This window comes from Cyprinus carpio, chromosome B19 (genome assembly GCF_018340385.1).
Source record: "Cyprinus carpio isolate SPL01 chromosome B19, ASM1834038v1, whole genome shotgun sequence".
NCBI lineage: Eukaryota > Metazoa > Chordata > Actinopteri > Cypriniformes > Cyprinidae > Cyprinus > Cyprinus carpio.
Window position 1 is genome coordinate 15,771,178 of NC_056615.1, and position 564,281 is coordinate 16,335,458.

The window sequence follows — 564,281 nt, forward strand, 5'->3', positions numbered from 1 at the left end:
TTTATTTTTTAAAAAAAGTAATAAAATTAAATTATTTATAACGCTACTGATATGACTCATGTAAGTGTATATGATGACGTTTTCAAATGTACAAGATACTGAGTGGACCTTGATATCATAGACATTATGTCTACGCTTGATATAAGATAATATTATCCTGTGCTTCATACTTCTCTGTAGGTGGCAGTGAGTGGCTCTTAGACTCTGTCCTTCATCTATCGTTAACACCGCGAAGGAGACGCAGATTCTTGTCCTATGAAATGAGAGCATGACCAGCAAACACAGGCACGAGCACCACCCCTATAATTATACAGTTCTTTATCATTTCTTTTTACAAAATCTCTGACATGATCGAAGGTCTGCCGTCCGATAACAATGTTGATCTAAGCTTTTGACAAGCCGCTTGTTGTGGTCATTTGATGTACGATTCATGGACACGTCCAAATCAGTGATGAGGTACGTGTGTGAATGTTTGTGTGTTGATCGCTCATGTCAACACGCCTCGGTGTCGAAATCTCCGCTTGACCAGGATAAATTACAGCTCTGCTTTATCAGACATGCGTTTGTTGGTAGATGGCTTTAATGCAAGGGGTCTGTCAGTCAAAGACCGGTTTTGATGAACTGAACTGATGATGCAGATTAGCTGTCAGCACATCCTTGAAAAACTCAATTCTTTGTGTCTGTTAGTATATTATAAGTAGCTGCTCTTTTTCGAAACCATTACGTAATCTGTAAACAACGTGTGTAATGTGTTTAATGAGTTTAGCTTGTCACCATGTTGACTTTTTGTTTATTGTTAAAGGGGTAGTTCTCTCAAAGAGAAGATTGTGTCATCGTTTACTCGCCCTCACGCTGTTGCAAACCCGCATGACTTTCTTTCTTCTGAAGAACACAAAAGTAGATGTTTTACAGCATGTTAGACATGTCACCATTCGCTTTTGGTAAATATGCAGTGGGTCACACTTAACTACTGTCTACTAACATTATATACATACTACTAGAGTATGGATTTTGGTTTGTAACTACTTGTTGTTCTGGAAAATCCCCACAAGTCTGAGGTATGGATTGCTTTTAGGAGTAAGGATAGGGTTAAGATTAAGGGTTACAGTTTTGGGATTACGGTTAAGTGTAACTACAAATGTTAATTTAATGAGAGTCCTTTAAATGTAATAACCATGAACCAACATGTATGTATACTATGATAAGTGTATACATAGTAGTTAAAGCCATCTGATATAAAGCGTAACCGTGCAATGAAGGTGAATATTCTCTGAGACTGTCAGTCCTTTACATGTTTCATTTTGTCTTCCAAAAATAATAATAGTAAAGGTTTGGTACTGTAACTTTAAATGTCAGGTTACTGCATGCTGTTCTTGTCAGCCATGGCAATAAATTAGCCTGGAGTTTCAGACATTGTTAAAAGTGAAAACGGCAGTATTGTTTGAAAAAGGCCTGCATTGTTTGAAAGTAGCCCACTGTCTGTAAAATAAATGCAAATGGAGTTAATGGACACACAGTATGTTTAATGATTGAGCTCTAGTGTGGGGGAAGCTTGTGGAACAGACACGTTTCCCTCTCTTTGTGTGCCTGCCAAGTGCTGCTCTTAATTCATCTGTTCTGCATTCTCAGACGTCCCACCTGAAAATGAGCCGTTTGACCACAAGCCCAAAGTGTGTTTATAAAGATCCTTCTGAGTTCTAAAATGTGCTTTGTTTCTGATGTATCTCCACAGACATTTTTGTTGAATGCTAGTGAGAAGTTAAATGACGTGGAAAAGAACAACAGAGCAGACGGAATGACCTAAAAAACCGGGTCGAACGCCCAGCTCCCACTCACTCGTGCCCGATCAGTGCACCTGCTGCCGCCCTCTACTCTCCCACAACCCTCTCGAGCTGATTTATTAGAGCATGCATACTGGATTGTTTTGCTGATAAAACGTTGTAGATCCCTCAGGTCATGTAACCTTTTAAAAAGGTTTCTTTTTCAGTGTACTCATACTTTTTTTTTTATCAAAAAGAGGCACAGCCATTTTATCTGATGTAAATGTTTAGAAAAAAAGGGTAACGATAAGATCAGATTGTTATTTGCACAATGTGGTCATATGCAAATTAGCATTTTGTGAATCAGACTGGTTTTGTTACGCTAGGGATTTCCATAAGATATTTATGCGAGTTGAATAGTAGCTTGTTTATTTTTCGCACAGTAGCTGCGTATGAGTTATATATTCAAATCTGAACTATATAATTATTTACTGTTTACATGTTTGTGTTGCTTTTCCACTGTTCTTCTATGTCAACATATGCTAGATGGACGTATTTGACCATTGCAATCATGCTTGGCATCTTTTGCAGTGTCTTGCATATGACACAGCTTTTTAAAAACTCAAAAGTTACATTTTTAAAAAATGCTCCTCAAGACTTTCATACAATCCTAAGTCTCGTTGGACTGTTTCAATGGTCCCAACTAAGCCATCTGTTGGTTGAGTTCACAGAAATGTGTAAACAAGTGCAAACCCAGCAGTCGATTTCATTGATCAACTGTGTCACCTGTCAAGAAATGTTCAGACTTTATAGATTAGGTTCAGAGTCCAGAAATATTATTGATGGATCTGATCTGTCTTATTTTTGTGCAAGATATTTAGCTTTTCCATTTGAAAATGCTTGTGGTAACTTTACACTTCAGGTCTAAGCCTAACACTATTTTTGAGTCAAGCTTTGAGGTGAAGGTAATGGACTAGTGATGGGTGTAGAGATTATATATCACATTAGGAGCAAAACCTGATATTCTGGTGTAAAATTTTTAAATAAAGATTGCAATATGGTGCTGTTGATTTTCCACATTGATTTTACATTCCGTGATGTAACAGTGAATAACAGATTCCAGACAATGTGATCGTGTTAATGTGTTTACAGGACTTGTGGTATGCGGCCCATCCACTCTCACGCTGGCTGAGTGCTGAAAACTTAATGTGGGCCGCTCTGCGGCTCCCACTACATTCCTGCCATGGGGAATACCGCCACCAAGTTTCGTAAAGCACTTATCAGTGGAGACGAAGTCCTGGCTTGCCAGCTTTATGAGAGCAATCCCCAATTTAAAGAGGCTCTGGAGCCCAACGCATCTTATGGGGAGCCCTATCAACACAACACACCCCTGCACTACGCCTCACGCCATGCCATGACACGCCTCATCAGGTAGGAACCTACTGTATGTGTCATGGCAAAACATATGAACACATTTCATTTTAATATGTATCCTGACAATGAAAGGTATAATTGTTAGACTTTTATCGATGTAATGGGAAAATCCAAAAAGCACAGCAACATTTGTAGAGGTTTGTTGCTTCAGAGAGAACAAAAACACTTTATTCTTTCTCATGTTGGCCCCTAACAGACAGGACCTAAAGCAAATATGCATGGAATGGGAGGCTTATGTGGAGCCCGAGGTGTTTTTGTGCGATGCAAGGTTATTTTTGCATGGCTGTTGAATTCCATTGCTTGGTATTTGAGTCAAGACCACTTGCAGCCATAAAGCCAACTCTGACTTAGTGAAGTTAATGCACCCCTCTGAGAAAATGGTTGGTAATTACTATCTAGGACAGCTGGCTACTGAGGACTCTCTGTCCCTCCTCTTTCCTTTTCACGTTCCTCTTTTCATTTTACAGCATGTTGGAGCACATTACTAGTAACCTCAATGATTTCACAGCCTGATTGCTTCTCATTCTGATGCATCCAGTTTATTGTAAAAGGCAGAATATAAGTTGATCTGTATAGTTTGTTATATCTCTACCTCTGCCCATAATTTCTAGCCCACATTGCAGCTTATTCTAGTGTAATGGACAGAAAAAGAGCATCTGGTTGACATTTAAAAGTGACCTACATGTAAAGTGTTCTACTGTACTGTTTATATGCAGATTTACAGACCATACCACAAAAAATATGCTTGAACTGAAAGTTTGTGCAGCACAGAGGGTTGTTTCCAGGCAGACTTTACCTCGAAGTTGCTTAAAAGCAGCCAGTTAAATTAAAGGTTGCAAGGTCAAAAAATGCTATTCTACATGTGTCCTAGCTGAAAACAAAGATGTTGACAAAACTACAAACATCCTAGCTAGAACCACCACCCAAAGTGTAACGGCCAGTTTGAAGTAGTTATGTATTTAAAAGCTAATACAAGAGTTCTGTATTTTGTAACTGGACTTAAACAGCCTGTCAGTCTAGACTACACCCAGAATTTTTGAGGCCAAATGCCACATCCTCTGGCATCTGGCCTAACGTATGTGTACCCTTTGTGTGGTCTTGTTTTTATAATGATCACACTTAAATTAGCTAGCATACAGCAGAACAAAGCACAAGATGTCTTTTGCCTGTTTGTCTACACATTATCCTTGGATGTTGGTGTCATTCCACCTCAAATGCTTGGCTTTGCATTTCATGATGTCGTTACAGCATTGTTGGACTAATGTTCTATTGTTGCAACTCAGTAGATTTAACAGTCGCGTAGTTAACAGGTGTCCGTGTCAATTTCGTGGTAGTTCAACCAGTCTTTCTGGCCTCCCAGGTACAGCTCTAATACTGGGAGTTAGAGCTGTTGTTTTCTGTTGCAGCAACTAATAAACTCAGATTGCCAGATTCACATCACAGACTTCCCAGAACAACTCGCTGAGTCATTTCCACTAAAAGGCATTAAAGCCTGCTGAATGCAATCACTAAATTCACTCTTAAAGCTTACAAGGTTGTACAATTCTCTGAGTCCATTCTATGGTGTATTTGAAACCTTTTATCAATTACTTTGAAGCTCCCACAATTAATCGCCTGAAATGATATTAGTCTTCTTAATTACCTCCAGGCAGGGAGACACTGAGGGCACCGATGTCATCATGACAGTTTCATTGTTAATATTGTTATGATCCTAATGCACTCTGTTATGAAATTTTGAGATGGTAGATGCCACCACTAGCTCTTCTTTATTGCTTGAAGCAATAACTCTGAGAAGAAGACGAAGGTCGTCTTTAAATACTACCTGGGGTGTTTTATAGAGGCTTATAAAATCGATATATAAGACACTTCTGGTCATGGATACTGATTGGGCAATACAACATGGAGTAACCTGCAAAGTGTTAACAGTTATGGTGCAAAACTCCTTTTCATTGCTTGGCACCCTTAAGGCTCTGAGCATACACAATCAACCAGTGTTGACAACAGGATGTCATTCTATTCAACTCATTGTACAACGCAGATATCAGCTATTTCCTGTGAATGTACTTCTGATTCCTTTGCTATTGTTGGTAAATTAATAGAAGAATAACAGTGCGGTAAATGGTAAAAATTTGTTTTTGTTTTTCTTCCGGATTTTTGCAACAAACCAGTGTGTTTATGATTATAAATTAAATAAAGATAATACATAGTTATAATAATATATTAAAATAGAATGATAACAAATACCCGTTTGCAATATCAAGCCATATATTGGACTGTTTTTGTACAGCTAAAATAACTGGAAGCCTCACACATTCAAGTTACATTTGTATGTGCCTGCCTTAGTTTTTCAGGCCTTAAAAAGTCAGGAGATCTAATAAAATCTTAATCCCTGAAATGGTCTATAGTTCATATAATTCTTTTTAATTATGATCAACTGATTTCAGGAGATGCTACTTTTGTGTAGTTTGTATAAGCTATAGTGATGGCTGATTTTTAAATGATTTGTTCTTTTTAGCCTATTGTTTTCAATGAACAAGATGAAGCTGTATACAGATCAGTCTAAATGATTCATTAAAGAATCAAGTCTGAATCAAAATGATTTGCACAAAATGGATATGTAAAAAACCTACACTGTTAAGCTGCAGGTTTATTTTTTGTATTTACTGTTTATGTTTTGCTGTTGTAATTTGTATTCTTAAATGTAATTCTGATTTACAGTCGAGTTCCTTTCTTGCAGGTCTTTCCTTTTTTCCAAAGATGGCAACCCCAACAAGTGCAACGTTCACAATGAGACTGCGTTGCACCTGCTGTGCATGGGCCCGCAGATCCTGCTGAGTGAGGGGGCGCTGCAGCCGCGGATCAGCCGCCCCCAGGAGGATGAACAGAAGCGGGCTGAGTGCCTCCAGATGATCCTGCAGTGGACCGGAGCCAAGCTGGACCAGGGCGAGTATGAGAGAGCCAATGTCAATGCCACTGACAACAAAAAGAGCACCTGCCTGCACTACGCGGCAGCGGCTGGCATGAAGAACTGTGTTGAGGTAACAAGATTGTTTTTTTTCTTATGTAGTTCAGGCCTTGAGTATGTATTAATTGTATTTTCAGTTGATTTAATGCAAAGCCTCAGTTCAGATTCAGCTCTGTTAGACTGTTTAGTATGTGGCCAACTCCATGACCATGCAAGATTACTCTTCTGGTTTCACAGTAGGACTCTAGGATTGATTACTCAGTGAAGCCACTAACTAAGGGTTAGTCTTGTGTTTTACAGTTGTTAGTGAAGAACAATGCAGATTTGTTCGTGGAGAATGAGGACAGGGAGACGCCTTGTGACTGTGCGGAGAAACGGCATCACAAGGAGCTGGCGCTCAGTCTGGAGTCTCAGATGGTTTTTTCTCAGGATGCTGGAGCTCAGGAGATAGAAGCAGAGTATGCTGCTCTTGACCGACGAGAGGTATGGCTGTGTTAAAAACTGGTTTCTGAATTTAGATGTTTTAGCATTTATTTTTTATACATTAGTAAGTTTAGGATCAATAAGATTATTTATATATATATAAATAACATACAGTGTATAAACAACATACAGTGCCTCTAAGTGCTGTTTGAAATATTCTTCTAAAATTAGCATTTTTGTCTATGTGTAGGTTCAGTAATTTCAAATGATGAGAAATGGTAATTTTGTAAGAAATTTACAGACGGCACTTAGAGGCTTTTGCATCTAAACTCTTCATTTTTTTTTTTTTTTTGAAAGAAAGAAATAACATTTTTATTCAGCAGAGATGCATTATATTGCTCCAAGGGGACAGGAAATACATTTATAATGTTACAAAAGAATTTCATTTCAAAGAAGAGATTACTGAAAAAAAGGTGTATTACAGTTTTCATTTTATATACATATAACAGTACCATTCATATATGTGAAGCTGGACCACAAAACCAGTCATAAGGGTCAATTTTTCGAAATTGAGATTTAAACATAATCTGAAACTGAATAAATAAGCTTTCCATTGATGTATTGTTTGTTAGGATAGGATAGAATATTTGGCAGAGATACAGCTATTTGAAAATCTGAAATCTGAGGGTGCAGATCTAAATATTGAGAAAATTGCCTTTAAAGTTGTCCAAATTAAATTCTTAGCAATGTATATTACTACTAAAAAATTATGTTTTAATATATTTACAGTAGTAAATTTACAAAATATCTTAATGGAACATGATCTTTACTTAATATCATAATGATTTTTGGCATAAAAGAAAAATGGATAATTTTGACCCATACAATGTATTTTTGGCTGTTGCTACAAATATATTTGTATATATATTCATATATATATATATATATATATATATATATATATATATATATATATATATATATATATATATATATATATATATATATATATATATACTGTATTTAAAATATATTAATGTATAAATAATATATCTTCCTGTGCAAGGTTTTCTCAACAAATAGTGATTTATACAGTTATTTGCAATTTATGTAATAGCATATCTTGTAATTTACTTAAATATATTGTTATATTTTTTCTTGTTAAATTTGTTAATCAATTTATAGCCCAAAATATAACATAGGCAGAAGTTTGCAGGCCTACAAACGGAGAAACTAACTAACCGTTATTTCATTAGTCATAGCTGTGTGCTGAGGAAGTGAGCTCAAGATAAATCATAACTTGGTAACGTACTGTCAAAGGATAGGGCACCAGTTGAAAGAGGATAGACCCAACTGCCAGCAGCAGACTCATGATTGCTTCGTTTTGCTGCTCCAGACAGGCTGAGCAATATAGAATCTTAAAAGGAAAAGCTTTATTAGTTCTCTTTCCATCACTTCTCCTCTTACACCCTCTTTCCATTACACTTTTCATCTTTAGCCCTCTCTCTCCCAAACTTGTCATTCTCTCTTCTTTTTCTCTCCAGCCATATGAAGGATTGAATCTGCAAGACCTGCGTCGGTTGAAAGACATGTTGATAGTGGAGACGGCGGATATGCTGCAGGCTCCTCTCTTCACGGCTGAGGCCCTGCTACGAGCTCATGGTATGAATTTACTGCAGCAAACAATTTCACTCAGCCAATGATATTACTGGGTTTATATGCTACAATATATATATATATATTTTTTTTTACAATAATTGGCATCACAAGTGAACCCTGAGGTAGTTAGGTAAAATCTTTAAGATTTTGTGAACACAAATAAAAAGCCTCTGACTTAATAGTCTTACTGTGCTCAAATACTTTGGAGTATGTGCTGTATGTATAAGTATCATCTGATCCCTTTACCATAGTTTTGCTGCAGTACGTATTTGTAAAACATTAGAGATGAAAAGGTAATATATCGCAAAGGGCTGTCACTGTGCCAGCTGATCCATTTGATCAATTAAAGAAATATGCCATTTTTGGCCAATATCCAGGAGCCTTCATTCTTCAAGATATTACAAGCAAAAGGGTTTGGCTCGTCTTCATTACTGGGCACACAAGAACATTCCATGCTTAAGCTTTACTGAAGCATTTGGCACCAATTTCACATTTAACATTCAGAGATGAAAGGTGGATTCAGTATTTTTGAAAAGTAAAATGGCTAAATGCGGAATTCTCTTGGAATATTATATAAATGGCAACTGTTGCATGTCCTAAACAGGCGCTATACGACCAGATTCCAGTTCCAAGCAACTTGTCTGTACACACTTTTTTGGTAATGTTGAGAAACACTGTGTTAGAGGAACATATTTATGTCTGTACGTTTTGCTGAGCAGACTGGGACAGGGAAAAACTCCTAGAAGACTGGATGTCTAATGCGGAGGACTGCTGCCAGCGCTCCGGTGTTCAGATGCCAACTCCCCCACCAAGTGGCTACAATGCTTGGGACACTCTGCCTTCTCCTAGAACCCCGAGAACAACTCGCTCCTCTGTCTCCTCCCCTGATGAGATCAGCCTGTCTCCTACTGATGGCCTTGCCCTGGTTAGATTAATCGCCATGCATGACGTTATGATCCACATTCTTTATCATTCAGTGCACAAAAACTGAAAAGAATATTGACAGTCTGTTCAATGTTTCTTATGCCCATGTAGTGTGGGATTTGCATGTGCAGCATATCTGTGTTTGAGGACCCTGTGGATATGTCATGTGGGCACGAGTTCTGCAGGGCATGCTGGGAAGGGTAAGGAATGAAATATAAGTTTTGTTTAATGCTCAAGATCTGATCATATAAGATATTTTCTTAATAATGCATTGATTACAGATAACTACTTAAACTACCAAGTTTGTTGTCAGTAAGATTTTTTTTAAATACATACATTAATTCATCAATTTGATTACATTCAAAATTAAATAAACATGGATGTTGTCAGCTTTTTAATCAGCAAAAAATCCTGAACAAAATATATTTTGCTTTCTGCAAAATCTTTTGTAGCACAACCTGTTTTCAGAAATGTTTCTTGAGTGCAAATTCAGCATATTAGAATGATTTCTGAAGGACCATGTGACACTGAAGACTGGAGTAATGATGCTGAAAATTCAACGTTGCTATCACCAGAATAAATTACATTTAAAATATTAAAATAGCATCTAGAAAAGTTGTTTTCAACTATAACAATATTTCACAAATATTACTGTTTTTTTATCAAATGAATGTGGCCTTGGTAAGCATAAGAAATTGCAAAAACTCTAAACTGTTAAGTGGTAGTGTATGTGCTGGAATATTTTATAAACATAATAATTATAAACGTGCAATGCGGTGATGAGTAGTTCTTTCCCTCAAAGAAAACCCTTTTTTTTTGCATCAAAGATGGTATTTTTTAAATCTGTGGATAAAATGAATATTTTGTATATAAAAACACTATATGGCAGGTTGTTTATGATCCATGTATTCACAGTCTTTGAACACTGTTTGTCTGGATGTCAGGTTTTTGAATCTGAAGATACAAGAAGGGGAAGCACATAACATCTTTTGCCCTGCTTACGACTGCTTCCAGCTGGTTCCTGTGGAGGTCATTGAAAGTGTTGTCTCCAGAGAGATGGATAAGCGCTATCTGCAGTTTGACATAAAGGTACAATTGCAGCTCACAAAGCACCAGAAACCATTTCAAAGCTGCCATTTTATTTTTCTTATCATAGACTGTCTGACGTTGGCTTTGAATCAAATGCTGACAGCATCCTGCTGTTGGTTGAGTTTATGCCAGTGTTTGTTTGAGCAAAAAAAGCTTTTGTAAATACACATGCTCAGAAGTCAAATGTTTGATTGTTGGGTAAATATCACGTCGATTTGATTTGGATGATTTATAGATTAAAATCGGTTTTGGATATTGGGTCATTTACGTCATCCAAAACAAAGAGGAAGGTTAAACACATTTCTTTTCCCTCACCAGGCTTTTGTGGATAATAACCCTGCCATTCACTGGTGCCCCATAGCCAGATGTGAAAGAGCCGTACGACTGACTAGACCAGGCCCTGGAGCCTCTGACCCTCTGAGCTTCCCCTTGCTTAAAGCCCCCGCTGTAGACTGTGGCAAAGGCCATCTCTTCTGCTGGTATGTTAACCAGCTGTTTCCTTTATTTACACTCTCAGAAGAAAAGGTGCAAAGCTGTGTCTGGGGTGGTATCGTACGGTACAAAAGCTAAAAAGTACATCTCAAAACCTCTAAACTATACGTATTAGTACTAAAAAAAATAGCTTATAAACATATTTTTAAAGATCCCTGTGAGGTTTTTTTTTTTTTTTTTAAGTTTTGACAGTATTTTAATATCAGTTGAACACATTTCTTCTTTTTCCCTTGCATTACTATAATATGTCTTTGCATTTTTTAGAAATTTTAAGTTCCTATTATTCTTTTTGTTGATTTGATTCTCATTACTGTAATACAATAATTTATTTCTGCAAAATGCAGTAAACACTTAAAAACAAAATAATTTAAGATATATATGTGTGTGTGTGTGTGTGTATATATATATATATATATTATATATATATATATATATATATATATATATATATATATATATATATATATATAATAAAATATATGATGCATGTATGATGATTGAAATACACGCAAATGGCCTTAAAGGGTTAGTTCATCCATAAATGAAAATTAGGCTGCGTTTTACTCACCCCCGAGGCATCCTAGGTGTATATGACTTTCATCTTTCAGACGAATCCAGTCAGAGTTATTTTAAAAATTGTCTTTGATCTTTCAAGCTCAATCATGCCACTCAGTGGGTGATGCATTGCTTCAGTCCAAAAGAAGTTAAATAAAAAGCGTACATCCATAAAATAAAAGTCTCACATGGCTCCAGGGGGTGAACAAAGGCCTCCTGTAGTGACTCGATGCGAGTTCCAAGGGAATTACGTATGAAATATAATGATATATTTTTTTTTACAAAAACACATCGATTCACTACAGGAGGCCTTTGTTCACCCCCTGGAGCTGTGTGAGACTTTTTTTTTTTTTATGGATGGGCGCTTTTTATATAAAATCTTTTGGACTGAAGCAATGCAACACCTGCTGACTGCAATGACAGAGCTTGAAAGATCAAAGACAATTTTTAATATAACTCCGACTGGATTCATCTAAAAGATGAAAGTCATATACACCTAGGATGCCTCGGGGTGAGTAAAACGCAGCCTAATTTTCATTTTTGGGTGAACTAACCCTATAAGTTGTTTCCTAAATAAACTGCAAAAAGATTGTTTTCTGAAACATCATGGACGGAATGGTCCTGAGAGCGCTGCACGAGCTCGCGGTGCCATCTGCAGGACAGTTCAAAGTGTTCAAATAATAGTAGAATCAGCGCTGAAGTGTTACTCGACCTGGTGACTTTTTATGAATGGGGGTGAGAATTTGAGATTGCTAGTGCTGTCATAAAATTCACAATGGTTGTGATGTAATTATATAATAGGCTGTAGTCTGACATGCTACATGTCTGCTGTAAAGGCCCGTTCACACCAAGAAGGAAAACTATAAAGATAACTAAAAAGTCAAAGATATTAGCATCCACACCAGCAAACAATATCATCTGTTTATTCTAAGTGCATGCCTGTCTGCCGCTTTAAATTCCGAGCTTGTTATAGCATGATGGATTCTGATTGGCTGTCAGTGTTTTGACAGAACTATATCTTTATAGTTATCTTAATAGTCCTTGGTGTGAACGGGCCTTTACAGTTATGTTTTTAGTTTCGATTCACTGTTAGTGCTAGCTGCGCTTGGTTTGAGATGCTTTAATTTGCATTTGGGAACTCAACATTCATCTTTTGAAACATTAATAAATCTGTTGTTGTTTACAAAGAGAAGTTTCAGTGTCACATAATCCTTTAGAAATCATTCTAATATACAGATTTGCTGCTCAAGAAACATTTCTCATTATTAGAAATGTTAAAAACAGTTTTGCTGCTTAATATTTTTGTGGAAACAATGATACCACTCAAACATTTGTATAAGATTTAAAAAAAGAGAGAGAAATTAATAATTTTATGAAAGTGATAAAAAGTGAGTGAAAGCATTTAAAATTATTTTTTATTTAATAAATGCATTAACAAATTTAATTAATATATTTGATTAATGCAAATAAATGCTGTTTATTAAACTTTATATTTATCAAAAATAAAGTGTATCACCATTTTCACACAAAATATGAAGCAGCAAAAATTTCATTCAACATTGATAATAATCAAAAATATTTCTTGAGAGACAAATAAATTGTAGTGATTTCTAAAAGATCATGTGACACTGAAAACTGGAGTAATGATGAAGAATTAAAACTGATTTTTAACTTTATTTTGATCAAATAAATTCAGCCTTGATTAGTAGAAGATATTTATTTCAAAATCATTAATATTTGTTACGTTTCCAAACTTTTGGCATGCACTTTAATAATAATAACAATTCTATATACTTTACTATAATATATTATAGTACTTTATTATATAATATATTATATTCTTAACATGATTATTAAATGCTAATAGATATTAAATGACAATAGTATGTATTATTACAATATAAGATATATCTTTTAATGTGCTAAAATATATTTTAGGCGTTGCTTGGGGCTTGGTCATATTTTCCTTCTATTTCATGTGCCTGATGTATGTGTGTGTGTATATGTGTGTGTGTATATGTATATATATATATATATATATATATATATATATATATATATATATATATATATATATATATATATATAAACAAAATACTTTAAAAGTAAATAAAAGCAATTTAATGAATGCATAATATAATGCATAATATAATGCTGTACTTTTTCCCCAAAACCTTAACAGCCCTAAAAATGACTATTTTTGTTAAAATATAATATATTGTTTCTTTTGATTATGATGGGATAATCTGGCACAATCATGTACCCGAGAGGTTCATGAGATCGCCATCTTAACGTTCATCCTGGAAAATCCCATCAAAGCACTATTCATGTTTATCTCTCGGGCTTCTTCTCAGGGAGTGTCTTGGTGATGCTCATGAACCTTGTGACTGTGAGACATGGAAGATGTGGCTGCAGAAAGTGTCTGAAATGAAGCCTGAAGAATGTAGGAGCTCCAGACTTTTCAGTCTGCACCTTTACTTAATATATGCACCTTCACCTGTACCTTTATTTCATGGATGTTCAAGATATACAACTTGCTGCTATAGCTTTTAATATTGAGCTCCTCTCTGTCTCTGAACAGTGGCTGGTGTGAGTGAAGCCTATGAAGATGCTGCCAACTGCCTGTGGCTACTCACCAACTCTAAACCTTGTGCCAACTGCAAATCCCCCATCCAGAAAAATGAAGGCTGCAATCACATGCAGTGCGCAAAGGTCAGTACAGAATTGCGTATGTGGACAAAAAAGACAGTCATTCAAATGTCTGCCCACTAAATTGTGACTGTCTGATGATTATCAGCTGATACTTTGTGGACTAATGAGGTCAAATGTCGGAAAATGTATTCAATCTGTGAAGAAGTTGTTAATCACATATGTATGGCACATTTATTAAGGACCAATATTTAGCTCCAGGAACATTTTTACCCTCTGAGGGACTTTGTTTTTAACCATAAAAAACCAAGCATGCCATCCATTAATGTTAAAAACATCAATTTAATCAATTAATTGAAAGGAAATAAAGTATAATAAAGATCTAAATATTTTTATAAATAGATTTTACTTGTAGTTTTGTGTTATTCAGTACAGCAGCAAGATAGCGATATATTTTAATACAATTTCTCAATTAATGTTAAGTAAATTGCATTTTAAACACAATATGACCAGCTATCTTATTTATAAGAAATAGTAATGTTATAAGAAATATCAGCACTGTTAGAAAACTGCTTGTCCAATCAAATTAAAGGAAAATATAATTAGTAAAATAAATTCAAAAAATGTTTTTTCCAATGATCAAATTTGGCAATTTTTTAGAGCATTTTAATTCTATCCTAAAGGAAACTCAACAGAGTGAAAAGATTCAACTGATGCTTTTTGAGATGCTGTTGTACTCCTGTCATAATATGCTTGTCCACGTGTGCAGGCATTAAGTGAGCATTTACATACTATTTGTTCCATAATGTACAATATAATGTGAAGCCGCCATTATAAAATCTCTTACAGACTTTATATGAGTGTGTTTGTATGTGTTTGACCCTGACACAAGATGCATGTGTGATTCAAAGCGACCCTTTGACGTCAGAGGCAGGTGTTTGAACAAAGGCAGGGTGGAGGCCATAACCTCACTCTTCTTTTCTTAACGAAGGCTTAACTAAGGCTTTGAGTGACAGGCACAGGGCAGGGGGAAGGGGAAGCTATTCGCACCAGCAGCACGTGGAGGAAAGGCAATGTCACACGCTCACAAAAACAAATGTTGAATGCTCACTCATGCCTAGGTGGCTATATAAATATAAAGGGTCTTGTACCACCTGCTCCATGGTCGTACACTCTTTTCGTTGATTAGTAATATGCATGCCGATTGGAATTTCTTGCTGGTTTATGTTATTGGTAAAAAGGAAGGGAACACAGTTGGAATGTATGAGAGCAGTTGGAATTGATTGTATAATTCAAAACAACTTCTAAATCAACTTTATAGCTCCTTAGTGCTTGCATATGTATTTGATAAGTTCTGGTTTGCTCTCTTTTCTCATCTGGATCTCTTTGCAGTGCAAGTATGATTTCTGCTGGATTTGTCTTGAGGAATGGAAGAAACACAGCTCCTCTACCGGAGGATATTATCGCTGCACGCGCTACGAGGTCATCCAACAGGTGGAGGAACAGTCCAAGGAGATGACTGTGGAGGTACTCACTCCTAAAATAAGTTTACACACACATGGCAGCCAGTCAAGAAATGCATTTACTTGGATCTTTTGTGATTTGTTTGTGCACTACAATGAATGGTGCTAGTGAAGAAAAGGCTCAGCACTTCACAATTACTTTCCAGGCTCATATTTCTCATGTGTAAAAAGTAACAAAACAGGTTCTGTGCTTTTGTTCCGAGTTTGCATGTTCTCATGAGCTTGAATTTCCATCATGAAGTTACTCTTGCTTTTATGATTGTGTCCTTGCAGGCAGAAAACAAGCACAAGAGTTTTCAGGAACTTGACTGTTTTATGCATTATTACACACGATACAAGAATCATGAACACAGTTACCAGGTAGGAATATTTATGTAATGAATGTCTTCAAAACGTTCCAGTTGAGTGATTGCCTCACTATTTGCTGACAGCCATTCATCAAAGGTGCTTCTTTTAAATTAGTTAGAAGAACGACTCCTGAAAACAGCCAAAGAAAAGATGGAGCAACTAAGCAAAGCTTTCATTGGAAGTGAGTGGAACATAATTTACATTTACTATTGTACATGACTTTAGTTTTAAGTGTGATATAGCATGTTCTTGAAAACTGGTGTATTTTAAATAATATAAATATGTAAAAATGTCAATATTTCTGTTTCTTCAAGGGGAAGAGGCCCCACCTGACACCACTTTCATTGAGGATGGTGTGCATGAACTTCTCAAGACCAGACGCATCCTTAAGTGCTCTTATCCGTATAGTTTCTTCTTGGAGCCCAAAAGCACAAAGAAAGAAATATTTGAACTTATGCAGGTAGTGAGATTGATATCTATTCACCACTTAAGAGAACCAACGCAGTGTGATTTGTTTCCATTGAATCTTTTCTTGCACAATATGCTGATGTGTTTAATCTTTCTCCAACATACACAGACTGATTTAGAGATGGTCACCGAAGACCTTGCTCAGAAGGTGAACAGGCCTTACCTCCGCACCCCTCGCCATAAGATCATCAGTGCCACGTATCTGGTGCAGCAGAAGAGACGAGAGTTCTTGGCCTCTGTGGCTCGAGGTGTCGCCCCAAATGATTCTCCCGAGGCTCCCCGCCGCAGGTAAATCCTTGTGCTGCTATTTATACCATTTTTGCTAGTGTACTAGTACTGAATAATAGTATACATTTTCAATATGCACCATATAAAAACAAAACCATGAATTTCAGTACCATGGCAAGTATCATAGTATTACCATCTAATACATCACTGTGCCATGGTACTACTGTAGCATTTTTTGTACCATGGTAATACCATCAATGATACAAACGATAATTTTTTTTCTCTGTTGTCAACAAAAGAGAAACTGTAAGATCTCCCTGCAGTTTTCTGCTGAAATATGAGCTGTGGTTTAATGTTTGACAGCAAATAAATTAATACATCCATAAGTATTAAATAAAATAAATATATTGCTATCATTAAATGGTATATTAAATAGTATTAGTGCTATAGTAAAGTATTTGTTTTTATAAAAAAAAAAAAATTAAAAAACAACTTATTGTATGGTCAAGTTGCATCTCATTGAAGAATGCTATGATGGTATTATAATACTTTAATATTACTTTGGTACCATGTTCAAAATATATTATACTAACAGAAATAAAACCCTTCAGCCACAGTACTTTTTTCCTCTTTTGCAGTTTTGCTGGTGGGACGTGGGATTGGGAGTATCTGGGATTTGCCTCTCCTGAGGTATTACTGCATTACTGCTCCTGTGTTTACATTTTTTTTGTTTTAACTTACCTCTGCTATTGCAAAGCTCACCCAGCCAGAGCTGTAGCTCAATAGACTGTTAATGCCCTCTGACTCTCTGCGATGTCCTTGTAATAATGTAGGAGAGTTGTGTGTTGTTGTAAAGTAGTAGCAGTCACTGAATCTCATTCTGTGTCCAAAGATGGTGAGGAATCACCCAGTACGGGGATCAAATGCACAGCGAGAGAGCAGTTACAATGCAGGAGGCCAGCCGCAGGTACTGCTGAAGACAAAATAACAAAACATTCTTTAGTTAACAATTCTTACATCACAAAATTTGGTGCAGCATCAATTTTATAGTCATTCATATGTCCAGTATGACGTAATATATGATGCTGTAAAAATAAATGTAATCTGGTGTTTAGCTGTTAAAGCTGGTCATCTCCTGGAATATTCCAGATAAAGGACTATGCCGTTACTCAGCCTAAATGCTTAAATAAACCAGAATTCCTGTCCTGTGGTCAACTTCACCGTTCTTGAAATGTGGACACTGTTGTAGGTTGCTTTGTCATACATTCAGTTTGCCTCTGCATTCAGTCTTTCTAACAATTACAAAATTATTTTAATATTAGCTTTTTAATATATATATTTTTTCTTAATTTTTAATGCCTAAATACAGTGGCCTCAAAAAGGATTTGGACACTCAATCATTCTTAAAAAGTATGAATTCTATTGCAACAGATAATTACATGTTAAACTAAGAGTAATCTGCAAAAAATGGTGCTAAACATATTTTCTCAAAACTAACATCAGCCTTCTAAACTGTTTTTTTTTCAGTGACTTTTAAAAAAAATGAATCAGGTTGTCAGTCTTGAGCCACCAGTGTAGTTCATTGTATTAACCATATACTACTACATTTGAACTAAAGCGTTACAGAAAATCCAGAAAATATCCAAATACTTAAAGTATGTAGTTAATTAAGCTCAAAAGGGAAATGTATATAAATAATTACAATTAATTATGATTAATTACAATTATTTATATGAGCTGCCAGTAGTAACTGTAGCAGAATTAAATTGCCATCAACTAATCTGTTCGTCCAGCGAACATTTAGCAAAAATTTCATATAAACTCTAAGAAAGGATATTTTCGTGGCCACAGAAAATACTTTCATACTTTCATAATTAATGCATTAGAGCATGTAGCAAAATCAGAATCGTAAAGGGAAATTAGTTTTTTAAGGCAGAATCAGAAACTCATGTAATTTGTGCACAAGAGTTTTATTAACTAAACACTAACGCAAACTAGTGTAACAAACAAACATACATACAATCACTCATATAAGGGAAAGGGCAAATGAGATGGATGATACCATCAGGAAAACCAGAGAATGAAGCTATGAAAAGAGTCAGTTAACCACCCGAGTAAAACCATCAGCGCCGTTTATAACGGGGTCTATAGCTTATACTAAACCTGTTTTGTTTAGTTAAATGTATAAGACTTGCATTTCCTTGGCCTGGAATGCGCGTCTGGATGCAATGTCTTGATGGTTTGGAGGTTCGGTGGGGTAGGAGTCGCGATCATGTTGTTCCGGTTTTGAAGAGTGATGAATTCCAAAGATGTCCTGACTCGATGGTGATTGGGAGTTTCTTCCCAGGGGAAAGTGAAAAAAACTAAGAGAGATGTAAGCTGAGCTCCTAAGATCTTTGGTGAATGGAAAGTCAAGGCACGGGGGCCTGGTGCAGACTTGGCGGGTTCAAGGGAATTCTAGCTCATCCTCCTCATCCCCTTAGGATCTAAAAGAAATGCAGACTGAAGGCGGGTCACTGAGGTGAGGCCTTTAAGGTCTAAGAAGGTTCACGCCTCTCAGGATGGGCTTGTCCAATGAGAAAGGCTGAAATCCCAAGCGGGAGGTTGGAACTAATGAAGAGTTTACAACCTTTTGTGTGAAAGCATGGCAATTTGCAAAATGGAACTCGAGTAGGGGTTCAAGAGAAGAATCTTCAAGATTCTTAGAATACTTATATATTGCTTATGTACCAACATATAATATACACTCTCATTTAAATCATCAGAAGACGAATTCAAAGATACTATACATGGTAAGATTACATATAGGTAAAATTACATGAAGTTCTGTCACAAGCATGCATAAAACAGTATGCAAGACAAAAAGACAATGTACAAGAACAGTAACAACATACACAATGACCTGAAGTATATGTGTGTTCATTCAAAGAAAGGATTTTCTATGAATTAATTAGAAAAAAATAAATTTTTATAGCAGTATGTTTCAGAGAGAACTTAGTAGGAGGAAGATCCTCTCCACATGGCGCTTTTCCACTGCATGGTACGGCTCGGTTCGGCTCGGTACTTTTGGGTCGTAAAAGTTATCTGGTCTGGCTGAGGTGTCGTGGTTGCCATGGTAACCAGGGGTCTGGAGTCGTTAGCAGACATCCTGGCACATAGTATGTTTAGAGGGGTCTGTGATCATTTGTTAATCTAATGAATAACTGATTTGTTAAATCAAATGAAAAATTATGTGTCTGACTGGTCCAAATGCAAGTAGTTACGATTTTTATTATTATTATTATTATTATAAAACAATTTAAAAAAACTTATTTTTGTGGAGTGTTTTGCTTGAAAAGTGTTTTAAAATAAAACTGTGGTTAGACATTTTGTTATATAATTACAAGAAATTAATTTTAAGTGTGACTTGAGTGTCCAAATATATTGTAGGGTCACTGTATTTTATTTTAATCCATATTAGTATTAAGGATTAGAGATGCAAGATACTGTTAATAATCATTTCATTAACTCTTTTATTCACTGCTTGTAATATTGAAGTTAATCAGTATTCTTGTGAGAGTCTGTCCGTTTTTTTATGGATCTGTCCATCACTTAATTACTGCTCCTTGACAAAAATCATGTATTTTTGTAATTAAACTGAGGTTGATGATTACTGCAGGAATACTCAGATTTCCAGTACAGACGGAGACACAGGCAGAGGCGTAGAGGAGACCTTCTCAGACTGCACAGCCTCCGCAGTAACACCCCTGAACCACATGACTCCAGTGACAGCACTTTAGGTAAAGCTCCTGACAGAGACAGTGACCCCACATAAAGTTAGGATAGACATAACTGAAAGAGCTGCTTTATGTTGGTGTTACAGAGTTTGACATTTCTGTATGTCTAATTTGTGTCTACAGAAACACATGAGGGAGGCAATACACACAGGCATGGGATCTCCACGGTGAATATGCTGTTTATATCTAAAGATTTTCTCAATTAAACAATTGATCGCATTCAAAATAAAATTTTATGTTTAAATACTATATACGTGTGTACTGTGTATATTTATGTATATATAAATACACACACATATATGTATATATTTAAAAAATATTTGATGTATATATTTATAATTGTATATAATTTATATTATATATAAATAGAAATATTTTATATATAAATTTAACATTTTCCTTAATATATACATGTATGTATGTGTATTTATATATACATAATACATATACACAGTACACACGTATAGGATTTAAGCAGAAACTTTTATTTCGAATGTGATTAATTGTGATTAATCGTTTTGCAGGCCTAAACCTGATGCAGGTTTTTCCACAATTATTTGTTTTGGTCATATTTTTTTATTTTGAATAAAATTATTTAGTTACTATTTCATATTTTCATTTTTGTCAAATTTACTATAAAATGGCAACTAAATTTAGTCAACGAAATTGCTAAATTAAACAAAATATTTCATACATTTTCATAAACCAGAAAATATTATATATGCAAATTAAACATGAGACAACATTTAAAAACATACACTGCCATTGAAATTTTGGGGGTTGGTAGGATTTTTTGAATGTTTTTGAGAAAAAGTCTCACTAGTGCCACATTCATTTGATCAAAAGCACGGTAAGACAGTATTGTGAAATTTTACTACAATTTAAATAATTGTTTTCTATTTGAATATGTTTTAAAATGTATCTTATTCCTGTGAAGGCAAAGCTGAATTTTCAGTAATCATTACTTCGGTCTTTAGTGTCACATGATCCTCCAGAAATCATTCTAGCATGCTGAAACATTTCTTATCATTGTTAAAAACAGTTGTGCTGCCTAATATTTTTGTGGAAACTGTGATGCATTTTTTTTTTCAGAATTATTTGATAAACTGAAGGTTTAAAAAAGTAGCATTTATTTGAAATAGAAATCCTTAGTAACATAGTGACATGTCTTGATGTCATTTTTTAAATGCATCCTTGCTGAATAAAAGTAATAATTTCTTTAAAAAAATCTTACTGACCCCACACATTTGAATGATATAGTAGCTCAAAAATGAGTCAAAGAGCATATATTGAGAATTTGAACCTTTTTATCCCTCAGGCACTTGGGTCTCTGGATGAAGATGACCCCAATATTTTGTTGGCTATTCAGCTGTCCCTACAGGAGTCCGGGCTGGCCTTGGACCCCGAGCCTCAGGATGTGCTCAGTAACGATGCCTCTGTAGGTGCCAGTGGTTCCTCTCTGCCCTCTAGACTGGATTCTGCGCCCCATACTACAGATCCCCCCCGAGCTTCCATGAGCAGCTCTGAGCTTCTGGAGCTGGGAGACAGCCTTATGAGACTGGGCAACATTACCAGCCACTATACACCCTTTAATATGAGTTCCTACCCTGATGCCTTGGGTAACGCCTTCACCCCTAGTGACCCAGACTGCCTGGACCCTTCCACCAATGCCAATCTGCTTGGCAACATTATGGCCTGGTTCCACGATATGAATCCACAGAGCATTGCACTGATTCCCTCAGCCACCTCAGATGCCAGTCCCGAGCTACCCCTTTTTGACGAGGGACAATCTGCCAAAGCCCAGGACGAGGAGAATGAGGTGGGGAGTCCTGAGCAGGGTTCCCTATCGCTAATGAAAGAGAGCGCAGACGTGTTGCCATCGCAGCTTTTGGAGCTAGAATGTGTGGATGATGCACAACCTCCTAAAGCAGAGCCAGATTTGGAGGTTTCGGGCGGCAGTGTAGATGTCACTAGCGCAGTTTGTCCAAAGAGCAGTACTGATCAGGATCCACAGGTAACCGACCACTCCTCAGAGTGGGAGGAAGAAGTGCACCTAGTGTGAGGAAAAAGTGTGATTATGTTTACCAACTGAGTGCTCTTATCGTGCCAAAACACTAAATAAAAGCAGAATTGCTTGTTCAGAAATGGAGAAGAGTGAACCAGGTGCATTGGGGTTAGACGTGACTGGTCTTGGTTGTGTGTTGCACTGCGTCTGGTGAAAAAAACAAGAAATTGTGAAAGCAGATGAGAGAAGCGTGGGTCTCATTCACCAACCATATTTGTGTGTGTATGAATGTTTTTGCACAGAAATCATAATTCATTAATATCTTAGCACTACGATTTTTGTCTACATTAAACATAATATCTAGAACCAACTAAAACTTTATGTATGTATGTAAAGATCAGTCCTTGTGGCCTTAGGGACATGAAATGGTTTAAGCCGAAAAGTTCATATGGAATTGGAAATTTGAACAGTTGAGTGATCCAAAAATAATTTAGCATTAGAAAAATGACACACATTTTAGATCTGCAATAGGTTCTGCATAAAAATGTGTTGTTAGGTCTATATAAAAGGTCTTTATTTTGTATTTAAAAGCAATTATATGGAGATGGTTAGGGCACTAATTATGCTAATTGCTAACTTTAGGGACGTTTATGTAGAATACTCTGGATTCCTTAACATTAGAAAGACAGTAAGAGCAAATTTACATGCCTACCTGTTGAGAATAATCAGTAGGAAATTTTGTGTAAGAACCATTTCTGTGCACATAAGAACACGGTTATAAGTGAATGTTGCAAAGTATTAAACTCACATCGAAATGGAAGTAGCGGCAGGTATTTTATTCCATATTGTGGTGTACATCTGAGTGAAATGGATGTTTAGAAAAGAAAAAAATGTTAGGTGGCGACTTGGTTATATCCAGTGCTGTGTTGATTGCAGTCGATTGTAAGAAAGAGGCGGGGTTTATGCAAGCTAAATGATTGGAGAAATGAACATGCATCATCACAGGGAAGTGTGTCATTTTCATTGGAAGATCCACTTGGTTAAAGGATTACAAGGTTTTAGTTTCAAGCTGAACAAGGCCACTTTGGCCATTTCTAGAAATCTTGCTGTGGGTGCCATGAGAGAAAGCTCCATCTGTATTAGATTGGAAAGTCATTCTTTTAAGTTCAAATGAATGGAAATTAAATGGATGAATTTTTGACATCGTTGTATCTTTCTGAAAAGAAAAAGGAATGTTTACGTGCAGAAGAAAATACATGAAAGCATCAATCCAATGTTTCTTGGCTCTTACAGTGACAGTAAAACAGTGTGAAGCCACCGTTAAGACCTGTTTTGTTTTTAATTCTGCAGTACTCCTATTTAGCAATGCCAATTTATTGCTTTATTTAAAAACAGTAATGTTCTTTTTGTTTAATTTGTCACATTTAATGCAAGTGCAGATTGCACAATACACATTTCATGTTAAAAATAAGGAGTGTTTTGAAATCTTCAAACTGTTCTTCTTCCTGCAGAAGACCATGTTTGCTTCCAAAAGGTTACACTTCATGTAAATTTACACTCCTGAAAATGTGAGGGCATTTATTACCTTATCTATTGTGACTACTACACACAATACCTCTGATTATCCTGTGTTGTGTATTTCATCTGGCCTCATGAATAATGCATAAAGACACTTCACAGGTCTTCTGAAGCAATAGAGAGATAACAACAGTGCGTTTGTGTGCCGAACTATGTATGTCATATTACATAGAAAGTCATTCTCTTTAACAACAAAAACAGTTATTTTGTCTCTTATTTTATGTACGGTATACGAGTCCAAATTAATCATCTGTTTATGAATTATCAAACCTTTGCAGAAGGCCAATCACATCTCTCACTGACAAAACGTACTGTGCAGTAACCAAGAGGCTTTTCAAGGAATTTTCTAGGTTAAATACAATTTAAGATTTACGGACAGCGTCTGTGGCATGCTATCGGTTATCACATCATCGCTGAGTTTGTAAAACAAAAGCAATGTCTTTAAAATGTAACTCCAACACTGTTGATAGATCTTAAAATGTATTTAAACCAGAATATTTATATTACTGATACATAATTGCTGGAAGGTTTTAGATGTGGGGAAGAGATTTTTTCCCCCTTTTTTTCTTTCATTTACTGTGCTAATCAGTGTGCCTTGTTTGTACTTTTTCTTATTTATATACACGTTGCCTGATTTTGCTAGTGTTTGCTGTGTCAATCAAAATACAATCAACCTTACATATTCACGAATTGCTAAAAATTCAATTTCTATATTCACTTGCCAAAAAGTATGTTTCTTTTTTCAGATTGAATAGTTTTTGGTTCATGTTGACAACAGCCTCACATTTTGTATTACACTGAACAGGTTGCCATGTTTTGATTGTCTTTTATGACTGTACAATTAGAAAGGTCTGTGGCCCTAGAGAGGTGTCTTTTATTGACATTATGATATAAGGGCAAAAGAAAGACTAGATGTAGATTTGGTGATTATAGTTGGTGTATTTAGGTTTGTTTGTTTCTCTGTTCTTTTTTCCAGAAAACTTTAACTGAAAGTGATGGCCAGTTTTTACAAATTTGATATTTGATTAAATCATCTTGTGTAGTAATGACCAGTTTTTACACCCCACCCCCCACACACAACTTTTATGGTGTTGGTATTTTATCTTTTTCTTTTTTTTTTTTGAGGAAACATGACCATTAACATTGCATTGTCATTTGCACTTTCATAGACTATACTTGATACATTCCCAGTTTGTATGATGTGTAGCCAATAAACAGAAAGAATTGGTAAGGGTTTGCGCGGATTAAAAAGTTTAAAGTGCAGTCCTGTGTCATTGTGGTTCTTGAAAAATCTAATGCAACAAACATGCTTTTTTTTTTTTTTTTTTTTTTTTAATGACGTGAAATCCAGTTGAACATTTTTTCTTGACGGATTTGTTGACTTATTTTAGTTTTAATTTTTTTTTTTTTTTTTGTAAAATATACAGGAACCATTATTCATTGTTTTCAAAATTAAAGATATGTATTTGCGACCGTATTTCTTTGAAATTGACATTTATTGTAGAATTTTGGCTGTGATCACATTCTCAAAGAAACAAAAAACAACTTAACTTTACCAAACCCTTGTAAAGGAAACATTACCAAGCTGCTGTTGTAAAACCATGCTGTGCTGTTTGCAAAACCAACTCTTTGTCCATGTGGAGAAACCAGAGGGAAATTTTGTGTAGCACCTGCACTGTTAAAAGTACCTACAGTGGAGGCTCTGGAGCATCTGCTTCATCCACCATCCAGCAGAATAATGACCAAGGAAAACAAGTTTGCATTTTCTTCTTAAACTTGCTTTCTATCGTCGATTTGTGTAACCTCTCATTTAGACTGCTATTGTCACACTTTCAAAAGAAAATTTTACGCATACATAATTTTTAACGACATTTTAAGAAATATGATTAAAATAATTGAACACTTGCATGAGACTACAAACATAAGTCTTCTTGTCTTAGTCTACATGGAGCGGCTCGCCCGCAACGTTTACATCACCACTATCAGTGTCAAGCCATTACAACCGTATACAAAACTTGCTAATCTTGTTTTCCCCTTTATTTTATAGTCCAAACAGGAAATCCACAGACGCTCTGCACGGTATAGCACCAAGTACAAAGCGCCGGCATCTGAGAAAAAAGTTATAAACAAAGGAAAGAGTAGATGACACATTTTCACAAGGTAATCCACTCCTTTCTACTGTTCAGAAATGTTTGTTCAAAGTACTTTTCTGTCTGCCTCTTTCTATCCAGTAACCTGCACTTCTTGTGACCAGGGTGTCTATTATCAAATAGGAGATGTCATTAAAGGAATAGATGTGGATAATGGTGAATTGTAATACGCACAGATTCATGGTTTTGTCCAGGACCAGGGGCCTGTACCATGAAGCCGGATTAGTTTCAGTTTTGATATAGCACCAATTTTGGGTTTTAGGTACCATGAAAGTGGCTTGGCTTTTAACTGCGTTCATTGCCATAGTAACTTAGACTGTGAGAAAAGCTCTTTGTTAACTTGCTTGATCCCAACTCAGTACAGTCCTCAAGATCGATTTGATCCAAGAACATTTATTCTTGGTAAGTGATGCAGAAATCCTTTTTTTATTCCTTGCTGACACGTGTTGCACTTCAAATATTACATATGCAAATAGTTAATTAATTGTTAAAGTATATTTACATTGACTTGGTAAACCTGCGTATGTGTGGTCAGTGCATCATCACTAGTCACATTCAGACTCAAGTTTTTTTTTTTTTTTTTTTATTAACAGGAATTTTCAGTACAATTTTAAAAACAGAAATGTCATGCTTGGATAAGAATGCGTGATATTTGACAGTTTGACAGTTAAACGCAGAAGCTGCAGTAGTATGACAAATCTACAAATGGAAAACAGAAACTATAAATACAAAGTTAATTTGCAACAATTGGTTATGATCTGTTAATTTGTACACAGTATTTTTTCTGATCTTCCAGTTCTGTGAGGAATGGGTCATCTTGAGCTCAGGTTGCCTGTTCACCAGCTTTCAGTATCTTGCTCTTGTTGAGATGTGGTGAGTCTGTGCTGGTGTCCAAAAGATGTGCCTAAAACAGAATCCAACCCTTGATTTAATTTTAGCTGAAGGTTGAAGTGAGCAGGTATGTACAGTATTTTTGGCTATATTTTATTGATTAAAGAATAATCTGTTTGATTAAAAGATCATTTCTGGAACTCACATTGCTTAAATTGATGATAGTGGAGATTATGTCGCCAGTGGACATCTCATTATTGACCATGTTCTCCAAGGAGGCAGTTTCCTTGAGCTGCGTAATCTCCTGATCGTGCTGCTTAATCTCCTCCACTGTAGCCCTGCAAGACACCGAAGACTGAATATATCTCTATCTAAAGGAAAGTATGTTTTCAGTTTTTTTCTACCTACTTTTGTAGCTCTCGTTTAATGGTGAAGTATTCATCCATGTTTCTTTGTATCGCTAACATGACGATGACTAGATTTTCGTAGTTCTCTACAGTCAGGTTCTCTGTATAGCCACTCCTTAATGGCTTTTGATGCTTGATCTCGCTTATCTTCTTAACCACCACTTCCACATGAATCATGTCCGCAGCTTTGAGTTTGGCATCCAGTGGCGAGTCCTGTTTATGTGTTAAAGGGATAGTTCACCCAAAAATGAAAATTATGTCATTAATGACTCACCCTCATGTCGTTCCAAACCCGTGAGACCTCCGTTCATCTTCGGAACACAGTTTAAGATATTTTAGATTTAGTCCGAGAGCTTTCTGTTCCTCCATTGAGAATGTATGTACGGTATACTGTCCACGTCCAGAAAGGTAATAAAAACATCTTCAAAGTAGTTCATGTGACATCAGAGGGTCCGTTAGAATTTTTTGAAGCATCGAAAATACATTTTGGTCCCAAAAATATAAAAAAACTACGACTTTATTCAGCATTGTCTTCTCTCCCGGGTTCTGTTGTGAGCGCGTTCACAGCACTGCAGTTTAGTGATATCCGGTTCGCGAATGAATCACTCGATGTAACCGGATCTTCTTGAACCAGTTCACCAAATCGAACTGAATCGTTTGAAACGGTTCGCGTCTACAATAAGCATTAATCCACAAATGACTTAAGCGGTTAACTTTTTTAACATGGCTGACACTCCCTCTGAGTTCAAATAAACCAATATCCCGGAGTAATTCATTTACTCAAACACTGACTGAACTGCTGTGAAGAGAGAAGTGAAGATGAACACCGAGCCGAGCCAGATAACGAACGAAACATTGACTCGTTCTCGAGTCAAGAACCGGTTGCATCGGTTTTCGGATCACCGGTAGTGATGGGAAGTTCTGTTCTTTTCCAACAACCTCTTCCCTCGGACAGTTTGATTCAATAAACCGGTTGCCGAAAACGGTTCACCAGTTCTTTTGCGCTCGACGTAATGACTTCATTGGCGATGATTGCCCCTAATTCAAGCCTTCGGTTTACCCGCGCTCATAACATTAGCACAGAATCAGTTCAGAATCAATCACCAAAAGAACCAGTTTGTTTCAGACGCGCTGTGTGTCAGTCTGAATCACGCATGCGCAGTATCATCAGCTCCTCGGTTCTCGAATCGGACGCGTCCGACAGAAAAGGTTCTTGACTCGAGAACGAGTCAATGTTTCGTTCGTTATCTGGCTCGGCTCGGTGTTCATCTTCAGTTCTCTCTTCACAGCAGTTCAGTCAGTGTACTGTTTGAGTAAATGAATTACTCCGGGATATTGGTTTATTTGAACTCAGAGGGAGTGTCAGCCATGTTAAAAAAGTTAACAGCTTAAGTCATTTGTGGATTAATGCTTATTGTTGACGCGACCCTTTCAAACGATTCAGTTCGATTTGGTGAACTGGTTCAAGAAGATCCGGTTACATCGAGTGATTCGTTCGCGAACCGGATATCACTAAACTGCAGTGTTGTGAACGCGCTCCCAACAGACCCGGGAGAGAAGACAATGCTGAATAAAGTCGTAGTTTTTTATATTTTTAGACCAAAATGTATTTTCGATGCTTCAAAAATTCTAACGGACCCTCTGATGTCACATGAACTACTTTGAAGATGTTTTTATTACCTTTCTGGACGTGGACAGTATACCGTACATACATTCTCAATGGAGGAACAGAAAGCTCTCGGACTAAATCTAAAATATCTTAAACTGTGTTCCGAAGATGAACGGAGGTCTCACGGGTTTGGAACTAAATGAGGGTGAGTCATTAATGACATAATTTTCATTTTTGGGTGAACTATCCCTTTAAAACATTAAAGGTTTTTAGCTTTATGAACACAAACTAGATTTTCATGGAGGAATAGAAGTGTAACTTAAAAATAAAATGAAGGAATAAATTATTAGGTTGATAAACAGACATTTAAAAGTTCATTGTTGAAAATTATTTTTTAATGTAACAGAAAAATTATTTTAAAAAGAGACTTGTTGAAAAAATAGATGCCTAAAACTTCTTTTCCTACCCCCACCCCCTCACTTTCTGTCCTCTCTCCAATTGTACCGTTTAAATCTGAAAGGCAAAAATGCCAAAAATAAAATCTTTAAAAATGTAATAATAAAATATCACATTAATTTTAAATGCAACAAATTTTATTTTTTCCAGATTGAACATGTTGAATCAGTGTTTGTGAAGTCTTGGAATGTCTGAGAAATGACGCACTGTAATCTGTTGACTGTCTTGTCTGCGTCTGTCTTTGTGATGTGAATTGGCCTTTAATGGCCCAAGTCAAAAGAGGACACCTATTTCTGGTCCTTACCTTGAACAAGGCATTAACTGTTAGACGCTCTTGCTCAGCCTGCTCTTTCTGTGCTACAATGAAATTGCCTTGTATCCAAGCATCAAAAATTGAAAGCATTAGGCCGCTAGATAGGATGAATGTGGAGAAGTACAGTAAGGTCCAAAACGTGTTTCCCATTTCATCTCTGGAAAACATGAGAAACGTAACCGCGACTTAACGTTGGACACAGAAGAAAGCTTGTGAGTATTATGATGAATGTTTCTGGAAAGCAGTAAGTTGTACTCTTGTAATATCTTATAGGTATCCATCCATGAGTCTTGGGTTATGCAGACAAACAAAGTGTAAAATGTTAAAGACAGATTCTCAAAGGCTGATGGAAGAGTAGTACTGAACATGTCGACTCCAGCAACAGTAAAAGCCTGAGAAACAATAAAAGCAAATACAATGTAATTGCTTAAATTGAGCAACAAAAACAACAAAGATTTAAAGTGTAAATATGCATACGTACCAGAATGCCAACCACACTAATAAAGATGATTATTTTCATCTCTGAGAAAGATTGCAGAGTGGCTTTCAGTGTCATGTCCATTTCTTGCATGGAACAAAGACACAGGGTCAGACGAATCGAACGCAGACATCTAAAAAGCCCAAATGAACTGGTGAGTATGCTTTGTGTGGAGTGTAATTTTATAATTTGCTGTCAGTAATAGCAGTAGTTAATTCAGCTGGTTAGTAGCTGTTTTTTATAATTATGGAAATAAAATATTCTTTGTGTGTTGTAGCTTTTAACAACTTTTAACTTAAAAATTCCACACCTGAAAACTGTAAATGCGATGGGATCACTGGTGACCCTGTGTCCCACAAAGAGAGTGAGGGTGATCAGGAGGTTCATGATGTTCCAGCTGCTCTGGAGAGATTTTAACACATTGTGTGACACTGTAACTGTATTTTTTGAAAGCAACACCATGAAGTTGTATTTAGAGATTTGTATGATGGGGTGTTAGAGTGACACGAAGAAGCAGGTTACAGAAAATACTGACTACAAGGCACATTTCACAGACATGGTACACTTTGAATTAATTTATTTTCGAATGATTGTGCTAAAACATATTCAATAAAAAAATCACTTACTGAACAATTACTTTCATGTTAGGTTTTTTTTTTTTTTTTTTGGTAAATAACTTACAGTATTCTATTATGGAAAGTTCCTTAAAAAAAGAGAAAGAGACAAAGGGAAAAATACCCTCCAGAACATCTTGAAGCCATTATACCACCTGACCAGAGTTTCCAGTACAAAGACCATCAGAAAAATCTGTTCACATAAATATAACACAAATCCATGTTTCTAAAAGAGGAAAGAAATGTGTCATTATAAGGGTTTCTAAAATAATACACTGTATAAGGACTAAAGATGGAAGTCAATGGACATGCACAATTAAAGGCATACACTATCTCACCTGTGAAATGAATGTGATTGTTTGGAGGACTGCAATTATGGAGTCGCTCACAACACAGCTGATTATCAGGAAACGGAAGAAGAGTTTCAAACAGTTTTTCTATAAATCCAAACAGAAAGCCCTCAATCACTCACTGGCTATTTTTACATGCACAATTTTTGGTTCAATCGGACTGCATTAATTCCGATTGATGAATCTGAATGTAGTGTTTATATGAACGCTAAATAACGTGATCGGGTTGACTGTCATTTCGCTACGTGCTTTCATAGTGAACTGCCTACTAGTCAACCCTGCTGAAAAAAAGCATTTCCATTACAAACATTACAAGCCACCATCTTTTAACCATTAAAAATGGTTTTCTGTAGCGTGTTTTGGGACATATTCCATAACCATTTAGTGATTTTAATCCACCAATAGAAGGCAACCAATTACCAGTAGAAACCCACAGGGTCCATCACAGTTTCTATTAAAGCCAATACCACTATTATAACCAGTAAAACCATTACAAATTTTGTGATGGTGTGGTGTCTGTTTTTTTTTTTTTTTTTTTTTGCAGGGAGTAGGCTACAGCTGTTTCACAGATAACAGTAAATATAAAAAGGAACGGTTCTTTACTTATTTTTTTAAAAAAATGTTTAGTATTATTATTAATTACATTTTAATTGCACGCGCTGTTTTAGGACAGATGAAAAATCCTGTGAATTGACCTTTTGTCCTTCGATATCAGTATTTTTGCGCTGAAACTCCAGCCATCCAGTCTTCGCTGACTCTCGCTGCGCCTGACGTGTTCAGCAAAACAAACATCAAACTAGCATTTCATTACTGTTAGAATATAATTCAGAGATGTAATATTAACAACAATATCTTATTTGTAAAAACTGTTCATTGTATCTGTACCGGATCGGGATGTACCCTGTTGTCCATTTCGGCGACTGAAGAAAGATACGTTATTTTCTGTCTTTCACGTGACAAATAAACGTCCGTTTTAAATGGTTGGCTTTTAAAAAGCTTCAGAACGTCATCCTTGAATGAATCGTGCTTTTGAAATAATCGGTTGAATGAACGAGTGACTCATTCATAAAGACAGTATGGAAATAAATACGCTTAAAACAAATAATCAAACGAGGGAAAATATCCTAGTAACCTATTCTCATTTACTGGACTGGACCATGCAGGTGTTTTCAAGCTTTTTTCAAGTCATCTGGTAAATAAATACATAATAAATAAATACATAATGTTATAAATAAACTAAAACTTAATTTTAAAATGAGATTGAAATGATTCAAATAAATTAAAAAAAGATGTAGCCTAAATATAAATGAATGCATTTACAAGCTACTATAGTGAGTAGAATTTAAATAATGCAATATAATGATAATGTAATGAACCTGAATATTTTCCAAATAATATTATACACATTTCTAATATTGATTTTCACAGTAAAAAAAATAGGGTTTTCTACATGTAAATGCATACCTGTCTTTTAAATTTAAGGAAGGAGCACCCTTGCATGAGGATGGTCCTGTTTGAGGGTCCATTCATCTAAAAGATTGAAAACCCAGCTGACTTAAAGAACAACACTGTGATTTGCAAACAGACAAAGAGCAGGAGGATGATTGCCCAGATGCCAGAGCATAGAGTGAGAAAGAAAAGGTGTGATTTTTTCTCCTCCTCTTTTGTACAAGTCATTCTTTTTTTATTTTATGGTTTTAGTTTTTAGTGGTTTTAGTTGTTTACCATTGTTGTTGTAGCATTTTAATTTACGTATTGTAATCTGTCACTTGTGTGAACAGCAGAGACATGTAATGAAACTGAAATGCTGTGGCACTCTTTCTTTCCTTATTGGTGTTTATTCAAGGACATTAAAGGGCTCAGCTCCAGTGAGAGTGAAGGAAGGGAGGATCTGTTTCTGTTGGTGAGTACTAAACCTTATTTAGAAAGCACATTTTTAGTGGCACAGTTTATTATTATTAGTTTAAATTAAGGTAGTAAAATGAGTAAAAATTATTATTACAAATGTGTAAAAAACAATATCACATTTTTTCACTTTTAGTTTCTTCTTCACACAGCATGTACAGACAGAAAATAATTACTGAATGGTTTGTCTTATAAGGTTACAATCTGATAATGGCTTATGGCTGATGTATATATTTTTAATATGTCTGTTTTTTGCAGCAATACAAAGAGAAGTGCTATCATCTAATATGAAAAAAAATAATTCTGTTATAATATTTTGAGAGGTTGGTTATGTATTTATGTATGTATGTATTTATTCATTGTTCCTTGACTTCTCTGTGAAGTCTTCTACTGTATTTTCTTACGTAGTGTTTATGCACATGCACACTGTGGTTTAAGGTGGTCTTCCAGCTACTGCCAAAACCCCTCTTAAACCATCCCAAAATCAGTCTAACTGTAACGCTGACTATGTAACATAATAAATAAATAAATAAATAAATAAATAAATAAATAAAGTTAAATTAATTTGCAAGTCTAATAACTTTGGTTGTTATTATTATTATTTTACATTTAAAGCAGAGTGAAATGTTTTGCAGGCCTGTTATATCGTCTGTTTAAATGGTAAATTTCTGTCCAATCTGGCCTCTTAAGAGTTTTTTTTAATGTTATCTTTTAATTTTCAAGGACAGGAGAAGAGTTTGGGAAACTTGTTAGGAAACAGTCAGTATTTAATAAGGCGCCACTAGTGTTGATGTATTTACTGCTTCTCTGAGCTGCTCACATAGTTCTGAGTTCTCAGGGTTCAGCTCACTGTTGTGACATCATAATGGAGATTCCGATCTGGCAGCTCTAAACTGCTGTTCTAAATAATTGTTTTCTGTTGGTGTGTTAGGAGTTAAAAGATCGAGAGCTACTTTCGTGACTTTCTGCAGATATTGACGACAAATACTGAATTCACTTGCAGCATTCAGTGTCCACAATGGCACTGTTCAGCAGTGTATTTAGACAACTTTTTGAGCATTTTGCTCACTTCTTGCGCAAAAAGGAGACATCTCTGAAGGCACAGCAGTGTGCAGCGCAAGAACAGGCAGCACTAGAGGAACTTCCAGAGGCATCGTTGATGAAGGCAGGTGAGAGTGAGGCCTTGGTCTTCACTGCCAAAAACAGGAAGTGCAGGAGAAGACGCCGCCAGGTAACTTAGCTGAGAAGTACCAGCTTGCACTGGAAAAAAAAAACAATTGGTTTACAGCCAATTTTCACTCAGTAATTGCTAGTAAATTTCACAATTAATTACAAAGAAACATCAACACATTTAAATAAATGTGAAATTTTGAAAATGAATGACTGAAATAGTATTATCTTGTGTACTGTGCTAATGTACACAAACTTGAAACATAATTTTTACAGTATGGAGAGAAAGAGAAGGAAAGGCAGGTGAAGAAGGAGAGAGAGGTGAATGGGGGAGGAAGTCATAAAGACAAAGCTGACAAAGAAAGAGAAACACTTAGCCTTGAAAAGATAAAGGATAGAGGACATGTGCATCAGAAAAAAAGAGAGTCTGCCAAATTCAGAGAGAAGCAGAGTCTAGACAAGTTGATGGAGGGAGGAAGTGAGCAAAGAGAGGCTGGAGAAATAATAAAGAAGGAGAGAAACAGGAAGGAACCAAAGACCACTGAGCCTACTCCACTTCTTGTGGAGGTCAAACCTCAGCAAACTTTAGTCAGTCCTCCAGTGAGATCTTCTTCCTTCTTGAAGCCAATAGAAGGAGAACTTCCAGTGCTTCCAAGTGTCTCAGAAGACCTTCCTCTACCAGCTGCTCGCTTCAAGCCCCTGCCACCAGTGACCAGACCGCCCATGCATCCTCAGAAGCAAGCTCCTGCACCAGAGGAAGTGTCCCTGCCATGTTCTCCTCTTCAAGTGGATCCTCCCAAACCGTTGGCAGTTCCTCCACGTCCCACTCCAGCACCAGATGAATTGTTTTCCCTCCGACGCTCTCAAGTGAGTCCTCCCAAACAACTGGTGGTTCCTCCGAGCCCCACTCCTGAATCTGATGAAGTTGTTGATCTGCAACGTTCTTCAACTCAAGTGTGTCCTCCCAGCCTGATGAAGCCTCAGCCGTCCACTTCTTCCCTGTCTGAGCCGCCTCCACAACTCATGCTCATCGACATAGAGGATGAGGAGACAGAGTATGTGGAGTACACAGGGAAGACCATTCGGGGCTGTGACTTACCCAAGTCTGAATGCCCCCGACTGCTGGAGGCTGAAATGAAACCGAGACAGATGGTTGCTTGGTTGGAGAGTGACTGCGAGGTGCTGAAGGAAGTGTGGGCGAGTGAAGTGGTGGAGGTCCAGGGACGTGAGAAAGATTACCCCAAAGAAGTGGGAGACTCCAAAGCCATTCAAGGCCATACGGATGTCGCTTCTCAGAAAAAGAAGGAGTTGGATGAACACATGATGAAGCTGTTCTGTGTAACCTCTCCTGAAGGTCCCAAGAATGAGACCCAGCAAAAAGTGATCATCCAGGAAGAGCAAACAAGCAAAAGAAAAGTGGCACTTGTTCTGTTTACCTGGGTAGAGGATAAAACCAAGAAAAAGGAGGAGAAGAAAAAACTGAAGGAGAAGGAGCAAAGAGAAAAAAGGTTGCTACTTGCACGTTACAGGAATGATCCAAAACTGAAGCACTTGTTGATCAACAAGCACAACTGCAGCTACTGCTCCTCTGACTGAAGATCAGGGTCTCCAAAATGCCACACTTCACCTTTAACTTACTACACATTTCTGTGTACAAATAAAAAAACTGTGCAAACTAAAAGCTGGAAGAACCATGACTCCTCTTACATTCAAACTTCTATAAAGTAATTTAAATGCTTAATATGAAAACCTGTTTATTATTAAATGAATTAATTTTTAAACTTTTTAAAATAACCTAACTTTTAACTGCGACGACAAAGTGAATGAGTCATTAAGTTTACATCAGTTTCATTTGGACTTCAGTGGTTTAATGTTTGTAAGATAAGATAAGTTCATAAAACATAATGGGGCTCCACTGAGTCCAGGTACCAGTGATGTCATTTTTTTTTCTAACAGAATTTCCTGATTTCACACTAGACAGACATGTGTTTCTTGTTAAAAATTTTCATTTGATCTGAGTGAGAGGTATGTTCATTATACTGTCACTTGTATAGAATTAGTGGCTCAAATTTTTGTCTTGGTCTGTACTAGGTCAAGTGAATTTTACAGGAGAGATGTTTGATTCTTCCAATGTATCCAATACATCACCTGCACATTTCTTCCCCTATAGGTGCTCTTTGTTGATTTTTCAGAGCTGTTGTTTTCCTCAAATTAACAGGGACAGAGTTAAAAAATAGCAGATGCATTTTATCTAATTGGAATATTAATGCTGCTGTTGATTACTTTTTGTACTTTGTTTTTCAGCTCTACAAATCCTATGCATCTATTTCTCATTCTTAGTCTTATTTTTTTATGAACAGTCTTCTAAATGGCCCATACTGGCGACAGTGAAAGCGAGGAATAAAACAGATCACCTCCTTATTTCGTGACATGTTGTATTTCAAGACATCACCAGAGGGCGCAATAATCTAATGCTTTTTTTTTTAATTAGGTGATGAAATGCATTGCAACTTTTATTTTGTATAATGAAATACATTAACATTTTAAAAACATTATATTGCATTTAGGTGTCACAAAGCTAGAATCTATATTTGTTTAGGCTTATGTAGTGTTCAATTTGAAAGATAATCGGTCATTTTAAAGAGCTTTGAAGTGAATCTCTCTTAAGAGGAGAAATGAAAACTGAACATGTAGTTTAGGAATATGGTCGAAGGCTTGGATAAGAATTCTCATGCAAATTTTACCAGGCTGTCCAATGAATAAAGTGCGCTTAAACTGAAGGAGGTGCACATCATCAAAGGGAGGGTGAGTCCTACGAGTTGCGCTTCCTCCACACACAGAGAGCGAGCGTGTAGCAAATCCTTACGGAAGACTAGACTTTCCCAAACTTCATTTCAGTCTCAGACTATAATTTGGACAGGCTTCAGTGGAAACATGCATATCCTGCCCCACTTCATTTATGGCACAGATGATGTCACAGTTGTTTCTGAAACGTCAGCTCGTTAGTTCTTTCCGTAAATGAAATCAACATGGGAAAACTACAATCGAAACCTGGTAAGACACTTTGCAAAAAAAACAAGCCAGACGCTAAAACATATCAAGCGACTTTATTCTCATTCTTGTTTATTTTTTTCCCCCTAGCATGTAAACGGAGAGAAAATCCAGAGGGTAAGGTGATAGAGGTATAACTTCATTATCCATATAGCTATTACATAAAAGAAAAGGTTATTAAATGGACATTTGTGTTGTATTAGGAGATGTTTTCAAGGAGGCTGAATTTATTGGTGAAGTGGACAGAAACAAACAGGTAAGGTGACAATTTTTAATGTTCAGGGCAAATTTAAGTTAACTGTCACTCTACATCTACATAACTATGTATAGCTACTATAAGTGCATGTTTAAGGGTTAAACCTGTAAAGTGTTAATTGGTTAATGAGTACAACTTTTATTGATAACACTTCATCCTAATTTTTTTATTAAAACCGTTATGAGACATTGTTAAATTTTATAGATTAATTCTTAACAAAGTAAACAGGCTACATTTATAGTCAATGCATACTGTATTCTTATTGTAATGTCCACAAAATAGACTACTGATCTGTTTAATATTATGCAATGTGAGATTTGCTTATTAAAATAAACAATGTTGCTATAAAACCCATTTATGTAACCAGTACATTAGATTTATTTTTATTTTTATGACCTAATGTCTGGTGCCAAACTCTTAAATAGCAATAGTTTTTAGATATGTGATTATATGATATAATAGATAAGCTGCAAGTATTCCTATTGTTGAAGTTTGAGTAGAGCATACATATAGTCATGGGTTTGATTCCCTGGGATCTAAAAAAAAAAATTGTATACCTAGCTTGCACTGTTAGAGGTGAAGTGAAGAAATGAAATTGTGCGTCAACACAAATCAACATAAGTTGTCTTCATCATTTCCACACTTTAGAGTACTCCGATTTTGAGAACAACCAGGCACTGAACACTTTTCTCCGTATTACACTGTACTCTCAGCATTGTATTTAAATGGTGTTGGGTCTCTTCCCTCTTTTTCCTTTGCTCTCATTCTCTCAGCGGAGCCTGGAGCCTTCATCACTGTGTGAAATGCTTATGGCCGGCAGCCAGAACAGCAGGGTCTTTGAGCGCAGCCCCACCACACATCTGTTATTGGTTTTGAAAACAGAGGGAGGCTGTGATGGGGAAATGGGGGGAAGTGGTTGGAGGAGGAAAAGGAGGTGTAGTTGGTGGGAGGAGTGCTATAATGAAGGCTGCTGCAAACAAGTTGCAAAATGTAGATGAGTGGTTCGGCAAAAGGCCTTGGGTCGTTGTGGTGATGCTGTGTGCATCAAACATCTAATTGATCCAGAGATCAGGGTTGGTGGTTAGGACCAAGGAAACGTACAACACAGTGCAGTTAGTGTTGCTGTTTTCAGGCGAATTCAGACATGCAGGAAGTTGAACGATTTCCTGGATTTTTGTAACACTGAAACAATGTTTTTTAACATTTTGAAGATGTACAGTCCTACCTACTTGGAGATGCTCGATGATGACCATACCTTGCTAAAGATGTGTATAAGAAAAGAGCAGGGTTAAAAATGCTATAAATGGTTTGATAAATCAATTCTCAAGGGTAGCTGTAGTAGCTGAAGACATATAATTAGTCACCAGGAATGGTACAGTAAAGGAGATTAAGGTGAAAAGCAAGTTGTGATATTGCAAAGAATGTTACATTATTTGCTAGTACCATGGTCATGGGTACAATTCCAGGCAACAAGCATATTGGCAACCTGTTCATGTTCAACCTGTTCAATCACAGATGATGAATCTGTAGACCTTGGTCAGATAGTGTGATATTTAATTTTTGAAATGAAAACAAAACTGTGAAGTACTGTGTACAATAAAAGTTTTGAAAATTACATGCAGTTTAGGACTTTTATGCAGTGAATGCCACTGCAAAGACTGTAAGTCTCACATAAAATTCAATATGGAAAATAACCTTACTTATGTCTATTGTGCAAGCTGTAAATGTATGCAAAAATGAAGAAACAGTACTTATAAAAATGTTCATATCTGCTGTACACTCTCAGAATGAAATTATAAAGTTGTCACTGGAGCGGTGCCCTAAAAGGTACAAAGGCTAAAAGGTACATCTTTGTACCTTATTTACCACTAAATGAGACATATTAGTATCTTAAAGGTATATTTTAGTACTTCAAATACCTAAAGTGTAAACATGAATACATTTTAAAAGGGTACCGCCCCTGAGAGTGTACATCACATACAAAATAGTCTCCAAAACATGAGATTATAAGAATATATTGGCCAAATCTCATTAATTTCAGTTTTACACACAGAATGTATTCAAACTAAATCAGTCTTTGACTTGTGTATGTTTTCTGTCTCCAGTGTGTTTCGGGTCTAATTAGGACGCTGTTTTTTCATGGCGGGATCCTGCAGTGTGGGTCATAAAGCCAGGGACACTTGAAAGGTTTTGGTCTCAGAGGGCTCAAAGGAGTCTGTGTTTGCTTGGAAAGGCTGGAAGAATCCTTTCTTTCACACTTTTTCCTCTCTGTCCCACTTCAAATGACATAAGGAAGAAAGCGTTTGCTGGAGGCAGTGATCCATGTCTCTTTAGAATAGGGTGCATAGGATGACTGCTGCGTTTTCTTCAATTATTTTATACGAGCAAACTCGTTAAGTGTTATTACTTAAGTCTGTTGACTGCCAACACTCAACATTTGTTGGATGGATCAGTAAAACCGTAAAATGAAGTATCAAAAATAAATAATAAGGGCTAAAGCGACTGAAAATACACGTTGCGAAGGAACTGATAAACAGATTCTGTCCTGTTCTATTGACCTTCAGTGTCCATGTGTTTATCTGATAGAAAAACAAGGGCAGCTTTAGTCAGCTAGCACTACTAGTTTGCTCAGACATGCCTGGAGAGTGTAACTATAAGCTTGATGTGTGGGTTATATTAGACTAGAGTTTTTATAGTACTTACTAAGGCCCAAATATAAAATTCTGACATAATTTACTCATCATCAAGTTGTTCTAAACTTGTAGTAATTTCTTTGTTTTGCTGAACACACACACACTCACAAAAAAAAAAAAAAAAAAAAAAAAAAAAAAAAAAATATATATATATATATATATATATATATATATATATATATATATATATATATATAAATTGTTGGTAACCAAAACAGTTTCTGGTCCATATAGACTTCCATAGTAGTTTTTTTTACCCATACTATAGAAGTCAATGGCTACCAGCAACTGTTTGGTTACCCACGTTCTTTAAAATGGTGACAGATTTTTTTTTTTTTTTTGAGTGAACTATCCCTTTAAGTACTTGTATGCTATTAGTCTATACTAATAAAATCAAGTTTGGTTAAGAAAGGAATACTACAACTGTAAGACATTATGCAGTTCTGGTTTGAATGCTTGCCCATCTAAACATGGAAGGCATAGTGATGCTGGATTGCGTTTGAGTTTATTCCAAGACCATGAAAGATTAAATCAATCACATCCAGCCTCAAAATTTTTACCAAATGGTGTTAGATATTCTAGTACCTTGAGCGTGATCATACTCCAACCCAAATGGCATGTTGTTTCTCTCCCTCTCTCTCACCATGTAATAAGGGTTCCATCCAGGTGTTTGGTGACAGGAAGTGAGAGGAAACAAAGCCAGGTACTGTTCTGAACCTCGTGAGAGGGCACAGGCAGCAGTGTGAGTGGGTGGTGAAGAGGAACTGGAGTTGGGATAGGGGGTGTCTGGCCCAGTGACACCCGGCTCAGGGCAGGAAAAAACCCCTCCAAGCTGGTAATCTGAGCCCACATCAAAGGCCCTCGAGCAAGCAGAGCGTGGCAGAGGTTTGGCCATGATGCTGAGAGAAATCATTGGCAGACTGATAGATCACTCATCACACTTCTTTGCGCTTTGTTCTTCAGGTTTCTGTCAGACTGCAAGTTCTGCTTTCAGCAGCGTGATGCAGAGAGATTGGTTTATGGTTGCACATTTGGATGTGCCTGCTTGCAAGAGATGAAATTTAGTAGATGGAAAAAGTTAATGTATTTTTTTATGTGCCAGTATTTCATTTCATTTCATTTTTTTGGATAAATACATATGAAAAAATATTTTGTTAAATTTATGGTAAATATATATATATATATATATATATATATGTCAGTGGTGGTTGCAAAAAAAAAAAAAAAAAAAAAAAAAAACCCCCTAAAAAACAAACCAGAGGCAATGTTTTAGGTTGTACGGGGCATAGTGGTGCCTATATATTTTAATACAAATTTTTAAAGCTGAAAATGTAACACAAAACTCTGTCAAATGTATATTAATGATAAAATGAAAAGAAAAAAGTATTTATTGAAAAAAAAAAAGTGTGTGTGTGTTGTGTCATGCAGGGGCCTCTGGGAATGTTCTTTTACTGTTTTTAATCGTGAACTATGGTAATTTATATTACTATATAATTTGTGCTTGCAAAAACCATACATTTGAAAGTATTTTACAGTAAAATTACATATAAAGCAATGCTAAACCGTTCATGGTTTTACACAGTATATGGTTAACTTAAAGTTAACCAAATAACAGGGTTTTACTGCAGCAAGTTTTATTTTCTGTAAAATGTTTTAGTTTAAAAGTTTACAATTTTGCATTTTACAGTGCAAATAGATCTATTTTGGATTTTTAATTATGTTCATAGCCTCTGTTTTTATATTTATATGTAATTGTTTCCTTTGCTGTCATCTAACACACGCTTAAAATGAATCATAAAAACACTAACAATCTAGTAGTTATTTAGTTTATGAAATCTTTAGCAAATCTCAAAATGCTTATTTTTCATACTCTGTATTATAGTGTTGTGATTCCAAATTTTTTACATTTTATTTAGTTAATTTTGAGAATAATAGTGTAGAATTTTAATATTGTCCAATTTGGCCAGTTTTTAGTTAACATAAAAATAATTACTGGCTTATCAGTATCAGCCAGAATTGAAATATCAGGGCATCCCTAATATATTTTATATTTTGTTTTGGGTGAGTTTTAAACAAGTTCACTCAGACATGAAGCTGACTGCATGTTCTTAAGATGTTTTCTCCAGACAGATTCATGGCTCTGGCTCATAAAAGAAGGTAGTTGTGTAGGGTAGTTACTTCAAATGCAGTTTGTCTAGAACCATATGCTTCTCACATCTGGCCTTACATGAGCACACTGTGGGTGTCATACTTAATGAGTCTGTGAGTTAATATCTGGTTTTATACTTGTGCATGATGTCAAAGCTGGCATCATGCCCCCGTCTGAGAGGGAATTCTGTTCATATTCACAGTGCTAATGCTTTTATCTTTTTGAATAAAAGCTTACATAATATTACATTTAATGGGAAATAGTTGATATTCTTCTGTTTAATAATAAAAATCCAGCAGAATATGTGTGATGCTTTAAATTCTAAATGTTAACATTTTTATGGTGGTTGCTCACAACAATTTTCAGAATGAAAATATCATACTGTGGTATTTTTTTCCAGGAATATTTAAATATTACAAGCAAATTACATTACATTAAAAAAATGCTAAAATCTTGGAATATGACATGAAAGGTTGATAGTCAGATGTCCTCAGTGAACATAAAGTTATGTTTTCTGCTAGTGTAAGAGGGACAGAGTTGTGGCAGGGAGGATTACAGATGATGTTGAGCTGTTTTGTCATGGAGGGCAATTCACTTCCTCCCTCAGAAACCAGCAATGCAATGTGTCTGGAAACAATTGGGCTTAAGACCACAGGAGTGCTAAGAATGAAGTGATTTTTTTCTTGTTCCTGGTGAATTCATTATAGGGGCTGGTTTTCCAGCTCGAAAACAGGTTTTCTACATAAATTATATACAAAACTGACTTAGCAATGCAAAGTTTCAGTTGATCATTTTACAGATTTTCACCCATTGAAGAAATTAGCATGAGGGTTGTTTTCTATGCTTTCTGATATAATCTAAATCATCCTGTGTGTCCTTTATTGCACACACTAGCTGCACTCCAATCCATTGTTTTCTTTGGCTGTCCATTAGTGATTTGTTTTTCCTATTTAACTCTAGGATCTGAGTGGTAGAGATCCAAAAGAAGATCAGATGTCAGATCAGTACTGTTCACTACAGGGTAAGCTGAACTGTGAAAGGAAACTCATTTACAAATAGTGCCATTGTTTTTAAGCAAAGTAATACAGACTTACCTGTCGTTTTAAATATTCTACAATGTTGGATTTAAAAAAAATGTTTTGGACAGATGTTTGTCGAGGTCTTTGTATGATCTGTTAACATTATCTGTTATTTGTAGTAACACTACCACCAGAGAGAGTAATGGAGACTCCTAATTCTTCGCTTTCTTCTCCTGAAAATGAAAGACAGCATCCACTCAAAGATTCATTTAGGAGAAAGGGGAAGGATGATGTAAGTTTTTGTCATAGATAACTGCATATGAAACATTGAATATTGTACCTTTTGTGAAACTCCAAAGACGACCAACCTGACATAGTTTAGGGCAAGTAAGATTTTTAAATGTTTTTGAAAGAAGTCTCTTAGTGATGCTGCATTTACTGTTATTCGACTATGATTCATTTTCATAGTAATATTGTGAAATATTACAATTTAAAATATTTTCTATTTTGCTATATTTTAAATATAATTTATTCATGTGATGGCAAATTACTTTAGTCTTCAGTGACAAGAATGCTGTCAAGAATTTCTTTTCATTATAAATGTTGAAATTGTGCTGCTTAATATTTTTGTGGAAACGGTGACACTTTTTCAGGATACTTTGATGAAACAGAATTTATTTTAAATAGCTTTTTTAACATTATAAATATCTTTAATGTCACTTTTAATTAGCATTCACTTAGAATGCATTAAGCCTATTGCTGGAAAAAAGTTTATTCCCTTCAGTTTTTAAAAGGTGGATTAAAACAATGGTTTGCGTAAAGTACACTTAAAATTCTTGAACTTGTAATATTTGTTTTTTGAGATGTAGGATATCTTATATTAATAATCATGTTGTCATGCTAATACAAAAATGATTGCAAATCTTTCCATTGTGCTGTTGATATTAGGACAAGGAGTGTAATGTGTCCGTCATGGATGAAAATCATCAAGAGTGGATGATCACCTTGTATGATTTGGACAGCAATGGGAAAATAACCAGAGAGGTAAAGTTCAGTATGGACAGAGGATCTAGCATCTCATTAAAGAGATCATTTAGCCATTGGTGAGTTTCTCTCATTGTGTTTGTTGCAGAATATGTTGAGCTTGATGCAGACGATCTGTGAGGTGGTCGAGGCATCAGTCAAACAGCTGGTGCTTAGCAATGGCACAACCCTGCGTGTGAAGCTGAGTGTCACTCCATTAACCAGCAGGAAAGGCAACAGAAAAGGTGAAGAACAAACCTATCATATAAAACAAACAAATGGTCCCATATCCTATTTGATCAATCTCCAGAAATCATCATGATCTAATACAGTGTTAATCACATTTGACTTTTGTCCTTCTTGAGAACGGGATGCTGGGATGTCTCTGAATGAGCGGGATCAAATAGAGGATTCAGTACGGTGTGCAGAGAGCCCTCATTCTCAAATCAGGTGATTTTAAGTATTGCATATATGAATGAATCAAAAGTTATTCTTGAGAAATATTTATACAGGAAGTGAATGCCAACAAAATTAGAATTATTTACCTAGTTGAACAAAATTATAACAAAATGGAATAAAATTATAGTAACAGTAACCAGTAATTTTACCAGTGTTATTTTAGTATTATTTATATACTAATATAGTATTTATAAATATTTGTTGCTTTTACTTTTATATTTTCAGTTTGAATTTAAATCAAGTTTTTATAATTTTCTAATGTGCCTTCGTCATTTTTATTTCTAATTAGATTTTATTTTTGTTTACAGTTTTAGTAATTTTTGTACTTCAACTTTTAACTTTTAACACTAGCACTCTATTCTTTTTCTATTTATTAAAAAAATTGACCTTCTAAAACTAGCGGTCTCTATTCTTTTTCCTATTCTTTCGACTTTTCTTTTTATTTATTTTCAATCAAAAATGACCTTCACTCTTAAAATTAAAGGTGCTTCACGATGCCATAGAAGAACATTTTTGTCTAAGTGGTTCCATAAAGAACATTTAACATCTGAAGAACCTTTCTGTTTCACAAAAAGTTCTTTGTGGCAAAAGAAGGTTCTTCAGATTCTAAAAAGGTAAGACAGAGATGGTTCTTTAAAGAACCTTTGACTGAATTGTTCTTTGTGGAACCAAAAATGTTTTTTCTATGGCATCGCTGTGAAGAACCTTTTAAACACCTGCATTTTTAAGAGTTCTCTAATGTTCTGTATTCTTTTTTTCTATTCTATCTACTTGTTTTCTTTTAATTTATTATAAAAAAAACTTGCTACGTGTACTGTGTTAGACTATCAAAGACTTGTCACATACATATTATTTATAAATACACTTGCATATTATTGCTCTTTTTTTGGATAAAAGCGTCTGCTAAATGATTAAATGTAAATGTAACTTGTTTATTATTTTTGCCAAGGCAACATTTCTAATTTTCTGAGTTTTGCATCTTGTTTTAATATTTTATTTTAAGCTTAATTTAAATGAATGAAACCATTTTTGATCACTTTAATTACCAATAACAACACTATTACCAACACAGTGTTTAATAATACTTTATTTTGTCTGTCAGACAACCGAACTCGGATCAGTTGGGTGTTTCAGAGAGAAAGCAGTACTCCGTAGATGAAAACACAGAACGTAGGAACCACTATCTAGATCTGGCTGGAATTGAAAACTACACTTCTCGATTTGAAGGTGATAGCTTAATATTTATTCTCCGAACTTCATCAAGTCTAGTGAAAATTGCTGAGCTCAGTTTTATGAAAGCAAGTTTTATTCAGTTTATTCTGTTCTAATTCTAGAAGGTTCTAGATGTTTAAAGCTTTCTTAAATATGATTTATTTTACTATCAAAGCTCCAGAAACATGTGCTGAGGAGCAGCCTCAGGAGAGCTCTTCCCGTAACCATCCTCGTCGCTCTCAACCCGAGACCTGCAACCCTGTGGAGTCATCTGGAAAATCCATTCCTTTCCTCAGGTCACTTCGCAACCGCAGCAAGTCTGTCGGTTATAGTGGAGCCACAACCAAACCCAGCAAGCTCCATGGGCATCACCCTATGACCTGGTGCCATCCATCCCAACAGCAGCAACAGCAACCTCTGCTGCACAGCTCCAGCAAACGCATGCGTGCCCGAGCCCGTGAGACTGCATCACCTTCCAGAAGCAACCATGACCGAGAATTACAGCCGGGGACAGCTGTTCCTCCTGGAGGTTTTATGCCCTTTCCTCAAAGACACGAACACCATCATCACCATGAACACCACCATCACCACCATCATCACCATTACCACTCTGCCTAAGAGTTCTGAAAAACTCCTGAATGACTGACCAAGCAGCAAACTCTCATAAGCAGTGTTATTTTCTCTGTAAAAACAAACATGCAGGTGGTTCATCGGCTAAACACACACAGCTTGATCATTTCTGCAATAAAAGGGGCCAAACCACTCTTTTTGATGATAGGAGAACTGCACCTGTACAAAAATATAATCTCAGTCAGTCGAATGAGCCTGCATTCATTATGTTGGTATGCAGCTCCATCATGTGGTTATAAGCAGAATAGTCCAAACTGGTTTCATATCTAGATTATAGTGCATTTGGTGGACTTTTCTTTTTGGTTTGGAAAATGTATCATGTTAGTATACGCTTAATTCTAAAAAATATTGATTGTAATATTTGCGTTTGTGAGGTGCAACAAACTTTTTTCCCCTCAGGAATGTGCTTGCTAGACTATGTAGATATGAACACTCTTATTGTATGTTATTATGTATATCAATATAACCATTAATGTAGTTTTAAGTTAGCTTGCTTATATTCATAGGATGCAATCAGTGTTTTTTTAAACCAAAGGTAGTCTTTATAACCATATTGCATGTTTATGTTCTGAGTAGGGCTGCTAATATTATATTAATTATATTAGAAAATGCCATGTTTTATTTCTGACATGGTTAAAACAATGAAACACATAATGTACCAGGCTAAATAAAATATTAAATTAAGAGAAAGTGCACTTTTATGGAGCTGGTGAGACAATCAATTAAACTTTTTTTTTTTTAGTTTAAATGTTCTATCCTTCACACCACATGTTGCAGAAATTGAAAATTCCAAATGAAAATTCTGAAACATAGTTTGGTTAAAATTTCGTAAAACAACACCGTTTTTACCCTGTCAAAAACAGCTCTTTTCAAAACAAAACGTTTTCTTCCATGCTGCTTTAAATGCAAATGAGCTCTGCTCGCCCCGCCCCTCTTTTCTGAGGCTCTCTGAGAGACTGTAAACTTGTCAACTTTAGCCGGATTTATCATAAAACTTGCAAAATAGCACGTTATTAGGAAAGGCTATTTGTAAAGATTCATTAAAAAAACCTTACACTCACTTATTTCGTACGTGAAGCTGGATCACAAATGATTTTAGACGCATGATAGACGTGTCCAAGATAGACGCATTTAGGTAGATCGGGGGTGCAAAAGCTCAGACGTCGGAAGGTAATTGACGACTGCTATGTTCATTATTACATCCAACAACAGAACACCTCAATCGCTTAGGAGTCATTCTTGTCTACATCTGGTCTGCAGTTGCCAACTCTCGCAAGACAAATAAACAACCACAGCTTCAAAGACATTTTTTGATGATTTATTATCATCAGTATTATTTATTATCAAGTATTTATTACCAATAACTGAGCCTGCAACATACTAAACTGAAACCACTCTTTTATCTGAAAAGCAAAAACAGAAGCTATTTTACAAAAATCAGCAAACTGCAACAAAAGTGGGAACAAAACTCATCTCCAATCACCTGTGAGCAGAATAGTATTGGAGAGATGGAAAAGGAGAAAAACACAAGAGCTTCACAGGGGAGCTGTTACATAGCCACATATTTATTATAGCCTATTAAAATAGAGGCTATTCTAACCATATTTACTCTTTGTATTAGTATAGGAGTACTTGTTTTTTATTACAGCCTGTGATAATTAAAGGGGTCATATGATGTGATTTAAATTTTTCCTTTCTCTTTGGAGTGTTACAAGCTCTTGGTGCATGAAGAAGATATGTAAAGTTGCAAAGACTAAAGTCTCAAATCCAAAGAGATATTCTTTATAAAAGTTAAGACTTGTCCACACCCTCCTAAAATGGCTCATTTAAACATGCCCCCACATGTCTACCTCACGATGTGGGAAGATTTGGATAACACTGCCCAAATGTTCATGCAAAGAAAGAAAGCATAACTTTTCTTCTCGCTGTAGTATTGTTGTTGCCGCCATGTTGTGGAGACGCTGTGTTTCGTTGTGAAAGCGAAACTACTTTGTTTGGCCTTCCAAAAGAGGATGATATCTGCTTCGTCATGCCTGGAGCTGATCCGTGCTGGTCGCTGAGGAAATACATCAACTTTGCGCTGTGGCTCGCCGGATCAGCTTTTACTGTGGATGAAGCGGAGTCTCCTTCGTCGAATCAGCCGGCCATTCCTCACTCAAGCCCGCAGTGTGTGACGCTGTGTGACGCATTTTATGGAGGACTGTTTCCTGAACCTGCAGACTAGCCTACAATGGGTCTGTGCTCAAAGGCTGTTCAATAAAGTGGGGCAGTTCCAACTTTGCAAGGACAGTCTCACACCTCACACACACACCCTAAAAGTACATTTTTTATATTTAAAGAATTTGCCACTGATGATTCAAACTCGAGTTTTAAGCAGTGTAGAGTATCGCTTGTTGTTTGTCGTTTCTCTGATCACAAATGCTGACATGGTTCTATGTTTATGTGCCGCAATATGCAACGCAATGTGTAAAAAGACAGTATAAGTCATTATAATCAGTAATTATGTCCCCACTGGGTGCAACAAATGCCTCGTTTGTAATGGGTTTTATTGTTTTTGTCTCGTCATGCCGAGACACGCGGCATCACAGTATGTTAAGGGGCGTAACTTTTCTGTCACAAGCTTGAGGTATTCAGCCAATCACAACGCACTGGATAGCTGGCCAATCAGCGTACACATCGCTTTTCAGAATGATGAGCTTTGTAAAAATCGACATGTTTCAGAAATGCGGGGCATAGAGGAGCAGCAATAATGTACATTATGTGGAAAATAACGTGTTTTTTGAACCTTAAACTGCATAAATGCATTGCATTACACCAAATACATAACACAATGTTCTTTTTAGCAACGTCATATGACCACTTTAATACATCACAAAAACATTGTAAAAATTTTAAATTATTCCACTCCTCTTGGTCTACTTCTATCATCGATTGGATTACAGCGTCATGCGCCTTCTTTTTGAATGTGATTTTCTCCAATTAGGGCGAGGAACATTTGGCAAATTACGCTACAGGGTTTATATTGCACTTGTTGGCTTATATTGCACTGGTTGGCCATTAACTGCGAGCAGACAGAGTTTCATTCAATGTATTGGAGACTACGGTGAACATAAATAAAGAAACAAAGTTGCATGTCAGATTTCCCTAACATGCAACCATATTTTTTTTAAATAAGCCCAAAAAACTGCAACCCGCGACCCGGGATTTTTTCATGCAACTTTATAAAAAAAGAAGTCGCATATAATACGTGGACTTGGCAACTCTGCTGCTCTGGCGGTGAAACAATGGTAGACTGATGATAGCTCACTCATGGCGAGTCTAAGGTAAGACACCAGTCCAATCGGTGCTGAAACACTACTGTCAATCAAACAATCGTGGGAGGGGCCTGTCTGTGTGATGTCACACAGACAAGCATCAGAGATCGGCTCGATAATATATATATATATATATATATATATATATATATATATATATATATATATATATATATAATATATATATATATATATATATATATATATATATATATATGTCAATGCATGTGCATTCACTTGCTAAACTTCCGTGTTCCCCTGAAAATAACTTTAATTCCCCTTGAGAAACACTGTTATGTGCAAAAAGTTTTGTTCTTTCACAAAACTATTGTAACCTCTGATAAACATTGTGTTTGCTCACAAAAAGATTTTCTTCCCACCTCATATTATTTCTATCACGAAAGTTCTGACCGCAAAAATGTTTCTTGGATGAACGCAACACTTTTGCGAACAAGCATACTGAAAATACAAGTTTCTTTTATTTTTTTGAAAATATATTCTGTTTACAGAACAATTTGTGCCGATGACTTAATTTAACACAATTTTCAATGGTTGACCCAGAAAATACCTGATTTTTTTCTACAGCCACAGAATGTAACCATTGATGGTCACAGATTATTCAATTCAAGTTTATTTGTATAGCGCTTTTCACAATACAATTTTTTGCAAAGCAGCTTTACAGAAAATTGTTTCTGCAATATATTTAGTAGTAGCTTATCAGTGGTGACTGTCAAGTTGATGTACATATAAGTGTACGGTAAAATTCAGTTAATGATGTAATCAAACAAACAATGAACACTATTAACAGCAATGATTATATGTTGCAATCAAACTAAGATAAGGTAAACTAGGTAAGAGTGTTCTTTTTTCTTTCCGGCCGTCCAAAATCTAATTGCTGTTTAACCTCTGCCTGTTAGTCATGAGAGTATGAGACAGCTGCTTCTATAAATAACTAATCCCCTCTCAACTACCTCCCTCCTCGTGCTCTCGCTCAGCACTCTTCTGTTCTTGGGTTGACGCACATGTTGTTAAAAGAGAGCAGAAGAAACACTCCATATCTCCTAAAGGCTGACAGCTCTAAGAAGATTCCTTGATCTTAGGAGCTGACAAACACAGCCATGAAGAGCTTGAAGTTCCTAGCAGCCGAGGGCTTTGTTCAAACTGGCAAAAATGCGTGTAAGAACCTCCATTGCTTGTCTTACGATCTCTACCCAATCCTCTTCAAAGCCAGCTATCTGCGTGAGGAGGCCACAGTGCTCCATGACTTGGTCCAGACGTGGCCTCTGACAGAAATCAACTTGCTCAAACTGTTGGCCAGGACAGTGGACTGTCCAGATGATCTCACATCCCGCACCTGCAGGCTCTGTCTGGAGGCCATTCTCACAGGTCTGAGGGACTATGTGCTTCAAGCTCCAAGCACGTATGCAAAAATGTTACGTGTGGTGGATCTAATCGGTCTGCAAGACATAGAACACCAGGTCTGTCCCTGTAGACGGACTCTTGGCCGTTGGGCAAGAACTGAGCTGCTAACCCGCATGTGCTACGAGTCTATGGTGTCCATGCAGGCTGGCCAAGCAGCACCATCAGCGTTTGATGTGGAGGTAGATGTGCGCTTGGATGCTTTTGTTACTGGACGGAACTATGAGGTGGTGGCTCAGGCTCTGTTGCTGCGCAGACATTGCCCATTAAAACTGAACTGTGTAGGTCTGCGTGTGGACTCGCTTAGCCTCAGGAACCTCTTTTACCTTCTGAAGCTGGTGGAATCACATGGCCTGCAGAAGCTGGAAGTGGTGCACAATGTACATCTGGAGGCGCCACACATTGAGGTACTGCTCTCTCAGCTGAAGTTCCCACAGCTGCGCTCGCTCACTTTTCCTGCACAGGCTTTTAATGTACACAGGTTGGGTGCGGAGGACGAGGGCCTCATGGGAGTTCTGGGTGAGCTGATGAGCAAACTGACTGAACTGAGAGAGCTCTGTCTGGGGTTCTCCACACTTACAGGACATCTGAGGAAACTGCTGAGGTAAAGACTAGAAAACCATAATGTGACCACAGTTGCCAATTAAACTCCTACGCATTTTTCATTAATATTTCAGCATTTGTGAACTATTAACACAATTTATAAAATTTTAAATAACTTTTCTGTTTTGATATATGTGACCCTGGACCACAAGTCATAAGTAGCATGGCTATATTTGTAGCAATAGTCAACATTACAATACATTATATGGCTCAAAATTATTGATTTTTCTTTTATGTCAAAAACCATTAGGATATTAAATAAAGATCATGTTCCATGAAGATATTTTGTAAATTTCCTACCGAAAATATATCAAAACTTAACATAATTTTTGATTAGTAATATGCATTGCTAAGAACTTAATTTGGAAAATCTTTAAAGACGTTTTACTCAATAATTTATTTTTTAAGAGTATTAAGAGTAAGAGTATTAAGAGTATAAGAGTATTTTTTACACCCTCAGATTCTAGATTTTCAAATAGTTGTATCTCGGCCAAATATTATCCTAACAAACCATACATTAATGGAAAGCTTATTTATTCATATGATGTATATTTATTAAATATAGATGATTTTAATTTTTTTTTTTTAAATGCACCCTTATGAGTGGTTTTGTGGTCCAGGGTCACATATTTAAAAATGTAATTTATTGCTGTGATATGGCAAAACTGAAATTTTCAATTCCAGTCTTCAGTGTCACATGATCCTTCACAAATCATTCTAATATGCTGATTTGGTGCTCAATATATATAAATTTCTTATTATTATCATTGTTGAGTGCTGCTTAATATTTTTTGGGAAACCATGATAGACATTTTTTACTAACCCCAGCCTTTTGGATGGGAGTTACCATAAGGTATCTTTTTAATTTAAATATAAGATTTGAAACTCTTATTTGACGGTTTTGCAGTCTAATCAACTGTTTAATATCAAGCCATGTTGTCTAGCGTGTTGTAGTTGTTCGGATGACTCTCTGTTGTGTGACTGCAAGACTGCAGACAGCTGTCCCATTGCAAACCTGAAGTAGGCCAGGACATGACTCTAGCAACACAATATGTTCTATATTTACTGTAAATAGCAGCACACGTGTCTTAAAACAGTCAAAACAGCATGTCTCATAGGTGTACTGTATATTAACAGAGTGATTTATGGTACTAAAACAAAATCTGACCCATAAAATATTAATTCACCCCAGAAGCAAATGTAGCGTTTTAAATAATGTATATCTGGAACTTCATATGGATTGTGAAGTTTGCTATAAATTTCCTGTAGTATCTAATAGATTTGTATACATGCGCTACTATTCAAATTTTGAGGTTAGTAATTTATTTATTTATTACAAAATAATGCTTTTTACAACAAGGGTGCATTACATTGATAAAAAGTGACAGTAAAGACATTTATAATGTAAGATTTCAGATAAATGCTTTTGGACTCTTTTGAACCTCCTATTCATTAAAGAGTAAAAAATTACGTTTTCCAAAAAACATTGATAACAGAAATAATAAAAATAAAGGAAATGCTTTTTTGAGCAGCATGATTCCTGAAGGATCACTCAAGACTGGCGTACTGACTGCTGAAAATTCAGCTTTGCCATCACAGGAATAAATTACATTTTTAAAAATATTAAAACAGAAGAGAGTTTATTTAAATTTTACTGTATTTTTGATCAAATAAATGCAGGCTTGGTAAGTATGAGACTTCTAGGTGTGATGTAAAGTTACAAAAACATGTATTGCGCAGTGAACCACTAAAACAAAACTAAGCGATTTCAGTGCTACATTCTATCAAATTTAAATAATTGTTTTTAAATATTAATAAACATAATATTATATAACATGTATATAACATTGTTTTGTTAACTGAATTTAGTGAAAATTGCACTATTGCAGTTTGATGCTTAATTATAATCTTTTTGAGTAACTATAATCTGTTTGATTTGCCAGTCCACTGCATACTCCACTGCAGCGTATTGAGTTAGCGAACTGCAGTCTTAACGCAGTGGACATGGCCTACTTCGCCAACAGCCTGCACAGTGAACACATAGTAAAGTTGGACTTGAGCGGTCATGAGGTAGCCGACCTCTTCCCCAACACCTTCCGGAAGCTTCTGCATCGCTGTTGCGCCACACTCACTAGTCTGGGTCTGGAGGAGTGTGGACTGGATGATGATAAACTGGATCTGCTCACACAAGCACTGACACCCTGTCATGGGCTAGAGGAACTGAAGATCCTGGGTAATCCACTGAGCACACCTGCTCTGCGCCATCTTTTTAATATGCTGGCACTGGGTTTTCCTGCATTGAGGTACAGTAAAACCATGTGTTCACTGATATCTATTTGGTTGTTTTTCTTGTAATTTGATTGTATTATGTATTGTCTCAGATATGTTGAGCTGCCTGTCCCTCGTGACTGTTATCCTGAAGGTGTAACCTATCCACTGGATGATAGAACGCTGATAAATTATGACACACAGAAGTTCCAACAAGCCAAGAACGAACTTGTTGGCATCCTAGAGAGGGAGGGAAAAGGACATATAGAAGTCTGCACGCCATTATTTGGAGCCTATGATCCTGATATCAATGAGACGAGCAATGAGCTGGGAGTCTCCATGCTGCAGTCCTTCAACAGTGTCATAGGAAACTTCATCGACACAGTCAACAGTGTTACCCAACGGAGAGAGCAAAGAATGATGGAGTGAGAGTGATATAAAATTCACATAGTATATTCACATAGAAAAGTTATTTTAAATTGAAATATTACTGTCACAGTATTTGATCGAATAAATGCCTTGAGCAACTGAAAATGAAAATCTTACCAACTCAAAACTTAGAGGAAATAATGCAAAAATAGCTGTGATTATTTACTTTATAAAGCATTTAAAATAATGAATGCATTACATGTACTTATAAAGTATTAATATCACAACTTATACTGAGTATTTCAGTAACCAGCCCAGTATTGGTATCAGTGACGTTCAAAAAACTTAAAATACTCTCTTTAGATTTTCTTTCTATATCAATTTAAAGAGCTAATGTGACTAATGAATCCACAGCACATATGAAGGTTGGAATAACAGAAATGAAAATATGAGTTGCTACAAATAATACATGGGCATGCAATTGTGTAATAATGTATATTAAGGTGTGCAATAAAGAATTCAAAGTATTTACAGCTGTAAATGCATAGGATTTAATTGTGTGACTACTTTTGTAACTGATGAATTGTGCACACTGTAGTTATGAAATTTTACTTATGTCTTGTAAAATCTGTAAGTCACTTTATATATACAGTCAAAGTATATTGTGCATTTATTGTTCTTAAAGTAAGTCTGTATTCAAACCAATGGCCTTATCTTTGGGGTCTACTGTTACTTCCCATTAAACTGTCTTTGAAAGATTCATTGACTACAAAATTGTCATTACTTTTTTCCATTTAAAGAAAAAACAAAACAAAACAGGCATGTGAAGAGTTGTCAGAAAGGAAATTTTAATAAGTATGGGACTCACAACCTAATACATTTTCTCTTAAATACAAGACACCAGACATCACACCAAAGAGGGGATTCAGTCTCTTCACACTCATCCTAATTCTTTGCCCACTCCTCTTTTTCCTTCCTTTCATGAATAACCTCCTCCAGATAGGGCTCAAGGTAATACACATCCTACAAAGAACAATATTAATTGTGAAAAACATTTGAAGCAGATGCTTAAATAAGTGTACATAAACAAATATGTTAACCCCATAAATAATCTCATGTATTTTCCAAACCCATGGTGAATAAAATTATATGCAGAAAAATGTGCAAACACACAAATGTTTCATTCAAGACACTCAGTGTCTGTCCCTATTCACTTTTATTACATGAAAAAGAGCGGCATGCATGTTTTTCTTACAATCTATGTTTGTACTCCATGACAAAACATGGGATTTTTTTCAGTCAATCGATCACTTAAAATATGAAATTCTTGAAAAAATTGGAACACTATCTAAAAATCTTTGGGTCATAAAAATATTTATTTAGGCAAACTACACAAAGAAAAAGCTGCTAAAATTAGAATACATAAAGCTAACATGCTTTCTCACCTCCTCATATTTAGTCCACTGGTCCTTGGGAAGAATCTGTTGTTTCATTGAAAGATCCAGAGCTCTCTTGAGACGGAACATTCTGTCATTGTAAACTTGTTCTGGAAGCCGACGAATGGCTTCTTTCACGTCACTGTCCTCATTGATGGTATCATCCCGCATCAAGCCTATATAACATGTAATGACAAAGCAACTGGTACATTTGTTTTCAATGTAAATATCAGTCCATAAAGGTCACAAGTTCTAAACAATGCTTTGTCTGCATGGTAAAGAGAAAGCATTGCTTACCAAGTTTGTTGAAACCGCATGCATTGTAGTACCACTTCCTGAAGCCCACCAAGAGCCTGCTGGTCGCCGCTGTACAGGGACAGGAATATACATAACACCCAAAATTAGAGAGAAGTAATAAGGCGAGTATTCTGATATGTCATCCACCTTAAAACAACTGACATGAGATTCAGTTAACCACCAGTGACCGAATCACGGAACATTTCATTATTCCTAATGCATCGTTTACAATAATTAAGACATAAATAGCCAGTTACGTGGGAATGGAATCAGAACATAGTGATATTTTGACTGGTAACGTACAGCCCGCTGGAGACAGACGGGGACACACAGTAGAGGACATCAGTGCTTTACATTACAAAACTAACATCCTCGTCAACAAACAGTCATTTGAACAGCACAGGAATCATGCAGGTGGTAAAATAACTCTTTAAAATGATGGCAACAAATCCATTCGCTCGCAACTTTCCAGAACGCTCACACAAATAACATAACATTTTACCTGGTGCCCTCGACGCCATTTCTGTTCACTGGGAAGTCGCACAGGATTGTGGGATATGTGACGTCTAGTCCGGTGATGTGGCCGCGTGGGGTCATTGGCTGTCACAATTTTTATTTATTTATTTTTTTTTAGAAATATTTAAAATTTTTAGTAATTTTTCTTGACCCCCCCACTATTTTATTGAATCTCTCTAATACCAATATTGTCTATACATTCATGGCTAGACTTCATAAAGCCTTATTTTTCACTTTTTTGAGTCATCTTTCCACCACATATTCTATGATAGAAATTAAATTTTAAACACTGTTGTTCATGTCTCCATGAGACACTTTCCAACAGCTGGATTTCAAGTAGGGCTGGGCGATATATCTAACGATATAATCATGCGCATCTAGTCAGTAAATCTGGTTCCATGATTACCGCTAAATCGCCATCACCTGCTTTCAAATGGAGCGGCATTTAATAGACAGAGCCGTAGATCACTGACAAGCTACGCAATATCGGGTTCATTATCGCAGATGTATCACCTTCGATAATGAACGCGATATTGCGTACCTTGTCAGTGAACTACGGCTCTGTCTATTAAATGCCGCTCCATTTGAAAGCAGGTGATGGCGATTTAGCGGTAATCAGGGAACCAGATTTACTGACTAGATGCGCATGATCACATCGTTAGATATATCGCCCAGCCCTAATTTCAAGCCATCAGATTCTGTCCCCACCCCTTGATCCTTATACTAGGAGGCTGTAATATTTATGACACTTATCCTGGTTAAGATCAGTCCCTATACAAAATATAATCAACAACTTTTAAGCCACTGGGACCGGAGGAACACATTCCAAAAGCTGGATTGCTTGCCATCAGATGAATTTCCCCATGTTTTTAAGCCAGGATGATTTAATATTTAAAAACATTATTCTGCTTCATTTCAAGTACAGTATGTGAAGTGTGGAGGATATTATCTTCTCTTTAAGATCACAGATGTAAAAAAAAAAGTACTGAGGTCCTTTTAGAAGTACTGAGTACTGAGGTACTTCCTATGTGTATTTTATCTGATATTAATAACTTAACATTCACAAAAATACACAAAAAATGAAAAAAATAAAGAATGGGTGGAGTCTGAGCTTTACAGCTTTTCGCTTAAAATTTGTGTGGCAAATTTGGTTTTAGATCTAGACCTGTATAACTTGACTTAGACAAGTACACCAAGGGTCATTTTCAGCCTCCTATTAAAACGGAGTATATCATCACAGGATAAAAGATGAACTGGTGCTATACCCAATTTAACTTTTCAATGTTTATTTATAAAACTATGTTCATACAACCAAACTATTAAACATAATTCCATTTATTCTGTACATCTACAACGTTTTCTGAAATCTTTCAAAGTCTTCAAGAGTGGCTAATGCTACTTCTGAGCAGAAAACTTCATCAGGCAGGAACACCAAGCGATCCAAGGAGATGTAGTTGGGTTGAGATGGTTGGTACTGAGCCCGGCCCAAGTACTCTAGAAACAAGTGTCGCTCCCGGATGCGAAGAAATTTGGCATTAAGGACCTTTGAGAAAGTAAAAAAAAAAAAAAAAAAAAAAGTAAACTCACCTATTACACTGCATGGAAAATTTCGATTACACATTTATTACACCAGAATACACCAGTTATTTCTATTATATGACAGAAGAGAAATACTATGCAAAGCGCCTCAGTTAAATGATTCTACCTGTACATACAATCACAACTCTAAATTTATAAATAAACTCTAAACTGCATTTGCAGTCATAGGACTCCCAACCAAACCATTATGAAAGGCCTAAATAATATGTACCTGTGGGAACTTTGCAATAAGCGAGTGTGGAACATCCATGGTGTTGTGAATGAAGTCAAATATTTGGGTGAGTTTTCTTTTATTGGCTATTAGGACTTTAGGAACCGTGGTCACAATATGCTGGATTTCATTTCCACGAAATCCAAACTCCAGTTCACAAACCTGGATGAAAGAAAGAAATGAATTCCTGTCACATTTAATATCACAATAAAAAAACAGAAATATATATTATAAAGAAAAAACAAATCAACAACATTTCAGACCTTTAGATTCTCTTTAATTGGCTCTAAACTGCCACACAATAGTTTTGGTAGACGAGTCACAACATCTCGGGTCTAGAGCAAAAATCATGACAACAACACAAGGGTAAATGTAGGCAAAAATCACTTCATTATAGAGTTAACCAAAACAAATATTTATAAGCGTATAAGCAGTGATTCTTTTTTGTTCTATAAAAAAAAATATATATGAAATTCCACTTTACCTTCTCAGCACTGAGTCCCAACTGCTTCTGAAAAAATCCAAGGCGGTTGTCGAGTCTCTCAACACTGAAGTTAAGCAGGTATGGAGCTTTGCTCACCATAGCAGCCACAGACTGCTTACTGAACTTCTTTGATTTCAAGTAGGACACCTAAAATGAACAGACCAAAGAAATAAGGTCATCTTTAAAAGAAAGTCACATTATCAACACGATACCCGTGAAGCAGCCTGAGAAGTTTCAATGCTAAGTCAAGGATCAAATCTTTCTTACAGCAGCTAATTAGTTTGCAAAAGTTTTTATTACAGTGTGTATATATATATATATATATATATATATATATATATATATATATATATATATATATATATATATATATATATATATATATTCTCTTTCTGACCTGGCTTCAAGGTTGTCCAGGCTTTCTGTGAGGATGAAGGGGTTCTTGGTGAGCAGTTGGCCCAGTTTAGTCTCTTCAACTCCCAGATCTTTGAGGAGCAGTAGTTTGGGTGCAACATCGGCATGGAAGTCAAGTCTAACCAGCATGGAACCCACATTGGGTCTCTGTTCTAGTTTCCAGAGGTTGACACCTGGAAAATGACCAAAAGATTAGACAAATCCAGAATAATTCAACATAACTTAAGATATGAGACACACCAAGCTGAACCAGTTTGCTGAGAGTTTCTGATTCATCAACATAAGGTCTGAGTGTGGAAGATTCTGGTGGAAGGGCAGAAGGTACGTGAATCTGGACTGCTTCCTCCTCGCTGATTTCCTGAAGTGGTGAAGGATGCACAGCTGCGTCCAAATCTACAGAAGACAAGACATATGATGAGCATGACAATTCAATCACGGCTTCACGAGCAAGTAGATATAATACATACCTTTACTCACCTATTCGATGCACGTCAGAATTGAATGGCACAACCTCTTTCTGCGCAAGATCAATCTTATTATACACATCTGGCGAGGCAGCTTGGTGGTCCGTGAAGTGTCTCCATGTCTGTCTGCTGTGTGTGTGTCTGGTGCTGTGCTGCAGCAGTGTGAGATGTGCGCGCTGATGCAGTGCGAGTGTCGACTGCTGGAGAGCTGCAGATAAAGGCCTCGAGAGCAACAAACTCACACACCGCTGACAAACATGCATGACGACTGGAATGGAATAATATACAACAACAGTGCGTTATTACGTTAATTCTTATTATGTGTTATTGTGAAAATACATTATTTTTGAATTAGTAACTGATATCAATTTCTGACTCCATTCAATGTCATTACAGTAGTAACATGATTAAATCGTCTATACAAGGCGCAAAGGGGAGAAAAGATTCAGTTTGTATCACAGCGTTACTATATATGTATCTATATCCTAGACATGAGCTGACATTTTTTTAAAATATGACATTACCTGTTTTCGGTAGTAGCATATAAACCTCCTCATATACACGACTGCCTGTTGTTCGCGTGCTGTTTCCAGTCTTCTTCGTTGGTGATGCGGAATGCACTGTCTCAGCGCCCCCTAACGCATGGATGAATAATTGCATAATCAATTCAGTCAAGGGACAAAGGGATTCATTACTTTTTATTACAAAAAGTAGATAACACGGCTGTATCAAGTCAGGGCTAAAGGCAAATAACGTGATGTGTAAGAACATTAATTTCAGTTGTTTTTATTCCAATTTGAATAAAACAAGCATATTGCGAGGCATTTAAGCACTGTACTATAACAGATAGTGTTTAATTATTGTAATATACAAAACATAGAGTTGTCACAGGTAACATCCAGAAAACCAAAAATCTATGGACCATTTTAAAAAGTGCTTGCACAATTACAAAAATTATCTTTATAACAAATGGCACAACATTATTTTAACAAATGTATATTACAGTGTATAACATTTTATGTTATATGCTTGTCTGGGTGACAAGCTAAACTAAAGCTGCTTTTGGGTAAATGTTCACAACACTGAAGCTCAGGAAGAATTTAAGAAAATAGTGTTGTTACTGTAGAAGGTTTGTGAAAAAATAAAATAAAACTAAAACAACACGTTGTAGGCCAAGGCTTCATTATATATATAAACATTCAAACTATTTATTTATTTTTTTTTTTTATCTTTGGAGCAGCTAAAATGTTACTCTTTTATGTTTAAACAAAGAAAATACTTTCATGAAAGTAAACATGTACGTTGCATGTCAACATGTAATTCAAAGCATGCAAAACAACAGGAACCATTAAATAACGAAACAGATGCATCTGAAAACGTGATTAAAGAGAACAAACTGAAGGCTCAAAGCCATTGAAAGTGAGCACAACAAACTAATGGAGTGGCAACAGCTGTGCAATTTCACTTCAATGATCACAATTAGATTTGTACTTTCATTTTCTGTTTTCTAAGATAAGCGTTTCTACAAGTTTGAGAACAAAGCATTATATTTTAAACCTCTACCAAGTCAGAAGAGTTCAGAACCATTTAGTTTTTTGTCCAATGTGCATGCTTGTACTGAGAAACTGTTAAAAGAAGCACTTTTTTTTGCAAGTGAGACTGAGCGCACATGTAGTATGCATGACAGTGCACATGCACAGAAATACATAAAACATTATATACAAACAAAACTATCAAAAAGAATAAAATCTGCCAGTGTTGACCATTAAAAAGTCTATATAATGTGAAATCTGGGGCCAGGGGTGGCGATGATGTCACTGTAGGGCTCGTCCTGCCTGAGCTCCACTGCCTGCTGTTTCTTTAGCACGAGAAAGCTGTAGAACTTAGCAGCTGCTTGTTTCTTGTTGTTGTTTCTGCACAGATCCAGCAAGCTGATCGATTCTGCTCCGGTCTTAGCAATGACTCTCTGTGGGAAGAAAGAGGAAGGTTTTTATGGATAGAAAACCATTTTATGGTTAAACTGAATATGCCCTGACAGACCTCATTTATCAAGATAGGTAGTCTATGTTCAAACCTGTAAACCGTGCAGCATCTGCTGCGTCCTCTTGTTCCACCTTCTCTCCTCCTGATCCTGGTCTCCGCTTTGACCTTCCTCCTCCTTTTAAACACAAATTCAGAATTAACTGAGGTACTGGATCTGACAGGAATCAAGTGCAACCAGTACTCAGCTAGTCACATGCCTCATATGATAAATTATAATAACTGATCAATTAAAAATCCAAATGAAAATCAAAAACCGGGCATTTAAAATTAAGTTGGGCATAAACAGCTGTACTATTATGATGCTTAGTGCTGAAAAGTTCTTCTCATGTAGCTCCTTGATCCTAATTTGTGGTTGTTAAAGCCTCCTCACCTCCTCCTCCTCCTCATCATCCTTCTTCTCTTTGCTCTTCTCTCCTATCAGGTCAAATTCAGGGATGAACTGTGAGATGTTGGCCGGTTCCTCAGGTGGAAGGTCCACCTGCTGCATGTTCACATGCTGTGTGGACACAATGGAGGAACGATCATCCTCCAGCATCTATGAGAAAACAAGCCAGAGCTCAGAATTAGAAAAGCACAAACAGTGGGGTCCAAAACCAACACTAAAAATCTGTCATTTAAAATCTCACAGGTAAGGCAGGCTCTGTGTCCTGAGCTTTGCGCTTTTGTCCACGGGGTCCAGATGGAGGAGGCATGACTGATTCATCAAGAGTCGTGCGACTGCCCTCCATGGCTGAAGCCTGCAGAACACTGGGCTCCTCCAGGATAGTCTGGTCTACAAAAAGCCAAACATGGGCATTCGTGACAAACTAGTGAACTACTGTTAAAAATCTTAATGTCCTCAAATTTTTATAATGCGCCTTCTGATCTAAATAGTAGTTAGCCATATGAGTCAGCCTCTCTTACCAATGATGTCTCTTTGCTGAGACAGGGCCTCTTCTCGTGGAACCTCAGGGTTCTCCAGGTCTTTGAGGAACTCATCTAAGCTGTCTGCTTCTCCACCCTTTCTTCTCTTTCTCAGTTCATCGGGAACCAAAGGGGTCAGGCAGCGTGTGAACATCTGCACAGAGAGGTAGAGCTGGTCTTCAGACAGATGATACTAAAGAAGATTGGTAATTCATTTGTGTAGCAATTCAATGGGAAACCACATTGTTTAATGGCAAGACTACAAAAAACTGTCAAAGTAAGTTGTTTATTAAATTTCTGTGCATAAGTATGAGTAAAATAGGGCAAAAACAACCATATCCAAAGCCACTTATGTATTTTGTTGCACTAAAGCCTGTATTAATGTCTCACAGCTTGTTCCAGAGATCTGTCCTGACCTTGAGCAGTCTGCTGTTCCAGAGGGGCTGAGCTGGCAGAGAGAAGAGCTTCTCCACTCCTCCTGTTTCCTTCCACATCATCAGCTTCTTGGTAGGGGGAGCCAGATCCAGAGTGGTGACAATGTCGGAGTAGTCGCTCAGCTGGGCACGGATGGTCTTACTGTCCAGCTCCTTCACACTGTCCACAATCAGCTTCCTCTTTCTTTTTGCTTTGGTTTCCTTCACTAATAATATATAAAATTAATGATATATAAAATTATGTCATTATTTACTCACCCTCAAATCATTTTAAACCTGTATGACTTTATTTCTTCTGTCGAACACAACAAAAAATATTCTGAAGAAATGACTAAACAGTTATTTTGTTTGTAACTAAACAGTTTCAGCTGTCATTGACATCCATTGTATGGACCAGGAAAAATTCTTTAAAATATTTTCTTTTGTTCTGCAGAATAAAGAAATACATACAATTTGGAATGACAAAATGTTCTTTTTAAGTTGGAAGTTTTTGAATGTAGTATATCAGGGCTCAACAAAACATTTTTTTTTTTCAGATTTCAAGGAGCTCCTGCCAATTTTCCTCTAACCTTATCACAGATTATGACACTTAAAAAAACAATCAATTATTTGCTATAGGTTTCTTTTTTAATACAAATTTACATACATTTACATTTTATTTAATCAACAAATGATGCATGTCAGAAAAGTTTTATAAACAAAAAGAGAACAAATCAAACTTAAAAAAAAAATTATATAATATGGGATAATGTGCAATAATATTTGGAAATTATTTGGCTATAATAATATAAAATGAACTATGCCATGACAGCTAAAAATTCACCAACATTTGTTGGAAAACAATGGCATGGTCACTTGTTAATCATTTTAAATATAATTAATTAACCCTAATTATAATTTTTTTATTATTAGTAATTAATATGGTAATGAATAATAATAAAATCTAATAAAAATATTCAACATTATAATACCTTGGTGACATATTTAAAGTAGAAACTTTATGATCATCAAGACATAGTGATAGTTTAAGTGACAGTTCTGTAAACTGGCCAACCTTAACTGTATAACTGCACTATTACTACTATTTCTCTGTTCTGACTGACCTGTAATGTCAATGGGCTCCAAAGCAAAAGCCTCCTCTTCATTATGGACTAGGGTGGTCTGTTCGGTCTGGTCTGTCATGGTGGGCAGCTGCTCCACAGGACCAGAATCAGGGCTGTCTGGACCTCCTGCTGCTATTAAACAAAATGCAAAATGTTTAATTATTATGCATACCACCGAATGTTGTTATGATGTTATCTGCATTCTTACGTGAAAGGTTATCAAAATCATCTTCATCATCTCCACCGTGGTCTTGGGGCATCATCACACCCTCAGTGATGGCTGGAGGGTCATCGAAAATACCACCTCCATCCTCGTTACTGAGCAGCTTGTCCACTGTAGAAACAGGAAGTAGCCAGTTCAGTCTCAAAATGCTTGTAAACACAGCTTTAACTTCTAAGCTGCTTGCGGATGCCACTCTTACCCAGCATGCCTCCCTCTGTGCTCTCCATCGGGTTGTCTCCAAAGTCATCCTTGTACTGGTCGTACTCTAGGTGATTGGACTTGTCAGCAATCTGTACGCTACTTGACTCTGACTCCAGCAGCAGGTTAGATGCAGACGCCCCATGGATGATGTCCACTTCAAACGCACCTTCCTCTCGCATCATCTCTCGGTCATCCATCCCGAAATCAGCTGATGAGGAAAATGTGTCGGGTATAAATTATCTACTGTATGAGGACAATGCATGATCAATTTAAACAATAAAAGAGGTACAAACACAAGACAATATATGTTAAAAACATAAAGAGGATGTGTACATGCCATACCAAAGTCATTCTCCTGCAGTAGATTGAGGTTTCCCACTTCTTCTCGCATTGTGATCTCCTCCACACGTGATTGATTCAGGGTGAACTGTTGAGCAACGTCAATGTCGCTACAATCCACAACACAAAGAAGGGTCAACACTAACTGCATGCAAGTCTAACTACATTCATACATCTAGCCTCTGATATCTCTAAGTTAAAGCTGAACATACTCCAGGTCCGGAAGAGGCTGATCGAAGTCATGAAATTCTTCGGGTAATGTGATGGCGTTGTAGGCAGCTTCACGGTTCTCCTCAGGCAGGTCGACCACACCTGTGTCAAACAGTCCACAATATATTATCTCTTGCAGTACAACAGGACCAACTTCTTATGTAGGCCAGCCACAACTCACCTGGGCGAAAAGCCATTTTAATCTTAATAAAAGCCTCATTGCAGTCTGCCAGCAGGTACTTGGCTTTTCTGTGGTAGATCCTCACTACGCCCAGGAGTAAGTGCCCAGACGTACGGAGAGCCATTTTTACCTATCAAATTAAGCAAATATTATAAATAAATGGAGCCGCTATAGAGCTGCTCAGTCATGATGTCAACCTGAAAGCCAATCCAGAAGGAATTTCTGATGTTTACATGCCCACAAATACTCTGTTTATAATCAGACTGATGTGTCAACTGGAAAGAAAAGCCTTTGTGTAAACACTTCAATCCATCCGATTGAGCTTGATCTGAATAAAATTTTGATTTGATTGACTGGGGTTATTAAACCAAAACTAAAAAAAAAAAAAAAAAAAAAAAAAAAAAAACCTTTTCGTTATTTGAAATAAGATAAACTTTGAATTAAAATGAAATATATATATACTATATGCACTTTTGATGTACTAAAATAACTAATTAGAAATTAATAAAAAGGATAGACATATTTATAATAATAAAAAAGTTAATAAAAATATATATAGACATATTTAAAAATGACAAAACACACAAAATTACCAAAACTTTAATTAAAATTAAAATGAAAACAGAAAATAATTTTTTTTAAATAAAATTAAAAATATAAAAAAGTATCTCAATATTACCAAAATAACACCAGTGTAGACCTGGAATAATCTGAACCACAGGAAAAAATTAAGCATGTGAATGCCTAAATCAGACTATTTTCTCAATTGGATTATAAAATGTAAACAAATACGTGAATCGGATTGCAATGTTCAGGGTTCATATAAACATAAATGATAATTTGTGGACGTAAACATAACTAGTCAAACCTCAAACTTGAAATCTAGGGTTTCTGGACTACAAAATGAACAGCACTATTACTCTAAACAGGTCTGCAAAGCATTTTAAGCTCTGACATGGCATTTAAAAATGATAAAAACAAAACAAAAATGGAATCCACAAGAAACATGGACAAAAATAAACCTGAACAGCATGATTTCAAGAGAATCTATTAACCTTTGGAGAGATGATGCTCTCTACACTGCTCTCCAGATTGCATTCAAACACGTGTGCTTTGGTCAGCTTCTTATCCCAGTGGGCCGCCAACCAGATTTTGGCCAGCGGCCCACGTTTACTGAGGACAAAGTGGGCGTAGAACATCGTCCCTGCACCTTCTCACACTGAGGTGGTGGGGGACGCTGAACCTGCAGAATAAAATGGCAATGGTGTTAGGCATATATACAGAGCCGGATTAACGCAAAGGCAAACTAGGCACGTGCCTAGGGCCCGATTGGCGGGATGGGGCCCAGACAGAGGGACAAAAAATAAATAAATAATAATAATAAAAATAAAATAAAAATAAAATAAAATGTACAAATGTCCTATCTAAGATTTATTTCAATATTTATTAATTAACTAAAAATAGTGATGATGTTTATCTTAATCATAGACTGTTACATTACGTCACATTAACGCCAGCCCATGACTGTATTTATATAGAGGCGCCAGCCAGTTAAGTCCGAGGAGACATCAGTGCCGGTCAGAGGTCAGAGCGGGACAACAAAGCTAGCAGGCAGGTGTGTTTTGAGTAGGCTAACATTCAAGATGCTTTCGGGTGCGGCAAAACGTAAAAAGAAAAAAAAAATGAAGAGGAACAAAAGAAGAGACAGCGGGGGGGCTTTACAGAAATTTCTGTCGGGCAGCCGTCCGACAGCTGTGAACCTGCTCGAGTCAGCAAAGCCAGAGGCCGAGCCAGGCCCGGAGACACGGCCCGAAGACGCGGTGGAAGATGCGGCGGAAAATGCGGCGGAAGACGCGGTGGAAGATGTGGCGGAAAATGCGGCGGAAGACACTGTGGCACCCGCGCCGTCAACATCAGCGCCGTCACAGAACGACAAACTGATGGAAGAACAGCAGCCAGCCAGAAGTGAGCCCAATATCGTTTTGCAGCAGGAGCCTCTTGACCCAGAAAGGGTATTAACAAGCTACCCATCTGATCCTGCAAAGTGGGACCAAATTGATGACAGGATGCGTGAGTACTTTGCACTAAACCATCCCTGTTAAAATATTGGAGATTTCTCTGCATCACAGAGGAAATATTGAGACATTAACCGAAGCTTAACCAAGGAACATTTCTTTAGAAAAAAGCTAAAAACCCTGTCAAGAAAATGGTACTACTGCCTTAACAATGACACTCCCAATGGATGAGGATAATTTAATAGCATTTAGAGCTGTGTAATGACGTATAAATAATGAATATCAAAAAATAGTCTGATAGACTGTTTAATATACAACACAACCAATTTGTAACCAAAGACTAGGCTATGTAAAATGTGAATTAACTTTTATTAGTAACTTTGGTAAGTTTCAGATTTCAATTCATAAATAACAACGATGGAGGGGGGCCCAAAAAATGCAGCCTGCCTAGTGTAGTCCATTTATTTAATCCGGCTCTGCATATATATGTATGTATATGTATGTATATATATATATATATATATATATATATATATATATATATATATATATATATATATATATATATATATATATAATTTTTTCTTTTCTTTTTAAATTAATAAACAATTATTATTATTTTTATGTCAAACCACTTTTCTCTATAGCAGCTAAATATGCAACAACAACCAAAAAACTTTAACCAAGCCATACATAGTTTAATGCCCTTGAAATGTTTCAATATTGTGGGCTTGTGGTGGTATCAAAAAATTGCTGTTTGTTTGAGTTTGTAGCAGAACTGTGTCAGTCCAACCAGTTCAGCAGATTTCTTTAAAAACCTTTAATTTTTATGCAGGTAATAGCGTCACTCAGGTCTTTTAAATGGTTTATTTCAAAGAAATCTAAAAATATCACTTAATAACTTCTTTTTGTCATAACATACAACCAACATTCAGTTTTTAAGGGTGTTCATTGTAATTTCATGTATCCATGTTTAGTTTGTTGCAGTAACCTTACCTTTAAATGAATTCTAGAACTTACTGTAGTTTTTTATTTACATTACTACGCATTTAGTCATAAAACAATACGGTATTTATTAAATCGGTTTGTATGTGTGTTATTAATGAAACAGTCTCAGTCAAAAAAGATTCGACTCAAAGGGACAATTCATTCGTGAACTTGACGGACATCGCTAGTTAAGTGTTTTCTTGCCTTGTTGGGTGTTTATCGTGAATGTTTACAAAAAGACAATGTAGCAGGTCTATTTGGTGAAATAAATTATAGCTTGCCATAACATTTTAAGAATTTACTGGTGTATGTTAGATGTATTGCTTGAATGTTTGATGCAAAAACTATACTCGGATAGAAATGCACGCACTAACGTGTATAATTTTTTAAAATAATTATTTTATATCTTTTATAAAAATAATTATCTATATGTAACGTTTTTCAAAATATCCCCTCAGTACATATATGGGTGTGTGACTGCAAGTGATGGCGGGGCCTGCGTGATGCGCACACTTGACTAATGCGCTGTGGCCAAACAGTGTCAGCGCACCCCTGCACTTTTATTATTCGGCTCGTAATGGTGTTATTAGAATATGCAATAGTATACAAAATGAATGATAGTGTAATGACTGTTAATGTAACAGAAAGGACATACGTTTTGGAAGGCTGCAGCTAAAAGAAGAGCTAACAAGCTAACGGTCTGCTGTCGCGAGATCAACATCTGCCAGGAATCTGCGGCGCGCGCCATGTGCGGTTTTTCCTCGTGCTTTGCATGCGCAAAGACGCCGAACGCATTCTCCACATAAGTCATTTCAGCGCTAATAATGACATTTTAAGTGATGACATAAAGAAGTGATGTTACACAGCGCCTGTCATTTGCCGCTGGTGTAGAGAGGGAGAATGGAATTTTCTAGCATGTTGCATGACGAAATCGAATGGTTATGATACCAGTGCATGCATTTAAATGCATTTTAATTTCTGTTTTCGCCGAAAGTACTTACGCGGAACGGTCCTATCGTAGCTTTCCGTATTTAGCAACCGTATCTAGGCTACCTTTCTCACCCTCCTCCCACTGTGCAGTTTCACTAAAACAAACAAAATGGCGACGCCCCCCTCCCGCCGTGAGCTTCATTTAAAACGAGCTGGATGTTAATGAGGGAACCTGTATGCATGGCAGTTCGTGTAGGCTACATGAAGAATGGAAAGAATGAAAACAAAATGCAATTTTGATGATTACAAATCCGCATAGCTGTATTTCGAGATTTTTCCCCAACTAAATATTAATATCGTTTTGGTTAAGATGGACAATTATTAGGCTATATTGAGACAGACAAATTTAGGAAGGCAGAAATAACTTTCTCTGAAAGAACAAGTTGCTATTTTTAGTTAATAACAGTGATGATGAGAATGCTGATTAGATATTCTTGAAACTGACATCTGGTTTAAAACAACGAAATTGGTGGGCTATGTAGGCCTATGTAGCTACCGAAATGATTTACGTTGATGAATAATCCTAATTTACAGTGGAGCTCTCAAAGGATCAGGGAATCTTTACAATTATCCGTCTCTTGAACTTTAATTTGCTGTTACACTGAAAATATACAAACACAATGCACGAAAACAAATTACACTGCAATGGAAAGCCATGTCTTCTTCAAAACAAGTATTTATAGTCAGGGGCGGACTTACCCATTAGGCAAAGGTAGGCGACTGCCTTGGGCCCCAAAAAGCCAAGGGGCCCCCTAATGGTTTTCATATAGCCTACGAGATGCGCATTAAGCGCGGATACGCGAACAGTTTCTGTTTACGGTGTTTATTACCACGACAACAGTCTGCGTGTCCGAGTTGAACGTGTTTCTTGTGTATCCTGCTTGTAGCAAATGAAAATATTATTCATCTGAAGTTGACTGAAGCACGAGCGCCAGGTCTCGCTTTCCCAGCGCGCGCGCACACTTCTCTCTCTGCGTCTGCTCTGTTCAGCGAGCGGCTGAAAGGAGCTGCTCTTTCAGTTAAAACACAGATGTGTTGCTTCTCTAAATTGTAAGTATAGCCGAAATCACTGCACAGCTATTGTCTTTATCTTATGTGTAGCCTATTTGATTTTATCAGACGACGGCACGATTATAAATCAGGATTTTTGTGCAGATTAACATCTTGGAAGGGAGAGCTGTAGTGTTAATGGGTCGCGTTTCAGTCACTATTTCATGTTCATCCCGTTGTTTGACAACAGAAACAGTCAAATATATCAATGAAAACAGTTTTGAGAATTTAGCTGCATCAAAATACAGTATGTGTCACAGAGAGGCAAACAAGTGTAATAATAAGTAATAAATGTACATTTTGCATGTTCAGAAGAAGTGAGCAGCCCTGTCCTGCGAAAATGCAAACAGCTTTAAGTAAATTGCTCAGTGCAAAGAAAGAGAAATAATAGGAACCTAGTATTTCTGTTTTTTTTTTCTCCACGTGTCTAATAGACATGAACAAGTTCTTTGAAAAACATCTATGACCTATGAAACATGTCTACTTTTCATGCTCTGTTAACTATGGTTTCACTAATAATAAACATATATTGCATAAGGCATCCATGTTTGTCCATGCACATGTTGATTAGATTAAAAACTTGAAGGCCCGGTTTCACAAACGGGGTTTAGCTTAAGCCAGGACTAGGCCTTAGTTAAATTAAGATATTTAAGCAACTTTTACAAAAATGCCTTAGAAGAAAATGTTACAGGTGTGCATCTTGACACAGAACAATGAATTTTAAGATATGTCAGAGCAAGATGTTTTCAGTTGAGACAACTCAAACATGCATTTTAGTCTGGGACTAGCTTAAACCTTGTTTGTGAAACCAGGGGGAAAAGTATTAATTTAAGGTATGTTTAGAACAGATAAAAATGTGTGATTAAGTTGTGATTATTCTAGGTAAATGTGTGCAAATATATAGGGCCCCATTCCTATATTTGCCTGGGGCCCCAATTCACTAAATCCAACCCTGTTTTTTTTAGTGTATATCAATTTGCAAAGAAAGTTGAATTTATTGTCCAGAAAATCCAATTTTACAGCCACCAGATGGTGCTCACACTCCATCCTAGTAATGGATTACTGCCTCACACTAACTCCTGGATGGATAAATTAAGCACTATAAATAAACGCTTAGTGCATCTTGATATCTGTTGTAGATCATGAGAATTTTTATACATTTAATCTTTTTCTTCCAATATGGTGGTGAACAAAACTTACTATCAAGACATCAAGACATTAAAGCATTTCATATGTGAACAACCACATAACTTCTATTTCACTTGGCGGTTTTTCACCAAAGTGTCTCAGAACAGTGCAGTTCTTGCGTCAAATAAGGTAAAATGATAAAGAACCAGGATACAGTGTTCTACCATTAATGCCAAACTGAGTCGGACTCGAATAGATTTGATAAAATTTATGTTATTGTGTACAGAATGCCAAGGAATAAAGGTTTATTTACTGACAGTTATGATCATTTAACAATAAACTTTAACTGTGCCAAGAAATGAAACCTGCTTGGCAATTTACTACTTTACAGTATTTGAGCACAAACCTATTGCATGTGTAGTATAAAATTTGAGTGGAGGTTTATAGGAGGACAAAAAAAATTGTGGCAGTTCTGTAGTTAGTTTTTTTTTTTTTTGGCAAGATGCTGTCGTGCTGTAACTTTGTTTTGAAATATATAAAATTATAATAATTGTGTTGCAAACCTAAACTTGACCTAATTTTTATACCCTTTCAGATGTAGAGATATGGAAATGCATGGATGTCTTCCATTCATCTATACAAATTAACAAGCAAATATGAAATTAAAATGATATGCAATGTGTTTAATGTATTTATATATCCAATACTAATACAGAGCCACCACCTTCATGTAGAGTGAACCTAAGGTGAATGTGTTCTGCTGTTTGGTGCATATGAGCCATGCATGATGCCCTTACGTTGTCCTTTGCTTTTAATGACAATAGCGCTACCTCTTAAAGCATTTTGCATAAATCACTGGTGCTTTGAGGAATGAATAGGGACAGTCATTTCCAGCATATTACCTTTAGGGTGAGGGGTTTCCTAGTCTGAGAATATGAATTTCCATTACTCCTCCATGACAACTGAATCGCTTACTTTTAATTGGAAATAATCATAACTCTCTTGTGAGCTTTACTGTGGAGGGCGTTATCATGCATTTATTCTCATATGGTGCCCACAGTGTCGGCCCAGAATGAGACATCTATCAAGTCTCAAGGCAGGAGACACTTGTTCTTCAGCAAGTGGAAAGGAAAGTGACCTTGAGCAACAATGGAAGAGAAACTTCTCTATCTCTCCTTCACCAAGTCTCTGCCCATCCTTCATGATCAGACGTTTTGTTGAACTGCCTTCTAGCTGCCCTTTTGCAGGTCATGTCCTCCACCGGGGCTGGATGGGCCTGTCATTGTCACAGCTGAGGTTTGAGCGCAGTGTGCTTAATCAGGCCTCTAAGAATCTCATTAGCGCACGGATGCGGGCAGATGCAGACGAAAGACAGAAACACAGCGAAGACATCTGCACTCGCTCTCTTGAGTAACCATGAGTGCATTTGCAATCTGAATCTGCAGCCAGTGGGAAATGAGAACAACAGTATGGGATCTGCTGTAGACGCGCAGGAATGGTGATCGCAAGGCATGCCAGAGATGGAAACTCATGACTGAGTGCTTTCCTCTACACAACACAGCAAGGAGAAGGTGTTAAAGGGGCAGTTCAACACCCAAAATTAAAATTACTTGTGTTCCCAACATTCAGTATTCTGTGGAATATGAAAAGAGTAAATATAAAGACGGTGCTCATCTTGCTTTCTTTCAAATGAAAATTCCACTATCATTTGCTCACCCTCAAGTTGTTCCTCAAACGTGGATGAATTTCTTTCTGCTGCTGAACACTAGAATGGTGGTAACTAAACAGTTGATGGACCCTATTGACTTCTGTAGTATTTCTTTCTACACTATGGAAGTCAGTGGGGACCAGCAATTGTTTGTAACCCATATTCTTCGAAATATCTTCTGTTCATCAGAAGAAAGAATCTCATACATGTTTGGAACAACTTGAGGGTGAGTAAATGATGACACAAATTTCATGTTTTGGCAAACCCCAAAAACACTAAAAAGTTTAAAATATTATCGAACCCAAAAGCTCTGTAAAAGTTTAATATTGTTGTTCACACGATTTGTGCACTATATAAGTCTTCTCAAGTCATACTATAGCTTTGCATGAACAGACCCATATCAAAGTCTTATGATTTAGACCTGAGTCATGGTTGTAAATATTTAAGTTTTGTACAGAGCTGATTGTTCAGTTAAAAAAACACTTTCAGTAGACAAAACTCTATAAATGAAATTACATGATCTAGGACCTATATACAGTGCGTGCTATTGCAATTCTATTCCTCACGGCCTGATTTCCATCCGTGTTAAATCAATATGGTGTCTATCCTGATACAGTCTATTCACCGATAACAGTGCAAAGAATCAGCAGCCCAAATATATGATGAACAAATCATTCAGGGCTGAATTTCCAGCATCATAACCATAAGGGTCAGTAGACTGTAGAAACCATTTCCTCCAATGGTCTCTACTGTATACGATCAACGATCACAGGCTCCCAGTGCTTTTGGGAGATGCAGCCCAGACTGGTTTTGTGGCCACAACAACAAATAATTCTAAAAAAACATATTAAAAAAAAGAACAATTGGTTCAGGAATCTGCTATTACAGCTGCTTGTGTCACGAACAGGTCAAGGCAAAATGTGCTCTCTAGTATATGTGATGGAAAGGGTGAATGAAACGTGATTTATGGCTGAAAGTAAATAAGTGCTAGCGCTTGTCTTGGTTACCACACTCACTCCTGCTCTTTGTACTCTAAGCTCTCTCTCTGCCTGTGATTCTGTTATCCCCTTCAGTGTCCGGCTTTAAAGTAGTATGCTAGGAGCACTACAAAACGCTGATGTGTCATCTCCCAGTTTACCGTGGCAAAGGAGAACTTTTACCAGTGACCTTGATCTCAGTATTGGCGTGAAATGATGTAGAAAGAGAAAAATTGCTGGTTCGACTCAAAGAGAATTTACGCTTGAAGCTGTTGTGATATAAACGTGTCCGTGGTGAGATGAAAGGGTGGACATGAACCTCAGCTCTACTGTGACAGAAGTATAAGCATTAGACTACTGGATTATACTACTGCATCTTTGTATTCTGAAGTGGCTTTCTGTTAGGTTGAAGATTAAAATATTGCAAGTTTATTCTGGAGGGTTAAATTGGGGTTTTAGAGATGGGGGAGCACTAGAACCTGGTGGTGGTGGTGATGGTTGTCAGCGCTGTTTTGTTTTCTTAAGTTTTTTTTTTTTTTGTCGTAGTGTTTGAAATTGGATGAAAATACCCTTTTAATTTATTAATCAAATATTTCTTCTTTTCATATTCATTATTGTTACTCTCTGTCTTACATTTTAGTCAACAATGAATTTTTTGGTTAATGAGAAAATGCACAATTAAACCAAACATTTTTGTCTTAATTTAGACACATATCAAAAATTTAAACAAAAACGACATTTGAAAACAATGATTCATTTATTTATTTAAATTTTTTTAATCCTTAGTTGTGTTTTAATGGGTCGTTGAGCTGGTTTATAGCTGATTCAACTTCATTTCATATTTGAAGCATTTTGCAAAATGGACAACATTGAACTGACTCAAGCTGAATAATAACTTTCAGTTAGTCTTCCTTAGAGCTTATGTACTGACAATTGAACTCATTTCATAATTGATAAAAATTGCAGTTATTGAACTGAACGGAATTAACACTGAACTGACTTATGCTGAATAACAATGCCTCTTTTTAGAGTTGGCATCAAAATGTAGATTTTTCTTATATTTGATGAAGTTTGCATTATTACCTTATGAATATACCTTTTGAAACAGTATGTATTGTAGCCTATAAAATGCTGGAGGTAACTTGACCATCACACATTCTATCACAAAACGTGTGCATTTTATTTTGCACCATTTTATGCTGAGGAAGTTTATGTAGTGAATACAGGCTATTAGAATTCATTCAGGGGGTCATTTGGTTGGTTCACCCCACTGGAAGATGACATACTTAACTCATTATGTGGGCATAAATCATTTTTTTTTTTTTTTCCATTAGCAACTTATAAAAAGTAGCTGTGTTCTGACAAAAAAGATCTTTGCAATTAACGTTCAAAAGTTTCAAAAGGAGTAAAAATGGCAGCATCCAACTCATATACTTACTCCCTTAATTCACTCGTGGGCCACAGGAGAAGGTTTGCTGTAAGTATCAGCCAAAATAGCATAAAGCACATTTCACCACATAGTCATACATGAACTCTGCAACATTGCCACTTGATGGATGTGCCAATAACAGCTGTCATGGGCGGAGTTTATTAATTTACAGACTGCTACTGCAATTAAGACAGCATCAAAGGGGAAATGAGATTGCTCCACACCTACAGGGATTTCAGCAGCATCTCAACTCCTGCATCAAATTGTGATAGAAGGTGTCAATCAAGTGGTTGCATAGCAACACAAATGCGACTGAAGCCAACAAGTGTGACATTTAAGCAGGGGGTAAACAGGAATATTTAATTGTGAAATTCTAATCAGTCATGTTGTGTGCAGAACAATGCTCACACTGAGCTTATGAGGCGGATTATTTGAATAACATTAAGAGAACATGTTTTAAAACACGATGATATCTTTGGTCTGTTGATTTTGGCTTATCTTTGCGGCCCACATTTCATTATTGATCTAATTTCACAAGAAAAACCTTGCTCAAAATGATCAAATCAATGCAAAAGACAGAAGACTCATTACAAAAGGAATTAGCCTTTTTAATCTTACATTGCATTGAAAATTTACATAATAGTTTCATACATTTTACAAATAATTTCTTCATAAAAATATATTTCTTTACAAAACTTTTTTATTTTATTTTTTTTTTTAATTTTTTTACCCTTTTTATATCTCTTTTGAATGCATTAACATGGGAGGAGTACCCAGCTGTACTGCAAATATTCATCTGTTTGATCGAAAAGTGTCCTTTTTTATCATAAATGTGTTTTCTTTTATTGCAGTCAGTTATAGCAAAAGCTGTTGTTGGCAAATAAGTTCAGACTGGCGGAGGGACTTTAAATGTCTTGACGGGCAGTGGCGTTGGATAAAATTGTATTTCTGAACCACACATTTCAAGGGCGGGGAGAAATTAAAATCCATAAACTATATGGCAGAGGCGAGGAATGAGTAGAGGAAGTGAGGAAGCAGCAGACCTGGGTCACATGGTTTTTGGTAGGCACTGTGTAAAAATCTGCCATGTATTTAAAAAAATCCTAGGGATAAATAAGAAACTCAAATAAATCAGTTATGTCAATGATGTGCAAGACTGCAAATCCCTATGGCTGAGTGCAAAAATGAATGCAAAAAATATCACAGGTTGGTTTGTTGGATTTTGGAACTCCAGGACATTGTCAGCATAGCCTCCTGAAGACTGCAGCGATTGCTCCTGCAGATGCACAACAGCGTACCTGGACTGTAATATCACATTCATTCTACTGACACAGAATCATTTTCGATATCCTTTCATATGACCTGTTTGAGGAAAATGTGGTGGTGAGTACTTTAGAAGGCACTGGAATGAATCTCACAGCTTGCAGGCCTGGAAACACATGACCAGCAGTGTCTGTCCTTGTGTTCTTATGACTAAAAGTCTTCTGAATTTCATCTCCTATCAAACATATAGTGTGATATGTCTTTTTTCTTTGTAATAACTTTGTTTAGGTTGACCAAACTCACTTTAGATATTTTTTACGGTCAAATAATCATCGATTGTTAATGATTTGGATGAACATGTTTAGTGTAAAACACAACAAGCTCAGACATAACCGGAAAGGTGTTTCACAGGCCATATGTACACGATAGATATGATCATATTGTTGCCACCATATATCAATATATCTTAAGAAACATGCATTTGTGTGTTACCATATGTAATCTGAGGTTTATATAAAAGTATACTGTATAAATGTCAAGTGCATTTCATTTTATACAAATTTTTATATAATAACAGTAATAATAAGAATGGCAAGTTGTTATAATGACCAAATCATCATATCAAATTTGTTTACCAAATACAAATGGAGCTCAATGACACTTCCGCACTGAAACACCAATTAAAAATAAATAGAAAAGAAAAACTAATCTGCAGGCTTCAGGTCAAAATGCTGACATTTGTCCTACGGCCCATTCTGAAGACGGGTGCTTATCAACAGACACACATACTGAATATCAAAGATCTATAACATTTATCTATATATATATATATATATATATATATATATATATATATATATATATATATATATATATATATATAAAATCCTCAGGAGGTAACGACACACCACTTTTCCACACATTTTCTCTCGTTTTACCCAAACACATCACATAATGCCTCAGTGCCCAATCACAGAGATGAACCGAAGCTAAAGGAATGACTGTGAATGAGCTGTAAATAAAACTTCAGAGAAATCATGTATCGGTCGATGTGAATCTCCTCATAAACTCTTGTTAGAATCATTCTCTCTTGGCCTCTCCCATGTGGGAATATATATCGCACAAAAATATAGGTGGTGAATGCTCCTCATATATATGCAAGTAGATTTACAGATCCCTTTCCCCTAAAAAAATACCCAGTCAACTGTGAAGAAGCACTCACGGAGTGTGAATAAGGTAGCAGAAGAACCTCTTCATGCTTTCCGTCATGAAGAAGCTTTTCAGAGTGAGTCTTCAAAAAAAAAAAATCCCCCATGACAATGTTTGATACTTCACGTGTCCTCCGTGGACGCACATGGTCAACTGGTTCCTGAAGAGTGTGCTTTATATATCAGAGGAAGGGCAACAGCGTTTGTGCTAGACATCCTCTGTGAGTCTCAGACAAATCCGTCCATGACTGTAATGCGATTGTTTCCACCTCCATTTAAAAAACAAAGCAAAGCAAAAACCCTTAAAAAAAAAAAAAAAAAAAAAAAAACTCCACGGATGTTCTCACGTCAGGCGGACCTAATTATACCATTGTGCAGACTGTGTTCAGATTGGGGTCAAATCGGACAGCTTTGCATTCCGAGGACTTTGCGTTGGTGTTGTACATGGGGTTCTCGAAGGCGGCCTGCCCGTTGTTGTTCTCGTGAACTGAACAGCCTGTGTACTGGGTTTTTGGAGTAGTCCTGTCAGAGCGAAACAACACACACAAGACACGACATCAGAATGTCATTAGAATAAAATCTGCAGCAGCTTTGAGAGTTTCGGAAAGACGTTAGGAGGCAGCAGGTACGTGGAATCACGCAGGGAAGAAAGCTAGCATCTAATTATGATCGCATTCAATAACCTGCAAACGAGCTAATTCTGTCTCTAAAGACGGTGTTCTGTCACCGTCTATTTCTTTCCATCCTGCAACAAATGATGATGATTTTGTCAGAGACTGATTTCTAAATTCTAAAAGAACAACTCCACAAACAAACTTTGACAAACAACAAGACTCACCGCTGCTTGTAGAGATAAAATCCGAAGCCTGCAAATATCAGGGCGAAAAAAGGCACAAGGATTGCTATGGCCACAGAGCTACTGTTTGTACCATGTGGTGGATTTGACGAATTATTACTTTCTGACATATTCAAACCTGCAAGAAATCAAGAAACACATTCATTTTCATTTTAGTATGTACTCGTGTCTATTTAATTAACTTTTTTGTCAGAACAGGGCGAGATAAAATATTTTACAATGAAACAATGCAACATGCAAAAAATATGAAGATGGACTCCCATACCTAGCCTTTGCAGGCCAAACTGGCCGTAGTCTTTACCCTGTATAAAGCCTTGAAAGACATATGTGGTCCCATCTGGTTCAGCAGACACCTGACGGCAAACAATCAAACACATCAGCTGCCTTGCAGACCAATGGGAATATCCACTTATAATCACTAGTGCTCACACAGATTGGCAAAATAACACTAAAGATAAATGAACAATGTCTTATTAGCAGTTTACATTCACATTAGCAATGGTGGACAGTAATTAAACATACTTCAGTAAATTTAAGAGTATTTAAATGATCAAAATATTTGACTTTACTACATTCTAAAGCATAATATTTGACATTTCACTTCACTATTGTATATTTCAGAAAAAAAACAACACCCGCTGTCAGAAGCAGATAGTCATTTTTGATTAATAAATCACTATTTTGAGTCGACTGGACTGGTTCACAAATCATATTTTAATGATTCTTTAATTACACTGATATGACTGCAGTAGGTGTACTTTTACAGAAGTAGAAATCAGTATTATTTTAGTTTCCAGATACTATAATAATTTTTTATTAATATTTTGAATCCATTTTTTATTTTCCTATTTTCTATTTTAATTTTATAAAGTGGTTTAATTTTAGAAATATTGTGTGTTTTTGTCATTTGTCATCGTTCTTTTTATATATGTTAAGAGTGTCATTATTTTAAATTTCAGTTATAGTTTAGTTATTTCATTTGAGTTAAAATCAGAAATGTTGCTTTTTAATATTTGGTTTTATTTCTGTTAACGTTTTTGATTAGACAACACTATTCACTAACTCTTAATTAATAGTGAATATGCTTTCCCTAATCTAAAGTGTTACCATGTTTATTTTAGTTTCATGGTTTTAAATTTAGTCTCAGTTTAGTGTACAACAATAACCCTGTTAGAAATGTAAAAGCAGTGTACTTATACTTTTACTGGAGTAAAATTTCATCAGGATATCTGTATTTTAACTCAAGTGCAGGATGCACGTACATCATCCATCAATGCATTTTAGTACTGTATATAACACTATATTCCTCTGTACAAAATAACCTAAAAAGATAATAGCCCTAAAATAAAACACATGTGCACATACAAATCCATCCAGGGTCCACTGCTCTTCTTTGATCTTGCTGAGTGTGGTGGATGAGGGCGCTTTCACATGATACACCAGCAGCATCAGACGTGCTTCCTGGCTCTTATAGACACCTGCGAGAGAGAACAGAGAGCAGACAGCTGTCTCCATGTTCTGCGTAAATGTGTTTCATCCTCTTATTGCTCTCTTCTTGTTTCGGTCACTCTCTCTAACTGCTGAACAGAATTGCAAGCACACGCACTCTCTAGACTGACCACAGAATAAAAGTATCGACAAGCCCCGCATTACCTAAGACACAGCTCTTTGTCTACAAGCACTCCTCCTGACCTAACTGCCCACTTTCTAAACTACAAACAAGAAGCTAATTGAGAACATGCAGACATGGCTAATGACATTCTAGCATTTTGGATGAACAGATACATTTCATTGCCCTCCAACTTGCTCATGACTAATCAGTTGATGGTTCGCTGTTATGATCATATTACCATTCCGACAAGTCCATTTTTCACTTGAGTGACCGGTGGTTTATTCACCTTTATTCACCAGTGATTATTCCTGATGGCTGGCCAATAGAAGTGTCTAAGATTAATTAGATAATGTAAAGCATATGTCAGCTTTATAAAGACTCAGTGAGTCTCATGAGTGGAAGAGGTAGTCTAACGATCTAACTCATTAACGGTCTAGTTTAATTTGACTCTGATGGGCTAAATCAGATTCGGTGATGGTAGGAACAGACAGTCCTCATGTTTGCATGCCTGTATTATAATTTGTTCTATCAGCTCAGTAAATCTGTGGAGTTTAACAATAAACCGACCTGAAAGCAGTAGTTCCATGTTGCTGCTTGTTAATGTGACGTTAACTCTACCCGTGGTTGTATTAAAGCTTGTGATACTCAAAGTCATTGGTTGTTTTCTTCCTTTGTAGTTATATGAGCCCTTCCAGATGTAGTTAGGGGCAAATACATCATCAGGAACTGTAAACAAATAAACAAAGGAAAGACACATTCATAATATTATTCAAATAGAATTTTTCAATATTAGTCATATCAATCCATGAACATATCATATTACAAAACATATAACGCTCACATAGACACATCTGAATAATTTCCACATATATCGAATTCCTGATATTTAATCTGTATACAGAGCTATATTTTGTTTGATCTATTTTATTAAATCTAGTTGATGTTATAAACCAGATATTTCTAAATAAATAAATATATTAATAAATATTTATATGTTAGTATACACCTAATTAAATATAATTATATTAATATACATTAATATAGCTTCTTATATCTTACTGTTTAAGCAAGGCAAATGATTAAGTCAAATTTAGCCATAATTCAGCATATAATTCAACAAAGTATTCAGTTATACAGTTAAGATATTTATAATAGAGCCAGATAAGAAATAATGTGTTGGCCAGCGTTTTCAGATAACACGCTCTGAGTCTTCACAAAGGCAGTCAATTTTCCTGTAATCTTCCGTTTCAGAACCCAGTAGCTTCAATGGTTCTCCGTGTCTTACTGATCCTAGGATCCATCAGTTTCTAGAAACATATTGGATATCCGGTTTGTCCTTTCTGCCACGGACTCAGTGACTTAGAGGAGTCATATTTTCTGTGGGTGTTCCAGCCTGGAGGAGCTTCATCATTGCACGCTTAAAGCTTTGCAGGACACCAGCTTGTCTCCAACTTAATCCTGCTCTCTAAGTATATAAACGTAAGAAATGCAATATGCTCTAAGAAAGTCTGGCAAAGTTCAGTAGGATTATCTTGTGATTCCAGTCGAGTTTCTTGCGGCTGCCAGACTACTTTACTGTTAAACTAACTGGAACCCGTTTTCCCCTCATTAGTCCCCTCCTCCTGGGGCTGTGGTCTGGAATACATCATGGATAGTAAATGTTTAAGGTACCATTGCACTCTGTGGCCAAATAGAGGAGACGTTCAGCCAAAATTATGCATCCTAAATGAGGTAGTGCACTTAACACTCATAAGTGGTCTTTCAAACGAAGCCCCATTTCGTAATAACAGTGCACCCACCATTTAGCTTCGGACTCGGTGTCCCTGGGACTGGTTTAATAGGCTTTTCGGAGAGTTTGGAGCCCGCTGGGAAAAAAAAGAGCAAAAATGAATAAGGCATTTTTATTAAAAAAGATTGACAGATCAAATTGGCATCACTTTTATCATTTCATGCGTTCAGTAACATCCCCAGGCAATAGTGTGCCTCCTTTCTTCCCTTTCACAAAGAAAAATCAGGTGACTGCAGACAGCAGGGGTGACATGGTCAACATATCAAGCAGCATAACTAAACATACAAAAGGAGGCTGTTTAGGACAGGCGCAGAAAAATGAGGGAGAAACAAAGTCCCATCACAGTTTGGAGAAGCTCCGTGTCGACCACTCTGGAATTTTTTTTTATAGACAATCACATCTGTTTATGTGCAGTAATTACTGGAAAGCCTGAAGTGTACAGCTGTACACGGTGGAGTGTGCTGGCTGCTGTGGCAGCGCTCGGAGCTGCAGGATGAAGACGAGGAAGATAAAATCACAGCACTGCAGCATGCTGGCCACATGCTCCAGCACCCCACCTGAGCACACGCTCACTCGGGCAGAAAGTGCAAAGTCAGTTATCAGAAAGGAGAAATGTTGTCTGGTTTAGCAAAATGTGCCATAATAGAGAGAGAGAAAAAAAATCAATTTTATTTTAATTCTAAAATGAAAAACTAAATAGGAAAAAGCACACGTGAAGATTGTGCTCACAGAGCGTGGGAGAATTGAAAGTTATTTTTGCTGCTTTATAAGCTTGAACAGTTAAAAACACACACTTGTATTGTCAAAATGCCCATCTTTGCAAGTATCCTCATAAACACAGTAATTTAGGTCTCAAGTGAAAGCAAACAGCTGAGAAAGAAAATACATAACAGTAGATTGGATCTGGGCAGCTCTTAAAGTGACAGCTAAATCACTTTTTTAACTTCAATAAAAACTGAAGTTAAATATATATAATATATACTTGTTCTTTACGTAGCTTAAGTTTTTTCTATGATTTAAAAAAAAATCTGATATCATAAAGACCTTATTTAAGCAAAAATAACTATATTGTGGTAAATACCATGAAATAAAAATGACTCATATTGTGATGTGAAGATTTTGGTTATATCGCCCACCCCTAAGTATGTTTATAATAATGTAAGATGTGCTCACCAAGGCTGCATTAATTTGAACTTGAAAAATACAGTAAAACTAACATAATATTGTGAAATATCACAATTAAAATAACTATTTGAAAAATATTGTAAAATGTAATTTATTCCTGTGATTGCAAAGTTGAATATTAAGCATCCATTACTTCAGTCATCAGTGTCATATGATCCTCCGGAAATCATTCTAATTGGCAAGAAACAATTCTTATTAAAATTGTTGAAAACATGTTGTTTGAATAGCAAATTCAAAAGATAACATTTAAAATGTCTTTAGAGTCCATTTAATGCATCCTTGCTGAATAAAAGTATTAATTAAAAAAAAATCTTTGACCCCTAACTTTTCAAACGTATATTATTAGGACAAGCAAAATTGCAATCGAACAACCACTTTTTGATGGTACATTGTGTCTCATTGATCATGTTGTATAAAATTAATCAAATGTCGTAAAGTAAAAAAAAAAAAAGTATAAATTAAAATTTGTCAAAAAACTCCAATCAGTAAAATATAAGGGGACACGATTGAATGTTTTTAATGGGGATATTCTGTATGCATGATATATGTTAAAAGTGCTGGCAGAGAATGTGAAATGATACCTCGACACAAAGGCATCTTCCCAGTCCAAGTTCCATCAGACTTGCAGACCCGGTGCTCAGAGCCCCCAGACAAAAAGAAGCCGGTCTGGCAAGTGTAGAGGAGTGTGTAACCATAGGAGGGTAGATCCATACCCACAACATCCACATGAGGAGGACTCTCTGGCTGTTTACAACTATGGGCTACAAAGGGAACAAGAGTAATTTAAAAAAAGATACAAAATAAATGAAAGCACTATCTAGCAAACAGTCTCGCTCCCCATATAATCAGACTTCAAACTTCAGGGGGCAAAATCAAAATGAAGTTTGAACTTAAGACAACATGGCGTGTTTCTTTAGAGAGGATCTATGCTCTCTCCCTCAGTAGATGACACTGCCACGTTCCTGTGCCTACAAAAGCTGGCTGAGAACCTTGAGTGTGGCAGACATTGATGCATGCTAGCAGACGGCACTTAAAGGGAGCGCACCTTTACCTGTCACACCAGCAGATCAAACGCAAGCCAATGCTCACTCAGTCATTTCAACAGCTCCACCATCACTATGACTTTGATCAAAAGTAGCCAGATTGAGGTTTTGGCTCGGTGCACTGGACCTAGTTCTTTTATCCAAGACTTTGATAAGGGTTTCTATCCATGATCACTACATCAACAGTACAGCCACAAAAGAAAAGAATGTAACCAGGCAAAGAAACTATTACGGTTTCCAGTTACATTGCTGCGTAATATGGGAGTGCAGGGATTATTGCAATACATTCTGCTCATTTATTGAGAAAACAAACACCTTTGACATTCAATTCATATTGTTATTCATGCTCTTTCCTAATATTAAAAAGGAGAGATCCATTTAAAATTACTTATGATTTGATGTCTATGAATGAATAAAATTATGATACTAAAACCAACAAATACAGAATCATGCCATATCTACTTAAAACAAAATACCCCCCCACCCAAATTGTGCAAATACCTGATATGATGACAATTATCCCTGCTTTTTTTTTTTTTAAATACATGACTTGATAAATGTATATATTAACTGTATTTTTTATAGATACTACTAATCTATAGCTTTTTGCATGTCAAATCCTTCCATTGCTATTAATGATATGATTCAGTCCACTTGAAGAAAATAAATAAATTCTCAGGACAGAGCAAAAAAAAAAAGAAACTATTTCTTTGGAGACGAATCTAGTGGAACGCTAATGGAAAGGACAGCCAGCCAATATCCAATTCTGTGTAAAATAAAAGAGGGGAATGAGAAAGATGATTTAGCACTCAGCCTGACTCTGGGAGTAGCCAACTGCTCTGTGTAAACAAAATTACAGTGCGTAATTACAGAATGATCTCCATTATTCTTGGGGGAAAAAAATGGTGTGATTAGGTGCAAGCTCACAAAAGCTGTTTTTATCACAGATTTACAATTAAGCGATGGGAAGCGCTGTGTCTTCCTAGCCATCTCATTGTTTAATTTCCTAATTTTTGCAAAACAATGACAGAACTTTGGGGCAGTGGCATGATGCAAAATGTAATTAGCTTTTGAAATGCTTCAACTGAATGGCAATCTGTCTTGTGAAATTAGAGGCCAGCTGTTTTCACGTACTTCAGTCTGCTTTAATGCTGTTGATTTTGGAGCTTCTATTGGTAAATGGACATAATCCAATCACAAGCCTCGTAGCCCACCATGATAACCCACCAGACCTGGGTGAATCATCTTCATCCATTTGCGATGTAAATACACAGAGGTTATGTCAGGGGTATTTTACATTAGAAAGACTTACAGGGAACGGATTTGAAACTGCTGTGTATTTAACAAACTTTCTGAGTTGTAAGTAAACAAACTAAGCATTTTATTTTTATCAAAGTAATTAAAATAGATTAATCAAGAAATCTGTGTGCTTTAACCCTCAAAGAGAGTGAAATTAATAACCTTTATCACTATGTGATCAGTGATTTGTCAATTGATGAAGTGAACCAGGGGAGTGGTATCGCAACTCACATTTATCACCCACAAAATTCAGGAGCAATTCAACTCAAGTGGCCATTGTGTGAGAAACATTAATCTTCCCTCTTTCAGATAATATGAGACATTTTGTAAGTGATTCTCTTTTAGTATGGTTGAGTATGCACATCATCTGTTCAAATGAACCTCAGAGAAGCAATACACTGGTCAGCTCATTACAGTAGTTTAAGAGTCAGCCAAAGGTCTGTTTCACACTGCTAGTTTTAGCAATGAGTAATATCCATAGTGTAACTCACATGGTGTTTTCACGCTGCTGTGTTAACAAACTGCAGATTGATACAGAAAATAAAGTGATTTCTGAGTTACTATGTGGAGTATTTCCTTTAATAACAATCATAAAGTACAAAATGGTTATCAGGAGTGTGCCACTGAGAATTATCACATCATTTGATGGTTGTGAAATCTAATTTATATGAGGAGGGAGAGCACATTTACATTCAAATGGTAGTCAATCTAACAGAAACTATCACTATAAATATCTATATTCAGTCAGGCTAAAACAAAAAAGTAACTTCTGTTAAGCCCAGACATCTTTTCCCAAACAATAGACGAGTGGTTTACTCTAGTGTTTTATGTTGCATCATAAAAGCCTATATTGCAAAAGACTGTGTTCATAAATAAGCTTCAAGTGCATTTTCCACCATATTTTCTTCTGATGTTAATATAAGAACAGAAATAAACATGTCCAACTATCTTCAGTGGAATGAATACTTAGACTTAGCATGTGATGGATGTTGTGAAATGAATAATCATTATGAATATGAACTTACTGGAATTACTGTCATTAGCAGACCAAAAACACAAAATAACTGGTCATATGGTGTCTCAAATGCAAGTTAATTGATGTTAACCTTTTGTTTGTAGAACACATGGCATTTAATAGTAAATTAAAGTTGAACTGAACAGTGTTGTAGTTGAGACCATTTCAAGACTAGAATAGGGTTGAGTCCAAGACAAGACCAAGACCTAAAATGATAGTCTTGGATTCAGACTTATAAAGTCCGAGATAAAGAGCATGAAATAATGGCCTCAGACTCTGACTTGACAGTCAAGGCCAAGCTCAAGAGCACTAAATGATGGTCTTAGACTCGGACTTGACGGCCAAGACCAAAAACAAAAAACAATAGTCTAGAATTCAGACTTGAGCGCCAAGACCAAGAGAATGAAATAATGGTCTTAGACCCTGACTCAAGGCCAAGTCCAAGACCATATTTTCACGCTCTTGGTCTTGTTATGAGCTCGGGAGCATGTGGACTTTAGTTGCTTTCACACTTCATAGTTCTAAGAACTCAGTTCTCATGATGGTTCCTTGAGAACTAATTTCTCCCTCGGGCTGTTTTCCTGGTTTCATTCACACAGGCAGCAGAACTCTGAAGCGATCGACAGTGATGTCTTTATTTGCGGCATTTACAAACATCAACAACCGGTGAATGAATATAAACATTCCTAGACCCTGTGACGCGAACACGCCAAAAAGCAGGGAACGTCCGCCAATAGTTATAAAAAGGTTCCTCCGGTGCAAAAGCCCCTTTTGTCTGAACATGAACTCGACTTTCTTCTGGTCTCCGTTTTGACTTGGACTCGAACGAGCTGTGCTTGACTACAACACTTGTGGACCCATTTCTCTGTAGCGTTATTGTACATATACATTTAGCATTGACCTTTATAAATAAGAAACTTTACTCACAAATCTAAACTGGTATTTTAACAGATACCCATAGATGTGTTATGGGGAACACTTACGGATGCACTCCGGCTGGGTCCCGCTCCAGGTTAGGTCGGCCTGACAGAGTCGTGTAGTGGAGCCCTGCAGCAGATGACCAGGCTGACACTGGAAAGACACCATACTTCCAACCTACACGTAACACACACACATCCCATCCCATCAGACACTGTGCTCCCATAACTCTCTTCTGGCGGCAGATTAAACACAATATTAAACACCTAATACTTCTAGCTTTTGAATGACAGAGTTTCACTCCTGAGGACAGATGCTACAAAAGACCACGACTACAAAGGTGTCGCTCAGAATTTCACACCTTTCAGGTTCCTTCTGCATCGTCGTACACCATCTGCTTCCCAGACTCGCTCTCTTAAAAGCTCAGATGGATGTGCGCTAATGTCGGGTGGATATTCTCATATATGGTACTTACCTACTTTACCTACAGCTAATGTAATCACCAGAACATGCACTTAGGAAGCCATTGTGACCTTCTTTCCGGACCACTAGTGATGTAAAGTGGCACTTATTTCCATAATATATGGTAGTGCTCCTCATGTGAATGTGGCTACCGTATGCTATAATCAGCAATGTCATGGGATGAAAAAAGTGTTGCATATATGCCTATAAGTGTGGGCTGTGCTTTAGTAAACATACGAGGGAAGTAAAATATTAACGAGTGGCATGTGGGCTTAGCACATTAATTGATTAACATGTCCCTGCTCACTGTGAACACGGCTGACGAGCCATAGACACTGGTGCTTATCTGGGGTGCGTGATATCTCCTCTCACTGACTCCAACATCATTAAGTCCCAGAAAGCAAAAGAGCCTGACTGGCTCCTTTTTCTTGAGGATAGACAAATGATTTACGAATATAGAAAGGATGATATTTAGCCGTTTCGTGAAGCCTCTGCAGGGCTTGACCTCTGATACTGTAATGACTTGAATTCGTAATGCCAGCACATCTTGGTGATAAATGCTCTTCCTCAGTGGACTTAGAGTTTCTGTTTTTCTCTCCTCACATCTCCCTCTTTCCTGCTCCCCTGACAAAACATAATCAGATTCATTTGCACTACTGAGAAGAGTGGTTCTGTGGTGGTTATTACATCCATGCATATATTTCACCGCTCCTCAAGTGGGAAAAGTCTTGAGAGGTCTTAATAATATTTAGTAGTGGATGGGAGGGAATGGAGGGCCTACACCAAGTAGTTTGTCTGAAGTGTTTTTGAGAAAAGCCATGAATCATTCTTTCAAAATCATTAAAATCGCTCTCATGAAAGAATGAGGAAAGATATGATATCTTTATCTGAAGCAAATTTGTTCTTTTTAACCATTACCAATTTAACTAAAGAAACAGCTCACCTAAAAATGACATTGTTATTCCATTTTTCTAGCTTTTTGGCAAAAATGTTTTACATTAATCCTTTTTCAGTATATCCCAAACATCTGGAAAATTTGTTATGGACGATGGTGGATTGCGAACCACTGCTTTCAGAACAATAAAAGTGCAAAAAAAGGTCCAATACTATAATATACTATAATATAATATATGTGCATGAGTATATAATATATATGAGTATAAAATAAAAATATATGTATAATTTAGGAGTGCAAGTTTTTTTTTTTTGAAAAATTAATATTACTTTTCATATTTAATAATACATTTCAGAGTAGTTGGTTCATATTAGTGCTTATTTCCCTCTTAGGCTTTGAGAGCAGCACTCAAAATGACATGAACTCCACATGTTTTTATTTATGTATGTAGTCATCCTGCTACCTTAAATCCAAAGGTCCTGTTAAGAGAGCCATAACGGGGCGTCCCAAGATTCTCACAGGTGGTACGAGTTGGCTCTGAGAAAAGAAAGGAAGAAGTAAAACAAAACAAATGAATATCCAGTCACATTCTTCTTTTTAGTATCTTCTTATCTATCACAACTGAGGCAGTTTCTTTTCCCCACCATAAGAGTATAACAGCATTCCAACTCTCATAAATATGTGCTACATCTCCCTTCATGATCCCAAACACATCTCTCAAAGCAGTGCTAAGACTCGGCTTATAGTGATGGTTATGGGGCCTGTGTGTTTATGTAAGTGCTGCAGCAGTGTCGTAACAGTTGTTTTTTATATGATGGGCTGATGGAGACGCAGCAGGGGGCAGTGTTGCTGCAGCAGTGCATCTGCTACGACACAGCTGTGCTGCTCTGTAATTGGGATGTAGAGCACATTTCTTAGCTGACGCAGAGACCCTTGATTCAATGCAGGCGTGCAAATGACAGGACAACCTGCAAGGCTTACACAACCAACCCCTTTTCCATACCGTTTTTTAAGCGTGGAGCTTCTAATACTGAGTCAGCACACAGAAAATATATGACTGCATTGCCATATTGAGAAAAAAGTTGCAGACAGTGTTCATGTTGCTTTGATTTTGAAGGAAGAATATAATATAATATAATAAAAGTTGCACATGCTCAACAATATGACATTGGTTGCATAGTAAAATGAATGATTTTGGTTTCTAAATGTCTCTGATTGTTTCATGTTCTTGGTCACTAATAATGCATTGCACAAAACACACTAAGGACAGCATAAACCTGTCATATTTCTTGTACCCTGCATAGTTTAGTTCAAAGTTTTCGAGGATGAGGTCATGTCACACAACCTGTTCATGTCGCCATGTATCTAATTTGTCAGCTTCTACCAACTGACAGCTCAATCTGCAATTGAACGCACATTTATTTTTTAGGTCAACAACAAAAGATAACTTTTAAAAATCAATGATTTTGCTACACCTAACTATGCACAATTTTAAGGTTAGCTGAATTTGATTTTTTGCATCTGTGCCACTGAAATAGTCTACCTTAGTCAGAGAGAACAGTCAACAAGATTCATTCTATAAGAATTATGTATATGAATATGTAGTTTCCTTTTAGAGCACTTAATTTCCACCCCGCCAACACCCTATAATTATTTTTCATGGTGTCTTTGAGGTTGTAATATGAGGCCATAATAATACTCCATTGAAAGAGCTAAATGATTACTGTACACCTGCTTTGAGGCCATGGCTGACATCTTCTGTTGGCACAACACACTAAATGCTTAAAAATGCCAATCAGTACTCATCCAAATCTCCCGCTGGCTGTTCACGGCTCCTCAATAATGGCCTCACAGAGTTGGGACCATTTATTCAATTACTTGCTCAGTTAAAAACAATTATCAATGTATTTATTGACGTTAGGAGAAGGACTCCCTCATGGATATATAAACTGAGGGGTTTAATCAGATAAACACTGTACTTAGGGGGACAGTGAGAAGAGTCTTTGTTAATGAGACATGGAGAAATGGATGAAAATAATAGAGCCATAAGGCTAGTTCATAAGCAGAGAAGGAAAAGTGAAAGAAATAAGGTATGTACATATGCATAAATGAATAGAAATACTGTTAGAACTAATTCACAGAACTCTATATTTTAAAAGAGAGAAACAATTCTTTGTGAATAATAACTTTGATTTAGTTCACATCAGTCTCTGTGGTGTCTCTTGTGATTCAAATGCACCCTAAAGCAGCTTTACAGAGGTCAGTGCCTTAATACCCTCCAGTAAGGGAACCTGGGGTGAAAGTAACAAGGGAAAAATCTGTTGGGGTAGAATGCGAAATAACCCCGGAAGGAACAAAGACCCAAAACTTGAAGCTTAAGTTACAAACTCATGATTTCACATCGTTTAACTAGTCAAGCTACCAAAAATTGGTTATCTATAATTAAAATAAATAGTACACTAAAAGTCAGAAACAGAAAATAGTTAACAAAAAAGCATTGACAATTAAAAGAGATCAAACTGTATCATCATATCTTCAGAATATCAGACAGTAATATATAATCCTGCAAATCAGAGAATTTATATTATGCAAACAGTGCAAAGATCTATATAAACACTGTGTACCTTATACAATATACTTGGTGCAGCAATAAAAAATACTAAGGTTGAAAAAAGTGATAAATAACTGTACTAAAAAGAGCAGTGAGTAAAAAATTCAGAATTTGTTACACTTCACAACAAGGTTTGATTAGTTAACACTGTTAGTTCATTATACCTAATGCATTAACTAATGAATAACTTTTTTTACAGGATTTATTAATCTAGGTTCATGCTAATTTGAATATACTGTTGTTCATTGTTAATTCATGGCTTTTCAGAATATATTAATGTTAATTTATACAACTTGAAAGGCTTAAATGTATTTGTACAATGTAGAAATTAACATGAACCAAGATTAATAAATGCTGTAAAAGTAATGTTCACTGTGAGTTCACGATACCTAATGCATTAACTAGTGATGATGAATTGAACCTGAATTGTAAAGTGTAGCCGATGAATAATTTGATTGGTGAATTATAGAACTTCAGTCAGGTGCATGCCTCAGTGCACCTGTGTTTGAGGAGGTCACGAGAAGCAGAGGACAATAACTTCACAACAGCTGCCACTGCCAGCCGTCAAGAAGTGAGTTTGTCAAGTTGAAGTTTCTCATGCAATTTCGATTTCATACTAGTCTACTCGTCTCCCAACTGTTCCAATTTCCCTTGTTCTGTAGTCACTAAAATGAGTGGCTTTGTTCTTTCCCACCATAGTGGTGTCAATACAACATCAGGCCTGATTGGAGCAGCACTGGCCTGGGCTGCTAGGGCTGCGGGAGGGCATCAATTTCTTTGGATATGTTGTTGCTAAATACTTTTGAGCTTGTTTGTGCACTGGCGTCAAATAATACCAAAAGGGCTTGTTGTTGTGGGCGGTAATCATAAGACTACTGGAAAGCATTATTCGAGGCAAAACTTGAAATTCTAATCACCTAGCTTCTACTGAACCTTGAAACCATAAAGAGACGAATGACTTAAGTGACCGTAATTGCTTCTCGCTTAGCAGAGTTGTATGCAGTGGTCAGCTTCAGTTGGCTCATTATTTGGTTTTAGCATTATGAGGTTTTTACGGAAGTTCTAAGCGGCCATCCATTATAATTTTTTTCCTTTTTGTTTTCTCGTTATAACGACTTAATTTTCTCGTTATCTCGACATAACGAAGTTCGTTTTCTCGTTATAACGACTTAATTTTCTCGTTATCTCGACATAACGAAGTTCGTTTTCTCGTTATAACGACTTAATTTTCTCGTTATCTCGACATAACGAAAGTCGTTTTCTCGTTATAACAACTTAATTTTCTCGTTATCTCGACATAACGAAAGTTTGTTTTCTCTTTATAAAGACATGAAAGTTTTACTGTTGCTATAGTAACGAACTCAACTTTGACAGGCATCTGATGGACAGCCATGCAGGCGCTCTTACTGTAGCCTATATTTCAGCAAATTTTGCTTCGCCTAGGTAATAATAACGTCTACAATACTGTATAAATAAAGGCTGATCAATCACTGTTGATCTTTTCCAGAGACAGTACAACGAACGTTTTGTTTTTGTAATTAACATGTTTAAATGGCAACACCGCGCCATTAGAGCTGCTTGGATTAAACTCACTTTTAATTTTCCCTTTATATGAAATAAAATTATATATAATTTGTAATTTGTAGTAGTCATTATATGGCAGATATCATGTGTGTTATAAGCTTCTGTTTGAAAAGAGCGTTCATGTGTACGTGTAGTGTATGTGTGTGTGTAGAAAAAAACCATTACAACATTACAGAACAAAACTGAATTAAATTAGCCTATGGATTTTACATATACATCACATTTCTCATCAATATGGTTAACAATAAAGATTAGTAATAAGGAAAAGAAGCACATCAGCCTACATCGTTAAATCCCGTTCTACTGTAGATAAACAGAACATCTCCGCTTATTAACTACCTAATCATTAAATTAAAATTAAATTTAAATTAATCATGAGCCTAAAAGAAGCACAAATATAATATATATTGGTGCAAACAGAATACAGTGATGTCAACCTTGGTTTTGATAAGCAGTTATTGATGAAACAGAATGCGTTGGTGAAACTCATGCATCTAGCAGGAACTTAATACACAAAATATTCATATTGATTCAAGCATTTAACATTTATGAATTAATTAAATGTCAGTAATAAACAAGACTGCACAAATTATAGCGATCACGAGGAAGGTCCGCGTACAGTAAAGTGGATAGTATACAACACCCCATCAGTTATATTCAGGTCTATAGTGCCACCTGCTGGCGCAGTTTTGTAAATTCTTAGAGAAAATTAAGTCGTTATAACGAGAAAAAAACGAACTTCGTTATGTCGAGATAACGAGAAAATTAAAGTCGTTATAACGAGAAAACGAACTTCGTTATGTCGAGATAACGAGAAAATTAAGTCGTTATAACGATAAAACGACCTTCGTTATGTCGAGATAACGAGAAAATTAAGTCGTTATAACGAGAAAACGAACTTCGTTATGTCGAGATAACGAGAAAATTAAGTCGTTATAACGATATAACGACCTTCGTTATGTCAAGATAACGAGAAAATTAAGTCGTTATAACGAGAAAACAAAAAGAAAAAAAATTATAATGCATGGCCGCTTAGAACTTCCGTAGGTTTTGATAAACATACTTATAACAATTATTATAGCAGTCTGTTTCACTGGGAATTTAACATATGGTTTAAACATGCAAACTGTGTCAGCATAATTGATTTACCTATACAGCGAGGCTGGGATCCACTCCAGGTGCCATCAGCCTGGCAAATGCGTGTAGTACTGCCTACTGGGATGTAGGGAGCCATGCAGCTAAATGACACCTCGGACTGGTAGATGAAACTGCGGCCTTCCCTCGAGCCAAAAGCAGGGATTCCAGGATCTCCACAGAACTTAGCTATAATCACAGAGATCACAAAGAAATACTTTCAGCTACATCATTCTCAAATGGTTAGTCATGAATGATGCTGAAAGCTTTGTCGTTATAAAACAGGATGGATGCTTTATGATGTTACCCTAAATATTCAACACTTCTCAGAAAGAGAGAAAAAGTGATGCAAATATTGAAATTGTGAATACAGCTATGTGAGGAATATTCAACAAACTTACTTACTGAAAAATCTGAAATATACACTGTCTATAGTTCATTCATCACACTCGAAAAGGAAGGTCAAAACACGCAGATTGCATTGTGGGATGTAGCATCACGCTGTGTGCTCTGATGTATGTATACTGCACATTTTGGCAAATGTAGCAGGTTATCCAGTATTTTTTATAAGCTCTCATTTTCACCAAGGCTGCATGATGAGTAATACAGTAAAAACCTTAATACTGTGAAATATTATCACCGTTTAAAATAACCATTTTCTGTTTTAATATATTTTAAAATGTAAATTATTCCTCTGATCAGGAATAAGTGCTACAGTGTCTTCAGTGTCACCTGATCCTTCAGACATCATTCTAATATGTTGATTTGCTGCTTAAGAAACCTTTCTTAATATCACTGTTGAAAACTGTATCTAATCTTTCGCAACATGATATGTCTTTAATGTCACTTTTGATCAATTTCATGCATCCTTGAGGAGTAAGAGTATTCACTTCTTTAAAAAAAGCATACTGACCCCGACCTTTTACACATTATATATTGCAGGAATAGTAAGAATAGTATGCTATTATGCTATTCAGAACATAGCCATATAATACTGGGGGAAGTCCCAAGTCCTGTGGTAAACGTTATCCTTTGCCCTATCACTGTCAGGCAAACAATAGGTCTCTGGAGGGAAAATCAATCACATGGTTGACGTCACCAGCTGACTGGTCCATCATAAATATGCTGGTCAGACTACAGTGCCTGAGATCTAGCACTACAAACTTGACTTTTCTTGATGAATTATAGATATGCTGTCAAGATATAAAATAAAAGTGGAAGAGAAAGAGAAGGGAAAAAATCAGTACCCCGACAAAGTCAGAAGTATGCTTTCTTTTTCAAGCAAAATATTTTTTTTGCATTGCCTGGTTTTGTTTCATGTGAGGGCTAAAACAAGGGTACCTTTGTGACGACTAGACTTTTTAAACTTTAAATTCTCATATCACGTCTGGAGGTTCTTCATCTTAGACATCATACAGCATTGTGCTGAAACAGACTGATATCCCACCTTGTCTGGTGTCCTAAACAAATATTACTACCTAATCCATCAGATCTAATTGATATCAAGACCTATATGTTCACATTCAGTGATGATCCAATCAATCAATGTCGGATCATGACTTCCTCGCCAACAGCAAGTAGATAAGTTGCAGACATAAGACAAGGTGTGAACTTTCTGCTGCTTTTTTTGGAAATGTCGGTTGCAAACACCCACAGGGATGAAGCAGACAGTTTGATTAATATTAATAGAATAGTACAGTACTCACGCAAGCACTGGGGCACCTCACCACTCCATGTACCATTGCCCACACAGGTAAGAATGGCAGGGAAAGAGAGCTCATATCCTGGGGAGCAGCTGTAACTCACGCTGGTGCCCCACTCAAAGTCACGTCCCTCCAGGAGGCCGTTTGAGATGGGTGCAGGAGCTGTGCAAGTAACGGCTAAAGGAAGAAGTTAAACAGAGGAGAGTTCAGCTCATACTTAGGAATGACATGTCTGATACAATTAGAATGTAACCAATATAATAGTATATTTGTCTTGATTTCTAGTAAAAATGTCTAAACACCCTTAAAGGAGACATATTGTGCCCCTTTTTACAATATGTAATATAATGGCGCTTTTCCACTGCATGGTACAGCTCACTTTTGGGGGGTTTTCCACTGGGTACAGTACATAGTACCTGGCACTTTTTTCAGTACCACCTCGGCTGAGGTTCCAATCGAGCCGTACCATTACCATAATGTGACGTTTAAACCCTGCTGATCACTGATTGGCTGGAGAGAATCATCACTACCTGCATCATTGAGCTTGCGACACAAGACACCAGTCCTGCTAGATTTAAATTAGCACAGCCAGCATAGGATTGGACGCAATTTTTTTTTTGAATGAACGCAACTGCTTTTAATGAGCGCACATTTTTTAAACAATCAAAAAATGGTTTCGTGGTCTGTTGAGGAAGTACAGACATTCCTCTCTAGCCGAGGAGTGGATCCGACGACAGTGACAGTGATGTGACATGCAACCAAGTATGGTGACCCATACTCAGAATTTGTGCTCTGCATTTAACCCATCCAAAGTGCACACACACAGCAGTGAACACACACACACCCTGTGAACACACACCCGGAGCAGTGGGCAGCCATTTATGCTGCAGCACCCAGGGAGCAGTTGGGGGTTCGGTGTCTTGCTCAAGGGCACCTCAGTTGTAGTATTGCCGGCCCAAGACTCGAACCCACAACTTTAGGGTTAGGAGTCAAACTATCTAAACATAAGGCCACGTTACATCCAGCAAGAGCTTGATGGGGTGATGCAGAACGAAAAAGTTTTTCAGGAGGTCGTTCAGCTCTCGGCCGCGACATGTATAATCCCGCCCACTTAAAGCGGTACTAAACAGCAGTGGAAATGCAAACTGAGACGAGCCGAGTCGTACCACGAAGTGCAAAAGCGCCATAAGTCTCTGGTGTCCCCAGAAAGTGTCTGTGAAGTTTCAGCTCAAAATACCCCACAGATCATTTATTATATAATTTTGAAAATGCCTATTTTGAGTGGAAGCAGAAACACACTGTTTTTTGTGTCTGTCTCTTTAAATGCAAATGAGCTATGAATTATAATGAGATCCCTTTGCAACGTCACTAGGGGAGCGAAACCAGACGTGCTCATCTTTTTCAAATGCTTGCAGAAAAGGCTAACCAAAACAAAGTTACTGGGTTAATCTTTTTCACGTTTCCTTGGTTGGTAGATGCACCAGGGACCTGATTGTAGCACTTAAAACCTGGAAAGGTCAGATTTTTATGATATGTCACCTTTAAAATAATACAAATTCCAGGGCTTTTTTCCTTTTAAACAAATGATCAGTGAAAGGAGGTGCTTATCCTTCAGAAAATGGTGATTGTTAGCCTCAGCAGGGAAAAGTAAATATAAAATGAGCTGCCTAATTTTCTATTCATTTTCTATGCGGCTTGCAATTTATTCAAAGTTGTTAGCAAAATTTGAGAAATAAATACAGTTTAAACCCCTATTTGATGTGATTTATTTCTAGCAATAAACATTAAATAAACATAACTCTCCATAGGAGGTAGTTAGTTTGGAATCAAATGTGGCTTGTTGTTAACTTCATTTCCAATAAATTAAAGAAAAATTTGTGTTGAATACAACAGCTTGGATTACAGGGTTACACATTTCCAATCTTCTTTATGAAACAGTCTAAATGATGTTACATTTTAGATGTCAGACACAAAAACATTGCCAATTGTAAAACATATACATTTATTATGAATAATCTTAATAAATAAATAAGCTGTTAAAATATTATGAATATATAAGACAACATGTTTTAAAAAGTATAGCATTAAGTGAAGCAGTAAATATAACAGGACTAGCAGTTTCAGTTAGGTAGAGAGATTAATTGCTTCTGCTAATACTGAAGTCACTGAATGCTATATCTGTCTTTTCCAATAACTGCCCACACAACTCTGTGAGGTAAGTCCTCTTCCCCGGTTATCAGTCCTCAGGTACCACAAGAGCCTTTAAAATCAATCACACTCTACCAGACAGGAAGCCAATGCCTTGCTCAAATGGGCACTCATGATGACACATGCCCCCACTTATGGTGCAACACCCCAATATGATGCTCTCATACACAAACACACAATCTTCATACCATGGTAAAGTTCTAGCCAAACAGTTATTACTGCCTGCAAAAACTATGCTTTGACTGCTTCTTTATGAGTTGATCGTGTTGCCTTCGCTTCACACATGTTGATAGAACCAATAAACTTCTAACAAAGCCCATTGTTGTATTATTAATCAGAATCAGTGTTGGCATCCTTTAAAAAGGCCTGGACCAGATTGGAGCTCCCAAGCTAATGAATATTTAATGTAAACCATCTAGAACTGCAGGAAACAGACAGACGGGACACGCACACATTCAATGTCAGGATGCTCCCCACACCTGAAGCGTTTGACAGAGGTGGGAGTGGTTCTTTTTTGAGTCGACTCACATTAACATGCATATTAATGCCTCTGTGAGACAGAATATCAGTTCAGACCGAGGATATGAAGTTCAAGGCTCTTCAGATATGTATGCACAACATGTCCTTTAAGAGACAGGAGGAGGCCGCTGCCTTCAGGAATAAATGAGACAACTGTGTCTATCTAAATGAGCTTAGCAAAATGGCATTCGATGCCAGGGCACTGGTGATGATCACAAATGCATCGTCCAAAACTGGAATTCAATTTCATATCACTTTATATATTCCATACCAGTTCATCTCCTGGCCGTGGGAAGTCGACAGGAGTCATTTGTGAAATTAATTACGAGAAATGCAAGGGCTCATAGGTCAAAGCTGATTATAATAATGGGGACAACACAGCCCTTAAGGGGTGAACGCTCAGTCTACAAATGTGTTTATGTTCCCATCGTACGACTGTCATTTGTCAAACAGCATGATTGGTTGATAAAACATGAATGTTCACAGTTCATTGTAGTGCAATCGCACACGAAAAGATGACCTACAAGGGTGGATAAACATTCCTCCTCTTTTTAGCTCTACATTTCAAACAAGACATCCATCACAATGGGCAAAGACACAAAGCTGGAAGACCTCAACTCACTCTGGGTGAAGCATCTGTGCATCAAACACTTGTGTCGGTTGGGGCCAGATGTGCAAATATATCAGTGAGTGAATAATCTTAGGCCTTGCCTTGTGAACAATAAAGCTCTTTGACTTTACTAGGCAGAGAAAATGTTAGAGTAATGAGTTAATCTTGGGACGATGAAGCCTGTGGGAGTAATGGGAAATTACGTAACACTTATAATAAGGTTCAATCTGTCATATTAATTGACACATTAAATATCATTATCCTAAATTAATAAATTCTGTAAATGTTAATTTGATAATATATATCATTGTTCACTGTTAATCCATATTTGGTCATAGTCCATTAACAAATGTTCATTTATTCAGTTTAAAATGCTAAATAGATAACAAGTGGTTCTCAACCAGGGGGCTGGGGTCCACTGGTGGGCCTCTGGAAAAAAATATGAAACTTAAATTGAAATGCTGAACACGCCCACATACACAAAAAATCTAGTTATGAACTGAAATCATATTCATTTGTTCTCCTCAGTAACTCTTTTTATTGAAAAACATGCAGAACCTTGTATTATCTAGGATCACAATATGAATGATGGTTAATTATTTTTAATATAGCAACACTCCCAGTTTCTGTTATAAACATAATATGTTAAACTGTCATAATTACAGCACAAATACCAGAAGAAATACTTTAGGACATTGTGTTTGACAAGTCAAAAATTTTGAGAATCATGTCAGTAAAATGATTGTTCATTGTTATTTCATGATACTTAACACTCTAACTAATGTTAACAAATTGAACCTTACTCTCAAATGTTACCACAATTTATTATACCTGTTACTTTAAATGTTAAAGGATGTTTAAATCAACTTTTACCTTTACAGAAAGGCACAGGGGCATTCCAGGTACCATTTCCGGTACAAGTGATGGTGGAGAAACTCTCGGTTTCCATTGCGTAGCCAGGCTGGCACACGAAAGTGATGTTTTGTCCAATGGAAAAGTCCTCACCATATCTCAGCCCATTGGCTGGCACTCCTGGCTCTCCGCAGTTGATCACTGAGAAGTAAAGATCACAGCTGTGATGTTTATAGGCAAAAATGAACTACTGTATTGAGTACAATGTGCTAATAGTCTCTATTTGAGCTAAAAGTCTGGGCAATTTACAATCTGCCAAACAACAGCAGTGTAGATCTTTTTTCAATATCTAATACAACTCATCAGATGGCAATCATAGCTTTTTGTGGCAATGTGATTGAAGCTATTGAAACAAACCTTGGGGAGCCACGTTCACAAATCATCTTTTACAACTCATTTATGCTACAGCAATCTTTAGGACCCCTGGCTTTTTATTTGAAATGATAGATCTTGTTATTATGTAAAGAAATCAATAGTAGCACGTAAGCATGGCTCCCGTCCCACCGGCGTCCACGAGGTGCAACTTCAAATCAATTCCACAGATCTTTTACAATTATCATTCCTTTCAATGGATAAATAAGAGGAGGTCAGATTGGAATGATGTGAGAAAGAATATGGCACCACTAGAATTCAGATGAAACAAATTTGTATTTTTGCACTCTGCTGTGGCTGACAAAACCTCGCTCGATCAGTGCATTTATTTAATTATTTCCCAGATGCAACATCTTAATTTCCTCTATTGATTTATGGTGGACCATTACTTATTTGTCACCCTTGAGTTGCCATACGTTTTGTGTCTTTTGGAAAATGATATTTTGTAAAATCCATCAGCGGCCTTGCACATAAACATGTCAGCTGATGGTGAGAAATGGCTAACGCTAAATGCTAATGTGACTCCTCCCTTGGACACAGCCATGTATCACCATTTTTGCCCCACTCAATAAACACATGTAGCGCTGCATCAATCAGAGCTGGTTTGGTGCACCGCCCATATAATTCCAGTCAACAGTATGCAGAGAATACACCCACGATTAAGGGTGAACGTTTGAGAGGATGTGATTATGGATGATAATGGCAACTTACCTAGACACATTATGCAGGATAAGCTGTTTTATTGTGTTGTGTGACTGACTCTTTATCATTACTCAAACAACTACTACTGCGAGAGTTTTTAATCAACTAGATACGTGAGTGTTCCATCACTCACAAAATTGAACTGAAATAGATTCAAATGATAAAAAGCGTGATCCGTATGCTAACCGTGAGCAAAAAAACAATGCTTAAACAAATAGCTATTTGGCTACTGGTTAACATCATCAAATAGTCTATTTGACCTAAGAGACATTGATGCTTAAAAATAAAAGATTACTAAGACAACACATTTGTCTTTGGAATATGTACCTATGAATCATTATAGATTCTTGGACCATACTGTAAAATAAGTTAGTAATTTTTACATAAAAAATAAATGCATAAATGCTACAGTAAAAAATGCTAATTGGTAAGTTTATCACCATATAGTTAAAAACCATAAATCGATATGGACAGGCCATTTATGAAGAACACTGATTCATTATGTGGTTTTCTATTGTACCATCTGTTTTATTTTATTTTTTATTATTAGTATTGTACGATTATAAGTTGCAAAATATACAGATGCCATTGTGTCCATGGCAGGGCTATGAAATAATTGATTTATGTATCTAACAGAGCAAAAGTGGAACTATCCTGACCTTTACATCTTCCTCCCTTTGACAAAAGAACATCTTGGAGCTACCTCTGAGAAACCGGATCCTGCAATCCCACTAATTCTGACCCAATTCTTCCAGAAAATGCACTGAAAACTTTCTAACCTTCTGTATTCAAAGGAACACCAATTACTCTCATGGTGATGCTGGAATTAAACTTTCATAAAGTTGGTCCCCTGAACTCTCAGCAAGAGGACTTCTCAGGACTTCTCAGTCAAGCTCTGTTAGCATGACAAAACATTTTTAGTACAGCTTTACACAAATGAATCCCTCATGCACATCCTTCATATCACCTCATTACAACCTATAATGAAGCACTACTGAGGCCTTTTTGGTTTATTTGAAAACAAACAAGCCTTCATTTCTATTTCAAGTTCAACAAATCCCCTGGCGTATCTCACTTATTTCACACTTACAGGTGCAGTTGGGTGCAGTGCCAGACCAGGTGCCGTTAGCTTGGCATTGTCGTGTGGTGGATCCACTTAGCAGGTAGCCATCCATACAGGAATAGATGACTGAATGTGAGAAGGTGGTGCCGTCCAGTCGATATACCCGTCCGTTACTGGGAGTCCCAGGGTTACCACACTGCACCGCTGTAGTATTTTAAAAACAAAAATGTGTGAAAAGTTATTGCCAGTTGAAGAATTAGCATTCTTAAATCAAATAACATGTCATGTTATTTAGTAATTACATTAGGGGCCACAGGGGATAGCTAGGGGGTGTCAGTGTTTCTTTTGTCATTTGAATCACTTTGACCCATAAACACAAACATTTTTATGTACAAAAGGAAAAAGGAAAGTCTTGGATTCCTGATGATATTATGTTTTTATGATATATATTCATTTAAAGTGATGGCTGTCATAAAACCTTGTTTTTAAGAAAGTAATCTATGAAGAATTAGACATTTTCAAAATTTTAGACAGAATCAGGAAATTTATGCAAACATACTCTAGTTTGAGGTCAGTAAGATTTTTATTCAGCAAGGATGCCATGAAGTGACCAAAACTGGAAATAAAAACGTATGTGTTAAAGATTTCTATTTCAAATAAATGCTGTTCATCGTATAATCCATCATGTCTCCACATAACATAATAAGTAGCAAAACTGCTTCCAACATAATCATTTCTGATCAAGACTGTAGTAATGAATGCTGAAAATTCAGCTTTGCCATCACATGAATAAATTAGATTTTAAAATCTATTGCAATAAAAAACAACTATATTAAATTGTAAAAAAAAAAATCACAATTTTGCTGTTTTTACTGTATAGATCAAATAAATGCAGCCTTGGTTAGTAAATCTTACTGACCCAAAATATTTGAACAGTAGTGTATATGCACTGTCATGTTCACTTCCACAAATCATGGTTCTACTTAAAAGGCTTTGGCGATTTAAAATGATCACATATATGATCACTTGTCCAGCCTTGTATCTGTGTCATGTTCCTTAGACTCAGATGACACACACAGTCTGCTCGCTGACCATCCGATGCATATAGCTCACAAAACTGTCCAAGTAGGTGGTTCTTGGCAAGAATGAGTGGCAGTGTGAACAAGACCATATGCTGTTCAGTCTAAGGTCTCACTACATGAGACTTTGTGCTTTTTAATTAGCAATGCATATACTCTGCCATGAAGCACTTAGTAATTGAACTGGATTACAATTTTCCAGAAGTAGTCCGTTATCTGTAAAACTATATATTTAATTTTTTAAGTAGCTTCCCCTAAACTGTAGTTGATGTATCTTAAGATTATCTGATGGGAAGAAAGCGATTAGAGAGACGTCTTTGACCATGTAATGACTATGACATGGGACAGTGGCTATAACAGAATGAGGTATTAGCGTCTGTAAGGCTTAAATGAGTGGGGATGAAGTTTGAAGATATGATATGACAGGCCTGTAGATCATACCCAGAGCATGGCACTGAGACCGAGGAAATGAAAGGACAAAAAAAGAGAGCTCTTTATTTCCGCAGAGATGCTGGTTGAGTGAATTAACTGGCTGAAAACCTATTAATCCGCCAAGCTGAAGTGCTTTCTTGGTTGACTGCAATGGAAGAACTCAGGCTTCCTTTCAGGATGGAATCATCTCTCTGTGCAGCTGTTAAAAAGACAGTGCTTGCGGTACACCTCCATGACGGCAAACTCGAGCACTCTCTTTGTCTTGCGATGACAGGCTGACCATTGTGATTCCCATAGGGCTTGTCATTTTGCAGCATGGGGGACGGATTATAGCGCAATGCCTTCCCCTTCAATTAGTCACTGTTCCTGTAACCCTGTGCCAATTGCCGTCTCTCAAAAATGATTTCCGCACAATGGCTTAGGTCATGTCAACTATATGTTCTGTGGGAGGTGGGAACCCTGGGAGAAACACCATTAGTCAGGTCTTGGAGCAAGAAAACAAGATGGTGCATCATGTTTCCGCAGAAAACACTGCCTGCTTGAGTCTGGAAGTGGCTAGTCATCTTTCATTTGTGATGTAGACTTTACAGCCTCTGGGAAAATGTGGGTTTATTATGTGATGTTGGACTCTGGCAACTGTACAACTGTAATGGCAGGCCCAAATAAAACATCTGGTTACAATGTGGACGGTGATATATTACTTAGCAGGTAGTTGATTTTATTGTTTGTCACTGATAAATGACTTTGGGACTATTTTATGGTATAATAAGGACAACACTTGCTTCCAGGGGGTTGGATGCAAGATCATTATTAAAATGAACAGGAAGGTCTTCTGTTTAGCACTTAGTAGGGCTACTAAAGAAATAACAAGGCAATGCTTCTTAAAAGGTTTGAAATAAGTTCCACTGTTAGACCAACAATAATGAGAAGAGGAAAAATTCTCAGTTTTCCGTTCTCTACTTCTAAACCAACTCTTAGTTGCTGATGAGAACGTATTTTGGTATTTTTATTATGCTTAAATCTTTACTATATAAACCATTTTTCAACCACGATTCCGGAGAGATGTGATCTGTTTTTTCTCTTTACAAAAATAATTTAATGAAGAAAAATATATAAAAAAAGTATTTATGTGGAAAGTGTTTTTTTTTCAGGAACAGAAAGTAAAAAAAAAAAAAAAAAAAATCTATATGAAATAAAAATAAATATACATACATTTGAACAATTTCATGCATTTTTGTTGAATAAAAGTATTTCTTTAAAATTTCTTTGAAAATATAAAAAATACAATTTAAAAACATTATACTGACCCAAATATTCCAAACTTCCAATTAAAGTGTATATATAATTATTAATTATTTAATATATAAATAAAAAATGCTGCTTGTAAATCGATTTCATCGGTATACAGTGGCTACTTTTGAATGACCATCAAATGCAAAAAGATGTTTGGAACCAGATGGTGTAGTTACGGCATCTACCTGCAGGGGTTAACATGAAGTTAAAATCTAGATCCCTTGATCTGAACAAACAGATTTCATTACATGCAGTCAGTTCTAAATATCGGTTTTGACAACAAAATCATACTTTTGTGTGCAGTGTGAACAAAGCTTTAGATCAGCCGATGACTTGTTAAAACAAACTCCTGACTAAGTAGCTTAGGGCTGAGATGTCCTACTTCTGGATTCACCTAGCCAAGTAAAAGAGAATATGTGCAATGTGAAGTGAGAGTTGGAGTTGGGCAGTTTTAGAGATGCTGGATCATGTCAGCTGCTGCAGGCGCTTACGTTTGCAGGAGGGCTGAGTACCGGACCATGTGCCGTTGGGGAAGCACATCCTTTCTGTGGAGCCAAATAGCTCATACCCCACCGAACAGCTGAAGTGCACTTTACTGCGTATCCGAAAGTCACTCTCATCTCTGCTGCCATGGGATGGTGTGCCTGGGTCACCGCATGTCCCTGATGAATCACCTAGAAACAGAGAAAGGAATAAAAAAAGACAATAGAGATTGAAAAGAGGTGAGGGTCATTTCAACTATATCGTAAATTTTCATGTCCCCATTGTATGTGTCTTAATATATTGGATAAAATATAAAACTCATCCTTTTATAAATGACATTAGATTAGTTGGTATTCTTAATATCACTATTAAGTGAAAAAATGGGCTGAACTTTAAATAGTTTTACTGCTTTCTTTATGCAGATATTACCATTCTTGGCATATAACCTTATAACATGGAAAAAAAACCTGCTAAAAGTCTTTTTGGGAATATTTAGTTTTAATTTGCTACTGATTTTTTTTTGTTTTACCATGTGTCCTCAATTTTACTTTCCTTCCCGTTAGTCTTTTATAAGTCGTTTAACAATTCATGAATGACATCATTCTCCTGGAAATAAGAGTTTTGATGGGAAAACATCAGCAAAACATTAGTACGTTTAAGTAATGGAGTTGATGAATTGTATGCATTAGTTGGCTTATTTCACTCTGACACATTCCATCTTGTTTGATACAATTACGGGAAAAAATTAAATCAAGTATTTTTATTGCTATCGTGTTCATTTCTTGTGATTGTGTAAATGAAAAGTTATAATTAAAGTGCCTGAGGCTGACGAGCATATTTGTAAAAGTCTCTTTTATAGAAATACCTTCTTAAACACACAAGCATATTCAAATTACTGTAGAAATATGAGTCAGAAAAAGAAACCGAGATAGTGTAAAGAAACATACTTTATTATAGGTTTATTAGGTTTATTACTTTATTATAGGTTTATTCTACTGCCAAATGAATAAAAAAGGATGACTAGTCCTGCACCTGTTTTCCAGCCCCTCTCTGGATGTAATCTTGGAGGAGGACATCTTTTTTTTTTCATGCACTCAAGGCTTTGCTACAGCTCTCTGGAAATTGATATTCCTGATTGATTCCTGCTGCTTCCATATATCTGAGCTCAGGGCCCTGCAGCCTTGCACCTCACCTGAACCTGAGCTCCATTCATCATCAGCACACAAACGCACACAATCACACAGAGACACACACCTGCACACGCACATTTATTCTCACACAGGGCTTATGAATAATCTTGACACACCAAAAAATATAGAAAGTGATTGGTTGTGATAGTGTCACGTCGCATAGAAGTTTCACGTTCAGTGTGCACAGACAAATCACCTGCTACTGGAAACCTGGTTAGGACTCAGTGTTACAAACCATGACTTATTGCTCAAACCCTGGACAAGAGAGCTAAAATAGATCAGTGGCTGCTTGTACCAGCTGTGCACAAGTTATAACACCAGAACTATAGGTTTTTAAGTTACAATTCACGCATTATTGCATTGCACAATTATACTTAGTTGAAACCTCACACATAACAATAAATAGCAGGCTTATTAAATTGGTAACACTTTAGTATAGGGACCAATTCTCACTATTAACTAGTTGCTTATTAGAATGCCTATTATATACATATTGGCTGTTTATAAGTGCTTATAAAGCACATATTCTGCATGACCATATTCTACATTCTTAATCCTACCCAATATCTAAATTTAACAACTACCTTACTCTTAATAAGATACAAATAAAGAGTTTATTGAGGCAGAAGTTGTAGTAAATGGTTTGTTAATGGTGAGAATTGGACCTTAAAATAAAGTATGAGCATTAAGTTGTATCAAAATACTTCATGTTTTACATTACAATATTGTTGAAATTGTATTAATTCACATGGTTTTAAAATTACGTAAATATCTGACTTCATAGCAAAAGTTCAGAATAAAATGAATAGCATGTCATGCTCTGTCACGACTCAGGCATGCTAGGATTTAGAAATTAAAATGTAAAATTTGTATTCATTTTTAGATACAGATGCATATTTAGATATAGATTATCTATAAATAAATATTTCATTTTATTTATATAATTAGAAACTACCATTAAAAAAGTTTGGTGTCTTTACTTTTTTAAAATTTAATTTCATTCAGCATCAAAAGTGAAAAATGAATAAATGTGACAGTAATTTTTGTAACAATGTAAGTCTTTACTAATTCAAATAAATTGTTATTTTGAACTTTTCATTGTTTTCACAAAAATATTGAGCAGCACATCTGTTTTCAACATTGATAATAATATCAATATCACCAAATCAGCATGTAAGAATGATTTCTAAATGATCACGTGACACAAAAGACTGGAGTAATGGCTTCTGAAAATTCAGCTTTGCAATCACAAAAATAAATAACATTTTATTATTTGTATTTGAATATTTCACACCATCACTGTTTTACTGTAAATCTTCTTAATGGTTGAATAAATGTACACATCATATGTGACTACACAATACTTTACAGAAAGCTTACAACCTGGGCTAACTTTTGCCTTAGGACAAAATTGTACTATTAAATTATGTACAGACTTTGTTACAAACTTAGTATTCATTACATGTGAACTTTAAGTCTCAAAGACCTTATGAACATTTGTTGCAACTGCAACCCTACCCAGCACCTTAAAGGTAAAAACTGCCATCTCATATCAGGCCAGCAGACATCCAAACCAAGCCTTTGTCAATGAAACCAGCCAGCTCCATAAACAAGTAATGATTTATTTAAGAACAGGCAGCTGTATGGAAAAAAAAAAAACATCTCCTGATCTAATACATCAGTGTGGCTGGAGAGTTTGGTGGGCAGGGCTAGTGGCGGGCGGCCCAGGGGACAGATTAAAATGGCTGTTATTAAAGGGCTGTGGGCTGTTCCTCTTACTTATTAATACGTCAGTGGGCTGCTTGAACAGGCTCTTCTGCTGAAGGGCCAGTTGTTGACCCTTGCATGACTGGCAGCTTTTTATCCCGCAGACTTTGTTGTACAGTAAATTGCAGACATGTGCCATACATCACACAGCGGGGACTCGCGCACCAGACAGACAAGATGCATGTTGACGTAAACTTGAAGTTAAGTGCGGAGGATGGATTTCCTCTCAGAGAACAAGCACACAGAGGGGTCTATTTCTCAGGTTGTGGTGTGATGAAGAAACAGGCACCCTACCGGTCATGCTAAGATGAAGTAGCGAACATTTCTTAGAGTACCGCCATGTGCAGAGATACGTTGTGACAGCGACATGTACTTTTCTTGGGGCGTGATACAGCAGGGCACCTCGTATTGGTAAACTCTCTCCGGGGCAGAGCGAGTAGTAAATTTCCTGGGAGGTCTATGTATGTTTGTATGTCACTGCGGAACAGGGTGTGTGTTTTTATGTCATGTTCCATCTTTGTCTTTCTTGCTGGTGGCAGAGGACGAGAGGAGCGAGAGCCGGGAGAAGTGGGTGTTTGGACTCCCAAGAGCGTGTTCTGTCAGGGAGAGAGTGCTGACCAAGCATAACACTTCAAGGGCAGACGGAGGGGACTGCTGTATTAGCCGTCCCGCTGGAACTCTTCCACTTATCTGCAATGGCAGCCCTGAGACCACCGTAGACGTGGGAGGAGAGGGTATATGTCCATTTGTGTGTCACAAATTGATGTACAGCCACTTCTGATCAAAAAAGTCACCGCAAACATGCAGTTCACACTTTGAGGCAACACTGCTGACAGGATTACGTCAGATAAAAACTGACGCAATATTAAATGTCAATTTTCTGCATCCACACAAAACCTGAGTGGAAGAGAAGTGGGACACTGAACATGGATTATTGATCAGTGGCATCTTCGGTGGCTTTCAGCAGTCAGGGCTGATTTTTCACTTTAGGTCAAATATGCTTTTGGACAGATATGGGTCAGATACAAAATAGCTGAAATGAGCTTTAGCCTAGCATTCACCCAACATTGAAATTCGGTTATCTTTTAGTCACCACCATGTTGTTCCAAACTGTATGACGGACTTTCGTCTGTGGAACATAAAAGAAGATATTCTAAGAAATGTGTTTTTTGTCCATACAATGACAGTCAATGTGGTCCAGTGTTCTTTTAAACATCATTGACCTTTATTATATGGATAAAAACAGCTGAAACGGCCATCAAAATGTCTTCTTGTGTTACCCACTAGACATTTCAAACTGAAACTGATGTGAAACGTGCAATAGGCCCATATTTTCAATGAGCTTGGGTTGCATTCCTCCCATAATTCCCTGCACTGACTCTAAAATTTCACATAAAAAAGGCAAAAGTTCCCTTTGAAAAATGGAACTGATTGATAGCATCCACGCTAAAATCCACTTAAGTCCCTTCAGTTCTACTGGAAAGGCAACTTAAGGGGCCGTTAAGACGACAACATTTCAGCCAAAAACAGTAAACTTTTTATGCATTTTGCCTGTTTGTTAACACAACAACAGCGTTTTGGGGACTGAAAACACATAATTTTGAAAACAGGTTTCAAAGTGCAAGTTTTTGAAAATGCCACAGTTATTGTTTCCATGTAAACACCCAATATGGAATCTGTGGAGTGCGTAGTACGTGTTAGGTATGTAGACATGCGCAGTACGTGTCGATTTTAAAGGCAAGCACAAACAAACATAAACAGCAATGGCGGAGTACATGGTAGTGTTGTTGCTGCTCAAGAGTTTGCTAACGCAGCTAAAGCTGCTATCGCTATGAATGAGGAGCAGAGCAATTCATTTCCCTACAGGTACTGTTTACTAACAAGGTGACAGCGCCAACTACTGGCCTCGCATACGTAATGCAGCATTTTTGGCAGTTTTATGTGTAAACGTGAATTGTTTTGAAAACGTTGTCATGTATACATGAAACTTTTTAAAAATGCAAGGAAAAAACTTTTCTGTTTTTGACTACATCGTTGACCTGTAAACGTAGCCTGGAGTAGGCTACTTTTCTACTCTTAAAATTTTTTAGGAGGAAAGCACCGAAGATGCTTAGGAACCTATTTTACCTGTCAGTTTTCTTCTTCTTCTTCCACTCTGGAAGTCTATGGCAGCCCATAGAACTGCTTGCAGAAATGTTATGAAATTTTGCCACACAGATAACCATAGCAAATTTGGAGTCTCTATCTCAAACTTTCAAGCACCACCAATGGGCCAAATTTGCACTCATATTTCTGCTAATAACTTTCGAACCATAAGGTCTAGAAGCAAAATTCTTTGTTCCTCTGAGTCGAATGCATACCAAAATGTGAATTTCGACAGGTCAAAAGTTTTTTTTGCAATTTTGAATTATGAGAAAAATCTACTTTTTCAAACTTTTCCTAGACTGTTTGTTTGATTTTCACCAAACCGGGCTCAGATCATCTTCAGACAATGCTGGCAAAAAGTTATACAAAGATTTCTAATAGACCAAACCGTTCTCATAAAGCGTGTTAACAAATTTGATGAAATTCGTGCAAAAATGGACATGAGGCTATATCTTTGCAACACTTTAGCGGATTCTGAATAAACATATTATACCAAGCATTACCTGAGGGCACATGAGTGGTTTCGGCTCAGCACCACCTACTGGTCAAAAGATCTTAAAAATTGACATTTCTGCTTATAACCTCTGACCAGTTTCACCAAAAATCATAAAATTGACCTTGATAGATTTGGAATGGCACACTGAATCAAACAATACCCAATTTACCTTTGTCAGCCTTTTTGGGCATCAACCGTTTTAAGTTTTGTATTAAAATGCTTTATCAACAAAGGTCTTTAACAGGGGTCTCCACCCCTGCTCCTGGAGAGCATCCATACTGCAGAGTTCAGCTTCAACCCTAATCACATATAGCTGAACCAGCTAATCAAGGTGTTCAGGGCTATTTAATTACAGACAGGTGTGTTGAAACTGCTTGGAACTTATGTCTGGACGGTTCAGTGACCCCTGGTCTTTACTAAGGCCCTGTCCACATAAACGCATATATTTTAAAAACCGCAGCTTTTTCTGTAGATTTTCAAAAACTGTGTTATCATGTAGACAGCGAAACCGGAGATTTTGGCTTGTGACGTTGGAGCATTCGCTGTTATCCCTGCCTACTGGAAACTTTTTCAGGCTTCTGATTGGCCAACATGGCTTTACGGTGGATATTATATCGCCACCTGTTGGCTTGGCATGCTCTTGACATTGCTTCATAGCATGCTTTCGCGTTTTCATATGGACGGAAATTATTTTCAAAATGGAAGAAAGAAAAACTCTGTTAATAAAATACCCGTGAACGTGTGGACATGGCCTTAGTAATTCAAGACATCACCTTAGCTCTTAATTTTACCTTTGTTTACATTGGCCTCTTAATTGCTGCTTGCAGCTCAATTTTTATTTGCTCTTATCCTAGTTTTAAAGGTACACTCTGTACTTGTTGCACTAGCTGGAATAGCAATAGTCTTGAACTGATCTTAAAACAAAGTGTGGATGCAGCAAAAGCAGTAGTTTTTTAGTTACCAATGCCATTATGAATGCGTACAAATGCTCTACTTGCAGCAAGCAATTATTATTTTATTATCTGAAAGAAAGTGTTTTCGACTGATGGGGGTGATATAAATTGTCACAAAAAAATTCCAATAGTTAAATGTTGTGCAAAATCCAAATTACATGTTCTTTTCTAGCCTCATAGTGCTGGACTAGCAGCTTGTCCAAACCACAAGCAGATTGGAAGCAATTTCATTTTTTTGTGTTCTCATGTTCCTTTAGGGACATAGGAGTGACACACTTCACCTTCAAGAAAAGCAGAATCCCTGCGGTCTAAGCTAGCAGCTGCTCTGTCTCAATCAGTGTGCAGTCAGCTCACTCTATCTGCAGTCAAGCAGTGCCAGAAAGCTCAAGCAGAGCTGGAAAGTTAAGTCTTGAGAGAGGCTCACTGCTAGAGGCTGCTCCTTTAACTGCAGCCCTCACATTCTTACAGCCGCTCTAATTGGACCACATGAAGTTAAGGTGTGAGCAGGTAGAGAACAGAAGATCTTCCCACCAGGTGGACTCTAAAACCCTCACTGATGCAGACTAGTATATGTGCTAATTGGGTACCAGGCTGTTTCGAGGGCAAAGAGTAAATGGTTGTTTGTTGATTTTAAGAGGGTCGCATCATTTCATAACTTCGTAAGGCTTTGCCTCAGAGACTTCTCTCTGGAAGCAGGCAATTAGAAGAGGCCGGCAACAAGGTCAAAGGCTTGTAATAGCTTCAGTTTGGACTCTTATTAAAACAAAAGGTTGTAAAACAGCACGGGACATCACTAAATGATCTCAAGAGCTGCTCGTGCAACAGATGCACACACAAAAATATCAGCTCAGTTCTTTTTAACAGTCTGCAGTCCCCTGCGCGAGCGCATGTTTGTGTGTACAAACGCCTTCAGCACAGCACACAGGAAAAAGGATGAAGTTGTGCCGCTATAATTTTGAGCCATGAAACCCAGAAAGCCCTGGAGGCAGATGAACAGTACCAGGAAGGAGAATAATGCCTCCTAGGACCAAGAGGAAGAGAGATTTCTCTTTCTGTCTAGCTGTTGTTCTCTCTTTGCCTCCTCCTTTCTGGGTCATGGATCTCTGTAGAGGATTGGAGCATATACAGTGGGATTGGAAAGAGACAATGTCTGTATATACGCTTTATGGGTCACTATCATTTAATGCAGGTTTAATGGATAAACAGTGGCTGTTTAAAAACCTGCAAACTGCATTTGAGCGTCACATTTATGCAAAGACTGTCTGGAAGTTTCCAGCAACATGTAATTTTTCTAGGTACATTCACACTGACGGTGATTTGTGATGACAAAGCGAGCAGAAGTGATTTGTTTTCAATGAGAGTTGGTGATCAGAGGCAACATGCACTCAAAAAATGGATTTTTCCTGCTTGTGCAATTTGGTTAATTAAAGTGAGCTAATGCAACACAATTCTTGAACATTTTGTCACAGCTTAATTTCATTGCGTGCAATCAATTTGAATCTGTCAAATGGAAATTTACTTAATCCATTTGTGTTGGGACTACATGAGGCATGTTGGACATTACTGTGAACATTATTTTTTCAAATCTGTTCTTTAATTCACTTAGTACTATACCAAATTACATCATGGTTATTTCAGTCTTCTTGTATGCTATAAAGAAACAAGTCAATAGGCAATCTTTAGTACAAATCGAAAGTAAGATTAAACAAAGGTATTATAGTAGCAACATATTGTAGTAATATTTTTTTATTAAACATTATTTAATCAATTTAACTAATAGTACAAAGTAAGCTATACAATAATGCTGAGCAGATTTTGACTTGCGTCACTGTACCTTCTGTCCTTATTTTTTTTTAAATGCTCTGTTATATGACAACATCACAATTTTATGTTTAATCCACACTGCCGCTTAGGGTTGGTAAGATTTTTAATATTTTTAAAAAAGAAATATCACCAAAGCTGCATTCATTTAATCAAAAATACACTAAAACAATAATATTAAAAAAGCTATTATAATTTATAAAAATGTCAGTGTCACTTCAGAAATCATTCAAATATGCTGATTTGCTGAAGAAACATTTCTTATTATAAATGTTCAAAAACAGGCTTAGTATTTTTGTGGACATTGTTATACTTTTTTCAGGATTCTTTGTTGAATTGAAAGACATCCAAGTGTAAAATGAGTACAACAGAGATCCAGCGACCAGCAATATCTATTGTTGAACGACTGAAGTCATTAGAGTTAGCACATCTTACTAACAACTGCAGAAGCATCATGGGAATGAGGCGTGACATTGCTGATTACAAAAGTAGAGCTGCTTAGCCTAACAAATGCTCAGTCTGAACAGTTACAGACAGTATTTTAGTCATCTTACCCACACACATCACCACAAGCCATTTGTGGTCATTCTTTAAACAATCTCAAATACAATGGACTAATTTATAGCTTGAAAAAAATAGCAAATCAAGTGTTTATCATGAACAATGATTCTGATGGCTAGATTAAAAACACAAGGACACTACAATCAACCAAACCAATTAAAGTTCAGTCTACAGGCTTAAACAAACAGCAGTCCAACCTTCAGTACAATTTCCAATAATTCAAGGGCTCCTTCTCAATACCAAGAGCATACAAACATGCAATATTTTCTTTTAGGAGGGAGAATGGAGTCCTCCACTACCAAGTCAGTGGTTCGGTGCACAAAATCTTTTTTTTAAAGGGCACAACAGACTATTCTAGGCAACGAGAGGGACTTGTTGAGCTCACTGAACTGGAGTATGTGGTATAAAACCATTCAAAATGCCAGTTACTGAGCAGTTCTCTCCCTATATGCCTTTCCTGCGTGTTTGTAGTCAAGTCAAGTCAAGTCTGCTTTATTGTCAATTCTTCCACATGTACAGTACATACATACAGAGAATCGAAATTGCGTTACTCTCAGACCCCCGGTGCATACAGATAACACTAACAGTAGAGCTTAAAAATCTAGATCAAATATAAAATATAAGATAAAACTATACAATAAGGGAATGTAAAAAAGACATAATAGAAAAAATAAAATAAAAATAAGGTTAAATAAAAGCAGCGCAAGGCACATGGCAGATAGAGTGCAAACCAGTGAACAAACAGTGCAGATAAAAAGATTTTTAGTGCATAAAAAAAATAGCTTATTCAGTCTGATTAAAAGTGACAAAGTGACAAAGGGCTCAGAGCAGTTATTTTACCAAACTGACTGATGAGGAGGTAGAATGATGTCAGATCCATGGTGAATGAGGTAGTGAGCAGACCACTGCTGCACAAAGTGACTGGTGCATGACATTCGTATGTTAGAGGGAGGGGGGTGGAAGGACCTGGGGATGTGGGACCTGGGGGGGGGGGGGGGGTTTCATAGTTCAGTGGTGCCTGAGGCAGAAGAGGGACGGGGGGTAAGTTCGGGAGCGAGTTCAGCTTCCTGACAGCCTGATGGATGAAGCTGTCCTTCAGTCTGCTGGTCCTGGCCTGGAGACTCCGCAGTCTCCTCCCTGATGGCAGCAGACTGAAGAAGCTGTGTGACGGGTGAGTGGGATCACCTGCAATGCAGAGGGCTTTTCGAGTGAGACAGGTTCCATAAATGTCCTGGAGGGAGGGAGAGAGACACCAATGATCTTCTCAGCTGCTCTCACTATGCGTTGCAGAGTCTTCCGGCAGGACGCGTTGCAGTCGCCATACCACACAGTGATGCAGCTGGTCAGAATGCTCTCGATGGTGCCTCTGTAGAAGGTGTACATGATGGGGGGTGGGGCTCTGGCTCTCCTCAGTTTGCGGAGGAAGTAGAGACGCTGCTGTGATTTCTTGGCCAGTGCTGCGGTGTTGTCGGTCCAGGAGAGGTCCTCTGTGATGTGCACACCCAGGAACTTGGTACTGCTCACTCTCTCCACAGTCGCACCGTTGATGGTCAGAGGAACATGCTGAGTGTGCGCTCTCCTGAAGTCCACAACAATCTCCTTCGTCTTCTCCACGTTCAGAGAGAGATTGTTGTCACTGCACCACCCGGCCAGGCGGCTCACCTCGCTCCCTGTAGTTTGTCTCATCTCTGTTGCTAATGAGACCCACCACAGTCGTGTCATCCGCAAACTTAATGAAGAGGTTGGAGTTGTGTGACGGTGTGCAGTCGTGTTTCAAAAAATTCAAAATTACTTTGACCATCACACATCCTTGGGGGGCCCCAGTGTTCAGTGTGATGATGCTGGATGTGTTGCTGCCGACACGTACTGCCTGAGGTCTTCCAGTCAGAAAGTCCAACAGCCAGTTGCACAGCGAAGTGTTGAGCCCCCAGCTCGACCAGTTTGTGAATGAACTGTTGAGGGATGATTGTGTTGAATGCTGAACTGAAGTCTATGAACAGCATTCTGACGTATGAGTCTTTTTCCTCTAGATGTGTGAGTGCTGAGTGGAGGGTAGTTGAGATGGCATCATCGGTCGAGCGGTTGGACCGATATGCAAACTGGAATGGGTCCAGGGAGGGGGGGAGGGCAGACTTGATGTGGTGCATGACTAGCCGTTCGAAGCACTTCATGAGGATGGGAGTAAGTGCAACAGGACGGTAGTCATTGAAGCATGATGGAGATGGCTTCTTCGGGACTGGAATGATGGTGGTAGCTTTGAAGCATGTGGGAACAACAGCTTGACTAAGTGAGATGTTGAAAATGTCTGTGAAGACATCAGTGAGTTCTGCTGCACAGTCTCTCAGTACACGCCCAGGAATGTTGTCAGGACCCGGAGCTTTGCGTGCATTGATCCTGCTGAAGGATCTCCTCACGCTGTCTGGGGTCAGCATCATCACCTGGTCACTGGGAGGAGGTGGAGTCTTCTGTGCAGTGGAGCTGTTTTGTGCCTCAAAGCGAGCGAAGAAGGTGTTCAGCTCGTTCAGCAGAGAGATGTTGCTGTCACAGGTCCGCTGTGGGGGCTTGTAGTCCGTAATGGTCTGTATCCCCTGCCACAGGCTCCGAGTGTCTCTGCTGTCGCTGAATTGATGGGCTATCCTCCTGGAGTACTGTCTCTTAGCCTCTCTGATGCCGCGGGATAGGTTGGCCCTGGCTGTTCTCAGGCCCCCCTCGTCTCCAGCTCTGAAGGCAGCGTTCCGCGTCTCCAGGAGTCTGTAGACTTCCCCTGTCATCCACGGCTTCTTCTGGTTGGCCCGGACAGTAATGGTTTTTGTGACTGTTACATCCTCAATACACTTGGTGATGTAGGCAGTGACAGTCTCCGAGTACTCCTGGAGGTCAGTGGAGTTATTATAAGTGGCAGCCTGCTTAAACATATTCCAGTCAGTTGTATCAAAGCAGTCCTGAAGAGCCTCAGACGATCCTTCTGGCCACACTTGAATCTGTTTCTGAACTGGTTTGGCGACTTTAACGAGCGCGGTCTGTATGCGGGCATTAGCATGACAGTGATGTGGTCTGAGGCACCGAGGTGGGGGAGGGGGGAGGGCTTTGTAAGCTCCTCTCTGTGTGGTGTAAACAAAGTCTAAAATGTTTTTACCTCTTGTTGGAAAGTTAAGGTGTTGGTGTATTTTAGGAAATACACTCTTTAAGTCAGCATGGTTGAAATCCCCAGCTATGATGAGAAGAAAAGCATCGGGGTGTGCTGTCTGCTGCTCACTGATGTGCTGGTACAGTTCATTTAGTGCATCGTTCCGGTTGCTGTTGCTGTTGTTCGGGGGAATGTAAACCGAAACGAGCAGTATGGCAGTATATCCCCTCCACAAGAAACAACTTATCTCAGTACATACACAACGCAGATTTGTCCAAGATGGCGGCGCGTCCACACGCAGCGGCTTCTCTCTGTCCCGACAGAACGGTGTTTTTTCGTGTTTTTTGTCTTGTGAGTCGCAGTGTTTTTGTACGTCGTCATCGCGTCTATCTGTCTTTAAGCACGCATACAGTTGTGAGTTTCTACTGGATGTCGGCAGAGCCGCATTTTTTAGTTAAACTCCGCGCACGCGGAACTGCTGCGAGATCTCGAACTGCTCCGGAGGCCTACATCATCACCGACCCCCTCTACTGCATCTCGCCCACAGCGGAGGCGCCACAAGCGGCGTGAGAGGAAGCAGAAGAGGGGTAAGCGCGGAGGTATCCGGGCTAGGCTAACGGCTAACCCACACAAGCCATCCATCCCCACCGTCGTACTGGCTAACGTACGCTCTTTGGACAATAAACTGGACTACATCCGATTACTACGTTCAACTCAGAGGACTGTAAGAGACTGTTGTGTGTTTGTATTCACGGAAACATGGCTCAGCGACAGCGCGTTCCGGACTGCGCCATTCAGCTCGACCAGCTGACGTGCTATCGAGCGGACAGAGCTCGCGTCGCGGGAGGAAAAACCCGCGGCGGCGGGCTTTGTGTTTACATCAATGACGCGTGGTGCCGCGATGCTGTTGTGATCTGCAAACACTGCTCACCCCTGGTGGAGTTTATGATTATTAAGTATATAATTATTAAGTATATAATGTATATAATTCCCTTTAAAGTCTTCAAGGACAATGTGAAAGTGTGGTATAATAAGAGTTAGTAGAATGAGGCATTGGACACAGGGGTCCTTGATTCGCAATAATTCTATGTGACAAAGGCTCAGCTGCAGCCAGCACACAGAGTTCAGAAATATTTGAAGTGGCCTTGCAGAGCGTTTTGTGCACGGATGGTGTATGGCTTATGTAAAATCTCTCTAAGCCATATTTGGTGCTCAACAAAACTCATGCTGTACGTGTGGGAGTAGGAACCCACAGGCGGAGCCCTTTGAGGTTCCCCTCTGGATTTTCCCCAGTTAGTACAAGCCTTTCCATTCCATTTACAGAATGAACAATGGAACGGTAGGGTATTGCGTTGTGTTTGTTATGAAATGTGCATGTTCGGTCTGGTCTCCGCAGTTCGTCTTGATTCTGAGAGTCCCCTGTTCCTGTTGTAAAGACTACACAACATAAACAGACATGGACTCCTGCAGTTGCATCTGTGTATTTCTCCATTCCCAAAGCAATCTGCATGTAATCTCAATAAAAAGCACAGAAAATGTATAAAAAACAGCACAGCAAACCCACAGATTAATTATACACCTCACAGATGTCAGATGCAGGCTTAAGGCAGCACCCCACCAGCCGATTTTTCAGCCGTAAACTTCATTTACATAGTCATCGGACAGTCAGAGGGAGTCCTGGCCACGTCTCTCAGCAGGAGAGTGTTAACAGCCCCGGCGACTCAAACTTCTGCTGAGTTAATGGTTCTGCCACTGGGCCGGATTCTCACAGCCTTGCTGGGTGTCCAATGAGTTTCTTCTCACACAGAAGAACTGACAAGCTTTATTTGAAGACATTTTGCTGCTTGGAAGTCATCCAAACTTATATCCCACCAATTGTTAACTGTGATTGTGCAACTGATCTATTTTCTGAGGTTCTCCCACACTTAAATGACTAATAAAATGAGTAATTTAATAAAAAGCAGAGGCAGAACAGACTGTGTTTTTAGAAAGCAAATCTATTTCTAACTCAAGCTGTGCATGAACATATACTCTTAATAGCAAGCCCTGAAGGAATAAACGCACCCATGCATTCAGAGAGAAAAGATACTAAACAAATTGCATGCTAATTCAGCCTATTACAAGTCTGTCTGTGCAGTATCCCTGTTTAGCAAGCTACACATGATGGGGACTTGGAATAGGACCCCCTTGAAAATGAGATGGTGCATCTCAAGGGGTTTATCCTCAAGAATATATTTGCTGCAATTGGAAAGAAATGTCATAGGCTTTAGTCTGTGAAGATTCTCTTCAATTTAGAGCCAGTCATTTTGACAGAACATGGCCAGATTTCAGCAAAAACAGTCAGTAGGTGTAAGACCTTAAAGGATTAGTTCACCCAAAAAGGAAAAATTAGCTTGTGTTTTACTCACGCTCGAGCCATCCTAGGTGTATATGACTCTGATTGGATTCGTCTGAAAGAAGAAAGTCATATATACCTAGGATGGCTTGAGGGTGAGTAAAACACAGGCTAATTTTCATTTTTGGGTGAACTAACCCTTTAAACCAAAACTGAGTTGCTTTGACTCTAGATAGTCCAATAAGCAAAAAGTTAATACTGAGTAAAGGTCTACTGACACCAAGGAAGATAACTATAACTAAAGTTTTAATAATAATAATTCTGATTCTGAGAATAAGTGCACATCACAACTATAATGATAACGACACCTAGGAATGCTATAGTTGGAATCACTTCATGCAGACATTAACTGCAGTATGCATTTAAAATAAACAGAACGTTGATGTGGATGCTAATATAGTTATAGTTATGTTTATAGTTGTTTTAGACAAAGTTTTGACGGTTCTTCTTTTTTCAGCTTCATTTTTGCTCCAAGTACGAAAACTGTTTCAAATTTAACTGTCACGTGTCTCACAGCAGTGGTGTTTTATTTCCCGTATGAATCAGTATTTTTTAGACTGATTAAACTTACTAGCATATCAATATATATTATACAGAAAGAGTCCCTGAAAAATCCCCACCACTAAAACATAGACTGACATTCTGGAACACAGACAAAAGCAGAGTGTTACAAACATTAACAACTTCTAGAGTTGGACTATATATCAAGACTTTTGGAACAGCATTCAGCCAATCAAACTGGCTGAAGGCTAAAACAGAACTAGAAATAACTGTAGTAAAATATCAAGTAAATTATTCTCTGCCAGAGAAAATATTTACAAAAGAAGCCAAAGCATGAAGTGTTTTGCTAACACAGGCAATGGACTGATCCAAAACTGTTTTATGAAATATCAGAAATCTTGGAATATCGCCTGCCCAATCAAATTAGTTGACTGGAAATTTTGTGGAGCACATGCTGTTTATATACCTAACCTTAGGGCAAGTTCTGCTTTAGCCAGACACAGTTGCTATAGGTAAAAGGCCTAGTTAAGTTAAGAGGGCGCTCATATCTGTTCACAAACACAGACCCTGATGGCTTCTGCATCTGTGTGATGTCAACAAGAGAGATGCTTATGCAGGGGTATATATGGAAATCAGGCAATCATCTCTACCAATAAAATGCCAATGACATCAACCATAGAATTAATGAAGCTAACACTATCCAAAATCTCTTCTGAGGCAGCATGTTATGACTCTTAGTATCTTTAATTGCGCAGATAGCATTGACGGATGTGTGTGCTCGTCCTACCTGAGCAAAAGGGCATGGGTGCGCTCCAATGGCCGTTGAGCTGGCAGGTTCGTGAGGACTCGCCCTTCAGTTGCCGGCCACCCGTGCAGCTGTAGCGCACCGTGGCGCCAAAGGTGAACTTGTCCCCGCTCAGCACTCCATTGGGAGGAGATCCAGGATGTCCGCAGTCCACCACTATCCAATACACATGCAGACGCAGAAAAGTGCGAACACGGTTACTGGATAGGCAAACACATTCACATAAATGTAAGGAATTATTATTATTATTATGATTATACTAAAACAAAGGACTTGAAACAAAGCTGCTCTTTACTATTAATTATACAATCATTCTGGTCGATCTCAATGATTACGGTGCGAATTCAGCTTCCTGCAGGAGCACTAAGATCAGCACTTTCTACAAGTTTGCTCCTTTCCTTAGCTCAGACCTCAGTGTAATACTCTGTATAAAAATAATGGATATAATTTAATTTATATTTAATTTTAAAAAATAATAATTTGATGTAATAATAAAATAATTTATTTAATAACATTTATTTTAATTTAATTAAAATGGTATTAAATGTGCACAGAAATGTCATTGAGCTAACATAAAAAACTGTGAAAATTATATAAAATGTCATTGGAATGGATACAATCTTTATGTTCAGATGTAAAACAACATAAAAAAACAGAAAAGTCTCATTCACTATTAGCTGTATATGTATTTGTATTTGTATGCCAACAGATAAGGTGTTCCCAAACAGGTGTGAGCACAAATAAATATAAATAAAGCATTGAGTAAAGTGTGCCAATCTCATAACCACTTGAGAAACAATAAACACCTATCATATAGACCTAGAATGCAAGCTAATTTTTTTTATTGTAGGGTCACTTTGGTATTCAAAGAGCCCAGCAACTGGTGTTAGGATCAAACATGTAAAACTACAGGGAAGATTATGCAGACACACAAAGCAGAAGTGGCGACTGGGCGAAAGGGCATCTCTGACAGCAGGGAGTCTTGTCAGGGCAAAATGTAAGCTCAGGCCCCGTCGACTTCACAGCTGCTGCAGAACATGTCTTACTGAGCTGTACACAGGCTGAGGATGTGCTGTGTTTCAACTTTCACAAAATAAAACAGGGATCAGATTCTGTCAGAACCCGACATTGCTAATTAATCTGCCACAGAAATCTGTGTTCCACCTGTCCCTCAATTAAAAGCACTGATCTTAAACAGTGGGAATAGGGGTTGTGCAACTAATTCCCCTCAATTACAGGAATGAATAGGTAATTAGCACCATAATTCCACTGCCAAATTTTCATTGAAAGATGCCAGGAACATACCGATACACTCGGGCAGCGGTTTGTCCCACTGACCCGTGGGCTGGCAGGTGAGGACAGGAGAGCCAAACAGGTAATATCCAGGGTTGCAGTCGTAGAATACCACCGTGCCAAAGGTGAAGTTTCCATGTTCGATCTTACTCTGCCTGATAGAGTTGGCTGGAATCCCAGGATCAGAGCAATTGACAACTGAATAAAGAGAAGAAAGGAAGAGGACAGAAACAGAGACGTGTTATTTGGCAGAAGCACTAAGCAAGTGACTTCAGTGGAAACAAGTAGGTCAGATGCTGTATGCCTGCAATGCATGCAGAATGAGAATTTGCCATTTTTAGTATGTGTCACAGACATCCACATCCAAAAATACTGGTAGGACACAATAAAAATATCGGAATTTTTGTTAAAATGAGACATAGGACTAATCTAGAATGTAATGATTTAATTTGAATATTTTTTTTTTAAATGTAACATTGAAATATACAGTATATCTTATATAAATATAATGATTTAATTTATAATATTAAAATAATATTATAAATACATTTTTAATATAATTTCACTCAAACTGTGTTAGTATCATGTATCATACAGTTACATGCACTACAAGTGAGTGCACACATGCAGAATGAATTATCACGGAACATGTAATCTATTTTTGTGTAAAAACTGTATAACATTGTCTTTCCTTACTAGGCATCATCAATTACATTTTTATTAGTGTACTTTCGGCCACCAAACCCTACAACTGGCAGCCACTGAGCAACATCGGAACAGCCGCTACCCCCGTCCTTACCCACAGAGTGCACTGAGGGGGTTTAATTTTGTCAGGCGGTGGATCAGGCAAAGCTCCGTGTGAATATAAGACTTAACTTTTCTCCCCACCTTTACATGTTGGTGGTGGCTGGCTCCACTGTCGGTTGGCCTGACACTGGGCCCGAGAAGGGCCCTCCATCACGTATCCCATGTTGCAGGAGAAGCTCACCACATCATTCAGGTTGAAGCCATTGCCTATGGTACGCCCATAGATGGGGCTCCCTGGGTGCCCGCAGCTGATGGCTAGAGATGACAAGAGTGAGAGGATTTAATATGGCATAAGCACAATGTTAAATAATAAATTGAGTGTAGTGCTGTGGGATGAGTTCTTCCCGGAAGCTGTTTTTTCTCAACAGGTATGTATTAAATGACAGAAACATTTTTAGAGTGTGATTAAATTATGGAAGAAAATAGATGTGCCCTTTATATTGATTGGTCACTGTGGGAAATTAGTTGATTTTCCCTCTGTAATTTCTTATCATTTATTTGGTAAGTTGCCAACTCAAAAGCAATAAATCAGATTCGGGTTCTCCTTGATTAAAAGGAAATTCAAAACCGGCACTACAGTCTAAATATCAATGAACAGAAACAAAGGCAGGTTTTATGAGGCAGGTCATTTTAAGTGGGACACAATCACATGTATGCATTTACCTGGACCTCTCCCGCTAAACATATTAACATCAATTCTTTAAATGTAGGCCTCAATGATAAAGATGACCAAGGGGCAGTCAGTGTGAGATGCCAGTTACTGAAAACTTTACATAAAATGATCAATATATATCCATTTTTAATGCCTTGAAAATCTAAATGTTTAGCATCAGTAAGAATGTGTTCAAATAAAAAGTAGGAAGGTTTTGCATCTTATGCCATAATTTTACAACAAAAGTTTTTTTTTTTTAACTATGTACTTAAAAGCCAGCTATAAAAATTATTTTTAATTAAATGTTTTTTTTATTTTATTTTTTTTAGAAAATATAAGAATGCATTGGTTTCATTATTGTTTAAAAGTTTGGAATCAGCAAGACTTTTTCTTTTTTTTTTCTTAAGAAAATTAATACATTTATTCAGTAAAGATGCATTTAATTGATCAATAGTGACAGTGAAGATTTACACAGTAAAAAAACAATTTTTTTTTATTAAATTATTTTAAATTAATATTGCTCATTTAACCTTATATTTAGTAATATAAATAACCCTGAAAAAATGTATCAAGTATTAAACAGCACAACTTTTTTTTAACATTAATTAATTTCCAGATATTTGAAGAACCACATAAAACTGGAGGAATTTCATAAATATTAAAAATCTTACAGACTCCGAACTTTAGAATAGTTGAGTATATATAGCATACCACCCCCCCCCCCAACAAGACATTGTTGTCTGGAAGTGTGTCATCTAATAGCTCTGTAACAGTCTATGTGTGAAGTGAACATTAGTCCAATGAATGAAATCCCGCTGTTCTAATAGCAATGGGCAACACGGTACCATTTGTGCTCAACTGCAGGCATTTGCTGGCTGAATGAAGCAGCACATGCTGTAAACAGAAGACTGACACTCAATGCCTTCGGGTGAGAGCTGTCACTCTGATGTTCAGTTTAGACATTTAAATCCTATCGTTTATCAGAGTACATACAGACAGCAATGCAAATCAATCTAACAACAGTATACTGCCTTTTAATTACATGCCAGGTTGAGTTTACTTTATTTATACAAGGAAAGTATTAGACCTAAACTGTCAATCAGTATCAGATATGGATGTTAGCAGTGGAAGTTGTTGTTATCTACTTTGTATTGTGACTACACTTGTAAGCCGAAAATGACAGGCCAATCCTCAAGTGTCTTACTGTAGGTCTCTACAATATGTGCTGATTAACTCCAGAGTCTATTTCATATACTGTGCTCCAGAAGGGCTCTTATTTAATAAAAGTGAAATTTCTTTTGCTGATATGACACATTTAGAGGTATATTTGCTTTTGTAATAGCTCTTCCAGGCTACAGTATATTTTGTTCCTCACTATGCGTCTTTTCTGCACTCATAAAAAGCCACAGTTCATTTGCATAATCACAGCTGTAATTTGTTTCTCTTTGCACGGAGGCAATTTCCCTTTCATTTAAAGACTCTCCGTAGCCCAAATTTCCAACCAAATCACTGTATACTAAAATAGCTGAAAATGTACCCACACATTTCCCTCTTTTTGTATACTACAAGCTATGATTTTAGCTTCTAATTCAAAGCTTGTGAAATGTAGATAGCATAGATGTGACAAAACATTTTATGCTTAAAGACCCCCGAAATCGCTTGATGAGCATGGTTTTCTTTCCTGTGTTGACATATTCCCTACTAAAATAGGAAGTGAGGGCCTTTAAATAGCCTTCAATCTACATCACAGTCGATGTCGTACAATGACGTACTACTTGTAAATTGCAAATCAAAGGTAGGTGGTTTTAGTTAAAGGGAATCTTCTAATTCTAGAACGCATCTGATCGGACAAAATTGTGGATACGCTTGAGTGCAGGATCAGTCATCAATATGTTTGCCCAAGTTTTTGCCCATATACTGTATATATGCTTAAAAAAAAAAATTTTGAAAAAACATATAAAAAACTTATAAGAACACAACAAAAAATACACCCCCAAAAAAAAAAATAAAAAAAAAAAACTCCAACATTTATTCATTTCCTGGGGTCTTTAAATCGAGTAAACGATTAATACATCAAGTATGTCAGCTGCTATTGGTTAGATCCATTGAGGACTCACAAACTCTGGTGCAACTTGTCTGGCATTAAATTGGCTTTCTTCCCTTTTGCTTTATTACACTTCAGAAAGTGAGAGATGATTTGTAGATGCAAAACAGCTCTGTGATTGTTTCAGACGCCGTGTTAAAGTAATATATTGGAGAGGCAACAATCACCATTATCAAAAGAGACATCTCAATAGCCCAGTTTTCATCGTAATTGACTGCTATTCTCTAAAAGATCATGCAGGAGATGCCACATGAACGAACGCTGAATCAAATCAAATGACGGTCAGATATTACCAAATTTGAGAAGTAGTTCTCAAACATTTTTGCCGAGGACTCAGATTTTATCTCAAGCGAACTAGACCTACAACACATTTTAGGTCACAACCCACCTCTTGAAAAATACCAACTTTAAACTTTTTTTTTTGGTTGATTTTGTATAAGTAAATAATGATACAGTATCACACAGCTTTCAAGACATAAATATGTAGGATCAGCCCTGATCAATTCGTCATCATTCATGTCCCGTAAAGTGACAGTTCATCCAAAAATGCAAATGACGGAATTTGCATTTTCGGGTGAACTATCTCTTTAATAAACTGGAAGACGATGTGGATAAATCCTGCAGTTACTTCACTCCTTTCCCTGCAGCTCCTTTTTATCAGCTCATTTCGTCTAAATGTTCTTCAAACAAATAAACGCCCCCATTGAAGTGAGACAGACTTGCTGCAGTGCGTGTCTGATAAATGTAGGCTGTGAGCGTGGACCCAGTGTGTCACTGTGCAGTGGGAGATGACAGTGATGGCACATTTTTTTTAATATAAATAGCTCCCTAAATACAGAGGGCTCTTAAGGTGGATTCTTTAAATGCCAGTGCCATTTAAGAAGAAGAAACAGCTCTGAGGAGTGTCTGTGTCAGGATGCCATGTCCCCTTACACTTGTTTGCAATAGAGTTACTCTCTGTGTCCCAGATATAGTAGTAGTAAAAAACTACAACAGTAGGATGAGCTAAAATTAGGGCTGTCGATTGAGTCAAAGCTTTAACTAAATTAATTACATGTTAAGCTTATTGATTATACCCCATATGAGGATATTATTGTGGCAGAATTGCATATATTATTTTTAATTATTTGCATATTACAAGCCAGATACACACTGACACATTTATTAATTTTTTATTAATTTGACTAATTTATTGTTTTTTAACTGACATCTGTAGCTAACATATATATGATTGTCTGTCTATTTCTTAACTGAGCGTTTGGTGCTTTAGGAACTTTGTCTGATTTAATCTATTCATATATTCAGTAATTTTCCACAGCTTGTCTGAGAGAGAAAGCACGAGTCCCCAACTTACGGACGCAGATGGGCAGCTGTCCAGACCAGTTGTGGTCTTGTTGGCAGATGCGCACAGAGGAGCCGATGAGGCGGAAGCCGGAGATGCACTGGTACACTACCGTGTCTCTGTAGCCGAAGTTCTCCCCGATCACCTGACCGTTGACGATCTGCTCGGGTAAACCACAGTGGCCAGCTGAAAGGAGAGAAAAGAGAAGAGAGAGTGATTAAAGTGAGAGGTCTAAGCAGCAGCTACATAACACTGAAATATTAACATCCAATGCTTTTAGAGAGACAGACTGCTTCATGTAATTAAGTGTTTAGTGGAGTGCATGTAAATTCCAAAAAGTGAGACCTTCAGTGGAGCAGGAGAAAAAACATGATTGAGGTCAAATGCACTTCAAGCACTCAGACACTACAGTATGTTAGTGTATTGGCGTTTAAGTATGGGGTCAGTAAGATTTATTTTAAAAGAAATTAACACTGTTATTCAGCAAGGATTGCTGATCTTTTGAACCTTCTATTCATAAAGGTATTCTGGAAAAAATAAATCATGGTTTCCACAAAAATATACGCAGCACAACTGTCTGAAGCATTGATGATACTAGCATACAGAATCATACACACACACACACACACACACACACACACACACACACACACACACACACACACACACACACACACACACACACACACACACACACAGTGTATATATTAACACTTCCATTTATATTATTTCAAAGTGGCATTAATTACAAAATGTGGTACAGTAATAATAAACACAACACTTCTGAATGGTTACTACTAAAAACTAGGATGATGAAGATTCTCTCACACTTAACAAGGTTTAAAAATCAAGTTGGACTGCTGCCAGGCAAACATGCCTGAAACAGCAGATGTGAACAGCAGCAGTGAATGTACACCACATTACCCAAGCAGCGCGTCTCTGTTCCACTCCACAGACCAGAAGATAGACACTCTCTCACAGTAGATCCCACCAGCATATACGCATTGTCACATGTAAATATGGCTGTGGCCCCAAAGGAGGTCTGAGTTCCAATTTTCTTGCCATTGGGAGGCGTGGCCAGATCCCCACATGAGATGACTATGGAGAGAAGAGAGGGTAAGACAAACAAGGACAATCTGGAAAGCTTAAACATTTGACTAACAGAGCCAAACAGCTGTTGGATTGAAGTTAAATTACACACTTACTTTGGCAGTGGGGCCTTTCGTTCTTCCAGCTCCACACACCATTGGCCATGCACTGAATGTGGGCGGGGCCTAAGCGGTAATAGCCAGGGTCGCAGGTGAAGATGATTTTGGTCCTGTACTCATAATGCGAACCGTTAACGATCCGCCATCTTCCGTGTTCCAGAGAGAAAGATCCGATACTTGGGCAAACCACAACTGTGCAGCAAATACACCAAAATCAATATTCAGAATGCAATGGCCAACAATGGTTCTGTTTCAAAATTTATTGAGCTGCCATGCTATTTTCATAAGTAGCTGCCTTCTAAGGCAGCATGATAACTAAACTGATTTGATGGATTTGGAACGGTAGTGACAAGTTTCAAAGAGCATTATTTAGAGTTTATATTCACAGTTTTCACAGTTCACATCACTAACCTAACTCTGTGATACTCTAATAAGCATAAATAAAAAGCACACACACAAATACAGTACTGTATCTTAAGTATATTTACTATTTGAATATTATATCTTAATCCTAATGTATTATGGAATTGCTTTCACTACAAAGGATAACTGCAATGCTGCTTTAGAATATTTTTTTTAAATAGAAGGCAAAAGTCTTAAAAGGCAAAGCCTTTAGAAATAGGCTTTGTGTTGAGGTTGATGCTTTGAAATGCAGCCTAAATAGACAGCTCATATGTTTTTGACACAGAGGCATCATTTTGGCAGATATAATTGGCCAATAAATAAATGATGATTAAAGCTGAAGCAAAGAGATCTCTCAAAGTCCCTTTAAGGCAAGTCGATTCACTCAGCGGCCATCTTGTTATGCCCCAGGCAGCTATTTTCTATTTAGCCAATAGGAATACAAGCACAGCTCCTGCCTACTTGAATGGGAAAAGGCTGACATTTCCAAAACTGTTTGTCTAAATCATGTTTTAATAACATATTCCAAATCAGCAATAAAATCTGACAACAACAGTATCATAAAATATGCTTTTCTTGCTCAAATAATGCTTACAAATTCTTTGATTTTCCAGGATGGACCAATTAATGCACAACCTAGAGTAAACATACTCTATTAAAAGGGGATTATTTCTGTGTACAAGTCTTTCTCATTCCTCTTATACTGTCTCTTGATCTCTTTATCTGCTGTAAAATTCATGCTGAAGGGCTCCTGCATCTCTATGAGCGGGCCTGTACCTGAGCAGCGAGGGACTTTGTTGTGGTTGCTCCAGGTGCCGTCAGGCTGGCACACAGCACTGGTCAACTCTTTGGAGGACAGCCGGTAGCCATCGTTGCAGAAGTAGGTCACACGTGTACCCACTGAGTAGTCCATGGCAAGCACTCCTCCGTTCACAGGTGCCTTGGGCACCCCACAGGAGACAGCTATGGGTGTGAAAATGAGATAGACATATGGAATGTTAAGTAATAAGTTGAAAATATAATTATGGCAAGATAATTAAAAAAACCTCTCATCATTTCTTATTACCCCATTAGAATAATTCACCATCAGAGCATTAAAAAATTGGTTATTCGATTGGCTGGTTTTACAAGAGGAAATTTAACCTGTTTCTCAGGTGCTTATGAACATGTAGCAGCTTTCTTAAAGGTCAATACTACGTTTATGAGCAAAAAAAGTCATTATAGATATTTTGGGCAAAAGGATGTGGTCTATCCGAACTCCGAGCATTTGATTTTAGGGATGCATGCTATATTTGTAACATATCGGTTACCAGCTGAGAGAGAAGACATTTATCTTTATAATCTTTATAAGCACTAATTTAATAACACTGTGAAATGTAATTTTGTAGCAAATCTCAAATGAATATCCATTTTCCGTGCTGTACATTATAATGTTGTGATGCCTAGATTCAATAGTGTTTTATTTTTTTTTTATTTAAACAAAATGTAATATCATCTATAACAAGAAAATAATTATTGGCTTATTGGTGTTGGCCAGAATTTTAACATCAGCACATTCATATTTAATAAGAATTAGAATAAGAATGGCACATGACCATCCCCAAACTAAAGTTTCAATCACAGAATATTTTATCATGTCACTATATGGATTTACATTAAGAATTGGAATTAAGGAGTGTAGTCCGTTTAATAACTGTAGTGTAAAGTCACTCAAGTTTAAACCGAACACTTTCTTTGAGAGATCAATACTGTGTTAAAAGTATTAATTACTATTATTTAGGGTAAAAGAAAATTACTCTATGATTTTGGACGATCAAAGTCAAGATTTGCCTGTACGTAATGGCAGATCTTTTTCATAAACAATGAAATAGCACTCAAAGAGCTGAACAATTCCACTATAACTATGCTTATCGTCAGTGTGGCAAACCAGCCAATGGAGCATTCCGTCTCACTTCTTGTTCTCCTTCTCCCTTACGCAAGCAGCACTGGAACATATTATTTATCAACGCACAGTACTTTAAGATGACGCTAAGTATGAATCATTGCTGTGCAAAAGCCCTCTAGATTTATTGAGCAGCAAAACCACTGGTACATCTGAGAAACAAAGCTACAGACCTAACCATCCGACTGTCAGTGCTCAGCCATTAGAAGCCGAACAACAACCTCCCAGTAATTAAAAACATATCAAGTATAAAGCCGTTTCTCACCAAGAGTGGCCTTTGACAGTGACGCGAGATGAACTCTTGTTGCTTTGCTTTAGGATAACAAAAAATAAATAAATTCCCCAGATCGCTTTTGAAAGTTTACAGAGTCATTTAAGTGTCACTTGATGTTAGTGGCACCAGAGCCTGTGGCCCTTAGAGGGAGAAGGGGCCCATTCTGTCACATTAGTGTAGGAGCAGAGCCCTGCATGAATGCGCCGCCTCAGATACTATTTATTCAGGCTCATTTACTCTACTGTGAAGCTGCGTCTGGGAGGATAGGTGGAGCAGGATAAATGCCACAGATGGATAAAGAGAGCTCTGAAGATTAGTCATTAATGTGACAAATGAAACAGATCATGAATAAACAGTATCAGTGAGAGGAGTGGCGACAGTAATTACTGCGTCTCCATCACTGACCATAAAAGCTTGTTAGAGATGCATCAGGAAAATTACCGATAATATCTGCAAGCACTGAATTACTACCTGCTGACTTTAAAAAGGGGTCTGTTGGGTGTTTTAGTCAAGAAAATACAGGTGTGAAAAGAATACAAGTTCAATGCAAGTTTAATACTTGATTGACAGCATTTGTGGCATAATGTTGAGTGCAATAAAAATTGATTTTGACTTGCCAAAAATCTAGGTCACAGTGAGGCACTTACAATGAAAGTGAATAGTGACAATCTGTAACTGTTTCAATAGTAGAGCTACAAAATGTAAACAATATTAGTGTTCATATTATTTTAGTTAGATAAAAGCCTTTTCTTTGCAAAGTTTTATTCAATTTTGAAATTAAATCATAAAGCTAAAAACTCTAAAATTACTGCAAAAATTACAGTAATGTTACATCTTTATAAAATAAAATTCTTAGCTTCACATGTAAGTTTAAAAATTCTGCAGAAATTGGTCCTTTCACTTCTATTGTAAATGCCGCACTGTATCCTTGTTTTTTTTTTAGGGGAGAAAATGATTATTTAATCAAAATGTTTTGTTTAATCAATGTTGTCCTATGAAATATTTTAATATAGTTTGAAATATTTGAAAATATTGAACCCCCCCCCCCCCAAAAAAAAAAGAATACTTTCCCATATCCCAGCTAAATATGAAAAAAAAAAAAAAAAAAAAACGATTTGATTGTTTTTCATTGTTTTTGCAAATCAGAAAAAGCTGACGCTGGTTAATAACATTGATGTCGATGCTGGTTAAATGGCTAATGATCATAAAGTATTGAACCTTTAACATACTTTTGGTTATCAGCATATTCAACCCAAAATGGACTAGTAAACAATCATTTGCTGGGTGTTACCTTGGCAAGCAGGAACAGGGGCGTCCCAGGCATAGTAGCCAAAGGAGGTCTTCTTACAAACGGCGGTGCCCTTCCCAATAAGCCGGTATCCACGGTCACAGGCCCAGCGTACCAGGCTGTTTAGGTGTCCTCCAGTCTGGCTGCTTATGGATCCATGGAGAGGAGAGTCCGGGGTGCTGCAGTACAGAGCTGTTCAGACAGACAGACAGACAGAAACCAGACCCCATCAGTTCCTTAATCACCACCCAGAGCAGAGCCCTGTGACACGGGGCTCATTCAGGCACATAGAAGTTCTGCTTATAAAAGGGATTGAATACTTTTTGAAGGCACTTAGAAAAGCCTTTTTGCTTTAATAACATGCCGTAAAACTCCTATGTGCCTTATTCAACATGCCTCAGCCTGGTGTTTTGGAGACATTTGGAAACACAGGCTGCAGATGAATATTTTATCATTTGTGAAAAGGTCACATTATCTGGTTTATTACTCTTTTTGCCCACTGAAATTTAGCAATGGAATTTAGATTACAGAAGATAATTCTGGAAAGAAAGAATTCTTTTTCAACTCCTGCAAAATTCTTCTTGTTCTTTTAACTTTGAAAAGACACAGTTTAAAAAAAATGCATGAATTTAATTGCATCTGCCAAAATGATGACCTTTCCTCAAAACTGACTAAAATGTTTCAGGCACTTATGCAATTTAACCAGCTGTTCCACAGGTGTAGTTCACCTGATGTTAGAAAAGATTGTACAAAAGATGATACAAAAGATACACCTGAACTACAAAAGATGTTACTATTAACAGTGCATTCAGAATGTATGTGGCAAGTCAAATGAATGATTTTAAATAGGATTATTTCTTCCCCAAAACACTCTAAAATAAAATGAAAAAGACTGATTTAAATAAAAGGTGGACCCAAAATAATAAACTTTACCTGGAAGATAAAATAAATAATAATAAAAACCATTGCTATAATAAAAAATATGTGAACCTGGCTGTGAAACCCCAGCTGAAGTCTTTTTTTTTTGTGATTTACTGTTTTTCTACATAAAATCATCCTTCATAAGGTAAAGAACATTCTGTGAAAATGTAACCTTGATATCTTTAATACTGACTGAGTAAGACCATGTCAAAGATTGAAATCATAGTGAAATTAATGGCCGAAATCAAACTTTGATGCTTGTTATCTCATAATTTGATCTTGAGACTTTAGCCTGGATTTCACAGAGAGGGTCACATATTTGCTATAAAGAAAAGATTGATGGAATATCTACTTCAGTTAGAGATCAGCATTTTGGGCTAAGACAATTCAGCAGGACAAATGAACCGCCGATTGTGGGAAATACTACAAAATAAGGTCTTGAACAGAAAGTGTGAATTCTGGAATGTCCTTACTGGAGTGTGGATTACTCTACATATACTACATGATACATGTATTGAATGGTTAGAGCAGAGATAAAAATATTGCGTTTTAAAATATGTTTTACAATCTGATGGTGTAAGGGATCAGAATGTGAGAAGATTCAAGGGGGTGAATACTTTCTGAAAGCACAGTAGTCACACACTCGGCTTGAAACCAAACATAAGCACATCAATAACCATGTCAATCAAACTCAGTGAGAGACCTTGACAGCAACAGAGAGCTCCACAGACAGAAAGAAGCTTTCATAACGTAGACTTGGCTCTACCCAAGTTTCACAGCAGACTGGCAGTGAATTCAAACTGATTCTCAGCCTTTGAACTGAAACAAAGTATTAACATGTTGATGTGGAAATTTTCATATCCTAACGACGGAAATGAATAAGCCATTCATCATTGATTTCACAAACCGAAAACAACTGACAGGAGGCTAAAGCCTGAAAAGCACTTCGAGCGTGGGATGTCAGTTTGCATTTCATCTCAGTTCAAAGATACTCTGAAACGCACTGCCTTACATGACTTTCTTCTGCACCTGCACCAATCACAGAAGTGTGGAGAGGATGTAGGTACGAGGCCTATTAATACCTCAAGCTGGCAGGACAGAAGAAGTGTAAGCATCTGACCCCCATTCGCACGGGAATCTCATTCGGTTAAATTCACTCCAGGCTTGAGTTGAACAGAAGTTCAGCCAGGATGTGCGGCCCTAACAACAGTTAAATATGAGTTCAGAATGTCCAACTGTGATGGAAAACAAAAGTGAGGTGAGCAGTGCTGGCAGCAGAAATGGCCTTCCTGAAAGGAATCAAGCCCTTTTGATAGAAAGTCAGTGAGGAAATATTGCTCAGTGAAAATGTGTTGCTCACTGCAAAGAGCAAGAGCGAGAGCAAGTGAAGAAAAGCTATTGACTAGTGAGGTAGGGTGAATTTTATAACATGCCAAAGCACTTAGAAACTAAAATTGACGCATGCAGTGTTGATATGAGAATAAATTTCAGCACCTGCCACTGCAGCAATGTGATATGCACATTACCACTCAATAAAGTACACAATAAAGGTTTTATTTGCCATATGACCATGTGAATTAATAGAGTTATAGGAACAGTCCCCTGGAGCATCTGAGGTTAAGTACCTTGCTCAAGGGCACAATGGTCATAGCTCAAGGATTGCCCCGGGATTGCCCCTTGCTCAGGTTTGAACCTTTTGGTTACCAGCACAGATTATAGAATGAATAATGATATTATATAGTGAAGGTCTCAGGATTTCATTATTTGAAAATTGCACATACACCAACAAAAACAAGGACAGATAATAAAAATTATAAATAACAATATGGATTTATCATCTGCAACATTTTACATTACAATTTATATAGAGCGGTGTCTAAAATTTTGAGACCATATTTAAAATCTAGGATTCAAAATCTAATTTAAATCTGGGATACAATTTTAAGATTTTTTTTTAAAGCAATGCTATAATAAAATAATACAAATAAATAAAATAATAACACTGATTTTATCATCATCAAGATTTTACACTGCATCTTATAAACAGTGGTGTCTAAAATAATGATCAAATGTGATAAAATAAAAAAATAATGGTCAAATGTTCTTGTTTTCTTTGAAGCACGCAATACTCTTTGAATCACTCTCAAATCATCCTGAATTTCATGATCATGAGGTTTAACAAATTTTATTACACAGACTTAAGAGTTGGTTATGGCAATGAGAATAGTGCATTTCCCATGTCTGTAAAAAGTATTTTTCGTGGAAAACCACCGAAACACTAGGGAAACTATCCGCTTTAAGTGACCACAGAAAGCCCTTTTACTGTTGATTTGTCTGTCCCTATTCAGTCCGCTCTACAACATTTGAGCACACACACTCAAGCTTGAGGAATTGAAAGGTAAGGTGTGGTAAAAAAAAAGGAAAAAAAAAAGTGCAATATGTGTACTTGGAGTCCCTAGGTCTTTGGTTGACATCCACGACGGCGAGTGTAGCATTCACTTAACCATGGTGCACTACTGGGCCAATGGGTCTCCGGCCTTTCTTGTTCTGCCAGTATGACTTTTTCTGAGAAACTGTAAAGTGCACAACCTAAACTGCAAAGGACATTTGTCAACCATATATGAGCTAAAGTAAGGTAGTGTGTAAGCCCTCTCTTGGGCAAAGATGACAAAATAAACCCATCAAAGTACCTAACAGACAAAGTCACTTCTACACAGAATGTTATCAGCACGTACACGTCCATCTATGTTCAACAAATATACACAAACATATACATGCGCATGCACTCACACTCATACAATTCTGACAGACATTGGTAGTTGACACATAACATGCAATAACCTGTTTCCCCATCAGTATGCAGATTTTAGATTTATAATAATAAAATGTATATAGAAGAAATCCAGGGTCAAGTAAATATTGACAATTATTTATTCATTTATTTATTAATTGTGATCTATTTCTTTAAACTGTCCGGCAGTTTTAAAAAGTTTTATATAAGGATGCATACATTTTAAATTTCTGGTTAATTAGATTAGATTAGATTAGATTCAACTTTATTGTCACTGCACATGTAAGGTACAAGGCAACGAAATGCAGTTAGCATCTAACCAGAAGTGCAATAAGCAGTAAGTACAGAATATACAAGGTCTACAATATGTACAATAACTATACAGATAAGTATTATGGACATAATTTACAGATTTTAAATTTAAATACTATCAGCATGATATACAGATGTACTACAGGTGTACTATGAACATATTATACAGATGGAATATGTGAAAGTGTATGTACACTATAGGCAGAAGGTCAAGTAAATACCAATAAGTCGACAATTAGAGTATTTTTATATTATGACTGATAACCAGTAAATGTCTAACATTAAAATTCTTCACAATTTTGTTGAAATAAATAAAAATCTAAATACTAAAAACTACAATCAATCATTTTATAAAAGAATTTAGCCATCACAACATTATAACACACAGTATGAAACATGCATATTCATTTTGAGATTTGCTAAAGATTAATAATGAACAATTTTTAATTAAGAGTATAAGTCACACTGCAGGGCATCTACCCCAAATTATTTCATGTCAACTACCCAAACACACTTCCCCAGCTCCAAGTATACATGTTCATTCAAATTCAAGACCAGAGACGGAAAACGTGCAAGCAATAAAGAGATTTAAATGGATACATACTTTGATACTCACCGACATAGCGGATGCGGAACCCCCTCTTATTGGTGCCGTGGTCAGCTGACCAGCGCAGAAGAAGCTGGTGGCCAGTGGTGGTGATGTTGAAGGGTGTGGGGAGGTCACCACTCAATGTAGACAGTGTTTGACTATGAATTGTGGGTCCTTCAAAAGAAATAGAAGAGAAAGACAATTTGCAGGAGGACTGTTACACCAAATTACACCTGTCAAAAAATAGGAAACTCATAACAGAACCTAATGCTTAGGTGAAACACAATTTGACTAAGGCTTTTGAAATTACTTGAAATGAAAAATATCTCGAAAATGGGCAAAGCAGGCAAAGTGTAGATAATAACAGCCTTGGGTACAAATGGTGACTACCCTGTGAAAGGCATATTCACACTCTTATTAGACTAATATCAATTCAAGATTCACTTTTCATATGTTGTATTTAAAAAAAAAGAGTGAAAAGAAAAGCAATTTTATCACTTTGTGGAGCATGTGAACTCAGAGTTGCATATGTTGCAGGCATCTCTATAAATTAAACACTTTTACAATAACAGCGTAGTTTAAGTGGAGAAAAAAGTCTACCATCAAAGACTTCCAGAATATCGTATTCCTTCTCAGTCTGGAAAAACTCAAAATACAAGGTGATATTGTAGCCCTTCTCCACATTGATGCTCCAAGAACACATCTGTAGGTTGGGGTAACTGTCTGGATACCCAGGACTCAAAATCACCCCAGATGAGTCAAATCGGACATCATGAGCAGGACATTGCACTGTGGGGGGAAAGACACATTTTTATTAGTTACTGATTTTGTACAAAGCACATAATTATATGGTTTGTGTATCAATAAGATGGGCATATTTTATGTGGTACTAAGTCTTCATATTTCATGTTACTCAACAATGTTCAGTTCAGCTGAACCAAACTAAAAAACAGCGGAACTAATTTAAACTGAACTCAGTTCAGAGAGATTAAACTAGAATAGACAGAACCCTCGACTTAAAAAACCTAAACTTGACTAGGCTAGACTAAATTAACCTAACCAAATTTGATGAAATTAAGCTGAAAACTAAGGAAGCCTGTTTCCGCCACTGAATAAAAAATAAAACAAGATAACACGCAATTGCGAGTTATAAAGTCAAAATTGCGAGTTATAAAGTCAGAATTGCGAGATATAAACTCACAATTCAGACTTTTTGCGAGTTCATATCTCGCAATTCTGACTTTTTAACTTGCAATTCTGAGTTTTTTTCTCGCAATTAAGAGTTTATATCTCGCAATCCTGACTTTCTTTTTTTTTCTCAGAATTGCGAGTTATAAAGTCCGAATTGCGAGTTTAAATCGCACAATTTTGACTGGTCAAGTCAGAATTGTGAGATAAAAGGTAGCAATTACCTTGTTTTATTTTTTATTTAGTGGCGGAAACAGGCTTCCATAGAAAATGGATCTAGATAAGACTCCACTCGACTCAACAAACTTCAACTCCACAAGACTACATTATCCATAACAAACTAGATTAAACTTAATAAACAACAAAAGTGTACATTTGACTCAACAAACCTAGACCTGACAAAACTAAACTAATTCATCTAAATTTAACTGATATCAACTCTGATATCAAAACTAGATAAGCCAACACTACACTCAACAAACAAACTCGACTAGATTAGACTTAATTAAGATAACCAAACTAAATAAAGCTAGACTAAACACAAGACAAGACTACATCTGACTCAGTCCTAGACAAGACTAGGACAGCTCAGAGAAATGAAACTAAACTAAAGACTACACTTGACTCAACAAAATTAAATTAACCAAACCAAATTCAACAAAGTTAAACTAAACTCAACTAATCCAAGACTTAAATTGTAGAACAATAAACCAACTGAATTGCTTCAGTTCCATAGTCAATGAAATCAGGTCTGGTATGTATTGATCACAAAAATTCCTAAGATTTAAAACAGCAAATCATATGCCTGAGACCATATTTCTATAGAAACTGTAGATGGTGGCCATCGTCTGTCATCTTGGGAAAAAAAAAAGAAGCCACAATTTTTCATCAAGTCAGCCTGAAATGTTACATACTCTGCAAAACACTTCATGAGCTCTCCTGCTCCATGGCTCACTTTGTTTATCCCGCTCCCAAACTGCTTTAATGTGCATGACAAATGATTGAACTACTGTTTCCAGGCACTTTCCTGAATCTAAGCACAGGACAAATTCTAACAAAGTGAGTGCTCTCTCGTGGGGATGCAGGGAGAAGGATGGAGCCATGAAAGATTAATGGCAGCAGCTGTTTGAGCCACTAAACTCCAAGAGCCGCATCACTCATCAACAGCGAATGTGAGGGAAGGAGCAGTGACAGGGAAAGACTGAGCTCTTCATGGGCTATCAGCAATACTGCCTCTGATCACATTTTACCCTCCATTACATGTATGATGCTCGTCTGAGTGATTTGAGCTTATAGTCCAGCCATCCCAATATCCTGCCATTTACTTGTGGACGTTGGTTGGACGTTTCCATGGCAACACGCTCTAACTCGCTGATACCTTTAACCCCAGTTCTGCGCTGGTTCCACTGTCTAAAAGAGGATGCATTAGGCAAGTAATCCTGGTAAATGGAAGCTGGTGGGTCTGTGTCATTTAAGGGGCTTTGTTCTTGAAAAGCATGCCTACCTTGGCAGGAAGGAGGCTGTCCGTCCATCTGTAGCCGTTCTCCCAGCCTGCATGTCAAAATTTCACTCCCCACCAGGGTGAATCCGGGGTGACAGCGATAGCGGATAATATCACCTGAGATGCAAAGAGAGTCGCAATAATTAAGCATCCGTTTAATTAGGTGGGACAGCGAACCTCCTTGGTTTTAATGGAGATAGATGCCACAGATATGGGCGTGATGTATATATTTTAGTGTTAAACTTGAAGAGGTTGATAATTGAGCTGTAAAACAGCAGCGTTTGCAGCCCTGTCTAATAAATTGCTTGTATTGGCTTTGCATGACAACCCCGCCACCATCGCCTATCTAAAAATAATCACGTGTAAGCACCTGGAAAACATCAAACGTATGACGCATTGAAGCGTTCCTATGCGGAGAGGCATTCCTATGCACTGCTAGTGTCTAGGCAACAGGGCAAAGTGAATCTCGTTTACAGTATTGGCCTAATTTATATAGCACCAGAAAAGCCAGGTTTGATCATTCGTGCCAACATGCCTGTGGGTGAAGCACTTGTGTTACAAACGGGTCTTGCTCAGGGTACTATTTGGCTGGAATAATTTGAAACTCCTGTAACAGGTGGAGAGAAAATATATGACATTTTTGCAAGGAACATGTGAATATATTATAATAGATGCTTTACCAGTGCCTGATCTGTTTTGAAAAACTCTTAATGGAGAATTTCTCCCAAAAATGGAAATTCTGTCATGATTCATCTGCCCTAATGTAGTTCCGAACATTTGATTTTCTTCTTTGGAACACAAAAGATGACTTTCAGAAGAACTGTTTTTGTCTGTACAGAGAAAGTCGATGGGGTCCAAAACAACAATGTACCCTATTCACTTTCTTTGTATAGACATAAAAAGGCATTTCTCAAATGGCTTCTTTTGTGTTTGGCTGAAGAAAGTAAGTCACACATGTTTGGAACAACATGAGGGTATGTAAATCATGGCAGAGTTTTTATATTTGGTGGAACAATTCCCAGCGAGAATAGTAACAGGTAGCTCTTTCCAGGTATTAGAGACAAGCAAACAGACAGAGTAATGTTATTGAAGTGCCACTATATTTATACTCTTCAGGAGCCAGTCTACAAATGACTTTATATAAAACGGGATAGGAGAACACTGAAAAACATAAAAAATAACCTGGCCTAAAACCAAGTCAACCTGAACAGAATCAGAACCACTTTTATAAACAATAGCAATAGCATGTGTTCATACCTATCTCCAACTCATTATCCTCCATCAGGATATCTGCGTTTGCCACTTCTGGTGGAGGCTGGCAGACTCGTAACTGGTATGCTGCAAAAGAAGAGGGTGAAAGATGTGGTTACAAAACTCTTAAAAATGTAATGAAGAGTATATATAAAAGCAAGTAATATTTTTATTTAGCATTTATGCATTATTAATCCATGTATTCATCTGTACAAAGTTATTTCTAAAGGTATTTTTTGCCCCACCCCATACCCCACCTCAAAATAATTTCTAAAGGAGCTGCAGAAAAAGATAGTGTATACAGAACTGAACACATTAATGCTCAGAATTAGTCATTTTATGTTTTCAATGATTGACTATTAAATTCATTCCCACTCATTACAGGATATATTCATACAGAATATTTTTTAGAATTTATTTCACAATATTTTGCATACTTGCAAAACATTTACTTATGTTAAGCATTTTTTTGTCAGTAAAATCAATTAATTTCAGTAGGAATCCATGTGAAAGAGAATTTTGTGTGAGGACGAAAGATCACATCTGGTCATGCAGATTTAACGCACTGATCAATAGGAAGATGCTTGGTTTGAAAGAGACTTCTTTGAGAACTGTGCTTCATATATCATTAAACTGAAATGTGACCGAACCTCAAGTTTGTACATGTGCGTGGCCAAACTCGATAGGTGGAATGAAAACATGACAGCACAATGAGCCAATCACAGCGACATGAAAACACTGCCTCCTCATCTAACTTTTTACCCCTTATATATTTATACCATTTTTAGGAAGGCAAAGCAGATGTTACACCCTTTTGAACAGACAAATATTGATATAAATAATAGGTCATATTTCAGAATAATACTTGTTTTATTTTGGTACAGCCCATTATTTTCTCATTCAAACCTTTTGCCTCCTCTGAAAAAATGTCCTGGTGCAGTGTGACGTTCGGCACAGTTGCGTTGGCATCTAGTCAGTACTAATGACAGAGGAATCTGCCGTGACAAATAACGATTAAGTAGGGTGACACTGAGGAGCATGGAAGGGTGACTATCACTGCACTACGGGCCGCTTTGCGATGTTAGCACAGAACCTTATCAATCGCTTACATCTGACAGCGGATACATGCGCTAGCAAATGAGCGTGTCACAGTTGTTGAAAACGCCAAGAACAAAACGACCCGCATAATAAGCGAATCACTTAAGAAGAGAAGGAATTAACTGAACATTTATGCAGCTATGGATTGCATGAGTAATGCATTTGTTGTGCGAGTATAACAGCACAGCAGCCCTTTCCTTGTAATGTATAGATAGCCACGAGTGTTGATGATAATTACTGAGTAGCTTTGCACAGTGTAATTGACGAGTTAATTATTCTGGTGTTAAAGAAAACTGCGAACGCAACAGGATCTCGAAGCAGTCGAGCTGATTCGAAGTTAGACATGAAGCCATAATTGTAGAGACTTCACACTGATTAAGATGGATATCAGAAACCTTTGAGCTCTTCGCTTTGAGGACATCATGAACTGAGTCTTCCATCATGAGATGGAAGACTTTGGCTTTGTCTTCTCTTGCCAAGTTGAGGTTTCAGAAGGCTGGGTTGGAAACACACTAATTAACTATTGAAGCCCACTTAGCATGTGGCTCCTTCTATGTTTGCTTCCTGATGGGTTCCCTGTTGTGTTTTGGGGTAAGTGGCCAAAATGGAACGGCAACAAAAGGGGCAGCCCGGAGAGATGAGGGTGGACGCTCTGATCAGCAGCCATGTGGCTGAAGACACTATACTTCCCTACAAGAGGCTTTTCAAGTGGGTGTGAAAAAGGAGGGAAAAAAAACAACAGAGGGTTGTGATTTAAACCCCCCACACACTGAATTTATTCAATTAAAAACCTTCTTTGTTGTTGTCTGGAGTTTTTCTTTGATGAATCACAGACCAGGGAGGCGGAAATGGATAGTTTGTGAGTGTGCTTACTTCTGAGAGCCATTAGAATGAGAGTTCGGAATTAAGTCGTTAAAATGGGCTATTTGGTGCTTCTCTAACTCAGAGATGGCTCTTTGATGTCCTTGGTGTGTGGATGGAATATTGAGTAAAGCCCCACTAATAAACCTGTGAGTGAATTTGAAGAGCATGATCTCTGCATTTGAGATATTCATAATCATATTCCATAGATTCCTGTCTAAGCTGCTTTGGCTAGATTGGCTTTAAAACACTAGATGCGACATCAGAGAGCAGTGTGGCAGACCCGACAGAACCCTAATATGATTAGATAACATACTAAATACTAGATGAATATTTGAGTTGAATGGATGGTAATTTTTACTAATTCATATCAAAGCATTTGGTGGAAATAAAGTTGTCTTTCAGGCTCGGTTTCCTATTTACTCAGACTCAAACGGAATCAAAGCTAAACTCATTATGATGGACCGGGGTATTCCCAGGGCATATGTGAGTAAATATAGACGATCCTTTCTCTTTGTTATGTATACGCATCACAGACTAAAATATATGCAGATGGAAAATTTGTCATCTGCAATTCAATCCACGAAAGACAGGTGAAGAAACTCAGCTCATTGAGCGATACAACAATATGGTCTGGAGCATAAAAACTCACAACAAGAGTTTTCTACTTCACATCTGACAACACACAACATTAAACATGCATAAGAACAATTCTCAAATTCTGCGATTCTTACTCACCCTCTTGTCTTTCTTAACCTGAAACTTTATTTGGTGGAACAAAAAAGGAAGAATTGCTGCTCTTTGCCATACAATGAATGTTAATGTGACCAGTGATTATCAACTTAAATTTTAGACTATTCCTTACATAAAGCAGCTTTCAGGACAGCAGAAGTGCAAGTATGTTTAGGTGGCTTACATAAACATGAGGGATGAGGCTACAAAGTCTGAAAGACTATAACTTGCCCTCAATTAAAATTCCTTTGAACGGATAAAAGTGTAAATCATTCAGTCTCTCACAGACACTGGTAAAACATGTCTATGAATGCAACCTGAAGTGGCATCTCACCATGGTAACTAAGCACAAAGAAACCACTTCCACTGAAGTCGCTGTGGAACTTGATGAGGATCTGATTGGACGTGCTGTAGACAGACTCCAGGGCTGTGTTACCACTGAATTGACCGATCTGGGGCGAACTCTGGTCAGGACCATCCCTGCAAAGACAGAAATGAAGCGAGATTTACAAAGCTACATCCAGAATGACTGATCTCATGACTCAGGCCTGAGTCAACTTATGTAATGGGTTTGGAAACAAAGGGTTTCTAAAAATGTTGCTTCAGCACAAAAACCACCTGCAATCTACAAAAAATGGAGCCTTAGTGTTAAAATTAAGTCATTTTCACTCTTTTCAATACTAGTACACCTCTTTTCTAGGAAAATTAAGCTCATTATACATTCCACCTTGTTTACAAAATTGTTCACCTGGCACAGTTATTGTGGGTGGTAAAGAGATTTTGTTAAAAATGTTTCTGTTGATCCTGGCAGCATGCAGTAATTCATTAAATGATGAACAAAAGATAGAAAAAAGCTTTATAAGTGGGCATACCATCAAATATACTTTCTGCATTTAAAGCAGGGTCTTAAAAACACATACAGCAAGTGCAAATTCATTTTTTTTTCTTTGTGGTCTGAAACACCCAGTAAGAATTTGCAGTTACACATAGAGTAAATAAATTAAACATTTTAAGACTCCTCTCCACTGCACTTTATCACTTAAAATTGCTTTATGAATCTTAAGTCACTGAAACGTGACTTTAACCTAGCGGCCCAGCAAAAATAATGACTCTGCAATTACACTGAAAGTAAATAAACTACGTGCTTCATGGTTTAAGACTGATTTCTGCTGCAGTACATCGCTGAACGCTGCTTTTATGAGCCATATTGTCTGAAATGGGACTTCAAGTGGAGACAGCAATATTTCCCCCATTATTGACTGCAAGAAAAAGCAAGAAGTGCATCTCCAAAGCAGCCAGTCATTTCTTTGTGTCTTGTAGTTTATTAAGCTATCTTCCTGCCATATCTGCTGCTGTCTTTATGTTAGGCCAGCCCAGCAGAAATGCATAAAGTCTTCGTTCTATACATGAACGATAGAGCTGGACTAATGAACCAGAAGACACTGTTTTATCTAGGTCACCTATGATGCATGAGACGGTCACTATTAGCAGCACACTGAGGAACCGACAGAGCACCCAGAGAGAGAAATACAGTAGCTTGTTTGCAAGTTTGTTCGCAAATTTTAGTAGAGCAAGATGTCAAGCACTTTTTGGGACAGACTGTAGCACTGCAACATGAAACATAAATGCAATCTCAATTGCAGATTGTACAGAGCAAAAAAGTATGTAATAATAATGTAACCTCTATCTGTGGTAAAAATGCATTATTGAACAACGGTGAGTGTAGGGTATGCAGAATCTATTAATAAATAAAAGTACCCTCTGGAATTTTTCTTAAACAAGAGGGACCTCTGAAGTGAAAACTAAACAGCTGACATTAATTACTGGATTTATCCTGGGTTTCTTTCAATGCATTATTCTATCTCCCCCGCAACTGGGTGTCACAACGATGTGAAAGACAATTAGTCAAAAGTCTCTGCTCTTCCGAACATCCAATTGGCCTTAACAGACTCTGTAAAGACACAAAATCTGTCTAAAGCCTGCTGTTATCTGTGACTCCTTCTCTCAAAATCATATATCTAATAAGAGATATGCCAATAATTTTAAATGTTGCATGCTGTGTTCCAAAAATTGCTTAAATTTGGAAGCCTGGAAGTTGTACTTTGCAACTTTTACCTCAAAGAACTTAAAGTATAAAATCTGTATTGTTGTTTAATTATTCCTCATATTAAGCCTGCCAAACCTCAAGAGATATTTCTTCTTGTTTGAAGACATACTCCCTTTGGAGTCTAAAACACCAAAGCAAATGGGCTTAATTTCCATGAGGAGGCCAAAACCAGTAGCTACAGAAAGCAAATAAAATGAAGTATACCCAATTAGCAAAAAGTCTTTCCTGAAAGGTTAAGGAGACAAAGCTCAGAAGGGAAATTATGCACAACTGTTACAAAAAGCTGCAGAAAGTCATTTATGCCCACAAACCAAGCATATGCAAACTTTTGAACACGATAATTAAGGTAAATTGAAGGTGGAGTGTACATTTTTCTTAATATAATAAAAATAAAAAAAAACAGTATGTTTATATAAAAACATTTTTTAAATAATTATAATATTAAATCTATACTAATGATAAATAGAAGTAAAACTATTTTTTTAATCTACACTGAAATGGTAAATCTGTATCTTAACATAGATTTAAATATTTAGCTAATGTGCAGTTTGGTGGCACCTCTAGAATCATCCAAGACCAGACAAAGTCAAACAAAACAAGTGTGAAGTTTCCATTTTAGTAACAAGACGCCACATTAGGGAACCCAGAAGCGAAACAGAATTTAATCCTGAAAATTGTCTCCTGACTTGAGGAACTGTGCAAAGGCAATTTATATAACTACTTTTCGAATGGAGAGATACTGCGATGCCTAACCAAGCAAATGAGATGGCAGCTAGTCCTAAAAGTGTTTTGGGGAGATTTAAAGGATGATTTCCTTCCACAGACACGAGAAAGTATGCTTTGAGGCTTTTCGGAGGACCGCGGGCTGTCTTGCACACAAGAGTGAGTGTCTTATGTTGAAGGACGTTTGGAGTGTGGTCACAAATGGCTCTCAGTTCTGTTCTCGTGGTTCAGTCATCTGCATGTGCAGTCCCATCTCTCTTACTACTTCAGCGCTATTATTGTTTACCACACACTGATGAATATTAACTGATTCCTAATAAGATCATATTTAAAAGATTTCCTATGAGAGTTTACCACACAGTGATGTAGTCGTAGATGGGTTCAGTGCTGAGGACGGTGAAGTTGATGTAGATGCCGTTTCCAGGGGGCACTCGGACACTCCACACACAGTCCTGGAAGTTGGGATATTCAGCTGGGTGACCCGGTGAGAAGATAGTCCCATTCATGGAGGTGATGTTTCCACCACACAGAGCTTTGGGGAGACAGAAAAAAAGTCATGTTTAACAAAATACATTTTGTGTATAGATAGAGCATCTTAATATGTTCATGTATACAAGAGATTACACACAACCCTATAATAGTGGCCTAGGAAAAGTAATTTTATTGTACACATGGCTGGTCCTATATCACTGTGGGTGACATGTTTAGATTACATGACCTAATGAATGTCTACACAACCCACAGAATAAATGAATATCAGATGAAAAATACTAAGAAAACTGCACTTTATAAAGGTATCAGTAAAAAACATTATTTTTATAACATGATTCTGCATCCACACTACAATTGTGTGATATATATTGAATATTCATTGAATATTGCATTGTTTTTCTGTCAATATAAAATAAAGTAACACCATGAATATTGCGATCATTTTAATGTACATTTCATTTGGTTAAGAAGTTTTCTTTATGATTCTTCCTTACTTTGATATCGCTGATGTAAAAATCTGTAGCAAAAACAACATTAGAATTGTTCAATTCATATCTATGATCCAGTGAATCACATTGTCCATTTCAATGAATCAAATAAAATCACTGATTCATGTCATCAATCTAAAAAAGTTAATGGAAGTCTCTGTTTGAGAAAATGTTTCTGTAAAATATATCTAGGCAAATATTGCTGTTAGTTATACTGGTGCATATAAACATCTTCATTCAAAACATGCCTAGATTGTTAACTAGATTTTTATTCTATTTTTATAAATATTTGGAATCTACTTGGCAAAGATGGCTTCATTTCGAATTGAAAAATTCTGTGTCACACTCTGAAGAGATTTCAGAACAAATCGGCCAGTTCCAATCTCAGCCAACAGATGTCAGTACACAGTCCAAGGCTGCTTCATATCGATGAACAGAAGCTGGCGAAACAAGAACAAAATGACCTAGTGCATCTTTAAATGTTTTATCTCCTAAAGTTCATCTCACAGCCGTGATCACTCTGCTATGATATCACCTTACAGTGCTCTGGGAAATAATGTGGATCAGTGAGCCAGTGAGAATTTGTTTTCACCATAGAGATGTTTAACATCACGCATTATCTAGTAATATTGTTGAGATAAGGCAATAAATCTCACTCGTGAGCTTGCGTATAATCTCATCAGCTGTAAGCAACTGATGACACTTTCATAATAACTTACACTGAGCAGTTGCATGCATGAAATACTGAGCTCATTCAATTTCAATAGCGAATAAAGGTGGTGCATAACAATTTTTAATATTGAGGGGTTAGAGTAAAAATCCACCTTCACAGCGTGGTATAGGGTTGTTCCAGTTCCTGCTGATTCCATGGAGACATGTTAAAGAGGTCTCGCCGATGAGAGAGTAACCAGGTAAGCACTCGAAAGACACCGTCATGCCCACGCTAAAGTCACTGCCTATTACAATACCATTCCTGAAAGGTCGGGGGTCAGGACAGCTCTGCAGCTGATAGGCTGAAAATCAAGAAAATCAAACAATTGAGGAGGATGAATGCAAATAACTCAGTAATAAGACACCTAATGGATCGTGGGAAATGTTCAAAGTCTTACCTTGGTATGTAATATGAAATCCAGGTTTATTCTGGGAATAGTCGCTGTGAAAGAAGAAGCTGGTTTCATGGGTGGTGCTGAAGAGCGACTCAGGAACCTGTGGCCCACTGAACCTGTCAATCACTGTACCAGTCTCACTAGGCCCACTTCGGATCTCCAGGTAGTCGTGGATTGCCTCGGTGGAGAAGTTAAGGAACTGCACGTGGATTCCTTAAAAAACATGTTGACCACAGTAAGTGTCACTGATAAAGGCCTTGAGTCACTAAATTCTGTAGTTCACTTCTACACAGTTTAATTACATGCACGTACCAAAGCCAATGGGAAGGGTGACCGTCCAGGTGCAATCCAGACCACTTGGGTAGTTGCCAGGAAAACCAGGGCTCAGAATTACTCTGCTAACCTCTGTCATGGCTCCACCACACTGAGCTGTGAATATACAGATAAAGATTTTCTTGTTATACAGCCAAAAGTGTTGCACTTCATGCACTCCTTCTCTACTGCATCACTGAATGAATACAGCACAAAAAAAAAAAAAAAAAACCTGATTATTTTTCCCCCATAAGGAACAAAAAGTACTGGTGTACCTTAAAATTGTCTTTTAATCTGAGCATTTGGTAACTGCATAATGCATTTACATAATGCATTCTCAATACATGTTCAATATGTTAAAATTAATTAGATTAATGCATTAAATATCATGTTTGTTATTTAATAAATGAGAATGTATTTATCTAAGACAATTTTTATTTATAAATATGCTATTGATCAAAAATTGTTCATGTTGGCTAATAATATATAGTAGTATTTACTTTGAATTAATGCATTAAGTATTGCATAATTCCACTGCCAGAATTATACTCCAATACTCCTATTATGACCCTTTTTTTTAAATCTTAATTTAATTAATTTGCTAATAATTCACAAAGTTGATTCACATAATTCCAAATATTCTGCACATATTTTATCGATCATTTATGGAGAATGTTTTTCATGGAGTCACAATACAGAATATAGATACAGGAAATAGAAATGCAACTAAGGTCATGTGAATAACTTCTAACTGTGACAAGATCAATGTGAAGAACAAGTAGTCATATAGCCCTAGCAGTGATGGATTATAACTGTCTGTAAGTATAAATATGAAAGTGCTGAGAGCTCCTGTAAACCAGAAAAAAAAATCCTCGTACATGTGATCTCACTTGGCAAATAAAGCTTTTTTGACTCTGGAAAAAAATGGGCCTCAGACTGCTAAATGACTGTAGCAGATCAAAACCAGTGTAAAAGCTGCAGTTGGCAAGAGAAATCCCATTTACATATTACGTCAAGTCCCTTGTGTTCAGTTCTTTACGTTTCACTTACTCTTAGATTAAACTGTTGCTTAAGTAGAGTCAAAATAAAGGAGCAGAAAAGCACTTAAACAGAAATAAACATACTGGAATAAAAGAAATTCAGATCTGCAGTCTATTTGCTTGGCACAAAAACAAAAGCTATTGTCTCTTATAGAGGCATGAGGAACATGATAAAAAGCACCAACACTTCTGGGGTTTAAAGTCGTGATTCCAACAGTTTTATGTAGATCACAGCTAATAGTCACGGATGGGAAGTCTAGTTTTGGCACAGGAGAGGCTTGACAATGTTGCTGCATATATTAGTAGTAGAAACTTCCTTCCAACTTCTTTCAAACAGGATGCAAAGGGAATTGGGCAGGTCAAGGGACAGCCAACTCAAACATGAGCCAAAGCAATATAAAAAATAAACAAGGTGCCCTTGATCAGTGATGAACTGATCTGAGGAAAAATATACAAACTTGGTCTTGTAGGAAAGCCTGTTGGCCATACAGAATATGCTTTAAAGGTGATAGGATGATGCAGTGAAAGGGAGAGAAATGTCTGGCGCATCAGCTTGGCAGTCAAAGAGAATCACCATCCTGCATTTCACAAGGAGCTGATGGAGAAGAGTGCATCCCCCGCAAACCCATACAAATCATTGACCAAACTGATCATTTCTGCTCCTGAGTTACTTGAATGAATGATGAATGCATTTATATAGCGCTTTATTGTGTATTGCTGTACACCCAAAGCGCTTTACAATCATGTGGTGGGGGAGGGGGGGGGTCTCTCCTCTACCACCACCAGTGTGCAGCATCCACCTGGATGATGCGACGGCAGCCACAGGACACACCAGCTACAGGTGGAGAGGAGAGAGAGTCATAGAGCCAAACAAGTGGATGGGGATTATTAGGAGGCCATGATAGACAAGGGCCAGTGGAGGGAATTTGGCAAGGATACCGGGGTTAAAACCCTTCTCTTTTATGAGAAGTGCCATGGGATTTTTATTGACCACAGAGAGTCAGGACCTCGGTTTAACATCTATCCGAAGGACGGTGCTTTTTGACAGTATAGTCTCCCCGTCACTACTGTATACTGGGGTGTTAGGACCCACAAAGGCTGCAGGGTGAGCACCCCCTGCTGGCCTCACTAACACCTCTTCCAACAGTAACCTAGTTTTTCCAGGTGGTCTCCCATCCAGGTACTGACCAGGCTCAATCCTGCTTGGCTTCAGCGGGCAACCAGTCTTGGGCTGCAGGGTGATATTGCTGTGGCTTGAGTTACAGGTGAGTTGCAGATGGGCAAAATTTCAACTGTACTAAGGCCACTTTGTTTAGCCAAGATTTAAATTTTTCATTACAGCTTTAAATGTGCATGATAATGCAACCAATGGCATCAGTTATGGGCGGGGCAACCTTTTTATTAATTAATTTATTTATTTTTCAAATTTATGTTTGTGAACCATGACTTTATGACTGTAACCAAAGTCCCTTTGAGGCAAGTCATGTCACTCGGTGGCCATCTTTGAAACGCCTCTCGGGCATGCAAGTGCAACTCCTATCACTTTGAATGGGGAAACATCAAATTCTCCAAAACAGTTCACTAAACTTACGATAAAATTTTATATTTGAAATTACCAGTGAAATCTGTCAACATAAATGTTGTTTCTTTTGCTCAAATAGCGTTATAAAAAGCTTATTTTTCAGGGGTAGATCAGCCAGTGTGTATGTGCAGTCCTGAGCACACGTCTCAGAGTGCTGACTGTTTCTATAGCAACCGGGACTTCTAACAGCAGCTGACACACTGACTTTACTGATTAGTGATTGGCTCTTTCATTCAGAAGGCGGGGCTTCCTGCGATTGAGCAGCCTCAAGCATTGCATTTTTCCCTGTTCAAAAACGATTTGAGTGACATGTCTTGGGTATTCTATAGTCTTTGCTGTAACTTCCCTAAAATAACAGCAAGAATCAAAAAATTCACATATCATTAAGTGTGTTGAAAAACACTGGTCATGTTTGTGTTAAAAAAGCTTGATATTTATTTGGAAAAAGGTTTTGGCAGTGACAAAAAACAATACTCATGTAAACTCAAGTTTAGAGATGTCTTTGCCCTCTGAGTTGAGCAGAAAGCACCCAGAAAGGAGTGTTAAAAATGTCATAGTTGTGGGAGTGCTTGCATTCAGAATGTGTACGAGCAGCTGGGTGGTAAATTATTGAGCTGGGTATTTCAGGATTTTCAGCTTGGCTGAGGCCAAAACAGTTGAAAAATGAAGGCAAACACTGAAACATAAAGGCTCTAGTTGGCATTCACTTTAAAAACAGCCCCATAAATAAACACCAGATAATCCATCACAATATTCTATAGTATGATCGAAAACTCTGCCATGCTCTGCATTTTAGGAATGGAATTAAATAAAACCTGCTGGGACAGGAGAAGAATTTAGGAGGGGGTGATGAATCAAACTTCAGCCTAAACTCACAAAACCCATCGTACAGCCTCTTATTCAATTGCTGATGAAAGGAAATCTGAAACTGAGAAACACAATCTTCCACAATCCATTTCTTAAGAACTTACCGAGGCAGAGAGGTACCGGATAATTCCACCTCCTCACTGGTCCAGGCATGCATGTGATATGAGCATTTCCTTGACGAAAACAAAACAGATCATTATTTTCAAATTACAAATACTGTGCTTGCAGGAATATATGACAAAACTGTTTGCGAAGAAGTGATCAATGCAAAAAATAAGTCAGATGCACTGTACGTTTTAAACAACACATTGGCCTCACCTGTAAAGAATATCCTTGCTCACACTGGAACATGACAACATCTCCCACCATGTATCGATCCCCTACTTTAATCCCATAGGTTGGAGTCTGAGGCTCTGGACATGTATCTAGGCCAATAGCTGTAAACACACAAAACTGCTGCAGTCATCTGATATATAAAAAAATCTCCAAAGAATAATGCTCACAGCTACTGTGTGCAAAAGATTTCAGGTTGCCGAACTCCTAAAAGGATGGATTTGTATTTCAGTAAGCCTATGAGGATTTGGTGTGCTGGTATTTGAAAACATGTGGTTAGAAGGACTGTTTTCTGGCTAATTATTTTATGGATGTAAATGTGGACATCTGGCTCTGTTTTGTGTGGAACAGGTGTCTCTCTCTGGCTCAGCACCTGCAGCCATACAGATAATTTTGCCAAATTCTGATATAAAAATATGTCTACTGGCCGGGACCACTCCTTTTTACATTGCCATTCTCCCCTTTGATTACTATCTGTAGTATCTATCTATCTATCCATCCATCCATCGCTGCCTCTTGTGTGTCTATCTATTGTGCCTGTCTATCTATGTCTATCTGCCATTTGTCCATCCATCCATCCATCCATCCATCCATCCATCCATCCATCCATCCATCCATCCATCCATCCATCCACAAGTCTGTCTTTCTATTGTGCCTTTCTATGTGCCATTTGTCCAACTATCCCTCCATTTGTTTATCTATCCATCCAAATGTCTATTTGTCTGTCCATCCATCCATCCATCCATCCATCCATCTGACCATCTATCAGTCCATTTGTCCATCCATCAGTCCATTTGTCTGTCCGTTCATCCATCCATCCATCCGCACGTAAGTCTGTTTTTTCTATTGTCTATCTATTGTACCTGTCTATTTGCCATTTGTCCATCCATCCATCCATCCATCCATCCATCCATCCATCCATCCATCCATCCATCAATCCATCCATCCATCCATCCATCCATCCATCCATCCATCTATCCAGATATTTTTCCATCCATCTGTCCATATGTTAATTTGACCATCCATCTATCCATCCATTCATTCATTGATCCAATACACATTACATGCACAGAAAATGTAAAAGCTAAAGACTTTTCCAAGAGGTCAAGGTCTAGTGTGGGGTTGTACATGCAGGCTTTATTTAACACAGAGTGCCCTGTTGGACTCGGTCATTTGAAAGGAATCAATAGAGTAATGTTGTTACACTGCTGTTGTGTCGTACCTGTGTATTCCAGATGGAAGCCTGCTGCTGACACACTGATGTCTGACACAAAGTTCAGGTAGAGGTTGTTAGATGTGCTATTCAGGAGCTGAGGAATGGTGGTTCCTGATAAAGAAGAAACTGTGTTATGCATGCAACGGACTGCAGAAGATTATGAAAAGCTGCAGTTCTTTACTTTTGCAGTCAAAATCACATTAGCCGGGGCTGAATTGAGAAACAGATAAAGTGGATTACCAAGCAAAGACATTTCGAGCACATTAAAATACTTTTATAAATGGGAACATCTTAAATGTCCATGCTGTGATGAAAAGTTTTGGTACACCTTTTAACATTTGTATTGTGACACTGGACCCTCACTGTTTTAAATACTTCCTGCTGTACGGTTCAACTCTGAGGTCAACTTCTGAGCTGCTGGAACCATCTCAATTATTGCTCCCACAGCGCAGCCATAAAAACCTTGACAGTCCCTGAAAACAAGATAAAGTCACAGGTCCCAACAGGACACTATAAAGCAGTGTTTCCTATCCTCCAGGAACAGTCCAGAAACACTGTTCCAAACACTGTACACCATCTCTTGATGACAAGAAGACCATTGAGCCATCAGGACTCAGCAATGACAAGCTGTTAGCATCAGTACACTTTCTCTGGCCGCACTGTTTACAAACAAATAAAGTGCTGAGTGGTGAGGTGCAGAGCCCATTAGATGTGCTGCCAGACATAGCAATTAATTAGCTAGCCAAAAACAGCATGATGTGCCTCCTCCAAGTTTCCTGGCTCCAGAAATGACAAACGATTTACTTTCTTCAAGGTGTGACTCAATTAATGATATCAAGTTCTGGCGAGGAATCTCTGATGTTTTTTTCATTTTAATTAATTTCTTGTAAAGACTAAGAGCAAAGATCATTTTGTTTGAAAATGACACGACATACAGCCAAGTATGGTGACCCATACTAAGAATTCGTGCTCTGCATTTAACCCATCCAAAGTGCACACACACAGCAGTGAACACTCACGCACCCGGAGCAGTGGGCAGCCATTTATGCTGCAGTGCCTGGAGAGCAGTTGGGGGTTCGGTGCCTTGCTCAAGGGCACCTCCGTCATGGTATTGCCGGCCCGAGACTTGAACCCACAACCTTAGGGTTAGGAGTCAAACTCTCTAACCAATAGGCCACGACTCCCCCATGGATAGAGGCATTCCATTACTCCTAATGTAATATTCCTGTAATGTTAATTAAGACCTGAATAACACAAGCTTATTATATGGTTTTCTGGAATACTTGATTCTAATTGGTCAATAATGGCAATCAGCAGTGAGATATTTTAGAATAATGACGTTCACCAGGGGAACGCTGTGCAACCAACCTCATTCCTTATGATTACAAAAATTACCTCTATCCACAGCAACACTAGTCCAGTCTTTAGTCTATTTCTAATCCATATTTTAAACCCAAAACTGGTGAGTTTATGAATTAATTATTTATAATTTTAAATTAAAATAAACAATCAAAATCAAAATAAAACATTTACTAAAAATATGAAATATTTTATTTGTTTACCTGCATGTCCTGTGACCATTAACTGACTTATTAAACTGTGGAAATATTAAATTAAAAATCTCATGTTGTAACAGCTGGAAAAAAAAGGGAATCCCTGCTACATCCCTGCTATATAACAATGAGGGTCCTCTGGAGTGAAAGAAAATATATATGTTCAAGCAAGGGATATCAATCCCAAAACAGGAAAAAGTATGTATTTTTCAGTAGTTGAACTCTCACCTGAATAGCTGCCCAGTCTGGGTGCATTGTTGTCTGCGCCATCATAGAAATCCAGAGAATCCCAGTTATGTTCCGTGGCAAAACTCACAACTTGGATCTGATTTATAAATGAAGTAAGCAAAGGTATAAGAAGTGGTAGAACAAACGAACACAGCTACAAGAACAGTAAATCTACAATAAAATCATACAGGTAATCGTATAGGTTGACACATACCATCATTAAAAAATTTACCCAAAACTATTAAGAAGCACAGCTGTTTCAGGATAATAATAGTAAATGTAACAGTAAACAATAATAAATGTAACCAGCATATTAAAATGATTTCTGAAGGATCATGTGAGACTGAAGACTGGAGCAATGACTGCTGAAAATACAGCTTTGCCATCACAGAAATAAAATAAATGAATAAATAGATAATAAATTAAAATTGACAGTTATTTTAAATTGTAATAATATTTTACAATATTACTGTTATTATCACTGAACCCAAATTCTGAACAGAAGCGTAGGTGTGAATTTTACACTGTTTCGATACAATGGTTGCTACAATTGCTAGAAACACATATGGTTAGAATTCAAAGGACAGAGACTTCAAATGGCTTTGATATAATTGTGAAAGGTCATTTAAATATATATTGAAGAATATTAATAGCAAAACAATGCACATTAAGAATATTATTTTAATGCAGGATTAAAAATAGAAACTGGGCGACTGTCAACAGAAGACAAGGCACACTGAAACAGATGCTTCTAGTGCAGACAGCTTCCCTGATTACAATGTACAATGAGAGTGATTTTTTTTTGTATTTGGATGTGCTGCAACATGTTGCTTGAGTCCAGTGTAAACAGTGTGAGAATTCAATAAACACTCTTAATGCTCCATCAACAAAATTACTAAAATCAGAAAAGAAACGCAAGGTGAAGAAACAGACTGCCACTGAAGTTTGTAGAACTGTACTCCCCATCATTTCTAAATTCAACATTGCCTTATGCATAATTAATTAGACATTAAGAATTCCCTTTATTGTAGTTTAAACTTTTCCATCACTGACACTTCTTGTCTGAAACATTTATTTTGAGGAACTTCAAACAAGCTCCTCCACTCACTTGGATTCCAGCTCCCTCAGGAACAGACACCTTCCACACACAGTTGAGATTGTTATCATAGGGTTCCGGGTAACCCGGGGACAAAATGGTCCCTTTACGCATTGTCAGTATCCCTCCGCAAGGCACTGGGAAGACGAATCAAAAGACAGGAAAGTGTGTTACAATGAGCATTAACTTTCAATTAAATGGAAGGAATTAATCAGCCTAGGTACAAACAAGAAGCAACTTTTGATGAATAATCAAAGCTAACTTTGCTGTATGATTACTCACGACTAGGCCTTGATGCCTAACCGCCTTTAAAAATATACTTGTTTTTTTTTTTAAACTGATACTGAGTAGGTGTTGCTATGCTCCTGTAATCAGCTTCCAACTAGGTTTTCATTTAGGTAAACTTAAAATAATAATTATAATGAGATGAAAAATGTCATTGTATTATAGCACAATGAAATATAGCAATGGATGGATATGATAAATCATAGATATATGATATGATTCTTGAAAATTCTGTCACCATTAACTGTTTGGTTACCAACATTCTGTTCAACAGAAGAAATAAACTGATTTGAGACAACTTGAGGGTTAGAAAATTATGGCAGAATTTTGATTTTGGGAGAACCTTTGAAAAGCACAACCTAGCATAGATACGTTAGAAAAATAATCTTGCATCTCTGCCACAGGAGAAGCCTGATTTAGCAATTTTTTCCTGTTTGCTGAAGTGCTGCCAACTATTGTCTACAGCAGCACTAGAATCCACAGACTGGATCTGTCAATAACAAAGCACAGGCTGCTATCTGACTCTGGCAGGGCAGAACTGTCTTTGTTATCCTATGCTTGGGTAAGATGCTATCTGTCAAGGACAAGAGGATAATCTAGAGGTCAAAGCCAATCACTTTGTTTAAACAGCTACGAGCAGGTAGGGACATCCTGATTGATGTGCCACGTTGCCGGAAAGAAAAAGCAGAAAGGGAGCGGGACAGAGAGCGAGATGAAACAGGGAGGCTAGATATGGAGCAGGGCTCAATATATCTGTGTCAGATTCTTAAATTATTAACCAAATTCACTTCCCTGCAATTTTGGGGTCATTCATTTTTAACCAGTGATATATAGAATGCACCATGTGCTCAGGTAATCATGTGAAATATCACAGATCGCTGACCTTTGAAGCAGAATACACAGAGATGAGCAGAGAAATAAAACAAACTGTGACACGATAAAGCAGATGCCTGATATAAGCATGAAAAAAAAAGACTATGACTGTCTTAGCAACTGTTTGAACATCTGGTGGCGACTAATAAAAACACACTAGTTATCATATTATTGTACTGAAACACTGGAGGAAAAAAGTTTTACTTCAAATTTTGTTTAGATTAGATTTAAATGGATAATAGGATAATATATACTAGTGTTTAAAAGTTTTCTTGTTAATACTGTTATTCTGCAAGGATTTAAATTATCAAAAGTGACAGTCAAGGAAAAAATTCAAATAAATGCTGTTCTTTTAAACTCATCATTCATCAAATATCACGGGTTCCACAAAAATATTAAGCTGCACAGCTGTTTTCAACACTGACAATAAGACAAAATGTTTAAGAACCAAATCAGCATATTAGAATGATTTCTGACGGATCATGTGACACAAAACTGGAGTAATTGCTGCTGAATTTTAAAAATATTACAATAGCAAACAGTTATTTTAAATTGTAATATGACTGTTTTACTGTAATTTTGATCAAATACTGTATATCAAATGTATGCAGGTGAGCATAAGAGACTTCTTTCAAAAATATTAAAATAATTTACCAACTGAATCCATTTAAAAAGTAGTGTATATTAACAGCATCATAGTTTGCTAACATAAACATACAGAAAACTCTTAAGTTCTATTGACTGAAAGAAACTTTAATAGGTACTCTATTCAGGGCCTGATAATAAATTAATTTGTCACAAATCACAAAGTTTTTATTTATATTCCATACAGCTAGCCTGCTATTTCAACAGGCCACTAACTGATTAGCCTGACTGCTTAACACGCAAGTTACCTAGCCGATTAGCCTTGTCTTAGCATACTGCTACATGGCCTGCTATCTCAGATATATTTGCATAGCAATCCAAAGTCTATAGTGAGACAGAAAGAAATACTAGCAGAGAGACTATCAAGCAAAACCAAGAGAAGTGGCTTGTTAAAATCAGACCTTTTATATTACTCTGAAACTTGAGTAAACAGCTGAAGAGGTGTCTGTTTGTATCATGATTTTTGGCTTTCACAGGGACGCTTTGTCAGCCTCAGCCTGTTTCCCTGTGCTAACTGCAACGAAATCTGCTTTATTAACTCTGCTCACCTTGCATTTTGTTTCGCGGTGATGCATCATTCAGCTAACTATGCTTGGTTACACAACCAAATGAAATGTGAAAACAAAAGACCACATTGATTGTACATCACTCTCAGGGGCTGGTGAGGTTTGATCTTACCAATGCAAGTGGGCAACGTGTCGTTCCACTGAGCCAGAGCATCAGGTACGGTTTCACAGTGAATGGCAGTGGAGCCGTGGAGCGTGTAGCCTGGGTTACACTCGAACATCACTGACGCGCCCACGGCGAAGTTGTTGCCAATGCGTTTGCCGAAACGAGGCTCTGGAACAGAGCTGCACTGCGTGGCACTGGTCCTAGGTACGGCTGTGACAGGATTGTAAAACAGAAACATAAAGGAGTGTTTTTTTAATTTTCCTATTTATAATGAAATGGACTTGACTGTAGCTCAATGGTTTTGAGGTAGAAATAGCGGCAGAATTTTATTTAATCCAAAATAAATAAATAAATAACATAGGCTTCTGTTAAAGTAAGACCTTTATTCAATGTAAACATCATCTTCCTTTAAAAAGACTGAATTGGAAACTCTCTTACTATCCACAATAAGTGGAACAAACACAACTTGAAAATGTCAGGCCTTGACCTGCTAATCAATTCAGGAATCAACCGGTTTCCTTTGGTTGTAACATAACAGATATCTTTTTAAATCACTGCTAAACCAAATCAAACACATATATAACTGTGTATCTTAAATGGCAAAAACCCCTCATCAATCTAAAAGGTCGAGAATATGATAACTAAACTGGAACAGACAGGTTGTTCAGTCACTTAGAGGCTGAGTCAGTTCGATTGACTCCCAAAATAAAGATGTGAGGGCGAGGGTTAAAGCAGAAAAGGCTAAATACCCTGGGAAAAAAAGTATCTTCCATGCCACATTTAGTAAAGAAAAGCTACAGGAAACCATTATGATTCATTCAACTGCACTAAATGTCCTCTATAATTATATTTTGAAACACAGATATGAAATACTGACCAGGAAGTACCAAAAATATTCTCAATAGTCTGTATAAATAGAGTAAATATAAACATATATATTTTTGATAGAGCTGAAAACTGACCTTGGTAGACAAAATGAAAGCCTTTGGCAGTTTCCGGTCCAACTGTAGAAAACTTGATAGTTATTTGATTTCCTGTACTCAAGGGCAACGACTCGCCTGGAAAACAGACAGGGAGTAAATAAATCTTAAAATCGCATTTTGGAGTGATCTGTACATAAAAAAAAAAAAATCACTCCACTGAGCATCATTTTTGCTTCTTTTGGTTTCAAAAGCTTCTGATAAAGAAGTATATTTGCGAATATTACACTTCCATGTGGCTGTTCAATCAAATGGCAATAATTGCCTTTCAGCTAAAAAGCCACTGAGGGATGTCTCTATTTACTACAGGATGGCCCAACAGATGTGATGAACACAGATTATGAAATAAATGCACAGAATTTGCTCTGCTACCAGAGTGGCAGTTTTTTTTCTTCATCCATGGTATTTCTTTCTTCTTAAATTGACCATGTCTTTGTTAACTGGATTTGTTTTGTAATGTTCTGAATATAGTCTGTGTGTTGAAGCTATGGAATAGATATCAAATGACTTAATGCAGCCTAAAGCACAGAAAATGCTACACCATTTCTTTGTGCACTTCTTTTATGTTTTGCAATAACAATATCACATCTAAACAATGGCTTGTGATGAATGGTAATGCGTCCAATTTTAAGTATGTGAAGACAGGTTTTTAGCTTTACCTGAGTGAGACCCAGAGAGAGAAGACAGCAGAGAGGACTGCTGTGTTGGCCCATCATAAATGTCCACAACATCATTCAACGACGTCTGGAACAGGACAAACTGTCCAAATAGAACTAAAGGGGGAAAAATATTTCATAAAATATTGGCCATAACATGACAATAATTACATACTGTACATGAACCCAAGCGAGCCCTCAACTGTTAAGATCCCAGCTGGAAGCTTACAAGCAGCAAATGTGTCTTGAAAGGCTTTCTGCCTGTATTCTTCATTTACTTCACACATATTTAGATTCCCAATTAGATACCACTAAGTACTCGTATGCAAGAACATTACGCAGAATCATTTTTCTTCAATAGATCTGTGCATTTTAAACCAGCGAGAGCTCTCAGAGGTAATAAGCCTGTATGTTTATTTAAATCTTTTAAATTGGCTATCATGCTGTAACATCTCCCCATTATGTGTTGGTACCATGCTGAGTGCTTTGATGTTTCCACTATTGGGAGAAAATCATTAGTATGCTACTCATCATCATTACATTAAATCCCTACTCTATAGTATATCTTAAGGATTAGAGAAGATTGAACAAAACATTGTACAACAACCACAACTTTGGAATAAAATTTGTACGCATATGGATTCTACTGACCTCACTGGCATCTCTCTCTAGTTGTCATGGTGAAATTTATAAAAAAAAAAAATTAAAAAGGCTTTAAATATAGAAACCTCAAGCATCAAAATGCAAAAATTAGTTCTGGGAACAAATACAGTTGATATAAATATAGTGAATGGACAGATTTCATGGCCACTGCTGTCTCAGACTACATCCTTAACAGTGTCTTTGAAATCTGGCACAGATTCCAGTGATTCACCAGGACTCTGAGGATCGATGGAGCGCCTCACATTCTCAGCATCACTACTGTGTGATTAAACAGTTCTCTGGTCGGTAATACAAGCATGTAATCAGACTCTTGCAGAAAACAAATCTGAAAAAATTATTTATTTGTCATTGGAGGTAAACAAAGAGCTTGATTACCTGGACCTAATTGGCTTCATTGGCATCGCATACAGTGGCACCTGCTGTGCAGTTCTGGACAATAAAAATTGAATTTTTCACCAGTTTGATTTCACTGACTAACATCAAAAACAAAGTGATATTGGTCAGTGAAATCACAGGAAAACGTTGTTATGCTTCTATGCCTGTAACCCATTTCTCATAACTGACTTCCACTTTCTCAGGAAGGCAAAAACCAATACCAAAGCCATGTACAAATGGTAGGAAACACTGTATCAAGTTCAGTTAAAAATCAATTTAAGATGACGGTCAAAACCAGACCAAACCAAACAGTTCCTGCCTATGCAGAGTGTTCCAAATCTCTTATGAGGTTTCATTTAACTTCGGATGCTACCATAGAGCGCAAGTGCCTATGTAGGCAGTAGGCAGATTTCTACATTTGGAATTGAGCTATAGTGTGCATTGTGGGTACTTATAAAATTAGGCTTTTATTGAAGGTGGCTGCAAACTCTGGAAAATGAATCATGGTTTGTCAAGTCTGTTGCCAGTGTGTGTGCTGGGAGTAGACTTGTCCCCTATGCCTTTGATAAGAACAATAGAAGGGAAGATAGCGACGGTCCTCAATGCATTATTCTTGAGTTTCCCCATCTCCAAGGCTTTAGCGATGCCAAGACAATTACCACTTCATGTCAGAAAACAATTGCGCCTGTGAAGGTTTCTCTTGCATGCACCAAACAAATGGGGCAATGAGAAGAAACAAATCAATTTGGAAGGAGAAAAATGCAATGATATTGTGCCAGGTTACAGTTTATTTATTCATTTTATAGTTTGAATCTAAACAAAAGACGGATCCCTTTTATGCAACTATTAATAATGTACAAGGCTTAAGTAGTACACGGTTGTAATCATACTCAACCCATTATAATTACATTAGGCCAGGGGTCACTAATGCATCGCTTTGCTACTCTGGGAAAGTTTTAAATATGAAGACAGGGTGACATCTTCATCAGGGACTGCTTTTGTATAGTGAAGCTGAGAGAAACTGTGCTTAAAATGTACTGTTCTGGGACAACAAAATGTAGACTAACTGTACAGTATTTATGTAATATTCATTTGACATTTAAATGTAATGTCAAAATGCATTTAAGCTGCAGAACTCAAAATAAGTATATATATATTTTACAATAAAATACATGTCAAGTGCAAAATGTGTTTCAGAACTAAACAGTTGCACTAAAGTGCATTTTAGTAGAAGTATGGCCTAAAAAATAAGTATATATTAACGTGTTTCAGATGACAGACCTTACAAAAGGAAATACTTAAAGTGCTACTAAACTGAGTCAAAAAACGGGATTTCATTTAAATACATTGAAGCTGCAATCACTTCTAAATAATAATAAGTAGGCTCAATATTCAAATATTAAAGGAGTTTTAAAAAGATTACTTATAAAAACAGTATTCTTTACAAAAAACGTCTAGCTGTCACTAGAAGGGAATTTAGACTACATTTACAGACAACTTAGGAGGATCCACAGAGCACTAAGGAGCCAGAGTTCAGTAATTCTTGATATACAGCTCATCCTCAGCTTCTTGATGCCATTCCTTACACTTCCTTTTGCTTCTCTCTAGCCTTTTTTGAGAAGTGCCATTTGAAGCTGGATGTGTGCATGATATGTGAGCAGTGCTTCGAGATGAAGCAATGGTCTGTGCATCTCTGTGACACTTTGACAGTAGATGAAATAAAAAAAACTCTAAAATCTAGATAAAACGAGTGGATGCACAAATCAATATTCACAGCTCTGATAGTTTGCACACTCCTCCAGCAGCTCACAAACAGAATACTAATTGGGCAGATTTCTATTTATAGTATTGGCACTTTCCACTAATAGGGTACACTTTGTGTCCCATCACTTTAAAAAGTATTTAAAAGCACTCTAAAGCATTAGATGCACAAACCCCATTTTGTGGTGAACTATTAGATACATAACCATTCAAAAAGCTTGAAGTCAGTATTTTTTTTTTTTTTTTTTTAAGAAATTAATGTTTTTATTAGGCAAAGACATATTTAATTAATCTAAGTTGACAGTAAAGATTTTTAGATTATTACAAAAAAAAAGTATATCAAATAAATGCTGTTCTTTCGAACTTTCTATTCAAAGAATACAGAAAAATCGGTAAATATTAATAATAATATTTCACAATATAACTGTTTCTACTGTATTTTTTTAGCGTTTCTGAGCATAAGATATTTAAAAAAACATAAAAAAAAACTTACCCACCCCAAACTTTTGAATGGTAGTGAATGTTAGATAAATTAACTGTCAGACCAGCTGACAGCTTAAATTAGAAATTGTACTCTACATTTGGGCCACTATAGCATGCCACTTTTGTTTTAGTAATTATTTTAATTTAACTTTATTTTTATTTGATCATTATTTTCTAAATGTTAACTTTCACAATCAACATTCTCTTTTTGTTAACAATTTGTTGAGAAGAGATCCATTTTGTACCATTTTCCTGGAAAGTGCCTTTTTACAATGTCCTCTTGCACTCATGTAGGGCAGAAGCATTCGGATGTTATGAAAGTATGTATGACAAGCATCACTCACATGCAGATTGTTTTCATCATGCTGTTTGCTCTCAGAAAGGGCTTTGGCTTTAATTCGCCGTTTCTTTCTGCACTGCACAGCTCCCAACCACTGCAGAAGATTGGCCTTTTCCATACATTCTCTTACACTTAACACACTCTGACAGATGCTTACCGGCTGCTATGGAAATGAGGCCTGTGATTAATTCACACCTTTTCCCTCTTTTCTCATGACTTACACGATTCAGAAATAAAAAATAGCCCTGTGGTTCCCTGCCTCTACCCCTGTCTTTCCATCTCTAGAGCTGGACTGGATCACCAATTCAATTTGCTCTCTGAAAGAAACAGAAGTGAATGGGGAGGGGACACACCTTTCCTTCTCCCTGTGACAACTCAGGTGGAGAGAGGCATGATTTCAATTTACTTTCATTAGCATAATCTGCAAAGCATGCTGGGATACCAGTCCTACAGTCTTCTTGCAGTTAGTGCAAAATAAAAATAACCCTTGATAGAATCACCCTGTTGTTGCAGCAAAACATATACCTTACAACCAACTCGAATGAATATTGAGATTAATGCTAAGGAAATAGTTTAACCATAATGTTGTCAATTTACTCACCCTTTCATCGTTCTGAACCTGTATGACTTTCTTTCTTGTGAGGAACATACCATCTTGTGATATTTAAATTACAGTCTTATACAATGAAAGTCAATGGGGTTCAAAATGAGTGGAGTCCATTATTGCACAGACAACAACAGTTCATAAATTCTTTAAAATATCTTTGAGTTCCACAGAAGAATAGAAATTTGAAACAGCATGAGGGTAAATAAAAGATGACAGACTTTTCATTTTTGGATGAATGATCCCTTTAGGAGTTGGATAGAATATTAATGTCTCATAGCAAAGAGAGTAAAAAAAAAAAAAATGAATTCAGATCGTAAAGTCATATGTTAAATGTTTTGCGCCTGAAGCATGACTCGAGGTTAGGTTAAGATTGGATTAGAGATGGCTGATCAAGTCATCAGCTTATATTAAGTCCAATAAAACCTTCAGAGGAACTGAGAAAATGTCTAATACATGAAATTACAATGAAACCGGGATGTCCAGTCATATTGCACAGATGATAATAGGCAATAACCCAATATCTTTAGGGTTCCATAAACCTTACTGTACAGAAAAATGCAATTAAATGTGAGTGCTCCAGCTAAAACATTTCCCAGCATGCTAAGTGCTTCGCCATATATAAGCAGTTGGAGTATAACGCATAAATGACCTGCTTATTCAAGTCCTTACTAAGTTCGTAGAGAACTAATAAAGACCTCAGCTAATACTCTTTACCTCAGAAAAGTACATGATGCTAGAGAGAGATCTTTCCTTTCCTGCTTAATTAATACAGAGGGTACAATAAAGCTGGGCTGCTACTGAAATACAAGCACAGCACACCAACACTGCACTTGAACCTCAGGTCTAGATTTCCATCTCAGTTCAGGTGTTTATTCAAGTTCAAAAGGCCCTGGATTAGATAACCCCTCAGTCAAGTCTGCAAAGGGGTCGGCTCAGGAGACAGGAGTGGACAAATCTGCTGATTTGCGTCTTCCCTCTGGAGACATGTGCATCAGCACCTCTCCATTAGTCTGCAGCCGTACTTCTTTGATGTGATAAGAGCGTACAAGCGGCAAAACAACTTATGAGGACAGGGTAGGATATATACCTGTGGCTCAGGTGGATGTGGAGAATTTAGAAAGTTTAGGTGCACTCTTAAAATGCTGGGTTAAAAACAACCCTTGTGCTGTATGAAATATGGACAGACAATGTGTACTCAGACGATGATAAATAAAGTAAATCTAAGTCATTTAACCCAACATTTTTAGTGTGTATGGGGTAGGGTTAAGGGATCTAAAATACAGTCATGCAGAATAAGACATTAATAAGCAGTGTTGGGGAAAGTTCCTTTTAAAAGTAATGCATTACGATATGGCATTACTCCCTAAAAAGTAACTAATTATGTTACTTAGTTACTTTTTATGGAAAGTAATGCATTACGTTATTTTTGAGTTACTTTTTAAATCTGGACAGAATATGATGCAGGAGAAGAAAGTACAACACTATTTATTTATTGCAGATTTGTATACTATTCTGAGTTTGCATTTGACTTTTTATTCATTTTGAGGAATACCGAATCTGTTTTTATGCAGATTAGTTGAGTAAACGCATGTTCATATTTAGTCTAGAACTACAGTAACATCGTGTTCACACAGCACGTACAACGCCTCTGCACTTACTCCCGATTTCTCTCAACATGGCAACACGAGAGCTGTCAGTCAATACATGGGAACAAAGTAACTGGAGTTACTTATTTGAAAAAGTCCCTTAACTAAAGTGTTGCCACAATTCACAACTACAGTAACCCTGGCTGAGGTGTAAAGCTGTTGTTCTTAGGTGGCTGTGAAGAATCAACCCTGCATCAAAATGGTGGTACTGTTCGGATGTCTTGTCTTGGACAGGCAAACACTGCTTTAGCAGACATATGCTGTTTCCATGGAAATGAATGGTCAGATCATCGTTGCACTAGATGCACGAGTAGCCTATACATGACTGAGTTAATGAGCGAGTGTGCAGATCCAGACACATGCACATGCACCCGGGCCATACGGTTCATATGGCGCATATCACTGTTCAGTATGCTGTCCGAGCCTCTCCATGTCTTTGCTCTCTTATTAGACTCTCTCCTTACATCGAGGGGCTTTCATTTAGACTCAGAGGAGAGAGGTCACTCAAGTAGAGATTTATACCCCAGGGCCATCTTCTTGCTTGGGGCTAGAAGGCAGAGGTCTTTGCTCTGATTCCTAGCACACCTGTCAGGATTTACAGGCAAGGGCTGGACATCCGCCTCACACATCAATGCTTGGTCCCGTAGGGACAGAGATGCTCTCACACTATCTGCCAGGATCTCTTTGAGGTGGGAGATTCCGCAGGGCTCATTGGATGTGCAGACAAGAAGCTAGCGAGGATGAGACATGCACACATGCGCAACCTTCACTGTAGATTGACAAATCAGCAGAAATGTTCAAACCTCAAACTCAGCTTCTCTAAAAATTATATTCTTTCAGCTGTGCACTTCATATCTGTATCCAATAATGCCACAAAGGTTCAGGGTTTGTTCTGTCTCACTGCACACATGAAAAACCATCCTGTAAACATGACCCACAAGCTATTTCCCCTGCATATGAATAATTGATAGATAACACGTATGAACCCTAAACCTTTAATCTAGCACACACACACACACACACACACACACACACACACACACACACACACACACACACACACACGCGCACACACACACACACACACACACACACATATCCAGACAGGAATGAAAATACAGCAAGGAAGCGAAAAAGCACCACCACCTGTGCACCTGTTATCAGTGAAGGATGTTCTATCTGCAGTGCCGTGTGCCGGGGATAGATAGCACCTTCCCCGCTCACCACATGGTGGGGACAGAGGAATCTACACATGCTGCACACAGATGTAAAGAATGAGAAAATGGAGGGGAGTAGCTCTAAAAGTCTGTTTATATCTAAACACAGATATTGCAGCAGGTGAAAAGATTGTTCTTTTAGTCATTATATTAAATTGAGGGAGAAACAAACACTTGAGGCAGCTCTGTACGTTGGCTGGCTATATAAAGTAAGCTATTGGTGTGTGTGTGGTGTAGTGGTTAACCCTCACAGACCCAATGATTTATATATTTACTAAATAACGGTTAAAAACATAAAACAGTACCCGATCTCTGAAATATTTTCTAACAATAATTGAAATAAACTGGTATACATTCTAGATTTAAATTTTTATTTTTTTTGCAAAAATGCAACAGTGAAGCTTCCATCTCAATATTTTTAGGAAGTAAAAAAAATGGCGCTAGTCAGATGAAAGCAGAAATGATACAGGTGACAAGGAGCTTCAGTAGAACAACAGTGAACTGCGGTCAGATTAGATGTTGTCAGTCCATATCCAGTAAAAATGAATTTTCCTGTACTGTAAGCCGTTATAATGTGCTCATAACACATGCTCTTCAATCACATGCACAAATATGGCTGCGCACACTGTATTGTCGTCAGTTAAGTTATAAAGTAACTAAAAAGGTGATTAAAGCTGCTTAAAAACTGCATGCAAGTAAGTATTTGTTATATATGAGCCACATTTAAGAAAATGTCTCTGAAATGCAGTAGTTTCAAAACTGTCCTGAATCACCCCAGCTCTGTCTCCCTCATCTAACACACCGAAATCAACTCGTCAGCTCATTAGTAGAGACTTTAAGACCTGAAGTGGATCAGAAAAGGTAAAGATCAGAAAAAAAAAAGCATGCCAGACAAATCACATCAATCATAGCTATCAAATAAATTAAATCCAAAAAAAAAAAAAAAAATAAAAAAAATAAATACTAATAACCCAGCTGCTGTGATGTTTGTTAATCAAAGAAAGAAAAAAAGAGGAAATCAATAACTTTTGTAGCTTTAAGGATTCATCTATATTTAATTTTGAATTAAGTGTTTTATAACTTATATTTTCTTAAAGTTCTATATATTTCCTACTTGCTAAGTGCACAGGTAGCTAAATATGATATTTATTATAATGGGTTTATGTTATGATTGTTTTAGGTTCACTTAAATGAGTTATTTTTAGCTAAGACTAACAAGTGTTTATATTGATAGCTCTCAGTTATACTGTATTGTTGAATGGCCATAGTCTGAGGTTAAACAGTAGGAGAAATAAAATTTCATAGAGACATCAGCAGTACTGGAATCAGTGATACTGACCTTCGTTCATAAAAAGATGCCATTTAACAAATATTAAAAATATATATATACTGTGTCTATGTTGCTTCTACATTCATTTGAAGATTAAATGTGAAATTATTGCAATATAAAAGTATATTTAAAAACTTTAATGTTAGGTGGGATTAACTGTGATTAATTTTTTAATCGACTGACTGCACTTTATACCGTATACTATATAGGGATCAAGGAAGTGTTAAATTGATAAAAAATGATAGTAAAGACATATTGTTAGAAAAGATTTCAATTTTGAATGTGCTTTTCTTTTTCACTTTTTATTTATCAAAGAATCCTGAAAAAAAAAATATATATATATATATATATTTAAATATAAAATAAGCAGCACAACAGTTTCCAACATTGGTAATAAATGATAATAAATCAGAATGATTTCTGAAGGATCATGTGACCCTGAAGACCGGCACAATGCTGGAAGTCTTTGAGGGTTAAACCTCTGGTAAAGTAGTAGCTAATTCCTCAAAACAAGAACCATAATCACTGTACCCTTGAGCAAGGCACTTAACACCACATTGCTCCAGAGTTTAAGTGCCTTGTGCCATTGTCTCTCTAATAGGTATACTCCAAATGACTTTAGATAAAGCATCTACTGATGACGAAACTACAGTTGTGTTTGTCACTGCTGCTATACCATGCTAGGACTCTCATCTATAGTCAGACTGACATCAACATTTACAGGTTTCATTTTTATGGTCATGGCTACAAAACTGAACTTTTAGCCCAGTAAATCAAATAACCGTATATTAGCAGCAACTCTATGTAATTGGAAGCATGTGTACTGGTGAGCTGCATACGCAAGCTTGCAATTATCAATGAAGACAGGCTTGTGCTGTCTTACTGTGCATTAGAGTGCTATTCTGGTGGTGTAAGCACTTAGATAATTGTAATGGACCTTGTCACCCTGCATGGTCAATTAGATATATGCCTATTTCCTTCAAATGGTATGGATGTATAACCTTGACTGTTTTCTGACAGAATAACATCTGCTTCCCTGCTAATTACCTGGACAATAGCCATAATGGCATCAAGACTGTGCATGTTTACAGGTGCATTAACCCTGACAATCAGCTGACAGTAACCTTGATGACTTGACTAGTTAACAAGGCTAAAAGTCCTTTAGGTCTGGAGATCACATATACAAACAAAAAACAAATAAATTGATTATATAAATAATACACAACACCCCCCCCCCCAAAAAGGATGCTTTTAAAATGTCATTTATTCCTGTGATGACAAAGCTGATTTTTCAGCATCCATTACTCCAGTCTTCAGTGTCACATGACAATTTTAAACATTTCCTATTGTTATCAATGTTGAAAACAGTTGGCTGATTAATATTTGTTTTGGAGAACCATGATTTTTTTTTCAAAAGAACTGCATTTGTTTGAAACAGAAATATTTTGCAACATTATGAATTCATTTACTGTCATACATTATTCATACATACAATTCATGGCTGAATAAAATGATTAATTTGATTTCTTTATTAAATAACTGAATCCAAACTTTTGAACAGTAGTATATATGTAGACCACATTAACTTCGACTTTTGTTTTGCAGATAAATTTATATTCACAAGAAGACTCAATGCTTTGATCCATTTTTGTTCAGTCTGTTAAAATATTTGTACAAACTCATCTCACAGCTGCCAAAAATCATTAGTAGCTTACTAAAAAAGGAAAAACTGAAACTAAAAGTGAAGCACCACAACCACCCTACCGCTGAGATATTAATTTGAGAATTACTTTAGGAAAAGACTGTGCTTAACTGGCCTTAGCCAATGGCAGTGTCAATAAACGGCACTTTTTGCCTGCTTGACTGTGATTTACCAGAGGAGGGAACTTTAGCACCTTAAGTCTGACTGGAGTCAAGAAACACAACAAAAACATTATACAGAGCCCTGGCGTTCCTCTGCTTTCTCTTTCTCCCTGGTAAATGAACTTTGCCTTGACTTCTGCTCTGTTTTGATGTTTTGGCTCAGGGGCTTGCAATTCCCAATTCTCACAGGCTTTAGAATAGCTTTGTAGAGAGAAGAGTGATCCCTTTCCAAGAGAGCGTCGATTGTCAAAGACATAAAAAACTGTGAATGTTTGGAGTGTGTGTTTGTGTTTATACTGAGGTCAGAGTCAGTCAGGGGAAAAGCTATTTAGTTGACTATTTCTAACTGACAGCATGACAGAAAATGTAGAAAATGTAACTGGCCTAATGGTCGCCTCGGGCATTCAAAAAGGGAGTTTATTAAATATCTCAATGTGCATTAATTTTGAATTGCTACATTGCTGAAATTCTTCTTTTCAACACCATATGAAGGTACCCCAAAGCAAACTCCTAATGATCAACTGAAATATTGAAATATTAATATGGTGTGTTATGCTACATCAATAAACTCATACATGTCGTCATGTATCCACAAAAAAAATCAACAAGCATCCATAAAATATCAGTTAAAAAAGGAATTGGTGTAAAGGGGTGTGTGTGTGCAGACCAGTTCTCACTATTATAATTATACTTGTTGCTTATTAGCATGTATATTAATAACATATTGGCTGTTTATTAGTACTTATAAAGCACATATTCTGCATGACCATATTCTATATCTACATATTAGAGGTGGAAAGTAACTAATTACAAATACTTTCGATACAGAACTTGAGTACATTTTTACATTTGTAAAATTGCGTACTTTTACTTGAGTAGAATAAAACTAAAGTATTCAACTCCGCTACATTTTTTTTTTCCACCAAAAAAGAAAAAAAGAAAAAAAAAGAAACATAGACAAAGGCGCCGACTCTGGTGCAAAACCAATCAAAACTTCCAGTTCAGCTGCAGGGGCGGGGTGTGAAAACCGTGCTATGCTTTGACTCTCTATCACTGGTGTTGGCGTTTTGAATCAGGATAATTAGCATTTCAATATTTTAGTAAATGTGAGATATACTCTGATTTTATTTATTCATAAATTTCATAATATTGTCAGCTCCTAAAATGGGTCCTACCGTTGATATTACCAGAGCATCGGCATGTTATTCAGCTGTAGTAATATCTGATGCATTTGTTCTTATAAAGGATTTCCTGGGTCTCACTTGTGAAACAGACATTACAGTACATGAGTGTAAGGGTTAGTGTTAACCCCCTCTCCATAATGCTCACATGGCCTCATTTTGGGTAAAAAAAAAATAAAAATAGTAGTAAAGTAATTTGTAACGTGAGTAGTTTTTCAGCAAACTACTTCTTTACTCTTTCTTGAGTCATATTATTTCTCAGTACTTTTACTTGTACTAATTATTCCTTAAGCAGCAAGACTTTTACTTAAGTACAATTACTTAGTACTCTTTCCACCACTACTACATTATATATATATGAAGAGTTTGGTTCCAAAACGCTATAAATCCAAAATTGTTAAATTGAGAAAAAAGGCATTTTCTTTCCCAAAAGACTGTTTGTATGAAAACTGTTATTTTCTGTTTCAAACTGTAATATATCATTATGAGTTTGTAATAACATAAAAAAAATCAAATCCATATTTTGATTTTAAACATTTATTAAACAAAGACATTTTTTTTTCTCCCAAAATGCAATATATCCATAACACGTTTTTTCCCCAAAATGCTACAAATCCATTTCATCAACAAAAAATCACTTTCTGTATGAAGTAGAGAGTGTCGAAGTTTTTTACAAGATCGTCAGCTGTCAGTTTGTCGGCATGACAAAAGTTTTTTGATTCACTGTGAGAACAAGCAATCGCCGGTATTTTGCCACCGCCTGAGTTTCTGACTCTCTTTCTGACTTCCCTTTCGTGGTTGTCTTTTGACGGCTTCCGCTTCTTTCCCACAGACGACACGACCACTGGCTCCTCAATACCATCAAAGTTATTCATTTTAGTAGCCTATATAAAAACTTAAAAGTCTGAGGCGAGTGTTTACCGGCGTCTACTGACAGGGTGCCGCCATGACAGTTTGCGTCATGGAATGGTGTGCGGTGATTGGTCGAATGGAACTGTAGGACTTTGCGGAAAAACAGGACTGGCGTTTGTCTCTGTTTGAGAAAAAAGGGAAGAAACAGAGCAGCAAAACACGGCGGATATCGCGTTTTGTTAAAAACTGATTATCGAACTTTGAATAGAGAGTCAATGGGGAGCTTGTTTTGGCGGTAACTCGTTTTTTTTCAAAATTGGCGTTTATCGCGTTTTGGAACATATATATATATATAAATTATCTTAATTTGCATATATATATATATATATATATATATATATATACACCCTTTATATATTTATATAATGGGCAAAACTAATATTTTTTTTAACTGACATTTAGTGGATTTTGTGGATGCACACACACACACACACACACACACACACACACACACACACACACACACACACACACACACACACACACACACACACACACACACACACACACACACACACAAGCAAAGACATCATATAAATGTTTCAATACAGCTAAATATTAAAATGTATACCCAGAGGCCTAATGACAGAAAAAGTGTATTTTGCCACTACTCACTGTTATGGTAAAGGCTTAATGGTGAAACCAGATGCTATTGTAAATCTTTATTTTGAAGCTAATATCGGCCTAAATCACTTTTGAATGAAATATGATTTCAACTGAAATATAAATGACCTTATCTTGGGCCTTGAGCAGCCAGCAGATGATTCAGAACTACAGAAAACATATTAATAACGTTTCATCGAGAAGGTGACATGGCTGCTAATGCAACACCTACGAAGTGCCTATTAACAATGCCTGAGGCGACCAGACTGAGCTTGTCACATAATAACAATGAACGCAGGAGTATTTGACTAATGCATTGTGCACAGCATATATTTAAGTTCAACATAAGGCTTTAGACTGATTAAAGCTTCAACGTTAAATTGAAATCTGCAAGACAAGCTAACATATAATTAATGCTCTGAAGTAAAACTAACATCTCGCTGAGAGGCAGCCCTGATTACTTCTTCAACATGCAACTCTGCAGCTCCAACACCCAAGGCTTAGTGCTGTTTGGCAACATAAATGTTTACTATCTTAAGCTGTGAAAACCACGCTCACTCATGCAGTGCTCTGATCAACAGTTAAAAACACATTATGCCCACTTGTGTAGCTCGCAGAAAACTGTTTCCAAAACACCCAGGCAGTAATGAAGCCGTAATTGAAGGTTTTGGCTTCAGCATGGAATATTTAGCAGACAGAGATCATCAATTTAGATTTTTTTCCCCTGACCCCCAACCATTTGCAAGCAAGGATTCCCCTACATACTTGTATTGACTGCCCGGGGCCAGCGGGGGTGGTAGGAGCCGACGGGAACATGGGGTGGGGGTGCATGCTCTGAATAATGCATCTCTCAAACCAAACCTGTCATTGTCTGAAATATTGCCGGCATCATTCTTTGTGACAGAATAATGAAACATTAAAAAAAAAAGGCAGTGGAGTGCTGCATTTTTAACAGAGGACTCCAGAGCTCTGCCCTACAGATCAGAGCCGATGGAGGAGGGTACGTCTGTGCATATATGTGCACGTTCATGTGTGTGTTTTCGGGTGGTGGTTTCCCTCTAAAGAATGCAAAATCTGAAGTGATTGGGGATCTTTATGATCAGCGAATACAATGTGCATTTTTAATAATTACTATTTCTACAACACTGCAAGACAGTCTTTCCTTAATAACTATTTACTGTACATACTGTCCATCTGGAAACTTTTGTCTTGATGTAAGCAATCTAAAATTATTTTGAGCAATGAAGGACTAATAATAAATGATACTTTTACTCAGCAAGGATGCATTAAATTGATCAAAAGTGACAGTTTCAATCCATCAGAATCTTATAAAAATGTGCATCATGGTTTCAATATTGGTAATAAGCACAACTGTTTTCAATATTTGATTGTAAACCGTTTCAAGATTTCACAACATAACTGTCACGCCCCTGGACACATTTTGTTGTGTTTTCTTCCCCATGTGTTCCGTGTCCCCGTTATATTGATGATCATTCCATGCACCTGTGTTCCCCTGATTGTTACAGCACTACAGAATCTACAACACTTAGTACAGTACTATTCTTTCTTCACTCTCTTCAACTTTCCCGAATCTAGCGCATACTTTTATACTCTTCCCAGCAACTGTGAAACTTTGTATCACAGTATTGTCTCTCAAGGATGAATGACTTTCTTACAATCCTCCTCATTTGTAGATCACTTTGGATAAAAGGCATTTGCCAAATATATAAATGTACACATATCAGCATTATATCGGGCACTTTGCTCTCTCTAGACATCAGTATTGGCCATTAAATAAGCCATATAGGTTTGACCACCAGTCTTCTGTTCCAAAAAACTACTCTCAGCAATGGCAATGCCAGTTTTTATGATTCCTTCCCAGTCTTAAAGGATTGTGCATGCCATTCTATGCCCAATCCACAGCCACCAATAAAACCAGCAGACCGGTTTCACAATATTTTAGGAATCAATACACAAAGCTGAACTTCTCTGGCTTATATGATTTGCCTCCATGCCGTTTTTGAATCTGACAAAACAAAAGCTTTTATGACAACCGTAAGATATTTATCTCCAGTCCAACACAAACGCTCAGCCCAGGCTTTGTTCTACAAGGCACTTTAAGCTTTTAATCGTTCCCTCTCTTGGCCTGGATGTTTGACGATACTTCAGGTGCATGATAATGGAATGCTCCCCCTCCCAGCAGGTGTCCACCATGTAGAGGCTCTGCAGCATCAGCACAAACTAGACTTATGGATCTCCCGTCTTGAATTTCTTCTCTCCCATTTTCACCCTCTATTTGTGTTAGTTTTTCTTTCTTCTGCTCTATTACCATGAACTTGTTTAACTTGCACACTGAGTGATTAGAACAGAACTGCTGATGACCAATGTACACCAAACTCAAACAGGACTAATTAAAGCAGCACTCAGTTGCACAGTATTTTGCCCAAGACTGCATTTATTCGTTTTTTTTTTTTAAACACACTATGTGACATTTGCCTGTTAATTGAGCATAATGGATGTACCTTTGCAGATAATTTTAAGCGGATATCACTTTGAAAGATAGGCATGGTTTACTAATTATTCGTTAATGTAAAAGAACCTCAGCCCTTTTGCAATTCCAATCATTACTAATGGCTTGAACTGCAGCTCTGGGGAACAAGACAAATTGCTGTGACAGTTTATGTCTAGATCTCAGGTACTATTTACCTGGGGTTAAAATCCATCGAAATACCTGAACAAGTACTTTGTCTCTTCACCATTCGGAATTGAATTTAGAATGCATTTTAATTCCTGTTTGAAAATTAAGGCAATTCTTAAAAGCCTTGTTTGCTCTGTGGAACATAAGAGAAGATTTAGAAGAAATTTTCATTTACTTTTTATTTTATTTAAAAAAAAATCTTCTTTTTGGTCTACTTAAGAAAGAAAGAAAGTCATAAAAGATTGGAATGCCATAAAAGTGAGCAAATAATGACAGAATTGTAATTTTTGGGTGAACTATTCCTATTAAATTCTGAATTTTGTCCAAACATCCTATTGGAAACCAGTGCAAATATGCTTGTTTCCCTTGCATTAACTGGTACCCATACTGGTTCCCTTGCTGGTATTGATATTTTTATTGCTGTTGGTTCTAGTAAGAAAAAAGCAATGCCACAATCTGTATCCCACACATTTGATAGAAATACTTTAGAGTATAGTAGAGAAATTTGAATATGTCAATATTTATGTTTAGAACTGAACAGGCAGGCAATATTTCACAGTATGTTTAGTACTACGTGTACATATGCCAATGTTTAAAATGGCAAGGCGAGTTTAATGGTGTGATGTATGCGTTTCAGGGGCTAAAACACCTCAGCTGCTGACTATTCATTTTCAGGCCTTTTCATTTGCAAAGCTATCATGGTTTTCACTTTTCGTTAGCTTTTTATGAAGGTTTTCAATTCAAATGACATCTATCCCGTTTAGGACCTTCCATCAGAGTGCGAGCAGTCCAATGCCCAGAGAGGGGCCTCGAGGGAGACATCACATACTGCTCACATAATGCCAAACGATGCATGTGAGGGAGGTCCAAAATCCCCATAACAGTTAAACTGACAGCAACGTTTACAGAGGAGTTTTTTTTTTCATGGTTTCTATCCTTTCAGCACCACATACCTCATAAAATCACAGCCTTCTTGATACAGAACTGAGATAGCAAAGTGGCTTTCTTTTAGCACAAAAATGAACCCTAAGACAATGAGACCAGGACTGGGAGGTTTGAATTGCTTTCTCATTTCACACTTTCATCTCTGTACTATTTTCCAACTGGTGTCTGGATATTACAATCATAGGCTGTCTGCAAACATTTCAAGTGTCCTTGGAATACAGCAGGTCAAGGATTCTTGGTGGCACATAACTACTAAAAAAATTCTGCATTTGCTTCTAAACTTTTAAAGGGATCGTACACTCAAAAATAAAAAAAAATTATTTAGTTTCAAACCTGGATGACTTTCTTTCTTCTGTGGAACACAAAAGACGACATTTTCTTTCATGTTCTATTGAAGAAAGAAAGTCATAAGGGTTTGCATGAACTATTCCTATAGGTAGCTTAAATATAGTTGGTTCTGTTACTCAGACTCCTGTAAATTATTGGCCAGCTCCAAAGCAGCTTCTCTAAAATTGCTGTAATTCACAGATGCTCTGAATAAGAGCTGCATACGGTACCAAAATTAATTTCAGTTCAAACCGTCCTCTCTTTTTCATCTGTTGGTTTGGAAGGTCTGGTCTTTGTGCAGTGACACAGGAACGCTGACACCAGACTGACTACACTCTCAGACTATGAAATATTCTTACTGTGCAACACCTTGCTTCTAGACAAGTCCACTTTTTTTTTTTTTGTCAACATGGCTTTCAATAAAGTAAGACGAGGAAGTTAGTTGCTAAGCTACACACCTCCTGTCTTGAAAAGAGCTAATCAAATGTATAGAAATGAATACAGGAGATAGCATACTTTAACATAGTTCAGACTCAACCTTGTGGAAAAAGAAGTACCCTTCAGTATACTTTTAAAAAGAGTACTTATTACAGAAATAATATACTTAAAATATATACTTAATGTAAGTGCAAACTGAAGTATTTACATTGCATATTAATTGCAATTAGTTCAAATGTATTAAAAATGTATGTTAAATGTCATTAGAAGAACTTTAGGTTGCCTTTTTGACCACTTTAAGTAGATCTTAAGCACATCTTCATTTGTAATTTCATAATTACTTCTATTGTCTTCGAAAACAACAAAAGACAAACAATGATTTAAAATGTACTTTTAAGTAACCTAAGTAATAAACAGTCATGCAAATGAACTCTAAATCCATTTACAGTCAAACCAAAAATTATTCAGACACCAGATATAATTTTTTATTTATTATTATTATTTTTTTTTTTTACTAGTGGGTGCAGGACACTATAGTTCATTTTGCAAGTGAGGACAGCAAAAAAAAAAAAAACGTAAAACTGATAAAATTTTGGGACCAAAAATTATTCAGACACTTTGACCTTATGTTTTGCTTAAGTGTTTTTTTCTTTAATTGCTAATGCGGCCTTTTTACCCCACAGACTATTGAAGGTGACAAATTTTGAAGGTGTCTGAATAAATTTTGGTTTGACTAAGTTTTTTTTAATTTCATTAATATTATATTATCTACAAGTACAGTCTTAAAAATATACTTTCAAAATTTGATGTACGCTACAAGTGTACACTTAATTAAGCACACTTTTTAACAAGGGCATACGGTTTGATATTTAATTGCAAAGGTATGATATTTAATATGATTTTATACACTAAAAATGACTGCGAACATTCATTTGAATGTAATAGTGTCATATGAACATATGAGTGTGTTTATTAACATGGTAAAATGGTTAAACGTTTAAAACCATATTCAAACTAAATAAAGAGAGACACCCAAAACTGCCCAAAATAATATCCCTGTCACAAAAAGCCCCAAGAATTTGTATGATACACTCACCAAACACATTAAATGCATAACTCCATACTGTTTAGGCTTTGCTGCATTGCAATTTTGTTTCTTATTTTCAGTTACTCACCAAACTCCCTGGGTACAGAGATAGAGTACACACAGCTCTGTCCTGTTGTGTAGTTCCTTGGGAAATTCGGCGACAGCACGGTTCCTTCTGTCCCAGTGGAGCGACTTCCACATGGTGCTGTTCACACAAACACCCAGATCACTCATTACTTTATGCTTCAACATTCATGATGAACTGCTATCTTTGAGACACTAGCCTCGATAGAACTGATCTTGGCTAGCGAAGCATGCACAAGCCATTTTACGAGTTTGATTAATTTTGTTTGGTCTGCAGCAGCAGGCCCAAACTGTTTATTCTCAGAGATTCTCTGACTCATCCATCTTTACTTGCAGACCCTACCTTGACAGCTGGGCAGCCCCCTGTTCCAGCCAGGCCTGCCATCATCACCCATAATGCAGGTAAGCGTGGAATAGCCCTGGAGGACGTAGCCTGCCTCACAGTAGAAGGTCACAGTGGAACCCAGCTTGTAGTCACTGCCCAACCGAGTGCCATTCATCACATTACCGGGATCAAAGCATGACTCCCTCAGCTTAGCTGTATGAGATGGAGAGAAGGTGCAGGAAAGGCAAGGGCTGAAAATCACTTTAGGCATAGCTTAGCTTGCAGAATGAACAGTTATTGGTTGAAACTAAGATTTCTTTACATAAACACATTTTTCTTCTAAGAAAAAGCCTTTTAGGGGGGCTTTCGAGCTTGTCTGGTAACTATGAACTGTAAAAAAAAATCTATGTTCTGAGGGAAAAAAATAAATAGATAAGAGTGAGTAAACAGACACTTCTTTAAACCATCAACTGAATACTAGTCACAGCCTGACTTCCCTCTGCAGTTCGATATATGTGTAATATACTGTATTTAATTAAGGGTTTAGACATTTAGGCTCTCGAAATGTCAGGGTCTACCTTTGTACTCCAGGTGGAAGCCGGTGTAGCTGACAGAGCCATCACTGCGAAAGCCCAGGTACATGGTGTTGGAGCTGCTCTCTATTCGTTCTGGAAGCTTGCTGTCCTGAAAGCTCCCGATCAGCGGGCTGTTGCTGTCCGGTCCATCGTAGATATACAAGAAGTCGTAGTTGGGCTCTATGCTGAAGCTAGGATAGATGATCAAAGAGGAGTTTTCTGAATAGAGGGATCAAAAGCTTGGCTGTGATCTGGATATTCGAGTCCTGAGATCAACTTTGCAGACGGCAGTATAAAGTAAAACATGTATAAAGCAAGTGGAGCCTGTTTTAGAATGATAAGAGAGACCAAACAACAACAAAAATTACTTATACATAAATTTTATTCACACAAGATTTAAAATCTTTTACCTTCATGTAGTTTACTCCTGTATTACTTAAATGACAACAACAGTGTAAAAATATATAAAAATATAACAGAGGATATCATTTTAAAATTATTAAACAATTATAAACATTTGAATACTGATGCTTTTAAAACAATTAAAATCTTGAAAATTAATCGTAATAAAAAAATATTAACAAATATAATATAATATTAATAAATAAATATTAATCTTTTTTTAATCCAACCAAACCACAAAACTACTTTTAGAAAATGGAATTACAAAAAGAGGAGTGTGGATTAAATACCTGTCCACCTAAATGCCTGTTATGCATGCTAACTTGGTTGAGGTACGTCTCTGTATTGTCCATATGACCTGCATGACAGTTAACATTAAGGTTGAACATCCTAAATAAATATCCAGGCATTGAATGCCAGCGTTCACATACTTCTAAAACTCAGATATAAAATCTTCCGGCATCTCCCAGTATCAGCATCTCAGCTATGCTCAGAGATTTCCAAGACAGAGAGCCACACATATAAACACTTGCACCTTTTCATTTGCAGTAAGGTGTAATGATAAGGTCTCGCCCATCAGTGGAGTCATTTGCATGAGATGGATTGTGACTGAATCAGATTTACACCCCCTTTTTCTCCCATTATGCAGAGAGAGAATGCTAAGCATGCCTTCCACACTTCACTGCGCCAGAATCCACTGCTTAGGGGTTATTATAGGATAATTCATACACAGGATAAGATCCTTTACACCACATTAAAAAAGCCATTAATTTCTGATAAACAGACGCATTGGGTTTTTCCCCCCACTCCATACCCTCTGTAGCTGTCAGTCAGAAAACAATTATTTCTGCAGTAATCAGGTTGATTGTTGCTAAATAGAGAGACACCCGGCTGGGATTACATTTGTAGTGTTGCTAAAAGAGGTCACTTTTTTTCGGAGGGCTGGTGCGCATGTATTGTTCATTTCCAATTTCATTGTGGACATATTTCATACTGTGGATTTTTTTAAGGAGAAAGAAGTCAGTAATGGACTGTGTAATGAAAGTCTTTGAGATGGAACCGAACGAGAGCTATTTATTAGAAACCTGTTTGAGACATTGCCCTTCTGGCAGAACTCCAACATGCTTATTTACTCAGAGAGAGGACAAATTCAAATGAGAAAGAGGCTACTTCAGATGTAACGCCAACCATGAGAATGACACTACCTGCTGGGCTAGGTAAAAAAAAAAGCTAAAAAACCACCCCAAAAAGTTCTTCATCATCTGTTTTGGGGCTGATGTATGGCTTTAACTAGTAGCTGTGAAGGTTTTGAAAAATATTAGGCACAGAACACTCACAAAACAACCTCAAATGGCAGCTCCTGTTGTGATAAATGTTGTAAATTGTGACACACAGGCAGAACGGAAGATTGTTTTTGAGTTATTGCTGTCATTAAAGGAACTGCTCTTAGATGATGAGTCAAAGAGAAGAAAGTGCAAAGTTTAAACGTTCAACAGTCGCCAATATTTCAAAGTGCTAGCGTGAGAAACTGATATTCAGAAGGAGAAATGCTGAAACCTAAGCACTTCTTCTTCTGCTGACTGCGTGCGAATCCTGATTAATATTCCACAGACTCACGCCTGGACTAGACCCTCGCGACACGCTTTGATCCAGGTGGAAAGGAATCGCATGCTAGCGGCGCTATTAGCATTAACATGGAGGGAGGACTACGGCGACTGTCAAATACAACAAACTCCTACAGCACTAGAATTTAACCTCACACTGACCCTGGCTGGACGGAGAATCCTGCTTGCGGCTTGAGCGTCGCTACATGTTGGCTAAATGAAAGATGGACATAATTAGCAACATGATTGGACTGTGAAGGAAATTTATCAACCCTGCTTTTATACTAATTGGTCACATCACTCAAGGCAGAGACACCGCTCTACACCTTTAAGGCGAGACGAGGGGAAGCTAAAAAAAAAAGGACCACCATCAGGTTCATTACAGACAAAATGAGCAAAGAATTCCAGCTGGGCTCATTATCTCTCCCAGACATGAAATGCATTTTAATTCAGACAGTGATAGCCGTTGCTGCTACATAATTACTCAACATGTCGACTGCGGCCATGTCGAAGGACACTGTGGGCACTCATTTTGAATTCAGCGTTATGACACAGCAGCCTCTAAATGAACTCGTGAACTTATCAGTTTGAGATATTATAGCTCAAATGAGGGGATAAACGAAAGGCCAGGAATACGCGCACTGCAAGATTATTTCCGATCGTGCGTCTTACTGTCTCATCGGCCACAATTTAAAACTCGCTGAACCCAAAACAACAGAGGGTTCAGCTGATATTAACCTTGCGACAGAGAACCGCACTGTCTGCATTCACAAAACTTCTTGGACACCAATGGTAAATATACAAACCTCCCTGTTCATTCTGCCACAAATGCTAACCAGAAGCTGCTACTATATATATCTGATTGTCTATAAATGGTGCATAAAAACTTTCTAATACACATCTTATAAAAAAATCAGTTGAGATATAAGTTCCAGAATATGTTTTTGAATTTTTATAAATATATAAAGAAAAATATAAAAAATATAAATATATCTCCTTTATATACACACATGCATATCTGCATAGTATTATTACATTATTTTTCTTTTTTCTGTTTGTTTCTTCACTTCATTCAGCAATGCACAGTATATAATACACTGTATATAAATAAATAATTATGTATTTGAATGAACTACTACACGCATTACACCCACCCACGCAGAAGAGCAGAAGAGAATTCTTCAGAAGAGAAGAGAATTAATCACACATCATATCTGAGAAATTACTCCCAAAAGATAATTTAAAGTCATTGTTGTGTAAAGCATAAAACTGACATTACAAAAAGTAGCTTCAGCAAGAAATATTTTGTTTGATAACATTTATTACATATACTCATATACTCATATTTTGGACCATGAGGGTGAGTAAATGATGACACAAATGTCATTTTGGGGTGGGTGAATTACTTTTAATAATTTATTTGATCAATTTTATTATTATTATTATGGAAATATGAAATAATTTCTTTAATGAAATGATACTCTAAATGATAAACTAAAACTGCTAGTAGGTGGTGGTAAATGTCTTAATGATTAAGTCATTGAGTCATTTATTCATTCATTTGATTCGTTCAAATGGCTGATTCATTCAGGAGTGAAGTAAATGGTTCTTTATGAATGGTCCATTGAATCTTAAGGCTTGTTCCACTTATAATGGATCATCACCATCAGACAGATCAGTGTGTGACATCAAAGTACCGTGTGAGCTATAGAGAGCAGACGGCTCCTTATATGCTTTTGAATCTCTATCACGGTACTTTGATGTCATACACTGATGATGATCTTCTTCAAAATTCAACACACCTATGGCCAGTGGTTCAATGCGCCAAATGGTTCACCCAGTTCATTCAAAACGTGCATTAAAAATGAAATGCTGCTGTGTTGCTCGGATACGAACAGTTCTGTTTTGTCTTTATAGTTTTGTTGGCAAAACTGTGCAAAACAGACAACATTGTTTCTAAAATAACACAATAATAACTTCTTACTTACTGAACTGTTGTATAAGACCAGTATCACATTCGCACTTGTGAGATATTGCACTTAGCCTATTGCTCGTGTGATATTCCTTAACTATATGATGTAAATATGAGACAAAACCTCAAAACTCAAATATATTTTGAATTTTAGGGACATTCTAACTAGGTTCTCTACGCTCCATCATGCAGTGATTTTTTGCCCTGCATCATATTCATCATCAATCAACTGTATGAAATGTCAGATGACCCACATAAGGTATAGTTCACCCACCCAATAATGACATTTGTGTCATCATTTACTCACCCTTATGGTCTAAAAATGTATATGTGATAAATTTTATCAAACAAAATATTTCTGGTTGAAGCTACTTTTTGTAATGTCTGTCTGGTGCTTTACACAACAATGATTTTTTTGGGAGTAATTTCTCAGACCAATTTTATGTGCGATTAATTAGATTAATTAATCCCCACATCATGTAATTAATTAGATAAAAAAAATAATTAATTACCCTGATATATATATATACAGTACAGACCAAAAGTTTGGAAACATTACTATTTTTAATGTTTTGAAAGAAGTTTCTTCTGCTCATCAAACCTGCATTTATTTGATCAAAAATACAGAAAAAAAAGGTAATATTGTGATATATTATTACAATTTTAAATAATTGTTTTTAAATTTATTATACTTTAAATTATCATTTATTTCTGTGATGCAAAGCTGCATTTTTAGGATCATTATCACATGATCCTTTAGAAATCATTCTAATATGATGATTCATTATCAAAGTTGGAAACAGTTCTGCTGCTTAATATTTTTTCAGAACATGTGATACTTTTTTAGGATACTTTGATGAATAAAAAGTAAAAAAAAAAAAAAGAAAAAGAAACTATGTTTTTAAAATATAAATATTTTGTAATAACAATATACACTACTGGTCAGTAATTTGGGGTCAGTATTTTTTTTTTTCTTTCTTTTTTTTAAATAAAATCAATACTTTAATTCAGCAATGATGTGTTAAATTGATAAAAAGTGATAGTAAAGAAAATATATTATTAGAATATATATTATTAGATTTTTTTTATTATTTTGAATAAATGCAGTTCTTTTTAACCTTTTATTCATCAATATATTAGACAGCAGAACTGTTTCCAACACTCATAATAAATCAGAATATTAGAATGATTTCTAAATGATCATGTGATAGACTGGATGTTACATGTGACACTGAAGGCTGGAGTAATGATGCTGAAAATTCAGCTTTGCATCACAGGAATAAATTATTTTTTTTAAAGTATATTCATATAGAAAACTATTATTTTAAGTTGTAATAATATTTCACAATAATACAGTTTCTTTCTGTATTTTTGATCAAATAAATGCAGGCTTGATGAGCAGAAGAAACTTCTTTCAAAAACATTACAAATAGTAATGTTTCCAAACTTTTGGTCTGTACTGTGTATATATATATATATATATATATTAGGGTATTCAGTGAATTTTTATTAAGAGTTTCTGTGCACCACTGATAAATAAATAAAAAAGATCATATTATTCAACAATCTAAAGCAATACCACAGCCATACAGAATAGCTTATAGATTTCTTTACCTGATGAAAGCAAGAGACAGGACGTAATCAGAGTTGACGGCTATGAGCCAGTCGCAGTCCTTGCTGTGCGGGTATGGATGAGGGAAGTTGGGTGACAGAATAAACCCAGAGGAACCAGTGAGATTGCCCCCACACGGAGCTGGGAAAACACAGAGGACTCATATCAGCAGCATATGGGCATTAGTAACACATGAGGAGAATCTCTTATTAAAACATGCGGCTTGAACATCTGTGCGAACCAGGAGCCCAGAGAAAGAGTGCTGGAGTGAACATGCAGAGACAGAGATATTGAGAAAATTTTAAGCTCCTCTGAGGAACCGGGCCATGTAAAGCGCTCATATCTTATATATGAGAATGAGAACTACAGCAAGAGAGAAAGGTTATTTAGAATATGAAAGGATAAGATGAAAATCCTGTACCCTCACTTTCCTGCATCCAAAATGAAGTATCTTTGAAAGAAAGAGACAATCCGTATCTCGTAACTTGATATTCATTCATTTGGGCACACTTTCATGTCACAGAGATGATAAGGAATCTCAATGGTGTCGGGTCCCTCAGTTTGCGAACAGCTCTTGAGAATGGGCTGATAAAAACTGCCTAATTTTAGAGCACTTTTTAGACACAAGTTCTGTTGTCAACATCTAAAGCAATATGTACCAATTAACTCAGCCTCTTAGATGTCTCAGAATCATGAATATGCATTATGAAAATGAGTAAAACAATACTTCTTATGTATGAGGATTTGTCTAATGTTTGCAGATCAGCATATAGCATGCAGTGTACAAATACAATACACTATCATGCCTTTTTCAAAACATCAGGGACACAAATCCCCTTTTTGAGTAAACTGTTAGACACTGTATGTTTATTAAACTATTATTTATCATAAAACTAACCCACCAGGAAAAGTAGCTAGTTTTAAACACATATATCTGTATCAGAGGTTTTGACTGCATCTAATAATTAAAATCATAATAACAATTAACATCTTAATTTAGAGATAACTCATGAAAGGCGCCTATAAATAAAAATTATTGAATTAATAGAAAAAAAATTTAATAACTAAAATACGAAAGTATAGTTCTGTCACACATGAGTTTTGCTCATCACAATCCTTAAAAATTGTGACAAAGTAAATAAATAAATAAATAAAAAAATAATGATAAAAGCAGGAAAATTAAGTGTAAATTAAATATAATTTATACAAACCAACATTTGGTCACAAACTAGCCTGCTACCCATCCTGACATTTTTAATCCATTTATTTAATTGTAATGTTTGTTTAATATAATTTAATAACGAAGAAAAAAAAAGATCACACAATGGTTACATGCACTGTTACATCTGTGTAACTGTGATAAAGCCTGTATAATTCTAAAGCCAAATACTCTTGACAGATTCATTCGTTTAATTAAATTCCAATACAAACCCTTACCTATACAGACAGGAGGGCTTGGTTGCCAATAGTAGCGGTTCTCCACTTGTATGCAAGTAATCTTTACATCTCCCTGCAGTTCATACCCAGGATCACATTGAAAGGTCACAGTGTCTCCAGGCTCCCGACCATCTCCATTACGACTGCCGTTCATAGGCACTCCTGGATCCCTGCAGGCAGTAGCCACTGAACCTGTAATCACATTCAAATCAATTAACAGTCAATTAGCACCTTATGAGCAGTTACTGTATGCTGTCAATCGAAATACAGTGCTCCAATCAGAACTCCAGAAAAAATACATCTACTCACTTGAGAACTCTATGGCAAATCCAGACTTGCTGATGTAGAAGTCAGTCTCGAACTGAATGGTAACCATGTTGAGGGTGCTGTGGATGTTCTCCGGCAGCAGAGAGCCGCTCACCTCCCTCAAAGACATCTCATTCTCTGGAGGCCCGTCCCATACCCTCAGGATGTCGTGGGACGCTTCGGTGTCGAAGGCTAGAAACTGCAGGCTGTTAATATAAAAACAAACCAGTCATACAAGTCATGCTTCATTAGATGCACAATGCACAGTGATAGAAACAAAGGATTGTCTGACATACAACAGATGTGCCATTCATTATTATTCCAATGCATAAAAAAAAACAAAAAACATGGAAGAGTTATTATAGCTAACTAAACCTAATACACTTATGATACTTAAAATTAACTGGAGAAAACCCTTAAAATTATTTTATTTCAGCTAGTTGCTAAGGCAATATTGCTCATTTTCTTTAGTTTAACTTGATGTACTAAAATAACAAATTACAACTGAAATAAAAAAATAAGAAAAACTTTATAGTCAATAAAAAAAAACAAAAAAAAAAAACAAGACAAAAACAGCTAAATTAATACAAATACTAAAATTATGTAGGCTATAAACACTAAATAACACATTAATCAATACTCTCAATAATACTAAAAGGTTTCATATTTACATCACTCAGCTGATTATTCCATATTTACTTTGAATACAGTAGATAAGAGTTTTATTCGGCAGAAATGAATGTTCAAAATTCTTTGCACAGTTGTGATGAATCACACAGAGGTAGTGTCAGACAATTCTATCGCAAATATTATGCTCCAGGTTTCAATAATTGAGGAGAACAATCACATCTCCTTTTTGAGCAGCAGTCCTTGATAACAATTTAGCAATCTGGTCTGATCGAGACATCAGCCGCAGATGAACAAATAATGAACAAGTATGCAATTTCAAAAAGCTTTTTGCTGCTGAGAGGACTGGAAAGAGGACAAATCATTGGGTTGTAGTGCAACATTAAAAGTGCAACAGCGTTTTAAGCTTTATAATGAGTTTGGCCGTGCAGGTGGTAAACAAAGAGATTTACGAGGTACCATCAGCTCATCTGATGTCTCCTTTTCTCTCTGTACATCAATGGCCAGGTCTGCCATTAGAGCTTTATTAATAGATAAAAACCTCTAGTCTCAGCTGAATTCGCTGGCTGCATTCTTATGGGCTCGGTAATGTTCCAATCGCTAATTCTAGATGAAGACAGACAGCAGATGGACAGCTGGAAGCAAATACTTATCAGCACCTGATGATGTTGCCCGAATCCACCTCGATGACCCAGGTACAGCGCAGATTGTTGTCATAAGGGAATGGATAACCTGGCGACAAAATGCGTCCTGATGTTTCCCCTTTAAAACGTCCACCGCATTCAGCTGGGAAAAAAGAAAGGACAAAACGGGGTGGGAGGGAGAGACAGAAAGAGAATTGAGAAGAAGAATTAAACAGTGGTGAGTTTATGCATACTCTCACACTTGTACAAACACATCATGGTCCCTGAAGATTTGCAGGTGAGTGCTGAAATAATTAGGGGTGCCTGGGAAACAAGCACAACACGAGTGGGGCAGTCTGAGAATAAAAAGCACTGTAGATCAATAAAGCACCGTGAGGTTTTCAGACATCTAAACACAGTGCAAAAAAGTTTCTGGATTGTACAGAACAACAACTTATTTATTTATTTATGAAAAAAAGATGTATGTAAAAACAAGGGGGGAATTAGAGGGGAGCTACTGAAGCTGAAGAAATCAGTTTTAGCTTTTAGACTGCACTGAACCAGTTACCTCTCCCAGCATCCTAGTATAGCTCGTATTTTATTTTATATGATCAATACATATTGATAAAATATGATCAATATATATTGATAAAGCCTGTAACTCAGTCAATTACAGTCAGCAATGTGTCATGTATTGAGGCTTGGTGGAGCCATGTGGAGCATTTTTTTTTATGTTGGATTTATGCATTTTAAAGATGTTTAATATTTAAAAGTCCACAGAGTCAATTGAAGATACACCCAACAATGGTGGCTTCTACTGGAACTGTTTCACCTCGTCTTGTTTCACCATTCCTCTATTCTCCTCGAATTCCCTATAAGCAGACAAGGTGATTTGTCAGCTCCAAGTCAGAGCATCAATCAAATGAACAAATGAGCCTGACGTCCATTTTGATGCCTCCTGATGGCATTCAGACTAGCCACTTTAGCCCTCTGTACTCTGTTCATTATTAGTCGGCTTTCACAAGCACTTTATTAGGAAACTTTAATTGCAGTCTCTTTTCCCCTCAGACCCCTTTTCTATCTTCCCCTATCCTGTCTTTCCCATTCTCCCTCTTGTAAAAAACTGCAGGGGCCGGGAGGAACAGTTTCGAAAGAGACATGCACCGTTTCTTAATGATTCCCTTTTCAGCAATTCCTGTCACTGAGCCTCATTTGCATAAACCATCTACATGACAAACAATGGACGCACAGCTCAATGAAGCCTGAATAACAGGGTTCAGATTGCGACTTGATTAATCTGAATATTAGTGTGTTTTTTAGACATCCGGAATAGAGGCATCTTCCAAACGTATTCCTCCCCAGCTTCTCGCTAAACCAACATCCTGCAATGTTCATCGCTCATCAGGGCAGCGTCTCAATCATGTGTCATTGGACGGTTAGGAGCGCTCAGTCACTCCTGATTGGCTGCTCATGCGTTTAAAATCAATGCAGGAAGATTAGGAGTTGAAGGAGCCTCTGGTTTGAGGCTGAAAATTTGTACGTCCTCCCTTAGCGCAATTATGACAACATGACTTGTCGAGCCGTCTCATGCTGTGTTTATGACTGCACGTTTCGGCCCGCAGATTATGGCACTGCTGTTGAGAGGAATGCTGATTTAGCATTGCGGGGGTGTAGCTTCCTCTGCAGAAATGGGTGAATTGGAATGTCTCATTCACACCCTTTACCTGTGAACTTGAATGAAAAAATATAAAAATAGTTAAATATTTCATCTGTAATATAAAAAAAGGATACTCCTTCTCACTATTTTGATATATCTCACTTTTGCTAAAGGTCACAACAAATGACCCGCACATTTCGCCTGTCAAAGGAAGTGAAATATCCTCCACATTATTAAGTATGTATTATTAATGCTGGCAGATAAGCCTGAAAAATATCAGCCTGAAACTTCAAGGCTGATTAGTCTTTTGCAAGCCTACCATCAGTTTTGACGAAGAAATGAGATGAATGCGAGTAAAAAACATGCTCTGCATTTAACACAGGAAAGTCACTGTTTTATCTACATCTGCCGCGCGGAAGCAATTTGGACGAGCGCTTTGAGTCTAATCAGACCTCATTAAGACTAAATCTAATAGTGAGCAAATCTGATCTGGGGTCAGTAGACATACCAATATCCAACTCATTGGAGGCTAAATCCCCATAATCACCATTCATCAGGAAAATGAAGGAAGTAATAGTGGCACACAGTCCTATCTCAACCCCTCATGCGCTATGCTTGATTAAGAATCATCTCCATAGCTCAACCGGGACCCCCTGCATCAGCTACAATATTAACATCCTGCACCATTAATCGCAGATGGTGCGAGGGGCTTCCACCATCGCTAATTTTATGAAGAAACACTTGCCGTTTGTATTCATTTAAGAAGGATTTACTTTAAAAGGTTAAAGGCAGCATAATGTGGCATTTTAAGATATCTAATGTGCTTTTTCTTGTGCAAAGTATGAGCAATATTGCTGCTTTGCTAGCTACAGAGCTGGGGGTGGGTGGGGGTGCTTATACTGCAGCCCTTGATAATTATGACAAATGGCTGAGAGCAACACTGAGCTCAGTTATGATAACCAGAAGGAGAGATCAGGCTGGAATGATGCACCCTCTCCAATGCCGAAGTTCAAATGTGGTTTCTATGACAACAAAATATCTCCATGCACTAAAAGGACGTTAAAGACATGAAGCGGTCATTAATGTTCGAATAAGAATATCTACCGTTCTATAGTTCATATTAATATATTTCTTGAATTTTTCAGATGTAAAAAGTAAGCACTAATCACACACACATACAAATTAAAAAAAAAAAAAAAAAAATATTTACAATTACTGATCTTACAATATAATCTTGAACATTTTACATATTAATTGGGTCACACTTTATTTCAAGGTCCAGTTCTCACTATTAAAGGGATAGTTAACCCCAAAATGAGGAGGCTGTCACAAAAGAAAATAAATAGTTTCTTTGCACACAAAAAGTATTCTCGTAGCTTCATACAATTACGGTTGAACCACTGATGTCACATGGACTATTTTAACAATCTCCTTACTACAGTACCTTTCTGAGCCTTGAATGTGGTAGTTCAATTGCTGTCTATGCAGGGTCAGAAAGCTCTAGGACTTCATCAAAAATATCTAATAATTTGTGTACCGAAGATGAAAGAAGGTCTTACTGGTTTTGGAAAGGCATGAGGGTGAGTAATTAATGACAGAAATTTCATTTTTGGTAGAACTATCCCTTTAACTAACTATTAACTATGAATTTTGCCTTAATAAACTCCTAATTTGCTACTAGTAGTACTACTAGTAGGTAGTTGTTAAGTTTGGGTATGGGGTAGGATTAAGCGATCTAAAATATGGTAATGTGGGCAATAATATATTAATATATGCAGGCATTAGCATTATTAAATGCTTAATAAGTACTAATAAACAGCCAATATTCATGCTAGTTAATAGTGAGAATTAAAATAAAGTGTTACTAATAATTGTAATTTTTTAATATGTTAATTTATATATGAATTGTGTTGTTCCTTTAACCTACAACATTACTTTGCACTTTTTTGCTTTTTTGACCTCTTTTCCTTCAGGAACAACATTAGAAAGGTGAGTATAGAGCACAACTTTGAAACTTTTAAATCATCCGCATGATTTCTAACGCTACATTAAGCTCTGGTTGTGAACGAATGGACCAATATATTGTACTGAGTCACCGTTAATGGTAATGATCGTTTGTAACTTATGTAATTTGCTTTTGTTTATACAACACTTACAGTCCTGGTGCATTATTAAATTCATAGCCACATACAGGGTGATGATAGTGGGCTACATTTACGTTAGTCTATATTTGTACTAGAACATTTATATTGGATATTAATAAACAGATATTCGAAATCAAAAGATAATAATCAAAAGACATTTGAAAAGAGCTTCACAGTCTGACAACATGAATTAACAGCTCATTCTTTTTTGCCTTATAATATAATTTTAATGTATAGTCTTGCAAAATAACCCAGACAGAGTGATCAGGACCAACGCAAAGAGTCAGATTAGAGGGAAGAAAGTCTAAGGTCGATTCATGAGGTAACCTGTATATAAACACACCATTCAAAATATCACAATATATGCAAGTCACATCCATTGTACAACGACAAATATACATTTTACTGAGGCTTTTCTGGCTTTACCAGACTACTAGGATACCAATAGTAGTGCTGTTTCAAAGAAATCACTTGCATTCTTTCAGTAGAATCATAAGGCTGTGAAGTTTATTGACGTGGAAAGGCTTTTATCATCCTAGATTCATGAAATAGTGACTGTATTTTCAAACAATAGTCAAAGCTGAGAGAATTCAAAGACTGTACTTATTCTGATTATACTCATCTATGACTGTGGCCCTGCTTCAAAGCCGCTGCAGTCTTACCGATGCAGGAAGGAAGAGAATTATCCCAGGCCCGCCTCTCTCCCGTCATGCATTTGAGCACGCCGCTGCCGTGCAGTGTGTATCCGGGGTCGCACTTGTAGGTGATGGTGCTGCCAGAGAAGTGGCCCTGGTCATTGACCTTGAAGCCAAACTGGGGCACCCCAGGGTCTTCACAGTGAGACAGCTCAAAACCTGAAAGACATCATGGCTGTTAGCTTACTGATGGCTGTTTGACTCCAGACAATGTCAATATTTTCTTCAGAATAGTGCTTTTATTGTACTTGTTATGTCATTTATTAAACACCACCGTATAAACCTGTCAAAAATGACACAAATGGAGCACTATGATAAGTTTAGTAAGATTAAATTCAGAATAAGACTGAGAACAAACCATACTGCATTCAGCTTTATGAGGTCATTACAGCGATGATTGCTGAAATTTTCCCTGATATTTTCATGCTGCTCTGTGGCAAAGCTGTGAAAGTTTGCCATTAATGTGATCATTAACGGCAACAATTTGAAGTTAGGATCCTACTGGGCTGGTAGGCAGAGACGGTCCCTTGCTAAGCAGGCAGAACAATTAAGATTAAGTGCTTGGTTAATTTGGAGCCATAATCAGAACCAAAGCACAGACCCTCTCACTGTGCGACACATCCTGTTATTAACTGTATAGCTATGACTCATTATCATTAAACAGCCAGTACTCGGAAATAACCGAAAACACAAGGCAGCGCACTCAGTATATCACATAATTTTAATTACTAATTTTTCAAAGTTTCTTTTTATAGTAACCTTCATTAACAAGTTATTAAACACTAGCATGTTATGATTTAATATACATGCAAATATTAATATAAACAGTAATTGTTCCGAGAAAATATGCATAATGTATGCATGTATATATATATATATATATATATATATATATATATATACACACACACACACTGATAAAATCACTATTATAACATATGTAATGATTAGTCAAGCATAATATGATGCTTTTTAATTTAATAATGATCATTAAGTACCACATCTCAGCTCTGCAACACAAAAAAAAGTTGTTAAAGTGTTACAAAGACTGTGAGGGTGTCTCAGTTTGGCGAAATCCTCTTATCTTAGAGTTTAGTCTCTCAAAAATAATAGGTCTCTTAAGATGACCACATGGGGACTTGTATAGCTTATCAGCGGTCCACCATTAAGCTGCAAGTTGTTAAGTACAGATAAACACAACAGCACTTAGCATCAACTGTAGGTGGAGGCAACAACTTCACTAAAATCTGACACCCGGCTTTGATTGCTAGTTGATTACAGGTCATGGTTTCACAGCACGCTTGGGTTGAGATTAGGACTCAGACAAATAAACAATGCTATTTTAATCAGCTACATTCTTCCCCTGTCCTGGATCAGGTCTCTAATTACAACATCTAGATACTGGAGGTGGCTCGGCTTCGCTGGCTCTCTCTGACCTTTATTATACACTCAAATGGCTAATCCTGCAAGGGGGAATGGAATCGTAGACAGACAGGGATTTAGTCGATTTCAAATGCGATAGCCCACCAGCAGGTTAATACTTTACCCCCCACTGGAACCAAAACCTTGTTGAATCCCACACTGTGAGCACAATAGCATTAAAGCGCACCGAATTCAGACCAAGTGCCTGCACAACTCTGGCTCTGGGCCAATAAAGCCAAGGTCAGTGGAGACACAGTCATGTTTCTCCTGGTCCACTTCCTGATAATCCCTTTGAGCTGACCAAAAGCTGATTGTTTCAGGTTTTCTCATGCTTTTGTTATGTCCTTCCTGTGTAAGAGAAAGCTTTTCCTATCTACTGCTTGTTGAGTTCTGAGGAAATCAAATCTTTTGGAATTGAGCAAGAGTACGAAGTGACACAATTACATTTAGTAAATAATCCCTCCTAATATTTCTAGACTGCAGATGTGACTAAATGTAATACAAGTATCATATGTTTTCATGCATCTTTTCATTTTTTGAATGAGATTTTTTTTTATGAGTTCGTGAATCATTGATAGTTCTATTATTCAAATTAAAGCCTTGATTATGTTTCAAAATGACAGAAAATATCATGTTACTTGAGAAGTAACAGTTTGCCTAAATTTACATTTCCTGACATTACTGTATGTTTCTGGCTCTAAACATTTACATTTTAATGGTTAACATTTTAAACCAAACAGTGTGTTTACTTTTACATTATCTGAGATCAAACAATATTTAACATTTTTACATTAGTGTAATGGTTGCAAATTTTAATTAATTACATTTAAAATGTAGTGAACAAACATATATTTATGTAATGTTTCTATTCATGAACAACTAATCAGTTATATCAGCTATTATTCTCTTAATTGATTTTAAAATACTTTTTAAGATGAGAACTGTGCAGTAATGCATCAGACAATACACAGAAACAAATGCATTCAAGAGGACAAGGCCAAACATTAAAATACCACACATTGCTCAAGAGCCCACCACAGAACATCCATAGAAAATGTATGAACTGCAATTAAGAACAAATTCATCCAACTAATGCTCCATTATCAGCAAATGTATGGCCTGATAGCAAAGAACTATGAAAGATGGTTTAGCAATAACATGTAAAATAATGTTTCCATGCATCTTATATGTTTTGCTCACACTATCATCAAGAAAGACATAAAGGGGCTCACTAATGGGCAATGTGGCAAAATGCAAGATATGTTGATAATATACAAGTGGAGATGCACCGATCGACCGGCCGGGGACTGAAATTTGCCGGTTTTCCACATGATCGGGTGTACCAACGAAACATACTACCTATCAGATTGTGCTACCAAAAAAAAATTGTATTGTTTAAAGGGTAAGTTTAGGGTTAGGGTAGGTATGGACGGGTAGGTTTAGGGTAGGAATAGGTATGGACATAAAAAAAGCCTCAAACCACATGAATAAGATGCTGGTGTCGATTTGTGCTCCCTATCTTTTTAAAGGGAGGTAGCACAATCTGAGCGGTTAGCACAAATCGTTAGAACACCGGTCTGTTTTGACATCACACTTACGGTGACTGATAATGTATTTATGTTGTGCCTGATGAGTCTCACACAGTCTCAGTCAGTGTGTGAGAGAGACTCGTAAAAACAAAAGAGCGCAACAGCACTCACAGAAAGTTATAGTTGCATACTGTGGTAGTAAAAAAGAAGAAATTTATAATATGATTTAGGTACGCTACATTGCACGACCAAGATGTTTCAACACGATTGCAGTGTGGTTTTACGCAATAGTAGTTCAATAAACAAGAAGTTATGTGAATTACATTTTAGACACAATATTGACTGTTTTTGCTCAGTTTCGCTGATGAAACTAGTTCCAATCAAAGCCACAGCAGAACTGTTTTGTGCCTCCGAGCAACCAGTGTTGCCAACTAATTTTCAGGGGAAGTTGCTAAAGGAAGGTTGATTTGTTGCTAAAAGCTGCTAAAAGTTGCTAAATGATGTTGTGATGTCATTGCATGATGACATCATGTAACTACAACGCAAAATTGTGTCACTACATCAAGTCTCAGCAAAAATTATTTTTTGGTTTATTTAGATATGTTTGTAAAATAATATAACGTAATATGATATTAAAATATAACTGTATTTTTAAATACAACATTGAATTATTGAACACTAGGGTTAATGATTACAATGATTTTATTTTATTTTTTTAGCTAGTAAAATAGTAAAAATAAACATACTAAAAATAAGTACGTAATAAGCAGTGTAATAGCAGTTACAGTTAGTTAGAAAAGTCTGTAAAAATAGGACACAATCTAATATGTTAATATTAAGGAAATTTCCATATTGATTTTTCACAGGTTTTTTTTACCTGCATTTTAAATTACTCAACAGTCACAGGTACAAGCTACTAACAAGGTGTATCATAAATAAACAATTATTCAATTATTCGATTATTATTATTATTGAATTGAACAATTATAAATAGCAGCTAACTTAATTCATGTGATGTGTGTATTGCTAGGCATCTTTGGTTTCCTCTTGTGTAATTTAGATGGAAAATATGTGCCTTTTTATTGTTTGAGTCACTTATCAAAAGTTGCCAAATAAATTTTAAAAATAGCTGAATTTGTTGCTAGGTGCTTTTGGAAGAAAATGTTACTAGGGTAGTGTGAGAAGTTGCTAAATTTAGCAACAAAATTGTTAAGTTTTGTCAAGCAACACAGCATTGTTTCTTTACTGAATGAATCCACGTTTTTGAGCAAATCAAGATGTAGATGTGTAAATGCATTTATGGCACCTCAGCTTCATCAAACAGTCAGTGTAAATGAATCTAATGCCACTTCAGATGCAGCTTCTGTGTTTCCTGCAGTGGAAAGATGGAGTTTACTGATACTGATTTCAGTTGAATGGTAACAGCTCTACAGTTTCTGATTATTCTAACTCAATTAATTGAAACATTGTAAGAATTTGATGTGAAAGATGACACATTTAAAAGGTTAGTGAAACAAAGACAATTTAAGAAACATAGTGGGAAATGACATTTGCTTTGTTATATACAGCAAATCATTTTAGTTAATTGTTATTTCTACCTCTTTTCTAGTCACAAAGCAATTTATTTTGAGAGTTGTTTAAATGAGAGAACATCTGTAACTTTGTCCAGAGTGGGGGAATTGTAATATTGTAATGTGTTTTATTATGTAAATTATTTTTTGCATTAAAAATAGCATAGATTTTTGTTTGTATATGCTGTCAATTATAGTTTTTAGAAAGAAAATCGGAATTGGCATAAATCGGTATTGGCAGGTCAGACTTACAAAAAAAAAAAAAAAAAAAAAAAAAAAAGACCAGAAATTGGAATCGGCCAAGAAAATGGCAATCTGTGCATCTCTATATAGAAGCCATCATCCACTTTCACTTGTCTGTAGTAAACACTCTGTTGGTCAAAATACAGCAATAACATTCCATCTGCTGCCTTCTTCCTGTCAATCATCTGCAATGTGAGTGACTCTTACGAGAAAGGTGCTCTTTATTAAGATGGGCACATTATTTGGTGTGAATAGTGTTTCTTTATTACTAAGGTCAAGCCCTTATGTGCAGAGTTGTGTGCAGTGTATAGGGCCAATGTAATAACTTACTGGAATAGACCAGTTTGAAGCCTTCTCCAGTGGCCTCCGCATCACTGTAGAACTCCAGCCAAAGGTGATTGGAGGTGCTGATGAGGGTCAGACCCAGCATAGATGAACCGGTGAAGGCCCCCAGCATGTGAGCCGCGTTGTCTTTACCATCATAGATCTGGAAGGCAGTAAGATCAAATGTAGATCACAAACAACAGCAAGATAAAAAGAAAATGCTGCCTGATGTTTGTTCTATATACAGACAGAGCAAAAAAGATTTTGTTTGAAAAGCCTTTCTAAGATACTCGTTATTCTTGCTCTCTCTTTATCTGGATGTGTACAGCAACTTCTGCAGGACCCTCTCAGTCAGACTATATGTCTTAAAATAAAAATGAATGTGACGTTCATGAACATGCTCATTTAAACTGGCACAATTTGTACTTTTTAAATCCCTTTTCACATGTAACAAAATCAATATCTCTTAATTTCTTCTGTCGAGCATGAAATTATTTTAGACTATTTTAGCCAAAAATTACAAAAAGTCCTCATAAAAAAAAGTCCATATGGCTTGTACACAATAGTTACTGAAGCCATCTTTGTGTGTGGAACAGACTGAAATAAAAGTTGTTGTTTTTTTACTGAAATTCTTGACATCTAGCCTTATACTGCGTTCACTGTAATTTGCTTCAGATAAAAAGGGTCTGCCAAATGCATGCATTTAAATTTAATGTAAATGATTCATTCGCAACTCATAATGATCCAGAGTTCAATCCACTGACTCAATGATCCAGTCGTTACAGTTAAAGGACCACTGGAGTGGAAGATTATCAGTGATTAACACCTTCAATTTCAGCTTGTGTCACACACAAAGCTATCATATGACTTTAGAAGGCTTTCTATGTACAACATATGGTGATTTTGAATCATTTTTAAAGCTAGATAAGCCCTGTCTACATTTACTTTAATTATACTGCAAAATAATGGCCCACAGATCTTCAGAGTTTTGCCTTTTAAATTCTATAGACATTATAAGATGTTAAGTAAATGAGTGATTAAAAGTGGACAGAATTTTCTTCTTTTTTTCTTGTTTCTCTAAAAAGGTTGCATGACATTACTCTTTTTTTTTTTTTTTTTTGCAGCCCTGTAACTAGATGCGTCTTTACATAGCCAAGTTAAGGCTGCTCTGTGCCAGCTCAAAATTCAGGGTAAAGGCACAATGCCAAGACTAAAAGCCAGACTAAATTACGCCTGCTTAGATCCAAATCAGCCCCTGGCATCAAAGTATAAAGTTGTAATTGCTGTTTAAATGCATTTAAGCTACACCTAAGACACCTAAATGCAACTTCAGAAGCGTTTCTGTGTCACCTTTGCCTTTAAATTTGGCATAAATGTAGAAATACCTTCAGAATGTCACCCTGGGCCAGATGGAAGGTTCTGGCAGAAATGTTGATTCCTTTCCCAGCCTGCACCTGTATGCTGTAAATGCACTCATGGTTGTTCTCGTAGTTCATGGGGTAATTCGGTGACAGCAGAATCCCTTCATTGTTGATGACAGATGAGCCGCACTCAGCTAGAGATGGGAAATAAAACCACAGAACATTGGGGAAAAATGGAATAACAAGCACAAAGCTAGTAATCAAAACGTCACCTACTATTATTATATAAAGATATTCAGTTAACATTTTGCTGCACACAAACAAACCACACGGACATATTGCTGCTGTAAAAGCTCAACGTGCGTTAATACAGATCTGGCATTTTCAAAATGATTGGTCTGGACAGCACGAGTCTGCGGTGCTCGTGTGACGGCGCGTCTGGAAACCGAAATCGACAGAGCTGAGTCGCACCATTCCGAGCTTTAATTTAAAGTCCCATGTTGTTCAGGTATATAAGTTGGACTCTGAACAATAACCATCCAATGTAGATTTAAAGGCACAACAGACAGTAAAAACAGGTGTATTAATATCCATAATGTATTCTGGTGCAGGAGAAAGACCAACATAATGCAACACGGGCCGGCTGATTTATTTAACGTCCCCTTGCCGATTCTCTCCATGCCGCTCCATGTTATGACGATATTACCAGTGTCATATTTTGAATAAATCACCACTGTTACTGCCTAAATTTAGTAAATTACCTACATACACCCCCCGCCTCAGTGAGTCAGCCCAGGACATGATGTGAATTTACACTGGGTGAGACTTCTCGCTTTTCCCATATGCCCTTCTTCTAACTTTCATTCAGTTCTGGGGAATAAAAAAAGTAGTTAGGAGCAATGTGACTGACCCCATGAGGTCAATAACTGATCCGCAATATGAATAAGTGAGGCTGTCCCAGGAATTAAAGTGTTGTAGAAGGAGATTTGCTTTGTTGTTAATAAAAATACCTAAGTGCAATTTTTAAGTGGCCCAGGGAATGTGGTTTGAGCTTGGATTGCAAGCGCTCCTGTCAAAAGTAATGTTTGGCAACTGAAACGGACCCTTGTGTTTGGAAAAATGGGGGACTTCAGAATGCTACTTTCAGTGATGAAGGCAGTATGTTCCAAAATGATGGAAGTTTCTGGGAGTTTGAGAATCAAGTCAGATGCCAGAGCTTATGAAGTGATGTTTAATCTGACATGAGTCTGAGTCTGAGATGAGCTTGGGGGAAGCAAAAGTGATTGTAGTAAGCTATCTTAAGGTTATTCCATGCGTTCTCTTCTTACCAGTTGTTCACCCCAAAATTTTAATTTTTACCATCATTTACTCACCCTAATGAGTAATGAGTTCCAAACCTGTACGACTTTCTTATTTTCTGTGGAACATGAATGAAGATATTTTGTCAGTGTGCTTGATTTTTTTCCATACAATGGTAGTCAAAGGTAACTAAACTGTTTGGTAACCAACATTCATCAAAATATCTTCTTTTGTACTCCATAGAAGAAAGTCAGGTTTGAACCAACATGAGGGTAAGTACTGTAAATTACTGAATTTTAATTTTTGGGTGAACTGTCCCTTTAGACGCACACTCCATTCTCCACTCCAGTAAAGTCACAGACATAAACTACAACCAATTACCTCTGTTACTCATATACATGATATTTCAAATGCATGAAATTTTAATTAAACCAAAAAAAAAAAAAAAAAAAAAAAAAAAAAAAAAAAAAGTGAGTCAAAGGGGATTTGTGATAGGGCAATAATTATTCCTCTGAACTACACAAGCTCATGCACAGGTCAGGATCTGAGCCCCCCTAAGACTAAAATCCTAAAATCGCCCCTGGCACAGACCTTTGGTCATTTGGGAACTTACAGAAACACAGGACAGGATTTATGCATACTTAACTATCATTACACTCATCTGCAGAAGAAATGAAGGATACTCAGTGGCAGATTCTGGCACAGGCGATATTGGCAGTTGCCTAGGGCAGCAGTGTCCCCTGCGTGCCACTCCTGCACACATCAGACGAGCACTCCAATTCTGCTGCTAATGGACTTGGAGCGATGATATTGTCATACAGGACACGCCAGCTTAATCAAATCACAAAATAAAATATGCACCGCCTTCAATATTTGTCGTGCTACACAGAGATATGCAGTTTTCAATTATAGTATTATTTTAAATTATGTTACTCCAGAAACTGTATGCAATTTCTTTCATTGTCCATGTGATAATCACAACCCCCTGTACCACCAAGCCACGTGACATCATAAAATAAATGAATAAAATAATAAACAAAAAAAAAATAAATTAAACAAGTAAATAAATTGTAAAATACAAGAAAATAAGTAAATAAATTGTAGTAAAGCAAAATGTGAAAGTAAAGACATTTATAATGTTACAAAAGATTTCTATTTGAAATAAATGCTGTTATTTTGACATTTCTATTAATCTATTAATTTCCACACTGCAGCACTACAGTTTTCTGCTGTTATAATAAAAGGGATTCTCAGAAACCAAATCAAAATGATTTCTGAAAGATCATGTGACACTGAAGTCTGGCTTCTTAAAATTAATTTTATATATTAATATATATCTTGTGTGTGTGTGTGTGTGTGTGTGTGTGTGTGTGTGTGTGTGTGTAAAGATAGCACACAACAAACACTAGCGTCTACAAGTATTGCTCTCTTTCACAGGATACCATAATAAGCAACAATCAGCTGGATAGAGTGAATGTAACATCCTCTCAAAAAAAGATAAATGTGGTCATTTAGAAAAATGGTCTCATTTAAAACAATTAAACGATGAATGAAATGCATTGTGGAGCCTAACACTAATCCCTATTCTCTTGCAGACTATAAACAAAACACGCATCAATCAAGCAAATGGTTTATACGCAGTGTTTAAATGCATGCACACTAAATGGGCGCTGCAAACAAGTGTCTTGTTGCTAATCCAGTGGAAAAGGATTCTTGCCTGTTGAATCTTTGTGTATGATTTCTTTAAGCTAGTCTCCTGGCACCATGAAAGGCCAATCTGATAAGATCTGCTTCTGGTAAAGAGACAGGCTTTACTTCCTTTGGTGACAACATCATTTGTGGGGTATACAGAAAGGATTCGGTGTGCTCATGTAAGCCAGTTTCAGTCTGTTTCTTTTAATGTTAAGGCTCTGCTCAATCGGTGGACGAGAGTTAAGACAAATGTCTGCCTCTATTAGATGTTACTGTTTGGCTCCCATTTATTGTCATTTTGTGTAGTCATGCCTGCCCCTTGTTTGGTTTGCTTGGAAACAGACAAAGATTGTCCAGATTGACCAGAAGACTCATTCAGACAGAAGTGAACATTTCAGCCCATGGACGCAGGAGCAAAGACTGCCATGAGCTCAAATACTGAGAAACTGCTGTTGTGCAAAAATGGCAGAATGCAAGGGTAAAAGAGCAACCTGAAAGCCACACTGACTGACTAATTTGGCTAACTAACTTTTGAGATGGATCTGATCATAGAAAATATCTTCTTCTTACTGCAAATAAATTGTAGACTGACAACAAGACTGCAAAACTTTACTGGTGCAAAAGGTTTCTAAAACATGACGTGACGAAATAGGAAAAGAAAAAAGAGTACAAACTATATTTCATACTTTCAAATGGAAGGAAAATACAAATAATTTAATTGTAGGAATTTTTTTTGTTATATTCAGGTTGAAATGTGATTAAGTTTGAAGTGAGCAAGCTTATAGAAAGTATCAAGTAGTAAGTAGTTTCCTTTTTTTATTATTTTATTATCTCTTTTTTTTAACATTTTATTGGTATTACACAACCCTGAAGATGCTATTGCTATAGAAATATAAAACAGGATATAATCAGCAAGGTAGGAAACAAAGAGGAAAAATATCAGGTTACAATATTTATTCGTTATTCATAGTCTTAGTTATAGTCATAGAAAAAAATAGATATTTTCAGAAAGAAAATTTTTTTTTTCTGAAAGTTGTTTGCATAAGCAATTTTTGCTAAAATGCAGGTTAGTGAGGCTTTACAAAGAGAATGAATTATGAATGATGAAAAGCTGTATTCACATGAATGCCCAGCATTTGTATTACTCTTATATCTGGAGCCACAAGCCTTAAAAACCCTATGTTTGTCAAACTTATATCAGTTGTAAACCTCTTGAACAGAACATGCTTCTAACCATTGTGAGTTACACAACATCTCACACAAACCTCCTCAACAGGAGGTTTGCAATATAAGGGTGATATGATGAAAGGCAATGTGAAAGCTCTTGTACTGTATATCACAACCTGCATTTCCATCCAGCATGTCATCTGGCACAATAACATAATGAACTCACTGATACAGCTCAGTGCCTACTGAGAGGCAATTTTGCTACCATTTCTTTCATAAGATAGAGGTGAGCAGACCGCCTCAAGTGCAAGATGGTTTTCTAACTCATCTAGGCATTTATCATTATCGAAGCATCATGGGGTGCACATTGCTTAATTCCCTTGTAATTTGGCTGTGCAGTTGCCAGATAACTCAGATGGCCAGCATAAGAAATGGTTTCTACAGCAAATGATCCATTGGTACAGGGTTCACTTTTTTTCCCTTAAGGCAGGGTTGCTCTGTGTTAATCTAGCTAATCCTTGGAGTAAACAGTAAAAAAAAAAAAAAAACTTTTGATGGCATGACTAGACGTTCCATCAGGGGACTTCGATATTTACCAGGCCTTTTGTAAACACGGGAAACAAGCACATTTGAAATTGGGGTGTTTGGGAAAAACAAATCAATTTGAAATGCAGTAGCAACGCAGGCGAAACATTGCTGAAATTGCTTTATGATGGAAAATGACCTTCTGAACCACAGGAAACCAAAATGAAGGGAAACCAAAACTGATGAATCTGCAATGCAGTGTTTGTGTGGGTCAGAAGCTCGAACCTCCCTGACAGATAATCAGGTAAACTGAATTCTGAAACACAATTTAAATTCCAAACACATCACACCTGTTCACACACCAGTTAGGAGGTGTGCCTCTGTGTGTGTGTCTGTAGAGCAAGTTAAAAGGGCTTACATAATCACACATACACACCAAATAAATACTCATGTTCTTTACATTGTTCTATGGTGGACTCGTTACGTTGCAAGGTCAACAAACAGCACAAACTGGAATAGAACTAAACCTCATTGGAAAACACCTAATGTTTTTATTTACTCATGCAAATGGATGGACAGATCAGGGTTGCCAGGTCTGTGTAACAAAACCAGCACTACTGCTACCCAAAAGTAGTCCAATCATGACCAAATCTAGCCCAATCACGACCAAAACTAGCCCAATCACATTCTGGAGGAAACGGGCTGTCAAAATTGCATCAAAATCACCAAAATAATGCCAAAATACCCACAGACTAAAAACAAGAACAACAACAACAACAACAAAAAAAAAAAATTCCATGGCCGCAGCATAAAAGTAGCCCAATTCCACAGGCAAACCATACACTTGGCAACACTGGGAAAGATATGTTGACAGACAGACAGACAAGGATGGATGGATGGATGGATGGATGAATGGAACAGAACTGACATGACAGACAGATCTTGCCATCCATGCTTTCCTCACAATTCCTTGTATTGTCCTTACGGAGCACTAGGAAGGATTAAGCTGGCAGAGACATTTTTTACCCAATGATAATCATTGGAAATCCTTTTGTTATCCTTTTACTCCTAAATTAAAAGCAAACTGTTTAATGCAGCACGAGATGAGATTTTGCCATTCTAAACCCCTCAGGGAGCCCGACACAAAAGTGAAGTCACAGCTACCCAAGCCCGTTGTCAGATGACAGAATATTAAAGAGAACAATATTGACATTTTCCATAAGCTTGATAGGCCTAAAGTTCACTTAAACGGCATTGTAACCCAATTATACTGATTAGAGAAGAGCTGTGCACTTCTCTCTGTGGACTGTGTAGAGAGAAGAGAGGAAGAGTCCAAGGAAGAGGCTGTTGTATTGAAAAGACAAAAGACGGGCAACTGACATTGAAAGACATTGTAAGAAAGTTAAAAACCCTGCTGGGTGAAGTATCTGAAAGGCATCAGTACAAAATGGACTGACTGCAAAGTTTGTTTAATGCTCAGAACAAAACCAGTATCTCCTCCAACACAAAACAAAAAAAATTCCCACATATTTTTTTCTTCTTAATAACAATACTTTTTCACTAGAAATACCTTCATTTAACAAAAAAAAATTCATACATAAAATTTTATGTTTGCCGCAACAAGATGTTGATTGCTCCATAATGAGCTGCCCATTTAGGGTACAACGCAGTTTAACGTGACGGAAATATACAGTGGGATCAAAGACTCTAATGCAACTATTGAAAATATTTTTGCTGTAGAGCAAAGAAATCTGACCTTTGCACAAAGGAGCTTCCATAGTCATTAGCTCCTTTCACACATAGTCTTTACTGGTAAATTAGCGTTTAGAAATAATGTGTTAACAGGATCTTTTCAAAACCACCAGTAAATTGGTTCTGGCAGTTTTCCGGAAAGAGAAGCTGTAACATTACCAGTAAATTACCGGTGTGATTCTATGTGTCAACAAAGAATAGGATTAATGGTAGGAGCTTGCACAAGGTCAGATCCACTGACATAAGAAGTTTGCTTTAGGCCGATCATGAAGCTCTCTCGGAGATGTGGTGAGTGTTGCTGCTTTTAATAGTATTTCTATATGAATATGTGCTAGACAGATGCATGACTGTAATACTGTGTCATGCACTTGAGACCTTGCCTTCTTTTCTATCCATCAGCACTGCGGCTCCGCAGTTAATACTGCATACTATAGTAACTATTATGCGTATTGTGTTTTTAAGAGCAAAAACATGTTTTGTGTGATCATCCCCTTACACCTATCACTGAAGTAAAAAAATAAAATAAAATTTGAAGCTACACAGATTATTGTGCTTCTTATCCATGTGGATGAAAAAAAAAAAAAGAGTGCAGCATTTAAATAAAACTTCTTATGAATGACATCACAGAATATTTGTTTATTTACCAGAAAAAAGTTAATTGGGTAATTTTATGGTAATTTACAAGGTTTAATGTGTAAGAGGGGCTAATGTGATGTACAATATTTGCTTAAAAATGCAGAATCTTAAATATTTCTTAATAAATATATATATATATATATATATATATATTGCCTACAAAATATATATATATATATATATATATATATATATATATAAATTATTTTTCAAAATCTTAAAACTTTCTATTGTGCTAGTTTACATTTATATTTAATTATAAATAACATATTTCCAGTGTGGTCTCAGACTTTTGGCACCCTCCATATGGATTAGTGTTCTGGATTCAGATATGAAATGCTTTAATTTTGTCATGTTGCAAAAAGGTAATGAATCCAGGACATATAACCTGGAAAAACATTCTACTGTATGACAATTATCAATTCAATAATATATTTATTTGCTAAATTAACAAAATCATACAATGTTAGTACACTAGCTCCAATTGCACAATGAGCATCATGATCCTACATATACAGGACTTTCTCCAGACAGAATGCAACTGCTTTTATTTTTTTACAGAAATTGCTTTTATTTTTTTACAGTTTTTTGATTCTCTTAAGAGAACTGTGCCTCAATACACAATCTCTCACAGCTTTGCAAAACTACACAGACACATATTACAGATAAAACACTAAGAATAAATGATACATTTTGAGTTTGGATATGTAAGAGCATCTTCAATCATCCACTTAGGGAATAAATATATATTAATATCACCGTCAGCACCGTATCACTGGCACAAATTATTATTTTTTTTTTTTACAAGAAAGACAGAACAAGGTGTTGAAGTCCACTTCCAAATGAGAAACTCCGGCAGTGCTTTAATCACGAGGATTTAGTTAATGTCTCTCCTTGGCATTTGCAATAGAAGCACTAAAGCTGAATGCATTAAAAATGTACAAGACGTGCCCTGTAAGATATAGCTTGCAACAAAGAAGCCTTAAAAATACAGTTTTAATATCTATGCTAATGATCAAACCGTTCTACACAGTGAAAAAGGAATGAACAAATGGTGGAAAACGAGATGGTCATGAAAGTTTTGCCAGCTAAATCGACGGGGATCAACATATTGAACAGTTTTTCACAGCTGCAATTAAAGTTTAGAATACATTATGAATTACGAATGATATGAGTGATGGTTTTGCATGAATAATTGATAAGGCGATTATACATTCATAAAGCATGTCATTTTTACTCAGTCATGTGACTGGGCTGCAACTCCCCTTAGAAACACAATTTATCGATCCGTGCCTTTGGCTATGATGAATATGTACCAGCATGCAAATCAGCAATTTGACACATTCCAAAGCATATTTTTTATGAGGTGAGCAGCATGTTTAGATTAAGCTACTCTGCATCGTGTTTTTTTTTTTTTTAAATTCCATGTGATCATGGAAACAAAGAATGTACACTCTGTCTGTCCAGCCCTAGTAATAATAATACTTCTAATTATAATAATATTTTAATACATTATTAATACAAGTACTACATAAAATATCTACCATCAACTCCACACATTTTCACATTATAACCACATCCTCATTATTTTACATGACACACAGTAATAATTTATTATTAATCATTATAAACATCATAGTACTTATAAGAAACAAATGAGTAAATATTGAAATCAATGACTGGGCTACTTCTGTTACTTCACTAGTGACTAGAGCTGACAAAAAAAACAAAAACCAAACAAAAAATATTTATATCCAAAATATCCAGGGAAAAAAATTCCACGTCATATGTAAAAAAAAAAAAAAAAAGGAAAAATAAATAAATAATAATTTCCAACAGAGTACATTGCTCCTTTTGAATCGCTGTCAATGAAGAACGATGCTTTGTGCTTCTAAATGGTGCAGTTTCAACATCTATCAGCAGGGGCTGATGGGGTCATGCTAACCTCAAACCCTTTGCTCCTTCCAAGGTTTCCTCCTCATGTACTTAAGAGTTTTTAAGTAAGTTTCTGGCACTGTTGCCTTTTGCTTGCTTACCACAGAGTTTGTAAGGCAGCAATCTTTGTAAAGCACCTTTGACAGAAATTGTATTGTGAAAAGCTCTATACAAATCAATCAAACCAAACTGATTACATCTGAGGACTTTAGCCTTGGATATTTGTTCGAAGCACATGATCACCACTGAATCCATTATACAACTCTGCGTTTGCATTATGACTTAAATTCAAATGTGGTTTTTGTGGGCAGCTTCCCTTTCTTTAGACCACTGCATGAGGTTATATAAAGATACTGATATCTTCATGTTTTCAACATCTGGACCGCTGGCATATGGACCTTCCACACACACAAAGTCACTACTTATAATGTGACAACCATGGTACAAATAGACATTCTTAATCTATTAAAATCTTGTCTATAAAACAAACGATCTGTGTGTGAGTGCTTTACTAGCAAATCCCAAGGTGCTTAACATCTCAAACCTCACGCCTGCTAAAATGGAGCTGTAATACTGATTTATCACAGCATAATCTTAACCATACAAAAGCAGCACCTTGTCTTGCATAATATGTGTTAACACTCAAGTTAAGTGATTAACTTCACGTTAACAGTAAGTATGTGTCAGGGAAGATGCCCTGTGGTCTCTGAATGAGAAAAAGTGTAATGTGTGATCAGATAATGTAATTCTTATTGCAACCCATTGAACAGGCTTGACTCAACTCATAAACGTCACCCACATATGATTAATAGCACTATAAGAGAAAGACCGGATGCTGCAGAAGACTTTACCAGCAGAAAGATTCATCTTGAGGAACATATTAAAGAAAGCAAGATTGCTGGCTCCTTCTCAGTGGTTCTGCATTGGCTTTAGCATATTTCTCATTTAACAGATTTGAGAGGTTACTGTTTAAAGCAAACATATTGGCGGAACTTTAAAGTTTAATGCTGGGCTGTGTAATTTTGGTGCCACCAGTGTCAACAAATGCAACTGAAAAAATGAAAAAAACCTTGTTGTTCAGAGGTCAGGCCAAACAGATAGCCCCACCCCTAGGGTCAGAGGGGGTTCAAATTGTGCCGTTATGTCTATATTGTGTCTAACACACTTGCTTATTCTAACCCCTGGCCCTAATTGTTGCCTAGAAGGTCCATTTGTCCACATTTTTTTTTTTTTTAAAAAAAAGGACATTTGTTTGTTTTTCTTTTGCAATGTAAAATCGATAGTTGTGATGGATGGAAGGGAAAGCTGAGGGCTGTGTTACTGTCAAGATTTTGATTAATACACCGCCTTTGTCTACCTCCACTCAAGTGGAAGGTATGGTTTTGATCTAAAACTTAAAATACTCTCAGCTCCTCCAGGTGTTAAAGTACAAAGATGCAAACTCATCAGGGGTTGAAAAGTGGCAAAGATTAATGGGATAGGTCACCAAAGAATGAAAATTTCCTCATGATTTACTCACCCTCAAGCCATTCTAGGAGTATATGACTTTTTTTCTTTCAGATGAATGCAACTGGAGTTATATATATATATATATATAAATGTCCTGGCTCTTCCAAGTTTGATAATGGCAGTGAATGGTGGTCGAGATTTTGAAGGCCAAAAAAATCCATCATAAAATGTACTCCACATGTGTTTGAGGGTTAATAAAGCTTTCTGAAGTGAATCGATGCATTTGTGTTAGAAAAATATCTATATTTAAAACTTTATAAATCGTAATCTCTTGTGTGCTCTTGGCTAATTTTGAAATCCTCCGACATTTTTCTATTATATTGAAATCCTTGTTTTGTACTTCTAGTTTGTGAATGGTGTTTTGTTTTGCTCTCTCTTCTGTGCTTTCGCATTCGACACTTTTCACCGGAACTTACGCTACGCCTACGTCATCTGCCACTCTCTCGTGACAGTTAGAGGAAGCTAGAGATTACGATTTATACAGTTTTAAACATGGACATTTTTCTTACACAAGTGCATCACTTAGCTTCAGGAGGTGGTCTTTATTCACTCCCTGGAACTGTGTGGAGTACTTTTTATGCACAGTTTTTAATACAACTCTGAATGTACTCATCTTGAAAGAAGAAAGTCATATACACCTAGGATGGTTTGAGGGTGAGTAAATCATGTGGTAATTTTCATTTTCGGGTGAACTATCCCTTTAAGGTCAACTGATCCACACTGTGACTTGATATCACTGATATTTGGAATGTAGCAATATAGTGGTATTAATGATAACTGTGATATTTAAAACTGAAAGACTGATATTATGTTTATATTACACATACGATAATACTGTAAACAATCCAGCATCATTTGGTTGACATTCCAAAACACCACAGAACTGTAGGTGGTGGTATTGAACCTTAATGATGGTTGCCACATGTTATAAACCGGAAAAAAGCAGAAGACAACAATGCAGTGTGGAGCTACTACTGCTTTAAAAAACCATGTCAGAGATGACATACAGTTTATATATGCTCGAAAAAAGTTTGCTCGCCGTTGTGGGAGTTTTTTTTTTTTTTTTTTGGATTTTGAAAATAGAAAAATGTGTTGGACACTCCAGTCTGCAGGAAGATATGATTATTTTTGTGTGCTTTTGTACAGTTATGGTTACAAGCTCTATCTGTCTATCTACATTCATATTTCAGTGTGATTCATTGGCTAAAAAAAGAGAAAACACAAAATAAACAGTTAAAGATGAATCTGACTGATAGCACTGGTTTTTCCTCCAGAATTGTATAGGTCAAAATAATATTGCTTTTGTGAATTCTTTTGGCCATGTATTAAAAATCGGATATTGTGTCAGGGCTAATCGATGTGACAAGCAAATGAGCGAAAAAAAAAAGATTACTTTATTTTTTCTGTAGGTGCCCAGTGACACCTCTGCAAGAAGCATGTCATCCATAAATAGATCTGCCACTGGAGCTACTAACTTTGTTTGGAAGTGATCCTTGATCTCCAGAACTGATTAGTTTTCGGACAATGCAACAGAAAGAGAATTGTGGGGACACAACCTCCTGGTTGAGGGTAGAACAATATAAATAAATAAATTTGAACACAAACAGCCATGATAAATGCAGTTATTACTTTTTTCAATTAATGTGAAAAATGGCCAGTGACCCCTCATGACCAGAGAAAAGTGTAGAGTCCCTAGCAAACCCCCGAAAGTTCTCCATTATTATAATTGCCATTTTGTTTATGCCCCTGTCTTGTGACATGCATGGCTAACTTCCAAATGATGCCGCTTCAGCCCACTCTGTCTACGTCTGATGAATGCTTTATTGCCAAGGAGTCACTTACTGACACCGGTGAGCATGATACACTGAGAGATACAATCAAGAAACACTGAAACATGACAATAGCAGCACTAAATCACTCCAAATGCTCTTGGCAGGAGCCAGCCAAGCTGAATTGTGAAAGCAACTGTGAAAGAAGTTTGGCGTGGCAAACCGTTCTTGTCCTGGAGTTTATTAGCTCTAGGAACCAAAATGGAAACGTGACCCCTCTGCATGGCAACATGATGAATCATCCTCGACTTAGCCAACCATATATATATACTGCGCTTTTTTATTTTGTATTATTAAAATAATTGTAATATTGTTTATTTTTCAACATTATTGTGACAGCCTTAAGGCCTGTTCACACCAAGGATGATAACTATAAATATTACTATAAAGATAGTTTTAAAAATCGTTCTCAATATTAAATAATAGCAGAGTACATCCCGCAGCTATAACGATAAAGGCACAGAGAAACGATTTCGTTGGAATCACTTTCAGAGCAATTTTTTCCAGTTTATAAGTGATAAAAACATTGACAGCCAATCAGAATCAATCCTGCAATGACGAGCTTGAGAATTTAGAGCAGCAGATGAGTGTGCACTTGGAATAAACAGACGATATTGTACTCTGGTGTGGACGCTAATATAGTTATCTTTATGGTTATCGTTCTTGGTCTAAACAAGCCTTTATTCTTCATTCACCTGCATTATATTAAAAAGAAACTGAATTCTTCAAAAATGTATTTTTTGTCTTCCACTGAGGAATATAGTCATACAAGCTTAAACAGATATGAGGGAGAGTAAATAATGACAGACGTTTCATTTTTAGGTGAACTGTCCCTTTAAACCCCTCTGATTTATCCCCTATAAAAACAGGTTTATCATTAAAGGCATTTCTGTCATTGGGCTGACAGTCAAAGTGAACACCTCAGCATTGTCTTTCTTTAGAATCAGCAATATGTCCATGTGGTGTGCCATTTGGTAAAGAATCAGGAGAATAAAAGTTTAAATGAATAAAAACAGCTGACAACGTACCAACACACCTTGGCAGAGGTGCGCTCCACATGCGCCGACCCCCTCCCAGGCAAATGATTTCTGGTGCTCCCTCCAGGCGGTAGCCCATATTACAAGAGAAGGAAAGCGTATCTCCGATGCCAAAGCTGTAACCGTTACGGCGCCCAAAATGTGGCACTCCTGGATCCTCACATGGCTCCAGGTTGTATTCTGGGGGATACAGAATTTGAAAGATTACACATTAAAATAAATATTTATTTGGGGTTGGGATTCTTGTTTTGATTTGAATTATGCCTCTATTTTTTTTACAATACATTTTATTTGATATTTTTATAATTTAATTTGTTATTTTAATGCATTCTTTTTTATTTTTATTTATTTTAAGTTAATACAATTTTTCTGTTTTTAATATAAAAATGTATTTGTATTTAATTCATCATCGGCAGTTCCATCACAAATCATTAGGGTTTTACAAAAATATTAAAATGTTCACAGAATAGATAGGAAAATAGCCTGATTCTGTAAATACTGTATAGAGGATTCAACTGCCGTCCCTGTACCCTTACCTGAAAATGTGATGTTGAAACCTTCGTAAGAGATGGAGAAATCAGATATGAAACGGAGCTGGGCCTTGAAGTTGCCATAGAGCCCCGCGTTTATGGGCGAGGGCAGTTCTGCGCCTGTGAGGCGGGCGAGCGGCTGAACAAAACTCCCATTCTCAGTGATGAGCAGGTAGTCATGATGGTCCTCCAGGTGGAAGGTGTTAAAGGTGAACTGAACGCCTATTGGGGAAACAAGAACAATGCACAAATGAACCAGCTAATAATATAGTTCAAGTTTTTGGTCAACCTCTGACATTCAACTGTCTGGTGGAGCTTGGAGCAGGAAGAAAAAACTGACAAAAAAAGAAAAGAATAAAAGGAATGAGCAAGCATTTAGGGTCAACTTCATTATATAAGGCAGAAGGGACTTGTAGGCCCCACTAAGGGTATAGCCTACTCATTAGACCCAGGAGAAAGGAGAAAACTTTTTTTCTCAGGCCTGTGAATTTAAGCAGCGGCCCTTGGCTGAGGTCACGTAGAACAAAGAAAATTTTGATACTGACCCTTTTTTGCCAGACCCTTTTGTGTCAGAAAGAGAAAAGTGTATTTTTAGTCCCAAGTGATCTGTCCACTAAACATATTGGCCCTTCAAAATTGATATGCATTAGCAGCCATGGGAAATTTAAATTCAGAGGAACTTTCATTATTCTGAACTCAAAGGTTGTATAATGATATTTCAGAGTAGGGCACGGACAAGTACCTAAATCTGTATTCATGACAGTTTGTACCTACGGGTGGCTTTAGCTAGACTATGTGCTACGTGCTTTTCATGCAGTTATCAATTTGTATATTATTCTTCAGCATTTGGCCTGTCAAAATGAATGCTTATGTAACTTTGAATAAGCAGGTAAGAAATTGCAGGTAAGGTGTATCAATTGCTGCTTTACCTTTGCCATGGCTGACCTCCACAGTCCAGGTGCAGTTAAGAGAGCTGGGGTAGACCTCAGGGTATCCCGGGGACAGGATGATGCCTCCAGGTCCTCGAACATCACCCCCGCAGAGTGCTAAGGGGCAGAGGGAGGTAGGTGATTTAAAAAGACCTTTCACTTACAGTAAATTCAATGTATGCAAATGGAACTATATAAGCAAAAAGGATTTCACTCTTCAGTTAAAATGTCAAAGGTGAATTAACATTTCTATCTTAGTTCCTTGTGATTGAAACTTCTAAGCACTTGCATAACAACTATTGTTCAAAAGTTCGGGGTCGGTAATTTTTTTTTTACTTAAAATAATTATTTTATTTTTCCACAAGGATACATTTAAACAACCAAAAGTTACAGTAAAGACATTTACAATGTCATTTCTATTTCAAACAAATACTGTTCACTTTAACTTTCTTTTCATTCAAGAATCCTGAAGAAAAAAAAAAGGTTTCTGTTATCATTAGCTTACAACTGTTTTCAACAGCAAATCAGTATATTATGATGATTTCTGAAGGATCATGTGACACTTAAAAGTGGAGTAATGGCTGTCGAAATTCAGCTTTGCCATCACAGGAAGTAACCTATATTTTGAAATATATTCATATAGAAAAGTTATTTTAAATTGTAATAACATTTCACAATAGTACTGTTTTGCTGTATTTTTGATAAATAATTACAGCATTGCAGAGCATTAGAGACTTTTTAAAAACATTTGAAAAATTGTACCGATTCAGCATTTGAACTGCAGCATATGCATATCCATGACAATCCAGTGGGGTCCAAAAAATCTCAGACCACTAATAGAAAAGTATTTTTCCACTTTAATACCATTCAGTTCTTTCCGTAACAAGTAACATTATCAGGATTTGAGTGATGAAGCTGTTATTAAGCTTTAAATGTATCAAAGTCTTAAAATCGGGGAGCCTTTTCCCCCTTTTTCTTATATTTAACTCCATTCAAATTACAGTCTACGACATGCCTTGTTTAATTCCATCCATCCATCTATCAATTTTCAAAACCACTTTTCCTATGTACCGTTGCAGGGATGCTGGATATTTTATTTAAATAAGAAATATGCAAAAAGAAGCTTAAAAAAAAAAATTCTGCTTGAATCAGAATTATAAAGAAAAACTGTGTGATTTTATGCCAGCCTGAGCTATTTCTTGGAATATTGGTCAAAAACGTCACCTCTCACCAAATAAAATTCATACTTTTTTCTTAAACACTGCATGTTGCTCAGTGAAGGAAGGATGTACAGTATCAGACAGACCTCTGCTACACCTGAGACAGCAGTACAGGCAGGTGCATGTCTCTAATGTATTTAGAGCCCATGGAAGTGAGATCACTGTGCACAGTAAAAAGTGCCCCTGGATATCTAATCTGGTGAGCGCATCAGTTCCTATCAGCTGAAGCAGCCTTTACAGCAAATTGCCTCTCAGAGTCCTCCTCAGCAACGGGCTAATGGCCTTGCATTGAATCACATTGTTTCAGTTTAGCTGCCTTGGAGAAGGCAAAGCAAAAGAATGTAATCAAATAGCCGAAGGACAGGCAGCCTAAGGAGCTCTGACGGTGTAAGACATAGGTAACGTCTTTCATCCAGCATTGAGCAGAGGTTTCATTGCCAGCACAAGCTTGCTGTTTAGCGCTGTCTTGCTTTAATAATATGGTCTATTAAGCCCTTTTTGTCACTGACTCTGAACCCCTTTTATTCGAGATGTAAATCAACACATCACCTTTTTTCTTTACTGAACAGTTTCATTGATCAGTAGGCCACAAGATTTAACAGCTCTTTTTTTTTTTTACTGCGAATGTCTCAGGAGACCAACCGTCACAGGTGGGTAGTGGGTGGCTCCACCAGTGGTTCTTTTCACAGACCAGTGGCTCTTCGTGGCTGAGGCGGTAGCCCGAGTCACAGCCAAAGGACACGGTGGAACCGATGGAGAAGTCCTGACCGTAGCGAAGACCGTTGACTGGAATCCCTGGATCCAGGCATGAGTAGGCATCTACTGTTACGCCTAGGAATAGTGAGACAGATGAAGCTTAGAAAATAAGTATTTTGAGAGTGTTTCAATTACTGTATTGACTGCCTGCTGGTGCTCTAAAATAACGAAAGTTGTTTCCAAATGGCAGGTTTTGAAACTGTGGAAAGTTTACTGTACACTTACTTTCATACAGGATCTTGAAGCCACTGTTTGAGCGGCTGTTGTCAGTGGTGAAAAGCATGTACAGGTGGTTGGCGCTGCTGAATAGGAACTGAGGCACCTGGGTGCCGTTGAACGAGCCAATTAGAGGAGAGAGAAGATTGGGCCCATCGTGAAGCTCCAGGAAATCACAATTCAACTCTGTCTGAAATCTGGTTGGAAAAACAGACAATAATTAAATGTCCTTGCCAGCAATGAGACAACTTTATCATATTTATTATACACTACTGTTGAAAAGTTTGGGGTCGTTAATTGGATTTTAAATGTTTTTGAAAAAAGGTCTCTTATGCTCACCAAGACTGGATTTATTTAGTGAAAAAAAAAAATGCAGTAATATTGCGTAGCATTAATACAAATTAGAACAACTCTTTTCTATTAGTATTTATATTTTAAAATGTAATTTACTCCTGTAATTGCAAAGCAGCCATTACTCAAGTCTTCAGTGTTACATGGTTGTTCAGAAATCATTCTAATATGCTAATTTGGTGCTCAAGAACATTCATTATCATCAATGCTAAAACTTAGCAAAAATGTTGTACTGTTTACTATTTTTGTTGAAACCGTGAAACCTTTCCCCCCCCCAGCATTTTGTCGAATAGAAAATTCTCAAGAACAGCATTTGTTTTGTTTTGTTTGATCAATTTAGTGCATCCTTGCTCAATAAAAACTTACTGACCCTAAACCTTTTAATGGTAGTGTATTTACAATATACAGATTTCTCTGTTGTAACCCTTTAACTATATAGATGTACAAAAGCAACAATGTCTATTCAAATAAAAAAAGCATACTTTTCAAATGTGATCTTGATGGAGCGTCCCGGTTCAGCCTCTATGACCCACTCACAGTTGAGCGAATCTTTGTAGTAACCAGGCCACCCAGGAGATAAAATAACTCCACTAGGAGCTGAGAAGTGGCCTCCACAGGGAGCTGTAAAAAGAACAGAGGTTTAACAGAGATGCTTTTTAGTTGACTCACATAAAGCCACTGTTTTTTTATCTGTACTTGAGACAGACGGCCAGCTAAAAAATAAATACCAGCTGACTGTACATTATACCTCACTTTACATATTTACAATCCCACAAAACCTGCAGTAAGGTGTTAAAACTGCTTGTGGGTGACACTGTTAGTCTGTCATTCTACTCCTCTGGCCATATGAATAGTGTTACTGCATAATTAGAAACACGCTGAGCAAAATTCTAGGGATTGACAAGGATTTTAACGACAGATGACAGGCTGCTCACCACCACATGCCCTCCGGTTTACATGCCCTATTAACCCCCGTCTCTGTGACCCACAGGTGACTGTCTATTCCATTCAGAGTCACATACAAAACTAGGCACAACTGTCCACTTATTGGGGACTTCTGTCTACTTCTATAATAAATACCTTCACACTTTGGGATGGGGCCACTCCACATCACCTTGCCACCGTTGAGCTCACAAGTGATGGTTTCTGCTCCCTGGGTCTTAATGAAGCCATCCTCGCAGATGATCGAGATGGAGCTGCCTAGCTGGAAACTGTCACCGAAACGTCTGGCGTTCAGGGGGACTCCTGGATCCGGACACTCATTATGGCCAAATGCTGTAAGAATGAATGACATAAGATAGTAATCTAGAATTGGAAGTGTCATGAACAGGCTTTCGCCATAGATTTTCTGGGTAGTCAAAGTATTTATGACACCACAATGTCACTACCAAAAAAAAAAAATCACTTTAACAAGTGGATGTATTAAAAACGAGGTTCTTAGAAAGCTGAGAAGTTTGAAAGACACTCCATCTCAGGTGGTGCACTTCATTTTACCCTGCACTCAAAGAATGAGGATTTGTGGTACTTTGTAGGACAGGTTTCTACTCAAGGCTTTGTTTATTAGTGTTAGTGTTATTGACCTTCCAGCTGTTTTTATCATAACTCCATGAAGCATATATAGAGGCCCAAAGCGATTGGCCAAGAAAGCTGCTGTCCCCACAACACCCTGAGTGCCTGATGGATGTCTAGTGACAGGAAAGGCCTTCAAGAAGGACTTGAAGTTTGTCAGAATGAATACAGATTTAACGTGCTCCATCAGGGCACTGACAGCTCTTACTGGACAACAGTTAGGTGTCAGTCTGTTAAAGAACTCGACATTAGCGTTCAGCCTTAACGACTACTGTAGCAACCTAATATGCATGCAAACTGATGTCTACTTTAAGGACTTTGATGGATTATCTTGACATTTCACATCTCCTTTAAGAAGGACCATCAAGAAGTGTAGATTAAAGTCATGTATGTGCTAATGAGGGGCGGAGGGGAGATTCGGTGTGCTGGCGGGAAAAACCAAGCAGCATATTTGCATTTGAATTGCCTGGAAGCTGTCATAAACAGACACTCTTTCATTTTTGTTTGTTATTTTACGCATCACAAATTCAATGAATTTATATTTTACAGAACATTATTTCTTTCTTTTATTAAGTGTTAATTTCATCAACAAAATTACTGAAGATGCTTACTAACAGAAAAAAGTATTTTTTTTTTAATAGTTTTATTAATGATAATAAAAGCAGGATGAAAAATGTGAATTATAATGTTGATTAATTTTAATTTAAACTAGTGCTGTCAAATGATTAATTGCATCCAAAATAAAAGTTTTTGTTAAAATAATAAATTATATACAGTATAAAATTCATTATGTATATATAAATACACACACATGCATGTATATATTTCAGAAAAATAGGTTACGTTTATATTAAATATATTTATAATATAAATTACATCAATATAAATATAGACGTAAATATTTTCAAAATATATACTGTATGTGTATTTCATATAAACATAATAAATACAAGATTTCCTCATACATCAAACATGACATGACATCTGACTCAATGTTCAAGGAAGTTTTTGAAAAGTACTATAAATAGAATTTGTATTAATTTTTTTTTTTTTTACTAATTATTGTAAGCAACTGACTGCTTACAATATTTAGACTAAATATAAGTGACATTTTATAAAAATAATTGAGGAAGTTTGAAGGACATTTTCATCAAAAGACAAACTATTAATAGTACTGTAAAGGAAGGTAAAAAGGGTAGATGTTAGCTGTAAAAACATATTATTCAAAGATAAGTTCATTTTAATTATCAGTACCAAGAAAAAAAGTAGCTGCTATCAGTACACTTCGATGCACAACACATGCTTAAAACAAACATTATGTCTCATGCAGAATTCATGCTTCATATATGCTTAACATGCAGATATAATGCAGATTAGAAAGCCATCCAAAGGTGTTACACGCACTGGTGTAGGTAATGTTGAAACCTCTGCCTGACATGGAGTGGTCAGCCTGGAACTCCAGCCGGAGAATGTTGTTGTTGCTGGTGAGATGAGACGGCACCTCCGCCCCAGTGAAACGGCCAAGCACAGATGAGTCAAGCATCTCTCCATCCTTCACGGTCAGGATGTCATATGGAGCCTCTAGGTCAAAGTCATTGAAGGCCAAGTGGATACGGCTGCCGGGCTCTGATAGGATCAGCCACACACAGTTAAGGTTGTTCCCATAGCCCTCTGGGTAATCCGGAGAGAGGACTGTGCCCATGGGTGCAGTGAAGTTTGAAAGACAGGGAACTGAAAGAATAAAAAAGAATTGCCACTAATTTTTAACTAAAGATTAATGTAACTATGTTTATCATGACTGAAAAACAGCCAGCAACATATAAAAACATGCCACATCATACATCAATGTAATAATACAGCACTTAGCCATGTGTATGCGTTTAACATGCCATATGGAGACTGTCACTCTGCTGTTGATTAGGTTCTGCACTTTCTGACAAACTGCGTTCATGACATAGATGGACTTCAGGCTATATATAGAGCTGATTTGTTCAATCTTCCAATTAGACGTGGAGAAATTTCAGCTATGCATTTTTTAAGCAAAGAGCCTACAGGTGAAGTATCAAAATATAGCAGATGTCACTGCAGCTGAAGTAGTCTCCAGGTTGGCTGTATATATAAGCCAATTATTTCAGCTGCCTCAGAGATCTCTGCATTTATTTGGAAGAAAAGGCAAAGACAGGGAGGTTAATAAAATCCAGTTATAAGGAAATTTTTATGGAACAAAAAAGTGTGTGATTTCTATGCCAGTAGCATCCCAACTAATGACAAGATTTCAAACTTGTTTCCTAAAGATTTTCCATATCTGCCATTGGTCAGCTAACATATAGTCTCATCCACCCACTGTATTTGTAGTATTTTTTTTTATTTTTTATAGCACCTTAGAGAGGGAAAACTATATTTACATTAATTTCAAGATCGTACTCCTCGAAATAGAACAAATTTGTAGACATAAAAAACAAACCCTTCATTAAACTTAGCATAATTTTCCTGATAAAAAAAATAATACATAATAAACCTGTCATAATAGCACCAAACTAGGACAGGAAAAACATTTCCAATGCAATTAATCAGTTTACAACGTACAGTAGCATTGACAGTACTCACAAATGCAGATGGGGATGTTGGCAGACCACTGGTTGTTGTTCTGACAGGATATTGTCTTCTCTCCGATAAGCTCAAATCCAAATTGGCACTCAAAGCGTAACATGTCGCCATTAGAAAATCCATCTCCTTCTCTCATCCCATACAGAGGGGTGCCTGGGTCCCCACAGCTCTCCTTGTCGATTTCTACAGAGAAAGGATGTAAATAATAGTGATTGCTAAACTTCAAATTTAGTCATTCCACTGCTGCAGTTTTTTGAAGAAGAAACCTTTTATTCCCTGTTGATTAAAAAAAAAAAAATCGCTTAAGCATTATATACAGTATACATGGTGGCCAAAATGATTAGAACACTAGTATTTTCACCAACTAAAAAAAAGCTAAAAAATCATTTGCTGTAGTGTGTCAGTAGGAAATAGCCATTAATTGTAATAATTGTAAAATGAGATTTTTGTTTGCACAAGGAGTCTGACAACAGCCAGTGCTCCACACAGAGATCTGATCTCATCATCATCCAGTCTGTCTGGAATCACAGGAAGAAACAGAACAAACTGAGACAGACTAAATCCAGAAGAACTGTGGAAACATCTCCAAGATGCTTCAAGAAACCTTCAAGTTCACCGAAGAAAAAAAAGCTAATCAGATCGTAATCAGACTACCTAATCTTTCTGGTGCAGCTGGTGGCCTGATAAAGTCTTGCTGGTTGAGCTAGTTAAAAGAAATGAACTGTCAATTCCTCTCCATGTTAAAGTGCAAGATAAATCTACAGACTTTTAGCAAATTACTAAATTGTCGCTTTGAAATTGGCACTGAATTGTGCTGCAAAAATCCAATGATGGACTGATTTCATCAGATGTCCTGAACCTCGCTGCACTTACAGGAAGTTGACCAGAACAGAATGGCACCAAAACTCTCTGTTCAGCCTAGATAAGCTCCTGCACCTGGACCCTTCAGTGGTAGAGTCGGCCATCCAGGCCATTCCCACCACAAGTACAAAAACCAAGTCTAGGGGTCACTATACCTAGATAACACCTTACATCTGCACAGAATCGACTCAGTGGGCGGCAGGCAGCTGGAATGGGCAATACATCTTCCCAGACACTTTGCACGGACATTCACAATTGAACTATAAACTCTGTTCCAAATAAGGATGCTTGAGGGTTTGCCAAAGGATGAACGGTGAGAGAGAGACCAAAAAAAAAACATCCACTAAATTTCATTTAAAACCAAATCAAAGTTTGAACATGTAGTAAGGGGATTTCTCCTGAGGTATAATGGAGGTCTTTGGCCAATGCTTGATGTATGGCATTAATTTCCGACATGACAGTCTCTTTATGACTACTACAATGCTTTACTCCATTGGTCAATCGTGAGGGGTGGCTAGGGGAAGGTTAGGCCATATTTACTGCTTTGTATTTATGATGAGGCAAAAAATAGAGTACAAATTGTCCATAGGAGCTGATGGTGTGTGAATAATCTCGGACAGCGCTACACTCCGATGTGAGGTCAGCGTGTCAGATGCGAACCCCTATGCTTCTCTTATGGCGCTTAATGTGATGGGGTTCTGTGGGACCTCTCTGTGAAGATCAATTGTGTTAAGTTATCCAATCAAATCCAAAAGCTTGATTCTCTATATGTAAGCACAGATGGCCCACAGGGGGGAAGTTTGGGACCTGTGTTTTTCTTCCTGAAGCAGCGAGTGAATTACAAAGTATCAGTGAACTTTGGCATGTTAGGTATCAAAAAGCATTCTGACCATTTACCAGATAGCAGGACTCATTAAACTGGCCTTCACATAAAAGCCTATAAATAAATTTAATCTCAAAACCATTTCTTATTCATTGGAAAATGGCAAGTAATTTATCTCTCCCTTTGTGTATCCATATTGTTTCATTTCAATAATGCTGACTTTATCTCTCTCAAGAAAGTGCTCATTATTGCAAAGTCGAGTTTTATGTGGAGTCGAGACACAAAACGAGGCACTTCTAAAACACGAGTCACATGAGTCAAGTACACACAGGCAAACTCCCAGGCGGATCTCTGCTTTTATTTCTTTGAAGCATTCAATTAAATTAGGTTTTTAAACCACGCTGAAGATATTGAAGCGTTGTTGCCATATGGAATACAAACAAAATTATCTTCAAAAGAAGGGATGTTAATGAGCGTGGCCATATGCTGGTGCATTGAAACTGTGTGCCAAAGCACAGAACTCAGCTATGGATAATCAATGGCAAACTGCACTAAAAAAAAAACTTCAGTAGTGCATAGGCACTGCTGCTTAAGAAATACTTGAGTATATTGTTTCTCTCTGAATTATTTAACCAAAAGTTTAAAAAAGGCCCTTTTAAAACTCTTGTAACCGGTAAAAGTCAGTAATCAGGCATTCAGGTCTACATTCAAATTCAACATTAGTTTCTTTCCGAAACAGCACTTGCAGTCTTTAAGCAGCAGAGGTTCAAGGCTACCAACATCAAATGTTACTAAACAGAGCATATGCTATACATATAAAACTAGCACAACCACCTACACTAAGTTATCAGTGGCATACTGTTCAGAGAAATTATAGACACCAGAATAAAACTCAACTGTATAGAGGTGTTAAAAAATAACATAAAAATGTGCTCAAGGAAAATATTATTTAAAAATTAATAATCTAACAGTTCAGGCACTACTCAAAAGCCCTGATGCCTTTATTTAACTGAGTGATGTTTGTCTTTTTAGATTTTAAATTTTTTTTTTTATTATTTATTTGCCAAAATGTATACAGTATAAATAACAATGAGACTGCCAGAGTTAAGAATAATAGACTGATTTGCATGGTAATGAATACAAATCATGGAACACTTCAGAAGTGCTTGTCTACACTTTTAATATGTTAATTTGAACCTTTGGGATCAAGTAAATGTGTTATGTTTTTATGTCATTAAGTTTGTCACAAGAAATAAGAACACTGTGCAACCTCAGAGGTAAAACATAAGGGTGTAAATTCATCGATGGAAAATGACAGATGTAGCTGTATTAACAAGTGCAATGTAGCCATCAAACTTTAGTCACCGTGAACACAATTAATGACCCATGTAGATTATGCATTTGTCACAGACGTCAGCGTAATGGAGTGCATTTGTATTGTAAGTATACACTCCTAAATGGGATAAAATATATCTCTTCTGTGCTCTAGGGCAGTGCTTCTCAAATAGTGAGTAACAACCCAAAAATGGGCCGTAACTTTGACTGTTCTTTATTCTGCCAATAAATTTTTATTATTTATTTATTTATTTATTTATTTATTTATTAAATAAAGTTTTTATGTGCCAGATAAAACATTGGTAAACACTTGGTTTTGCACTTTGAAATCAAACTCAAATGCAAATTAAAGGAATTTTTATCACAGAATCACATCAAAGCCTCTGTAAATTAACTTTTGCATTCAAATCATCCTTTTAAATATATAACCACGTCTGTTTCATGTTGAAGGGACCCTTTTGTGCAAAATCGTAACCTGACAGGTAAATGAACTACTGGGGAACAAGACAATGAAAACCTTAAATATTTCTTCCATTGAATAAATGAGCGCTGTGAACCATTAATGAGTTCATTTTGTTTCTGGATTCCTCAAAGGTCTCTTGATTTATATTATATATCTCATATAATACTCACATTATATATCATATGTGTCCACATTGGGCTCTCATTTTATCTGTGCTTTGGAACACATAACAGAATCTGACATTCAAAATCTCATTCAACCTTACTCATGATGTTCTTTCAGTTATAACAGCTCCACATTATTAGAATAATTCTAAAAATACTATTCTAGAATAGGACATTGTGATGGTATATACATGAAGAATATATTGAACTACTATATATATATATATATATATATATATATATATATATATATATTATATATATATATATATATATATATATATATAAAATTAATATATACACTGTATATACTGTATATATAAATATAAAAAATGAAACTATAAATACATAGTATAATCTAACTAAAATGACAATTTTCTCACAATTCATCCTTTCACGCCAGTCTCAGCAAACTATTTTAATCATGGCATATTATATATTTTAACAGTGGCGCACTGAAAGCTTATTCATGCTACATTATGTATGTCCAAGCTACAGAATTTTTTATCCCCTCATGTATGACCATCATGCATTTATGATTGACAAGTCCAATTAGGTCTACCTAGAAATTGAAAATTAAGAAACAAAGCCACTGTGCTTGTCTGTGGCATAGATGAAATGAATTATAATAGGTGTAGAGAAGACAAAGGAAAAAAGACAAATCTAATACAATCTGTAATATTTTGCCCAACTCTCCCAGGGATATCATACAGTAATCTGTGTTTTTTTGTTTCTTTTTTTTTCTCTCTCTGGTCTTGCACTTAAGGGGATTCATTTGCTCTCTTGGTCTCTTTCTCTGTCTACCTCAGTCAGTCTCTCTCATTATACTGAATGGCACGCTGTTCATCACCCCGACACTAATTTATTACAAAACCTTGAGGGAGGAGAGATAATCAAAGATATGGGTTTTGTAGGGATTGCTGCTTCTATCAAGTGAATGTAGCTCATGTGTTCGGGATGAAAGTTAGTTGCCGTGCATTCAGCAGAGACCACTGAAGTGATTTGTGGGAACTGCTTCGCTTTTATGCACACTGACTACTAAGAATGTATGCTGAATACTCATGCAGGAAATAGTGGACATGTCCAGGTAAATAATGTCTGGCCTTTTGATGTCTAAACAGCTTTGCAGTGGATGTGAAAAACACTTTCTCACTCGATCAGAAAACAAGGATGAAGGTTGGACATTTGATTGAATCTGGGCTTATGCCAGACAGGTTGTTTGTACAATTTTGGTCTACACTGTTTTCACTCTCTGTTTGTTTGCAGTTGCAAATGAAGCTGTTTGGGTGTTTTGTTATCACCCTGCCACACTTCCTCCTTTTAACCTTGACAATAGGGTTGCCACAGTCCAGGCCTGGCTCCAGAATCAAATTACTGAGGGTGCTTCTTAAATTAGTGAGGGTGCTCTAACTATGTATATGTATGTATGTATGTATATATATATATACATATACATATACATATATACATATACATCCAACCCTAATTAAAACTCACCTGCCTGTAGCTTTTTAATAACCCTTCAGACCTTGATTAGCTTATTCAGGTGTGTTTGATTAGGGTTGAAGCAAAATTCTACAGGGCTGCGGATCTCCAGGACTGACGTTCACCACCCCTGCACTATACCATTCAAAAGCTTAGAGTCAGTATAATTTTTATTTTTTGGAAAAGAAATTATAGAAATTAATAATTTTATTTAGCAAGGATGCTTTAAATTGATCAAAAGTCAAAATAAAGGCATTTATAATGTTACAAAAGATTTTTATTTCAGGTAAATGCTGTTCTTCTGAACCTTCTATTCATCAAACAAACCTGAAAATATTCTACTCTGCTGTTTTCAACATAATAACAATAAATGTTTTTTGAGCAGCAAATTAGAATATCAGAATGATTTCTGAAGGATCGTGTGACTGGAGTAATGATGTTAAAAATATAGCTTTGAAATCACAATAAATGACATTTTAAAATATATTCAAAAAGAAAAGAGATATTTTAAATAGCCAAGTAAAAATATTTCAAAATATTACTGTTTTCTGTACTTTGGATCAAATAAATTCAAGCTTGGTGAAGAGAATATACTTCTTTAAAAAACATTAACAAGCTTACTGTTCAAAAACTTTTGACTGGTAGTGTATAGGCAACTTTAATTTTTCTCTAATTTATAGCTTTTAATTGGCTTAGAAATCAGATAACTGCTGGACAATAATAATAATGATTTGTTAATGTTTATATACTACAAACACTTTTTTATCACATAATATAAGTGCAAGTATGAATGAAACACACACTGCATGGAGTATTTAGCGCGTGATGTTAATCTCACCTTATTCTGGGTCCGAATAAAACATCAGATCATGCACAGACTATCCTGTCTCTTTGAATTTAAAGCCTATATTTATTCATACTGGCTTTTGAAAACCTCAATGTGAACACACTTGCCCAAAAAAGTGTGTGATTTAGGCCCCTGTAATGAGATGATTTATGCTGAACACAATACCTGAAAAAAAACCTCCGGCGATTTGAGCGGTGAGTGGATTCTAACTTAAACGCCTCTGATTCAAGAAGTCAACAGATAGTCTATATGTCTGTGATTGGCTACATTGCTCAACATTGCAAAAACACGTTGAAAACGAAATTGATCTCCTAAGCACAAACCATAATGCACTGGATAGTTTGCCATATCTGCAATAAAATGCCAATGATACAGCTTTAAGTGAGGGTGCTTTTAATTTCGTTTGAGGGTGCTTAGCACCCTTTAGCACCCTCTAGCACCCCCGTAGAACCGGGCCTGCCACAGTCACAGAATTTCGAATGACAATTAATTTGTTCACAATGAATGTCAAGTCTAACTTATATTTACACTAGTGTGGTTATCACCAGTAACCGAGATCAAGTAAACCACAAACCTGTATTAATAATACATACATATATTTTTCCTTTGAGTAATGACTGTTTGCTTTTTAGTGTTTTTTTTTTTAGACCATTCCCAAAGTGACTATATATTATTCACATCCAGGTACTGTACCTTTGTAGTTGATCTTGAAGCCTATAGAACCCACGCTTTCATCAGACTGGAGGTGAAGCCACATCTGATGGGTCATGCTAACGATGAGGTCAGGAACAAAGCTGCCAGTCAGACTGATGAGAAAAGGGAGATTAGACACAAACAAACAGAAGCAGATCATACTGTTTAATAGCAGACAAAAGGTTGAGCACACCTACCCATTACTTATTGCTATTTTACATAGTTGTCGAAACTAAGAATTAATTTTATTATAATTTATATAATGCATCATATATCAAATTTTTTATTTGTCTACAAAGACGTCTTCAAAATCTCTGATGCCAAATATTTGACTAGTATTGTACAGATACGGATTAACTTGATGAAATGCGTTGTATCATGGCTCTTCATAACTTAAGACAAACACATCCAGAAGGATGGCAAAGGAGAACAACAAACATTTGAATGGTTTCTGAAAACATAACATGGCTATTTACACCAGTAGGATATTCAACATACATTTTTGTTCCTGGAATATCATTCCTATCAAACGAACACTGCCCAGAGCAAATGAGACCGGTTGATAGGGAAACTGTTTCAGGAACCGCACAGAATGTCCTACTTGTGTAAATTATGTATCATCTTACCGTCCCAGACTGTGGATAAGAAACTCACACTTGCAAAATGGTTTTTGGGTCTCCCACTTCCCCTCCATCACCGATGGTTAGTGTGTCATAGCCCAGTTCTAGGTCAAACTCCTCAAAGTTAATCTGAATCACCTGTCGGCAGAAATGAGGCATAATGCTTAGTGATGTATCAAATGAACTGAATTAAACTTTATGGCTCTTGCATAATTGAATCCTGTCAGCTGACAGAAACAGAAAAAGAGAGAAATGGCCAAAACTCTCTTTACTGAATTTGGTAGAGAATAAAGAAACGTCACCTTTGTTAGAAGGAAAAAGTTTCCAGAAAACGTACCCGAGTTTGCTTTGAGCATTCAAGCATGATGAACATGCATCTACTGAACAAACATCATAAATTGAAATGAGAATTTAGTTTGTTTTTACATACACCAAATGTAATGGTTTTTATAGTGCTCAACAGAAGAATGTTATCATAACCAAACCAGTCAAGGTTATTGGTACTACATATTTACCAATTATTGATTAAACATTTTTACATTTATTTCCTGCCTTTATGCTTCCAGCGTTCTCTCTTTCCTGTTGGAAATGGATCCTTATGAAAAAAAAAAACTATATAAAAAGTCAGACTAATTATTATTATTATTATTATTATTATTATTATTATTATTATTATTATCATATATAATAAAAAAAATGGGAAGAAATTATTACTTTTTTTTTTTATTTAGCAAGAATGTAATCATAATCCAACCAGTCAAGGTTACTATTAGCACTACATTTTTTTCTTAGCAATCATTACTTAAATGGGAGATTTTTTTACATTTATTTCCAGCCATTGTGCTTCCAGCTTTCTCACTGTCCTGTGGAAAACGGATCCTTATGAAAGAAAAAAAATCAATATGAAAAGTCAGATTTATCATATAATATTATTATTATATTATCAGATATAATTATATGGGCTGTAAAATAAAAATAAAAAATATTTGGGAAGAAATTATTATTATTTTATTTAGCAAGAAAGTAATCATAAACCAATTAGTCAAGGTTATTATTATTATTATTGTTATTATTATTATTATTATTATTATTATTATTATTATTATTATTATTAGCACTACTTTTTTTTTGCAATTATTGCTTAAACGGGACATTTTTAAATTTACTTCCCGCCTTTGTGCTTCTAATAGTCTAATAATTATATTATATTATATTATATTATATTATATTATATTATATTATATTATATTATATTATATTATTTATATATAATTAAATGGGCTACATATAACACAAATAAATAAAATATTTTTTGAGAAGAAATTATTATTATTATTATTATTTATTTATTAAGCAAGAATGTAATCATAAGCCAACCAGTCAAGGTTATTATTATTATAAGTTTTTTTTTTTTTTCTTTTTAGCAATCATTGCTTAAAGGGGTCATATGATGCGATTTCAAGTTTTCCTTTCTCTTTGGAGTGTTACACTCTCTTGGTACATAAAGAAGATCTGTAAAGTTGCAAAGACTAAAGTCTCAAATCCAAAGAGATATTCTTTATAAATGTTAAGAGTCAACCACACCCTTCTAAAATGGCTCGTTCTAACACGCACCCACATGTCTACATCACTGTGTGGGAAGCTTTGCATAACACTGCCCAAATGTTCATGCAAAGAAACAAGGCATTACTTTTATTCTCGCTGTTGCCGCCAGCGCCATGTTGTGGAAATGCCGTTTCGATCTGAAAGCGAAACTACTTTGTTTGGTCTTCCAAAAGAGGACGCAACTAGAAATAAGTGGTTAAGTTGTATTTACAACACTGTTCCAGAACAGTTCATCCCAAATATTTAGTGTGCAGCACATTTTATGGAGGACTGTTACCTGATCCTGGGAGAGAAGACTACAATGCCGGCTGTTCTGACTCACAGTCTGTAAGTACGTTTACATATGTAAAGGATTTGCCACGATGATTCAAACGCGAGTTTTGAGCAGTTTATAGCAGCGATTCTCAATTCCAGTCCTCGCGCCTCACTGCTTTACACATTTTGTGTTTCTCTTATGGCTTCAGACATTTGTTCTATTCAAATGTAAGTGCCTGCGAAGTGGACATCACAGGATATTCTGCCATGATTCCAGCTCGAAGCGAACGTATATGTTCCATTCAAAGTGCAATGAAGTGTGCGAGACGTGAATTTAAAAGTAAAAGTGAAAGTAACGTGACATACTGTACAGCCAAGTATGGTGACCCATATTCATAATTCATGCTCTGCATTTAACCCATCCAAAGTGCACACACACAGCAGTGAACACACACCGTGAACACACACCCGGAGCAGTGGGCAGCCATTTATGCTGCGGTGCCCGGGGAGCAGTTGGGGGTTCGGTGCCTTGCTCAAGGGCACCTCAGTTGTGGTATTGCTGGCCCGAGACCTCGAACCCGCAACCTTAGGGTTAGGAGTCAAACTCTCTAACCATTAGGCCACAACTTCCCCTTTAAATTGTATTTATTTACAGAGGTATATGATGTCACACTTGTCTGTGTGTGAAAACGTTGTGCAGCGCAAATCCGTGAATGAATGTTCCGAAGTGAGGTAAACTTCAACAGATTTCCCCTGCTCAGGGAGTAGGGAGCAGTGAACACTGTGTAGGGATCATGTCAATGGGAACACAGTTCATGCACAGAGCTCACTTCTAATGAGCTGATTATCTGAATCAGGTGTGTTAACAAAGAGACGTGCAAAATATGCAGAGCTGGGGGAGCGAGGACTGGAATTGAGAACCACTGGTGTAGAGTATCGCTTGTTGTTTGTTGTTTCTCCAATCACAAATGCAGACATGGTTTTATGTTTATGCAGTGCGACGCAATGTCTAAAAACACAGTATAAGTCATTATAATCCGTAATTATGTCCCCACTGGATGCAACAAATGCCTCTTTTGTCTTGCAAGCCGGTGTTCTGACTGGGACACGCATCACAGTATGTTAAGGGGTGTAACATTTCCATCACACGCTTGAGGCATTCGGCCAATCACAAAGCACTGGATAGCTGGCCAATCAGAGCACACCTCACTTTTCAGACCGATTAGCTTTTTTTTTTTTTAATGGACGTGTTTTAGAAAAGCGGGGCATAGAGGAGAAACAGTGGTATGTGGAAAATAATGTTTTTTGAACCTTAAACTGCAAAAACATTTAATTACACCAAATACACAAAATAATGTTCTTTTTAGCAACATCATATGACCCCTTTAAATGGGAGATTTTTACATTTATTTCCTGCCTTTGTGCTTCCAGCTTTATCTCTGTCCTGTGGGAAACTGGTCCATATGAAAGAAAAAAAAATCATTATGAAAATCAGACTAATTGTACCCATTACACTTAACACAATCAATTGATTTATTCAAATGTAGTAATTTGAACACTAGAGCAACTCTTGGATGACTGGTAGGTGGGAAAGGAGGATCAAGGCTTTAGAAACAGGGATTAGAGGTGTGGAAGAGCCACAGGCATTTGGAGAGGCCTGAACTTTCTATATTGATTAACCCATTGAGAGGTTCTGGGAGGTATTAGTTGCCATGGCGATGGGCTCTTTACCATAGCCAGGGCTTAGCAGGTATGGATGCATGAGAGCTACTTAGGACTGATGATTGATGCTCAGACAGCACCTCGGCACAGATAATAAACTTGTTTTTTCCATGTAACTGAATACAAAATACTCCAGAGTCCCTGTCTCACTAAAGGTCACCAAATAACAAATGCAGTGCCGAGGCAGAGATGCAGGATTTAACGGGATGAAATAGTTAGGAATGAGATTTGAGATCTCTGGATATCTAATATTAAGGATACCAGCGTAAAAGAATCCATAAACCTGATCCCAGATCAGCCACACAGCACATCAACACAGGAACTTGACTTCAGTGACTTGGCCTGCCTGCGGTTGTCATGGTGATTGGAGTCATAAGCTAATGCTTTTGTTGGAGAGCAAGAGAGGTGCTGAGACCAGAGTATTGAATTGTGAAGAAATAAGGTAATAGAGCAGAATTATGACTTTACAATGCAGCAGAGAGGCCAGTGAAAATGCTCCAGCACATTTACCGATATACCACACAGACAGGTCTATTCCATCAAACATGAAAATGCGCCATTGTTTTAAAAGATAATCCAGAATGACTATTCAAACAGCATTCGGAAAATGAATCTGGTTTGGCTTGATGTTGTTCAAACAAGTGTAAGAGTCGGTAGAGCAGACATATACACATACACACCAAAACAAGCACACACACACACACACACACACACACACACACACACACACACACACACACACACACACACACACACACACACACACACACACACACACACACACACACACACACAAATGTGCATTAAATAGAGACAATTATTGAGCGTATAATAATATGTTCACGTAAATGGGATTTTCTACTTTATTGGTGACAGTGCATGTCACTGTGTCTCTGTCCCTTAGAAAAACTACATCTGTCCAGTTCAACATTTATTTAACAGATGCTTATTCAAAACAATTTGCATTCCAAGTAAGCAATTTGGCAGTTTGCATGTTTCCTGGGAATTGGAACCATGAAAAATAAAATAAAATAAAAAAAAACCATATGTTAAACTGAATAAAATAAAATAAAATAAAATAAAATAAAATAAAAAAATAATAAAATAATAAAATAATAAAATAATTCATTCTTTCTATCAAAGAATCCTGAATCCTTATTGATGGTAATATATCATGTGAGTTTAAGAGAAAACAGTTCTATTTCTATTATTCCAATTTTTTATTTTATTTATTTTATTTTTTACTGTACTTTTGATCAAATAAAAGGGCTTGGGTGAAATCTTACCAATCACAAGCTTATGAGTGGCAAAAAAATTAAAAAATCATAATAATAATAATAATAATATATATATATATATATATATATATATATATATATATATATATATATATATATATATATATATATATATATATATATATATATATATATATTTAAATTGTTTGTATATGTATATATAATATTGTTTGGTTCAACATTCACATCTAATCACAAAGAACGGATATACAAGTCCTCCAAACACACAAAAATGTAACAGCACACACATACACAAGGGGATCTGATGCTTTCTCAAGGTGAAAACAGAAAACAAGCTGCCTGGATGTCAGGTTCACAGAGATGGGATCTCTGGTTTCCCTAAGCCAGACTACTTCAACTGTCACACAATCCTGCTGGGATTTACTGCCAGCGTGGACTTATGGCTGTAGTATCACCCAAGCATTTCACAGATGCAGTTTAAAAACAAGAATGAGAGCAAAAACCATCATTTGGCCACTGCTCAGAAAATTACAAGGTTGCTGCAAAGCAAAATGTTGAGTATTGTACTTCAAACTCTGATTGTCCAGGTCAATACAAGAAGGAACTTTCAACCAGTACATCATAAGCAAGTGATCAAAATAAACAAATGCTTTAGATTATAAAATTCATAGTAATGCCAATATTATTAATTAGCATTTTTTTTATATTCATTTTATAAAACAGTCTGAATATGCTGTATTTTAAAGAACTAATAGCACAACAGTCAACTTGTGCCCGTCGTACGAGAGACAATATGTTTATTGTTATTATTACCACTAATATATGTAATTTAATGATATTATAGTCCTACTGTGATTGCTGCTGTTTATTAAATGTAATAAGCCACTTGAGGCTGTGTCCGATTGATTTTACATTTGTGTTTGTGTTATGCAGAAAAAAAAGTAAAAGTACAAGTAAATCACTGTCATCTGTCATGGCTTATTGCTTTAGTTCAACACTGCGTTCTGTTTATTTTCCCTTGTCCTAGAAGCTTTATATAAAGAGTTTTTATTACCATCATGTTCACTTTCTTCTGTTCAATGAATTTTCAATCATGTCACTCAAATGAGTCTATTTCAGTAGTTTTACCTGTAGCAGAATTTCAGTACTATCATGTCAGCCCTCCAGCACACTGCAAGCTGTCAAGTCAGGACCATGTCAAACGACAGTACTGATGAACAAACGTTATAGCCTCAAAATGACAGTAATTCATATTTGTTCCAACAAATGACATTTAGCGGGAAAATGTAGTTTAGAATAATAATAATAACAAAAAAAAACAACAACAACAAAAACAACTACAACAACATGAACTAGATGGAGTCTTTCCTCTAACAAAATCAACATTGGCTGAAATGTGGCTGAACAATTTGATGAAAATAATGATTTGAATATTTACATGATCACAAGCAGTGACAACAGGGGCCTTTAAAATCCCAGATTAAATTTTTTAGTTTCCCTTCAAAACATCAAAATTGGTCTGTTTTGTTCTCGCTCCCAGAAGGACAGGAACACACTATGAAGAAAGATACATTTTCCTTTCATCACAGATAAAAAAAATCAATAACCAACCAAAAAAAAATTTTAATAAAGCCCCTGATATGAGCATGATGTAGGGAAAGAATACATGCTGAAAAATGTGCTTCTGGGTATCCCATTATTGACACAGATAAAAGCCACGATTGAAAAGATCACAAAACAACTATGCACCTTCCTGAACTACAATGCATTCCCTATGCATCTTTTTTTAATTATTATTTTTATTTGTTTTTATACATTATATTAACTGCTTCTACTGTTATATAATATGCAAACGTTTTTTTTTTTTTTTTTTTTTTTAACCACAAAAATTAATGAATAAATAAAATAGAAGAGAAGAAACAAAAAAGAAGAGACAACTTGAACTGAACAGTCTCAACATGGATGAGGGGACATATGTTTCTGCCCATCGTGATGTGACCTTTGATGCTCCGTCTGAGGTTAATGCCCAATCTGGGCATCAATCTCCACCGAAAGACCAATGGGGCGACAGCATTTTAGTTTCTGCTTGATAAATCAAGTCATGCTCCATTCAGAATGGACAACTGAACTCTGAAAAAAAAACACCTACAAATGCACAGAGTGATGTTTAATACTGACTTATCCTTTAAAACTAGAGAATGCAACTCAACAGCTGCAAATATAAACAAGGATGTACACAATTTGAGCCTTATTCATTAAACACAAGCCAATTACTGTGTAAATCACACATAAAACCATTTCTTTGTAATTGTCCAATTGAATTCAATGCATGTACTGCATTTATGATCAAATTACACAGAAATTTGTTCGACTTGTGAATAAGGTCCAATGTATGCCTGATGCAACAACCTTGATTCTATATGCACAGAGTTAAACAGAGTTAGCAAATCCCTTGTTAAACCAGTGATCCGTGTGTTATTTTCAACTATTTTAACAAACAAACAAAAAACATTGTATCCCACATTCTCACAATCCAAAGGCATCACAATGGACTCTAAATTGAATTAAGCCCTGACACAATCAAGTCACTCTAACCAAGGTTAAAGCACAGAGTGCAATATAAATAAATCGCCACCCTAAAATTGTCTGCCAAAAATAAGTGAGCAATGATGTTCCCAGGCTGTAAGAGACAATTAGCAATTTCTCACTTGAAACAGGGTGGTCTGTTGGTTGACCGAGCTCTATTTAAATCTCTGATCTGGTGTCCTGAAACACACCTTTGGGCTCCAAATGCATTTCTCTTCTGTAGATGAATGGCTTTTGCCACATGCTTTTCCTGTCATTTAGTGAAACCTACCAATTAATTGCACTTTCAGAAAAGTGTTTTACAAATAACAAAACTCTAAAATCAAAAAAAATCAAAATATATTTTTTAACAACAAAAACAAAATGGGGACGAGTACATTAGACTTGGTACCATAATGGCAGAATATAGGATTTTTTAAAAGGCAGAGGCTAGTCGCCACACAGGTGCTAAGCTTAATATACTCATTCACATTTTATCTATTTAAAACATCAATTGCTGTTTGTTGCAATTATAGCTTTGTATTTCAGTTGTTTTTCGGTTGGCCAAAACAATGTATTTGTATTTTATAATTTTTTGCTGTTTAAGTATTTCTATTTCATCTTGCTGTTTAAATTTGCTGAAAAGCCTAAAATAAGCTGTTTAATGGCAAATTTCCCCTAGTGTGACAACATGCCCCCTTTGCACAAAGGTGTGTTCATTGAACTTCATGCTCTGTCCTTTGTCTTATTTTTATTTTTAATTTTTTTTAAGCGAATGACTCTTATGATTTGTTCCGGCCATTACAAAAAAGAGGGGGTATAGGGATAAGAAAACAAAAAAAAAACAAAACCCTTTTTCTTGGAGTACTGTCTACAAACTCTTTGATTTATTGAAAACAACACGCCAAAGCCAAGGCTGCAAGAAAACAACACAAGCGTCTCTATTCATGCTGGCAGAGCTCCAGACCTTTCAAAGTGGTCAAATGCGAACTGAAAAAAAGTAGGAACAGAAAAGAAAAAAAAAAAATCTCTATGGCCCACAAGGCTTTCATGCTACCCTCCATCCATCATACGATGGGAAAATGTCCAGACGATTTCATCACGGCCTTCTGAACATCTAAATGGTCCTGAGAAAGTTAGGTTGTAAAACACAGTTTTCCAGTTAAAACCTTGGGTGATTTCAGCCCTGTAGAAGTTTGGGGAAAATGTATGAACGAGCAGTCAATGTAGGAGATGATCACTTTCACAAACTGCCCCCTAAAAGTACCTGGATAAGAACAAAACTTCTTTATAGACCTATGAGTAGGCCAACGAGGAGAAGGTGAAACTTTGTAAACTTAGAAAAGGATTTGTTCGTTTTCATTTATTGCCTCTGTATATCATTCCACCACAGCAAGAGTCAATCGCAGAGGCCTTGACTTGAGGTTAGGAAGAATTTTCAGTGTTTTTTGTTTGTTGCACTCAATAGATCTGCTATTTCAAGATGAACTGCAATGCTAGTGAGTCACATAACCTGGAATCAATTGCAAGGTCCTGCAATGACAATACAGACATGGCTGAAGTGCTAGCTGTCATTACAACTGGAAGGGAGAGGGATATCAATCAAAATGTCATAAGGTTGAGAAACCAATTAAAAAAAACAAAAACAAAAAAAGACCAGCAAACTTCGATTCCTGAGCGAAAGAGTCTCATGAGCTGGATTTTTTCTCAAATGACTAAAAAAAACAACAACAACAAAAAAAACACTGTGATTCTTATGATCTGGTTCTTCTAAGTGATTCAAATAAATACAGTATAACTAGGGAAGTGTGATTGTCAAGATAATGATTCTTATGAACTGATCCATTATAGTGAATCAGAGGCATACATATTCTCAAGGGAAGAGCTCTTTTGAGTAAGATCATTTAAGTGAAAAAAAAGAAGAAGAAAAAATTACGGTGAAATTCTTTTGAGCTAATGACTCGTATGAACCAGTCTGTTTGAGTGAATCAAAAACCAGTGAAATCTGATTCTTGAGTAAATGACTCCCAAAAGTTCATATTACTGGATAAAAAAAAAAAAAAACATACCAAAATCTGATTCCCAAGCAAAACACTCTTTTGAAACAGTCCTTTTTAGTGAATTCAAAACAAGTATGAAAATATTATTAACTTCATCCTGTCCAAAATTTGTAGTGTTTTATATTTACTACTAAAATTATCCATATTTCTACACATTTATTCAAATACATCTTCTTCAAACTCAAAAGAAGTGTTGATGGAACTGAAATATAGTTAAGACAAATCAGAATGACTTTCCTCCAATGTCTGTTCATAACCGAATCTTCCTCTCCACAAAATTATCACCTTGCTCTTTCTCTCTCATTCACATATGGATACACTGATTATCTCCCTGCACACATTCACACACTCACATTTTCTCCCCTCAATGTAGCTGTTGTAGAGGTGCATCTCAAAATGTTGGAATTAAACTGAAGTGTGGCTATAAAATCCACAAGAGCAATAAAACAGACACCGTTCACCTTTACACACACATAACTAACAAAGCACATCATGCAGTTCCCTATAAAAGTGTAAGGCCTTAGTGAGATAGAAGGGATGGATTGGGAGCTGTTTGTAGGGGGCAAGGCCACAATAACACACAAAAAAGGACAAGGGAGGAGACCAGGAGCAATCACACAGAAGGCCAGGAGAAGCAGGGCAGTCAAAGGAGCAGACGCCCATGCACTCTCTCTCTCTGATACAGCGACAGCATCACCACAGGCTCTGTACAAGAGGCTGAGCAGAGTCACACCAGAATACTAATGTCAACCTGTGGAATACAGTGTTACAACATAGGCACCACTAGGGCTGGTAGAGTGGTAGGAGAATTTTGGACACCTGATACAAACAGTTCAGCCTCTCATCACATACAACATCTAAACAGTTTAAAATGCTACACTATAACATCATTTTTTTTTTATGTTTTTGAAATAAATCTCTTATTTTATGTTCACCAATTTGACCAAAACACAGTAATAAACACAGTTACACTGTGAAATATTATAATTTACTATTCTTTGTAATATATGTTTTAAAATGTAACTTATTCCTTTGATGGCAAAGTTAAATGTTTAGCACTCATTACTCTTTAGTGTTACATGATGCTTCTGAAATATTCAAATATGCAGATATGTGCTCAAAAAATACTTCCTCTTATTATTATCAGTTGAAAATGGCTGTGCTGCTTAATGAATAGAAAGTCTGAAGAACAGCATTTATTTGAAATATAAATATTCTGTAATAATATAAACGATTTTACTGTCACTTTTGATCAGTTTAATGTGTCTTTGCTAAATAGAAGTGGGGGAAATTTTTTTACACAGTATTAATCGATTTTCTAGCGATATGAGTGAGTAAATAATACTGATATCTCAGTATTATGTGGACGATGGAAATGTTATTGGACATGTTAAATATGAATGGGCGATTTCTTCCACAGTATATGCTTATAATAATTATGCGATTTAATTCTAAAAGATGACATCATTTTGGAAGTTTAATTTAAAATCCACTTTAATGGCATGATGCTTCTGGTGGGTATATTGCTCAAAGAAAAGAAACAAAAACATGCAAGCTGGTACTTTTTAAATATTTATCATCTCAGTAACAAAAGCCTAACAATGAAGAGCTTTCATCTTTAATTGAACATTTGGTTAGTCATGTCCGATCTTTTCAAAATCAATTGTGAATTTAGCTGATTATCAGTTATGAACTGAAGTCAAACTGGATTGGTTGAGCCAGGTGAATTAGTCAGTGAATGAATTAAAAGTCATTCCTGTCGGTGATGTTTGGCTTCAAAATTAAAACCTGTGAATGATATAGAATATAAAAGGCATTAGAGCATTATCAAACACACATCTTTGCTCGTACCTTGTTTAGGTTGCTGGCTGTGATGATCCACACACACTGGGAGTTGCTCTCATACTGAATGGGGAAATTCGGTGAGGAGAATGTCCCTGATGGACCTTGAAGATTAGATCCACAAGTTTTCACTGTAAAGAGGAGAGAGAGATAAAAAAAGAGAAAACAGTCAGAAGGAAAAAATCAGGAAAGTGCCTTTTCTCTTCAAAAACGTCAAAGTCTCAGCTAATTGGTTTCAGCTGCGGTCAGCGGCCACATAATGTTTTTTGCTATTGATTCGATAATTAGGAAAAAAAGTCTACGACCCCACCATCTCGAGGGATTGAGTTTCACTTACCGCTCGTAATGTTTTTGCGGGATTTGCACGGCTCATATTGGAATATAAGCCACAAGCCTCCACCAGTCATCCATGACCGTCTTAATTTGTCAACGATTAGCAATCCAATCAAATCCTCAGATGACTAACTTCATGCCGGCTAAACGAGTTAATTCGAAGCAGGCTAAGCCAAACACACTTGGGCCTGATTCGTCATCTTAATATAGAAACGTCAGTTATAATTTGCTAAGTAGACACGCTCTGGTGTTTCCCTCCCAAAGCCAGTGACAGTGATATCTTAAAATTGACGACTGCGGGTTTATGCCTTCTCAAATCCAGCCTCTTGTATTTTTACCACATTTATCATGGTTGATGTCAAAGCGACAGGGCTTTGATGAAAAGACAAGGAGGCATTATCTCCAATGGCAGCAGGTTTCACTATCGGCTCCTGACATCTTGATTGCTTTTGAAAATGAATAACTCGTTATCTCAGGCAAGCGCAGGGGATCCGTGAGGCTCCTTCAGGCCCAAAAGCATACTTTTTCCTCTGAAAGTCATTCTCTCGTCAAGGGGCTCCTAATTAGAGAAGTATCCTGTGACAAGCCCTCTCCAGTCTGGCATCCATAATAAACTTTAGCTTGAACTGATGAGGTGTTTGCGTGAATCACCTATCAACAGTCATAAGGGAGGAATACCAATAAACCTATGTGCAGCCAGTGAGAGCTGAAGGCAAAATGTGTGTGTGTGTTTATTAATAATAACATATTATGCAGCTTGGCAATTTATAAACTATTATCTCATGTTACAGATGTATCTTGTGACTCACATGCATTACATGTACTGTATATATAAAAAAAAAAGCACACACACACAAACAAAACCCCCCCCACTAGATTTCATTTTGGACAGCAAGTGGGACATCGAGTACCAAAAGTGTTCATCATACAAAATTGAATCTCAAAAGCTTCATGCTCTCGACAGCCAATAACTCACTATGCTAAAAACATTGTGGTTGGCACAAATCATATTTATCCCTGTTGAAAGCAATCTCTTGTTTAATGTAGTCTGAGTCACATTTTCTCATATTTTTCACGCCCCAATTTAAAAAAAGGGAATGTTTAAAAAAATAATGCATGGTATTTTAAAAACATTTTTCCCTAGATTGAATAATTGGCTAATAAATAAAACAAATGATTTAAAAATATGAAAAATGTTTACTTTTTTAATTAAAACACACACATACAGTATACCTTTTTTCAGCAATTAAATAAATAAACCATAATAAACCAAATTTTTTATTTAACAACCAAGCATATAATAATTGTGCTAATAATTAAAATAACTGTGATTAATCCAACTAGTCTTTAGAACAGAATGATACAGCAATAATATCATATTTACTGTACATAACTCATATCTCACATAGTATTTTTGTATTTACGGGTCACGACCCTCCAATTGTGAACGACTGTGACAATATTAAGAGGTCTGTTCTATTAAGGCTTTACAAACCTTTAAAAAAAGGAGGGGAATGCTAAGGGAGGATGTCAGGTGTCGGACCCAATAAATGGATGAACTAAAATTTATGATTAACTGAACGTACCCCCGGGATGTAAAAAAAAAAAACATAGATCCAGGCAATTTTCTGCATGATTTCATGTAGCATCTTGTCAATTAGTTTGTGCAGCCTGTAGCTTCAGGAACAAACAGGCACCCAAGTGACATGAAGGTAGTGATTTAGTCGAGAGCTAAAGGTTAGGGGCCCGCTGAGAGATAGACGCACAAACTTCACATATGTGTGAGAGAGACAAAGATGGGGGCGTGGATTCATGCAGAAACACACTTCTCATCCATACTGAGAGGGTTCTGGAGTGGGTAACATTGCAGGGGGCTGGGGGTTTTATAAGCCTGCGCAGTAGGTGGTCATGTTCTCTGAGCGTGCAGACTCCCAACGAAGAAGGCAGCTGTCCAGATAGCTGCAGGCACTCCTTAACACAAATCTGACACAGCCAGCAAGTTACTTGCGTATAACACGATGATTTCTACCCCTGGCTACAAGTTATTGGTGGTTAAACAAATGCAACATCCTTCCACCTTACTCTTCTAAAGCACTGATTTATGAACAGATTTTTGTTCAATATCTAGTTTTATGTTCATTCAACAATTTAGTTGAGAATGAATGTGCAAAATGTAGCAGACCAATCAAATTCCAAGAGGCCTGAGAATTCCTAGATCACCTTCGCTATGCGGTAATAATAAAGTTTACAAAAAATAAAAAATAAAAATGGAGTGAGATCCTCAACAAATGTTCTCTAGACTTGATGCTTTTGATTAAAGAACAAGTATCAATGGATATCAAGGAGACTCAAGAACAGATCAAATGTAGAAGAGAAAATCAAGGCAATACCGCAGATTGACTTTGATGCTTTTCTCACCACTATAAAAACCTCCACGGAGAAGTATTGTGAGAATTTAAAAGAGATTAAACTGATGAAATACAAATGTGACACTGAGGATTATGTCCGGAATGAGGTATATCCTGAGGTAGTGTTGCTGTGGCTCAGTGGTAGAGCATTGCGTTAGCAGCGCAAAAGGTTGTGGGTTTGATTCCCAGGGAACACATGTTAGGTAAAAAATGTTAGCCTGAATGCACTGTAAGTCACTTTGGATAAAAGCGTCTGCTAAATGCATAAATGTAATGTAAAGAAAAATTAATATATCATTGGGACTATGTCTCGACAACTAAAACCAGTGGTGAGAGTGACTATAATACTCATAAGCATGGACCACCTATTGTAACAACTCGGAATCGCACCAGATACATGGGTGCACACAGTGATTACTCCAATGGGAGTGACTTCACTTTGGACCGTGACTCCAGTGCCCAAGCCTCTGTTCCTCTTTTGGACCAACAAGCCCCTCCTCCGTGGCAACGCAAAAGAGGGTAAAATGTTGACAGGGCATTAGGACATCAAAGAGACCAGCCACGACCATTGACTCTGAGCTTCTCAAAGAGGCAGTTATTAACATTTCTTCTATAGAACTGTCCCACAATCAAATTGGTGTGTTATCTGAAGGACTATCATTTGTTCCTACTGAATATGTTCGGCCTTAAAGTGGATCTGTTTAAATGCTTTAGACAGTTAAAATTACGTTACTTCTTTTCCAAATCAGCTCCCTGTTCTTTACCTCAGATTCTGTTCAGACCTAGGAGTACCTTCTGACTGACTGTGTCCAATCACATGATTCATAAGATGTTTTAAAATCCTGTGTAGTTTCGAACAAGAATCGTGTGCATAATTTGTTGTCTAATGAGAGAACTGCTCTAAATTAATTTATGTCTGCTCTGGATCTTATTAAAACAAACCTATCAATCTGAAGTGGTGTCTTTTTTAAACAATGCCAAAACTAATGGTTGGATATCACAATCAGAATTTGACTTTTTATATCGTAGGTATATCCAATTATGCCCGTTTTCTATACTCTTCCAAAAATCCACAAAAGATTGGTTGATCCTCCTGGCTGCCACATAATGGCACAAACCAACTCTCTTTTATCTCCTTTATCTCAATATGTGGATTATTTTATTAAACCATTTGTGCAGAAATGACCTTCTTACATTAGAGATTCCACAAATTTTATTAATAAGATCTCTGTGTTATGAGATCTACCTGATACAGTGTTGTTGTTAACTTTAGATATATCGAGTCTTTACACCAACATTACTCATGAAAAGGGACTTAATGCCTTGAGATATTATCTTGCGGAACGTGATAAGGCTTTGTTTCCACCTTCATACTTCCTAGTCGAGATGGCCTCCTATGTTTTAAAATAAAACTATTTTAGTTTTGACAATGATTTTTACCTTCAAAGTGAGCGACACGGCGATGGGTTCGATTTTTGCCCCAAATTATGCAAATTTATTCATTGGCCATTTCGAGCATTGCTATATTTACAATTGTGACGTTAATCTGTTTTATTCTCATATAATGAAATGGTATAGGTATATCGATAAAATTTTCTGTATTTCTGTATTCTGTGCCCATTTGTTTTTATGGCTTTAGACAGCACAAACCAACTGAGACGATGCTACATGAAATCAGAGTACATAAATGATATAAGGGTAAAATATGAATTATTAAGCAGCACAACTGTTTTCAAAATCAATAATAATGCATGCAAATGGTGTATATAACATTTTAAAATCAATATTTTTAATTAAAATGCTAGCTCACATTTTGTCAATAAACATTTTCAGTACTAATTTGGTTGACAAGATAAACACTGCTCTCTGACGTGTTTTTCGGTCTTTTTGTTCTTTTTATTGGACAATAAATGACAGTACATGCTTCTACTGTTTGTTTTACCTTCAGTATCTCTCTCTCCATCATGTTATCTCATCTCATAATGTCTCTAAGTCCTTCCCACTTTTCTCTAGACGCACAATACTAAGAGCTACAACACTGATGCTGCATACACAGAGTGTCCATAAACAATTCACAAGTCCATCCCTGCTGTTATTCCTGTCACTACGCCTCAGTGTTGTTGTACTGTTCTTACATACTAGCGACAACGACTTATGGACAAGCTGGCAATTTAAGAGCTCAGGGAAGGGGTCCAGAAAGCTACATCAGTTCTCACAGTGACGTATATCTGTGCATGCTTGTGCCTTCCCTGACAGCTCAATTACGGCTTGCTAAATGAACGGCCTTGGCTTGGCTCTCTCGCCTGTAGCAAAGCAGCCAGAGAGAAATTATCTATAAAATTAAAGGACAGGATGAGCAAACAATTCATTACTTGGCCAACGATAGCCTGTCACATTTTATCCCACCTTCACAAAACAATGACAAGAACTCTTGCTTGCATAAGACTGACGTTTATTACAATCAAAGCTAAATGCAAAGAGAAAAAGAGAGAAAAACTAAACTAAGGATATAAATTGACTTGACATTAACTTGACTGCCTATTGTGATTCTACCACTACTAAATCTTTTAATTCAAGAACATTTTTCCGAAGTGGGGAGGGGGTGGGGAACGTATAATTCAGTTTTTAGTTCTAAGAATCAAGATAATTGCCCATTGCACCAGATTAAACAGCCACCTTTATCTATCCCCTGTATATCCAGCCATATTTGCTGTTTTACACTTCCTGACATTGAATCCGACCTCTGCAGGGAAAATGGGCCAAGTCAGCACCAAACATAAAGATTAGGAGACTCCAAGACATTGGAACAGTCTATACTAAAAAAACAATCGCCACCCAGAATGATCAATTACATCATTAAACCTCCAACACTGTTCCACACCTTCATTTTCCTGCATGCTGGAGTCTTAAAGCCACAAAACTCATACTAAACTCATCCAAACAAACACAAACTCACATTAATAGTCCATCTCAGAAACAATACCACTTATATAAGGGCACTCGTCCTTCTACAACTAGACCAACTGTCTTTTCTAATTTCTATAATAATCTAAGAATTACTGCACTTGACCCAATACACACTACGAATTTTTAAATTCTCTGTCTTTTCTGTCTGCTGATAAATAAACACATAAAGAACTTTTATGACAAACTGTAAATTGTAAATATATCACCTGTGATTTCCCTAGGTGGCCACTTGGGGTCGCACTCTCTAGTTTCTGCTCATAGAGGTCTATAACACCTGCAGAGTATGTTAGCATTCGCTCTCAGATCAATGGCAGTTGCTTGGCTAGTGCAGCACTCTCTGGAAGGTTGAAATCTGCCATCTTTGCTCACAGGCACTCTCTGTTCCAGACAGAAGTTTTTGAGCCAATAGTCTGAGTAGTAAATGCCAATGTGACTACTCTGGAATTGGAAAAAAATGACGCCCTGACTGGCTGATGGCAGCACAAGAACATGCAAGCCTCCTTTCATTAGTGGCTATCATCCACAGCTGTGACTGAAAAGAAGACGTTTTAAGAGATTGGTCACTAGGAAAAAGTCTACTTTAATCTAATTAAATACAAAGGCGGGGCACATAGTAACATGACCATATGACAGTTTAATATCCCATGTTATTATATCCAGTTTAATATTTTACATCTAATTAAAAAAAAACATGCAAGATAAACTGAAACGTCAATAAAAGCCATTTATAAACCTTGCAGTTTAAAATAATTATAATTTTACATGCATAGTAATTCTGTAGCTTAACATAAGCCACTGCACAGGTCAAAACAAAGCAGGCTAGTACATGATAATATTCATAAAAGGAAATTATGCAAATTACATTGCATGGAAACACATCATTTGTGCAGTTTTACAACGTTCCCACCCCTGCACAACTGGGATTTAAAACTGGCTTGTCACTTCTGCTGGATAGCTGAACATTAAAAGACGGTGCAAGCTGCTAACTAACAGATTGGAGGCTTCAATGATAGCAAGATGCCCTTGTTTTAAATAAACACTAAAAACAGAAATGATAATTAACTTAATGCTATGGCTAAATTAATTCATATTGTGCTTGTTTAATGAATGATAAGTGTTTAAAAGTAACAAGTAAAATAAGTTAAAAACAGAACATCCAGTGATTCCTAAATGCTGATGAAAGTGTCCATGTCACTCCACTTCATTTTAAACTATAATTAAAGTGTCCTCCTGAATGATGGAGACAGTTCAATTCCTGTTTGTTTGCCCAGGGCAGCCAACTGACACTTAAAGCCATTAGGGCTGTGAAAAGCTAGAAGTCACTGCTGGCATGCAAATTCTGCTCTAAATTTTACTAGTTGCCATGGCAATACTATCAGATCCAGCAGAAGAAGAAAAAAAAGTTGATTAGTAAGCTTGTCACAAGACAACTGCAAACACTCCCGAAATTAATTAATATTACCCCTTCTATCTTACCCCTTCAAGCAATAATTATTCCTACTAAGTATTCAGACCAAATATCGCATCACGATGGCTGACCCACATTCATAAGAGAGGCTGACAACCTATTTAGACATTGTGTAGGTTTCAACTTAAAAGGATAGTTCACCCAAAAATTATTTTCAAACCCGTTTGGCTAGTTTCTTCTCTGGAACTCAGAAGGAAATTTAAGTTGAATATTCAAGTTGCTCTTCTTCCATACAATTCAAGTGAATGGTGACCAGGTTTAGCTGCTTAATGTGCATAAGTACATATTTAAATATTATGTGCAGAGATTTATTTGATGTCAGCAATGCTAAACCCTTAAGTTCTTACTTGTCACATGACTGAAGTGACACACGTCATATAAGAATATGCATAAATGAGATTAGAGGGCAAGATTTTTGCAACTCTAATTTCAGTCTGTGGCAAATTTACACTGTCAGAAAAAATATATACTGTATATTTAAAATGTATACCTTTTCACTGAGGCCAGTGAACTTTGTATCTTATCTTTTGGACAACTTTGTATCTCATCTAGCCCTAGAAGGTGAATATTAATACCTTAGAGCAGAGATGTTCACAAGTCTTTAACCTGGAGTCTGAGTCAAGTCTGAAGTCTTTATTGCTTGAGTCTGAGACAAGTCTTTGGTCATGAGTCATTTAAGGGTTCGCTAAAAAATCCCATTCAGAATCCTCATGTATTTAAATCTTCCTATTTACGAAGCTGTTTTATAGGCTAGACAAAATATATGATCTATGATCTGCTTTGTAAAAAAAAAAACAAAAAAAAAAAAAAAAGTGTTAAGATATAAGGTTATTGTACATCCAGCCTGTTATTTATAGGCTATGTTTTAATCCACTACCATGCTAAAAACAGTTTTTCTGTAATCAAATTCTATAATAAGAGTCTGATCTACCATGACACATAAGCAAATATGAGACACAGATATTACAAAACCATAAAAATAAAGTATTTATTTATGATACAAGTCAGGGGTATTCAATTAAAGTTCCAAGAGGCGAGGCCTCTATATTTTCTTCCAAGCAAAGGTCTGGACAAAAAAATAAAATAAAATAAAAAATAATTTTTTACAAGTATTGTATTTTTATATTTAGATACATGTGAGGCCATGTGTCAGAAAAAATACTGTTTCCATTCAGGGTTTTCCTTCAGAAATCTATACTGTTTTAATATTTTACTTGAAAGCATTATCTACTAAAAACAATGTAGCTACAATAATCAAAACGTTCTCATCTTGAGCAGAAAAGAAAGATAACAAGCAGTTTCAAAGTTTAAGTTCTATCCTAGCCATCTAACAACAATTTTCCCAATTATAATTACATGATTCTTTTGAAATGTTCTTAGCCTACAGATTAATAATGCTAGATCAGAAACGTCTTTTCACATCTGGTTTGAACAGTCAGAGTCATAGGTTATAGATAGATAAATAGATAGTAAGAAAAATTTTTGGAACCTTTTATAGCAGCCTCTGGTACTCATCTACTTTCATTGTAAGGCAAAAAGCAGCGTGAACATTTTTGTAAACATCTCTTTTTATAGTACCTGCAGTACACCCCTTTAAACTGCAGAACTAGACCACAGATAACCACCGTTTAACATTAATCTGATTTACACTTCTTGAATTTAAAAAGAAACATATACAGATGTTCAGTGTGGTTTGCAGGTAATAGACTCACCTCTACAAACAGGTCTATGATCAGTCCATGCCGCGAACACCTCCGCCACTCTCTGGCACGTGATGCTTTTGGAGCCCTGGAGAACGTGGTCTTCATCACAGGTGAACTGGGCCGTGGCACCAATACTGTAGGGATCAGGACCCATATGCACGCGTGAACACACACAGGATGACAAACAAATCAGATCCAACACAAATCCATTAGCACAACTGAATAATCAGGGTGAATACCATATTTAATTTGATGCACATGGAAATGAGGATTTTATAGCTAAAACCACAGTTCAGTGGGTTATAACATTGTGTACCACGGCAGCAGTCATTCATGCAAGACGGCACAGAAAAATACTGTTTGTCTTTCCCCCCAAAAAATATTCAAATTTCAAATGAAATATACCATCTCATTTCTACGCAGCGCACATACACAAAGAAGTTTGAGAGAAAAGTATTGCAGCATGCACAAGAGGGGGATAAATAAATGAAAGGATATCAAAAGAGCGTCTCATCCTCCATGCTAGTGTACAATCAATACCGTGGTGCTTCTTGATACTTTATAAAAGTCTAGTTTGAAGCTTCCTCCATTCCTTCAACCTTTGGTTGAGCAGAACTCAACAAATCCACTCAGCAAGCGCAGACACTTTCACATTTTGACAACCCCACACCTTCATTTGAGGAAACCGCAAACAGTTCTTTTTACAACATGTTGCACGATCTTGTGTGTAAAACCCTCTGCTAACAAACATCAAACGCTGCCGCAGAATTCGCTGGGGTTTTTCTGCAATCCTAAAGCCATGTTACACAAAAACTTGAAATAACTTCAGTGTCACACTTTGAATCGACTAGACCTAATTAGCGGTAAAGTCATGCTCATATTGTCAGCTTCCCTGTGGAGCTGGTATTAGCAAGACATTGGGAAAGTCTTGGAAGAGCCTGGTCTGGAGAACATGATTTATATGCTCTGGGAGTGCTAAACAGAGGACACTACTAGAAGATATTCAGATGTTACAATATTAATGACAAGTATCCATGTAGACACGCTGTATCCATAATACAGGTTTCTTATCTTCTTGGAAAATTTAATATGTAAGGGCTGACTGTACATTAACCCAGTTATTACACAACTAATATTCCATACTGTATGTGGACATTAAACATTGACTTGAGTTGAAATTATTTAACTTGTCTGCATATAATCTTAAAGCTTCTGCTAAAAACAATCAGTACAGCAAGAAGACAAACACTTCAACAATATTACAATATTTTGTCTGCATGTATGATGACGAATTTTAGGAAACATCAGAATGCTGCGACTGTAACAATAAGAATGTAATTATTAGCATGTAATGCTGGCTTTTTTTGGTGGAGAATGCGGGAATAACGGTCACCAGATACCTTCTCGGTACACACAGTACCTAAGGGTGATTACCTAAAGTCGTTGCCAATGCGCTTGCCGTTTTCAGGTTCCCCAGGGTCTGGACAGGAGTTAGAGGCCTGTTTGATTCCTCCTTCGTTTACTGTGAATTCAGAGCACAGTGTGCCATTATACACATACATACAAATATCATATCCTCATGCAAGTCTCATGCAAACGGTTTCACAGAACTGCTGACACTAGAGGAGGGGCAACATAAACGGGAACACAGACAAAGACACACAATGCACACATCCTGATATGAACTAATTGATAACTTAACATATCCCCACAAATGACTCTCAGTGCAGTTGTCGCTTTGTAAGAGTGTGACTACTTCACCGAAAGTGGTGTATCTGCTAAATCCCAGGCCGTATTAACAGCTTTTCATGCTAATTTGAGGACACACTTTATTATCAGTAGCATTAACAGTAGATTAGACACTATGTTAGGAGGGGGAAAAGAAGACTAAAGAAGTGATTCAAGTGCAATATGCAGAAACCCTTGTGCAGAATATATACTGTATATATATACTGTATATATTCTCTAAACAGGCTAAGACTGAAGATCAGAGTGGGTGGCATGGGCCATGTGACTAGTCTGAAGATGAGCAATTTTGATAACTTTCTATCTGGGGCCGAGAGGACAGTGTCACCTCTCATTTTCCAACTGAGTGAATGTGACTTCAAATGCAGCCCTTTACACACACACACTTGTAGGTGTATAGTGTGATGAAATGAATGCACAATTAATATTTCATTTAACCATGCAGTTAAAATATGCTGATTACTACAAAGAGAGGTCTCAACATAACGCAGAAATACACACTACCATCAGCATGCACACAAGCATAGCACTGTAAAATGAGAATGACTCCCTGTGTTCAAGACACTCACTTTTTTATGCATCCTGAACTATTAAAGAAGCTCTACAGTGCAAATGCAGAATTTTACAGATTTTTTTTAAAAAAAATTGTACCATCTTAGTAGTTGTACATATCACCGTGTTCTTAAGTGGATGCATTTGCATTTGTTCAACTGTCCCCAAAACTTTTGATTCTTAAGATAATTTGATGAGGAACAGCAGCTTCCTCAAATTTCTGTTTACTGATTCAAACTTGTAAACACCTGCTGGATTTAAACGAGGCTCAAGATGTCCTGTCTCTCCAGAAATGGCTTGCCATTGAATAATGGAAGTGTTATCTTGCCACAGGACTGAAGGATGCCTACTGATGGTGTAATTTATTTGCACACGCTGTTCCTGTTGATTTACTGGCAATTTACTAAATTATGCAAATGTTGGGACAAAAAAGACAACTTAAATACTAATGATGCAGTTCTAGTTTTTCTTCTGAAATATTGTGTGCTAAAGTTCTGCAACTGTTTCGTGAATTTATCCCACCGGTCAAAGGTAATAACATACATTTAATGTCATACAAATGGACAGCACAAGATAAAGTGGAAAGACAAGAAAATACAGTATTACATTATTCAAGAGTTTCTTAGTTTTAAACATGATCATTTAGTGACTGTGGGGAAAAAGAACAAGAAAAAGACGGGGAAAAACAAGTAGAGGAAGACAGACTGATATATTGTTCTTGATTCATCTCTCTCAAGCTATTTGAAAATTAGCCCCATTTAAAATGTTACTTCACATCAAAGCTGCTAGAACTTTAACTTAAACATGATGTACATTTCTGCTTTTTTGATTGTCAGTCACCTCAACCTGTTTTTCCTCCAAGTATCCATTTTCATGCTTTTTACAGATTCAATCTGGCTTCTTCATTAACTTTTACAGGTTCTGGAAAGGTGCAATGGGAAAATGGAGCATATGCAAATGTCAAACCAATACAAAGGTTGATTTTGTCAAAGGATGGGTGAAACTGTGACTAACATCAAAAGCAACAGATTGTCAAAATGTGATTTTCCTGTATTTTGCAGCGCTATGAACATTGAGATACTCAGCCCACACTGTGACTAAGTTAATTATCATTATATTAATGCTATTAATCCATGGTTACTATTTTAAATCAACTCCCACTTTACCTGCCAACTGACATGCAAGTTCATGGATTTTTATCAAGATTTTAGGTTAATATGTAAATTAATGTACAAGGATTTTTTTTTTTCTAAAATGTAGTTTCAGATGGTATATAACGTCACATATATAACGTTCATGTCAACTATGTCTCTCTATAAAGTCCAAAAATCTATTCTAAAATATTACATACAGAGTGTCATAATTTATCCATTGATGCTTTCAAATTATTTTGTATTACTAAAGAACTAATAAAACATGGGGCCTATAACATCCAGCTGCTTGCTCCAAAAATTGGTTATTTAACTCAGGAATCAGGAAAAACCGCTTGACTTGCCAGAGTTTAAATTGAATGGAAAACTCTAGGACATGATGAATGTATACTGATATCGGTGGCGACAACAGCAAATAACAAAACTACACATGAAGAAATTAACATGTTGTGATTTAAGACAGACGAAAACAGACAGTTTCTGATGAATGTCTGTAATATGTGAGATCGGGTTAATATTATCACTCTATCTATCTCTCTGTCTATACTTTCATTTTCTAATTCACCAGTCACCAGTCCAAACATCCATTCAAATTATGATTTGTCTCTGAAAATGGCCACAAACAAACAAATCAACCCTGAATGTCAAGAAAGAAAAAAAAAGTTAGCATGTTTGATTCAAAATCAGACTACATTGCGAAACATTCAATAAGATGACTGAGTGGGAGTACTGTGAATGTGTTTAAAAAAGGCATTGTTATATCTGCACACATGTGCAAGGTGTATTTACAGACATGCGTGGGATTAAGGTTACATTTTCTTGCTTGTGAAGCTAACAAACACTGTGATACTTTGAGCCCTTCAAGTGCACTGGATTTTACTCAACTTGTATATGAAAACTGACACAACATTAGATTTTCTTCTTATTCTGAAAAAACAATTACATAAAAGCCTTCAGCTTTTTTTTTCAATCCCAGTCATCTTATTGATCATGTTTTTTTTTTTTTTTTTTTTTTTTTTTTAGATTGAGTTAACTTTAATGGATTGTTTTCAGTCATTTTGTCTACTAAAGTGTCAATTTTGTGCTTCAACTTTAGACCACATTTTACTGTGTAATGAGGCATTCAGTGATATTGTCTTTGGAAGGGCTGACTGATATCTTGACCGTATACCTTTTGGAGAAAGCTTGATCAAATTTGGCCCTGTTTTTGGATGTGAGCCAATCCTGATTAAAACAAAAAAAGCCACTAAAATGTGATTAAAATGGCCAACATGCCTCTCAAGTCTATGTAGCAAGACAACTCTCTCTCCTATCTCACCTCCCTTGTAAAATGCCTCATGATTTTCTCAATTTTCTTTTATTTTCAATGTCAATTAGTCATGATTTCTACAGAACCATTTGTTCTCCTGATTGAATTTGTGACCAGTTACAGTCTGATGTAATTCCTCTACCTTCAGCTGAAACCTCTTCACTGTAACTATAACTGAACATAATGAACTCCCTGGGAACTGAAAAGTGGAAAAAGTTTGTAAAAGTACATTTAAAATAGTCACACTAGAATCTTATCTTGTTATACTGTATTGTTTAGTTGACCTTTGTGATTAAGTCTTTCAGTCACAAGAAAAAAATCATAAAATAATTTTTTTGGTACATTTTACAGCTGCAGTGTACTTTTAAAGCTACAGTACACTATTTTGAAAAAGCTTAACTGCATATAAAAATGTACTGAAGTACTAGTAAATGTAACTCAAAGCAGTGATAGTTTATTATTAACTAAACTAGTTACACCTCAACATTAGTCTCTTTTTCATGCAAAGTGCTGTTGCTAAGAAACGTGTTCTGTAATATTTCATACATCAAAACACATCCGCTTAAAAACAGCAGCATTTTGTTAAAGAAAATGAAGAAAACGAATAGGACCCAACTGGCGGTGTGAAAAAACAAAACATGTTGAGGTCAGGGGACTGTCTTGGCGTTTAACTTGCTGTTTTCTTCTAATGGGCTCTGAGCTGAAGCATCATGCTTCAGTTTTCACCATTCATCAGCCTGAGAGAATTTAGGCCTTTCTGTGGAACTTGGGGGTTATTTTAATGCACTTCTTTTTTTTTCCAGATCCTCCTTTAGAATTATCCCTCTGCTATGTTTAGAAAAGTTTCCATTTTTCTCACATTCAAGGCCAGTGGAGTATGAAACCCACAGGGCTTTTAAAGCTCAATCAACAGTCAGAGAAGCAGAACTCTCTGTGAGACCTGTTATTCTCATTCTCTCAAACTTACCCTCTGCCTCTCTTTCTCTGCATCCCTCTAATTCACACAGACAAATACATACCCGCACACACACTCTTGATGAAACACTTTCTTGACACTGTATCTGACACAACACAGTCAAGCACAAAAGCATTCATAAATTCAAAAACACACATCCCTAGCTAAACTGTCTTTAGTCTGTGATAGGAACTGACTGGTAAATAGAAAAACGACATTGTCAGAATCACATTCACTAACTTGCACAGTATAAAGTGTATTCTACATAATCTTATGAATAAGGAAGCTAATTCTGATCAAATACTTATGAGCATATCGCATAGACATCTGTATTGTTGATTTATTCATATGTGGCCAATGCACAAACAAATCACAGATAAAACATAGCTTTATATAAATACTCAATGCTTCATGCCCTTTCTTGGACCTCACCAACATGCTAAGGAAAAAATGGGGTGTTCAGGTGAACACATAAACAGGGCGAGCAAGCGAACAAGCTATTAAACATGCAGTCACATGCACTCACTTCCGCATGATCAATGTAGACAGGTGCAATCATGATGTCATGCCAAATTATTGACAAAATGTGTTTCCATATAGCCATTAAAGAAATATACCAACTGGTTGGACTGTAAAACAGATAAGCCTGGTTCAAACTAGCAAAATGTTGAAACCAATTATATGGGCCTTCATAATTCATTATTAACACACTATAAAAATCAGCCTTAGGCACATGTAGGCACTGGGAATACATAAATAAATACATATAAAAATAAATATTTAAAAAATAAACCTCCATAGAGTTTATAATTGATAACGGATGGCTGGGATATCTGACTTTAAATAAAGATAGAAAACAGTTAAGCTGAGCTGTTTATAGGTCTGAAAGGTACATTTACTCAAAGAATGATAATAATAATAATACTACTTAATTATAATTATTAGGACAGAACCCTAGAGAGCGGAACAGGCACGCATTTTGAGCAACTACATGTTTGATAGCACAATTTTTTTTTTTTTTTTTTTATATTCTGCATTTGAACACTTATGTGTTTACATAATCACATGTCTCTTGAAATATTGCAACATAACTACAGAGAAAGCATAAAAGGTCAATGATTGCTCAGTGGAGTGTAAACATTCCATCTTAATTCTATTAACTGCATGATGTCATGGAACACCAGCATTTATGAACACATTTTGTTCCTAACAGAAAATTCTTTATGCTTCAGGCTCATTTGCTTTCTAACACTAGATTCTGAATGCAACAAGGCAAGCTGCATTAACAATGAAACAAGATGGACTCTCTTTTCAGAAGCACATGTTTAAAACATATTCCAAAAGCATTAGAGGGGAGTCACTAGCTGTTCTATTTGGCTTCTTTATCTCCACTTAACATGTAAGCAGTGCAACTGAAGTACAGAGTTCAATCTAAGGTCATTTTAATAGGGATCTATGAACAACACAGTGCCAGAAGCACTTTAAACCATTATACCCAGCACTATAATGTCTAACAAAAGACCCCCAACCTGCAGGTGTTTTTGACAATATGCTATAAATATAAAGTATGTGAGTGGGTATCTTTAGTATAACAATCCCATAGCAATATATTCAAAGCTAAACTGTACCAAAAGCAATTTTACGCATTTGTTTTTGCATATTCTTTTCCTGTCTTATGGATCTAAAAAAAATGTATCACTTTGGAAAGTGCTAAACCACATTTCTGCTAGCCTTACTCTACATCTAAAAGGCCACACTGCTTCAAATCCCCTCAATAGCTGTAAAAGTAAAAAGCTAATTTCACACAGAATGGAAAAGGCCTGAAATTATGGAAGGGTTGCTTACAGTGCATTATTCACAACAATATGCATATTACAAGAAAAATAACATAATAGTGAATATTTCCCATGTTTGACAGCTGTAATCTAGCTTGATAACTTTCACAATGGGTACTAGATCAGAGCCGCATGGTGCAAACATTGCTCACTGTGTTGTGCTGTTCACGGACGGAGAGCCTGCTGTTTTGGAAATGGCAAGGGAGATTGGTCATGCAAGCAATATCGGCAGATAACGATCCCCAAATAAAGCAATAATAATAATAAAAAAATGAACCTAAATCGAAAAAACATGGCACACTCTGACAACACAAATACATTCAAAGGAATATAAGAAGAGCACAAGCAAACCAAAAAAGAAAAGAGTCAATTAAAACAAACATGACATTGTTGAAGATCATTGCAGGTGTTTAAATATTTGGTCAATGGGATACATGCTTTTGTAGTTTATCTCAAGCTGAAGTGACTGTTACTGCATATCTACAGCTAATTTGCAATGCTGGACTGTCTTTCAGGGGAAAAAAGTGTATTCTAACTATAGAACAAACTTTCCTTCTCCATTTTAAAGTGTAAGTTGATACATTCATAATAAATTTAAGAGCAATGGGTTTCAAACTGGTGTCCAGGGACCCCCCAAATGGCTTAATGTAAATTCAATTAAAAATAATTACAAAAACAAAACAATTATTATTATTATGTTTTTAGAATTTCATGCGTACACAGTGTATATGGTTTTTATATGTCAAAAAAATCTGTCTTTTTATTCTATTTATTCCATACAAGAATATTTACCATTATATTCAGAGATTATTGGCCTAAAATGTTTAAAAACCCCTGTTTTAGGAACCTGAAAGAGCTATTAATATCTATAGGGCTGGCTCCATCTTAGTGCAACTGTTTTAATAATTGAATATATATTGAATTAACTAAGTAGTCATTGAAATAAAATGCCAATTTTTCATGTTTCAGAGACATGTGAATGCATGTCAGAACATTAAAGTGAAGAAACATGAATTTAAGTTTCATGTCACTGTCTTGTTTAATTAAATTACGTGATTATGCTCATACAGTATATGTCTAATGTCTGTTACATAACTCGCAAGGTTAAACATTTTCTGTACGTAAACAAATCCATAATTTACCTTTTAGACCAAAGGCCATGAAAACAAATCTTTGTTTTTGCAAGTAAAATGAAGAGCAGCTAAGGAAAACTGGATGTTGATATAAAAAAAAATGACGCATACAAAGAGCGCAGATACGGCTAGCCACAAGGTCACTCCCTCATTACGGTGTACAAATCACAATTTTTACGGTAAAACTGGCATTTATGCTTTTGAGGAAATAACTCTCATTGGGGGTTTAAATGAAATCGTCTGGAAACTTCTGCTTGTGAGATATTCGTGGGAACTGAAATTCATCCATGATTTCGCTGATAAATGCTTATCAGCACAAGATGATCTTGCAATGATCTTACAGTCACTGTTTGCTGTAATCGACTCCAAACGAGTAACAGGTTTACCATAAAATAGTAACAAAGGGTAGACTCACAGATAGAAAACTTGTTGCTGTTGTCTTTGCCAGGGAATAATTTTACTCCTCTAGATTTGAAATCTACAGACCTTTTCACTAGTTAAAGGGGAAACAATGAAACAAAAAAACATGAAATCAGGTGAAACAGGTTTTAAATAAACTTGTAAGCATTGAAAAATAAACCATCATCAAGCGCATGAGAGAGAAGAGCAGAAAAGGTATAGCAGTGTCAACAGTTTCCAATGTGCTCTGCAAACAGAAAATATGGGCATGTGTTGAATAAAAGGCATAAAAATGAAAAAGTGAGGAAAAAAAGATTAATAAAGGAGTGGAGGGACAGGACTTCTGTTCAGTTGTCAACCTTGACAAGGGGAAGATTTCAGCTTGCGCTGCATGTCTACTCCATTCGATGTGAAGCAGACTTTGTCTAATGCCTCTGTGAAGTATTTTGGGCCACAAATGTCTGCCAAGGTATTCCTACAGGGGAAAAGTGGCTGTTTGACAGGCATGCAGACAAATGGTACGGTCCTTAGGGCTCAGACAACCGTGTAGCCCAGCATGTCAAAGGTCAAACAGAAGTCTTGTTGGGAATGCAAAAGCTCATAATAATAATAATAATGAAGATGATGATAATATTAACTAGTCCACTCTGAATATTTGTTAAAACATTGTGGAAAAAGCTTTATTTGTATTAATGTCTCTTCTTCCCTTTGTAAATGGTGCATGTCATTCAACAAGCTAACTAATAAATGCATAATGAGTGCAAAGCAACACAAACAATTCCTGGTTATCACATTAGTTGTGATGGGAAGACCGACCTTTGCCATCAGATGCAGTGATGTGACAGTGACTAGAATTTGGTAACAGCCAGGTTAAACAAATGAAAATTAGAAATTCCATAAAATGTGTTATATGAAATTAGTGTGATTTTCTGTCAGTAAATTAGTCTTCTGTCATATGTAACCATTTGAACACATGGAGCTATAAGCAAACAACAGCCTTCATTTTTTACTTTAAAACCGCATCTGCGATATTATTGGAAATGGGATTTATAAAAACTGTTACCTCCATAATAGAGCTGTAAATGTTTCTCTCTTTTACTGAAATGGATGTCACGGGGAAAAGAGAACATGTTGGGGCTCTAAACTTTGTGTAAATCTGAGAGCCATGCAAATGCACATTCAACAATGGCTCTACTTCCTGTAGAGATACAATACATTCCTAAATATTCAATTTTTGATAAAGAGGGCCCTAAATTTGACAGTTCAGGCAGCCTATGAATATAAATGAAATACGATGTTTGCCCACCCTTACATAATCTTTTACAAAACAATGTTCCAACATTTGTAACTTCAGTTTCCAAAACCCATTGATAGATCCATTTGCTTCCCAAAAATCACTTTCACAGCTAGAAAAGCAGTGATTTTATCAAAATTCTAAACACGTGATTCATCATCTAAGTCCAATGCCAACCAAATCCTCAAAAAAAAAATAAAAAAATAAAAAAAATAAAAAATAAATAAATAAATAAAAATAAAAAACTGACTACATACTAAAGAATATTTGAAATCTTATGTGTAAAAAGTAGCAGATCAAAATCATGTATTAAACCCACTCTGGAGCAAAACTGACAAAATTTCTCTTTCTTCCTAAGATGTATCATTATTTCAAAGTACACTTACAAAGAACATTAATTAATTACAACAAATTCTGGGAACAATACATTTTAGACAATATTTGAGGCATAGTGTTGCTAGATATACAGAACATAATTGACTCAATCTGTACTTTTTGTTAAATCAAATCGCAGCTGCAGCAAAGCATTTACAACACAAGTAAACCAGGTCAACATTCCAGAGTGTTGAAAAGCAGTAATGCAAAGCCTGCATTTTTGTTCAATACTTGCATGAATGATTCAGTAAAAACCTGTTTAGTATTTGAGCTGTAAAGTTATCTAAACCACCATTTTAGAAGTGGTAATACTTTTAAGGTGGATGAGAGCGAGTTGAAATTATTTTCTGTGCTAATCAACATTATGCCAGAATTAAAATGTACATACCCAGAGCATTACTTTAGAGTCACCCTTTAGTATTTCGAAGTTAAACAGTTTTTATAGATGGTCCCCTTTTTAACTAAACTGAAAGCACCCCTGTATATCTGGAGGAAGCTGTTTAAGAATGATCGGTGATTATAACACACCTACAGTATCCAGCTGAAAATGGAATCATTCTATCAACTCCTAATGGAATCTCACTTTCATTACTGAGCACCCATTAACCACCCACTGGATCAGCCCATCACCATAAATAAATAAATACCAATGAAAAACTGATTTTGAAAAGCCTTCAACATGAACCTATTTAGCATTCATTTGAATATGCTATTGACATAGACACGCCCAGATCCAAAGGTTTAGTAAATTATTCTGTAGATGGAAATTTGCTCTGGCACCTGTTTCTACTTAAAAGGTTTATGCTGAATAAATCATTTGACACGAGGCCTGCAAATGAGATGCTCTGCAAGTGACAAGACATTAAAACTGAGGAAAGGACTGTTGACCTTAGTCAATGACATGACATTAAACCACATTTAAAGGTACATTAAAACACGCTGAAATTACACATAATGCTAATTGCCATAATACTTCCTTTTTGCTATCATAAGAAAAAAAAAAAAACTTTTAAGCTGTGGCACACCATCCCATTAACACTGGATGTTCTATCATTATAAACTTGAGCAGAAACACAGACATAAAATCGTAATACATTAATTAGAAATTTTGGCAGAAACGGGCTATACACCAGAATGATGATGATGGCGACACATTTCTGTTTTGAAAACGAAATTCATTTTTCACCAGTTATTATCCCAAATGATGTTTCAGCATGTCTTTCAATCACTTATGTCACTTTAGACATCTCAAGTAATTTGCTTATCGCTTCTTGAGTATTGCAAATGGCACAAAATGTTGTACGCCATCAATAAAACTAAGATCAGACTATAAACACACCAGACAACACATTAAAACACAAACTCATTAATTACAATTCCTAACCAACAGCCTGGATGCAACATCAGCGATCTGTATATTGGCAAATGCACATATGTATGCTAAATACAGTATATTCTAATGCACTGTAAAAGAAGCCGTTCTGCATTCCTTCTACCCCAAATATGCATCTATATAGGCAATAAAGACCAAGCTTTCCGCAATTACTGTCTATTACCTGTCAAACCAAACTTTCCTCAAATTCTTTATGGTACCGAATTGACATTTTACATCTATAATTAGTCATTTAACATTTTCCTGAGCCTCCACATGTGTGACAAAGACATTTCAACATTTCTATTCTGGCTAAGAGCGCTTTTCAAACACTAATTAATTTAAAAATCGAGCAGCTGTCAGCAGCTAACCAAGGTCAACATATTCATGGTTTCTTGGAAATGACTGCTCCACTGAGCTGCGCAGGATGTGATTGGTACAAATCAAATCTTCAAATCCCCATTGCAAGGAACTCATCAACTCAAACCCAACTACTTGTGATGGGTTCGAAGGTTTGCTATCACAAACATTTGTTTTTCTTCTTGCTACAGACTTGCATCTTCACCTGTTTGGTCCTGTTGAAGTTAAGCGAAGATTTCAAAACACTATCAACAAGCTACAGCATCAAAACTCCAGGTGAAAGTGCTTTCAATCCGCTTTGCCTTTCATTTTATATGTACATTGGCTCTTCCAGGTATCTTTGATGTGATCTCAGACATGTCCTTGCATTGCCACCTTATCTCTCTGCCGAGTCCCTTGGCAACCTATCCCCATGTCCATCTAGTCAAGGATAGATTACAGTAATTGTTTTCCAACCTGGATGTCAGATTATTAGCTGGACCAAAGTCAAGCGTGGATCCTGTGCACCATTTGTTATCGGATAGGAAATAGTGATACTATCATATTTCCCTGCCATAAAACTGACCTTCACCTTCTTACTGTCAGGCATGTGAGGGCAACATTACATAACATCTCAGTTATGACTATACCAGTAACGGGGCCACACAGGTTTAGCATCTAATTAGTATTCTTATGGTTTAATGCAAATTACAATTCGTTGACCCACTTGATTGTGCTTTTCGTTAAACAACTAGTCTCTAATAAAACCGTTATGATAAATGATGAACAGAGCAGAAGTATAATAATACTTGCAGAATACTTGCCACTTTCTGGCCATTATTTAATCTGAAAGCCCTCCTGTGTGAATTCTGACATAACTATTGGATAAATCTCCTCTGCTGAGACCAAGAGCGCTACACTTGTCTAGAAGTAATGGCAACACTGAGAGCCATTAGAGTTACGGATATATTTGTCTCCTGGGGACGTTTACCCTTTAAAACCTTATATACCCCTAAGGACTCAGATGCTTACAAAACCTCTGAATTATCAATGAATAGTGGGATGGCATTTTCTTTAATAGAGACTTTCTTTTGTAGATTGAGGGTAGGGGTGTCTAATATCAGCTGTGGCCTCAGGACTTCAGGTCTTAATGACTTTGGCAAGCACAAAACTCAATCACAATAAAATGTATATTTCAGTTCTTTCATTTACAGTTACTGAAGTCGTTCAAGTAAATGAGAAGAAGCTGTAAATGACCTACGAGGTGAGATAAATACTGGTAACAGGGGTAACTCTGGTTTTTATTTCTGCTTCTGTGAATAATCTATACAACAAAAACCCTTCTATGTGCCCTTAGGTTGCTTATATATGAGTAAACATTAATAAGCACTGCCAAGCAGTAAAGAAAATACTAGCTGTGCTTTTGTTGATCCATTGCCACTTTTAATAATAACATGTTGGCTATGATAACCATATCAAGCATCGCTCTGTCCAGAGAATTATGTACAGTATGTAAGAGATGATCCACAAGTGCACATTATATTATTATGTCACACTTATAAATTATTAGCCACTCTACAGTCAAAGCAGGTTTTTATTTCATATCATTAAATTTCCTGTTGTTCTTCATGTTTATTTAGCTTGGTTATCAATTAGACTGCAATGTTCTTGTATCCAAAATAACTAGATAAACAAACAAAACAGACTGATTTCAGGACATTTTTTTTTCCACTTAGCAACAGCTCACCCATTTTTAGAGCAAAAGTGAAAGGGAAATTCTACTCTAAAAATACAGATAGTGCCGTTTATTTGTCTGGACTGTTAGTACTAGTTTTATATGTTGTATTTTTCAGTGCAGAAGTAAACCATTTTTCTGTGAATGTTTATGACTTACGATTCATTAGGTTTAGGTTCAGGTAAACAAATAAAAGAATAACAAAACAACCTATGTGTTTATAATTATAACACTAAATTACAAGAATATAATAACAAATAGTAATTCGCAACATCAAATTTGTTTTTAAACATTTTATGAACAAAAGTCAATGGAAGTTTTCATACCACACCTCCAGTATAATGTAAAGTATAATGTTTGCCCAAAAACTAAAAATAGATAGCACACCTAAACTGAAATTCAGTTGAACTCAATTATCTTCAAAACAAGGATTGTACACTGTCATAAAGATTTTTAATATTCACCTTTTTGAATTGTTTATTTTTTTCACATTGTTTTTGCCCTTGTTTTAAGAACAAATTAAACAACAAATATACATACAAGAAAATGTTGCCAATGAAGTAAAAAAAAAAAACCTTAACTTGGATCAACGTCTTATGCAATTTTGCTTCTTTTTAGTAATTTTTGTTAATTAATTAATTTATTTTTAATTTGTTAACTGCTGATTACAAATTAAAATGATTTTTCCAGTGTTGACTAGAAAACTATAAGCAGAATGTTAGCAGAATATTAACAGAGTGCTGTCTTGCTTGCCCTGTACAGATGGTGATGGGCAGTTTGGCACTGAAATATTCAGTAAAAGGTTCTGGGATTCCATTCTGTTGCCTAAAATTGAGACAATGGTGTGTGTTTCTACTACATGTCAACTTGTTTTTGCCTAAAGCCCATGCAGGCACAGATCCAAAAGACAGTGAAGCCGGAGTTTGAGTCTGAAATCTATTATTTTAGACCTAATGTTGTTCAGTCAAGACACTATGCTACAGTTTATGAAATACTGATAATGTGATCTTCTTTATTTTATTATGTTTTTATGCAGCTATGTCAACAACTTTGATCTCCATATTAGATTCATTTCCCATTTCCAATTCTTCAATTCAAAGGCTACGTTGCTCAAAAGATTATAACATAATGTTCTGCTTGTTTGACATTTAAGAGGACATTTGAAATGCTCAACTTAAGCGCAGCAGGGCATAGATTGGGGCATTGTCTTCATTACAGACTGTTTGCTGGAGTTTCTGTAGCGCTAATGGCATTAAGTTAAGGAAATTCCTGAGGAATTGTGTTCGACATAGGCCTCGTAGAGTCTAGCCAAATAATTACTCCCTCAGGCGAACTGTGAATCCAGTACGGACATGCTTCCACAATCTTGCAACCAGTTTAAATAGATGGTGGCAGGAGTGACCATCAAAGGAGGACTTTATTAGATGTGGCATCCACTCCAGGGAAGGCATGACAGAGAACCTGTGGCCACATACGGATTTCAAGTTCTATTTCTAACTGACCTTCTCTGAAAAGTGAGCAAGACGTGTTGCAAAGTGCTTGCTGTGTCATCAAAAGCTACAAGACCAAGTTTGGTACAAGAACTCCATTTGCACATTTGCAATTCTTATTGGCGTTATGAAAGCTGGCTCCCTTGGCCCTTTGCCAACATCTTTGCCCTAGTTTACATGACTTATCTTGGATTATTCTTCATTATCATGCTCACCTCTAAATGACTTAAGCTTGAAGGAGAAGTTTGTTTTGCAAATTTGACACCACTACCATCTGTACATGCAAACTACCGTGTTTATTTAGTTGCTTTGGGGGTTGAATGATGTCTTACTCTTAACACAATAAGGCATTTCATTCTTGCAAGATGCATTCACATTCTTAATGCAGACAGAAACAAGCTGCTGCTCCTTGAGTACCTGAACAGAAGATAAAAAAATAAAAACCTTAAAGTGACAATACATTTTCCGTTACAACCATTTCCTTAAAGGCTAATCTACACTGCACTGACAGACATTCCAGACATGACAAATGCCAAGATGCTCATTCGCTGAAAAACAAGTGCAACCAATGCCAACAGAGGCAGACGGGGTAATACACTGATCCGACAAAACCTGACGGATGTGTCTGTTGCCGTTGGTAGGTGTCTGTCGTTGCAGTGTAAACTGGCCTTAAGATGTTTCTTGCAATTAATTGGCCTTAAGAAGTTTCTTGCTATTAGAGCCAGCACATAATTTATTATTTAGCATTTAACATTGAAAATTTATTTAAACAACTGAAGTGAATATATTACGTGATATGCTAATGAACTAATAAGTATAATTGCCATTAATGGCACATATCAGTATTTGATAACAAACCCCCCAAATGAAGAGAATAGGGTCATGAATAGACAAGCAATGTGGCATTAGTACAGGGTTGGGCAAAATTCAGAATCTAAGAACTGGCTCCCTTTCAATCCATGAGTATAAATTTGAATTAAAATGGCCACAACCCACAGGAAGTTGAAATGGAATTTACTTAATTGTAATTCAGAGAAAGTCGACACAGGTAATGCATTCTGGAAATTAAGGGCCAGATTTGCTAACAGCTTCCGCCAGCACAAACCGTCTTCTCGTGTTAAAACAGTACTGTCAGGATTGACTAAAACCGTGCAATGAAGAATTAGCGCTGAAAAGGTGTGTACACAGTTAGTTTTGCACCTGACCATATTGAATATGCATTTGTCTGAGTTTCCCTAAAATTTATGGAATAAGAGTATTAAAATGAATCATGCAACTTAATTTACTAACGTTTGCGCTTGTCGCCAATATTTAATGCCCAAAAAAAGCATGTCTTAAAGCAGGTGGTAATTTGCGCTGCTCTGGGTAAATTGCGCTGGTCATTATGGAAATTATCTGGCTGTGCCTGTGATATTTAATGTGTGCATTGTCAGTAAATTGCTCACAGAATATGTGCTTTTAATGGACGCTAATTTGCCATAATGCGTTCTGTCCTGGTCCACAAAAGTTAATTCATTAAATATAATGAAATGTATAATGTACATGTACATTTTTTTGGTAAAACATCTAATTTCATTGACATTTTTTTTTCAATATATCTATTGTTTTATGGACCTCATTTAAAGCCTGTAAGACATCAAACTGCAAGGCTTTTAAAACTTAAAAAAAGAAAACACTCAAATGAGACTCTGTCAAGCAAATATCCAACTTAATTTATATACGGTATGAATTTTTTTTCTCTTTTTTTTCATTCTGTTCCCCTACATTTAAACTGCAATTCTAAATCCTTTTGTAGATCTCTCTCTCTCTCTCTCTCTCTCTCTCTCTCTCTCTCTCTCTCTCTCTCTCTCTCTATATATATATATATATATATATAAAGATTAAGTTTTGAAGATACTACCTCAAACTCACTCCATTTTGCCAAGTTTCTGTACACTGACTCATTATTTCATATATAGCAATTTCATCAGTTCAGCTCCAGGTCAGATCTCTAGTGCCATATTGAGAATTTGATTAAATTTTATGAATGCGACACCTTTACTAGCCAGCTTTACTAGCAGGCCTTACAGCTAGCACCACCAAGCCTTTATGGGGGATCCAGAAAACAGCAGCACATCTGCACTTCAGTCAGCCAAAGAAGAGCCATGTCATACACTTTCCACTCGCTGCCTGTTGCCGCTAGCATCAAATTCTCAAGACTCTGATTCCAGCATAAAGAATTCATATTCCCTCTCGTTCCCTGTGGTCAGTGAATCAACAATGCCTGGAGGAACCATCACAATGCAGCACAAGGTCACTTTCAGAAACTTCATGCTCACTGTCACTACTAACCTTCATTAGAGGAATCCATTCTAATCTTCAGAAATCATCTGAAGACATACCTTTTAATGCAGCATGCGACCAACTAATGACCCAAAATAAAATAAAATAAAATAAAATAAAATAAAATAAAATAAAATAAAATAAAATAAAATAAAATGAGTACTTGAATATAAAAAAAGATTAAAAAAATATATTTTGGAGACAATAAACATGAAAATAAATATAATTATTCTGCACTTACACCTTTACTAAATGACTGTAGCATTGTTTTTCAGATAAACAAGTATGTTAACTTAGCATGTTTCTTAAATATCTGCAAACATATTATGGTGTTTTTATGCTTTAGTAAAGTCAAAAACTTACCTACAGCACCTATAATATTTTTAGGCACTATTCTTATTTCTCCATTTAATTAGTTAAAAAGACTCAAAAGTGTGCTAAATGGATGGATGAAGAAAAGCCTTTCGCTTAATAACAAAAAAATAAAAATGGTAATTTTGTTTAGTCTTGTAATGTCAGATTAAGAAAATCATCCAAATTTTTTTTATTTTTTTATTTTTTCTGTCATATTACTGGTTCAGAATGAATAATGAGTAGAAGAACATGTCTATCTCATGCTCTTGCTTCTGGACTCTGAGTTTCTCAGATGGATACCTGGGTAGTCTGTGTACATTGAAGCCAAACAGCCCCTGCCAATAACAGCTTTATTTTCTGCAGATGAGCGTTTCCATCAACTGGCATCTTGAACCAGCAACAGCTGGTTAATGTGTATAAGAGTGAAGCGGCAGAAATGGAATGGGCTTCCATTCTGATGGCATCTCTTTCAGATGAATCAGTGGGCTAAATTGGATTTTGCTGGGCTGTGTCCTGAAGCACAGTGCAGATGTTGCTTTTTGAAGCCGATCACTTGTCCTGGTGATGCAGTGAATACCTGCTATTTCACAGTCAAACTCATGCCAACTCAATTCAATGCAGCAAGCTTCTAATCAGCACTCTTGGATCTTACACAAATCAAACAAATCCAATCCTATAACCAAACTTCTGCTAACATTTTCAATTATCCAAGATGCATGTCTATTTAGAGGAATGGACACAGAGGCAGACCAACCTGACAGGTTTCTAAAGTTACACAAAGCCTTTTTATAGAAGTACGTTTAAGATAAATGTGGAAAAAATGTAAACTCTGAATTCATAATTGCAAGATACAAATTTAGTATTCTGACTTTTCATCGCTATTCCAAGTTTATATCTCACAATTCTGGCATTGTTATTCAGAACTCTGAGTTTACATCTTGCAATTCTATTATATATATATATATATATATATATATATATATATATATATATATATATATATATATATATATATATATATATATATATATATATATATATATATATATATATATATATATATATATATATATATTTTTTTTTTTTTTTTTTTTTTTTTGCTTCTGCCACAGAATAAAAAACTATAAACAGTAATTGCAACTTTATATCTCACAATTCTGACTTTTCTGGTAAGTTACGTTTATATACTGCAATTGCAAGAAAAAAATTGCTAGAAAAATGTCAGAATTGTGAAATACTAATTTGTAATTACCTTTTTTTATTCCCGTGGCAGAAAGTAGCTTTCACACAAAAATCATATATCCATGCAAATGAGGTTTGTTTTTATTGAAGGCTCAGAAAAGAATCTAAACGATCCAGTGAAGACGTATATGAATTTCCATATAAAACAACATTATGCAACTTTTCTGTAAGATAATAGCATAGATATGTAAGGGTTGGCAAACAATTTCATATTTCACTCCAGACCTCTACAGAACAGCTTCCAGTGAATGGTTGTATAGACACTGGAATCAAGTTCATGGTAAATGTGTGTAAGTAGTTCACAAACACAGTACGCCAAGCACATGAGGAAAATTATGGCTATGGATGACCTGTCAAAGCAAAAAACTTAAAAGCGGCTTGCTTTTCACCGTTCTTCCTTTCAACCCCCAGCATTTTATTACATTTGAGCTTTTTATGAGAGAAGCAAAAAGATAGCTACTTCCAAAAAAGACAAAACATGATTTGTTGTTGAAATATGAGTTAGTTTGGAGAAACGGCACAAAACAAAACAAATCAACCGAAAAAAGGAAAGAGGCATTCAAGCATTGGCAACAAAAACAACACTTTTCTGACTCTGAATGTTGAAAGTTATTTCAAAAAGAGCCATGTGAGCTGAAGTCAATGACAATCAACACAGTTTTGAATTATCTTTCTCATGCTTGCATTAATTAGACATCTGGAACAAAATGATAAATGATATCAAAATGGCTTTAACATAAAACTCCAATACTCTTTTTTTTTTGCACCTTTTATGCAACAAAAATCATCAAATCAAAGATAATTAATCGTGTAATTAATTATCCAGATAGGACAATCGAATAGACTTTCACAAGAGAAATACTAGCCATGGAAACCATGCATGTGCAATGACAAAGCGAGAAGTTTACCTTGATAATGGGCACTGAAGCCTTTGTATCGATGGTTGCTGTCAGTAACAAAGTGTAACCTCAGCCAGTTCTTGTTGCTAACAATAGGAGATGGGACATTCATTCCGGATAGCCTGTAAAACATGAAGGAAAGCTCTTTACATATGTTATGAAATTAACAGCGACAACAAAAAACATTTATAATAACATGGCATCTGCATAGAGGGGTTGTAAAACTCATGTTTTGTAGATGTACAATATAGCACTGTCAAAATGAGTTTAAATGATCTGTCTGTTTAGGTCGTGCAAGTAGATGTTTGGATAGTCAATATTTTATCTTCTGAAATATAAAACTTTTTTAGAGCTCATAATATACTACCAAGGTCACTGATCTAATACGCTGACATTTTGAGGCATGGCACTAGGGACATTTAATGGAGTACAAGCACCTTAACACTTAGGCCATCATTACTCATGAAGTGCAAGTCGGGCCGGATATGGTCAGCACGCTCCCTGGACACTTTTTGAGGGGCGGTGCACATAAACTGAACATTTTGACAAGTAAAATCATCACTGTGTGTGTACTGTATGTGTGTGCGCATGCAGTGTGTCGTGAATCAGCGTGGTGCTGCAACAGAGGACAGAGGTCATTGTAACCCCAACCCTCCAACCATCAAAATACTCCATCTTCATCCTACATCTGTCTCACTTTATTGATGACTAACTGGAGATGTCATTAAAGGACATGGCCACATGAATCACACTTTAATGGCCTTCACAGGCTGGAGCAGAGCCATATCATTACTGTTATCTTTCTGTCTCTCTCTCTTTCACTCACCCCCCACACACACAGTTTACGTTCTTTTGCTTAAACTGAAAGGTAAAGTCTGTAATTTCTGTGCCACTAGTGTCACCACACAGAATTATAAAAATAATGACTGTTTGTAATGTTTTTCCATTACACAGCGCAACTTGTGAGTGGGACAGTTTCAATACACCACAGCAGTTCAACAAACAATATGTTAAAATTGGGTAACCTACATTGCAGACAGTATGTCTAGTTACTTTGTACATTTTCTGGTCCACATACAAAAATATTTCCAAACGAAGTCAAACAACTGTGGCGTACACACCTGTCAAAATCTTAGCAGTCCTATTTTGTTCCTGAATGGATCCGTGTTTTGAACAAATCGGCTGAGTGAATGATTCACTTACTCGTTAGAATTCAATAACGAATTCAATTGTTGATTCAGGAAAAAGTTGATTCAGACAATTCACTCATAAATATAGTCATTTGTCACCACCTACTGCTGCAATGATGTAACTTGAAAATGATTTTTTTTAAAACTATAGTTTATTCTGTATTTTAATTTATCAGACATATGTTGTTTACTAAATATTTAACAAAATAAATAAAAAAAATGATGTAAAGATAATGAGATGATCAGCAGTAAGCATCTCTATTGTTTAATACACATTTCACATTTAATTAAATAATATATTTAAACAGTTACTTACTATGTTCTAAAATATATGCAAGACATTTTTTTTTAGCATCGCATCATTTTTCTTCAAATGTATTTTACAAAATATCAGGGTGCCATTATGTCAATTTCCACACCCCAGAAGAGCCCTATGAGATAGCAGAAGGAATTGAATTTAACCCATTGACTTAAATATTTAGATTCAGTTCAGCAAAAACACTGATTAATTTTAGATTAATTTTGTGCCTCTTTCTGCAAGTTACACTATTATGCCAAAAGGTGGCGACAAGTATCTTATTGAACATTATTAATAATTCTTTCAAACGTTCACTTAACAGATTTGTTGGATAAAGAAAGAAACACCAAACACAGCACCATTTAAAAATACTGATAACAGAAAGACAGTTAAATTATATCTTGACGTGTGTTAGGAATATATATATATTGGGGGGTATGAGTGGTTATGAACGAGTGAATAAAACACATTTGTCCATGTTTTACTCCGTCTCGAACACGCTTGAAAAACAGTGTCTCTTCTGTGGATTGGTACACTTTCACCTTGTTTTTTTTAGTCTCGAGCAAGACTGTACGACATTCACATTACACGATTTAACTGATTTTTACGTAAAAAGGGTGACAGCGCACCGCATTAAAAGAAATGATCATTCACGTTTTCATAACTGCTGGCCAAATTCAAAAATAAAACTAAAATTAAATCATCTTTGAGAGCAAGGGGGCCCCCTGGTGTTTCGGGGGCCTAACGCAGCTTGCGTATTTTGTGTATAGGGAGGATCGGCTCTGTATATATTGCAAAAAAAGTGGCCAAGAAATACAATATTTGAACCAATTCAAAATCTTACAATTTGTAGTATAGTCACACACATCTTTTGCTTGATTTGATGTTGTATTTCACACAGCTTCATAGCCTCCCAAAGGGACTATTGATTTTCTGACATTTGAATAATGTGTTTATGAAATCTGTTTTCAGTTGTATGAAACTTGCATGCAGTGGCACAATCACAAAACAACAACACTTGCACACATAACCCATTCCATGTCCATGACTTTACATGTCTCAGTGAGCTTAAACTTAAATCTGAAATGGAGCCCCATAAATTAAACATATGCTCCTATAAAGATCATACATTAATTATGAGTCAAAACTTCAGTTCTTCAGTTTTAAGGGCGTAATCTACTTTAGGAAATGAAGTATGGCAAATACCCCTTACATTTAAAGGAATAGCATTAAAAGCTTTAGTTTACCCTTTTTGTTGCCAATAACCTATGCTCACAAATCAGTCCATACCAAAATAGACTTCATACTAATCTTGGTGGTTAAAATACAGCATGTGTGCTAAGGCTTTAAGGACAGACACATGTTGTATTTCTTTTATTCTATCTATGCATGCCAAGTACTACAGAACAGACTCTACAGGCCCACCCAATCATGAACTCCGCTTCATCAAAATAAGTCTTAATATAGCCACTTTAATTTAGAGTTTTTTTTTGTTGTTGTTATCGATGCTCAGAGTCTCAGCTTTTAAGTTCTATATGTTTTTTTTTCTCCAAAATTAATACATGAAATGTCTTTTTTACGCTCTTTAATGTGGTGTGACAGATCTCTGTAGCTGCCTCAGTTCAAACAGAAGCACAGAATGTGAGTAAATCAATTGTCTCTTCTGCTTTACTACTAGCTGCAGCATGAAAAAAAAAAACATTAAATAACACCAGAGAATATGTTGAAAGACACAGTACAACTACAATTGAAATGTATCATAATGCATCAAGTGTATGAACCTGACATTACATTAACCAATATCGAAAAAATGGTGGCGATATATTGTTAAATATATGCACTATATTACAAATGCATTACTTTTTATTTATTTATTTTTTTTTTGTTCAGTGCATAAAACGCAAAATATGTTTCAGCATTAATTATGACTTAAATATATAAACTTGGCATTACATAATTTACATTATTGCATTACATAATTTACCCATATTGTTAAAAAAGGTATGGTATTTTAATTAAATAAGTGTGAATTTTGCAGTATATATATATACACACTATATTATTGATGCATGACTTTTTTTCTTAAAAAAAGCTTTCTCTAAAAGTACAATCTTTATTATTATTATTTTTTTTAATCAGTGCATAAAATGCAAAATGTGTTTCAGCATTAAAATGACTCAAAATGATGGAGAAGGTCACAAAGAACTTGTGTATTCTTGTATGCATAATGCAAATTAGAAAAAAACAGTACATTGAAAGTACTGAAAACTCAGCTAGAATATCAGCTACAGCCTATAGGTGCCATGAGACAAAATGCAACTTCCTTCAGATATGTCTTTAGATGACTAAGGAACACACCGGGATGTAGCATTTCAGAAATGCTCTTGTTGTATATCAGCTCACTTCTGAACAGAAATACAGCTTTGTTCTTTAATTATAAAGTAAATTTCAGTGCACCGGTGAATTTGCTTATTGGCTTATTGATGTGATCGTCTCGGCTGCGAGTCATCATCCTGAATAGCACGTTTCCACATTTGTAATTGCCTGACATTTTAATTAAATAAGTGTGAATTTTGCAGTAACATAATTTCTCAGGAGCTAGAGAGGCTGGCAGTGTCTGAAACCAACCACAACACCAGAACTCTGATTCCTCCACATCGCATATATCTACCCCTGAATAAATCACCATGATCCAAGCCAATAAACCCTTTCACATGGATAAATGTAATTTAATCAACATAGCTCATTCCAAGGTGTCTGCTCTCTCTGTGTGTGAATGTGTGTGCAGATGTTTGTTGGAAGGCAAGGTCAGGAAAAGGAAGGGGAGGTTATCAAACACATGGATGAGCAAAGAGTGGTATATGAGCAGATCCTACCATGTGCAGTTAATCCACATGGGATGTAGAAACGGTTTATAAATAGAACTAGCTTATATGGTGCTGCAAGGAAACTAATATTGCTAAAAAAAAATTGTGCATGTCATTCTATATTTTGGACCAAACAGCAATTGTTGTTAGGTATAGAAACAATAATATATATAAGTAACACAGTGTATTCCAATAATTCTTGTTTTATTTATTGTAATACTTTTTAAAGTAAGTATCGGTAGACACTCTGCCAAAGCCAGCAAGCCAGCCAAATTATGAGTAAAGCAGAATGGACTAGAAATGGAGGAACAGAGGAGAGAATTTGAGATGTGTAGGAGTGGACAAAAAGTAACAGAAAAAGTCAGGAAAAGAGCAAGATAAAGATTTAATAATAGGAGAAAGAGGCAGAAGAACTTTCTCTATCTTTGCATTCAGAAAGGACCTCAATGTCTATGAGATAACTATGACTCAATGTACTAGACAGTGAAAACTAGTTAATAATTGCATATGATTTAGTTGATGCAAAATTTTTGCTTTCAGTGTGGACAGAAATATTGTTTGTCTTATTAGGAAATGGCATTACAAACACTGAAAGAAATCATTTCAATACCTCAGACATCCAGCAAGGAAAGGTACATCAGATAAACACTAAATCAGACAAAATTACACCTCAACCTGTGCCACAAATCGGACAAGATTATATAGCAGCTTTAATGTAGTGTGGGTGTGTGAGACTTCAGATGCTGGTCTATGCATGTGAATGATGTGAATGACCCAGTGAAATCAATAAATGCAGCAAAAGACACACTGAACTACAGAGCATGCTCGGACTCCAGACATTGAAATGTGGCTTCAAAACACATCGACTGCTCTAAAAAAAACTTCAAAAAGGGGGATTGAGACAAAAGGGAGACAGCCTTCTCACAAGGCAAAGAAAAATAAGAGCTTATCATCATTGACCATAATGGACTTGGCGAGCTTTTAAGCTTTTGCCATGCGAGTCACATCCCCTTCTCAGATCAATAGCTCTCAGTGGTTCTGTGCAAAATTAGGAGAGATTCATTATTAACAAATGACAGCTGTTAGCATGTTCCTTAATCAAGGAATCTGTCTTAATTGCCTAGCCGCTAATTAAGACAGGTGGCAGCACTAATATAGAGACCCTTGTCTTTTTGGCACACAAATACACAAACATAAAATGTATCACAGTTTCCACAGAAATACTGTACAACTGTTTTAAACATACTAATCAGAAATGTTTCTTGAACAGCAAATCAGCATATTATAATGATTTCCAAAGGATCATGTGACAGTGAAGACTGGAGTAATGGATGCTAAAAATGTGGCTTTCCCATCACAGGAATAGATTCCTTTGTCAAATTTTTTTTTTATAATTTTTTTTTTTTTTTTTTTAACTTTTTTGGTCAAATAAATGCAGCCTTGGTGAGCATAACACCAAAAAGAAAAAAAAAAACATAAAAACGTATATAAAAACATATTCATAATAAATCTCACTTTACTGTTTAGTAGTTTGGGAAGAAGCTTTTATAAATAGCACACCAATCGTTACTGTCACACACAGAAATGAACACATACTCTTTCTGAAACTTCATCAACATCCTGTATACCTGGGCTCCTATGGCGAGAGAGGGGGGCAAGACATGGAAAGAGAAAAAGAGAGAGGGAAGAGCATGGCGGAGCAATGGAGAGAGGGAGCGAGATGAAAGCAGGCTAGAGCATGGGTCTCACACCGGCGGTCGCCTCATCAATCACGAGCCGCCATAGCCCAGACGAATGAGAGGCCACTGGGAAGCCGCTCACGTCTCTCCATCAAACTGATGTTTTGAAAGTAAGTAATCAGTGTTCTCCACGGGCACTCCTTCTGTGGCAGAGCACCCCTCCTTCCCAACACTCCTCCTGTCCTCCCTCCCTCCTCCAATTCGTCATGCACTCTCCCCTTGTTCTCCGCTACACGGAGTCAAGGCCTCTCCACCCCCATGGCATTGTGGGAGCCATACTTTATCCATCTCAGCACAGTGGGAAGGATCCGATACTATCCAAACTGCAAGGGGCTTTTTGTGAACAATCATGCTCAGCAGACAGGGGAAAAATACAGATGATGTACACACGAAAAAAAGCTGTTGCCATGTTCATTATTTCTGTGGTTGACTTCCTGGACCACTCTGGGACACACACACACACAACTATATATATATATAGTATATATATAGTCTTCTTTTTGTTGTTTGCTACAGTAGTAAATGGAAAAACGCAGGAAAAACATCACTGCTTGGTCCTATTCGAAGTTATCCTTACAGGAGTAGAAGGACAGTTTTTAAGCCCATTTCGTAAATTAATTGTATTCTGAAGCATAGTATAATTTTTTTTTTTAAATGAGATATTTCAAAAAGAACTCTGAACAAAATTAGGCTACGTTTACACTAGTGTGTTTTTATTTTAAAATGCATAACTTTTGCTATGGATATGGCCTGTTGTTTATACTACTTCGCCATTTTTGACCATGGAAAATGGAGACTTTTGAGAATGCTGCAGACCCCGTTTTAGATTGAAAACTCTGGGGTTGCATTTCAGTGTAAATGAAGCAAAACAAAGACTTTTGAAAATGATGGGTTAGTGTTAGTGTTCGCCGTTTTAAAACGAAAATGCACTAGTGTAAACAGGGCCTTAGAGAACACTTACAGATACCTTCAAGTTATTGGTGTTAATCTGGCACCTGGTGCTCATTTCCCTAATTATATGACATATTTTTTTGAATATTGCAGATTTACAATGACACTAATTCTTTCAAGTCCTTCAAAACGGCTGGTTGTCCATGCAAGACAAATGCACAAGAAAACAGGATAATGTGGAGACTCTCAGTGGGGAATCGGTTCAGCACTGCAGTTGGAATTGCTTGCCAGTTCAGTTTTGAACAGGGTAAGGATCTGTTTTGGGATGTTTAAGGGACTTTGGACTGAAAGCACACTCTGCAATGACCAAGACTCTCATTAGCAGAGAGTTCACCTTTGCTGAGGAGCACGTTGTGTGGACAGAGGAGAACTGGTCCAAAGTTCACTTCAGTGATGAAAGCAAGTTTCATTTATTTGGGTCTGATGGGAAACATTTTTTCCTCGAAGCTAAGAACATTGAAATAATCAAATGGCCAGCCAAGAGCGCTGATCTAAACCCGATCCTTGGCGACAAAGCTTAGAAACCCACTACAGTTACCAAACTATAAAGAAGAATGGACCAAGATCACACAAGATGTCTAGTGATGTCCTGTGGCCACAGATGTCACATTTTTTTTATAAGAAAACAAAAAACAAAATTAAACAGAACCCATTGTAATCTATAAACAACAACAACAACAAAATAAATTAAACTAAACTAAAAAAAAAGTTTTGGACCATATATATTAGTGATTTCATATGCTGTGTGGATGCTACATACTTTGTCAGTGCTGTTGTCTCAGTACAGTGGCAATGATTAAGTTACTTGGAAGAATTCTCTGTGAGTGACTCTGTGGAGCTAATGTAAATCAGAGACCACCACATTGAGACATCATGCACGCTGGTCACATTTCCACATGAATTTCTTGTTTGGCCTGCGACCAGAACCTCCATTTTGAGGATCAGATTGGGAGGGAGGGTGGAAGGCGGTGTGGCACACTCGAGAATAAATGAACCTTGCACACCAGGTAATGACCTCACAATGCTTTTACTCAGAAGCATATTTCACTGCTGGCTTGGTATCCAACACCCCCAAAAACCATTTCAATAAAGCTTGTATTTACAGTGAACAATGCGTAATGGCAAATGTCATTTGAGTTGGGCAGGCTGATTCCTCTTCTAGCACATGATTCACAGAGGTCTTTGGACTTGTTTTGTGCATATGCGCTATTTTGGGTACAAAGCTTGACTTCTGAGAGCACAAAGCAATGCTGTGATACCGGAGTGAATGTGATTATATGCACCCAGACTGAAATGACAGTTTAGTGTCTTTAATCACAGAAAAGAGCTTTTTTTATTGGAATGGGAATTTGGACTTTCAGCTGCACAGTGTGATGAAATGTGTCTGGGTAAAATGATCCCTAATAAATCCTATGTAACATAACCCTAAATCGATTTTGTTGCTTTTATTAAGCATCAATCCCTCAATCAAATAATCAATCACAGTCAGGTGTCAATTACTTTGTCATTAGCTTTGTAGACATATTGGATTCACATATTAGAAAAAACACATACACACAGTATTTTGGGAAGGAGACAGTATTAAATCCCATCATAAGTGCCATTCGTTTGTCATATAAGAGGGCTAATTCCCCAAAGAGGAACGGATTGTAATGGATTACACAGCTCTCTCTCTCTCTCTCAGTTCATCATATTTCCCAAAGGTTTCTCAGCTAGAGGGCTTCTCTAATCATGCAGCATGACAGAATGTATGATTAAGTATTATAACTCTAAAAATAATAAACAGAACTTTGCACCGTAGCCCAGGCAATGGACACACACAACCAGCTCAGCACCTCACGTGTTGAGGTAACATGATTACAATTGTACCAAAATTATTTGAATAATTAAGTGACTCTTAAAAAGACTTTAAATGTGCATTAGAAGCAAAATATCATACATTTATTTTTAATGTATATGGCGCAGACATATATATTTTTTAAATACTGATGTTATTAGAATGCATTATGTGCTAAAAAAAACAAAACAAAACAAGACTGTTAAAACTGTATACAGTAAGATCTAAAGATATAGTGTAATAGTTCCCACCTATGTTTGTAACTCCACAAATTGGCTTGAATGGGTGAGGCTGGTGAGAATTAATAGAATAATTAAAAAGCAACATGTCAGAATTAAAATGAACTTGTAATGACTTAATACACAGAATGATCTATGAGCAAGCTGGTTTTTAGCGAGCACTCAGCTCAGTTAAATTAAAGATCCATCTGTGTGTCTGCAACCTCCACTGCACTTATGGTGTTTACAGAGGATTTGTTGACTAATGATCTGAAAAGAAGGTGACTATTAATAATAGCAGCAGCTGAATAACAGTATGCTATATGAATAAATAAAGATACATAAAATTATTGTCACCATACAGCTGTAGCTATTATTGTTATTGTAAAAATGCATATAAACTTTAATGTGATATGACCTTAATGTGTCTTTTCTAAAATAGTTTTTAATAGTTTATGTGGTGTACATTGACAAATAGGGCAATTTGATAAAATAAAATAAAATAAAATAAAATAAAATAAAATAAAATAAAATAAAATAAAATTGTTCACATTACTCAAGTGCTTAGTTATTTGAACTCTGCAGCAATATTTGGGAGAAGAAGAAAGAAAAACATTCCTTTTTGTGCCATAATACATTTTGAGAAGTGGACCAACATAACTCTTTAAAGCATAATAAAACATATAACATTAAATAAATAATAAAATATGAATTAAATAAAATGTTCTCAGTTATTTGCACTCATAGCAATATTTGGAAAAATCGGAACTGTTTTGTGAATTATAAGCACATGAGCAACATCCCATCCTGAAATAAAAGTGGACTAATTCAAATGTAACCAAGATCAGAGGGCCTAGAAAATCCACAGTGCATAAGCCATTGTCATGCTGCTTTTGACATCCTGTCTAGACACATCAAAATGCGATTTGCCAACCTCATTTCACCCCTAATGAACAGCCCTAATGAATATTTTAGGAGGAGACAATCGGATAGAGTGTTAAGCGTATCTGTAGTCACGTCTGTAACGTGGCACTCTGGTGTTTTCACTTTGTTCTCTGTCGCTATGCAGCAGCTGTGTTCTGTGTGGCGGCCCACCTGCTCATCTCCCTCATCCTTTCCACTGTGAACCTGTTCTGAATCCTAAAAAGCCCATCACTATAACAACACATTCAACTTTAATCACTTGGACTGTTCCATCCTCTGGTGTGGCTGTTTGTTTTTGCTGTTGTACAGGCTTCAGCGCGAGTCTTGATGTGTAGGGCGCTGAGAGGATTGTAAACAGGTTTACAGGATCTTGTAGGAACAGATCAATTCTCTACACTCTGTTGATCACAGTATCCAGACCTGTCACTCAGAACATACTGTAGGAGGGCAAGTATGTTGCGTCTTTTGTGCAGAGAAAGGAAAATGCAGTAATCAGGGAAAAAAATTATGAAACTGTAAAAGAGAGGCCGGTGTTCAATCTTTTAGTCATATAGACCCTCACAACATCCCATTAGATCTATTGCAGTTTTTCACCATATAAAGAAACTGTCAACTGGTTTTAAGCATAGCGTAGTCTTTTTCTGTTGAAATTATGATCATTTCTATTTTCCACAACAAATGTCAACACTTATACATGACACAAAGCCCAGTTTTCTGTATAAAGGGTTTGTGTTTTGTGGCAGGGCCACAGATGGGCATTTCTAAATTATCTTTCCACAGCGTAGGTACATAATTGAAAAGCCTGGTCCCTTCATTGTCGGCCCCTGAATCATAGTTTCACATTGAGATCTAGGACACCTTCCCTAACAATCAATAACAATAGAGCGCTGCCTCTTCATTCAGAAGAGCCTGTTGTTAGATAGATGACTGAGAGAGGTTTCTCTTTTGTTCGTCACCTTGCCTCGGCACGCTACAGATTTAAGAGATGAGGGCGCTGGTGGCAGCATCCGCTCATTTGTAACGTTTTGTTCATCTCGAGCTGTCAGGGGCCGCACTTAGAGCAGGAGATGCTGCCGTCTCTCACATGCAGACTGCAATGAGAGGGGCTTCTTCCAAAGTACCAGCCAAAAGTCTTGCAAATGCTTTTTATATATCACTGTTTTCTACTTCAAAAAGGTAATGCATTCCATTGAATTCCTAATTATGAATAAATCATACATACATACATACATACTATATGTATATTTTATCTATATGAAAATTCTGTTCAAACACTTCTAATACTCCACAGTAATTTATTAATACCTACGAGTTCATTTATTATAGTTATGTTTATAGTTATATTGTAGAAACATTTTAATGAGCCTGTTGCTTAGGAGAGTCTCATTATCATGACATAATTACACTACAAGCTGAAGAAACATTTGCATCAAATTCTGTTAATCTAATTCAACCATAAATTAACTCACAACAGACATTACTCAATATGTTAATTATCCTGAATACTATCAACACAATCAGCACAAAATAACATGCTAATGTCTCTAGACTAATCGACTGTAATGCAAGAAAAAATCATCAATACAAACAATATAGGGGGCAATGGTGGTTAAAGGCTGGACTTTTTTTATCCCACAGTGTGCGCCCGCATACACACACACCCCTAAATAGGTTGCAAAATACTATGAATATTTTCTGATTTGTTATATTACTGTATGTTACAAAAATACAGGAATGAATTTGTAATAAACTATAAATTAGTTATCTTTTAAATGTTGTGGATTTGTGTAGCTAATGTGGATCAACAAATGTAAATAAATATGTGAATAATGTGACAAATATCTACAAAGGCCCTTATCTTTGCATTTTTTCCCTTTAAGAGTGCTTTTTATCCAGTTGTACCAAACATTTCAAGCATTTCAGATCACTGTGCACACAATATAAAGCAAACTTTCATTTAATTTTTTTTTTGTGTGTTGTAATAACATAAAAAGAGGGAAGCTTTGAAATGCTGCAAATAGTTATCTTCAAATGAAAGTGGATTTTTAATAGGATAAAACTCTAACAAAATGGTAATGCATTCATTCCCATAGAACGCCCTTTTCTAGGAAGCATGCCCAGTGTCCACAATAGAGAGGCTTTAGCCAAAGCATTGGACATTATTACAGATGCAAAGAGCCCAGCCAAAACACGAACCATTACACTGCTGGAGAACAGCAGAGAGTTACAGCCTCCACAACACAAAGGAAAGGTACGTGGAGCCATGTTTAATCTCTATCTTTACTGGGACTCTCAGAATGTTTAATTCATCACTGAAGAATTCAGGCCACCAGCTCACAAAGCCCTGACTGCAAAACACACACACACACACACACACACACACACACACACACACACACACACACACACACACACACACACACACACACACACACACACACACACACACACCAGCATGTATACAATCACACATTAAAAACAATGTAAAAACACACTATTATTCAAAAGTTTGGGGTTTGTGAGATTTTTTTAATGCTTTGTGCCTTGAAAATACTATAATATACTGCACTTTAAAATAACTTCTTTTTAAATATAATTTGTTGGCAACGGTGAATTTTCAGCAGTCATTTCTCCAGTCTGCAGTGTCACATGATCCTCCAGAAATCATTAATATGCTTATTAGGTGCTAAAGAAACATTACTAATTATTAACACAGTTAAAAAGTTGTGCTGCATTTATAAGTGCTCAATGACGACAAAAGATGAACTCTTAATATAACTACTCAACAGATAACTAAAAGTGACAATAAATAACAGAAAGACAGCACATGGCGAAATAATATTCCTATAAAAGTATGTGCATCATGTATTTCTGATGCAAAGAATATTGGGAACTGAAAAACCCTTGACAAATTCTTCAATATGAAACTCTTTGCTCAGGGAACACTGCCTAGTTGGAATAACATCTGGTGGAATATTGTTGGTCTAATATGTGATATTTTTTATAATGGAAATTCAGAATAATTCACATTTTCAGCGTGTGACTCAAAAAGCTCTGCATGCTGAATAAAATGTCATTGCTTTTTGACAGTGCACAAATACAAACAGTCACGCAAATAAAACAGATGGATACCTCCAAGAACACAGAGTTAAGCCAATATACACAAAAACAACACATGATGCTGCATATTTTGACACATTTCCATGTAATTGGCTTTTTCCTCCTCATTCACATGCTCAATTGATATGTAGCAGGTTGGCAGAGCAGCTGCCCAATATGGTCATGAGGAATTTATCACACGTCTCCACCGTACAAACCACCATCTGGGAGTAAAATGCAAATTCACGGTGACTTTAAGCTGAACACTTTCCTTCCAACTCTACTCCTTCAAGACATCCTCATAGGTCTCCACACTAATGGCTTCTCTCTTCCTTACAGTCATCGGCTGAGGCAGTATTCAAAAACCCTGTATTTAATGTTCCTTGGGGACCGAGATCTACAACGAAAAGATGTTCTCTGTCCTTGAGCGAGAGATGTTAGGCACAGAAGACAAATCAAACACAGATCTTCACTTCGTATTGGACACAAACTAAAACCTGTGAAACAGAGTGACTGTGATGTCCGATCAGTTGACTGTTTCTGCTTTTAAGGGCCTTTCCTGACTGGCAGCCATTTTGGCTCTATTGCACAGCTCTGAGTGAAATTCATACCGCAGCCTGAGCTATTGTGGCTCACGCCACTGCCTTTGGGTAAAGAGAGAGTCAATGTGCTAATTTTAGAATTTTACAGATTTCTGCTTATGGCTATGCAGCTCATATGAAAATAAAGTGACTCTCTACGGCAAAACAGCCAGCATACATGTACAGTACATGAGATGAAGAAGTGGAGAGGATTTTGACTGATATCAGCAAATACTTTGTGCTTGACTGTGTAATAATTGAAGCAGGACTAACAATACCATATAAGCTGCTCTAGGAAATGATTCAAAATTAAGTAGTTTAGTTAGCATTAGCTATTACTGAATCTTGTAATACTATATAAATGTAAAATAAATAGATAAATAAATGTAAAAAAAAATCCCAAACTAAACAACATAATTAATAAAAATAAATATATTAAACATTTTTTTATTTAAAATATTTAATGGTAATAAACTTTTTATTTTATTTTACAGGCAGTAGACAGAAACCATCTTGTAACATTTAATAAATTAATAAATTTAGTTCATTTTAAGTGTAATTAATAAAAAAACTAAATATTAAAGAACATTTGTTCTTTAATATCACCAAACATTTATTAACAAAAATACCAGCAACATTAATAAAAGTAATAAAATAATGTAGTCTTGTAACAAAATAAATTTCATATATCAGCATAATATCAAATTATATAATACTATCCTTATTATATAGTTATGTTCAGGGTGCGATTTGCCGGGGGGGATGGGGGGGATTTCCCCCCTTCTGGTCTATGCATCCCTGCATCTGCTGAATAACTTTTATCCCCGGTGGGGATAAAAACATCATGCAAACCCGCTCTGACGTCCAGATCTGAATCAAATGATTCGCGATACGCGATCCGATTGAAGCGCATCGAAACAGTGAATCATTTTGCGACGCAATGGTTTAACTGATTCGGAGTTTCAAAAAGCTCCGTTGTGTTTTTTTTTGCTCGCTTTCTCGATGTCATTTGTTGTTTGAATAACCGTGGACATTAAATCATTACAATTAATAGGCCTAACGTAGGCTTACAATGTTTTTATTAAACTGAGATCACACTAAATACAATTTCCGTCGTATTAAAAACATTTCATAAAATTTTTCAAAAGCATCCCCCCCTCTGTTTATTTCACAAATCGCACCCTGGTTATGTTTATATGATAAACTATTTGTGACCCTGGACCACAAAACCAGTCATAAAGGTCAATTTTTAAAAAAAAAAATTTTAAATTGAGATTTATACATCATCTGAAGACTGAATAAATAAGCTTTCCATTGATGTATGTTGTTGATGATATTTATTAGGATAGGACAATATTTGGCCGAGATACAATTATTTGAAAATCTGGAATCTGAGGGTACAAAAAAGAAGAAGAAAAAAAAATCGAAATATTAAGACAATCGCATTTAAAGTTGTCTAAATGAAGTCCTTAGCATTGCATATTACTAATCAAAAATTAAGTTTTGATATATTTACGGTAGGAAATAAAAAAAATGTAAAAAAGCATACACACATTAGAACCTATTAGTACCTAAAGTAAATATAAGGTACATATTATGTATATGTTTGTCCCTTTTTTTTTCTGAAAGTGTTGTGTCCAAAGTAAAATCTGAGTAGAGAAGTACTGGTTCTTTTGAAAGAGGTATAAAATAAAGCACACAGGGAAGGTTTGTTCAGTACAAAGCCGCTAGCTTCACACTAATTGTCCCGGCTCTTGTACAAATGCACCTGCAAACAGGCCTCAGACCACTAAGCCCTCAAGGGGGGTCCGAGGTACAGAACAAGTGGGATCACTAGCCGGATTAGCAAGGATCCCACCTGACTACAGTGACTAAGCGTGATGGGGACTTGGCAGGAATTGCTCTGGAAGACCCATTCTGAAGGACTGTGACGCTCCAGAATGCTGCAGCTCCTGCCAGGCACTGCTGTCCGAGCTTCTTATCTCTCACTTGGCAAAGCTGACAGCCTCTGGTTGTCTGCCACCTTCACTTTAGGCCGGCTGGTCTCTGAGCTGCCTGAGGTCTGTGGAGCCGCTGATAAATGCCCTAACGCTGCCCATCCTGACCCCCTGAATGTCACTGAACTCCGAGCTCCAAACTCTCCTCACTTTCTAAAAGCACTTTAGGAGAAGGCCAACTTTAATGGGTTATATAGCCCATCCCATTTTTTTTCTTTGAAGAGACCCTGAGTTTTGTTTTAAGCTACTAAAGGCTTTTGAAGGACAGCAAGCGTTTAGAGAATGCGTTTTTTGAGCTAATACTAATAGGAATATTTGGTTACATTACAGGATAGAAAATAGTGCAGTGTGTCTTGAGAATGCCTATAATAATAATAATAATAATAATAATAATAATAATAATAATAATAATAATAATAATAATAATAATAATAATAATAAAAATAATAATAGCAGAAACTGTTGTTCAAATGTTTGGGGTCATTATAGTTTTCGTTTTTTAATATTTAATAATTGTATTCAGCAAGTACACAATCCATTGCAAAGACTTTCTTTGCAAAAGAATGATTTGAACGTTGTATTCATTAGAGAGAGAGAGAGAGAGAGAGAGAGAGAGAGAAATGGTTCCACAAAAATATTAAGCAGCATAAATGTTTTCAATACTGATAATAATAATACATTTTAAGCACCAAATCAGCAAATTAGAATGATTTCTGAAGGATCACGTGACACTGAAGAGTTGAGTAATGGCTGCTGAAAATTCAGCTTTGTTATACATGACATTTTTAAATCAAATAAAATAGAAATCAGTAATCTTTAATTATAATAATATTTCACAATAATATAGTTTTAATGTAATTTTTGTGATCAAATAAATGGAGCCTTGGTGAGCAATTAAGACTTCTTTACATTTAATATCTTTCCTGACCCCAGACTTTTTAATGGTAATGTAAATGTGCATATAATTTCACTTTTACATTTATCAAGTAAATGATGCCATGAGAGTGTAAGTTATGCATGTAGTTATGCATTCAATAAAATCAGCCTAACTGTGTGTACATGCTGAGGGAACCTAAAGTCCATGTATCTCAAGGTCACACCGAAGGCACTTCCTGCTCAGAATGCTGCTTCCGTCCGGGTGCTGTAGATTTCCCAGAAGTGAACGTCGGTTAGTGTGCCAACAAAATTGATTGGAACGTGGAATGCATAACATTACTCTCAATTGATGTTCAATTCACTTTAGTCTCCCCCTCCCCCCTGTTGTTATTTAAGCTTTTGGCAAAGAAATGAAGAAAAGCACAAATTATATGAAAAGCACCTTTGTGTGCCAGTCTATTACAAAAGAAAGGGCTTTTCAATGACACAGACATGATGGATTAAAATGAAAAAACTCTTCATTTCAAGCTCATATCCTGAGATAAAGCAACTACACAATACATATATTGTTTCTGATCATGTACATTTATTAAAAACATGCCTCAAGGATTTTATGCGAAGATTTCCAAAAAGACTACTGTATTGTGTTTCTTTAAAGCTTTTTTAAATAGACTCCATCCTGACAACATGAAGAGTTTTTCTGCCTATTCGCTGGGTTGATAGTCTGCATCATTTTTCATCATGGTTAGGCAACTTTGTATTTGTAGCCTTTAGATGCCAGGTTGCTTTACATGTTCACAGAATTAAAAGGGCACTGTTAATAATCCTCCCGCTCCTGCCTCGCATCCAAACACAGAGTGAGCTGGAGGGGTCCTCTGCTGGCATTCATGCACACAGTCTGTGTGTGTCACGGCTACACAGAATCTGCAGCCATTTTCACATTTACTGCTCTGATTTTGGAGAGGAATCTGTGTAATGGAGTGTTGCGATATTCAAGCATTACTAAACAAGTCAAAATTTTGATGTAAATCTGTAAGGCATTCCTAATTTATTTTTCACTCAAATAAAATAAAATAAAATAAAATAAAATAAAATAAAATAAAATAAAATAAAATAAAATAAAATAAAATAAAATAAAATAAAATAAAAAAGATGGGTTAAGATTTTTATTCAGCAAAGATGCATTGTATATGCCACTGTATATTAAAAGTTTATTTTTTCCTGTATTTTTGAACAAATAAATACAGCCTTGCTGAGCAAAAGAGATTTCTTTGAAAAATACTTCTATAAAAATCCCATCAAAAGTTGTGCCTAAAGTGCAATTTTGTAACCCAGACTTTTGACTTCCATTAATTATTTTTTCTATGAATCACTAAAGTACATACAGCGAGATGTACGAGAATGCTAACAGTTAGCTTTCCATTACACCTTTCCACTTATCAATAATGTCCTTTGCTATAAGCTAAACAACCAGGTCACACCTTGAAGTCTGTGTTTTTGTAATATTCTCTGCACACTCATCTGTCAAGCTACTGTATGATATTCAACAAACAACATCATCTTGGTACAAACACGTTAAGGCAAACTAGCCTTCACCTCGCAAACACAATCTTCCATTGCTCAAATAACCTGCGCTTCAGATAAATAAACTGCGAGTTATCGCACTCGCTCTACAACACGGCCCGGAGAATGAAAAGTTAGCGTCTGCGGCATTGAATTATCTATGACTACAATGCACTGGACTCCCATAGTGCAGTAAACAGTAAGTGAGGTTGCCTTGCCCTTTGAAACATGGTCAATACACTGCCTTCCTGTGAGTGATGGAGAGGAACAAAAGTGATCTAATCCAATCATCTCCAATAAAAATAGAGGATAAATTGTGACTGGATGTAATGAGCAGTTGTCCGGAGTTAATCCCACTGTCTCCCCAGTGAGAAATGGCTCATTCCTCTTCCGTTCCAAGCAGAACTGAGACATTTCAGGCCTTGATTTGAATGACTGTGTGAGATATCTATTTCATGACAAGAGTCGTTTGTTGGACAACAACTTTTTTTGACTTTAAACTATGAGATGTAGCACTTCTAAAATTGTACTTTGGCAGATACAGCGGATAAAACTTCAAGAGAATTGATACGACGCTTCAACACATTTATGGCAACCGAGTTGTCGCATTCTGGCTTCGATCATGTCTGTTCTCACAACAACGCTGGATCTAATCACTCTTGTTGCATACTGACTCGTACAGACGGATTTGGGCTGAAGTGACGACTTTCTGAAACACTGACAGGCTGGACAAGCTCACAGACCAAGAGCTGCTGGAGATTTCTGTACTCCAGCCGCATTGAAGCTGTCAGAGCAGCATCATAAGCCACGCAGCAGACTATGGCCCTCGTAAAGAGCCGGGTGACAGATCCAGAGGAGGAATGACGATGCAGCTATCAGTGGAAGCTCAGGGGAACTTAAATCAGAGTGAAATGAATTGAGAGGGGAGAAGTAGACTGGTAAAGCGAGCAGCACACACCTTAATGCCTGCAATGGTTCAACACTTCCAAGGGATGAGCAATTCTAAGTCATCAGATATAAAGCAGTGGGGCCCAAAAGTCTGGGAGTGTAAGTCTAGAATTTAAAATCAAATTTAAATAAGGAAATTAACAATATGTCAAATTATACATAAATAAATAAATAAATAAATAAATAAATAAATGTTATGACCTAAAGCAAATGAAAACTATGCACAATTCTGAATGCTTAGAAATTTATTATTTTTCCAGTTCACATTTTCACTGAAATGTTATAATAAAATGCTATAATAAATGTAATATATATATATATATATATTTTTTTTTATTATTATTTCCTCAATAATAATGTGGAATTCAAAATCTAATTTAAACCAGAAAATAAACAAAACATTTTAATATTAGAAACAAATGTAATGACCCAAAATGAATGAAAACTAAGTAAGATCCTGAATACTAAGAAATTGGTTAATTTTCCAATTCAACTCTTCACGCAAATTGTTATTATGGCTGTCAAATCTCTCTCTCTCTCTCTCTCTCTCTCTCTCTCTCTCTCTCTCTCTCTCTCTCTCTCTCTCTCTCTCTCTTTCTCTCTCTCTCAATATATATAGTACACACACTTCATGACATTATTTAAACACAAACTTATTTTAGATGTGATTAATCGCAATTAATCGATTTGACAGCCCTAATTGTAATAATAATAATAATAATAATAATAATAATAATTTCTAAAATAAAAACTTGCAAATATTAAAATGGAGAATAAAACTCTTCATATTAATACTTAAAATAGCAAATGCCTCCTTTTCTAGTTAGCACAGACCATTTACAACATCATTAATTGACAATTAGCAGCAAGTAATTCAATGAAATGCGACAGTAACTCTCTGTGTAATTTCCTAATTAAACATTTGCACTAGCAAGAATAAAAATGAAGCATTTTACATGTAACCTCATAAAAGATACAGTATGTGCTTTGAACCACCACTCTTCGTTTTTCTTAATCACCCTTGCAACAGAAAACAGGTGCAAAATAGCAAATAAATTATCATATTAATACATCTACATTAACATTTCAATTTCCAGCACAGCTGCCCTTAACCTGCTTGAACTCTGTGCTCCAGGTAGCGCAGAGGTGCTTTCAGGGCGACATGCCCAAAATGCAGAGATACTCTGAGCAGAAAACACTTCAGTAAATAAGCTGCTCAATTAGACAGCACTAAGACCGGAGCAGAGAGAATGAAGCTCATCCTTTATTAAAGACATCAATTACGCATCACTGGAGCGCAAACTACCGGTGGTGCTTTTTTTTTTTTTTCTTCAGGAGTTTCCAACATCTCCTGGCTTTGACTAATCCAATAAGGGGTAATCATTGAAAGGCGGTGACCCAGAAGCGCACGAGAGAGATTTCAGGACACTCTGTAAACGACAGGTTAGGTGCGATGAGGTGAGGGGTGGCGTCACCTAATCCAAATTCACAAAAAAAGGTCAGGCGTACACACATTTGCAAAACAAATTAATTATACACAAGACAGATTAATGCACAGCAAAACTAACACCAGATATGATTAAGTGATGAGGCAGGTTTATCTGTTGATCTAGTCTCGGATGAAGGAGCAGTGCAAACACGGGGCAGTGAAGCTTGTTGCGTTCACATCTACATGTATCAGCAGCTCCCTCAGATGTCCGCTGTGCTTTGTTTATGCAGCAATCAGCATTGGAGAAGGACCGGCTCATCTACATAACATGCATATTCAAATCAGGCTCGCTAGCTCGCTTTAAAAATCCTCTTTGAAATCCCCTCACTTGCCGCTAAGACACTGTCTTGAATAAATCACTGTAAACAATGTGTTAACATGTCGCTGCTACATGCCTGAAGCCATTACGTATCCCCTCGACCACTTGCTTCGAATCATAGGAAATCTTACGAGCACTTAACGGAGCTGCTAGGGTTGCCAACTTCTGCAGAGGAGAGTAAGGGACACACTTGCTCTTGTCTTTTTTTAGGATGATATGGGGCACGCTGCATTTCTTTATACGACACGTGAGTTTTAGATAAACACTTGATGGCAGATAATTAATGAGCATAGTTCATTCTAGAAAGGCCTGCAGCAAAAATAGTAACTGCATGACTGAGTTAAGTGCTAAATGTATTTGAGATGCTTGATTTCAGTATACTGACATATACAACTTCATTGCATCTGTTGAAAAAAAAAATATGTTTCATAATCAAGTGTCACATGCTATTTCACTCACATCAGTTACATTGGCTGTTGACTAGATAAATTATACATAACTCCAGGGAAAAATTATTGTACATGTACATTTTAAGATGAAAAGAACTAAACTTAAATGTGCTTTGTATTTTAGACATTTGAATGAACAAACCCAGTGAAGAATGTACACTAATGATATGCATAAAAAATAATGGAATTACATTTGCATTTAATCTCAATCAACTTTATTTCATTTTATTTTTAAATTGGCAATTAATATCCCACAATTGTGCCTTGATATCTCAGAGTAAGATTTTATGTCTTACAATGTGACTCAGTGTTGTTACAACTAAAACTAAAACTATTCAAAATAGTTTTGGGCAATTGAAATAGGCCTGAAAATAAATATAAATATTTAATTAAAATGTTAGAAATAAAAATTTGCTTTGCCAACTAACTTAAGTTTAAATTGTTTAAATAAGTTTAAATAAGTTTACGGATTGTCTAGTTAAAAAAAATAATAAAACCTGGGTAGCTGGGTGGATGTAAGATGCTAAAATACGGGACAAACTGTGCTTAAATACGTGACGATTCATTATCGTATGGTGCAGTAGGGTTAGCCACACATGCAACCCTTTATGACATTGACTGATATCAAAACCATACTTTCCAAATCAGATGTAATTAAAAACTTGGCTTGAGTTCAATTTATAATGTTAAAGTGAAGAGGAAGGGCATTTAAGGCGATCAATACACATGTTAATTTCCTCTAAGAACTGCAAGCAGCACAAGTGTGCAATGGATTTTTCCCTTTTAACAAATGTAGTGCAGCGTACGAAGAAGAAAACAAACCAAAAAAATTGGTAATAATTACCCATCTTTTACCCATCATCACCAGGGTATAGACAAGGCTGGATGGAGTGAATCAATAGCCTAATTTGAGCCCAATCAATAAGCAGCAGAGGGGAAATATTATGATGATATAAACATTAGACGGTTCCATTATGACTAACGATTTCATCCATAAGGTACAGCTGGAAATGACACACGATGCACAGACACAGCAACAACACCAAATGAGGAAACGCTTGCAGTTAAAACATGCAAGATTACATCTAAATCACAGACTTGTTGGATTACACACAGTTACAAAGGTGAGATCACGGATGGGGGCGATGGCTCATTTAGGATGTCCATGGAATTAGACAGAGATTTGACAGGAAGCTGCTACCGTTTGCACCACAAATGAGTGGATGAGCATGGCAAAAAACACCGGAGGGCAAGGCATTTGGACTCACCATATTGTTGGCGGCTCGGACCCCTCCACCTCCAAGTAATCGTACTTTTCCTCCGTCTGGAAGTCTGTAAAAATGATGGAGATGGTGTCTCCGGGATCAGCAAGTATGGTCCACGTACAGTCCGCACTATTGTAATATTCACTCGGGAAATTGGGACTCGTAATGATGCCACTTGAACCCCTCAGAGTATCACCACATGTGTCCTCAGCTGTCAACCAAACACGAAAAGACTTGTGTTAGGAATCGGCCTTTAATTTCTAGACATACTTATACAGTAGAAAATGACAGCTGAACCTTTTGGACTAAATCGAGGCCACTTTTCCCATTTGTACACCAATTGTTGAATGGATTCTACGCCAATTCACAGCCCATTGTTGGGCTAAAAATAGCTTTATGGCGATTTTGCTCAATGTTAAGCGTATGAGAGAGAAACCGTGACTATCTGGCGGTGTCGTTCATTAATTCGACACACACTAGTTTAAAATAGGCTGTCCCATGATTCCTTTTATCATGTTTTAGTGAGGCAGTGGCTCTTCCGGTTGCTTTTAGAGTTTTGGCCCTCTCTCCTTTTAAGTTTTGTAAATGGTTTCCGTCACAACAAGGTTTTAAAAAAAACAAGGTCCCAGCTGCATTTCCAGATAGACTCAGAGCTCATCTCTGGTCACTTCTGCTAGTAGGTGTCCAATTAAATTTGAGTGTGATCTTTTTGAATTTACCAATTGCAAATTGTAATTTTGTCTTTGGAAATCGAGTTGCAAATAGAACTATGTACAGATAAAGACACATGGACTAGTCTGTGCAAACATGATAAATTATATAGAAATAATTTATACAAACAAGCATCCACTCATATGCACGTACAGTCATGGCACAGTGCCATGTGAACGAACATATAGTGCGTACATAAATATGTAGAAAGCGATGCTCCGATGTGGAGAATCACTTTTACCTGGGATCAACACATAGTAAAGGTGCAAAAATTCTTGGCAACGAGAAGGTACATTGAAACGATTATGAGAGACACATTGACATGTCCAGGACGGAAGCCATGTCGATGCGCGCACACACATACATTTGCATACATTCAATGTTGAGAACGTACATACATGACATGCATTCACAGGCAGAAATACGAAAGAGCACATGCACTCAGAAAGACTAATGGAAACCTTGATACCTCTTACACTTCTAGCGGTTATCTTTCGTAAAGCTAATATTTATCAATGAACTACCTTTGATACACGGCTCTCTGAAATACTCTATTGTAATAGGATAATCACGGAATTTAGCAGTCAGATATTTTCTTAATATCCGCTGTCATCTGTGGATTTCATTGAATTTCATTCAATTGCTTTGCATCTCTATCACTTGTTGTGAAAAAGATCTTGGTAAACTTCTGATTTAAAATTACTGTAAGATGGTTTTCCACATTACTTTTTATTTCGTGAAACAGTATTTAGGCGAATATTCAAGCTGTTTTTTTTTTCATCTGTTGAATCGTCATTCACTTCCATTGTATGCAAAAGAGCAATTTGGTCATTTTTCTATTCATTCAGTCTTGTCTTGTGTCTTGTGTTTGAAACAAGAAAGTAAGTCATACAGGTTTGAATGGAATGACACAGAGTGAGTAAACAGTAAAAGAAGTGAGGTAAATAAGCTCTCATTGAACATAAACATCATAATAAACTAAATGAATAAACTTATAAAACAAAAGAAAAGGCATGATATGATTCGAAAGGTGTGAGAAAAACATTAGAGGGAGTCTGAAATACATGTTTTGTGTTGCAAATGCAAGCTTGTCCTAAAACATTTCCACACTGTTGGCGTGGAAAAAGTCATGAGACATTAAAACCCAAACTACAGTAATATCAATGCTAATGTCAGTAGAAAGCATGCACACACACTTACACACGCACAACTATTAATGTCACTGAGCATGTGATCGACAGCCTCATAAAAAATCCATTACATAAAAGGAACTCAGGAGACAAAACGGACAAAGGTGTGTTTGGGCAGGTGTGAGAGAATGTATTTCTCTCTTTTGTTTAGAATGAATGTGGCTGCATCTCACTTAGATATGTAACAAGAATAGAAATAAGGTTTTTTTTTTTTTTTTTTTTTTTTGCACAGCTCAAAGACATTTTGTAAAATGTATGCAAATGATGTGTGACTTAGTGCCTGTGGGCATGTTTAAAATGATCCTCACCAAAGTCAATGTTGAGGTGGCCTTTTGGTGTGTTCCAGAATATGTAAACACTTATACAAAAAAAACAAAAAACACGTACAATTCAAAAAAATCTACTTAAATGATAAAAGGGAAAAGTGATGGTGTGTGTTTCAATAAATACTAAAACAGCTCGGCCTTGACATTTGCATTGTAATGTAAAGCGATGGACTGTGGGCTATGATAGATTCCCTCAGGGTAATATTTGTGTCAGTCATTTGTAAATCAATTCTGCATTTTTATGCATCTCTCAGTGTCAAATGTGGAGATAGCACTTCATTTCATACAAATGGAATAATAACGCAAGACCATATAGGGTCAAAAAGAAGAAGAAAAATACTTATTCTACAGTTGTTCATAGGCAAACAGCCAACATGAATTCCAATCCATACTGTGCTGTTAAAGGCACCTTTAATATAGTTATAAATATGTCAAAATAATAACACTGGTGCCCCTCAGGATTGTGTTCTCTCCCCACTGCTCTTCTCCCTGTACACCAACGACTGCACCTCAAAAGTCCCCTCTGTCAAGCTCCTGAAGTTTGCAGACGACACTACAGTCATCGGTCTCATCCAGGACGGTGACGAGTCTGCTTATAGACAAGAGGTTGAGCAGCTGGCTGTCTGGTGCAGTCTTTACAACCTGGAGCTGAACACTCTCAAAACAGTGGAGATGATAGTGGACTTCAGGAGAAACCCCCCTGCACTCCCCCCACTCACCATCATAGACAGCACTGTGGCGGTCTGAAACACAGTGGAGTCATTCAGATTCCTAGGAACCACCATCTCTCAGGACCTGAAGTGGGACAATCATATTGACTCCATTGTTAAAAAGGCCCAACAAAGGTTGTACTTCCTTCACCAGCTGAGGAAGTTTATTCTGCCACAGGAGCTGCTGAAACAGTTCTACTCAGCCGTCATTGAGTCTGTCCTGTGTACTTCAATAACTCTCTGGTTTGGTTCAGCTACAAAATCAAACATCAGAAGACTACAGAGAACGGTTCGGACTGCTGAAAGAATTATTGGTGCCCCCTTGCCCACCCTTCAAGAACTGTATACATCTAGAGTAAGGAAATGGGCTCAGAAAATCACTCTGGATCCCTCTCATCCAAGTTACCCCCTTTTTGAACTTTTGCCATCTGGCCGGCACTTCAGAGCCGCAAATACCAGGACAGTCAGGCACAAGAACAGTTTCTTCCCCCAGGCAATCTACCCTCATGAACAGTTAAATGTTCCCCACTTATGCAATAAAAATATGCAATATCCTTATATTTATTTGTTATCCCTCCATCCTAGTACATCCCTGCATCTCACTCTATTCTATTCCATTATCACCTATTTTTCCGATTTATTTTGCAAAATATTTTTTTATTAAAAAATTCTGTGTTGTTGTTGTCTCTGTGTACTGGAAGCTTATGTCACTAAAACAAATTCCTTGTATGTGCAAGCATAGTTGGCAATAAAGATTTTTCTGATTCTGATTCTGATTCTGAAAATATGGGGTCAACAGTACAGTTGTGATCTATGGCATAGCTGGTTCTGTACCACCAATATAAATAAAAATAACTCTCTCATTTTTCTTCTGTTAGCCAATAGCCATGGTCCATGAGTTTAGGAGTGCTCAAGTACCAAGAATGTTGTATTTACTAATATTTATTTAATCACTAAATTACACAGTAAAGTACTGTAATTAAATATTTGTATTTCCTGAAAAACCCAGCATACCTGAATTTATTGATAAGTAAGTAAGTAAATAAATTAATATTGTGTTAACTATTAAAGATCTTTTAAAATATTGAACATTCTTGCTGGAATGCTAGAAATGCTGAAAAGTCTTATGCGACACAATTACATAAAAGCAAATAATAATTTATTATTATATCATAAATATATATTTCGAAAGAAAATGAAAAATGTTCACCTATTTCGCTAGCCTGGGTGCCAGCCCGAACCCCGCCCACAACATTTTTTCTGCCTAGAATATGAGTATGACGAAGTCAGGCTACTATTTCGCCTTAAAACTTAACAAATCTTGTGCTGCCTTTAAATAAAAAAAGTTTCATTTAAAAAAAAAAAAATCATGCTGAAAATTCCTGTGTAAATAAGCTGTGAAATGATGTTGTTTTTTTCAGCTATGCTAAAAATTCAGTTGCTGACTCTCCTGCACATCGATTCTGCTCAGCCCATCAGCTAGACTCCAGCCACAGCTCTGGGACAGGACTATGGATTGAAATGCAGGACTGGTATAAAGGCTGATGCTATGATGGTAGACACAGACACAAACATGTTAGCAAATGATCGTTCAGGGGCCCATGGGATGAGATGTGGTGTCAGGAACCTGACACTCTCCTGTCCATCAGCTAAAAGCCAGCCTGACTAGACTATATATGTACATACTGCAATGGGCCATTAAGATATACAGTGGGTTCTAAAAGTCAGAGGCCACTAAAAATCTGGGATATGTTTTTTTTTTTTTTTTTATATATATATTTGTATATATATATAATATTATAATATATATTAACTATATAAACTATATATATAAAAAAGTTTCATATATGAAAAAATTAATTAACAGAGAAAATTTTACTTTTTAAATAAAGAATATCAATTTCAGATTTTCCACTATTTCTAGGTCAATTTTCAAATGAGCAAATGTATAAATAAAATGTTAATTATATTAATAAACAAATAAATTGCATGACACATTTTAATAAGTTTTTATTTATTTATTTATTTATTTATTTATTTATGTGCCTTTGACTTTGGATTGAAAAAGCTATTCTTTGTTACAATATGTCCTGAGTCCATCACCTGGCCAGATCCATTAAATCACATTCTGTCACAAAGCCTATTTCTTTCATTTTCTGTTTCCATGCAATGGCCTATCTACCCACATATTGTGTTCTCGGGGGGAAGGCACCTGTCAGCAACTGGAGGTGGAATCTGAGCTTGATGGAGTCTCCGTATAATCCATGTGATGTGACAGTTGAGAGGGGTGGAATATGGTGATTGAACTGCACTGAGCTATGCTGGTGGGGTGGGGGGTGGGGGGTGCTTTGGCCTAATCCAGTCATCGAAGAGCAGGAGAAATGAACACATTCTGACTGCAGAACAGTCATCTGAGGAGTGCATTTGTATGTCTATTATTCATGAACGCTCAATGTCAAATGCAAATATATTCAAAACGACACGTACTGTATTTATAGGTATGGGTATATTGTATGAGGCTAATTCTGGTTTTATTGCACAAAAAAGTGCAAATGAGTAATATGCAACATAGTGGACAGGATTACGACTGACATTCACTAGTCCAGTCTGGAATAGGCAGAAAGTAAAAGTAAAGAAAGTTTGAACATACCTATAGTAACTCTTTTTAATTAATAGATATTTGTACATTTGTTGTTGTTTATTTTTATAATAATAATACCCCAAATAATCTACTAAATGATAATGAAAGTATTTGGAATTAATGAATGAAAGAACGATCGAACGATCAAATAAATAATTTAAATTAAAATTTGTAAAAAAATACAGTGTTGCACTTATATGTCTCCACAAAATAAATACTATATATAACTTGACGCTAAATTTGGAAGATCATTTATATCATCATTAGATGATCGTCATGTAACTTGATTGGACTATTTTATTTCTTTGTTTGTTTGTCTCTTATTGTTATTATTATTAATAATAATTATAATATAATTAAAATATGAATAATATAATATAAATAAACAAACAATAAAAAGTGTGTTTGTGTGATTAAAAACATTAAAGATTTCTATATTTCTGAATATATAAACAATTTAAAACAACATTAAATCATAATAATTTACATTTTATGTCATTCTATATGTCTGATTATTATTTAAAAGATTTTGAATGTTCTATCCTGAAAAAAATAGCCAGTGAGACCACTGAGATGGCCTCAAAAACACTGTTCCTGACAAACAGTCACATCTGGTCACTCAGTTCTGAAATCACATCTGTGCTACATTAGGGGCTCCTTGCCCTGAAATCAATCAGTTATACAGCATCCTTACTGACATCTCTGCAGTCCTCCAGAGCCTCCTGTGGTGATAGTGTCATATTTTGTTTTCACAAATATTCATATTTGTGTTGACACTTTTTCCTGAGGGTGAGTGACATGATAAACGAGCTGCCGCTGTAAATGCAGTAAGTATGTTTGTGGGAGGGCAAAAGAAATGAAACCAATGCACTGAAAGATTTCTTGAAGCTCTGAAGAGAAATGAGAAAACGCTTAGCCTGGTGTGGATTCAGGTGAGTTCTCATCCGCGGGAACGCGCAGGTCCCTTCGTACAGTCTCTGAGGAGATTTTTGAAATGTCAGTCCTGACAACCTCAACAAATGTGGGCATACAAACATATTTTCATGATTTGGAGAACCCAGGAGGCACAAACCCATTTCAACTGTTTGATCTCGACTGCTGTCAGGAGACTCTGAAATGACCACGATGTAATAATAAATGGTACCTGTGTAGAGCTTAAGGAGTATAAAAGCATCTGAATTTGAATCCATGTACCTAATAACATACTTTTATACACACACACACACACACACACACACACACACACATGTTTGTGTGTGTGTGTCTAAAGGTGGTACAGCTTCTTAAATATCTGAATGCCCACTGTGTGTGTGTGTGTGTGTGTGTGTGTGAATTTAGATGTTTCTTCAACTATATACTTTTTGTCCTTGAAGAATTTTAAAAAATAACCTCCAAAAACACCTTTCAACACTTTTTCTCATTAGTGTGTTTCTTCTACTAACAATTTTCAAAAATCCATAGGAGTGTTTCTTTAAATTCAGGCACTTTTATATTCTAAGGATTGATTAATATTAAAATTAACAGATTGAAAAAATGACAATTTTGGGGGGTTTTAAAAAGGTAACCTTATTTGTGAACTATATAAATAAGTTATATAAATGCCAAACATATTTATAAACTGTTTACCAGGCCTTTATGACTTATTTTTGCTACTTTCAAATGCCCTAAGAGTAATATATATTTTACTCTTGTCCCAAATTTGCAATAATATGCTCTAAAAGTCCATCAAAAATATTAAATTTTCTATATGATGTATTTGATAAACAAGACTAAAACAAACATAAATCATTTTAAAGATGAACTTTGTGAAAATAATCATAGAATTTTAAAAAACGATGACCGACCCCAATAACATTTTTAAGATGAATATATATATATATATATATATATATATATATATATATATATATATATATAAATATACAGCCTTTCCTGGTTGAATCTATAATCTATTCTACTCTGTTCTGTATATGACACTCACAAGAAACAATACAGATGGCCATCCAGAATGTCCATTCAAATCACAATCAGCCTTACAGAAAGAAGCTACTGAGGGCATTAATGCAACTGCAGCAGCTAAATCATCTTCTCTCGAGCTGTTTGATTCATCACTGCTCTGCTTGGGGGATGTGGATTCTGCTCGCACCAACAAGCCATGTCAAAACAAAGCCTAAAATATCAAGAAACCATGAGGTGTTACGATATCAGAGCCCACAGACTTGTAACATATTTTAACTTTTTTCTTTATGCTATGAAAGTCACATTTTTACCTTAGAATCTTTATACCTTTATCAAATATAACACAAAAAGAAAAAAAGAAAAAAAAATTGCATTAAATCCAGTGCTGGGTAGATTACTTACAAATTGTAGTCTGCTACTATTACAAATTACATGATGAAAATTGTAGTCAGTAATGCAATTTCGATCACTCGTTTTAGACAATGTATTCTTTTGGATTACTTTTAGATTACTTATGAACTAAAGTTTTTACTTTATAAATATTTTGTTTACTTGCATGCTTATGTGTTGATAAATGATGGAAATATTCATGTTAAATCTCAGGGGGACTTAAAAGTAAATACTTTTGGTTGTAAATGTAAAATTATCTAATTACAAGTAGAAATTACATGTAATCAGTTACTACCCAGCACTGTTAATTTCACACAAAATGAATGTCTTGCATATTTTACATCGTTAGCAGACAAAGTAAATAAACTAGTGAGAGTATGAAAATAAATACGAAAATAACCACGTACGCAAGTTTACTTAACTAAATGGGTACATTTTACAAATTTCTACTGTTTTATATAGAACTAGTTCTATAGTAAAAACTATAATCTAACCCACACCCCAATTCCTACCAGAAAACTTATTTTTCTCTCTTATTTTTGCTTCTCTCATTGTGTATATTGTATTTTTTGTAACTGTATTCAATAACACTGATTATGTACTCATGCTGGTTACAAATGCAGCCCAAGTCTATTCTTTAGCCTGAATTTAAAGCAGCCTTCTGGGTTTTGTAAGCCAACGACTGGGGTCAAAACGTACAGTTCGTCTCTGGATTATGGGAAAACCAAAGCAGCCTCTCCTGCGCCATGTCAGAGGAAATAGCTGACTCATCATTGTAGAATAATTCCTAAATAGAAAAATGACTTAGCTCAGCAGAGCAGCTGTGGGTTTCAGGCCAGTCACTGGATGGCTGGCTGGCTGGCTTTACAAAAGATCATTGACACTTCAATCACACCACTGAGAAGGTGCTGAAATGGCCTTGTGCTAATCATCAGCGCACGCTCATGTAAAACTGTAATCGTATGATCAATTTAAGCATAATCTATATGCACTCTGCAAATAGTAGTGCTTCAGAGAACCTGCAAGGGCGAGGAAGAGGACATCACTCGCCATCTCTGCTCCTCACACCCACACAGACATGTCATTCGGCCCTGCGGGGGGCTCCGTTCTCAGGCTTGTATTAATTCACTGCACTTAATGTGCGACGGAGCTAAGCATTCAGAGCAATTAGAGCTTGCAGCGTTGTGCAAATTTACTCTCAGGAAGGAAGGACTGTGGGAAGAGACCTTTTAACGCAAAGGTGTCCTACACACATCAGGACAGCATATCTGATAACTCATCAGTACATTCCCAATTCTAGACATCTTTGTAAAGCACAAATTATACACTTGAGCTGCATCTGTCTGCGCAAATGGTAAATTTAAGGAATACCTCACCTGAAAGAAATAATAATAATAATAATTTACTCATGTTGTTGCCAACCCGTATGACTTACTTTCTTCTGTTAAGCACAAAAATTGAAAAACTGCGCATTTCAAGCAATCACAATGACTGAGGACTGAGGCTTTCAAGTCTTTTCACCCTTCAAAGGGTTTCAAGCACATAAAAGTACCGTTAAAAGTGGACAATATGAGTTATTTTCAAAGACTTCTAAGGCCATACAATAGCTTTGTGTGAAAAACAGACCAAAATTTAAAACATCTTGCCTTAACTCTGCGGTTTTGTAAACAGAATCAACAAATTCATTAAAAAGATTCAACTCAAAAGAAAGACTGATTCATGAAACAGGCATCACTAGTTTGGTGCTGGAAAGCTGTAACCCATCTTCAATCTGAAAAAACTAGAAATCCTGATCCTGCTACAACAGCTGTTAATTAGCACACTTAATTACAAGCTTAGCCCTGTCTGACAGGAATGTGATCCATCCAGCGCTAAAGTAATTAAACGATACAGCAACGATTCACTGGTGCCTCCTGGACTGTGGAGAGAAGCCAATGTTAAAAAGCTTCCCTTTCTGGAAGCTTTGCATTAGTCTGTTCATTATTCTCTTACAAAGCAGCGAACGAATGACATATTTGGAAAAATTTCGATTTAAATAATACGGCTTGGAAAATGCTGCATCATCCTAATAATGAAACACTTCTAACATGCTGGCCCTTTGTGACATACTATTAAATGACCGGCTATTAAACTGCCTGTTGCTTTTAAGGTCAGTCTATAAAATTATATGACAGCTTTTGATGTCTATAACAATGGACTGAGTATCTAATATCATTGCCATCCAGACAAGACCACCTTATAAGTCCATTTCCCAACAAGACACAAAATGGACACTAAGCCACAGCCATCTAAGATCGGAAACTAAATTGATTGTTGGGTAATCCATCATGGCCCATTTAACAGCTAAATGGCCACATTCGCTCATTATGAGTGCAGATTCAATGGTCTTTAGTCAACAGATCTCCAAAATAGTGTTCTTCATTTCCGCAAGCGAATTGAGAATGAATTTTTGAAAAGAGTTGTAGGAATTCGATATATATTTTTGATGACAATAGAAGGGAAAAATAGAAAATCTCTCTCTACTTTTCTTGAAAATACTCACTGGAAAATCCCACAAATATGGTGTCATAATCTAATCATGCCTAACCAGCCATTCATCCTGCCATGATCCTGCACATCGCCTGAGATACACAGAAGTGGGGCGGATGCAGGTTGGACCATTGAAAGGTCACTGCACTGACTTGGAGGGTAATGAGGCACAAGGAAATGGGGGCAGCCAAGAATTTTCATTCCCCAAAAGACACATGATAGATAGTTACATGGACAGGACCTTGAGTTTGACACAAGGCTTCTTTGACCCCATTAGATCACTATGTGTTAATCATCAGCCACTCACACACACACAGACATAAACACACATAATGGCTACAAACATGAGATTATTCTTAAGCAATCACACAAGCAAGAGTGCACAGCACAAGGCCGCAAGCCACTGGAAGATTGAACATTTGGCCAGCTGTTTGGGATGGGAAAGGATTTATTTATAGCAAAAGATTTGAACCACAAAAAAAAAAAAATAAAAAAAAAAAAAAAAAAAAAAAAAAAAAAAAATATATATATATATATATATATATATATATATATATATATATGTGTGTGTGTGTGTGTGTGTGTGTGTGTGTGTGTGTGTGTGTGTTTGTGTGTGTGTGTGTGCTTGTTTATGCTACATATAAAAGCATCTGAATTTGATTTTGTTGTTTGGTCAGTATAAAAGTAATAGAAGTCTATGGAAAGTCCCCACAATTCACAGAATACTAAAATATATATCTGTATATCCTTATCTTTTATATATATACCTATACAGGTCTCAGAAAAAGAGACTGCATAAAATACTGTTTCCATTCTTAATTTTCAAAACAAATTCTAGAAAGGTCTAGAAAGTATGCTTTTTAACATACTATCACTATCTGACCAGAGAGGACATGATAGAGTCAATAAAAATGAATCAAACAAATCATCAACAGTAAAGTGCATTGCTTCAAATGTGTCTTATCACTACTGAAGGCCTTGCAGACCAGTCTTGCTCCCAACTGCCATGGAGAGTCACCTTCAGTCTCTCAGTCTTCTCCAAGCACTATGAATCAGTACAAATTATATATGCATGCTGTGGATTCTGTATCGCTGCTTTCTAATCCCGTTATTTGAGTGCCCTTGATGTGAGGTTATTGACAAAGTGTAAAGCTTGTTATTGGATTTCCCCTTTTTTCCCTTTCTCTCTCATTCCCTCTTGGTCCACCCGCATTTTTTTGTTTGTATTTAGAGTTGCTTCCTTGGTGAATCCCGGAATCCAAACTTGTAAAATAAATTAGAGACTTTTAGGAAATTTATTGAACTCCAATCTTTGCTTGTGCCAGCAGTCATTACGACTGGTGTATCAGTCCAAATGGGCATTAGATTAATAGTGCAGATAAGTTAGAGAGAACAGGAGCTCTTGATCAGGGTGTGGGGCTGTCAGAATGCAAAGGACTGTTTATATGCATGAGCCAGTTTACTATACTTTCGGGTCAAATTGAGTCAAAGTGAGCCAAATAAGACAAAACCTTTTTTGGAGGACATTTGGGATTTCCTAATTTCACAAAAATGTAATTTAAAACAATTTTAAATAAAATGATGGCAATTTAATAAATTAAACTGCAGATGAATTGCATACTGAAAATGAAAACAACTAATTTGTATACTATTATAATAATTTTTGAGCTTGACCTGCAAGATATTTTAAAGAGCAGGTCATATGGGTTTTCAAAAAATATCTCTTTTGCAGTTTGTAATGTAGCTATCCTTCAATGTAAGCAGTCTGCAAAGTTGTTAATCAAAAAAGTACATGATAAATAAAGATACTGTCTCTCAAAAGAAAGAGTCGACTCAGAATCGCTTTAAGCCGGGCTCACACTAAAGGAGTTTTAAAATTGAATCGATTGTTGAATCTGGTTGCAGCACACATAAGGAGAATCTTTGCAGATTATCTTCCCTCAAATCTTAAACATGCACACACTACAAGATTTGAAAATCGTGGTGTTTCACACACTACAAGGTATTAAGATTACCATGCCAGAGTCTTGCTCCCTGCGAAATACGAACCCTCTGACCTGCCCACAAACACTTCCGCTAGTTAGTGTGTTAAAATGAATGTATTTTAGGTGCAAAACAACTGAGCGCTCTATGACAGCGTAATTTGTAGTTGTAGAGAATAGCCACGCATATGTATCAGTAAATTTGAAGTCACAGACAAAAGTTGCAAACACAGTACAACAGTTATACATTCTCAAATCTTTCATTGCAGGTGCACAAATCCTATTCTATGAATCACAAATCAAGAAACTCATATACGCTCACGTTTTGTTACTATTGCTGCAGTGAATATGGTGCAAAACACATTCACACACCTGCATCAAAAATGTGAAGTCACAGAATATTTTTGTACATCCGCAAATCAGTATGTGAATTCTTGCAATGAGATTTGCACACTTGTAGAATGTTTTCTTACATATACAGTGGGTAAAATAAGTATTGAACACATCACCATTTTTCTCAGTAAATATATTTTTAAAGGTGCCGTTGACATGAATTTTTTTACCAGATGTCGGTAACAACTCATGTAGTCCATACATACAAAGAAAACAATAGAAATAGGTTCAGAGATTAAGTTCTGTGTAATAAAATGGAATGACCCAGGGAAAAAGTATTCAACACGCTTACTGAAATTTGTTTAATACTTCATTCAAAATGACAGCTTCAAGATGCTTCCTGTATAGAGAAACTAGTTGCATGCATTGCTCAGGTGTGATTTTGGCCCATTCTTCCACACAAACTGGGCCACTTCTATGAACTCTAATCTTTAGTTCTTTTCATAAATTTTCTATTGGATTCAAATCAGGTGATTGGCTGAGCCATTCTAGCAGCTTTACTTTCTTTCTCTGAAACCAAATGAGAGTTTCCTTGGCTGTGTGTTTGGAATCATTGTCTTGCTGAAATGTCCACCCTCATGTTATCTTCATCATCCTGGATGATGGCAGCAGATATGTAAGGGATATCAACAGCTAGCTGTGCATTAAACGATTTGAATGAACGACATGGAGGTGAAGAACCACCCTACACGCAGCAGAGTGCCTCCGCGAAGTGAATTCAAATCGTTTAATGTACAGCTAGCCGTTAATTATCCCGCTTATGCCATGGTCATTTGCCAACATTCACATATTAAAGATGTTAATAATATTTGCGCTGCAATATTTGACTGTAACGATAAATATTTTCATCAGTTACAACTTGTTAGATGTTACTATAGTTACCAATGTTTATAGGAAGAGCATTAATATAGAACGTGATTAAACTGACCTGGAACTACCTGTGCAGTTAAACGAATTTAAACAACACCAACCAGCCAATCAGAATCGAGTATTCAGACAGACCATGGCAGAATTATCAAGAATGTCCATTTTTCCATTCATCCTATCTTCAATTATATACATTTTGCCAGTGCTACACCATGATGTTTTGGGGTGACCATTTGACCGAACATGGCGTGTATTATGGCATCTAAAGAGTACAATTTTTGTCTAATGTAACCAGACTATATTCTCCCAGTGTTTTACAGGCTTGTCTAAATGTCATGCAGCAAATTTTAAATGAGCTACAACGTTTTTTTTTCTTCAGCAATAGAGCCTTGCGTGGTGAGCGTGTATACAGGTCACGGTGGTTGAGTGCATTACTTATTGTTTTCTTTGAATCAGTTGTACATGTTAATTCCAGGACTTTCTGAAGCTCTCCACAAGTGATCATTGGCTCTTGGACAACTCTTCTGATAATTATTTTCATGCCTCTGTCAGAAATCTTGGGAGGAGCACCTAGTTGTGGCTGGTTTATGATGAAATGATGTTCTTTCCACTTCCAGATTATGGCCCCAACAGTGCTCAATGGAACATTCAGAAGTATAGAAATCCTTCTGTAACTAATGCCATCAGTATGTTTTGCAACAATAAGGTTGTGAAGATCTTGAGAAAGTTCTTTGCTTTTACCCATCATGAAATGTTTCTTGTGTGACATGCTGGTCATGAGAGACCTTTTTATAGGCCATCAGTTGGGACTGAACCAACTTATATTAATTTCCACTGACAAGGGGCAGGATTGCTTTCTAGTTACTGATAGATTTCAGCTGACGCTGGAATCATGCATTTTAAACCATATTAATTTAAACTTCTGATATACGTTTTTTTTGCATGCACATGTACAGAAAGCGGCTGTCACAGCATGTGCGTACTAAACTAAGTTCTCATTCACACACAAGTTTACGTTAAAAACACACACGAGCTACCAAAACAGCTGGTTATGTTTGTGAAGGTAAACAGATGGGAATTAAATTGCATGTTTATTTTAGATCTGTGTGGCAGCAGCAATATACAGTAAATAAATCAATAAATCCACTGCTCTCTTGTCTCCTCTGAGGCTGGGACTCTAAATATAGTTCTGTGCTCATCTCTGCAGCCAAAGACAGAACAGTTAGCATGTTTTGCTCAAACTTTCACCATGGCATTAGAACCGGTACACCACTGTTGCTTGTGAAATCAAAATGACAGCGCCGTGGTTGGAAACATGCAGATTAAGGGGCAGTAATATTATAATGAGATCACTTTGCAAATGTCACTAAGGGAGCGAAATCGGACACGCCTGTTTTTCAGATGCTTGCAGAAAAAGGCTTACCAAAGCAAAGTGACTGGGCTAATCTTTTTCACGATTCCTTGGTTGGTAGATGCACTGGGGACCTAATTATAGCACTTAAAACCTATAAAAGTCAGATTTTCATGACATTACAGTAGACATATAGCACTCGGCTAACGTATCCACCATTATTGTTTTGTTAACCGGTTACAGTTTAGCAGCTAATCTTTATCTGTGGGCATGATTCGATTGCAAAAGTGTTAAACAAAATTTTTTTATGTCATTATTTTAAGAACGGATTGGAGCGCTGTATTATTGCTTTATGCAAAGGTGCATGCTAGGGTTGCCAGGTTGTCACAACAAAACCCGCCCAATTGCTACTCAAAACTAGCCCCCACCATGTTTTGAGGGGGTCCTCCATTAAAAATTGTGTTCCGGGGTATAAATTACATGTTTTTTTTTTTTTTTTTTTCAGGGTTCCCCTGGTAATTTGCATTCCGGAGGCTAAATATGACGTTATTGGGGTCGTTTCAACACGTGGACATAAAAACAATTGCGGACTTAGTAACACAGATGGTAGTGCTCGCTAATTTGCTTAAGCACTCCTCTTTGTGCCAATCACAACAGGCTTGGCCAGCGGACTAATCAGAGCAGAGTAGGCTTATGGAAGGGAGGGGTTTACAGACATTTTGCTCAGAACTGAATCATTCAAAATTATGGAGAAAAAACTATGTATAAATGTATATTAAGGGGTAATTAAATTTTTTTCTGATCTTAGATGTATTTAAACACAATATTATGACACTTAAAAAAAAAAAAAAAAAAAACATATGACCTGCTCTTTAAGAAAACAATTCAACCAAGTCATTGGTTTTTATAAGATAAAAACAAGATAAAAATTAAATCAACTGTTTAATTAGGTTAGTTTAGGTTAGATTGTCAGGTTGATTTAGAGTTAGGGGGCAGAAAATATCGTTAGGTCAGTGTAAAAACAATGTCAATGGAAGGTCCATCGTGAACGAAGGAAAAAAAAAAAAAATCTCTTCTTGCACTTAATCGGTTAAATTTCCTAAAAGCAGAGTGCATGCATCTACATATTCATGACTTTTAGATCTATTGGCATTTATATGTTTATATGTATTCTAATTTGCTTTGGTGTTGCAGTCTGCCTTCTGTCCATTCTTTGATACATACCTCTAAAAAGTCTTTTCAGCTGTAATTTACTGTGTATATTTCAAAACACACACACCCACACCCACACCCACACAAACACACAGAGAGAGCACAGAGACATTGTGGTAATTAAGGCTTTCAGATGTGTGGAATTAGCCATTTTCAACATACTGTGCTAAACTGAGTCTCCCCTGAGAGGCAGTGATTGTGAATTATAACACTTCGCTCTAAAATGCTGTTTCATCACAAACTTAAAAAAAAGAAAAAAAAAGAAAAGAAAAAGTGAGAGGCATATTTTTATGACAATCATGTCAAAACAAAAATGTGATACCATTTAAATGTGTGAGGAGCTTTTGCTCTAATGTTCTCACTGCGTTCTGCAATTTCCCCACAAAGTGACACATGGAGAGACTTTTCATTGATTGTATTTATCTAATCTCAAACTACCTAACTGAAAAGAATCTAAAGACATATAAAAGAAAATATCTTTTTCAGATCCTGCATAACAGACTATTGATGGCTAAATGTAATTCCATTTAAAGGATTGTCTGAGAGGTTATTTCATTGTCTTTTATTGCTAGAACTTTGGCTCGTGACTGTTCAGTCTGTCTGCAAATTAATTTATTCCAGTTTATGCACGTGCTTGAGGTAAGGAGCTAGTGTACGTGGGCAAGTGAAAGCTTGCGGCTTACTGAAGTAACACCTGTCATTACCCTACAGAAGCATGCATCCAATTAGCTGTATTTTCAATAAATCAGTAGCTAGGGATCAGACAGGTCAAGTTACAAGTTACTGTAAACAGCACAATTTAATTGCAAAAAGGAGATGTGCTTCTGCTTCAGAAAAAAAGAAGATTCTTATCGTCTTTCAAGGTAAGACTGGTTTGAGGAAAACCCCTACTGTGGCTTTTTAAATTCACAATTTGGGACGCTTCGGAACAGCACTGTATAAGGCAATTTAAGTGATGGACAGGTCAACTTCTTAGACTTTTCTTCAGTTCAAATATTTGATGGTTTAGTGTACTTCTGTTCCAAAATATAACTCAGAGTAGGTGCTAATAGTCTTAGCCATATCATTTCCATGCTGGCAGCTCAAGCCAGAAGGAATATACAGTAAGATTTTTTATAAAAGTAGATTTTTATTTTATTTGTATTTTATTTTGTTAATAAATGTTTAAACAAAGAATAATACACTAAACAATATACGTATTTGTTTGTTTAAACATTTATTTAAAAAAAAAATCTATTAATAAAATAAATTCTAATTATTTTAGACTCACTGAATGCACACATGTACACAATTACAGACTAGGAACAAAGCGTACACAAGCGCTACCAAGTATTTCCCCGATCACACTCTTTAAAATCCCATTCCATTTTGTCTACATCCTGCATGTTTGTCCTCTAGAGTTGAGGCAGTTCTCTTCCTCTTTTGTCTTCTTTGGCTTATAGAGACATCCTCCAGCTGTCTACATCCTCCAGCTCACCCTAGTGAAGAATAAGCAAGCTGTTGCCTCCTGTCACTTTTGAGGATGAATCTCATTGTCTACTATTGGCTGGCAGCACAAAGTGAAGGCATGTGACAATCACTCCTGGGAAACCACATGTCTGGTGCCGAATGTTTGTGCAAATCTTTTGATGGGAGAGGTGAGATGTAGATGGCACCATTACAACTGATAAGAAAAAGCCAAGTTTTGTCAAACTATAATCCGTCCCGCTAGCAATAACAGGCTGGAATGTATAATTCCACAGTTTGGCATTCATTTAAAATGTACATGCACTCTCAAAAAAAAAAAAAAAAAAAAAAAAAAAAAAAGGTACAAAAGCTACTAATATGTACCTTTAAATTACAAATGTGCACTCTTTAGGGGTGAATAATGTATAAAAGTGCACCATTTTAAAGAGTACTGCTACAGTGACAGCTCTGTAACTTTTGTCTGAGACTGCATTTAACAAACACTGCAAACCAGGCAAGAAAACCATGACGAAAATAGCATTTATAGCCTTTTTTAAAAATGTCAGTGATACTGTGTGGGCTACACTTCTGAGAATTTTCCACATGTGTAGGTAGTAGAAAACTAGAAATAACACTAGAAAAATCAGAGTTCTGTTGTTGTTTTTTTATACAGTATATATCTTCATGAAACTGCTCAGAAACCCCTCGGCTCTGTTGACTGTGCCTCTCCACTGCTATTATTACATCTCACGTAGCTGTCACAGCCATCACAGGCCTCAGATTGGAGGACATGTCTCTCCAGCTCTTCCTTTCATTGCATCTTTCCTCCTTACATTTCCTATCTACTCTCTTACGCACCCATTTCTGCTCTACTAAAATCAAGCTTGCCTTGTCTGACATGTCCAGAGTCTGATAGGAGTTCAAATAACTGTCAAATGATGAAAGAAAAAAAATGTATGACATGCCATGAGGCAATTACTGTCAAATCCCAATGTGGAACCCTAGAAAAGGCATGTGTTTGTACATTGTGTATTTTCCACGAAATGTGTTAATTTGCTTTGCGAGACATTTAATTTGAGATGGTTCCCACATTCAAGTGTCAATATCTCGATGTGATAACTTGCTGATGGGTTTGAAGTGATCATCATACAGGCTCTATAGGAGGACCCTTGAGCAGAATTAAACCCCGCAAACTACAACTCTAGGATTAGAAACATGCAGCAGGGGGGAAAAAAAGAAAGAAAAAAGAAAGGAAGGAAGGGGGAAAAAAAGCCTCTGGCACTGGCTGGGCACCTGCTATTGTTCTCTGAACTGCTAGATCAATCATTTTACAAAACCCTCATTTACATCAGTGCCTTATTAGTACTTTGCTTTTCACTGGCTTGATGTGCTTATGTTTTCGGGTGCCAGCTTTCCTTTTGATGTGTTGTGGCATGAAATTTTATTTCCATGACTCTCTGCCCTTGAAATCAAAAACAGTTAATTCTTCATCAAAAAGCAAAAGGCCCAAGGGATACATCTTTTTTTCTTTATAGTACTATAGGCTTTCATGAGCATGTTTATATCAAGAAGGATTGTGCAGCATTCAAAATCGAATTAAGAATGCCTTTTAAACTCTAATTTGATCTGATTTTGTATGAAAGTGACAAATAGCATGCAGAATAGCGTGGGGGAACTATGACGTCACTTTGTATGGGGATCGGCTGTTAGCATCGCACTGGTTCCCTCGACAAAAAGCAGATGTGATTTTTCCATAGGCTTTTGGATTATCGCAAAAAATAAGTTCTGTGTGCAATCATAGTTCATGAAACGTACACATTTTGTCCATCAAAATAATCTTCACAAAATAATACAACTTTTACGAATTTTGAAGCCAAAATAAAAGCGCCAGAACTTAAAAGCTAAACTTCCACAGTCGCTCGCCTTCAGCGTCACCACCACCATGCTTCCCACAACTATTTAAACTTATTTTTAACAAGTTCATTGAAAAGGAATTATGTAAATGTAAATATAATGTAAATAAAAATGCTATTGTACAAAGGTAAATTTGTGAATTTAATTTTAAATGCTTGATTAAAATTCATCCTCAAACTTGAAAGGTTAAAAATCTGTTACGTAAAAATGAAAATTAACTAATATAATTGAATACTGCACAAGAAATGTTCATTGTTAGTTCATATTAGCTAATCCATTAATAATGTTTACATTTTGTTAAGTGTTGCCATAATTTAAACATATTTCTGTATATAATGTACATAATCTTCATATGTTACCATGATTTATATACATTTCTTTATAGTATAGTAAATAATTACCTTTTAATTTTATGGAAGTGGAAAAATACATAAATACCCAGAATAATTTACCTTCTTCAAAATAATGCGTAGCCAACTACAAGACACAAACAGAACACAGAAGCTGTGTTGAACTGATTAAAACATTTTATTATCTTATTATTTTTTGTGTTGAATTTTTTTTAATTGCAGTCACTCAATTCAACTTCCAATTTAGCATCATGTAGGATTGGATGATTGTAATAAAAATTTTACCTTATGATTCAAATGTAAGCCAGTTCTGAATGTTCCCTGATATCAAACCCTCTTTAAAAAAAAAAACAAACAAACAAACAAAAAAAAAAACAATGTTTTCACCAAAACACTTGGCTTAAGACAGAAATCCCTCAGACATTGTGTGACCTACATAAATATAAACCAGTCAAAATGTCTAATTCACATTACTCGATAGCTCTGTAAGCTCACATTAAACTTTCAGACAGTAAAAACTCAGCCATGCTCAAAAAAGTATTGTCTAAAATGTTGGAATAATGAGCAGAAACTAGGCTACTCTGTGACAAGCCAACATGAAACTTTATACACCAGTTGTTACAACTGCATTCAAGGATCTTGTCCTTAAAGAGTCATTTTGTTTTCTGACATGTTGTGACACCATAGCATGTCTCGGTGATAAGTTGACATGCAAAAGCCGGGTGCGTTTCAATATTGAAATGTGTCTATTACAATGCTACCCCATTTAAAATAAGCACTAAACTCAACCATCTGTCTCACCTTACTCAAAATAGTCATGCAAAACAATATCTTAATTTATTACAATTTACATTTCAAATTAGACACTACCTTCAGATTTTGTTAGAGCTCTTTTTTTTTTTTTAAAGATGTAAAACAGTATTAACATATTATCATCAGTTTTAATTTCTATCACTAGTATCACCATACAAATTTAATAGTCAGATAATGACTGTTTCCTAAACTCCTACCATTTGCAATTGGTCAAGTAAACAGCAAGCCCCGCCTCAAAACTTATGCCATTGGCTGAGCCACTGTTACTATGTTGGGCTGGTCAGAATTCTCAAACAAACAAAAGTTTGGACAGCACCATAGTGTTTACATGTTTCAGTGAATCAATTTAAATGTGCTAATTTATAGTTATATATTTATAGTTTCTACATTAAGCTGGGACAGGAGAAACCATTTTAAAATACTTTAAATACTTCAGTTAATTTTGCAAACACTCTGCTCATCAGACATTTGTCAAACAACCCCCCCCCCAATTCCACCATTGGCTGAGCCACTGTTGCTATGTCAGTCTGGTCGGAATTCCCAAACAAAGAGAGTAATGTTTTGAAAGCACCATTGTTTACACTTTAAAAGTGAATTAACATAAAATGTTACTTACAGTTGTCTCTTCATATTAAACTAGAATAGGAGAAAGGTTATTAACATTTCAAGTGTTTAAAAATGGCATACTTCACTTTTATGATCTACTATGGAAATGGTGTCATGAAACCCGGTGCTGAGAGTAATTCCCCAAACTGGTAATGGCACAGGATAAAAAAGATGAATGGTATGCTGAATTGGCTCAGTTCATGCATTCAATTCCAGGGACCCTCAACCTTGCTGAATGACAAAATGACAATTAAAAGTGATGAGTCAAATGAATATTGAACATGGACATTTTGGGATGGCAGCCATGTATAGTATTCTCCATAAAAATGGATGAGGTGGAATTCCTCAGGAATAATAAATAAAAGAAAACAGTGAATTAATTTTTGATGTCTTTTGTCTCAGTAAAGCCTTTGAGTGTTATCATCATATATGAATGGTGAACAGTCAAAGCTCCATATGAACAGATATAGCTGTGGGTTAATCCGTTTTCCACCTTTTTTTTCTGACAAGGTTTTTATAATGATGATGATGGTGTCTGAAAGTATGAATAGAAAAAAAAAATCATGCAATCCATTTTAACCCATTGAGGTGTTGAAAAGCTTTGTTTAAAAAAGTATGGTCTGAAAGAGATAAATGTTAATATATCCAAGATACGGGGGCTCTGATTATACTGTATGCTTTTCTCATGTATCCTACTTTAGCCATGATTTTGTAGATTCATTTATCATCTTTATTCATCAACTGATTTTGGAAACAAAATGGTTCTCAAAGCTGCAATGCAATTATGTTGAAAGAGCCAATAATGAAGCAAAATTTAATTAATCATTCCATCATAAGATGGAGATGATGAGAGAATTTTGTTAAATAACATAACTCAAATGATGCATAGAGTGCTTAATTTCTCAACCACCTCATAAACAAGTGTTTGATGTGAGAACAAGGGTCTATAAAACAGTCGATTCAAAACAGGGAATGTTGAATTTTGAACAAGCTAGAGACTGAAAAGCGTAGGATTTCCTCCTTCTTTAAATACAGAAGACTACATTAACGGTGCCTATAGGGACAGGCTATATATCTGACATCTCTCAATATGTTGCTTCAATTATGCATGAGCGTGGTGAAAAAATGTAAATGTAGTTCTATAAACAGGATCTGCAATTCTTTGTCCTCCATGCCAAACAGGAGATAAGCACCATTCAGCGCAGTAAATATTCATCACTGTGCTCGTTGTTTCTGTGGATAGGATTAGGCACAGCATATTAGCTGGCCCTTGGGGTAAAGAGACGATCAAGGCGGATGGATTGTCGACGTATTTGATCATCTTACTTCAAACATGCAAAGTCACTTAAGTGATGGGGGTTGTTTAAATGCAACAACAAAAAATAAAAATAAAATTAAAATTAAAATCACGATATACTGTATAAATAAATATACAAAAATAGATAAATTATAAATATAATTTCATATAACTGCCCATTAATATTGGCACCCTTGGTAAATATGAGCAAATAAATCTGCAAAAATAAACCTTCATATCTTACACTTTTGATCTTTCATTCAAAAAACAAAATTCTAACCTTTCATTGAAGTAAAACAATGGAAAGTGGGGGAAACTCACATTCTGCAATAAATGTTTTTCTCTAGTTCACGTTAGCCACAGTTATTGGCACCCAATTATTGCAACGTCCTTTTCTCAAGATAACAGTTCTGAGTTTTCTCCCATAATGCCTGATGAGTTTGGAGAACACTCATTTTCTACAGGGTTCAGGTCAGGGAACAGAGACAGCCATGGCAGAAGCTTCATTTTGTGCTCAGTGACACATTTTTGTGTTGATTTTGAAGTTTGTTTTGGATCATTGTCCTGATGGAAGATCCAACCTTGGCCCATTTTAAGACAGAGGTTGTCAAGTTTAGATTTTTTATCTGTTGTTATTTGATAGAATCCATGATGCCATGTATCTGAAAAAGATGTCCAGGACCCCCAGCAGAAATATAGGCCCATAACATTATAGATCCAGCAGTATATTTAACCGTGGACATGGGGTACTTTTTATCCCTGTTTGCACCAAACCCATCTGTTGACTCAACTAATCTCTGCAGTTCTCCAGCTGTGATCCTTGGAAAGTCTTTGGCCACTCAAACTCTCCTCCTCACCGTGCATTAGGATGACATAGACACACGTCCTCTTCCAGGCAGATTTGTAACATCTTCAGTTGATTGTAACTTCTTAATTATTGCCCTGATGGTGAAAATTAAGATTTTCAATGCTTTAGCTATTTTCTTACAGCTACTTTCTATTTTGTGAAGCTCAACAATCTTGTTCAGTACATCAGAACTATATTCTTTGGTTTTACTCCTTGTGACAGATGATTAAGGGAATTTGTTTTTTGTGTTCCTCATATTTATCATTCTGTGGAACAGGAAGAAAATTACATACAAATTCCCCTGGTGTGCTAAAAAAATTATATAGGAATAGGAATATACTTCAGAGATATTTTACTCATAAGAATTTCTAGGGGTGCCAATAACGGTAGCCAACATGCATTGGAGAAAAACATTTATTTCATAATGTGAGTTTCCCCCACTTTCAATTGTTTTACTTCAATGAAAGTTTACAATTTTGTCAATTTTTTGAATGAAAGATCAAAAATATAAACGATACAGATTTATTTTCACAGCCGTCTCTGCTCATATTTACCAAGGGTGCCAATATTAGTGTGCCAATATTAGTGGTATCACTGTATGTTTATTTTTCAGACTTGTGACTGAAGTGAGCAGTATACTGTTGACTTATTGATCAGACCAGATTGAATTTCATTATCTGTGTTTACTAATTTATTCTTTATCACCTCAATTCAGAGTGTGCTTCATCAATTACACAATACCTTTCATAGTTTTGCTTCATAATTTAATGCATTACACCTATGAAGGCGCATTATCATGAATAATATACACAATGAACCCAGCTAATTGTGCTATCAATTTGTTTTCAAGACATATTTTATTAAAAGACTCATTTGTAGAGCAAATAAAGAAAAGAACAAAATGTTGTACAATTACTTTTAGCCTGCAGCACACAGCACATATTTGTGTATATAATATTGTATGCAACTTTTGAATCTCTAAAAGCAGAGTTTAAATATTTAATGATGCATTCATGAGAACCATGTTTTGGTGCAGTAAATTATGTCTGAGTGCCCATATGAAATTACAAAAAATAAATAATAATAATAATTTTAGCAAGCACATAAAATTCCTCTTTGTGTAGAATTAAGGATCACATTGCAAAGCACATACACAGAAACAACAGGAAACAAACTATACCTGTAATCAAACCAACAGTTTTCGATAGAATCTGACCTTCAGAAATGAACAAAAACTTCCTACTGTGCTTAAAACCAAGCAGGTAGGAACAAAGCCATTAATAAAACTTGTGAATAACCTTTCAAGAGCTTCACAAAATGAGTAAAGTGGGCAGGTGAAACTCTGACAGGTGAACGTTTCTGGAGCAGACAGCCCAGGCAAGCCAGGCATTAAAGTGTCAGAACATTGCTGTACCAAACTATCATTCAATGGATAGGAGCACAAAGGCTCCTTCAAATAGAATCTTGCATTAATGGCTTGGCTGTCTTTTAATTTAACACAGTTCAACAGAGAGTGTTAAAATTGTTTGCTTGGTTAAGGCCAGGGATGTTTTGTACAGTTTGTCAAAACAAGATGGCTACAGGAATAGAAAAGTGGATGACTTCAATGATTTACTTATAAAGAAAATGGGCAAATTCCAGTTGGAAATGAGCATCCAAAAATCAGAGTCCTTGAAGTGTGGATTTTGGAGGGAGCAAGACATTTGTGTTTCATAATGAAGTTGTTTGGAAAGCACTGCAAAAAAGTATGAATGGCGGAGGAGACAGACCCAGAAGAAAAGGAATTGTTGAATAAAGTCGCTATTTTTGTTTTCTTTGCACACAAAAAGTATTCTTGTAGCTTTATAAATTTAAGAAAGAATGACTGATGTCACATGGACTATTTTAACAATGTCCTTGCTACCTTTTACTAGGCCTTGAACGTGGTAGTAGTTGCGTTGCTGTCTATACAGGGTCAGAAAGCTCTCATATTTCATCAACAATATCTTAATTTGTGTTTGGAAGATGAACAAAGGTCTTAACGTGTTTGGAATGGCATGAGGGTGAGTAAGTAATGACAGAATTTTCATTTTTGGGTGAACTATCCCTTTAAGCATTTAAGTGTGACAGCTGTTTGAAATCTGAGGATAAAGCACTTTTTACTTGTATTTTATTCTAAACTGTAAGCACTAAGGAGATGTCCGCACTGCTCTTTTAGCTGATTCATACCACAAGCTATCAAATGGTGAGCTCATTTGGCAGTAAGCCTTGGAATGAGGTGACATTTCAGGGCTTTTTCCTAGACATCCTCTTCAATTTAGCATCTAAGAGGACTAGAGCTTACATCAGCAATGTTCCACCCTACAGTGGGACCAGTGTCCAAGTTGAGACAGTGTGACAGACAAGAAAATAAAAAATACACACAACCAAAATTTGTTCATCTCTCAATACCTAAAAGGTTTAATTTTTGTGCAGAGTGAGAGAAAGAGCAAACAATGTGTTCGTCCAGGAGACGGACTCAGTCTGTGAAGATTACCTTAGAGAAGCGATCAAAGAACTGTCAGGCTACTCTGTGTGTCTAATATTAACATTCCTAAATATAATGTCTGTCTGTCACTGAAGTCTTACTTAAAAATAGATCAAATAAGAGTTGAGGCTCTTTTCCTTTCCTTCCGAGCGGGACTGTGAATAATTCATGGCTCTGTCCAAACAAAACCACAACGATAGTCACATTAAAGACCTGACAAACAACTTTCCACTGCATATATCCAACAAATACTTTCTGAGGTATCAATAAAAACAGTTTCAATTTGTTTCATAGACATTATTTGCTTTAACACTGATATTGGGTATTTACAGTCAGCAGCTAAATCTATTTTATGTCTAATCTCCAAGCAACTCTTTGTTGCACGTCTTTGGTGAAATGAAATTATGAGGGCAAGAGGGTAAAGTAATACCTTAATTGGCATTAAACTGTTATTGCAACCACTAAACATGGCAGTGGGAGCAAAAACTGAGGGAGTAATTATCACTTCACTCTTTAAATCATGATGGATGCCTGCACTGATGTGAAGAAAAACACCAAAGGCAGTGAACGTCTGTGGCATATGGCGCAGCAGCCTGTGTAATAAGTCACTGAGGTCTTTAAGAGGTCTGTGTGATAATGCTAATTAGTCAGACTGCTATCTATCTATCTATCTATCTATCTATCTATCTATCTATCTATCTATCTATCTATCTATCTATCTATCTATCTATCTATCTATCTATCTATCTATCTATCTATCTATCTATCTATCTATCTATCTATCTATCTATCTATCTATCTATCTATCTATCTATCTCACATGATCATTGTATAAATATATTATACAGCTCAGTATGGGCGTCTGCTTGTACAATGAACACATGTCCACAACAAACACATATTCCATATTTTTAGAACTACAAGCTTGTAAAAAAGTTTTGTTTTGTCTTTGGTCATGTCTTATCTTGCCTAGGGCACCAAGTGAGCCAGGACAGACACTGGTGCCCCTTCACAAAAACAGGTGGATGGAATAGTAAAGCTGGCAAATAGTAAGCCAAATTATTGTGGACTGGCTTCCCAGAAGAACATAAACATTGTGGCTTGGTAAAACTTTCAAAACTTTGCTTGTCAGCAACATGTCAGCTTATAGCTCAAATAATGGTTTGAAATTGGTGGCAGGACTACCTGTTTGACCAAACAAATTGTAGACAGGAGGCGGAGCAGAATTCCTGTGTATAAGTAAAGTGACTCTTACAAAATTGACTGCTTCAACTCAGTGGAGCAATTTAAGAGCTGCTTTCCAAATAATTTTCACAGAAATGCATGTGCTCTTCGAATACGGCCAATTGCAGCTTTGTTTGGTGCTGCTATTGGTGCAGAAATGACACACTCCACAAATACATGTTGCTGAGCTGTCTCAAAAACAAACATCTCTCTTTGTGTCTTTCTTAGAGGGATGCTGAGAAACTTGAAAAAGTTGGTATCAACTTCTGGGCAATGGCTGATTCTGCACAAGAGTTCAACTTCAAACCATGCAAGTTCAAATTCTCTGGATATCAGCTGTACTTGTGAACCCTGAGTGAGCTCACTTCAGCAGTCTCCTCTGATGCAGGTATTCACCTACTCTTCTGGCATGGCTCCCATCTCAGATCACCCCATACAGTCATTGCTGCACACCATTGCTGTACTCATGTAATAAATGGCGTTAGTCCATCACTTAAATGAGAGTTCCACATAGGAACTGAATTCAAGGGAATTACAGACTGTGGCGAGATCTTTCAAACCACAGCATAAATCAGCATCATTATGGCTGCATGGTTTAAGCTAATGGAATACAGATAGCATCTGTAGTGTGGTACCTTATATGAATTAGATCATTTGTCTTTATACTGTATGAGTTAGTGGGTACTACTGTGTAGTAACAGCTGCTCTATGTTAAATCACGCACTTGATGGAATTTACCGCTGATTAGAGAACCGGCTTTACTGACGAGATGCGCATTAATTATCGGCCGATATTTATCATGCACCCCTAAATTACAACAAAGCAACCCATCTAAAATGAGTTAGATTGCTACTTTTAGCTAACAAAACCACAAGAGCCAACAGTTTGCTAACAAACTGGTCTAAACAGACATTATACACATACTGTTTAACTGCTGGTTATGTTAACATTAATACCCAATTCTAAACAATTCATTGTTATGAGTTGATTAAATGAATTCAATAATATATATATATATATATATATATATATAATATATATATATATATATATATATATATATATATATATATATATATATATATATATATATATATAGTATAGTTCAGTCATATAGAACTGTAGAGTTAATTTTTTAAAATCTATTATTTAGTTTGAGAATCAGTTGTTGAAGAAAATCAGAAAATATGTTATATGATGCAGCCCTGTAGCAATATCTGAAAATATAGTTGTTTATGTTTTTTTCTTTTCTAAATAAACAATCATTTCAAACAATCTCCGGAGGAACTACTGCTACTAGAGGAGAATTTTCTGAAATGGAAATGGGTAGTTATGTGACTAGTATTTAATTTCAAAAGACAGTTACACACATTTGCCTCAGAGAAGACTCTCAGAATATTTTAGGCTGATCATCTGTATAGGTGAAATAGACAATAATCAGTATAATCATCAAACTACATTTGTGAGGCTTATTTACTAAGACAAAACACAAACACTTGAGAGAGAAAGAGATTACTAAAGGAGCACTAGTTCTATAATACACTGCCTTACAGTGTGTTACCTGTTTTCTCTTTGGCCTTAAAAGACTCGTGAAAACATGAAATTTTATTATTTTGAACTCTTATTTCTATTATCATAGCACTGTCAAACTTGTGATTTTATAACTAGGCTCATGAAATCACAATAACTGATTTCCTCAAGCCCAAAATCTAATTTCTAGGACAAAAATAGCAATAAATGTAATACAAATAAAACAAAATAAATATATTTATATAATAATTATATTCAATATATAAACAAAATTATTAATGAAAGTAAATTATATATACAGTATATACTAAAAAGTTTGTAAAAAGTTTTTTTTTTTTTTTTTTTTTTTTTTTACTTTCTGACCCCCAAATTTTGATATAAACTAAAATATAATTTCACTACAACAGTGGTACTGTATTTGCAATCTCTAGATTTATGAACGAGACTAACTTTAATACTTAGTACATAACACTGCATTAATCATATTATTTGCGCTAAAGACAACAGTGGCAGCACATAAGGGAAAGACACTGAAATAGCATTAGAATATGAAAGTGTCAAGAGGCTAGAAAATGTGGCAACGGCAGCGCCCACTCGGCAAAAAACTGCAACAGATTAAATAGACTTCCATCACCCCATGAGTCCAGGAGCCAAATCGCTTTTACCCAGCAACAGCCTTTTATTATCTTTATTATCAAGAAAACTTGAGAATGCTCCATAACCATGCATCAAAGATACTTATAAGGTTCTCCATAGAGGTGTTGTTACCATTCAATAAAACTATTACGTTTAAAATAAATCTGGTCAATTGAAATAAAGATTGAATCAAATAAAACAAATTTTCTGTGAAAAACTAATATTTAAAACTAAATGAAAATGAGAAATGTTAGCTTTGCAAGTTGAATTACTAAAATGACTAAAAATTAATAAAAATGACAAAAGCACATAAAATGACTAAAAAAATAAATGAATTAAAATAAAAACTAAATAATAATAAAATGTTCTAAATGAAATTTAAAATAACCTAAAACATTCTATAGTTTTGTCAGATTGTCGAATCACCAGTGTTGGTGGAAAACAGGCTTGTAATTTAGTTTTATTTTTTTCCAGACATGTCTTCATGGGCTTAAATTGTGCAGTTAGAGACAGATTCTCTAAACCAATCAAGTCAGCGCATAAGCAATCCCTGGCAAGAGCATTGCATTTAAGAAGGGTGTGGGTGTCAGCTCCAATTTCGGCAGGGCTGCTCAAAGTGGTGTGGGATTGATCAGGGATTTATGTCGTTAAGCAGGTGGTCCCTATGGTTGTCAAAGCCAGACAGGAAGGGGAAAGGAGAAGCAAGAATGCTGCAGCCCACAGTAAGTTTGAACTCTTTAATAAAAAAAAAAGACCCTGTCAAAATTAAAGTCTAGCACATCAAAAGCCAGTCATTAAGGCTCATAGCCTCAGCGTCGAATTATCAGCATTTTAATGCTCCTTGAGGAATTCCATCTGACAAAGTATAATTTTAGCTATTCCACACTTGGCCTTGCTAAGTAGGATTGGTTTTGGAGCATAAGCACTAGTGGAGAACGGTAAAGATCATTGGAAGCCATAAATACTTACATGCAATGATCGATTTGGTTAATTAACTGACTCACATTACAGAGTGGCGTAAATTATTTATTTATTTTTTTTCCATCTCGCTACATGCTTGACCTTTAAAGGCACCAGTTTCCAGCCGAGGTTTTGGGACTTGTTTACAGCAAAGGCATGTGATGATAAGAGGTAACTTTGTTCGGCTAATTCAAAGCTTGAAGTGAATGTGAAATTCTGTCTCTGACCTAAATTATGCCATTTTATAGCTGTCTGATTAACAGAGCTACATTCCCTCAACCGTGACAGGATGGCCATTTCACTTGGGTTTACCAGTTTGTTATCCTTGACCTCTGCAGAGGACAGGACCCATCCACAAACATTTATTAGCAGCCAAAATTTTACTGGACCAAATTAGCCCACTCAATATGTTAATAAAACATGCCGGGAGTTCGTCTGGATTATTTCCAGATACAAAATGTTTTGCTTCTCAGTCTAAAAAAGCAGCTTTGATTTTGCTGACTGTGTTAAGGGCTTTGTTTTCATTGAGGCGGCTACTCAGGATGCTCAGAAAATGCTCAGGAAAATGAAAAAAATTCTCTGAGGGTCTCACACTGTCTAATAAGATTATTTTTACGATAAACAAGTCCCATGGCATTGTGCAGCATGGGATTGGGTGTTGACCGTATTGTTTGGTAATGGCAGAGCTAAGAGTTTTCACCCTAGCTAAATAAAAAAATCTCTGTAACCATCGCTTCGGCTCGACTACCTGTGCAGCAGTGCTGTCACACCTACAGTATTTCACACCTTGATACAGACTGACCAACTGTGCCAAAGGCACCCAAGAATGGAGATATGCACAACCAAGCAATTTTGAGAAAAATTCTTGAAACTGAAGTTAGAAACAGCTGACAGAAACCTCTATTTGTTTCAGTCAATTCCAAAATACCAAACTGCTGAAAATGCAGTATGTATTATAGCTTTCTGAATTGTTTATATATATTTAAATATATTTGTTTATTATATATTTATTCAGAAAATTATGAAGACATTAAAATAATTCATAGTGAATATATATAAGCATTTAGATATAATATTGTTTAGATAATAATATTATTATTATTAATAATAATAATAATAATAATAATAATAATAATAATAATAATAATAATACTTAGGTTCACAAAAAAGTAAATAATAAATAAATAAATAAATAAATAATGCAAATAAATAAATAAATAAATAACCCAGAGTATCCATAATGCAATTAGAAGTGAAAATGTAAAGTGCAAGTGGGCCACAAATATTCTTGAGAGCTTTTTACATCTACATTTCTGCATTCAGAGATGCATACATTACAGAATTTTAGCATAACATTGACATTTGCGGAAGCTGTATTTCTAAAGGTCCCCTGACTTAAGGTTTAAAATGGATTTTCCCCCCATTAAACCTAAATTAATGGTAACTGTAAATTGCCGGACAAAAAAAGAATTTCAGAGCTGCTTTTATGTAAAATTCTCCCATCTACTTTGCTCATAGATACCATCTAACACAAAGATTCACTTTTTGTCAAGGTAACTTATGAGTAGAAAATTAAGAATGTTCTGTGATGTTTTTATGAATATTCAATGACTAAATGCACCAATAGAGACACAAAACTAAATGCTACAGTGCTGTATGCAATTCCATAGTTAATACATTTTCAATAATCAAAACACATCCACACATACAAGACATTAAAGCTTAAAGTTGTTCTCTTAAAACGTGCCAGATAATAAGTGCAGCAAACACAGTGATCTGTTCCTCCATACCCCACTGCACTCTGGACCAGGTTGAGGCCCCACATTTTAGTACCTCAGGCTATTTTCTATTCAAGCACAGTTGGCTTTGCAATTTGTGTCCAACCAAAGCAAGCATGATCCAGACGCTGTCATTTCCCTCTTTCTATTAAAAACGCTGGAGCAGAAACCGGCGCAGGCTGTCTATGGAGAGATTCTTATTTGAGAATGGTCATGGCTAATGCACATTATAATTGGTCTGAACATAGGACAATAAATCTTGATACCTTCGCAAACAAACACACAGAGTCCTGACTCATCTTTTCAGGGGAAAAACGACAGTGTGGGCAAGTAAAGTGAACTGAATTATGAAAGGGTATCAAAAACTGATTGAAAGAGTCAAATGAATGCAAAAGGACCCTTATGGTGGTTTAAATGAAAGAATGGAAGATTGAAATAGAAGGACAGAAAATAAACATGGAAATGTAAGAGCTGACAAGAGCAAAGATCTGATGTGATTCTAATGTTCAAGAGGCCTCAAAATGAAAGGCTCGATCTGTTACGCCATTTCTAATCAAAATAACCTAGTACTTATATCCCACTATAGCCACTCGCCAATACATATTCACCCATACATGCACAAATATACGCACAAGCATCCACAAGGACAAAAGATCACAGAAAAACATCAAAGTCTCATGCAGGGAAAAGCACAAACACACACATGCTTGCAGTGTATCGGTCATGCACGTCACACATAAAGATATTTGGCTGCTTGCTTACCTCTGCAGATGGGCACTGGGAAGTCCCATACGGCAGCATTGCCTGCGTTGGTCACACAGGTGAGCTGAGGATGGCCGTCCAGCACGTAGCCGGTTACACAGCTGTAGCGGATCTTGTCGCCTACATTGAAGCGCGTCCCATACAGGATGCCTTTAGGCGGGACACCAGGGTTCCCACAAGAACTGCTCTGCAATTCTAAAAATGAAAATATCACTTTTAGCACTTTTAGCATATGTTATTTATATACTACCATCCAAACATTTTAAAGGAAGTCTATTATACCCACCAAAGCTGCAGTAATTTTTTTTTTTTTAAATACAGTAAAAATGGTAATATGTTAATAGTAAAATTGTATGTATATATATATATATATATATATATATATATATATATATATATATATAAAGAAAAATATATATTTGAAATAGAAATCTTAAAAAAAAAAATAGAAATCCATTATAATAACTTTGACTGTCACTTTTGATTAATTTAATGCATCTTTGCTAAATAAATGTATTAATTATTTCAAATTAATTATTTAATTATTTAATAATTAATTAATTATTACTGACCCCAAACATTTGAACAGACGTGCAAACATTTTATTTTTTTATTTTATTTTATTTTATTTTATTTTATTTTATTTTATTTTATTTTATTTTATTTTATTTTATTTTATCATAGATGTATTTTGGCAGTCCATTTCTCAGTGTTGAATCAGTTCAGTTATCCACCATACAGTCAAGAATGTAAACAAGTTGTTCCTTGTAATTCATAGTAAACATAATTACTCTTGGCACTATTACCATGCCACACTGACAAGCCAAGGGCTACAGGAGCAAAATCACAACATTTTATCTGAATTACTTGTTGTTTAGTCGCCAATTCATGCTTTATGTTCTGGTTGGATCCAAACCAAGGGCATAGCGGTAGCACTCAGAAATTAATGTGGCCCAGGGACTAGTTTGGGAAATAAAGAGAGAGGTACACTGATTATGCTGTTACACACGGCTTGGCGTCAGACATCTTGCTAGTGGGAGGCCATGAATTCACTGCTGACTTTAAGAAGGTTTAGACAGACAACTCTAAGAGATGTCTAGAGGCTTCTAGAGGTTGTTTATAGACTTTAAACTAGACTTCTTATTGTGTCTTTATTTCTGAAGACCCAAAAAGCATTGCAAAAGATAACCAGAGTGTACTGACCACAGCGTAAAATATATAATGGCATTTTTTCCTGCAGATTTTATGAATGACTATTGATTAGGCCAAGAAAAGTAACAAACAGAGGATCTATCAAGCAAGATTAATTACTTCATTATGTCAAACAATACAGCAAGAACATTAATCACATAAAGGAAAACAAAACGACTTATGAAAAAGGCTCTGACGCAAATACCACATAAAAATACAAAAGCATAAATAAACATATGCCCAAGAACTATGTTAAGATACCATCCTTTAGTCACAACAGCCACTTTCTAATCCTGTTTACTAGAACAAATACTTTAATAATCTTTTACAAAAGACTGTTCCATTGTACAATATGTTACGCTGTAATATGCCACTTAGCTGTTTTCCCAGAGGCTTTGGTTTTGTTTAGTACTTTTGTAATTATTTATTAAGTAATCACAAATGCTCAGCAGATTATGGATTTCTAGCTAAAAGTCTTGCTCGTAATGATCTCTGGAGTTTCGAACATGTAAAATATAATCCACAGTGCAGCTAGGTTTTCTTAATGACCGACATAAATAACATAAAGCACCAATACATCTTTAAATGAACACATTAGACCTCTAGTTTTCTCTAATAACAAGCAACATTATGATTTTGACGCACTGGACTCCTGGAAAAAGGCATGCAGCAAAACAAAGTCATATCCATGTCCTTACTTATTCACTTGGCAACTCCCCTTATTTAATATCCCTAATTACCTCTATCTCAGAGCAAGTGAAACGGGTTGAATTAAATGACGGGCATCAACCGAACATGCCTCTCCCTTGTCAAAACAGTAGCCCCGATCTCAGTATGTTATGGCTGAATAATTTAAAGATCTTAAGGGTGATTGCAATGCTTTTGCAGTGATTGTTGGAGTGTAAATTGCACAATAAGAAGCAAGAAATAAGAGAACCTCTTTCTGCATGTTAATTGTGTCAATTATAACCTGCTGACGCCTGATTTGCATTTAGGAAATGAAAGTGTCGGGAACAAGCATCCAACCGCCAACACCATGCTGGATGTGAAAAAGCGTCACATTGGAAGGATTAAATAAAAAAGGATAAATGTGATAATCTTGTGTCAGCAGAACAGGCATTCAAAGCCCTTGAGGGCTGTCAATTTTGCCATTTAGAGTGGTGATGGATCACTCGCGTTTGTCATTGAGGCCGACGGGAATATCAATGAAACGAAAATGAGAGATCTGGTACATCAGTGGAAAAGACAACAAAAACCAGCTAACTGTCCATGCAATGCTTTGTCATTTTAAGTGAGTGTCTCTGTACTGGTCATCAGACATGAGAAGCCTGTACGGAATATTTAAAAAAAAGCATTCCAGTGTATCCTCATTTCCAAATATGCATGCCATATTGGGATCACGTCATCAGTCTTGAAAAAAAAAAAAAAAAAAAAAAGTTCTAATACAGTCTTACGAGGTTAAATTTATTAAATTAGTTAGTGCATTAGAAATCATGAACTTACAATGAAAAATATTTTTAAGCATTTATTCATCTTGGTTCATGTTAATTTCAGCATATACCGTATATTTAAAAAGAACATAAATGTACTATTTATAAACAGATTAATACATTCAATGCAAATCGTATGATAAAAATACTATTTTTGTTAGTGTATAATAATTTATACTATTACTTATAATAATAAATTCCACACAAATTGTATAATAACCATGTATAATACACTATTGTTCTTAATACACACTAATAATAATAATAATTTTTATTTTTAATATTATTTATTATAAGAATTATTATTGTTATTATTATCTATATAGTAACTGAGCTTTAGAAAACATGCCTATAATACAAATGCTGCCTGCTGGAGAGATGAAACAAACAGCAATGACAGAGAAAAATGGCAGGAACACATACTGGCCACAGCCACCACACAACAAAATACCTCTGTCCAGGACACAACCGCACCATCCCCACTGGCACAAACGTATCACAGTTACTACTTTTTTTGTCCATCCATAATCACATTTTAAAAAATGCATTTTTATTAAAACAGAAGTGCAAACTGTCTCCCCTGCTTCATATTTGCATAAAGCCAAAGCCATCTGACTGAATTCCAGTATGATTAGGCAAAGGTGACACAGACACGCCCCAGGGAGAGTCTGGCCTTCTCCAGGGGTCTGAGATCTCCTCTCAGGAGCAGTGTGAGCTACAGAGTGACAAGGTGGATAACATCTAAGCTCTTCACTGGCCCATCACGATCCTCTCTTCAGCCCACTTAAAGAGTTTCTGTAAAAGATCGCCACTGCCCTTCAAACCGCAGCCATCACCGTTGGATTCAGTGTCAGGTTCACTTAGAAATCGCCTCTAAGGAAGCAAGACAGAGCCGTCTGGTTTTCCTGTGGAGCTCTCCGACTGATTCAGATAAAACCAGGTCACATATTCAAATGAATGTATCATTCAACCAATCAGTACAAATCCATATTCATAGAAAGAACAGCAAGTTCTCCCATTCTGAATGGCTAAGAAGCACTCAAAGGGGCTATAATGAGAAAGTGCCAGGAACAGTATTCTTTCATCTTTTCTAGTGATCTAACAAAGACACCGCAGCGCCAGTATCAGTTCCTCCTCTTCTGTTTTATTAAGAAACTTCCCGAAGATGCAAAGCATAGAAAATGTTAGCAATGACATATTTTGGGGCATCTCTAACAGCAAGTGCGTAGTCGTGTAAAATTAAACAGGGCTTGAAAATTTCAAGAAATCCTGCCCAAGCTATACATTGCAAGGATTTATTATTTGTGGCAGCTGTATTCATGCGCACAGACCCTCTAGCATTTATTTTTTTCTTGCAAGTTTGCTTGAACTGCTTAAACACTTTGAGGATTCAACATAGAAAATCTTAGCGACTTTGAAAGCAGAAGTTCTACAGATAACAGATTTTTTTAAATTTTTCATTAATAGTTGGTACAATTCACAGAATTAAAACCCTGAAATGTAGAAGACGGTGAATCACACACTTGGCTTGAAAACAAATTGAGGCTATGCCAGTATCAGTTGGTTTGAAGATTCACTTCACTACACATATCTAAGCTTCAAGACTCAACGTTAGGTTGGGGAATGGGTTTTAAACTGTAGAACTGGCTGGCTTTCTTATCAGCAGACCTCCGTTTGGGCTGGCCATTCATCACCGTCCCGCTGCCTTAGAAATGTAGCGCTGGGGCTGGACCTTGAAGCTTGGACTCTAGGGTGACAGGGCATTTCCTGCCCTTAATGTTCCATCTTTTGTACCAGTTAATATGTGGTCTATCGACTGCATTTTTAAAAAAAGCGTGATGTTCTTTTGGATGTTTTTTTCTTTTTCTTTTTGAGTCCCAAAGGGAAAGCAAAAATTTCCAGTATCTACAGTAGGTGGGTGGACAGCAAAGCGCTAGCAGAAAGTGGTTAATTCTCTTTCAGCACAATGTTTCTAAATAAACTGGCCATAGTTGATATAAAGTAGTATTGGCATTTTAAGATGATTAAATATAGGCTGCAACTACTAGTTCACTTTCTTCTAAAGTTTTGTTGTTGTTGTTCTCGTTTAGTTAAAGGGCAAGTGTCATTTTCAATACCGTCAATAAAAGGAACTGCAAAATAATAACCGTTTGAAAGAGGTTTTATGAACACACCCCTCCAAGCTGCTATTGGTCAGAAATACTGATGCCCCATCCCAAACACATGTCATTGGTTAAACCACCGTTGTTATGTCTGGTTGGGATTCTCAAAACAGAACAATGTTTTGTTAGTGCCGGAGAGCTTATAGTTGTGAGGCTGTCTCTGCATATTAAGCTAGGATAGTGGCTATTTTAAAGGAATATTTCAGGTACAATATAAGTCGCTACCACTTACTGACAAAAGTGAAAGCTAGTGTTCCATAAATGTTAAACTACTCACTGTTTCACTGGTAGTTTCAACAAGGCATTTGTGGTTTTACATTGGATGGACAAAATAATAATGAGACATTTTACAGTATCTTCTTTCAGTTTCACAAAAGAAACTCGTACGAGAAGTTTGAAATTACATATTTTAAGGTTGAGTAAATGATGACCATTTTCATTTTTGGGTGAAACTTTCAACATTATTTTAATATGAAAAAGAAAGAAGTCATTTTCTGTGTGAAATTACATCTACTACTTTTACAGCTTCATTGGCATGACAGGGTAAAGCCTAAAAAGTCCATAGAAAAGATGGAAACAATTGTACAGATCGAATGACACAAAATCAACAGAATTACTGTGCTTTTATACAATTATAAGCTTTTTAAAACCTCAAAATTTTGCAATTACTTCTACAGTATGCCACACTGCAGTCTCAATTTTTGCTGCTACTGCTTCTTTTTTGTATTTTTCAAAGAAAAATGGGTACAAAAATTATACAAGCAAAACAACAAATTCATGGAAGTATACATGATAACAAGACAAGATAACTGTTCTTAGATATCCCAGTTATAATAAATCATGTCATGTAGATGCCATTTTCATCTACATCTTATTTTTTTATATATATAAAAAAAGCAAAGCTGATATCACAGACTTTTATAATTTTTTTTATAATTACCCAAGTGTCCTCTAAAGAACTACTCATGCATGCTAAAATTGAGACGGCAATTTTCACAAACAGCTGTCTTCTCCCATCAGCACATGGAGGTTCAGCAGAGACCCTGACGATATCCCCCAGCCCTTTGTGCGACAAGGTCCAAGAAGACTCAACTTCAACACGACGATGCCATGTGAGAAAAACAAACATCTCATCCCTCCGGAGGAAGAGTCTGTCATCCGGCAGCTTAAGACGAGCAGAAAACAACTTGAAGTTTTCCATAGGCATATGACCTAAGAGGCCCCACCGCTGCCCAACACATTAGCATCCCAATTTGATTTCAATATAGCCCAAGACTAGTGCCAAAGGGGCGACTTTATTTCAATGTGTTGCGACCTCACCTCAACGCTCTCTTGCTTATAAATTATTCTCCTTTCAGGGCAGAGAAGCAAGGTGCCGATCCACTAACAATCCCTCAGGAATAATAAGATCTTAAACCCATTTCCCTCTGCTAGCAAGCAGCAATGAGTGTGTTGGCCTCGACGTTCAATTCTGGAAGAGATTTAATGGAGATATTCTCTTTTCATTATCACAATTATGACTGCATGGCTAGAAGGGATGGATTTCTTTGTCTCCAGCTGGACGTGGACTCTCAGTCCTGCATGGCATTCACACAGCTGCTTGGCTGAGATGGGCTGCGTTTTCCTTTCTGATACTATTTTCTCCATATTTGTCCTAAGATAAAAAATTATAGCCGTAGCTCTATACTAAGCAAACAAAGGTGAAAGAGAAAAACGAATGTGAAAAAAAGGTCTACGGGGCATACTTTCAATCACACTTTATTATTAAGATGGATGATACAGCAAACTGGGGGAAAAAAATAAATGAAGGGGTCACTTAAAGCCGGACCAAAACCATAAAGGCCTTAGTAAAGTAATGGTATTTTGGATGAAGATGGCTCATATCATCACCTACATCCTAATGTTTTGAAAAAAGGCCAATTCACATACACGCTCAGACGCCTGGCCTGACAATTGATCATCTCTGTGGTCTTTGGGACTTGTAACGGTTTCAAAATGACCTCATTTAGAGCAAATGTACCTCTCTGAACGATCTAACTTCAATGTTTCTGGCTTGATAAGCGAAGCCATAGACAATGCAGCATGTCAGAGGTTATGAATGGGAGGGGATAATGGACAGAAATGAAAGCTCATTGCGGTTGATTGTTGGTGTATGTCAAAACACATTTGAGTCTACAGAAGACCTTGGTTGGATTGTAGAGAACATGCGTCATGCAGCACGCCACTCTCATCTATTTCAATCCATCATGGCTAAACCAAAGCTTTACAAACTTTGATCATCTGCCTTGTGAGATCACAGAAACCAAAGCTAAGATTGCTCTTGTAAATGAACCCGAACAAAAGATGAAAGGGGGGACTGTAGACAATGAATATGTTCATTATTCACCCCCAACCCCACCTCCCTTCCCTGCCTTCCCTGCAAAACACAGTTAGTTGTATAGCAATACGCTCAGCGACTGCTTTCATAAACTTTGATGGAAATCTGACCTTGCTACTTTAATGTCATCCGAGGAACCAAAAGATCAGCCGCGGCTCGATTGTGTATTGATCGCGGGCCTGCTCTGGTATGGAAGGGCTGTGCTCGCAGGTGCGGGCTAAAGGAGACAGACTGAAAATTAATGGGTCCCACCATCAGTGGCCCGTCTTCAGCACAGTGCCATTTCCTTTGATTCTCATCAAAAAGGACTCCACCTGCCTTTTGATCAGGCTTCGGCAAGGATGCCCTTGCTTACCTCCTCTTACTTATTGAGGGATGCTTTTTGCGCTCTGTGTAGGTGTAATTAACTCAGGTTATTAATTATTGCTGCTGGTCTGAGAGCATTGGAACAGCAAACATTTTTCTATTTCCTAATTATGAGGATGGAGTATCATTTATGATTCAATGAAATCATCATCCACAGATTGCATTTGACCCATGCTGAAATGGAAATTGATATGCTGATCATTTTAACGCCATAAATGCTAATCTAGATTCACTGTTTGCATTGTGAAAATGTGGTCTTTTGGTCTTTATTAGCCCTGAGCAAATGTGGGTTGAACTGACCACGATTTATCAAATTACTACAACCTTTTAAATGTGAAAGCAATAGCTAATGGTGTTTTCAAATATGAAAATGACCATAATTCAACATTACCATCCCAAAAGAATCATAAAGACAGCTACCATGCCGAGGTGGGCGAAAACAGAGACAGCAGGTCTTTGAAATGCAAAAATAGGAGTTTTAAATAAAATTTCTGTTAAAAGCTTGACATTTGAAGTGTTTTTTTTTTTTTTTTTTTTCTGTCAGACAAATTCGGATGAAGACAGATCAGACCATATTAGACCATTTCAGATGCGCAAGAAACCCCATTTATCTACTTCAGGCCCTTTTTGACCTCTTTAGACCAGGAAACCACAGAACCCACAAACAAAAATCTCTTGGTTGTTCGGTGTTGCTAGTATGTTGCAAGGTGGCATAAACATATCAGTAAAAAAGTGTTCATGGAAATGTCGTCATTACTAAAAGTAGGTTTGGTGTTCTTGCTGTGAATGTCTGGGAGTGCATTAGTTCAAACATTCATTATACGTTCCAAAAGCATTGTTCATGATGTTCTGTGCATTTTATGAAATATTCAGTGCCTATCCCACATCCCAGCACTGAGGTAATATCATGAGGCATGGGCTAATGGACGGGAAGTGAAGAATATCAAGTCAGATCATGGACCCCATGGATGACATTTTTCATCGCAGTGTATGAGCCCTGTAAGAATACCTTGATGTGCACACCAGCATGAATGTTAATGAAATACAACTGTGTTCAAAGGCTCTTGCATGTTAATTTTTCAGTAGCTTTGAAAGAATTTAGGCTATAGGTAAGAAGAACTACGTGAGAAGGTTAGTGAGGTAACCTGACATGGCTCCTCTTGCTAAGCATTTAGCGAGATAATGACTGAAGCTCTGGCCTGAAGCAGTGATCTTTTGACAATTACTGACTCTGTCAAATGGCTGCTGACTATAAACAGCTTTAGTGAAAAAAAGACTCAACATCTAAAAACAAGAAGTCCATTGACAAATCTGTTTGACAAATCCGGATGAGGTTGTTTCATCTCAAAAAGAACCAAGAAAGATATCGGGTGATGCAATTAAACAAAGCCAGTACTTAAGTGTATTAAAGTAATAGTTTAGTAAGTTTAAGTTTATCAGTTTATTTACAAATTTAAGTTAGTAAGTACTAATAGATAATATAAAATACAATATAAAAAGTATTCTACAAAACTAAGGTGTTAGCAGCTAAGCAATATTACACTAGTAAAAGGGTAATATATACTTTTACTAGTGTAATAATAAAATAAAATCAGGTAATAAATAAATAAACAAATAAATAGCTAGGCATAATATAGATACGTGATTAGTGATGAATGCGCAGAGAGTACAAAACAAAACGCCGGTCATGAATTAGAAGTACAAACCGAGGATTTGCAAAGAAAAATGTTAGAGGATTTCGATATAAACCAAGAGGAGACTGGTTTTTTGCTTAATTAAGGAAACTTATTTTCCTTTGCTCCTATAAGCAAACTTGCTTAGAGGCGCACGCGCTGCGTATATGTGCTGCGTCATCTGCAGAACTGCTTCCGCGTATGACGGATACCAGAAGTGAGAGAAAAGTGTTTATTACGTTTGAAATATGGATATTTTTCTTACAAAAACACATGGATTTACTACAGGAGGCCTTTATTCACCCCCCGGAGCCATGCGAGGGATGTTTTATTATTAATGTGTGCGCTTTATTTGACGATTTGTGGACTGTTCAACTGCAACACCCGCTGACTGCAATGATAGAGCTTGGAATAGCCAGGACAATTTTTAATATAACTCTTACTGGATTCGTCTGAAAGAAGAAAGCCATATACACCTAGGATGCCTCGAAGGGGAGTAAAACACAAGATAATTTTAATTTTTGGGTGAACTAACCCTTTAACTAATGCGAGTTAAAAACATTTTAAAGTTTAAAGTGATATAATATTTTGTGATTTAAATTGTACACATTAATTTCATGAGCAAGGGTCAGTTTAGAATTCTTGTAATTCAATGTGAATCATGCAATGTTTTTTTTTACAGAATACACAGCTCACCTTTGCTGCTTGGTAAGTTTTAAAATTAATTAAAAGGTAAATAAAATTACATCACATAATTCCTCAAAATATATCTCACTCTGTCTCAGTTTTTTTCTTGTCTGCCTGTTTAGCCTTCCCAAATGTGGCTAGTTGTGCTAGCCCTCTTACATTTTTCATCCCTCAGTATCTTCCCAGCTATCACTGTCTACTACTTCCTTTCACTATCTCCTGTGTATTACAACGGCAACCTCTGCTTGTTTCTTTGTTGTTTCTTGTTTGAATTCTCAGTCATTCTCAGGAGGTTTTTTTCTCCTTTCACTGACGCTCTCTACAGCTGTGCTCAATTCTCCTGCCTCCTCTCCTTCTAATGTCATTTTGAGCCACCAATGCAGGAGAACCGTCTCAATTATTCTCTGTCTGCCTCTCCTGGCATGCTTGAGTTGAGTCCATCTTACAGCACTCAGAAGGTTCATGCCAAATTGGAAATCTCTGTATGCAATTAGGTTGGCCACTAAAGCATTCCTTAAATCTCCATGTCAAATAAATTTGACATGAATTTATTCCTTGCGAAGCTTTATGGTAAAGGTATAGATAATATGTTAAAATAAAAATAATAATAACAGCAACAAAAAAAAAAAAAAAAAAAGAAATCCCATTTGGGCAAGCTGAGCGGAAGCTTTTTCCGTCCTACAAATGGTATTACATTGCAATTGAAATTAGGCTTTAGAAATGTAGGGCTACATGTAGGGAGTGAAGTCCATTTCCTATACAAAGCATAAAAAAAATAAATAAATAATAATAATAATAAATAATAATAATATATATAATATATATATATATATATATATATATATATATATATATATATATATATATATTATATATGCACAATATTAGTTAAGCTAATTAGTTAAAGTATTAGTTAAGTATAAGTTATACTAAAGAGAAACAGCATTTGATGATGCTTACAAGCTTACATTAAATTACACAAAAGTTACAGTAAAGACTTTTACATTTTTACTGAAGTCTATTTTAAATAAATGCTGGTAAACTTTAAAAAAAAAAAAAATGGAAGAAAACGTTAAGCACAACCATTTTTTTAAACTGTGATAATAATAAGAGATGTTTCTTAAACACCAAATCAAGAAATTAGCAATCTGAATAATTTCTGAAGGACCACATGATACCGAAGACTGGAGTAATATCTGCTGAAAATTCAGTTTTGCCATCATAAGTTACATTTTAATATATTTACATTTTCATAAACAGTAATATTATTTCTGTTTTTACTGTCATTTTAATCAAATAAATGCTGCATTGGTGAACATAAGATAGGAGACTTCTTTCAAAAACAAATCATAGAGACCTCTAACTTTTGATCAGTAAAGTATATCATGCTGTACTGTCTAAATATTACTTACAACATCTAGTCTGATGTGACAATAGGAGACATAGTAGAAAAGGAGATCAGCACCATGGACAGCACCTAAACACTCTTATTACAAGAAACCCCTTGTTTCTTCAGGATGGCAGATAAAATGATTCCCATTCCAAACCCAACAGCTCCAGGGGGGTTAAAGGCAAAGGACTGCAAAGATTAATGGCAGTGTCTACAAGGAAATAAAATGGGGCCAGGCCAAAAATATATACATTTACAAAGAAAGAGAAAAGGAATAGGAATAGGAGAAAAAGGTACTTTATCATCGCCTCTTAGCCTGCGTCCCAGGTGAAGAAGCGTACTGCTATGTGTCAAAGCCTGAAAGATTGTAATCAAACAATTTCTCCAAAGGAACCCCCTTGAGAAGGTTCAAATACCTATTTATTGCCAGGACCACCGATTCTCCACCCACCCCCTCCCCCTTGTGGCAGCGTGGCCTTCTCTTTGATGGTTTACGGCAAATCCCAGTCGCTTTAATCAGAATAACTGAGAACCCATCAATGTCTGTTTGTTCCTGCCATCATAAGAACCTTTTATGTGTTAAAGAGGTTACAGATTCCCTGTGATTATGTCACGGGGTCCAGGGACCTATATGATGTCAGAGGAAAATGGCAGCCAGCATGAGACTAGGTACAAGAGAACAACATAAGGACAGGCCATGCTGTGGTGCTCAGATAGCAGGAGAGAATGGTAAGTCTCCCAACAGCCCCTGCCTGAAACACAGAGATAATACTTGTTCTCCTGTGGAGGACATGGACTAAAAGCATGACTGACTCTCTCATTTTGTTGCATGTATACTACATTCTTCATGTCATAAAACAAGAAGATATATTAAGGAGAAGGCATGGGGAGGCACAGTCGTAAAAAAGGTTTATGCACTGTGGGAAACTGGGGGAGCAGTTGGAGGAAGTTGGAGGCTGGAACTCAAAGACAGTGAAACAATGCAGATTCTCAACATACATGAATGCGCACGTATTGACATTTCAGTTTAAGAGGGTGAGAACAACAAACTCCGGTGCATCTGCTATTTATAAAACACTTGGTAAATATTGACTTAAGTCTTTGGATTATTTAAAAATTATTTTATTTTTCTGCTTGCATTTTATTAATAGTTTTATAATTAGTAGCATATATATATATATATATATATATGCTACTAATATATATATAATATATATATATATATATATATATGCTACTAATATATATATAATATTCACTCTGTTTCTACTATATAATTGCATGTGAACATATACAGTATATTTTAAATGGTTATTACAAATATATAAATATACATTTTTTTTTTTTTTTTTTTTAGTACTTATCTTACATGTGTTGAACATTAATGCAAGGCTCCATTTAAAAAAAAAATCACTTTGTTTCTACTTATTATTCTTTTTTATTTATTACTTATTTATTACTCTTATTTGTGAACCTGGATCAACTGGGGTCAATTTTTCAAAATTGAGATTTATACATCACCTGAAAGCTGAATAAATAAGCTTGTTGATGTATGGTTTGTTAGGACAGGGTAGTATTTGGCTGAGATACAACTATTTGAAAATCACTTTTAAAGTTGTCCAAATTTAATCCTTAGAAATGCATAATACTAATAACAAATAATGTTTTGATATATTTACGGTAGGAAATTCATGAAATATCTCCGTGGAACATGATCTTTATTTAATATCCTAATGCTTTTTGTCATAAAAGAAAAAATTATAGTTTTGACCCATACAGTGTATTTTTGGTTATTGCTACAAATATACCCGTGCTACTTATGACTGGTTGGGGTTCCAGAGTCACATTTATTACTTATTATTATAAATCTATTATAAAATATATAATTAAACTAAATTAAATTATTTTTTAGAACTTACATGTGTTAAACATTATTGCAAAGCTTTGTTTACTCTGTTTCTACTGACATTATTTTTATATAATTTTGTATACATACCTCTTTTAAAAGTTTACTACAAATATACAAATTATTTTTTAGAACTTAACTTCCCTTTTAGTCAGTCACGTTTAACATTATGTCAGCAGTGACTGACGAATTGGGATCTCACCTTCGAGTGTTAACAAACAAGCCAATGGATGTTGATGTGCAAGCTTTGCATTGCACACACCGGCCCACATCACGGGAATATAAGGAGAGCACGTGCAGTCACAAATTCAGCTTTTTGCTTCAGAACCGAGCCTTTCTGCTTGAGCAGTCACCGAAGAGAGTGTAACAGAAAAATGGTTCTATGAATGTTGGTGTTATGTTAAAGGGATACTCCATCTCAAAATGAAAAGTTTGTCATTATTCACTTACCCCCATGTCGTTCCAAACCCGTAAAAGCTTTGTTCGTCTTCGGAACACAATTTAATATATTTTGGATGAAAACAGGGATGCTTGAGACTTTCCCATAGACTGCCAAATAAATAACACTGTCAAGGTCCAGGAAAGTATTAAAAGCATTGTCAGAATAGTCCATCTGCCATCAGTGATTCAACCGTAACGTTATGAAGCGACAAGAATACTTTTTTTACACAAAGAAAACGACTTTATTAAACAATTCCTTTCCTCTGTGTCTCTCCAAATCAGTGTAGCGCCATTTTGACAAATCTGACAAGTACACAAGCAGCTTACGCTCTTCTGTGTCAGCCGCACCACAAGGGTACATTTTTTTGTGTATATTTACGCTTTGGTTTGAATAAAAACAGTGCATCGGCGTAGTGCTGCTGGCACAGAATTGCCAAAATGGCGCTACACTGATTTGGAGAGCGTAGCGCTATTTTGACAAATCTGACTAGTAAGCAAGCAGCTTACACTCTTCTGTGTCAGCCGCGCCACAAGGATACGCTTTTTACGTGTATTTAGGCTCATCGCTGCTTGCTCAGAATTGCCAAAATGGTGCTACGCTGATTTGGAGAGACACAAAGGAGAGGAATTGTTGAATAAAGTCGTTATTTTTTTTTTCTTTGTGTACAAAAAGTATTCTTGATGCTTCATAAAGTTACAGTTGAATCACTGGCTCTGTCTGATGGTCACGATCACTGCATCTCGTGCCTGGGCTTTGAGCACACTGAGGCAGCGCTCGTGGATGATTTATGTTCTCATTGGAGGAACATGACCATTGCGATGTTGTGATCGAGACTCTTCTTCATGTAACGAGGGGGAGACCCCCTTGCTATTCCCCATTCTAGTTCCTCTGTCTCACAGCAGCAGAGGACTACTTCGGCGTATGATCAGAGCCATCTGAGGATTACAGTGAGGGCTTCCCCGCCGAGTGCACCTCCGTGGGCCCCTCACAATTCCACCACATCGCACCCCGTGGTGTAGCGTGATGAGGCTGCTGAACCCCTCTGAGGTGGGGCCTAACGTCTCATCCGGATCCCCGGCAGATGACAAGATGTCGATCACTGCATCGGGGGATGAGCTAGGCTCTAGAGATGAAGACCCGGCTGCGTTTTCTCCATCTGGGAAGGTGGCGTTGCCTGAGTCAGATCCAGAGCTGACTGCTATGCTTTCCCGGGCTGCCGAGAGCATTGGGTTGCAATGGAAACCTCCTCCATCTCCCAAGTGCTCGAGGCTGGATGATTGACCACGGTTCTCTTCTTCCTAGAGGTGTATGAAGGGGTTATTAGGTCTTGGAGGGCACCTTTGGGTGGATGGGCAGGATGTGGCTTCCGCTACGTTCCCCTTTCCAAGTGTTATCCAATATCCGACTGTATGAATCAGCAATGGCGGACACCTCTGCCTAAGCCCTGTCCTATCTTCTGGCCCAGCTGGCGTGGGGAGACTTGCCAGCTTTCGCAGGATATTGGAGGTGGTCAGCAATAGTGGCATTTTCATAGGGATCCCAATTCGTCAGTCACTGCTGATGTAACGTCGAACATGACTGACTGAAAGGGAACGTCACAGTTATGTATGTTAACATTATGTCCTGTCTCCACAGTTGCTGTACCACTGCTGTACGGCAGAGGCACACCGTCCAGGTTCCTCAGCAAAAAACTGAATATACGACTGCACCCGCTCTCCTTATATACCCAGGCTGCGGGGTGGGGTGCACAAAGCAAAGCTTGCATGCCAACATTCATTGGCTTGTTTTGTTAACATTCTCAGGTGATTAGTTTCTCTAGCGAGTTCCCAATTTGTCAGTCACTGCTGACGTAACGTCTCCGTTCCCTCCTTCAGGGAACGAGGGTTACATACATAACAGAGATGTTACATGTGCTGAACATTAATGCAAGGCTCCATTTTTTAATATTCACTCTGTTTTTTTACTTATTATCATTTATTACTTATTATTAATTATAATTTATCTTATTTTACGCACTATATTATTATTATTATTATTATTATTATTATTATATACACTATATCTTATTCCATGCACTATATTCAAGTTTTCTGAATAACGCTAAGTAATAACTAACTAAAATTGTAGTTACAAGTAAAAAATGACAGTTTCTAATTATCTAGTCATATAGATTCTTACAGCATTCAACCAACCCCTGTGTGTGTGTCACCTGATATTATAAATGATACATACTGATTTGTCCTACATTCGCTTGCATTCTAAACTAACGTGCTACTGAAAAAATCGTAACGCCAGAGGACATAAAAGAGGAAAGGAGGGATTTTTGCACTTCTTCTTTTCTTTGATCTAGTTCCTGTGCCTCGTGCACACTCTGGAGCTGCATGTCAAATCTGGTGGGGGAGCAGGCGCGTCAGTCAGCGGCCAGTCAGATGGAACCGGAGGAGATGGTGTAAGCTGTCCCATGAGATACCCATGCTTTGATAACCCCGCAGGAGCAGCGATGTGTGTGCTGTGAATGCGTCTACTCTCTTTCACTGTGTGTATGTTAAATGATCCATACAAATGGTGTGATTGTGAACATGTGCTTTTGTGTTAGTCCTTAAGTGCACCAAGAGGATGTTTAGTTTTTTGTGTGTCTTTCTAACCTAGTTATTGTTTTACTGACAAATTTGCTGGGAAAAAAATAAATAAATCCCAAGAGTGCAGCTGTATTTGTCTAAACCTCCTTCTGAGGATATGCTCAAATGAAATGCATTCTAAGTGAGGAGTTTTTAAACTTTGATGCCAAGGACCCCAAAAAAAGATCATAATAAAGACAACAAATTTTTTGCCCCCAAAATTAAACCACTGGCTTTCATATTGTTTCAATACAAATACAGCAGAGTAACACTATACTGCAAAATAATACACAGTAACAATATATTATAGCTAAAATAATATATACATTATCAGCTGAAAATATTGGTACAGACAGAAAAGTAAGATTTTTAATATATTTTTTTTAATGTTGTTGAAAGAAGTCTCTTGTGCCAAATAAGGCTGCATTTATTTGATCAAAAGTACAATAAAAATTTTAATATTGTGAAATAATATTACACTTTAAAAGAACTATTTTCTATTGCAATTTATTTTAAAATGTAATTATTCTTATTATGGCAAAGCTGAATTGTAAGCAGTCATTACTCCAGTCTTTAGTGTCACATAATCATTCAGAAATCATTCTAAGATGCGCATTTGGAGCTATTTATGTATTTATTTATTTTTATCAGTTTTGAAAAAAGTTTGCTGCCTTATATTTGTGTGAAAACTGTGATTATTATAATTACAGACACAACATTATGTGTCACCTGTGAAAATAATCATATATGTTCAAAAGTACAGTATATATTTGAAATATAATTTTTTAACATTTTTAATCAACCTAATATATCCTTGCTAAACAAAGATAACAGTGTCTTTTAAAAAGTAAAAAAAAAAAAAAAAAAAAAAAAAAAAAAAAAAAAAAAAAAAAAAAAAAAAAAAAACACTGACCCCAAACTTTTGACCAGTTTTATTGCTTATTTCTTTTTTTTTAAAAAAAGAGTAAATAAATAATCAATAAAAATAAATACAATAAAATAATCAATTAAATTGCATAATTTCCATCCGGTCTTCGAAAGCAGAATCTAACAATAATATGAAATATGGTTAATTTAATAAAATTCAATATTTAATGAATACCTTGATTTAACAATTAAACGTGCATAAATATGTCAAGCACCCCCTTGTGGCCCACTGAGGGTCCCAAACCCCATTTTGAAAACCCCAGCTTTAAAATCAGTTTAATAATAACGTTTTTATATTCTAATGCTATATACAGTATAGTAAAGTAATTTTAAGCAACAAATATAAATAACTAATATTGAAATATTGATAATTGATTATTAATAGTGATGATGATTTATTAATCAGCATATAACTATATTAATTTACCCAAAATTCAAATTGACAGCCTTAACTCCAAGTAAAAGAAAAGTCAGACAGAGAGCACCTACTATCAAAAGAAATCACGTCGCTGGTCTCGGTGTGGTGCTGACGGATGTGCCTTTCATTTACACGTGGACACAAACTCCCACAAACACAACCATATGGGGGAAGTGGCTGAGATCTTCATTACAAAGGCTATGAATGCATCCCTCTACACCTACTCCGCCACTCTCAAGGTCATTCCCTCAGCTTGGCCATCAATCAAAGCAATGCCTCTGCCACAGCCTCTGCAATCCCATTGCCGTGCATGCCCACCACTAAAGTGGATGCTGGCAAGTCTTCTGCGGTAAGTGGCGAGCCGGGGACATCCGAGCCTGAGTGCTGCAACCAGAGATTTGAATTTGAATACGTGAGAGAAGTAGAAAAATATCGGCCTTAAATAGCACAAGGCTTGCAGATTTACCTTGTTCAGACATGGTTGTAGTAAGTGTGCACACTAGCAGCTTTCTGTATGGCAGCTACTCTGCTTTAATTAATCCTGTCTGACCCGCATCTGCATGCATCCATAGCCTGGCAAATTTCTGCTAAGCATTCCAGCACACTGCACTGAAAATGTCTCTGCTGAAGTCAACAAAATGAAAATAGGGGCTGGGACCCAAAAGTATAGAAGCATCATATCATGATTGAGGTGAGACAGCAGCATGTATTACAAGAAGATCCTGTAGAATAACTGTAAAGGTATCAGAGCCAGCAACAGTATTTTTGACAGAGAGAAATAGTGATTACCAGTGGTTCTCTACCTTTTTGACTCGAAGGCCCCTGTTGTCCAACACAATAAATTGAAGCCCCCCATCCTCCTATATAGGCTACAATATATATTTTTTGTTTTCCCTCTGTTTCCTCTTATGATAAAGCTGCTTATTTTCAATTATTTTTTCAATTTTTTTTTTTTTTAATAACTGGGAGTATTGCTATTAATTTAAATAATTAAACATTCTATTTTGTCATTCCTGATATTTTAAGAACTGCATGTTCTTTAATAAAACATTATTGAGGGGGGAAATGTATTATTTCAGTGTACACCTTGACTGATTGATTGCCTGATTAATTGATTTTTAGTAGCTTTATTTACATTAGTGTAAGATTTAATTGTAATATATTAATTATTATTAATTTCAATACTTTTAACCTGATTAAGAACTACCATTCTATTCATTCTATGAATAAATAAATGCATCAAAACCAAATCAAAATCATAGGTAATAAAAATCAATTAGTTGTCAATACGTTCAGTAATTTATTGTGAATAATTTGTGATTAACATCATATTTGTGTAGTAAATTCACATTCAATTTGGTTTTAATAAATAAAAGTATTTTTTTTTTCTTCAAACTGTATCAAAATAGAAACTGCACATTAAATGCAAAAGATAAAACAAATCAATTCTGTGATATTACTACAGTAATAATACTACAGTAAACACACACACACACACACACACACACACACACACACACACACACACACACACACACACACACACACACACACACACACACACACACACACACACACACACGTAAAAAGAAAGGGAAAAAAAAAACATGTAATTAAGAAGATTTTGAATTTTTGAATGCTGTTGAATGCAAAAACCTTTATATACAATGTTATTTCATGCTTCTTAACCTTTGAAGCTCCCACCATGCAATGAGTACAAATTAATCTACTTTTGTTAAAAATCTAAATGTGATGTTTTAAAAAATAATCTCAAATTCAGTAAATGTGCTTTTAAAAACAATAAAAATATAAAAATAAAACTACTGTAGTCGATTTTTGGTACTGGTATACCACAGAGACCTAGTCTGCATGTGCACAAAATCCTTGAATGGATTCTGTCGAAGAACAATAACATGCTGCCACCACAATGGCTGACAAAGCCTCTCTGTGGGTTTAGAAAAACATACGGCATAACACCACACTAATGACAGGCAGAGACACACATACACCTACTTACACCAACCACACTGACTGAGTGGGATTCGCATCACAGTCTTCCCGAGAGTTAGGACAGATGTAAACCTGACACAGACTCACAACATATGCAGCCCTGTGGCACAGCTCTGCATGGGGCCTCACAGCACTGCTCTCACTGTTCTAAACCAAACTAAATAAAGCAAACCTGCACACACCCTGCAGCTCCGACAACCAGAGTCAGGTGCTCTTCAATTATTAACTGCAAATCACTGCTGTCATACTTTGATGATATCTTTAGGTAATGCGGATCAGATAGGAAATGTTAATCACATAATAATCACATATTATTTAGACTGGCCATTATGGCAAACAGCCAAGGAACCACAATGTACAAAAAAGAGGTACTTTGCAGAGTTTCAAAAGCACCTTAGGGGTATGCTTGAGATTTATTTCCTCATCCTCATGCCTTTCTGAACCAGTATGACGTTCCATCTTTGTCAAACATAAAAGAAGATATTGAAGAATGCTTTTACTCTTTGGACCACAATGGCTGCTGGAAAATAATCCAAACAACTATAACAAGTGGTTTAAGTGTTTGGGAGAGATCAGCTCATATATTTATTAAAACAAAGGGTAACACTTTAGAATAGGGACCAATTCTCACTATTAACTAGTTGCTTATAAGCATGCCTATTATTAACATATTGACTGTTTATTAGTACATATAAAGCACATATTCTGCATGACCATATCTATACAACCCTAATCCTACCCAACACCTAAACATAACAAGTACTCTACTAACTATTAAAAAAGGTTGTAGATAATGGCTTGCTAATAGCGAGAATTGGACCGTAAAATCAAGTGTGACCAAACAAAGATTTAGCCTTTTTGAGTTAGCATGTTGCATTCTAAAAGTATGATTAGATTCAATATGGCAGAGCACCTCAGATAACCTCTTGCGCTCATATTCTCACATGATGAAAAAGAAAAGAGGCATCATTGGTGCTCAAGGCATGTTATCTTTTGTGTTTTTATATCCTGCAGGAGCTGACAGCCCCTCAGCTTTGTAATGGTTATTGATGGTATGGCAATGGTGCCGCAAGAAGCCTGTACTCTGCCACGTTCCCCAACAAGGTCATCCTTCCAATCCATCGCATTAACAGCAGGTGCCAAGCAGCCTGCAAATGGAACAGAACTCTTTAAAAAGTCACTTCCTTAAAGCAATGCTTTTTTCTTTTTTTTTTCTTTTTTAACCACCACCATTTAACAGGATAATTCACACAACAATTTACATTGTCATCACTTACACATTCTCATGTCAGCCAAACCATGTATGACACAAAAGATGAAATTTTGTAGAATCTGTTTTCCTTGCACTTGAATAAGGATTGTGACTTTCAAGATTCAAAAAGGACACAAAAACTATAAAAAATAACATCAAGCCTGAATCTATGGCCTGTGCTCTAGATTCCAGTCATTTTTATGTGAAGTACAGACCTAAACTGAAGTTATTATTCACTAATAATCTTCCACTCCAGTGAGCAGTTAATCACTATGAAATCAAAATGTACAGTTCTGACAATTCTGTCATTTACTGGCCCTCATGTCTTTCCAAACCTGAGAAGTCCCACAACTGAAATCTATTATTCTGTTTAACCAACCATATGTCTTTGTAAGACTTGGATTAAGTCACCCAATTCATATATACATTAATTTTACAGTGCATTTAAGACCTTTTTGGATCTTCTAAATTTTGGTTTTCTAGACTTTTAATGGAGGGACAGAAACCTCTCAGTATTCATTAAAATATCTTTACTTGCATTTTGAAGATAAATCAGAGTCATAAGGGTTTAGAACAACATAAAGGTGACTAAATGAGGATAGAATTTTCTTTTTTTGGGGAAACTTATCCCCTTCAAAATCATCTCTTCTCTGATGATATGTGTACCAGGGTAAAGGCAATACAATAATAAAATAATTTCCGAGATGCCAAATCAGACTAGTTTTGTGAACCAGAGTAATGGATTCATTAAAGGGGTCGTATGACATTGCTAGAAAAGAACATTATTTTGTGTATTTGGTGTAATGAAATGTGTTTATGCGGATTAAGGTAAAAAAATAAATAAAACCCCTTCCTTCATCACTTTTGCTTTTCTATAAAATCTGAAAGTTATATGGGTTTGAAACAACATGTTAATAAATAAATAAAAACAGAGATAAAAATCTTTTTGGATTGAACTATTCCTTTAAGAGAGCCAAGCCAAATCCAGCACAAGCATACGCACACAGCTCTAACTCCCTCCCAGCGATTAAAATGTCAGAGCAGAGGCAAAGCCAAGCTGCTGCAGGAATATTAAAACTACACTGTCTTCCATTTTTAAGACCTGAGCTAAGGGGATGGAGAGAGACTATGAACACTTGGCGCAAACTCTTTGATGCATCTGCACTGAAATAATCTCATGCGAATGTGACACATTCAGTTTAGAAAACTCTAGCCGAGGCCCTGCAGAACTTGCAGTCAGGGCTCTCGGAGTATAATCCACAGCTTAGTCTGAAGAGTGTTGCTGAACGTGGGAAGAGCAGCGGTGGATGCAAAATGACTCGTGTACATTGAGCACTGCAGTTTCTCTTCCCTGCTGCAGAGAGAATAGGGGGAGAGTAGTCAAGATTCAAGAGGTAAATTGTGTGGGAAGTTATAGTATATCCTGCCAGATGTGGCTAGGATGGTAATAAGACAGAATAAAGTATCAGAAAAATTGTATAACTTGTCCAGCTCTCAAGTATTTTCTAGAGCACAAATGTAAGATGACTCGAGCAGAACCAGCTGGCATACTTACTTTACATAGTAATAATAATAATAAAAAAAATAAAATAAAAAACTGATCTTGCAGTATATTGCAATTTTATATAGACATTATATACATAGGGGTGTTACATATACATCGTATATTGTACTATAGTTGCATCAATAAAATCATTGTGGTTTTTATTATACAGTTTAAATAATAATAATAATAATAATAATAATATAAAACACGAAATATATTATCTTTAATATAATGTACAAAAATAATATAGCATACATAAAAATTAAGATCAACTTTAATCTTTATCTGAGAATAATGACTACTGTCAAAATTCATAACACTTGAGGGTTATTTATTTATTTATTTATTTATGAGGCAGAAAAGGTATTCCACAACTTCTCTAATATTAAAATATTATATAACAAAATAACACACAAACACAAACAGTCAAAAAAAAAACACCACCATCTTACCCCAACTCACACACACACACACACACACACACACACACACACACACACACACACACACACGCACACACAGACACACACGTGTTCATAATAAAAACAATACAAAATATAAAATACACAATATATATTTTCTTTAGTATAATAATACAAAAATAATATAAAGTACAATATAATAAAAATCAAGACAACTTTAATCTTTATCTCAGAGTTATGACTACTTTGTCAAAATACAATGACAATTGAGGGTTATTTATTGATTTATTTATTTTGCAGAAATTGTATTTTATAATTTCTCTTATTTTGTATATTGTTTTTATAAAGCTTTGCATAATGTCTAGAAGTCATTACTGAGTCGCAATAAATATTGGCAACCATAATGTGGATAATTAATTGAATCTCCCTCTCATTCAATCAAAACAACTCTAAGATGTATAGTACCACAATAACCAAGTGACTCAGTCTCAGTCATTGCATAATTAAGCTCAGTTAGGAAACATTTAAAGCCACTCCGTTAATTTGATTCTAATTAGACCATAAAAGAAGCAGCACTAGTGTCCACCAAAGCCTCTGCTGTTCAGCAAGTTTGTTTATTGATGGACTGACCATAACAACAGCAGGCACAAGACGAGGGGCTAAAAGGCCAGATAAGAGCAGAGCACAGCAGAAGGAGAGCTAAGAAAGCAGAGCACCAGAGGAAAGCGCAGCCCTAAAGGGCCATGACCAGTTGGCACTAATCTTCAATGGGCTCAGCTGCTTTTATCAGCAGGTGTGCTCTGAGGTGTTGGCTCGGCCCACTCCAACAGATGGAGAATGATAGATACAATGTGTGAGGAGAAGGGTGACATCCTCCCCTACCCACAAGTCCCAGCGAGGAGGCTCGTGCAGAGTTAAGACAGAAGAACAAGCCTGGGTTAGAAGTAGGTCACGGAAGTACTACAAGGCTAGTGAAGAAGTTGTTTTCATGCAAATGAGAGCAGCTGAACTGTGGACAAAAGGAAGGCCAGACATTCTGTACAAAAAGCATATCAGTACTTGCTCTCGGGACCTTCAAACGTTTAACAATGCACTGACTATTTTTCTATCTAATTACAACACATCAGGTGGGCTGGGAGATAGAGACCTCCTGGAGACTTCATAGGGAAATGCATAGTCTTTTGTTCACTAGTTTAAAAAAAAAGACCGTTTTTTTCTCCCATCTGCAGCACTGAATATTTGTTTAATCTATATAGATGAATATAAGTTAAATGAGTATAAGTGATAGATGAGTATAAGTGAAAAAAAGAAAGAAAAAAAGCCTGTGCTTTCACAAGTAAGCATAGGTATTGGTACATAAAATGTTGGTTTTTGCACATTTTCATAAGTTTGTATTAACACTAAAACATACATCTAAGTCTTGACAGCATCTAAAACAAGCAACAAGCTTTTTTTTAACAATTCCTATATACAGTACATATATATGTATAAATATTTAGTTATAATTAATATTGTCAATATTTACTATTACTATTACTATTATTATTATTATTATTATTATTATTATTATTATTATTATTATTATTATTATTATTATTATTAGGCCATTATGATTTATATAACATCGACAATTGGTAACAAACAAACGGAAAAAAAAACCATCCAAACAAAACAAAACTTTTTTTTTTTTTTTTTTTTTTTTAATACAGCTATACTTTTTTTACTTGCTGTCAATACTAAATCAACTTTTTAGTGTACATACGGTATCTAAATTTACCAAAAAAAAAAAAAACTACAAAAAAAAAAAAAAACATCAAGACATCTTTTACATTTAATAAAAGATGAAACAAAATTTTATAACCTCAGACATCAGGTAAATAAAGGTAAGCAGCCAATCAAAGTGCAAATTGTAAAATGCAGGAGATTTCTTTTGTGATCAACTTCTAAGTGACAGACTTCAATCATGATATCCCAAGTATATCAGACTGGCTGGCTTCTGTCACATTTCTTTTCCATTTTTGACTAGACTAATTAAGTATCTTGTCACGTAGCGTGTCAGTTTTTTGGAGGTCAAATGATTCTCTTAACCACCCGGTAATCTGCAACATGCAGCTTTTCAAATTGGCGAAGTAAGACGAGTAAAGATTTTCAATTGAACTGTGCATCTCATTTTGCACCCTGAGGGCAAACGATCTTTATTGGATGGCAGCAATTAGCATGCACATGTTTAATTAATTCTGTAAGAAGCTTTTGTGTTGGCACAACACCTCAAATCTGAAGGACTGAGATGGGCTTTGCCTGAAATCTCAAGGACTGTGCAAGAATGTCAAGCCACATGCTGGCTAAACCTGTAAGATTTATAGTCACAAAGGATTTGAACTTGTCAAAAAGTGGCAGTTGTACAGAGTGTTACACACGGATCCACTGAAAGAAACATTTTCTGATACTCATATCAAAAGACTGCAATGTTTGAAGTAATCTAAGAAAATTAATATGCTGGTGGCACGTTTGAGATGTTAACACATTGGTAATTATCTATACATAGTATATGCAATCATTATGTCTGTCCTATAAACCTACAGTTCTTAATTACATTATGTTTCTTCTTCAGGCCCAATTCACGTCAAGCACTTAGATGACTTCAGCATCTGCTACAGTGCTAATTGCCTGTGTAAAGAAAAAAAAATCCCTTGAGGTATTTTTTCAATATTTTTCAGCAATTAATGAGCTCATCTATAATTACAAATGTGAAAGATGAGATTTACATGACACCAACATTGTCATTTTGTCCAAGACGTCACACAATTGAGTTTGGAAATGACAAAGGTGCAGTCAATAAGACAAGAACTTGGCTATTAAGATGAAAACAAGGCATTTTAATTGAAAAGCTTTGATGGTGTTATTTAAAATGGGAAGCCGGCTAATGGATTAGAAGCCACGAACTCTGCAGAAACCATTGATCTAAAAAATAAAGGAGGCTGCTTTGACAGTTTTTCTTATTCTTTTCCTCTTCTTCTTCCCTCTGAAAGAGTGTTTAAGACATACCTCAGCAGACGCTCAGATGAGAGACTTGATTATTGACAGGACTGGTCTTTACCCACGCTCGAAGATTAGATGCTCTTTATCACCTGCGGATTCAATTAAAAGTAAACAACTGATCCTTTGTGCTGCGGAGCTGTACGAGACGGATACTCCCAGTCCCACCTGCTGTCTGAGTTTTCCGGTCCCAGACATGGCAGATTTATATTATTCATCAAGGATAGAGTAAATAATGTTTAGTGCTTGAGTGGTGCTGTTGGGGTTCATCTCAAGATCGTTTAATCTATCTTAATCGACCAATCAAGGTCTGGCTGGATGGAACGGCCCTGTTGGCCCCAGCTGGTAGATGTTGTAACTACGCCACCAAATAGTCTAGTATCTTTTGTTGAATAATCAAATGGCTTCAAAACTTGCAAAAATATAATGGTATCTATAATTTCATGCATTATGTGAAAAATATTAAAGCTATTTGGCTTTTTATGTTCTTACAGTACTAGCAAAATTAAAACATTAAAAATATAACACTTAAAACACTAAAATAAGTTTATAAATTTATATATATATAACACTTAAATATCTTAACACTGACAACCTTAAAAGTTTGGGGTCTGTAATTTTTTTTAATGTTTTTAAAAGAAGTCTCTTACTGAATGCTAAACAAGGATACATTTATTACATAAAAACTACAGTTCCCTTTCAAGGGAACTTCGAACTGCGTCCTCTAGGGGTCGCTATGGGGAACACCTCGTCGTGACCCGTGTCTGAAGCATACACTGAAAAAACACCAACAAGTTGGCCAGCGACAGCCTCTGACGTCACTACCGGCGCGACTATAAACAGGCACCGGGAGAACACGTCATTCTCTTCTTCGTTTTCAAAACTGACTGCTTTGTTTGAAGCGTGCATCTGAAAGAACCGGTAAGAGCGCTCTTTCTCTGTCTATCATGGCGACTACTAGCAAGCGTTTAGACAATGTGTGCATCCGTGTCAGCGTTATTTGACACCCGATGACACACACGATCTTTGCGTCATTTGTTTGGGTAAAGAGCACGCACACGATGTCTTTGAGGAGGCAATCTGCGTGCATTGTGAGTGTTTTTTCAAGGAAAAAGCTCCGCTCTCGTTCGTCTCTCTTTCCGAGAACAAAAAAAAGGGAGCCATCTGCTTCCCGCGGTTCAGGACCCGCTGCTGCTGAGGCACGGAGGAGAATGAACTTGTGAGAATTTCAGGAGGATCTGTCTGAATGGTTTAAAGAGGGACTTTCCCTTTCGCACTCATAATGGCGGCGGACGAGAGAGAGCCTCGGGAGGATGATGTTATATCTTTAACACTTTCTGATACTGAGGTTAGTGCTCTGCTGGGTTTTTACCCAGAAAAAGCAGGAGATATTTGAGGTCGGTAAAGAAGCTGAGGCTGAGCCTTCTCAATTCTCCTGCCCTGCGTATGTAGAGCTGTTGGAGGTTATGGATCGCGCCACAGGAAGGTTGGACTTGCCATGAAAGTACACTAACAAGGTGACGCCGTGAGGCCGCCTCGATGAGCGTTATCTTTCCGACCATAGCCCTCCAGCTCAGGAGAGCCTTCCATTTCTGCCTGATCTCCATACAGAGATCGAAAGGAAATGAAAGAGGCCGTTTTCTTCTCGCATCTATCGGTTTCGGCATAAGAGTTTTGCCGACATCGAGGCGATGCACGAAAACTGCTATGAGAGGATGCCCCCTGTAGAAAGAGCTTTCTTTCTGCGGGGGAGACATCCTCTCTTAATCTCCCTCCTTTCCATCTAAGCCCCTTCAAGAAATACATCTCGCTTAAATGGCAAGGCATACACAGCAGCAGGTCAGGCTGTGGCTTTATTACACACGATGGTGCTGCTTCAAGGATATCAGACTGATCTGCTAAGAGACCTGGATAGAGGCGAAGGCCTTTTTCCTGATCAGGTAGCCAAGCAGGACTATGGCGGCCATGGTGGTAGCAGAGAGACTTCTGTGGATGAACCTGGCAGACATCGGGAAGAAAGAAAAGGCTTTCTGCTCGATGCTCAGGTTTCGCCTTCTGAACTTTTCGGTATTTCCATTGAGACGGTGATCGAGAAGTTCGGGGAGACGAAGGCGCACTCCGCGGCTTTCAGATCCTTCGTTCCACGAAGGTCCAGGTCTGAACCTGAACAACATAGGGGTCCTGGCCTGAGGATCAAAGACGGGCACAGAAGGCTAGTGTCGTGACTCGCGCTCCTCCCCCACCTGCAGGCAGGGTTAAGAGGAATTGTGGGTCACAAGGAGGTAAGCAGAACCTAAGGGATCTGATCCAGACGAGGCAGCGTTCTCGTCTGAATCAGAGTGATACCGATGTATCTACTCGTTCCCTTTAGGGATTTTTAACTTCTGCTTTTATCCTCCCCTTCCTAATTCCCCTGTAACCACCAGCTCTCCACCTGATCGAGGTTAGGTGGAAACCTCTCGCATAACAGTCTCCTATGCTGGACCTATAATGTTTTTGGCTGATTCTATGTTCATAGCAACCACCTTACTGATGGTCCGGACTAAAAGGAGGCGCCCCTTGAGCGGGGCTCCAGCGCAGGAGGGTGGGAATAACCCTTTCTGTATATACTTATGTGTAAATTGCTGGTGGTTATGTGTCTACTAATAAACTCTGTGAGTTTCCTTTGCAGTGCTCAGTTACAGTGTTTACTAAACACTCGTCAGCACCAACCATCTGGCTTCATATTCCGGTATTAGGCAGCTGAGATCACAGGTTTCTGCGGGAGCCTCCTTGATCATCAGGCCTGGCACAGCACTGCAGGGAATTTCATGGATGTCCGGCCAGGTCACCCTGAGGGGTCTCCTGGCCGCTTAGTTGTGCTGTCGCATCCAGCGGGAAGTGAAGGTGGCAGTTACAGAAGTCTTGTATATGCTGCCTCAGGTGATGCTCCCCTCGCTAGAGGTTTGTAAAATTTGAGCTTGCCTCTCCCGTGCGGTTCAGCACCTCTGCGATGCTTAGGAGCCTTTAGGTACACACGCTAAGCTCTGTGTACTTTCCACATAGTGGTCAGTGTGCATGTGAACACTTTGCGCACTTTCTAAAAATCCCAGTATTGGTAAGTGTGCACACAAGACTCTGTGCACTTTCTGAAATCCTGTATGTTAAGGGTTACGCACTCCGCCTCGTTCCCTTTCTTGAGATGATTAGACCTTGGTTCCTTGGACTCCATTCAGCCAGTGTGTACACTTCAAGCATCGCTTCCCTCAAACATGAGGGGCTATTTGGGCGATTCTCATGGTAGTTTAGCAGTGCTCCCCTTTTCCAAGAAGGGTCGCCTATGAGCGCGCTACTCTGGATTCGGAGTTCTCCTCTCATATGAGACTGAGTTCACTGTTTTTCCCCAGAGCGCTCCAGCATTATTTCCACAGATCGAGTTGATGACTCAGCATGGGTATCCTGTTCCCCATAGCGACCCCTAGAGGACACAGTTCGAAGTTCCCTTGAAAGGGAATGTCTCAGGTTACAAATGTAACCATGGTTCCCTGAGTAGGGAACGAGACACTGCGTCCTCTAGCTCCCTGCCATGCTTCGGATGCAAGCTTCAGACGAAGAAGTGAATGACGTGTTCTCCCGGTGCCTGTTTATAGTCGTGCCGGTAGTGACGTCAGAGGCTGTCGCCGGCCAACTCGTGGGTGTTTTTTCAATGTATGCTTCAGACACGGGTCACGACGAGGTGTTCCCCATAGCGACCCCTAGAGGACGCAGTGTCTTGTTCCCTACTCAGGGAACCATGGTTACATTCGTAACCTGAGACGTTTTCTATTATTATATCCTAAAATATAATGCATTCCCATATGGCAAAGTTGAATTTTCAGCAGTCATTACTCCAGTCTTTAGTGCTACATGATCCTTCAGAAATCAAATCATTCCAGTATAACATTTCTTATTATTATCAATGTTGTTGACAGTTGTGCTGCTTAATATTTTTGTGGGAACGGTGATCCTTTAATAGAAAGAATGATAGCCTAAAAAGACAAAATTTTCTTGAAATATGAATCTTTACATTAGATATGTTGGTACTGTCACTTTTTGTAAATTTAATGAATTCTTGCCAAAAAAACTATTCATTTCTTTAAAAAAGCTACAGTACATGTTATGGTATGGTATAAAAAAAAAAAATTGCACACCTTTAATAAACCACCCCATCCAAAACTAAAATGAAACACAATCTGTATCATGATTGACATATTACATGCAACTATGCAGCCTTCTAGCCACAGTGAAAACTGATATCAACCATCAACCTATCATTCACAACCCTACGCTTTAATAATGTCATCATATCTCTAGAAATACCCATAACCATTGTCAGTCATCATCAGAGCACTACCACATGCCCAAATAGTCCGTTCCTCTAAACACTTTAGCTGCAGATGGTGGGTTACACTCCAGGTTATTGAACATCTTCTGATTAATTCACTGTTAATTATGATAAAGTATGAGAGACAGTCTGTTGTCACTCAAAATAAAGTGACAGGAGACCGAAGAGGTCAGCAGAAGCACTCGTATAATAAAGCAGCAGCTCCCCATTACTGCTGGGAAATGATCTTCACAAATAAGCCTGAAGTTAGACGCCAGTATAAATTAATACAATTAATTTCAACCTGAAAAAATGCTTGGAGGAGGCATGCATGTTAGGCCAGCAGTGGATAGTCATTAGCAAGGATATTAAATATTCCAGGCAAACAGGAAGCATCAAATTGAAAAGGAAACACAATTTGGAGGAAAAAAACAATGACTTCCTGGGACCTTTGGCAATGGCACAGATCTTCCTGATTAAGTGAATGTGCTCACAAACATCTGTAAATTCATTACAAGTTGTGCAGAAAAAAGAAAAATCCTGCTTCATCCTATATTTAATAGATTAAGTTTAGAAGGGTGGGAAAGAATCACTCTAGGCTTTTGCTTTAAACTGTCTGTGTCCTGTTTCACTACTTGTCAGCACTATGCAATAATCTCATGAACACCCTCATGAAAAGGAAGACTTATGTAAAATAATGCAGTCAGCATTTTCTGGATTCCTGGGTCAGAAGTCTGCTCACTCGTTTCTATGGGCAGTTTTTGGGATGTATAACTGTTTCTGGGATCGTTTCTATTGAACATGATCAGACCAACTTAATTGGTAGGTAGCAAAATTAAATATGGTGAGCCAAAAAACAAACAAACAAAAACACACAATTCTACCACATACATATATGTTATGGATAGATGGAAGGATAGATAGATAAATAATAAAATGAATGAATGAATGAATGGTTTGTCTATTCCCTAGGTTTCTAAACTACCAGAGTAAAGGGACTGACATTCATCCCACTGAATCAAAACTTTTGAATCAGTTCAGCAAAATGATTAATTCAGTTTGAATCACTGAGTCATTCAGTGACATTTCTGTCAAAATTAGTACAAAATTAGTTGTTCCAATTTAGAGGACGCCAAGTATTGTGAAATAAATGTACTGCAAATACATTTTAGTATATTTATTTTTCACTAGGTTTATTAGTGATTGTTTCGAAGATTCACTCAACAGATTTGTTCCAAAAAAGTCAAAACACTATGACAGCACTAGGTCAAAATAAAATGCAATGAAATAAAATTAAATGAATTAAAATAAAATAAAAACAAAAACAGCAACTAAACGCTATTTTGACATTCACACTATCAATCATAATCAAAATCTATATTTCACTGTTTATTATAGGATCTCACTTCACCTTTCTTTCTTTCTTTCTTTCTTTCTTTCTTTCTTTCTTTCTTTCTTTCTTTCTTTCTTTCTTTCTTTCTTTCTTTCTTTCTTTCTTTCTTTCTTTCTATTTAGAATTGTGGAAATTGGAAGCAACACTTCAAATTAAAAAAAAAATTAATTAAAAAAAAAACTGGAATCAGAATCTAACAGCCTTACTGGCGAAGAGGTTTTTCAAAAACATTACATGAAAATGCTTCCATGAGTGAAGAAACATAAACCTTAGGGCCACAGGGAATGCAAAACACTTGCTCAGATATCCCTTTTAGTTGAGAATTCATTTTTAATAAAGCTAGCATACACCATTAATAATAAAGCACACTTTAATATTCATATATACTGAAGGAAAACCTCTACGTTCAGAAGGTCTCCGAGGTCCTTTAGATGTACAAGAGTCTCTCCTTTAGGAGGGAAGCAGTGTAGTACAGTGATTTGGATGAGCTCAAGAGACCTTCTCGAGGTTGCCAGATTCTGCGCGGATGTTGTACGATATATTCTACCTTCACCGGCCCTCATGAGAACAATAGCTCCAGGCATGTGTTTACAAGAGCATGAGTAGCTGACTTAACTGCTGACTTCCTCTCAGAGAAGCTAGTTTCCCTGGCGACAGTGTCTTTGAAATCAACATGTTCTACACCCACACTGCCCTTAGATAACTGTCTATTTGTCACGGTCTGAAAAGAATGATTCCAAAATCCTTCAGGAAACATTTGTAAGTTATTTTAGCTGTTTGTGCATGTTTTTGTCCTTGCGTCATCTGTTTCTAAATGTATTCAACTTTTCCCATCTGAATGCAAGAGGTAGAAGGAGATACCTGGAGAGAATCATGCAATCGGTGGTGGTCCATGGTGCAAGAAGACTAGAATATCTGGATCCATGTAGCAGAATAAAAGAGTGAATGGAAACTAATCCCAAAACACACGAGTCGACAGGAACTGCTCATTAAATACCAGGGTAGCTAAAATAATGATGCAACATGTAAAAACATTCAGATCTTAGTGCTGGAGAAGAATAACGACAACAACATTGTACATGTAATCCCAAAAAGGAACAAGAGATAAATAATTAAAATGACCAATGAGATGACATAGGACATTTTACTAAAGAAAGAAAGAAAGAAACTCTAAAGTTTTAGAACTCCAAACTTCCTCCTCCTCATAAAAAAAAAAAAAGACAAACTCTGCAACACATAATGTTGACAAATTAATAATATTGCAGTAATATTAAAGTCCTCTGAGATAATTGTCACTGCAGTCAATAACTAAAATGCAAGATTGCCGGCAGTTACGTTTGTATTAAAACAAGTCAAATTAGCATCAGCATCATGAACAAATGGCTAACACTGGCCACATGATTGCTTATTTAAAAAACTTCAAATTAATTAACATTACACTCTAAAAAAGCTTTTTATATTACATATTTGGGTCGTGGTGCACTTTGGATGGGTTAAATGCAGAGCATGAATTCTGAGTATGGGTCACCATACTTGGCTGTATGTCACATCACTCACTCATATTTTTAACCCAAAAGTTGGGTTAGTCCATATTTGACCCAAAGTTTGATTGAATCAACGCATCATTTTATAGAGTGTAGAAATTTAAGAACAATTAATATGTGCATCCAGATGTTGTGAATTAGGTGAAAAATTTTCAAGAGAAGAAATATTGTGTGTACAAATACAAAACGGTAAATGTAATTATTAATAAATGAAACCCATTATTTCTAATTTTGCATGCAAATTTACTAGTATTAGTATTAAGAGCACAGCAGGAAAAAGTAAGCAATTAAGTAAATAAACAATAAAACATTGCCAGTTTAATCGTAATTCAGTTTAAATATTTTTGGCTCCTCAAAAAAAAAAAAAAAAAAACTTTACCAACAATACAAGTGGACCCCAGAGAACATTATTATAAGAGCCTTTAAAAAAATATCTCTATTAATTGTTTGGAAGACTGCCTACCATTTAGCATGCTTTTGCCAATTTTAACTCTGAGACAGATGAGGAAATGGGGACAGAGAGGTCGAGTGGGACCGTACACAACACAAGTGAACACTAAGTTTTTAGCTGAACCCAGTGCTACTGCTAGTAATATAAAATTACATAAATGTTTGATGAAAAACAGCTGGCATACATTCCAATTTTTAAGTGCCAAAGTCGTATCCACAGTAGTGAATATTTCAACCACATTCTCTAAAGAAATTCCCAATGACTTGTCCTAGTGACATGTCGTCTATTGCCTATACCATTGTCATTGACATACAGCTACACTTCCCCAACCTCAGCATCTATCCGCCCATGTTGAATCATTAAGATCATTACAAGGAACTCTGCTCTGCATGAAAGTTTATTCAACCGAGCATTTCTGGGACATTCTGCTTGATGAAGCTATGCATTCCCAACTGCTGTCCATGTTATGAAACATTTGATTATGTAAACACACAGGACGCATACACTTCACATCTCCAGCTGAATTTCACTTGATTTTGAATATCTCCTGATTTTGTATTGGTGCAAAAAAATACAAACAGCACATTATAATAAGTTATGAGAGCTTCAGTTGTTTGCAATGAAACTGGACAGGCTGGTGTAACAATGTGCCCAGGCGTAGCGAGACAAGCTTCAAGAGGATAGTACTTTGTCTGTCCACACTGATGACATAAATGCACAATAACATGACAAAATTACATAAAATCAAACATAGATAATGAAATGACCATGTGGAGTGTAATTTTGAACCAATGAGACAATAAGTGGTTGAGGCTATCCAGTGCAGGTGTGTACAGTTAGGTCCACATAAATTTAGACACTGACACAATTTTCATTATTTTGGCTCTGTATGCCAACAGAATTCAATCAAGATAAAACTGAAGTGCAGACTTTAAACTTTAATTTAAGGGGTTGAACAAAAATATAACATAAAAGGCTTAGCAATTACCAACATTTTATACACAGTCCTCCATTTTCAGGGCTCAAATGTAATTGGACAAATAAATATAATCATAAATATGACAAATGTTTATTTTAATATTTTGTTGAGAATCCTTTGCAGGCAATGACTGCCTTAAGTCTGGAACTCATAGACATCACCAGAGGCTGGGTTTCCTCCTTTGTGATGCTTTGCCAGGCCTTTACTGCAGCTGACTTCATTCGTTGTTTGTTTGTGGGTCTTTCTGTCATTAGCTTTGTCTTTAACAAGTGGAATGCATGCTCAGTTGGGTACTCAACAGGTGACTGACTTGGCCTGTTGAATAATCCACTTTTTACCTTCAAAAACTTGCTTTTGCTGTATGTTTTGGGTCATTGTCTACTTGTACTATACAGCGCTGTCCAATCAACTTTTTTTTTGCATTTGGCTGAATCTGGGCAGAGAGTATATCCCTATACACTTCAGAATTCTTCTTCTGGCTGCTTCTGTCCTCTGTCACATCATCACTAAACACCTGTAACCCAGAGCCACTGCAAGCCATGCACGCTCATGCCATCACACTGCTCACACTGCTTTTTTTTTTTTTTTTTTCCAGAATGTACCAAACTGTTGATTTGGCCACTCCTAATGTTCCTGCTATCTCTCTGATGGATTTGTTTTGACTTTGAAGCCTAACAATTGGCTCCTTTGACAGCATGATTTGGGTTCACAGCAATAGCTTCCAAATGCACATTTAGAATCAGCTCCAGACTTTTTACTTGCTTAATTGATGTAGAAATAATGAAGGAATAGCCTATGCCTGTCCATGATATGGCTTTTGAGTCAACTGTCCAATTACTTATGGTCCCTTGAAAAAGGGGGGAAGTACATCTTAAAGAGCTGTAATTCCTTAACCTTTCCTACAATTGTGATGAGAATGCCCTCAAATTAAAGCTCAGATTGTGCACTTTAAGTCCATATTCATTATACAACTGTAACTTGAATAAGATTTGGTCAACAGCTAAAATAATAAAAATTGTGCCCGTGTCCAAATATATATGGACCTAACTGTATATAGTGTATATTAAAAAATAAAAAAAATAAAAATAACACCTTGCTTGCCAAAGACCTTGTTTGTTTTCACTGAGAATGAGGATTACTTTCCCTAAGTGAAGATTACATTCTCAGTTTGCTTGGGTCTTTTATAACTATATTTTAAAAGAAGCAAGAAAATAAACTGCTTATAAAACCATGGTTAAAAGCCTTCATAATCATGAGTGCATTTCACCATGACTTGGAGTCTCAATGACTTCCTAGAAAAAAAAAAAAACACATTTATAACTTTAATAAAGTGCATGATGCTATTAATGACACCATAAATTGATGTTTCTCAAAAATAAATACAATTAAATACTTTCATAAATTGCGATGGAGATGTGTTTTACATGAACTAGGCAGGAAATTAACTGAAAAAAAGTTTTAAATCCTTTTTTAATTAAGCCAAATTTGACTTATGTTCTGACAATCACTTTTACTTAAGCTGTGTAGGAGAGATTATTAAAGCCCACAGCTTTCTGACAAAAGAAGTTTGACGCTGTAGTAGTGAGACACTTTTTCCCTGCACAGTTTGATCCAAAAAATGAATCAAAAGGAAGGGGAGGCAACCAGGCTGAGACACTGAAACAACACAGTAAATGATGCTTCAGGCTGACGCAGCCTACTTCAAGTGACTCAGATCAGACAATGAAAGACACGCAGAGCGGCTCTGCTACACACGAACAAGACCACACTCATCCATCTCCCTCCTACCACCTCACTCCCAAAGCTAATATGTGTAGTGAATGTATTTCCTCCCATTCATCCAGCCGCCAATTGCTCTGATAAGGAAAGAAGTTAAAAACCCAACTCTGCTGTACATAAATATTTTCACAGAGCAAAGTATGTTAGTTTGTTTATTTAGCATAATAAATAAATCCTTGGCCTGTTTGTCTTCTTAAATAAGACTAGGAGGCTCTAAAGCACAGCCAAGCAACTGGAAAAAAAACAAGACTTATGCACTAAAGAGATAGACGTCATGTACCCTTCACTATCCATTAGTTTACATGCAAAATGAATTAGATAAAAGGTGCTATAATGCTCTGTGCCATCTTCCTGGAATTTGATGCAAGTGTCTAAAAGACAGGAAAAAAATATTTTAGCCAAAGCCTCCAGACAGTAATTTGATGAAGTTTAATGGGGAGTGATGAGGTCTGTAGTCAGAGACCACCTCTTCATTGAGGCTTAATAAATACAATTATGATTGGCACAGATTGCAGGGTAGCCTTTAACTTGCCAAGCAGAGTGGCTCTTAATTAATGTCGCAGATTTCATCTGATATGCACAATAAAAGTGTAACAAGACATAGCACAACACAGAAAGGACTGGAATATTTACCTTCATAATAGATTTTAAAGCCATGCGCGCTCACAGCGAAGTCACTGGTGAGTCTCAAGGAGAATACAGATCCAGTGCTTGTGACAGGAGGTGGGATTTGGAAACCCGTTAACCTAAAGAGACCAAAGAGAAGAGAAATAAGCTTAAGTTAGAAAAGAAAGATCTTATACACATATCATCTTATAACATGTTTCGAAGCTTTCAGCACTCACTGTATGCATGGTGTTCGTTTTGTGATTTTTGTGATATTGAAACAACTGATGGTTTCTTGAGATATAATAATAAATGAATATTTTTTATTCAGCAAGGATGCATAAAATTATTCAAAAGTGACAGTAAAGACATTTATAATGTTACAAACTATTTATATTTCAAACAAACGCAACTTTTCTAAACTTTCTATATATCAAGACATCCTGGGGGGAAAAAATCCAAAAAAAAAACATATAAAGCACAACTTTTTTCAACCTTGATAATAAGAAATATTTCTTGAGAATCAAACTGTAATAATACTTTAGAGGATTGCTGTTTTTATTGTATTTTTGATGCAACAAATGGAGCCTTGGATACCAAAAATAAATAAAAATAAAATAATCTTAAAATAATAATAAATAAACCTTAAAAAAGTTTTACTAACTCCAAACATTTATATTTGTAGTGGTTTATTTGTTTTGTAACACGGAGAAGCAAAGGTTGGTCTCAAACCTATAATAATTTATTCACTAAAATAATAAATAATGTAATTTTTTTTTTCATGTGGTGCAAGGCTTCAGTTTTCTTCCCCCAGTGACACATAGATCTCACATAAGGCAATAGGCCAATAATAAAAATAAAATAAAATAAAAAACCTTAGTGCTTATGAAAACATGGCTAAAATATAGAAAACATAGTGTGAAACTAATTTGATATGGAAATGTTTAGTTAAATCTGAACCTGTCTTCTCAGAATACTAATATTATTATACATAATTTTTGTGATGTGAAAGCAGGTTTTTTTTTTTTTTTTTACCCGCTTTATTTAAGCTCCAGAATAATCCCCAGTGCTCATGTGTGCATGCAAAGTCATTTTGTCAAACCACTCCTTGGGGGCCTCCAGACATCACCAACATTATAACCCACCAGCATGCTACAGAACATATATTTAGAGGCACTGACGAAACAAATACAAATCGTGTGTTAGCAGAGCTGCTGGCTATCTCCATTTAGATAATCGATTAGGTCAGCAACATGTTAGGATCCGGAGATGTTTTTAAAAGTATGTGTGGGTATTTTCTCAAAAATGTGTGTGTCCACTAATATGCGTCACATGGACAGAATTTCTTTTGTTTATGCTAATGAACTCACAGTGAGACTGAAATATTTATAAATGGCTATGAATAATATCCTTAGGACACTGCAGTTTTGTTTGAATAATTTTAACCTTTAAACTTGTCCTAAACTTCAAAGACTGTTAGAGAATAGATTAAAAGACCTATGTTCCTGAATCTTATGTAAATTCACAAATGACCTAGTTGCTTCTTAAAAAAGAATAATCTCTTTTTTCCTCCAAATGTTTAGCCAGCCATATTAAAAAGGTGAAATAACAAACAAAACATAGTAAAAGGCTTGGAATAAAGCATTTTCCTTTTACAGGATGGGAAATATTAAGGCTAATGATTTAACATTTTTGACATAGCCAATCTGAATATTTGAAGTCTAAATTACAGCTGTTTAATTTCAGATTTAAATGTAATACACCTCTTTTATTACTTGATGCTGTACACACAATGTTTATGTAATGAAAAGTAACTTAGGAAAGAAAAAAAACTTTTATATGAAAAACTAAGTACTGTGCATCTCTGCCAAACTGCATCATGGGAAGTGAGGCATTAAATACTAAGTAAATCACCATCCCTGAATAAAGCCAACACTCTACTATTGTCTGAATTACTGCATATATTACCAGATACCTTATCATTATTCTTGCAGTACAAGGGAAATTATTTGGACCTGTGAGGCTGGATGGCACTGAATCTCCCAGTACTGACTTAATACATGTGTATGGATACATTCATGCTTTGGTGGACTTCACATGACATTTGTCCTTCTTCAGTGAGACTCCAAATCAGTTTTTTTGTACTTAATATTACAGTACAATGTTACAGTCTTGGGGGTGAGTGAAAACATGCATACAAACTGCTACTTGCATATCAGACCGCTGGACTGGGTTTTAAAGGTTGTTGGAGATCAGTGGCGCTTGAGTTTTTAAAAGGAACAGCAGCTCTGTTCAGAGTCCATCCATCCCCAAGGGCTTTGCTAACTGCTTTTTTCGACTACTGCGTGAGTTGGAACAAATCTATCTCCTCACTCTGCCCACAGCCAAAACAGTCGGGAGCCTCCACTCTCTGCTGCTCGTTAGATGATCATCGGGGCTTAAATCGCTTGGACATACTGCTTTTGGCCCGAGAACATGCAGCAAACTACTTTGTCTTCAAGCTCCCAGCCACCAATCAGCTCACGCTGCACACTTTAAAAGGCACCATACTGACAGGGTCAAAAACCAGCCTGTCATACGAGTTAGGATTAAAAGGATGGTTTAACCGAAAACTGTCCAGAAAATGAAAGATTCTTGTGTAGGCAATAGTGTCCAAGCATCAAACCTTTGACCTCAAGTGTTTCATAAAATGTTCAAAGGCAATACAGAGACAGCAAAGACTTAAGTACTGTTTGGATGGGATTTCAACATTTACAGAACATCTGAGTTAACAGGGGACTTCAGCAGTGATTTCATGTACTGGTTCAGGCAAGATTGGTAACTCTGTAGTTTTTAGACGATTGTCGGAATATGGACAGAATTAAGATCAAAGCTTATGCTGCTACTGTACGGTATAAGCGTATGTCAAAAAGTATTTCCAGAAGGACTTTTGGATTAATTCCAGCTTTTAAGCTCACAGATTTGGCTTCAGACAGGAATTATTATCACAAAACCCCAATGTTCCTCAAAATAATACAGTATTTAATTCTGTTGTAAAGGTTCGCAGGACAAAAACACCAATATTTCAACATTTTCTAGAACATTTTTTGACGTCTGCACGTATTTGTCTTGAAAGAACATTCCCTATCCTAAATAATTCATGAACAAAATGCCTTTCTCATTTTGAATGGAGAGGGCAGTCTATATTTCAATGTTCTTTCTTATGTCAAACGAGTGCTTCCAACATGGTAGAAAATTACCAAGATCCCGTTTTACCATGAAAAAAAAAACAAAAAAAAACAACAACACTTTGATCCACTGCTAGAAGAACATGAAACATTTCCACAAAGACACCATTACACCCCTGCCTCTAATGTTGCTTTATTCCTAATGTGCATTTCCCCTCCTTTTAATCCGGTAATTACATTTTGCCAAATATGCTCATTCATACTCATACTCATTTATTTCTCTGATGAGATTTCTCTGTTTCTGTCTCTCTGTCAGTCTCTCTCTCTCTTTCTGTCTGTGCCACTAGGCACATAAAGAGTGGTAAAGCTTTCTTACACAACCCAGGGAGGAATAAATAAAAACACTCAGCGTTGCCAGAGGTAGTGCAGTGGGCAATCGTGAAAAAATGAGGTGTCTTTACTGCTTAGGGTTTGATTGGAGGGTTTGATCTGCTCCAGTAACATCTGTTTCAGGGTATTCATTATATACAGTCAGAGTGGGAGCTTATGAGCCAATAAAATCATGTTATTCTGTAAGTGAAAATTCATCTTTTCGTACTTTTCTTAATCGGAGTGCAATATTTGAAGTCATAGATTTAAGTCAATTGATTTTTTCCCTCATTAAAAGTCCTCGGGTGTTAAAGGATAATGTGATTCCTCAGGGAAGGTGCAGTTCCTCTGCTTATTTGATTGTTTTCATCTTGTCGTGGTTACATACGATCGCATCTGAGAGAGTAACATGTTAGGATGAGAGTAAAGAGGGATGGGTTTAATAAATATATTTAAACAGGGCTATGAGGTCTTGTAAGTTGCTCAGGGACTTCAAACCACAAAACAAATGAACTTGATGAAGATGGAGATGTCGAGACAATTCATTTCTCTCACTGGAGAACTAGACACAGGTCAAACAGCAAGGCCATTTATTGGTTTTGTGGATCTGCAAGGTGTTCGACCAATTTAAACTGGACACCTCTGATGTCAGATGAGAGATTTTGAAACGTGGGTAGAAAGTATTTGGTGTCTTGTAGTATTACATTGATCTTTATCATTTTGAGACTTCTAAAAAGATAAAATAATGGATACTATGACAATAATTATACAATGATTTCCATTAGAGGTGTCTCACATAATGTCCATAACAGTACAGCCTCAATTATATTTAATAATCATCAACCTCAAAAAGTCCATAATCTGATCTATAGGATTCTATAGTCTATAGGATTTTGTCTAATGCAAAAATAAAACATTACCTAAAGTCAGTTGTTTTAAATGTTACAATGCAACTAATTTAACCTGCTTAATAAAGCATGAATGAATAAAAAGTTGGTACTGCTTTAAGTGTGACAGTCCAAAGAAACATTTTAACAAACTTTTAACTGGCCTATTTGCTGTTCTAGAAATAAAACAGCAATAATGCACACTTGTGATACTGACTGTAAAATTCAAAATATAATATTAAACTATGCTTGCTTTTGAGAAATCCTAAAGTGACGTGACATACAGCCAAGTATGGTGACCCATACTCAGAATTCGTGCTCTGCATTTAACCCATCCAAAGTGCACACACACAGCAGTGAACACACACACACACACGTTTGTTTTTGTGAATTGCGGGGACATTCCATAGGCATAATGGTTTTTATGTGCTATTGTCCTACACTAACCCCACACCTTCCCTTACAGGAAACTTTGTGCATTTTTACTTTCTAAAAAAAAAAAAAAAAAAAAAAAAAAAAAAAAAAACACTCATTCTGTATGGTTTATAAGCATTTTAAAAAATGGGGACATGGGTTATGTCCTCATAAGTCACCCTCTCCTTGTAATACCTGTGTCATACCCATGTCATTGTACAAAGTTGTCTCCTGATATGTCACAAAAACACGCACACACACACGCACACACACACACACACACGCACACACACACACACACACACACACACACACACACACACACAAAGACACACACACCATGAACACACACCATGAACACACACCTGGAGCAGTGGGCAGCCATTTATGCTGTGGCGCCATAGCTGGCACAACAACACAGATGGACACACTTTTGTATGAATGTACATATACACCCACACACTGAAATGTTTTGGCAGCTTCCTTTACTATACTGATTGTGTGAGTTTATTTATATTTTAAGGACATTACTTCAAAGAACATAATTTATATTCTAGCTATATGGCAAAAAGCATCAAATATATGAAAGAATGTTATAGAAAACCACATATGCAGCAATGGGAATAAAAAAAGCGACCTATAACAGTGAGTTTTTGATGACTGGCCGTACATTTACTTTTACCTTTTGACATTTTATACATCCCATCATATGGTACATTACTATTTAATCTAAATATTGGTGAAGGGGGCTTAGAGTTCAGGGAAGCTTTCAGCCAAATGAAAACAGATGATACCATGGTTGTCCCCAAAAGATGTAATGCCTCTCATGGGGAAAAACAGTCCATAAATCTTCATTTGTCAAGATGGCTCTTGCAGATACTCATTCATAACTTTGAGCTCACTTCTCTCAAAGGTCTGTGGCATATTGGAAGGCAATGGACTTAAGTTCAGAATTTATGCAATTGCCACAATTGTGAAAGTCAATAAAAGTAACCCGGGACGTTTCTTTAAAAGCAATTCTGTGTTTCTATAAATGAGAAAAACTCAAACTGACAGCTGTATAAAATTACGCACCAGGATAACTAAGCAATTTGAGAGTCTATAAAGAAAGTTTCCTCCAAAATGCAATTTTCATACATTGCTTGATGTATTAAAAAGCTGTAGTAAAGGGAAAAATGGAACAGCTTCAAGACACTGACTTGCCAGAAATATAGATCTGTTTAAACATTATTAAAGCTTCACAAGTTCACTCCAATGATAATGAATATCAGCATCCCAGTCATGTTTACTGAAATTTCCACTAATGCTTAAAGAATGTGATATCTAATATTAGCTCATTTCAGTCCATTGACAATTATGTGAGCTCAATCTTTTATCTGTTATCCATGAATCCTTGTTGTTGTTTAAAATGACCTCAAACAATGTGCAAAGTCCCCAAAGAACTAAAATGAAAAAAGTACAATAAACAATGAGAGACTGAGTTTTAGAGCAAATCCATCACAACTGACGTCTCGAAAGTTGAACGTTACATTTATGTCCTATTTCAACATGAAAGTTACACCTAGTCCAATTCATTCATTTACTGTGAATTGACAACATAACTACATTAACCTACATGAACTGTTAAACATGTAAAATATGATACAGTTACATCAATTATGATATTATCACAATATTAAGTTGACACCCTCAAGTGAGTTTACCTTAAATCCTTTATTTTAGTGGATCAGTTTAATTTCCTTTCCATTGTGTAAAAATCAAGCTACAATTAAAGTTCAAATGCCTGAGCATATTTCTGAAAGTCTTCTAAGAAGAAATACTTCCTCACACTTCAAGACGTTAATCTTTTAGGTTTCCGTTGAGCTCAAAATGTTCTGCATAACAAGAATGAACAGCATCAGTCAAGTTAAGAACCACTGCTTTAGATTTTAACTTTCAAACAGTTTCCCATCAGTAGAGTAATTAAACAAGGACAAGACAAGTGTGTGGGCGAGCGATACCTCGAGAGATTCATTCCCAATATCTGTGACCACACAGTGAATCAAACACTGTATCTCCTACGCCTCAAAAAAAATCTCAAAGTTGTGTGGCAAAATAAGGCATGCTATAGCACGCCCCAGCTGCTAATGCTGCAGCTCACTACCCAGGATTAAAACCCTTCTGTTCCTTCTATATCTGCCCAGCCAAACATACCACTCACACAGGCATACCGTCTTATCAAAATCCACATTCCATCAGCACCATACTCTCCCTCAGTGGGGGGAAATTGCCTGCATTCCACCCCAGCTCCCCCCGTCCCCCCACCCCAAAGCAATCTGCTGCTGAGGACAGTTCCAGTCTCCCACTCAAGCAGACCCAGCTATTTATATGGAACCTTCTGTTCACTAACATGGACACGGATGCACTTGTCTGGCTAATGAGCTTGAGATTTTATGAGGCAAGCACAGTGGTGTATGACAGAAGAGTGGGTTTCGCCTCTGGCTTGTTTTGCTACCTTTTTCAGTTGTTAAAGAACATAATCTTTATGTACGCAAACACTTTTTGGTGGGGATTCTTAATTATTACAGGAACAGTCTACTTAAAAATGTCATGTCATGTCATTCTAAATGACCATTTCTGACTTCTGACATCAATTCCTCAGTTGACCTCATATAATTATTTAGAGCCCTAATTAACAATTCTTCCAAAAAAAAAAAAACATTAATTTATTTGTGAACTATTTCTTTAAATGTAAGTAATACATTTCCAAGACTGCCTCTTCTGAGGTAAGTGCCTGCAAAATATATTTTAAAAAATGTTAAGAAAAATCATATTTGCAGAGTAACTTTGAAAGATTTATCACAGACCCTTTCAAAACATTGTGGTGTTTGATCTCACTGTATTTTTGGCTTTGTATTAGCTCATCTTTGTTAAGTGGAGAGACCTGTCTACTCCCACTCAGGATGACTGACTTGATCTAGAATCAGATCGGAGGCAATCAAGCGGGGGAAGTTTTGATAACAAAGGCGACCTACAGTGTGGTTGAGGGGGAGGACATCGCACGTCATATGCTGTGTGGACTCACGGAAATAATTCAGACTGTTGAATAGCACTGTCACCCTCGCCTTCATGGTGGTCTACAAAAACACAGCTCAGTCCTGACTTGTTAATCTACAGAAGCGATCAGTGAGGGACAGCCAGACTGTTTATGCAAGCCACATACTGTAGATTATCTAATACTATATCTATTCACTGGTCAGCAAGCAGTATTGCAAGCAGTATCAGTTTTGTATATTAGGGTTGTGTGTTATACCTAATGTTGTTAAATTAATGTTTATTGCATTATTTCAGTTTCATGTGTGTTACCGTGATGGTGTTTAGTGTTTGTGTGAATGACACAGTGCACCTTCTATATGTGTTATTATTTAAAAGTTGCTTGTGATGGGCTTTAGTTCATCATGTGACTTTCTCATCACCACCTGCATTTGGTGGTTATCAGTGTATTACACTGAACAAAACAGATTTCAGTACTTCAGTAGGTTGGTATATTAACATTATATCAGTTAATGAAATTACAGTATTTAACTGTAAATGTAAGTTCAAACCGCAAAACCTAAAATGTTGCTACCGTATTTTTAGCAACCACAGCTGCCGGTTTTTACCATAAATTTGACTGATTTTTTTTTTTTTACAGTGCGCATGCTGCTCTATCATCTGGGTAAAGGTTAAAACAGGCCACAGGACCATCAGCCCTCTATAAACATGCTGTTCATACCATTCATTACAGCTGGCCTAGCAAGAAAATCCATATGTCGGCAGACTCAGAGCACCATTGCAGTGACCCACAAGATCTGAGGGACCTACAAGCTAATGCACATGGGCTCTCAATTCCTAATGCACAATCACACAATAATTAATAACAGTTATTTGATGATAAATAATATAGCCAGTTTCTGAGATAAAACTTGGACCTGAGGTGAATCAAGAAGAGATCTCAAAGCAAAATATGCTGCGAGTCAGATATTAGCACAAATGAAGTTTCTGAATGGTGTAAAATCCATCATTACTATCACTGACATTTATTATCAGGGCAAGATATAATTTTCAGTCACAAGTAATGGTGTCTTTTCTCAATTTGTTAGCGCACAGCTCTGCTCATTAACAGTTTGAAGACATAGAACAATTTCATTCTTCATTCTCTTCTAAAAATGCAATAAAAATAAAAACTGAATGGGGTCATTTGTCTCTGAAAAAGAAACAGGTGAGAATAAAAGTCAGAGATATAGTAATAATGTACGCTTAAGAAGAAAGATGAATCAGAGACTATCACGTATAACAGCAGTTCTCAATTGCAGTCCTCGCACCCCCCAGCTCTGCATATTTCGCACGTCTCTCTGTTAACACACCTGATTCAGATAATCAGCTCGTTAGAAGTGAGCTCCGTGCATGAACTATGCTCCAATTGACATGGTCCCTACACAGTGTTCACTGCTCCCTACTCCCTGAGCAGGGGAAATCTGTTTAAGTTTACCTCACTTCAAGATATTCATTCACGGATTTGCACTGCACAACGTCTTCACACACGAACAACTTTGAAATCAACATAAACAATCTAAACTAACTTCAATCTCACTTCAATGCACTTTGAATGGAACATATACGTTCGCTTCGAACTGGAATCATGGCGGAATATCCTGTGATGTCCACTTCGCAGGGCACTACGTTCGAATAGAACAATCGTCTAAGCCGTAAGAGAAACATACAAAATGTGCAGAGCAGGGGGGACGCGGGAACTGGAATTGAGAAACACTGACATATAATATCAGCCTTACATGACATGAATCATTAAGTACATTTATTTTCTCTGTTTGTATACATGCAATGAATAATGACCTTCTTCAATTGATTTGCTATTCGTAACCCAATTATAAATGATCAAAAACTCTCAATGTATACAAGGTACACTTTTAAGATGAATGATACTGACGAAAGCTTGTTTAAGGATGTTGTCATTGTGCAAACCAGGAGATCAAAGGATTATTTCATACAGAATGTACAGTAATTTGGTGCCATTCCTGAAAGTAAAGACAAAACACTGTGCAAATAGAGGGATTTGAGGTTTCTGGTTTGAATAAAGCTCTTAGGTTATTTCTGGAAACATTGACAAGATCTTCATATGTCATTTACTCGCTGCTTTAAATAGCAGTTCACATCAAACCATCTTTCACTGATCTCTCTGAGCACATGCAGAACAAAGAGCATTTGAATAAACAACCCAAGGCTGAGAAATAGAAGTTTGCTTCTACTAAACACAGTCACACCAATGAAGAGAATACAAGTATGATTATTACTGAGAAACAGATTTATTGTCTTCTTTAAGTTACTTCAAATTTGAATAATATTAAATGCAGTACAGCTCTCACTTACAGCAGAATACCTCTTTAAATAAGATCTGAATATGAGAATAATATTCTCTAGAGTGTTACAGATTTCAGCTACCCAAATCACGGGTGCTTCTGACTGTGACTGTGACCAATTAAGTTCAGAGAAAGAAACTCTGCTAGATCCTCTGCAGAACTTACATCTGTTTATAATCTATAATCATATGATATTCACAGTGTTATGTCTTACAACAATTTGTTTTGACACATTTATAAAATCTTGTAGTGTTATATAAAGTTTCAATTATTCATGTTTTATTATTATAATACTATACATATAAAATTACATAATGCACACACACAGTTTTATATATATATATATATATACACACACACACACACACACACACACACACACACACACAGACAGACAGACAGACAGACAGACAGACAGACAGAAAGACAGACAGACAGACAGACAGACAGACAGACAGATAGATAGATAGATAGATATAGTGAATATATATGAACAATAGTATTAGTATATTATAAAAAGTAGATGTATTTATTTATTTATTTTTACGAGGGTTTGCTCTCAATCATCAGGTTTTACTCATACATCACTGACATGAAGCTTGGATGAACTACTCAGATATGACCTTTTCAGATTTTTTTTTTAAACCTTGCAGCTACAGGTGTACCACATCCTTTAGCATAATGAGAAAAATAAGTCTGTTTGTAAAATGCAGCTTCTTTTCTTGATCAGTACAGAGGGTCCATTACATCTAATGCATGATAAAGTGAGAAATCTGAGATTTTAGGGGGAGGAAAGTCCATTAGCTCAAAATCTATTCAAATGGTGCAATTAGCTCTGTTCCATGGATATAAAGGGCCCGTGTGGCTCCAGTATTTGGACTTATTTTTCTTAGTTCTCTGCAAGTTAATAACCTCTCTCTCACTCTTTCTCTTCAGATCTCTTTCTCATCACGTCCTCTTCCTTTCTCTTTGCAAATCATTCCATTGCATCCACACGGATAACAAGGAAAAAAGCACCCACGGCCATGGCACTTCAAAGACCCTGGTCAAATATTGACATATAGAAATTACAATTATCTGATTTCCCCTCACAGGCAATTAGTTTCACAGTTCTGACCATGAACACTTTCCAGTCATGAAACCTGAATGCCTCATAATGCGATAGATTGATTTCTCATAGGAAAGCTGTTTCTCTTTTTTTGAAAAGGCTGTTCCCACCGTCACCTGGAGCTGTGTGCCAGTGGCAGCATAATGATGCACAGCACTGGCTAGAAAATAATGTTTAGAGAGGACACAGAGGCTAGTTGTCACTTTTACTATACTGAATATCTCAGGGTTCTCTATTAAATATTTTACTGTCAATGCCCAGAAGAAAGAAAAATGAAGAAGAAAAAAAAGAAAGAGAGTTAATTCAACAAATGCTGAATTTATATTTCATGATAACATACCCACAGACATGAGAACCTACCTTTAAATTGCCTGCTGTAAATTTAACAGCTAAAATTAAAACGGAAGAAATTATGAAAAAAAAAAAAAAAGTTAAAAAGTATAAGCTAGCATACAATTTGAAATTAATCACAGTTATAACACAAGCATGGACATTTTTTGTGGAACTGGACTTTGAGTTAAAACCTTCCAGTTACTGAGATACCTGGGTCTCCCCTCTGCAGGTTGTTAGATTCAAGTTAGTCTCGTCTTTAAATTGACGGCTGAAGGTCTGGAATCCATGGCAGCTTTCATTGGCCAAGGCCCGCCCATGAGGCCGTTTGACCGACATGTCAAACAACCAATCACAGTTTGTTTTGTTCAGCATCATGTTTCGGGGCGTGGAAATGTCGCCACAATAACAGACCGGTGTGTAAAACTCTCGGCCGTATTTGAAAGATTCTGTGACGCAAACTTTAAATATTTCACATACTTTTGAAACTCCAGTGTTTAGTTGATCTTGATAAGCGCTCATCGTCACAGTTGTAAACACTACGGATTTCTTCTGTAGTGAGGGGGTTTGGCGTCACAGCATCTTTGTTTCCAGACAGAACTTTAAAGAACGTGATACGCATGTTTCCTGGAAATCCTGTAGAATTCAACCAATCCGATGAAGATTTCAACACTCCTGAAGTGTTTCCACTTTTGTGTCCCATATGTATCAGACGTTTAGCCAACAGTCCGTGGGCGTGACGTCGGCGGCTGAGACTAGATTCAAGTAGACGCAGGTACTCCAGAAGTAAATGCTGTTTGGCATTCAGACTGTGATTGAAACCCACCGCATTTGCTGCCATCTGTATGGACGCCCTTTTCAGAGATTTTTTTTTTCCTTCAGGGTAAGGGGACTTGGGATGACAGGGTGGAAGGAAATAGAAGAGAAAATAATCATTCTATCACTCTTGGTAAGGATTGACATTTGGCTGATGGGATGAACATTAATAAGAGCACTGCTGAATATTTAATGCCACTGCCATTCTGCTCTAATGTGTGCCTGACTGCACTTATTTGCTGGAAATGTGAGAAATTTATCAAACCGTGCTGGTCATGCCTACATAGTCATTTGTTTTCTGGACTATTCTAGGCAGGAATAACCTGGAGTGCAGAGTGACCCTTATGGGAGCCTGGATGCTGCAGAGATATATGCTACACCGCTGTAAACTCATTAGCATGTTGACGCATGTTCATTCATATGTACATAAAATATCTGTCCATGCATGACATACAATTATGATTGTTTGCATATGGAGGGTTGCATGCTTTGCGTGCATTAGCTTATGATTCATATTAGGTGAACTGTTTTCATTTCAATTTGCATAAATAACTTTGACTTTCATAACTTGCTGACTAGTGCATGGCCATTTTTCTTTTAATTAAAAACATGAATGCATAAGGGAAAATATATATACATTTAGGACTTGTAACTGTTTTTTTTTTTTTTTTTTTTTTTTACTATTTCTAAATACCGTCTTACCTTCTTGAATTCATTTTAAATGGTCCCAAAACATGAACACACACGTGGTTTCTTAATAATGCAGTACGAGGTCATGAAATATGCACGCATAATAATTAGAAATGTTTTAAAAATATATTAAAAGGGAGTATAGCATGACACAATGCAGACAACTGGCCAGACGTGTCAACTTTCCTAAAGTATTTTTATTCCAGCTTCCCAAATACATATAAAATATCACCTGATAAGGATTACTGGAACTTTTAGACTGAATTTATCTGCTCATAAAGACAAACACACACTTTGTGTCATTAGAGAGTCAACACACCAGCTCATTATGATTCACATCATTAAGATGCTAATTTCCTAACTGAGTACAAATATAAAAATGCCAGTCATTTGCATTTAATCTGGAAAATGTATATAGTATTTGTTTGCAATCTGAAAGGGAGGATGGAGGAGGAGGAGGAGGGAAAATTATTTATATGCTCTTCTATTTTTTTATTTATTTTATTATTATTTATTTATTTATTTTTATATAAAACAGGTTACGTTTTCAGGCTTGGTCATGCAGAAGACTGAATTAGCCAAGACAATGAGGTATGCTAATTAATCTGCGCAATCTCTCATCAACTATTTACCTCAGCACACTCCCAGTACCCCATTCAATGAACCCTGGGAGTCAGCCAATCGTGGCCCTTGGAGGATGATATTTCGAGGAATGCTATCTCTGTGGCACAGCTAGCATTTTACAAGACCTACAGAACAGCAGCGCTGAAACTGATGAAGGGTATCGTATCTGCTGCGCAAGGCCCTGCTGAGAGGATACAGAGGGGTCTGAATTTAAAAACGTAACGGTGGAAGGATTTTCTCAGTCAGTCTCATGCCAAACTCTTGCTATGTCTTGGCAAGACACTATAGGCAATGGCTTTGCTTTTTTAGGCATTTGCACTTTAGGCACAATTTGGAAACTTTAAGGGTTTTATTACACTTTATACTGTAATTTGCATCTGTAAATTGCAATCACAGTACATATCTATTGTTTTTTCTTATGCACTGAGCCAGAAATCTCTACTTCAGCAGCACTTAAATGAATCCAGTTTCCAGTTTTATTCCTATCTACTATATTCTGAAGGTCTTTACAGAGGGGTTTGTTAAAGGAATACCAAAAATGGAAAATTTGCTGAAAATTAACTCACCTTTAGACCATCCGGCCCAAACCAACAGTTTAACGATTAATTTGCTTCTTATAAATACTCAACCATACATTAAGTGATAGAAAGGAGTCATGTGGATTACTTGTCAATCATTGTGATGTTTTTATCAACTGTTTGGACTTTCATTCTGATGGCACCCATTCACTGCAGAGGATTCACTGGTGGGAAATCGATGTAATGCTGAAATCTGTTTCATTGATGGATGGCCTGAGGGTGGGTAAATTTTTATTTTTGTGTTAACTGTTCCTTTAATATATCTTTTGTCTGATTTATTTAACATTTTATCACAGCTGTTATTTTCTGATTTATGGACTTGCTTAATTAAACATAATATTTCAGTAAACTTGTTCCGCTGTAGGGTCTTGCCTTAAGTGGGGTTATTGTTATGCTTCAGAGTCTAATAGAAATGTGGCTTTCACAGAGGGCTTGAATTCTGGGAATTGCTTAATCAATGTGACTGACTGGACCATTGCAACTTTGAAATATGCTTTAAGACCCCAACTGATTCAGGTAAACATCCATTTTTGTTCTTGTCACATTTAACTGACTTGAATAAATTCTACTCACTCTATGAATTCGCAAAGTGACCACTTTGATCTGATATAAACATACCCCTGCACTTTATCAGCCAACCAAAAAGAGTACCATCAGAGATATTAAACCTGGCCTTGGCTCTTTCCTCACAGATCCTGAGACAGCCTTTTTGAGCCAAGGCCCTTTGGCTTGCTGGGAATCTCAGATCCCTAATCACAAAGAACGCTTTCTTCCTTCTCTTGGTGGCCTCTCCCACCCCCTCACATGCGGCAACTGCACCAGAGGACAAACCGTTCGCCTACTGAATAAATAAAGAGAGAAATAGGAAAAAAAGACTTGGCATGGAGTCAGCTGGGTGGGGAGAAAGATAAGAGAGACAAAAATTTGCAAGGGCGTCGGAAGGAAAAGCCCTCTTGCTGCTAGGTTGCTTTGGTTGTGAAAAGAAAGCAATGAAGACGACTGCATTTCTGAATGAAGAAATGCTTCTGTCTCTCTGACATCTTACTGAATGTCCTTTCTCTCCCTTTCACAAACTTCCATTGCCTTTGTTCATCTTTCATACAATACATGATCAATGCATGACAGCAATGTTGGGGAGCAACTATAAGAAGTAGCGGACTACTTTTGTCAATAGCATGACAGTAGGTCAGCTGCTTTAAAAAATAACAGAGCTTTGCCAGATAAGTTACTGTTTCCTACAAGCAGGGTTAGGTCAGGACAGAATGTTGTGTCACGTTGTATTGTACATAAAGTTTTACAGCTGAGCATTTTGAGAAAATAATCGAACATGATTCCAAAACAGCCCTCATTCTCTCTCATGTGTGGTGTTGGGAAACCCCAGTCATTTTAGTAAATTAGTTCAAATAAATGATTAACCGATTCACTTAAGAACCAGCTAAATGCTAGACCAATTTTTGAATATTTAGAAAAAATATTTAATATTACTGGATGGTTTTAATATTAATGTTATATTAGTAATAATTATATTTATAATGCACACACATAAATAATGATTTTTTATTGCAAATAAATGCTGTTTTTATTTCTAATCATCAAATAATTCTGAAAAATAAAGCAAATATACATATAAATAAATATAAACAAACATAAACAAATAAATAAATAAATATTAAGCAACTGTTTTCTATATAATATAATCATAATAAGAAGAAATATTTTTGAACACCAAATCAGCGTTTTAGAATGAGGAATCATGTGACACTGAAGAATAGAGTAACGGCTGCTTAATATTCGGCTTTGCCATCACAGGAATAACTGCACTTCAGAATATATTAAAGTAGGAAAAGAGTTATTTTAAACTGCAATAATATTTCACAATATAACCGTTTTTATTGTATTTTTGATCAAATCAGTGCAGCCTTTCTGAATATTAGAGGCTTCTTTCAAAACCATCTTTCAAAAATATCACCAACCACAAAAAGTGGTATAGATGAATGTATTTAATAATGAAACAATAACAATATTATGGCGGATAATTTAGAGCTATATTACATTAGATATTTCAGAATGTTGGTAACCTATTAATATATATATATATATTTTTTACAATAGTTTTAAAAAGTTGTATCTATATATTCAAACTGTGTGTGTGTGTGTGTGTGTGTGTGTGTGTGTGTGTGTGTGTGTGTGTGTGTGTGTGCCCACGCTGGCATGTGTATGCAACACCATCACTAGTGTAGTGCTGCACTGCTCCTGCCAGAAAGTTTCATTTGCACAGTCTCTGTTTCTTTCTGCAGAAATCCTATAGGTCAAATCAAAGCCTAGTTTAATTGAATCCTTGTATTTCTGTCCTATGCGTAATGAACTGACTAGCAGACCATGGCAAAAACCTTGTTCTCTCTGGTAATGAAAAAAGATCCAAAGTTTCATGACAGCAGTGTGCGGCCCAATGCTCGCATCATTCAGAGGGACAGAGAGAGAAAGAGAGATGAAGACAAAAACATAGCCAGTGTGTCACCCATTTGTCAAGAATGTTGACATAGCAGTACCGGTGTTAATCTCAAATCATATCCGGGTCAAGATATTACAGTTATATCAGGTAAATCACAGATTTTATGATATCAAATGCACATCGGGCATCATGCTGAAGGACCATCTTTACATTTTCTCATTTTCCAGGGGAAACTAAAGCATTACGGAGAACTGCGGGACTCATTTATCTTTGCTTAAGAGACCAACATTGCCGAGCCAGGGAAAATTACTTTGCTCAGGCAATAAGAGCAAACATATTCAAGAAAAAAAAAAGTGAAAAAAAGTCCAATGATTGGGTTAGACTGGTGGAGGTTGCCCATGGGCCATCCAGCATATGGTCGGTGCATTCATTTTTCATTTCGATACGTGAGCTTTGAGCAAGTTCAGACAAGCCACATTTCCCCTATTGTTTGCCTTTTTCAATCCAAAATGGCTCAACAGGGACAGTGACAAAGATGGGAACGATTTAACGAGCTGCTGTAGCAAATGTGGATCAGTTTGTCTTGTCAGTCCCAGTGGGTCAAGGCCAGGCTGAATAACACGGTCCAGTTACCCCCTACTGGTAATGTAGATGTTGTTACTATACAGTTTGGACATAAAAGCATTTTAATCCATTGTCAACAATTCAGCAGCAACATAAAATGAAATATTTATGAATAATTTTATAGTAGTGTCCAAATTGTTTTAGTATTTTTGGCTGTTAAAAGCATAAAGTGCACTTATTCTCCTCATCTGCTGCCTTTGACCTCACTGTTCAGGATCATTTTATTAGATGAAGAGACACATGTAAAGTAATGTTTATTATATAAATGTCATATTAGTAAAACATCAGAAATTTTCCAGACAAAAAGGTACATTATCTGTTTTTTATAAAGCACAGCTCACAAAGAAGTCACTTTCAAACCAAACAGTTTTCTGTTGGTGAATGCTGCAAATTCACATGACATTTACATTACATTTACATATATGCATTTAGCAGATGCTTTTATCCAAAGCGACTTACAGGGAATTTAGCTATACATTTTTTTTTTTTACCAGTATGTGTGTTCCCTGGGAATTGAACCCATGACCTCTTGCGCTGCTAACGCAATCCTCTACCACTGAGCCATAGGAACTCTGACCAAATGAACTAATGCTTTTTCTTCTTTTTATTAGAAGAAAAAGCATAGACCTCCAGTCTATGTATGTACAGTACATGTTATTTTTATTTTATAAAATAAAGTCTGAACTCCCAAATTACACTGTTTAATGTGACAAACCGAGAATAATAATTATATCATTAGAAAGCAGAGTCTTTCATTTTCCATTCAGTGTATAAAACTCAAAATGTGTTTCTGGAGCAAAACGAATCAAAGCAATGGAGCAAGTCACATATTGTATGGACAAAACATGCAGCCAGTAGATGGAGCAATTTACACTTGGCAAATTTTATGAGCTTATTTACATCAGCATGAGTCCCTCCACCACCCTGACAGTTTTCCAGCTGCAGAAAGCTTCGGAATGGGGTGCAAATCATTTTGACCATTGCATTATTGCCCTTTTCTTGGCTGGCAACCCGGGGAACTCAAGGAAAGCAATATCTCAGAGGACAAAATACAAGAGAATAAGCAACTGCCCTTTGTGCCAGGCTGGCCACGGGTTACTGGACAAAGATCAAATGTAAAAGCATAGTGTTTTCATTATGCAATGGAGGTTCACAAGCAGCCGTTGAATAATAAAAGCCCTAGTCATAGTACATTAAGCAGTTTATCTGATGTGATGTTTGTGAAGGTTTTTTTTTTCTTTTTGTGGCGAATGGATATTAGCATGCCACTGATGTGCGTCGTCTCTTTCCTTTTCCATTTTCCAATTCGCCACTACTGTGATATTTAGCAAAAGGGAGATTAGTGTGTTATAAAGCAGAGAGCACCATGCCTCAGGATGTTTTTGGGCGATATTAAAAAATTGTGAATAAATAACTCCAACGTCAGTGTGCAGAGGCTGGGATGTGGCTGTCAGGGACACTCTCAGCATTAATTAAATCCTGGGCTTTCAGGAAAAATTTCAGAAGTGAGGAAGAAAGAGCAAAAAGAGACTGTGTCATCTCTAGTCGCTTCCTTTTATCCCTTCCAATCCCTCTTTCTTTTTCTTTCTGTATTTCTCACACGCTCCCCCCTCACCGCATGAGCGCATCATCCAGCATTCACAGTCTTCCCTCACAATTTTCCTGCGTGTCTCAATACGCCTCAACGTGTCTCAGTGATGGGTTATGCTTTGAAATAAAAATATGTTTGCTCTGCAATGTGGCAAGCAATGTGTCAGTCTGAAGTAACATCAACGCGGGAAATAAAATCTGACATTGAGGAAAGTGGTAACCTTTTAGCAGCCTTGTAAAAAATAACCATATGACAATCACTTGAACATTCAATGAATCTGATGTGAATAAAATGCACTGTCAGCCTCATCTTAAACAAATGCTCATAAAATAGGCCAGCTTTTTTGGTAGCTGCTCCACTATCTACTTTAAAACATGGGTAGCTTGTATTTTTTTTAAACTGCAGATACAAAGTAATTCAACTACAATCTTTCATTAACTACTACCAAACTTTAACATCTTGATCTCATAATAAAACTGTTTTATGATTTTGCTTGAATTTATGACACGATTTGTCTGGAAATGTAATTTTTTAGAAAAAGCGCGAAGGACCACTTCTATACCTAACCATTCGAAGATCTCCACCAATTTTCCAACACATAAAATAGTTGTGAATTGCTATGAGAAAGCAAGTTAATGTAATTTTTATGAGATTGGTTTATAATCAGAAGTAATGATGTCTGATTTGTGAACAACTCTTCTAAACTCGTTTTATTTAATTGAATTGAATTTTATTTTATTTTAAATGGATTAGTCAAATAGGTTGGCAAAATGGCTTGCTAATATCATGCTCACTGCATCATTTGGAGACATTTTTTCATTTAGTAAAACACAAATATAAAAAACACAAGAACATCAGGATAAAGTGGATCTTTTCCTACAGTACAATCAATTAAAACAAAACCTGCAAAAGCATCCAAACATCAGCGATGAAGAAGGTCTTTAAGTTCAACACCTGCACAAACAGCTTGTGAATGATTCTGTAGTGCACATAAAGACATTTTCCAACCAGACAAGTATCAAAACAGTACAAAAGTACCACCTGATATCAATTTGGCATACAAAAACAATGAGGATCTCAAATATAGTGACTGAATGAACCAGTTTACTAAAATTAATCTCAATGCTTCATATGACATTTCATATGATGTTTTAGGACAGTGCAGTTGATAATTGTTTGCTTGACTGTGCTGTTTATAGCTCCACATATAAAATAATATAAAAAAAGCAATGTAAAGATTTCTCAGTATCACTACTTTTAGTTAGTTGCTCCCAAACACAGAATAATTGTTTGTATCTTATTATAAAACCTAGTATCCTATGAGCATTAACATATTTTAGCAAGTTCTTTTATAAATAATAAATAACAGGGCTGAATGGTACCCTAAAGTAAGATGTGGATATTCCTACTTGATATCGCCAAACTCCAATCATGAATATTTTTCAGTGCTAGCAAAACAGCAATGGCAGATTTAGCTTTGCAGGTGTTTAATTACCAATCTCCTAGCAACCAAACTACAGAGAGCAAACAACCATTTGTTCTGCAGGTGTACAAACATTTGTTCTGCAGGTGTACGATTATTTACAGAGGATAATTTACTGTGTTTTACTCGGCTCTCTCTACAAACATTTGCTAAAAAGATTTATAAACATTGAATGTAGGAACTTTTAACTCACTGAATCAGTTTTTCCACAAACTAAAATGTTTATCATAAACTTTCTATATCTCCCTGAGTGCCGCCATGTTTGAGATCAGATTTTTGGTTTTCCACTCAAGTTTTAAAGCTGGAAGTTTGATATCAAGCAGCATTCCATTACACTTCTCCAAGACTTTCCGAGTTAAATGCAATGCGGCATAAGCACTCAACAGCAGACGACAAGATGGCTCAATGCTAAAATCTCTTTAATTGCAGCATCTACTCCGCTAACATATCCTTAGAGAGCAATTTGGCGTGTCTCATTGCATGCTATTGTGTGGATTTCACGAATGACATAATGCAAAGACTTAGACAGGAGAGACAAATGCACCGTGCCCATTTACAAACCACATGCTGGTTGAGAGCTAATTTGCATATATGACTACATTATACCTCCTAACCACTAGCTATGTGACTCTCGTGGGTTTTGGGGATGAAGGAAAATGGATGTCCCATGATGATACTTTGATTAAAAAGTTAATCAAACACGTACAGTATGTTTGTAGCCTCCCACTGTGTATTATAATGGGCCTCCTATTTATTGCAGTCAGGCTACAAAGCAAAAGAAACAGGGGCATTAGGTCAGGGGAATTTGAGGTGAGGGCTTTAAGCTCACTTTTGCATGAAAAATGATGTGTCTTTAGTGTTAATGCGATTTAAGAGAAATTATTTACATTGCAAAGGTCATATATGCCTGGTTTCAAGGCAAGAGGCTTAAAAGGGAGTTTAGATGCCGAGAGGAAATTAGAAGAAATGCCAACTTCCTTACGGTAGAAATTAGCCGAGCCAGCTGAAGCTCTAATGTTTTCACAGCCTAGATATAAAGTTTTCAAAATAAAACGACCCATTATTTAACAAATAATAATAATAAAAAAAAAACGGCAAGTAACAGTGAATTACACTTGAAGTAGAAAAACTTAAACTTTGTAAAACATACTCTTATAATCTTTTTCTGTGTGTGTGTGTGTGTGTGTGTTTACAAATGAGAAAGGTTTTTAATAAGGATAGATAGATAGATAGATAGATAGATAGATAGATAGATAGATAGATAGATAGATAGATAGATAGATAGATAGATAGATAGATAGATAGATAGATAGATAGATACTGTAGAAAGTTTTTTTTCCCTTCTTTTCAATCATTGGCTCAGACCCCTTGCAGCATCTTGCATGGTCTCTTGGTTGAAAATTCTAGCCTTAGAGAATGTTTGTAGTCTGAGTCAGATACATGTTTACAAAGCAATGAGCAGGATGAAACACTGACACCCAATTAATCTGATAGACATCAACGTAATCAAAAATAACTTGAGCATCCCAGCAAGTGTCAGACTTTTCTTTGACTGAAAAGGACACAATGAGAAAAGGAGGGAGACGGTTGTATTTCTCCAGCAGTCCCTGCAGTTTCTCCCACCAGGTTATTGCAGTGAATCAGTTTGCATTTGGATGCTCCAATTGTTATGTTGTTGCTCATCGTCTTGTTCATTTACAGCCTGACAGCAAAAGACATTAACGAGCAGTCAAGCTTGTGGAATGATGCTGCTTGAGAAAAAAAAACCTGAGGCCGCAAACAATGCTGACTTGACGATTCAGACTCTAAAACAAAGTGTTGCTGAAGTTAGATCACATACAGCTGTAGATAACTTTGACATCAGTGGAATCATTATTTATAATAGGCTGTATAAATCTTTGAATTTCTCTCTGGAATAAAAGAAATGAAAGAGGAAATGACTGAGCTGTGTGACAGCTTATATAGTATGTATTATCTGCAGTCAGCAGAAGCTAAATGAGACAACACAACACAAGACACACCATGTTCTCTAGGATAAATGCAGCGCATGATTAAGAAAATTATCCATCATGAGCTGATCTAATGATTCAGCATTGTCAATGACTATGACTATGCTGAGGAGTCCTAAATGTTGAATGAAGATGACACAGGATGTACTTTTTCAACCCTCTCTAAAAATGGACTACCTACAACCAGCAAAGGATAATCTTTAGGGGGAGAAAACGTACTCGTCAGCTAATGTATTCATCCAACCATGAACAATCCCCAGACAAAACACTTAAACAAATGTATAGACAGCAATTTAACAGAGCAATAGGAGCCATAATGTGGAGATACTAGCAGTCAAGAGTGCAGTATCATAAGGTGCACCTAAAAACCATCTAATGTCAGAATAGCGATTCTTTTTTTAAGTGAAAAGAAGTGCTTTTATGAGACTATCATGTACTGAAAAAGACCGGAAGCTCTCCAGTACAAAGCCTCTTTCCACAAAGGCAACACACAATGATGCTTTATAGAACAGAGTTGCTTTAACACAAAGCACTGTCTCCATCAAGAGATTAGTTTTCCCTTTGGAACATCTTAATCTTTGGTAATTTGAAATCTTTTCCCCTTTGTAAAATCTAAATTTCATTTCAGACCAACGGAGCCCTATTTCATACAATAGGATGATAACATTAATCAAATATGAAAATGCTACACATGGTTTCCTGGAAATTGTGGCAGTATTGCCCTCAGAAGAAACCCCTATGCCATCACACATTAGCTCTGCTACAAAACCCAGTTAGCTGCCTAAATAGCATAGGGGAAAGTAGGGACACAATTTAACACAAGGCCGCATGGTTTAATAGTTTCCACAAATGCTAGCATAATAAAACGTGTATATTTCAAACGTGTGTATTTACTAGTTGTCACATTTAGTTTGTCTTCTATACTTTTGATCAACTATCCCACCTATGGGGCATGTTGTCACATTTCACTTGCATTCTTTCAGTGTAAATAAGGAAAAAGTGTATACTATATTAATGAAACAGGACCATATTTTGTACTAGAAATGTGAAAATGTGATAAAAAAAAAAGAAAGAAAAAAAAATTAAGACCATTCCTGCAGAAATCGAAATGCTCAAAGCAGTCTAAACTGATTTAAGATGGTCTTTGCTAGTTTAAGAGAAGTGTTCCAATCTGGTTAAGCTGGTGTTTATCTGGTTTAGCTGGGTAGCCAGCTGAAAAGTGCTTAATTGCTTAAAGACTGAAATGCTTGTTTATTTTTGAGTACTGATCATTTTTAAAACATTTTATTATTTTACTTTAAGAAACCTAATGCACTAACAAATAGCACTCTCATAGTAAAGTGTTAAATTGTGTATTTTAAAATTTAAGTTAATTTAAACAAACAACACAGAAATATTAAAATATTAAGTGGCATATTATCATTTCTCTCACCTTATCAGCCATTTAACTTATTTCACAGATCTTGTTACAGTGCATTGTAGGAGTGTTTTTCTTTTTTTTTTGAGAAGGATAATTCCGATTCTCTCTGAGAATCGGCCAAAACGAGATACTTCAGGAGACAGCCTAGAGTTTGGAATAGCCCTCACATTGGGAGCGCACCTGTGATGCCTTAAATTGCTGTCTACATATGCAGCTCACTCGGTTTTGGAGCAGAGCAATCGTATATAGAGGACACGTGTCCTCAGAGCAAAGTCAGTGGCAAAGTCCATCATTAGTGCTCATGTCTGCTCGAGCATCTGTCCATCATTCACTGCTACAAGACCTGCCAGAGGTCATAGGTTCAACTGTATGCTGTGGGCTGTGTTTTCGTCTCTTGGTTTGAGGAGGTGAGACCAACCTAAGATTAGAGCTGGATTTGACAGAGGGGTCATTCTTCAGGAAATCATTTGGAGGAAAGGCAGACAGGTGAGTGGAGCTACTGTACTGTACATCGGTAAGATTAAAAGAAAGTTTCCTACAACAATAATAGAAATGGTTCATACAGTCTGGGTGAAGTGCAGGTGTCGAAACAATGCTAAAAATAGATTATTATGCAAGCTTCTTTGGCCAAGAAACTTAGTTTTATGCAAGATATATTGTACTGCATATATCCAAATCCAAATATGAACCACTCAAACTGTGGTTAAATAAATGCAGCAGAAATTAATTTAAGTGACACTTTAGAATAACATTAATCTAGATCTAATGTTAATGAAAATTATATGTATGAATTAAGTTCTGTTGTGGATTCATATTTGTTTATAATACATTAATATTGATGTATAAAACATAAAATTATATTAGCTTTAACCAAGATTAAACAACAAAGACTTATTGGAAAAATGTCTCTACATTTTGTGAAACTCCAAAAACATACAGACACATACAATTCACTGCAGTTTCCAGTTGAAATATAGAATAGTAGCAGTAATGCACTAGGCATTTTTCCCCCTTTTCACACAAATTAACAATTAATAAAAACTAATTAGTGTGTTGCTTTGCACAATACTACTGTACAAGTTAAAACACTTTTACCATAGTGCATGATTTGTAATATATTTTGACATATGAATCACATACCCAGCTCAGTATGTATTTTTTGACATTGTAAACTTGCTCGGTAGCTCCCCTGGTACAACACTGCACTTCCAATGAAAGACTTGTAGAAGCAAACTAAAATGGCATGGTTGCTTCAGCAAATGCATTTTGTCCTATATTTGCTTTGTTTACATGGTTAGATTTACTGCAGAGGGGTACATTATTTTCAAACGTGATAGAGCATTAACCTTTTGGTGCCACTTGCCAGATTTTTAATTTTCAAACTTCTGCTACACTAACAACCACCATCATAAAACATTGCCAGATTCATATCCATCCTAGTTATTTCAAATATAATTCCATCAGTTTTGTTAAATTTTATGTCAGATTTACTCACTTGCTTTATGTCAGATCTTGTAACAATGCTTTACTTGGTGAAAAAGCGAAAGAAATTAACTGAATCCTATTTTTCTTTTTAATGTGTCTTGTAATACAACATCTGTTCGCTCTAAACCATCATGCAGGAATATAAACACCAGCAGACAAAGCCCATTATTCCCCCATCTGCATTTGGAGTGGTGTATCACCACCGCATTTATTTGATGCTAAAATCCATTTGCAGGCTCTGAGGCCCAACGATGACAGACCTCAGTAGCGCACCTTCACTCGTCCGCGGGTGAGTTCACGCATATCACGCTTGTCCTTGTGCTCCCCATGGACTGCGACGAATGCTGAGCGGGAGATGAAACAGCATTTCCTAAGGGGTAAACACTGGCAGCCCCTCTTAACGCAACAGAGCGTCACGATTGCTCACTTCAAAGAGCCCTCCTTGCTCACTTTTATACCTATTATGACAAAATTCTAAAGGGGCTTGAGGTCTAATTGGGAAACTGCTGGCAAGATGAGGATAAGTAGATTACATCAAGGTGTGGAAAAGATAATCTTGCTGAGGTGAATTTGGGTCGTGAGAACATGGAGATGACTGCTTGTAGAACCAGACCTTGTTCAATGTTCTTCTGATGCAGCACACATATAATGGACAAGAAGAGATGCACCAAATATTTCCAGCTGAAAGGGAAAACAGACTGAAAGCAAAACCAACACAGCCTGCCAGTCATTATCCAATCATTATCCTTAGATGTATTTTGTTTTATTTTATTGTTGTATTTTAACATTAGTTGTTTAATATAATATATAATAAAGTATTATTTAAAAAAAAAAAAAGACTATTTTTGCTTTTCAGACAGTCATTGTGTCCAGAATTATCGGCTTTGGGCCAAGAATTAAATTTTGGTGCATCGCTAATTATAAGTCCTAGATTTGTGCATGTGTGCATGAATATTCAAACAAGTCTGCTGTGATTTTCTTATACTGAATTACACACACTTATAATGTCTTTGGTGGTTATTCCAATTCTCAACACATCATACCTATTGTATCCAGTGATTTATCCACCATATAAAACACATGTATCGCAGTAGCCTCATATGAAATGGAAACCAGCCATAAACCTTTTACCCCACTCCATTAAATCGACAACCCCTAAAACAAAAAGAAAAAAAATTAAGAAATAAATGGTCCTGATTTAGTGGATAATAATGAAGGCAGTCCCTGAAGCCAAAGCCAAGGGCAATGTGTTGGAGATGAATACACTGAAAGTGTAAAGTCAGGGGAAGGGCGTAAGGGACAAGTGCAGTAGTGAATGATCACAATAGACCAATGCCTCGACCACTTCAGCTTTGACTGCATGCCAGGCTGCTCCCTCTTGATTTATGTGGTTTTCACAGGGTGTTGGGCCACAAAGAGGTATAAATGCACTGGCCTGAATGCTTCACTTACAGACATCTGCAAACTTTAATACACAACAACTACGCTCCAAAATCGAATAGCTGTAATTTGCTGTGAATCCTGCAAACATAAAACAAAACTACTAGGAATATAGAGTGCAAACAAATTCAGATGCAAGAGACTGTAATGTAGGAAAATCTAAAAATACACTAGCGGTGCAAAGTTATTTTAGGACCATGAGAAAATTTACAGAATCAGGAAAAAGTCCTCTCAGATTATTTTCTTTTGAGTAAAGTCTGGCCTTTTATCTTGTGGATTAACATCAGCACTTATGCTAAAATATTCATTCAAGGAAATTCTACCTTGTCTTTCTGCTTTATCTGTACTTTATTAACTAGGTAGATATATGCATTGATAATAAGAGCAAGAAATCAGCATAAAATTTAACTTATATATATATATATATATATATATATATATATATATATATATATATATATATATATATATATATATATATATATATATATATATATATATATATATTAAAATGTTATTGTTTTTACTGCATTATCTTAATCAAATAGCAAAACACAATTAATGTCACACATACTGTTGGACTGAAATGGACTGAAATAATCAGGGTTCATATTAAACTGAAAAAATCTTAGCCAAGTTCAACTTAATTTTAATATCTGCACTTTTTGGTTTTGGGAGAAAGTCTGAGTTCTAAAGGTTACAATGTGTTTTCATAGTACATTGAGCTTTTTTATCTCAAAAGATCAAGGAAAATTTGATTCCTCCTGATATGACCTCATTAATGAGTTATTTCTACCTGGTCCGATCTTTAAACTCCCCTTCATTAGTATAACCTAAAGCAGTCAGGCTGATTCTGTCACAGTAAATAATGTTTTTAACTTGAATAAAAGCAGTTAATTTGGATGTTACCAAATGAAACTTATTTTTAGGTTACCTGGCAGCACATTTTTTACAGTGTACTTCTGAGCAGGAACTTAAGCAGGTGTGGATTGCAGGGTATTCGGCCACCTTATTCAACAACAGATGTTCATGCAATGGACTTCATCATGGTCAACAAGCCATGAAGACTTTCCACGCTGTTGGGCTAATACTGTTATCAGCTTGTGAAATGGAACTCTAACCGCTGCTGCAAAATGAGAAACAGGACGAGAGGGAGAGAGAGAAAACAGAATGAGGAGAAAATACAGCATTTGGACACTTAAGTCAGACTCTGTTTGTGTAATTGTCACAAACAGACTGAAATTTAAGTCATTACTTTCTGGAAATCTTGACATCTGCCCCAGTTGTTATGGCATGTTCAGGACAATTCACGAGAGAAGCAGCAATGTCTCATTTGTAAACATGATTCGTTTACCACAGATAGCAGCTGACAAGAAGGGAACTGACATATTTCAGTCTGTCTGTCACAAAACGCTATCATATGATCTCAGAAGTCTTTGAATATAGTGCAATATGTCAAATGGACCACATGATGGTTTTCGAAGCTCGACAGGCCCAATCCTCTTTTGCTTTCATTATATTGAAAAGAGTGGCCAAAAGTCATACAGATTTGGAGATTTTTACATTTTGGGGGGTAAATATTATCTTTAAGTGTAATTTTTGAGTGTCCAAATACTTACTTTTGAGGCCACTGTATATAGGATATATTTAAACTGAAGCAGAACACGATGATAAATTATAGACACACTACAGTTTAAAAGTTTGCGGTCAGTTTTTTTTTTTAATGTATTTTTAAATATAATACTTTAAAAAATTTAAATGTATACCTTCATTCAGTAAATGCATTACTTTTTAAATCAAAATATTTTTTTAACATTATATAACAAAAGTATTTCAAATAAATGCTGTTCTTCAGAATGCTCTATTCAAAAAATCATGAAAAAATTAATCACAGTTTCCAAGAAAAAAAAAAAAAAGAATAAATAGCATAACTGTTTTACCCTTGATAATAAGAAAAAAATTATCAGCATATTAGAATGACTTCTAAAGGCTCATGTAACACTGAAAAGTGGAGTAATGGATGCTGAAAATTCAGCTTTGCCATCATAGGAATAAATTCTATTTTAAAATATAATTCTTCTGATTTAATATATTAAAATATATTAAAATATAAATACATTTTTAAATGGCAATAATATATGTGTGTATGTAATGTATGTATATATATATATATATATATATATATATATATATATATATATATATATATATATATATATATATATATATATATATATGTATATTTTTTGTTTGTTTTTTTTTTTTTTTAAATACCATTATAATGTACTTTTGATCCGATTAATGCACATTTGGTCAGCATAAAAAAATAATAAATAAATAAAAATCTGATCTCAAACTTTTACTAGTGCATATTAAAAAATAATCAATAAATGCACTTTCTGAGAGCTTTGTTTTTCCAGTATACAGCTGTACATGCAAACACCACATCCTGAGCCTATGCTGCATTTTGCACATTTACCACAAGATGTCAGTAACCCAAGCTCAACGGTGAAATAGATGGAGACGGCCAGAGAAAGAGAGAGCCCTCTTTCCCTCTACTGTGGCTTTGCTCTTGGCAGAAAACACTGCACAGCAACAGACCAGACTGCTACTCCTTTACATCCACTAGATAGGGATAAAATGTAGTCTGTCACTCTCTCTCCCTCTCTGGCTATTCAAAACAAGCCACTTGGTATGTCAGACATCTTTCAAGAAGCCACACAAATTACGTGTCATTCGCCTCTTCCAGGCCATGGGAATGTAATGGAGTCACAGACTGTATTCTGAGCCTACAGTCGATACTAGTAACCCAGGGTTGAATGAATTTCACCCTGAATTCATAGAAAGTGTAATGAGAGTGACTGGGTGAAGGGGAGAGGTTAGTTAGTGGGTTTTACAGCCTCTCAAATGATGAACTGAATGGCTGTTGTAAGCATTAAGTCTGAAAGCAGTGCATTTAAAGGGAATTTAAAAGTACACATCATAATGAAAATTTTCTCATTATTTGCTCTGGTATTTACCATTTTTAGGGGCTAGATAGTCTACAGACATAGGTAAGAACAATGTGAAGGGTCTCACAAAATTCATGCTTTTAGAATGTCATGAGAATAACAAATGACAATTTTTTTATTAAATGTAATTTTTTTCCTGACAGCGTATCTTGGAAATACGCCAGCTTCCTTGCTGTGAACGTAAATCACTATTTCAACTCCCAGTGCAACTATAGTGATGAGCAGACATGCATGCTTTTATAACCAACTCACAGTCTTCCTGTATTCGCATGCATTCGCACCTCATGCATATGTATGATTTAAAGACACAGGGATGAATTTAGGTTAAATCTCACATTCCGTCCATGCATCAGTACAGTGCTCCTGCGCTGACACCTCGATCAGACGGCAAAACAAACGGCAAATGATTTATGGCAATGGGTAGCTTTGAGTGACAGGACGGGGATGAGTAATTGCTGGTGGCTGCTCTCGCTTCCTCTGTCCCATCCCCGCTACATGCTGATGACTAATTACATTGCTAGCTCCACAGGCTAAGCGTCTGCAATTACACCTGGCTTCACTCAGGGGGTCTCTTTCACAGTCTGACACACATAGTGACACCCAGCATTACTACATGAACCGCTCGCAGCCCAGCAGCCACATGTATGAGTGCTTTCTGCACAGACAGAGGGGGTGCGAGGAGAAGAAAGAGAAGAAAATATACAGTATCTCAAAGTGAAGGTGAAAGGGAGCACAATGCAAGATGAAAGACTGTTACTCCCTCTTCCTATTTCTATACTGCAGTGAAGGGACACTTTTAGGATATAAAGGCTACAACTTAGTAATATTCAGGCTATACATTTTTTTTTCACCAAGATCCATTCATGAAAAAAACACAATTGCACCCATTTAAAAATAAATAAATAAATAGGTAAATAAAATTAAATACAATTAAAAATACAATAAAACATATCAGTCAACCATTATATATACAGTAAAACATGAGTTATATTTTGAATACCAGATGTTTGTGCAATTACAGTTTGAGAGGGGATGCTTAATTGCCTGCCAACCAAATGATCACTTAAACCTATTTAGAATTCGTTTTGATATTTCTGAGCAAAGCTGTAAATGATTCAGACAGATCTGTACATATTTGAAGATTAATCACTGATAGCATTAAATGTCAGGTTCAGTCCCTGGCATTGTTAGTTTATAATTAATTTAAACAGCTCTTTTTAGATTCCCAGCCAGGTCACATTAATAATCATTACTGATGTAAAATCAGGACAGAAGGCATCTATCACCCATCAAGATCTGAGGCTTGATCGCCCACACACCTTTCACAAGCAAGCAAGAAAGAACAAGAAAACAAACAAATGAACAAACAAACCTGCTGCACAAAAGGCACTGATATGACACTCACAACATTTTATACACGTCAGCACACCCTCTGTACGCTCGGACAGAGACGCCTTAGGGGGTCATTAAGGTCGTAATGAATCCCGATTTATCAAAATCAGTACATATGGATATATAGGTATACAATGATATTTAAACGGTAATTATCTTTAAGACGCAACAATGTATTCATGTCAGACCTTTAAGGATGTTGGTAGTGGCCATAAAAGAAAAGTATATATTCTTTCAAACAGATGAGGAAGAGAGAAAGAGAGAGAGAGAAACAGAAAGAGGGCTCAATCCCTAATTGCAGTGCATAGTTTAAAACGGCTTAATAGCAGCATGCAATTTGTCTATGATGCCAACGAACATGGCGATGCAAGACACAAATGTAGTGCCTGCAGAATCCTGCATTATTTACTTCTTGAACTGTTTAATTAAGCTCTGTCATTAATCCTCCTTCCTCTTCTCCACACATACCCCTTCTAATATCTCCTTCATGCAGGAGAGCAAGAGAGTAAAGAGGAAGAATGAGAGGAGGAGAATGTGTAAGCAAATGTGAGTCTACAAGAGACTAAACAGCTTTCATAAATAAATAAATTAAATTAAAAGAGGTGGCCTTTGTGTATGAATGGTTATTTGCAGTTTTAAAAGTGCAACTACACATACACACAAAATATGTATAGCTTAAAAATAGTCTTAAATGTATTTAAATTAGCAGCGCAGCGTTAACAGTGCAAAAGGTTGTGGGTTCGATTCCCAGGGAACACATGTTAGGTAAAAAACGTTAGCCTGAATGCTCTATAAGTTGCTTTGGATAAAAGTATCTGCTAAATGCATAAATGTAAATTATGTGGTTATGATTTAAAATCTGCCATATTTACTTATTTATTAGGTATTGACTTAACGAGCTTTAAGCAAAGTGTTCCTTTAATTTATTTGGTATAAAAAAAATTTTTTTTAAAAAAAGTTTTAACATTATGCACATGATTTTAAGTAAATAATTCAGAAAAATGCTGAAAATAATGCCAATGCAGTTCACAAGGAAAAGACTGACCGGACTGCACTATTGTACGTCAGCTGGATAACAGCTGGGATCTGTCAGGTATCGATCTTTTCCACAAATGGGATCACAAATCCCCTGAAACCACCTGTACTTCATTGCCTAATGCATAATACACGCAGACAAACATGTATGCATCTCTAATGCACAAACACATACACACATAAATCTGTCACATTGCAGAACTATTTAAAATTAACTAGAAAAGAAAAAGGGGGGGGGGCCTTGAAGATATGATAAATGTATATATTATATATTATTAAGCTAAAATCTGTTGAAGAAACAAAAAACCAAAACAAAACAAAAAAGACAGACACGTAATTTCCCTATACCTTACAAACATATTTACTACATATAATAATAAATTTGCATCCCATTTTAACATCCTTGTCTGCTGAAAGAGTACATGAGAGTGTTATATAGCGAAATATATTCACATGGAAACATTATCCTCTAACAAACACATGCAATGTTTTGTGTGGAACTTCCAACAAGCATGTACACCATATTGTCCAGCTCTGACTATAAGTAGCATAGATGTGTAAATGAAATACCCACAATTGAAATACCCCCTTTGTAATACCTGCGAAGATAGTTGTTATTAACCCTTTATGCACATAATCACACTAGTGTTGTCATTGTGATCTTACAGAGTCTTGGTAGAGTTGTTTTAGGGAAAGACATGCTTATTTTCTTTGCAGAGAATTTGGTGTTAAATCCATTCAAAGACCTACAAATGTGCCTTCTTAAATTATAGGCTTAACCGCAAGACATGTTTATGTATCTACAGTAGGTATGTAGCTTCAAACAATGGCCAAGTTAGAAAAATAGTGCTTAATTTTTTTTAATGCAATTATCCAGGGAGAGTTCTTGGAAGCACTTTCACTTGGCATCATATACAAGTTGCTTACAGGCACACCGTAAATTAGACTCGGCAAAGTGTTCCTCTATCTTTCCATGCTCAGGTATGTACCGTTTTCTGTATTTTAGTCTCACATAAACTTGATACAGTTACTGTGCAGCTGTTTACTTACAGCTGTATGCAAATTAGACATTATAAACAGCACTCACCTCGTCCTGAAGTTAGCTGGGTGCGGGTGTCCATCGTAGAGGGATAAAAAGTCATAGTCCTCCTCCACTGCGAATGACTGAAAGACTATTTGAATTCGGTTGCCCTCCTCTGCTACAATAACCCATGTACAGTTTGCCCCGTTCTGATATCCATATGGAAAACCAGGACTTTCAATGGTCCCATTCCTTCCTTTTAATGTTCCACCACATGTATATATGAAACCTGTAAAGCGAAAAGAGAGAAGAGTGTTCACTATGGCCAACAGTATGACAAAATTATAACATTATCTGAATTCTGGATAACATTTCAACCAACTCAAACCACATTTTTGTAACAGAAATAAATTAATTTATTAAAAATATGTATTTTTATATTATAGGAGAGAGACTGTTTATGAGCACAGAAATTGTTTATATGTGTATATGCTAATCAGAAAAGTGATTTCTACAAACATTTTATCTGAATACCTTTTCTGTGCTCATAAAAATACTTGTATAGAATTGTTAATGAATGTGATCCAAAATTACTGATTTCCACAGCAATGCAGTCCTATTTGTCAAAAATATGCATGAAGTATGAATTCCACACAAACTTGATAAATACCGGTTTATGCACACTACAATTTTAAAGGCGACAAAGACACAGCCATCCCATCTCATACTGAGATTCAACAGACAGTTATAATCACACAATGTGTCAAAACTGATAGTAAACCTTGAAAATCGTGTGACCGACCATGAAAGACCAAGTTTTGAAAGTGATAATGAGTGAACTTGAGCGAACTTGCCCTGTAACAGCTATACAGTTGATTTGAGGGCCCTAGTAAGATTGGTCTGATGTGCCTTGGACATCCCTGGCAGTTTAATTAGCCATTGTGAAAACGTGACTTATTTCGAAGAGGACCCGTCTCACAAGCTTTCAGAGGAATTCAATAACATATTTAGTAAAGGAAAGCTAGTTTGTATAATTAAAGCAATCTTCAATTAGAAGCTACAGTCATGAGGCCAGTGGAAATTTTGTATTATGCACCGAGGTGCTGTTTCTCTGCTGACGGTATTAATTTTGGGATAACTTTACATCATACAGTTAAAAAAACAATAATGTTTCCCATTACAATGGAGGGCACCGTTGGTTAAAACTAAATTATACTTTATTCTATGATTACAGAAAATGACAAAATTGCTGTACACTTGATGTTGCACATGGTAGCAGCTAGGCAATGAATTTGTAGCCCATTGAGCTTTGTAAGTTGTAATTTATTGCCACATTGTGAGAGGAATTGATCTGAGTATGTCTCAAATGGACCGCCATTTTGCCCTCTCTCACCCACAAATTCAACACAGGAGTGACTCAAGCAACCCAATTCCCTGAATCCAATCTGATGACTAATGAATCAACTGAGCCAGCTCTATCGTGTATTACAACGCAAAACCTTAGCAGATAACATCTGTTTGGAAGGCAAAGTCTGTCCAGATCTAATCAATGGTAAGCTGGGACAATTATTTGGAATAGTTGTGGGAAGGTGGCCACAATTAACCATTTTAAACCAGTATTCAGCTTGCTCAAATCTGTAAGTTTTTTTTTTCATCTGTTGGCATCCTTTAGTCTCTAAGTTTTACGGTAGCTAACACATATGAATATGTTGAAATTTCTCTGGCCCTGGGCTTTACAGTAGACTGTGATAATCATCAGACATTTATGACATAATGGTTTGAATAAAAAAGTTTTACAGTGAATAGTTCAACCAAAAATGAAAATTTTGTCTTCAAACATGCTCCAAACTTTTGAAAAATGTTGGTAACCAAACAGTTGATGGGTCTGCAACATACAACATACTGACTATAAGAAACTTTGCAAGTATGTCAACTTATTCTACTAACCCAACAGTCTACTCTGAGCGTTTGTAGACATGTAGTTGCAAATTAATGAGAATTAGTTGGCATGCAGTTGCAAAGTTACTTATAGAATGTCTAAATTGGACTATCAAAATAAAGTGTAACCTTTATCTTCTGCCATTGCAATTGCTTTAGGTGCGTCCCAATTTGCATATTAATGCACTATTCTGCACTGTTTTTAGTGTAAATTGTGTGATTATAGTGTAAACACTGAAAATTCCAAAAAGTATGGAATGTTAGGCACTTTATGCATTCAACTGTCACAGCTTTAATTACATACTAGAAGAAGGAGGGGCTATCAGACTCTGATGTTGGATGACAAAATAACTTTATATAATTTATACCTTAGATGGTTGACTATAAAGTGCATAGCAGGGCTCTGAACCAGTTCAGAGAATGAAAACAAAAACCCTAAATGAAAATTAACCGGTTAATAACTTTATTTTATAGTTAATATTTGAAATTTGCTGTCAACCAATCACAAATTTAAGTAGTATGGCCTGCAAATGTGTCTCATCATAGGTAAGTCACAATGGCAATGCATTGGAGTTTATCCGAGGATAGTTTAAGATATACCCAAAACAACCATCACACCAGAACAGAAAAAACAAAATAAAAAAACAGAATAAAACTATAGGCTTACATAAAAAGGAATATATAGGCATATACACTAAATATATTTCACTTAAATCATTGAAAGATTAACAAAACGAAAGAAAATTTGTCATTGTGATGAGTTCCCAGAAAGGAAAAAGAGACGGCATAGAAAAGTTTTCTTTATTTTGCAAAAGCTTTGCTGTTTTATTTATTTTACAGTTTTATTTATTTTGCAAAAGCTTGACAGTTTTGAATGATGTCTTGATTCTATCTGTATAACCATCCAGTGTTGGTATGACCATTTCGCGCCGACGCCTCACGGTCACACAGACACAACATATTCATGCGACAATGCAGCCTTTTCATTATCAAAATAAAATACAGTTCTGTAAATAAAAAATAAAATACACTGCATGCTCCGTTGTACAATCTGTTGCGTTCAGCAGCATATACAGCTGATATAGCTGATGTGAAGGATGATGTTTTATGTCGATGAAAGTACAAAGACTAGCCTTTTATAAATAATATTTTAGCATATGTAAACATTTAGATTTGTGTCGAATGAGAGAGGTAAGCATTAGTTTCATGAATTTGTTTTTGGATTGACGTTTTTATAACCTAAAAGCATAACCTTAATTTTAGAGGAATGTTGTGGAGAGAAACTAATAACTGTGTTTATAATGTTTATAAACATTTTGTATTTTAGCCTACATTATTTCTGAATGTAACAATAAAATGTGATGTGAGCCTATACGCGACTTGTTTTTTTCACTCTCAAAATGCAATCTTATACAAGCAGTCTAGAGCATTTTTTTTTTTTTTACAATGCAGCAAACATTTTTAAATATCTTAAAAATACTTTAATGACTTTAAAGTGTTAATATATTTCTTTCTTCAGATTTTCTTTTGTTTAGTAGCCTACATCTGGCCAAAATCTAGAAAAGATGATGCTGTATTGGTTGTGAGTGATAAGCATACCATATACCAGATCTCCTCCTTATTATAGGCAAAGAATATAAATATAAATATAATAGATATATATATATATATATATATATATATATATATATATATAGTATATAATGTTATTAACTGGTATTTCTTATACTCGAACCGGTTTCAGAACGATAATAATATAGAGGAACGCAGGAACAGAAACGTTAAAATATTGATTCTGCACGGAGTGAAACGACTGAATTATTATTATTATATATTTTTTTATTTTTTAAGCCCTGGTGCATAGTGTATATCGTGTGGGACAAAACTTGTATCTCTTTTTTATTTTGTCAAGACTATTCATTGCATATTTTCACATCCCTGGGCATGTGTACGATCTGCTTCCTGCCGCCCCTGATTGTTCAGTGGCCTGTCAGTGATTCGGTGTGAAGGGTGGAGGCCCTCCAGGCTCTAATTGCACCATAAGCTGCCATGGGAAATTAGCACCAACGTGGTTGCCAAGGAGTGTGAGGAAGAAGCACTCTATCACACACACACACACGAACAATGATTAGTTTCAGCAACTCCTTAGAGTAGAGCAAGGGGACAGACTGTGTCTGTGAGGATGAAAGCCAGTCATATGGTCACTGATGGTCAGTTTTGTGGGTTGCAGATTTGCTGTGACAACTTCCAATGGGTCTCACTCATGAAAATAACAAGACAGAAGGGAGATCTAGCAACCAAAGTTTCTTTACACAGACTGCAAGGCCCTGATTTACTAAAAGACAACTTAAATAGGAAACTACTTTGCTTGTGCAATCTAACAAAATGTGTAGGCTAAATGTATACATTTACGTGTAGTAAATATATTTATATTAAATATATAATATTGTCTGCCTATCTATCTATACAAGCATATTGTCATATTTTAAAACCTTGATATTCATTGAAAACCCATTATTGTCCATGAGCGCTTGATCATAATGCCTAATCAAATTATTACCTGCATTTCGGCCATAATGAATTTGCACAGGCATTTACTAAATCTGAATGACTTTCAAGGTTGATAAATCACTTTCAGATGCAATTCAATTTACTTGCATTGACAACGTTGTGTATGAAAGCACCAAAACATATTCATTAGGAAAAACAAGATAAACCAAAACAGGCAAGAAATGGTTTCGTGAATCTGAAAGACGCAATAACAAGTAAACAAAGTCAGTACATCAGCTCGGGCGATTTTTTGTGCATGCATACTAGCAAACTTTTATTAAATCATGACCTAAGTGAAATCAAAGCCATAAAATGCACAAAGAGAAATGATTTAGCCTGAAGTGGCATTCAGTGTTACTGCAATAGTTGTGTTTATGATGTAATTAGAAATGCCACACTTATTTCAGCATCACATGTAATGTATATTTTATTATGCATCTTTGCAGTGGGCTAGAATCAGGACGTGAGAATATACTGTGTACAGTTGTTATTAAAATATCAGTGAATATTGTAGACAGTCAGGAATTGTGTGATGCTATAAAAGCACAAGTACAAATCGTTTTTCATTGCTGGTTTTAAGAATTGTGGCTCAACAGAAGCTACAAAATAAGTAACAGCTGTTAGCTACCTTTCTTATGTGTCTGCAAGTATGCTTTTATCTAAATTTGGTAGTTTTTAAGGTAGATTTGATTTATATGCAGCTCTAAGCCACAGTATGTAGGATAGCAAGGGAAGTACATTGTTTATCATAAACAAGTAATGGAATTGAGCTATTTACAGGCTAGCGCATTAGCTAAGCAAGTTTCAAATGAAAGCTAAACTTTTTAAAGCTAAACACACTATTTTTACATCGTCATATGTATAATTGTTTGTATGAAGGCAGTAATAATCTCATTTTTCAAGGACCTATAACAACACATGGTAGGCCTACTAGCCATGCTAAGATTAGCTTAGAGAGTAATGCAGGTTAAAGAGAAGTAAATGCAACCCACAGAGAGCTAGTTTTCCATTGATGAGGAAATAAATCTTTAACATTGCAAGCGTGTCCCCCTTATGTGAGTCCCCAGAGATAGAAGACAGCTGGAAGATTGTCCGGTTCCCACCGTTACTTAAGTAACAAGATTAATACAGAGATTTTAGCCCACTCCATCTAATACACAGGCTAAAAGAGCTCAGCATAGCATCTGAGAAGCTGCTGATAAAACAAAACAACACTACAATAAAAAAAAAAAACCCAACCAAAATAAAATATACAACTCACCTCTCTTCTCTCCCTTAAGGGGCTAATTAACATGGGGGATAAAGGAGAAGTGTAGTAGAGCTGGCTATGTGGACTTAAGGCACCTACACATCTCTAGCAGTATAGGAAAGCAACCACAAGCCTACCAACATTTTCAAGAATTTTTGTTTTCTTTTGCCATAGTCGAGGTGATCATCGGCTTAGAGAGAAAAATGTTGAATCATCTGACCGCCTCTGCCCATTACGAACATTACATGCTTTTTTAAAGTTTAATATCGGGTAAATGTATGGCTTGAGGGAATGATTTCAAAAGTTTTTTGGTGATTCATGTTGTAGGGTAGAGACTTTAAGGAGAGGATGTAAGCTTCTTATAAAGAAGGAGCTAAAATCTTGACTCACATAAACACCATGCAACTTCACTTGAGCCAGTGATCAAAAGAAGATCACTCACACTAATGAAAGGTTTGGCATGTGGTAGGCTTGAGCAGCCTACACATTGCTGAAATTAAACTAACCACATATTCTCTAATTTCACAAAGATTTAAGAAGCAGTCCACATAGAAACATTTGTTCAATATTAATTGTTAACCAAGATGATAAATTATATAATATATTATATAAAATTTAGTGCTGGGCAACGATTAATCGTGATTAATCACATCCAAAAGAAAAATATTTTGTTTACATAATATATGTGTGTGTGTACTATGTATATTTATTATTTATTTATAAAGATATACACATATACATACAGTATTTATTTTGAAAATATTTACATGTATTTGCATGTATATATTTATATAATTTAATAAATATATTTAATATATAAACTGTATTTTTCTTAAATATATGCATACATGTGTGTGCATTTATATATTCATAATAAAAATACAAAATACACACAAATATCATGTACACAAAAACCTTTATTTTGGATGCGATTAATCACAATGAAAAATAATTGTAATAGAAAATAGTTTATTGAACATTATTTAATAGGTCTCATTCCCAAAACCAAGTGATGTGGGCTGCTGGAAAATTAAGTTTAAGAGGGTAGCTGTGTTTTGAAATGCTTTAGCTGGTGTCTGGCTGGTCCAAGGTAGTCATTAACGGTCATCTAAGCTGAAGGACCATTTTGTACAAGCTAGAAACCAGTTAAGATGTTCCAAAACCCCTGAAAGATTCTAGCTGGTCAAAGCTAGTCATTAGCTGGTCATCTTAGCTGGTAGACCATCTCAGACCAGTCCAAAAGCTAATTAGCTAAAATAGCTTTAGCTATTTAATTAGCTAAATAGCTAAAGCTAATTTTTGGACCATATAAACTGGTTTCTAGCTGGTCCAAGGTGGCAATTAGCTGGTCATCTAAGCTGGAAGACTAATTTAGACCAGCACCAAACCAGCTACCAGCTGGTGGTCAAGTGGTAGTCAAACTGCTAATGACCAACTTGGATCAGCTAGGTGAGTTCAAAAATTGCTTCAAAAACCCTTAAAACTGTATTTCTGAATATGTTAGCCATTTCTACCTTGTCTTGGTAAATTAAATTAATTGGTCATTAACTTAATCTAGATTGTCCAGAAGTGATGGGACACTGATCTGTACTTTATTTGTAGAAATACCAATTAGCTAATAATCTGCTTTTTCAAGTGTTTACCACTTTGTGCTTATTATTATTACCACACTGCTAATTGCTCATTACATTACAGAAATAGAAGCATGTTTTGTTCTTTTCTCAAGCTGTTTGTTGATCCTGACACTATGTAGATGTTCATACTGATTACTGAGATGTGAGGAGAGGCGGTATGCTCGTCGTCTCTTTTGTCCAGGTTCTGTTGGCAAAGGTTTGCATCTCGTTTTTACCTTGGCAGCTGGCCACTCTTCTCTTTTTCTCAGTATTTCACTTGTGCTTCCTCCTGCCACCCCATATTTACAACAAAGACTGGCTTCACCTGGGTCAGCATTTCCACACCACATCTTTCTTACCACTGCCAATGCAGCTGAGTAGTCTGGCAAGACTGTGGCTTTAAAAAAGAAAGGAAAAATTAAGATCAAGCTCATTTTTACCTAAGCTCAAGCCAAGACTCCTCTTAAACAAGACCTATCTGTACCATGTTGTATCGATTTGAATCTGCTTCAATTCCTTTTGAGAGCAGTTAGGAGATTTTGCAGTCAAACGAAACAAAAATAACAAGTGACTGAGTACAAGTACAATAGGGTTGGGACCGATTATGTTTAAATTCAGACAGTTCAGCTGATGCACTTAAAATGATTTAAAATAAAGATTTCAATAGTGCTGTAAAACGTATATTGTAGTAAATGTAAACAGAGATGCTCAATGGGGCAAATCACATAGAATTTGGGAAGCAACATTGCACCCGCATTCCAAAATTTTGTAAACAAGAGTAATAAAGAACATTATCACCATAAAAAAAAAACTAGATGAAAAATAGAAAATTTTAAATAAATAAAATGGTTTATGGAAAACAAACTAGAATTGTGGACTACCATGCAAACAAAACTAAAAGAATTGCAGAGAAAATTCCCTGACTTTTGAACAGAAAGCACGTCAAGAATGTTGAACATGAAAAATAGCAATCAACATGTCAGTTTTTTTTTTTTTTTTTTTTTTAATTACATTTTGCAAACTGATCATCTGTGATGACACCACAATTATAAACTAGCATGCATCAAATTACACAGCAACTCGATCAAATAACAGCAGAAGAGGCACGTTGTAAAAACAACCAAAATTTCATTTAGGTCATAAAACACCCACAAGCTAAATATCTGATACCTTGTATAAAAAAATTAAATAAATAAATAAATAAATAAATACATACATAAATTATAATATAAATATAATCATTACCCGTTATTCTCTGATGCAGCTGAAACTGACACCAAACCTGAGTGCACCTAGTATTATATTATAAGAGGAAACATACAATTATATTTAAATTTAACAAATGATAAATGAGATTTCTAAAGGAAGTAAGGCTTTCCCTTTAATGAATTATTAAACTGCATTCCCCAATGACTAAGTCTTCTTAAAAGGAAAGGTCAGATGAAAGGACTATTTTATTCCCATTCCTTGCTTCTATTTCTCAGCAGACCAGAAACAATTGCCCCTATCAGAATGAGTGAGAATACTCCCAATTCAAAGGTACTAGGAAAAAAGTCACAAATCAGAGATATTGCAGCCACATCTAAAAACCTAATCACCAAGAAAGCATTTAAGCATTAAACACACATACAAAGTCTGTCTCCATTATAACCCATTTTTGTTTAATGTCATTTGCACTATTGCTAATGATTTTTGCTGCACATAGTATCAACTGCATTCAAATGCAGGCAGCAGATTATGTTGTGTACTAGGTGTACTTGTTCTACTCAGTATTCATATATGCCACATATTTTTGTGCTCAAAATATTGACGTAGCTTAACTGGCTATGTGATTCATGTAAGGGGTATCATTGTATTTAAGTATAGCACAGAAAGTGGTAGACAGCAAGCACACTAGATTTTGTGACATTTCTATAACCCTGTATAAAAAGTACCCAGTGGCAAGTTTAAATGCCTATAAAGGTCTATAAAACAAACTAGATCATTCAGCACCATTTGTGGTTCCAATTAAGTGTGGTTTAAAGTATATGTGGACTGAATCCACCAGACAAATCAAAGGTGTCCTTTCTAGCGACCAAAACAACAACACTGAAGTATTCTCTCCTAACCTGAAGGTGTTGCTTTTTCCATATCTCTTTTTTTATATGTTATAGGGCTACCAGGATATGTCTGTTAGGAAGGTGCTTATTAGACTTCAGTGTTCAGTGGTACATCTGCCACTTATGGTCTGTACCTAGCTGACCTTCCGATTGCATGGGAACAGTGTCCTCAGTGGATGGGGGCATGCTGTCTTCTCAATGCTCTAACATGAAAGCATATCCTCAAGGTAGGACCTGTGATTCAGAGGATAGATGGAGAAATGTTCACAGAATTAAATGTTCACAGCTGTTTTTATACCAGCTTGTATTGATGTATCTCTTGGTTCTGCAGTTCCTTGCTCCTACCATTCAATGAATTAGTTGGAATTTGAATTGAACTGACCCCACAAGTTCAGTTGGAATTACACTTTGGAATTGGAATTTACTGCATTATAATAAGTAAGACATTCAGCAAATGTAACACATTTTTGGAAATAAAGTGTGCTTCCTCCCTAATCCACAAGATTTGAAGGTGTAGTCACATTTACTATTACTCGACAAAATTTCACAGAGAAAATCTAGTGATTTTAATAGATGCAATCAAGAATTTGTGTGAGGGAGATCTCTATGTCGATTTAGCTCATGTTCAAGCTGATCAACAATTGAAAGTGAAAGTGAAAGTCATGAGCTGTACTTCATTTGACATTGAACGTTTTTTGCCTGCAAAATTTTGCCTAAATTTCACTAATGTGATCATATCTTGAGACCAATAAACCTTCAAACTTTGGAAAAAAAAAAGGTAAACTTTTAAAAATATAAAATAAAAATGAATAAAATACTTTCAAACACATTCAAAGTTTTGACACATTGTTTTTTATTTGCAAAACATATTACAGTTAACTAATAATAACTAACATTCCACAGATTTTTTTTTTTTTTAAATTTAATTCTATTTCCTTCACAGGGAGTTTGATTGACAGGCGATCTGACCAATCATAACGCAGAATCTTCCATTTTTGTCCAACAAACAGACAGGAGTGGATTAATGTCTGTGAACTTGAAAAATTGTGTGTATTGACATCTTCCCGTGGTTAAAACAAGATACTTTCTGATGTTCATTCATGTTTATTTCATGCTATAACTAGAAAAGAGGAAGATATGATAGGTTCATATGCTGCTTTAACTGAGGCGCTGCAGCGATCTGTCACGACACATTAAAGAGCAACAAAACAGTATTTATTGTTTGAATTCATTAAAAAAAAAGACAAAATTTGAAAGCTGAGACCTTGTTTAATTCCTAAAGTAACCTGCTCTGTCTTGTCTGTCAGCATGTTGTTAGTTTCCTTTCTCTTTGCTCCATGATGTATTTTTCACTGTGTGAGAGCACCATGGCTTTTTCAGACATAGCAACAGTAACAAAGTGGGACTGGTCTTTGCAAAGGGTCAATTCAAATTAAATTAAATTCTGGAATTTTATTGGAATTTTCAAGGCATCTTTAATTCTGAACAGTCAACAATGTAAATCACAGTGACTTCCATTTTTAGTTCTTGTAGCTTAGTGTAATTTCTGGCCTATGGCTGTATTGCTCAGGTGTCACTGATGCTAGGCCCTCACCGCCGCTCACCCCGCTCTCGCACCAGCACACAATCTATACTGACACATGTCACCGACAGACAAAATGAGCTCTTTTACCAATGTATAAAATGCAATTAACCCTGCTGCCTTGCACAAAAAGACCATTTCTTCAGGCGGTATGAGTGAGACAGAGAGCGAGAAGCTGAGAATGATGACAGAAGAGCTCCCTCAGAGAGCATGTCGTTAGCATGAGCGGAAAATGGAGGGGAGGACGAGACGGAGGAAAACTGATCAAACTGTCAATCACAGGCCAGATAATGCTATTGGAACACGGTAGCAAGGTGGCATGAAAAATTATGCAACCGTCACCGTGAGAGGTCATACATCACGTCTGTCTGGTAGACCGAGCTTTGTTTGTTGAGTGATAATTGTTAGGATTAAGTGTCTCCTGTCACAAGAATTAAGAGTGAAGACGCACAGTGGGTCACACATTTGCCGCAAGACATAATTCACAATGATGGTCTAAATCATGCATGGATTTTGATTGGGTCCATAACCAAACAACAATACAAAACAATTTTTTTTTTTTTTTTCAGTAATTTGATCATTTACCAAAATTATGTTCTAAATCTTTTCTAAGTCTCTTCTCATGTAAGGCCTATGAAAAAAAGTGTTATTTTTGACAAAAAAATTTTTTCTCATATTCTGTGATTTTCTTGAATTTAGTTTTATTTAATCATAAAATGGTCTAATCAAATAAAGTTGCACACATTCTAATTATATCTTTATTCAAACTGAAATTAACCATTTATGGTAACACTTTAGAATAGGGAACACATATTCACTGTTAACTATGAGCTTTCCCTGAACAAACTCCTAATTTGCTGCTTATTAATAGTTAGAAAGGTAGTTTTTAAGTTTAGGTATGAGGTAGGATTAATGGATCTGAAATACGGTCATGCAGGATAAGGCATTAATAGGTGGTTCATAAGTACGAATAAACAGCCAATATGCTAGTAATATGCATGCTAATTAGCAACTAGTTAAAACTGAGAATTGGTCCTATAAAAATAATTTATAATTAAATGCAAAAATGATGAAGAAAACATTGTATTAATAAATAAAGTGACAGAGTTTCACGGCATACTCTAAACCTATATTACTATAGAATATTGTGTTTTATTATACATTTTACAATGTACAGTTTGCTGAAAGTACAGTATGAATTTATATAGTATGGACAATACATTCAAACTAAGCTTTTATTTTGGTTGTGAATACTTCAGTTTGCGTGTTTTATAGAAATGTATTACTCATGACCTGAACTCTAACAGCACCTCCAGACAAGGAGTTTGCACTTTAATAATCGTGATTTTCATCATGGAAATCACATGGCCCTACACCTTTATCTGCCTATTAAAAACATTTAATCACTGATAGCACACTCATTTTCTCCAGGATAGGTCTGATGTTCCAGTCAGACAGGAAGCATTGATACAAGGGAGCCTAGTGACTTTGTGCTGGGTGATGAGGATTAATTAAAGGGGCATCGGTTACATGTCGGGTCGTCTTGGCAGAGCTGATCGATCCTGATGGCTCCTCAGTCCTCTAATAACCCAGGCAAAGCCCTCCAGCTGTCTGCCATGCACACACACAAATCCACACCAAACACCCTCAGCACCTGCCTTAATCAGCCCGCTCGCAGTCACACTCTCATCACGCTGACTGACTGTCTCTCTCTCTCCCTCTCTCTCTCTCTTTCTCTCTCTCTCTCTCTCACACACACACACAAACACACACACAAACACAAACACACACTCTCTGTCACAGGGTAGTGGCTGACACTAGCTCATTAGTAAAGGTAGGCTTCGTAATGATCACTAACCTAATCCTACACAACTCGTCTTCTGTGATAGAGGAAACAGTTCTGTCTGGGGGTATATACAATAAGAGCATATACTGTTATATAACTATTACACAGTTAATACAAATATTAACAGTACATTCTATGTCATCTGTGATAGAGAAAACACTTCTGTCTAGGATATGGATGATTATCAAAAACGAGGAGAACAAACAGGGATACTCATTTTTGAAAAATTAAAAAAGGCCACAAACCAGGATTTCTTTAGATGCTGTCAGTTTTATATATAATTATTTTATATTAATGAGGACAGATGGTATTTTATATTTATATTATGCTATATACTGTAGACTGTTACAGATCTATTATCTAAGTAATAAAATTATTTATAATAATATAATATAATATAATATAATATAATATAATATAATATAATATAATATAATATAATATAATATAATATAATATAATATAATATAATTTTAAAAAATGCAAACAATATTACACAAGTATTGGGAAGTTCAGACAACATCTCTTTGGTTTCTGCTTTTTCAGTAAACCTCCAACTTTATTTGGTCTTACATTGCAGCTGACAGATTACTGTGCTCCAGACAATTCAGACATCCTCTTACCCTCTTTCACCTCTGCTGTGTTATCATTTCCCTCGCCTCTCTTCTGTACAGTTACATCTCCAATAGTATCTTTCACACCCTCAGTCATTAGTCTGTACTCCCACTGATAGTTCTATCTCACTTTTCTAGATGGTTAAAATTGCTCAAATAATGTCACCTCAAAAACACTTACAAAAAAGATGTCTGAAAAAAAACTGAGGGAAAGATAAATGTGGAAAATAGGGATGCACAATATTATTGGACCAATATCGGAATCGGCCGATAATGGCTTTAAATTTAAATATCGGCATTGGTCCGATATGAAAAATTATGCCGATATGTCTTGCCAATAAGAGGAATTCATTAACTCACATGTGTTCAGGGTGTCCTAGCATCAGCGATTAGATCACGTCAGCAGTGTTGCTCATTCCTGAAGCAAAGTTTTGGCTGAATGATGTTTATATTCATCATTTTGGATCGCTGCATTTAAAATGAGAATGCACATACAGAATGAAGCGTTCATTGTTTGATATAGGCCCTGTCCCAAATGGCATACTTCATGTGCACTTTCGGTCTTACTATGGCCACTGTGTGCGCGTGTCCGTTAAGTCCACGAAACCGTAGGGTGTCCCATTTGTCATAAAAGATAAGAGAGAGACCAAAAGTGTGGAGTGTCGGGGGTTCTCCAGGACCAGGATTGGGAACCACTGCTTTAGACCATTTAAAAATGTTAAATCTTAAAATAAAATGTTAAGGTTACCACTGCATCTTTCTGGAATATTTTCAAAAAATCAATCTATTGAATATAGTTTATTTATAGTTATTTTCAAAACTTCAATGTACTGTCATTATAAAATAACTTAATTGTTGTTTATTTAATTCTAACAAATAAGTTATTGTTAAAAACTAACCAAAATGAAAAATAATTTGCTTATAATGTCTGCACAGGAGAGATTTGGTGTTGTTTCCAAACAAAAATAAATATATTGGCATCGGCTATCAGCCAAAATGAGTTGAAAAATATTGCATATTGGATATCATCAAAAATCCAATATCGTGCATCCCTAGTGGAAAAGGTGCTGAAGAATGGAATCGTTATTTATTACCACATGTACGAAGCCTGTGAAATGTTGTTTTTATGACTTTCACATGAATCTTGAATCTTTACTTGTCGCGACCATGACCTTCACATAAGTTTGTCATAGAGCGTTGCCTCTCATAATGTCTGTGCTTCTTGCAGGTATCAAATCAGTATCCTTTTGGTTATTAGCCCTAAATCTTAACCACTACACAGAACCACTAAAAATAAATACCCCCTGACAGGTTTCTGCTAAAACTCATGAATAAACCAGTGACCTTTACATCCTACACTCTACAAACTAAGCTATTTCTAACTCCTTGGATAGCATCATTGTCTCACAAACACACACACACACACAAATTCTGCCTTTTTTTCACACACACATCATTTCAAACTTGAATGTGGAGCACCAAAGCCTGATCTGAAGCCAAAAAATAAATAAATAAATAAATAAATAAATAAAGTTATTTGTATAGCCTTAAAAATAAAGGTTCCAAAAAGGGGTTATCTCTGTACTTTCATGGAAGAACTATTTTTGGTTCCCCAAAGAACATTTCAGTGAGGAGCTTTTAAAAGAAACTTTTTTTTTTCTTTCATGCCACTAGACTGTTAAAAATAAAAAAGGTTTCCACAGTGATACCACAGAAAACTATTTTGGGTTTCTGGAAAGACTATTTGGTAAAACATTTCTTAGTATTAAAGGACATTTTAATCATCTGAAGAACATTTTTTTTTTCCCACTCTAAATATCCTTTTGTGTAATGGAAATGTGTAATGGATGTTAAATGTTCTTCATGGAACCTTAGATGCCAACAAAAAACATCATATTTTAAAGAGCTTAATGGTTACAGTACAAGTAAACCTAGTGTGACACACCTAAAAATTAAACAGCATACAAATGACAAGGTGAGAAAAAATAATGAATGTTCAGTTTTGGTTGAACTATGAAAGTATGAGCAATGTTTTGAACTGATTTAATAGTGAATCTTAGAAGAAGCCTCTTTAGAAGGCTTATAAGAATATACCAGTCATATTCAGAGCCAAAAGTCAAGCTTTTTATTACAAAAAAAAACAACAACAACAACAACAACAACAAAATAAATAAATAAATACATTTATTCAGATTTCCCCCCTTTAGATTTACAAATACATACAAATGCAAAATACTACAACACAAGCAATTCATCTTCTAAGACATAAAGTGCTGCGAAACAAATTCCTAAAGTCAGCCAGAAAAGTACAAGCTTAGATGCATGTGTAAGAAAGCCAATATATAGAAAGCCATATATTTTTCTCTCAGGCAAGGGTTTCAGTATAGAGTACAGAAAGCCTCTTGGTATAAACATGCTCAGGGAGGAGCTGTGAATGTGAAGGACACAGCTGCTCTCCTACTTTAATAAACCAGTGTCCTGAAGTAAGGTGGAACACAGCACCTGTATAACTTCACATTACCGCCGTCACCTCTGGCCTACTGTGCATCTTGACCAATTGAATTTTACTGCATTGGATTGTCTCTCCCTCTTGAATAACCCTCTCTGACCTCAGATCCGATGAAGGAAAAGCCCTTGTGTGAAATGTGGTCTATATCTGGCAGTCATTCACATCAAACGACATCCCTAGTTCATATCCTCCGAGGGTTCATGCCAGCCCTTGAAAAAGTATATACCTTAAATTCTAGTATTTTAGGACAAGAACCCTTCACATATGCTTGCGGCAACCAGAGCACATGGAGCAATCTGGACTTTGGAGATTATATAATTAATACTATTTAAGGGAGCGGAAGGTCCCACACACAGAAAAGCGGAAGAGCGGAACTGCTTAGCTGCTACAAAAGGTTGACTGCAATAACACGAAGTTGACTAACAATGACAGGACACTCAAAGAGAGACATTCAAGGTGTCAAGTGCTTCAGAGCAGCTGTATTGACTCAAGGACTAAAATGCTTATTGTGTATCTGTAAAAGAGACATAAAAATAAAAGAAGACAAATGAGGGGAGGTAATTGTGACTACATGAGTGACTCATTCATTCAAAACTGAAAAATCATATTCACACTTGTGGAGACAAAAGCGTCAACATTTATAATTATGAAAGCCTGAGATGCTGAATGAAAGGGGAAGCAGTCTATCAAAGTCTATGTGACATTCTAGTGTGATAAAAAACTAGACATTCACATTAAAATTCTAGTCAATACCAGTTATAATTTATGTATTATGGCTGATAATCAATAAATGTCTGAAATTTAAATTATGCATTTGTTTGTCTAAATTAATTAACAATAAATCACTAAAAACTAGTGTTGCTACTGTTAACTAAAAATAATTGTTTTTGTAACTAAAATAAATTATAAACATTAGATTTATATTATATAAGTTAAAGTACTAAACTGGAATATATATATATATATATTATATATATATATATATATATATATATATATATATATATATATATATATATATATATATATATACATAAATAGGGGAAATGGGCAAACACATACCTTGCAATTTCACACTTCAGATACAAGACAAAGTCTTTATAGTTACTGTCACTTACTGTATCTGTCACTATGGTTACAGGCATCTTACACATGCTAAATCAAGTTGCATTTGCATAAGAATGTAATTAGTGTGAAACAGAAGCCAACTATCCTCTTGAAATTAATCCAATATTATCACGTTTATATAAATCAATGGCTTATTATGACCTACGCAATATGTAATGCATCCTATAGTTTATAATCAGAGCACGAAGAGGGAGTTTCACATTTCTGCCTCCACCCCAATTCGCTGCTAAAACCCCAGTTGATCTTTAGCAAAACACCTTCATATAACTTCCCATGCAGAAGGCCCGGGCAGTTTTTTTGTGCTAAGAGAGATGAGCAAATTACAGTTGTGGCCGAAATAAACACTACAGTGAATGTAGTGGATGTTTCTCTAACTGTTCAAAGGCACCATTTAGAAAGTGTTTCAGTGAATGCAGCTGCATTTACTCTTTTGATCCTGCTCAATTACTGGTGCATCAGGGGAAGGCGGGAAATTGGCGGAACCCAGCTGAGAAAAAGACCACGAGCATCATGATAGTAGACCTGAGGGTTGGATAAACTAATAGGTTGCAGAGTCACTACGAGGTTATGGGTGCCCTGCGGTAAAAGTGTGCCCAGGTTATGACTCTCTGAGTAACGCTAACAGACATTGTATGGAATCCTGGTTTTTATTTACTGTGTACATCATGACACATTCATCAACACATGATCTACTGATGCCTAAGCAATTCGAACAGCAAACACTACGCCTGTGGCTATCTGTAGCACACTTATCACATATTCAGCACCTGAAGTCTTCCTGACATGTCAGCATGTCATGAGGCTATTGTTGCTGCTTCATTATAGTGACTAACCTATGGTAGATCATTCTTACTGCAGGCTCCAGCTGTCACTGTAGGTCTGTCACAGCAGGGCGCTGCTGATATTGGTGATCTTAAGGACTGAGCTTGTCTTTGAATTAGAAGGATTTGACACAATGAGATGGTGCAACACAAAGAGCTTCATTTCCATAGAGCTTTTCTTCATGAGAGTAGAAATGGTTGCTTTTCAACACATACCTTTTGAGCTTTGAATCTCCATTCTTCAGCTAACCTAAAAATAGTTTCTGAACTCACCTAATACCACCCACACAACTCGACCTTGGTTTCTTGCTTTCATATGCCCTTCACTCTATGTATATAGTACATTTGGAATGCACCAATATAAAAATTCTGTTGGTTAAAAAGTCAATTAATTATTTAGAAAGTAGCAGATGGTATAAATTCATATTTTTTATTAATAAACTAAAAATACAACACTAAAACCTCAAAACTGTCATTTAAAATTATTGTAAAAGCAAATTTAAGAATCACAACATTATAAATGCACAGTATGACAAATTAATATTTATATTGGGATTTGATAAAGTTTACCTTTAACAGTTGTGAATGTTTTAAATCCAAGAATGTTTAAAAAATATTAAGTAAAAACAAAAAAAAAAAAAAAAAAAAAAAAAAAAAAGAAAGAAAGAAGGTTGGCGCCAGTAGCCTTCTGGGCAGGGCACTAACATATTGAACCCTTGCGCTACGGGTGTCCCAAGTTCGAATCCTGGCTCCCAACGACTCTCTCTCTCTTCCACTTCACTTCCTATCATCTCTACACTGGTCTATCATAATAAAGTCAAAAACACCCCCCCCCCACAAATAAATAAATAAACTAACTTCAATACAGTACTGATAGAACAGATAACGGCCCTATTCCACTACAAATTTTATGAGAGATGTTTTATATATATTTTATTGTAAACGGTGCAGCTAAAAGAGCCAAAATTGCAAATTAGAAGGGGGTGTCCACCCACTTTAAGCCAAATAGCCATTTTTTTTTTTTTTTTTCAGGATGCTGTTACTCAGCCCACTTTGCATTAGCATATTTTTAACATCAGCGGAGTGGGTGTGCACATAGGCCAAAGGGTCTCAATCTTGGCTCATGTTTTTGTGTGTTTGTGCATGTGACTGAACTAGGCTTGGAGAGGCTCTTAAAATCCAGAGGGTCTCTTCCATCTGTGCGTTTTCTCAGAACCGCCAGCCATGACACATGACATTGATGCTACACTTGAGACTAAAGGAAGAACCTGCTCAAAGCTCCAAATATTGATTATTTTACAGGTTGAAATGTACCATTTCATACTAGGCAAATAGAAGAACAGTCAATCCATTAAAGAAAAACAAAATCAATATATCATCATAAACTCATTCATATACTCATTATTAACAAGAACAAAACATATATAAAAGAATCTTAAATCAATAACTGATGTGAAAAAGGACCCAAATAAAGATAATTCAAATACATTACAGGGCTCAATGAATATAGCATTGAATACACACACACACACACACACACACACACAAACACACACAAACACACACACACACACACACACACACACACACACACACAAACACAATTTATCATTCATCAGCGCTCATCATGCATGTCAAACACTTAAAAAATACGGATTTGAAGGCCGGATAAAATGGATGTGCAAAAACACTTCAAAGCAGTTGCTTTATCTAACTTTATCACTTGCTCTTATTTTTTACTATCCAATCCCGCATCAGACGCAAATGAGTGTGTGACAGAGTCTGTGTCATAAGGAGAATCCTTACTACATAAGACACAAACACTCACATGCTCGTATCTGCTGGTTACTATGGTAACCGGGTAACCGGGGTTGTGCCCATTAGACTTGTTCACTGAAGAAAGAAAAGAGAGCAAGGCAGAAAGTAAGAAGGAATAAGAGAAAGAAAAAGTGAAAGTATAAAGAGTGAGAGAGAGAAAATGGTGTAAACACTTATAGGAACAAAGGACGGTGGGAGAGATGAGGTGGAACTGAACCTCATCTGCCTCATGATAAAAACGAACCCAATTTTCTGCCAGACAAATTTCAGGCAATTTGCCATGGAAAGTGAAGACACTTTTCATTGGATTTTGTTTATAGGTGTACAACAGGTTCCTCGCCCCCTTTATTTCTCTTATATTGTGTGCAGCAGTGTGCTTCAAAATGTGTTGCTGGCAATCAAACATTAAAACTTCCTTAAATTGCACTCATCATGGTATGCAACAACTGATCATCATTATAAAATTTGATTTTGCAGACCGATGTTTTGTATAAACCGACATTTCTACCACAAATTCTAAGTTCAGTTGAACCAAATGAGGATTTAAATGCCACTTTCATGGTCTGTTGTAGTTGACAAACACAAGGTCAACTACAACAGACCATGAAACTAAAGACTTAAAACTACCCATACTACAACAACAATGCCAAACTAAAAACTAAAGACATAAGTAGTTTTCAAAAATGGAAACCACAGCAGATTTCTAACAAATACAAATCATTCAGAAAGTTTTGCATATCCACCCCAACCCTTGAATAAAACATTTAGCTAAAGTACTGTAGTACTCAGCTCAGTTGAACACATATTACCATATCTGAATCCATTCTGGAGAATTCCACACAATTTCCTCCACAGTTGGCACAAAAAAAATTGAAAATAGTAGATAAATCCATTTGGCCTATACTAATTGGTAAGAAAACAATATGGTAGAATAATGTAGAAATAGGAAACAACTGACAATAAAACAATTTCATCCTTTCAAAATAAAAGTCATTAACCGAAAACTGACAGAAATAAGTTAAAATAGGATACATTTCTGTTGATATCCAAATTCCTATCAAAGCAATGAGTATATATATTTTGTACTATTGTAAAGATATAACCCCCCCCCCCCCCCCCCCCACCCAAAAGCTAAAAATCTACTGACAAAAAAAATCTAGCTCTTTTGGATCAGAACAACGTCATTTGTTTTCTGCAATCAATATAAATGCTAACTCAAGTGCTACCGTACCTCAATTCAAAATCAGTCAAACCTTTTGATTCATCAGTTCCCCATGAATGCTCCTCATGATAGACTGGATTTAGAAGCAGGCTTTTTTGTTTGGTTATTAAGCATTTGCTCAGCTAATTCCATGCATATATTAGCGGAAAAAAAAAGAACCTCTGCCTCATTATCAGAAAAAAACCAAACAGGATTGCTGTATTATTCTGGTTCTGTTTCTTTGTTGCTACATTTCTCTTTAATCAGAAGATTACAGAAAGGGCAAACATCAATGATTAATGTCTCTCGTGTAATTATTATAAAAGCTAGCAGTTATATTGATGGTATTTGCATGACATCTTAAAATAGCATGTTTTATTGTGCTCTCCTGCAATTTGCCCATTGTGTAACGGAAGATTTAAGATAACGTAATGAATACTGTTATAAACACTTAAATGATTCTAGCAGGCAGGGTCATTTGGTTGACGAAAAGGAAATAAGGCAAGGAACAATGGTTGCTTAGATGTTATATTTGTATTTACCAGTGCATTGTGTTTAAGATTATGGTTAAGTCAAGGGATTTAAGAATATTATAATACAATATACATATCCAAACACGAAACATCCAGAGTTGCAGTTATCAAAGGCAGAAGCTAATTTCCATTCCACTTCTTTTTGAGTTTGAGACCGGTTTCTCATTTTAGACCCAACAGGGCTTTTTCAGCTGTCAGCATTTTCTATTAGCAATTGCTGGTTGGTGTCACAGTTTTCACAGGATTCTTTGCACAGTTCAGTTTCTTTAAAGCTCTTGATCGTATGACAACAAGTCTTTGTTCTGCTAGGATAATTATGCAATGTAACCTATATACTGCCAACTCATCGCAGCAACGTTCCGCTGAAGGCACCTAATGAGTAGTGCATATGAGCAGTCATTATTTAGCATGAAATTAAGCCTTAACTGCTTTCATTACACAGGAATGTCTACTAAGCCAGTGGCATCAAAGTCAGCAGTCACGTCTCGCAAGGGAAAAAGCCTTTGTTAACTGAGTGGAAGTAAGGCATTGTATGTGAAAGGCATCTGTTTGTTTACTGCACTTCCCATTAAAAGCAGCTGGAAATGACAAGACATATACAGTATTATGGGTTTCATTCATGTTAAATTTAATTGATAGTGACATAATGTTGATTTATACAAAACTTAATTTTGACCTGCCCCTCCTTTTATTTAACAAAAGAAATAAAAAAAAAAAAAATACAGAAAGAAATAAAGAGAGAAAGAAAGAACATGATTTAACTGTCAAATTAATTGATTAATTTCCTAACCTATAAGCAAAACACTAAATGGTGTAATATATATATATATATATATATATATATATATATATATATCTATATATATATATATATGAGAAAATTGTTACAGTTTAAATAACAATTTATACATAAAATTAGTGCTTTTATAAAAGATATTTCTGCTTTTACATCCTTCAAACTTTGGCTATTAAATCCTTAAAAATTCAGCCATTATTTTATTTTATTTGTATTTTTTTAGCACTTTGGCTTGATTCTTGAATTATTTTTTTTTTTTTTCTCTCAAAATATTTGTTTTGGGATGTGTGCAAAAGAGTAAGTGCAAATCTCTACAGTTTGCTCAGTAACTAAATGCATATGACTTGCTGATGAAAACTGATCGGTTGATTCCCTGTAAAATTGTCATACTCTTCACGACTTCTAAACATTCTTTCATTATGTGAGCCATCACATGCAAATTGATCCATTCAGTTATCAAATACTGTTTCTAGTAAACATTTACCTACAAAGTGATATCTATCTCGGTGTGATATTCAAAATCATTCAGCTAGATAAAACGAACAGTCAGTGTGTCAACAAAAAATTAAAACAAAAAATTAAATTTGTACATAAACATTTCCATCGTTGACTGCATACGGTAAAAAAAGCCACTGAACACTTTTCATTTTGGTGGCACTGGCCAATATACTAACAAAATAACTAGGTTTTTAAGCATGATTTAAATATTTGGGGTAAGTTGCGACATTTTGCACACATGCAATAAAGTTGTAACGATTGCTCTTACAGTTTAGAGAATGTTAAGAATATTAATGTTTCAAAAATGATCCAAAGCGATAGAAAAAGTCTGTAAGCAAAGCGTGATAAGCCAAAATAATGTTTTGGTTAATCAACTTTGTTAAAAATAAAGATGATTTGCTTGATTACTTCTCAAGTCGTGTGAGTAGATGTCGCTTGGAATGAAAACGGCATGTTTAGACACAAGCAAACATATACATATGGGGAACGCAGACTGCAAACACATTCACACACACATTACACACATACAAGGTGTCACGGTGCTGTCATGCTTGTGCAGTGTCGCAGAATCCAGACTTATCTTCCAGCAAGCCAGATCAGAAAACAACCTAAGGCCGACTAAATCGCCGTGACTTGATATCTCTCAAGCGTGGCATTCTGTTTCATGTCATAATGATGTTAACAGTGTGCTGTGTACGTTTGTTTTAGTGATCTTTAAAAGGACACAAAAGAGATCTAAAGCAAGAATGTGGAAGCATTAAGCATTATAAATCAACAAAACGAGAGAGAGAAAAATACTGAATTCCAAATTTTGGCTAGAGTTGATGGGCTGCTATTACAAAAAAAAGAGAGCACAATTATGCTGCTGAATTTTGTGCAAAGCATGAACGTGGATCTGAGCTGCCTCTGAGGTACTAAAAGCCCTGAAAAAAAACTATTTGTTCAATTAGAGCTTGTGAAGTAGCTGCCAATCCCAACACTTAAATCCTCAAACAGCTAGAAAAGGGAATAAAAATGACAGTTTCGCTAAAAACTAAGCCATAATGCTGTGTTGTGGTAATTATTGATTATCGTTTTTGGGTCTAGACATGCATGATCTTCAGATGAGATATTACTCTTATTGAATTAGAATCTGAAAATAAAACAACATTAATCTTTTAGTATCTAGTATTTATCCATTAGCATAAACAGACATATTTTATAGGTACACTACACAATTCTGGGCTCTCAGTCACCATCTGTGGATGAAACATACATTTTTACGTTCTTCTGCAAAACTTAATTTGATGCTGAAGCCTAAAATGTCATGCCAAATCAAATTTGACAGCTGTGAATATAAAAAATTGCTGTACTGTAGGCTTCTTTGGTGACTTGAGGTAAGGCAAAGGCGAACTAATTGTATCATGTACTGGCTCAATAATTCATTTCTATTGAAAAATAATACAAAACAAATTCTGTAGTGTGCCTTTAAGCACTTGCAAACATTTCAATGTGAACTACAGGGTATAAGACAGCTGACTTGGAAATTCAGTGTGTGTGGCATAAAGACCAACTATTACACAAGGAACTTTGACTCACATTGACTGAGATTATTGAAACCGACAAGGCGGGAAATGGAACTACTTTACTTCCAAATGTTTCCCCTGCTCTGGTTCTTGTAATGATTCTCAAACATGCTACATATTGTTACAGATGTCCCATTTACATCTGAGGCTTTAGTGCTCGATCAGATTCGACACTGATTCGGATATCAAAAGATAATAAGCAAATACATACAGTGCACTGGGCTGAACCTGTTTCACTAAACAGAGATGTTATCTCAAGTCCTCTGCTTTACTCGCTGAAATGCATGGAGATTGCCAGAGTCTTTCATATTCATTGCCTTGCTATTTCCCAGCATTGGTGCAGAATGGATCTTGGACGAGCTCCGATTGTGCCGGAAGCGTCATTTATGTGTGTCATATGTGGGAGGAGAAGCTCAGATACTATCTATGTCCCTGCTGTCATGGTCCTGTTTTTTTTTTTTTTTTTTTGCCTGTCTCTCCCTGATTTCTGCTTCTTTTCTTTTCGTTTTTTTTCGTTTTTTTTTCGTTTTTTTTTTTTTTTTTTTTTTTTTTTTTTTATTTTTTTTTTTTTTCGTTTTTTTTTTTGGCTGGCAGGCTGCTTGTTGTCTTGTCTGGTTGGTTGTTGTTTTTTATTTTGTAAAGTATGCATTTTGTGTTTGTTCAACCGTGAATTGTTTGCAACAAGGTTTTAAAGCTGTTTGTGCAATGCCTGCTCCGATTTGACTTTTGTTCTAATGAGAGCTACACTTTACAAACCAGCTACAGTCTAGCATTGTGCAATGGGCTGAGAAGCCTGTTTTATATGTACATCAATACACTACCATTTACAAGTGTGAGGATGGTAAGATTTTTTAAAAATATATATTAATATATTTATTCAGTAAGGATGCATTAAATTGATTAAAAGTGAGACATTAAAAAAGTAAAGACATTAAAAATTTTACAAAACATTTCTGTTTCAAATATCTTTCTATTTATTTTAAACTTTCTATTTATCAATGAATCCTGCAGCCTTTTTGAGATAAGACTTGTTTAAAAAAACATTTAAAAATAGTATCAACTTAAAACTTTTATACGATTGAGTGTGTGTGTATGTCTGAACATATAATGTGTATGTTATAGAAATAGTTTTATGAAAAAATATTGATTGAAATAATATTGATATATTATTTATTATTTGTATACATTATTGTTTGAATAATAAATTAAATTAAAACACTTTTTTAAATATGTATTCAAAAATCAGTGTTTTCTTCTTCTTCTTTATTATTCAATTATTCAGTCATGTCTCAATATGTCAGCAGAGCAGCAAAATTTCTAAACCTCATCTAAAATTAATTGAAAATGAAACAACTCATTTAATATTTAGTTTGACCTCCTGAGGTTGACAGTGTACATTTTCTGAAAGTTAAGCATCTCTTTACGTCAGGTATTTGCTAAGAAAAGGTATAATAAAAGTTCTAGACAATAGAAAAGCAAAGTTTAATAAGCAAAGTCGCATTCACAAACACAAGTCCAGCCGAACTACTCAGACTAGAAGCTTTAATCCGAAGATTCTGGAGACTCAAAAGTTCTCATCTCTAACAGGGCTGTGCATATTAAAAGTCTCTTTCATAAGACTGCTGATCAAAGACAAAGGTGTTTAGCTTATCTGATTTTTTTTCTTTTGAGATGTTAGCGCTGAAGTCACAATGCTAATTAAAGATGCATCAAAGCCTCTCCTCCTTCTCCGATTTCGCACCTTTAAACAGAGTCTACTAGCAAACTTCGCTGGACATAGAATTTCACTTTGGCAATTCAGATTGAGGACAAATGGTGTAGGACAAAGGGGAAAAGTGCTTTATTTGATTTAACAACCCCCTCTTCTCCAATTGCTTCCCCTGTGAGTCTCCCGCAGCAGAATGGTTGTCATGTCTGACAGCGGCTGGGTTGCTCTGCCAACATATAGAGTCATTCCGGCACCCCTAGTGGTTTCCATGCAAAGCGCAACTCCCCCTCACTACGTTCCTGCAGTCGGATGGAATGGAAATTAGCCTGGGAATTTTGGGACCTCAGCTCAATCGGCTGCATGAGCTCCTTCATGAATAATTATGCTCTGTCCCAAAGCTTTAGCAAGGTCTTAAGAGTTTTCTTCACAAAAAGTGATATTACAGTCTAGCAGATTGCCTCTGATAAGCCTTAGAAACGGCAGGCTGGACCCTTTCAGAATGTGCCGATCGATGATCCAACATGCTTGTCTGATGAAGCCCTGCGCTTAGTTCCCCAAAGTCATTTGTAGCCATGCGTGCTGTCACATCTCAAACCAAAGGCCATCATTTTATAAAATGACATAAAGGACGGGGCTTCGGTGATGTAAGCTGTCTAACGTAGTCATACTCATATTCAATATGAGCAGAATAGAGTTTATAATTAACAATTAAAACAACACTAATAGGGAGAGTAATTGGAAACATCACAGCTCAATGAGAAATAGGATCATGTGCTGTTAATGCACTGCATTACTTGACAATCAAAACGCTGGTTATCTCGCAGCATTCCCCAACGTCCCTCCTGGGTCTCTGAAATATGCTTTACCAGTTAATTAACCAGCAGGATTAATTGGAAGTTATTTTTTCTTTTTTTTTTTCTTTTTTTTTTGAATTGTAATGAAAGTAGAAGTGCTTGGCTGTCAGCTCTGGCATGTTTAGCCATAAAACGAGGGGATTTAGTGGACCGTAGAGATCCACGGTAATGCTCATAAGGGAAGCCATGATGAAACTAGAGGAAACGATGCTGCCTCAAGACATAACGCTCCATTGCGGGTCCCGTAATGTGGCAAAATGCTTTCCACTCCAGATCCAAGACTTATCAAAATTAGATGACACTTCCAAAACCAAGCATTGTTTTTTGTTTTTTTGTTTTAATTTTTTTTTTACGGAAATGCTTTGCAGACTAAAATGGGCTGTGTTTTGTTACTCTTGCAGAGAAGCCGTCGTTTTATGTGAAAATCTGTTTAGATCATTCTAGTTGACAAACAAGGACAAGTTGGGATTCGGGACCCTCATGGATAATTTGGATGTGTTAGCATTACAGATTTTTATTTATTTATTTATTTATTATTAATTAAAATGAGAAATGAGAGACAAACTGAAAGAGAGAATATGAAGACATAGTGCCCAAAGCAACAATTCCATTCAAGCAGATCTAAAGAAATCAGCTGTTGCAGTGGAGCCTAAGTAAAGGCCCTCTGTGTCGTGTCATGTGAGGACGCCTGATGCTACTGTGACATCCTGAACAACTCACAAGTCAAAAGTTGAAGCAGTGAAGTTGAAGCAATGATTTGTTTGATTATCCACTTTAAGGTTGTTTTTGCATACTACAACAAAAGGTAAACCTTTAAACTGAAAATAAAAACAACTACCAACCAAAAAATCATTTACATTTAGTCATTTAGCAAACGCTTTTATCCAAAGCGATTTACAAATGAGGACAATGGAAGCAATCAAAATCAACAAAAGAGCAATGATATGCAAGTGCTATGACAAGTCTCAGTTAGCTTAAAGCAGTACACTTAGCAAGGTTTTTAAAATTAGTGTTAGTGTTAGAGGCCTTTTTTGCTTTTGTTAATTGTATAATGAATAAAAATAAAACAAATAGAAAAAAAAAAAAAAAGAAAAACAAAAGCTAGTTTTTTTTTTTTTTTTTTTTTTATAAGAACACAAACAGTAAATGAATAGAGTGCAAGTCTAAAAGGGACAAGATTTTTTGTTGTTGTTGTTTTTTTGTTTTAAGAATAGAATTAGATTAGAGAGTGCTAGAGTTAGAGGGTCAAATAAAGATGGAAGAGATTTGTTTTTAGCCGATTCTTGAAGATGGCTAAGGACTAAGCTGCTCGGATTGAGTTGGGCAGGTCATTCCAGCAGGAGGAAACATTTAATTTAAAAGTCTGTGAAAGTGATTTTGTGCCTCTTTGGGATGGCCCAATCAAGCAACGTTCACTTGCAGAATGCAAGCTTCTAGAGGGCACATAAGTCTGAAGTAATGAATTTAGGTAAAGGGGTGCAGAGCCAGTGTTGGTTTTGTAGGCAAACATTAATGCCTTGAATGTTAAGCGATTTATAATTTCAATGAGTGATCCACACATGACAAAATAGTCTGAATCAGGGGTTTTCAAACTTTGGGACCCCTATGTATGATGATTCCCATGTGGGACTCCTTAGAAAATATAATGGCAGCTCTATATTTCCATACATACAAAGCAATTTAAAATGTAAATATTTATATGTCACTTTAAAAAGCCCACGAGTTCTTATAGCTTTCGTTTGGTAGATGAAACTCTTTCATTTTTTCATAACAATCAGCATGCATCTTCCGTCAGCTTCTGCTTGAGAATCTAGAATCAACAAGCTACAGATGCATTGAGCTTCCCGCAGTCGTGATTCCTGTTTAACACATTTAAATATAACACATTTGAATAAATTTAAATGTTATACAATACAAAGCTCTTCTGTGCCTCCTTTGCAGTCAAAAACAGAAAATTAACATTACTCAGATTTATGCATAATGTGTAGCAATATTATATTTAGCCCTCAGCTTAGTTAACTATAATGTAAATTAACAAGTGAAACAGAAATATAAATGTCCATAAAATAGATAAAATAATAAAAAATACACATATGCTACTAAAACTGAAAAAAAAAATAATAATAATACAATCCAAAATACAGTAAACTTCTATTATATTGTTGTAATATTATGTATTATAAACCTAATAAATCCATACTAACCGAAAAGTAAAACTGAAAAACAAGTTGAAAATGCAAAACTACAAAAATCCTGATCCACATCAGTATGACTCTTATGATTAATTAAAACTTAACACTTCAGATTCTGTCTCTTTTAATATTAGGCCATCAGAAACTGTATCTAAAAAAGCATTAAAATACCAAATTACACAATGAGAAAGCAAAAAGATCAAGAGAGCATCCAGCAGCCCTCTATGGATTTATGGGTAAAAGAGCATCAAACAGCAGGCCACAACACTTCCACCCTCAGGTCAGACACAGAACTCAGCAAGGCCGTCCGTCTGGTGTCAGAACGTGTTTGTCATTGTGTAATTGTGTGGAAGTTTTTGTCTGCAGAAGCATGACAGATGCTGGGTGTGTCTGCAACAGGAAATTAGAGCTTGTCTGTTATTCAGAAGGATTCTGTCTTCGGCCCAGGATAATCGCCATCTCGTACACAAACAAGGGTTCCCGCCAAGCGGCAAATCAGATCATGATTATGGATTTCTCAAGAATGCAAACAAGAGCAACTGCAGGTAAACACAGTTAAATGCATGTGCGCTCAAGTAATAAACCTCATGCACACACAAAAACGGAAACAGATCACCACTGTGGATTTTATAGAAATGCAAATAACACCAATGTAAAACAGCTGCAAATCGCACAAGTTAATAAGAATATTAACTTGCTCTCTCTTTCCTCCTCTGCTTTCCTGTGGGATAATAAACCTGTTTGCATCTTATCTCCCCATTTTCATTTCTATACTTACTTAAAACTGTTTATCCTTTCTGATCTCAGCAGTGTCACACTCATGCACTGCTTAGCACCCGGAGAGGCCATGCACAACGACAAAAGACAAGAATGTGCAAGAGAAAATGGATTAGACTGTAACATATTTAAATATCTGAACAGAAAGACTTCCTGCCGCACAAGCTCAATTTGGTGTCATTGTTTCAAAATGTGTCAGACCGCAAATCATTAATCTGACGAAGAAAAGATTTTTAGTTTCATTCGTATAGTGACTCTTTCTGCAGGTTATGCCAATAGGTGTCTTTAATTCTGAATGATTTGTGAATAAGGATTTGTGGGCCATTTTGAGTAATAAAATAACTCAAAGATACTGTAAAACACAAAAGTTTTTAAGGGACACTGATTTTCACTGTATATAAAATAACAGTATCTTCTTTTGTGTTCCACAGAAGAATTATGGGTTTGGACATATGAATTTACATGTATAAGTGAACTTTTCCTTTAAGTATGTTTCAGGCCAGATGCAATATAACAAGCAATTTCTCTGTCCACACTGTCCACATCACTGCTGTGCAATGTGACACAATCCTAGCCAGTCAGAAGATATCTGATGTTAATGTGTGGTTATGTGGAGCGTTTGGGACACAGTGTCCTAAGAAAAAAACAAAAAGAGGGACAGGAATCCAACAACAGAGCTGGAATGATACATGTGTGCGCTAACAGCGGTTACTAATGAAAGGAGAGGTGTTAAAACAGTCACAACAGCTGGGCAAACAAGCAGGAGTGGGAATCCAGGTCAGTAATATGATGTGGTGTCACAGTACATAAATCTCTGCTGGGTAGAGAGGGAAAGCGAGCGGGGAGGAGGAAGGGAGCAAGAGAGAGGTGCAGTGGTGGGCCTCAGCTGCACTTTCACTTGTTAAGCTTGTTTGCTTTGCATTGCATTGCCTGCCCTGGGGCCACAGCCTTCACATGTGCTGCCTACGCCTCTCTCTCTCTTCACTGCCATCTTTGTGTGCCATGCAAGGCACTCCACCTCAACTAAAAATAAAAAATAAATAACACAAATAAAGGGCAACATGGGGCATGTGCTATGCAACTGAGAATGCTGAAAAAAGAATCAGTGGAGCTGAGAATTTTGTCTTGGGCCTTGAGTTACAACAATAAATGACAAGAAAAAAAAAAAAAAAAAAAAAAAAAAAAAAAAAAAAAAAAAAAAAAAAAACTTTTGGCTTCTCAGCCCAACTTCTGATGGTAAATTGTCCACTGAGGTAAAAAGACTGATTTTTTTTATTTTATTTTTTATTAGGTGCTTTGAATCTCTTTGATTTGATTCTCTCACTCTGCTTATGTCAGTGAGAGGCAGACTAACATCCTTTATGATCATGGTTGCAAAATTAACAGATGACTCCAGTTCAGCCAAATATGGATATTTTTCCACAGCAGATTCTATTTTAATAATGTACATAAGTTGCAGGAAGTAATTGATTTTGATTACGCTTTTCAGAAAAAGAAAAAAGAATTTGATTGGCTTTTAGTCCCCATCTTTAGTGCCGTTCATGGGAGCACCGGAAAAGCACAAATGTTTACTTTATTTTGCTCAATTGATAATAATTTTGGATATGTTCAAATAAATAAATAAACACACCGGAATTATTTGTAAACAGCCAGTAGCCTATAAATTAAGAAACTGATAATTTGTTATATTCTATGCAGATATTAGGAAAACTAAGTAAGCTTGTTTCCGCCATGGGATTAAAAAAAAAAAAAAAAACTGTGAAGAAAATAAATTTGCATTTATTTTATTCTTCTTCTTCTTCTTCTTCTTCTTTTTTTTTTTTTGCTCTTTTATTTATTCATCTTTTAAATTTAAAATTCTAAAAAAAAGTTTATTCAAACAAAAATGGAAGTTGAAGTCTCTTGTTTTTAATTGGGAAAAAAGGCTAGCAAACATTCTGCCAAAAAAAAAAAAAGAAGTTAATTTCACACCATATTTATAATGATGTAAAGCAATAGAATGCAATATCTAAAAGGGTACGGTAACATATTTACTCATCAAAGCCAGTTTTTATTAGAATTTGGCACTTGTAGAGTGTCAATTTTTCGACCCTGACTAAAGAGTGAGCCGGAATTTACAACGACCGGCACTACAACTCTGCCCATGGTGAGGAACGTGAGTGGAACACATTTGATTAATGAAATATGGATCTCCTGCAGGCATGATCATCGCTGGGACATAAATCAAACCCCAGGACAGATCAGTGGGTGCTCGCTGCCTGCATGGTTGTAGTAAAACACAACGTGAAGAAATTACAGGAGTCCTCGATGTTACACTTCTTCAACCTGAGGTGCTATAATATGCAGACTTACTATACATATCAATAAATAACAATTCACAGTAGAACTTCAGGGTGTGTTCATATGACTTGTTGTGATTAAAACTGGAATTTTTTTCACATTGTTCTCTAACTAGGCAATATGGCAGAGCTTTGTCTAGAACCTCATCTGTTAACAGATGTTTCTCAGCGTGCCTTTGGAAACTCCCTGAAGCACCCACTGAAGCGGCAGCTTAAATTACAGAGCCATATCAAACCTCAAAAAAAAACAAAAACGAAAGAACACTATTTTCTCTGGAGTCCACTGAAGAGATTTCCTCTAATGTGTTCTTTTCACTGGTTGCTATGTGAACCAAAGGGACCACAAATCTCATCTCTTCATCGCGATGTGGATCAATAATGAGAAACCGAGCATGCAGCACATATTTTGGGAAAAGAGGGTCCCATTATTCTACATTAGACATTTAGTCACAGATGAGGCTGTCTGATTACACTTGCTAGATTTAAATAGATTGCTCCTGTCTCAGAGAACGTTTCTCGTGGGGCCGTGTTTGATATAACACCCATTGCCACTTTTTCCATATTGCTTTCTTGCAGAATGCCAGTGTGAATAGATATGATGGATATTAAAAGCATGTTTTTGATGCCTTACACAGAAATTAGGTATAGCTCTGACTGAGATATATGATAGTGAAACACCTAAAGGAAGCATATTTGGATGGATGAATGGATATGTATGGATGGATGGATAGATGGATAGATAGATAGATAGATAGATAGATAGATAGATAGATAGATAGATAGATAGATAGATAGATAGATAGATAGATAGATAGATAGATAGATAGATAGATAGATAGAAGGCGTGGAACAACATAAGAGTATTTTTAATTGGGGGTATACTATCTCTTTAAATGAGCATCATTAAAGACTTAAAAATAGAAGAAAAAAGGGACTTAGGATAGTAATATGAAGCCTACAAGAAGTTCAGCTCCATTTGGGTAATTAAAATGTAAAATTAAAATAATAATAATAATAATAATAATAATTATTATTATTATTATTATTATTATTATTATTATTATTATTATTATTATTATTATTATTATTATTATTATTATTATTTCCCTTTTGTGTTCTTTGGGAAATAAATAACAGCATAAGGGTTTTGAAACATGAGGCTGAGTAAATTTTTCATTAAAAGTATTTTCATTTTGGGGAGTACTATCTCTTTAAATGACATCATTTGATGTCTTACATGCAGAAATGATGAATTTATATCTCTGTGTGGGATTGAGGCTAGTAATATGAAGCCTACATGAAGTACAGCCTCATTTGGGTGGAGAGGTGAGAGTACTGTACGGCCCTGCGATATGAAAACTTCAAGTGAGTTAGCAGTCGTGAAATGTGGGCGAGAGATCCCTTTGCCTCTGAGACACTAAGCACAGAATGAGATTAGAAAGAAAGATTACACCTCTCCTTCTGCCTCATTTCAGCAGGGACCATCATCACCAGAAAATAGCACTTAACTTGACACATAGTACAATCAGAGTCATGCACACCATAGAAACTCTCCACTGAGCTGAGATAAGACTAAGAAATATTTAATAATAAATAAATCAATTAATTTAAAATGAGTCTGTCAGTTTAACATGTTAATTTAATACAATTAATTGTATAAAAACAGTGTATATAAAAAAAGAATTAGCATATTTAATAAGGGATTTTACACTAATCACCCTACAAAAATATAAATAAATAAATAAATAAATAAAAACACACATTTCTTTGACCGTTTTAATAACACATACTGAATTGCACACATTTCTGTGAAAGCTGGACAATGGCTTTATGACTTTAGGAGAAGAGTTTTTGGAATCTTTGGAAGAAAGAAAGAAAGAAAGAAAGAAAAGAAAGAAAGAAAGAAAAAGAAAGAAACGAAACAGAGAGAGAGAAAGAAGGAAGGAAAGAAAATAATATTTCAGGTAACCAATCAAGTGTATCAGCACAAATGAAATAAAAAAAAAAAAAAAAAAAAAAAAAAAATAAAAAGAAAAGAAAGAAAGAACGATTAGACTGTCCTTGACAGCTAGGTGTCTGTCGTGCATTTTTCTTTCATATGTCAAAGAGAAATTGAAATGTTCTCTCTTTCTGCTGTTGCCTGACATGCCAGAGCTTGAGAGAGATACTTCAGCTGGCTCTGAGACCTTCACTGGTCAGAATGCTACAGCTTATTGAGGGTTTTAAATGTTTGAAATACTGCACTCAGCTGCTGTTGAATAACCAGACCATCATTGTGCAGTACATCACAATGAAACTAATTTAATTCAAGTTTCTAAATTGAATGTACATGACATTTTTTTAGAGTTAAGTTTCTAGAGCTTTGGATTGAAATGTTTTATATCATTATTTTATATTATTTCTTTATGCAGAGTGGGGTCCAAGCATCGGTGGAATCTTTCTTGTTGGAAAAGTTGCTCTTAAAGTTGTGGAGGTTTTGAAGCCAAAATATAAACTTTAATAACACAAAGCTGAGTTAAGTTTGACAAGACAAGAATCTGGTTATGCACTTATATATACACACCTTGAAGCTATTCAATACATTCCATACTCTTTCTGCCTCTGTATTTTTAGGCATGTAGTCTTTACCATATATGAGCCCCTGAAGCATAATCAATTACATTCTCTGAACATGTCATACTTTTATTTCTAGCTCCTATATTTAGGGAGAATGTCCTTTTGCATATATGAGTGTATTCCATTCAATTTTAAATAGTTCGCTATGTTCTAAGCACACTGCAGTCCTCACACAAACAGTCAAATATATAACAGTACATAATAGTAGAATCATTTTCTCTATAGCTATATTTCTTTTTATTATATATAATCAAGATTAATTACTATATTCCACAAGACCACTAATTAAAATGCTTCTATTATGCATTTTTCACTTGATGTCATAATGTCATAATTTTTTCCTCATCCCATCAGTATATCCAGAATTTTTTAAAACTTCGGTTAAATTTTCAGTGTGGATTTCTATTATTATTATTAAGAATAAAGAGAAAGGTGTTTAAAGCACTGCAGTATAGAACATGCATCCAAATAGTAAATGTCCATGCATATGAATATACTTGATTCACATCTGTCAATCTAAAATTGTGTTATTTGAGACAGCCATCTAATTTTTGTACAAAGATATAAACAACAAACATAAAACATGACTATAAAAGACCATTTTAATAGTCTAATAGTCATTCCAGGCTCTTAGATGGCACTAAAACTAAATTAGGGGAATATGTTTTCATGCATAAATCATAAGTATGTTATTTTAAACTACTATTAAATTAAATGTCAGCAGAACAATGAAAAACAAAAAAAGTTTGGCCATTTCTAAATATATAACATAACAAAGTTGGAGCGAAATAAGTCCTTATAAAGCTTACCAAACACTGTGGCTGGTCTTTTATCTACAAGAGTTAATTTTAGTGCCAGCGCTCCTGCTGACAGAGCAGAATACATACGGACCCAATCTTGCTCTTCGTTTTATACTATATTAGAAAACACACACACACATACGCACAAATGTTTGAGGCAATGCAGGCGAGGTCTTTCCTTCTCTTCATAAATAAGCCTGGGCTAAACAAGCAAGTGATATTCAGCACCATGGAGAGCGATACTCTTTCACATGCCACACGCTGAGCTGAATTCACAAGAGTTGCATTGCTTCTGCAGTCAAAACCTGCATCATTCACCAACCGCGGAAATCCAGTTTAAAGGAATACATCACCCAAAAATTAAACTCTGCTGAAAATGTTCTAACCCTCAGACCATCCAAAATGTAGATGAGTTTGCTTCTTCGTCTAAGCAGTTTTTAGATAAATTTAGCATTACATCACTTGCTCATCAATGGATCCTCTGTGCTGAATGGGTGCTGTCAGAATGAAAGTCCAAACAGCTGATCAAAACGTAACAAACATCAACTCCAGTCCATCAATTAACATCTTGTGAAGAGGAAAGGCTGGGTGTTTGTAAGAAACAAATCCATCATCAAGACGTTTTTAGCTTAAAATTGTTGCTTACAGATAAAATATGAGCCCTGTATCCATAATATTTCTTTCTCCACTAAAACAGTCATCTTGTCTGAATTCAAGAGAGAAATATGCTCAAGCACCTTTTTCATGTGAAAACATGAACGCAGTGCTAAACAAATATGTCTGTGGATTTTGGTGTGTGAAGACAACAAGGAATGGACTTTTTCACTGGAGGAAGTGTTATTATGGATTATGGTCTTGTGGAAGCAACAGTTAAACGATATAATATCTTAAAGATGGATTTGATTGTAAATTTATACTTCACAAGACATTAATTGATGGACTGTGTGGATTATTGTGATGTTTTTTTACAGCTTTTTGGACACTCATTCTGATGGCACCCATTCACTGCAAAGGATCCATTGGTGAGCAAGTGACGCAAATGTCTCCAAGTCTTTTCTGATGAAGAAAAAACTCAAAATCTTGAATGACCATTTTTGGCAAATTTTCATTTTTGGTTAAACTATTCCTTTAACTAGTCGCTAAATATGCATCAAGTAGAAACACATGACTTTTTTATTTTATTTTTTTACTAATAGTACACATAATTTAATCATATAAGCACTGCACATGTAAGAAAAGCTCAATGAAGTACCAATCACATTTCATTCCCTTCGCTCATTTGCCGACACATAACGGCATTCGCACGAGCAGGTGTTCACCCCACCTCTGGAGACGCCGCAGTAAAGGTTGCTGATGATGATGATGAAAAGAGTCCTTTGCTCTAATGAAAGCCACAGTGCTCTGATGTCTAAAACAGGTTGGAGGGTAAGTAAGGATCATGCACCCTGTGGAGCCCAGCACAGCGCCGGTAAATACTTTCCCAGCCCTTGCATTATTGTTCTCGGGGTGAGCCTGGGCTAATGTTGATTGGCTCTGTTTGTGCTGATGTGCCGTTTCCCAGCTGGCTAGCCTTGTTTCCCAGCTCACTTTGATGGTGAGCCAACAATGACGGGGGCCTGCGTTCTCTCGCGCCTGGAAAAGCACGTTTTGAAAACCGGGCCAAGACGCTGTGCGTCTAGAGGCGCCTTTATTGTTTTGATTCTGATTTATCTGTGTGCTGTAAAATCGCATCAGCACAACGGCAGTAATGCTCATTGACTGGGATTACGATGGATGCTTTCCTGACACAGTGGCCACTCAAAACTACAGTGTGCTGCTCCAAATGTGACTATGTAAAATGCCACTTTCAAATGAATTTTCCATGTTTGCTGTAAACAAAATTTTCTTTCTAGAGCAGCAGCAGTCCTTACGTGTTGAGCATGTCTGTGCCGTATGTGGCTTTTCTAATTTTAAATGCTCTTTAAACTGTGCCTGTGATGTTACTCGAGGCAAAACAGAAAAGCAACTGAAGCTCCAAACTGTAAGAGAAGGTGAAACATGAACATTTGTGTGAAAAACACAGGATAGAACTAATCAGGAAAAAAAAAATAGTTATATATAACCTCTCAGGGTTTTACAAAACACAAAGTTGAAACTGGTGAAAGCACAGCATGATGTAAGGTTATAAGCACATTGCACAAAAACAATAACATAAGGGAGGAAAAACACACAAACGCAAAGCATACACTCTCCCTGTCACACACACTGGCTGGAGGCGTTGATAGGACTTTAGGACTTCAGGGAAGCATGGCGGAAGAATGAATGTGAAAGAGAGCAATGCTTATCACTGAACTGCAGCACCTCTCAGAAGGAACTCAAGGAATGTTCCAGAAGCACAAGTGCAAAGTGACTTTGGAGGGAATGGAGGAAAGCAGACAGCTGAACTAATGAAAGTTTCCTATTACAGCACTGCTCTGCCTTCAATATTTAACATTAATCTATCTTTCTTTTCATTAATAAGCTAAAAAAAAATATGTTTGAGCATACATGATATAAAAAATATATATAGATAGATGTAGAATAATATAGAAATGTTTCAGATTGTATATATCAAATTTTAAATATTTAAAAATGCAATTATAGTATTAATATGACATACTATCTTATTACTGGAAATGTTTGGTGCACTAGGTGAAAGAGAGAGAATACAAAATATCAACAGAGCTGTCAGTACATGTCCTGCATCCATTTTTATGAATCATCATCAGAGTTGAGAATGAGCACATGCCAAAGCATTTTAAATGGTCAGCAAATACAGCCTTTCTTGAAGACCAAGACGTTTCCAAACATGTCAAGGAGAAATGGGAAAAGCCTATTAATTCTGAACAAAAGACCGTCTGTGTGTCTCTCTCAGTCCTTTAGAGAGAATAAATAAAATCCAAAAATGATTAAGGATGTAACAATCAGAATAAAGCATTCTCATTTAAGCTATAACGTCTGAAAGATGTGATGGCACAAAGAGGATGTGCGTTTGCAATCTGCCGATAGATGCAGACAGCCAAGTAGTTTCCCAGCATAATAGTTTTGTTGATGCAGAAAAATATTGAGTCCTGAGGCTTTGAAGACTGTATGAACTTTGTCCTTACGGACTTCCCTCAGTCCATTACAAGAAAGGCTAACAATTTTTCATTCTCTTTTAAATGCATCCATTGAAGCGATTATGTGTACTGTCAGCCTTTTCCTCTCCAACTGGACTGAATAAATACATATGAACGACAACTGGCCTCTTGCAATTGGTGCCTAAATTTAGAAATCCTTAAAATCACTTTCATTTTTTTTTTTAATCAATCAAGATAGTTTGATGTTACAGTATATCTGATGATATACGATCACTGTGCATAAATTTGTTCTTCACCCCCTCTCTAGGCCTGCCTCAGCAATTTGAGTTCACCTCTGCCTTAAACCTATGATTCCATGAAGACCAGTATCTCCATCGGTTTATTGACAATCCACAAACTGAATACAGATGAAGGGCTTAAGTGTCCCTCATTATGGTTACATGGAGCCTGTGCTCTTGGATTAAAGTTCAAGTACTGAAATCTCCTTACCAACAGCACCAGTGGGTTCTATTCATCCCCTCCTGTAGCAGGATGGTGCAATACTTTTAAAATTTCAATTTAATTTTTGAATTTGAACTGAGGTAGCTGAAATATAATTTGGTATTATATATAAATGAACACATAACATTTGGGCTATTTCCAAAAACATGACATATGAATTTATATGAACTACTGTTCAAAATTTGTTTTTTGAATACCAATATTACTGGTACTACAGATTTTTTTTTTATTATTTTTTTTAAAGAAATTAATACTTAAGGATGTTTATTTTGATCAATTAATATGCCCGAAAAGACATGTTGGAATAAGATTTTCTAGCTAAATTTAATGTGCGTGTACCAAATGTCAATTTGCATGCATAATAAGCTAAAAATGGAGCCAAATGCTGTCTGAAACTTGTGCTTTTTGAGCAGAACTCTTGCTTAATATTTCTTGCAAAATTCCAAAAGATTCTTCCTCACTTAAAATAACTTAAAATAATACCAATGTCTCCTTTAAAAAAAAAAAAAAAAAAAAAAAAAAAAAAAAAAAACATACTGTGTGATGACAGGTCCTGGAACTTCACAACAAACCTCTCAGAATAAAGTCTATACAGGTAAACTTTACACTACAGTGACTGTCACACTATTTTAGTTTCCCAACACCTCATTAAACAAACATGAGGTTCTGACTCAAAACAGGGCATATTTGGGCTATTATTCCACATGGTAGTCTGAGTGGAAGTGATTATTTATAATTTTATTGCCACCCCACCATAGCTTTGGCTCCTGAAGTACACTGTTGTAGAAATCCTTTAATTAATGTATCGGGGGCTTTGGAAGAACAGGGATGTCTGACTCAAAGAGACAAATTAAAAGCAACGAATTGCAGAAGGCATGTAGAGTCTGACATTAAAGCCATGAAGCATGGATGTCATTACATATGGAGACTAGATCAATATAAGAGAAGATGAAAAAAGAAAACCATTCAAGCATGGCAAACAACTGGTAAGCATTCGCACAGCATTTTAGCAACCTGTATGTGTGTGTATGTGTGTGTCAGTGAATGAGCTCCACCACTGAGAACTGCTGTACGTATGAAAGCAATCGCACTGCTGGAATACATCGGCCTATACTGCGACGGCAGGGAGCGGAGTCAAGGTGGAAGAGGAGAGGGTCGAAAAGAGGCAAATATACAGTGGAATGACAGAGGCCGAAAAGCAGGGGGCAACATCTCGAAGGGCATTGTGCACCATCTCCAGCTGGAGCACTTGACATTTAAACTAGGGTCTGGAAATCCCAAAGGAAAGGCTCAACATATCTTCAGACTTGTGTAAGGGTGCTTGAATGAAAACATCAGCATGATTCAACATTAAGTGTGCAGCCTCTGCAGGGCTGACATTTGTGTTTAAAGGCATAAGTAATCCCTGAGATATTTCTCATCCCTACAATCAAGATATGCATTTGATAATGGGGGAATAAAGGCCTATCCTACCAAATTTTCAGCACAAAAGCATGCACAACAAGATTGGTAATCAAAGAGCCCAAAATATCAAAATTGCAATTGTCATTGTTTAATTCAGACATTAGGTTCTTTTTTTTTTATTTTCTTTTTTTCAGTTATTCTGAGCAGAAACAATTCATTTAGCTCTATAAACTTTGTAGCATTTAACAGTATGCAATATATATAAAAAAATATTATTATTAGGCTATTTAACATTAACAGAAAATGACTAATTGATAAAGACAATAACTGGTTAGTTTCTCAGTGTATAAGTGATTTGAAAGAATCGATTGAGTGTATGATTCAATGATTCACTTATAAAGACAGTTGCTTGTGTCTTTCCTGAATGAATGAATGTTGAAATTAATGATTCACTCATAAAGATGGTCACTTTTTGCCACTTCCTGGAGCAACAATGTTCCACTATGAATTGATACGTAAAGCATCAAAGAGATACGTAGCATACTCAACCATGACAATTATGTCATAATTTACTCATCCTTATTAAGGAAGTCGATGGGAACCAAAACAGTTTGGTTGCCAATATTCTTCAAAATCTCAAAGAAAACTTTAATAAGCCTACAGATCTCACTGCTAGAAACCAAATTATTACTGAAATCCAAGCACCAAAATGGCCACTGCCTTACTGATGTAGAATTTTTTTGACAGGTTTTAAGAGGTGAGGGACTATTTCCTGTCACCACTCGCTCAAAAAACTGCACTGCAACGAAAAGCCAATTAGCCAAGGAGCCTCGTAGAAAATGAAAAGGGAGTGTTTTTCATTCCTAATTAGTGGTCGTATCAGCAAAGTAATTTAAGAAATGCCAAATGTCACCACAGGGCAGCTGGGGAAAAAAAAGGGTGATGCTGTGAGTTCTGGGCTACTAGAATAGAGAAAAGTTTATCCCTTATTTCAAAAAATACTTACAGTGCAGCCCTTTACTTTATGCAACCACCAGCGATAATTACACCTGCCAAATCTGTGGAACTTCTGAAAAATGTCAAACGTTCTCTTGGTAATTAGAGGGATTTGCGTCGTACCCCAAACTAGCAGCGAAACCCTTTTATTCCTTCAGACATTCACACATGCTTGTGTTGGTGTGTGATTTCTCTATTGTTCTTATGCGATGTGGATACTGAGTTCTTATTGTTTGCTTCATTTTTTTAGTCTACTGCTTAGTTTATTATGTTATCAAACACAGCAGTGCACCGATTGACAGGGGTGTAAAGTGGGTGCACACTGTGTGATTTGTTGTCTTTTGCGATTGTTGCTTGTCAGATTATATGATACCATCTCAGTGTGATCTTGCAAAAAGTAAAGACAGAATGTGTGACATCAATGGTTGTGTATTTCAGATTGTACGATATATTGATATTCATGAAATAGTACCCAACCATGCCCTTGTGCTTATGTTAGCGACTGAAATAACTAGGTGTAATTTGCACATTATACATTTTTGCATTTAAAACATGAGATGCAGGGCAGTGGAATGGAAAAGATATGTTTAGGTTAAGGTTTAGAGAGTTGTTTTATATAAAGTTGAACTTTAAATTAATGCATTTTTATAACTATGTGCGAGACACTGGAAATGACGCCTGGCAAATGTGTACAAAAAAAACAAACACCTTGTGACCAGTCCCGATGATGCTTTAAGATGCTTTTGCCAGAAGGACTCGCTCCTATATCACAAGTTTTTTTTCAACTGCAAATATAAATATGCAGAAAATAATGTACTAAAATGTAATATATGTAATAAAAAATGTATTATCAAAAAAACATAAAATCAAGAATTTGTAAAAATAAACAATTTGTCTATGGAGCGGAAACTATTATCGAAAAAAAATAAACATTCAAACATTATGAGCCTATCAAACATTGATAGCCTAAGTACCTATAAAGTTCAGAAGTTACTTTATTATTCAGCCATTCACTTTTGTGTTTTCCAGGAGAAATGGAAAATTAATTTTAATCTTTCCAAATTAAATCCAAAAGTCTCAGAACTCCTTCTTGACTGCGTTGCAGTAAAAGACAAAATACATTACTTGCAATGCATATTTGAGAATGGGAATATCAGATATTTTACTATCTATTAACAAGATGTGTCTCCATAGAAATAGGAATACGATGTGTTCTAAAATAGTTCACATTAAAATACATAAGCATATATATATATGTAGGCAAGTAACCATGCACTCTAATTAATTTTTTTTTTGCAAGCAACATATAGCCTATATCAGTCATGTATTTTATGATATAGTAGATATTTTACAAATGACAGATTTTTTTCTGAAGGGCTCTAAAAAGCGTGAAATGGACTTTTTTCCTGTCTGCTGCCTTTGACGTCACAGCTCATATGCTGGAAAGATAGTTGGTAAGGGCTTGGGACTTGGCATGTTATTCTGATAATACTGAATTGAATAAGGTGAGACAAAAAACATTTAAATAACGTTAATGGGAAACATATCTAACCAGTAAACACTTTAGTAAAGTTTTACTAAAGTTTACACAATGTTTGGAATAAATAAAAATAAATAATGTGCTGGTACAGGTTTCTGCCAATAACCTCCATCCTGACAATGGCCTAGAGTCTGGAAACCGACTGACGGCTGGCTCTGTGGCTCTGGGGACAAATGTATCTCGAAGATGAGAGTGTTGTGTTTCCAGACACCTTCTGCTGACATCATAATTACAACTCAACCTGCTCATCTTCTCCCCTTACTAGCTATTGATTGGCCTTCATAGTTGAGACACTTGTATTCTGGTCTGTTCTCACAAAAACACAGAACCATAGTAATTAAAGCACTGAAAGTGCATTAAACCTTTTAACAAGAGCAATAATATTATTTATAAAGCCTCACTTATACTTAAACAATACCACAGTAGCTTTGTGAACACTTTGTGAACATAGCTTAGCCAGACAATAATAATAATAAATCATGATGCAATTATATATAGTCATTATAACTCTCTCCCTCAGCCAGTCTTTGGCCTTTTGAAGCCTTTTAAAGCATATAAATTCTGATGATAGGTTGTTCTTTCCTCTGTGGAGTGAAAGTGATTCCAAAAACTTTTCCAGCCTTATTAGATTTGCAGCCCTCTGCAGGTACAGAAGGAAATGGCTCCAGTATGCAAACAGCTGGAACAGTCATCCTCGTCTAACATCATTCAAGGCATGAATCCAAGTCTTTCACAACAATACTATAAAATTTGAATAAAGTAATATTTTGAAAGGCCACAGGAGATCACATTAGCCTTCAGCATTGTGTTATGAACCACTGTTAAATCACGTGACACAGACCATGTGACAGATGGTTAACTCCCCCAATTAAGCATTCTGGTTGAAAAAATAACTCTTGAGCAATCTCAAATATGCATAGTGATGATGAATCTTAATTACAAAGGCCATACCCTTTCCTAATATCAGCATTCACAGCACACACAGTCAACCAGATAAAGTGAAGGGCCGTAACTCAAAATTTGGTTTTAAATCTTGCTGGACTAGAACAAATGATCTCAAGGTGCCTTTGACCCAGGTAAAACTGATGAAGTTGCATTCTGCATATCTCAAACTGCGTGGACACGCTATTAAAATAGCAGACACTAATTTAAAATGTTTGCCATTTTAATTAGATTGTGCTCTGAGATTGCGTTATCTGATGAACTTACAGGGGCGTTGTGATTCAGAGACATTTAAGCCAGTAGAAAAGGGTTACATAACGAACTTTGTTTCACACAACTAGTTTAAACAGGTTATTGTGGTGATTCAATTCAGATAGCAGCTGAATGGCACCTGAAATTTGAAATAGCAACACTACAAAGCAGCCCGCTCAGTGGAAAAGCTAGAAACTCTTTATGCTTTATTAAATAAGATACATTTCTAACAATTACAGTTTGCTTGAGGCATTTAGTATTTTAAATGTAGCAAAACATCTCAGCTTCTGTTGACCGTATGCCATAGTCACAAGCCCTTTATGATATTAATACTGTAGTGCAAGGAATTCTGGGACAAACTGGGTTTATGTATTTATGGAATCATCTAATATGACAACCCAGCAAGCAGCTGCATCCTCCTCCGAAGCCAGAAGCTTAGGAATGAAAGGTCAAGGGGTCAAGCTAGTCCAGCTCTCTGTCCAGCTGTGTCCTCTAGCCGACGACAGGTATCCGTGTCATTCTTCCTTCATTAACGTCCGCTACAAAAATATCACTCCGATGCGAACTCAAAGAGATATTATTTATATCTGCTGTCTATGAAAGGGAAACAACATATGTGAGGGGAACTGGAGGGATAAAAGAGTAAATGAGCTTTGAGGAAATTGGCAGAGAGACTCAGCATGAGGCAGCCCCGATTCAAGGGAACCCAGATCATACTGACAGCTATTTTCCCCTCAAACAAGAGGCCCACCGTGAGAAGCGGTCACGAACAAGCCTCCCTTGTGAAACAATGAGGCTGCAAATATATCACTTACTATATTAAACGCATCTTTGCTGAAAACAATGAGGCAGAAAGAATCAGGCGGGAAAGCCACAGTGCAAACGACCTGCACGCAAATTCTACATGGCAAAAGGTCAAACGTATAATGACGCACACTCCCACCTGCTCTGAATCACCGCCATTGGCTGTCGTTGAGGGATGGTGACTCCTCTCTGTCAAGCCAATGCACTTCAGACTGGACTTTGATGTCATTTTGTCATTTCTTCATTCACAGAAGCTGACCCATAAAAAGCCTGGCTCTGGACTGGGGTCATGGACATTCTGATGAGGGCAGAAGTCTAGGTCCAACATGTCTAGGAAATTTGCCAGTCTTCTGGTAAAAATAGCACTGTACAGCCATTGGATCTTATTAAGGTATATCACCTGAATGCTTTTGAATATAGCAAGTGGTGGACAAAATAATTAGTTTAGTTACAAGATAGATACTCTGACTAAATATTAATCCAGTAATTATATTTATTTTAAGTGTCTACTTAGTTTTACTTTTAACTTACTAGTACTTACTTTTGAATGTACTTGAATATCAAAAGTACTCATAAGGACAGCTGTATGTTATTTTAATTTCTATCTGATATACTTCATTCGAAATACTTAAAGAAACAGGATTCTAAAGTCCCTGTCACACATGTAGGATAGAGCTTATTTATTGAAAATAATCATATACACTCACCGGCCACTTTATTAGGTACACCTATTCAATTGCTTGGTAACACAAATTGCTAATCAGCCAATCACATGGCAGCAACTCAATGCATTTAGGCATCTAGATGTGGTGAAGATGACTTGCTGAAGTTCAGACCGAGCATCAGAATGGGGAAGAAAGGCGATTTAAGTGACTTTGAACGCAGAATACCATCTCTGAATGTACAACACTTCGAACCCTGAAGCATATGGGCTACAGCAGCAGAAGACCACACCGGGTGCCGCTCCTGTCAGTTAAGAACAGGAAACGGAGGCTACAATTCACACAGGCTCACCAAAATTGGACAATAGAAGATTGGAAAAACGTTGCCTGGTCTGATGAGTCTAGATTTCTGCTGCGACATTAAGATGGTAGGGTCAGAATTTGGCGTAAAGAACATGAAAGCATGGATCCATCCTGCCTTGTCTTAACGGTTCAGGCTGGTGGTGGTGGTGTAATGGTGTGGGGGATATTTTCTTGGCACACTTTGGGCCCCTTAGTACCAATTAAGCATTGTTTAAATGCCAAAGCCTACCTGAGTATTGTTGCTGACCATGTCCATCCCTTTATGACTACAGTGTACCCATCTTCAGATGGCTACTTCCAGCAGGATAATGCAGAATGTCAAAAAGCTCAAATCATCTCAGACTGGTTTCTTGAACATGACAATGAGTTCACTTTACTCAAATGTCCTCCACAGACACCAGATCTCAATCCAATAGAGCAGCTTTGGGATGTGGTGGATGGGAAATTTGCATCATGGATGTGCAGCCGACAAATCAGCAGCAACTGCGTGATGCTATCATGTCAATATGGAGCAAAATCTCTGAGAAATGTTTCCAACACCTTGTTGAATCTATGCCATGAATAATTAAGGCAGTTCTGAAGGCAAAAGGGGGTCCAACCCGGTACTAGGAACGTGTACCTAATATAGTGGCCAGTGAGTATATATATATATATATATATATATACATACATATATACACACACACACAGACACTTTTACATTTAACTTCATATTGCAATACTGCATTTTAACTAGAGTTGAAGTGATGTATCAACTTTATTAAATTTTAAAAAGCATTATTAATTTAGTTCTAAACCGGGTACAACCTTGGTAAAAAGTCAGATATTACATTTTTAATGTAGTAAAGTAAAGGTTTCCCAAAATGAAAATAGAGTATAGGGTAAATTATTGGAGAAAAATAACTTCCTCCACTGAATTTAGTCTCAAAACCAAGCAGCTGCTGAATACTGCAGCAGTACAGATGTATTCCAGCATGATAAAAATAAACACAGCTTTTCTCTCTCTTTTTTTGACACTGCGGCTGTAGCAGCAGTTTGTTAATGTGTTTGTGAATGTTTATAGGTGTGTATGGACTGACTGAGCAACTCTGTCACAACAGGTAGTGGTGAGAATGAGTTGCAAAATCAGACAGCTCCACACCTCTGCACCTGATCCTTCCTGACAGACACAGGGATCCAATCAGACCATGTTTCCAACACTGCTGTCACCCTGGAAGCCTTTCACTTCCTTGAAGTCAGAAAAATACTTCAGTATGACTGTATATTTTGAAACAAAGCTTTGTCTATTTTTGTAGTGGATCAACTTACTGAAATGGATTCAGTCTTTTTTAAGTGTTTAAGAAAATTAGTTCTTGTGGGTCAAAATAACATCATTGTATAAATCACTTTGCATCTGTGCACAGTGCACTTGTGAAGTGCTTTATGCACTGAAAGCCCTGTGCAAGTAATGAGGTCGCGACTCAGCCATCACTCATGTACAGTAGCCTACCACTGTATGAAAGTACTCTAAACGTCCACATAGTATGTGGACAGAGCCTTTTGTTATTCTCTTCCTTGATGATCAGTTACGAGCTATGGCTAAAAAGGTGGTAAACGGGACCATAGATCACATTGATGAAATAGTTAGTGCCCCCTGCTGGCTTTCACCAACCAACACCAACCCTACCACTGACATGACTTAAAAGGCTGGCATGAAAGCTGATGGTTTGAAGATGGAATAATAGTATAGATATGTAATATTCATTGCATTTCCAAACTCATTTTGTTTGTTACAGGACTAAAATGCAGCATGTTGTAAATAATGCCTAGGGTGCTTAAAAACAGTTAACAATATTAACACCATCTGACAATGCCTTCCTGAATGAGTCAGTGCTAATAATTGATTCAGGGAATAATTCAATGTTAATGACTAATAATTCAATAATTTAATTCCAGTATGAATCAGTGACTTTAAACAAATTGTCTGAAGGAATGATTAAATGAGTCACTCATTATACAGCCACTTGTCGCCACCTACTGGTTTATCGACTTAACCAGAAGAAAGTAAGTATTTTTAAAATTATATTAGAATTTGTAATGCAAAAATAATGCAAAACAGTTTCATATCGCTAACAAATATTTAAGGTTGGTAAATGGACAAAATTAGCAGATTTGACATGGTTAATTATTTTCAGTAAAAATAATGTGAAATACAATTCCATAGCCGTAAGTTTACTCAGCATTAGCAAATCTGAAAATATGCTAATTATTATTATATTTATACAAGAATAACGTAAAATGCATTTCCTTGCCAATAATAAATACTTGCAGCTGTAAAATTCACTCACCATTTTATTGGAAAGGTTAGGTAAAATGTTAATTTTTGGACCCTGCTTACACTGCGTATTTTATTTTATTTATTTATTTATTTTTAATAGGCCTAACCACAAAGCCTGGCACTTCTTATATGACCCTCAAAAGATTCCCATGAGGAACAACTTGTATTCCAACTACCTCTTCTCTTATCCACTAATTTAAAACATCATCCCTTCTGAAAAGCCATCCATCTGTCAGTGTTTTTGTGGGTTTTTTACTACAAGCTGTTTAACACTTCAGATGTAGTCAAGTACAAGTCAAGAGACCAAAGTAGGTATATGTGCATGACTAATGCAATGTTGATCATCAGAGGCTGTTAAGGAGAAGAACAGAAGATAAGTCCAGGGAAAACTATAGGTGATCCACTGAGCATTCACACAAAGCTTTGTTACTGTGAGAAGATCACTCCAACTCCCGATCGATTCTCCCCAGGGCAGGAGAAAAGGTGATGCATATCCATATCCAGTATGGTCTGCAGCAGAAGCACAGATCTTCAGTCGGATATAACATGTTCCCCTCCGAGGTATTTACGTCCCTTTATGTCCTATGCATGTGTCCACCAATAAACAGAAACCATCTAATTGGAGCCATTTTGTCGAGGCTGCACAATTTCCCACAAGACGTAATTCCAACCTGAGGGCAGTGTGACATTTGTCATTTGACAGGAAACACTACAGAACATGTTACACAACAAGCCTAAGGCACACAAACGGCTGCTAGAAATCATCCTGTAATAACCTTAAAATAACCCTAAACATGCATTTTGTAGAAGAGGAGTTCCTAAAATCTATTTGACTGCAGACATCTGGGGACTTTAATGACCCTGCTCTGCACCTGGCTCTTCAGCAGCCATGCTTTGCTCATGGAGATTAAAAGCCTCTTTCAGGCGTGCCAGAGAAGAGGCAGTGTTACACAGTGGCAAACTGTAACATGCTGGATTTTACACTTGTAAGATAGGGCACTGATCCCAAGTAAGATGCCTTTTCCAGCTGTTAATCCATCCCCTCAGGACTTGTCTTCATTGGGTCCGTATGTTCACCACTGAGTAGACATATTCGGCTTCTAGCTGGTGATCTGTGGTCAGTTTATAGCAGCTAATTCCAAACAAGTGAGATTAAAGAGGCTTTAGATGAAGCCACGCAAACTAAGTTTGTGATAAGGCAGGTTAACCACAACAGCCTTAGACTAATATATTAGGTTTTCCCCTAAATTCTGATGTATTAAGCAGCCTTTCAGAATAAACAAACATAAAGAATCCTGCTGTTTTGTGAAATTAGATATGGCATTACTTATGGAAATAAACAAGACTTTGAAACTAGACTTTTCTGCTCTATTAATGAGGACAAATGCTTCCATTATTTGACAGTCAAGTCAATTTATTTTCACTTCACATTGCTTAAGCAGGAAACAGAAAAGTTTAAGCTGTCGTTAGTAGATTCTAAAACACAAAAATTGTCTATACATTATTTAAATGTGATAATTAATCTCCTAGATATGGCCAATATAGCATACTTTTTCATCCTGCAGATCTTTATTGCTGCATTTGTCAAACTACTTCATTTAAATAATTCATAAATGTACTAAAACATATAATACTGGATGTTCAGCTTCAAAGCCTGTAGCTGATCTTTTTATATCACTATCACAAAATCGACAAACTCAAAAAACATTATTTTTTTTCCCCCATGAATTCTCGAATGATCCCACAATGTTCTCCCATTCTAGTTACGCCCCGCTGGTTTTCCTTATATCAGAAAATGTGCTTTTGCTGCAAGAAACGAGATGAAGCACTTTTATAAAAATCTACCACCTGGACTCCTGCAGAGCAACTGGCTTCCAGAACAGTGAATTTTTAATTCAGCGCCTGCAGAAATAATGTTCATAATTAAGTTTCCTAAGACCTGCTGATCCTAAACCATGAAGCATATATCTACTGACCACATCCCTGCTAAGTGGAAAAAAATGCTTAAACCAGCCTAAAATGGTCTCCCAGGCTGGTCGTGCTGGACGAGTTTGCTGGATTAAAATGGAGTTAGTCATCTTGACGAAGCTAGGAGATCAGCAAAACCATGTTAAACCACCTAAGACCAGCCAACAATCTTAAACTGGATTAAGATTTTGTGTGTGTGTGTCCCTTATTTATTAATTAAAGTCCAATATATGTTTATGCATTTACTGAAATACACTAAACAACTGCACGTCAGAATGACTCACTGAATAACGCGCGCGCTCACTATCTAGCAGTAAGTCAGTAGTGAGTGAGGTCTAGATCGCATTAATTATCCTCGGGATCTCGTCACACTGCCACCACGCGACAGGTTATCAGCCAACAAGACTGCATCTCGCACACTTTACGGACACCGGTACTGCTGTTTATCCATATCTCTCCAGTCCAACTAGGAAACACATCAAGCCCTTTTCAGTGTTCATTCCGCGAAACGACATACTCGATACGCTAAGCGTCTAATCAAGATTATAGAAAAATAATCAAGCTGTTAATACCTTATCTGTTTATATTTATAAAATAATGAGTTACAACGAATAGATTAGATTTGAGCTGGCGGTACAATTCTTATAAACCGTTTAGCATCAGATGAATCAGCTCTGATGCAAATTAAAATGCTAGGCAGGTGGTAATGACCAAGATACATCAGGCAGAAGTGCTGCCCAGGGGTTTGCCTCCACCCCACTAAATTCAATCAAACTACAAAGGTTTTTTTTTTTTTTTTTTTTTTTTTTTTAAACTTCACTTCTAAAAGCCTTATATTTTCAATATCCCACTAAGAATCACCGAGATGAAAGCTCACACCAAGCCTCCTCCAAATAAATCCACTGAAAACGCCGAGGATGTTTCAAACCTGTATGTGATCATGTTATGCTGTTTATATGGAGACGGTGTGCAACAGTTAAAATCTCCAAATCAAGGCTGATCAATAGGCGTCCAGACGCGTCAATTCCATCGCAAGATGCTGGGTGAGATGGTACCCTGACAAGTGTAAGGTCGAAATCTTACAGTACGTGCCACACGTTATCCAGCATGTTCTTGACTACTTATAGACTAACACATGTGTTAATGGTGCATTTTGTTGGCTGTATATCAACTAGATATACCATAAGGAATCATGATTCGCTTTCCATCCCCAACCCATATCGAGCTGCGTTACCCGAAAATAAGCACTCAAAACACGCGTTCATTTGAAATTCAGTAATTAGCCTTATAGCGGTTATTTGAAAACACCCTGCGTGCTGTTAATACGTAAAACAGCTCGGATAAAATCTCCCAACGCCCTTATATTACTTTGTGATCCATCACTTAATGACCACAAGCAACTCACGTATCCGCTCGAGCATACTGCAAGAATATTTATTGAGTCCTCGCTCAATGCCTGCATTGAGTAAATGTGCTTCTATTCTCAAGCATTTGCTGCACGGTTGGCTCTCCTCTCCCTACATCCACTCCAAGCTCGTTCCCATGCATACACACTGATGCAAAACCTCCGAATAACTCCTCGAGACCGATGACTTACCTCGCACGCATGTGACCATCATAAAAAATATCAGATTCCAAAATGTAACTCCAGTTTTAATCCCCATTTTCTTTGCTTGGGAGTCCACCGGACCACATCTAATACATCCTCTCTTGAAAACGGACAGGAATCCCGTTGATCTGACGCTGTGCCCCTCTGTGTCATCTATGTTCATATTCACATGAAGGTAGTTGTTCTTTCCCTCAGCCAGAAGCAGAGCGGATCGCGGTGTGGCTCGAAGTGAACGGTGATGCTGGGATCCCACAGCAACCTTGACTAGGACTCAACCATCTCGCCAAAAGGGGCCAAACTCTCTGCGCTGTGTTCTCGCTCACCGACTCCTATTCACTGCTCTTCAGTGGATTAACTGTGTGACCTCACTTTCTCATCATTGCTAAAATAAAAAGATTTTGTGCATTTATAGGCAAATTAATGAATGAAGCACGGGTGCTGAGGGGGCAAAAAACGGTCTGAGCAGGTTTACTGATCCACTGATCTGGGCAAGCTGGTCTACTAGATGATTTTATCCAGCTATGTTTTTTACCAGCTAAATTAGATGTAAACCAGGACTATTAGACTGGGAGACTAGGTTAAACCAGCTAAGACCAGCAAACCACCTCGAAAAAAAAATATAATAAAAATATATATAGTCATTTTGAAATAGAGCATACACATGCAAATACTTCACTGGCATGGCTTATTATTGACCATTTGGGTTTTTAATGCAACATTTGTTGAATATATTAATTTATTTTCCATAAAGGCACAAACAATCCATTGGCCATGCACATATAAACACGTAACAGTAGTCTTAATTTGATAGAAACTATTTTATCATCATTTAAAAACTATTCCATGTTTAATTCAGTCCAACATGCTGCAGAGGTATTAACAATTAGATTTTATTGAATTTTAGAGTCCTCATGTAAATAACTATTTACTTGAGAATCTTGAGGCCAATGTTATCTTACTTACTTTACCAGTCTAGCATTAATATAATAATTATTTTCTACGAAAGTCATCTTTATTAGAAGTTTGGCAGTGAATGTGAGATCTAAGACTGGGTGATTGCACTGTAGAAGGACACTCCTGCCATCTACAGGCTAAGCACCCAGTCAAATTTCATCCTCAGAAGTACGCAGACACCATGCATTCCCTCTCTGTCCACCAACCCCCTCACATTCCCACATGCCTGAAACACAATATACACCCTCTTACACACACACTTTGGACAACTAAACACATATGATGGAAAATAAAGAAGTTTCAAGGGATTTCATTTACCTCAAACATCCATCTCACCATCACCCAAACCAACACTTTACTCACAACTCGTTTTTCACCACTTTTTAGTCATTAACAAGTCATTCTCAACAATTTGGAAGACCAATATTTAGAACATAATGTCAAAAATTTAAGAAAGAAGATAGAAATCACCATCTTTTTTTCATGCATAAGAATGAAACTGTCCAAGGTGCTGAAGTCTCTGATGCAGCACATTTGAATAGATAGATAGATAGATAGATAGATAGACACTGTTACAATGCTTATAGATATGTTTAGTTCTATAAGTTAAGATATTATTATAGATATATTTATTTGTTTAATATTTAATAATTTAATATATGCTGATACTGTATAAATTATTATTTTCATATAATAAGGTGTTCTAAGTTATCTTATTTGCTCTTTTTGAATAAAGAAGAGAGCCTGAGCATTATAAATAGCCGAAATGTTGAGTTAAGGAAATATTCCACAAAGTCATTCATCCAATTTTTTTAGCTACTACATGCTCTCAAGCACTAATTGGATAGTGGAATTCCATCCTCATTAGTCCTGCAGATCCACACCCCTCTGAACAAAGGAAAGGGCAATAAATCATATAGTCATAGGCATAAGCATATAACCTTTACTCATCACAGTCTCTCAATGACAACATCAGGAGAGAGAGGGAGATGGTGGAAAATCCACCAGAGAATGAATCATGACTGCACCTCATCAAATCCACATTTCTCCTCTGCTTTGAGTACAAGAGACTAACCTTTTTCTCCCTCCTTCCTCCAACACAGCAAATTAAAATCCAGTTAAAGTCCCTTAAATACCAGATTGGCTCAATGTGACTGGACATTTGGGAAATTATATCTCTGGACTGTAAAGGCATTCAGTTAGAACTCATAAACAGTTTTAATGTGTGTTGTTTGCCAGTCTTTAGATACCAGTATGTTTGAACTGTAAATAAGAGCGGTATATATTAGTCTGGGCAATATTAGAAGCACTTTATGATTTGTAACATGTCATTTAGCCAAAAAGTTTAATCCAAAATCACTTAGCGTATACTAATTGCTCTCCCTAGAGCTCCAGATCAAGGACACAATTGAGATTCAGTGCAACTCTTCTTGGATCAAACTTACAAACTTTGTTTGACAAATATTCATCTTCAGGTTGTAGGATATATGTGAATCTTTAAAAGTAAAAGGGTCTTTTAAAAATAACAAATTCTAAAATAGCTTGATGTACTATATAAACACACTGTATGTAAGTTTAAAAACTGAAAACATCCTCTCTAGTCCAAAAACACCATCTGTTGAAATAAAGCTGGAAAACTGAATCCAAAATAATTGGATTTCTGTTTTCAGACAGATGAATACATAACATATGACAATGACACATATTCAGTGTCCAGCAGCTTGGGCAAGTGTGGTGCAGAGAAGTACACCAGATTCTATAATTACAAAACACCAAAAAAATAAGATGTTATTATTCCAGTTAACTAGAAGTTGGCCAAATGCTGTGTTGTTTCTGGCTCAGAGTCTGTGTTTATTTTTAACAAGTACTCTGATAATTTCAGTCCAGCCTTTAACAGTTTGTGCAGCACATTTCAGCACATATTGTTCTGTGAACCTGCAAAGAGGCTGTTAGTGAAGAATAGGGCTGCACCAACTATACTGGACCTGACAGACAAAAAAATAAAAGAATAATAAAAAAAACGATAATTTTTTAAAAATTTATTTTCAAAAGTTCACAAGACATAAGTTCAGCCATAACTAAAAAAAAATGTATACTTACCCAAGTGTTTCCTTTCGCATGGTTATCAAAAGACACCGATAAGAAATAAAAGTAAAAGATCAGTCAATGCCAGTCTTCAAAGTATCACCCTCACTTTTTTTCTGTGCATTGCTTGCTCTCAAAGCATCACACCAGAGCAAAACAAGTTCCAAGGGCATTGAGCAATGAGATACAGAAACATCTGCTTAAAAAGGCTCATGGTCATTTAAGGAGATGCAATGAATCAATCCGGCCCTGAGGCTGAAGATGGGTTATTCTTATGACTAGAAAAGTGACCTCATTTGCACACTTCATTAAGTCACGATCACAGCTCGCCTTCGAGGTGTTAGAGAGTTTCTCAGCTTGTTATTTATTGTATGTCGTCACTCCCTGTGGCCCCCCACCCAGCTCTTGGGATTTACTGCTGGGTGAGAGCAATGAGCGCACCCGACTGAAACACTGTTGAGCTTCAGGCTCTTATCCATCATATCTGGGGGACACGTGCACGATGGAGGGCATCAGCTCTGTCACACTTGCCATTCAGATTCATTAACAGTAGACGGAGGCTGAACATGCCAACCTTTCAAAGTACAAAGTACATTCACAGTCTTTTTTACAATTAGCCCAGTATTTAAATGAAACGACAAATGTGACTTCAGTGTGAATGGAACCTACTCTAGATTGTAGCCCCTGGATTGCATTGTGGGGTTTATTTTCTGTAACTTTTTTCTTCTGTTTTCTTCTATTTATTTTATGTCAGCTAGATGCAACATTTTTTTTTTTATTAATTTCAAGATAAAATTATAAATGTAATCATTCATCTAAATTATTTTACATAGTTTTTTATGTAGATTATTTTTCCATTGTTGCTTAATATTTGATGACATTTTTATTAGTAGATTTTATTTCATATATTTATTTATTTACGGTACGTATTATTTAAAATGATCAAAGAAAACTAGCAAAATGTAAAAATAAAGAGGACATGAGGTTTGGATAATGGAAATTTCAAAGTATAAAATTTCATAGTATTATTTAATAATATAGTTCATAGCAAACAAAAAATTACTACAAAAAAATTTAAACAACAAAAGAAAATAGTGTAGAAACCTATATATATATATATATATATATATATATATATATATATATATATATATATATATATATATATATATATATATAATGTGTTTAATAAAAGCAAGAAAGAAAGATAAATTATGGTTTCATTACTGGCCATTAGTAAGCATGTGGTCACTCACTGGGAAAAATCAGATTTTAACTTTACCATTAGGTTGTCCATCAAGACTCTGTGTATAATGGCTTGAACTGCAAGCACAATATTTTAGATTGAATCATAAAGCCTACATGCAAGGAATATGAATTAAGCTATTGATTCACCATAAATGAAATGACATTCTTCTAGTGTTTTCCTAATGTTCACTATCAGGATAAAACACACAGAAAGAGAAGACATGAGATAAAAGGAAAGAGCATGAGGACAAAAGAGGGTGTCATTCATCATGCCCAACACTAAATGCTTTTGTATTCCATGTTTAGAAACTCACAGATTTGTAGGCTGGTAGCAGTAGTTGACAATGATGTGTGGCACTGTAAGATCTGCTGAGGCAGAGCACTGTTTCTAGATCGTCTCCCCCTCCACTCCATAGAAAAGGGTTCTAAGAAGAAGTAATGATGGCAGTCTGGAGTGAGTTCACTGCCTGACTAATGTCTTGTTGAATGCCTAAAAGTGTCAGGGCTTTAACATCACACCCATCAATTCTTCCTCAGCCTCCTGTGGCAAAAGCCATAGATCCGCCGCTGTTAGGAGAGACAACGGCATCAAAAGCCAGACGTGACAAACTGGAGAAGAGGAAAGAATTTTCCAACTTTGACAGAATAAAATTGAAACTGACCCTCCCTGAGCCTTGACTTAAAATACTGCTTACCAAACCTTCCCTTTAGCAACTGTTGCCATGCGTAATATTATCAGACAAGCTTTTCCTGCTTTCTTATGTAAGTGAGTGGAGATCCTGTGTGTTTGATTAGTAATCTGTATATTGAAAACAGACCTACAGTATTCTTAATATATAGTATAGTATAGTATAGTATAGTATAGTATAGTATAATATGGTATAGTATAGATAGTTAGATAGAATACTTGACTGTAGTTAAACAGCATTTTTGCATATTTTCTTGCATATTACAATTCAAAATGACTCAAAAAAAAAAGTTGACGCTGTCCACTTTGCATCACCAGCCAGAAGTTATTATATGTTCCCAATCCATAATTAATTTGAATATGTCAATTAAAGAAAATTGCCCCTTAATTACCCATGTGCTGGTGAGAAAACCAGTGGCTCAGCAATCAGAAAGAAACCTAAATATACCCCAGGTCCTTTGGGCTTGTCAAATTGATGGAATAATTATATCTGTAGTGGAAGAAAAGTCCATCTCCAGCAGAGTCTACAGTAGCTCTGGCAACACACATCGAGCTTGTAGGTGTGAAAAGTTTCAGTTCAGAGGTGAGAGCCAGCATTCAAAGAAATTGCTCTCTGATCAGGAGGTACATTCTGATTCAGCCGCTTCTGCATCTGGGCTACGCTTTAAAATAAAACAAACAGAATGTTCAGTATTTCACATTACAGCCACCAGACGAGAAATCATTTTTCATCAAAGAGTTTGTTTTAATTTTTATCCTCCAGGCCCATTTTTTCTTTATTTATAAAGCTTAGCTGATACGACAAGTCTCACTGCTCCTGAGACCTTGACTGACCCTACATGAGGAAGGAAATTTAGAGGCTTATTGGCAAATGAGAATACGACAGTATGCGCAACTCGGTAGACAAGTGCACGAATGCAGTCCCTGATATCGCAAACAAAGCCACCACTGTTGTATTAATCTTTGATGAATGTCAAGTAATAAGACGCTGCTGAATTTCTCGCAGAAAGCGCATTTCAGTGAGCACTGAACCATTTATTTCTTGTCTGTGTCGTCTGCAGAGATGGGAAACTTTTGATGAATGACCGAAGTCCCTTTGCTAATGGTGAAACTGGGCCGTACAAGATCCACATCCTATTGTGTCTCTAACAGTCAGAGTCATTGTTTCATTGCACAGAGAGGAATTATGGAGGCTTTGCAAACCGTTTTAGGAATGTTTTGGTCTCTAAGAAGCTTTTCATTTGAACCGACCGTGTCTTTCTTCAACTAACCATTGACCTATTGATGTGACTAAACAGTATTTCAGCTAAAGGATTCAAATGTCATATGGAATCAATCATAATTACACAGTGACTTTCAACTTGCATTTGTTCAGTGCCTATGCTTTGATTCTACAAGAATGGGTAGTAAACCGATATTAAAAAGATTAATCAAAGTCAGTTGACTGCATTACAGCAGACAGAGTTAATACTAAGTATTCTTTTAACAGAGTGTGACGCGCAGCCCAAACATTAAATGTAACAGTTTACTGGGGTTAAGCGATATTACCACATACTGTATGGTGCAGCGCTCTGCTAGGACTTTTTTTTTCATTCAAGCACATTGCATTTTGCATGTACTTTTAACCTGAATGATGCACAGCACCCAGTGTGTCACAATCAGCATGTTTACATGCTTGTAATTGAGCTAAAGTGTTTTTGCATAATCAAGCTATAGTCTTCATTTTCTGTCCAAATATACATAGACATAGTCCAACTAAAATCATGCATGTAAATATACTATTTGAAGGAAATGAAACACATTCTTATAAAAGGCTTAGAACATACTCAAAACATATATAGACTACTGCACACTAACGTTCAAAAGTCAACACTTTGTTTCCTAGAATTTAATACTTTAAGTGAACAAAAATGCATTAATATGATCAAAAGTGACAGTAAAGACTTCTATATTGCTACTAAAATTTCTATTTCAAATAAATTCTGTTATTTTGAATTTTCTTATATCCAAAGAATCCTGAAAAAATATATATCATGACTCTCACACGAATATTAATCAGCACAACTGTTTTCAATAATGATAATACATCAGCACATTAGAATGATTTCTAAAGGATCATGTGATACTGAAGACTGGAGTAATGGTTGCTGAAAATTCAGCTTTGGCATCACAGGAATAAATTACATTTTAAAATGTTAAAATATTTCACAATTCTAAATATTTATTGTATTTTGATGAAATAAAAACTACAGCCTTGGTGAGCATAACAGAAGTCATTCAAAAAAAAAAAAAAAAAAAAAAAAAAAAAAAAAAATAAAATAAAAGTACTTAAAAAAAAAAAATCGTATATATATATATAGATATATATATATATATATATATATATATATATATATATATATATATATATAAATCTTACAACAACTTTTAAATGATAATACTGTATACATGCACTCTCCCAAATGAAGTATGAGTACTGTCAACACTTACATTTCTCTGGGCAGCTGCTCAAAGGTCTTAGAGCCTTGGAACAGTCGTTGTTTATATGCTTTAGGTTCCTATTGTTACTAGTAAAATTGGTCCCAGCAGATTACGTTCTACATTCTTGTGCACCCACGGTTCCTTGCTGCCTTTTTATTTGTTTGTTATTATTCCAGTTTTCACCATTGTTACCAAGGAGACTTGGCTATTGTTCAGCGTGTTTAAATCCTTCCAAACTCTCAGTACAGCTGAGACACCGTTACTGTCCCTCTATGCTGGTTAACACAAGGCAAGAAAAAACAAAAATCCATGCTTGTTAGATAAGAAAAAAAAAAAAAATTCACCCATTTACTCACCCTGATGTCATCTCAAACATCTATGTTTTTCTATACAATAAAAGTGAATGAAGAGCTATCAAACTCCGAAAATGAAAATAAAACACCTTAAAAGTAATATAAAAGTAACGCATATGAATTGCACTACTTTTTCCCTAAAGGGTGCGCTATTCTCCAAAATCTTCTGTGTAAGAAACAGACCAAAGTTTTTACGACATGCTTTTTAGTCTGTGCCTCAAACAAAGCTTTTGCAATGGGTTAAAATGGGTTTTATACCAATACAGTATATGGGTTTTCTAGTACCCATTTACTGTATTGGTATAAAAAGAGAGCAACAAACACATTATTCAGCTTTTCTTTTTGTATTTTATAGAAGAAAGCAGGCTCCTCTTTCCAGCTTGAGATGTTGGGATAGTCTTTAGCATCCCTGAGACTACAGGACACACAGTTTGGAAAATGCAAGAATGGATGAAGAACAAAGTAAGTCCTACTGATTTGGAATGACATGAGGGTGATAAATGATGACAGAATTTACATGTCTGGGTGAACTATTCTTTTAAAGGTTAAGAGATGATAACATGTAAGACAAAACTCTTACCGCTGAGTTTATTGAGGCAGTTCACAAGCATGAGCGACCACAGTTTATGTAGATTCATCTTCGTGACATCAGACATGCTGGCCAAGCCTCACAAGCTGTTAAACAACATGGCTTTGTCCTTTCCTTCTCAGCAATGAGGGTATAACAGCCAGAACTGGACGGAGAGCCAGAAAGAGTGTTTGAATATTCATTAAATTGGTCATTAGAGAGCTGGCTTGGCTTCTTACAAACCAATCAAACCTAATGAATTTGATGTGCAAAGCCTCAGTCTTCAAGAAGGCCCCACACCGTGAGGGAGGAGACTCCAAGCAGAGGAGATTATATGAGGCTGAATGAGAGCAATTGAGAGTGAAAGGAGAATGAGTTAAATCGCAGTAGACTATGTTGTCTTTTGAGTTTAAATGAAAAGATTAACATGCTCACTGCCTGAATCACGCAACAAACAAATTGTAGAATAATGAATGGGAACATTAAACAGTGCAAAATTGGTGGTTTTGAACAGCATGTGAATTCAAAACAAGTGCTGGTATATAAGCTATATATAAATTTGTTTGGCTTGCAAGCCGGCCAATTTGATGCAGTGGTGGTCAGTAATGGAGTAGCTTTACTTCGTTACTGTACTTAAGAACATTTTTCAAGTATCTGTACTCTACTGGAGTAGTTTTATTTTGAGTAACTTTTGCTTTTACTTCACTACATTCCAAAGCATGAGATCATACGTTTTACGTTCTACGTTTCATAAAATATGTCATTACTCCTTATAATATATCATGTGCTCTGACATGCAGAAGCGGTTTCTGATTAATAAACGAAGTCTTTTCAATGAACCTTTTAAATCGGATCGCAAATTGCACCAAACGATTCGTTTACGAATTAGAATGATCCGATTGCAGCTGTTCTCGAGTCGACAACTCACTGATTCAAATGAACCGTTTAGTGCGAGTCTCCAGTGAACTGAATTTACAAGGAAGAACCGGAAGATGTTGTGAGCGTGCGTGCGTCTGATGCTGTTAAAAGTAAGTTATTAATGTCAAAATTTAGGATTAATTATTGTAACTGAAAACCATATTTAGGTCAAAACTGTCAGTTGTTTGTGAACTAAATCTGCTGTAAAGAGTGATCTATTTAAGCCCACTGAAATGCTTGAATGCAGACAATGCAGACACATCAATCAGTGTCTCTGTTTTAGGAAAAAAAAAACAAAAAAAAAAACAAACAACATCAAAATAACACACATTAAATAAAATAACTCATGCATGTTCAAATTCCCAGCTGCCATAACGTTAACGGTTTTATTAAAATACTACACAGATTTAGCCCTATGTGACGTCTGTTTTTATATTGTTTATCAACAGTATACATTTTTATATTGTTTGGATTAACTAGCCGCGTAGACAGATATGAATGTTTATTTATAACCATACTGGAAATAAGTAAATATTGTTAGCTGATGCTAACTGTCTAGCTAACAAGCTTGCTGGTGCTAAGATGAGGTAATTTTTAAAAATAAAGTCCAAATATTTTTATTCAACCACCTAGATCGATTACATCTGGGGGAAAAGAAAGGATGTGATGTTCAGAACATGGTACCTACAGTAATTATCAAAGTGGGAAGTGATGCCCTCTGGGGGCATTTGGCCAGGGGTGTTTTTACACCACAGACAAGGTTTGAGAAGAAAAAAATCATTATGAAATATAATTATATTTTCCTTAAAATGTTCTTCCTAACTTCAGGCCTTATTCTCATGTCATATATAACTGTGATGTTCTGCTAAACAACAAAAACTTTAAAACACTTTTTTCTTAATGGTGAAAATCAGATGTTTTCTCTCAGGTACTTCACAGTGAACATTACTCTTGTCAACGTTGTATATATCAACAACAAAAATATATCTTGACTCCGTATAGTTGTTATTTTGGAAAAAAAATCCCAGGTATTTTGAGCAGTAGGATTATAAAAAAATATGTGCTAATATAAAATTAAATTAAGTAGCCTATATAAAATTGCAAAATTTATCTTTTGGTACTTTTTTACTTAAGTACATAAAAATTTGAGTACTTTTGTACTATCACTCAAGTAAAAATGAAAAAGGAGTACTTTCACTTTTACTGGAGTAATATTTTATTGTACGTATCTGTACTTTTACTCAAGTACATGATTTGTGTACTTCATCCACTACTGATTTGCTGCTGTCACTATAGAGATCCTAAATGCATTTGTGGTATATAACTATCAGTGTGAAAAACATGTCTGTGGTGAAAAACTCTGCAAAATGATTTTATGTGGCTTCTTGCACATCCAGCAACACTTACAAAGTGAAATATCCAGTGAGTGGTGCTAAAAGAGCATTCAGTTTTATACAGGTGTGCGTGAATCTGGCAACGTTTTATTATGGTGAATGGCAATTCTGAAAAGAAATAAAAGGATAATGCTAAAATATTAATTATACACTATCCTACACTAAACCCTACCCTAAACCCAATTGATCGTGTTAACAAAAGCAAATGTGAGAAAAATGTCTTGATTATGGTTCCAACATGTTACTCAATGTTACTGTAAATCTTACAGTAATACAAACCTGATTCCAAAAAAGTTGGGACACTGTACAGTGTGAATAAAAACAGAATGCAATGATGTGGAAGTTTCAAATTTCAGTATTTTATTCAGAATACAACATAGATGACATATCAAATGTTTAAACTGAGAAAATGTATCATTTTAAGCGAAAAATAAGTTGATTTTAAATTTCATGGCATCAACACATCTCAAAAAAAATTTGACAAGACCATGTTTACCACTGTGTGTCATCCCCTCTTTTTTTTATAACAATCTGCAAACATCTGGGGACTGAGGAGACAAGTTGCTCAAGTTTAGGAATAGGAATGTGGTACCATTCTTGTCTAATACAGGCTTCTAGTCGCTCAACTGTCTTAGGTCTTCTTTGTCGCATCTTCCTCTTTATGATGCGTCAAATGTTTTCTATGGGTGAAAGATCTGGACTGCAGGCTGGCCATTTCAGTACCCGGATCCTTCTACGCAGCCATGTTGTAATTGATGCAGTATGTGGTCTGGCATTGTCATGTTGGAAAATGCAAGGTCTTCCCTGAAAGAGACGACATCTGGATGGGAGCATATGTTGTTCTATAACTTGGATATACCTTTCAGCGTTGATGGTGCCTTTCCAGAAGTGTAAGCTGCCCATGCCACACGCACTCATGCATCCCCATACCATCAGAGATGCAGGCTTCTGAACTGAGCACTGATAACAACTTGAGTTGTCCTTGTCCTCTTTAGTCTGGATGACATGGCGTCCCAGTTTTCCAAAAAGAACTTCAAATTTTGATTCGTCTGACCACAGAACAGTTTTCCACTTTGCCACAGTCCATTATAAATGAGCTTTGGCCCAGAAAAAAATGCCTGCGCTTCTGGATCATGTTTAGATATGGCTTCTTTTTTGACCTATAGAGTTTTAGCCGGCAACGGCGAATGGCACGGTGGATTGTGTTCATCGACAATGTTTTCTGGAAGTATTCCTGAGCCCATGTTGTGATTTCCATTATAGTAGCATTCCTGTATGTGATGCAGTGCCATCTAAGGGCCCGAAGATCATGGGCATCCAGTATGGTTTTCCGGCCTTGACCCTTATGCACAGAGATTGTTTCAGATTCTCTGAATCTTTGGATTATATTATATACTGTAGATGATGATAACTTCAAACTCTTTGCAATTTTTCTCTAAGAAACTCCTTTCTGATATTGCTCCACAATTTTTCATCGCAGCATTGGGGGAATTGGTGATCCTTTGCCCATCTTGACTTCTGAGAGACACTGCCACTCTGAGAGGCTCTTTTTATACCCAATCATGTTGCCAATTGACCTAATAAGTTACAAATTGGTCCCCCAGCTGTTCCTTATATGTACATTTAACTTTCCCGGCCTCTTATTGCTACCTGTACCAACTTTTTTGGAATGTGTAGCTCCCATGAAATCCAAAATGAGCCAATATGTGGCATGACATTTCAAAATGTCTCACTTTCAACATTTGATATGTTATCTATATTCTATTGTGAATAAAATATAAGTTTATGAGATTTGTAAATTATTCCATTCCTTTTTTACTCACAATTTGTACAGTGTCCCAACTTTTTTGGAATTGGGTTTGTCCATTTGTATATCACAGTAACGGTCCCATTTGAACATACCTGAAAAATGAGTCAGTGAGGGACTCAACTCATTAATGGTTCTGAGTTCACTGACTCAGCGAGTCTGAATCAAACCACAAACTAATGACAAAGTTCAAGTTTTTTTGACTATATGTGTAATTTATGTTGTGGAACAAATGTTCACCACAAACCTTTCTTTTTATAAATCTAAACGCATTATTGGAAATTCTTGAGGGAAACCACTGGTCAATTAAACTTCTGGGTTGGCAAATGGACTTCCTGCCTGTACAGTTCTAATTACTATCAAAAGCAAGACAACAAGGCTCTCAAGTCTTCATATTAGCTCTCGCTCACTCTTGTTTGGTATATTTCTGGACATGCCAATCTTAGCAGACAAGGACCCTGTTAAAATTGACCAGTAATGCAACACTGGTACTCTTCACTCAATACTGGTAATGTATGTTGCCAAAAGGTGAGAGGCAACAGAGCAGGAAGCTGAGGAAAGACAGATCTGGAGCTTTCAGTAACTAGACATATCATTGATTGAGTCTGCCTCTCTCTCTCACACACACATTTACACAGAAGAACACATGGTGTCTACCACATCCTTTTCTCACTCCTCTGTCTCTCGTTGACCTTATTTACACTTTATGAGAAGCTCAGACGGACAACAAAGGAAACCTATTCCAAGCTTTGAAGTACATCTGATTCATATCGGTGCCCGTAGTGGTAAAGGTTGATCTAGGCCTTACAAAAACATGACACGCAAGAAATAACACAGCTCTCCTCTCGCTTTGGCAAGGACGTAGGTGAGGTTTGAAAGTTGGAAGCACTTTTCTTACTGTCACGTTTTTGTCCGTTTAAAAAAGCTGGGGGGAAAATGCATGTAAAAGAACTAAAATAAGCTTAAGTACTAAAATGTCTAAATATAAAATAAAAGATAAATAGAAATATTAAAAATGAAAGCTAATAAATACAAAGCACAAACATTGTTACAACTTTAACAAAAATTAAAATGAAAAATAAGTACTGTATGTAAAAAAAGGTAATTCAAATAATTATTAACTACTATAATAGTATATAAATAATGCAATTGCATGTACATTCTCAGTGAAGGATACATTTGGCTAAAAGAAGGTATCTTAAAAAAATAGGATCTTGGATTTATTTTTTGCAGCTTGTTACAAATGTGTTTCTAATGAAGGATATGTGAAATGCTGCATTAGAATTTAGCTAAAACAAGTTATCTTAGAGTGTTAAATAAATAAATAATATTTACTATCTTGAATTTCTTTTATTTTATTAATTAATTCATTTTGTATTATATATATATATATATATATATATATATATATATATATATATATATATATATATACAGTTGGGTCCAAACAATGTTGAAATGAATTGGATGAATTGTGTCTTTAAGAAGCAGCATTAAGTTGCCTAACTTTTGTAACAGACACCGGGCCAGAATCGCTCCTATGATTCCCTCTAAGTAGCTAACTAGTTTTTTGGAGCAGAGCAAAAATGTGAGTACAGCGTGGTGCGATCACAGATTTTTTTGTGTGGTAGAGATAAAGAGAAAGATGGCATGCACTGTCTAGCATACTTTTGATGATATGATTGTACTTGACAAGGCTAAATGTGAGCAAGTGTCATTGATACTCATAGGTTGCATGGGCAATGTCAAGGGTGTGTTTTTTAAAATGTCTTCCCCCCTGCACATCCTTGAGTCTCATTGGACGTGGCAAGAACTCCAGGGACACTTGACAAGTGTGTCAAACTAGCACAGTATCAAAGCTATGGGTCATAGCTTTGGGTAGTGTTGAAAGACGGGTCTCTGTGACCTTCATCAGCAATATAACGATAATATAGGAGATAGATCTGAACTGGTTATTTAAATAAGAATACAATCAGCTTTTATGCTCAGCTCAAAGCTGTACTGCAAGTGAATTGTAATGTAATGTAATGTAATTGTAATGTAATGTAATTATTAATTTAGAAAAATTTTAAATCCACCTTTTATTGATTGATTCAAACAATGAAACAAGACTTTCTTTGGACTTACTATCATAAACCACTAAATAACTGGCCATATAAAGAACAATAATCAGGTTCTGAGTAAATCATTGTGAGCTCCAGGGGTTGTTAAACAAAGGCATATGAGTCTGTTAATAGCCTCAGTCAGAGTTATTTCAAATAATTAGTTGAAAATTGTGTTTATCAACATAATTTATTGAAGAACTACACTACCCTTGATTCTGCAGAGTATCTTGGGAAACAAAGCAGACCAAAAGTGGTCTGAAGTGACAACCCAGTCCCATGAGGCACTACAGAGATACTCTTAAACTATTTATATCTCTATTTATATCTGTATGATTGCAATTAACTTATCTGATTTCTATAATTATAATCAACAATTTAAAATCAGTAGTTTATATTTCAATCACATCATTCACTACACTGTACCTTTGAATCTTTTTTCTGATTTTCAAATACATTTTTGGTTTAAATCAATGTATGAACTGGCTGCTTCATAGAACTCTACTCTTATTTATTTATTTATTTATTTATTTATTTATGTTGAAGTTTATCACATATCCCCAATTACAAATCCTTTGCAATGCTTTTCATTGCTCAGATCCGAGCCTCAGTAGAGATGGCCTTTACACGTAGTTCAAGGTTTGAGCTCTTTGAATCTATTTTCATCTCTGTTCCTAGCAGCAGGCTGTTCTACGCTGTTTGCTGTCATGAATGAGCATGCCCAGGGGGATTGTGGGAATTGTATTCCAGGTGGAGGAGAGGCCCTTAAGTGGTCGGCAGCAGGTGCTCACTTATTTAGACGAGTGACTGGATAATTACCAACACCTGTGTGCTTATTGGAGAGCTGTTTCACTGCTTCGGAAACAGGCAAGGGACAGTTACTCCCGTGGGGGTTTGAGTGGAAACTGAGCCAGAAGAACAACTGAACACAGTGCCACTACAACCATGATAGTAAACTAGGATAGCATCCAGCTGTGTGTTACACATAGTTAACAAGCATTCCTCATAATATGAGGAGAAATTCAACAAGATCATATGAAAAAGAGCTGCATTAGTTCAGGGAGTCTGATTCAGAGATTCTCAGACAGATGCAATCTACTGCATTCACTTTGAAATGAACATTGAGACTGTTAAGCGTCTTATCCTTCTTATCTGTCTGCCTCAGGGCCAAAAATGCAGTAAAAAAATAAATAAAATAAAAATAAAAATAGGCTTAAAGAAACTGTTCATCCAAAAGAGAAAATTCTGTCATTATTTACTCAGCCTCAAATATTCATTCTTCTGTGGCGCACCAAAGGTGAGTGTGTAAAGAATATCCTGGCTGTTCTTTTCAATATAAATAAAGTAAATAAGCACTAGGACTAGCAAGCTTATATATATATATATATATATATATATATATATATATATATATATATATATATATATAAACACTAAACAGTGTTCCATTAGACGTGCACTATAGTGCCTTGCTTGCTTTTTGGAGCTATTTATTAGCTTTGAGAAAGAAACAGGCTGAATCGAGAGTTCATAGTGATCATATTTTTTACTCAAATCTTTTCAGTGAATCAGTTAATGAGATTCAAAAATCTACTCTGAATGATTTGTTCATGAATTGAACTGATCTGGTTCTCATGCCACAATGATCCAACTACAGAAAGAAACAGCACTGTTCAATTTGTGATTGAATTGTTCATTTGAGTCAGATATTTTTAGTTAAATGGTTGGTTCAGTAAAAAAAAAAAAAAAAAAAAAACCTGAATGATTGAATCTAGCTGATCAAGCTCTTGAGGTCAACTCACTGATGGTTCAAATCTCTCTAGAAGGTAAGATTTCAATCTGTTTCTCACACAAAGCTAACATCATATAGTATGGACCACTTGTATGAAAATTTTATGTTGTTTTTCTATTTTTATGGTGTCTTCAGTCTCATTTATTGTATAATAGCATGGAAAATAGTCTTTAGAATCTCCTATGAGAGAATATGATGCAAGTTTGGAATGACACTTCATTTTTAGGTAAACTACGCCTTTAAGCATAAATGTCGGGTACGGAAAGCAATATATAACATTTAGTGCATAACATTTCATTAGCAAGGCCTTTTAATCGAGCACTTATGTGTGCCCCAATAAGATAATTTAATAAAGTGCTTAACCAAAAAGCATAAATTAACAATATTCCTCCTCTCTGTTGCACATTAAGACAACAATCTTCAATGATGAAATGCCCTGAATACTAAATTCACAATGAGGGAGAAAAGGCGATAAACACAACAAATCAAAGCACAAGCACTTACTGTAGTGTTTGTGAAAAGTCTGCTAATTGTGTCCAATTTGATTTATTTAAGATGATGTAGACAACCCTCTACAATGGCAAAGCACTAGAGAGATACTGCGTGAACTGCGGCCAACATAGAAATCTTTACATTTATTGAGCAGAAGTAATCCTGTTATTCACTTCCAGCCTTCAACACTAGAGATACACTGATAAACTTTTTGATGAGCCGAGAAAGATATGATCTCCATGGTCGCAATAACACAATCAATAATTTATGATTCCAGAGACTGAGGCTATATTGAGCTAAACAGAGAAATGGAAAGAAAAAAAGGATATATGGCACATTATTTGAAGAATCAGACTTTGGAGAAAAAAAAAAAAAAAGCTTATATTGTATGTACCTGCTGGATCAAATTCCAAATTTAATTCCCATTCTTCCCCGTGAACAGCCTTAAAGCCTATCCTGGAATCTGTAAGAACTATAAACAATGAAATAAATTCAAATTTATTGCCTTTATATTTAAATCAGAATTTAAATCAGAACATACCATCTTTATTTATATTTGCCTACAATGCTGAATAGATAAACAGCATCTTCTGACATGATAATTCTCCATGTTTTCTAAGCAAATAATCATTTTCACTACAGCATTTTCTCTGAGGGAAATGTGAGATGTTATCTTAATATGCACACCACAAATTCATGTTATATTTTGCCAATTTGCATAAAACCACAAAAGCTTTGTTGACAGGAACGCTGACTTTAAATATCTATTCTGCACACCAGCGACATGTGGAGAAGGTTTGCATTTTGAAAGGTGCTGTGCAGATGAGATTGGCAACTGTTGGATATAATTTGCCTTTAGAAGCCTCAACATAACAACCCACTCTGCTTCCTTAAATTTGAGATTACACTCTTATTGGAAATACAAGGGCAGCAGTTTTAGGTAAATTGGTTGTTTAATAAAGTTTTTTGCATACAGTGCTGTGAAAATGTTTTTGCCCCCTTCCTGTTTTTTTATTTTTTGCATAAATCACACTTAAGATTCAGAGCTAACAAATTTTAATATTACACAAAGATAACCAGAGTAAATACAAAATGCAGTTTTGAAATAATGATTTCATTTACAGTTGCAACAACTGCAATCAAGCGTTTGCGATAACTGGCAATGAGTCTTTTACATTATTGTGGATGAATTGGACTGTTTAAAGGGATACTCCACCCCAAAATGAATATTTTGGCATTAATCACTTACCCCCATGTCGTTCCAAACCCGTAAAAGCTCTTTGTCTTGGATCATTGGCTCGTGCATTTTGGATGAAAACCTGGAGGCCTGTGACGGTCCCATAGACTGCCAAGTAAATAACAGTGTCAAGGTCCATAAAAGGTATGAGAGTCATCTTCAGAATACTCCATCTGCCATTAGACGTGCAATCTGGGTTATATGAAGTGACTGGAACACTTTTTGTAAGCGAAGAAAACAAAAATAACACAATGACACGCTGTTTTATTTCTAATCAAAGCTAAATACACGTAGAAACAGCACATCCTTGTGGCGCGGATGACACAGAAGAGCATACACAGCATACGGTGATATGGAGAGACACAGAGGAGACCGTTGTCTTGGGAATAATCAAGATATTTTTTGGCAAATGTGAGATGAGCCTTTGTGTTCATTTTGGTCAGCAGTGGCTTTTGCCTTGGAACGCTCCCATGGATGCCGTTTTTGCCTAGTTTCTTTCTTATTGTTGAATCATGAACACTGACCTTAATTGAAGCAAGTGAGGGCTGCAGTTCTTTAGATGTTGTTCTGGGTTCTTTTTTGACCTTCTGGATGAGTCGTCATTGCACTCTTGGAGTAATTTTGGTTGGCCGGCCACTCCTGAGAAGGTTCACCACTGTTCCAAGTTTTCTCCATTTGTGGATAATGGTTCTGACCGTGGTTCGCTGGAGTCCCAAAGCCTTCGAAATTTGTTTTTAACCCTTTCCAAACTGATACATGTCAACTATTTTTTTTTCTCATCTGTTCTTGAATTTCTTAAGATCGTGGCATGATGTGTTGCTCTTCAAGCATGCTTGACTTTGTCAGACAGGATCTATTTAAGTGACTTCTTGATTCAACAAGTCTGCCATTTAAGGCCTGGGTGTGGCTAGTGAAATTTAACTTAGCTTTCTAAAATATATGGTTTATCACAGTTCTTTCACGGTTTAACAGGAGGGGGAAATACATTTTTCACATAGGGCCAGGTAGGTTTGGACAGCTTTTTTACTTAATAAATGAAAGCATCACTTAAAAACTGCACTTTGTAATTACTTGCATTTTCTTTGTGTAATATTAAAATGTGTCTGATGATCTGAATCTTTTAAGTGTGACAAATATGCAAAAAATTTAAAAGACAGGAAGGGGGCAAAAACCTTTTCATGGCACTGTAGATATGAATAAAAATAAAACTCCAAACCCACAATATGACCACTGAAGCATTAAGATAAGGTGCTTTACCTGAAGCAAAACAACATGGGAACTGGGAAGAACTTTAAAGCTTAAGTGTGTAATTTTTGAATGTTTCCACACCCCCCACCCCCACCCCAAAACCAGTATCATTAACTCAACCAATGGTATTATTTAGTAGGACTAGCTAACCATTCATTGATGAAGGAAGTATTTACTAGTAAAACTGTACTGTAAATACTGTATAGTTCCAAGTGGAATCACTATGTTGGGCGTATTCAGTGAATTTAGATCCCAATAGGGAACATCACAATGCTGGCAATAAATATGCTGGAATCTCATTTCATGTCGTGGCTCGCTTTAGTTGCCAGCATAGAATCGGAAAGAGTCAGGTATTGATCAGACAGAATCAGATTTCCCCTGACAACTGAAACAGCTGATTGATTTCCTTGCAGTGCTCTGCAACGCACCAGAGACGACGATAGACTTGAGGTGGCCAATGCTCATACATACTGCTTCACCAGTGACTGTTGCTGAGGGATGACAGATTGACCAAAACAGTGGTGGCAATCGAAGGACAACGCTTCAAGGGTGGTCAATCATGGTGATTAGTCTCCCGTGGTGGAAAGTGGGGCTGGTCTATTTGTTGAAGCCCTAAGAGTCCATCAGCTTGGCAAGACTAAAGACTGAGTCTGCGACACAAATGCATTAATATAGCTTGTGGTTGCGGAAGTCCTTGCCGACAATTAATGGCTGCCCTTTTGAAATGCAACACTGACATTTTTCTAGACAACACCATGAGAGCAGCCTGCTATTCTGTGTTTGTGAGGCTCAATTTTCTATGTATTTCAGGCCAAAGACTCAATTTAATGGGTGACTAGATTAGATCTAACAAACAATGGATGGATATTGCTCACTGGAATAGCAGTGTTGAAGGAAATACTTTATAACTATAGCTAATATATAAATATAAATATTAGGGCTGTTTATTTAATGTGTCAGTCTTAATAATTAGTTATGGAAAAATAATGTGTTAATTTGTAACGCAATTTTGCACCAGCATTTTGAACGAATCAATTAAAGCAATGATTCAATGGCCTTTACATAAAGCCTTTACATAAAGGCCTTTCCATTTACTTCATGAATGAATTAGTAGTTTGAAGGAATCGGATGAATGAATGAATGAATGATTCATTAAGATATTTACTGCCACCTACTAGCAGATTTAGTTTCTTATTTAGAGTATCATTTCATTAAAAATTATTTAATATTTACATATTAATAAAAACTCTGAAATTATACATTATATAATAATGTATATAATTAAATCAGAGCAGTATAACAAGTGAAAATCTCAATTAGGCTGACAGCATTATCATTTAAACAAATAAATGCGTACTAAATACTAAAAAATACAAAACAGTCATCAAGTGATTCATTTTTGAACTGATTCATTTACTATATCTTTTTACTGAAAAATCAACAATATTTTGACAGCTGAGCTACCATCACCCTACTGAAAAAAAATGTAGTCAAGTCAATAGCGCCATTACTTTTAATTGATTGATAATCAGATAAAGATAACAGAATTGATATTCAGAGTTCAGTTACATTACGACCAAACATCAAATTTCCATAATCTATATGATGAAAACTATGATAAATGAGACTATTCTGCTGTTTGGCTAGTGCTGGCTGGGTACCCATTTGCGAGTACTTAAATATTAGCCTCTGTGTAACATACATCAATATGTTAAAAGAACTACAAAAAGCAGATGGTGTGGATTATTTTCCTGGCAACTCCCAAATCTCAAATGACTAGACCATCCAAATGAAAGGCCGTCTGTGTTTGCTTAAAGTCGTGCCCTTCAGAAATATGTCATAGCCTTTGATATCACTGCCTTTATCAATCCCAAATTAAACAGAAATTTCTATTTGCTCGAATCTCATAATGTCCGCCCCATTTGACTTCTTGACCCAAATCCCCACTTCAAAAACTTTAGATCAGAGGTGAACATTTTCAAGGCCATAATGAGCAGTCTCCCTTGAACTGAAATGCACCACAGAGGCAAGTGAATATGCAACAGACAGTTTTTCTCTGTGCATAGTTATGTTTGAGGTTGTTTTCCTCATCTGTCCTTTAAAATATACAGATCAGCATGATATGACATGGAGATCTCATACATTAGAGTAATTATTTGTGCATTTGAAACTACCCACCTTCCCACACATCTCCCATTACTTGGCTTGTTAACTGACCCTAGACACAATGTTGTAAAAATTTATGATCGGCTCTGTTCCTTGGCTCAGCAGCTGAGTGCTTCCCCGGTGTGATTCAGGACAGCCTGCTGGCTGAGAGGTCGCAGGTAACACTGTGAACACAGCAGATGGCTAAAATACTCAGCATTTTGAAGGAGGCATGTGTATCATTTTGGTACAATTATCTTAGCTTCTGTTCCTTCATCAATGCATGTAACATATTCCACAGTTAAATCCAGGCATATGGACCATGCCATCTGTGTTCAGAAACGGAGGCCGGGACATTTCGATTGTTTAGAAACAAATTCTCTCAAACTGTTATTACAGAGGGTTTCTTCTCCTTTACCATTATTTAATACGAATATGGCAGATCAGCTGATTCTGTAGTTGGGATTTCGTATAAATACAATGTATTTAATAATAAAATAAGTTTTTCTAAAATGTTAGCAGTTTCTTAAGTAGCTTCTCAGAAATAAATTAAAAATATTTTTGCTATCAGCTATTAATTATAATCTGTACAATCCTACGTTTAAACCAAGAAGGCGAGCTTTATATTTCAAAATGGATGTATTAATAACTTGGCTCCAGGTTTCACACCGACATTCATTGTTTAAAATTGGTTTTGAGGATAATTTATAAAAAGTAAATCCAAACCAACAGGAGTCTTTCCTCCTCCGCTGCACTGCGCCGTGAGAATTCACATTTCCACCATATATTGTCTAATAATGAAGTAATGTGGTTACCATGGGCAACAAAATAGAAAAAATATTCTGGGGCTGCCAGTTCTGAACTCTTTCATATGCCATTAATGATGTTGTTGTTATTCTGAGGTGAGACGTACACATTGCTCCCAATACACCTAGAAAAACTGTATTGTAGAGAAAGAGTTCACCCAGAAAATGAAATAGGGGTAAAATAAATACTCACGTATCACTGCATTTCTATATGCCTTTATTTATTTTTCCTGAAACATCTAAGAGAAGTTTATCAGAATGCAGAGATGTGATTTCCAATACAATGGAAGTGAATGGTGACCATGGGCTGTCAAGACACAAAAGATAAAAAAGCACAACGAAAGTAATGCACTATATTCCAAGTCTTATGCAGCCATATTATAGTTTTGTGTGAGAAACAGACATTTAAGTTACTTAAAATTTCCCTTTGACAATCTTTCATGAACACATTTACTTTCTTTGTATGGAAAATAGGAGCTCTAACATTCTGCCATAAATGTCTTCTTTTGTGCTTTGGGTTATAAAAAAAAAAAAAAAAATTAAAATAACAACAGAATTTCTTTTTTACCTTGAAGGAAGCTTCATTTCTTTTTTTATACTTATTTAGACATTTGTAAGCATACATGTATATATTATCATGATGTATTATTTTTTACATTTTAATAAATGAATATTCAAACTGTTGTTTGCCTATGTAGTAAGAAAGGCAATGCAGTTGCACAGTTTGATTATACATGTGTTTTAGCAGACACAGTGAACAGTAATACGGATTGTCACAGCAGGAGTTTGCTGTCTTTAATGGAAACCTCCTGCTCTCAGCAATGTCATGATCACACACTGCTGTCAGACTCGCTGCAAGGCCACACACACACACACACACACACCGCAACATGAGAATATCACTGCCTTACTGTGTGCCTTCCTTCCCTGCCACCACACCACTGCGCTCCATGTCAATGAGGAACTGAATGTGCTAAATGTTCCCATTTGGTTAATTGGTGGAGAATATTGTTGACATTCGTAGTTGTTTAACTCAGTTCTTTTGAATATTACTCTAATGCTTTGATCAGGGAGAATCAAACGGAACATGGTGTTCATGATTTTGAATTTTTAGCTTTTGCTCAGTCTATAAAGACAAGCTCAATGGATAATGAGCCCTTCAAAAGCATTCATACAGGCTTCCAATTCATTTTATTCAGGTAATGACTGTTAATGAAAGTAGCTGGAAACAAATGCAACCCGCTTTTAATTACCCACAGGTAGACATAGGATTAGTTTGCTAACAGCTTAATTGGGGTTGCAAATGCTTCCTAAAGGAGTTATCAGTCATTTCATCAGGGGGCTTTGTTGTGATTTATGACACAGCCGGTGAGTTTGTCCTCGGTAAGACTAGCAGTGTTATTTCAATTCTCTATTCTACACAAAAGCATGTTATCAACTTTCCTTTGGCCAGTTAAGTGATTATCAATAAAAGAATAAGTGGAATTATTATTTTATTATTATTATTATTAATTTTCTTTTTTCAGACAAGTAGTAGTATTTGCCCTTTGTGGCAACAGTAGCTTGGAAACAAAAGTGTAGGAGCACCTTTGGGAACCTCTATAAAAACCATGCTAGCATTTATATCAACTATAAAATTATATGTAGATTTGAATTTAAACAAGAAATGAAAACATTAATGATTTTATATTTATCTTTCAGAGTCATGGCAACAGAAATGCACTGAAATGCATGAAAAAAGAGCAATGTATTATGCACTTTGGCATTGATTTGTCTAGGTCCAATATAACAATCCATTAAGCAGCAAGAGAACGAGGACAACGGACACAAAAGCAGAATGTCAAATCATGTTACACTACATGTTACAGAAAGCTCTACAGAGTAAACAAATGCCATATAGGAAAAATGATGACTCAAGTGAATAGGCAGACTTTGCTTTACAAAGCTAAAAAAGATAATATATGATGGATGTTCCTTTTTTCAAACCACCAAGTTTTGAGTGAAAGAATTGATTACCTAATAGAACAAACTAATTAAAATGCTGCAACTGGTTTCTGAGGACAAGGTGTAATATTTAACAAGTAATGCATCCTTGAAAATTCCAGTGCATTCAACAAAAGGGAAGAACACTGCGCTGAAAGACTCAAATAAATTGGGTAATTCTGTTGCAGCATGTATTGTTTCAAGAAATGGTCCTTTTTAAACTTTCATTTTTTTCCCTCATTATCAGAGACACCAGAAAGTGTCTTAGCTGACAACATAGAGACCTTTGAGGCACCTTTAATGAAGTGCATCTCAGCCAACCTCTGCAATTAAATTAATGTTAATTCAAGGGTGAATCCCTGTGAATGTGACTTCAAAGCTTCATCAGATTTAGCTTTTATGAAAGCATGAATAATATTCAAACTCCAGATGTCACATTCCATGCGTTGGAAAAAATATGTTATTTCTTACTCTGATTCAAAGTGAAAGATTAGCAGGTTAGGAAATATATAATCCATTCTGCAGATGATTCACTCCCAGTACACACAATCAACAAATTCTCTGAGTAGATGTTTGTCAGTAAACTCATGCCTTTGACTCTGCTAGACACTTTTGCCTTTAGTTATTAAGCCATTCATTTGACTAATTTATGTGATGCTGCCTTCTGGCCTTGCCTCTACAGAGTCATACTGACTTCATCTACAGCACCCAAGAACACACCAAATATTAGTGAAAGGTTAGAAGTGAAACAGTATATATCCAATAGTGCTGTCAAACGATTAATCGCAACCAAAATAAAGTTTTTGTTTACATAATATATGTTTGTCTACTGTGTATATTTAGCATGTATATATAAAAGCACACACATACAGTATATATTTTGAAAATATTTACATGTATATATTTATATTCATATAATTTATATTATACATAAATACATTTAATATATAAACATTAAAAAAAATTCTTAAATATATACAGTACATTCATGTGTTTGTATTTATATATACATAATAAATATACACAGTACACACACACATATAATGTGAATAAAAACTTTTATTTTGGATGCAATTAATTGCGATTAATCATTTGACACCACTAATATCCAAAAAACAAATTCAAATGAGCTGCTTGTACAAAGATTCAAAATGTAATGCCTGTTTTGGCTTCATTCAGCAGTCTTCATTACGAATCTGTCTAGTTAAGCTTCAATAATTCAGTAAAATTATTTTATAAAAAACATTAATCTAGCCTGAAAAGACTAAAAGTCTAACAGTGTGAACTGAAGTTGTGCTCACATTAGCTACATATTTCAGAGAAATTTTGTAATTGTAACACTAATTGTGACCAAACTTTATGCTAACAGTTGTTTCATTTGGTACATTATTATAGCAACTGCTTCTGATTCTGTCACGTAGCAAAAGGGGAATAAAACAAACTAAGACTTTTATACAACCATTCAATAAACAAGTTCAAACTAACAATTTAGACACAGTTTTGACAGTGACTTTGTCTGTTTTTGTGTGTAATTAATTGAGTAAATGATTAAATGACTGGCTGCATCCGAAATCACATACTCTCTGAGTTGGTACTTATTTTGAATAAGTAAATGCTTAGAGACACGCATTGACAAAACCGAAACTCCTTATCCTTCTTAACTGAAAAGGTCACCTGAAAGCTAACACAACTCCATTTTCTGTGTTTACAGTGGATTTTAAGGAACAGTGGGGTTGTTTAATCACTCTACCTTTCAGTGCTTCATATCGATAAGACACAGCATTTACAGTACAACCACCAGGGGAAAATAATACTGCTTGGCTGTGCAGGTTAAGATACAGACTAAACACTAAATCTCAAATGCTTTCACTCTGATCATGCATGTTCTCCACACATGAACCTGTATCATATTTAGCCATCTGATATATAAAGACGTGAGAAAAAAAAGGTGTTACGTGAAAAATGGGACCCCTGGGGTCAAACTCCTCTCCCTGTCTTTCTCTTTATCATCACGCCACATCGGACAACAGTGACAATGATTCACACCAGCTCTCTCACCCTGTCTTCCAACCTCTGTAACGTCTACTCTTCTCTTATCAAAGCCAGTTTTCTTTGAATTGTGACTCATTCATCACAATTAAACATCCTTTGCTTGTGGACACAATTAAACACACAGAGATACAGCCTTCACAAAGCCTTATTGTGTTATTGCTATTGCAAAACGCCTACAAGAAAGAAAATAAGTCTTTTACAAAGCCTAATCAAACCAGCTGCAAAAGAAAACCAGAGTTTTCAGAGCAGTTACTTCCTGTGTGTGTGTGTGTGTGTGTGTGTGTGTGTGTGTGTGTGTGTGTGTGTGTGTGTGTGTGTGTGTGTATCACTGAATCTTGAGAAGTGGGAAAAAAAGGATGTAAAAAATAAAACCTTGTAGTCAGACAATTGAAACTACACTTTTTGTATCTTATATGTACTAAGCTACTGAGCTTTGCTGTGATGCAACTTCCCAACTTTACTCTTTTGTTTAATATATATCAAAATGTGCTTTTTACCTTGGACTGTGTAATATATACTGTGTCAGACAGATATCTGATGGTGGTGACATCTGACGGTGTTGACAAATTTGGCATTTCTTTCACAAAACAAATAGAGTTCTTGTAGTGCAGAGGTGGAATGTGGCAAGGGGGTCATTTAGAGTGACAGCTGCTACTGACATACCCTGATTTTTTTTATACATTTTAGTGAATGTCTGATGATGTTTACAAAAAGTGGGGACACAAAATTGAAACCTTATGAAACCAGCATGTGTCACTGAAAAACAACCTTGCTTTGATATGAGATATTATTAAGTGTTGCCTTTGATAAAACAAGCTCTTTTTCATCATTAAAAAAGCATTTGTATCCATTTTATATGAATGACTGAACCCTTCTGTGTGGACACACTGTTTTAGATGTAGTGAGAAGACAATAAGTGTCATAGATTTGATATAATAATGAAATTAAATTGAAGGGGATAATTGTGTTAAATACATTCTATTATTAATCCCTCATAACATTTATAATTGAAAATATTTTCAATTTTTAAACCTATTAGCAGTTACAATTGCTGGACATTTTTCATCCCATGTCTCAAGTGCAATCCTAACAATTATTTGACAAAATTAAGCTAATATTATTCAAATTAAACTAATAATATTAGTATTTTTAATATATTTTTTTGACTGACTAGATCAAACAAGAATTAGGTTAACCATGAGTAACAGTTTTTAGATATTAATTATTCTCTTCCTCAAGGGCTGGCCCCTTGCAGCACATCAAGAAGCCAAAGTTGGTCAGGGATCACCCAGGGGTGTGTTTCCCAAAAGCATCGTTAGCCAACTATGGTCGCAAGTTCTGTAGTTACCAACATAGTTCAACGATTCGGTGTTTCCCGAAACCATAGTTCAAACGAATATTCTCAAACAGCGTCGCAAACTTACATGGTTGGAACTGCAGCTCTTGAGCTGTGGTTGGAAGCATAGTTTCTTGTTAGCAAGGGATATGGGCTTAAATAAATATGGTCTTGGGCACAATAAGCAAGCTAACATGCAGTACAATCTATATATTCCATTATATCTAAATATAAATACATTTTAATCTATGTATTTTTGCGCGTCCTCTAAAAGCGCCATTTTTGAAGAGTGTGCATGTACATAAATCCCTAAAGGGAACCCCAGAGTATGACGTAAGAGGTAACCCGCGATGAATTAAACATCAAATAAAATAAAAAAATGACAGGGAACAAAAAATAGTAAATTAGTCATCAGGTGCCATGTTCGATATAGCAGCATCTTAGAGATGTCTAATCGGTTAAATAGCAGAAGTTATTCCTCCACCACATGCGTGTGATGTCATTAACAATGGCCCTACTGTATGTTGTTGAACTAATGTGGTTCAAACGATGGAGATGCGTCTGTGTTCGGGAAACAGTCATAACTAGCTAGTTTGATTCAACAACAATGCATCGTACTATGGTGGTTAATCAGCGAGTTACATCGTTGTACAGGAAACGCACCCCAGATTGTTTGTGATGGTCAGAGAAGCAGTAAAGTGGAAATTGACCCTGTTGGTTTACTGTGATCAATGTAAGTTTTGGTATTTTTTTATTTTTGGTCAGTTTTGGTCTCTCAGTAGCTTCAGTACAGCACCCCGTCTAACTACTTCAAAGCATGCATCAACAAAATGGTAGGAACATGACCGTTACAGTCTAAATACTCTTCTGAATAGTAAACTAAAAATATCATCCAAGTATTTAGAATCTATCCAAAACAATACATAAGAAACATAACGTCAAAAATTACTATTAGAAGCTTGCTATAGAGTTCTAGATCTGATGCCAGTCAATAGAAAACAATTTAGGCCAAGCTAAAAGTGACCAGGAACATTATTGAATTGTTTTATGGATTCATTTGGCAGCTCTGCTTTGTAATATGGGGCTGTAATTTTACACTACAGCCTAATTAGATCATTGACATCTTAATCACTTCCATTTGTTCCTCCTGCTTTGCCCAGAACCATTAGCCTAGGTCTTCATTTAGAAGAAACTGGGCTCACACACTTTAAAGGTCGTAAATTTCATTGTAACACTTGTTTGATTTCATAAACCCCATTTTATTTGAGGTGCCTGATAAAAATTCTCACTTACAGAAATGCAGATGAAGTCTGTTCTGAATTAAGGGAAACCGTTAATTTAGTGTAATAGCGTGTTGACAGTTGAAATCAAAGGTGCAATTATATTGAAATTAAATAATATTTTGTTATTTTATATTCACAATGATTTTATCTGAAATCATTTATAGTAATATATGGTTCCATTTCATACTGTACTTAAACTTGCATGACATAAAATAAAACATGGTCAATCTCAGGCATTTCTCATACAGAGATTCATGTCTGAGAAGTAATTATCATACTGTGAGTGGCAAACATTACACATTTTTTTATCTTTCAAGTGCATGACAGATATTAAAGGTCCTTCAAAATAATGCAATTATTTTCTCCAATATTCTGATTATGTAGAACACCAGTAACAAAAAAAAAAAAAAAAAAAAAAAAAAAAAAAAAAAACCTTTTTGAATAAATTACAATGTGAAAAAATATTGCTCAGTCTATTCTCATTTCTCTCACTCATAAGTAAAAAATTAATCAAAGGACTGGTTTAAAGGATAACGTTTAAAATGTTTGCTAGAGAAAGCAAAAAGGAAAAAAACTCAAGGAACTGCTCACTAATGTACAGTAGCATAGAAGCTCAGCAACGTTACATTAATTATGAATGTAGCTAGTCAGATTTCCCTTTTGTTATTTTTTTTCTTCTAAGATCAATTTAGCCTTGCACTTTTTAAAAATGTTTACAGCAAAGATCTACATGAATGAAACGGGTGTGCTGCAACCTGATCAATCTTACTGTGGAACAAGGGCTTGGTATCCCTGTGATTTAACATTCAAGTGGTCACATAAAAGTCTCTCATTTCCTGACAAGGTGAGCAGGTATAGAGCTGACACATCTGGCACTCCAAGCAATATTTTCCTGCTTGATTTTAATGAAAAGACCCTTTGTTCAATGCATTGCATGCATTTTCTCATTCATAGCATTTGTCACAGTATATCAGGTCACCTTTCCACCCTTGCAGGGTGCACTTGACCTTTCCAGTAATAACTATCATCCTCTTCACTGCACTCAGCAAACATTGTATTGACCGGTGCTGACAAGGTGAAGTTCAAATGTGAAGGGTTTTGAGCTCGGCAATTGCAAGAATTAGGTTTTACACAATGTCTCTAGCCTGAAAGATTGACATTAAGGCAATCATTTGGTTACTTTATTCATGTTAGTCACGAAGGAAGTTCTGTTTATTGCTTTCAACACTTACTGACCCTTTAAAAGCAAGGATAAAAATCTCAGATTGAATCTTTGAAAACCAGTGTATTTTTTTTTTACCTGGTTATTTCAAAATAAACAGTCTGTTGAGTTTTTGTTACTTCAGAAATATAATACCTACTTCTTGATGGGATAAGCCCCTATGAACTGCAATATCCTACTGCTGACAAAAAGGATTGGGATGTCTGCCAAAAAAGGGGAGATATATAAATATATAGCAAATCCAGCTTCAGTAAAACCTTTTTCTTGTCGGACAGCTCATGGACAATGATGCCCTGGAATTCGTCTCACAATGGAGAGAGTCAGGGGACTAAACAAGATCACACACATTAAACCTAGCAAATCTGTGACAGGCCAATCCCCACGGTCCACACTTTCCAAGTGCTACATAACCTCTCATGAATGTCACAGCAATAGAATGAGTGGCACTCTGTGAGAGTAACAGATCGGCTGAATGAATCAGAGCAAAAGAGATCCATTGGGAGATCCATTTTTAGGAATGAAACACAAACTATATTCAAAACCACATTATTTTTTAGGACAAGAATCAAATGTCTCAATTTATTTTTTTTATTAAAAGTATTTTTTTCTGTACTTCTTTAATCAGTTAGATTTTTTCCCCTCTAAAGTCATAAAGAAGAGTTGAAGGTGAGGAATATTTTACTTATGTGTTTCTTTAATTTCTCTGGTCTGATACAGAAGTAAATTAATTCAAAAGCATTTCAACTGAGTATTACTTCCAAGAAATCCATTTGTTTGCTAGTCTGTTGAACATTCAGAACTTTTTAATTTGTGCATGACAATTATTGGTGAGAATAATTCAAACTGTTTTGTAAGACATAGACAAAAAATTCCATTTTGAAGTACTGATATTAAGTTATATATTTTATGTGAGTATTAAAGTAAGTAAATTAGTGCTGTCAAATGATTAATCACGATTAATCGATTCCAAAATAAAAGTTTTTGTTTACATAATATGTATGTATGTTCTGTATGTTTCTTCATAATATGTGTGTTCTGTGTATATTTATTATGTATATAAATACACACACATAAAGTATATATTTTGAAAATAGAAATGTATTTGCATGCCTATATTTATATGATTTATATTATAAATATATTTTATATATAAACATAACATATTTTTCTGAAATATATACATGCATGTGTGTATGTGTGTGTGTGTCTGTGTATGTATATACAATACACATACATATATTATGTAAACAGAAACTTTTATTTTGGATGCGATTAATCATGATTAATCGTTTGGCAGCACTAAAGTAAATACAAACAAACAAACAAACTATCCGTTGATCATCATCTTATTGTTTTGGGCCTTACACCTACTCCACTTCACTTCATTGCTCATGGGCTCCTACACTGAGCATCTCACACATCCAGTAGATATTAAATAATTCTGTGCTTAAATAACTGATGAGGTCGCTGTCTAAGGAAGTTCAGTGGTATTTCATTTTCACAAGACATTAATTTTATATAACTTACTGGTCACACATTCTATGGAACATTTTTACACTACCTTTCGCCAAAGTGAAATCTTTTTACCTGAAAACATAATAGCCAGTTAGCAAACAAGCCTAGCTGCATGGTCAACATTATGCATGATCACTAATTAATTCTGTTATCCAAATACAGGTTAAATGTGGAATGAAAAGTTTGACTAATGGTTAAAATGCAGAGTTGCTACTAGTAATAGGGTCTCTTCGGCCTAATAAATATACAAAACTACTACAAAAATATAGCAGCATACAGAAGTACTTTTGCAAACCATAGGAATGTACTAACTTGCTATTTTTACTTTATCATGTTCGGGGATTTCAAACCATCAATAAGTCTGCATGTTTCCACTGGACTGTAAGGTAGAGAGCTTTCCAGGAAAAAAAATAAAATAAAATAAAAAATAAGACTGACTCATTTCAGACCCACAGGAGGTTGAAAAACACTTTGGACTTTCTGTCCAAATGTCTGGCAATCAGATTTCACATTGTTGAAAAATATTGCAACATCTGAACATTAATAATGTCCAATATGCTCATTCTAAAACATTTTTGAACACATTGTGTGAAATCAAATTTCCCTTGTTCTTTTGAGATAGAGTTCATTGTACTAAGAAAATATACTTTTCAAACTCAAAACTTAACTTGATGACACATGACAATGCAACAACTATTACACAATCAATGAGTGTATTTAAATGCACAACAATATGCTGATAACAATCACCAAACAGCTCATTTTAAAACTCCACCAACGTATGAAAAAACATATTCACATTATAAGATTTGAATTTTTTTCCCCTTTGTTTTTATATGCAGACTGAATACGGTGCCAGAACACTGCTATAGGTGTTTAAACAGAGCAAAAACGGAGAGAAATTGGAGGCAAAGTTGAGTGCATTTATGACTTTTGACTGATAAAAAGACTACCTTAAACCAGGAACAGATTTGGGAACCACTAGTTTAAAGCGTTTACATGACCTCTAAACATTGTCAGGTTATTAAGCATAATTTGTGTCATGCACAAAATGAAGCATATTCAGGATTTCAAAAATCTGAATGATGTAATACGACGGAAACATTGTAAATTCTGTAAAGGTTCCCCAAAGAAACCTTAATTTACATAAATTTTCCATAAAGAACTATGAGATTATTCACCTTGAAAAACTTTTTATAGTCTAAACCTTTTGCACAGTTATGGAACCAAATATTGCATACACACACATGTGTAAATAATAATTACTAATATGGCAAGTGCAAAAAAAAAAAAAAAAAAAAACGGAAAAAACGGAAAAATTAATAATAAAAAAAAACAGAAAAAAAAATGTACGACCCCTTTAGGACTCCTCAAAGGCATTTGGATTTTTGCCAACACCAACTAATGCAAATGTTCAGAAAATGCAGATTACCCCCATTATTTGTGCAAAGGTGAGTGTGTTTTCATACAGACTAATAATGCCATTTATAAAGTTAAAAGCCTGTCAATGCAGATAATTTGAGGTCAAATGGCACTAGCATAGCATCTAGATTTTTATTACATCATAGCATCTGTAAATCACTTCTATTCCTCTTTAATCAAAAACCTATGAGGACTGAATAGCAAACTAATGTAAAAAGGCTAAACCCTTTGACTTGGAGTAACATCTGTGCTATCACATTGCAGCCTTGAGAACTGCTGGGATGTTGATGTGAAGGGACTATTCCCCTGCCTACATCAGAAATGGGCTGTGTTGACTTCTCTTTTTACTTGCACAAATGGTCTCATCTGTAGTGAGCCAAATGTTCTACAGAGCAAGGCCACAGAGGGAAAAACGCCTCTCTTTCTCAGCGAGAGCGGATGGAGCGGCAAGTGCCGGGAGGCGATCTTCTGTTACCTGTTCCTCTGCCAGAGCGAACTGAATCACTTGGTCTGGACAGCTGGCCTTCTATCGCTTTCTGATGCCATTTCACATCCATTCCATATTCAATGGCAGTCCACAAAATGAGAAGCCACATTCCCTTTGTCTGTTTTTCTCTCTTGTACGCTTCAGGATTTACCAAACCCTGAGCAGCAGGCTGAGTCTCAAAGTACCTGGTTCAGATCAAGTCCAAACCGGTCCGCTCCACACTGTGCATCTTCATCCCCATTCAAACAGTCATTTGTATAAAAATACCCATTTACTGTTTGATGACTTCACTTCCCTGACAAGGTACATAAGCAAATCAATGCTTATTATAAGTTCTGCCAGAGGAGGGATAAAATGAGCTTAAATGTGTGATTGCTGGGTCTTTGCTGATTGTTTCCTCTCATCATTGTGGCCTTCCTCACCATATTACCCCATGCTTACATTTTTTCTCCTCTGGGAGGAGGCTATTTGTTTGGACTTTCTTCTCAAATGAGAATGCAAATTGGACTAAATGATATTTCAATAAAAAAAAATATGCAGTTCATACCATGTACTGTAAATTAGAGCACAGGCTTTGGCATCGAAGTGAAATAATGAAATGAGGTAATGTCATTACTGTTTCAGTCAATTTTCCATTCACTGTGGAATTTCTATCATCCCACAGGTTGTTTAAATAAGTATTATTTCCTTTGTCGCTATGAAAGGTTGTAATGGAGGCACTCTGTATAATTATGTAATTATACACATCAGTTTAAAAGTTTGAGATCAATAGGATTTTTTTAGGGTTTTTATGAGTTTTATGCTCACAGAGCCCGCATTTATTTGATTAAAAACATGTAACTAAAATATTATTACAATTTAAATTAGTGTTTTATTTGTAATATATTTTAAAATGTCATTTTCCTGTGATGCCAAAGCTGAATTTTTAGCAGTCATTAGTCTTCAGTGTCACATGAAATTATTATAATATGTTAATTTGGTTCTCAAGAAACATCTCTTATTATTATTAATGTTCTTTGGATTCTTTGATGAAGAGAAAGTTCAAATAAGGGGCATTTATTTTTGTACCAAAGTAATTTAACACTTAAAGCTGCAGTCCATGACTTTTTGGGTTAAAATTGAAAAAAACTGAAATCAATTTTTAAGCAAGTACATAACCAGACAATGTTTAAAACTATGTCCTTACCTTAATGTTTTTTTAATTTGAATGGTACTAGTATGTTTTCCCGGGAAATACGAGCATGCTGCCGCTTCATTACATCATTATGTTTGAAATGTGCATCTGACAGATATGTGGGATTACACAAGATTTGTATTTCAAAGAGAACCAATTCTAAGGCCCATTAATTTGCCTTTTGGGTTAAAGAAACACTTTCTTTATATGAAATTCCAATGGTATGACAATTAGCGATTAGAAAAAATTAAAACCTTCATGTAACAATAATACACACTATACACATAGTCATGCAATGCTGATGTTAACATTAACAATTGAAGAACAAACTATAACAATAATAATAATAATAATTTGCTCATCACATCAAAAAGGTATGATGTGATATGAGCTAAGCTATCCATTGTTAGATTTAATCACCATTGCTAATGCGATTTATTGTAATTCTTTTTTTTTTTTTAGTTGGTCAGAACAAAAGAGGCATACTTGTTTCTTACATGTAGAGATGACAATATCTGGTGAAAATTCTTATTGGGGTCATACTTCCAAGACGCAGAATCTGTGATTCCTACAGTAAGTACAGTATCCACACCGTTGAGAGACAGAGATGGCGACAAAGAGGCAAAACTTACGGACAGCAGCTTTAACTGTTTTAATCAATTTAATGCATCCTTATAAAAATGTTCAGTGTAATGCAGCTGAATAAAGCATTCATTTCTATATGAGAAATCATATACTGCAAGTTTAAATTTAGTGGAACAACACTTCAGAGGATGCTAAAAAATATATATTAAAAATGACCTTGACTGAGCAAACAGAGCAATGTCCAACTCTTAATTCTATCATTTTAGGAATCCTTTTAATTTTCTTGCAACTCAGCAGTTAATCAAATAAATAAGAAATACGTTTAAGTGTTTTCTCTTCACCAGACCATTTTTTTTTTTCAAAAGCTAATATATACTTTATAGAAATATTACAAGCACAGTCACACCCCCATAAAAAATAATAATAATAAAAAAAAAAAAAAATCAGTACAAAAACTATTAAACACAACATGGATATCCCAGGAAATCTGCAGTTTTGTTCTGATGCTTGACATCTCTGTTGTAAATTCTGGCAGCTACCGTAACACACTGCCAAAAACCTGGGCAAAGAATCAAACCTAGAGGCCCATTAGCTTGACCCAGTGTCACAATGCCTCACCTATGGAGCTTCAGCAGAGATTGACAGACCAGTGATTGACCTGAAGGTTTGTCACATTTCATAACTTAAGATAACCCGATCTTGATGTATACATTCAAATCGACATGCAAGAGCCTGTAACGCAACATGTCTCAAACGGCACAAGCTAAATGGGTTCTGGAACAAATTGTCACATTGGTTGTTTATGAATCACTTAAAAACTATATTGTGTGCTTTTGTACATTTTATGCTGGAGATTGTGGATTGACAATGCTCAGTAAGTAGCACTTTGTCAATCCACAATGTGTTTGACATATACCTACATGTAACATTTAAAGGTATTTTTGAACCATGCAAGAATTAGCCAGCCTTTGAAAATGTCAACCTATTCAAACATGGACTAAACATAATCAATGGTGGCAAAGGTATTTGCTGCCATTTATTCTTTTATCAGTTTTAGGGTAAAGGCTCAGTGCAATTTTGCCGATTAGCACTTGAAAGATGGAGGTATGCATGTCCTTCGGAAAGACGCAGGTATGTGTCCATCAATTGTGGCCCAAAAACATGGGCAATGCAACACGGTAGAATAAGATGGGGATACCAGAGGATGCCAATCAAATGAGACATGAATATAAATAAGGCAGAGCACTAGCTCTAGCAGTGACAGCTTATGCTGATGAGATTTTTTTCCCCCCGTACTGACAGGCCATTACAAATTCATCGTCTTTTTTCAATCTAGACGCGTCACATGACCTATGAATTCCAGACTGCTAATGTAAGGAATACTGTAAGCATGACATATTGGTTTTGGACACATCTGGGCCTGTTCGTATGCATTAGCTTCTTACTAGATCTGTGAGGGACGATACAAATTAATTACACCAATCGGATGAAAGTGAGTGTGTGGGAAAATAGAGTGACTCTCTTACCAATAGTCATGTATATAGTCTGTGTAGCACTTTTATTTATCTGTGGCAGTATGATCATTACTTGATTTAGGATAAGGCCACAGAAATCCACATAAGCTGCATCTAGATCAGTCTAAAGTCTAAGACTCAAAGTTTAAAAGTAAAACTTTTGCAGCTCAAGTGCATATTGACATTAAATAGATAGTTCACGCAAAATGACAATTTTGTCATCATTTTCTCACTCTCATGACATTCCAAACCCACAAAACTTTGGTTTATTTCCTAAACACAAATGAAGATATTTTTTATGAAACTTATTATTTTTTTTTTTTTTTTGAATGAAACCATTGTCCATCTACTGAAAGTCTAGGTACTGTAACCTAAGATTAGAAGATCAAAAAATGTCAAGGCATCATTAAAAAAAAAAAAAAATGAATTATGAATATTAATAATTTATTAATTCATTCATTGTATGTATTGTAACATGCATTAAACTACAAACATTAACTTTGTAGTCATTTATTGCTCACTTAAAGTTCATCTTTAACCTTTACCAAATCTCAAAATGAATATCTGTTTTCATTTAAAATAAAAACTAAAAATGCATTATAAATAATAATACTAATGTGACAATTCAAAGCGGCAGTGGTGACCTGTGAATGATTCATTTTCTGTGCAGTTAAGTAGTTATTATCATGCACACAAGTGTGCATCAATACACTCTGACTTCTTAATTAGTGAAACAGGAACTTAATGAGAGATATTTATAGAAAGGCAAAGAGAGACAGATAAAAAGAGCGAGAAGGAAAGAGACCAAAATCCCACCCCCAGCCTTCCAAATTCAATCACTGTGGGTAGAGAGTTCATTAATGGAGTTAACCGGCTAATTACCAAATGATGAATAGAGTCAGCACTCCCCTGAGACGCCCAGCTGGTGAGGCTCCGAGGGGCCCGCCAAGTCAGGGGAAAAAGAGTTCATTTAACAAATAAATAAATACCTACAGACAACTCACACAGAGAGAACATGCTCTCCTCCCACACCTTATAAAATAATCATTATAAATGGGTTCAAAAAAACAATATTTAGAACAGTAGTGTCACATTAATGTGCTTATTAATGGTATTCTGCAATAACTTTTGGATTGCAGGGGCGTCATGCGCCTATCTTAGCACCATTGACAGTCATGGCTGATAAGACACAATTAAAAAGACAAATAGATGTAAATCGATCTACTAGGAGTACACACCTAGTAAAGTCTTTGTTTTATAGTAGCTCCAGTATATATTAGGCTTTACATGTGGCTGAACAGAGGACAGCAGCACTGAAACTCAAGGTTACATCTTGTAAAAAAAAAAAGAGAGAGAGAGAGAGATTCATGTTTTTTTTTTCTTTCATTCACTCTTGTTTAACTTCCTGACAAACTGTTTTTCCCTTTTCCGTGTCCTTCCATGCCAAAGAAACATTTTTCAATGCGATGTGCAAAGTCAGACCGAATCAAGGAGCATTGCTTATTGGAAGACATTAAATAAATAAATTTCACTAAATAAATAAAGGCTCACATCAATCAGAATAACACTTTTTTTTTTAACAACATGGAACTTAATGTAAATTTTATCTCACAGTGCTCCACTACTGTAGATTAGTGCTCAGAAAAACACACAAAATTAGATTCAGAAAAACAAAAAAACAACGACTCACATCTATTTATATCCTTATTTAGAGCTCTGAACTCAGCAAAAAGTATACCGCTCAATGTCACTTGCCAGATTTTTGAGAAGCCACAGACTTGAAATCCTGAACTCTAGGGGAATGCTTTTATATTCAAGCAGCCTCACAGATCAAGAGATTCATGGTACATCTACACTCCATCAGCAGCTCAAAAACATTTCATTAAGCATAGATTCCTGTTTTCTCTGGTGAATGGTATCATGTTTCTGTGCACTGCCTCCTTTACAGAACAACTTACAATTACAGTCATTTAATAATTTTAAATTGCAGCAGGGATTTCTAGGAAATGCCATTCTTGATGTCTGATGAAAACTTCACTTGTGTTATGGCGATGCCCACTTTTTTTTTCCAACCAACGAAATAAGTCATAACATTCTAGGGCTGCAAATCTCTAAAAATGCTCTGAGTGAAAGTGCGGGCCAAAGACTGAAGTAAGCTGGGTTAAATCTAATTAAAAATGCAAGGCTGCATACATTACGGAGCATGAAATAAAAGATCCACAAAGCAGTTAATAATAAATGAGCTTCATGGTGGAGAGAATGACGCGTGCCCCTCCAAGGTCTCGCCTCAGACTTGTGTAATTCTCTCAAACGCGATGGTGGTTTAAGTGGCACCACTCAAAATACTCCTTGGGGGCTCAATTGTTTGCACAGCCTGAGGCTGACCTGGACACTAGCATTATTTATTTGTAGCCCTCCAAACAGCGCTGGTTGTTTGGAATCAGGTGGTTTTGTGAGATAAGTTTCCGCCGTACAATTAGTGTCTCTACGGGTGGAGCGCAACATGACAAGTGAACTCGGAGCTTTTAGCAGCGTAATGCCGAAAGACAACGTTTTGGCCAGCGTGCTTCCATGTAATCATCTCATATGATACTGCTGACCTTTCTCAGCCTCTAAAGCTCTTACAAAAAGTAGCCAATTACATTATATGTGGTGTGTGACATTCGAAAGGTCAATATAAAGAATGTGAACCTGGAAGCAGCATTGGAGGGTTACACAATTCAAAACAACTGACAAAACAACTTTGTACAGTGTACTGATGTGGATCCATTTGTCATGATTATTATTACACTTTTCCTACTGCAATCTGTGGGGAGTCATGGGAAACAACACATACTGTAGGTGTCCTCTAACTAGAAATATTCTGCTGGAGGAAGACACTCCAACAGTTTTAGTTGTATGATATTGTTAGCAAAGATACTGGAATGCTCAAGAACAGATAGCATCTAAAATACAAGCACAACTTAGGAAATAGCCAAATCTTTGAGAATCCTCCGTTCACATAATATTTAAATAATGGATTTAATAGGTTGATTTTATTGCATTTATTCAATGAAATCAATCCAATATGTTTAATAAATATAACTACACTGCCATTCAAAATGTGTAGTCATTTTTTTTTTTTTTTTTTATAAAACATAAATACTTTTATTCAGCAAGGATGCATTAAATTGGTAAAAGTGATGGAAAAGACATTAATAATGTTATAATATATTTCTATTTCAAATAAATCCTGTTCTTTTGAACTTTCTATTTATCAAAGAATCATGAAAAAAGTTACAGTTTCCGCAAAAAAATATTTAGTAGCACAACTGTTTTTTTAACACTGATAGTAATAAGAAATGTTTCTTGAGCAGCAAATCAGCATATTAGAATAATTTCTGAAGGACCATTTGAAACTGAAGACTGGAGTAATGGCTGCTGAAAATTCAGCTTTGCTATCACTGGAATAAATTACATTTTATATTATAACATGTAATAATACAATATATTAAAATAGAAACAGATATTTTTATTTGTAATATTTCACAATATTGCAGTTTTACTGCATTTTTGTCTTGGTGACCATAAGAGACTTAAAAAAAAAAAAAACCTTTTGAATGGTGGCGTATATATTAGAAATAGCTATACAAATATTTTTGATAATGTACAGTATTCCTGAAGATTTTTAAGCTTCTACAGCTGTTCATCATCAACAATGCCATGTTTTAGATGCTGTCAATACGTCCATTTAATTTAACATCTAAACAAACAAAAATGTATGTTACAAATACCAATACAATCAAGCTGCTAGTTCAGAGAGTCAGAAAATGACTTATGCTTATAAGCTGTAGAATCACGCAACATACTGAATGCAAGCCACTCTTTATCGACAACCAGAATGGTGTTTACAACCAAAGAAAAAATCTACATTAGCAGATCAATTTTTACTTCTGAACTCCTGATAAAGTTTAAGGCATTAACATCACACACACTTTGTCAGGTTATCAAGCACAATCAGCGTAATACTGCGCATACAGTGTGTAAAAAGAAAGTCTTTTGGCCATCAATCTACAATTTCATTGGTTTTGTCCTTGATAACCATGCTAGCTCACCACCTATCCTAATTAAAACAGCTTATTTCCAGTAACTGTGACAGGTGTATATCCTCTCCTGCCTTTCCTTGTGGATCCACCCAGCATTTGCCAGTACAGAGAGTTCTGAAAGTTAGACTCATGGTATGAATGTCATGAATTTTCACTGTGCCACTGGCTGGATTGTTAAGAGTAATTGCACTCCACTAGAAGCTCCTGACGCTCATTTGCTGCCTGTGGCAGATCTGGAGCCCAGATTGCAGCCCAGCCCTGGCATATACCGGCCTCCCTTCTCTTCCAATGCACAATAAAAACGAAGGAATGCTCAGTATTTCTACACCGATGGCTGTAAAATCCTTCTACTGAGTAATGGTGTATACTCAGTATACACCACAATATATTACAATGCTTAAGTTCTGAAATTGTTATGAATATTTGTTTTGTTTTTCTGCCTTTATAAAAGAAACAATGTGCATACTGTACAAACATGATCAGATTTCAAACGATTATGTCAAGGTTTACTTTGCCAAGTATGCACACTGTACTCTTAGTCATTGAAAATAAATAAATAAAGCAAAATACAACAAATGAGACATCTTGTGTAAGCATGTTGATATATATCATCTCTGTGTTAAAAAATAAATCTGTTATACTTGTTTTCTTGCAGTTATATCATTATTCTGTACCAACATTTTTTTATCAAGGGTGCCCAATTGTGCGTCAGACCTTTGCAATAGATACAACACAATGCCAAGGATTCTGCCGAGAGAACCAAAGGCACTGATTTCGGAAGCAATGAACCTGTTTATTTGGCCTGTCAAATTCCTAACACACATGGCTCAGGGCTCATTTCTTTATTACGGCAATCACGTTCTTTAGTATTACAGCAGTCACTGAAATTTCCCAGTGCAGCTGAGGCTCCGATCTCTTTATTTCCTCCTTTTCTCCAGAGAGCGTAACAGGACTTGTACTCTCTCCTCCATCCAGACACACTCACGAATGTCCCTAGCTCCACCAACAGATGTTCATTTATACAGATGACCCTTTCTTTCTGCTGTGTAATTACTCTTTGTCCTCTTGTTAATGAACCAGCCTGAGTGCTCGTGCCACAGAGACACACGGCAAGACAACCTGGGCGCTTCTGCTGGGGTGTATATTTATGCTATCGGAATTTGAGAATCACAATATTCACTGATGCATGAAAGAATTAATACGAATCATAAGAGTTTCATAATGGAAGCTATAAGCACCAGGCCCTCTACAGACAAGTTATGAAAGCTTTGTTGGGACTGGGCTTTGATTTGTTCAGTGCTTTCTGATGTGACTGTGTGCGAAGAATAACTGATGATATGAGCTCCTAAAAGTGCACTCAATGCTTGACTAGCTCCTCTTCATCTCATTGGTCTTCCGATTTATACTGACACCTTATCAGCATGGATGCATGAAGTTTGCTTATTATAATGATTATAATGGTGTTTGTTTATCTTCCACTTTTTTCTCTGAAAATACTCTCTCAAAATACATCATTTTAGGGAAATACAGTACTTTCCAAAAGTTTGGAAACATTATTATTTTAAAATGTTTCTTTTTTTTTATTCATTTGATGGCAAAGCTGAATTTCCAGCAGCCATTACTCCAGTCTTCAGTGCCACATGATCCTTTAGAAATCATTCTAATATGCAGATTTATTTATGAAAATATATTTTATAATACAATATACTTATTTTTTATTTATTATTAAAAAAAAACACTGTTTTTCCTTTTTTTCTTCCTGATATGTATACATTAATAATAATAATAATAATAATAATAATAATAATAATAATAATAATAATAATAATAATAATAATAATAATAATAATACATTAAATGGAGGTGGGGTGGTTAATATGCTATAAAAGACATTTATGGAATTTGACTGTAATATTAATACAATTTTGACATAACTGGAATAAACGTGTTTTGGGGCTGCACACGAAAAACTACTGAGATTTTGAAGAGAAAAAAAAACTACTTCAAAGTAGTATGATGAAATCTGCCCTTCGGTCACTGCGTGATACAACAAAGCAGCATGCCGAGAAATATGCAGCTGACCCTGACTAACTGAAGCTCACTGATGCCCATAGACTCTGTTGATCAATTTTAAAGTCTGTCATACAGTTTTTTTGCATTATCGAAAGCATGGAATATACAGTCATGTGAATTCCATGGTTCCCTTTCAGTCATTCACTCTTGACGTCACGTCGGTAACCGACGAATTGGGAATCTCACCAGAGCGACTAATTCATTTCGAGTGTAACTAAATGTGCCAATGGACATTGGCATGTGGAATTCACATCTGGCTGCCACACCCCACTGCGCCGGTATAAGAGGCAGCAGGTGCACCGCATACATTCATCTTTTCGCTTCGGAGCAGAGCAGTGGTGTATCACTACATGCCTATGTTCCAACATACGCGGGTACATTGGTGGCTCCGTTGGTTCCACTGGCACGTTCTCTCTGAGCCTGGTTAGCGCTCCCCAGTCCATCACAGTGGCTCCTGTGGACCACCAGAATCGGCTACGCAATTCAGAATGGACCATCAACTGCTCTGTATACCAAAGTATTCTAAAGTCAAATGTGAGGCCATCTGTCTGACAGCTAAAGTTGGGCCAGTATTGGATCATGCAACAGGACCCCATGATCCAATGCACAGGAGCAAATCAACAACAGAAGGGCTGAAAAGAAAAGAATCAAGGTGTTTCAATAGCCCAGTCAAAGTCTGGACCTCATCCAGACTGAAATGCTGTGGCGAGGGCTGTGCATAAACTTGAATATAAACAGGAGCAATGTTGTAAAGAAGAGTGGGCCAAAATTCCTCCAGAATGATGTGAGATACTGATAAAGTCATACAGAAAATTACTACTTCAAGTTATTACTGCTAAAAGTGGATCTACAAGCAATTGAATCATAGGGTGTCCTAACTTTGTCACACATGGTTTTCCATTTTGGCTTTATTTTTGTGGTTACACTTTACAATAAGGTTGTATTAGTTAACGTTAGTTAATGCATTAGTTAACATGAACTAACAATGAACAACGCATCTGTTCAACATGACTTAATCTTTGTTCATGTTAACATTCATATACTAATGTATGCATTAGTTAACATGAACTAACAATAAACTAACAATGAACAACTCCACTGTTCAGGATTACTTAATGTTTTGTTAATGTTAACTTACACATTTACTAATGCATCTCTTCACATTAACAGATTAATAAGTTAACGTTTTGGTTAAAGGATGACGTAGAGCCGTAACAGAATAAGATTCAAATTCCTGACGACTCGTTTCGGCAATTGCGAGTCAACTTTTTTTTTTTTTTGACAGATAATAACTTTATCTATCATGCACTGTCAGCTTCACAACTTTGCAGATAGTTTATGTTCACATACAGCTACATGACACACTGGATGAAAGGTAATAGTCGAAAAGGCATAATAGGGGCACTTTGACATGAACTAACAATGAACTATGCCTGTTGATAGCTTAATTTAATAAGCTTTATTTAATTATAATACAGTACACATACTTTTATTTAGCAGCTAACACACACAATGGATAAACAATACTAACTCCCCATTTGGGCATTGATTTGGGCTATTGGTAAACTTGGAAACCATCTAAACATCAACTGATAATGTTTCTCATGTTTGTAGACTGTTTATTTACCTGACTTACTACTAACAAAGCATTATTTAAGGGAATTTGTGAACCTTATTGTAAAGTGTACACTAGTCCAACATTAACAGATGTGTTACTAACATTTGTAGACTGTTTATTAACATGATTTAGGCATTCCACTAACAAATGGGAAGTCGTGGCCTAATGGTTAGAGAGTCGGACTCCCAATCGAAGGGTTGTGAGTTCGAGTCTAGGGCCGGCAGGAATTGTGGGTGGGGGGAGTGCATGTACAGTTCTCTCTCCACCTTCAATACCATGACTTAGGTGCCCTTGAGCAAGGCATCGAACCCCCAACTGCTCCCCGGGCGCCGCAGCATAAAAATGGCTGCCCACTGCTCCGGGTGTGTGCTCACAGTGTGTGTGTGTGTGCACTTCGGATGGGTTAAATGCAGAGCACGAATTCTGAGTATGGGTCACCATACTTGGCTGAATGTCACGTCACTTTCACTTTCACTTTCAAATAGTAATAATGAAAAAAAAAAAACATAGATTTACAGTTTTGTTCCTATTGTGTGACAGCGTTTTTTTTTTTTTTTTTTTTTTTTTTTTACAGTCTATGGTGACATCACATCACAGAGATTCCTTTCACATCAAAATCACAAATCACGACTGTAAATGCGGGAAATCTCGCGCAGACAAACTTGACTTTAGAGTAAGACAAAACAAAATTATATTATATAAATAAGATACCACCTAAACCTAGCAAGTAAGAAGGAAAAAAGTAAAAATGAATTCATGAAGACGTGTATACGATCATATCATGAACTTTATATATTACAGCACGAGCTGGAGGAGAGTAATGCTTCTGTTTTCCGCTGGAAATCACTTCATTCCACGTGACGATCTACTGAGCTCGCGCACGTTTGTTCTCGGGGTTCGGCGGTTAAATCCCCCTATAGGACGGACTGGACCTACAAAAACAACGCCTGAAGGAGTGGATTAACTGACTTGGAAAGCGGGATAGAAATGGTCCTCTTTGAAGACTTTTCAATGACATTCATCAAAAATAGCAGCTTTAAAACGCAAAGGTGATTACCAACTGTTTGTCCATCCTGACCAAGGTTGCTCACTTTCAGTTAACGTTAGGAAAAACACCTCCTTCTTCTCTAAGTTTGTTTCCTTATTTATTTAATGCATTGATGATATAATATAAATGTATATAATGTATACCACTGTTATGTAATAATATAATATGTAATAAAGTTTCTGAAAATGTAAGAGATGCATGAATGGCTTTCACTCATTTTTGGTCCAGTAAAATCAATAATGACTGCTTTGTTAGTTAAAAGTTAGTTAGTCTCCTTCAGATGAAGGTCTGGAATTTATCGCAGCTTTCATTGGCCAAGGCCTGCCCATGAGGCCGTTTGACTGACATGTCAAACAACAGTTTGTTTCGTTCATCGTCACGTTTCGAGGCATGAAAAAGTCGCCACAATAACAGACCGGTGTGTTAAACTCTGCCGCGAACTTTAAATATTTCACATACTTTTGAAAATCCAGCATTTAGTTGATCCTGAAAAGTGCTTGTCGTCACAGTTGTAAACAATGGCTTCCTTCTTTCATGAGAGGGTTTGGCGCCACGGTATCTTTGTTTCCAGATGGAATGTTAAAGAATGCAACACACACGTCTCGTGGAAATCTTGTAGAATTCAACCAATCCGATGACGACTTCGACACTCCTGAAGTGTTTCCACTTTTATGTCCCATATGCATCAGACGTTCAGCCAACGGTCCGTGGGCGTGAAGTCTGAGGCTGAGACTAAAAGTTAGTTAATGTTGAACTAGTGCACACTACAATAAGGTTCACGAATTCCAGTAGTAAATGCTTTATTAATGGTAAGTCATGTTAATAAACAGTCTACAAATGTTAGTTAAACATTAGTTAATGTTGGACTAGTGCACACTTTACGATAAGGTTCACAAATTCCCTTGCAGTTGTTAAGCCCCTCCTGAAAAAGAGCAATCTTGATAACACCATTTTGAGCAATTATAGACCAATATCTAATCTTCCTTTTATAGGCAAAATTATAGAAAAGGTAGTTCTTAATCAGCTGAAAAATACTTAAACTCAAATGGATACCTGGACAATTTTCAATCTGGTTTCCGACCGAATCACAGCACAGAGACAGCACTCATTAAGATAATAAATGATATTCGCTTAAATTCTGACTCTGGTAAAATATCAGTGCTGGTATTACTAGATCTCAGTGCTGCGTTTGACACTGTTGATCATAACATACTACTAGAGAGACTGGAAAACTGGATCTGGCTTTCTGGGATGGTACTCAAATGGTTCAGGTCATACTTAGAAGGGAAAGGTTATTATGTGAGTATAGGAGAGCATAAGTCTAAGTGGACGTCCATGACATGTAGAGTCCCACAAGGCTCAATTCTTGCACCGCTCTTGTTTAGCATGTACTGTATATGCTCCCACAAAGTCAAATAATGAGAAAGAACCGAATGACCTATCACAGCTATGCTGATGATATACAGATTTACCTAGCCTTATCGCCAAATGACTACAGCCCCATTGACTCCCTCTGCAAATGTATTGATGAAATTAATAGTTGGATGTGCCAAAACTTTCTTCAGTTAAACAAGGAGAAAACTGAAGTCATTGCATTTGGAAACAAAGATGAAGTTTTCAAGGTGAATGCATACCTTGACTCTAGGGGTCAAACAACTAAAAATCAAGTCAGGAATCTTGGTGTGACTCTGGAGACAGACCTAAGTTTCAGTAGTCATGTCAAAGCAGTAACTAAATCAGCATACTATCATCTAAAAAAAATTGCAAGAATAAGATGTTTTGTTTCCAGTCAAGACTTGGAGAAACTTGTTCATGCCTTTATCACTAGCAGGGTGGACTATTGTATAGGTGTCCTCACCGGCCTTCCCAAAAAGACCATTAGACAGCTGCAGCTCATCCAGAATGCTGCTGCCAGAATTCTGACTAAAACCAGAAAATCTGAGCATATCACACCAGTCCTCAGGTCCTTACACTGACTTCCAGTTACATTTAGGATTGATTTTAAAGTACTTTTACTCGTTTATAAATCACTCAATGATCTAGGACCAAAATATATTGCAGATATGTTCACTGAATATAAACCTAACAGACCACTCAGCTCATTAGGATTGAGTCAGTTAGAAATACTAAGGGTTCACACAAAACAAGGGGAGTCTGCCTTTAGTTACTATGCCACCCGCAGTTGGAACCAGCTTCCAGATGAGATCAGATGTGCTAAAACATTAGTCACATTTAAATCTAGACTCAAAACTCATCTGTTTAACTTTGCATTTATTGAATGAGCACTGTGCGATGTCCGAACTGATTGCACTGTATTTTACGTATTCACTGTATTTTATGTAAAATCATTTTCTATTTTTAACTGTTTTAAATTCATTTTAAATAAGTCAATTTTTAAATAATTTTCAAAGGTTTAAAATTGCTTGTTTTTTTTATTTTTTTTTAATTATTTTTCTTCATGATTATTTTACTTTCATTTATGTAAAGCACTTTGAATTACCATTGTGTACGAAATGTGGTATATAAATAAACTTGCCTTGCCTAGTAAATGCTTTGTTAATGGTAAGTAATTTTAATAAACAGTCTACAAATGTTAGTTAAACATTAATTCTTGTTCGATTAGTGCATACTTTACAATAAGGTTCACAAATTCCCTTAATAAATGCTTAGTTAATGGTAAGTCATGTTAATAAAGTCTAAAAACATGAGAAACATTATCAGTTGATGTTTAGATGGTTTCCAAGTTTACCAATAGCCCAAATCAATTCCAAAATGGGCAGTTAGTATTGTTTATCCATTGTGAGTGTTAGCTGCTAAATAAACTTATGTGTATAATGTATTATAATTAAATAAAGCTTATTAAATAAAACTATCTACAGGCATAGTTCATTGTTATATCATGGTTACTAATGCATTAACCAACGTTAACTTATTAAGTTGTTAATGTGAAGAGAAGCATGAGTATATGAATAAGTTAACATGAACAAAGATTTATTAATGCTGAACAGATAAGTTGTTCATTGTTAGTTCATGTTAACTAATGCATTAACTAGCGTTAACTAATACAACCTTATTGTAAAGTATTACCATTTTTGTTAAATAAATAATGACACAGTGTGATATGTCATGTGTTGTTGTTCATATTTTTATTTTATATAATGTGTTGTTGTTTTATTTTCCAAATTTTGTGACCAAGGACCAGTGAATTTATTATGTCTTAATACAGAATACCATGGAATTCAATAGGGTGTCCTAAATTTTTCACATGACTGTATATGTGTAACCTCCACATTACACAATAAACATCAATTATTCTCTTATTCTCAATTATTTCCAGTAGTCAAGTATGTAAATGCTGCATTGGCAGTGAAAAAATAAATAAATAAATAAATATATATATATATATATATATATATATATATATATATATATATATATATATATATATATATATATATATATATATATATATATATATATATAAAAACAATTTTTTATTTGATTGCTAATTTGTAAAATTAAATAAATTAAGCAACATTTGCAATGACAAAATAATCATTTAAAACAGCACTCCTAGAGCTCTTTCTGCCCTACGCTGTTGAGCCATAAATTTACTTCAAGAATCAACCTACGAATGGCTAATTTATAGTCTCGGAGGATTAAACTGCAATAGGAGAAAGCATTTCGGCACTGAAAGAATCACACACACTTCACCTTTAAGCTTCTTAATCTTTCCCACTTATTTATTCTTCTTGTGTCTCAGTCAGCTTTAAAAATGCAGTGAGAATACTTTGATATTCATCATGGCAACAGTAATATGTTTCCACATTATTAATTTCTAATAAGGGTGACCCTGGAATGGGCAAGTTACTGAGATCACAGCCCTCCAATCTGCACTGTGCCCTTGAGATAGCCACAAACCTCAAGCTGCTTGAAAGGAACTGTCCGTGTAATAATTAGTTTACTGCAATTTGCTTTGAATGAAAACGGGCGGCTAATGTTTTGAAGACAGAAGCGTTTGTTCCTGCGGTGGTCTTGGTATTCTTTGTCTAGCAGGAATACTTGTTTTTGTGCTGCTTCCTCTGCTAGAAAGGCATGTGGGTGTATCTAGTGTGTAATGAAGGAACTGATCACTCTGTAGCTGCCCTGTGCACACGCCATCTCACACAACGCTGAGAGCGCTTTTGTTATTATTGCTTCCAATTTCTGGCAGCTGCACTGGTGTGGAGACAAGCTTTTAAAAGCCACTTGGACATTTAGTTTAGTGAGGAATGTAGCATGAGGGCTGCTGAGGGTTTTTTTTTTTTTTTTTTTTTTTTTTTTACTTGCATTTGTCTGGTCCTCTAATATTCTGATTTTCAGTATTGTTCTCCTCTTCTCTGCCTTCTGCATGCACACCAAATCTCAAATCATATTCAAGATACACTCTTAAAAATAAAGGTTCTGAATTGGCATAAATGGTTCCATAAAGTACCTTTAACATCCATGGAATCTTTCCATAGCACAAAATAAATAAATAAATAAATAAATAAATAAAAACCTTCCTTAGATGATTAAAATGTTCTTCAAACTAAAGGTTCTTTTAATAAACGGTCCAAAGAACCTTTCAGTGAATAGTTCTTAAAAAGCATTTTGTTGTAATGTGGGTTTTGTTTCATGTTTTGGGTTTTGTCATGTTCATGTTTTCATGTCTTTTATTTTGTTATTGTTTGATTGCTGTTTGTGCCATGCTTCCCTTGCCCTCTTGTCTTTATGCTATTGGTTCCTCTTGTTCATTGTGTCATGTTCTGATTGGTTTATTGTCTTGTCATGTGATTATCAGTTCTGTTTACTCATTGGATGTTTTAGTCATGTGCCTTGTTCCCCATTGGTTTGTTCATGTCATGTGTCCATCATTGTCTGTTATAAGTAGCCATGTCATTGCTTTTTTCACTGTCGTGTATTAATGTTGTAACCTGCTGTTGGTGAGTCTAGTCTGTTTCTGTCAAGTCTGTTTCATGCCTTGTCACGTCTTCATTTCTTGTTTGGATTATGTTTGGATGTTTTGGATTACACCTTGTAAATAAACTGCACTTGGGTTCTCACTACGCTTGCCTTCAGTGGACTCTTTACATTTGTGCAGTGGAAAGGTTCCTACATGGATCCATCAATGCCAATAAAAAAACACCTTTTCTAGGTTGATCTAGAAAAATATAAAGTGAAGAATTACTATTGAACACTGAGTCACAATAAGTTGAACATGAGACAATTCTCTGTTCATCCATAACATTGAATGACATCTAAAGAGAGGAAACCATCACATTAGAACCAAATGAAAAAAAGTTTTGGAACAATGTGTTGATGAGTCCCTGACATCCCATCTCCACTGAGATCCACGGGTCATGTCAATAATACAAGAGTGACAAGCAACACAAAGAGGCATATTGATTCCAATGTCTCTTCTACTGGCCTCCCCCAACACTCAGTTTCCCTTCTTCCCACACATCAAAGCTCTACTCATATAGGCATATTTATCAGGATTGTGCAGCATTCACAACTGCATATAAATACAACATTCTGAATGTCGCCAGTTGAATTCAAATTCAGGAACCAAAAAAATGACCAGTTCTTAAATCCCTTTTTAAAGATGTTTACTCACATCTAACCAATACTGCAACACAAAAACTATACTGCCCTTTATCTTTATCTCTCTTTATATTCATCTCACAAGCACCAAACAAACATAATAATAAGCCTCGTGATCTTAGACTGCAACAATGCCTACGATAGATGCCTGCATAAAAACTAAATTCAGCTCATGTAGTGCCATCTCTCCCTGCATTAGCCGCACAGTGTTTAAAAAGCCCCAGTGCCATTTGGGTCCCTTCTGCCGCTCTCAGGTGCATATTCATTTCAGCTAGAATGAAGGGAGGAGAGATGGAGTGATAACGGCAAGAAAAGGGGGAAAGAGAGGTAGAGATATGAGCAGAAGTGAATAAAGCGTGCATTCTAATGAAGCGCGCAGTAAAACGGTGCACATCCAGAGAAGTTGACATTTCCTTGACCTTCAGCCCTGGAAACAGCAGCAGACTGAAATGAAGAGAAAGAAGAGAGTGCTAATGAGGATGACACTGAGAGAAATGGCTCCCTTGGGCCAAGTGCCAAACCCACAGCACACCACACTTCAACCCTTATAGCAGAGGCTGAAGCAGGACATTGATATGTGGCGACGTGGAGATGTGATCAATGTTAAGACCTGGATACTCAAGGAGGCAGCGCTTTATTTGAATCTAATTTTTTTATTATAACTTAGTGAATGTGTCCAATATTTCTTAAAAGTGTGAACGTGGACTCCCATTTAACCTGATTACTGTCCACTGCCATTGATGTCAGAGTGTTAATAGTGAAGGGCTTGGGGGCATTTAGTGGTGCTGTAGACCAATCAGTGTTATCAGGATGTCATTTTCTTGCCAATTATTAGCCACATGGCATTTACATGTCAGGTGACTGGCTCTCCAAAAAAGTGTCCAGAAGCAAGTGCAGATGAAGCAAAGATGGCAGCATGCAGGTCATGTACTTCTGAGATGAATGGGAATGTTAACAGACAGATCTCAGATATTACAGACCTCCAAAGTTCTAAGAATGATCTGAAAAGCTTTAAGCCTGGCTCATGAATGTTAATTGGGTGATGTAACGTTCCTCTAGTGGTTGTAACTGATTCTCTGAAAAGCAGGTAAGTGGGTGCTAGAAATATTAGAATTACCGCTTACAGATTGATCGCTCAATCGATGATCATGATGATGCAACCGGTTGGAAGAGACCCTTTTTGGTATGTTTTGTTCCTTCACACATCAGCCAAGCAAAATAGCATTAAAATATTATTTAAAATATAATTATTGCCTCTGATAAAAGTTTAAAATTAAAATATGAAAATAAAAAACTAAAATAATAATAATAATAATAAAAACAGTGCTACAAGTGAATTTAAACATCACAACATTGTAATGAACAGTATGAAAAATGGATATTGCTAAACATTTACACTGTTATGAAATTAATTAATTATTAAGATTAACTTCATGTAAGCATTTAATGTCGGCAAAGTTAATCTAGTAACACTTTACTAAAAGCCTTTATGTATAATCCATTATAAAAGGTTTTTAAAGGGTATAATGCATAACAATTATTCATAATTATTTATCTTGCCGTAAATAATTATAATAAAATGTAAAATGCATAGTGTAACAATGAATTGATAAGTGTTATAATGTATTAGCTGTGGTTACAATTATTAATGAGATTGTACAATGCATTACAAGGCATAATTAACTACTTTCATAATGCATCATACATAAAGGCTTTAAGTAAAGTGTTACCAGTAATCTAAGTATAAAAATAAAGGAAATAAGCATGTACAATTAAATATAGAATATAGACTTATGTCCTATACAGAAAATACACAGTCCCCCCCCCCCCCCCCCCACATTTTGTAATCACACTGCAGTCAAGCAAAATGTAATTAAATATTATTTAAAATATCATTATTGCCTCAAAACAAGGGTCTGTTGGTTCCTCTGTATTACCTTCACTAGAAAAGCCTAAAAGAACTTTAATGGAAACTTTAAGGAACTTGTATAAAAATATGAATTTACTTACATCCCTCATTAAGCACATTTACATCGGTACAAATCAGTGCAATAAACCTGTGATGACGAAATGTTGCTGCTCAACCCTCCTTCAGCACTGGTTTGTGTTTTAAATGTATTTGATTGAACTAGCCTTTTTTTTTTTTTTTAACAATGCACCTTCATAAGTAAACTTAACAGAAAACATTTCTGTACACACATGAAATTAGGTTTATTGCCTAACCTATGTAAGCCAACCAATCTGGTATTACATGGTATTTCATATATAAAAATATAAGTTCTCCTTATTCATAGGCCACTCTACATGAAATTAGTGATTTTGATTAGGAAATATGGCTTGCAGTTGCAGAGCAGTACAGAAAGCTAAATATGTCATGTGCCAAATTCATCTCCCTATAAAATAGACTCTGGCCTTCAGGCCTCTAGCTGTCAGTTTTCATTAGTTTTATCATCTATTATTCACTCTGTTGTATGAAAATACATATTATCAGAGGTCTGAAGCAGGGACCATCATTGCTACTAGTCTGATGGATTCTGGTTTTTATTAGTTAACTGGAAACTGCAACATTTTATCAGTTTATTTTACTTTTTCCCTCCTTTTAATAGAGAAAAAAATCCTTTGAACTATAACACAGGAACCTTTTAAATCAATTACACATCCACATTCAGTTTAAAAGAAAGAGGGCAACCAGACATCAACAACATAACAACCTAAAAAAAGAACTTCCTGTCAACATTCTGGAGTCTGCAGTGAAAATGGAATACAGACAGTGTCAAATACCATTGCTATTGTTTTGTCCTCGTATACAATCCATCATCATTATGAGAGAAATAAGAGCAGGGTTGGGGAGCGAGAAAGGGAAAGATGGGAAACATTCCATTGCAATTCATCTGAAAACATGCTGATCTCCAAATTTTCCATTTACATCTACCCAGCGGGCATGCATGTCTGACTCCAAGGATCAACAAATAAAGCCCATGTGGGCAATCTTAAGCCATCACTTGGAGGGGCCCTGCAAGCCACAGAGCCAGACATGTACAGAAAATCATTTATTTGCCTAAATGCGACACAAGCTCGGCACGAATAAGTGTGTTGGTTTATCACTGACGCCACCCATGACAGATGGCATGTTTTATTGTTTGTCACGTAGGGGAATGTATTGTCTGCTTTTGGAAAAACACTCAGGACTTTAATATATGCCTATTGCCGGCTTTAAAATCATACAAGAGGCCCGCTTGACCTTGTTATCTGAAATGAGAACATGATCTGGTGTTTTACTGAAGTGGTAATTGTAGTCTTTGTCATAATTTACTACAGATGAACTGTTTTATGCACAATAATGCTCTGTTTATTACCAAGACTTTGTGAAAGGAGTTTCAGCAACACTGCTTGGGGATTTCATTCAGCTTAGGGTTTTTTTCTTTTGTTATTTATTAAAGCATCTTCACAGTTCACTTACAAGACCTATTCATTTCAAAAAATGAATAAAAAAAAAAAATAAATAATAATAATAAAATCGACTCTCCAGCTAAACCATGTGGTTTAGTCTAATGTGGTTAAAGATAGTGATAACTACTTTAATTATTAATGAAATATAAATAATTATTTTCATATTATGGTTGCTATCTGATGAATATTAAACTTTTCTGTCTGAATAAATTAAAAATGAAACTTAAAACAGTTGGTTTAAATTGATGCAAGTTCATTTATTCATCACATAATGATAAAAAAATGGATGTTTATTTTGATTTGTCAAACATTTCAGTGTTATTAAATTATTTGTTTTTAAAGATTAACTTTACATGAGAAATTGATAGTGTCGAAGGTAACCTAATTATTAAAAATGAATGGCATGGGCATGTCCAAAAACATATCCAATATAAATTACTACAGATAAATTTACAAGAAAAAAAAAAGGTAATATGGGCCAGTAACCAATATGATACCAATATACTGTGCATCCCTAAAAACAATCACAGTGCAGATGCAGATGGGCCTCGTCCCAAAAAACATGCTGACACTTTAATATCTGTTTTTCTCTTTGATTCTATACACTGAGTGGAATGGGTCTCTGCGTTGCCTGGGTAACCAGCTGTCTCCAGCATGGCGCTTCATGAACGGTCCCAAGAGCTGAGACCGGTCAGCCCCAGTCCCATCTTCTCCATGGTTACGTACCCAAGGTCCCTATTTAATGAGAGCCAGCCTCTGCGGAGAGATGGCCCACATGTCACAAATAATCCTATCTGAAGAGCACTGTGTGAGAAAGGGGAAAAAAGCCACATACTCAACTTACATGATTCTGCCAAGAGAAGTGCACTGTTTCACTCTGTACCAGTCCTCTCTCACCCTCGCTTCTCCTGCACGCCTTCCACATCTGTAGAATAGGGTCTAAACACACACTGGCGTATTCTTAGCTTAAAAAAGTGGGTTTCTTTTTAACCATATCAGCAAAAAACATTTGGCTGCACTTGCTTCTACTTTTTCTTTTTGAGCTTTTGATATTTTTAGAGCAGCAGTGATAAGAAAGAACCAGGTAACAACAATAGGACTGGAGCTGTGGCGGCTCGTCAGGGGAGGCAATTCTGAGGTGAAAATGGGAGAAGGACTATTTAATGTTAATAAAATTCACAATTCATTTCAGTTCATGTCTCAGAATGTGTATTTTTTTGTTTGTAATTTCACAGCTGTAATACCATAACATTTTACTGAAGTTGGAAAGTGCTCCTTTTCTATCGCGAATGTGCCGAATCTGCTGATGTAATTACAACCACTAGGTGATAGAGAAGGGTAAGGGGAGGCCGGGGGAGATTTGAGCTCTCGTGCCTCAGTTGGTAAAAAAAAATTAGCCAATCAGCATCGAGTGTTCACTTTCAACGCTGAGGAATGTTGAGAAAAGAAACCTCGTAGAGGAGGCTAGCCTCCCTTCTGATATCAACCACTCATCATAGAGATGTAAATTACGTGATATTAGTTTGAATGTCTCGCACTGCACTGATGATGATTCAAGTACTTATGATGAGTAGTGAAATTGCACAATGGGCAGCTCTCTTTTAACACAGACTTTTAAGAAGGGATGGATGTTTGCTTCAAGTGATAGGCCAGGTAAGTGAAATTATATTATTTTGTTGTATGTGTGTCGTTTTCTTTACGTTTTTTTGACTAAATGAAGCCATTTTAAAAAAGCCATTTTAAAGTGGTTAAGCAAATAATAACAATAATACTAATAATAATAATCGGCAGGGATCCCAGACCAATACAATTAGTGTGCCTCTTCTATTTTAAAACCCACGAGCCGCCACTGGACTGGAGTAACAATATTAGAACAGTAATAGAACAAAAAATAGACAGCCTAATATTTTGCTCTGTCTCAGTATGAGCCATTTGTTTCATTTACATTTAGTCATTTAGCAGACACTTTTATCCAAAGCGACTTATGTACAAATAAGGACAATGGAAGCAAATCAAAATCAACAAAAGAGCAATGATATGCAAGTGCTACTGTATAACAAGTCAAATAAAAAGAAAACCGATATAATAGAAAAAGAATAGAGCAAGCTAGTGTTAGAGGCCTTTTTTGCTTTTGCTAACTGTATAATAAATAAAAAGAGAACAAATAGAATACAAAAAGATTAGAAAAGTTAGCGAAAAGAAAACAAATAGTAACAAGCAGTAAATGAATAGAGTGCAAGTCTAAAAGGGATAAGTTTTTTTTAAAAGAATAGAATTAGAATAGAGAGTGCTAGAGTTAGAGGGTCAAATAAAGATGGAAGAGATGCGTTTTTAGACGATACTTGAAGTCTGTGAAAGTGATTTTGTGCCTCTTTGGGATGGCACAATAAAGCAACGTTCACTTGCAGCATGCAAGCTTCTAGAGGGCACATAAGTCTCAAGTAATGAATTTAGGTAAAAATTCATATAAAACAACAACAACAACAACAACAACAACACAAAAACAATTGTTTCTTCTAAAAAAAAAATATAATACTAAAATTATCAAAGTAAAATTGCCTTTTCGGTTTCACTAACTATATTTTAAGGGTTTATATATGTGGTAATTTATTTATTTATTTAAGCTAATGATAGTCATTTCACTGAGTGCACTGCCAGCAAAGTCTAAAATGAGCAGATGGGAGACTGTTTCTGTCATCTATACCTGTTGAAATGAGTAAATGACTGGGTGCAAAGTCTTGCATGGATCATTGGACACCCTTGAAATCAGTACCTTCCTCTGCCTTCGACAATGATTTTTTAAACACTCTCCAGTTAATATATCTTAGACCTTTATCTCAAGAATCTATGCAAAGTCCATGAGAAAGTCCTTTAAGAAGAATCAGATTTATCTCACAGGCTACAAACCAAATTGAGTTCCGGTTTAACTTGGTTCCCAATGAATTGATTGCTTGCAATGATTACAGCCTGGACAGGTCATGCAAAAATGTCTGTCCAATTTTATGTCAATCCATTCCCTGTCAAGAAATTATTTAACCTTAGTTTGTCTTCAAAGAAAAAAAGTCTATAAAAAGAAAGTGGCACTAGGAAAAAGCCTGGTGGCATATTTCATAAAACTGTGTGACAAGTTCTTATGGGGTTCATGGACAATCAGGACTTCCAAATTAATTTGGAAAATGTACCATCTTGGCTAATGATGTTCTTTAATCACTGGAGTATTTTATTTTATTTTTTTACATGCAATATTTTTTGTATGAAAAACTGTGCTCATCAGAGTATGCTAAACACTGCAAGGCATAATTTTTAAACATGAAAAATGTCCAATTCTGACACAGTTAAACAGACCGTTCATGTCAGTCTCATCACAAATGGTGCACATTTATATCCAGAGGGGACCTCAGTACTGTCACTCTCCCTTTTTATCTGGTTACAGGGAAAAAAATAAACACTTGATTTTACAGCTCTCTGGTAGAGACAAAAATAATTGAGCAAAGGTTCAAATGAAGTATACAGGTATGTAGAAATATACAGATATAGAGGTTTGCACATGCTTATGGTGCTTCAAAGGGTTGAGATGAGTTTGGCATTATATCACATTTTCAGAATGAGAGGTTTATTCAATTAAATTTCAAAGCAAATGTTTATGAAACTCATTAGAAGTGACAGTGTGGTATTAGAATATGCCAGGATAAAATGACTCATTAGATGAAGCATGACATTATTACACCAGTTCAAAGTGAAGCTGCTGGCTTGAAGCACATTAAACTAGAAGCACACAACAAAGTCCTCATACAGCCATATACATCATTAAAATGTAGGCAAAATCATATGGCCGCTGAAGAATTAAGGATGCATTTTGCTAGTTTAAAAAAATAAAAAATTATTTATCATTAATTTTCAAGAAGTGTACAAACATAACACACTAGTAAATGATGTGATTACTAGACTGTCAAGAGCTTTTAAAACAACACCAGACCTCTCATGTAATTTGACTTGAAAAAGCTCTCTATCTCACTCTCTTTCTATCCACTCCATCTAAAATGGCATTTATTCATCACATTAGAGTGCATTATCATGGCTGTCCAACCACCTATTAAATATAGTCATTTTGACCATTTCATTTAGTACCTATTTTATTTTATTTTATGATAGGCCAGCATTCCTCTCCAATCAGAAAAAGGTTAAAGGGTTAAATATCTGGCACATGCTGGGCTCAAATAAAGGAGAGTCCTTCGGAAGCCAGGCTCATGCTAAAATATTCCAATAAAATTCTTCAGCAGCCAAGAGAGGACACTGAGGAACAAAACACAAAGGGATTAAAATGAATGAAAACATATAATGTTTTCCTCAGCATTTATTTGCTTATTTCATGACAATCTCCAATGTATTCACAACATGTAGGAGCCTGCAAAGCTTTATCAGACCAATTAGGTCAATTTGTTCAATTGTCCATGTTTTTTTTTTTTTTTTTTTTTTTTTTAATTATCCAACATTTATATGTAAGGATTTTCATCAGATGCAGATACTTGTAGCCCCAGATACACCAGCTTGACACATTTTAATTCTCTATGGCTAATTTAGAGCTTTGCATCAGTCTCTGTTGTTCCGTTCTGTCAGGTTATGACAATTAAAGGCAATCTTGCAAGGTGGATTAAATTCAGATGACTGCTCTGGCCAGAGGATTCCTCTCTAATCCTCTATTAAGACCCCTGGAAGAAAAGCTTGTCTTAACAAGGGATTTTCTGCATCAGGCTCTTAAGATACTTAAACATAAGTTAAACGTTCAGGACTTTCAATGGGCTATAGGAAAAAAAAAACACAGACATACTGTAAATACACCACACCATCTGCAATGACACACCAAGCATGTTCTGGGAACATTTTTTTGTTGTTGTTGTTGTTATAAAAAATAAAACTACAAGGTTAAAACAGCCAAGCAAGAACCATGCCCTAATGTTGGGAAATGTTCTGTGTTGGTATGAGGGTCATCTGTGTTCTCTATCTATGCGCTTCTGCTCCATCACAAACATAACAAGCTAACAGTCTATAATGTCAACGGCATATCAGCAAGAATTCATTACTTGTTAAACAAAACGTTTTAATTCAACCTGAGTCATGCCCAGAACACATTCTCCTTTCTATCCCCTCTGCTTTCCTGTCTGCACTCCTCTTCCTTAAAAAAATAAATAAATGAAATAAAAGGAGTAAGACTGAATGATGTACTGAATTTGAAGACAATCAAAATGTCTGGTAAAAATTCTTGCGAGATGAATGTGACAGCTAAACATGGATATGAGACCAATAATTTGTTGTAGAATTAAAACGGTCTGCTAAGAAAACAGGCTGAACATACATTATCTCTCCTGACAGATGTGTAATCTATTCCAAAATTCATATTGCTACTGCATCACTAATACATTCTGTTACTGCACAAATATGCATTTAAAACTCAATAAATTGTGTCAAGAGTCAGACTTTCAAAAAACACACACTTTTATGGATGTTTTTTGTCCTTTTGAAGCTTAACAGATCAAATGTTGGATTCCCTGCATGGAAATCAGGAGCTCTGATATCCTGCCTAAAACTCCATTTGTGTTTTACAGGACAAAAACAAAGGGGTTAAAACAACATAGGGTTGAGGAAAAAATGACAATAATATAATAACTAGTGCCCATCATCAAGTAGTATTGACTATATTCTTGACATTTATGGCTAATTGTAGTGTTCAATTATTGTTGTTTGTCTCCAGTTTTTAATTTATAAATTAAAATATGTATACATACAGTACCTTCATGTATCAAAAAATCATCCAGATATCAAAACATTAATAAATCAAGACTGTCTCAGATGGACATATTGCATAAGAAATCACCCACACATGCATGTCTAGTCTGGCACTTCAGTACATTTGCATTTTATCGTAAATGACAAGACATTTAAAACTACAAACAACAAGCATCATTCAACAGACAAAAAGGACACTTTGAAGCTAGCTGGAGTTGTTTTTTTTTTTTTAAGGTAGTCTGTACACAAGGGAGGAAGGACACGAACAGAGAGGTATAGAAGAGAAGAAAAGAGGGACCGGGCATTTACAGAGTTCACCTGGGGGCCAGGAGCATCAACTGGGGCTCAATACTTCCTGAAGAGGAACGTGGTGTTTGGCCTGCTGAGATATCACAGTCCTCAGCACACAGTGACACAAGAGGCTTCTCTCACAAAGGAGATTCTCTCTTCTTCTGCCTAGAATGGGGAAAGACAAAAACAAAAAAAACTTTTAATGCTACAGAGAAAGCAAGTTGAGCATTAAATTATACCCAGTGGAATCAGATAAACAATCAATCGGTATTTTTTTTTTTTTTACATTTTTAACCTTTTCTTGATTTGCGTTCATTCTTATAGCATTGGACTTAATCGAAATCAATTATTATATATATATATATATATATATATATATATATATATATATATATATATATATATATATATATATATATATATATATATATATATATATATATATATATATACTAGTATATGATGGTTAGATGGCAAGCAAACAATCAGCTCTCGCAAACAACGTGTTGGGTGCAGAAGAAATGGGCAGGAATGAAGATCTGAGTGACTTTGACGCAATAAAGGCTACCCCATTTGATCCGAGCCAACAGAAGATCTGAAGTCACACAAACCTTTAATGATCGTTATAGGAAGAATGTGCCACAATACACAGTACATCATACTCTGCAGCATAGCTGCAAACCAATTAGAGTGCCTATGATGACCACTGTCCACCACAGAAAGGGTCTACAATGGGTATACAATCGTTGGAACTGGAAATTGAAGCAGTGGAAGGAGGTTGCCTGGTCCAATCCAGTGTCAAGAACATACTGACAGCACATTCTGGACCCTCGAAGACCCCTTCTTTAAAAATCCTAGAATCGCTAGTGTTTGAGCTGAATGAATGACTTATTGAGCCAAACTTTCTTGGACATTTTTTTCCTGACATTTTATGTGAATATAATTACTTCACTAATTTAAGTCAGAGTGACATCATTATGCTCCATTAGAATATTAGTAAATTTGGCAAGAACTCTATAATCCTTCTACCAAACAATACACTGCATATAATAAATCTATTTGGATTGCTGAATGGCCTTATGTAGTGTGTGTTTACTCAAACAGAAAGCCTTTTCAAAGTCAAAGGCTTACACTTCATGTCAATGCGAGTCTCACTTCTCAGACTGCTAAACTTAATGTCAGTAAATTCAGATAAAGACAAACATGCATTTCTAAATGGTAATATAAAGTCATTTTAAGACATGTATAATGCTAAATATACTATGTTATAAAACTAAAATATGCAGACACGGGAGAGACTTGATAGTAGCGGGTGTCAAGAACCTTCATGGCCTCTCAGTCTAATCAAAGCTAATTAATTTACTGTCAAACTCACTACAGCGGTTAGTACATCAATGTCTCATTCAAGTCAGGGAGAGAGAGATGAAACTTGGGGTGGGTGAGATAAAACCATCATGATGCTATGCATTTAAAAGTGGCTGTAAATCTACAAAAATGTGGATGAGAAAAGACTATAAAATTTAAATAAATTAAAAACTAGACTAAATAAATAAAATAGTACATAATGTAATATATACAGATGAAAAGTTATGTAAGATGAGGCAGTGATTGGTGGAAAACCCTGCAATGTGAAAACAGCCACCTCTCCTGTTCTCTATTATACAAATTAGTCTAAATGGGTCAAAGTTGTTGAAATGGACAGAAACTTCCTCACCTTGGAAATATAACCACCATTTGGTCATGTTCAAATTTGAAGATATACGTGGAATAATGTGAACATCAGCTGAGCTGCATCTCAATGTGTGTCCATCGTTAAATTTTCGATATTTACAGAGCATCTGGTGTCTTGTTTTCTGAAAGAGGGTGATTATTACAGCAGTTACTAGTAAGAAAAGCAATAAAAAACTTGCATACACTACACTACAGATCAAAAGTTTGAGGTCAGTATGTTTTGTTTTTAGATAAATAAATATTTTTATTCAGCAAAGATGCATGAAACTGCTCAAAATGTCAAAAGTGACACTGAAGACAATGTCTACTGAAAATTCACATGAATGGATTAAAACTATTGTTTTAAATTGTAATAATATTTCACAATATTACTGTTTTTAATTAAATAAAATTTTAAAAACATAAAAATATTTTAACAACCTCAAACTTTTGAATGCTTTTGCATATGCCTTAAAGGGATAGTTCACCCAAAAATGAAAATTATGTCATTAATGACTCACCCTCATGTCGTTCCAAACCCGTAAGGCCTCCATTCATCTTCGGAACACAGTTTAAGATATTTTAGATTTAGTCCGAGAGCTTTCTGTCCCTCCATTGAGAATGTATGTACGGTATACTGTCCACATCCAGAAAGGTAATAAAAACATCTTCAAAGTAGTCCATGTGACATCAGAGGGTCCGTTAGAATTTTTTGAAGCATCACAAATACATTTTGGTCCAAAAATTATCAAAAAACTACGACTTTATTCAGCATTGACTTCTCTCCCGGGTCTGTTATGAGCGCGTTCACAACACTGCAGTTTAGTGATATCCGGTTCGCGAACGAATCACTCGATGTAACCGGATCTTCTTGAACCAGTTCACCAAATCGAACTGAATCGTTTGAAACGGTTCGCGTCAACAATAAGCATTAATCCACAAATGACTTAAGCTGTTAACTTTTTTAACATGGCTGACACTCCCTCTGAGTTCAAATAAACCAATATCCCGGAGTAATTCATTTACTCAAACAGTACTATACCTTTCTGGACGTGGACAGTATACCGTACATACATTCTCAATGGAGGGACAGAAAGCTCTCGGACTAAATCTAAAATATCTTATACTGTGTTCCAAAGATGAACGGAGGCCTTACGGGTTTGGAACGACATGAGGGTGAGTCATTAATGACATAATTTTCATTTTTGGGTGAACTATCCCTTTAACCTAGAAACCATGTAAACAACAAATGGAACCAGGGCATGAATTTAGAGTAAAAATCCTAACTGCAGAGAAAGACTTTGCTTCTGCATTTCAAAAACCATAGTTCACCAATAACATACAATTACAAAAAGGTCAAGGATTCTGCGGTTAATACCGTAAATGTCTTTTGTGTTGGTGCAGCTACTGAAAGCTGTCACAGTGATGTTTTGCTCCAGAATGCTCTTGATGACAGATTGAGACACTTCACACTATATCAGCCGTATCATCCAAAGCAAAGCACTTACTGACATACGGTCACCGTTCTCCACGACCACACGCAATGAATAAATCAGCTGCTAAAGCTAAGAAAGCAAGCACACTTGGTGAGGTCAAAGAGTCGAAGACATTAAAGCACAATATAATGACCCTGCTGACCGCCTGCAGATGAATGAAATCAAAACAACAGAAGGAAATAATGTGCACTTTGATTAGAATTCAAACATAACTATTATTTTGACATTAAAAACATTGATGAAAAACATGCCAAGAGAACATGAAACCTTGACCAGGAAACGCACACACTTACACAACAATGGCAGCATGCAGTACAGTATACTGATATCCATTAGAGTCAAGGTTTTTCAATGCATAAAAAGATCTCTCAGGAATAATAAGTAAAAAGGAGCAGGCTTGTGTACTTCATTTCATTCAGTGCCACTCACAGTCATTAGCACGGCTTCTCAACTCTTACTGAGCGTAATTAATGAGGCCGAAGCCGGTGTGTGAATGACGACGCTCTCAGCTTGACGCTCGCTCCTTCCCTGCAGCAGCAGAGGTGCCCATGTCTGTCTCTATTTACATGAGCAAAATGCTAAATTCTAATTAGCTGACAGAGATAATTAGTGTATTAAATCATGACGCTTTTTTTTGCTCTCTGACTCTTTCGACCGCAAAGTACATTTGCAGTAAACACATAAGTCTTTTAATCATGACAGACGTGAAAGGCCAAAAATAAATAAATAAATAAATAAATAAACACTCTATTGACTTCCAAAGCTCTGAAAGTCAGCATGATGGCCGTCCCTCACACTACTGCGAACAGCTGGAACGTCGATGTCAGCACAGTGTGAGCCACAGGAGAGATGACGCTTTAACTGAACACCTGTATTTTGAATATGCATGCCATTCTGATTTTTATGCCATTTCTGAATTAGAGAGTTTGCAAATATGCCTATTTTTTATTCTGCTACAATGTGACCCTGTTCAACTCAAAACGCATGGGGTTTATCATTAAATTTGTTTTTAATCATAATTTAGTTCTAAATGCACTGTACTGGCAAGTTGCTCCACTGATTAAAAGCTACTCATTATCCATTTATTGTCATGTTTTTTTTGGTTTGTTTTTTATTTTTATTTTTTGCAAATCATGCACTTTCTCCTATAACTGCAAAACCGAAACTATTGAAAAAATCATATAAATCTTAAGCACTAAATCACTGAAGTCTTTCAAAACATATTTATATAAAAGGATGCACCATATCTTTTTATTGCCTGATATTACGAATTTTTTTATTTAATGGTATCAGTTTATATTGGATATATATATATATATATATATATATATATATATATATATATATATATATATATATATATATATATATATATATATATATATATATATATATCCAATATCAGCAAATATTGGGTATTTAATAGTGTATTCCCCTTATTTTTATATTTAGACATATTTAGATATATTTAGATTTTCCATCTTTAAAAACAGTTAATTTAATAACATTGTTAAATGCAATCTTTAGAAAATGTGAAAATTTATGTAAATTTTTCAAACTGTACACTGCGAAAAAGTAACGTTTTTTTTTTTATTGTGTTTTTTCACATTTTAAACATTTAATCATAACAATTAAAAGAGCATATTAAGAAAAAATATTATCACATATATATTTTTAAAAAAAAATGATTAAACCTTATGGCACCACAATTTAGGACAAACAAACAAGCTTACGTTTAGGTCATATTTTGCTGTAAATGTAGGGCATGTGCTGTCAGAGTGACACCTAAGAACACCATACAGTTCTGTCCCAGAACACCCTGCACCCATGATAAAAGCACGCAAATATCTGCTCTAATGATCCTGTGTCACCAAAGGAACAAGCTGGGAACATTCACCAGTGCTCCAAGCTGTCAGTGGGTTTTATGACAAAGGAACAGAATAGCAAACACGATAGCATATGGAGACAGTCTCATGTAATTAACCTTTTAACACAGCCGCAGTCCGTTATGTGCCCAAGCTTCATTTATCTCAATCCTTGATCAGAGATCAAGGCAAATGTGACTTTGGTTTCCCGAAAGGCAGTGGATACACAGAGATATGACACATGAAAGCTATAAGCTGACTTGTTAGGGATGCATATCTCAGGAGAAGAAGAAACCAGGTTAACCATATCAGATCGTGTAGCATTAGATCCCCAGACTAAACACGGAGGCGGCTGTGAGCCATTCATCAGACAAATCACAAACAAATAAACAATGAGTTTTGAGCTTCAGCAGTTTCAGGGAAATAAACGAAGAACAGAATCTTCAAAAAGGGGTCCGTAACTCCTAGGGGGTCCATAGCAGTACTACAGGGGGTCCGCCTGATACAGTCTGATCTCAAACAATTTTTTGTGAAGAAATGAAAATATGCATTAAATAAGTTAGCTTCAACTTCAAAGTTAAGAATCTAAAGTTTAGCTGCATTTTTAATTAAATGTATAATAAAATACATAAAGTAAAATTAAAATATAATGTACAAATATTTAATATTGTACATACATTACTTTTTACTTCATTTATATTCCCTCTTAATTCTATATACATTTACACGAAGTCAAAATAATAAAAAAAGATTTTTAATGTTTTTTAAATGTCTCTTCTGCTCACCAAGCCTGCATTCATTTGATCCAAAATACAGCAAAAAGAATTAAACGTTTTAAATATTTATACTATTTAAAATAACTGTTTTCTATTTAAATATATTCTAAAATGTAATTTATTGCTGTGATTTCAAACTAAATATTTAGCTTCATTACTCCAGTCACATGATCCTTTAAAAATCCTTCTAATATTCTGATATGTTGCTCAAAAAACATTTATATTATTTATAATTATGTTGAAAATAGCTGAGTAGTATTTTGTTTTCTTTTTGGTACAAGTTAACAGCTGAGTAGTATCTATCTCCATCCATCCATCCATCCATCCATCTCTCTCTCTCTCTCTCTCTCTCTCTCTCTCTATATATATATATATATATATATATATATATATATATATATACATACACACAGAGCGAGATAATTATTAATTAACAATGTTAGCTTCATAAGCAAATTATATTAACACTCTACATGTAGTTGTAGCCTTAAATTGCAAAAACAATTTTCTGATTTTAATAATATGCTCATACAATTTTATGCTCATAGGGGTTCCTGGCTTGAAAAAGACCCCTGAATGAGACTTTTCTCATTTATTTTGGTTCAATCAGCATGGCGCTGCTGTAGCTTTAAAAGGCGTCTCTGATAAATCTTAAAAAGACAGACAAATCATATGACCCTGAAACTGTGCAACAACATGCAAAATATTTGAAATAATGGTATTCACATTCAAATCAATATAGAATATCTCACATTGACCAATTCCAGGATCCGAAATCCAAAACTCCTGCACCAGCTAATCAAGGTCTTTGAGCTCAATCTAAAATGTATCCAGGAACATATTTCATAACCCCAGGCATTCCTCATTACACATTCCTTAAAAAAACACATGGCATGGTTTGAAATTATGTGAATTTACTGGATTGGGTCAGTTCCTTTGGTCCAAATGCTATATCGTACAATGACAGTCAATGACACCTTCCTTTCAGAGACTTTACAACACAATTTGGGGAGGATCTTTTCCACTCCAGAATCAAAATGATCATTTTCCTTTTTGGGTGAACTACCGCTAGACATGTGATCTCAATATGTTGGCCCCCATGAGGCAAATGATTCTGTATAAAATAACACAGCTTTTATTACACACTGGACTTTGAAATGTGTCTAGCTGCAATGATATAAATTTCATTATGTGCTATATTTATGGTTCATTTCAACGGCTCTGTCAGCACAGAACTATACGCATCTCTAAACACCTCAGCGCTTGTAGCAAACTCACAGCACATCTGCTTAAATCCATATTTAGCTTTACTGAAGTAATAAAAATGAGTAAACAAATATGTGAAAAACAACTGATGAAACAAAGCACAAACGAATGAGACAAATCATGGGGGATTTGATCAAAGTGCTGACTTGCATATTGAATCAAGTATTTTCCAGAGAAAGCCCAAGAGCAGGATTTACCATCCCAGACCTTGATTTTAGAATGGTTTGACAAGGCAGGGTTTTTACACTCATTGCCCTCCATGTTCAGTCTCCCGAAGAGTCTGGGTAAAGTGATTTATTTCTAATTTAAAACAGCTTCTTCAAACAGCACTGAAATGAAAATCTGGCTCCTTAGGTCTTTAACCCTGTCTGTTTTGTTCCGCTCAATTGAGGTGAGCCACTCTTCATCTCTTCAGTACATGCATACTGGACACTATGACATAAAAAGGGACCCCAGCAGCCCTTAATTTCTACTTTATGTGAAAGGAAATGGCGAGAAATTCCCATCGACAGTGCTTCCTGTTGTCTAATGAATAATCAAGTACATATATAAAGGGAAATAGAGTACTTTTCTGGCTTTTTGCCCTCAGATTTGAATACAATAACAGTGATGATTGAAGGTATGATCTACAGACAAAAATACCAAACACTTCTAGTTCACCTCTGGACTAGTATTATGTCATAATTCTAAGGACAAAAAAGGTTACACAAAATGAATGAATGAATGAACGAATGAATGAATAAACAGTAATTCACATAACATGCATGCTGAAAGACACTTGTCCTGAACTAAAATAAAAATCAACAAAGCAAATGGATGTGTCTGAGAAAAGCAAATTTTAAAGTGGTGTTTTGTGTGTCTTTCAATGTCAAAATGCATTTATACAAAAAAAGGATTTTTTATACATGAATATTATATGGTTTATCAGATGTACATATTTTTATGAAAATATGAGCAACTCCAGTCGACTCGGGTAAAATTTTGCCTGAGGGAAGAGCATAAGTATCTCAGTTGCTTTAGAGGTGAGAGAGAACGACGCTTTCAGCATGAATGTTATGTAAATTATTGACTCTTCACTTACATTTTCACTTCAGTGTAAAGAACATAACTTTCTGGCAATGTTTGCAATGATTAAACAGCTAACTGAACTAATGAACTACAACTAATTAAATGGTTACTGCTTTTGTAGTGTTTTAAAGAAATAACTCACCCAGAAATTAAAATTTGCTGAAAATTTACTCACCTTCAGATTGATCAGTGGAATACTGTGATGTTTTTGTCAGCTGTTTGGGCTCTCATTAACGGCACCCATCCACTGCAGAGGATCCATTGCTGAGCGAGTGATGTAATGATACATTTATCCAAATCTGTTCTGATGAAAAAAACTAAAACAAAAGCTCATTCTTGGATGGCCCGAGGATGAGTACATTTTCAGCTAAATTTAATTTTTGGGTGAACTATAGCTTTAAGAAATAACAACAATTTTGAAAATAAAATGTATTTTACACATGGTTATATTATGAACATACTCTAAGCATGCATGTCACTTGCCATGCATGTAATTTGCTTTGATGCTTTCACCCCAAATTAAATTAAAGGCAAGCCATGGACCGCAAAGTCCAGGCAAAAAATGCAATGGTCGATTTCCATGACACAAATATGTGGTGATGTATGAGCAGCATGAATATTCTAGAGACTTTGTTCATGGGTGAGTAGACACAATCGTCACGTCACATTCCGTACAGCTGCACTCTAATTGCAGTGCTGTTCAACAACATGTGGCTCTATTACAAATTCATGGAGAACTGCTTTATCATACTCAGCATGTGTGATAATTGCTACGTCACATTGTGCAAAGCTTGAAGTGAAATGACCCAAGGTGTTTTGAAATGGGTTCACTCCATCTATTGAAGTTTCAAGAGGCATTCAAACCACAAGAATGGGGACCTGTGAGGCTCCTTCAGGAAATTGCACCCAGCCTCTGAAGAGATGTTATATGTTATGCATTCTTTAAAATTCTGTTCTCACACCCCAGATTTCATAGTTCAATCTAAAAGACAGCACAAACCAGGGCTCAACAATAAAGACTTTTCTGCAAACCAAGTTCACATTTTTACATGGCCTGGTGAAATTTTCACTGGCCTGAAAGAAGGGAAAAAATGCTTAATTTTATACTTTATTATTATTATTATTATTATTATTATTATTATTATTATTATTATTATTATTATTATTATACTATAAATGCTATACACACAGTGTGTTTTTTTTTTTTTTCCTGTTTTGAGTTTCTTAACAAAACAAACTGTTTTAAAACAAAGTCAGCATGAAATTACATTTGGTACCATGACAAATAAAACTAAGTGAACCCAACAAATGTTTGTTTTTGAATATTGAGTAGTGGTTTTTTGAATATTTATGAGTAATGTAAACCTATTTCATTTGAATACACTAAAAGTAGCAGCTAACTATTAGCTATAATTCACCTACATGTGCTAACATAAGGCTCTATTCTTCACCACAATGTTTACCCACCAAAATGGATACATAAACCCCTATATATTCTGACATAAGACATACAGATAACATACTTTTCAAAGAGATAACAGATACAGTGCCGTGAAAAGGTTTTTGCCCCCTTCCTGTTTTTTTAAATGTTTTGCATATTTGTTACACTTAATAGAATCAGGTCATCAAACAAATTTCAATATAACACAAAGATAATGCAGGTAAATACAAAATGCAGGTTTTAAATGGTGACTTCATTTATTAAGGGAAAAAAGCTGTCTACCTGCACAACTACCTGGCCCTATGTGAAAAAAAATGAATTGCCCCCTCCTGTTAAATCCAAATTAAAAGAACCCAGAACAACATCTGAAGAACTGCAGGCCTCACTTGCTTCAATTAAGGTCAGTTTTCATGATTCAACAATAAGAAAGAGACTGGGTAAAAACGGCATCCATGGGAGAGTTCCAAGGCAAAAGCCATTGCTGACCAAAAAGAACTCTAAGGCTTGTCTCACATTTGCCAAAAAATATCTTGACAACATGACTTTTGGACAAAAAGACTTTTGGGCAAATATTCTGTAGACTGATGAGACAAAAGTTGGAAGGTGTGTGTCCCATTACAACTGGCGTAAAACCAACACAGCATTTCATAAGTGTGATGATCCGGGGCTGCTTTGCAGCTTCAGGACCTAGACATCTTGCCATAATTGATGGAACCATAAATTCTGCACTCTATCAGAAAATCCTGAAGGAGATGTCCGGCCGTCAGTTTGTGACCTTAAGCTCAAGCACACTTGGGTTATGCAGCAGGACGATGATCCCAAACACACCAGCAAGTCTACCTGTCAGAATGGCTCTAGAAAACAAAATGAAGGTTTCGAGTGGCCAAGTCAAAGTCTGGACTTAAATCCGATTGAAATGCTGTGGCATGACCTTAAACAGTCCATTCATGTTCAAAAACCCTCCAATGTGGTTGAATTAAAACAATTCTGTAAAGAAGAGTGGGCCGAAATTAATCCACAGCGACGTGAAAGACTCCTTGCCAGTTATGGCAAATGCTTGATTGCAATTGTTGCTGTAAAGGGTGGCACAACCAGTTATAGATTTAGTGGGCAGTTACTTTTTTTTAGGGCCAGGCATGTTTGGACAACTTTTTTTCCCTTAATAAATGAAATCATTATTTCACAACTGCATTTTGTATTTACTCTGGTTATCTTTGTGTACTATTAAAATTAGTTTGATCTGAATCATTCAAGTGTGAAAAAAAAAAAAACAGGATGGGAGCAAAAACGTTTTCACAGCACTGTATCCAAGATTAATTTTTAATAGAAACACAAAACACTTAATTTCAACATTTACTCTAAAATCAAGTTTCCTCTCTTTGAGTGCTGCTGGTGAAGATGAAGAATACCGATATTGAATGAGTCATAATTTTATTCCTTGAAAATTATTTTCCATTCTCAAATATTTTGATTGAAATATTAAGTATGTCTTAAAATATAATTTAGTCAAATAAATTAACAAAAAAAAAAAAAAAAAAAAAAAAACAGTAATACATCTTATATAAAATTCTGGATAAAATTTACTGTTTGATTTTTAGGCATTTATTGTGTATTGTCCAACATGAACAACCACGCAAGTGATATTCTGAGAAATTAAGGTAGCATAGTTACTATTTATTGTGATACTTAGAAAGTAACTTGATATCTCAAAATACCAAAAAAGTTTAGACTGATAACTTACCCACTAATTAGCCTGACGCCTGACGCCTGTCACCTCTAACCCTACACATCATTACCCAATAACAGCAAACCTTTGTAGAGGGCAAAGAGGTGGCATGACAGCAACATAGAGTAAATCCAGCATTGGCCCATCTAAGCAAGTGGCGGTTCTGTCAACAAGCCCGAACCAGCCTCACACTTATCATTGAGCCCTGTGAAAAAAATAAATAAAAAAATCCCAAAAATGCTGACTCCAAGCATTCATCTTCACTCTATAGATGTGAATGTCATATCCTATCTGCCTAGGTGGGAAGTAAAATTAGACAGGAGCACTGTTCATTCGGCATTCTGCTGCCCTGGCACCTGTGGGAAAAGCAATCTGGCATCCCTCCATCACCACCTCTCCCCTACTGTCCCGGGTGTAAAAAGGTGTTGTCCACTAGTTGAACCTTGCCCACAGCACACAGTCAGAGGTGACGTGACAGATGGAAAAAAGCTGTTTATTTGGCTTGTGCTCAGTTTTTGAACTGACAGGTAAAACCTGGCCCTGCTTCCCTGCTCCTGACAGATGTGGCCATTAGTTCTAACACACTAGCATACCAACCAGTTTAGAGTGGCAACATCTCACTGACTGAGCAGTGAGAGAGCTCTGATTGGAGTCAGACTCACATTGCTAAACTCCCTCACTGACAACAACAGGAAAAAACTCTAGACTTTCACTGAAACCAATGATTATGCACATTTGGCTGTCTTTTCAGACCTAATGAATCAATAAATGGAGGCAGTATTCTTCTGGTAGGGAGCAGTGAAGAATTATATTCTGAAATGCATCCCGATTCAAAACCATATCTTAAAGGGACAGTTCGCCCAAAACTTAAATTCTTTCATTATTTATTCAATTTACATTGTGATCTGTTTTAAAATATTATTTTAATAGATTTAGTCACATGATTCTTCAGAAATCATTCTAATATGCTGATTTTCTGCTCAAGAAACATTTTTTATCATTAATGTTAAATAGTTGCAGTGACAAACACACCAAACACAAACAAATAAAACATTTTATGATGAATCATTTGGAACCATACCTCTAAAATAAACATTTGAATTTCTGTAACTACAATATTTAGAATAAAATATTTTAGTGGCTAAAATATTGTTCTTGTGTAGTACAACTTCCTGACACACACATACACATATACATACAGATAGATAGATAGATAGATAGATAGATAGATAGATAGATAGATAGAGAAATTTATATAGATAGATAGATAGATAGATAGATAGATAGATAGATAGATAGATAGATAGATATTGTCAAAAAAAGAAATATAAATACAAAAACACACACACACACACACACACACACAATTTACTAGACACATTATGGAAATTCTTTGTTCCCTGGTCAAAAATTTAGGGACTAGGCAGACTAAAACTAAAAAAACAACAGTGGGGCTGAGTGATTCAGTGATTCACATAGATGGTCTACATCAGTGACACAGCACCAGTGGCTGGCAAAGCATTAATCTGACTTTTTATGGTTCAGAGCACAGGGCACCTGCTTCCTACAGAGGTTTCTTCAAGGCGTGTTTGTACACAAAATGACCAGCCATCTTAAAGACCACTGGGTGAATCATGAGGTTTAAGAGATCTGAGCCTCCAGGCTACCGCAGCCTTGGAAACATCACACACCAAACATGCTCCACTTTCACACTGTCCTCCAACACAAGTAATATACCATTTTCCAAAGGAAAAACTTTTACTTAAATAGACATGCATTTACATTTTGTCTAAAAGTCTAAAAACTCTTCACAATTGAGTTATCACAATTGAATCGGTTAATAACCAGAGTATAAATTAAACTCATTCTCACTAAATGAATATATAAACTACTGTACATTAACAATTTACAAAGAAAATTACATGAAATAGCCACATTCTTTCAGCACCAAACAACTTACCACTGGGGTTCAAGTCCAGTAAGACTGTTTCCTGTCCCGCAAGTCATTTAATGCTCTAAAAGATTATGATTCTGTTTTGAGGAACAGATCAGAAGATTTTCTATTTCATCACACGTCTGTTCAAATCTTTGTGGAAGTTAACACTGGATCCTGCTGTGAGAAAAATGACCTCCTCTGACCAAATGACCTGTAAAAAAATTACTAAAGTATTTGAAAAGGTTAAATAACAGGAAGATTTCAATCCAAATCAATTCAAATCAAATGTAATTGCCCAATTGTCTCAGTGCTCCCCCTTGTGTACTTTTATAAATGTAGCGACATGCGCATGCAAGACACACACACACACACTTTTATTAAAAATATATATTTTTTTACTTTCATTAAAAAAATAAGTATATATGCATTCGAAAAGCAAAGTAAAAATATGGTTAAAGAAGTAAAAATCGTGTTCTTTGAAGATATTTTTTACATTTCCTAACGTAAATATATCAAAAACTAACCTTTTAACCCAAAAAAGAATTCCCAATAACTCCACCGGATCACCTGCAAGAGAAAATTTCTCAATAATTTGATTTTTTTGCACCTTCAGATTCCAGATTTTCAAATAGCCTAACAAACCATACATCAATGGAAAGCTTATTTCTTCAGCTTTCAGGTGATATAAATCTCTAATTTTAAAATTGACCCTTATAACTGGTTTTGTGGTCCAGGGTAACTTATTATAAAAAAAAAAAAAATCAAATAGAACATATTGAGTTATATGGTAAATTTTAAATGGCCGTCAATGGAGAAAGACGCTATAACAGGGGACAACCGGAATGTGCTAACTTGATAAACCTTGACCCCTTGATTTCAACACAATTACATTGATAAATTTTGTCACCAATTAACATCGATGTTAATTACCCAATCGAGTTAGACCCAGCATCACTGAGTCTTAAGGCAGCATAGACAATGCGTCTCAGAATGCACCAGCCCTAAAAACACCATCAAAAAAAACAACAACAACAACAGGCCTTTGGTTCTTTACACCAGTGTCATTTCCATATCTGTGCAATTTTGCATGGTCTGCATGTAGTTTCGGCCTAAAGAGGAGTCATTACCACCAAATGAGCAGCGTTTGCATACCAAGAATGGCTCAAGGTGCTTGTTTTTATGCAGCCCTCTATCACTTCCTGTAATTGAAGACAAGCGTGCCATTTTCTTCTCATTTACAAGATAATTTGATGGAAGGCAAATGTTATCATTGGGTGGGGGGCGCACCACATCTGTTTGCTTTTGCACAATTTTCCTGTACAGCCCATCGCTTACTGTGACACCAAGACCTCGCGCAATAAAAGAAATGTCAATGAAAAGAAAAGTAAAAGAATTAATCTGCCAGTATGCCTGGCTATGTGTCTCTAATTAACTTGGAAATCAAGTCAATATGGAATTAGTATGCAAATAGCCACACAGGATGAGACGCCACTTACACTGGCCTGATCAAAAGCTGGTTGTGCTGTGAAAGTAATTCACATTGAAATGCATATGCAAGAGGTAATCAAGGGCTACTACACCAGCATAAAGCATCGAGAGCAACAATTACAAGCACAGAAGGCTGACGAGGTCTAATTCGACAAAGCAATTGCTACAACTTTCCTTAATTAACAATCACAAACAAGACACAGAACAGTGAGATAAATTGATTTCTAAAGAGGTATTTGAATAGTGATTGTGAATAGGTCAAGGAGGGATTTTATATTTGAATTTGTAAAAAAAATGTCAATGACCCAAGACGAAGTGCCTCAGGATCGTTCAATCTAGCCGGTGTGTTTCCATCTGTCTTGAGATTGAAACATTTTGGATCCATTACTCTACACCAGAGCATGTGCTCATTTCATTTCTGACTCGTGTCTCTGATTGGATATAATGACTCTGAAATCTCAACATGATAAAAAAGGAGAATGTGGCCGCCTCAACTCAGGAGAGAGTGTATGGGGAATTGTTAAGACCGCGATTATTGGTGTGTGTTCCTGGCCCTTTTTTCTTTTTTCATTTGCTTTGTTGTCTAGGTTTAGAAAAATCACAATGTCTCATTAACACCTACAATATGCCATACCAACACAATCTGTGAGAACACTCTTACATAATTTAACCAAACACTGAATAATTTGACTGCTTTGCATCTGTTGTGTGCTTAATGACACTGCAGGAAACATTATGGACAGTGAAATATGCATTCACGTTCATCCTGATTTAATCGTTAACAAGCTTAACATGTTCATTAGATAAGTCCTTAATAGATAAGTTTCCTGTACAGATGCATGAAGAGGTTTAGAGAGGAAATCTGATTTTTTTTTTCTTTCTTTCTTTCTTTCTTTCTTTCTTTCTTTCTAAATCCAACAACTTTATTCAAAAACAAAAATCAAAAATGATATGCATATTACAGGTTTTAATTCATTCAAATATTTCTTTTTCTGTGTGGTTTCAGATATTGGTCCCACTATATATGTGGTCAACTAGAATATTCTGGGTTCAATAGAAATTAAGCTCAATCAACAGCACTTTCAACAATGTTGATTACCACAAAAAAAGTCATCAAAATATTTATAAAATAATTTATTTTCAAGGTTACAGTTAGTGGCTTTAAGTAAATGAATGGTGTTAAAACATAAACATTAAAATACTTAATAAGTCTGTTAACATGATTTTATTGTGATACTGTATACATAAACGTTTTAAAATTATATAAATTACAGAAGCAGAAATGGGTCCCATTTACTTCCATAATAAGTGTCTCACCATAATCGACATTTTTAAATAAAATAATTAAATTAAATTAAATTAAATTAAATTAAATTAAATTAATAAATAAGTAAATAAAAACAAAAAACAACATTATGCCACCAATGCTGTCAACTGAGTCTGTCTTGTACTGAACCTTGAAAACTTATCTTAACCAAATGATTGGCTGAGTCTAAAAATTAAAAATCTGTTAATATGCAAGAAAATTAGATATTGACAGCCATTCTCTTCACATCCAATAATGCAAAGTCTCAGAAGTTGACCAAAATCAGAGTGAAAGAACCTTTGAACTGTGGTCACTAACGGTCACCATAATCCCCTGAGCTACTTTGGAAACAGGTCATCGGATTGTGGCTCGCTCAATGCCAGACATCCTGGTATTAAGGGGGTGACGCCAACACATGCCAACAGCAAACTGTGATGGTGATGATGATAATGCAACAGTGCAGTATTTCGGTAACCCTGTCACTTCTTCCTACATTCATGGTGATATTCCATCTGAACTCTGCCTTCCACTGACTTTGTGCACATATTTGCTGACGTAAGAGGACATGCTTCATACTATCTCCCTCTCGAAGAGTAAAAAACATGTAATGTTTCATGGGCTGGAAAGCAGACACAGACTTCAAAAGAGCCACCTGGGTGTTTGTTGACCTACATAGGTAACCGTAGTGGGTTTCATACAGTAAATCATACGTGCAGAACCATGATGCAATATAGATCAATTCAGACATGTGCTCAGAGCATTTTATCTTTTCCAACCTAGAACATCACATTCCCTGTACTCTCTCTGTACTTAAAAATCTGTGTTATTTTTAGGAATTTGATCAGGAATTATTCATAACTAACTAATTAAATAGCTATTTATTTATTTAGATACTGTATAGTTTGGAATTAAATTACAGAATTTTTATGCAAATGATCTGATCTGAATTTTTTTTTTTTTTAGCTCAAAAATCTGAGGGAGCATGTTATTCTCACTAGACTTCTGCAAATCAGTTTATAATTGTAAGTCATTAGTGGTCTGTTGTAATATGGTCTGACAAACCTTTCTGATCCGTTACTTATTTAGAAATGGACCCAATTAGAGGACACTGTTATCACAAGTGATGGTGGGTGAAGTGTATATTATTAGTCTAGGCACATAGAAATAAATTTGCACATTATTATTCACCAGACTGTTAATTATACAGAAATAAATAATGTGCATTCACAAGTCTCCACATTTACTGAAAAACGAGGAATTGCTGCACATTAATAATGTTGGAGTTGGGAAGAGCTTCTCGGAAATGATGCAAGAAGGTTGACATCAGTTCACTGCACATCAGTCAGTATTGTCTGTTTGGTCTGTCTTGTTTTCTGCTTAATGCTGCAGTAGAATTTTTATAATGAGACAAGCAAGTGACAAGTAATGTGTGTTTTAATTATTTCAAAGTAATACAAACTCCGCAAACATCTGGATTTTGCAGGACTTCACACAACGTGATCATTAGTGGGAACTAAAATAAAATAAAAATGACTTTTCATACTTAAATATAAGAATTGCTATGTAGCTTAATTCCTTAGAACAACTGTTAAAAAGACTAATACACTACAATGCCACAAAAATCATAAAATAAAATGTTATGATATATGGGGTGATCATTTTTGGGTGATCTACTGTATGCCTTTAAGAAACAGAAAACTGAGAAAGACAATGAAACAGTGAGGATGGTCACAGAGGAAAAGTGAGAAATGGAGTTAGAGAAGAGATAGGCCAAGTGTGTCTTGATACTGGAACAAAATAATGGTACGACAAGATGTCTCACACATGCTCTTTTTTCTGCAAGCTGTGCTTGTAACACAACTATCTCCTGTTGCTGTGGTCAGAGAAGACCTGTGGGGGCGATAGCTGTCAATCAAACTTTATCAGCCAGGAAGAGTTGTGTTCATGGGTGTATGTGCTTATGAATGCACATGTGGGATAGATGCAGAGGCAAAATCTGCTGAGGCAGAACAAAACCATAAGCCTGAAGATTTCTCCAGATGTTTAACAAATTATGTTGGATGTCAGAAGAGATGATGTTGGGGCATCATTTACGTAGACTATAAAATCTAAATTTCAGAAAAATCCTTTATTATTTGGACTTTAGGAAGGACAAATGGACACATAAGCTACAAAAAATGCCTTTCTTTTAACATGACAGAACAAATAGATAAAGGCAATTCAGGAAATTTGTAGAAAGACCCCACTGATCTGCAAGAAAAACCACTATTCAATGACTTATTTTGAGCAAAATCATTTTTAAAGTTTTAAACTTGACTCTGACCTGGACCATTTTATACACAGAAAACTCTGTCTGTTATACAAATACAGCAAATTCAGGTACAGTATTTACAAGTTGGGACATCATAATTATGATGTCAGGTGCATTCAAATCATTTTGAAAGTGAAAGTGAAGTGACATGTGGCCAAGTATGGTGACCCATACTCAGAATCTGTGGTCTGCATTTAACACATCCAAGTGCACACACACACCGTGAACACACACCCGGAGCAGTGGGCAGCCATATTGCTGTGGCTCCTGGGGAGCAGCTGGGGGTTCAGTGCTTTGCCCAAGGGTCTCATTCCTCAAGGGTCATATTCACTCCCCCCACCGACAATTCCTGCTGGACCTGAGATTCAAACACGCGACCTTTGGGTTACAAGTCTGACTCCCAGAGTCGGACAACAATATTTTTAAACTCTACTTCTACAAAACAATAAACTAAGAATGTGTATTAGATGTGTTTTTAACTTCCTCGTGTTTTTATTTAATTTATAAATAGAAGTTCATAGTTTATAGTTTATAGTTTATAAATTAAATTGTTATATATAATATTGTAATTTTACGATACTATTGAATTATGTACATGCAACTTAGCTTGTTTTATTATATATAATATCAATCATATATTCAGAGTTTTTCAATCATAATTATGTCTTTGTGGTGGAATTCATGTGTGTAAAACACGTGATTTTTTTTGGTTACATTTAATTTTAAGCTGTCTTTGTTAAAGTGTAATTATACATTTAAGTACAGAGTAATATTAATTAACTACATGTACTTATTATATGGTAAGGGTTTGGCTTAGGGTTACTTGAATGTAATTATGCATAATTGTTATTATAATAGTAAGCCATGTAACCTGTAAAAAGGACACCTTAAAATACAGTGTTACTGATTTTATTGTTATTTTTTTAATCATGATTTCAATCTTGAATGCACCAACAGTATTGTCAGGGAGTCACAGTCACCACCAGCTATGCTCACCAGATCCCAATCCCCTGATTATTAACCAGCACCACCTGTCACAAACTATATACAAAACAACATACATTCAATCCATCCCAACATTATATTTACCTAACAAAACATTTACATTAATGCATTTAGCAGACACTTTTATCCAAACCAACTTACAGTGCATTCAGGCTAACAATATATATACCTAACATGTGTTCCCTGGGAATCAAACCCACAACCTTTTGCGCTGCTAACACAGTGCTCTGCCACTGAGCCACAGGAACACATTGCATGATTACTTATCTGACTTTTACCTGCTATTACCTACCTGCTAGCTGCTCCGTCGTTCCCCTCGGATTCCCAGGATAAGGAAAAGGACTCATTAACTCACAGATAACCCTTGCCATTCCCGTATACTCACCTGCATTCGTTGTCTTGCTCTCACCTACCTGCCAGTGTTCAATAAACCTGCTGTTGTGTGCACTTACCTCTGTGTCCCCCTGTGTATTTGCTGACAAGTAACCCTTGTGGAAAGCACACACTGTATCAAAAATCTGATGAAATACAGATAATGTCCTGGCAGAAAATTACCAGTAAATAATATTAGTACTAGTAATCGTACAGTATTTTGCTTCAGCCCTATAAAACACAACAAAATGCATTAATCCAAATACGTGTAAAACCCCTTTGGGGAAAAAAAAATCAATAAAACAAAATTCTTTGATAGTAATATGGTACATTGGGCCCTATAAAAGTATGAAAACACTGTTACAATTTAATTTGACCATGACTGTCATGATATTGCCATACATGTAAATCTACTACACCAATTCACAATGCTATAACACTCCTTGTTCAGAGATTTCCACGGTTGATAATGTCCACACCAGTTGTCTTAGATTTTTGCAGCCAGTATCATTTTTAGCACTTGCCCCTTGATCTGAAACTCCTGCCGTCATACTGTCTAATTGTCATCCACCTCTAATCCAGGTCTGGCCTCCACAAAGAGCTGCGGGGAAATGGGCGAAGTTGCAGCGTTCTCATCATCTTATCACTAGGGCAGCAAAGAGCTAAAACCTACGCTTTAATTAAGGTAAAATAAAGATCAAACCTGTACAGTTTAGTATCATATCCGTAAGCCAATTTAGACTCAGTTTTGGGCAGCGAGAAAGAAAGCTGGGAGTTCAACAAAGACCAGCCTTTGTTTACAGGGAGTGCCAAAACACATGACAGGCCACATGGTTCCAAAAACGCTTTCTAACTTGCCTCTATGACTATAATTGCTCATAATTCACTTGAGTGCTTTTAATGAAGGAATCAAACCTGCCAGGGTGATTGGAGTGAATTCAGTTGCCCCCTTCTGTCGCGAACTTTCCCCGGGTGCCTTAGTAATTCTATCCATGTACATCTCTTGTGGCTGCGGCTCGATACACAAAGCATGACGAAATTCACTGGGTGATTGAAAGAGCACCTTCCATTCCACAGAGGAGTTTCAGCAGCTTCCAGGATTTAATCAATCGAAGCGTTAAGTGCAATTCAGGTCACACAGCACGTAGCACATCCTGGCTCGCTTCGCCTTTGTCTCACACAACAGCTTTTACACGTGTTGTAGATCTCGTTTCGTGTGGTCAGGGGACCGAGGATACTCTGGGTACATGCCCTTTCTGACTTTCGAGGTCTAAACAATGGGACTGAACATGGATCAGAGGTTACCAGGGTTGGGAAAAATTCTAAATTAAAACAGTTGGCTTCCTGTCAGTTCATGAGTTGGAATTTGAATTTATTTGACCACTTAATATTTGAACTTAATTGTAGTGTTTTCTGTATTTGTATGTATGGATTACTTGGGTTGTTGCCGACATCTGGTTAAAATTTCATATCAACAGCACCTTTAGAAATATATTTACTGAGAAAAATGGTGATGTGTTCAATACTCATTTTACCCACTGTACATATTTATCACACACAAACCTAGTTTAGATTCTACTTCAGTACTTCAATTGTATTGCAATTCTGCATCCTCAATTCTCATGCTAATGCTCCATGTCTAATAGTAGTACAATAAATGTGAGAGCAGAGACATTATACAGAATCTGTAATTTTGCAAAGTCATAGCATTATGATTTCTCAGTCCTGTTATTTGTACACTATATTGTGTTGCACCAGTTTTTAAAAACTGAAGGATTACTCACAGAATTTAATTCATTTTATATATCCTGCACATGCAGCCAGCCAATGAGGCTTGACTTGTTGTCTGAAGGTAAAGAACCTCACTGGTCATTTATTCAGGCAAAGACAATCGACCATAAAACTGTTATCACATATTCTTGAACGATATTGATTAAAGGCTGTTATAAGCCATCCGTCTTGATCACAGCCTGAAAATTAAATAATTCCAGCGATGGAGTTAATGCCATCTACATAATTATGTTTTAGAGACCTAATCTTATATTTGGTGAAAACTTTGAGCAACTGGAATGGCCTGTTTATACAGTAAAGAGCAGGCGACACTTAGAAGCAAGAAGAGTTTTGTCATGTCATTATTATTATTATTATGTTGTTGTTTTGAATAGAGTACAAAAACATTGATTACAAACAATTACTGGCACTATAACTACAGTAATAAAATAATTACTGTAATGCTCCTCAATTGCTTATGTAAATGCTTTTGTTGTGCCATGTTACATCACACATAAAATAATTTAAATGCAAGCTCAATCATGTCTCAATTCAAAACACTCATTCTCAATCCTTTCATGAAATGACTATTTGTTAATTCAGACAATTCAGAGCTGATTCATTTTCATGTGCATTCATATTCATTTATTTTACTACTACAGACGTGTGTACCGGGTAAAAGGGAATGAGATATGGGTCAGGGATTTACGCAGTGCATTTGAAAAGGAATAGGAGATTGACTCTGTATAGAGAGACAAGCTCTGACCTCAATGCCTCCTGCGAAGGAAACTTAGTCAAAAACATTTCAAAGGAAGGATGTATGTGTGGTGTGTTCACAGTGAGGGGGAAAAAATGAACATCAAACATTTTTTGTTCCTTTTCTGGTCATGTAAGGTTAACACTTAAATTTAAGACTGTCTCACTGAGTTTGGGCGAATAATTTGAGGATCTGAGTGCCGTTCCCTGGGTTTTGCAGCTTAAAGAAGCGTGCTGCAATATGACAGAATTGTTCAAGAAACTGTATAGTGCAATTAAAATTTGTAGTGAGTGCTTCTTGATTGGAGTTGAACATTTTAAGACTTTTTTGTCACCAAAAGGCATATTTGTCAAATCAAAGAGATTAGCACAAAATTGCATTTATGTTGCTCCCTCAACATCTGTGTGTAAAAAATAAATAAATAAACTGCCTTGTTTTCCAATCTGATGCAAGTCAATGACAAACAAGACAGAAACTAGTCTCCAGGCATAATTGCAAGTAGGGAGCTAAAAGTAAAATTACATTAAAACAGGAACTCAGACAGAAATGTGCTGTTTTCTTGGTGGAATACAGGTGCATTCTGATTATTCTTCCTGGAGTCAAGGTAAAAAAGTTTCTGGCTAAAACCTTCAGGGAGAACATGTCTCAGCCTACGTTTATCTTACCTAGATTCTCTCAGAAAGCCACCATTCCATGGGTATTCACTTTAAAGGTCTTTTCTTTTTCTTTTTTTTTCTTGTTCCCAAGGTTTTCAAAGACCTGCTGCTTGGAGCAGGGCAAGTAAAGGAGACGTGTGTAAAAGAAGTCTTTCTACCTTGCCAGAATGTGTTGAAAGGCACAAAACACTGGCTCTAATTTAAAAGAGCTCCACTCTATATCGTTTTTCAAACAGAATTCACAATAGTTGTATTGCAAAGATAAAGTGTACTTCATACCATTTTGAAAATGATACTACTTACAATTCCTCTGTTCAAGCACAGACTGTCCACCTTAAGGACAGCTGAGTAAATTTTACTTTTTTATATTACACTAATGTCAATTATCAGAATTAATTATATGGTTCTAAGTTTCGAAACTTTTAAATCCCATTCAGGTCTTACTATTACATCCGTTGACCATTGTATGAGTTTAGAATCTTTGACAGTAACAATTCCTCCCTTAAAATAAAACATTCACTGAAAGTCCTCTCTGGCTGTCAGAAAAAGCCAAATACAGGCATTGTGAGCCCATGGTTTTGCTGTCAGAATGAGTGGCATTGAGCCAGCTGTAAGACACCTTGATAAAACTACAATTATATTCATGGAACTGTGGCCTGAGGTGGTACATGCATCAGTTTAAGGTGAGGAATAGAAACTTTAACACCACCGATTTGGACCACAGGTATCTGATCTCAAACTATAAAGCATGTCAGGGATCCACAAAAAGTTATTTATTTTCAAGTATGTCACTAAACAATGTATTTTTCATTTACTTACAAAGAAAAGTAACCTTTGTGTCACCGTGAGAGAAAAAAAAATCTTCTTTTTATGAGATATTTACAAAAGGATGATGCACATGCATGACTTAAAGGGGTCCTATTATGCTCTTTTACAAAGTCTTGATTTTGTTTTGGGGGTGTACCAGAACATGCTCTCATGCTTGGTGGTTCGAAAAATGCATTATTTTTCACATAATTTACATTATTACAATACCTTTCTCTCCAGCCTGGTTCAAACTGCTTGATTTGTTCGGGGTTTGATGAAGGCCCGCCTTCTGAAAAACAAAATGAGATGTGATTGGTTAGCTGTCCCAGTGCTTTGTGATTGGTTAACAGCTTAGACAGTGTTTCAGTACAGCCCCACCCCTTGCCAAAGCAGCAAGTTCCGTCTGCTTCGGTATAGTTAAGGGTGGCATAAATATTGGCATATTAATTTGAGCCAGATTCAGACCCTGAGAATATTGAACAAGAGGATCTAGCAGAACCTTTGCATGCACTGATATTGCAAGACATATTAGAGTGGCAACATTATTTTTGCTTTTATATATATATATATATATATATATATATATATATATATATATATATATATATATATATATATATATATATATATATATATATATATACAAGGGTGTAACTTTGGTTTGAGAAGTGGGGGGGGACACAAAATGGGGAAAAATGTATTTGATTTGAATCCCATTTCCTCCATTTACATACAGTTAGGGACTATGGTGATACAAAATCCAGGAAATAATTAAGTTGTTTATAATGATAAATTCTGCTGCACTGCAATGAGCTTCGGGTTAGCATGGTTGGGTTCAGCATCCTGCCTGCCTGCCTACCTGCACTTCTTCGCTTGCGCCTGTTCCCTGTCTCACCTATGAAATATGAAAATGTGCTAGCCTGTTTCTGACATGACATAATTAAAATTAATTACCTGACCCTTTACACAGCACATACCTGCAGCTCTGAGCTACTTCTCCCTGTCTCACCCTCCCTGTCTTTAAGCAGCTTCACCTCATCTGTTCTCTGATATGAAAGCATGGCATAAAAAAAAATAAACAAAAGTTTCATCACAACTGAAACTATATTATAACAGTCAACAGAAAAATATCAGGGCCTGATTCTGTTTCTCTCCCACCACACAAGTGAGCAGGTAAATAATATGAAACCACACCCATGTGATGATGTGACCATGTTAAAAAAATATTCTTAACAAATAACAACACGCAATTTGGCTCCTACAAGAAGAACATTTAATTTGATAATATTCAAACTGTATTCACTATTTATCATGTACACTTCTTCCCTTTTATCACCAACAAATCAAAATCACCTGGCCTTTCATACAGCACATAACCTACCTGTAACGTTGTGCTGCTACTGCTTTTCCCTATCTCACCCTCTCTGTTCTGAAGCGACTGCGTATCAGTAACTCTACAGACTAGACTGGGCTGATGTGTAAAACTATACTCAGGCTCACCACATAACAATGACACTATATAAAATATAGGCCAACTCAGGCTAGCTCGACATTAAGCCTTTTCTTTGAACAAGTAAATCAATTTTTACAAATTAACTTCCATTTTAAATGAAAAAATATTGTAAGTGAACAACAATAGCTCAAGTTTAGAAAAACATTTATTATTAAGACTTATTTTATTTCTGCATCTGAGTATAATGAGTTGAGTAGCCTATAACAGCAGCCAGAGTCTGCTTGTCATACATTGCTGACAGAAAACGCTGCTGTTTAAAGTGGACACAGAATGTTCTAGGCAACATTAAATATTTAGGTTAGCTAGCTAACGGTCTGAAGTTACCTAGCAACAGTGTATGTTAACGTTAGCTCATCAACAGGTGTAGACCATAGACTGTAAAAAAAATATGGACGTAGTGTCCGTGACGTCACCTATAGACTCCTCAATAGCGGTTTTGAAGCTCAAAGTGTGCAGAGCGGGACGTCGCCATCTTGGCAGCGCGTCACCGCGCGACTCTCCCGGATAATCGAAAATGGGCAAAAAGGCGGGAGCTGGTTGCTGAAGCCACGCCCCCCTAGCGCAACGGCATTGTCAGCAGCGGTAATCCACCTGTCACTCAAGTGGCCACGCCCTTAATTATGCAGAACTTTAAGGCTAAATATAATTTAAACGGATGAGTTATAAAAAAATTCACCCCCCTCACAGTTGTCATGAAGGGCAAAATTAGCAATATAGACCAAAATCATTTTTTGAACCAGGCTGTAAACATGTTTTTTTCTGCTGTAAAGTTGGGCATTTTAACATGGGGAGTCTATGGGCCAGTCGATGAATTACAGTTTTAGTCACTTCCTTATTGGCTTCACGAGAGAGAGCGCGAGGTTGCCGCTCGGTGTAGACCATAGACTGTAAAAAATAAGTAGACAGACATTTTGATTACCCTGACCTGAGCTAATTTACTGAATCAACCAACTCACATCTCCTTTCTTTTTTTTCATCCATGAAGACATTAAAGTCATCTGTTGCTGGCGTTTCATGACTGACTGCGATACCGGCTGCTCAGTAGAACTTTCAGTGCGCTTACACTATTTAGAGTGTGCACGAGACGTCCCTGCCTGTACGCGGACGCGCGCATCGACACAGACAGGCAGGATGTCTGTTCTGCTCGGTCCTGCTCCTCCGTGACGATGACGGCGCGCGGTTAAAAAAAATAAATAACAAACTAATTTGAAAGTGGGGGGGACACGAACGGGATTTTGAAAAGTGGGGGGGACATGTCCCCCCTGTCCCCATAGGAAATTACGCCCATGTATATATATATACACCATAGTCCAGTGTTTCACACAGACTTAAGACTCTATTTGTGGGGACTTACATATGCAAACTCATTCTCTGCCAGCAGGAGTCGCTGTTGTAGTTGTAGAGATCGAGGTTTCCCCGGTAACGGCTGTACACAAAGCAGCACTCTGCTCACAAACACTGCTTTATCAGACATTACATGGAAGATGAAATTAAAATGACATCCAATTTTCTGAAGACAGTCAGATTCCTTCAGAAATAGAGTGATATAAAAACATTCACATTTCCATTGGCTGGAATTATTTTAATGGTATTCTAATGGGCCGTTTTGTGACATCAGAAAACAACACTGTAGTCCAAATGAGCTGTTCGTTGTCCCTTTCCAGTGGACTTTGAGATTTGTAACTTTTAATAGCATTTTTATGCCCAAACATACACACTACACACTAACTAAAATTCAAAAAGTGAAAATGCATAATAGGATCCCTTTAATAAGCAGGCTGTTGAGTTGTGAATTCTGTTCTTTAAAATTCTTAGAAAGTCATATCACTTTCAAGTGTCCGCTGGCATCTCACTTTGAGGCAAATTATTACACAGCGAAAAATATCTCTAAACAAAAAGCACCTAATCCTCCTTATTCGGCTCTTTAAAAGTGAGTCTTCCACAGGGATAGTGCATTAAGCCAGGTTTGACACTGTCAGTGTACAGCTCTGTCTGCATGAGGCTGGCCTTATGCACCCTCTGTAATTTTAGAGCTTTTCATGGACAGAGATGGTGAACAATGATGAAAAGCCACAGTGGTTTGCCTCCCTCTGCATCACCTATTACTTCCAAAGGTGCATTTTTTTAAGGGTAGTATCAGGTGTTTGAAGACAAAGTGCGCTTAAAGGAAGTGTTGCGCTATAATTTTGTAATTTGTAATTTTAAGTTTGTCTGAATAAAATTAATTTCAAACAATTCACAGATAAATAGTATCTTCCTTGATCAATTATAAATGGGTTAAAGGCTCAGTTCACCCCCCCCCCCCCCCCACCCAAAAAAAAAATTACGTTCCAAAACTGCATGACTTTCTCTTTTCCAGGGATCAAAAGCAGTGAATTTTTAAAGAAAATCCTTTTTACCAATTTCTTTTTCATTTTCATGAAAGTGAATGGAGACTGTGTCTGTCAAAATAATTTTAAAAAAGCACCATAAAAGTAGTTCAAAAATTCACCTTTTGTGTTCTACAGAAGAAAGTCATATTGGTTTCAAATGAGTAAATGACAACAGAGAATTAATTTGGGGATGAACTGTTCCTTTAATCTTAGTTTAGGCAGCTGTTGCAATCCAATAAGCCTTGTTAATTAGTACGTATGCCAGTAGAATCTAATTTTTGCTCAATCTGAAATGTTTTATCCAGATTTCAGTTTTCTGTGCTACCATCTCACAGACTTTATATGCATCAGTAATGTTTCATTTAGTAATACGTTGTTTAAATGATCCAAAGCCCAGAGCTGCCAAATGATTGAATCTATTTTTAGTTCTCTAAGAGAAGGATGACTCACAACTCTTTTAAAACAGCACAGCCAAGGTTTGGTACAAATGCCAGATCATTTAGTGTCCACCAACATATAACTCACCAGTATATATCCAGGTTGCATCCTTTCCTCTTGATAAGATGATAAGACCATGATTCAAATTATGTATTTATGCATGTGATAATATTCTGAATGAGTATATACTGAGAGTACTTAAGTGTGATGTATTGACTGACTCCTATTTCACATAAATGCTCTGAAAGATTTTGAAAACATATTGACAGACCAATAGCAGTGTCATACGTGTTGGTGTGGTAAACTAAAAACACAGAAAACAATTCAAAGTGGCCTAGAGATCTTTTTAAGAATATGCAAAGCAGATAAATCAAACCATTTAAAAAAAAAAAAAAAACTCCTGAGAGCCATAATTAAGCTCAATTGTTCATTGTTTCAGTGGCTGAAACCTCTGTTCCTTTTCGATACTTCACTCATACTGCATCTGCTTAAAGACGCTATGGGAAAAAGTAATTTTTTCTCCTGAACTGAAGCCTTATTCAATCACGCAGTGAAACCGCACACCCATTGGTTCATGCAGTGGATAGCAACGAACCAATGGCTTAGCAGCGGTGCTGCATGAACCTATTGCTGCCGGTTTCCCGCTGCAGAACATCGCTTCCCCTGTCACCATCCGGCGAGAAAAAAAAGTGAAAATTTCTGAGCAAATTTCCATGGCGTTGATGCAAATGCTGTCCCGTCATTGCAGCTTGTGCAGGGCTCCCCTGCACGCTGATGACGCTCATGTCGCCTTGCGTGCTACAAAGTGCACTGCCCAAGCCATAGGATGCTCGATGGCCAACCTCGATGGCCACCTATGGCTTAACTTGACTGAGATCAAGGATGCCAACAAGGTGCCATTCCTGGATGCACCCATCTCCCCCAGTGGCCTCTTCGGACCAGCGGTGGAGTGTGGAGGCACAGAAGTCATCCCAAGCGATGCGACACTTCCTGCCTAAACGTGCCTCCTCCTCTGCAGCTGCCCCAAGCAAGTGCCGACTTGGCAGCCCCCTAAAGCTGCTCCTGCTGCCGTTGCTGCTCAGCCCCAGAAGCCTGAGCCCCGACGCCATTCCCGCTCGGTCACCAGATGGTATCAGTTTCCAAATGGTCGGTGTTCTCTGCTTGGTGCTCGAACCGTGGCGAAGACCCATCGGTCTGTGACATATCAGTGATACTGTCATTCCTGCAAGAGCTGTTGGATAAGGTTCGATCCCCCTCCACGCTCAAAGTCTATGTAGCAACTATAGCGGCATCACATGCCCCTATAGCAGACCAGTCAGTAGGGAAAAACGACCTTGTCCTGCATTTTATGAGAGGGGCCAGAAGGCTTAATCCACCACGCCCCCTCACTGTTCCTTCATTGGACCTTCCTACTGTACTAAGAGCCTTAAAGGGTTCCCCCTTTGAGCCGCTACAATCTGTCAGCCTAAAGGCCCTGTCGCTAAAGACTGCTCTGCTTCTAGCACTAGCTTCAGAAATGCACAGAGGAGGATCGAGAGTTGAATCTGTTATGCCCCGTTAGGGAACTGAGAGCCTACACTGAACGTTTTGCGCCAAAGGGCTTCCGGTCTCAAAGCAAAGGCTTTCTAAGTGGATTGTGGACGCTATTCAGCTAGCCTACTCTTCGTTGGGTCTGCAATGTCCCATTGGAGTAAAAGCCCACTCGACTAGAGGGGTCTCCTCGTCCTGGGCATGGTGTAGCTGTAATGTGACCATTACAGAAATTTGTGCGGCAGCCAGCTGGGCCTCACCATCCACATTCGCTAGATTTTATAATCTAGATGTCCCTGCATTGCATGCAAGGGAGCTTTCTGTATGAGGTCACATTTATGATACTTATAGTTTCGGTGCACTTTGGCCAATCTTTGCCCAAGGCATTGGAAACTCACCCCCCTTGGTGCCGAGGCTGTGTGAGCCGAGGCGATCAAATTGGGTTAGACATAACCTCACTGAGTTTATTCTGCAACCTGGTTGCTATTGTCATATCTTGGCCCTAGTGTCAAATATGATTGTTTGGTCGTTCCCCTTCTTAGCACGGTATGATTGAACTGTGTTCCCATAGCGTCTTTAAGCAGACGCAGTATGAGTGAAGTATCGAAAGATGGTGGGCTTTGCAGCCATAGTTTCGTGCACCACTGCTGCCGAGCCATTGGTTTGTTTCTATCCACTGCACGTACCGATGGCCATGCAGTTTCACTGCGTGACTGAATAAGGCTTCAGTTCAGGAGAAAAAAATTACTTTTTCCCATAGCGTCTTTAAGCAGACACAGTACTCCTTCCCGTGTTTCAGGAAACTGAGGTTACGTTAGTAACCGAGTATGTTTTATTCTATAAAGCCCACATTCTCTACAGATTTATTCATATGACATAAATGAGCTACAATCCTCCTCTGTGTTATTATCTGATGGGTGAAATTAAATGTCAAAGATGTGTCATGTCACACAGAATCACTATCTCTCATGACCCCAGATGCGGGCCAGAGCGCATGACCTCGGGGCTTTGATCAAGATAACCAGGTGTCCACTCCCCTTAACACAACAGCTTCAAAGAAAACCCATCAATTTATCAGTATTGCCATCACTAGACAGGAACAGTTTGTGGTTCGCTTTGAAAAGAGGTTCACCTTGAGGTTTTCTTCTAACCCCCTGAACTCCTGCGATTCCTGCATTAATTGTAGTACTAAAAATACAAATATAAACAACATTGGGTTCATGGAAGGCTTTGATAAATCTAGCCCTGAGGCCCTGTTTTCATGTTCTTTTTAAACTCAACATGAAATCAAAATCAAACCCATTTACTTTAACATGTGCATGGTCATATTGTCCATGATACAACAATATATGGTTGCATGATATAAAAAACACTGATACCAATAAGCGTTAACAGCTTTCACATTTAGCCAATAAAAGATATATAACATTAAAATGTTATACTATTTTTGGATAAAAAAAAAAAAACACACACAAAGAAAACTATTATTTAAAATTAATGATTAAAAGTGAATTGACACATCACAACATTATAAATGTACAATATAAAAAATTAATATTAGTTTTAATAACATCAGCACAAATTAACAACAAAAATAGAATATTAGCCAGTAACTGATGATATTGTGCATAAAAAAAACAGTCCCACTCTAATGAATATGCAGTTTTACTTGTACATATGCCTCATTGCCAGATTAAAACATTTAAATGGGTTGCAAACATGCTGACTTTAATAAGTCCGCTACACATGAATCACGTTTCAAATAATAAATGAAGATTATTAACATTTCTGCTGACAGTGGAGATACATCTTTGGTGTATGTGTCCACAAAGTGGTCCATAAACAGGTTTTGTGAAGAACACAAAAAAAGCATATTTTTTAATTATGATACTGGGTCATGTTCATTAATGATGATTGTTGTAATGAGGGTCATGAAAGGCAGGACCCAATCTAAAGCTTTATTCTTTCAAGGCAATGGCTCCTGTGCAGTTAGAAGACTCAAGGATTACTAAGATGTCATCGAACAACCTGAAAATAATTGAAGACGATGTAACTAATTAAAAATGCCACTCTCAGGGCCTTCCACTGATTGAATAATTACATAAAAAGATCAAGTGCCTAAAAATATTATTCATTATGCAATCTTAAAAGATGAAAGTGAGCTTCAAATTAATTTTTATCATGTGCTGGCAGTAGCAATTTAAATGTCAAATTTTTTTAATAGTATTTTTCCAATTCTTGAAGAATTAACACAGTCTTTATAACCTCAAAATGTTATAATTGCGTGATGATGTAGAATATTTTATGAATACAAACAGTTTATGATGTTGTTTACCCAAGTTAATGATTGTAGACCGTTTTTAATTTTAATTTCACAATACAATGGGCTCGTGTGTTTCTCAAATAAAAAGAAAGGGTATCTATCTACGCAAAGTAAACAATTAAACTCAAACAGGGACAAATATATAGATTTGCTCATCCCTGACATTTTGTTGTTTTAATAATTGGGTGACTAACATACAAATGAAATTGGATGTCTCATTTAGCAGGCAGACACACCTTTGTTTATACACAGTGGTTTGAATGGGTTGGTATGTTAATAATACGATGATGGCTAAGAATTTGCACCGACTGAAGTAGCAACAAAACGTTTAAAAGATCTCCACAGAAAAATGCAAAAAGAAAAGAGAGCCTTGGGGTATTATATGTAAATGAATTAGAATCAAATCCAGTTATGGCATGCATGTCATGCCCTTTAACCACAAAAGAAGAAAATACAGTGGAACAACCAAAGATAAATGCTGTTTGTATAAAAGTTATCACAGACCGGTCTGCAAACTTCTCTTTGCCTTTGCCTTTATACAGTTTTCAAAGTAAAACATACATCTGACGAGTTTCATAGCATATTTTTTTAAAAAAATCAAACAAGGCAAGGATGAGCAAATTTCATGTGGGTGGTATTTACTTGAATGAAGGAGTATGAAACCAGCTTCCATCCAAACACAACGGAAAACAACATTGTAAACTATAACCTAGGACATGGTACAAAGTGTTTTTGCCAAATTTAGATGTTATCTTTTCCATCATCGCACAATTTTCCTGTGCAGTCACGAAGACTCTATATTCAGTAAAATGATTCAGTGGCATCTAAAGTCTTATTTGGACATCAGATGTTTTAGATGGGGACGTAATGTAATTTCAGTATTTACAGGTAATAGTCTGAGATTTTATTGTGGTCCAAATCAGAAATGTTAGTGTTTTTCTCATACCATCCAAAGTTCCCCACTTATTTACCATCTGTTTTCTGACAAACACGAATCGTGATTCAATTCCATCTCTGAGTTTGAATTGAGAAGTTGGCTTTGAATGTCTTTTTTGGCCACCATGAAGTGCCGTAGGGCTGCTATTCTACACTTTTGCAGGCTATGAGTGTTTTGGTGTTTGGCACAAAGGATTTTAGTTTCAAACAATTAAAATAAACTATGCTCACTAACACAAAGTTTTGTGAATGACAAACGCATTTACATGTAGCCGTGATTCTCCAAAGTATTGTTCCAGTAAGGAATACAGGACTCATTTCAGAACCAATTAAGCATATGGATATAAACAGTTTATCACTTTATTTATTTATTTATTCATTTTTATTTTTTTGTGAGCTAGTTTTTACCAAAGTTAGAAAACAAGGACTAAAAATATGGAATGTGACAATGGTTTCGCTGAAGTAGCTACATGTTGTACAGTATATGAATTAATTTGTCCCCTCTTACTCTGTTAAATAAAGAGATACCCAAACGTGAAAACTGACACCATTTTCCTAACCTTTATGACTTACTGCTGTGGAATACGAAAGAAGATATTTTGAGAAATGTTAAGAAGTGTTGATTTATGTCCATTAGGGGTGTAACAGAACACAAACATGATTGTTCGGTATGTATATACCTCAGTTTTGACGTCACGGTTTGGTATAATGGCTGAAAAACTAAATTCGAATTTTGTGCTTAAATATGATCAAAATTCGAAATATGTTGTAATTTAAAAATCATAATTTTAGTTAGGGTAAAGAAAAGCTTTTGGCTTTTCTTCTGAGGCCACAAGAGGTCGCATCGAGCATACGACAACATGGTTATCCGTGAAAAAAAAAGTACATAATGTTTAAAATAATGTTTATAAACCAATCACAATTAATTAGGTTGCTTAAACAACTATAAACAAAACAGCTTCATGTATGTATGTTTAATACAAAGGGCTGAAAGCCAATCACACAGAGTACATTTTTAATTTAAAAACACGATGTGCAGTGGGATGGGGGGTGCCATTAAGTGTCGAGATATGTTTTTTCAAAGTTGAACTTGTATTAATTTTACATGGCTTTCTAAACATGCGGTTCTCTCGTGCGAGATGCGAGTGCAACGGTGATGTCCCTCTAGAAAATGCGCGAAATATGCGTTCTGTGTGAACGGCTTGGTTTCTGCCTTGACGTTCTGTTTTCCGGCAATATTTGTAATCAACAACGCAGCAGCGCCGCATCTAGTGGCTTCAGTGCCGGCGCTGTGGTGGGGCATTCGAGGGCCGTGCCCCCCCTAGCGGTCATTGATGCCCCTCCTACAGGCCATGGCGTGGCCCAAAAAAAAAAATATATATTTAATATTAAATGTTCAAACTGTAACTTAAATTAAATAAAAACGAATGGGGAAAATGCATAATTTTGGTTGTTCATGGCACGTTACTAGGCTTCGTCATGGTGAATGCTTATTGGTCGCCGAGTAAACTTGTTACATTTGATTTGCAGCGCGCGCGCGCGCAAAATCCATTTCAAGTTGAAAAAAAAAAAGCAGGTGAATTGTTGATGAATGTTTGTGGGTTTCTAACTGCATTTGTGTTTTATACTTGGCTGTCTGTAAAGATATATGGGCTTATGTCATTTCTGCTTGGTGCGTGCATAAACTGCTGGGAGGTGTGTAACCAAGGTTAAAAACAAGTATTAGCATAAAGTAATAGCAGAATATACATTCATTTTTGTCCTTTATTTATTTTGTTTAGAAAATTAGTCCTTTAGAGTATTTAAAGTCCTTGAAACCCTAAGAAAAAACGGTGTTTAAAGAAATAATTTTATTTGTTGAAACACAAATTTGTATTTTCTGTATTTTATTTTTTCCATTTCCTGTATTTTATTTTATCTTTTATCTATTTCTCAAGTTCTACAAAATTTGCATTCTACGCAAATCAAAAACTAAAAAATCAGTTAAACCTTATGCCTTGTGTGAGTGGTTCATTATTGTTGTGACATCCTTATTCTCTGCAGGCGAATATTAGTCTTCTGATTTAACTGGTCCATACGCAGACATTTGTATGATGATGACCCACTTGTGGGTCGCAGAATGGAGCAAGGTGTGTCCCAAAGTCACTGGGCTGCAGCTAAATTTGCGTTTTAATGACACACACTCACACAGTTCAGTCTAGGGCTGCACGATATAGCCTACCAATATTAATTACGAATTGCAATATCCTTAGTGTGATTTTCGAATTGCAATTAAGTCCGCGATTTTAAAACATGCGTTGCGTGTTTTGAAGCACGGGCGCGCATGAGTTGTAATTACAGTGAGGGTCTCAGAGCAACGTCATTATTACAAAGGTTCAATCGGTCCGCATTATTAATGAGAAAAAAAAAAACTCGCTCACTTCCATGCGCTGTATTCTGCATGAGATTGCATACACCAGAAAATTCAAATGTTACGGAAATGCTTTCAGGTAGGCTATGTTCATTCATTTCTATCGTCTGTTTGAACTGCATGTTTTTCGTTCGGGAAACAGACTGTAAAAAGCATTTCACATGCAGGGCATAAACGTAGGGTTAATTGTAACACTACAAGATTTAAACATTTCCACATAACAACATTTACAAAATTTTGAAATATTTCCTTGACATATCATCTCTATATAGAGAAAAAAAAAAGTTCAAAAATCTTTTGAAGATATTGCTGCCCATTTATTTAACCATTGCAAAAGCAAATTTCTGACTGAAGTAAATTTGTCATCTCGTTTTTTTAGTGTTCATTTAAAATGAGACCCATCTGTGTTTTATTTTTACCTATTTCACAATTATTTCAATCTCCAAACTGTTTTAGATACTTCTGCTTTACTTCTTATGCTTTCCTAAAAAAGTGTTGGATTGTGTGCCGCTCTCCTCCCTCCCTCCCACACACACGGAAGGACCATGAATGCATTTTCTGCGCTGAACCCCGCGATGAGTTTTAACAACCCGCAGCGCAGATTACAGTTCACTGAGCCTGTTTCACGTTTTTATGGACGGATCATATTTTAACATCTGTAAACAAAGAAATTAAAACTTAAATATTATAGTGAAATTTTACAGTTGTACACTAAAATAAAATGGTTATTTTTCTTAAATCAAACTTTTAATTAAGATTAGACTTAAAGTAATGTCAATTTTTTTTTTTTTTTTATCTCAAATATTTTGGTGGGTCGTGAAATAGATTATACTTGTCTAGGTGGGTCGTAGGAATGGAAAAGTTTGGGAACCACTGGTTTAGGCTATCTGTTCTGGGCCGGGTTTCCCGATATCGATGTAGCCTAGCCTATCTTAGCTCTTAAAAGCGCCCTCTACGTGCAAGGTTATAACCGTTATCCGCAATTCCTCGCGCGTTTCCCAAAAATGTACATTTTCCCAAAAATGTAGGCTACTGAACTCGTAGAACGCGAGAATAGGTTACTACGTGCTGTCCATTCGCTGACGTGCTGAACTAGGCTATACTAACCTTATATGGAATCGTATTCTGAACGTTTAACCTAATAATCGTCATCTGTTGTGTATTAGGAATTAAGACAGGTAATATATATATATATATATATATATATATATATATATATATATATATATATATATATATATATATATATATATATATATATATATATATATATAATGACATTCTATATAGATAGATCATTGGAGCTAACATGTCATTCTATATAGATCATTGGAGCCGTATCCGGTCGGCAAAACAGCAAATATTAGCGCTGTCTTCTGTTCCTCTTTTAGATAAAAACCCAAGTCTAAATCTTTCATTGTCATTATATATAGATCTTTCAGATTTAGGTCTGGATTTCCATGCTACTATGATGTTGCCAATGCGTGAAAAAAATATTTATCAAACGACAGTGCCCCCCCGCCGATGATCCAATGCCCCTCCAGTAGATCTGCTCTGACGCCGACTCTGAGTGGCTTCAACTGGTAAGGCTGACAAAAACATTATAACAAAATGACACTTACATCGTCATCATATTTCGTGCGCCACTGATAAGGCTGCCTCCTTAACGCACACCTAAAATTTGAATGCAAAGTTTTTGCATTCGAATGTGGATTTTTATTTTAAATTCGACGATTTTTTTTGACAGCCCTAATTCGTTATGGTTTTGGTAGGCTACAGCAGTGGAAAAATAAATAGTTTATTATTATTATTATTAGTATTATTATTATTATTATTATTATTATTATTATTGTTGTTATTGCTATTGTTATTATTATTAAACAGTGATTTACTGAACAAATGGATCTTTCTTTAAATAAATTCAATTATAATTAAAATATTCTTACAGATAAAAAATCTACCTCAGCTTATGCTCTAAACTATACGGAGCCCTTTTATATTACTATGAGGTTAAAATTAACAAAAGAGCCCAAACTTAAAATTAATTACTTATCATTTTTAAATATGATGATCAACAATCAATTTAAAAAAAAAAAAATTAAAAAAAATGTATTCAAATATGTAAACTGCACATAATGCAGTTTTTAAATTCACTTTTAAATTATAAAATTTCTATTTGTCGCTGAAATATATTCATTACACAGTGGCTGTCATAACTTGCTTCATAACAGAATGATTTAAACATATATTAAATAATTATACACAAAATCTTTACTTGTCACACAATTTCTGAAACCTGACACTCAAACACCACATCCACACACCAAATCTGCAAAACCATACACTCAGCCTTTAACTCAGTTTTCAATTTCATAAAACACTTTTTTTGCAAAACACAACACACAATTCTCTATGTAACACAAAAATCTAACAGGAATTGATATTATGGCAAAGTTGTTTGCAAATGCTTGCTTTAGAGATATGTTTGTGATATTTTGAATGCAATGCTTCATTTTGCAAGAGATGTGAGGCATTTTGAATTTTGTGTGTGCAGTTCTTGGATTTGTGTGTAAAGTTTTGGGGAAAAAAAAGAGGCAGTTTTGAAAATGTATGTAAGCAGTTGAAAAAAAAACTGTGAGACATCACTAACAGGTAAAGTGAAATACAGTATAATGAGAATAGTGTAATATTTCATGAAATGCTCTTCTCTAGACTTTATTTCTCTAGTGAACTAACGAGTTGTGGACACTGATGACTAGCCTGAAGTAAATGAAATGCTAAGTGACATTTTGTTTTGACGTTTTTCCACAGTTGAAACACTGAGTGATAACATGAAGCATGTTCATTCATATTTATTTTGCGTTAAAACTAGTAGTAACGAAGAAGGGATGCTCGTGTTCACTCACGCTCTGCGCTTCTGAGGCAAGACCCATACCAAAAATTGGGGTCCAATTTGGTCTGAAGCCAAACAATTTTCATCTTTTGTGTTTCACAAGACGCAAATACAGGCAAGACACGAAGGTGAGTAAATAATGACTGAATATTCATATTTCTTTAAAATATAGTCTCTCCTTGTTGTTTTCTCTTGTTCATCTTCAGCTGTTCCATTTAGTTTAACTCAATATCCTAAAATAACTCAAACTGAAATAAACATTAATACAAACTATATAAACATACGTACAGTAACAAAAGCTACAACTAATTAAAAAAAGGAAAACACCACAAAATTATTAAAACTTTTAGTAAAATTAAAGCGTAAAGAGAAATAAAACTAATCATTTAATAAAAACTAGTATCTCAGTCTCAATGATACTAAAATAACACTGCCATAGCCACCAGCCAAGGACAGAGGTCATTTTCTTTCCTAGTGGTAACTATAATATTCAGCAAAACGTCTCTGCCAAAGCATATCCCAATTAGCTTCTGAAAACCATTCTGATCAGAACGGCCATGAGGACAAGCAAGAGCGAGACAAAATGAGGTCATTCCAGGTATCATACACTCTTCAACTGCTGATTCAAAAGAAATCTTCACATGAAGTTCCAATGAAGTGGTACTGTTGAGAAATTAAACTCAAGTACTTTCATTTCAATCCACGATAATGGTTCTTTTCTTTTCGGCAAAGCTCAATGTCATATGTTAAGCAAACAGCAATGCTGTGCGTCTAATCAAGCCGCCTCTTAGCATCAGGCATAAGTGTCATGTGTGCAAGAAGCGGGATGTGCGATTGATTTACTGTCCTCTTAAGGTCTGGACTTTGCATCTTATCTGAGATGCCTGTGGCTCTAAGGTCATTCAATCCATGATAATCACATGAATTTCCTGAAATCCCGACAGAGAACATTTTCACTTCAGCTAATCTTAGGCCTTTGGGAAATCTCATCATCAACTCAATAACAGTGTTCATAGTCAGGCAGTAAATGACTCTGCTGCTCTGATAGCAGCCATACCGTTGACTTCCTGGAAACACTGTCAATCAATTTTCTGTCCCTATTCAAATGGAAATTGTGCCTGACAGGTCTATTTGTTTATTTTATGAAAACTAAAATGCCAAAGAAAATAAGCAAAAGACCAAGTTACTGTAACTCCCCCAAATGGTTCAATTCCATCAACAATAGGTGAAGTAACAAAGCAATATACAGATATATCTACTACCTATCAGTCCTAACCAAAAATAAACCACACAAATTGTGCATGTTGGTCAAAAATTATGGGGTCTATTTTTCCCCTACATTTTGCAGGTTTTTTTTTATTTATTTATTTTTTCAGGTGAAGCTGGTGTTAACTCACAAAAAAAGTGATGATTAATCAGTGCTTTTCACATAAACATTATGATTGATTTTTGTCATCTATATTTGTCCACAGTTAAACCATACATTGATTCCAACTGAATATCAAGACCTCCATATGTCTCTGATTATCCCATTACATTATATGTCCTCTGCATAGACACAAAATTTATATGGGCTGCACAGGAATCTTTATTACCCTGCATTTTACTCATTCATTTGCCTATGACAGCACTGGATCTCAGCCATTCTGACAAATGAAAATCAATAGCCTGATCAATCTGGTAATAAAAACCATAAAAGTTCTCTTTTTAATTTCCATATGACCTAGTGACAGTAAACTTTTTTGTACCGACTCAAATTACGCTTGATATTTATTTGCATAAATGTTTTGAATACTTGTCAGCATTCAATATATCACAAAGCGTGTGCCAAAATGGAAGACATATTGGGTGAAATTTCAACAAGTGGTGAAATTGGTTGATGTAAAAATGATAATTATGAAATATATTACATAAGAAAATCAGTCATCATGGTGAAATGTGTTTTTGTGCTTCTTAAGAACTTTCTTGTTGCCAAGCAGCATGTGAGGTGATGAAAATTCCTATACAAAAATAGTAACTGGGCATATATGAACACACAATGGATTTGATTTTGCATGAAATGTTAAAGGGGTCATATGATGCGATTTCAATTTTTGTTACAAGCTCGGTGCATAAAGTAGATCTGTAAAGTTGCATAGAATAAAGTCTCAAATCCAAAGAGATATTCTTTATCAAAGTTAAGACTCCTAAAACGGCTTGTTCAAACACGCCCCCACATCTCTACGTCACTATGAGGAAATATTTGCATAATGCTGCCCAAATGTTTACGCAAAGAAAGAAGGTGTGGTTTCAGTAACCGCAGTTAGTGTTGAAGCAGCCATGTCATGGAGATGCTGTGTGTATCTAGGCGAAAGCAGAAGCACTTTATTTGGCCTTCCGAAAGTAGATGCATTCAGGAATCTTTAAGATTACTTACAACAGAACAGCAACGCATTTTATGGACAACTGTTTTGTGAACCTAGGAGAGGAGGTAATTCTGACTTTTCTACGATAAATCTGGCTCTTCTGAATCAGCTACTGTAAGTATGTTTTGTTATTAAAGTATTTGAAATTGGCTGTTCAAATGCAGAGTTTTGCGCATCGTGTGTGTGTGTATGCGCACATGTGTGTGTGTGAGAGAGAGAGAGAGAGAGAGACAGTGGAGTCAGCTGTCTTAACCGTCTGTGGCTTGTGTACTGCAAACACATACAAGCTTCATCACGAACTTCATCACACGCGATTATGGAATGATTATGGCCAATCAGAGCAGACTGCACTTGTCAGAAGGAGGGACTTTGTAGAAAACAACATGTTTGAGAGAGGCGGGGCATAGAGGACCTACAATAATGTACAGTATTTTTAAAAATAATGTGTTTTTTGAACATTAAACCATGTCAACATATTCTGTTACACCAAATACTCAAAATAATGATCTTTAAAAAAAGCATCATATGACCCCTTTAAACCATTACTTTACATTTTACCGGACAGCTGAGGTAAAAATATTGTGCATGACAAGCAACTATAAAAAAAGGAAAAAAAAAGTGATTTCCTAATTATTAGTATTTTTGAAAAAAAAATCTAAACATGTTTAAAACATGATAAAATTACTTGAGAAGCAAAATGGTTAAGACTTGTTTTCAGAGAACATAACTATTTTTTTAATTAAGGTTATTTTGTTTATTCCAGTGGCAAATCATTACTTAATTCACAAATAAAAGAAAATATATAAAAAATCCAGTGCTGCATCACAGAATACAAAAATTCTTAAAATAAAAAAAAAAATCACTGGAATGGTACTACATGACAGGCAGACAGCTCGGAATGACAAGGCAGATTGATCAATGGCAACTTCATCATAACTGTATTGTTAGAAAAATATATATTCTATAAAAAAACTAATAATAATAATTAATAATTAATTCAAATTTACTTGCATTTTTCACTATACATATTGTTTCAGAGCAACTCATGATTTTAATGTTTAATGTTTAATAACATCTTCCAGCCTTAGTCACATTTAAAACATTAAGTAGTGTACATTTTCAGATGGTACAAGCAGTAAAAAAAATCTAATCTCACAAAGTTTGTTTCCTGTGGTCTTTACCAGCTTTTCGTTCAGCTGTTTTTGAACAATTTTTTCTGGACATCATGTAAATGGCTGGAGTCAAGTGCACAAGCAAAAATAACCAGGCTACATTTTCTTGGGTCTCCGTTTACTATTCCTTTACATGCAACATGCAATTTTCTCAACCAGTGATGTCGGTAAATCGTGGGCCTGTGCAATTCAATAAAGAGCACTTAAAATGCTGAGTGGATCATGAATTATTCAGAAAACATCAACCTGCATACCCACAGAGCCAAACCCATGTCTCAGAAGCAGGGCCTGGACGTCCGTCGGAGCGCAGAGGCTTGCTTTCCAAGATCTATATATCTCTGCACACAGCAGCTGATGTGGCATGAAAAAGGTTCTGATCTCTCTACACTCAGGATAACCCCAGTCATCTATTGGACCTGACATGCAGACGAGCTGCTCTTGCTACTTAAACACAGTTATTGTGAGAAGTGGTCTCCATGAATAAATCAGCTGCACAGTGATTCTGCTGGCTCAGCTCACAGCACCAGTATGACACCCAGTGACAAGCATCAAACTTTGACTGGGAGCAAGGATAGACTGGGGTTAACAGACAAGGAAGGAGCTCCTGATAGGGGAGAAAGTTGACAAAGACAAAGACAGGGATACCTAATTCCATCCTGCAAGATTTTAACTAGGGCTCTCAAATGAATTAACTGTAATTAACCACATATTTGGGGGAAAAAATCCCCTAAATGAAGAAAAGAAATAAATAGGCAAGAAGTGGCTTACTTCAAGCTTGAATTGCATAGTTTGGAAGCAATTGTGAAGCAAAAAGCAGACAACGCAACCCGAAATGATAAAATGTGTAAAGTGAAATATGTGACCCTGGACCACAATTTTTTCGAAATTGAGATTTATACATCATCTGAAAGCTGAATACATAAGCTTTCCATTGATGTATGGTGTGTTAGGATAGACAATATTTGGCCAATATACAACTATTTGAAAATCTGAGGGTGCAAAAAAAAAAAAAAAAACCTTTTAAGTTCTCCAAATAAGTTCTTAGCAATGCATCATTTTTGCAATGTTTTTATATATTTACGGTAGGAAATTTACAAAACATCTTCATGGTACATGATCTTTATCTAAGATCCTAATGATTTTTGGCATAAAAGAAGAATCAATCATTTTGACCCATTCAATTTATTGTTGGCTATTGCTACAAATATACCTGTGCTACTTACAGTAAGACTGGTTTTGTGGTCCAGGGTCACATATAAAATTATTAGTTATAAAAGATGTAACTAGTAGAAGTGAAAAAACATTTAAAACTATAATTTGATTAAGGGTGTGTTTACACTTATTTTGTTGTATCTGCATTAATGGTCATGTGACATGCGTTTTCGGTTGTTTAGTGTGGACAGAGATTATTTCTGAAATGCAGTAAAAACGCCAGTGTAGACAAGGATTGGTTTTCTTTTAAAGCGTATGAAGAACACCATTTTAACCTGAAAATGCACTAGTGTAAACAGGTCTGATAAAACTGGGCAGTGAAAAAAGAAAAAAAAAATGTTAAACAGATATATAACACATTTAACCCAACAATAATATTCTGTTTATTTTAAGAGTGCACTTATGTTGTCTGCCACTTTAAATACTTGGGAGCTTTAAACTCGTTCATCTGCTAGAAAAAAATATATATTCTGAAAGTGATTCCAACTAAATGGTTCCTCTTTGTCATTGTTGTGGTTGTAGTGTGGACCAGGGGCCCATTATTTGTACCTTGCTTAATACATCTGAGATGATTTAATCGTGATAACTGATCTCTGGCTAATTTGGTTCTTCAAATGAATTTGCGGATTTGATTAAAATATCTGGATTAAGTTGTCTAAGATTACTGCGCGTTCTCGTTTTCCCGGTAAAGGGCAGATGTATCGATTCTCGAAACCACGATCAGCAATGCAGCAATTGGCTGGCGGGAAGACAGCAACGTAATGACATCATATATAAAAAAAAAAAAAAAAAAAAAAGCACCTGACAAAAAGCTTGACAAATATCTGGATCTTTATAAGGAAACAGCCAAGTGAATAATACTACACAAATGTTGTGATAGATAAATGAAATGTCCTTGTGAAATGAAATGAAATGTTTTTATTTTATTTATTTCATATTTTTACACGATCCCCAATTATTTATATTCACGATTACTAGTATTTGTACAGGCTTTACTTTTTTTAGTTCAATGTTGTAATTAGCAATTCATGTAATTTTATCTTTGAAGCAGATTTGTTATGTGACAGATTAACTGTACAGCATGTGTGTAAGACTCTAATATAATTATAAAGTTATTTTTATTATTATTATCACAAATAAATCTTTCAATGAGTAAAACTGGCTGTGTCTATAATCTTATAATATTATTTTCAAATTAATTTTTAAATTATTATTATATTAAATAATCCGGATGTCCCCGGATTAGTAGGGTACTCTTGTAATAAAGTGGCTGGTATAGATTTTAAATATCAGTTCCACTTAAAAAGATGCAATCTAATCCTGTTTACATTAAACAAACCTGCTACAGAGCAAGTTTAAGCTCACGGACCTGGGACTATGACAGCATCTCCGGGATGAGCTTCAAAGAACCAAACTATCCAAGATCATACCAAATTGTCAAAAATCAAATCCAGCTAACTGAGTTAGTGACGTATGAATCACGGGTCCCTGGTTTGCCAGGTTTTCATGACAAAACCTGCCCAACTGCTATTCAAAACTAGCCCAATCACGTATTGAGGGGGGTCCGCCCGTAAAAATCACATTCTGGGGAAAAACCACCCTCAGGCAACCATCTTAAACTAGCTCAATTCCGCGTGGGAAAACCACAGACTTGGCAACACTGGTGTGGACTTCCCTATTTCTCACAGAATTAGAATGACTACTAAAACTTCATAGTTTTCACCCCTTGATTTAAACAGGCTTTAAATCTGCAGTGCCGGTATCAATGTCAGTTGCTGCCTATCTAGACAGTTACAGTCATTTATCAGTTAGAATGCCATATAAGCAGTCCGTCAGCTATATTTGTAGGCAGCAAGGCAGCTCAGTAGGTGTTAATATAAAAATAAGAATAACCTGTGAAAGTTATTTGGTTCAGGAAAGAGAATAAATATCTTTAAGCAATTTATGCATACACTTGCACATGTAATGATGTGCACATACATATTTATATATCATGTTTACACAATGGAAACACAGTACAGTCATCCATTACAAATACAGTGACATTAAACAGTAGCTCGCATCAACCAAGGCTTGTTTTTGACTTTATTCTCACACAGTAGCCCTTCATTGTCAGTTTTGTGACTGTGTAAATGCAACACTTGAGGTAACTTTTGGCCAGGCATCCTTCCAGGGACCTTAAAGGTAATATGCCCATGAGAAAATCCATTCATGTAGTAAAACTACTGCTCTTTGATCTACCACTCTTGGATAGAGACATGACAATGCTTTATCTCCACTGCATGCTAAGGAAGCAATGTATCCATGGCAACAGGGAACACGTCAGATGATAAATTGTTTGGCACTATGGTGGGGAGCACTCTACGACTAGAGCAAAGTTAAACCAAGATTTGTTTTTCTCATGAGTCTTAACATATGTCTTGTTATTAAGGATATAGAAAAGTTTTCAAAGACACTGAAGTGGCTGTACTTATTGTTCTCATCTTTGTGTTAGTTCTTTTAGGCTTATAGACCTCATTACCCAGTATCAACTTGGATAATATAATATAATATAATATAATATAATATAATATAATATAATATAATATAATATAATATAATATAATATAATATAATATAATATAATATAATATAATATAATATAATATAATATAATAATCGATTTTTTAATCGATGAATCCCGGTTTTCACTGTACAGGGCAGATGGCAGACAGCGTGTATGGTGTTGTGTGGGTGAGTGGTTTGCTGATGTCAACGTTGTGGATCGAGTGGCCCATGGTAGCGGTGGGAGGTGTATGTTATGGACAACGAACACAGGTGCATTTTATTGATGCCATTTTGAATGCACAGAGATACCGTGACAAGATACTGAGGCCCATTGTTGTGCCATTCATCCACGACCATCACCTCATGTTGCAGCATGATAATGCACGGCCCCATGATGCAAGGAACTGTACATAATTCCTGGAAGCTGAAAACATCCCAGTTCTTGCATGGCCAGCATACTCACCAGACATGTCACCCATTGAGCATGTTTGGGAGGCTCTGGATCGGCGTATACGACAGCGTGTTTCAGTTCCTGCCAATATCCAGCAACTTCACACAGCCATTGAAGAGGAGTGGACCAACATTCCACAGGCCACAATCAACAACCTGATCTATGCGAAGGAGATGTGTTGCACTGCATGAGGAAAATGGTGGTCACACCAGATGCTGACTGTTTTTTGGACCCCCCGGACCCCCCAATACAGTAAAACTACACATTTTAGAATGGCCATTTATTGTGGCCAGCCTAAGGCACACCTGTGCAATAATCATGCTGTCTAATCAGCATCTTGATATGCCACACATGTGAGGTGGATGGATTATCTCGCCAAAGGAGAAGTGCTCACTAACACAGATTTAGACAGATTTGTGAACAATATTTGAGAGAAATAGGCATTTTGTGTATATAGAAAAAGTCTTAGATCTTTGAGTTCAGCTCATAAAAAATGGGGCAAAAACAAAAGGGTCGTGTTTATAATTTTGTTCAGTGTATATTGAGATGGGAGTCCAACTTGGCATATTGACAAGTGCATGCAGGATTAAAGCAGTCTTCGTGTTTGACCACATCTGATGACTAACCTTGATATTCTATATGTTTTAAAGAGGCCATAACATTGATTTGAATTGCATTCAAAGCATAAGAGGCATCCTTTGTAGTCTTTGTAAAACTGGACAAAGGAGTGAGAAAAACAGCGGACATGAGAGGACAAGAAAGCGAGCGATTGAAAAGGAAGAAGTCCTTAAAAGTAGCAGTGTATGACTTGATCTTGTTTTCATATTATGCCTCCTACTATGTCCTCTGCTAAACAATAGTTTATAAAGGCATTGGGGCTGTTCATCACTGTCAAAGATGAACACATTAAGAAACTCAGCAAGGATCACAAGCTCATTTCCATACATTTACAGACATTGACCTGAGCTAAACTGACACTGACAGTGTGTGCAGAGCATCTTTCCTCAGACCTGAACATACAAACTCTTCATAGACTGCAAAAGAGCAGAGGATGTCATCAGAGTCATTAACAGGGAAAAGGACAGACAAATTGTGTATATTTGAAAGGTATCAATGCAAATAAATCAGTGCAAATAAATAACCTGTTTGTTTACTCAAAACAGGTAATTGTGAGATAAAATTTGAATGAGTAAATGAATGAATGAATGAGTGAGTGAACGAGCGAGCGAGCGAACAAATAAATGAATGAATGAGTGACTGAGTGAGTGAGTGAATGGATGAATCAGTGAGTGAGTGAATGAAGTGAGTGAGTGAGTGAGTGAGTGAATCAATCAATCAGTGAGTGAATGAGAGAGTGAATGAAATTAGTGAGTGAGTGAGTGAGTGAGTGAGTGAGTGAATGAGCGAGCGAACAAACAAGTGAATGAATGAATTAGTGAGTGAGTGAATCAATGAATCAATTTCAATCAGGACCACTTCCATCAAGTATATTTATGACAATTATATTGCATACAGTTAGTGTTGGGGGTATGGTTATGTTCTGGGCAACACTCCACACGCCTGTCCATGCAGCCATGCTTGGACGAGCAGGGAGAGCAGCAAGACAAACCCCCCTGGGGTACAGAACAGAACCATTATATGCATACATAATTACAATTCACAATTACATGAGTTATAAATGAAACATGATAGAGAATGCCTCCAGTGAAGTGACTGTAAGAAAGAAACAAAAGTTAGATCGGATTACAGGTTCAGTTGGTGGAGCTGGGGTTGGAGGAGGGAGTTATTTGCAAGCAGTGATGTGATGGAAGAGACGCTGAAGAATGGGAATTTAAATAGACCGCATGTGATGGTGTCAACACTGGATTGGTACACGTCAGGAACAGCTGACTGTCGGCTGATGCAAGCTTGACTAATGTGGCCTGACTGAACTAACGCGATGCTGAATGAGTGAGTGAGTGAGTGAGTGAGTGAGTGAGTGAGTGAGTGAGTGAGTGAGTGAGTGAGTGAGTGAGTGAGTGAGTGATTGAATGAATGGAGCGAGTGAATGAATGAGTGAGTGAGCATTGTGAAATAGATAGATCTATTTCGCAATTTTTAGAATTTGGTAAATTTTTACAATACAGAAATCAATATGAACTACTGTCTGTAATAATTACATTGCACTGCAAAAGATTTAAACAGTTCAACTGAATCTAAACATCTGCATTTAAAAATAATCAAAAGATTTCTTTTCAATGTTTTAATTTATATAGTAAAACCCTTTGTGTAGCATTTTATTTGACAAAAAATGCCATATTTTATTTTAAAGGAATTGTTGTATTTACATTGTAAAAGACTGATTGATTGAAGTTTTATTAATTCATTTGATTATCAATGTTTGGAAAAAAAATGACATTATTGTCTAATTATAAAAAAAAAATTGTTAAAATGTAAATAGATTATTAAATTGGTAATGTTTTATTAATTAAAATCTTTAGACATTCTTTTTGATTAATTTAACCATTAAAACAGAAGCCAGAAATACTGAAATGGAAAACAGAATTTGACAAAAACAAGTTTCACAGGGCCCTTGATTAAAAGTCACTCTGTGAGATATAAAGTCACAGTCATGAACTGATATGCCTCACAGAGCCTTAGATGTCACTAAATTGAGCTAGACTTCAGTTACAGCAATCAGACCGGCCATTGACTTTAGCTGTACTGTAGAGCCCTAAAAGAGTAAACACTCCTCCCAACAAGACACCACAAGATTAATCACAATCTCTGGACACCATAAACACATATAAAACACTCTGCAAAAGACAGGGATTACATCTATGGTGATGATGTTCATAAATACAGCAATCTCACTTCAATAAATGCTGACATAATTTATGTGCATTAATCCAGTTTACCCCAAGAGATTCTAATTGCACATCAATAAATTATCACATCTAGCTGCTCTTAATATCACCTCAAGACAGCCTTCACTATTGGCACTATTCAACATTCATCCACATTTGTAGTTTAGAAAGAAATGTGCTCTATGCTGTTTTCCTCTTTTTCAGTTTCATTGTTTTTTTTATTCCCCCTAAGGAGAATAGTTGGTTTCTTCACATGCGTTAAAAAAAATATAAACCATCTGGAAGAGAGCCTCCATTGAAATACATATTGCTTTATCTACTGAATTCACCATAAAAATGTGTGCAGTTTTCCTTTTGTGAAGCTGAATGCAAGGTTTTATAGCAAGGATGCACAGAAATGAAGTTCACTCAAAAGCCAAAGAAATCAGCCTTGAAAAAGAAGTCAAAAACCGACATAAGGCTTGTTAATGAAGCAATAACACAGAGAGGACACTGACTGCTTGACACATAGAATAATCAGGTCACAGTTCAGCCAGCAAGTGTGATAATATACAGAAATGAAGACGATCTTTCAAGTGGCAAGTATAACATGCTCAGCCTGTTTTATAGGAGACCAACATGGAAAATATGAAGACATCAGTTTGACAATCCTGAAAACAGTCAAATCCGTCAAAATGAGCATTACAGTAAGTGTATATTGAAGTGCACTTGTTCAAGTTTTCTGTTTTTTTTTATATTTTGATAGTGTTTACAGAGTTAAATGTGCATTTAAATGGAACATTATCAGCAGAAGCTGTATTTGCACTAAAAGAAAACACTAATTTAATGTGTCTATTTTTACTAAATTCTCACTAAGCAGGTTTGTCTTGCCAAGGTCAGACACTTGTATAGAAACACAAAAATATGGTTGTGACCGGGCAAACATATTTTTTAAAAGTTGTTTACGAACATTTACAAGTATAATTATACGTCTTACTAAATGCAGTATGATATAAATTTGTGGTGTGACCAGAGACAGGTCCTCTCAACAAATAATTGGAGTGTAAACTCCTCCAGTGAACAATGCATTGTGAGAAAGACACCAGGGAGCATGAAACCTACCACAAATCACAGCATTTTCTTGAGAAAACACAAACAAAGAGACTCAAACTTGACCCTCTGACTTGTGCCCACCCTCAGATCCATCAACAGACTTCTTACAGGTGACTACAGTAAACCTTAACAGCTGGAAACAAAGGTGAAAGGTTGTAACAAAGCCTTCATTTCATGTGGCAGGTGGGCGGAGGGTCGACAAGTAAATTACTTTAATTTATTCCCCTTTTAATTTGCTGAAACTTCAAGCCTGTTTAATTAGCGCTCCAGGGTCTGATCATGTGATCTCACCATCCACAACACTAGCTGCTGACTCTGAGCTCCCACAGAGATCCCAAGCTCTAATTCATGCCTTCCATCAGTACCAACTTTTATTCTTCCAGCGTGTGCGCTGACATGTCAAGCACAACGCACAGATGCTGAGAGGATGTGTGTTTGCGGGGAAAGATTGAACATGTGTAACAACATGTGTTAGATTGCTCACTGAGGGGGTGAAAGGTGAAGGTAAAAGCTACCAACACTAGGTTGAGCAATTAGAAACAGTAGGTAGCTCACTGCTGGAAGAAAGTCATCCCGGAAAAAAACAAAACAAAACAAAAGTAAAACAAAACAAAACAAAAACAAAAGAAAGTAAAGCAAAGCAAAAATAATAAAACAAAAAAGCAAAGCAAATAAAAAAAAATAACAAAGGAAAACAAAAACAATTGAAAACGAAACAAAAACGCAAAGCAAAAACATTTACATCAATTCAGCTTTTGAACATTATTATATTATTTGACATTATATTGTTTTACACACTTACTGCTCACTGTGTGACTGTCACAGTTGTTGTTCCAACCTCTTACATTTACTGAAAAACTGATTGCCCAAGTTACTGGTCTGTTTCTCTCAAACGGAGACTGTATGTTGGCATGTTGACTCATGGTTCTCACTGGGCTGTGGAGGGCTGTCAGGGCTTCTGCTAACACTTCAACAGAGGCAGCACAGCGGAGAATAAACCAAGGATATGTGGCTCAGGTTTATGAAAATATATTTTGGATTTAGCCCTGACTTTAACCCAAGGAAAAAAACTCAAAGTGATGGCATCCAATATACTGCAATCATACATAAGGGTTTTATAATAAATCAATCTCAATTAACATCAATATATTTTAAATAGGACTGCCACAATCTTAAAATTATAAATAATTATCTGTAAACAAAATGTCTTAAAACTAAAACCAGTGTTTTTTGTAATGTACAGCATAAAAAAATGGATATTCATTTGGAGATTTGCTAAAGATTACATTCAGCAGTATTATTAAATTCCTAGTGTTGTACGGATCAACTTTAAGTCAAGTCAAGTCACCTCATCTTTATATATATAGCGCAGATTGTTCCAAAGAAGCTTCACAGTATTAAACAGGGAAGTAACAGAATCAATAATGCAAAATTCAAATACGAGGAAAACCCAAATTCTGCTGTATGTTATTATTTGTCTCTAGTCAGTTCCATGTTGACTCATTGCTGTTCAATAACTATGTAAAATTCTTAAAATATGAAACAAGTTCAATTCAGCGAAATTGGATTCAGCCAAGCAGTTCTAAGTAAGACAATACTGTTCTTATTTAGTTCAGTTCAGTTCAAGAGTCACTTAAAAGCAAGTATTAGATGACGGCAAAGGTAAATGTAAAATGGAAATGTAAAGGACATGAGCATTCAATTAAATATTCAATATTGGCTAACACTGTGCATTCCAAGATATTTTATTGATCACTATAGCTATTATTGCATTGAGAGTCAAGGTAGAGCAAACAGCTAGAAAATGTCGTCAATAATAATACTGACACTGTCAAATGAGTCATTTAATTTTGCTTACACTGTTAAAAAATAAAAATAGAAAACTTAATAAATCCTACTGACCTGAAAGAAATCTACATTAAGCCTGCTCTGAAAAACATGTATTTGCATCTCAATGACTGAGAGTGATTCAAAGTGGCTGTGAACTCTACAGCAGGATCTCTTTTGTGTCACACACATACAGATTCATGATTCACTGTTACTGATCACACATCACTTGACTCTAGTCAGATATCATTCAGGTGGTCATCCAGATTTCAGGGAGGCCCTGAATGCTGACCAACAATATCATCCTGTAATATAATAGCCTATAAGTGACAACAACTGCAGATAAACTGCAGCAGGCAGGCTCTGAGTGTGAAATAAATTACATCTTTAACCTGCAGTTTGATTTAATCTTGCACTATTGATCTTTTGAGATGCATTACAGAATTTTACACATTCAATCTCTGGTGAATGCAAGCAGATATTACACTACTGAAAGATGAGGAGAAAACACAATGAGGGAGATAAATGACTAAAACAGTCTAAAAATCTACAATCTCCCTCCTACGGCAACTTAACCTCAACTTTCATCCAGCACCAGCCTTTTTAACCATATTGTACTGATTCAGATATTGATTTACAGTGGTGTCTTGATGAATTGGATGTTAGGTACAGAAGATTTCTATCCACAGTTTTGTACTCTGTATGTGTAAGTTTCAGAGGTCAGCAAGACTGGGGTGAATTTGGAAAGCAGGCAGGTGGCAAACTGAATTTCATTTGAAGAAGTTTGTGTGAATTGATCACAGCAGCAATTAATCGTCAAATGAGGACCAAATAATGGAACAGAGCACTGTAACAAGCAAATAACCAAATGCATCAGACAAAATGAGCATGACAAACTGTCATCAGAAGCTTAGAACACAATATAGGACTCAACCAAACATCCTCAACCAAAAAAAAAAAAAAAAAGATTTCTCTATGTTGTATAGAGTAAAACAATTTATGGTAAATAAATTAGATGATGAGCCAAACAAAGTGCTGATTTCAAAGAATTATTTTTTTTATCACCCAAATATGGAAATGCAAAGCAATGCTTTGTTCAGTGTGTGAGAGTCGTGTCCTATATAAGTGAGCATGGGAAGTCATGCACAAACTTTCTTCCATTTTAACAACTCAAGTCTGCTCACATTATCATTGTTTAGAACGAAACCGTGGCAGAAGAAGACAGCTGAGCGAGTATGCTGAAAGTCAGCAGAATTTTATGAGAATCTACAAAGGCAAATCACAGCAAGCTGCAAAAGCAGCCAGCAATGTTTTTGACTAGAGACAAATTAAGTAAATTCAGTGCAAATTTAATATGGCTCATCAATTTCATGTCTTGAGCATAATGTAGACTTACTCATGCCAGAGGGACCAAAGTCAAACTCCACACACGTATTTAAAAAGCCAAGACACTGATAAGGAGAATAATTAGCTTTGGCAGAGACAGGAACTTCTTTTTAGCAAGTCAAATTACACAGACTCCCCCCAACCGTTTATTTGTTGTGAAAATCCGATTCCCCGCTAATTTTGGGCCTACTTGACTTTCATGAGCACATTCTTATAAATGTTTAAAAAAGTGTCTGAATTTGATACACAGGATTCTAGATGAAAGACAAAATTAAACAGTCTCAGCGGGACAAATGACTAAGCCTAAACAAACCAATTCATAACAACATGTGTGCATGCATGAATGAATCTTAGAAGAGGTAGACCGAAAATCTGGTCAGCTAATATTTTTACATTATTATTCTTTTTTTAATATATAAAAATACTCTCCAGTTCTTTAATATTCGGTGTACTGATACATTCAAATTTGGTTTATCTCTGAAGAAAAGCCCTCAAAATTCTACTACGATTTATTTAGTAGAAAACAACAACGTTCAGAATTAAATATTTATACTTTTTGCATAATTACACATTACGCAATGCCATGTATTCTCAAGTGAGAAACACAGGATTTTAAGCTTAACATTGGACACATTTTTATTTTTGAAGCATCGAGATATTATATTATAGCATTGGATATTAATATTTTATTTATATTTTATTTAGTCATTTTTATTTTAATATTTAGCCATTTTTTGTAATTTTTTGTAGTTTTTGTTTACATATATATATATATATTTAAAATTCAAGTTTATTTGTATAGCGATTTTTACTATACAAATCATTGCAAAGCAACTTTACAGAAAACAGTTTCTAAAATATTTAGTAGTATAACTACTATATATATATATATATATATATATATATATATATATATATATATAGTAGTTATACTACTAAATATTGTAGAAACTCTAACTGTAGAAACTCATATATGCACACACACATTAGTCAACATTTGAAGTGGATCAAAAGTTTCATCAAAGTTGTCCTAAGACAAGAACATAGACCAAAACAAAGATAATTATAAGTAAATTATATTATATCATATTATATTATAATAATAGTAATAATAATTTATCATGCATACTAAATACATGTATGCATTTAAATACACAGATAAACATATGTTTGTTGTTATATCTTAAAGATTATTTAGTTTTTATTTAGTCAAAAGTCTCAGAAACAAAATAATCATTCAAAATCTTGCTACCATAACTCAAGAAATCATGGTTTCAGTCATTAAAAAACAACAGTCGATCCCTAATGAAATTTGCTCTGTTAAAGCATTTGTATGTTGGTAGTTAATACTACAGTGCATTATCGCTCCAGGCAGATCTGCACTGCTGATGGCTCATCTATTATTATTGTTTTTATGTAACATCCTTGGCTCTACTAACCTGTCTATTGTACATGGTGAAGGGAAAAAAACCCTCACAACATGGATGAACTCAAATCAGCAAAGAGATCTTTTTGTACAATGACATTAGCAGTCAGGCTAGCGCATGAGGTGACTGAGAAGGGACTCACAGAGCAAACAGAAGCTTGCATTAAGCATTTAATTAAACTCCAGCCTGGTGACATCCTGCATTAGTCAGGCGGTCGAGATGCCACGGAGATAAATGAGGTGTGGATTTTTGAAACTTTGTTCATGATAACTTCTCATTAATACTCTGCGTAATTAATGCTGGCATTCAGTGCACGGGAGCCACTAATTACACCACTGCCTCTTTACGCACACCTGATGAAAAACGTGCAGCTGAAACACTGCAAAGCATCATGGGTTTGGCACAAGATCACGCACATATATTTATATCCCTTAACACCAAAGATTTTAGGAACAGGAGTAAAGATGTTCCATTACATCTTTAAAGAGTTAAAGAGTTACACTACAAAGCATATTAAAAAATTAAGCATATATTTACTAGTGGAATGAATATTTCAAAACTTACAACAAAGTCA

The 564,281-nt window shown here is 36.2% G+C and overlaps 9 protein-coding genes and 1 long non-coding RNA gene across 23 annotated transcripts; 4 read left to right on the plus strand and 6 right to left on the minus strand.

The window, feature by feature from the left end:
• The first annotated feature begins 222 nt into the window (after positions 1 to 222).
• ankib1a (ankyrin repeat and IBR domain containing 1a) lies at positions 223 to 25,139 on the plus strand. Of its 3 annotated transcripts, XM_042746072.1 has the most exons (22): positions 224 to 456; positions 1,733 to 1,953; positions 2,913 to 3,191; positions 5,932 to 6,232; positions 6,460 to 6,642; positions 8,127 to 8,244; positions 8,961 to 9,166; positions 9,277 to 9,365; positions 10,110 to 10,254; positions 10,573 to 10,733; positions 13,656 to 13,744; positions 13,883 to 14,013; positions 15,343 to 15,477; positions 15,747 to 15,833; positions 15,936 to 16,002; positions 16,136 to 16,281; positions 16,399 to 16,577; positions 17,156 to 17,207; positions 17,410 to 17,484; positions 20,176 to 20,296; positions 20,417 to 20,460; positions 21,612 to 25,139. In XM_042746072.1, the coding sequence occupies exons 3-22, from the start codon at positions 3,004 to 3,006 to the stop codon at positions 22,353 to 22,355; spliced, it is 3,261 nt and encodes a 1,086-aa protein (XP_042602006.1). In that variant the 5' UTR covers positions 224 to 456; positions 1,733 to 1,953; positions 2,913 to 3,003; the 3' UTR covers positions 22,356 to 25,139. The 3 variants fall into 3 exon arrangements, with proteins under 3 accessions (XP_042602007.1, XP_042602006.1, XP_042602005.1); XM_042746071.1 differs by lacking the exon at positions 1,733 to 1,953; XM_042746073.1 differs by lacking the exons at positions 1,733 to 1,953; positions 17,410 to 17,484 and having other exon boundaries at positions 223 to 456.
• A 1,485-nt stretch (positions 25,140 to 26,624) lies between these two features.
• Positions 26,625 to 32,050, minus strand: LOC109111728 (cation channel sperm-associated protein 4-like). The gene is made up of 11 exons (XM_019124712.2): positions 31,970 to 32,050; positions 31,780 to 31,851; positions 31,073 to 31,171; positions 30,859 to 30,960; positions 30,431 to 30,522; positions 30,124 to 30,253; positions 29,898 to 30,034; positions 29,634 to 29,799; positions 27,266 to 27,477; positions 27,063 to 27,195; positions 26,625 to 26,930 (listed from the first exon to the last, which is right to left on the minus strand). Exons 1-11 carry the CDS (start codon positions 31,994 to 31,996, stop codon positions 26,850 to 26,852), a joined length of 1,251 nt encoding a protein of 416 aa, XP_018980257.2. The 5' UTR covers positions 31,997 to 32,050; the 3' UTR covers positions 26,625 to 26,849.
• Positions 32,051 to 33,888: 1,838 nt separating this feature from the next.
• LOC109111727 (stress response protein NST1-like) lies at positions 33,889 to 35,911 on the plus strand. Its single transcript, XM_019124709.2, has 2 exons — positions 33,889 to 34,220; positions 34,436 to 35,911. Exons 1-2 carry the CDS (start codon positions 34,008 to 34,010, stop codon positions 35,753 to 35,755), a joined length of 1,533 nt encoding a protein of 510 aa, XP_018980254.2. The 5' UTR covers positions 33,889 to 34,007; the 3' UTR covers positions 35,756 to 35,911.
• Positions 35,912 to 36,935: 1,024 nt separating this feature from the next.
• Positions 36,936 to 47,335, plus strand: LOC109111726 (protein naked cuticle homolog 2). Of its 3 annotated transcripts, none has more exons than XM_019124708.2 (10): positions 36,936 to 37,213; positions 37,301 to 37,327; positions 37,414 to 37,466; positions 43,269 to 43,329; positions 43,507 to 43,619; positions 44,276 to 44,371; positions 44,460 to 44,595; positions 44,716 to 44,800; positions 45,912 to 46,036; positions 46,197 to 47,335. In XM_019124708.2, exons 1-10 carry the CDS (start codon positions 37,189 to 37,191, stop codon positions 46,637 to 46,639), a joined length of 1,164 nt encoding a protein of 387 aa, XP_018980253.1. In that variant the 5' UTR covers positions 36,936 to 37,188; the 3' UTR covers positions 46,640 to 47,335. The 3 variants fall into 3 exon arrangements, with proteins under 3 accessions (XP_018980253.1, XP_042601455.1, XP_042601456.1); XM_042745521.1 differs by having other exon boundaries at positions 36,937 to 37,213; positions 37,301 to 37,341; XM_042745522.1 differs by having other exon boundaries at positions 36,937 to 37,213; positions 37,301 to 37,332.
• Positions 47,336 to 50,358: 3,023 nt separating this feature from the next.
• On the plus strand, positions 50,359 to 55,201 carry lrrc14b (leucine rich repeat containing 14B). The gene is made up of 3 exons (XM_019110161.2): positions 50,359 to 51,988; positions 53,931 to 54,290; positions 54,369 to 55,201. The coding sequence occupies exons 1-3, from the start codon at positions 51,084 to 51,086 to the stop codon at positions 54,682 to 54,684; spliced, it is 1,581 nt and encodes a 526-aa protein (XP_018965706.1). The 5' UTR covers positions 50,359 to 51,083; the 3' UTR covers positions 54,685 to 55,201.
• Positions 55,202 to 55,450: 249 nt separating this feature from the next.
• LOC109097056 (cytochrome b-c1 complex subunit 7-like) lies at positions 55,451 to 56,996 on the minus strand. Its single transcript, XM_042745294.1, has 4 exons — positions 56,860 to 56,996; positions 56,358 to 56,426; positions 56,070 to 56,236; positions 55,451 to 55,647 (listed from the first exon to the last, which is right to left on the minus strand). Exons 1-4 carry the CDS (start codon positions 56,876 to 56,878, stop codon positions 55,570 to 55,572), a joined length of 333 nt encoding a protein of 110 aa, XP_042601228.1. The 5' UTR covers positions 56,879 to 56,996; the 3' UTR covers positions 55,451 to 55,569.
• Positions 56,997 to 58,138: 1,142 nt separating this feature from the next.
• Positions 58,139 to 60,728, minus strand: mterf3 (mitochondrial transcription termination factor 3). Of its 2 annotated transcripts, XM_042745073.1 has the most exons (8): positions 60,570 to 60,728; positions 60,059 to 60,313; positions 59,822 to 59,974; positions 59,565 to 59,754; positions 59,168 to 59,315; positions 58,947 to 59,018; positions 58,684 to 58,845; positions 58,139 to 58,416 (listed from the first exon to the last, which is right to left on the minus strand). In XM_042745073.1, the coding sequence occupies exons 1-8, from the start codon at positions 60,703 to 60,705 to the stop codon at positions 58,222 to 58,224; spliced, it is 1,311 nt and encodes a 436-aa protein (XP_042601007.1). In that variant the 5' UTR covers positions 60,706 to 60,728; the 3' UTR covers positions 58,139 to 58,221. The 2 variants fall into 2 exon arrangements, with proteins under 2 accessions (XP_042601007.1, XP_042601008.1); XM_042745074.1 differs by lacking the exon at positions 60,570 to 60,728 and having other exon boundaries at positions 60,049 to 60,189.
• Positions 60,729 to 60,730: 2 nt separating this feature from the next.
• Positions 60,731 to 70,499, minus strand: rad21b (RAD21 cohesin complex component b). Of its 5 annotated transcripts, none has more exons than XM_042745072.1 (15): positions 70,374 to 70,499; positions 66,873 to 66,925; positions 66,738 to 66,821; positions 65,683 to 65,812; positions 65,504 to 65,603; positions 65,295 to 65,401; positions 64,951 to 65,160; positions 64,737 to 64,862; positions 64,529 to 64,660; positions 63,408 to 63,631; positions 62,992 to 63,145; positions 62,715 to 62,860; positions 62,459 to 62,623; positions 62,120 to 62,203; positions 60,731 to 62,011 (listed from the first exon to the last, which is right to left on the minus strand). In XM_042745072.1, the coding sequence occupies exons 2-15, from the start codon at positions 66,879 to 66,881 to the stop codon at positions 61,820 to 61,822; spliced, it is 1,863 nt and encodes a 620-aa protein (XP_042601006.1). In that variant the 5' UTR covers positions 66,882 to 66,925; positions 70,374 to 70,499; the 3' UTR covers positions 60,731 to 61,819. The 5 variants fall into 5 exon arrangements, with proteins under 5 accessions (XP_042601006.1, XP_042601005.1, XP_042601003.1 ...); XM_042745071.1 differs by lacking the exon at positions 70,374 to 70,499 and adding an exon at positions 69,686 to 69,808; XM_042745069.1 differs by having other exon boundaries at positions 66,738 to 66,925.
• Positions 70,500 to 78,093: 7,594 nt separating this feature from the next.
• csmd3b (CUB and Sushi multiple domains 3b) lies at positions 78,094 to 448,641 on the minus strand. 5 transcript variants are annotated; one of them, XM_042745476.1, is made up of 70 exons: positions 448,295 to 448,641; positions 396,271 to 396,493; positions 362,890 to 363,002; positions 325,856 to 326,050; positions 292,929 to 293,136; positions 270,325 to 270,437; positions 258,910 to 258,987; positions 251,248 to 251,335; positions 249,823 to 249,947; positions 240,944 to 241,065; positions 229,661 to 229,764; positions 229,007 to 229,119; positions 222,336 to 222,518; positions 221,133 to 221,459; positions 219,240 to 219,434; positions 218,642 to 218,780; positions 217,818 to 218,005; positions 217,479 to 217,667; positions 215,617 to 215,733; positions 214,694 to 214,909; positions 214,149 to 214,337; positions 200,801 to 200,970; positions 199,422 to 199,578; positions 194,294 to 194,485; positions 189,867 to 189,993; positions 188,584 to 188,786; positions 188,275 to 188,466; positions 186,840 to 186,978; positions 181,251 to 181,438; positions 180,691 to 180,885; positions 180,352 to 180,468; positions 161,791 to 161,904; positions 161,114 to 161,209; positions 160,158 to 160,361; positions 157,689 to 157,813; positions 156,581 to 156,677; positions 154,806 to 154,910; positions 153,569 to 153,687; positions 153,355 to 153,424; positions 149,762 to 149,878; positions 149,453 to 149,662; positions 149,168 to 149,356; positions 147,718 to 147,895; positions 144,868 to 145,013; positions 141,849 to 141,929; positions 140,595 to 140,708; positions 138,503 to 138,691; positions 137,930 to 138,076; positions 133,293 to 133,481; positions 130,563 to 130,748; positions 129,381 to 129,575; positions 129,100 to 129,273; positions 128,188 to 128,361; positions 124,147 to 124,332; positions 123,283 to 123,468; positions 121,960 to 122,133; positions 106,225 to 106,407; positions 102,957 to 103,133; positions 100,754 to 100,933; positions 96,547 to 96,720; positions 94,856 to 95,029; positions 89,975 to 90,048; positions 88,220 to 88,331; positions 84,461 to 84,640; positions 82,705 to 82,770; positions 81,473 to 81,631; positions 80,659 to 80,771; positions 79,559 to 79,646; positions 79,276 to 79,411; positions 78,094 to 78,959 (listed from the first exon to the last, which is right to left on the minus strand). In XM_042745476.1, exons 1-70 carry the CDS (start codon positions 448,467 to 448,469, stop codon positions 78,800 to 78,802), a joined length of 10,821 nt encoding a protein of 3,606 aa, XP_042601410.1. In that variant the 5' UTR covers positions 448,470 to 448,641; the 3' UTR covers positions 78,094 to 78,799. The 5 variants fall into 5 exon arrangements, with proteins under 5 accessions (XP_042601410.1, XP_042601411.1, XP_042601408.1 ...); XM_042745477.1 differs by having other exon boundaries at positions 124,159 to 124,332; positions 448,295 to 448,640; XM_042745474.1 differs by having other exon boundaries at positions 137,918 to 138,076; positions 448,295 to 448,640.
• A 60,353-nt stretch (positions 448,642 to 508,994) lies between these two features.
• On the minus strand, positions 508,995 to 511,039 carry LOC109087143. The gene is made up of 2 exons (XR_002017311.2): positions 510,886 to 511,039; positions 508,995 to 509,336 (listed from the first exon to the last, which is right to left on the minus strand). It is a non-coding gene; the product is annotated as an uncharacterized LOC109087143 (long non-coding RNA).
• Positions 511,040 to 564,281: the final 53,242 nt, after the last annotated feature.

What these genes read in the sequence shown, in the direction of transcription:
- rad21b (XM_042745069.1), bottom strand. Translation starts at nt 66,881, where the DNA reads ATGTTCTACGCCCACTTTGTCCTCAGTAAACGTGGGCCGCTGGCCAAA. An exon ending in GGAACAGCAGACTGCTCAAG is followed by an intron (nt 63,146 to 63,407) that starts GTCAGGACAGAT and finishes CTCTCTGTGCAG; the next exon opens with ATGTTCACACGCTGCCTGAC. An exon ending in ATGATGAGGAGGAGGAGGAG is followed by an intron (nt 62,204 to 62,458) that starts GTGAGGAGGCTT and finishes TGTGTTTAAAAG; the next exon opens with GAGGAGGAAGGTCAAAGCGG.
- LOC109111726 (XM_019124708.2), top strand. Translation starts at nt 37,189, where the DNA reads ATGGGAAAACTACAATCGAAACCTG. An exon ending in AAGTGGACAGAAACAAACAG is followed by an intron (nt 37,467 to 43,268) that starts GTAAGGTGACAA and finishes ATTTAACTCTAG; the next exon opens with GATCTGAGTGGTAGAGATCC. An exon ending in CAGGAAAGGCAACAGAAAAG is followed by an intron (nt 44,596 to 44,715) that starts GTGAAGAACAAA and finishes GTCCTTCTTGAG; the next exon opens with AACGGGATGCTGGGATGTCT.
- LOC109111728 (XM_019124712.2), bottom strand. Translation starts at nt 31,996, where the DNA reads ATGGACAACAGGGTACATCCCGATCCG. An exon ending in GCTTCAAGATGTTCTGGAGG is followed by an intron (nt 30,523 to 30,858) that starts GTATTTTTCCCT and finishes AAATCTCTCCAG; the next exon opens with AGCAGCTGGAACATCATGAA. An exon ending in ACCTATAAGATATTACAAGA is followed by an intron (nt 29,800 to 29,897) that starts GTACAACTTACT and finishes CATGTTTTCCAG; the next exon opens with AGATGAAATGGGAAACACGT.
- LOC109111727 (XM_019124709.2), top strand. Translation starts at nt 34,008, where the DNA reads ATGGCACTGTTCAGCAGTGTATTTAGACAACTTTTTGAGCATTTTGCT. An exon ending in GCAGGAGAAGACGCCGCCAG is followed by an intron (nt 34,221 to 34,435) that starts GTAACTTAGCTG and finishes TAATTTTTACAG; the next exon opens with TATGGAGAGAAAGAGAAGGA.
- csmd3b (XM_042745474.1), bottom strand. Translation starts at nt 448,469, where the DNA reads ATGAACATAGATGACACAGAGGGGCACAGCGTCAGATCAACGGGATTC. An exon ending in CTTCAAGATCCTGTATGAAA is followed by an intron (nt 217,668 to 217,817) that starts GTAAGTGTACAG and finishes CACTATTCCTAG; the next exon opens with GCGTAACAGTAGATGCCTAC. An exon ending in ATCCCAGCCTCGCTGTATAG is followed by an intron (nt 90,049 to 94,855) that starts GTAAATCAATTA and finishes TTCTTTTCTCAG; the next exon opens with AGCCAACTCGTACCACCTGT.
- mterf3 (XM_042745073.1), bottom strand. Translation starts at nt 60,705, where the DNA reads ATGCAATTATTCATCCATGCGTTAGGGGGCGCTGAGACAGTGCATTCC. An exon ending in CAGCAAACTGGTTCAGCTTG is followed by an intron (nt 59,755 to 59,821) that starts GTGTGTCTCATA and finishes GTCATTTTCCAG; the next exon opens with GTGTCAACCTCTGGAAACTA. An exon ending in TTATTGCAAAGTTCCCACAG is followed by an intron (nt 58,417 to 58,683) that starts GTACATATTATT and finishes ACTTTCTCAAAG; the next exon opens with GTCCTTAATGCCAAATTTCT.
- LOC109097056 (XM_042745294.1), bottom strand. An exon ending in ATGCGGTTTCAACAAACTTG is followed by an intron (nt 56,237 to 56,357) that starts GTAAGCAATGCT and finishes CATGTTATATAG; the next exon opens with GCTTGATGCGGGATGATACC. An exon ending in AGTGGACTAAATATGAGGAG is followed by an intron (nt 55,648 to 56,069) that starts GTGAGAAAGCAT and finishes TGTTCTTTGTAG; the next exon opens with GATGTGTATTACCTTGAGCC.
- ankib1a (XM_042746072.1), top strand. Translation starts at nt 3,004, where the DNA reads ATGGGGAATACCGCCACCAAGTTTCGTAAAGCACTTATCAGTGGAGAC. An exon ending in CTGCTCTTGACCGACGAGAG is followed by an intron (nt 6,643 to 8,126) that starts GTATGGCTGTGT and finishes TTTTCTCTCCAG; the next exon opens with CCATATGAAGGATTGAATCT. An exon ending in ATCATGAACACAGTTACCAG is followed by an intron (nt 15,834 to 15,935) that starts GTAGGAATATTT and finishes CTTTTAAATTAG; the next exon opens with TTAGAAGAACGACTCCTGAA.
- lrrc14b (XM_019110161.2), top strand. Translation starts at nt 51,084, where the DNA reads ATGAAGAGCTTGAAGTTCCTAGCAGCCGAGGGCTTTGTTCAAACTGGC. An exon ending in CATCTGAGGAAACTGCTGAG is followed by an intron (nt 51,989 to 53,930) that starts GTAAAGACTAGA and finishes TTGATTTGCCAG; the next exon opens with TCCACTGCATACTCCACTGC. An exon ending in CTGGGTTTTCCTGCATTGAG is followed by an intron (nt 54,291 to 54,368) that starts GTACAGTAAAAC and finishes GTATTGTCTCAG; the next exon opens with ATATGTTGAGCTGCCTGTCC.